The 512,127-nt window shown below is 38.9% G+C and overlaps 5 protein-coding genes and 1 non-coding gene across 19 annotated transcripts; 3 read left to right on the forward strand and 3 right to left on the reverse strand.

The window, feature by feature from the left end:
• Positions 1–7,622: 7,622 nt before the first annotated feature.
• Positions 7,623–54,291, reverse strand: KMT5B (lysine methyltransferase 5B). Of its 5 annotated transcripts, none has more exons than XM_088146121.1 (10): positions 54,158–54,291; positions 36,208–36,443; positions 34,302–34,449; positions 26,954–27,119; positions 25,637–25,746; positions 22,432–22,598; positions 22,125–22,144; positions 21,881–22,017; positions 16,394–16,590; positions 7,632–12,966 (listed from the first exon to the last, which is right to left on the reverse strand). In XM_088146121.1, the coding sequence occupies exons 2-10, from the start codon at positions 36,365–36,367 to the stop codon at positions 11,501–11,503; spliced, it is 2,571 nt and encodes an 856-aa protein (XP_088002247.1). In that variant the 5' UTR covers positions 36,368–36,443; positions 54,158–54,291; the 3' UTR covers positions 7,632–11,500. The 5 variants fall into 5 exon arrangements, with proteins under 5 accessions (XP_088002248.1, XP_088002247.1, XP_025025334.1 ...); XM_025169566.2 differs by lacking the exon at positions 54,158–54,291 and adding an exon at positions 53,308–53,476; XM_007432892.4 differs by lacking the exon at positions 54,158–54,291 and adding an exon at positions 52,790–53,290.
• A 91,469-nt stretch (positions 54,292–145,760) lies between these two features.
• On the forward strand, positions 145,761–181,975 carry CUNH11orf24 (chromosome unknown C11orf24 homolog). The gene is made up of 6 exons (XM_015890447.3): positions 145,761–145,900; positions 149,634–149,727; positions 170,197–170,329; positions 175,391–175,627; positions 177,008–177,121; positions 180,038–181,975. The coding sequence occupies exons 4-6, from the start codon at positions 175,471–175,473 to the stop codon at positions 181,168–181,170; spliced, it is 1,404 nt and encodes a 467-aa protein (XP_015745933.2). The 5' UTR covers positions 145,761–145,900; positions 149,634–149,727; positions 170,197–170,329; positions 175,391–175,470; the 3' UTR covers positions 181,171–181,975.
• On the reverse strand, positions 152,363–254,684 carry LOC148214999 (syncytin-1-like). 2 transcript variants are annotated; one of them, XR_015797126.1, is made up of 3 exons: positions 254,514–254,684; positions 254,217–254,332; positions 152,363–152,625 (listed from the first exon to the last, which is right to left on the reverse strand). XR_015797126.1 is itself a non-coding variant. In XM_088146123.1 (3 exons), the coding sequence occupies exon 3, from the start codon at positions 196,440–196,442 to the stop codon at positions 195,435–195,437; it is 1,008 nt and encodes a 335-aa protein (XP_088002249.1). In that variant the 5' UTR covers positions 196,443–196,731; positions 254,217–254,332; positions 254,514–254,653; the 3' UTR covers positions 194,400–195,434. The 2 variants fall into 2 exon arrangements, 1 of the variants encoding a protein (XP_088002249.1); XM_088146123.1 differs by lacking the exon at positions 152,363–152,625 and adding an exon at positions 194,400–196,731 and having other exon boundaries at positions 254,514–254,653.
• A 12-nt stretch (positions 254,685–254,696) lies between these two features.
• On the forward strand, positions 254,697–402,551 carry LRP5 (LDL receptor related protein 5). 2 transcript variants are annotated; one of them, XM_007425267.4, is made up of 23 exons: positions 254,697–254,930; positions 300,576–300,972; positions 315,106–315,303; positions 318,190–318,386; positions 321,460–321,591; positions 336,548–336,944; positions 337,409–337,580; positions 357,335–357,551; positions 359,373–359,662; positions 360,054–360,280; positions 364,557–364,741; positions 366,731–367,054; positions 368,957–369,159; positions 371,554–371,765; positions 372,997–373,187; positions 376,069–376,278; positions 380,192–380,317; positions 384,196–384,432; positions 385,999–386,127; positions 388,123–388,356; positions 388,954–389,093; positions 393,443–393,540; positions 396,008–402,551. In XM_007425267.4, the coding sequence occupies exons 1-23, from the start codon at positions 254,840–254,842 to the stop codon at positions 396,267–396,269; spliced, it is 4,869 nt and encodes a 1,622-aa protein (XP_007425329.1). In that variant the 5' UTR covers positions 254,697–254,839; the 3' UTR covers positions 396,270–402,551. The 2 variants fall into 2 exon arrangements, with proteins under 2 accessions (XP_007425329.1, XP_007425330.1); XM_007425268.4 differs by having other exon boundaries at positions 385,999–386,109.
• A 14,729-nt stretch (positions 402,552–417,280) lies between these two features.
• On the reverse strand, positions 417,281–417,353 carry TRNAA-AGC (transfer RNA alanine (anticodon AGC)). The gene has a single exon. It is a non-coding gene; the product is annotated as a tRNA-Ala (tRNA).
• A 550-nt stretch (positions 417,354–417,903) lies between these two features.
• On the forward strand, positions 417,904–510,369 carry PPP6R3 (protein phosphatase 6 regulatory subunit 3). 8 transcript variants are annotated; one of them, XM_007425265.4, is made up of 26 exons: positions 417,913–417,975; positions 420,552–420,655; positions 431,344–431,493; positions 447,009–447,134; positions 449,929–450,161; positions 451,895–452,081; positions 453,201–453,338; positions 454,436–454,501; positions 454,789–454,901; positions 458,742–458,855; positions 459,593–459,722; positions 467,093–467,245; positions 470,367–470,516; positions 471,178–471,242; positions 471,966–472,081; positions 473,819–473,904; positions 475,352–475,438; positions 479,230–479,309; positions 481,492–481,546; positions 485,533–485,663; positions 492,816–492,934; positions 494,243–494,390; positions 495,319–495,425; positions 496,135–496,285; positions 505,346–505,468; positions 508,912–510,369. In XM_007425265.4, the coding sequence occupies exons 4-26, from the start codon at positions 447,123–447,125 to the stop codon at positions 508,961–508,963; spliced, it is 2,616 nt and encodes an 871-aa protein (XP_007425327.1). In that variant the 5' UTR covers positions 417,913–417,975; positions 420,552–420,655; positions 431,344–431,493; positions 447,009–447,122; the 3' UTR covers positions 508,964–510,369. The 8 variants fall into 8 exon arrangements, with proteins under 8 accessions (XP_025020561.1, XP_007425327.1, XP_007425328.1 ...); XM_007425266.4 differs by having other exon boundaries at positions 479,263–479,309; XM_025164792.2 differs by having other exon boundaries at positions 417,914–417,975; positions 479,212–479,309.
• Positions 510,370–512,127: the final 1,758 nt, after the last annotated feature.

Below are 512,127 nucleotides of genomic sequence, written 5' to 3' on the forward strand. Positions count from 1 at the left end.
TCATATGCTAAATCACAGAATTGTATCATAAATCCTCACCTTGTTATTACAGAAGACTAGTTGCGCGGTATCTAGCTGCTACTTTTTGGGAGCATATTCTGAGAGCAAATTCTCTTAATGTTATTGGTTGGGACAATTCAGCATCTGACAAATGTCCATTATTATAAACAAAAACACTGATTTAGTTCTTTGTTGTTGTACTTAAGGCAACAATTTTGCAGCTTTTCAGATGGGAGTGCAAACTAAGAAAGTTGGGAAAGTTAGTATGAAGGTATCTGGAAGGTGAATATTAAATATTAAAAGCGGCCTTCAAGTGGTTTAGAATAAAATAAAATCACAAAAGAACATGAAATCATGAAATGATTGATAAAAGAAAACAAAATCACCAAGAAATAATCCTGTGATGATGATTATTGATTTTTTTCTTTTGAAATTCTGACAAATAATAAGCAGGTTGAAGGTGATGGAGGAGAGAGATCTAGAGTTGGGCTATGGCACCAGAAATAGGGAAATTAACCCTTTCTTCCTGAACTTTACTTGGTGAAAATTCCTTCCCACCCTTGCTGCAGTTTGCCCTCTAATGTAAAATTTACATGTACCTCACCTATATAGATTAAATTCTCTGTAGTTGTACAATAATAATAACAAAGTAATATTTACATTATTTAAATATTTAATCTGAAGAATCAGGTTAGGAATGGATTGTCATGGAGAGAATATATCTATGTGGTTGCTAAGAGCCGACACCTTTATGGCACATAATCAATCAGTCTATCAATCAACACTATTAATTAGGAAAACATGGGGAAGAAAGACTTCAGCTCCTTTCTATATGATCCAAATAGCATTTGTTTTCCAAAATTTTAAAATCCAATCATAGGTTTCTGTTGTTTCATATACATCGGCTTTGACAAATCTTGGCAGAACAAAAACATATTTATGTATCACCTAAAGAATATCACAATGGAAATGATTTTAGATGAGATAAAAAAGGAAGAATAATTTTAAAAAAATCTCCAGGGATGATAACTATAGCTCACCAAATTAAGCTTTTACAGAGGCAGTTATCTATGTTAATAGAGAGAGATGGAAATAAAGATGAACTATGCAAAACAAAGACATTTTGAATTTGCAGACAAACCAGGGAGATGATTGGCATACAAGTTGCAAAAAGAAAAAGAAAAGAAAGTGATACTAAAGTTATAAGAAGGGAATACTGTAATAACAGATAATGTGAATATGCAAAAAGTGTTCATCAGTATTATACTACCTTATATAAAGGTCAAGAAATGTCCTCGGAAAAAGTAGATGAATACTTGCACAAACAGAATTTACTAAAGATTACAGACAGAGACAAATTTTGAATGGACCTATAATAATAAGGGAGCTGTGTGAAGCTATCAAAAAGATTAAAACAGGAAAGGTACCTGGTCCAGATGGGTTGCCAGCCTCTTACTATGTTCTGAAGATGAGCTTTTATAACCTTTACAGTTGGAAAAAAGCCATGGAAGACTATTTCAATACATGATTACTGCAAGCAAGAGTACTATATGCAGAGATATGGAAAGATTCAACACTACCCACTGTGGAGGAATGGTTGATGAAGCTGATAGATTTTGCTGAAATGGATGAATTGATTTCTTTGATTAGAGAGAAAACATTATCTACATTTATTGATGACTGGAAGCCTCTTATGGACTTTTTGCATAAAAATGAAAAAAATGAACACAAGTTTTATGGTTTTGATGATTAGATAGGATAGATAATAGAAAGAAGAGAACATGATGTAACTCTAGAGAGGTTATTTGTACTCATAACTGCTGTGAGCATATTGGAAACTACTTCTTTATATCTTTTTTCTTTCTTTTTCTTCTTTAATTTATATTAGTTTGTATTAGTTTTTATCTTGTTTAAAAGTTTTAATAAAATTTATAGACCAAAAAGAAAAAGAATATCACAATGGAATAGATCTTATGGATTTCCCTGACAAAGCAGTTTCTGAGCACAGTTCCCAACATTAAGAGTAATTTTGCTGCTCTTAAATGGTAGAGAATGTATACTTCTTAAAGAAGGAAGGAAGGAAGGAAGGAAGGAAGGAAGGAAGGAAGGAAGGAAGGAAGGAAGGAAGGAAGGAAGGAAGGAAGGAAGGAAGGAAGGGTTTCCTATCTCCAAAGGCATTGTGTTGCTACCATTAGATTCCTCTTCTCCAACATACAAAATGTGCCACTATATTTTGACTTAGGTAATCTTTCTCAATTGTCTTCAAGACCAGCCCAATATAAAGCATATTAAAAATAGTCTATTCAGTGGCTACCACAACATGCACATCAATGATAAAAAGTATTTTGTCTTCACAAAAGAAGAACTGAAGGACTTCCAGTGGAGGAATGGTGAGCTAAACATGTCTCCATGGAGAGCAGAGATGACAAGCGCAGCAAAGGCCAAAGAACTGGTGAGTGGGCTGGTTCTTCGGAACCTCCCCAGACAAGGAGAGGATGGGAGATTGTCCATGTGCTCTGGATGGCTGCTTCTTGTGAGGAGACAGTGGTTTGAGTGCTGGGAGACTAAGGGATTAGTCATCAAGATCACAACTGTGACATTAAGGACATTAAGTTCGCCAGCCTTGCTTCTAATCACTTTCAGAAATTGCTTATCTAACTATCTTAAAGCAATTAGAGATCTTCGGAATGACAAGTTTGAAAAGCCACCTGGTGAGTCTATCTTCATTTCTGAATAAAAGAAAAATTAACTATAAGTTTAAGAACTTAAAAGTATTTGAAACAAATGGCAAAAAGCTAAGTAAGATTTTGAACCAAGAAAGTTATAAATGAATTAAGGGTCTAGACAAATTTGGAATATTGAAACTTTTACTATAAGATTTTGAAACTAACTATCTAAAACAAAACAGCTTTTTGTGGGAACCAGAATTATTTTGTCTACTGTAAGTCATAGCAGAGATCAGATACCCTATTATTTAAATTGGACACTAGAGGAGACTAAAAATTCCAGGCAAAAAGGAAAAAAAATGCCTTTGGTTTTGATTAGGATTAGGATTTACAAAATGACAAAAAACACTATAACATTTGACATACAGTATCAAAGGAGATTTTTGAAGAATGGGGCCAGAAATTAGTAGCCACAATACCAACAGTATCACTAACGATGTCTGCTTCTATGGATAGATGGTGTTTAAAGGATGTTAATGAAGGAATGACAAATGTGAAACAAATTGTGCTTGATGCAGAAATAATGGAATCAGAAATATGGGATAAAAAAAGTGTGGATTGCAAGACTGACAAGGTATTTAAAGTGGAAATACAAGTGGCAAGCCAAGAGAATGATCTGGATAAAGACTCTACTGAATATACAAAAAAAGCTGGTTGATGTTTTAAAAATTAAAGGGGAAATGCAAATGATAAACCAAGAGAATGACCTGGATAATGTCTTTTTATTGGATTTACAAAAGAGGCTTGTTAAAGCCTCAAATAAGTCTATGTGATGAGACAAAGAAGAATTGAAGAGAGATAAATCCTATGATAATATTTGAATGAACAAAAGATTAAGATTTTTAGAGGTAAAAGGAACATAAAGTTGGTTTATTTGATCAAAGTTAAAATAAGACAAGTTTTTATGAAATTCTGGCAACCCTTTACAGACTTTTTGCTGACACCAGGATTGAAAAGTTGAGGTGATGTCTTATGGATTTGCTTATAGATAAGGAATAGGTTATGGGAAGAAGAGATATCTGTTTGTAACCTTATAGGATTGAAGAGCTACCAAACTTGTTTATTGTGATAAGGACTGGAAGTCACTTCTTTACATATTTCTTTACTTTCTCTTTATTTCATTCTTTTCTTTTTTTTCTTTTTTCTTTGTCCTTTTTACTCTTTTTACTTTTCTCTGAGTTTAATTTTTATTACTGTAATGAAAATCTTCAATAAAAATTGTATGGAAAAAAACAAAACAAAAGAAGAACTCAACATAACAGCTTCTAAAATAGTCTTGGCTGAAACAAACAGCTTGAGCTCCAGAAGTAACACTAGGTTCAGGAATCATCTGACTGTAAACCTGATTCCTAGGACAATGTTCCTATCTAGATTAAGTAGATCTCTCTATATCTAACTGGTGACCCCTCCTTTCATCTCTGTCTCTGTTGTATCTGGTCTGAGCTTTCGTTGTTCATCCTTATTCAGCCCATTTTAGACATCAGCAGTAATAGCTGGTATCTCTAAGGAACTTACAGCTCCCCTTCCCTAGGTTCCATCCATCCCACATTTCTCCTACCTGCTCCATTGCATTTCCACTTTTAGGAAGCCTTTCTATCATCATGATAGTTAAATGGATCAGTTTTGAAGTAATATGGATGCTGGAAACAAACATTGTTGCCCTAACTTATGCCAATGGCTGAGAATGTTGGCAGTAGTGGTCTGACATCTGGAGGCCTCCAACATGCTAAAATGCCTTGTTTACTCACATGCTTCCGAAAAGCATTTGGCTCCTCTGACAACAGGATACTCCTCACAGACAAGAGACTCATTCAGAACTTCAAAATGAATACATTAACAGAAGTGAGGTGAAATAATTTCACAACTGATATGTAAAATTCAGGAAATGTAGAAGAATGACATGCTCAAACTAAATTTAGAAGTAGGATCTGAGCCCAGTGATTTGATTCTTATTTCTTCTTCCTTTAACTTCCCTCAGATTAATTTCCCATCCACATTTCCCCTGAAATCACTTTCTGCCACAAGAAAAAGATACTTTCCCATTCATAAACTACTAGATGTTTAAGCATGTGCATGTTCATGTGATGTGTTGTGGGATCTAGGACAGGGGAGGGATCCATGCCTGAATAGCCATCATTATTTTGTCACTTGTTCTGTCATTCATGCAAATGCAATTGTTCTAGAATGTGGGATACAAATATTAAGCATATACTTCAAATCCATTTCAAAGTCCAAAATATTTCTTGTAAAAATAAAACAAGGAATAATTTTTCATCTGCAGCATGCTTCTACAGGTTGTGGCTTGCCTCACAAATACAGGAAGCGCAGGATTCTCAGAAGTTAGGTTATATCCCCGCTCCCTCTGCCCCTCAGCCAAATTTGAACTTTGCCAGGTTCTATTTAGATCCAGAAATCAAGCACAGTTAACCTGGCTTTTTAATCAATCCAAAAATTGGTCTTTGTAAAGTGTTGAGAAAATAGGTTACAGCTATAGAGCATTAGCACCACCTACAGGAGAACGAAACCAATTCATGATCTGTTTCTTAATCCTATTTTTATTTCACACACAAATGTAATCTGAGCCTGGCAGCCTCTAACACAGACTTCCTTATACACCTCAAGGCACACTTGGGTCTACTGGCACTGCTTTTAATGGCCTTCCATTACATTTAGCTTGACTTACTAGGAGCTAGTTAAGAGCAGGAGGCAACCTCAAGGGGCTCTGGCTGATTTTTGTAAATGTATCCAAAGAGGTGGAGCTGGCTGGTGGAAAGCTGCTGGAAAGTATGGGTCAAAAACAATAATTTCTCCACTTCTTGAGCAAATCGCTGTTTTTTAAAAATATATTTTATCTTTCCCCCAAATGTTATCTGGACAAATTATCTAAACCTCTTCAGTTATTATCTAATATTTATTCATATTTTACTGTTTATGCATATTAATGCTTTCTACCTGCAGTTCTTTCTCGTTTATAAATCTTTGCAACAAAATGTTGATTTCTGGGCGGATCTTTGAGGAGTCCATCAGAAGGACTGGGGGAGGCCTGTAGCATGTCTATGTGCATCTACTTCACCGAAATGCGGGTTTTCCAGTGTCGGTTATCCACATGGTTACTGTTGCTTTTACATCCGTTGAAAGGTTTACAACTGTCATTTTTAATTCTAAAATATTACATTTACTACCATTATAATTTCAATAATTTGTGAATTTCTGTGTAGGTTTAATTTGCTTGCTCTGGAAGGCTCTTCAGGGGTGTCCACAAAATACTGTATGGTCAAATGGTCAAGCCATAATCACGCCAACAGGATTTTTGATATGGTTGTCAAATGTTTGTTCTTTCACTGTTTGATAATTCCTAGTACTATACTATTAATATTCATGCTATTATAATTATATATGCAACAAGTTTATGGGGGAATTTAAAGCATAATTTATTTGTGATACTTCATGCACTCTGCTTTTATCCAAAAGATAAACAGCTTTTAATATATTTCTCTACATTTAGTCACAATTTTCCTCCCTGCAGTTTCTTATCTAGACCTTCAGGAGAATAGCGTAGTCATCTTCTGCAATGGTACATGGGAATGACCCTGGGAGACCGGGGGGGGGGGGGAATCCGCAAACTGGACAACCGACGTGTAAAAGGTATCTCAGCCCAGAGAACAATGAGAGGGTGGGAAACATTTCAGAAGAGACCCTCCCTAGTTTTCCAGAGAGTAAAAGGAAAGGAGGGGAGAAATACTTTCAGTCTTGCAAGATTGTTAATGTAACTTTACAATAAAGATAGTACTCCTGGTTGTGCTTCTCATCTGGACTACCTTGCAAGGCTAACATCTTCACCATCTTCTACATGACAGTCCTTCACTTATTTAAGGACAGGTACAGACATAGTCCACAAAATCTCCAGGCTAAACATATCACCTCTTTGAACTCATTCTTTGTGGGATTTGAGTTTCAGTCCATCTCACCAATATCTTAATTTCCATGACTATGACATGTGGATGACAACCATTACATGACAAAGATATCATTGTTGTAAACCGCCCAGAGTCTCCCATTGGGGGGAGATGGGCGGGGACAAGTCTGCTAAATAAATTAAATCAATCAATCAATCAATCACATTCAGGCCAGGGTGAGATTCTTGAGAACCAGATGGACCAATCATCTGACTTACTGACTGGCTAGGTTCACATATTGGTAGGCTGCACAGAACATACTAGATAAATAATAGTAATAGTAACAGTAATAGTAATAATAATAATAATCTACTTTGAAGTTTTACCATGAAGATTCCAAGATAATGAAGAACTCTGAACGCATAAAGACATTGCTATATAAATGCTACATTATTTAAGTAGCTCAAGTTGTGAGTTCTGAATGTATTATGCAGAACTTATTCTAAAAGTAGCACCACATGACTATTTTTGTAACTTTCAGACCATTAATGTGCCACATCAATATGCATATATGAGCCAGACAGCTACAATTTTCTTAATGAAGTAGTTAATTATCGGTTTTGTTGTTGTCTATAGCTCCCAGATTTCCTGCTGATGTCATACAAATACTAACCAAATCTAGTCATAAATCTTTTCATCTTATATACAAGAGCAAGGGATAGAGCAAGCCTAGATTCCTGCAAGTAATAACCCTGATTTGTCACAGGTGAATTGGACTGCTCACACTATACCCTGAAATCCAAGCCGCATCAGAAAAGACTTTTTAAATAGAAGTTCTGGCATTTACATTAAAAAAAAAAAATTCTGTCCTATTTTTATGCAGCTGTACTGTTTCACATTTTAAAAAGTCTGATGGGAAACAAAAGAGAATTAGAGTATACGCAGTACATGTCTTTTTTGTTGGCTTACATCATGGACATATCACCATGTTCCAAATAAAAAATAACACCATTTTCGCCTAGTTAGCTTTTAACTGGCATTCGGGCTATTGCAGATTGACAAGAAAGAAGATTATTACTTTCACCAGCAATACTGCACTCGACAGGATTATTTTCACAAGACTCAGTATGCGGTTTTATGCCAAAAACAATGAGCCAGTGTTTAGTTATACAGGCATAACACACTTCACATTTTAAAACAAAAGGGAATGTTCACAAAGATCAGCATAGTCAATATAGCACATTAACGCAGGTAAGATTTCTTCACAGCCAACTCAATATTTAAATAAATTTAAATTTTGAATTCCCTCCCTTTGTTCCATTTATTTCAAATCAGTTTTGGCATGGAACACTGATGACTATACGCACTCCCATGACACATTTTGAGAGTTCTACTTTATATACTGGAAACAGCTCAGACCAAGGATTAGAGCTTCCCACAAAAGCTGAAGAAAAATATTTTATCATCATCATCATCATCATCATCATCAATATTAAAGGTAGTTATCCATCATTAAATAGATAGTAATATTCTTGGGACAAATAGTGTAAGTTGCAAGAGGAGTGGAGGAAAAAAATGCCAGAAAACCATTTCAATTCCACATTCCTGACTTTACTATAAGTTGAATGAAATCTGAAATAACGGAAATGTACAAAGCTTGAGAGAGCCAGTCTGGTGTAGTGGTTAAGGCATCAGGCTAGAATCCGGGAGACCGGGAGTTCTAGTCCCGCCTTAGGCACAAAGCCAGCTGGGTGACCTTGGGCCAGTCACTCTTTCTCAGCCCCAGGAAGCAGGCAATGGCAAAGCACTTCTGAAAATGCCAAGAAAACTGCAGGGACTTGTCCAGGCATTCATCAGGGATTAAGACTGATTTGAAGGCACAGAACAAAACACAGCTTGAACAAAATCTTCAGCAATTTGGGCATGTGTCACTAATACATGAATTAGAGAAAAATCCCAAATTTCAGGGCAAATCTCAGAGCTTGCTGTTAGAAATTGTAGATTTTTCATAAAATGCATGCTCTTGTAGCTTCACTAGCATCAGTTTGCCTCATACTAATTCTGTAACTTTCTCTCTGAACAGTAGGTAGCAAAGATTTGTGCCAAACCATTTAAGTTGATGAGCATGTACTTTTAAGTGGCACAAACTGGCCAGGAGTTGTTTCTTATTTAGAAAAAAAATGACACTCATTTATTTTGATGTTTGTACAAGTAGACGTATAGTAAAGTCAGGAAGTAGATAATGATGGCAACTGAGATTGGAATTTCCATCACTAAGCGACGTGGTTGTAAACCACGGTGTCACATGACCACGCCGCTTAGTAATGGCAGTGCTGGCACTTCCAATTGCCATCATTAAGCAAATCCCGTGCCACCATTAAACATGGCATCATGTGGTCCCCATTTGCGACCTACTGCCGGCTTCCCCATTGACTTTGCTTGTGGGAAGCCGGCAGTGAAGGTCACAAATGTGACCACAGGACGCTGCAATGTTATAATTGTGAGCCGGGCTACCTGTATTAGAGAGAAGAGGATGCTCTCAGATGCAGCTCTTCTAGACCATAAATTACTTCAATAGTCCTGCTGATAAAGCTTGGACAGATTCTCCAAGATGCACACTTGTCCATGTCTCCAAAAGCATTCTACAATGACTTATTATTCACTCTACATTTACTGCCAAGTAAACAGGCTGATTCATAATGCAACCAGAGCAATGCATAACTACAGTGCAACTCTTTTGAACCACAGCAGTGCAGCGTCTGGCATCATTTCCCAACCAGTTGTAATTGTCCTCCAGATGCTGATCATGTGGCTAGACATTCTGGGGATTGTAATCTCATTTTAATGGAAGGATAGCACATTGTGGAAGGCTGTGCTAGAATAACATTAGCAGTCTTATATCAGGCAAGGAAACCCACTGGAATAGCTTTGCCCCACATTACTATGGGTTCTTCTTGGCAGCACAAGCAGAGTTATGGTGTAGTTGAAAACTATTAATGTAATAAATAAATAATGTAATGTAATAAGATTCAACCACAAATTAAAAACCCAAATTCCACCCCAAACAATATATGAATGTATTTACTGTTGGCAAAATTGATAATCCCTTTGGTCTGATTTTTTTGCCCATATTAGATTTTTTTCTTCTGGCAAGTAATGATATTGGTAGGAGTAACAGGAACTGGTAATAATGAGAATTACAACTGTAGAGGAAAAGAAGTACAACTGGAAGAAAAGATAACTATGCTCAGAAACTCAGCAATTGCATGTGGTTACAGAAGGCTTAATGGGAATAATTTTCCATTGCACAAGAACTTCCCTATTCAACAGAGAGCCCAATTTGTGTTATGTGTGCTATTCCCAAATTGATAGATTGGGAAAATTGCCTATAAACATATATCTAGTATGTTATGTGGTTTGGAAACTTAGAAAGAGCAAGATGAATGTTCTGTGGAATTTGGAATCCTACCTGATGATTCTGTGCAAAATTCTATGCACAGAATGGCAATGATAAATAGCTCTGATTACATGCCTAATTAAACATACTGAGATTAAGTTTAAATAAATTGCTAATTTTACAGCTTTGGTTATATTATTTCTCATTCTAGCTCTAAAAAATAAGAAGTTCTTTTTAAAAAAAAGAGTATACAAATTCCTATAATCTCAGGATATGAGCTACACAAGCCCAAGAAGAAAAAAAAAAGTCCACTGGTCAGAGCTTAAAACTATGTTTATAATTTCCTATTTATTGGCATTAATGTATTTCTAAACTTAAAAACCCTTCTGGTAAATTATCAATTTTTATGACAAAATTTTGCACAACACACAAATATTTACAACATGTACATTTTCTTTTTCAGTCTTTTACACCGGATCTCAAAAGACAAACATTTTATAGATTACCACAGAACAAAAGCTGTGACTTAGGCTTTTCTTTTAAATTTCATAAAACTATCATAAGTTAAAGTGAATAGGTTTCTTTAAATTCCTTGTAGCATTTTTTTTACAAGTGCAACAGAAAACTATGAGGATCCAATTAGAATGGCTGCAATTAATTGGATAAATGTTGCCTGTTGTAATCACATTGTTTCACAGCAAGTTCTTGAAAAAATAAGCACCAATCATTCTTGCAAAGAACAATTTTATCTAAAAGTATTGAAAAAGTGTTAAATACAAGGTGTTTTAATTTACATAACAAGAAATAAATACACCATCCAAACTTGTATTCTGCATACTGCTACTCTTGTACATATAATGTACTAAAAGTCAGCAACCTGTCAACACCTTTTTTTAAGAAATCAATTTGACTTCAAACCAACGGTTTGCTACTATAACAAAGGCCACAAACAGTACGTCTGGGGACAGCATACAGTGTTAAAACTGACAAACTTCAAGGGGGGAAACATCTAGCAAATAAACTGAAAAGCTGTATTTCATTGCTGGTGATATTAACATACTAGAAAACCTTAATAGGCTGCTACTATGATTTCTTTTAGATTATTTAGTCAGATGTAAGAGCAAAATAATGCTCTCACCGATTAAAAATTGTTTAGCCACATTATTGTGATTTAATTATCCTTCATGGAAAAATCTGATGGCATTTTTGTAATTATGCTTGAGCCTTTATTTTACAATAGAGCATTTTTCTCTAACTCAGAATTGCACATAAGAAGGCTATTAAAAAGTACAATAAAAATCTGCACAACTTGACTTAAGGAGTCAGTATGCTGTACACTTTCTACAATATTATGTTGATATAAGTGAACAAACAATAAAGAAGTGCTTCCACTAACATTTTGAGAAAGTTCATCAGTTGAAGAATAATTGTCTGGAATTTTGTTTTAAAAAATGGACATATTCAGTTTAAGACCTGTAAGCTTATGCATTGAGCCTTAAAGACTGATCTTCTCTCCTCCTGGAAGAAATGTCAATGTCTATTGAATCCTTGCCAACTATAAGCCTTAAACGCTTAGCTGGAGGCAGAGGAATAAAATCATCCTCAAAATCGTCCTCATATTCCTCTTCCTCCTCTTCGGCAGATGAAGAATCATCAATAGTTTCTTCTTCATATTGACTATAATCATCCACTTCCATCCGTGACTCTAGCAGTGAAAGCGGATCACTACAACACACTCCATTCTCATGAAGATCATCAGAGTACGTTCCCCTATTTTCTTCTTCCCGTTTTAGCTGTATTTTTAATTTTGTTGAACTACTACTTGATCCTGAGTTAAACCCATTATTAAGCTTTGCTACATATAAATTATTATCTTTCTCATGGTCTTTACTTAGTTTTATGCTTATTTTTGAAGAATTCATTCCATCATTTTCTTGGTCATTAGTCTTGCTGTTGCTATCATGCCGCCTTCGCAGAGTAAGTTTGGGAATCCCAGAGCTGTTTTCAAGAATAAGTTGTGCATCATACCTTGTGATTCGCCTTTTCTTTTTACTTTTTGCAGTTCTAAAGCGCTCTTTGACTTTGAAAGTGTCAGAAGTTACAATGGAACAGCCACCCGATGCAGGAATACAGTCTTTATACCCGATGGCTGAATCCATTACACTGTTCACTTCTCCTAGCTCAGAATGTGAACTGATCAAATCTGGCAATTTGTCTTTGCCAGTCAACGTATGTGCAAGATCCATTTCCTCCATTTTTGCAGACGGCTTCACCAGTCTCCCTTGTCGAGATTTCTTTTTGGCCACAACTCTTTCACTCTTCTGACACCTCCCCTCCCCCTTCTGTGATGCCATAAGAGCTTGCTCACTCTCAAGAATCACATGAGACTGCTGTTCCAAGCTATTGGCTCGCATGCCCGTCAAACTGTTTTTATAGCTGTTCAGCATATTTGGTTCAAGCTTTAAGTCAGAGGTCTCTTTCAGATTCATTCGTGTTCTCATTGACCTCCGTGTTATGTATGTACAGGGTGATATTTCCCCAGGTTCATGAGCACCTTTCACTGAATTTAATTTATATTCTCGTGCTGCATGCCTTGTTAAGCAGCCACTAGATACTGCAACTTTCACTGGTCCCTCTGTTTCTTTTTCCTTCTTAATGGGCAAGTTTTTATACAGAACTATTTTGGGTTCTTTAAGAACCAAGTTTCCCATTTCGAGTTTCCTAGATGCATTTTTTTGTTCTGGCCTTTTGCACTGATTTCGCAACTTTATCTTTGAAAGTAAAGGCTTTGCAGGCTTTTTCAGTCTCTTTGGTACCCTGGAATTATTTAAATGAGTTAGTCTGGATGAGGTAGAATTTGATGAAGTTGGAATTCTTGAAATAGACTGCCTGGTTAATGTTCTACTCTTGCTGTTCTTTTTTACACCAATTGAAGATTTGCGGGTAGCTGTAGGATTAAACAAAATAAATATTAAAGAAGTTTCTTCCTTCAAATTGTTACCAACAGTAGTATCATTTCATAAGTACAGAAGTAACATTTTTGCTTATTGTAGGGATACACCCTGCATTTAAAAAAAAAAAATCTGCTTTATTATAGGGACACACCCTGCATAAAAAAATAAAGGCTGCCATTAAAATAACTGAATAACGGGTTTAAAGTCTCTAATAAATTTATCAAGGGACAACTTCTGTATTCTTTACTCACTATTCTAAATGACTTTTCTAATTTAGGCACTTAAAGTGATGCACTGTATATAGATACCCACTACTGACTGTACCAGCACTGCACCAATATATGAAGTTAACTAACCTCACCTTTACTAGGGCAATTTTCCAGAAATATGTGGCCTTCAAACTCCCATTTTACACAATGAAATCAGAATTATTCCTATTGGATTTTATGGATGTGGAATTAAAAAAGAAATATGAGAAATAAATATTGTATATGGTAACTGTGGCAAGATTATTGTATGCAAAAAGATGGAAAAGTAATGAAATACCTACAGCAGAAGATTGGATTATAAAATTAACTGAACTTGCAGAAATGGTAAAGCTGACCAATCTGGTCAGGAAAAAAAACAACAAAGATTTTTTTGGAGGCCTGGAAACCTTATATGGACTTTTTGTTGAAAGAAGAAAAAAACTAAATTGATGATTTCTGGATTTGGGGATTAAAAAGGGACAAGGAGGATGGGGAAAAGACTAAGATGACAATTACTTGATAGAAAGAAGGGTGGAAGGCATTATTGTATGTTTTTTTTTCATTCCTTTCCTTTTTCTCTTACTTTTTTTGTATACTTTTATTGTATTGAAAAATTCGAATATAATATAAATATTATGGGAGTATAAAGTGAATGAGAAACCATTTATTTATCACTATCACATTTTGGTTTAAAATCCATATTATTCATATAATGTTACAAGGATAATACTGTTTAAAAATATGAATATACATGGAATTATATATCAAAAATTTGGAATTTACCACTAAATGAAGAATCATAGATTTATCAAGCACAGGAAGCAGCAAAACTGTTACTCTTTAATGTTGAAAAGAGAGTGTGACTCCAGAGTTACAAGGTGGGATTAATGAAATGGTTCACTTTCTGTTTATAAACTTGCTCTCTATCAATGTAATAGAAAGATTGATCAATATCATCCCAATTTGAATGATATTTAGTAATATGTTTAAAATTGGAATGAATAAATTTCTCAATGTGGCAGCAAATGAGAAGTATGACTGGACATAGACAGAGGCTCAAATTCAACCCTGTTCTGGGGTGATCAGGTCAGCAAAGCACAGTTACTTTTGTCTTAGTGAGCCCGCAGAATGTCAGCCAGCTGCACTATTTAGAGTGTCTCAAACCCTACAGAACAAACTAGTATGAATTAGGATTGTCTGGCAGAGCATCTCATGGATAAAATTGCTTGCATTCACTCTGAGTTGGAAGCCTGAGAGAAGGAATCTACTGAGATGACAGAGGTAATGCCCTGAGATATTATGCGAGAGGTTTTAAGTCTGCAGATCTTGAGGAGGTGGACTGAATTCTCTTAGTTCTGTTACTTGTGTGTCAGTCCTTCAAGGTAGACCAGATCAGGAAACACATTCCATAGGAAGACCACAACTATACTTTATTGAGATAGACTATAATAACAGAATCTTGCAAGTTTGATTGTGCTTCTTCTCTCCACCCTCTTATACCCAGTGAATCAGAGAGGAGTCATCCTGAGTTTCTTTCTAATACTATCTCCCTTTGCAAGACTTAATGAATGCTTCTGTCCTCTTTATTTACATAACGATTTCTGAATATCTCCTTCAAGGCCATCTACCTGTCTCTCTACATGTGCAAGGGACTCTTGTCCCACATGGCTGTTAAAATAGCCAGGGAACAGATTGGGAATTGGATCCAGGTAGCGTCAATGCTTTCTTGAAAGAAGGGGAGAATCCTAAAGCTTTGAAAGGGGCCCTGGTCTGCCCATTCCTTAAGAAGTCCAACCTGGATTCAATGGAACTGGATAACTAACATCCAATCTATAGCCTCCCTTTCTGAGTTTTAAGGTGCTTCCACATCTTCCATCAGTGATCGTAAGAGGGGAAAAGGTGGTCTACACACACTCCATTATGGAATGCCCCAGGGCTCAGTCCTTCCCCTTGGCTATTTAATTTCTATATGAAACTACTGAAGGAGTTTATTTGTCAATTCAGAGTGAAGTTTGCTCAATATGCTGACGGCTTAGCTGTACAGCTCTGATCTGGACACAATGGGAGATGCAGTGGAAGTTCTGACATTGTACAAAGTCTGGGTAGGGAAAAAGAACAGAGATTGAACACAAGCAAAATGAATAGCTGTTAATTTAAAAACCTGAGTCCAGGATTGAACCAAACCTTATTTTGATGGAGTTGTGCTCACAACCTCAAGGACAGTCACTCATTCCTTGTTGTATTATGATTAGATTATTGTAATTTGCTGTGAATGGGCAACCCCTGATCACCTGTAAACTTCAGTTGGTCCAGAATTCAGTGTTTGCTGGGCAGCCATGATCCTACCACATTACACCTTTCCTACAGGGGCTGCACTGGTCACCATATGTTTCCAAGTGCAATTTAAAGTGCTGGTCACCTTGTCTTAGATACTTGGGTATCTAAGAGATTGCATTTCCCAGATAGTTTCTGCTTGCCCAACCCAGATAGCCAGGGAGCACCTGCTGAGGGTTCCCATGTACCAAGTGAGCTATTCTCTGAGGAAGCTCACCTCCTACATAACAATTTACTCCTGAGGAAAGGATAGCTTCTACTCTTATGGTTTTCTGAAAGCTGATAAAAACCTGGCTCTTCCAGAAAGCCTTCAAGAATTAATTGTAGAGCCATTGATGCCTAGATCAGTCACTATATTAATGGAATCTGCAATTTATTATTGTTTATTTTAATAATGCATTATTATCTATTATTGTTGCTTTCACTATTTTTTAGTGTCTGATACACTAAAATACTGGATTGATACAGAGGTAAATAACATAAATAATAAATGTTTTTATTCTTTCCTTTTTTCTCCTGTTCGCTTTTGTGATTTTTGTTCCTTTTGTTTTCTTTATACAAAGATAATAAACAAATAGAAAAAAGATAATAAAAAACTAAAACTACTAGTTATTTCATTAGATTCTAAGCTATTGATTAAATCCCAGAATTCACTATCCCAAGTATTCTTTGCCACCATAGAGACTACACTGTTTATTTTTTCTTTAGAAAATCTGTGAAGAATCTACCTCAATCTTGAATGAAAAAAGGTCAAATGAACAGGGCAACTTCTTTTAAGATAGCCTGTTAAGAATGCTTACATAAAACACATTTCAGTATGTTCTTGCCACTTGCTTACTTGCATTAGCTTTTTCCTGAGTGGTATCTGCATCAGTGTTAGAGCTGACAGATTGACTGTCAGAATTTTTACCGCTATCACCCAATTTCTTAAGCCTGTTTAAACGTTTATCTGTTTCTCTGAGTCCATATTTGCTATTGATCACAGGAGTAGGTGCAGGCAGTCCCACTCTTGATTTAAAAGCACCAGTTCCACGTCTAAAAAAAAAAAGAATAACACATATTAATTACACCTCACACAGCAATAATAAAAGGAAAGCTAATTAAATAGTATGAATTCTGTATTAGTATTTTAAAGAAAATAATCTTTCATATTGTCAAAATTCTGCTATTACAATTTTAGGGAAGTTAATTTAAAAAACAAAGGAATAAGCACATGTGATACTCCTTTAAAATTTCTTTCTTAAAAATCCATGTATCAAGTGAGATGTGCTTCATCAATTTAATAGATTATATTTCACTAATAATTACTTAATATAAAATGAGAACCTATAATTTTCCCTAAATCTGATGACATTACAATATTAATTAGAAGAACTAAATACTGACTGGTTATTTCCTCAGGATGCTGTATACATAGGACATGGCCTGAAGACACATTATGTCTTTTATTGAACACATACCTGATCCAAAGGCACAGGATAAAGTAATTTTGCTGAAGCTGAGCAGCTATGAATCAGGCCATCACCTAGATAACTGCCTGGCAACTTTATGGTCAAGATATAAATGCAAGTAATCAATTAAATTAATAAGATGTATGTTTGAAATTAATAGTATCTTTAAATGGTTACATCCTTCCTTAAATGTCAAAAACCATTTATTCACACAGAGAAAGAATCATTTGTGCTAGTTACATTTTGGTAAACCAATCTAATCTAAAAATATCCTCATATCTGCATGCCAGAAACAACTAAATGCAAGACTGAACAAAATGAAAAAAAATTAAAGCATCTTTTTTTTTACACTTTCCACTTTTAAGTATGCTCAAGTAAGAAAAGGTAGAGATGTGCAAAACATTCTGTGCACAAACTGTTACATGCAGGTAACCAGCTGGCTTTGGGTGGTTCATACCTGCACCAAAACATGCACCCTTTGGATATAAAAAAATCAAGAGCCTAGTAGCACTTTTTTAAACTAAAAAACTGTATTAAAAGACATGAGTTTTTGTGAGTTATAGCTCATCATCAAATGCATAAAGTGGTTAGACTAATGTTGGATTTAAACTGCGATGGGGGGGAAGAGAGGGGAAGACAGGATGGTTATGTAGATGCAAATTATATGTGAGACAGATTGCAAGCACCTTATCAATTAACCACTGTCATGAGTTAAAAACCCATTGTGTTTCTTGAGACCTTTCAAGATTGCCTGAAACCTTTTGATGTTAGTTAAGCAATCTCTTGCTCAAAGGTGCTATTAAAGCCTTTTTTTCCCAGCATGTCACACATTACAGATAATCCTTGCTTAACGACTGCCCTGTTTAGCAACCATTTGAAGTTACAAGGGTGCTGAAGAAGTAACTTTACAACTGGTACTTGCACTTATGACCACTGCAGAGTCCCTGCAGTCATGTGATCAAGATTCGGGCACTTTGCAATAGGTGGGCATTTATGACTGTTGCAGCGTCCCATGGTCATATGTGTACTTCACAGCCGGCTTCTGACAAGCAGAATCAATGGAGAAGCCACCAGTAAAATTGCAAGTCGTGGTCATGTGATGTCTCACTTAATGTTTGCATCGCTTAGCAACGGAGATGCCAGTCCCAATTGTGGTCGTTAAGCAAGGACAATCTGTACTCCTACAACGTCTACTTCTGGATATCATGGTCTATGGATGAATGGATATTGTGGCCCCTGTATGAATGACACAGATGGTCTAATGGTCTAGGCACAGACCAAATTATAGGTGTTCTGCAAAGAAGTGGTTTGCTGGTGGGGAGCGGAAAGAGTGAGGAAAAGCCAAGCACATCACTGGTCCTGGCTAAGAGAAGGCAGGTGTGGGAAGAAAAGGAGATAAGGCACTGGCAAGATCGGGGAACACATGGGTCAGTGGAATATGCCACGTTGGGAACTCATTTCTGAGTTCTGGGACCACTTCAGCATGGAGCAGATACACTGGCCACTACACCAGTGTCAGCTGAGGGGATGGAGGGGAAAGCAGTGGGAGGATTAGAGGGACAGGCAGGCCAGTGAGATAAGCTATACTGGGACACTAGCAATGACTGAGCAGGGAGCACAAGAGGGAAGACACTGGAAAGACTGAGACTGGTGAGATATGCTGCAGTCAATATCAATAGCAACAGCTATGTCCCCCACAAGTCTTCCATCACCCTGTATCTCCATGCTTGTCTCTCCTCCACTGGACTTACATTGGAAGCTAAAGTGAAAATGTTTTCTTCAATGAGGATGGATTATTCAACCTGATGCACCAGAAGCGTCTTATGACAGCATCCAAACAGAAACCCTACTGTCCACTCCACTACTATCCATTCATTTCTTAACCAGAGATTGCCAGTTTTTCAAACGTAAAGAGTACCATTTCATGTTCAGGGACTCTCGACGAATGCTGGTACTGCACAGATACAGCCTTGCAGACAGAGAAATGGCTTCCATTTATCAATTTGTAGGGTGCATACTCTGACTTCTCTATAGCACGATACCATCTCTCTTTACTGTATAGTAGATAGATCCATCTACCAATTTAGTTCTTACTATTTGGCTCCTCCACAGCCTCAGGAGTTTTTTTTTAAATCTGTTGTTACATTCCTCCTTTAAAGGATCACTTTGTTCCCTTATCTACACAACCAGCTTCTGCTTGCATATTCTTATGCTGAACTATCTTACCACACAGCTCAAGTCCTTTGCTCCTATAATGCCTATGTTTCAGGTGCCTGCACACAGTATCTCTTAACAAGAGATAGAACCTGTGTCATTCTACAACAGTTTGGACATATAATGGCTATAATCTCCATTGTTTGCTTCATCTGTTTTCGGATACAAGTGTGGTACTTCCACTTGTGTGAGAAATATTTCCCAGACTGATAGAGCTACTGTCAGTTACAAAACTATGAGTCAATGCAGTTTATCTCACCTTCACAGAATAACCAAGCTTCTATTTCATTTTCTAGCCACCTCTATCAGAAAAGCACTAGAAAGTGGGAAAAGATTTTGCTGCCAGAATACAGTATATAAAGAGGTTTTATCTCAAAGCATAGTACTCACTGGAATTTTTGTGCTGTACCCAGACTTTTCTTTCTACTCAGTATCAATAATCAGAGTCTTTAGGTTTGTGTCTTGTATTAACAGTTTGCTATCAAATGGGATAAGGAAAATCCTCAAAATAAGGTAGTTCCTCCTTCCAGTTTGACCCTGCATCAAGGTATTGATTCCACCATCAATTTATCCATGTCCAGATGAGCGGCTAACCCCTAAGCCCATCCACAAAGCACTGAGACACACACTCAGCAACATATCTTTCTTCTTGGAACAGACCCATTTCACATTTCTCAGTTGATTCTTCTACTGATGTGATACTTGGAAAAGGTGAGTAGGGATTTAACCAACTGCAACCTCACTGCACCTTTGTGACCTAGGCAGCCATGTTTCATCCCGTTGCTCCACTTTCCTGCAGTTTACCTGAATTCTTCAGCCATCCTTCTTTATCCATCAGAACAATGGCCAATATTTCATCCAGACCATGATTCTTCCCTCAGCTCTATAGTTTGGAGGATTCAGTTCCATAACCCAAGTTTTGTGTGAACTGCCCAGAGTTCCCCATTGGGGGGAGAAATGTAATAAATAAATAAATAAATAATATAAACCTCCCTGGATTAGATTATGTATCTAATATAAAAGAAGCCTTTCACAAGGGCTATCAATGCAGCTAAATGGAAATCCTTTGAGGAATTGGTTCAAAAATAGCAGTTTAATCCCCTGCTATGTCAGATCCCTCATGATTTTGCCTTCCTCTTGCAACTGAAACACCAAGGTTTGATTCACTTTTCAAAAAAGTGTAACTTGTAGCTCTCTCCTCCATTTTCATTCATTGGATAGCACTTTACTTTCTTCTAACTCACTTGTTAAGACTTTTATGAAAGGCCTAGCTCATCTCTATCCTCTATTCTGTCACATCTGTCCTGGACCCTTTTCCCTATTCTCATTATATTAATGTCAAAAATCTTTGAGCCCATGGTTACTGTTGGGACCCCAATGGGAGCAATGCACTCTGCTTGGTCCTATGAAATCTCCTGGCAGCATTCAATACCATCAGTCATGGTATTGCTCTGAACTAGATGGAAGGGTTAGGAGTTTGAGGCATCATTTTATGGAGGTTTCCTGCCTACCTAAGCAGGCAGTTCCAGCTGGTAGTCAAGGAGGGAACACTCGAGCTCTTAATAAATCCAATGCTCTCCCTCATGTCATTTAATATTTATATGAAAGTGCTGGGAGAAGTTTGGTGCAAGACCTAACCAATATGTGGATGACATCCAGTTAAACAGTGCCACTCTAGACTGAATTGGTGATGCCATGGAACTGTGGAACTGGTGCCTAGAGGCTGTGCTGACTGGATAGAGTGAAACAAACCCAGATTAAACCCTAACAAGATGGGGATGCCGTCTATCAATAAACATCTGAGGAATCTGGAAGTATCAGTCCTGGGTTTGCATTCCCCATTTATGACTTGTTGATCCTTCTTAGACTCATAGTTCCTACTTAAACAGCTGGTGGAAACTGTGCCCAACCAGGTCTCTGCCTAGCTCTGGCTGATCTGCCAGTTAGGATCTTATCTGTCAGAATGCCCTGGCAATGGTATCTCACAACCTGATTACCATTCTGCTTGGCAAATGCAGCACGCTCTAATGTGGGCTGCCTTTTGGAGACAATCCAGAAGCCACAGTAGATACAGAATGCAGCAGCCAGACTATGAGTGGGACCATCCCATCAGTGCAGGATAATATAAATGTTAACATTGCTGCACTAACAGGGCCAAATTCAAAGTACTGGTTATCATCTATAAAGCCCTGTACAATATAGCACCAAGATACATCAAGCGCCACCTTGTCAGAATTCACTCTACCCATCCAATCCAAACATCTAGAAAAGTGGTGTTAAGGATCCTTCCACCTTGTATGGTACATGAGGTATGGGTAAGATGACAGGACTTCTCCATGGCTACCCTCATACTTCTCCCTTGAAGATATGCTTGGCTCCTCCCTTCCTTGTGTTTCACAAGGTGCTTAAGACTATTTTATTCCAATTTGCCTTTAGTTCCGATTGATTTTGTATGACCTTTATAGTAAGACCTATTCTTTCATATTTTTAATGGCTTTTCTTACATTTTTATTGATCTTTGATGTAAGCTGTCCAGGATTAATGGAATGGGCTGGTCAACAAATATTATTAATAATAATATCAATCAATATTAATATTTATAATTGGGGAGGGGGTGCCACATGTTGTCTTAAGATTACAGATTGTACATTCCACTTTACCTTTCACATGTGTAGCATTCACAAAATTCATTATTTTCTCCAAAAAAGCCATCTCCATAATAGCAAGAAATTTCTTCCCCAGGTTCAATATCTCGCAGAGCTTTCACGCATGCTGTATCCCGGCCAGTTGACACAAACTATAGAGGATAAATAATTAAAATCTATTTTAACTTTAAAAAGTTTTTAAAAATATAATTGTATTTTAAAAAGCTAATTCTGATTGTGTAAAACATTGCATACCTACCTTACAGTTGGGTCTGCAATCTGAAAAAGGTCCAAAAGATAAAATCAATTAACTGTTGATAAGACCTGAAACATGAATAATTACAGACACCTAAAGTAAGGTTTCATACTGGTTTTATCATCTATTACAAAACTTAACTGAAACAGGCACAATACTAAAACTAGAAACATTTAGTAAATAATACTAACTCCTTTTCAAAGAGGATTAATGTTGTTTTAGATAATTCTAATTAAATTAGGATGTAAATAAATATACATTAAAAAGGATTGCAAATGCAACTAATTTTTTTTAAAAAATGTGTGCTTACCATGATTTATGAAAGCAGCTGGACCAAGCCACAGCTGAGCACAGTTTTTCCGTGTTGAATACATGACGCTAAAGTCATTTTCTCCATGTCTGAGCAGCATATTCTCTTCTAGTTCCGAGAGTTCAGCAATACAGCCAACTAATAACTCTATCTTGTCATTTCGTTTCCTAATAAACAAAGAAATAAATTATTTCCAGAATGACCAATGGCTTTTCAGTATAACTTTTTTTCCTATGATACAAATACTTTAGTAAGGGAAAGTATGGATGAATTTTGCCTCTTTGGAATTCCAGCCCCCCCCAGATAATTTTTCATGACATGACCTTTTTCCTTCTTGGCCTTCTTAATGAAAAGTTTAAAAAGTCCAATTAACTCATAATTGCTAGTAGTGATTACTTCTAGAAGTTGCTAAATTCAAACAGTAAATTCAATTTGCAAGAGGTTACAAGTGGTTCCTCACAGATTTTATTTGTTTAATTCAATTTTGGCACTGCCTGACTTTAAAACAACTTTGGGCAGCTTTATTTTAAACCATTAAAATTTTAAAAATGTAATGTTTAAAAATATTGTATGCGTTTAATTATCACAATTTTATTCCTCCAGTTGTAGTTGAAGCTTTGCTATTTAATTTTATCCAATTTGGTGAAAAGTGGATGATACAGACCGTGACTGAAATAAATATTCTGTATGTGTGTGAAACAGTGGGCAAGATTAATTAGGGTCCTCAAATGAAATTTCAGCAAGATATATTCCCCAGTTCTATTTTTCGTTTTCATCCAATCCAGTGAGGCAGTGGATATCCTGAAGAGACTGGACCAGATGGGCTCAATGCATAATGGTACAATGAACAAACAACCATGCAGATGTGCTAAACCAAATTTGGAAGGGACTGCACTGCCTCTTAAAAATCAGACAATCAGAGTGACAGAATTTCTAGATGCAGTCTTCCTTATGGAAATGTAAACAATTTCCACAGTACAAAGGGCCTTTTATAAACAGCTCGTACACTAACTGCATTACTTTTTATTCAGGTTTCTATGCTTTGCAGCATATTATTACAACATGCTAAACATACTGTACTAATCAAACATTCATGCTTGATTACTACAATATGTCATATGAGGAGCTCCCCTTGGAAAATAGAAAATTCAGCAAGATTAAAACATGGAAATGTTACTGATTCCATTTGTTCAAAGACACAATTCTTGGAAGACCATGACTATTTAGGAATTTAAATGTACTGAAAGGACAGCAGTCTTCCCCATGAAGGTGCTTGTGAATTAGAACTAGATTAGTAAACTTTATTTTGTACTGCTGTCTTAATATTTTTTATATTCCAAAAATAATGTAGCTCAAAACGGCTTAGAAAAAATGCAATAAATAAAAAGAACAACCCATTTTGAATAGCTCAGAGAAAGGCAGACTTGATGTACCTCCTATGAAGGCTGTTCCATAATCTGCATACCAGAGCCCAGAAGGCTTCATTTCTTATGTGAACGAAGAAATGTGAGAACAAAGAAGTCAAAGAGAATGGTCTTATTTGTGTAACAAAATTTTCAGTTAAGATGAGCCCTAAAGACCAAAACCTTAACTTGGTAACTGATGATGAACGAACTGACTGATAAAATGTACTGATTTTTTCACGTCAAACTCTTGATGGGACTGTTTACAAGACAATTCCATATGCAGTGCATTATCTTCTCCAGTTGGGCACTACATTATTTCTTATACTGCGCTTTAGTTTCTGGATTTAGAACTGAACTAGTTTTCTTAGTTCTTCACAAGATTTCACCAGATGTTGCTTACAATAGTAACATTTAGACCATTATAAGCAACACAGAGACCATAAGGGAGAGAGGGAACTTATGACATCACATAAACAATGCTGAACAATTTCCTGGTACAGTAAAACCTTTTTTTTTTTTTAGATTGTTTATTGCCTTTATTATTTTTACAAAGAACTCAAACATACCTAATATTCCTTCCTCCGCCTAAATTTAATTTACTGGGGGAGATGATGTCCATTATTCAGGAATGACTGAATTGTGGGAATTAACATAATTAGCATGAATGATTCAAATGATTCAAATTGACACGAATGACATAAATGGCAGCACTGGTCCACTGCATGCAAAGTCCATTGCCCAAGGCTGTAATTTAAGGTTTCAATGTATCTTCCAGGATCTGCTGGAAGAACAGGAACTATTGCAACACTGCTTCCCAGCACTGTCCAGGCTACATAATGTAAAATGATACATAGCTGCTGGTATCAAAAGCTGCTGAAAGATACAAGTAGACCTCGCTTAACAACTGCCCTGTTTAGCAACGGTCCAAAGTTACAATGGCGCTGAAAAAGTAACTTTACAACCAGCCCTTGCATTTACAACCATCACAGCGTCCCCATGGTCACATAATTGTGATTCAGGCACTTCACAACAGCAGGCATTTATGACTGTCACAGCATCCCACAGTCATATGATCATCATTTGCGTGCTTCACAGCTGGCTTCTGACAAGCAAAGTTAATGGAGAAGCTGCCAATAAAATTGCAAGTCACAGTCACATGATGTCTCAATAACCAGTGGTGACTTGCTTAATGACTAAATTGGAAGAGTTGTTGTAAATCTGTCACAGTACTTGATGTTTCATTTAATGACCACATTGCTTAGCAATGGAGTTGCTGGTCCCAACTGTCACTAAGTCCTATACTGGAGAATCAAAAGGGTCATACTCCACCAGCTTCCCCACCACTGCAGGTAGGGGAAATCTGATTAATGGCAATACTGTTTGTTTTATAAAAACTTAAAAACTATCTTGATTTTATATATATATATATATATATATATATATATATATATAATATATATATTCATATTCAAGGCAAATGTGTTTATGCTTGTGGGAAAGATCATAAAGGAAACTGTTTCCATTTTACAAGGCTGGGACTATGAAAATATCACAGTATAGCAAAACAGAAGTTGACCTGCCTCTGTACTGAAATATGCTTCCTGAGGTGGGTGAAGACCTGACAATCAATCAATCAATGAAACACTTCCTTTCAATTGAAAGAAACAACACTAAAGCAACAGCAAGACTGATAAAAAATAGATGAAAGTGGAAGGAGCATTTTAGAAAAGCATACCTGTCACCAGAAATATTATCACCACAAAAATCAAGTTCAGCACCAACATTTTTGCAATACTTACCACTCTTTTGTTGCAACTATTTTGGCTCCATTTTGCTCTGATGAATAGCGATTGCATGGCAATATTTCAAATCCACTGTCAGTTGCAAACATTCGTAAATAAATAAATACCTGCAGCAGGAAAAGATTTATTTAAAAAAAACTGTTAAGAACTTCTCTCAACTTAGTGCTGCTAAATTGCATTGAATGGCTGCTACACTTGCTATAAACTAAGAATGTTAACACCTCACCAACATGCTTCACAAAACTTCATGGTAACAGTAGATATAAATTAGCATGTATTTCATACAACATACAAGTATAACGTTCAAACTTTCAAATAAGAATACGTTTTATGTGAAAAGGGGGAGGGGAAAAATAATTATATCCTTACACAGACTTCCAGCCAAGGTCACATGAAGTATCAAACTGGGTGTTAAATTGTATTACCAGAAGTTCCAGCATTCTCCAGCCAGGGAAGAAAGTTAGTCTTTAAATGTGTTTCTCTCCATTTCTCAAATGTCTTACTATTCTCTGAGAGAGTGCACTACCAAGGTATTCAAGAGTATTCAAGGCTTTAGTTGACTGAACTAAGAATTCCTTTTAAAATAACACACCTTTTTTCAAAGGACAGACTTTCAATGTCTGAAGCCCTAATTTTCTCAATGTGTAATATTCTGCAAAGATGAGATGTAAATTAAATCTTTAAAAAAACAATAAAAATGGAAAACTAGTACTGTTTTTAGCTATTTAATACTTAAATTTTGTATCTTCTGATAAAACTATTAAACATATATTCCTGAGTTTATTCCTTAATTTCAAACTTTTATTTACTCATTTTCTATATACCACTCACTAAGGGAAAATTACATTTTAATGTATTAATTTAAAGTCATTTCAATAAACTTTCACATGGGATGTAATCCCAGTCATTTCTTTATCATAATTAAGTAATCAAGTATATTTGCATGAACTTTTAACAGGACATGGTATTTTATTATAAAGGGCAAACAATTTCCTTCATTTGATTCCAGCTGCCTCTGATACCATCTTGTTCTGTTTTCTTTTCCTACCCACTTTGAAGCCTTCAACCATCTCAGTCCTTTCCCTCTTTTTCACTGTTAATTTTCATCCAGCTAATTAATTTTTTAAAATCTTACATAGCATTAATTTATTAATTTATCAAATTTGTACACCACCCGACTCCCAGCGCCTCTGGGCATTTGCTAAAGATAAAAAGACATTTTTTTTCTACCAGTTTAATTTGATTAACATCCACAATATCCTATAAACTGCACTTGTAACAAACTGAACTTGGATTAAGTATAAATACACCTACATGTTCTTTGAACAACCTTTCCTGCATTTTGTTCTTGTTAAGAAAATAGTGCCGGGCCCAGTCACCTGACGTCAAGGACTTGAAGGCTTTTTCCAAGTGCTCATCTTTTTTAAAACGCTCAATCACCTCCTTCAGTTCCTCTTGTCTTCCTTTTATTGGTCGAAACCTCAGGAAAAAAACAAAATAGAACTCCAGTCAATCAAGCTGCATTTTATTTACCGACTTCATATATTCAGAGAAACTAAATTATAATAGGGCGAGAAGTAAAAATGAATATTGCTATCAACAGGTTTTATACAACAATTAAAACAGAAATAATAATGATAGTCCCTGACAGGATTAGGAGAGGCATTTTTAATAAGGACAAGGAAATATTAATGGCCCTATAAAAAACATGGGGGAAGTAACATCTGACATACGGTACAGCATTTGTTATCTCAGCGGTGAAATATATGCTATTTCATTTGCATGAGAGATACCAAACAAATAAAGCTTTTAAAAAACTTTTTTTTTTTATGTGTGATATAAGTGTACAGTATTATCCCGTCAAGGTACTCCAGACAAGAAGCACAAACCATGAATACTAACATTACCCTTATTGTAAGGTTATAGTAACAGAAATCTGAAAGCACTTCTCCCCTCATTTACTTTTGCTTTTTCGAAAACGAGGGAGGATCCCTTCTGAGACGCTTCCCACGCCTCTTTTCCTTCTGTGGGCTGAGATACCTTTTGCATGACAGTTGTGTAGGCTGTGGCTCTTCCTCCTGTTTCCCAAGGTCATTCCCACAGACTATTACATAGATTAACTGATGAAGATTTTCCTGATACAATAGAATATTCCTCTCCTTTGATACCTTAAGCACTATTTTCTCCTATATGTTCCTACTTACATGCTCCAGTCATGTGAGAAATTAGCTCCTGACTTCATTAATGAGTTTAGTCACAAGCCTGAGAGTCTTCTATGTTGCACTCATCTTATGCAATGCTGTATCAACAGAGATGTGTTGGACTCTGATATTGCAGTGTTAAGTGGTGTGTTAAAAAATGTTTCTTTAAGGAGCCCAGTGAAAAATTTAATTGAACTTGGGTATTTTTAGTTCTATGTTTAACTGGTGTTCTTACAAACTGTTTATATTAATTTTACTTATTTTGTTTGCTTCATGAGCTCTTTTTTCATGGGAATAAGTGGGATACAAGCTTTCAGAGAAAATCTGATATAGTATTAGCAACATAAAAAGAAACCTAACTATAATTTTGCACTATCTGCATCTCTTTAGCATCAGTATCATTTGTTTCTGGATTCTGAGTGCTGAAATAATGTTCTTATTACACAATTTAATGAACGACAGAGAACACTTTGGTATATAAATAATTTCAATTAAGAAACCTGTATTTTTCTTGCAATAATGGGCTAATTATCAATTTTTGTATGCAAATTCATGTGTTCTCTGTAAATATGGTTTGGCTCACTTATTTGAAGTTCTTCATTATACAGTATCATTCAGCAATGAACCTCCTCTATGACTGTGGCATACCTTGCTTTACTTTTCAATTATCTATAGAAGGAGATGATGAATGATTGGTCATACAGGTGGTCCTTGACTAATGACCATTTGTTCAATGACCGTTCAAACTTATGATGGTGTTGAACAAGTGGTACTTATGACCGGTCCCTGAAGTCCCAACCATTGCAAAGTCCCCACAGTTGTGATTGCAATCTGGGTGTTTGGGGCCTGTCTCTCAATTATGTCACACTGTCCTGCAGTCATGCGATTACCATTTACGATCTTCACTGCCAGATTCCAACAAGTCAAGTCAGTGGGGAAGCAAATGGCGACCATGTGATATTGTGCTTAATGATGGTGCAGGATTTGCTTAACAGTGACAACCAGAAGTGCCGGAACTGCTGCCACTAAGCAGCATGGTCATGTGACATCATTGCTTAGTGATTGAAATTCCAGTCCCAACTGCCATAGTTAACTGAGGACTACCTGTAATTTTGGTCAGAAAGCTGGGCTAAGTGCCTGTTTGTTGTTTTAGAAAGGTTACACCTGTGCTGAAGCAAGAGAAACTCCTGTTGCCAAATGGGAATATACAGAAAAGGCCAAATGGAGAAGGCTAGCATGTTTGCTTGTCCTGTGTTGTTGGACCAGTTTCACCTTGTGTTCCTTGAGAAGTAGACAGAGTAGTAACACAAATTCAGACCACCACACGTTCTTTTGACAGTTTTCCTCTTGGTTGATACTGGCTGGAAGGAATCATTTGAGGGGGATCTGTTCAATTTTCAATACCACCACCACCCCTCCATGGAAGAGAGGTGCTACCTAGCTTAAAGAAAGCAGTGCTGTGCACACTCTTCAAGGAGGTATCATTAGATTTGCTTGTTGTGATAACTATAGGTGTCAAACTTGGCATTCTTGGCCGAAGTGGTTGAGAGGGTGGTGACTAAACAATCCTGGATGCTCCTGGATGGAGAAAGCTTTCATTACTCTGGCAGATGAACTACTGAAGGACCAGAACAGGAATATGCCCCAGTTGCTGCTCCCACATATCTCAATGGCTTTTGACATGATATCCTCCCAGAGTGCCTTAGGGATCTGGGGTTGGGGGCATGGCTTTGTTGTGTTCTGTTCTTATCCTGAGGTTAGGTTACAGTTTGGAGGATTACTATTACACCTTGTTGCTTTTATGCTGTGCAGAGCCTTAAGAATCTATTCTGTTCCATCATCCCAGAAGTTATTGTCAGAGGTTTGGGGACTGATTGACATCTCTTTGGGATTGACATCCACGTCTACTTGTCCTTTCCAACTACATTAGCTGCGCTGAGCTCTATGGGTAGTTCCTGCTTGGGCTAGATTGCAGACTTACTGAATCCTTACAAATTTGAGGGTTTGGTGGTTGGCAGAAACCTCAACAGACTAGAAGAGACATTTGTGTCCTAGATGAGAAAGATTCTTCCCCTGAAGGATCAGGTGCAGTTTGAGTTTCTTTGATTCTGGGCTGTTCCTCAGTGCTTAGGACAGCACAGTGGGGAGAAGTGCCTCTATTTGCATATATTTAGCAGCTGTAACTCTTCCTAGAGAGATCTGATCTGACTACCACAATCCACATATTGCTACATCCTGACTGCAATGTACTCTATGTGGGGATGCCTTTGACCAAGATTCAGAAATTATAGTAAGTGCTCCAGAATGGGTAGCAGAAGGAGCACATTGCAAAGTATTTCCAAGTCAAATTCAAGGTGGTTCTTATTATATATAAATCCTTAAACAGTCTAGGTGTTACTTACCTAGAGGAACAGTTTCCTCCATATATAGTACCCTGGGAACTATGCTCTTTGAACAAAAGCCTATTGCATCTGCTGTCTTGGAAGAATTTTGTCTTGAATCTATTATGGCTATAGTCTTTTCGGTGGTGGTCCCAATATTATGGAATTCCCTTCCCCAAACTGTTTGGTCTACCTCTTCTGTTTACCCTTTCTGGAAAAGTTGGAAACATATTTTTATATTTTAGCTCTTCCCTGATAGTATGCTGGGTTTTTAATCTGCAGACTGGGTTTTAATATTTCTGCCATATTTTTCTTGCCTTGCCTTTGTGTTTGTATAGCATTTTGATTACTGTATTACCTACAATTTTAGTATACCATAATGTTCTATGATCTGATTTTATTCCCTTTGATTGTAGCTTATTTGATTGCTGTAAGCCACCACAATCTGGCTTTCCTGAAAGTATTATGGTATACAGGTATATAGCTATTATATCATATATAAGGTACTAGAATTCAAAATGCTTAGATTATGTGAAAAACATAGTAAGCGCTATTAGATGTCATGTTCTAATAAACAAAAGGGCTTTAGGAGTAAGAGGCAGGTGGAACAAGAGGGAGACTTTTTCTGTAGTAGCCCCACCCTGTGAAACAAGATGCCCCAGGGATGACATGGCTCCTAATCTTCTGACATATTAAAATGTGCTTAAGACCATTCTTTTCCAGCAGACCTTTGCCCCAGGATGCATATTCTCAGTGGTCATCCTGTTTTCTTTTATGCTTATGTTCTTCTTTTTAACTGTTTCTTAATTATTTTGTACACTGACTAGAATCTGAAAATTGGTATATAAATACTGCAAAATAAGTCGGAGGGATGTGAAATTTCATCCATTTGTTTACAATCTGTTTGATAACAATGCCTTCAAACACAATAGCCATATCTAACTCCTAACAGGTTGACAATCTTATCCAAGCATTGTAAAAAGAGAAGAAGTGAAATTGTGTTGTAAAAATTTTCAAGATCCCTGGACAGTATCTCCTTGCCTTTAAAAAATGATTATAGGTAGGACAGGAGTCACTAGAGCTTTTGTGAGTTGTGGTTTTATGTTTCTAGTTTCTCTGCAATCATTTTAAACCTGTAAGTACTTTATTAACTTTCTTGTTGTCTGATTGTGTGTATTTATTATCTTTTTGATTTGATGTTTCTGCTTGAAGTTAGCTGCCTGAAATGCATTTATGCTGAAAACTTATTTCATCCTTTATTTTACATGGGTCCTAAACCTACAAAATACAAATTTTGCATTTTCAGTAAGCATAATGAATGGCAACATTAGACATTTTAAAATGTACTCTAGCATTATCCAGGACTGTAAAAAGTAAAATACACAATTAATGAATGCTACCAAACTTTAATAATTAAATAGGGTTATATTTCAAAGAAACTGTTTAAAATGTAAGAAAAATATCACAAAAATGATTCAATACTTAAGGCTGCCTTCATAGATTCACAAGATCATGAAATAGCAACAGTCCAATAAGAGTGGGAATGGGAAATGAATCACTCCTATCTCCACATTTAAAACTTCCCAAGCTTAAAAGCTGCATGTAAAACAGGCTGAATATATTTGGCCTCATCCCTTTCATTTTACTGGAAAACCTCCTGTGGATTACTCGTCAGGTGAACAAGAGGCGAGCCTTGTCCCAACAGATGGTGCCACACTTGTACTAGAGCTACTAAAAGATACCACCAGAGATGAGTTTGGACCCTTAACTTTTCACATTCCAGAAAATTCTAAAGAATCTTTTTTAAACAAGCATTTGATCTGAACTGATGGTGACTGGATAATCACATTTTAGTTATGCAATAGTGGAGTTGAATTTTTATTTATGGAGTGTATACTTTATATTTTTCTATTTAACTGCCCAAGTCAATTGACTGAGGTGGCATAAATCTTTTTAAAATAAAGATACTGTCACAGGTTATATGAGAGTACAGGTAGACTTCACTTAACATCTGCCCTGTTTAGTGGCCATTCAAAGCTACAATGGCACTGAAAAACTCTATGACCAATCCTCACATTCACGATCATTCACGCAGTCATGTGATCAAAATTCAGGCATTTTGCAAATGGTGGGTGTTTATGACCGTCACAGCGTCCTGCAGTCCGTGATTGCCATTTGTGCACTTCACCACCGGCTTCTGACAAGCCAAGTCAATGGAGAAGCTGGCAGTAAAATCACAAGTTGTGGCATATGATGCCTCACTTAATAACCCACAGTGACTTGCTTAAGACTGAATGGGAAGTAATGTAAGTCCATCAAGGTCACATGTTTTGCTTAATGACCACTTCACTTAGCAAAGGAGATGTCTGTCCCAATTTTGGTTGCTAACCAAGGACTACCTGTATTTAGAGACGCTGTAGAAAAACCTGTACATGGGACTGGGAAATACATCGTACAAGCACAAGCACATCCTCTAATTTTAATTGTCTGAAATCATATGCCCTGGTTTGCTTCTAGAAAAAAACACTTCAGGCCAAACTATCTGTGATGTTAAATATCATGACACTTAAAACATATCTGTTGTGACAATCTTCTTTTACTTTTCAATTTCAGGTGACCTCTAAAATTTGATGGAAGTCTCATTTTAATAAGATACCTAAAAAGTGTTCATTAGAATTTCTTTATCAGTTCAGGTTGAGAAGGCCCAAGAAACAACCTGGACAATCCTGAATCCCATGCTGCCTCCCCAACACCCCCCCATATATTAAATATATTAAATTATATACCAAATATGTAGAATACTGCTATATAAAGAACTATGGCTTTATCAAGCATTGGGGGTAGCAAAGAAGAACACTGTTCCATGTTGGAAGACAGAGCTACTCAGATTTACAATTCTGGGTTACAAATTCATGTTCACTTCTATTTGTGAGCTGGTTCTTTATTGATGTAACAGAAGAACTAATGAATATTGTTTCATGGGATCAAGGTTTAATGACCTGTTTAAAAATGAGGCTGAATAATAGTTACTGTATGTGTTTCTTGTATCTTTCTACCTTTTTTTGTTCTTTTTTCTATTTTGTCAATCAAAGCAAAAAGAAAATATAATTATCCTAAGAATTTAGGTTGAAATGTTTTAATTTAACATGTTATTTTAAATGCCAATCTTATTGAACAAGCCTTCAAATTTAGGGATGGCTATAAAGCAACAAATCCTAATTTTTTTCTTAGTATTAAAAATAATAAATATATCCACAGATAAAAATCAGGGTTACCAAGAAATTTTACAGGTTGTTGAAGTACCAATAGGCTCTTTGCTCAAAAATTATATTATATTTCAGTTACCACACACACACACACACACACACACACACACACAGTGTTATATACTTAAAAGCTCTATTATGGTGTCTAGGCAGTAGTAGTAATAATATTAAGAATAGAAGAAAACCTAAAGGATGTGAATTCTAGTAAAACAGGATTTCTTCAAAAACACAACTTATAAATGAATCTTCTCTCTATCACTGGCTTTAAATAATTTGCCTACTTACATAATAAAATGAAGCAGTCATTACAAAATGCTCATTAAAATAGTTTTACGTTATTCTAATTTATTAATAACATATTATATACCAGTCTACATACAATCCAATCTCAATTCTCTGGGCATTATAACATCATTCACGCATAAAATGGAGTTATCAGCATGCTCAGAGAAATCTCACAGAAATGAAAAAAAAAAGGCAAAAAAATCCTAAAAAAGCAAAAACAAAACCTCAGAAGAGCCCAATAAAGACTGGGCTGACTGTTAGGATACATCCAGAAAACAGGAAGAGGAAAACAAATCTAGCATCTTGAAATCTTTGTTGCAGGTCCCATTTAATAAATGCAGCTCAAGGTCTTATGAAGAACATGTTAATGAAAATTTTTTAAAAATTTGAATTTGAGAAGTCAAATTCTCCTTAATCAAATACCCAGTTCCCAATGCTCTGTGTTTGTTACATTTTAAAGTTGTCAGATCCACATAGTTTTAACTGAAACAAATAAGGCTTTATGCTTGCTAAATAATAAAACAATTACCTAGTGTTCATTTTGTGTGTTTGAAAGCCTAAATATGGATCAAGAACCAAACTAGTTGCTAGGTCATCATTCTCACACAGCTCCTTGGCAGACATTCCAGAAGAAGGCACGTAGCGACTTTGGCCCTCAAATCCCGAACCACCACTACCTGCATAAATCAAAACAAATGTCAGTATTAGCTGATACTGAATACTGAATTGTACTGATCTGTTTCCTTTGAGGCCACTGTATATGGAACAAGGAAAAAAGCAGGAATTTTGGGAGTAGTGCAGTAGCTTATCCTAAGTATGTGTTGGTCCTGTGGGGCACAATGCTTTGTTTACTGCAGAAGATTCACTTTCACCAGGATAGTTATGACGACAGACAGCACCACATAACTGAACTGAGACTTTCGAGTGAGGCCACACAGGAAATGTTCAGGGAATGAATAATACATATATCGTAAAGGGCCAAAAAATTATAACAGTCCATCTTATTTTTGTACGAAAAAATTAATGATAGTGCTTTACAATATAAGTTCCATGGCATCTCAGATGCATTATTTTCATTGGAAAAAAGTAATTTAGCTTATAAAATTTATACTATATTTCATCTTACACTTGTCTGAACTTGTGCATTTTTACTTTTGGGAAATACCAACACTGCTTCCTGGCAAATCCTCTCTATTCTGATATCAGTTCACATGGCCATTCATTTTGTCCTTCAAACATTAAATAAAAATAACTGTTCTCTGATTTTAAAGTTTTATCACACACAGACAACTAGCATTTTTAGTGTGGCCCTGCAGGTGTTCCTTAAAATTAGGTCTAATGGTATGAGGCGGTTGACTTGCAGCTGGTCCACTCAGCAAACAGTGTAATAAAGGAGTTGTGATTTCATATAAATTATGTTCTATGAAAAGAAAAATAATGCAAGCACAATCTGTCCATGAATAATTTGTTATTCAGTTTTGACATGTTGACATTTAGAGCAAAACAAAGTCCTTTTCACTGCATGCTTGCTTTCAGAATGAAACCATATTCTGTGTCCAAAGACCTAAAGCAAATCAAAGTCTTCTTTCCCACTCAGAAGTTCTGCAGTTACAAAAATAAGGAGAATAGGTTGTTGTAACTAAAAAATTATGTATCTCTGCTGGATTATTAAATTAGAACTGACTTCAGGTAGTGCAATTTTGGACTTGGCCTAGTTCTATAATGGCATATGAAATATGATGAAAAGTGTGACAGCAATGTTTTACTTGGAGTTGCTCTGAAAAATAAAACCATACTATACACATGAACCTTTATGACCACTAAAAATATTTAGTTGTAAAGCATGGAAACTTGTTTTCCCATGTGAAACAGATTATGATAAATAAATGGCAACATTTAAACCCACCAAAACCCAGAAGAAATTACCCCCGTATGTTCTGAAATGTAAACTCAAATTAAACCTGCCTTTAAATCCTCAGGTCATTTGTTTTTTTTAAACTAACATTCTATCACTTTAATTGATATCCAATATCTCCATGAAAATGAAATTAAATAATGTAAGTAGGAGAACTTTACAACTGCTCCTGTGGACGTCTAAGCGTACACTACCCTGAATACTGTGACTGTGGATTGCATTCTAATGGTATTTCCTGGGATAAATTATAAATAAGTGGAAAATTGAATTCCTTACCACTGCATTAGCAACTTTCTTTTACATTGAACAGAAGACTATAAGGCTCACGTTTAAGCTTTCATTGGGACTTCAATTTATTTAAGAAATATAAATTATTTGACCACATTAATGTGTCATCATATATTAGCCAAAAAGATTGTAAATATGTACAAGTAGAAAATATACTTGGCAAATACAGCCTTTTTTGAAATTAACAAATATGGTAATTTGAGATCATCCTAGCACATTAACATATACATACATCTGCTGGACCGTCTCTCAACTCCATTTTTGCCAGTCTTTGGGTTTTCCTTTCCAGGGTGCTGTAATTTGGATTGATTCTGATGGTGATCATTAGATAACCTGCTTCCATTTCTCCGGCCATTCACCACCATGTTCTTGGATTCTCCCAACCACTTCATTCCCACAGACAATTTGCCCCCGTTGCATTTAGTCCTTCTTCCAAAGGCTTTAAGAAGTTAACTGTAGTTCAGTTTCCTAACAGAAAAAGAGTGCACAAATATAAATAAATGGTTCAAAACTCAGCAATTTTTATTCATGCTATGTAACAGCATATAAAAATAATCAGCCCATTTCTTTTTTTTGTAATATTTTGTACCATATTTCCTGATATATGTTCTAATTTTTCCATTAAAACAAAGAGTTTCCCTTGGTTGCTTTGTAACACACACACACACACACACACACCCTACTCCCTCCTAAAACACCACCCAGCATTGCAAAACTCTTGTTCAGGCTGAACAGAGCAGAAGAATTTTAGTTAGAAAATGGGGAAATTTGTAACATTTTGTGCAGGTCCTCCTCCTTTCTCTTCAGAAGGCAATTTAAGGTCTAACTAGATATAACAATATTCATAATCAGACTCCACTGATGGAGAAGTTATGACCCTACTCAGACCTTCTCATGAGTTCCTCAGAAGTGAGGTACGAGTGATTATGAAAAACCAGACCCAACAAAGAACTCATAGCACAACTGAATCAGACTACTTCCAATCCTAAACCTCTAGGCTACTATCCTAATGAAATCACATACCCTTCAAGGTCATGAGAATGGCTGTGGCATTGGGTTGAGAATCAAAGGACAGAGAGATGGGGGAGTGACAGCTTTCAAGGAGGGCACTAGGGGAATAATGATTTCAGGAACCAGGAGCTCCTCCTGAGTAGCCATGAGTCTTTAACTATGAAAATTAGCATAATCACCCTAATTTGATGGAAGCTAGAAAACTTCCCATATAAAAACCTCTACCTGAGATCAACAATAATTTTGCTTTGTATTTCCTGAGATGGGAACCTAACTTTGTAACTGACTTGATGAACAATTGACCTTTGCTATTGTCTAGAACATGTCTTGCTCCTCAGTCCTTTGAACTCTGTGCATTTTAAACACTGGAATATTTCACTATCACTCAATTTCCGATCAATTTTGTGAGAAATACTGAATAATTCAACTTCAGACTTTTATTTAAGCTTTAGTTTGGAAACATGTTGATGTAAACCTCGGACAGACAGGAGACGGGGTAAACAGTAAATAGAGTTATGACACTGTAGGGCAGAGGTAGATCTGCACTGAAATTTAGAGCTGGGCAAATGCAAGAGAGCAAAGAATAATCAGCACTGGCAAACCAGCAACCAAGTTAGTAGAGTCCTCTAGATTTATGTTTCTTCTTCATCTATTGACTTTTGTGGGCTTACTATGGAAATCAGATCTACCAATTTGATCTCTCAACTGGGTGTTTTTGCTTTATCTATTTCTTCCCTTTACATTTTTAAGATATTTAAGAATCATGTATACAATTATTAAGCATTTCCTGAGTTATCCTTCAAACACATCTCCACATTCATTGTGCTTTTATTTCTATAGCACCTATTGGAAGTAGAATGCTATTTTTGTTCTATCTTCTTCAGCACAGTGAGATGAAAAACAGGTGCAAGCTGGAAAACAGAAAAAGTGGTATGGCAGGGATGGAAAGAGTTGGCAGTGAAAATTCAATGTACTTGCTTAGAAATCTTCAAGAACCTAACCACTTCAGTATAATGACATATATTTTTATTTACAATTCTTTTATTTATTAAATTCTGAAGCCAGCACTATAGGTGTAAAAACACTTCAAACTTGAAACAGCTGTTTTGACAGTTTGAGTTTAAAATGGGCTGCTTGGATCTCACAGGAAATGCCATGACACTGTTCTGATCCTGCCAGAAGTGTCTCAAGTTTGAAATGACTTTGCTTTCATCTTGGAGCATCTGTTTAGAGCATGATAAACTTAATTTTGAGTTCAAGATCTTTGAAATTTGAACATTTTACACATTCTGGCCAGTACCATCTTGTTTGGGTAGAGAATGTGAAATAACTGATGCATCCATATTAAAATTCCACCAGCCAAGATTAAAAATCTTATTCACACACCCTATTCATATACCAACGTACAACATTTTTACTAGCATATCATTATTTAACAAAAGGCTCTTCAATTCAATTTTATAACTCTGAAAACTGCTAAAGAGAACAATCCATTACCAAGGAATCATCTTCCTTCAAGGACAATAACATTACCTTAACCTAGACAACACTGCAAAACAATTTCTTCAAAGTTCAGAATAGTTCCTCATATAAGCTGAATGCCACTTGTTTCAGTGCTGGGTTAACATCAACTGCTAAATAAGGAAGTTCATATCACAGTGTAGGCCTAGACCTTGTTGCAAAGGGTTCAATATTACTAGAAATATTTATGTATTCAATGTATATGGCTACCCTTCTTGCACAATGTGACTCCAAGTGGCTAACATTGGGCTAAAACAATAAAAATCACACAAACAAAAAACATAGCATGACTGAAGCCAATCTCATTCAAACCAATAACTCCTAAAGACTGATTCATCTAACACCCTGGCCCTATCCCTGGGGGAAATGTTTAATAGAAAAGACCTGGAGCATGCCAACCTTGTCACATATTATATAAGGGGCAGAAATAATCAGAAATACAGTAGGCAGTCCTGTAAACAACCAAGCTTTGTGCCTAAAAGGCTGCTAGAAATTGTCAAATAGTTTGCCAAGAAATGTTCTACTAGCCAACAATCCAGTAATTTAGATTAGTATAGAAAGTACCTATGAGTATACCAGTTCCTTCTATTAGATAAACAAGCTACATTTTCTATATTTTGAACTGTTTATATTTAAGGTAACTTGGTGCTGCCAGCTATGGAAGACAACCACATATTAGAATCCTCAAAATTAAAAAAAACTGTATGCCAAGTTGCAAGAGTACATCAAATGTTTTCCAAGGGATACAGAAAATTCCCCCTTAAGAACCGTATTCCTGACAACACACATCTACATAACCTCAGGACACTAAAGCTTTTATGAGGCATCATGTTACACAGAGCATCATTATAATCCATGCATCCATACTTCAATGTCCTCTGCATTTAAGGGAGGAAAGTCATCATCTCCCTCCTGGCCTGCTCAGAGTGCACTTAGTGAATTACAGATCAGTTCTGTCGTGTTTACTTCAATTAAGCACTGTAGATTTCAGAAAGACATATTTAGAGTAATAGAGATGGAAGGGGTCATTTAAGTTATCAGGCCCAAACCCTGGCTCAGTGGAGAAATCCAAATAAAGACATTCCAAATAGAAGGCTGTCTAGTGTTTGTTTGAACACATCCAGTGAAGAAGACCTTATTGCCCCCTGGGTAACTGGTTCCACTGACAAACTGCTCTTAAGGTTAGGTTTTTTCTAACATGGAGTCAGAATCTGCCTTCCTGTAACTTAAACCCACATTAAGTATCCTGTACTCTGGAACAAAGAAGAAAAGAGCCCTAACTACTTCACCTTTGGCAATAACATGCACCTGCAAATCAGTGGCAGTCTTGAGCACACACATGGCTCCTCAATATTATTATTATTAATTAGATTTATCCTGCCTTTTTTTGTCAACTCAAAACAGTGTACACACCTAATGCTCCCACCTCCTATTTTCCCCACAACCACCACCCTGTGGGGTGGGGTGGGCTGAGAGAGGGTGACTGGCTTAAAGTCACCCAGCCAGCTTTCATGCCTAAGGGAGCACTAGAACCCATGGTCTCCTGGTTTCTAGCCCAGCACTTAGCCACTGCAGCATGTTTATGGCTGACCTAGAACAATGCATTCTTAACTCTCAAACCTGGAACCCCCTCCTTGACTTGAGATTCACTGAGGACATTTTTATCCTCTGGCTATGGAAATGAATCTCTCATCAAATTCCATCATGACTTCAACAACTTCCACCCTACCATCAACCTCAGCCTAGGCCTATCTACAGAACAAGTTCACTTCCTTGATGTCACTGTAAAAGTATACAATGGACCCATAAACATCACCAGGGAACCTACAGATTGCCAAGCATATGTACATGCTTCCAGCTTCCACCCAGAACACACCACCAAATCTATCATTTATGGCCAGGCTCTATGCTACAACTACTTTTCTTCTGACCTACATGACTGATGTATTCAACTTATGGAATTAAATCAGTCATTCAGGAGACTGAACTACTCATCCATTGAGATTAATAGACAAATCAATGTAGCCAAATTAATGAAGGGCTTATTAAAAGACAGACCATAGAAACACAACACCACTGGTTGTCACCTGCAGCTCAAGCCACTCAAATGCATTATTGATCAGCTATACCCCATACTGTACAATGACACCACACTTTCTTAGACACTGGGTGGCAGGCCCATAACTGCATATTGACAATCACCCAACCTAAAGCAGATTCTCACAAGCAACAAGCAACAGTGGAACAATTATGTCAATGTGGGAACCAGACCCTAAATGAACCCAATGTCTATTTTGCCCCCATATCTATACCAACACTATCCTCACAGGTCTCAAGAAGTACACATACAAGAATAGAGGTGCCTTCACATGCTCCTTCCCCAATGTGATATACGCTATCATCTGCCAACAATGTCCCTCTGAATTCTACATAGAACAAACAGAACAAACTTTGTATAAAAGAATTAATGCATGTAAGTTTGACATCAGGACTCAAAACATGGACCAAGTAATATCAGAGCATTTCAACCTCCCAATTACACTGTAGAAAACCTCAAAATGATTGTTTTGGGAAAGTGAACTTTAACAGCACCATCAAGCAAGAAATTGTTGAACTTAAATATATCAAAAGGTTTCTGGCAATCTTAGGTCTCAACAAACATAATGGATTTTTAATGCAATACAATTGTTAATTGATAAAGTACTTATAATCTGTCTCACATACAACCTGCAACTGCATAACCAACCTATCTCCCCCTCCCTTTTTCCCCACACCTTTCTTCCCACACCACACCCCAATTTACATCCTACACAGTCTAGCCACTCAGTGCATCTGATGAAGTGAAACGAAGCTCACAAAAGCTTATGTCTTGTAACAAAATTCGTCAGTTGAAAAAGATGCTATTAGACTGATTTTTTCCCACCAACATGACTCTCCTCCTACAATGCCTAAATTCAACTAGCTGTAAACAATTCTAACATATCAATTTGAAAATAAATCTAAGATTCTAGATTATTCAAAAGACACACTAGTTTCATTAGAACTTATTAATTTCACTTAGCACTTCTACCGATCAAGACTTGGGAACAAAACAGTATGAAAAACAGCAAATGACAGCTCCCAATCTTTCACTGACAAAGAAAGGAGAAGAAAGAGGAGCAAAATGTCCCTCCCATTTACATAGGAGTTTACAGTCCTATGAGATTAATCATATCCTCTGAGAGTTGATTTACACTTGTCCCAGTAACCCAGATTTATATCAAAGTTTGAATAGTGACAGGTCGAGCTTTCATGATGGAGTATTAAGGCTGTTCTGACTTCATTTTTCTCCTATGATTTATATTTTCTTTTTCCTTTTTTTTAAAAAAAGTTCATAAATTTTATCTCTTATATGATTGGTCTACTCCCAAAAATAAGGTGGGGAAAAAGCGCTGATTGCTTTAGCCAAATGCCTTAATACCACAAGCCCAGGAGGCAAGGCTACAGAATATATTTCATTTTTCCCCCTTTTAAATTGCCAGAATGTAACATGGAGTATAACAGCCCTATCTTCCTACACACCATGGAGAAGGAAGATATCATAAGATGCACTTCTTAGAAGATAGGTAACAGTAACAAGAACTACTAAGCTGCACACCAAGACAGGAGGTGGAGCTAGGTTATATCAGGGGTCTTCTGGGAAAACAGGCCTGAAACCATAACTCACCTTATGTGCTCAGCACTGTCACTACACTATGTTATTATTTCTCCCATACATGAGACAATATAGATACAATTTAAAAATGTGCACCATTGCAATAAATGCTGTAAAATCCTTTAAAATGTCATATTTTAAAACATGGAATTCAACTGGGAACAATGAGTCTGTTACTGTTTGGGAGGGAAGTCCTCTGGATTTGCAGGTAAAGATGATCAAGCAAATATTTGGGGGTCGGACTAGACAACCTCCAAGATCTATTCCAACCGTATGATTCTATGGAATACTATTCATGCTAGAGGGAAAAGACTACTATGGAAATATTACACATCTTCTGTACAAACGAAGAATAAAAACAGATACAGCACAAATTAATAACATAATTTGGAAATCTTTTTTTTGAGTATCTGCCCTGCTATAAATTCACCATTTTAGTTCTCAGCTATAATGTGATTGATGGAAAAATTATTCCAATTATGTATATGAAGGACTTTAAACAATTTGGAAATCTATTATAGGAATAAAAAAGAAAGAAAAGGTAAACTAAAGAAATTAAAGAAAACAAAAGAAACACAGCTAAAAATAGTCTACATCCATACCATTAACTATATTTCTCCACCCATTCTATACTTCATAGATACACTGATGTGCAGAAGCTCGGCTGAATGATTCTAGATAAGTCAAGGTCTGGCCAAACCAACACCCAGCCCACTTGCTAATCTTCTTAGTGCCTTCCTTCCCTTTATCTCCCCTTAGCTGGGAAGACTGGGAGGCAGGCTGATTCTTAGGCCATGAAAAGGAAAAAGAGAGAAAGGAGCAAGGTGCACCAGCCCTGCCTTAGTCACCTCTAATTTTCCTAAATATTTTGTCTTGGGTGAAATCTGGAACAAACAAAATTTCCAGCTTTTAGTTCAGTTGTACTGTGATCTGCTACAATGATTTTATCCATTTTTTCTTGGACTGTAATTTTTCTAGCATTCATTTAAATTCTACCCTTCAACACATCATTATCATACAAATCTCTACAATACTCTTTCCAGCATTCCTTTAGTCATTTTCCATCAATCTACTGGGAAATTAATACTTTTTCATACATATGTACTTTCTCTCCCAAGTAATTCTACTTGCATCCTAGCTTCTTTCACGTTTTTCTTTCCTTTTCTTCCATGCCCACTTTATCCTAAGATCTGCTTTTGACATTACCACAAAATAGTATGCCCCATATTCAGAATCTGTCTTCATCACTGTGTCCTTTGCTAATCCTCTCCATATTTATTTATTTATTTATTTATTATCAAATTTGTCACCGGTCATCTCATTAAAATGACTCTGGGCGGTAATCAAATCATTCATGACTTTATATTTACATTCATTTGCTCGCAATATATATAGAAGAACAGATGTAACTTAAACAGTGTTGTTGAAACCAAATCTTGTTCATTAACCCTGGCAGCTCCAAATGGTCCAATAACTTTACAGGTAGTCCTCGCTTAATGACCACTGGTTTAACGACAGTCCGAAGTTACAATGGCCTTGGAAAAAATGCTTTACGACTTGTATTTACACTTACAACTGTCGCACCACCCCCGCAGTCACATGTTCACAATTTACAATTTTTTTACGATGGTCATTAAGCAAATCATCGCGGTCGTTTAGCAAATTCTGGCAAAAAACATCCATTGGGGAAGCTGAATTCGCTTAACTACTATGATTTGCTTAACGACCACGTGATTCGCTTAACAACCATGGTGATTCACTTTATGACCCTCGTAAAAATGGTCATAAAATCGGGTCCAGTCATGTGGTGACTTGCTTAACAATTGCCCCACTTAACAGCTAATTTTCCTGTCCCTATTGTGGTTGTTAAGTGAGGACTACCTATATCTGCACTCTTTGGTCTTACTGTCACCCATCTATAATGGTGCTTAGAAGTTTGTGAACCCCTTTGAAATTTTATATATATACATTCAATTTATTCTCAGAATTTTAAATATTTCTGCATAAATATGACCTAAATCGTGATCTGTTCTCCACACAAGTCCTAAAACTAGATAGAGAACCTAATTAAACAAATGAGTCAAAAACATTATACCTGTTTATTGATTTATTGAGGAAAATGATCCAAAGCTACATATTTGTGTATGGCAAAAAATCAACAAGTCTCTGCCCTAACAAACATGGGAATAATTGATTCTAAAATAGAAATAATAAAGTTGCTGGAATTCTTGTAACCCATCCCTTTCGTCACAATGAAACTTGTTAATAAAAATGCTGTGATAATCATTCCTGGAAAAAAAATCATTTTTAGATAGCTGCCAAAGACTGACACAAAATAAACAGCAATAGCAAGGAGTTAGCAATTCAGTGGAAGAATTGGTCCTGAGCAGGTTTCTGTAATAAAATATATTAATGTCATTATCAGCTTCTATTTATTATAATATTACAAGTGTTATAACATGTTATTGGTGGATATACGTATGTATTGTATTGGTGGATATACGTATGTATTGAAACCTTACTAGAAACAAATGGGATAAGATGTTCAGCTTCTATGATTCATCTCAAGTTTGGAAATAAAGAAAATAATACAGAAAAAGTTTAGACAAAATAAGTGTAATAAAAAGGTGAGAGATAAATCTAACCAAAAAAGCAAGAATTGTATTAAACCAGGGCTGTGGAATTGGAGCCATGAAGTCAGAGTCGGTAAAAATGTACCAACTCCAACTTCTAAAAAATTTAAATTGCATATAATGAATTTTTGAAGTAGTCAAAAAAGTTGTTCCTGATTTTCTTTTATAGTTTCTTTTATATCCTATTACTTACTTTATAGTCTTTTGATAAAAATATAACTTCATTGTTTTTATTTTTTAGCTTTTATCCTTTGTTTAAACTATAAGATTACTGAATGTTTGTAATTTCTTTTATAAATAAAATTAAAAAACAGAATGTTTTAGCTATAGCCTTTAGACCCAAGCTTTAATAGGTTAGGGTTCTAAAAAGTTTCCTGCTGATTTACACTGGCAGTGATAAAATGCCTTGTATGTTGCGTGCTTGCAGTCGATATAGGAAATATATCATTAGTATATTTATAATTTATTTCCTATACTGATATATAATTAAAGGAGTCAGAGTTGGAGGTACCATGAATAAAAAAGTCGGAGTCAGAGTCGAATGTTTTATGTGCCAACTCCACAGCCCTGTATGAAACACAGGTGTTCCACTGACCATTACTATAAAGATATTGCAGGAGGAAAGCCATATTGTCTATGGTAGCAAAAAATCAGAAGTCTAGGAGCACCTTTCCTGACATATTTTATTAAAAAGCATATGCTTGCTTGCTTGATTTATTTATTTATTAAATTTATCTTTAATAGAAATGTGAGCTGCAGCTCAGTTCTTCAGATGCAAAGAGAGACTTTATTGATACAGAATTTAAACTGGGATGAGATGGAAAAGAAAGACAAGTTGGTTATGTTGATGAGGCTACACATGAGACAGATTACAGGCATGTATCCATTATTAAATATGTGTTAAAAACCAATTGTGTTTGTTGAGCCATTTTGAGATAACCTTTTAATGTGTGTGAGTTCAGCAATCTCTCCTTCAATTGTGCTGTTAAAGTTTCATTTTTCCAAAATGGTAACTTTGAGATCTGCAATAGAGTGTCCTGGGAGGCTGAAATGTTCTGATATTGTCCTTGTTTTGAGTCCTGATGTTTTGTGTCATTAATTCTTTTGTACAAATATAAGATAGCCTTTCCCATTAGGAAAAAGCCACATCAAACACATGCTTTGCAGGTCCAATCCATAGCATCAACAGGTATTCAGAAAGTTTGGAGAGCTGTTTCCAGTAACTGTAAATAGTATTCAGATGGGGGACTAATAATCTGTGTTATTATAAGGTGGCTACCTAATTTTTAACATATCAAAAACTGAAATGAAGTAGGATATAATGCACACTCCTTCCAGCTAAACAAAAAGTCAACTGGGGAAGAATCTGGCAAGAACTATTCTATTAGAACTAAGTTTATCTTCTGAAAGAGAGAAAACCCTGCCTATTAAAATGGAATCCCAAATTCCAAGTTCCTAATAAGACATGGATGAGGAGACACCATACATGATGCCAGAGAGTCACACCAACTGACTTTAGTGGGGCAGAGACCACGCATTCATGTAGATACACACCCATCAATTCACCACAGCATGCTTCCCAGCAGCTAGAAACACTATTATAATGGAGAAACTGACTATCCCAGCACAATAATACATATTGTTAATCACCACCTAGCAAGAAACCAGGAGGTGGCATGCAGACCATAAAATTAGCTAGTGAGTGCTGTATTTGGGCTAGAGGTTGCCTACTTGGATTCTAAAATATGCAATGTAGGGAAATTGGAAGATCTGTAATGATTGCTTTGTTTCTAGCCTGGAAAGCTCAACTCCAGCTATAATAAAACTTCTAAGCATTCATGAATATACAGCTATATGCTCCTATTAACTTCAAAATCTCATTTATTTCACTGGAATTTATTTCCACAGATAATGCTTTGTGTGCTTCTAACATACTTTCTTCTCCTTCTCCTTCTGTCTCTACTCTTGGCAGCTACATAGACAAGTTCATGCTGTTTTCTTGGCAACATTTTTGGAAGTGGTTTGACTAGGGTTGAGAGAAAGTGATTGGCCCAAAGTCACTCATATGGCTTCTGTGCCTTAGAACTCACAGTCTCCTAGCTTCTAGTCCAGCACCCTTAACTGCTACACCCAACTGGCTCATACTTTTTGTTCTTAATCTGAATAATATCTTTGCCCTATGTAAATTTAACTTTGAATATAAGCTTTAGACAGCAATATTATAGTCCAGAAATGGAAAGCCATGACTGCAAGTCAGCTTCATGTCACTTGCCGCATTATGAGGAACTGTATATAATACAATACATTCTAAGTGAGGATGCCATTATCGATTCTCTATTGCTTCAACTGGATACAGATTTTGGTCAAAATCCCTTTTACTTTACACCAGAGTTATATCAAGTGTTAAACCTAATTTTTGATTTTGGGAAAATGCACAATTAATAACTATTGCCTTTTTCCATCACTTTTTCACTGGTGGGGGTTGCACTATGACTTTAATTTATTAAAGTTATTATGACCGTCCACTCCAAAAGACTCTGAGGGGGTTACAATATCCAAATATGCAATTAAGATAGTTAAGAGCATGAAACAAAATGTGGCAGCCTGGACTAAAAACAACCATAACAATAAAAACACAACAGGAGTTCCACAAATCATAGGCCTGAGAACTGAGCCAGGTCTTAAGGGCATTCAGGAATCCCAGGAGAGTGGGTACCATATGTATCTCTAAGGGGATGCTGTTCAAGAGAGCAGGGACAGTACTTCCTTGGTCCCACAAGATGACAAATGTTTAACTGAGGGGACCTGGAGTGCCCCCCCTCTGCGTGAACATACTGGGCAGGCAGAAAAAATTGGAGATGTGGTCCCTCAGATAACCAGGCCCTATGCCTTGAAGGGCTTTACAGGTAACAACCAGCACTTTGAATTGCACCCAACTGGCAGCCAATGCAGCTCACACAGCAGCAATGACACCAGGGCATAATGAAAAGTGCCTTCTACTCTCATGCCATTGCATTTTGAACCAGTTGTAGCTTCTGGATGGATTTCATGAGCAGCCTCATGTAGAGTACATTGCAGTTATCCAAGTGTGAGGTGACCAGGGCATGAGTGACCATCTGAAGGGTCTCCCAGTTGAGGAAAAGGTGCAACTGGCATATAATATGAACCTGGGCAAAGGCCCTCCTGGCCAGAGCTGCCATCTACTCATCAAGCAGTAGCTGCAAATCCAGGAGGACCACCAAGTTGCACACCAGTCTCAATTAGGGAACTACAACCACATCCAATACCATCCAACATCCCTGACCCAGGGGGGTCAAACAACCACAGCCACTCAGTCTTGTCAGGATTGAGGCAAAGTCTGTTCTTTCCCATCCAAACCCTAAGAGCCTCCAGACCCTAGGTTAGTACATTGGCAGCTGCACATGCACAGCCCAGGTTGAGATGGAGAGCTGAGTATCATCACCATACTGATGATACCTAACCACAAACTGACAGATGGCTTCACCCAAACTTTTTATGTACAAGTTAAACAGCGGGGGGGGGAGCATTGAGCCCTGAGGCACCCCACAAGAGGCCACAGGCATTCTCTCTCCCCTCCCATCAACACCAACCAGAAATGACCACTGAGAAAGGAGGCAAACCACTGCAACACAGTGCCTCCCACTCCCGTCCCCTGTAACCAGTCCAGAAAAATACTGTGGTCAATGGTATTGAAAGCCACTGAGAGATCAAGGAGTACAAGAATGGATGCACTGCCTCCACACCACTCCTATCTTAATGAACATTAAGATGAAGTAAATCTAGGAAGCTGAAGGACAGTGGTTTAAAAGCAGCTTTAAATCATTATTATGAGGGGAAAAACAGACTACCCAGATAGTTAGTATTTGCATCCAATCCTGTATTTACTTAGTTTACGATAACATTTTCTCAACAAGAGGTTGACCTAACTTGAAGAAACAACAGTTAAGTCCCACTTTCACTGAATCTTCTGATCCAGGCCAAGACTAGACCAGTGAAATTAAGATGCTTTCTATGACTTATACAATGTTAAGATAACCCTTTAGAACTATCCATAATCTTGCAATATTGATACCCAGAATGTGATCTGTCTTCATCTAAGACCTATTAATAAATAAAGGTATTCTGGTTACGCAGACATTACCCCAAACAGTGTACTGTATCACATCGTTAAAAATAAAGACAATGAATATTGGCTCAAAGTATTATTTTAAAAAAGTATATTCCCGAGGCCATGTGCACCCTTGTCCGAATTATATGCGGCCTTCTCGTGAGGCTTTGATCTGGACAAGGGCATACACGGCCTCATGAAGAAGGCTTGGTGCAGCCAGCAGTTGCCTAATGAAGGGCCAGGCTAGGTGCACCCCATCAGCAGTGGGAGAAAGAAGACAGTGAAGGTCCTTTGGGGGCGGCAGGGCAAGCAGAGGTGGCGGAGAGCAGGGTGGTCAAAACAGGAGAGGTGGAGAAGGAGATAGGCGGTGGGGAGAGTTGAAGAGAAGGCAGTCCCTTAACTTACTAAGGCTTGGGGCTGGGAGGGACCAAGCCAGGAATGGCTTGGATCAGGGTGGATCCTCGCCTAATGACCGGGTGGGATTCGGTTAACGATGGCAACCAGGACTGCCATCGCTAAGCGATGAGGTCACATAACATCGTGCTTTACAAACGCATCACTTAGTGATGGAAATTCTGGTCCCAATTACTGTTGTTAACCGAGGACTACCTGTATTCAAAGTCTTTTTTAACCATATTCATCTTTGTAACATCATACTGTATTAACAAACTTATGAACAATGAATTAGCATTAGGGTATATTGTGCCAGCAAATCCACAAAGAATACCAAACTGGCATAGTAGTTGTTTGATATAACAGTTGTTACTACTACATATATGTATGGTTTCTTTAAAAAATAAATAGGATCCATAAAGAGGTTGGCAGAAAAGAAATGACTTGTATTCCATAAGCCTTTGAATCACAATGGAATTAACTGTAATAATGTAACTATTAAGAAAATAGATTTAACCAGACTGAAACTAAGAAGACAGACAATAGGTTGGACTTGCCTAATTTGCTAAACTTAGAATTTAGCAGAGTTCTGACAGCACATCATGCAGTGTTATCAAAACTGCCAGACCCTTTAGTTAATGTTGTCTAATTAAGCATACTAGAGAATCCAAAAGCTTGCTCATTCTCTAACATTAATATCACTCTTAGTAAAGGTAGTGTCCTGCTGTATCAAAATTTCATGGTACCCTGTTAATCAATATATATATATATATGTACCTGTACATGTACATATACATATATATATCTAGAGAGAGAGAGAGGGACAGGGAGAACTGGAACTATGAGATAATTTTAAATAATTGCAGACTACCAAAAAACAAACCAACCATCCCAATCCTCAAAATTCTTACCTACTGTATTTACAATTTAGATACATAAAAAAGAGAATCATTCCCACAAATGTTTTTCTCAATGGTTGAAATTCAAAAGTAGGTCACATTCTCCAAACAAACAAAAAAACACCTTAAGACCTACTTAAAATACAGAATATATCTGTCTAACAACATTTAGAAATGCATTTAATATAATTTTCATAGCACATTGTAAGTAAAGCAAACATATTTTAATACATGGAAACAGTGGAAACTACACACATGTACAACACTGAGAAATTAAAACAAAGAAACCCAAATACAATATACTGTGAAACTCAAATATAACTTAATACTATCATTATTGCATATATGAAATTCCTAATAACAATTTGATTTGTACCGATTTGAAAAAGGAGAAAAAATAGATATAATTTTTCTTTGTTTAGTAAAACTGTTACTAAATGCAGACATACAATATCAGTGACCCCCCCACTCTTTGTTCACTATCTAGATTGAATAAGAATTTTCTGGAGAATGCAAAAGCTTACACAAAATTTTGCAACCTTAAGTTGAATTGATAAAAACATTGCACCCAAATGGATTTTGCTTTTTCAATGGCTACCACTGATTTATGAGATACTTTATGAAAGTACAAAAAAGCAACAACCTACCAAACAACCTAATTTAAAGTAATATGAACAAAAAACATGCACTTGGAACAAAGGTTCTAAAAGACATAAAGTTTAAATTGGTGTGGACATCTTGAAAGGTGCACTGATTATGCAGATAATTGAAATTTCATGATTATGTTGCCATCCATGTAGCCAATACATTTGTAAATAAACAAACAGAAGCTATCCAAATAGTATTCAAATGTAATGGAAAGTATTCAGTTGAAGAAATCTACCAAATTCTGCCCAGCTCCAAAGATTATACATCTACAATGAAAGACCTCATCTTACTTTTCCTAGAACCCTTCAACCTAGTTGTCACAAAGAAAATATAGTTTTAAATCTATCTGGACAATCACTTTAGACAACAGGTGGGATATTTTTAATGTTCTGCCACTCAACTACTCATATAGAGAAAAACAGTAGCTGAGGAACAAACATTTTAGCCTAACCTTTCCTAATGTGTTGATTTTTTATATATATATATATATATATACACACACACACACACACACCCCTTCATAGAGAAGCATTCTACCATGCTAAGCCTCCACTGACAGCCTGGCAATCCAGTCATCACACAACTTTATGACTTCACAGGCTTAGCCCTTATTTTCAGAGAATAAAATATAACTCCATTCATAGCAATGATTTTCAAAATTTCTATATTTAGGGTACATTTTTCATACTGTACTAATTGGCCATGGAATTTCTGTATATTGCAAAGTAATCCAAGGATTTTCTTCTCTCTAACCTGCTGCAAAGCATAGAGTAAGCCTCTCAGATGTTTTGGGACTGCAAGTCCCAGAGTTCTTGGCCACCTGAAGTTTCATATCTGTAGGCTCCAGAATAGAGAACACTGGATTAGATCTATTAGATGATATTTGTATCCTGCATTAACTGAAAGCACACCCTCAGTTATAATACAGTTTGCAATCTGTTTGTAGCTATACACTGTACGGCAATATTTGGACAAGGAGTCTTTTAGAAATGCTTATTCAGCATTACATGCCTTCTCCTCCAAGTATCCCAGCAAGCTTTTGAGTAATGCCAAGTTCCCTAAAATACTGTCTAAAAATAACCGTAGAGTCCTTGGGGTTCCCCGAACTTGGTTGTTTTCTTGCAGACGTTTCATTACCCGACTAGATAACATCTTCAGTGCATATAAAAATAACTTTACCAAACCACTTTATTGAGATGGATAATATATCCATTTCACACAATGGCACAGTAAATTATCAACTTTAACCAAACTGCTAGACAACAAAGACATTTTTTTCTTCTCAGTAAACATGCTGCTATCTTGCTGATGTTAACATCTAATTATGTTAGCAAGTAATAGTCATGTTCTTTGTAACAAATATTTTTGGGAAAAGAACAGTGTCTCAACAGAGCTTCAATACTTATACTATACTTGGAGAGAACTGAGTTTGTGTATCAATGACAGCCTTTCAACAAAACTGCTAAGAACCAGAAATAATGGGATGTAGATTCACAATAATCAAAAGGCACTGTTGCATTCTTTCTTTCCTCTACGATTGTCTTGCCGGCTAGTAACACTTCCTTTCTACAACAATGAGAATGCTCCTTCAAAAGCCTACCAGTACTGAAAAATCCTTATAGTTGACAGGAACACTGTAGCGTGAACTCTTACTGCTCGATTAGACCACGGACATGAAGTCCCTTCTACTTTGGCTCTTCTCTGAATCTCCACTGCCCCCTACAGGCTGCCTCTGGCTTTTCTCAGCGGCCGGAGGTGGAGAGCTCCTCCACCGGAGTCAACCTTACCCGGTCCAGTCATGTTTGCTTTCTGCCTCGGGCACGACTATCCAAACCTCCCTCAAACGTTAGAAAAATCACGACCACTCAGGACAAAATCAGACTTACGATCCTCCTCCTCCTCGAGAAATCTCGTTCCGGCCTCCCTCCCTGGAATGCCACAGGAGCTCAGGAATGTCAGCTGTCATAGCTACCAAATCCCAAGCGGGTGTGCGGGAGTCTCGACCGCGAGTGGCCCAGAGCCGCTACCCTCTGGCCTTTCTCACACAAACTGCAGGGTCCCGGACTCCGCTCTTCTGGGAAGAGCCCAGCCGAAGACCCCTGCCCTCGAGGGTCAAGCGCTGAAGCTAAGCCCCCGAGGCCTACCCCCGAGGGAGCTCAGCCGAAGTCCCTCCAGCTCCTGGGAGACGTGAGCGCAGCAGATGACCCAAAGCAGCCACCGGCATACTAGCCCACAAGGGGGTGCGCCGAGCCGGAGTCACCGGCTGGCGAGGGCCTCTCCCGGCACCGCCGGTCCCCCGCTGCCTCCTCCAGCCTGACAGGCGCCCCCGGCTCTGGGAGGGTGGCCCGGCTCCTTCCCTCGGCGCTCTGCCGAGCATCGCCGGCTCCCCCCGCCTTCCTCTCACCTCGGTTGGTCCTCCTCTCAGCCCCATTCCCTATCGCATTGTCCTTCTCTCCGGGGAGGGCGAACAGACCCCTCCTAGGCCGAGCCCCACGGGAAATAAAGGTTCTCCCCACATTTTCTCTGCGAGGACCCCCCCTTCCTCCTCAGGTACGAGAAGCAGCCCCCCCCGCCTCTGTGCCCCCAGGCCAGGCCAGGCCCGGCCCGGCCCGGCCCGGCCCAACCCAACCCAGCGGGCCTCGCTTCTCCCTCCCGCCCCCTCCCCGGAAGGAGTGGGGCCCTTGCCCGTGTGCCAGTTCCAGCCCCCCCTCTCGTCCACGCGAAGCACTCACCTCCCGATTGCCACCGGGCACCACCGTCCTGCTCGCCACCCGTGGCCTCCGGATCCAAAGCCTCTGTCGCCGTTGCGGAGACTCCCAACCAGAGGCGAAAAAAAATTAATCATAAAAATAATAATAAAAATAATTCCAAGGGGGAAAAATGGCGGATTAAAATCCAAGATGGCGGCGGCGAAGGGCGAATGATCTCAGGCAACGCTACCTAGAGATCCATCCGCCGCGCCCGCGAGAAGAAGTCCCCGAGGCCGCACACAACGACCCTGCAGCGCTACAACGGGGCCGCGGCACGTTGCGAGTCTTCTGCGAGAAGCGCCTGTCACCTCCAGCAGACCCGCGCGGGCGAAATCCTGCTGTGCGCAAAAGCCTTTTGTCTTCCCTCTAGGCCCACTGGCTTCCTCACACAGCCATAAGAAACGCCTCCTGCTTGTGCGCTCCGAGGAGGCGGAGGGACACCCCAGGCAGGGCGAAGATCTCTTTTGCGAGAGCGGAGGAATACGCTACTCCAGAGATTCTTACCTTGGTGTTTTAACTTGACGGGCCGAAGCGAGGTACCAGCCAAGCATCGCCTCTGCAGTCCCGACAGCTCTCTCGGCGGCGGAAGAACATTGCCGATACGGTTACATATTCCTCGCAAGATTCGAAGCGGAGGGATACACGGCTAAACAAGCAATGTGTAGTATAGTTTGCAAGCCCGAAAGAAATCCATTAAAAAATCAATCCGCCCTGCTCCCTCCCCTCCAGCCCTTTAAATAAACCGGAGCTTTAGGGAAGCCCGTGAGGGCAGCGTGAGCCGGTCGGTTCGGGGTTTCGCGTTGGGTGCCTAATCATCTGCAATAAACCGAGGCCGGCCAAGGCGAGTGCAGCTCCCTGGCTGTGAGTTGCTCGGGCATGTGTTCCCAGGACTCGAGGTTCCTAATTTGGCTCCGTATAGGGACCGCAGGAAGAAGGAATCCGAATCCAGATCCAGTTGTTCGTACTTCCTTTACAAGTTAGCCCTCCGGAGCCTGGGTTGGGCAAAGCTCTCTAGGAAAAACGCTGCATGGAGCTCTTGTTCCTCAAAACTGAACAAACCCTCGATGAGTCGTAGGCGGATTGCCCCCCCCATTTCTCGAACAAAAGGGAAAGTGACGGGTGATGACAAGGGATTTGTCACCTGGAAAAGACGGTCCCTTGAATTCTGTCAGCAGCAGCCTTTTGCATATATTGCTCGCGGAAAAAGAAAACGTAGTAGGGAGGGTGAAAACTATGGAAATCAAGAGAAGCTGCTCAGGGGTGTCTTGCACGATGTGCAATGGGAGTTCTTCCAAACAAGTATATTCCGAAGAGGGATGGACAGATGACTTGGTGTCATACACTTTCTGTGCATCCTGTAGGCAGCTGGCATTTATCTTTGATCTTTCAAAGGCTGGGCTTGTTTGTTAATTTGGTCGTAAAAACATCACAGCTTTTCTAGCTTTTCGTCGCCCTCTTTCCATTGTCATAATCACAAACATCACCTCTTTGGGTTCTCTCTTTCCCTTCTTGCTGTCCTATAGATTGCAGTAGTTTGGGTCTTTTGCATATTTTAAGAGTTGCATCTGGAGCAGGGACACACAGTAAATTGCAGCAGCTCAGTCTGTGTTCCTTAAACACTTAACTGTTGCAGACATTACCCATGTCCTCCAAGTAGGCCTCTTGCGTGTACAGGTATTTACATATGTTGGCAGGCTCCTGTTAATAATGAATTGTTCTCTTAAGTCTTGGGCAGAGCCCCAAAGCATGGCTTCTATTATATAACCATTATATCAGCTGTTGTCTTTAAAAAAAAAAACACAGGGAGAGGTGTATTTGTTAAAAGGAATCAAGGAAGGTGAAAAGAGGGGAACCTAAGGAAAATTGGAAAGGAAAGTAGCAAACCTTTGAATAAGTTTATGTGTATGAAGAAGAATGATTTTGCAAACTTTCAGCAGCAGTGTTGTTCTAGGTTGAATATTTTATTTGATTTTTTTTTCAGATCTTTGATTTAGGAGAATCACTGTGGTTTGTTTGCTATAACATAACTAGCCAATCAGTGACATTAATGAGATTGTGTGTGCTGCCATCTTAACTCCTTGCTCCCTTATCATAACTGACCATATAAACAAGGTCCCATGCTTGTGTGATATGAACCTGGGGTAGCATACATTTCCAATTTGAATTACAGGTATCCTTGTTTAGTGACCATAATTGGGACCAGCAACTCGGTTGTTAAGCTAAACTGTCACAAAAGTGAAATCACAACTGTAATGATCATGATCTTATTTCAGCTTTCCTTTGCTTTACAGACCTGCAAGAGTTGTAAATGTGAGGACTTGTCACAAAGTTACCTTTTCATCACCATCATAACAGCAAACAGTTGCTAAACGAGGACTACCTGTAGTGTCTTTGAAGGGGCCAGTTAGGTAACTGAGTCTTTCTACTCAGTGCAGAAACTCCAGCTACAACATCCATGATAGATGCCTTGCTGTCTCTGCCTGAAGATATCCAGTGAATGGAAACTCACTATCTTGCTAATAAACCATTCCATTGCTGAACTGTTAACATTCAGTCAAAATCTGCCTTTCTGTAGCATAAGGCCATTGCCCCAAATTATGTCTTCTGAGATTTCCTTGTAATCTTTTCTCATGTATGGTGGAATATCTGTAACATTTGAAACCACTCAGAATGGTGCTTGCTGTGGAATCACATGATGCTGTTAATCTTAAGTGATCTTGGGACCTTGATTAAAGGGCTGTATGCACTGGCAAGTAAGATAGGATGCATACACTCTGAATTAATCAGGGTGATTGGCTTAGCCTGTTTTCATGTGAAACACTGAACTATAAACTGTATGTAGCACAACGGCATTTGTGGGGTAAGGTATAAAAGGTCACGACTGCATGTGCCAAGCCCCAGTCCTTTGTGTGTGTGACATTCAAAAGATATGGAGCTTCAGTTGTGCCTTCACAACCACCATCTTGACTCTTTTGATCTCCCCCGATGGCCCTGGCCTAGCTCATTGCGCAAGCACAGCCTGTGTGGTTAGTTGCTAGTTCAGTGCATCATGCAAGTCCAGAAAATTGGGTTAATTGAATAAATCTTGCAGTCCAAAAACTCCTATCATTCCCAGCCAGAATGGATACTTCAGTAGGCAAACTAGAGAAGACTGTTAGCTAGACTGCATCTAAACCATGTTAAATAATTAATTGCTGCTTCTGTTTCTATTGTTAGTTTATGACTGGGTTTACAGAGAAATCTAGGCTGAAATATGGTTGGATAATGTGTGATTCAGCATGTCATACAAAGACAGTTTGGTGTAGTGGTTAAGGCATCAGGCTAAAAACGAACATGTGATTGGTAAAATGTATAAACTTGAGATTTGAAATGGAAGAAGAACAAGTTAAAAGAGTGCATGATAAAATGGGCTAAGAATTTTGGTTATAGTACACAGATGGACCAATGGGAGAGAATGTGAGTAAAAGGACTGAAATTCACATGTTATAATTTAAGAGAGAATTTTTATAAAATGATTGTATCATTGGTATATGACAGCAGAGTAATTATCTAAGATGTATAAAGGTACTTATAATAAATGTTGGAAATGTGAAAAACATGAAGGGACATTTTACCATGCAAAAAAGAAAAAAAATATTTGATACATTTTACCATGCAAAAAAGAAAAAAAATATTTGATACAAATACTCATGAATATGCAAAGAATTTCAAAGATTAATATTCAGATGAAGCCATAACTTTTTTAATTGGGACTTATGGATAGCCAATTAGAAAAGAGTTATAGAAAACTGGTTTTGTATATGGTAACTGCAGCAAGGCTACTATATGCACAAAGATGGAAAAACACAATAGAGGAGTGGATTGTGAAGATGGCAAAATTCACAGAAATGGCAGAATTGACCTGTTTGATAAGGTATAAAACAATAAGTACTTTTATAAAAGACTGGAAACTTCTTATGGACTTTTTGCTGAAAATGGGAAAAAATGAATTGGTGATTTATGATTTATGGGTTGAATATGGAACGAAGGTAACCATGTAATAAAATCTTAAAGAGGGAGGAGGGATAATAAGTTTGTGACTGCTGTAAAGATGATCAGAAGTCCCTTCTTTATATATATTTATCTTTTTCTATCTCTACTGTTCCCTGCAATTTTTTTTAATTTCTTTTTCTTTATATTTTCATGTTTATCTTTTACCTATGTTAAAATATCTAATAAAATTATATATAGATATATTGAAAAGGCATCAGACTAGAAACCAGGAGACCGTGAGTTCTAGTCCCACCTTAGGCACAAAACCAGCTGGGTGACCTTGGGCCAGTCACACACTCTCAGCCCTAGGAAGGAGGCAATGGCAAACCACTTCTGAAATCTTTCCAAGAAAACTGCAGGGACTTGTCCAGGCAGTTGCCAGGAGTCAACACTGACTCAAAGGCACCAAAAAAAAAAAAAGTCTTACAAAGAGAACCAGTTGGGTAAAGTCAGTAAGCCACGGGTTACCTCCTTGTACAAACACAACATCAGGCTTTAGCATAAGCTGTGAATGCAAAACTCTAGTGCTGCATCTTTCAGGACCTAAGAATAGGAAAGACTGGCAAAACTTTCCTTTAATCTTAAATAACTTTCTGTTCACTGATATTTGCAAACCAAAGTCATGTGTTTCTGAAATGTGATTTATTAAGTTAAAAGGTAGAATAATTGACTTAAAAATTATTGATTTGATACTTAATGATAGATAGACTTATAACCAAATGGTTGTAATTCATCTGGGGAATATGCTGATGTTATAAATTACTGACCCAACACATGAGAAGGCATTATGCTGGAAAGAATGTTATAGATATTTACTTGGAAATAAATTTAATTATCCTTCCAAGGAATTGCCACCATGATGTAGTGGAGGGACTCAGTAGCTTCAGTGACCTTGACAACAAGGCTGGTGGGAGAGTGAGCTCCTAGTAAGGTCATCCTTGTTGATAAAGTTGAAGTGGGAGAGGCAAATAAGGGTAACACACAATGGGGGAGAGCATCAGTAGGCTCTGCAGGAATGAAGAAAGTCAGCTAATTTAAAATAAATAACTCCAAAGTCAACCCCCAAAAGGCAATGTGAAACCTCATTTGTACTGTTGCCAAGAACACTACATGAGCATGGCAGAAACATAGATTCCCACCCCACCCCCAGATCAGAAGGTACTCTTCTGGTTATTTATTGAATTGAATTGACTGACCATATCAGTCTTGTAACTCTGAGCAGGTCACAATGCAAGACATAAAAACAAATCATAAAACAACATTACAGCTACCACCACTTCAATATCTTCATTGCCAATTCTAAGGCTAGTTGTTCTACCTGTTGTCATTAGTTTGGTCTCCTTTATATTTAAGTTTAGTCCCATTTTTTTCACTTTGGTCCTTAACCTTTATTATAGAACTTTCAGATCTTTTGCATTTTCAGCCATTAGGGTAGTGTCATCAGCATTAGTGGATATCCAATGAATATCAATGCCATATAAACATATGCACCTATTGCAGAATTCAATGGCAATAAACATTGAGGAATACTATAACAAATTGCAGGAAGTGCTAGATACAACATTAAGAAAGGACACAGTATTATTGACTATCATGTTACAAAAATACTTCTTTATTCCCATACCTTGCTTCGAGCAACATAAATACAGACTCTAAAGATAGACATCACTGGATGGACAACGTCAAAATAAAGTTGATGACATAATAAAAAACAGAGGGTGGAGAAGTGCAATCCAGTTAGCCAGAAAATTTTCAGTTGCCATGTGGAGCACATAATGAATAACTGGTGTCAATTATACAGATTGAACCTAAAAAATGAAAGAGAGTAGGTGTGCCAGTAAAATGTGACAAGAACAAATAAAGCAGACTATAAAAATCAATGGAAGGCATGGATTCAGAACCCATATGCAAAAGAGAACCCAAGGAACTTTGCAAAGAGATAGGAGACATTGTGAAAATGGAAGTGGAAAAAATATTCCAAACATTTCAGAAAGCAAAAGATCCAAAATGGCTTTCAAGATGAGCTATCATGATGGCCCAAGAACAATGGACAATGAAAGCCTTGGACAATGATATAAGAGAGCTGAAAACAGACTTTTAGCATCAGGCAAGTAAAGATGAGGGAAGATATCTCAGTTGAAAATGTCAACAAATAAAAGAAAATAACAAGAAAACGAAAATGACATTTTTTTAAAGAAGATAGAGAAATCCCTGAACACTATACAACAAAGGTAGGAATGCTTAAGAGTAATCATGGAAGAGCAATCTATAGAAGCAAATGAAGTTTTAAAAGGTAGATTGTACTAAACTCCTTTATAAATTGGATTATTGATTGAATATGTGCCAAGTCAGTGGTGACTCTTAGCAACCACAAAGATAGATTTTCCCCAGGGGAATCTGTCCTCAGCCTGGTCCTTTGGGTCTCCCAACAGTGGACACATCACTGCTGTAATTGAATCCATCTACCCTGCTGCTGGTTGTCCTCTTTCCTTCCACTTTTCTCAGCATTATAGACTCCAGAGAGCTAGGTCATCACATAATATGTCCAAAGTAGGATAATTTGAGCCTGGTTGTTTTGCCTCAAATGAAAAACCTGGGTTGATTTGTTTCATGATCCATTTGTTTATTTACTTGGCTATCTGTGGTATTCTCACCAATTATCAAAAGCATCAATACTCCCTCTATCCTGCTTCTTTGAAGTCCATCTTTTGCTTCTACAGAGTGTCACAGGGAAAACCATTGCCTGCACAATTCTGAACTCTCTTTTTCCATTCAACCATTTATTTTAAAACATTTAAAGAATAAAATAAATGATTCTGCAAAAGAAAAAAGAAGAAAATGAGAAAAGACATCGTGGATGGGAAATATCCACTAATAATAAACAGTAATTACAATTGTCATGAAATTTAAAATTCATTATTTCATTGATTTAAATAAGTATAAAGCTAAGCTTATATCATACTGAGAAAGAATTGTAAATTACTGCCAACTCTAAGTGTTAATATTTATATTGGTATCACCAATATTTTTTCATTACCTCAAATAAATGCACACGATCTTATTAAAAAAATAATAAAAAATAAAATGCTAAAAGCAATCAATAAAAACAGTATTAAGTTCTAGATTCCCTCCCATTGTACCAGAGTGGTGATTACATCAAATTATTTATAAACATAACATTGTTTCTGGTTTCTATCTTTACATCAAATATTTTGCCATTGAAAACTCTGAGTTAGCCTTGTTGCGTGACATGTAATATATAGACATTGTAAACAGGGAATATATCTTGGATATTGGTATCTCTACTGTAAAAAATTTCAATATGCTCTTTCTTTGATATTTGTTTGAACTTCTTTGTATCAGTTATCTGTTCGGCATCCTTCATCATATCAATTTGAGGTTGGAACTTCCTTCTGAATTCAGAGATGTGTTAGAAGACTTTCCTTGTTTTTCCATATCTATTTCCATCTTCAATATTATGTTGTAATACTGCTTCTTTTCTTCCAACAGTTCTCTGAAACTCTTTGTTAAGTTCATTCCTGAGATCTTTGTCTTTCTTGGCATTGGCTTCTCTTCTTTGCAATTTTCAGAGTTCGTTCTGACATCCAGTTTGCTTTCTTCTGTTTCTTGATCTTCTGCAATCTGTTTTTACATTCATCCTTAACAACTTCTTTAAGGTCATTCAACAGTTCCTCTGGTTCTTAATCAATGAAGTTCAGGACTTAAAACAATTCCTAATGTTCTCCTTGGAAATGATGGGTATATATGCTCAGGTTCATATTGTAGAAACTGGTTCTCTTTCTTCTTCCAGTTTAGCTTAACTTGGAGCTCGCACATGACTGGTTTTTTTTATCTGTTCTACAGTCAGTTATATCTTTGCTGTTATAAATGAGCTCTTCCTTCTCCCAATAGTATAGTAATTTGATTTTGGTGTACTCCATCTGGTGATGTCCATGTATATGGGGGTCATTCTGGTTGTTTAAAGACTGTGTTAGCAACCAGGAAATCATTGAATTGGCAGAAATTGATAAGTCATTCTCCTGCTTCATTTTGGTTTCCTAGATCATACAGTCCAACTCCATTTTCCTCCTCATTAATTCCAACTTTGGCATTACCATCTCCAACCACAAGCAGCACATCTTGCTTGTATATTCTGTTGATTTCAGATTGAACTTGATGATAAAACTCATCAACCTCCTCTTTTTCTGCATCAGTGGTTGGAGCATAAACTTGGATAATTCTCATATTAAAGGGTTGTCCATGAAATCTAATTGGTATTATTCTCTCTAATTATCTAATTAATTCTATCTATCTATCTAAATCTAACTGGTATTATAATTGGTAATATTGGTATTGCTTATTAATTGCATTGTAGCCAAGTACTTTTCTTGCTATACCCTTCCTAACTGTGAAAGCGACACCATTCCTTCTTTATCCTGAGTGGTAAACAGTGTGATCTTCTGACTGAAAGTATTCAGAAAAAATACTGACATTTGTTTTTAAACTGTAAACAAATAATAATCGATGATCTTTTAATTTATAATTCTCACTTCTGTGCTATACAGTACATTATTCTCTTCTTGATGAAGAATAAGGTAGCCATCACAGGATAGGAAGGAACAGAAGTAATGTGTTGGCGGGCTCAGCTCTGTGGGTGTGCATGTGTGTGCTCTAGGGATTTGCCATGTGCTCCTTCAGTTAACCTATTGCATTCTGAAAGGAAAGAAGATAATGTCCTGTTGCCACTGTTGAACTTAGATTCAGCCGCCAGTTTAGTAAAACATACATGGAATAAGGAAATCTCTTGTTCTTTGCCTCAAGCAATGAAATGATTTTAGAATGGCCCTTCATACAGCTATATTCCTCCTTGTCCCTTAAATTAGGAGGGTAAGGAGAGGGAGTAAAGTAAAGTAAAGTAGAATTTTTGTCTCAATTTGCTAATGATCTACATAATGGCCAGCACTGAAACTCAGTCATGATAAGATGGGAGTGCTATGAGTAGAGAGTTTTCTGGGCAAGGAAGAAGTAATTCTGCCTGTTTCAATACAGTTGAACTCTTCTTAAATAATGAGGCACACAGCTTGGGAGTACTCATTTTTGTATTGTCACTTGAGATTCAGTTGTAATGTAATGGCAGTTGTGGGCTTCTTTTGTGCTGGAATAATCTTGCAGTGATGATGCATGCTCTGGTACCAGTCCATTTGACTCCTGTAATATACTGTATATAGGAGTGCCCTTGAAAAGTGTTCAGAAGCTTCTGTGGTTCAAATGCAGCTCCTATCTGGGGACATTTTGGTTGCTAGGCCTGGGAGATTTGATTGCTTGCCAGTTCACTTTCAAGTCTAATTTGGGGTGCTGTTTTTGGACTTTTAATACCTTTTAGAGCTGGAAATCTACGTAGTAGTGCTCTGACTATAGCATTCTCTCCTGAGGGAGAGCATGTGGGTATCATTACAGTTAAATTTTAGATCTCCAGAAACAGATACATGTGAAGGATTTTACCATTAAAATGGCTTCTTTCTGTCTTTCCTTTCCTTTGCTTTTATTTTATTAAAAAGAATGTGTTGAAGTTCCCAGAGAATAGAAGAGCCATTTATAAATAGTTGCAGTCAATACTAATAGCTTAACAACAGTCTCGTTGCGTATCAACCTGCCCAGACATTCACATCTGTCATCAGTACTCGACATGAAATGAAAGGCAGCAAAGGAAAGGGTTGTTTCTTCTGTGGGATCCCTGTTATATTATATGTCAGCTTTCCACTATGGGATTATTGTCTGCCTGATGTTAATATAGTTTTATTTATTTTAATAATAATACATAATTTATTAAACTTGTATGCTGCCTGACTCCCAATGACTCTGGGCATCTCATAACAATCAAAGATTATTCTATATTTTACCATTACTTTGGATTTTAAATTGCACTGTAAATCAATCTAGGACAATTATGATGAAGGGCAGTATATAAATGTTGAAATGACTCAATGAACGAGTGGATAAATGAATAAAATTGTGTAAAAAGTCAGGAATTTTTTATCAAATTAGCTTTATTAAGCAGTAAGTTCTCCTCAAAGCATTTATTTATATTCTCCCTTTCTATTGATATGTTTGACGAAGCTAATAGAATCAATTTTGTTCTGACAGAAATAATCGTGTATCAATATAAATGGTAGCACAGAAATATAATTTCTACAAGTTCCCAGAGATCAGTTCTCTAGCAGCTCTTAGAAGAATCCTGGGTAGCAAGGCTGAAAACAGGCTTCTTCTGAAATATGGGACACGTTTGCACAAAACATTAACACATGATTATATAAACCATGATTTTTAATTGATTGATTGCTTATGTGCCATCAATTTGTTGTTGACTATTACCACACAGATAGATTTCCTTCATGACGATCTGTCCCTAACCTGGTCTTTCAGATCTTCCAATGGTGCACTCATCACCACTGTAACTGAGTCCATCCACCTTGCCGCTGGTCATCCTCTTCTGTTTCTTTCCACCTTTCCCAGTATTAGAGCCTTCTCCAGAGAGCTAGCTCTTTGCATAATGTGTAGTAGTATAAAGTAGGATAATTGGAGCCTGATCATTTGTGCCCCCAGCGAGAACTCTGGGTCGATTTGTTCAATGTTCCATTTGTTTGTTTTCTAACCTGTCCATGGGATTCTCAGGAGTCTTCTCCAACACCAACATTCAAAAGCATTAATACTCTTCCTATCCTGCTTCTTCAAAGTTCAACTTTTGCTTTCATAGACTGTCATAGGGAATACCAAGGCTTGCACGATTCTGATCTTTATTGATATAGGCACATCATGGCATTTGAATATCTTTTTCAGGCATGATTTACCCAACCCAATTTTGTGGGTTTGCATGGCAGAACTTGCCTAATTCTGTAGAACATAGTAGGCTGAAATGTGATTAGCTGGCATGTAGCTGACTGTGATGTGCAAACTCAGCCAGTCACAATATTTGGCTAAAATGTGGTTAAGTAGTAAACAGTCCGAGAGCAAATGATGGCTTATTGTGTTGTGTGAAGCGTTATGTTTGATGGCAAGGAGAGCGTAGTTGGTAAGGATGAGTTTCTTCCTCAGTTACATAAATAAATAACTAAATAACTTTTTCAGGCTGAGGGCTATATTTGTTCTTGAGTGGTATATTGAAGGTCATATTATCAATATTTTGGGGCAGGATAAAAATTAAAGTTAAAATTAACTTGAATAAAATAAATACAGTTAATATGCATTCATTTTATATTTCTGTAATGTTTGTAATGATCTCCCACTTCTGCATTGATTGATTATGTGCCATCAAGCTGTTCTCAACTCCTAGAGGCCACATACAATAGGCCACCTTCTGCAGGATGATCTATTGCCACAAGGCCCATCAAGTTTCCCGATGATGAATCCACTGCTGCTGTAATCAAGTCTGTCCACTTTGCTGTTGATTGTCCATTTTTTTTGGTTTGGTTTTGTTTTTCCTTTTATCTTTCCCAGAATTTTAGACTTTTCAAGGAAGCTGGGACTTTGCATAACTTGTCCAAATGATGATCATTTGAGCCTGCACGTTTGTGCCGTCATGTGAGAACTCTGGATTGATTTGCATAAAAAGTACAAATCAGAAACAACTTTTGCAGAGTTGTTTACAGAGACTTTGGGGACTGCAGCCAATGCTCTGATGAAGGGGTGCTGGTTTTTATCCTTGTTTGTACTGTACTGAAAAGGCAAAAAAGGGTACTTACTGTTATAACATCCAGGAACTACTGGTAACTACTATGTAGTCCATCAAGACAGATGATATGAAAGGTTTGGCATATGTAGCTTGTAACTACTGCTCTGGTTTGTGGGGCTGGGAAAGCTACAGCTTTCCTTCCCATGATATACACTGAATTATTTAAAATATAAAACGTGCCACTATTTTCCAGCCTCAGAACTTTAGAAAATAGTATGTACAGTATCAGCATTCTGAAAAACATAAAAGATTGACTGAGAGATCCCATCTAGTATGATGCTTTCAGTCCGTCACTCTTTCTTCCAACGTTGGTGAGAGAGCTTTCATTTGTCTGCCAAAGAGCATTCTCTTCAAATTGTTTTCCCTCACTTGGCAGACAAAAATTGCTTTGTTTTCCCTTCACTGGCAAATAAATTAAAAATATCTGTCAGTGCATGACACCTACTTGAGAAATAAGAGAATATAAAATATGTTCATAGAATATGTCTAACACTTATAAAGTAGTGTTTGTTTTGAATTTAAACTGAAACTCTAGGATGTTCTTAGAATCATTTTTGTAAGCTTTTCAGAGTCTACTAAAATTATTAAGAACTAATTGTTTACAGATGACTGCTTGTTATTCTAACTTGTTCCAATGTGGCTCAGTCCTATTCTTGTCTGATACAGCATAGTTGTGATCCTTTATTTAATCCTGTCCTTGGTACTTCCCTGGTGCTTTGCAGATGTGTTGGGATTGGTCCTACTGGATGGGAATTCTACAGTTAGGGCTAGGGAATGACTTTTAGCACATCTGGAATGCATCAGGTTGGAAAAAGCTACAGTAGGTGTTAAGGGTAGATAAACCTAAATATTGAGTGATAGGGTTAACAAAAAAACAACAACACACAACTCTTTGTTTTGGCTATTCTGAGAAATTCCAAGACACAATTCTGTGGAAAATGTCCATTTACCATAACCTTCAAAAACGAATGCCTCCTGGCTTTTCCACCTTCTGCCATAGATCTACGCAGGTATATCCCGGGATTGCAGGACTCACAGAACATCTACCCATGCTCCAATCTGTTCTTCCTGATGTCATTTTTTTTCTCAGATTCATTTTTTCCTGCACTACTTTTATGACAGTTCTTTTGGGCAGTTGTTGTTTCTGTATGCTACCAACTTCAACAAATTTGAAATATAATAAATTTTAATAGCAAGTACTGCTAGGTGAAGGCACATTTTATTTGTATAAGCAGAGAAAACCAAACTGGCTATCTACTGGCATTATGAAATTATGAAAGAGATTATGAAATGGATTAGAGTGGGGTCCTCTGAAAAGATCAGGTTAGAGCAAAGCATCGAAAGGTCAATGGGATTCATAGGAAGGAAAAGATTCCGTCTTTCCAACTGTATCAAATGCACGGAAATCCATTTGTGCAATCGCAGATCGAAAATTGGTCTAAAACCCCAACAAACATGGCAGCACAACTGGTATGTCGTCAAAACAAAAATAACAACAAGGTCTGTTTAATGTATCCTATTTCTCCCCAGTTATCAAGCATGTGTCGCATGCTCATATAGTAAAAACAGTGGATACTGTGCTTCCTGAGGGGCATTGCATTTTGGAAAGATATGTCTTTATGGTGTTAGGTACACAAAAGCAGCTTCAGGGGAGTTCCTGCCCTTGTCTCTTAACATCATACTTATAACGGTATATAACTTCAGAATATATTTTATTTAATCCCAATACTATAGTTCCAGTAATTGCAACAACGTTTGGGGAAAATGACTTCAAGAAATACATCAAATTATAAAGCTACTTTATTTTTCTGCATATCAAGGTCAGTTCTACAGAATATAACTACTCCTAAACTGCCCCTTTGTGATCAGGTCCCTGTGGATATTTCTTTTTAACTGAGCAACAAGACAAACAGGAAGTGATAGAATTGGCCTTGATTTGCCCTGTACTCTAGTAGAGGAAAGCCAGATAGGAATAGGTGAACATCCTCCTAGATTCCTAAGCTGAATGCATCTAATCCATCAAGCCGTGACTTGCTTAATTATGGTTTCTTTGAAGAAAGTATAGTTGCCTGAAGAAAGCATATTGTAGTTTAGCACAATATGTCAGCCTGGTCCCAGATACTCTGCATCCTAAGCTTCCATGAATTAGAGAAATTCAGATTTTTTGTTTGTTTGTGCAGAAAACTATCATTACGAACAAATATTTTGGAGGATCATCAGTAAAGGGTAGGTATCAGGCACACCTGTCTTCCTATATATAGTATTCACGTGTGCTTATTATTATTGCCAGATTTTGTAAGACTGCCACAACAACCTAATGGGATTTGGCAATCTCCTTAGATGGCATACTTAAAAAATACGCTTCGTTTTTGGCAGTGCTTGTGCTAAGGACTATCTGTAGTAATACTGCAGGCTAGTAGTGGTCCCTTGGCCACAGATTGGGCACCATCGGGCTGAAACCCACATCCTCAGATGCATTTTTTCACCTAAGTGAGTTCTAGGTCATGCTGTAATGAATGTGTACATCTTTAAAGTGCCACATGATTATTTATTACTTCAGATATAGTAGTGTAATAGGACTAACTATTTGGACACTGAGAAAGGTAGCATTGCTTAGGTCCTACTGAAATCAGTGAGACAAATGTTGGATTGCTGAGCACAACAGCCTTGATCTCCAATTTGGTGGATATTTGATAGTAAATTATAAAGGCTTTTGCTACTGTTTTCAAGGCAAAAATTCCAGATCTTGTTAAGCAGCTGAATTGCAAAAGAACCCCCCCCCCAATGTCTGATCTTGAGCTATACATTAGCAAATGTATATCTCATCACTGGCAATGTTTCACTGAACTTGAAAAATAGCACTGTATGGCCTTATATAGGAACGGTTTTTAACTATATCCTGCTATCATGGCATAGCCAATTCCACATACTATGTTCCCATGATCTGAAAATACTGTATTACAGACTAAGAAGGGGCACATTAGTCGTGCATTAGTATGTAAAGCTTAGTTACCTTTAACCATGATCCAGCATATTTAAACCTTGACTATTTATTAGCTTATGATTACAACTTCATCCTTCAGGGAAACAATTCAGGAGCAGCCAAACGATATGGCCGTTCCTGCAGCCGCTTTTCTACTGCTCTCACTCTGTTTTCACCCATTAAGGAGGAGCGAATCAGTGAAACAAGGAGTAGAGAGAAAGCTCAGTCTTGTGTGTCTGTATCTTTCTTTTGATTAGAGCTGCTGCAGGTTTTTTTTATCATTGTATACAAATAGCAAGTTCATTTACTGAATATATATTTTACCCATGGTTGATGCAATTGCTCTATTAGTGTTCACATGACATATAAAATTTAGTTCACAAGTACACATGTGCTGTCATGTAGCTTATCATCATCATGCCTTGATCCTCAACTGAAGTTTGCTATTTACTGTGTCATCTGGACCCAAAACAAAAGTCACCTTGGAGACTGGAAAGCAGACTTAGTAAGCTAAGTTTGTTATAGCTGGACTAAGACTAGATCCCAGATCTCAAGATAAATATTCATTTTGGATCTGGACGATACAATAAACTGCAAATCTCAGTTCAAGAGCCTTATGCAGTGAGAGCTAGTACAATGCCAACTTGCTCACACTAGTTATGGCACTCTTCTAATCATTGGAGATACACAATGGCATACTTCACACAGACACTGAACAAGTTGCATAGCCATCAGCATCTGTTCTAGACCATAGTAATGTTAAAATGACACAGTTGATGCACTTGCATCATGATGGAATCTTCTATATGCTATGGTCATTACCAGATGGGCCCAAAGATACCAATCAATGCTACTCATCATTGTTTAGTCAACTGAGACTTTCACATAATTCTATTTAGTAACAAAGTGTAGACTAGGTTAACATTCTTAGTTGTACCCATGCTACATGCAGCATTCCTTGCTAATGGTAAGGACAACACTGGTCAGTTTTGGCATATTTGATCAGCATGCCAGAGCTCAACCAGAGCACAGTTGTACCCAAGCATGCTTATGCTCAAGCATGCTATTCAGTGCAAGCTAGAATCTCTAATTTAGAGACTAACTTGCAAACAATATACAGTTTTCACGTCTCCACAGTTAAAAGGTATATGCAGTATACAGGTATACCTTCAAGATGCTTTGAAAGTTGGTGATTTATTGAAACTGACCTCCTTTTACTTTTTGCACTTTCTTATAAGTCTGCAACAGTATACAACAGCACCTTTAAAAAATGGTGATTGTTGTTGATGGAAATAGACCTACATCTGTTTTCAAGTATTTCTCCCTCTCTCAACCTTGGAAAAGACAGTGCTCTTTGGCTGTAACCTGTCTTGATCCCTGCTGCAACTTCCTGGAGCCTGATCTATCAAATAAAAAGCACTGTGGGCTCCTCCCTCTTTGTGCCAGACCTCTGGGGAACCAGAATAACAGGAAAGCAAGCAAGTTTCAAAACCCAATACATATTTAGCTGTTTCAGAATTCACTTTGGATTTGAAACCAATCTTATTTCTCTGGAGTGACACCAAAGTTCCCAAATGTAGACTAGATCATAAAAGCAAAGAACTTGTAACAGGATCTGAAGAACTCCTTCAGCAGAGACAACTGCTTCTTCATAAACACAGGCATTTACTGGTAATAGGAGTTTTTCATCATGATACCATACTCTTTGTTAGGAAACATTCCCAACACTTGGACTGGGTTCATACATCATACTAAAGCACGATTGGCTTAACAATGTTTTATTGAACCATTCACAGTTGATTGAGTTCATACAACGTGCTAAGCCAAAACCATACCAAGTACATAATGGCTGTCCACAACGAAACTCGGCCATTATTCTCAGAGATATCTGGGTTTGATACAAAACTATTACTTGAAAGTAAGGCTTAGAAGTTTTGCTGGTTATTGGAAAATTCCCTACAAGATTCCTCAGCACTTATCTACCTATCCCAGTAATTCAGAGTCCAAATATCTAGCTGGAATGGTTTATCCCTACTCCTTTGGCTTCACAGAACAGAATTGGAATCCACTAGTTACTGTGAGAAAGAAATATATCTGAAAATTAAGTTAAAATGAGTTCCATAATTATACATCCACCTACATCCAGGGAGGAGAAACTATGTCCTTGCAGATGTATGACTACTTCTAGAATTCTTTACCATTCTCTTTTCACCAAGGCAATTGCCTGCATACCGACTCTTCTGAAAAAAATATAGGATGGGGCTGAAGCAGAAGAATGTGCCCCAAACTGAACATAACCCATTAAATTTTGGATAATTGTGGAGGGGGGGAGGGATTTTAGCTTCCGATTTTGTGGTGACAGTGAAGTTGGTTCTAGTCAGCTTAAATGACTAAAACAAACATTTGGCCTGTAAAACTTCAGATGACCACTATGTGGCAGCAAGGAGCTCTTCCCAACAGCCTGCTCTCTTCTCCTCTGTGAGCCAGGAGAAAACTAAACTGGTATAGATTTTGCTGTCCCCATTGGCAATCCTAATTATTTCTTTTCAGCCTTCCAGCTACAGTAAGACAGACCTCTTTTTTCACATGCAGGGAAGGCTGCCTTCCCCATACTTTCTCAGTGTTGCTGCCCAGGAGGAAAACTGTCTGCCTGTCCCAGCAATGGTTTTAACAGATAGCCCCACAGATGTAGCCACTTGTCAGAACTCCCCAACGCCACCATCATCTGCTGCCCATCCCATGCAGAGACCAGCTGTTTGGGGTGGGAGAGATGGCAGGCGAAGGATCAGACCACATAGCTGACAGCCTAGGACAAGAGTAACAGGCATGGAAAAGGGTGTTGAGCCCACTCTGTCTCCTCCCTTCCCCCTTCATTGTGTAACACCCTGTGCTTGTCAGGGTTGTTGGGGCTGACACATAAACTTGAACTTGATTTCCCTAGAGCACAATTGGCTGAGCATGGTTTCACAACCAATATGCTGCTGTGGGTGCTACAGGGTCATAGGTGCTTAATGAAATTCATTGCCAAAGTGCTTTGTTCATTGCTGTGATCCTAGTTTGATTCAAATTCATTCTACGGTGGGTTAGATCAATTTCAGTTTGCCTTATCCAGGTTTTCCTCGATGTCCTGCACAGAAATTTTCATCCACAGGGTTGAGTTCTCCAGGTTTGTATGGGTAGTGAACTGGACCCATTCTGTTCACGTGCTGAAACTATCGTAGCCACTTTTTTTGTTTGCAAAATTTCACCAGCTATTGTTGGCTGGTTGCAGCTTTGATGAACGGTTTCATTTCTTATGCAGTCCATTCTTGTGATACGAAAGATCCTACGGGACAGTGCCTTTGGAAGGGTTCTAGTTTTTGGATCTCTGGCTGTAGAAGTATCCATGATTCAGCTTAATACAGTAGCACTGATAGCATTAGTGATTGAAACATTTGCATTTTGGTGTGTATCTTGGGTTTCTTCCATAAACCTCAGATGAGTGAACAAAAGCTGTGGTAGTGACACCAGTTTTTCACTTGAGCTGTTCTTTTCTTATATCATCATCAGCCCCGTCTAGGTTCTTCCTCCTGTCTCCCAAGGTAATTCTAACGGCCTATTACAGTCATGGAGTTAAGGTGTGGGGATTCTTGCAGTTGTTCTCATTATAATCCATTTAGCTGAATGACCATTGGTGAGTCATTCGTAGTCAGTACTTTCGTCTTTTCCACATTGTTGTCCAGTCCAAATGCCCCTGCTGCATCTCTGATATCACGGAGGATATCAGCGGCTTCCACTTCATCATCAGCAAAAATTACAATGTCATCCACATACAAGAGGTCAGTGATGAACTGCCCCAGGCCAAATTCAGTTCCGCACCTATTTATGAAGACTTTTCTCATATTGGTGTCTACTGAAGTATTGAATAGCAATGGAGAGAGGACACATTCCTAATATACTCCCAAGTGGACTGGGAAGCCCTGATTGTCCACCTTTGATACAAACCCTGCTGGTTGAGCCATGTGACCTTATTTGGCATTCCCTCAGCAGCAACTGCTTTCCAAAGAGCAGGCTGCTATAAACTGTCAAAGTCAGCTGGAATGTCAATAAATACTATGATGAGTTGTTCACTGCAGAACATTCATTTTTCTATGACTTGTTGCAATGTAAGTATCTGGTTACAGCAACTCAGTTTGGGTGGAAAACAGCCAGACGATGTTACCCTCCCCTGCCTCTAATTGCCCAATGAATTAGGATGGAGCCAGTCTTAGCTTCTTCCTCATACTTTCTCTGTTTCCCAGGCTTCACACGTGCTTTGGTTTTTGTAACTGTTTCTGCATATTTTTTCCGAGGTCCTATCTATGGCTCTCCACAACAACCTTGAAGGCACTGCAACATGCTGATCCATGTGCGGCTTCTTGCAGTTCTGCAGCAATATCATCCCAATACTGTCTTTGTTCCAATTTTATATGATGGCAGATGGCCCGGTGGTGGTGGTGCGTCAACTAATTTGAATCCCTTCCTTCAATCAGTCCTGTTTAAACGTTCATCAGATATCCAGACCTGGGTATTTTTATGGGGGCAGTGCAAAGAGACTTGGCACATTTGCTTATAGTTGCAGCACACTGATCTGCAGCTTCTTCAATATTTTCTGGTTCTGCAAACATTATGAAGTGGTAGCATAGGGCCTATGGGAATTGTTGCTTGAAAATAGGGACAGCTAGTCAAGACCATTTTCTACAGTGTGAGAGTTTTGCTTTGGGGTTGGGTCTCTTCAGCTGGAACTGCACAGTTCCATATACAAGTGGTGATACAAGTGGTGATCTACAGTCTGCTCCTGGCAATACACAAATGCCTTTAGATGAGGTTCTGAATCAGTCAGGTGCCATGAAGTCATCTAGAATTGAGGCATCCTTTCCAGTGGATGTGTACTTATGTAACCTGGTGTTTTGCAGAGTGTTGGAATATGCTACGTATTTCCAATTATTAGTCCATTTTCTGCAGTAAATGATATCGGGGCAAGCCATTATCATAGAATTCTCCACACCCAAATTTCCATAAATTATCTCTCCCGCTTGACCAGGCAGGCCTACCGCCACATTCTGATCGTTGTGGGCTGCTCTGAGTCTCTGAGCCAAGGATTAGCATGGAGACAGGGGCAGTGTGGTTTGAAAGAACTGGACTCTCCTACTGCCCAAAGCAGAATGGCCTTGGAGGGCAGTGCCAGAGTCTAGAGAGGAGAGCCCTTGTCCACATCTGGTTAAAGTGGACAAAAGGTGCTGGGCTAGTCTCTCCTTTTGTTGTCATTTGACAGCACCACAGACAAAATCATCAGTGAAAGATGTCAGACTGCGGCCACAAACTGCCTCACTTTGCTGTCTCTTTAATGGGAAAAACACCAATTTAGCACCAGAACAGTTAAGAATGACTTCAAGCTGAGGCCTATGGGGCACACAGCTCCTGACGCTCCATTTGTAACCTCTGAATGGATGGGGCCGAACACTTTGAACCCACTGTTTGCATTTTTGGGCTATAGGGGATTTTAAAAGGCAAAATTGGTGCCTTAACCCCACCTCACTAGAATAGATGCATCTATCCATAATAAATGCAAGAACTTTGATGTTAAAAGGCTTTTACAAAAATCTTTGTCAAAACAAAAGAGGGAAGTGACTTAATGCTTGGAAACTGTAAGATTTCATCAAACACAGGAATGGGAGAAAAGCAGGAAATAAATGCTACTCGGAAAGGGAAATTTCTGCTAGTTGATACCTCTTTACTTGTTAAATAAATAAATAAATAATAAATGCATCATTTAGGTATCAATTTATATACCCATCCGTCTTACAACTGTGACTCTGGACAGTCAGTGTAAGGGCTTGTAATGGGCTTCTGCCCTTACAAGGATTAGTATAGTTACGATCTGTCAGAGCCTTTCCAAAATATTGGAAATTCTGAAATCTAAAATGCCCATTTCTTGAAACTATACATCACAACCATCTCTACTGCTCTCTCAATTCCTTGTAGAACTAACTTACTGGAACTAGATAATCATTCATCCATGCTAGATTCAGGGCCAAATTCACATGATCACTAGCTGAAACTGGATCAATGAGATTGACTGAATACACTTCAGTTTCTCAGAGATCAGTTCTGTGGGCTATGCAGGAAGCAGCAGAGCTGGCAGAAATAATTGAATCTAAACAGAATTTTGTTTCTTTGGTAGGCTTTAAGAAGAATGCAACTCTTTGTATGTGAAGCTGAAAAATTGCCAGAGCAGCTTGATGGCTTTTGAATGATAGATAGATTGTCTTTGATTTCTACAAGGAAGCTTCTTCCCCCTACCCTGCCCTACCCTTCCTTTTTAAAAAAAAAACATTTTCGTGATCTCTTTCGTTATGATACACCCTCTGTCTGATGTTGCAGAATGGGAGGTACAAGGAAAGAAAGAAGCCAGCCCAGCAACCTACATTTCTTAATGCAACTCTGTTAAAATGATAGTGTGGAATGTCATTTGTGACAGAGGCCCCAAAGATAGAAGATGAAGTTGTTGCACACCTTCTTTCCTCAAGGTAGCAGAGAGCAGAAGTCTATGCTTTTCTCAAGAACACTTGTAGAAAGGATCCAGAAAATGGTATAATAATTCTGAATGGAAATGTGAGAAAGATTTGCACAAGAAGCTAGGAAGGAGAGTTGCTGATTATCCTTCTTGTTCTGAGAGTAAATATTTAGGTGTAAACAAATAATACGCAGAACATCAAGCTCTTATCGGGGATTACATATTCATTTAAAATGTGGCAATTCTAGGCATACTCAGTAAGAATCCTGTTTGTATGGGTTCATCAATACAGTACTTTCATTCCTTATTCCAAAGTCAGATGTCGGAGGTCGCTATAGTTCTGCAACGAATTCTCTTAGTCCCTGCTCAGGGATTTCTGCCCCTGCCAATAGGTCACTTGCAACAAAAGTTGCAGTGCTGCTTCGCTGATGAACAGGCAGGAAACCTTCTATAAATAGGGCATCAACAAAGCTTTCAAGGTGAAGGAACTGAGATAAATTCGTGGGGCAGAAAAGAAATTAAGGCCTGGTTATGAGAATAAGTTAAAGCATAATGTGGTTTGCTTGATTTTGGCATAGTATATTGAACAAACCCAGTCACTGAAGTTTCTAAATGATGGCTTATGGCCATAAACCTAGTCATTGCAGCTACATCAATGAATGATGGTGAAGCAAACACTAGCTTAGAACAACATGTAAACTCTCCATAAAGTATGTATCTTTATGATTATATGATGGTTAAATATGCAGATACCTGCACAACTAACTTTCTCTCCTTCTCTCCCTCACTCCATAAATTGTGTTCAAATTAGAGGGACAGTTCACCCTTTTCTGCTAAGAAATCTCAGCAAGGATCAAGAGATCCTTCAGTGCAAGAGTTTTGGTGCTAGAAGTGGGTTTGCATACCTTCTCCTTTTGCTGACAAGAGCACAATGTGCATTTCAGACAGTGCATTTTACATTGCCATAGAAACCTCAGATGCCTGTCAAGGCAGCATTCTCTCTCCAATCCATTCTAGGGAAGACATAATTGCTGACAGTTTGTCAAGCACATCTTTGTTACCTGAACTTTAAAAGAAATCATCGTATTAGCAGTATTTTAAAAGGTATCAGCAGTTGGGTTTATTGACTAGTCAAGTCTTATCATCTTTAAATTAAGAATAGTATTCTGTTAATATTTTTATTTCCCGTAGGATATGTTTGTTTATTCGTAGATGATAGCCCTCCTGGAGGCAACAGGATGATCCAACTTGTGAAATATGTTCTGTCAATACCAACTAAGCATCAGACTGCTCCACTAGATAATATCTTTTGAGATGACCAAATAGGCAAAATCTTGGTCTAATTTTTTTTCAGGGGGATGCGGTGGCGCAGCGGCTTAATGACGCTGAAAGTTGCTGGCCAGAAATGGTCGACGCTTCAGCGGTTCGAGTCCAGCCTTCGTGTTAACAGGGTGAGCTCCTGTTTCCTCCCCAGTTCCTGTCAACCCAACAGTTCGAAAACTCACGTGAGTAGATAAATGGGTACTCTCACTCCTGTGGGAGGAAAAATGCTGGCGGCGCCTTGCAAAAAGGAGTCGGGAGCAGTTGCCGGTAAGTGCGAAAAACCGCGCGCACCCGAAAAGGGTGCGAAGCAACGGAAACCCCGCGTCCTGCGCTCGCCAGCTGGGCTCTGCTCTAGGAAGGAGGCACTGGCAAACCACTTCTGAAACACCTTGCCTTGAAAACTGCAAGGACTTGTCCAAGCAGTCACTGCAGAGTCGGTAACGACTGAGCGCAGATTATAAAAAAAAAATAAAAAAATTTTCAAATGGCAGCCCATATTTCTTGGTCTTGCTAAGTTAGAGAAAGGGCTGTAAGTAGCAGCATGAAATTTAACAGAGACAATTTCAAAGTCCTTCACTTAGGAAACAAAAATAAAATGACAGATGAGAGACTGGACTTTTTTGAAACATGTAGCAAATTATTTAAAAAAAGGTTCTATGAAAGATGTCTTACATTTTAAACAAAAATTAATAAAAGCTGCAACAAAGTGATCCCTCTGAGTGTATGTATGTGAGAGAGAGAGAAGGAGAGGGGAGAGAAATTAATCACAAGGCTTAGAAAGCGTTAATTTCTCATTATGTGTAAAGAATGCCTAAGTCTAAAAATAAATGTCATTTATAATAGGATTTTTCAGACATAATGTTTGCCAGATTTGTAAAACCTATTTGTGTGATCTAAAATTAAAACTACATGAGCTTATTAAGTTTTCTAAATCTCCTAAGAGAGAGCAGTTTTACAATTGATTGATTGATTGTGTGCTATCAAGTCGGTGCCAAATACCAGCTTTGATTTGCCAGTAAGTAAAGAAAAAATAAAATATATGTATTGCTTGCACACGTATACTTAAGAATATTGTAACATAGCTTTTTATAACAGATTTTAAGGTGATATGTACCAAAATACATACATTAGAGAGCAAATTAAGGACTCGATTCTCTGAAGAATATTACCAAATCCGCTAAATACTATTTTTGTAATTTTTCCATAGTAATGAAAATAGTACTTATCCATTTGTAAGCAGCTAGGGCAGATCATTCAGTTCTCTAGACAGCAAGCCTGATTTAAGTTAAAGAAAAAGTAGAAAATTTGCATTATGAGCTTTCATTTTGCCATGCATGTTATTTGGAAAATGCCTTTTTTTTTTTTTTTTTGGTAAAAAGGCAAAGATGATTTCTATCAGGCAATCAGGCAAGAAGGATTGCATCATACTAAGATATCCATCAGCTATTCCTTAATCCTAGCAATTGTATTAATGGGTGTGGATGTGGTAAAGTTGAAAACTGTACAATGCTGTACCTTAACATAAACAGAAATGAAGTCTTCAAATTATTTTGTAAAAGCTGGAGTAGCAGTATAAAGAGTATAGTAGAAATAACTATACCAAACAGCTATAAATTTATTTATTTGTTCAATTTGTATAGCCACTCATCTCAAACCAGTGACTCTGGCAGCAAACAATCATAAAAACAATTAAACAATTAAAACGCAATACAAAAAAAGAAATTAAATACAAATAGCAGCCAACAGCTATTATAATCAATCCATGAGGGTCAATGTACCATATTTTTCCATCTATAAGACGAGACTTTTTTCTAAAATCGTTACACTAAAAATTGAAGGGCGTCTTATGCAAGGAAGGAAGCCGAGGAGAGAACTGTGCGGTTGCGAAACTGCCCATACTTTGCCTCTGCAAACAGGCTTCCTCCAATCACGAGCCTTATGTAACTGACGTCAGCTGATGCTGAACAAACCAATTGGAGGAAGTCGGTTTGCAGAGACAAAGTATGGGCAGTTTTACTCGTGATTGAACGTAATCAGTTATGCAAAAGAGCATGGAAATAGAGCTGCAGAGAGACAGTTTGGACCTCCTCCCACTGAGTGTATCATGTAAATGTTACCTAATTACTAAATAAAAAGGTGTTCTGCTTTATCTTTAAAATATTGATTTCTTAATTTTGGGTTGGAAAAGTGGGGGTCGTCTTATACATGGGGGCATCTTATAGATGGAAAAATACGGTAACCAGGAAACGGGGCCCTTCGCACACTCAGGACCCCAGGCCTGGGCACACAGCCAGGTCTTCAAGGCCTTCTGAAAGGCCAGCAGGGTCAGAGCCATCCTAATCTCAGGAGGGAGGATGTTCCAGAGGGCAGGCGCTACGGCAGAAAAGGCATGTCTTCTGGTCCCCCACCAGCCGATATTCCTTGGCTGATGGGACCCAGAGAATGCCCATCCTGCCGGACCAAACTGGGTAAAAATTGCTAAGTATAATATGGAAAATCTACATTTTGTGCATCTGAGGCAGCGTTTTGGGTGCCTCGGCAAAAATAATACTTTCATAGGACAAATCTGAGAATGTTAACATTTCAATTTCCCCATCCCACTTTTTTTTTTAAGGGACATTAGAGAATGAGGTGAGGGCAAATATAATTTAGGGATTTACAAAAGATTTGCAAAGTCTCAACTTTGAAGCATATATTTCTTTCTAAAAGGACTTTTTTGGTAACAAATTATCTGAAGAAACTGATTGTTTTTTTAAAAAAAGCATAATCCAGTTTATTGCAACAAGATGACCAGCATATGTGATTCATTACATGAAGCAGTTATGAACAAAACATACTTAAACTTGCTAATAAAGTTATTTTCAGATGGATTTTCTCTGAGGTAATGATGTGAATTGTCAGTCTTAGAAGCAGAATATTTCTGACAAGAAGGTGAAATCATATCAACTTTATGATATTTCTCTGTCTTTTCTGGGGCAGAAATGTTTGCAATGATAGCTTTTAATTTACTGATTGAAAAAAATAAATTAAAAATATATAGATTTCTTCCACATTTGTACCTTAAAAAAATATAATATAAACCTTTATAACAGCCCTGTAAGGGAATGATTATATCATTAATTCACAAAGGTTGGTACATCTTTACCTAGAAACAAAGGGAATTGAATAGTTTTTCTTCAATTTTAGCTGAACAAGATAGCCACCCATCACTAAGGTTACCAGATGTCCAGCAAAAGGAGGACATGTCCTCCTTTTGTCCTCAAGTCCTCCATCCAGCAGGCATAGCCTTAAAATCAAATATGGTCTGGCTTTTTGAGTGTCTTGTTTGTTTGTGTGTTTTTGGACTGTTCACAACAGTAGTCATCCAAACTTTCATGTATTGTGACTTTGTAAATTGTCTGCTTCTTTCTTTCCCTTGTCCACTGACAGACTTGTCAGCCTAGATTTACGTTACAGGTAGTCTTGTTTAATGACCACTTGTTCAGTGACCGTTCAAACTTATGATGGTGCTGAACAAGTGGTAGTTACGACCAGACCTCATACTTATGGCCATCGCAACATCCCTGCAGTCACACGATCATGATTCGCAACCTTCCCTGCCAGCTTCCAACAAGCAAAGTCAATGGGGAAGCCAACACGAAGTTGGAAGTCATGATCACATGAGGTCCTTGCTTAACAACAGCAACCAGGACTACCTATATTTAATTTATTTCTTGATGCCAACAATTGCCTTCAATCCAGCCCCTTCAAATCTACGATCACTGTAGTCTGTAGACTTGCCGTATGTTTCTATAGTGAAATGTAAAAAGCACATCATCATCAATTCTATATTATCACTAGCATATGTTCTTGAAAATAAAGATTTGTTGGAAAATATTGCAATTGAAAAACCAGTATTTCTGATGCTGGAAAAAGTAATTTCATATACATATAGGCCTAAGTTCTTTTTTTTTTTTTTTTGCAGTTTTTCATGTAATTTTTGTCACAAATGCCAAGAAAGTTAAACAGTTAAACAGTGTCTCCCCACCCCGCCCCCTCCCAATTTATCTTCCTTTCCCATTTTCCATGACCTCCTTTGCCTGTTCAGATATCTGTCAACTCTACCCATCACAAAAGATAACAGATTTATATATATCAGGGACTGGGGGGAATAAGAACTGCAATTGAAATGATTTTGTTTAAAAAACAGCAGCGGTTTACCAAACCAAACCAAACCAAACAAAGGCAAGGTACACATAAATATAAAAGGCAACGGTCCATTACAAAAGGTGACAGCGAAAAGAAAGCATTGTATGGTGTGGTGTATGAATTATAGGAATCTTTTATTTATATTTTCAGTTTGCATTTTAGAAGTAAAACTAAAGGTACTCAAAGTGTAGCAAGTTTTATTCCCAAGGGAAGTTAAAAGTTAACCCCCTCCCCCCTCTTTTTTCTACCATTTAGGGCTTTTATGTCAACACTGCAAGTCTGAGATATTTTAAGAATAGCTAGGATTTCAAAGCTCTAAAAACAAAGGAATTTGGTACAATTTGGCAAAGGTTGGAAGAAGTTCTGGGATGAGGAGATTTAAACAAAATTGTACAACACAAAACACATAACACTGTGCAAAAACAGAAATAAAAATACTTTTTAAGACTTAGGCATTGACGAGGAAGCAAGTTTTTTTTTAAAGTATGCTTCAGGCTAGCAGAATCAGTATGGCCTGTTTTATTTATCTTTATGTCTGTGTTCTCCCCTAAATTCCCTAGGTTTCTAGAACCTGATGCAGCTGTCATTAACAGATCAGACTTGTGATGAAGTTATTGATTTTATATCACAGTAATCGTTGCAACATTTTTACATAGGCAGATCATATTAATTCTTCTTGCAACAAATCCAATCAACAATCCTGAGGGTATAGAAAAAGGAGCTCTAGCTTATAAAAGTAATAAACTTGATGGATGTTGTGTTCTGCTCCCATTGGGACATCACGAGGATTACCGTCATGATTCTGCTAGAAATGAATATTAACATTTTCTTGCTCTCATTTTTTCTGTGGGCCTTTTTCTCACTTGCACGTAACGGCAACACAAACATGGCTTGGTATCTTCTTTTTTCTTCTGGGCCCAGTGATGTTGCCTTCATCTCCTCTCTGACCCGTGGGTGAGAAAATTTAAAATCATCCTTAGCTGTCCTGCTGTGAAAATATTATTTCTACCTTTATTCCAACATTGAGGTCATCCTCCAGATGTATGAAATCTGTTAGGCCTTGTCACTCATTACATCATCATAATAAGCATATTTTTAACTCATTTTCATTGGGGTTGTTTCTGTATCACATTTTCACCACCTTGCACTCCTGAACATAACTGGGGAGTGGAATGACTGCTAGGCATACCTCAAAGTTCACCAGATGTGTCTGTAGGCAAGAAAATCAATTACTTGGAGCATATACAGTAATACCTCGGGTCACGAACGCTTCTGTTCATGAACAATTCGGTTCGCGAACAGCAGCATTTGCAAAATTTTGCTTCCATTTGCGAACTCTGCATTGGGGACGAACACGACCCATGGTCATCTTCCCTGCTCTGACATGTGGTCGTGGCTTCCTCTAGGCGAGATCGCAGTCGCAGACAGACACTTGCTGTGAAGCTTTTTGGTGTCGCCTCAAGCAAGGTTAGTGTTCTCTCTCTTCATACTGTACTGTACTGTACTTTGTTTCATATTTTTGTGGTTAAAAAAAAAACATATGGTTCAGAACAGATTAACCTTATTTACATTGAACCTTATGGGGAAATTTGATTCAGTTCGCAACCAATTCGGTACAGACCACATTGTACATTTTTAGCAGCATCCTAAAGTTGGAAAAAGAAAATCCAAACCTTCAGCCTATTTCAAGATTATTTTAATTCTGTCTGCAGTGATACATTGTAGTAAACAACACTGACAGTTTTATATCAAAATGTTGATTCAGAATTACTGTATAATGAAGGAAGGGTAATACCTGTACTATACTTCCTACAAATTAGTTGTATGACCAAAGACTGTAGAATTTTTAGTTTAGTGATAACAACACCAACTGTGAATGAAGTTCAGAAATTCTTCTGAGGGAGGGAGCCATTTGTCTCAGACTAATGGTATTTCTTTCATAACCGGAAACATGGCGGTTCTAGTTGTTTCAATTGTTGACCTTGCTTAGGCACAAGAGCCAGCTGGGTAACTTTTGTGCTAGTCACTCTCTGTCAGCCAACCTTCCTCAACAGGGTTGTTGTAGGGAAAAGAAGAGGCAGGAGTATTACATATGAGTTGTACGACATACATATATACATATTTTTATTACGGTCACTGACTAGAATATTGAGTTGTACAAAATAGAGGCAGGTAATAATAATAATGAGAGCCAGTTTGTTAGTGGTTAAGGCACAGGTTAGAAACTGGGAGACGGCGAGTTCTGGTCTTGCCTTAGGCTGAGCAGCCTTGTGCCAGTCACTTTCTCTCAGTCCTAGGAAACAGGCAATGGCAAACAACTTCTGAAAGCCCTTGCCAAGAAAACTGAAGGGACTTGTCCAAGCAGTTGCCAGGAGTCAACACGGACCCGAGGGTGATGATAATGCCAATAATAATACCAGACAGTTGAAGAAGAAAAAAGGGCATTGGAAGTCTATCTGAAGGACAGTGAAGAAGATGCACTGAAGCTAGTACACCATGAAGGTTTACTAAATACTGAAGAGACTAAACTGGCCTACAAGAAAGACCAAATGAAGAATAGAAAAGAGATATGGCAAGGCAAAGTATTACATGGGCAGTACATAAAAAAAAAACTAGCAGGCAAAGCAGATAACAACAAGACCTGGCAATGGCTAGGAGTAGGAAAGTTGAAGAAAGACAGAGGGGCTAATTCTGGCTGCACAAGACGAAGCCTTAAGAACAAATGCATGCAAAGCCAGAATTGAGAAGACAGCAACAGACAGCAAATGCCGCCTCTGCAAAGAAGCTGAAGAAACAGTGGACTACTTAGCTGCTGAAAGAAGATTGCACAGACTGACTACAAACAACGGCATGACAAAGTAACAACAATGGTACATTGGAATATCCGCAAGAAATATCACTTGCCTACAAGCAAGAACTGGTGGGACCACACAACAAGGTAATAGAAAATGAAGAAGCTAAAGTGTTTTAGAATTCAAACAGACAAGCACCTGCCATACAACACCCAAGGCTTAACACCTGTTGATGAGAAAGACAAAAAAATCTGGATAGTGGACATTGCAATACCTGGAGACAGCAGAAGAGAAGAGAAAGAACTGGAGAAAATCACAAAATATAAAGAACTGCAAATAGAACAACTATGGCAAAAGAAAGCAAAGATAATACCAATAGTTATAGGTGCCTTAGGTGCAATCCCAAAACATCTGGAGCACAACTTGAACACCATTGGCATGGACAAAATCACCGTCAATTGCAAAAGGCAGCTTTACCTGGAACAGCTTATATCCTGCAATGATACGTTTAACAACATCAGACAACAGCTGCCTATCCCAGGTCCTTGAGAAGGACTCGATAGGTGGATAAAAATGCCAAATCCAGTCTAAACATCTGGCTGACTGTTTGAACAACAACAACAACAGTAATGTTGCCTTCATAATTTATCTCATATTAGTATCAGGAGCAAGGCATATGAATAGAGATTGGGTAAGTTTCCAGGAAACATTGCTCCAAATTTAATATTTCAATGGATTATATTTTCTTTGAGAGAGTTAAATATCTAGTATAACTATTATTTTCTTACTGCATGACAATAATTTTGAAATTATTAATAGAGGCCGTTGACATTCTCCTACAATGTGAAAACTCAAATTATGAATTTTTGAAACACTGTTATTCCATAACATGGTTCCTATCTCCTGCATAGATATCAGTTTTCTGGTGAATTTTTTTAAAAATGAAACTTTTAAACTATATTGGGATTTATTTGGAAAAATAAAATTAAAACTTGTGGCTTGGAATTACATTTTAATGAAAAAAATGTTAAGAGGCCAATCCTGAATCAGGCCCTGTGCAATTTACTTACCCTGATCAAAGATTTCAAAAGATGCTAAGTCTGCATTTTGAAAACAATTCCCCAATGTTTCACTTTATTTGAAATACAAATAAAGAATTGTGCTTTGGCTATTAACTGTATACTCCATAAGTACGCTGTGTCTCCCATAAATCTCCAAACCAACTTGAGTTACAGTTTAAATCAGAATAATGGAAGTTACTTACCTTAAGCCCTATTTCTTAAAAGTTAAAAATAAGCAAGCCTCTGCAAAGAACAGAATATTCAACATTGAAATGTACATGCAGACAAATAAATAAATAGTATTTTATTGCATTGTGTGTGTGTGTGGGGGGGGGGAATCCTTCTTTAGGAAAAGGAAAAAAAGCACTGTTTTTTCAATTAAAATATTGGATGCTTTAAAACAGATGCCATCTAATGCCCAAATAACACTTCTTGTAGCTTTTTTGTGTTTCATGGCACTTCTGAAAGTTTTCAGTACCACATACAGAACGTGCAAGGCCTGATGATACCTTATACCATGTCGACAGATGACTTCACCCTGTGGTTTCATCTGATTGTTAAATTGGAACAAGGAGAGAGTGGAGACTTGAGGAATCTTACTTAGCATGGGCCTTGGACTTGACCTCTCCACCCCCCCACCTTATCAACATTGACTGGAACTTGCTCTGGAGAAAGGAGGAGAACCACCATGCCTCTCATTCCCAACCCCTGAGCCATTCTAGAACGATACCATGACTGATGGTATTAAAGGCCACTGAGAGATCAAGGAAGCCAGGAAGGATGCACTACCCCCATCCTGTGCCCACCAGAGGTCATCAATGAACACAATCCATGCTCTCAGTGCTATAAACAGGTATGAATCCCAACTGAAAGGTTCCAGATCATGGAAGTGAGAACCAAATATATCAGAAGAAACATAAAGTAAGCTGAATGTAATGGGAATTATTTAAGTGTGTGTGGTAAGACAAGAAGAGCAATGAATGGGTGATAAATCAATGTGGGTTGAATGCAAAAGTGAGTCACCAGTAAGGACAGAATGTAAAACAAACATGTGAAGGAAGAGCGAATGGGTTGAGAGGAAGGGGAAGTCCAAGAAAGTCAGGTTGGACAGAGCTGATGAGATCCTCAAGAAGAGAGAAGTGAGAACAGGGACATCCACAGGATGTTGACAGTATGTCAACAGTGTCAAAATGGCAGGCATAACTGGGCATTAGAAGCCCTGCCTCTTGTTAACATGTGTTGTACACATCACCTGCACATAAAGGGGTGGGGTAGAGTTTTAATCATCAGGTTGTGTCTGACATTTTGACATGATTGACTGCCCCCCCACACACACACACTTGGGTGAGAAGTTTAAAGTGACACACTTAAACTTGGGTGAGAAGTTTAAAGGACAAAAGGCAGTGTATAAAGCAGTTGTACGGATGTCCTGAAAGCAAAAATTATTTGCCAGGACAGAAAGGTAACTAGAAGTATAGCAAATGGTATTGATGTAAGCTAGATTTAGTTAAATCTCATTATCTCTTCCCTCCTGCTTTTAATTCCTCTGGTCCACTATTTCTCACTTTTTTCCCCCTGCGCTTTGCATAATGTTGCTTATCCCAGAAGGAAGAGTATGATGTGTGGGTGGGAGTGTGTTAAAAGCCTAAAAAATCTTTTGATGCCCCCCCCAAAATCAAAAATTTTTAAATGTTAAAAACTGTTGTTAAACAAAATGAAGCTCAGCAGAAATATTTCTTCACAGAATAACAAGGTGCCTTGTGTCTTCTGCTGTAACTGATTTCAATATGCCAGATTTCATCAAGAGGTTCACTTCAGCCCTTTTCCCACATACATCTAACTATGACACAAAAATGCCTGTCAACCTTTTTTCCCCCCTTCCTATGTATGAGACAGCTCTAGTCACCCTTAGCTATCGTGGTATTAAAATAGTGTTTCCTCTCTTATTCCAACACCATTCAAAGGCAGCTTCAAAGCATATGAAATCAGGCTGTGTCACCCATTACCTTGAAGGTGAGTCAGATGTCTTCAGTGACTTGAAACAGAGGCAGTACAGTAGAGACAGGATAGGTATCAGCAATGGGGATGCTACTTTTATGCTGGTATGGTTTTCTACCAACAAAAGAATGGGTGTAGAGCACCAACTGCATAGTAACAAATGCCCCCACACTCATGCCCAGCCAACCGAATACATTCCTAAAGGCTGAAATGTTTTAGCTGAGAGCTATGGCTCAACCAAATGTTCCAATTTCGGTTACCGTTCTGTGAATCCCAGCAGCATTGCGTCAATACAGGTTCATTTGTCAGCTTTTTCTCACAGGATTTCTTTAAAAAAAGAATTGCAAACCAACATCCCCACCTGATTCACTGGTGGTCCCTTCCGTAATGCCATTTTTACTCCAAAACCGCTCCATGCATTTCTCTCGAGAATCATGCTGACCACGGAGAGCTGAGCCCCAGCATTTCTATTTGAAATCAGTCCTCTGAGCAGGCCCTTGTTCACAACAGCTGAGCTGGAGGCTCATTGGCTCAGTGCCCCGGGGAGACAATGCTGGAGGAGCACAAGAACGTGGAAGCAATCCATATACATACAAATGCACACACAACCCCCCCCCCCACACACACACATATTTGCATCACACTATTCCTTTTGGGTAAGCAACATTAGGCAAAGCACAGAAAAAAGTGAGTAGTACTGGGCAAAAGAAATTAAAGGCAGGAATGAAGAGATGAATGCTGAATGTGGAGGTGTGCGTATAATATTCCTGCTAATCAGTGTCATTTTTCTTCAGATATAAAAATAGAAGAAAATGCAACATTATTTGTTCCCTGCTTAAGGATAAAAGAGTTTGGGGAAAATACTACCAACGTTTTGTTTTTAATGCCTGCTGAGTGTTTTTAATTGGTCAACATGGCACGAAAATCATTGCATAATACCACACTGTTGGAGTGATTGAAACATGTTTGAGGCAGCAGGCCGGGGGATGTTCTTGTTTTTCACCAGCTGCTCCACTATTTATTCACTTTTTTTCTCAGTTATATGAATACAACTCTCAAATCTGTTTAAAGGTTTGGCCTTTGCAATGTTGCTGTAGTAAAAGCACAGTGGTAGCCACAAGTTACTGAAACTGGGAGCTGTAATTGTCTGGACTGAAATATGGTATAGTCTTGCTGGTGGTCTTTTTTTTAAATGCCCTTATAATTTTAGGAAAAATGATGATCTGGAGGAGTCTTCAGTAATACATTAAAAAACATCTTCCGTCATGTAGATATCCAGCCAGCGTTTATCTTTATGGTGTCTCTAGAAAACCTTTAACCACAAACCTTTGTAAGATTCTGTTCTCCAGCAAAGTTGATGTCATAATGCTTAAAGTTAAAAGGGCCTTTATTGTGTAATTTCACTGAAAGAATCAATTCTGTCTATAATTACCTGCTTAGGTTATTTCAAAAACAGTCAATTGACATAACTTTCTTCTACTTAAGGACAGACCGTGGGACCGGAACTCATGCTTAAACTGGGGAGTACCTGTATCCTAAACACTTTCATTGACACAGTCCATGGGATGGCTAGTGCTGACTTTGTTGCTTTTGTTCTTCAAATATCTCACCTCACTTTTTGAGGATCTCATCATCTCCATTCAACCACCACTTTCTGATCTTCCTCTTCCTCTCAGTTCATTCACTCTTCCTTCATATATCTGTTTTGCATTTCTATCCTTATTCATTTTCTATAAATGACCACACCATCTCTTGTACACAGTCTATTTTGCTTCTTTCAACAAATGTTCAATCCTCACAACAAGAACACATATTACCCATTTCTTTTGTACCAGCACGTGCACATCTTAAAACTTCTCCATCAATTTTCCCATCTTTAGTAAGCATTCTACCAAGGTACACAAATTCATCTACTCACTTTAGTCTTTTGACATTTGTGTACAACTTGCCATCATTTACTCCATTTTCCTTGTCACACAACTACCTTCATGTTTGCTACTTTAATTTTCAGACACATACTCTTCCTTCCATCATACAAACTCCCTAATACTTGCTGCAAATCATTTAGGTTCACAGCCAGCAACAAGGCATTATCTGCACACAAAAGTATATAGACATTCATATCTACAACTAACACAGCTCTAACATCACCACAAGTATTCCTTGTATATTTCCCAGAATCTTTTGGTGTGGGTGGCTTATTATTATTATTGATGATCGCACAGTCAACCAGATGTTTAGACTGGATTTGGCATTTTTATCCACCTATCAAGTCCTTCCCAAGGGCCTGGGATAGGCAGATGTTGTTTTATGGCATTAAAGGTATCGTTGCACGATGTAAACTGTTCCAAGTAATTTGCCTTTTGCAATTGACTGGTGGTGATTTTGTCAATGCCGATGGTCTTCAAGTGGTGCTCCAGATGTTTTGGGATTGCACCCAAGGCACCTATTAGTATTGGTACTATCTTTGCTTTCTTTTGCCATTGTGTTATAAATCGATGTTGATCTGCTAGTGTAATGGAAGGCATGTGCGAGGATGATACTGGAATGGAGGATCAAGGTTATCATGAGGGAGGGGGAGCATTCCAGGAGAGGTTGCAGGGGAAGTGCTTTCTCAGCCCGCAGCAGGACTGTGAGAAGATGAAGAAGCTGAGACTAGCGCTTCCCTAGAGTCTCATGGGGTTTATCCACTAGTTGCTTTAGCGTAGGTTTAGTCTGGCAAGATTCTGTCTATAAGGTGCAAGCTAATAAGGGAACTATACTGGACTGGACTGCCTCGTTGTCGTTCTTGGGCTGGGCCTGACAGCTAGCCTCTGTTCTATTATTTCTGATTCTGGATGTTGTCTTTGCAGAACTGGTGCATTCTTTTTAGATATCCTCTTCTCATTGGACTTGATTTGTAATAGCAGATCATTATTTCTTTGTTTTCAGTCTTTGTATATTTGTGATGAGTAAACAACTTTTCTTCCAGTAATTCTGCAGCTGTTGGCCCTGGATGCTCAGCCAACAGTCCTGAGTTCTTTAGCCCACTTATCACCAGAGGTCCAGGAACTAGCACAGTCCTTGTTGACCCGGGCGACGACTGATCCGGTATGGGTTTCTGTAAATTACATCTCACCTTATTGTTTATGGGAGAGACACTCTTCGCCTGGCTCCTCTGATGAGACCTGTCCAGTATGGTTGAACCTCTGGCATAGCTCTCATCCTTCTCAGTGCATGCAAGCCCCACAACCACGTCAAGGTAGTGGTATTATTATTATTATTATTATTATTATTATTATTATTATTATTTCTTCATAAATATATTAATGCTTATTGTTTGAACTGTTTGCTAACTTTCCATTCTCATTCATGCTTTACTTCTATCATACACAAGTAATCCTTGCTTAATGACTGCCCTGTATAGTGATCGTTCAATGTTATGATGGTGCTGAAAAAGTAACTTTACAACCAGTCCTCGCACTTATGACTGTTGCAGTGACGTGATCAAAATTCGGGTCTTTGCAACTGGTGGGCATTTATGACCTTTGCCGCATCCCACGGTCACATGATCACCATTTTTGTTCTTCACAGCCAGCTTCCAACAAGTAGAGTCAATGGAGAAACCAGCAGTAAAATTGCAAGTTGCAGTCTCACGATCTCTCACTTAACAACCGTGGGTGATTCATTAATGACCATGGTGGAAGTGAGGTTGTATGTCCATCACAGTCATGTGATGTCTCACTTAATGATCATGTCACTTAGGGACGGAGTTGCCAGTCCCAATTGTGGTAATTAAGCGAGGACTACTTGTACATCCTTATCACATTCAGCAAACAACTTTCCAATCCATATTCCCACAAAACATTTCATTGTTCAAGCCTATTCACTTTATCATATACTTTCTTTAAATCAACAAGCATTCTTTTCTTTCTCATACATTTCTTAATGGTCTGCAGAAGAGCAAAAATCTGGTTTGCACATCCCATGCCCAGCAAAAAAGGCACATGGCAGTTCCCAAATTTTGCTCATTGTCATCTCTGGTACCCTTTTAATCAGAATTCTGCAATCAGGTTTGCTTAGACAACAACATTCAGAAGGGTAGAACTATAGTTACTGAAATATCTCTATCATAAAGAATATTAAAACTCACAAGCAACCTAAAAATCTGGATAGGCACAAATTTCCATGTGTGAGTAAAAGTAACAGTCTGTGCAGATGTGGCTGTGTCTACTAGAAGGGAAAAAAGCTGTACTGTAAATAACTCACATGACATAGCGTCTGCCCCCCACCCCCACCACACCATTTACTCTAAATATTCCTGTGCATCAAGGAATCAAGGAATGTCTTCAGCACAATATTGATGACTGCTTTTAATGTTTGACAGAATAGAAGTACAACATTTCTTTAGGAGTTTTCTTATTTTCATTGATCTAATGCAAGCTGCTGTGGGAGCCTTTTTGGCTGAAGATGGGACAAAAATCCTTTAAATAAACAAGTACCAAAGATTCATGATGGTCCCCGCTCATAATTTTCCATTCATTCATCTCCATGGAATTCTCTGAAGCCATGTCCCCACTTGCGCCTAACCACAGGACAATCGTGCCCCAGTTGCACCTTCTTCTGCCTTGTCCCCATGACGTTGCCTTCATCTCATCCCCAGCCCATAAATTACATAGGCTTGCACTGTCCTTAGCTGGGCCTGTATGAAGGTAGTGTTTTCCCCTTAAGCCTAAACTGACAGTATTCAGTCACAAGACATGTGAAATACGTTATGCTTTGCCACCAGTGGGTTCAAAGCAGCACTTACTGACCATTACAGGCTGATGTGAGCAAGCCCTCTCCCTCCAGTCCCTGATCAGCCTCATCTGCCCCCATTCAACTTTGTCACGCTGGCTGTGCCAGAGGTCTTTTGGATTTGCAACAGGAAGCAAATCTACATTTTTTAGCACCGAGTTTGCTTTGCTTTCCCCTGACAATGCTGCTCTAGCTGCGTGAAAGCGGTTCCCTGTCACAAACACACTTCTAATGTATAGCATCATAAGACAAGTGGATATTGTCATTTTATATCCTCTACAGAATGAAAGAAGCAATTGACAACTGGTAAATTTAAACAATCTCATCTTGGAATTGCACAACAGAAGTAGGCTGTTCTGAGCGATCTTGTAAGTGCTTAAATTCTATGGCCCTTATCAGGTTAGTGCAAGGCTGAAGTAGCATAACTGTGGAATAACAGGACAAGCTCCACCCATTGCCTCCCAATTAGACCATGGAGGAACCTGAAAGTCAGCATTTATTGCCCTTATAACAAAAGGAAAGGAGAGAGAAATTCCAAGTAAAAAGGCTGCTGGAGACTCAACTCCTTCATGACTATAATCTGTTTGTTTGCCTTGGACCAGAATGGGGTATAGGAGGAGAGTCACAAGAAGGAGCCTGAGAGACTGATTCCTGAAATCTGGACCTACCCCACCCCACCAGGGCCTTCTTACAGTGCTGTGATTGGCAAATGACTTTCCCACTGGCTGGTGACATGAGATTGGATTGCTTCGCCTATCATACATGACACATGCACAGTCTGAACCAGAACATTTGTCAGTGGACCAGAACAGAGGCAGCAGAGGCAGGGAGGGGTCTACATGGGGCAGCCAATTCCATGCTGGCATAGTTTTCAGCTGCTCAAGGATGGGTGGTGTTTAACTCAGCACTGGGAAAAAGCCCTTTAACCAGCCACAAATCAGATTATGCAGGACACTGCTGTATTCTGTAGAGCAATGTTTCTCAACCTAGGCAACTTTAAGATGCGTGGACTTCAATCCCAGAATTCTGGGTGGAGAATGCAAGGGAGATAATTTTCTTTCTGTTCACTTTATTCAAGTATGCCTGTGGCAGAGAGGCCTGATTCTATCTAAAACAAAACCGATAGAACGGTAAATGAATAGTGGGCTAGGTGGGCAATCTATTCATATCACAAACAAAATCCAAAGATTTATTGGATACTTATAGAATACATTTCATATTACGTTCTAGTACCAATGGATATTTGAAAGCAGAATCATTCCCAGAAATAAAATACAAAGGAACTTGTGAGGGGAAACAGAAGTACATCAGTAAGTGAAATTATGAATGGTAAGTGCATGTTTTTATCAGTGTAAAGGGATTTTCTGGGAAGACAACTGGAATAGAATCAGTCCTCAGGGTAGATGGGGGATTTGCTTTTTAGATCTGAAACTTTCTTAACATTCTACATGTGCTATTTCTGGCAAAGAAGAATGATGCTGAATTTTTCCATAAATTTGCAGATTTCCTTAATTTATATGTTCTGCATTTGTAGTACAGAACTGATTGTAGGAGGAAAGAATAACACCTAGCTAGAAAATTCATGTTACAGTTGCATCTTCTTTGACTAGGGAGCCATCATTTGCTTAGTCAATGGGCTGGTTTTACATGTTTCCAGAAATAGGTCTCCACTAAGCACAAGTTCAGCTTTATATCCTGTTTACTAGGGACCACACCCTGGCCAATACACTGTACAGATGCAGCCAACAACTCCTTGGTCAGTAACACTGAAACATAAGTGGACACTGCACTAGATTTGTCCTCGTCATTTAAATCCAATCTCTTCCACAAATTAAAACTCAGCAGGTCTAGTTGGAGTTGTTAGAACACAGCAGAAAACTAAACTTGTAACAAAGGAACTAATTTGCTTATTGAATGAAAGGCTGAGCAATCCCTTTATAATGCATTCATGCACTCAAGAGCATACACAGGACAGCCTTGGAACTGGGTCAAGGCTGTCCATTCTGTCAGAATTCATGAGGATTTTGTTATGATAGACCCGGCAGGAGTCACAATACAGACAAGCAATCTTTAGTTCAAACCAACAAAGATGAACAGGAACTGCAGGCAGGAGAGACAGAAAAAGGAGGTCACAAGGCAACAGAGGACAGAGCTATATCTCAAAAAGACATTCAAAGAGAGTCAGATAGATCTGCAACTAATTAGAATCAACAGCATCTTAATGGGTCTTCATTAGAAGACCAGGAGAAAAAACAGTCATGGAGTGAGGATTAGTCCATGTTGAAATGACAAAATCTTATGGCACTTTAAAACAAATACCTTTATTACAATATAAGTTTTCATAAACCATCAGCTGGGTTAAGGCTTATGGTTTAACCATGATTTATTCATTAAACTCCTAATGTTATTCCACAATACAATGTCATAAATTATGGTTACTATACCACAATAGCTATGTATACACTTTACCATTACTCAAAATTTAACCAGGCACCTTATGTCTTAGTATGTTGTGTGAACCCAGCAGATCATACTTTAACTTTCTGAAAGTCATTAACCAGTAAGTTATTAACCAGAGCCACATGCTGGTTATTTTAAGATCAGAATACCTGAGCTTTGGATAATTAATTGGCTGTATTAAAACCTAACATGCAAACCAAGATTTATTGGTTTATTGAATTGACCCTATTGGCTAGGCTTGCGCTATACACACAGCTATAAACTAGCCAAGAAGATTTTAGCTGTGTTATGCTAATCTAGTCCCCCTCTAATCTCCAATGGCAACATGTTAGAGAAGGTGCAATTGGAACAACTAAAGATATTCTGGACTACCTTAGCAGCAGGCTGGGAATTAGATGGAAACGTCAACACTGAGGTCCCTCAGAAACAGATCATAAACTTCTTAGTGCCACAGCTAGCATGCATGAGCCCAAAATTAAGCATTCCTTCATCTCTGTTTTAATAGCTGTAAGATGGAACAGTCAAACTTTCTGCAGATGAGGGCCCCCCATTTTTTTCTTTTTCCAACCTCTGGGAGCTGTGGGAAGTGGGAAGGTGGTAGTGATGCAATTACTTCACTGGAGCAGGTAAAGTGGAGATTTTTGCTCATTTTGGGTAGAGAGGGAGGGTTAGAATATGCAAGAGTTTAAGGAGCAATTGGGTGCAACAAGAGGCTTGATACACCAGTTTTTGCCCTTATTTTACCCCAAAGCAATGGAAAAATCCTATCCCCCTCAAATCAGTGCTCATGCCGGTGGCTTTTGGTGATGAAATCTGAAGGTCTTTTGAAGGCCCCAAAATGAGTGCTGCAAGGCTGTCAATTCCTGCTCTAAGATGCAAGTCACTTTACTTCTTTCATTTGTTTTCTGCTGTGATTCCTTCATCATTGTTCTAACTTCTGCAATTTTAATAGATATTTCTTAAGCCAAATTGTAACTAGTGTCAAAAAAACCCAAAAACAAGGTTCTCCAAAAATTAGAACAGACATACACCATGAGGCCACGCAGCTAAATAATGTGATGTTGAAGTTAACCACATATATTAATTTTCTTCGATAGACTCAGTAATAACATTTTATCCCATGATCACATGACAGTGCTGCCTTTAAAACAAAACAGTCAGAACAAAAACACTATAACTTAAAAGAAACAAACAGCTGTTTAATATCTCATCCTCACATTGCTTCAATCCACTTTTTTTGTCAAGTGATTATGTTTTAACATGAAATCCATCTGTCCTTCTCTGTAAAACATGAAATAATGCTGTCACACTGAAGATGCTTTAAACAAACCTAGGAAGTAGGTCATTCAGTAATTTACTTTTGCTTTATTAGGGAGCTGCTAAAGGAAAGAAGTACTAAATGTCTGATGGGTTTGTTAGAGAAAAGCTGGAGTTTTGCTGAAGAGGCAGAGAGAAATTGAACAATGTTCCTAGCTGGGAAGACATGTTATTTTGTCAGAAAGAACATGTGGGGAAATCCAAAAAATAAAATGGAGGCAGCATTTGAACTTGTCAAAAGATTGAAGGAGCTGCTTATGATTTAAGTGAAGGAGAATCTGAAATCCCTCCTCACTTTAAGGTAAATGGTGCTTATTAAGTTGCAATTTTGACATACATAAAAGTGGAATTATTAACTCTTCCTTGTTATGACAAAGTTGTCTTGGGAGCCTCTGCTTGGGAAGTAATCTCTAATTTCCTTGTATTCACTCTGGTAATTCTCTCTTTTTTGGCTGTGCTTGGGAATTTTAAAGAGGGTGGCAACTATCATAGATAGGCATAATATATTTGGGATGCAACAATCCAGATGACCACTAGATGGGAGATTCAGAAAATGAACGCTTTCCTGCCACCTAATGGTCAGCCAAGGCCTTGTAGGCCAGGTATGGTATAATTAATTCAAGAGCATTATCTTGATATAAAACAACATCCCACTGCTGGGAGGTCAGAATATATTTCTTTGCTCAGAAGCTGCAGTTCCAGCATAGCAGGAAGTTTCAAAAAGGATCAAAATACCCCTTATTTCTTTTCAAAAATGAAGATGTATTGTTGTTGTTGTTTCTTCATATTCATCATTTTGTAATGATCATGTTGCTTTATAGGGATATAGCACTATAACACCAGTACATAACTTTTTTTTTTTTTTTACTGTTTGGACAGGAAAGTGCTTTAGTGCTAGTTTATAAAATTATTTAAAATGGGTAATGAAACTGGTCTCATTGCAAAGGTTACGCTATGAAGTGGTCCATCTGCCTAGCAGAGTACAGCCTATATCAAAACATGAAAGCCTGAAAGATTAACATCTGTGCTGCTGTTTCCTCTTTGAGGTGTGCCACGTTACCCTTCTTTCTTTTTGCTGATCATTCCCATCCATTTCAAAACCGTCCTGTGATTTCTCCACATTGTCTTCACCATCTGCAGATCTCAAACACTCTCAGCATACAGTATATATTTGCGGCTCTGGAGAGCGCAGCGAACACCTTTGGCCACCCATCATTCAATCCAAGCAGCCATTAACTGCTTGACTTCTGCATAAACCAGCTGGAAATGAAGAAATCCATTCCATGTTTCAGCTAGGTTTTAACTTTTACAATTGCCAGGAAGAGGTTTATGATTTGCTTGCTTCCTTGTTGTATCTGCCTGGGCAAACACATACAGTCACACATACACAGTTCAGCCCTCCTCTCTCTCTTCCCTTCTCCTTCTTGCAGCCTCCTCTTCCCCAGAACTAGCCCCCTCCAGCCTCCCTGCCCCACTACTGTTTTTCTGCTTTGGGGTCAACAACATTGTTCAAACACCTGCTATTCATGCAGGTGTTTGAACAATGCCCATGCCCCCTCAGCCAAGAGCTGCCCCACCCCTACTCCAACCACGGGAAAGGCAGGTCTCCCCCCAGCTGCAGGCATCTGCTTTCCACCACCCCCTTCATCCCGTACAGTGCAGAGGCAGATGGGGGGGGTTGTTTACGGACAGTCCCAGAGCCAGTGCAGCAGCAGAGTTTGTGCTGCTGCTTCACCCTCCCTGCAGTCATCAGGAATGTGTGGCATTCTCCGTGGCTCTTCCCCGAGTGAGGGAAAGCTGGGCTTTTTCCTTAGGATTGGGTGACCTTTGAAAACAGAGAGGACCCGTTATCTTACATGGCGTTATAAAAGAGTCAGCGCAATAATGGCTGGAGATTGGATAAGTCTTGGGTTTCCTGCATCAAAAACAAAGAGAAATTGCCATTGGCTGTCATACTGAAGAGCGCCTCTTAGTTCAGGTGCAGTATATCTATAACACCCCCTTCTCTCCCAAATTCTCCTGACACCCATGCATTGGCCAGAGAAATGGGAGGGCAGGAGGCAGTTTTACCAATTTTCCTGTGAGACTGGTTAGGGGAAGGGGAAGGGGGAGGGGGAGGGGGAGGGGAGGGGAGTTCAATGTACAATTCTGCCAGTAGTGGACTGGGAAAAACAAAGGTTAATCATTTCACCAGTCCAGCAGCACAGGACAACATGGCCATGGAAGACAGGGACCAGTGACTATAGGGGAAGGGGCTTTCCTGCCACAGCATTTGGTAGCACTTGGAGAGGAGAGCTTTGCATACAGTGAAATGAAGCACAAGTTGGAAAATGCTTCTTTTGACATATAGTAGGAAAAGATGGGCAGAGATTGCCTTCTGGGGGATTTGGGGCAGGTAGAAGATAAGGTCGCATTTTCCTGCCTTTGAGAAACAGTTAGTGGCTTCTACTTCCCCTGGGCAACTTGGACATGGAGATCATCCCAAAGTATCCTTCCCACCCCCACCCCCCAGCTTCTAGCAGTTCATGAATTAACAAATAGCTTTTCCTTTTGCCCTCAAAAAATAAAAAGCAAATAAGCTTATAGTATCCCTCCTTTCCCTACTATATACAGTCGTGCATCTATTACATATATGTCCATATATTTGCCTGGTGATTTGTGAAACATTTCTCTGAGTGGCTGCTATGGGGGTGGTTGCAAAAGAAAAATGATTTTTAAAAGTATTAACAATACACTTCTGTTCATCAAGGTGCCAGATGAGGACTGAAGAGCAAACTCTGCAATAATGGCATTCTAGCAGGGCCTGTGAAATAAATTGCCCATCAAATCCTTTGAGGGCATTGCATGGCAGACAACATGCACTTGAGGGGTTTCCCCTTAGCAAAAATGCTAGCTAGAAGCTGGGAGATGGGGGTGAAGCAAGCAGTTCCTCCAGGGGAAACAAAGGATGAACTTGTTAGAATGTGAGTTTCATCCAATGCTGAAGAGAGAATGCAATTGCGTTTTCTTAGAAAAGCAGGGGTTTGAAGGTTTTCCAAATTTATATAATGTCAGTATTGGTTTGTAATAAGCATCATGCAACTGACAGGGGTGTAGACAGTCTAACAGGAAACATCATTGTCTACAAGGCTCCTTCTCAATAAATTCACCTTCAAGAGAAAAAACAGAAGCAGCAATGAGAAAATATGAAAGCATTATAGGTAGATGACAGCCCTATGTGAACATCCTGTAAAATATAGTTAATGAATTATGGTAATTCCCCAATAAATCACCACCTGGAAGCAGCATGACAAAGTGAGACAGTCATGTTGTTATTGAAGGCAGATCAAGGCTAATTATAGTGAATGGTAGTGTAGACGACCTCTTGCACTGCAGTAAATAAATAATCTAACATGTCATAACAGTTCTGGATTTATGGTGGTTTTAATACAAACAATAAAACTGAATGAACACCTATTTTTACCCTATATACCATTCCTGAGGGACCTGCAGATTAAATAAGATTTAGGACCCCTATTTCTTTTTTTAAAAAGCAGTTAAAACTTTATTTAAGAATAATACAACATATACAGATATACAGGTATTGTAAGCCCTTCGAGGTAATCCAGACAAGAAGCACACACCATGAGTACTAACACTACCTTTACTGTACACTTATAGTAACAGAATCTTTCAAGTCTGAAAGCACTTCTCCCCTTCCTTGCCTTTACTTTCTACAAACTAGGGAGAGTTCCTTCTGAGACGCTTCCCACACCCCCTTTCCTCCTGTGGGCTGAGATACCTTTGGCATGACGGTTGTGTAGGCTGTGGCTCTTCCTCCTGTCTCCCAAGGTCATTCCCACATACCATTATAGGTATAGATAGGTAGAGATATATATTTCCCTCTTTTAAAAGGTGCATCAGCAGTGTGCTTATTATTCTTTTTAGTCTTATTATAATCCTTTTATTTTATTTAAAACAAAGATTATTTTCAAAAAAAGATACTACAGTATCTATGAATGAACAGAATAATTACTGAGGTTATACAATTACTGCTCAATATAACATTAGTAAAAGATGTCAAGCTGAGTATATTACATTATTTTTGTTATATAAAAAATATACATTTTTTAACTTAATGCCAAAATCTCCACTATATTATTGTTTATACGTGTTAAAAAAGAATAAAAAGGAAAAAGAAAAAGAAAAAGAAAAAAACCACCTAAAACTAATATAGGTAGAGTAAATATTTAATTTCTTCCTTTGTGCTCTAACCGATTTGCAATACCTATCGGTATAAGCTTTAGAAACCATACTCTAAATGTTTGTATTTACCTTGCGGAGTCCTTGGGGTTCTCTGAGCTTGGTTGTTTTCTTGCAAACGTTTTGTTACCCGGCTAGGCAACATCTTCAGTGCTATTTACTTTGCTGTACAATATATAATATATATGGAAGCCATTCTTGCTTTCCAGTAGTGATGTATGGCTGTGAGAGCTGGACCATAAAGAAGGCTGAGCGCCGAAGAATTGATGGCTTTGAACTGTGGTGCTGGAGAAGACTCTTAAGAGTCCCCTGGACTGCTAGGAGGTCAAATCAGTCAATCTTAAAGGAAATCAACCCTGGCTGCTCATTGGAAGGATTGATAATGAAGCTCAAGCTCAGATACTTTGGTCACCTAATGCGAAGAGAGGACTCTTTGGAAAAGACCCTGATGCTGGGAAAGATTGAAGGCAAAAGGAGAAAGGGACAGCAGAGGATGAGATGGTTAGATAGCATCACTGAAGCAATGAGCATAAAATTGAGCAAACTCAGGGAGGCAGTGAAGGACAGGAAGGCCTGGCGCAATATGGTTCATGGGGTCACGAAGAGTCAGACACGACTTAATGACTGAACAACAAAATTCTTGCTTAAATTTAGTTAATCTTCAGTTATGTATATATACTGTTAGTTTTGCCACTGCTGCATATTCTCCAGGTTTAAGTTCCCAATCTGATTTTTTTTTTATCCTGCCTTTATTATTTTTATAAATAACTCAAGGTGGTGAACATACCTAATACTCCTTCCTCCTCTTATTTTCCCCACAATAACCACCCTGTGAGGTGGGTTGGGCTGAGAGAGACTGACTGGCCCAAAGTCACCCAGCCAGCTTTCATGCCTAAGATGGGACTAGAACTCCCAGTCTCTGGTTTCTAGCCTGAAGCCTTAACCACTAGACCAAACTGGCTCTTTTTGTTGGTACTGTGTCTTTTTCCCAGGACTCCTATTTCTTTGACAGTTGGAATTGCGCTTGCAGATCCAAATTTGTAAGCATTGCCTTTCTGGGGAAGATGATCATGTAGGGAAATCTTGAGGTCAGGAGAAGGGGAGTTACAGGTTTCTGTTCTACTCAGCTTTGCTCTCAGCATATTGTAGTCAATTCTAGTAGAATTTTTTTTCTTTTCCCCCACTGCCTTTATTCCAGCAGGAGCTACGATCCTAGGACACTGCAACTTGTCAGCTGTCAAATTTACAAGCTATTCCATTTCGAATAACTTGTTGATGTCTTCCCCCTTCAGCTTCCCTTGAATCTGTAATAACCTTTTTGGTGCTTTAGGTCTCCTATGTAGCAATTCTTCTATGGTATGCTTGAGGGAGCACTGCTGACAAAGCAAGGTTTGTTTATTAGCAGGAATGTGAGAGTTATTTGGTTATTATTTTTAAAGAGAGGACAACTGACAGCACTGTTTTCAAATTTTGCTTAATCAGATGGGTGAATGATTTGCTGGATCCCTGCAATTATTTATTTTTGGTGATTGGGAATTAGAAATATTTATTCAATCCTGATCTGGAGAAAATATTAACATGAAGAGGCATGACACAAACATATGTAATATCAAGGCTTCCCCCATTGTAACACATGGCCATAATAGCTGGATGATGAGAAAGGGTGATTAAGTGAAATGGATGCCTTTGAACTGTGGTGCTGGAGAAATTGTTGAGAATGTTCTTCTACTGCAAGAACAAATCATTCAATACTAGAAAAAATAAAACCAGACTGCTCATGGGAAGCAATAATAATAAAACTGAAGTTTAAATATTTTGGATTCATAATGTAAAGGCAACAGTGAATGGAGAAGACCCTGATGTTTGGAAAAATCAAAGGCATACAAAAAAAGAGGCTAACAAAGGACACAGTGCCTAGATATTGTGACTGATAACACAAGCATGAGCTTAGAAAAACTCAAAGAAGCCGTTACTGACAATCCTGGGTGTATCCATTCATGAAGAGTCAGAACTGTCTAAATGACTGAACAACAACTCTCAATCCTCAGTGTTAAAATATTGGTATTCATAGAATCATAGAGTTGAGAGAGGACGTTTAGGTTATTGAATCTAGCCCTTTGCTCAGTGCAGGGATGAAAATGAAAGCACTCAAGACCAATGGTTTAGACTCAGTTTACACACATCCAATGAATGAGTGCCTACCACATTTCTGAGTAAGTGGTTCCAATCTTTTTCTAAATTCAGTGGGAATTTACCTCCTTGTAAGCTAATCCATGTTTCTACATTCTGCACTCTGGAATGAGAGAGCGCAGATCTTGACCTCCTTCTTTCAAGTATTTGAAGTGTTCTCATATCACCTCTTCATTGTCTTTTCTCAAGACTAAACATACCCAGATAATTAAATTTCTTTTCATAAAATTTAGTTTCTCTGAACCTTTACTAATTTGTCTAAATCCTTTTTGAAGCATGATGTCCAGAACACAACACAGTGCTTAAGGTAAGGCTGGTTAAAGCAGAGTAAAATGAAACAATTACTTTCTTTGATTTGGATATTATATTCTGTTGACATAACCTAAAATTGCTTCTTAAAAGTCAGCTTCTTATAAGTCAGGACTAGTTTTTATAAGCCAGACTGGTTCAGTTTGGTCAAACACCAAGAAATTGTGAAGAATAAGATGATGGGACAAGATTCATTTTATTAGTTTTACCCAATTTCTGTAACCTATCAAGATCAGTTTGATTTTTTTCCTGTCTGTTAAAGTTTTAATTATTCCACTCAAATGTTTATCTGCAGATTTAATAAGTATTCCTTCCACCTCTTCACCCAAATTGTTAATGAAAATATTTAACAATAGAGGACACCTCTCTTCATTGGAACTATTGATGAACACTCTTTGAGTACATTTTTCTGAGCCATCTTTGTATCCACATTTAATTATGTAGTCCACATTTAATTACCTTGCTAACCAGCATGCCATGAGGTACTTTGTCAAATGCTTCACTGAAATCAAGATCTGTTTAGAAAGTTACCCAATTAAAAGATGAGATAAGGTTAGTCTGGCAAGATTTGTTCTTGACAAATCCATGTTGATGTCTAGTAATTATCACCTTGCTTTCAATGTACCTCCAGATTGATCTCTTTATGACAAACTGTACAATCTTGCCAGGTGTTGATGTCAGATCAACAGTTTGCTTGCCCAGGTTTTCTTTCTCCCCTTTTTCAAGGTAGGGATATTTGTTCTCTTTCATTTGTCTGGCACTTCATTGCTTCTTCAGGATTTCTGAAATATAATATATAAAGGTTTAGCCAGATAATCAGTTCTTTCAGTATCCTAATATGCAATTTATCTGATCATGGAGGTCTATATTCATTAAAAGTAAAGAGGTAATTCCTGATCATGTTCTCTCAATCTCAAGCAATAAATACAAATGATAAAGCAGGGCTCATTTTAAAAAAGAAAACATAATAGTTAATCTAAACAGCAGTCTGTTCTGCCCTATACTGTAGATGCATGAGACAAACAAGTATAGATTCAACTGTTGTCTAAACAAGATAGCACAGTCATCCTACTTCCCTGGGAAAGTGTTGCGTAACTGGGATATTGCTGCTGAGGAGGCCTGATTCCTGGATCAGCACTCTCAGTAAAGGGGTTCCATGGGGGATGGATGGTAGGAAGTAGTATGTGGATCTTAATTGGCTTAGAGCTAATGTTGATCCAATGGTTGCCAGGTCTGGGGTGCAACAATCCAAACAACTACTGAATGGCAGAAGAGGAGAAGAGGACAGTGGGGATGATGAATCAGATCAGTCCGACTGTCAGCCCTCAGTATTCATCCCCAGCACTAAGTCACTGGATCCTTGGCAACTCTGGTCATCAGTTGTTGCTATTAAATGCCAGACTTATTTGCAATAAGATTGTGCTTATCTGTGATTTGATCATGGAGGAAGCAGCATTCTGGCATGTATATCTGAGATCTGGATGGGACCAAAGGGGGGGGGGTCTCCCTCTCAGAGTCAGGGTTCATGTGTGGCATCAGCTGCAACCCCAGGGCAGGGGAAGCAGGGTAACAGTTGACATTGAGAAAGCCTTGATCAGTTTCAGAGGCTCTGTACCACAGATAACCAGATGTGAGACCTTGTGGTTGAAGTTGGGCTGTAGGGAACAAATGGGTTTGTTGCTGCTCTGCCAGCCTCCCTGCTGTGCAGACATTCCTGTCTGAGCTGCTTGTCTCAGCACTGGGTTGACATGGCAATCTCCAAAGCTGATAGCCCTTGGGGATTGTAACTTGCCTCCGGGTGACATAGAGTATAGAGCACCATGGCCATCATGGACCTGACCCAATTCATATCTACTGGCTACCAGTTCAAGTAGGAACAGAAACAATACAGCAGCCAAAACTGGGCAGAAAGACTCTTTTTGATATGGAGACACATGCTCTAGTGTCAGATTAAAAACAAAGATAACTTCTTCCCCCACAAAAGACTACATACCTGTTCCTTTGAAGGGAATGCCAGTTTTACAGAATAGTCTACCTTCCTGAAGGTAGTCCTGAAGGTTGCATGACAACCACTCTCTGCCAAACCTTTATCTTATCTAGATTCAGCTTCAGTCTGTTGGCCCTCATCCAGTCCCTCCCCCTTCTTGGCAACCCTTAAGCACCTACTCAGCATCTCCTGACTTAGGAGGAAAGGAGAGAAAGAGAGTTGGATGTAATAAGTGTTGTAAGTATTTTGAATTTGCATTATGGAGTCCCCCAGACCTTTGTGATACAAATCTGGTCAGCCCTTTTCTCCAAGATCACATCATGTATGACATTTTATTTTAAATTGACCTGGTATTGAAGAACAGTATCACAAAATGAGAGGGGAGGTCAACAGGTAATCAAGATTTGCTGATGGAAAATGATAGTTTCCTGATCAATATTAAGTGGCTCACTGTGATGGAATGGAATTATGAAGGCCAGGCTCAGGGAGATAAACATTTTGTTAGCTCGCCGGAGGAGCGTGGGAGATACAAGAGGATGAGACTGGCACCTCCCTGAGGAATTCACAATGTTGTGGCTGGCTGACTTGGGAGATGGGGTTTCAGTCTGGGAAGATTCTTGCTAGAGGTTGTAGCTAATAAACAGCTGAACTGAATTTGCATTGTCTCTTGGAGTTCCTTGGGCTAGGGCTGACACTCGCTGTGACTGAAAGAGAAATAATGAATGGAGTGTGGGGTGAGGAAGAACTCAAGTGAAGGAAGCTAGTGTGAGGATACTCCAACTCATAGTTCTGGTAGTTCTGGTCTTCGAAGTGTGTTGAACCATCCATATATTGTGGATTAGAAATGCTATCATCCAAATATATTCTGTTGTGATGGAAGTTACAGCCTCAACATACCTGAACAGCACCAGGTTGGGTAAGATTACTATATATGGGGTTTCCCATCTGTCAAATTGTTGCAAGTTGCAAGATTTCCAAACTCTCCTTTTTTGTTTTCTAAGAGAGGAAGGGGAGGACAGTATGTGCTAGCAAAGTGCCTTACTCTGTTCTGTTCTGCTCTCTCCTGCGCAATATTTCACAGCCTCTTTTTTTTCTTCTATTCTGGAGGTGACATCTTAAAACCTTAGTAAAGTGGCATTGGAGAAAGCTTTCTGCCTGCTGGATCCTTTTCATATAACAGATTCTTCCATACAGAGAAGAAATTTAAGATCAATAAAAAACTTAGGGAAGCAGCATTGGGAAGATGGGATCCTGATCAGGAAATTCTCCCCAAGGAGGCCACAGGTTCTAGTAAAATAGTGTTTTCTGGATAAGTTGCCCTGCAAATATTTCTATAGACCTTCTGTTCAAAGCTCCCAAAGGAAGCTGCAAAAAGGTTTATGGGCCAGCTCTGATGTAATATTTAGGACAGAGAAGATGTTTCCTGGAATGAATCCTATGGGTATAGAGAAATAAAATGAATGGATAACCTACTCAGGAAGTCTCTTACTTCACTGCAGAGGTAGCTGAATGCACCCTTTGCCCTGCATTCTCTTAAATGGACCCATAAATTGAAGCAGTTTTTCTCCTCCCTGTCCACCCTTCCTCCCCTGAACAAATTAGTAAATGCTAGATTCAATCCAGTGATCTTTTCTCTTGTTAGTAAGTCAAAGATAGAGCGGAGAGGATATCTGCTCCTGGGAAGAGCTTTTGAAATGAAGAGTGCTCTTTGGATAGGGAGGGGGCAGCTACTGAAGATGGTAAGGTCTGGCTGGAACAGTATACTTTCTCTGACTTGCGTCATAATCCAAGCCAAGGAAGGATGGGGGTGGGGGTTATTGTTTGCTTTCTTTTTGCTTTGATTGGTATGTTTAATTTTTTAATTTAAAATATTATGCTTCCTGTCATTCTCCTTTAATATGATACACCTTGGAGCTCTCAGATTAAAAAATAAGACAAAGTGTATGTAATTAATTTTTAAAAATCTGGATAAAAATAACCATGTCATATTCCATATGCTTGCACTACCTGTGTATGTATGTGTGTGTCAAACACACCTCATTATCAAAGATCAGCTGCTTCACATGTTAGACAGTCTAACAGTGTATTCTCAATCTTGGCTGGCAGTGACTTTCCCAAGTCTTAAGCAAAGTGGATTTTCCCACCCCACTCCTGAATAACAATGAACAAAACTTGAGATCTTCTGCACGATAATCATCTGCTATCTCACCAAGCTGTGGGATTCTTCCCGGTCATTACTGGGCAAAGTATTTGAAGACATTATACAGTGTTCCACCAACTATAAGCATCTACAAATTCCTTTGCAACCTTGTTCTTTACAAGCTTCTCATTGGTAGATGACCCTTGCCAGAATTTCTATTTCTGAATGAGCAAATAAGCCTTCTGTGTTTTCTTTCATGGTAGATTGTGTGTGTGTGTGTGTGTGTGTGTGTAAGACAGAGAGAGAGAGAGCATCACCCTATCAATGGGAGATCTGCATAGGCTTGTAGTGTAAATGATCTTTTGCCATAGGCATCACTTTTTATAAAGTATAACTCTAGTTAAAAGCAGACTGGCCACAAACCTTTTGTGGCAGATGAAAACCCAGGCTTTCCAACATCATAATTTATTTTATTATTAGCAGGAATTTCCTTGTCACTTATTTCATTGTGAGACATTCAGTGTCACATACATCTCTGAAATAAAATTCATGCCATTTCATTTCTACTGAATGTCATATTGCATCAGACCACATAGCCTGATAATAGAGACAGATGTGAGCCACAGTTTGTTTCAGAATTAGTACTCTGTGCTGTAAAGATTGAACTGGCCATTGCATTAAACAGAGTGATTATTCAGCAAAACCTGAACATTCTCAGAAAGAGCAGTGCTATAGCACAACTTATTGAAGAACTCACCATATCAACCATGCCTGAGAGGCTATACTTCCCAAGATCTCCCTGAAGTGATTCTATTGCAAATAGTGCTTCTCTGCTGCCATTGGTAGCCCAGGACCAGAACTGTTGGTCCAGCGGTGCTGGAAGGAAGCCAGCATCTCCTTCCACCTAGAGAATCTGCTCCAAATCACTGTTTCTGCACTGCTGCTTATATACTGTGATACGTATCTGCCTGCTGTCCAGCAATAGACTTATCAGCTGAAAATAGATGAAGCTCCTAGGAGCTGTAGCTGAATATGCCAAAGGCTGTGTGAGACCCATACTATGTACTGTAAGTTGTCCACCCCTGTGGTGAATGATTCCAGTGGACCTTGGGCTGACCCTAACCCTAACCTGAAAAAATAGATTCTTTTTTTCCTAGCTATCAGCAGAAGTCCAAGGCATCCCAGGCTTATTATCTTCTTACTTTTATATCCTTCAGCTAGCCAGCACAAAGGTTGAGCACAATATACTTTCTACTGGCATGACACGTAGGGGGAGGAACTGTGCTGTTCAAGGCAAATATGGACCTCCAATCCCATCTTTGCATCTTAAAATTAGGGGCATTTTCAGAAAATAATTGCTGATTGGTTGGTACTTCCAACTTTCCCGCATGCTGATTCGCTCAAGGAGTCCTTTATCCGGCAGTTTGGATGGCAGCCTGAAGCTCTGCATTTAGTCCTATGGATACACCAGTATCACTGGTCAGGCAACATGGAGAGAGGAAGTCTTTCTAAGGTTCTCAGTCCATTTGCTAATAATTTTCTTGCACAGACTCTGTGTCAATTCCTCAGTAGGAAAGGTGTGTAAACCATCAGGCAATTGCACATAAATATTTGTGAGAAAATGTATGGATTATATTGGGATGAGGTACTTTTCTTTCTATGAAGGGAGAACACTCTTATTTGTTAATTCATGAAGCACTGGAAGTTCTCTGTGAGGTGGGGAAATAACCGGCAACTTAGATGTAGAGATGGTAAGCATTGACTGGCAGCCAGCTCCAGACCTGCAAGTATATGGATAACATTGTGCAAAATCCATTTTGGATATAGTGAGAACAATGCACGACCAATGCAAAGTGCTTTTAAACTGTACCAGGACTTATTTGCAGATAGAACAAATGCAGGCATGGCAGAGCTCTCTGTATGAAACCTCTGTGGTGCTTTGTCTTTCCTTTCCTTTCCTTATACATTGGCTGTGCCACAACTATTTCTCAATTCAAGGGAAATTGAATGTTTGCCCTTGAAGGTCCAGGGCCTCAGGCTAGGCCATAGAACACTAGATACATCCAGTTAAAACTCAGGATTCTCTCTGAAAGATCTGGTTCCATAAGACTACAAAATGAAATACGTAAGATAAACAACTCACAACTCTAAGCAATCAGATGCATTTGTTAGACAAAGAATGCAGCTAATGATCTCTTGGGGCCCAGTTTAGGCATACATTAACTGAATTCAGACTGAAACAAGAAACAGCTTAACATTGTACTTTGTTCCTCATGGATATTAACCAGGGAAGACTAGAAAATTTTGTAATTTTTCAGTTTCCATCTCTGGGCATATTAGTTACCTGAATCTAGAAGTATATATGTATCTAAGTCCTGTGTAGCCCCAGCAGTGACATTTCTCAACCTAGTGCCCGACTGCTGTTAGGAAACTACAGTTCTCAGGATTCACAGTCAACATAGCCAACAAACAATTAAATGGACAGGTGATTTGGATAAATATTATTTCTCCAAAAAAGTATGTTGGAACATTAAAAAAAAACTGGTTTTCAATATGTGCCAGTGGCATCTGCACTGGATGAGAAGAGGAACTGGGAACAGAAGAAGCTGATTTGTCAAGACAACCTCAGCAATTTTTCATGTCAAAATATTAAAAGCATTTTCTTTTCAATAAAATAAACTGTACCTAAGGCCATGGTATTCAAACTAGCAGTACATATATTTAACACATAAGGCCTTCCCTCACTAGCAGCCTAATGCAAGAGTTAGCCCTCACTAAGTTGTAGTGCTCTAACAGTAACTGTTGTAAAAATAGTATGGCAATATGATTATAGAAGCAATCATTGAGTTTTGCTTTGGATTATTCTAGCAACCTGTTAGAATCCTTGAAAAAGTAGCTGAGAAAGTCTCTGTTTACTATGGATCTGAAATAAACCAACAGTACTGTATTCCTGACCCATTTGTGCAATTCCCACACCATTTGGAATCCACACAATCATTTACTGTTTGTGCTTAATGTGGTCTGGGACCGCTCCCACCTAGAGAAATGAAAAGACAGGTTAAAGCAGCTCATACTCCAGTAGCATGATATCCTAGGCCCATACACTACATTAGGGGACCTTTTCCTGCCGGCATATTTTAGTATTCCTTCACAATCTTATTCTCATTTTCCAAGATGAGACATCCTTCCATGCTACAGATGGAAATGGCAGCATTTCAAATAGATTTGTTGCACGAAGAGGCAACCTTACTGATTTTTAGAGTACTTGAACAAGCATATGGCTGCACAGTGTTAGATGGTAAGAGAGGTCCAGACTCTGAAGGGTGAACTTGGTACAGTGTCTAAGTTCTGCAAAAGTGTCTAAGTATGTGGGCAGTGGCTGTGATTGGGTCCACACACAACTTTACATCAAGGCTGAGCAACATTTTAATGTTTCGAGGCTACACTTCCATTTTTAAAATGTTCTGAATATCTGAGAGTTGAAGGGGTATATCCAGTAACATGGTAACATCATGGGGATTGGGCCAAACACTTTTTCGTATTTTCTGGTAGTGTTTTATTATCTTGTGGAGGCTTAATATGCCTATTTTTCCCTCTTCTCCTTTTAAATGTAAAAAGTCGCACTTCTGAAAATAGATGGTTTCACCATCAAAGTTTGGCAGCTAGAATAAACATGGGATTGGGAGGCGCAGGTGTTAAGGACACAAGTGACCTGTATCTGCAGTGCACCAAGGTTTGTTAATTGACAGTACTCACCTAACACCCAAAGTCTAAACAAAACAAACCACATGTTGTCTTAATGTGGTGTGTTAACCAGCCTGGAAAGCTAAATTGCTCGTTTTGTATTGCCTATGATGACTAGACTGTGAACAGACAACCATCAATTAGGAGGAAGAAAGTTTGCATTTTCCCATCATTACTTTTTGTTCTGCGAAGCAGTCATTTCCATTCAACAGGAACATACTGAAATTTTCCAAGATTTCATTCCATTTCTACACAAAACATAGTAGTTTAGAAATCCTACATTTGTGTTGCAATTTCCTTCTTTGAATTAGGAATGACATATTTCAACCTCCAGTGAATAGAACACCACCGTATCCAAACACCTCAGAACACAACTTTAGTGCACGGAATAGAAATGGCTCAAGACAAAAAATCCAAACAAGATTTGATAGTGTGATAAAAATGTAATATATGCCTGAATTATTGAGAATTAGCTCCTCAAGTTACTGTGAAGATAGCCACCAGAAAGCAGGGTGGGTGAGGAATGTTTCACCCTCTGGATTCTGTTCCAGCCGGCTCTAATGCCAATACTTCTCTGGGCTCCTCACTGCCTTGAACAATGAGTAGTCAGGGAGTAGGATTAGGACTGGAAAGATCAATCTCCTTCCTGTCGGTATTCACTCCTCAGACTCTTCTCTCCCATTTCTACATTAATCTTTAAAATCTTGACAAAAATACATATCTAACTTTTCTAAAAACAAATTTTCTAAAAACTAGTTATACAGGGATTTTCCTTCCAAAGTATGCATTTCTGATATTCTGCTATGTCCCAAATCTCACTTTAATGTGAATTTCTGTTTTTTGAGCCAAGAATTCCACTGGAAAATTTGGAGAGAGTGTGAAACCTGGAGGATGACTATGTTCCAATCAACATGTTAGACTTTGAAGTGCACTTTCAAAACGTGCTGAATGAAAGCCTCAAAGCACCCTTCATTCACTGGAGACTTTTGATGTGTTTGTTTCATTTGCAAAATAATCATTAAAAAAATGATTATTTTAAATATATAAAAAAAATAAAAAACAAAAAATAAAAAATAAAAAACAAAACATTTGTTTCATTTGCAAAATAATCAAGCAGAATTTATTGGAACCAAGCAGGTCTGCCAAACCAGGTAACAGCCATCCTACAGGCTGGTCAGGCACATGTCTACACTAGCAAACTCCAGCAAAGTGTCTTCTCTACTTCCACCCCCATTAGACTGCAACATTGACTCCATCTATTTCCATGCCTTCCTCCCACTATATAAAGTTTGATTCCTTCAGAAATTCTGAGGAGCATTACATTTCAAACACCAGGGAAAGATTTCCAGCTATCAAGGAACATTGCTATTCTTTTGTTAAGTCTCTGCATGTTTGCTCTTTGACAAAATGTAAATAGTCCGACTCTGTCACAGTATTCAGACTGAATTGCTTGGCTTATATTATAATATACGAAGATATGCAAATCAACAGAAATGTGGCTGTGGTCAGAAATGGCTTGTAGAAAGGCAGCCTGCCAAGTCAAGGTTTCTTCCAAACAGATGGCTTTCCATCTCCCAGCCCATCTGAATCCCATTTAAAATGTCCCCATGACTGATCCAGGCTGTTTTGACTATTTTCAGTTTTTTTGTTTTTGTTTTGTTACATCTATAAGCATGGACATGTTCATATGTTTGTGAATCTAAAACTTCTAGAATATCATCAGTCAATCAGCACTTGCCCTTTCTGATTAGCAACTGAGCACAGAGAACTATCAGTTTAATCAATATTCACTTACTGGACGTATACCCGTATTTTTCCGACTATAAGACGATACTTTTTTCTAAAATCCTTACCCTAAAAAGTGAAGGGTGTCTTATTCAAGGAAGTCAGCCGAGAATTGCGCGGTTCCAAACTGCCCATACTTTGTTTCTGCAGAGAGGCTTCCTCCTATTGTTAGCCTCCAATCACGAGTGAAATAGCTTGTCTCCCAAACAGACTTCCTCCAATCACAAGCCTAATTTAACTGATGTTAGCTGATGCTGAACAAACCAATTGGAGGAAGGCTGTTTGCAGAGACAAGCTATCTGCAGTTTCACTCGTGCTTGAATGTAATCAGTTAAGCAAAAGAGCCTGGAAACAGAGCTGCAGAGAGACGGTTTGGACCTCCTCCCACCAAGTGTATCAGGTCAATGTTAACTAATTACTAAATAAAAATGTGTTCTGCACTATCTTTAAAATATTGATTTTTTAATTTGGGGCTGGAAAAGTGGGGGTCGTCTTGTACATGGGGGCATCTTATTGTCAGAAAAATACGGTATGCCTCGACCTATCCCATCATGTCCAGGCCTAAGCACATGTCCCTTCTTGTCACAAAAATAAAACAGAATAAATGGATGTTCCTTCCTCCCTGAGCTTCTGTGCTCACCTTCGTTGCCTTCCAAACTTCTAAGGCTGGCACGTTAGGAAATCTGTTTGGCACCCGTTGAGCACATCATGCCAGCACACTGCTGGAATGGGATCCCAGGAGCTGGGAGGTGGGACAGTCTCAAAAGCTGCAGTGAGAGAAGAGAGTTCCTGTTCAAGCGTAAGACATCAATACATTGTCCTTCCTGAAGCTGCATTTCTTACCTCAAAAGAGTATTTTCTCTTCCCAGACTACTGGCACAGAGGTATATTGAAGTTACTCACAACTGTAAGCCCTTGGTGTTGGTATCATGGGCTAGATGGGGAGAAAATTCATTTGTCCTACTGCCAGGATTGTATTGTCATGCAGTAGAGCCCAGAGTCCTGGAGACAACACCTTCTGGCTGAGATTTAGATACTCGGCGGGGTGGTGGTGGTTTAGAACTGGCCTAAAAGATCAGTGTACAATGCTGCAGTGGTGACCCATGTGCAGGGAGCTCTCCATTGTAAGCAAGGAGAGAAGACAATATGGTGAGATGACTTTACACATGGCCATTTCCACACAGCTCAGGTGAGCTGCTTTATTCCATTATGCTAGAAAGTGGCTTGCATAGAACTGCTTTCCCACCCTGGACCCCTCCATACACACTGAACCTTCATCACCCATAATTCCCATTTCATTGCCATCTGTGGATTATGGGAATTGCTTCACATACCTGGAGAGCCAAAAGTAGGGGAAGATTAGCATAAAGGTATTCAGATCATGTTAGAAATAGGATCTTGGATCAGGATTTAGCAATCTGTTCTGCCTCTTATCTGCCCATAAACCTCACATAAATCCTCCAGAATTTTGTGTGAGAACTTTGTTATCTCTCAAATTTTCAACAAGAAAGCTTGTGAGATGTTGGTGTTCTTAGACAGTTTCACAATCCCATCTGATGCAAGAATGCCAGCGTTGTGAGGTTTCATGATTAAGTCAATCTTAACATTGGAAAGGGGCACAGGGAAGTTCTTGTGGGTCTATCTGCTGCCCTGGCACTAATAAGTACTACATTGCTACCCCCTGCCTTGAAAAATTAATGCCTCTTTTTCACTTCCTTGTGCCCTGACTTTCAAGCTTGCTATAATGAACAAATGTGATTTGGGAAAATGTGGAGTATGCTTGCAGAACTGTATTAACTAGTGATATCTCTTTTGAGCAGTGATTGAGAAAATAGCTTAGAAATGCAAATAGTATTATTAGAGGAAGAAATATTTAATCCATGCAATATAAGGCATTAGGAAGCTGTGGCTGAAAGTAGGAAATATTGAGGGGGGATCACTGCTCCTAGAAATCATTGTTACCATTTTTTTTCAAGTGTCTGAATGAAGAATTAAATGATCTTCTCCCAAAAACCAGTGGAGCCGCTTTCATGAGAGCCAGTGTGTAACAGGTTGGGCTAGGAATGGGAAGGCCCAGGTTCAAGTCTCACCTTCAGTCATGGAAGCTCACACTGGGTGACTTTGGGCCCATCATTCTTTCAGCCAACTTACCTCGCAGGGATATTGTTGTGAGGAGAAATGAAAGGACAGAATGCGATGTACAGAATGAAAGGCAGGATATAAATCTAATTAATTAATTAAATCAAATTTGAAAAGTGCTTCTTTTTCCTGCATTCTTCTTTGGATTGCCCAGTCCATTCCTGAGCATTAATATCTTTGGAGGAGCCTAAGCACCTACAGATGGATTTCTCCCACCTGGGGAAAAGCAGGTGGCAGGAAGAGAAGGAAAAAACCCCCCAAAGGTCTCACTGAACAAAAAACAAGGAGATCAGCTGAGTCACCCAGCTCAACATCGTATCTCTAAGGACACTCCATTTTTTAGGCAGCAGCTTATAAGTATATATTTAGTAGTGCCTTTATCTGAAATCAAATTATATATATACTACTAAAACTCTCATATCTGTAAACTTCACCTGGGCAAAATGGTGCGTCATATGGCAACAATTTTTGAATCAAGGTACCTCAAATGGGCTAGCTTACAGAATGCATCCAAAATCCAGGACCCATGACTTCTATGGGATTGAAATTTGGGCAATTTGTGGCTGCTTCAGCACTGCTGTGCTGCTGCACCACCGTGGTCAGCCCAGGTCACGTGATCATCATGGGCATATCCCCAACCTTTTTCCTGCCTCCCTCTGTCCCCTGCACCCATTTGGCTGGCAGCAAGACCAGACAGTTAAGTGGTGATTGGCTGCTCTGGAAACAAGGCAGAAATTTGAAATCTCTTAACAGCTGTGGGCATTGAGGGAAGGATAAGGGAGTGACCTGGATGCCTGCTGGAGAGGTAGGCTGGCTGGGTGAGCAACCTAAAACAGTGAAGAGTTGTTGAGAATGTTGTAGAAAGATTCATTTCTGTATTTGAGCAGATAGAGATAACATAAAGGTTTATCATCATCATCATCATTTGGAAAGTCCCCCCCAACAAACTAGAAGTTTGTCACATAGCAAGTCCATCCCCAAATCTTTTTTGCTTTCTACAGTAGTTGAATGTTGCTAAGACATCCATAATACTAGAGGAAGCCTAGCCTCTTTCATGTAATTGACAAATACATTTGTCTTTGTGCAGCTCTAGGTGTAATGATCAAAACACTTTGTGTGAAAAATAACCCAGTTTCCTAGTCAGATTCAAAGCACACACACACACCTCAGGCCTGAACTTCATAATGAAGCAGGAAATAATTTGGTAAAGAATCTTGGAAGATGACTGCTAGTGCTACCATCTGAAGGCCCCTGTGCAGTTATTCTAGACTGTCTATCTCCTGAATGGATTTTTTTGTGGTAAGAAAATATTTTTTAAAAAAGCATGTGGGAAAACATGGGGAGAGGAACTACAAATGAAAGACAGACTCTTCCCCTCACCAGGACAGGTGCACAATAAATGCCTTGCACATAGCATCAAGGGAAGAGTTCATCTGTTCAGAGGGCAAGTTTTTTCTTAGATATTACATGCCTAAGTTAAGCAGATACTTCCTGTGCAGTATGCCAAAGACTAAAATTGAACTGTGCTATCACAGCATCACCTAAAGTTGGGCCAACAGGGCAACAAACAGGAAGGGATAAATCCATTCACTTCATAGGTTAATACTGGGGGAATATAAAGACTCCATTTATATACCCAATACAGTCAGACAGACTCCTTTTGAGATTGTGTGAATTTTGAATGAATTCAGTTAAAAAGAATCTGAGATAACAAGGGTAGTGTTGTGCTGCTTATTAGCGAGACCTGTTCCACACCTCTGCCATAAATCCTACAGTATCAAAATGGTTTGAAACAGCTCATCCATTGCTAATAGTTCCTGTGTGAAATTGCTTGCCAGGCAGCAAAGAGGAAATGAAGGAATTGTACCTGGAAGAACGAGGGTGTTTAACTGCATAAATTTAACCAGCATCAGCCCAGGCCCCTGAACCATGGTAGAAAAGCAACATTTTAGTCAAGACAGTTTTTCCAAGAGTCAAAAACTAAAAATACATTGCAGTCAGTCTCATCCTCAATTTTAGCAGCTAATTCAGCTGCCTAAGCAAACCATGTCTTAGTGTGATGTGCAAACCAGGTTTATATGACTTTCCTCATTCATGTACACCAAAAATCTGCCAAATGAATTGTTTATTTTAGAATGCATTTTGGCCTACAGAGCAGCCATCCATTCTTATAGTGGCCATTACAGATGCAACTTCTTGCATGCTCTAATTTCCCCTGCCTCATTCTTGCTCTACAGGAGGGGGATCCTTTCAAGGGCAGTTGTCTGAAGGACTCTCAAGGGAGCAGCCAAGTATCTCAGGCCAAATAGCAACCATAGTCCAAATGCATTTGTACCTGTGACATGACCGATTCTAGATTATGCCAAAGAGTTTTCTTGAAAGTCTGTTTTGTTTTCCTACAGTTCCATCTTCTTGCCATAGCTTAATGGAGGCACACAGTCTAAACTCCTAACATTATTATATCTCATTAGGATCTAGTGTCAAGTCTTGACCATTAGGTATAACTTCAAAATGATTTACACAGAGACCAAGAAATAATCCCATTCCGGAAGTGATGCTTATGTGCTTTTTTCTCACTTTCTAGTTTAGTGAAAGCAGATGCAGTGAAGCAGTCAATTCAGTCCAACCTATATGGACTGAATACAGTGTATACATAAATACACAGATACCCAACACTAGTCGTCATCAGCGGTGCCATATTATATAACTTTCAACCAGCCAAAGGGGAATCAGAGCATCCCTGTGTTTTATGTAGTATTATGTAACTATGATTACAGTTAGATGGATAAAGTATAAAATGGTTCAGAGATACATGTTTGTCCATGAAGTGGAGCATTTGGAGCATTAAAGTCATGGGGGGCAATCTGAAGAGCACATACTGTTTTCTCTGTTTGCCTTGATTGTCTGATTCTCCAACTTGTCCTAAACAAATGCAGCCTTGAGTCCTATGTGGTGGATATTGTTGCTACTCCCAGGACTAGGGAGGGAACATTTCTATTTCTTACATAGCTCCTAAATGAAATTTTCCTCCAGAGCAGAATGAAGACAAGGAACTCAGGGCCATTGGAGACCTATCCAGCTATGATTTCATGTGGTAAAAGCCTGGGCTGGCTGTGCCATAATTAACAGGTACATGCAAAATGCCGCTTTAATTGCTACATGCACAAAAAACACAGGGCAATCTTACTGGAGTCAGTATTCTGTGTTAATCGCAGCACTCTAAGGCACTTGGATATTGCATCCTTCCAAGGCACTTGATATTATCTCATCTGCAAGTTTAAGCATAAGATATATTGAAATGTTCTGCACCTGAGCAAAATAAAAGAGAGAGAGGCAACAACACTGCTAAACATCTTCTCCATATATTTTCAGCCTACAGATGTGTTCTCAGTCATGAACCAATATATACACACTCTCATTTACATGCATGGTTGCTGACAGACTTGGGGCATGTGGCTAAATTCTATATCCTATTTACATTTATTTGTCTAACTCATGTAAGGTAAAGCATTTCAGGATCTTCACAAATTCCTGCAACAGCCAGTGCAGGGAATTGTATTTCTCAGATGACATTGTTCCTTCTGAGGCCTGTTTAGATGACTCACATGCTGGATGTCACATTTTAGCTTAGTGGCCTAAGGTTCACCAGTACTTGGGAACAGGAGCTTTAGGCCAGCCAAGAGAAACCAAATCAGTGAGCAGGCTCAGCTCCAAAGCAAAACAGGCCAAATAATTTTTGCCAAAGCTCCATTATTAATCCTGCAACTCTCATTTCAGTTCAAGTAATAGCATGCGAGTATTCTTATCTGAAAGCCCCAGGGTCTGGATGTCCTAACTGGAGAAGTGAAAGAACTGGTTACAGTGAAAGAAAGGCATTAATCAGAGATACCTTTCTGTTCTTCTTAGTTCAACATACTCGTTTGCAGGTGAGTTTCAATCTTTCCCCCAAAGCTAATTTGCACTTGGAAAAAGGAAGTAGCAAGTACAAAACAAGTGTGGCCAATTCAGATTTGAATAATGTATTTCGTATTTCAGTATAAGTTCCAGAATATCCCAAATAGTAAAGTAGAATATAAAAAATGAACAAATAATATCAAATGGCCTATAGATACTGACACCAGCCCTGTCTTACCTACTTAGGCATTAATTAAAGGCCTGCTTGAATGTTTGGAATAATAGAACTCAGAAGAAGCAGAACAAAGCCAACTTTTCTTGCTGTCCTCTCTGTAATGGTGTGTGGGATTCACCTTGGGAGACAGGAGGAAGAGCCACACTCTGGACAACCAGCATGTAAAAGGTATCTCAGCCCACAGAAGGAGGGAGAGCATGGGAAACATTTCAGAAGGGATTCTCCCTAGTTTTCCAGAGAGTAAAAGGGAAGGAGGGGAGAAATTCTTTTAGTCTTGCAAGATTCTGTTAATGTAACCTTACTATAAAGATAGAGGTTGGTTGTGCTTCTTCCTTGTCTGGACTACTTCGCAGGGCTAACACTCTCAGTGGCCTTTCAGCAAAACTAGCTGCTCACTTGGCCATTAAATGAGAATAGCACTCCTATACCTCAAATGGTGCAAAATTCATTGCTGGGAACTTTCAAAATGCTAAAGAAACAAACTGTGTTTTGGGAAGTTAATTATATCATTAAATGTTGGGGTTGGGAAGGAGGGATTTATCTCAACATATAAAATTTAGAACCACATATATAAACCAGTACTAACTTGGTTTTTATAAAATTGGTCTTTTTCTCTATAGAAAGACAGAGGTTGACAGTAAATCCATTGCCTTGGAAAACATTTTCTTTCTAAAGATCTAGCCTGGAACAGGCCAAGTCATGAGAATGTATCTTGGAGCAAAAGACCATATTTTCCTTGTCACTGAGATCCACAGTCATCTTCATCACCTGCTTTGGAATTATTTCAGATTGTCAGGATGCTTCCAGAGAGTCTTCTGACATGGCACCACCTATTTAATGAAACTCTGAAACCAGTCCAGAAGTATCTCTTCTATTCCTCTTGAACACATTAACAGGAGAAAATCCATGTTACAATCTGGCCATGAAAAATAATCCAGTGAGGATTCTGTATTCCCAAAATAATGACTTTTGACTCAGTTGGGTGATGGTGTGCTGTCAGAACCACCTTTAAGGAAATTTTGCTGAATGGATGAACCATATGGTGTGAGCAAAGCTTGTCAGTACCTCCTTAAATGAGTATTTTCTTGCTGCCAAGTTTTAAAGCTACTTTTACTGTTTATATGCAATGTCAGACTTCCTTCCTGTCCCTTTTTTAAGATAGTCGCACTCAGAATGGAGGTAACCAAACCTCTGGAATCTGTGTTTTGCAGGCAATTAGGAATTGTGTTTGAAACATCAACAAAAAGCTATTCATGGGAAGGGCAGGATAGGAGAAGCAGTCTTCTCAGCTAGCAGTATGTTAAAAACCAAGCAGGTTTGGAAATCTCAAAAGACAAGAAGAACCAGTTTCTCCGGTTATTATCTTTTCACATTACTCATTATTCCATATTTCTTTAATAGCAAATCTTCATGAATATGACATTTTTGAAAATGTGATAGTTTTAAGAGTCAGCCCAAGGCAGGCCACAGCACATAAATAGAGAGCAAACCCCATCTCATTTTAGCACTGAAGATGTTACCTAGCCGGGTAATGAAATGTTTGCAAGAAAAGTACCAAGCTCAGAGAACCCCAAGGACTCCACAAGAATGAATCTGTACTTCAGATATTTTAATCGTGCTTTAAAGTTATGTAACAAAATTAAAATCCATTGTAGAATCCTTTGAATTTTAATCCTTTCAAAACATTTTGGCCAAGTTAAAGATCTTCATTAAGAACAGCTCATATTTGCACAGCTTGCCTCTGAGGCCCAATTCTTAAATAACTGGTGCAGTATGATTGCTGTTGAAAACCACTAGCTGGTAAGAAATCACATTTTCTGATCAATAAAATACTGTGATTTGAATGTCGAGATAAAACAGTATTTCCACAAAACATGTTCTACCCAAAAAATAACCCCTCCAGATCAGCTCAACCTTAAAAGGTGAGTATTTTTCTAAACATTTCTAACTCTCTCCATTTTGGCAAATATGTGAACATTCAAAGCATGGGTAATGCTATTTGCTCTCCTTGACTTTGCTTTGTGATATCATCATCAAATTAATGATGTAACCTCACTGTAACATTCAGAGTGGGACATGAAATATTGCTTTTACTCTGAATTGGCTTTGTCACATTATGCTTTAGTCAAGTCTGAACTACTATATGATGATTTTCTGTTTGGCTTATGTAAAATAGCCTGGAAAAGCACCTGGTAATTTTAAAGAAGCTTTTTGGGTGTGAGTGGGGTAAAATTGCCAAACGAGATGTTCTCAAGGCTAGTTTATCCTCCACTGCCTCTTGATCCTTACTGCATTATAGAAATTATTTGTACATAATCCTTAAACACAGTCCTAATCCATATCTCCTGAAATGTTACAATTGCTTGATTATTTTTCACACTAAAAATAATGAAAAGGCTTTAAGATAGATAATAAACTTGGGTGTTGACTACATGTCATTTTGCTGTTATTTATTATTTATTTATTTATTACTTTCGATTTATTGTCCGCCCATCTCCCCCCAGTGGGGAACTCTGGGTGGCGTTTTGTACTGGGCAGAGTTTTTGTAACTCTGTTACAAAACATGTTTGATTAGATTTCAAGCTTCTTTTTGCTTCTAAATGCTTCCAGGGCATTTCCAATGGTACAGCCAATTCCATCTTGCATCCCAGAGGTGGAATACAGCAGGTGCTCTGTCATGGGCTGCTCCTTTATATCCTTAATGCTATAATATGACTAACTAGTGTTAGAAACAGAAGAATATGCAACAACAGCCTTGCCCAACCTGGTGACCTTTGGATGTGTCAGGACTATAATTTCCAGAATTCTAACCCAACCCCACCTTTATCTAGAGAGTTTTTCCCCTCTAAAGTTCTCTTCTGACACTATTCTTTCTTCTGGCAGCCATATAACCTCCTTCAGATCCTGCCTTGCTACTTTAGGCTCAGCAATGAGATGGAGATTCAGCCTATGACTTCAGAAAGTCTTTGGGCCTGGCGTTCCCTAGGGCTCACTTCAGCTCACTGGTTCCATTCCAATTAAATAGCTCATTAGGATATAGAATAGGAAGAGGGCAGGGCAAGCTGGCACATGGGCTGATCATGTGGAAAAGAAGTTCTTCTACTTACTGTTCTCACAACATTCTCTAGAATATGAAACACTGATCTGCCTTGTAAATATGTAGAAATACATGAGCAACCAGAAATTGTGCATAGACTGCATTTCCTTTGAACACAGTGCCATCTAACAAACAGGAAACATGCTTTTCTGGGCACTTTTATAAAAGAGATGTCAATGAGAAAAATAGTGGAAACGCATTCAGAACTAAGTTGAACTTTCCTGTCTCTTTTCTTATTCAATAAACCTAAAGTAAAGATGCACGTGTTAAAGGTAGTGTAGGGAAATTGTGTGGGCAGAGACAACCTTAGACATTGAGTTGGCTGAATGATGCTCAGAAGAGCACCTTTTCACTTTCCATATGCAAAAACCACTGGACTGGCAGTTGAAACTTTTTTCAGTCCTGGAAATGGAATTGTATTCTACCACAAGTAAAAACAGCAGGCTAATTCCTGGCATATTGTACACAGGAGACAATACAGTCCACAATTCTTTCCTCCTTCAGGCTGCTTCTACATCCCAGCATTCTACATCTGCCTCATTCCAGGTAATGATGAGTTGGCCATAATTAGAATATAATTAGACCCAATATTCATACCCTGGGTCTTTTCGTATTTAGCATGTGATTCTCTTCCTGACCAGACTGAATCATAGGCCTCTCTCTGTCATAGTCTCCTGTCCTCCACCTTTTTTTGCAATTTTCCAACAACTCTTACTTCTCACAGTAAGGGGTTTTTAATCTATGTACTCTGTTCTCAAAATCTAGGAGTGTAACAGAATTAAGGTACTGGAACTGGGCTGCAAAATATTATCTCTTTAGTATCATTGAGTGGCTGTCCAGATTTTTGTAGCTCAGAGCTGGTAGCCTGGTAAGGCAAGATGAGCAACTTTCAATTCCCTGTTCAGGGGGAAAAAAAGAGAAAATGAGGAAGGAAAACTGAATTTTTCTTTCAGTTAAATTTTTCCATCTTTTAAAAACCTGGTGGAAATAGTTAAAGCCTGGGTGCAAATATCTAAAAAAGTATACAAATCTAAGAGGGGAAGAAGCAAGGAGATGACCCAATTCTGTCCACAACTTTGTTGGAATCACTATCAAGGTACTAACCTGTAATCAAAGCACTTAATTTTTTAAAAATAGAAACTTTAGCCAATTAAAGAAATTTTAAAGAAATCTATTGTTCAGCTCCAGCCACACAATTTTTGCCTGAATGTAAAAGGATTTTAGAACTTCCAGGAGATGTTAAAGCACATGATTTTGTAGGCCTTGAAGAAAATGCAGTTTTCCCTCAGGACTGAATACTAGCCTCCTCCTATTTTCATGCCTCACATGGAATTCTTGTGAGGCTGAGGGGAGACCAAAGGCCTAGGACAGGGGTCCCCAAACTCTTCAGCTCATAAGCCCCTTCATGAATGATTATTCATTGATCCTCAAACATTTATTATTTAAAAATAATTTAATAAATACTACTTTAACTAATAGTAAGAAGAGGTAATAATCATAACAACTTCACAAAAATGGGTGATTTTTAAATATGAAAAATTTAAGATTTAACATACCTTTTTTACTGAAACTGTTAAAATCATTAATGGGAAGGATGCATCTGATGAGCATCAACAAGGGCACTGATATTTGGTTGGAGACTGATGAGGTGGGGGAATACGCTTAGTATGAGAGATGAACAGGAATACTACACATATGTACAGTATATCCTTCCCAGGATAGGGGAGATGAGAGAGACAAGGGGGAGGGTAGAAGATCACAGACACACAGAGTAAAGCATGCTGGTTAACGAGGCCAGTAACACAGAACTGATAGAAACAACTCAAGGCCGCTTTCGCTGGTGGTTGACCATCCAACCCTGGGTAACACTGCTTTGCCGCTGCCACCTTACCTTCAGGACTAGGGACTGGCACGGAATTCTACAGAGATCCCAAAAGATTAATTGACCCCAATCGACCTTCCATCCTTTATCAACCACCATTTATCATTTATTGACTCCCAGCCATTTGTTGACCCCTTGGATAGTCCCGTTGACCTGACGATATTTATTTTTATTTTATTTTTATTTATTTTCAAATTTGTATGCCGCCCATCTCCCCCAATGGGTGACTCTGGGTGGCTCACAATAATAAAAAAAGAAAAAACACAGGACTCTCCAGACATAGACATAATCTATAAATAGTTAAAAAACATATATAAAAATGGCCTAAAAACCTCCTATAATTTGGCCCTAAAAAACCTGTAAGATGCTGGGGGGGGACAACCCCTCACCCCACCAGCCATCTCCGCAGGTGCAGGCCCCCCTCTGGCCCCCAGGCCTTCTGGCAGAGCCAGGATTTGATCTCTTTCCTGAAGGCCATGAGGGAGGGGGCACACCGCACCTTAGGCGGCAAGATGTTCCATAGGGCGGGCGCTACAGCAGAAGAGGCTCTCTGCCTAGACCCCACCAATCGAAATTCCTTGACGGGTGGGGTCTGCAACCTGCCCCTTCTGCTGGACCGAGTGGGGTGGGCTGAGATGACCAGGGCAAGGCAGTTCCTCAGATAACCTGGTCCCATGACATGAAGGGCTTTAAAGGTGATGACCAACACCTTGAATTGGACCTGGAAACAAACTGGCAACCAATGCAGCTCACCCAACAGGGGTGTTATACGTGCCCTCCTAGGGACATTAAGAACTGTCCGTGCCGCTGCATTCTGTACCAGCTGTAGCTTCCGGATACTCTTCAAGGGTAGCCCCATGTAGAGCGCACTACAGTAGTCCAACCCGGAGGTGACCAGGGCATGAGTGACCGTGCGGAGGCCCTCCTGATCCAGGAAAGGGCATAACTGCCACACAACATGAAGTTGTGCAAAGGCCCTCCTAGCCACGACTGCCACCTGCTCTTCAAGCAGGAGTCGTGAGTCCAGGAGAACCCCCAGATTACGTACCAGGTCTGTCTGGGGTAGTGCAACCCCATCAAGAACCAAAGATGACAAACTCCTAGATCCTGAGGCTCCCCATATCCACAGCCACTCCATCTTACCAGGGTTCAGCTGAAGACTGTTGTCCCCCATCCAGACCCCCACAGCCTCCAGGCACCGTGAGAGGGCAGTCACAGCGTCACTTAAGGCACCTGGGATGGAGATATATATTTGGGTATCATCCGCGTACTGATGATACCTCACCCCATGGTGCCGGATGATCTCACCCAGCGGTTTCATGTAGATATTAAATAGGAGCGATGAAAGTACTGACCCCTGTGGCACCCCACAAGATAGGGGCCGGGGGCTAGACTCTCGCTCCCTATCAACACCGATTGAGTTCGGCCTTGGAGAAAGGAGCTGAACCAGCACAACATTGTGCCACCCAGCCCCAACTCCTGCAGCCAACCCAAAAGGATACCATGGTCGATGGTATCGAAAGCTGCCGAGAGGTCAAGAAGAGCAAGGATGGATGCACTACCCCCATCCCGCTCTCGCCAGAGATCATCTAAAAGTGCGACCAATGCTGTTTCTGTCCCATAACCGGGCCTGAATCCTGATTGATAGGGGTCCAGATAATCCATTTCCTCCAGTATCCTCAGAAGCTGCCGCGCAACCACCTTTTCTACCACCTTTCCTAAAAAGGGAAGGTGGGAGACTGGACGAAAATTGTCCAGGAGGGTGGGGTCTAGCAATGGTTTCTTGAGGGGTGGGCGGACCAAAGCCTCTTTAAAAGGCTTCGGAAACACCCCCTCCTGCAAGGATGAATTAACCACTGCCAGAACCCACCCTAAAGTCACCTCCTTGGTAGCTTTTGATATTGAACACTTTTGGGAACCCTGGCCTAGGGTCAATCCTGAAACTACCGACAACTACTAGGGCTCCAGTTGCCCTGCAGCCCTACTAGAACAGATTTTTTCCAGGGTCTCTGACTGGGGTCTTATCTGGCAAGGTCGCTCCCACTGTTCCCCAGCACAGAGGTTCCCCTATTTCATTTGCCCTCTACTGTATCTTCTGTCAGTAAGAATGATGCATGCTGAATAAATGGCAAAGAGCAAGAGCCACCCTGTACTTTTCTCAGTGGCAGAGGGCACAGAGTGGCTCCTGATGGTTCTGCTAGTTTTGCCCAGCAAGGAAAGTAGAATAAACCTTCTGCAGTTTCACCCAGCCTGCCATTCCTGTAATGGAGCACAAAGGGAGAGGGTACGGTATGGAAAAAGTCAAGCAATAGTGGCAAGGGGCTTAGGAGAGGGGGAGCAGGAGTGGCATGGACTGGAGCATTGAATAAGGGTTGCGGGACAGAGCTTTCCTCTCTCCGTTGAACTGGAATGGAGAGAGGAATAAAAGAAAAACAGTGCCAACAATTTCTACCACCTTGGAAAAAATATAATAAGCTCAAAATCACTACCGAAGGGAATTCTAAAGAGCTGTAATGCTCTCTGAGAATGGGTCAAAAAGCAGGAACCTCTTACACAGATAAATAAAAGCTTTTAACTGGAGGATAGGTTAGTAGGTTAGTGTACTCATGTCATAGCTAACTAATATACTAAAATATTAATTTTTATTTTTATTTTATTTCTTTAGATTTTTTTTATCCTGCCTTTATTATTTTTAGAAATAACTCAAGGTGGTGAACATTCCTAATAGTCCTTCCTCCTCCTACTTTCCCCACAATAACAACCCTGTGAAGTGGGATGGGCTGAGAGAGAGTGACTGGTCCAAAGTCACCCAGCCGGCTTTCTTGCCTAAGGCGGGACTAGAACTCACCGTCTCCTGCTTTCTAGCTTGGTGCCTTAACCACTAGGCCTTATCTTATTATGGTACTGGTATTTCCACCATAATAAGGTGGAAACTAATATTTTCACCAGGCAGTATATGTCCTTTAGAGAGTGTGAAATTAGAGTAGAGAATTGCTATAACACCATCAAGAAGGAAGGAAGAGCAAACCTTCATATTAAAATATTTGAGACTGAGAATGAAGAAATGGCGACCAAGATAAAATTGAGTTTCCATGGTGTTCAACATGACAGCCCATAAAAAAAAAAAAAAAACCCTGTGGTCTAAGTCCCACTGAATTCAATGAGAATGTGAGTTTTTTTCTCATTGAGAGCCTGGCGGTCAGCACAGTGCTTATTAGGCCCACTGTTGCTAGGACACCTCTGTTGCTTGGTTATTCCACCAAGAAATCATATTATGTCACATCAAGAGGAGGAAGGCTTTTTTAAAAAAAAATACTTTTAATTAGGTGTTAACAAAATAGATAAAAATCAGAAATGTAACTTCAGAATCAAACGCTCGGAATCAGTATATTAATCCTTCCTAACTTCAGGAAATTGATGCTGGTCTCAGAAAGTATGGAAAACTATACATTTAACATATTGAATGATACTTTTCAAGCTTGTTGAAAATATGTGCCCCCCCCCCCCGCACACACACACACATTGAATCTTAGCCAAAAGGTCAAAAAGCTGCTTCGTACAATTTTATTGTACCTACTGCTGCTTGACCGTTTGGCTAAGACTCAGTGTTTGTGTATATGTTTATATCTCTGTGTGTGTCACAAATGAAAATGTTATTGAGGCAGAAAGAATGAAGTGTATTCTTGTGAACCTGACTCTCCTGACTGTTGATGAATTGGCAAAGCAAGATGAATTGTGTGTGAAGACCTAAAAAGAAACAATTATTTTCATGTGTCTTTATTCAGCCTTCCCTCAGGCTTATAGTTTGTCTTCCTAAAAGCCTAAACTGATCCAGGCACTTAATTCATTTCCCCAAATAAATGAAGGAAACCCATTTTAATGTTATAGTAAATTTGTATCCCTGTGTCAATTTAGCTTGTTTACTCTCTCTCTCTCTTTCTTTCTCTGTTTCCTTCAGAACTTGCCATCCACATATTATCCCACATTTTGTTAGTACAGTGCACATTTTGGGATTTTGAACTAACTGTTCTCAATTAAATGTTTGAGACGAACTGAAATTCTCCTCAGTCAGGAATTTCCCATTCTAAGTATGGAAAGGATTCAATTTTAAAGTAGTGGGTAAAGAATAGGCAGGTTAAAGTTTTGTAAATCATGAAACTAACATTCACAGTCTGCATTCTTCTCTTCTGTCATTAGATTTCAAAGCGTTAATGAGACATGACGTAATAGGCATACATGCAAATAGAACGGAGGCTGTGTGCAGCAGCTCAGAGCTGTCTGCCATCTTGTCACAAGGCTTCTTGGTTCCAGGGCAGGTTTTGGAGAAGACAGCTGAAGAGTTGCAGATCCAGCATTGGCCTGAAGACTATAAAGAGGAGAATGGCTGCTGAGGGATATTTCTACTCAACAGAAGTAGCTTTGTGAGAAGCTGGAGAGACAGAGAGAGAGAAGGAGACCATGTCTTGCCTACCCAAGAAAATGCCAACCAGCCTAATTAACTTCCTTGCATAACTCCGAATCTAGAAATAGCAATGAACAGTATAGGTGTGCAATCTCACCCAGGAGAGAAATAGCTAATGCTTGGGCAGATGCAAATAAATCAACCCTCTATTTTATTATTTTACTGCTGCTTATCAGAAAGATTACAGATAGGTAGGGCAGTGGGGGAAAGTATTGTGCTTCTCTACTTCCTTTAACAAAGCACTGCCTAAATTGTTCTACATAACTGAAAATCAGTAAGAATTTGCTTTAGTAGCAAAAGAGAGAGAAATCACAACATAAGTCTGCATGCTTACAGTTGTAATACAATGCATTACAATGTCTAACTGGATTTAGAGGTTTTCCTTTAATTGAGACAGAAAGTCTATGTGAGAAAACGCTGTGTAATTGCTGAAGTATGATGCCAGACAGTATCTCCCCAGACCAAGAGGAAATTGTAATAGCCAGTCAATCATCTGAGTATTTACATAGCACCAATTCATATATTTTAATGCTAGTTCATCTCAGGATACTTTGTTCCTATACTTGGCTCTGTTTCTTAAACTATCTGGCTTCCTTAACAGGACAAAAGGCCATTAACTATTCCCAGGCTCTTGGAATGGCTTTCTGAAATCCCTTGCTACACATTGTTAAACTGCAGGTGATGAGAATTTGCAGTATTTCTGATCAGTCCATTCAGCATGGCTAATGATAATCCTAATTATTAGCTTTGCCTCTTTCATAATACACTGACAAATGATTAGCTCTCAGGGGAACAGGCAGATCATGTAAAGATGTGCCTTCAGCACATAGCTTCCTTTGCTTTTTCACAATTCTCTTAATTTCACATGTCCCAAGGGCAATCTGAGGTTTATTTATTTATTATTGGATTTATATCTGGCCTTTCAAAATGCTCCTGCCTTCTATTTTCCTCACAACAACGCTGAGAAGTTGGTTGGGCTAAGAGAGACTGACTGTACAGCCAGCTGCCATGCCTAAGAGAGGACAAGAACTCACGGTCTCCCAGTTTCCAGTCCAGCACTGTAGCCAAACTATAGCCAAACTGGCTCTTAATTCCCAAAAGGATAGTGGAGGATAGTAGAGCACATCCTTCTGCTGTCTGACATGCTTCTTCACAGTCACACCCAGACTATTATTTACTGTTCCGTTTCTTCCCCAGCAACTGCACGAAAAAACAGCCTGACAGAGAGAAATTAACTGAGCAATAGGACAGCTAAATGCCCTTCCTCCCATCTGCCAACAGTCCTATTCAAGTGGCACTCCCCACACACTGGAAACACCCATTTGTTGGGATAATATGCAATTCCCTACCAATTCCCCTATCAATTCAGCTACACTAGCCTTTGCTTGTCCTCATGACGTCTCTATCCCATATCCAGCCCACTGCTGAGGCAAGCCAGAGCCATTTTTGGTTGTTCCAGCTTGGAACTGAGATTTTCCTTCTTCTTCCAACACAAAACCTCCCATGCAGACAGTCTATGGTGCCCAGGGATGGCATTACGAATGATATATTCATGGATAGTGATCTGCTCAGCTCCAACTGGTCCAGCAAATATGCTGGGAAAATGGCCCTCTCCATCTGTTTCCTGAGCACTGCCTTTCTATGGTTTCTTCAGTGACAGCAAAGACTCAGGGTTTGGTCTTTTTCTGTTTATACTAGAATATTGAACTTTCAAGAGATTGATAGATCTATCAGGCAGGAATTCTGCTATTCATTGCACACAGAATGTACACATATGTGTTTGCTGGGGAGGTTATAGTGTGGAGAAAATGTATGAAGCTCACACATACAAACACATAGAATAGAGTTGGGAGAATGAAGTGGTTGTTTACGTGATCCAAAATGATTTGCAGGAGAAATTGTCTTAAGGAAAAAAAAAAAAAAGGATCCAGTGGCACAATAGCTCTGAGAACTGACTGATACAGGCTTCTCTACTTTGTATTTCAAAGCAGTTCTTCTCATCACTCATATAAAGTTGGGGACCATATTTGACATAGATATATCACAGAGAGGGCATGCTTCGGACCCCCTCAGTAAAAGTACTCCGATTAGTGGGGTCCAGAAGGCGGGCCTTCTCTGTGGTAGCCCCCGCTCTTTGGAACATTCTGCTCCCAGAGGTGCGATTGGCCCCTCACTCCTGGCCTCCCCAAAGATCTTGAAGACCTGGTTCTGCCACTTGGCTTGGGGTGGGGAGGGAATACTTCAAGCAGGGGGATGGTTAGCCCCATAGTGGCCAGCTATCCGCAGCCTGATTTTCCATCTTCTTGGATTTTCCTTTTTTAGTATTGTTTTAATGCTGGATGTATTTGTGTTTTAGATATATTTATAGTTTTTAATGTTTTTTGTAAGTCGCCCAGAGTCCCCTGTTGTGGGGGAGATGGGTGGGGGAGAAATCCAACAAACAAAATAAATAAATAAAATAAAATATCAGTCTTCTAATTTGACAACTCTATTGATCTCCCAGAAATAATATAATCCGCCTCTAGATGACACCATCTATGAAATTGTTTCACAGGACTATCAACCTCCTGGGTAATAGTAATAAATTATAATTATTATTTGTTATAAAAATATTAAAAGGCTAAACAAATACATCAAAAGTAAAAGTAAATAAATAAGAAACATTAAGGGTTGAACCCTCAAAGCACCCACTATGTATTCAGGAGAGCGACTGGTGGCTGGTTTTCTTGCTGATAGGTACTGCTGAATGGGAGGGGACAGGATGGCAGGGAATCCATCAGGAGCTGCCTTGAAACTACCCCTTATTAAATCATGGGAGGGCAACAACCTGCTTAGCCTTCCTGAACAGCAGTAAAGGTAGGCTATAGCAACAAGACAGTTAATATCAATACAGATAATCTCCAGTTTAAGAATGAGTTCCATTCCCAAGGTTTGTCCTTAAGTCAAATTTGTATGTAAGCCAGAACAGTATTATTGTATAATACTGTATAAGTAGTATTGTGTAATGAACACGAACCATTGTGTATTTAACTCAAATCATTGTGTATTTAACTTGAATTTTGCTACAATAGGCTCCGTTCTTAACTATAGGTTGTCCTTAAACTGTGTGTTCTTAACCCGGGGACTACCTACTTTCCTCCTACCTCTAGGATGGATGGAAAACATATTAATATTGTGGTAAGGATGATCCCTATATTTGCTCTAATCTGCATGGGCAGCCTTTTAATAAACATCAACTTTTTTTTTTCCAGAGCAGATTCTTTTATTCAGTAGAATTAAGCTAAAGGAAAAAGGCATATGCAACATTTCCAGAGCAATGAACCCAGACTGGAAGGACTCCTCCTGCATTCCCTGAAAGTTGGGTATAACCTCTAAGGCCAAGCTCCCCTGCTTTGAAGCAGATGTGGTCATTGCAGAGTGCCAATTAACTGGCTTTTCTTAAGATCACTAGTTGATCTCCCCTCACTTCAGGAATTATATTCTTTACAAAATCCTTCTTTAAAACAAAATGAGCAAGATGGGAAATCTACAGGCTAACAGACAAAACTTCCTATGGCACAATTAAGAAATAAATAAAAAAATATTCCAGTGCTTGAAAGCTCTTGAAAAGTATGCAGGTTGGATAGGGGCCAACTGATTGTGTAGCCATCGTTAAATCCATTGCTGTGAAGGCTGCCACTTTATTTACAAAACTAAGACAGAAATTACATTTGATGTCCTTTCTGCCAGATACCAAAGTCATGGTATTTTTTTCACATAAAATTGCTCTTCAGTAACACATTAACAATGTATATGCTAAAATACCTATTTTGCTAAGAACATGAGCATATAGAACACAACTGCACTTTGTGTGTAGTTGTGAGTGAATAGAAGAGATATTGGAATAGGGATTTTTTTAAAAAAACCATGTATAGCTCTGCATTTACTGCAGATCTGTTCAGAAATGAAATTTAAACATTATGCGCTTGCTTACAGAAAACCTATTTTCATTAGATTTCACAATCTGATTTTATCAGGCAACCCATACTAATCAGTTTCATAATCCCTATTAGTAAGTTTCATAAGGTCAGTAAAAACTTTCTGGCTTAATTTCTACTACTTAAATCAGTAATGTGCACCTCCCTTTAGCCAGGTTCCGCTTCTCCCTGGCCCTTAAGGAAGGTGCAGCGACTGAAGTCCTGTGCTCTGGCAAGTAGGATCTGTTGACATTCTTATTTACAGTACTGCGACCACAAAACACAAGTTAAGTAGTAAGATGCTGAGTTTGCAATTACCCCAAAGAGCTGTCATAAAATACAGCCAGCAAGTAAATAAAAAAGATTTTTTATGGGAAAATAGCATCAGGAGGATGAGCTGATAAGCCATCTGAGTGGACCGGTTGTGATACTAGTGGAATTCAACACTTGTGTAAATCCACCCAGGATAAAGTTGTGATTCAAGAACTCATTCTGAGCATTACTTTATACAATATTGACCTTCAGTACGGCTACCAGATCTGGGCTGCAAAAATATGCAGGACCATTACATGGCAACAAGAGTTAAGGGCTTGTATTATCCCTTCTGACATCTAGCAGCCATTCAGATTTTTACAATCTAGATTTGGCAGTCCTAACTATTAGGATTAACTTCTAATGAAGGGTCCTTTTAAGAAATGAAGCTGAACTTTGATTTTATGCTTCTTTGCTTTGGCAACAGTCACTTTTGGCATGAAAGTTGTGATGAGTGAACTAGGCATCAAAAAGTGGCTACAATTTTGTGTGTTCCATACTTTCGGTTTTTTAGGTTGAGTGATTCTCTATATCATAAAAATGCTTTTATGAAATCAGTTGTAAGTTTATATGAGTAATAAAATAATAATGGAACTAGATTGGGATATATTATTAAGTATATTAATAAATATATTTCTGCATTGACTCCTCCAGAGTTTATTCAGGAGCTGAGATGAAATGTTTCACATAGCTGCATATGTGAACTCATATTTATCCAGAAGTACTCTTGTCAGTAAAAGTACAGTATTTGTTGGAAAATTACTACGGGTAATTTCCAGTTTCGTTTGCTCAAGACAAGACTCAAGACAATCCCAGTCAGTCCCTACATCCAGATCACAGCAAACGTATACATCACTTAGTACAGCTAGCAAAAAATATAACTTGATGTTTATTTATTAAACATCAGCAAAAACAATGAATTGGGAAAATGGAGCAAAAAGCAGGCAACACCAGGCAAGAATTTATATTACCGTGTATCAGAAGGAGGCAAAATTTTCAGAGCCACTGAAAACAATGCAATGGCTAATTAGCATGGACAGTCCCAAAAGGAGTGGCCTTCAATTACTCCAGCCTTAAGTCTTTTATGTATGCAATGGCAGCAGAACAGAGATGGAAAGTAGGAACCCTCCTCTAGTCTGCACAATAAAGGAAACAGTTTGGTGGACAGGGTTGTTATATCCTATGCTTAGGGGTGACCTAAGATTGGAAGCATGACACATACTGGATCAGGTTATGTTGCTTCTGATGGAACAAACTGAGAGAAACTCCTGGATCCAGAATTCCTCCCAGGTAGTCAAGGAGTTGATGTGGCTAGAAATAGTGTTCCCAAGATTTAATTGCTCCCCCTACAACTGTACAGGCCATGAGGCCAGTTTGGATGAAGCTTGTGGGCAGACCCAGGATCAGCGGTACTCTCCAATGTTCTCACAAGGTCAGAGGTCTTCAGCAGGTCTTTGACAGCAGAGCTTCTGGTTCAGCTGCGATGCAGAAGGAAGACATTCTGCAACAGAAACACTGGAGTTTCAAGGCAGTGAATAGCTCTTGCCTTGTCCTGTGTCCCAGTTGAAAACCAAGTGTCATAGCAATTTGTCCACATTTCTCTGTGTTTTTTAAACTGAAAGAGCATTTCCACACACCTGGTGAAAAAGAAGCAGACTGTGCCAATGAGGACAGAGGGCAAGGCATCAACTAGATGCCTATCATCCCCTACCCTCAGTCCCCTTTCCCATCAGGTGGCTAAAGCATAAGTCAGCTCATGAGGACAGAATTAAGTGCTGCAAACCTGGCAGCAGTGAGGACATTCACCTGGAAACCAGAAATACTTCTGAGAGTTTGAGAGGTAAAATCAGTGGCTATGTAGAAGTGCCCTAAATTACATTTGGAGTAGGTTATTGTAATGTATTCTATTTAGGGTTGGCTTTTAATTATTTTCAGAAACTAAACTGATATAGAAAGTGACTATGGGAAAGCTCAGAATGATGAGGAATACAAAAATATGATATGAAGGGAATTTGTGGGATGTGATTGAAATAAAACCCGAGCCTGTGCTATGTTACTATCCATATAGCTTCAACATGCAAAATTCTAAGGGCTGGGATTTGTGGTTTCCTTAGCTGGAATTCTAGTCCCACCCATCTACCACATGAAAAGCTTCCTCCAATTGGCATGCCCAAATCTTCAGGTACTCCATGCAATGCAATTTTTTTCTTTTTCTTTCCTGTCATGCAGTTGTCCAATTGAACTTTTTAATTGTTATTCCTTGAAACTATGGATTGACTGGTTGATGGACTGACCACGAAGTGGTAGCCAAGTATTAGAATTTTTGTATCTCTTGGCTGCCATCTAGGGGCAGTTGCTGGAGAGGTTTGAGAAAGGGATGTGGCTGTGAGCATTGGTATGAAAGCTATAAACTACTCTAACAACATTACACAAGGAGAGGAAGTGATGAACCAGGGCCTTGGGAACAGCGGTCTTCCGGACAAGTTACAGAAACACAAGGAATGAACCCTTTCAATTACAATTAGACTTAGCAATTATATGCATTAAGCATACAAATTTAATAAATAAATAAATAAATAAATTTCAAGGCTTTGCACTCTAGGTTTTTCAATTGATTGGCTGACCAACCCATTAAAGAAAGTGTGTAAAAGCTAGGATTCCAGTCCCTCTCGGAGTCAAAATAAGATTGAGGAGTGAGGAAACCATTTAGGGGTTGCATGGAAGTGGGTGGTCCCACCAAGAAACTGGGAGAACCAATCAAAGCTAGAAGTTTGCCAATATCAACACATCTTTTGAGGCCACCTCCTTCACATGTTCTCCATTGCCTGCATGGAAAGTTTGGAGGTGAGATAAGAGGGAGAACATCAGTTCCAGAGTGTCTAAAGCCAGCCTTGGGCTGCCTCAGCTACAAGTGGATAATGGGATACAGGCAGAGGCAAGGAAGCTGTTTATATTATAGAAGGAGCATTATAAATTCCTGCTACTAAAATAAGGAAGGGAAGCTGACTTAAGGCAAATGAATGATGATGAATGCTACAAGTGAGAAGTAGCTGCACCCTAATTGCAGTGACAAGATAATGGCCGTAGTAGACTCTCTTCCATCCCCCTTTTAGTTCCCCTTTTCTAATCTATGACTTCAGATGAAGACATTTTAGAAGAGATAAAGCTTTTCACTTTCTTTCCATCCAGTTCTATGTTCTCCGGCATAGAACAGAAAGTAATTCTGAACTTTCAGGAAGACGGTAAATGGGGCCAGGGCTTTTTGGCTTGCCGTCTGTGACTTCATCTTGCCCATCTACCTAAACCGAACAGTTTTTCACTTTAAAGAAAAAAAAAGGTTCAAGAAAACAAATAATACAATGGCAAAAATTCCAAAAAACCTTGGAGTTATAATTGTCAATACTGAGGTTAGGTGCTTTTAGGTGTTATTAGAGAGTTTATTTTAACTGTGTTATTATTGCTGTTTTATTATTTTTATGCTGTAAACCACAGGGAGTCACTTTGGAATACAGCAGTACAGAAGAACTGAGATAGACAGACAGATAGATTACAATTTATAGCACCTAAAAAAATAACAAAAGGCAGCTTTCTAGAGGCAAAAAAGAAGAACAAGACTGATGACTGAGGCACTTGCTGTGAACTCTTCCTCTTTTTATGGTCACCCATTCCACATCTCCATTTAAATATTCTAGACATTTCTAGACTTCAAGCACTAGGTGTCATCAGCACTCAGTTTTATACAACAGTAACTCCAATATATAAATGCAGCATAAGTCCTGTGCAAATACCTTGGAATAAGTCCCATGGAATCTAGATAAACCAGGCACAGGTTTTGCTTAGGCTTTTAACAACTTGGGTTTTTTTAGGTTCATTTAAAATCCCTTGCAGCTGGCCAGAGTTCTTTCTCAAATAGAGTTGGGGAAATGCTTTCAATGTTTGTTTGTGTGTACGTGATTCTGTGGATGGGTACTCCCCACAGCTTCAAAAGCTTTCTAGTTTTTATTTTTACACGCATACATAAATGTACGTGTGATTGTCACATCTCACTACATCTCCTTTGCCTGTGGCTTTCCAAACTAATATCTGTGCAATTCTTACACATACTTTCTCAGAGATGAGTTCCATTTTGTTCAGTGAAGTAATTTTACTATCTCAGCTCAAAACTTTGTCATTTTTTTTTTGGTCTTTGTAGGTGTGCAGGAAGTGAGACATAAGGTAACTGCGATGTTCTCTGTGGGAGAGAAACAGGAAAAACATGTTTTGTGACCAGCTGATGAAATCTGTATTTGACAAGGATTAGGACATGGGGAGGCAGCTTGAGGCATTCCAGAAGTTGCAGAACTACAATTCTCAGCATTACTAAGAAGGGTATCCATAGTGAGGGAGAAGGAGAAGGAGGAGATAATAAATGCTGAGATAGTACATTTCAATACACTGCACTATACATTCAATACAATACACTAGTCTAATTTCTAGATCAAAAATTGTCATTTGCATAGAAGAATGTCAACATGTTTGGAATAAAATGGGGCTTTGATTGCACTGCTGACAGGAAGGAGATTGATCTAAGAAATGCAGTAAGGTTATTGTGGCATCTTCAGAACTCACAAAGCATGTCTTTTGACATTACTTTTTGTAGCCCTCAGCCATTTCAACAGAGGCAAGGAATACTATTCTGAGTTACAAGTATATATGTGTGATGGAATGGAATTACGAAGGCCAAGCTCAGGGAGATAAACATTTTCTTAGCTCACCAGAACCGCGTGGGAGGAACGAGAGGATGAGACTGGCACCTCCCTGAGGAATTCACACTGTTGTGGCTGGAGGACTTTGGGAGCTGGGGTTTTAGTCTGGGAAGATTCTTGCTAGAGGTTGTAGCTAATAAACATAGCTGGACTGAATTGGCATTGTCTCTTGGAGTTCCTTGGGCTAGGCCTGACAATATGCTACAGAAAGATGGTGGTGTGGTGATGGATTATAAACCCTGAGATAAGAAGGAACTGAAATGCAGAAAATACAGACCAGGATTATTATAAGGTGGTATTTAAGCATCCTTGCAGAACTTTGCTGCAACAAACTGACTAGGTTACCTGTCCGGAAAGAAAAGTAAATGTTCAAATATGCAAACATAACACTTACAGTACTATCCTATAAAGTAAGAATTATGAAATAAACACCACCAACTTCAACAGGACTTATGCCCAATTTATATACTGTAACACACTTCTCACTATGGTGACCTCCAGATGTTTTAGACTAAAACTCCCATACTACCTAGCCAGCATGGTCAATTGTCAACAGTGGTGGAATTGGCTACCTAGTTCTTATAGGAAAAAGAGTTTAAAACAAAACAGTTTTAAAACAAAAATCTCACAGCAAAGTTTAAATCCCTTCACATTCTATACTCACATATCTCGGAGAGTGTCATTGCTATTATGGAATTCAATTACATCTAGTCCAGTAATTTCTTTGAACCAACCCAAGGAAGTCTTGGGTTGGCTCTGATTCGATGTCATTAGATAGAAGCCACCTTTTGGACATGCAGATATATGATTTGATATCCCTTAACTTATTAGGGGATGCATATAAGGAGTTCCTTCTCTTCTCTACATATTTTAGGGGTAGGTTTAACCTTGTCAAACAACCAAGAAATATTCACCAGGACACAATACATTTCCATCCCTTAAACATTGCTTACCTAGAATTAAATCTCACTAACAATTAAATAGTTGTTAATAAACTAGAAGAAACTAATCTATTTTATGTATTTAAATGAAAGAATTCCAATAGCATTATTATGGGTTCCAATCCAATTAACTTTTCCAAAATGCTCAATAAGCTGAAATTATTTGAAATGGTTTGTTGCCAATAAACCAGAGGTTCATCAAACACATATATACTATAATTATTGAAGACCTATTTCTTTTCCTTTGGTGTCAAATATCAATCCATTTATTTTATGGGGTTTTTAAAAACTTAATTGACATACACTGAATTGCTGGTTTCTCTGGAAAAACCTAGATTCAGCTGAGTTTCATTAACCATAATGTTCTTTAAGTTCTTTAAGTAAAGAATTTATTGCACACACACAAAATTAGCAGCTCACTTTGAGACCTAAATTTGCCAGCTAGTGTAGCCCTAGAAAAGGGGAAATGAATAGAAGGGAAATTCATCCATTGCTTGTGTATCAGCATACCTGAGGAGGGAAGGGAGCCGTGATGGGTAGAAGGGAACGGAGAATAGATGAAATTGACTAACTAGCCCATTACAAGTGACTTGATTTCAGATTCCATTAACTTCAGGCCATTCATTCTAATTCATTTGTCCACATGTCATTGAAATAGACATACATGTCAAACTCTATACTGTATGCAGTTGCCACAAATGAACTTTCCCTCCTCCAAAGAGAATCTTGGTTGCTCAGAACTTCCCATCACTTTAAGAAGCATATAATGAAAAGTTGTAAACTAAAAGTGTGGCCAATTCGCTAGATAAGCACATGAGTGAAAGGAATAGGGAGATATCAGGAAAGAAATAAATTATCTGGTACAATCAGAGTAGATGCAGCAGCATACCGGTAATATGTACACAGTATAATAAGCGATGAAGCCATTCAAAAGTTTTGATATTTTTATATGCAGACATACAGTGAATTGCTGCTTCTTATCTAGGCATGAATGTGTACACATTTTTTCCTTTTTCGGAAAATGAATCCTGAAAGCTTACTGTGTGGATTGGCTTCTGAATTCTTATTGAATCATAGTATTTTTTGAACTAGTATATACCTTTTATTGATTAGTTTGACATAGGCATACAGTACTATAAAATACTTCAAAATCATCCAAAATTATGCCTGCCAAAGGAGCTCTTAGACTGACTTTTATATTAAAACTTCATGCTGACATTTATAATCTAAAAGCTTCCCACTCCAACAGAAAACAAAGGCCGAGTCCCAGGAAAACAAAAGTCTTGTGTGTTGGCTATTATGCAGAGCACCACATGCATGGGGACTTGCTCCCCTGCACCCAAGTGGAGGCAGGGAGACCTGCCGATGCTTCAGACGATAATCCAGAGTGGCGTCGCTCCTCCGAAACAAAGCAAGCTGCTGCCATTGAAAGACCTCTCCACCTCGCCTCTCCCCACCTCGCATCTTTTGCTCAAACCATTCCCACGAACAGCTTTGCCCAGGTCCCTCCACCACCTTCCTGATGGCACTCTGGAACAGGTGGCACTCTAGGAGAGGGGAGGATTGTCCAAAATCTATAAGGGCCACAGGACACACACACACACAAAGCAGGGAAATTTATACAAGTGTTTAGGGAAGGTGCCCAGAGCACTATCAATCAGATGCTGTTATCCTCTTCATGTTACTCTCTTCATGTTAGTAACAGTGTGACCTTGAAACTGGGTATCTATGCATTCAATGTTTTGCGTATGCTTTAATGAAAGGAAAATATTCCAGTTTTGTCTTAAGCTAAGCCAAATGCTCTGGGAGGGAGGGAGGGAGGGAAGGAAGGAAGGAAGGAAGGAAGGGAGGGAGGGAGGGAGGAAAAGAGATAGTAGTAGTGTCAATATGTTTAAAAATCATACTTATTTTGTATTATTTATTTTGTTTGGGTTTTTTTCCTAAGAGCACTGAAGGACGTTGATATGTATTTCTCCACCTATCTCCAACTCTTAGAAATTTTAATGAGACATCTCTGGCTTCTGAATTTCCATCAAGTACTCTCCACACTCTTTTCAAACTATTTTTGTGATAATAAGAACTAGAAATTTGCTAGGAACAAAAAAGGATCCTTAGGATGCTAAATTTTATACTCAGTTCTGCAAGTTGTTTTGTGTCTTCACAAAATGTATCACTGTCTGCATTCAGCCAAATTGCAGTGTCCAGTTACCACATAAATAGCATAATCCATTAAATCACCAATTCTCTTGCTGACTACCAGCAAATGACAGCTCTAGAGCTTTTGGAGGGAGGACAATTTTCAGTGAGGAAGTGGACTGAAAGAAATTATAACCCTCTTGAGAGGCTGTTTGGTGTAGTGGTTAAAAGCACAGGGCTATAAACCAGGACACTCTGAGTTCTAGTCCTGCCTTAGGCACAAACCCAGCTGGGTGACCTTGGGCCACTCACTCTCTCTCAGTCCTAGGAAGAAGGCAAGGGCAAGCCACTTCTGAAAACATTGCCAAGAAAACATTTGACGTGTCCATGTGTTACACACAAAAGAAACAAAATCTCTTAAATTCCACACTCATGATCCAGACTAATGTGAATGATTAAGTATATAAATTTACATTAGTAGAGGAGGAGTGGGTAATCTAAAGTACCCAATTCAAATATGCATTTAACATCACATCTACTTTGATACTAGAAGCTGGTAAACAAAACAACTAAAATACAGGCCTTTCCCCACTTGCAGGGGGAACAAGCCTGCCCTAGCAACATCTTTTTTCTCCTATGTCCCCCTGATGTTGCTTTCATCTCACTCCCAACCCATGAGTAAGATAAGCTTAAATTATCCTTAGCTTCACAGGTTTAAAGTAGCACTTTCAACACCATGCAAGAGCAGTCTCAAGGTGTGTCAAGTCTGTTAGGTTTTATCTCCCTTTATCTTGGAGGGGAGTCTGCAGTAACTTGAAAGGAAGGCAAGAGAGGTGGGAGAAGGGTCATCAACAGGGACAGCAAATTTCATGCTAGTGTAGATTTCTGCTGACTCAAGCACGGGTGGAAAACACTTCAATTCAACAGTGGTGAAAGCCTCTACAATGGCTTGGATTATTATTCCATTTAATAAATAGTATACTGGCTCTTGTCTATAAAATCCTTCCATCTGCAATATCTAAAGATATTTAGAACCCAGCTTAATGACTGGCAAATTTAGGCTGTTCCATACTATCATCATTTTCACACTTAAATTCCTCAACAGGCAGTCTGAAGATAATCTATTATAAATGTTCTGAGAAAAAGAGCAAAGAATCATTGCCTGATCTACTTAAAAGGGAAATAAAATTAATTGCTTGTACCACCACCACCCCTTCAAGATTTCATATTATTCATTTCTCCCAGATACAAAAAGAGAATAAAGCCCAAGAGTTCCTGTCAGGAGGATCTGAACTGCTTGAAGCCCAGGAGTTGTGAGGGGTTGTGAGGAAAAAGTTCCAGCAAATGGAGAAATTGTCCACTCACAAGCTCCACAGACTCCTGGTGCTTTTTGAAGGGCTCATGTTGTTGCAGTTTCAAATACACTGCAGCTCAACCAGAAATAAATCAGCTCAGCTCTCAATCCTAGCCAGAATGTGGGATCAAAGAGGCCTGGAACTGTTTTTGAATTGGCATAGAATCAATCCTACAACAAATTCTGTTTTTCTTTTTATATTCTGAAAAAAAAACCCTGCTCAGTCAAATATGCCTATACAGGAATTTACCTCAGTCTATACATCATTCTAACACCAAATCTAGAGAAGGAGAAGCTTTTAAAATTGGCAGAAATGCAATACAGAAACTATTCACAAGACAGGAAAACTATGCATATCTTCGCTGTCCAAGCTGGATAGAGATCACAATCTACACAGGCTTTGCATTTTAGGTAAGAAATCTGAGCAAGAAATCCAGAACAATAGAAAAAGGATGCAGAGCAGAGACCAATTTAAGTCTATTTGGGGAATGGCGGTGATGGTACTCTTCTCCTGAAATTCCAGATTCACCGACAAGAAGTATTAGTAAATAACCATTGCTGGCCCAGTGTAGGGAGGAAGAGGAAAAACAGTGTTTCCATGTAACTGCCTTGTCCTTCTTGCTGCTATTCTCTCTTTCCTGGGGTGAAAAGGTACTTCTACTTGTGCTCTTCTTAACTTTGCACGTGCGAGGCAGATAATCCTCAAAAATAAGCCTGAATAAAATGGCTCCCCTAGAGTTGTTCTAATCTGGAAAATCCAAACCACAGATTCTAAAGGCTCCATTGTGAAATTAACAAGCACATGCTGTGCTTGTGTGTATGTTCTTTTGAACTCAGAAGCTCCCTATAATGCTAATTCCTTCAGACAGCCTGTCTCTCCATAAGAGCTTGCAGAAAGTAGTAATAGCTTCTCTACTTGCCTGGAAAGATTCTGAGAATGCCAATTGAATAGCATGTGACACACCAAATCTATTAGAATATTCATAAGGCAATATAAATCAAATCACAGCAGCCTCTATCTTAAGAACTACTTGTCACTTTCTTGCCTTCTTGAAACTGTAACTGGCAATAGTGCAGAGCTTAGCCGTAGATAATACCCAGCTACAAGGATTTGCAGTATTTGCCTTATTTTGTTGCTGCTAGACACAAGGATCAACTGGGCGGCACTTTGTTGCTAAGTAAATTAACTTCTTAACTGAATTTAAGTTCAAATATGATATTCACTGGAATGCCTTGAGTAAGACTGTATATCTTAGTCTTGTCTCCCATACAGCATGGTTGTGAGGAGAATATGAGATGATCCAATGTATAGCTCTTTGGAGGAAGAGTGGGATATAACAGTTACAAATTAATAAAATAATGCACCTGGAAGCAGTACTGTAATGAAGCTTTAACTGAAAATACTTGCGCAGGAGCTCTTGGAATTAGCGCTGCACCTCTGGATTCACTTGCCATCATCTGTTCAACAGCTGAGTTAATTTCTTGGTTCAGCTGCAATGTACCAAACAGGGGAAAAAAGCAATCTTTCTGTGTGCAGTTCAGCAGAACTTGTGGGAGGATGGTTTTGCCCTTGGCAGGAACTCTTGCATCACTGTCTCCCAGCTTCCAGGCTTCAGCTGACACTGGATTTTGTTCTCAGGTTCTAATAGGGAAAAGGTACCTTATTGCCTTTAGAGATCCACTTCAGAGCAACTGCTCAGATGTTCTTGCATGTACCAGACAAATGCATACTACTATACCAAAACACAGGATTGATCTGAACTGTTTTGAAGCAGTGTGTTCTTGCAACTATTTTTGCAGGGAAGCCTATGCAAGGAAGCTGAGGTGAAATCGACAAGACTCTGTCTGTTGCCCCCTGGTCTGCAGCACTGCATGAAACATCATGGTGCTTTTTCATTTTTTAGAGAGAAACTCCTCCAGAGACAGGAGCAAGGCTAAGCAATGTCTTCTTGCTTTTACATGTGAAGTGGAGAGGGGTGGGGATGGAATTTTAGTTACTGAAGTATTGTCCTTTTTTCTCCCCCCATCTTTTTGATTGCAATGGCTTACAAATATTGTAAAATAAATAAATAATTAATAAACATTTACCATCTTGTTTCCGATACCTGCCTCCAGGCATTGTTTTAAAACTTATCTTCTCCTATTCTACTATTTCAGCCATATTGTGATATACAACCATGATTAGAGACCTGGGGGGAAATGTTTGGCTGAAAAACTGATGACATAATATCATGCTGCCTTTACAGTTCTCAATGGGATTTTCAGTACAGAAGGAATGTTAGCTTAATAGACTGTCAGCTTTATCCCTTTTAAATGTTGGGGGAGGGGCACAAAAGTACATGACTGAAAATGCAAAGGTTAGATATGTTTGCAACACCACTACAGTATTAAATGCATTTTATATAATTGCATCAATCATAGGGGAGAAGAAAAGATTAAATTATCACAAAGCTCCATTTAAGAATCCTTAACACAGTTGATTTTTTGGTGGCTTTCCAAATTCATTCATAGAACATTCTAAAATTGATATTTTCATTGCCAGGCACCACAGAACCTTCACAATTGTGGGTTGGGCTCTAAAATTAGATGGGATTATTTGGTCCTAAAATAATAAACTGGGCTCTGTGTTAAAATTTGGGGGGGTGTTCTTTTATTTTCTTCCTGACTTTTGAAAAATCACTTATCCTATATATCTGAGGGACTGCAGATATTGTCTCTGCCCATCCAGTATGGTCCAGCAGATTAGGCCCCCTTCAGATCCCATCAATTAATGAACGCAATCTTGCGGGACCCAGGAAGCATGCCTACCCTGTTGCAATTACTGCCCTCTGGAATAAACTGCCTCCAGAGATTTGTATAGCTTCCACCCTTATGTCATTCAGGAAACTTTTGAAGACCTGGTTGTTCTCTCAGGCCTTGGGGACTGGGTGACTGTGCAGCCCCTTTTTATCCTTTTCCCTGTTTTATTTTAGTCTTGTTTCGAATACTCTGCTCTTCCAGTCAGCTGTATACTGTTTTATATATAACAGATACATAACGTATATCATTTGGATGAAGAAGTGTGGCCGGATGGCAGTAAAGAGAGGGAAGGTAGTTAAGACCGATGGGGTGGACCTACCAGGAGCCCACATAGCAAACATACTGACCAGCTACAAGTACCTTGGTATTCCATAGTCACATGGGAACCATGATGAGGAGGCAAGGAAGACAGCAACATCCAAGTACCACCAAAGGATAAGGCAGGTCCTGAAGAGCCAGCTCAATGGGAAGAACAAGATCCACACCATCAGCATGTACACCCTGCCAGTCATCAGATACCCTGCCAGTATACTGAGCTGGCCGAAGGAGGACATGAAGGCTGCCAATATAAAGACCCGGAAGCTCCTCACAATGTATGGAGGTTTCAATCCCAAGTCCAACACCCAGAGACTGTACCCCAGCTGGAAAGAGGGTGGGCGGGGTCTGGTGATTGTCAAAGCCACTGTTCTGGATGAAACTCAGAGCATCCAGGAGTACATCACTAAGATGGCACCCAAAGATGAGCTGCTGAGAGAATGCCTCAGGCAGCAGCAGACATGGGAGGAAGTTCAAGCAGAGGAAGTGTCACGACAAGACAAGACCCTTAATGGGATGTACCATCAATAGATAGCTGAGGCGGCTGACATTGGGAAATCCTACCAGTGGCTGGAAAGGGCTGGACTAAAAGACACCACTGAGGCACTGATCATAGCAGCACAAGAACAGGCACTAAACACCAGATCCATAGAAGCAGGGGATCTACCACACTAGACAGGACCCAAGGTGCAGACTCTGCAGAGAGGCCTCGGAGACAGTCCAACACATGGTGGCAGAGTGTGTAAGATGCAGGCAGGAAGAGCATACACTGAACAGCACAACCAAGTAACTGGCATTGTGTGTAGGAACATCTACACAGTGCATGGGCTGGACCCTCCCAAGTCCAGATGGGAGATTCCACAGGTCGTGGAGAATAACAGGACTAAGTTCCTGGGGGACTTCCAGATCCAGACGGACAGGCAGGTACTGGCCAATCAAGCAGACATCATGGTAGTAGATGTGAGAGAGGGATAAAATATGTTATTATTGACAAAGAAATAGTAGTTTGAGCATGCTAAGAATGCAGCTGTGTGAGAGATAAGGAAGTAGTGTTAAGTGTTATGGTTATCAAATAGTGGCAGATGGAGAGGAAGTTGTCTCCTTGTGTGGGACAATGTAAATAAAAACTAATTTAACCTGGGGCAGTCTTTATCAGTATAATGCAATTAGCTGAAACCTTGAGCAAATTACCATAGACTTGCAATGGATGAGGTGGGAGGGACCAGGAAGTAATCATAGAGCGGCCGGAAAGACTGTACACCCTGAGTACCTTAGCTAATGGGGAAAAGGGGAGGGACTTGCGATCGGGAATGTATATAATTAGGCTGGAGTGTGTATGTGGGTGTGGCTTCTTATTTGCAATGAAGCCCACCAGCCTTTGCAAATGCTTCCAATAAAACTTTACTACTGACTAACCCAGAGAGATTTGTGGTGCTTGTTTCACACATAGACAAGGACCAGAAGACAGTGGTGGTGATAGATGTAGCAGTGCCAAGTGACAGCAACATCAGGAAGGAGTATGAGAAGTTAAAGAAGTACCAGGGCCTGAAGGAGTAACTAGAGAGGACGTGAAAAGTAAAGGCCAAAGTGGTCCCAGTGGTGGTAGGAGCACTTGGGGCTGTGACTCCTAAGCTGGGAGAGTGGCTCCAACAGATCCCAGGAATGACATCAGAGCTCTCTGTCCGGGAGAGTGCAATGCTTGGAACAGCTAAGATACTGTGCAGAACCCTCAAACTCCCAGGCCTCTGGTAGAGGACCCGAGATTGAGGAAGACACAGACCACCCATAGGAGTGAGAAGGGATGAATGGACGGATACAGACACACAAACACACACAGAGTATACTGGTTCTTAGTTGTAAGCTACCCAAAGTCATTTGGGAATCAGACGGCCTACAAATTAAATAAATGAATAAATAAAATGAATAAACAATACAAGAGACTGCTGAACAACTAGCAACGTTACATTATAGTTAGTACAGAAAGAGAAACAACGAAACTCTTCTACAATTGACCAGCCATTCTGTCTGGCAACAGACGTTCCAGTATTGCGCAAAGCGGCTGCTTACGTCACATAACGCGACTGTTGAGGCGAGGTGATTCTTTTCCCCCCTCTGGAAAAGCCAAAGAGAAGCCATAACTTCCGGGTACCCGCCGATGACGTTTTGTTTGAGAAGCATGGAATGAGGGTGGAGAGCCAGAGGGAGCGGCTGCGGAGGGAAGGCGTGTCTTTTTGCCAGATGGAGCCGCTGCTGAATGGAATCCTAGGCGGAGCTTAGGGAATTGAGAGGCGTGGCCTTGTGAAGGCATGTGCTGCGGCGGGGGCAGCAGTGTTTCTTTCATTTTGCTTTCGTAACGTGCGTTCCTTCCAAGCGGGCCCGTCGGACGGAGGTGGGATGCGGCTGCTTCGAGGAGGGTGGACTAGTCTGTTCGGGGCTTTCTCAGGCTTCCCTTCGGGGGACGTGTTGGAAGTCGCTGGCCTTGCAACCTGTGGGACGGCTCTGGAGGGGCGGAGGTGCAGGAAGCGGGTGGGAGAGGGGTTCCCACAGCGCCTGGCTAAATAGCCCGGGGAGAGGCGCCTGCAGTGTGTTCTGTGCTCTCTTAAGGACGAAGCCAGTGCCGAGGTTTTTCAAATACATTTTTGAAGGGAGCGTTGGCTGACTTGAGCTGGTTCCCTCTCCGCTGGCGAAATGCCGCAAGCGCCGCGCTGGCCAATCCTTCTCTCCCCCATCGGCGAGGGATGAGTTGCGCCTGGAGTTTGCACAGTTTCTTCGTGAGCTGGCAAAGGGCGGGATCTAAGCTTGGCTTGGCTGGGGCTTCGCCGCTCTTTCGCTTCCTCTAGCACCATAGATAGACCGGCCGCTTCTACTTTTTCCCTCTCCCACCCTCCCCTCTACAATATAGCGACAAAAGTAGATCTTAAAGCGGCTTTCCCCAGCCTGGTGCTCCCCGGATGCGTTGGACTACATCTCCCATATTCCCCAGGGCACCAGGCTGTGAAGGCAGGACGATGAGGCTGGGAGAAAAGCATAATCCCAACCATTGGCGTTATCGCCTGGAGCTGCTTAGGTGTTCTCACATCTCTCCTCAGGTGTGTCACCGCAACTCTAAAAGTAGCATCTTAAATCACAGTTCTGCCTGTTCCTGACGGGATGCTGTTTTATCAAACTGCTGCTTTGATACTATTGTTATTTTTTCTTCTTCCCCCTGGAATCGTTGGTTAAATACAATGTCAATAATAGTACATAGGGAGACGGGGGGGGGGGGGAGTTAATTGAAATAAGAGATGTGTGGAAAAGGAAGCACAGGCAGTGAGTTGCATCCAGTGTGATCTAGGATGAAAGAGCAGGGACAGAGAGGGATGTAAAAAATGCCTCCCTGGATAATCCCAATGGTGTTAGCCAATCCAGAAGCCTTTCCCTTACAGTTCTGGAGATGTTTCAGTCATAATTATGTACTAGAAGTCATTCACAAAATACCGTTGATAAAACATCCTGACATTGAGAAATGAATTCAAGAGCTGTAGTGTGCTGTTTAATAGTTTGATACTGGATGCTTTGGCTTTCCCTGGCACATTTTGTTCTTAAATTTTATATTTTAAAAATAGCATGCCTAGTGAACTATACAAAAATTTATTGACATTCATATATCCATGAGTAATGTACATGTAGGCATGCAGAATTAATAGTTGTATATTAGTTCAGAGCATACTAAGATGAGTTTATCCCCTCCTTCTATAGATTGTGGTCTGTTTGAATGAAATTCATCCACTTTTTGCCCATGCTTTGTCTCTTGCATCATTTCCTTGGAGCTGTGGCACTTTCAACTAAGGTCCATTTAAGTGCTTATGTTCCATGTAGTCATTTTGCTATCAGGAGCATGAGCAAGATGATTAACTTTTGGAGAAGATGTTTCTACAGCCTTCTCAGGCTGCACTGAACCCCTTTGCAGTGTAAATTAAAACTTCTCACTGAGAACTGTGCTTGCCATCTCTTCTGCTGTTAAAAAGCCCCAAACTGTATTCTGGGTGCAAGCATTAGAAAGTTGTGTTTGCCAAAACTTTATCCAAAACCTACTTGCTCTTCATTCTGAACTTAATTTTCTGTCTGTATTGGTCGTCTAAATGTAGCATTTGATTCTGCCTGTCACTTAAAAGCTGTCATCTGCCTTGGGACTAATACTTATCCCCATCATATTTTCTTTTCTATGTGAGCAGTACAGGGTATTTTCCAGTATTTGCATATGCTGAATTATAATCTGGATAGACCCCCAAGATGCTTTCTTTGATTGTTGCAGCTGGAAAAAGCTGTTGTGACTGGAATTTCCTGCAAGACACATCTATGATTGATTTTTTATGCATTTCACTGATAACTAGCTCAGATTGCTTATGTACTTAGAAAATGTTTGAACTGCTGGCAACTGCTGACATAATCAGTTCAGCTATCTAAATTGAAGTACAAATTGAATCTATATAAGAGTGACCCTTGGGCTCATAGCAAGTCTATACGGAGGCTTCCTGTGTTAACTGGGCACAAAGGGCAAAAAAATTGTATCTTTAGTTGATGGGCTGTTATTATCTGCCTTTTGCATAGTTTGGGCCACATCTACTTCTTAACTAAAAACCTGGCTGTTTCATTTATGACCCAGGGACAAGGCCTGTTGGTTGTCTCCATTCTTCTGCGTATTGGAGTAACTATGCTTTTCTTAGAGTACATGGGCTTGTCTGAATTACTTAGTCATGGAACCAAGTATATATAGTATTTTCTATATGATTGTGACATGCTTGAGGCCAGATTCCATGGGTTGGATCGGTATGTGATGTTAGTATTATATGTTAAGACACCCTGACTTGGAGCAAAAATCTGGAATTGAATGGCCCACTAACTCATTTAGAACTCCAGGTTTTTAATTTAAGAGGAACTTTAAGACAAACAATCAGAATATCTTGTAAGATGCCACCTCAAAGCATCTATAAATTGAGATGAAAGGCCTTTCTGAAAGTTATTGATAAATATCTGGCTTGTGCAAAGTGAGAGGGATTTGTTACATGATTGCATATACACTGTGATGCATTTCCTAAGGACTTGCAAGAAAAACTTGTTCGCTGGGAATTTGAATCCACTCTGATCTCTTTCCATCCTAGCGCCCTCCAGATTTGTTTGACTATACTTCCTTTCTTTTGTGTGCTGCTTTTCCATGGGGGGATGACAAATAAAACTCCTCACACCCTCCCCAAAATAAAATAGCTAAATCCATTCAACTCATACACTCAATAACAATTGAAATCAATGATCATTGCATTATGGCCCAATATATGCATAGAATACCAGTTGAGAAAGGCTCCTGTAGGTCCAGATCGAGTAAAGTGACATCTATGCTGTCATTCTACTTTTGAAATAGCAGTAATCTTGAATATAGTGTGTTGTAATATTTAAGCATTTTTTCTTTAAAAAGAAGTGAATGTTATATTCTTAGAATCCTCAGCATGATGTTGTTGTTCAGTTGTTAAGTCGTGTCTGACTCTTCGTGACCCCATGAACCATATCGCGCCAGGCCCCCCCACTTTATCTTTACATTAAAAAAATTAAAATGCTCCCATATAAATTTATTAATATAAAAATGAGAGGTGGCTGCAATTCAGTGCTTTGTTTGGAAGTATGGCCACTTGCCTGGAGAAAGGTCAAAGGTAAGTATGAATAGGAGAACGTGGGAAGGAGGACCAAAGAGAGTGACAGATAGTAGTTATTAAATTAGTGCTTTGTACCTGGTTATAGCAGTTATTTTTTGAATTAGCAAGCAAACACTAAGCTGCCACTTTGTGAGAGAATCCACTGTCGATTCTTAATATTCTAAAGGCGCTCATCAGTTTGCAAAGATTGGGGACCTCTGCTATATTTTGTTCTGTCTGAAAGGCACAAAAATCTATGGTTTATTGGAGATGACCCTTCTCTACAGCAATATTCTTAGCATATAGTCTTTTTCTTAAAAACTGATAAACGGTCTTAATGCTTTCTCTCTACTTTTTATTTCAGGCTTCTAAAGTATTCAGGAGTCCCTTCAGGCATCCAAAACATCATGTTGCTGCCTGTGATTAATTCTTTGCTTTTTGCTCCCTTTCATCCAGCATGGGGCTCACAGAGACTGAGCAGCGGAATGTGTAGCTACTGAAGACGTGCTGCCCTCACCCCCTTCTCCTTGCTGAGAGTTTATGTCACAAGGTAAGGAAGAGGGGAGAGCTTCCCCTACTTTTGGTGTAGTGTCTTTGTCATACTGCATTTAAAGATGAAAACATTGGCCGTGAACACAGAGAACCAAAATTTAAATTTCAACCCGTCTGTGAAGCCCAGAACAAATGCAATACTAAGAGATCCACAGATGGAACTTCTACAGAAGTTGAACACTGGCCGTGAAATTTCACTGAATGTGACTGGAACTGTACCATTTAATAAAAAGAATGTATTTATTTTTCCTAAATGGAACCTCTTGCATACAGATATGCACCCAAAGCAGCTATCTGCCCCATGACAATAATCAAATTTGTTAAGAATCTTCTAACGTTACTAAAATATGACTGAAGTTAAAAACTCCAGATGGCAAGCATTGTCATAAGTGAACACTCTGTCTCTCTCATTTCTCAAGATGAAATTCCACTGCTAAGGGGATGTGTTGAACTACTGCAACCTTGAGATTGCTCTGATGCGTTGCTTATATTTTCCTTAGTGGTTCTATATTGGCTGCTGCCCTTTTGGCATTCACCAACTGCATTTGCTTTTAGGAGAACTAATCAATATTAGCTTAATGTCATAATTATTAAACAACCATCTACCTTGTCTGCTAGTTGACAGGTGCTTTTTTTGAATCTATAATAGTTGTTTCTTGCAATTAATAATAAATGCATGTCTTTTGTTTGTTAGTTTATACATCGGTCAGATTTCTAAAGCTGTCCAATCCATAACTACTCTGGGCAACATATAACATTAAAAACAATAAAAACATCATAACCAATAAAAACCAATAGTCATCTGGAGAAAGCAATAAAAACATAATTCTCAGCCTCCATATTCCCCAAAAGGACTTGTCACATTCCCTAACCCAGGGCTTGGGGGACGAGCTGGTCTTCAAGGCTTGCTTAAACAAGGTCAGAACAGGGGCCATTCGAACCTCTGAGAAGATGCTATGCCAAGAACCAAAGTGAGGGTTGAGTATGTAATTCTTCTTTCTATGTATTATCTAAAATAGCAGTTCTAGGGATTCTCTGGGAGTTTTCTGGGAATAAATAAAATCCTTTTAATGTGGGTCCCTTTCTAGCTCTGTCGTTACAGTAGTTTAAAGATGAATGCTTGAAAGTTAGTTGAAAAGCAAACAACCCTTCCTTGTATTAAGAATTCAGTTGTACTTGTCTCATGTGGTTTCATGGTTAAGCTTTACGACTTCATGTGGTACTTTTTCTTCCTGAAGTGGAAGCAGTAATAAAGAGAGGACAGTGATACGTGTAACCAACAGTGGGCTTTTCATTGTTAATATTACAGTATTATTATCCTAGAGAAATTCGGTTTTTCCCTGTATTTCCATTCAAAACAATCTCTCTCCTCCCACACACATCTGGTATTTGTAGCTGTGAGGCCTGTTTTGCAGAAGCCAGTTTATTTTTGTATTGAGGTATTTGAGAGATCAGTGCTAAGAAAACGATCCTTTATGGGGCTATTTAAAATGGTTTTAAACATAGGGAGCAGGGAGAAAATGTTGAAATCTTGGTCGCATAATTGATAGTTGAATCCAACAGTGGTGTAAAGTTTAGTTTCTAACAGTTTTGCAAAAGATAATCTTTTCTCTTGGTTTTTATATATAAAAATGATAACTATTTATAATTTAACAGAAAAAACTATGGTGAACTATGTTCCATCATTCCCAACTTGGCCAGAGGGAACAGATACCAATAAGAAAACTAAGGTATTTCAAGATAAGGTGTGGGACAACTTGGCTAGAGAGGAGCTGCTAATTGCAAATTGTAGAGGGAAGAGGAAATGGCCTTGAGGGATAAGAGGAAGAGCCACTACCAAGGCAGAAATCAGACAAGTGTGTCTTAAGTCCATTCTGAGAAATTAATTTGAGAAAATATCTCAGACAGGCCCCACCCTAATTCACACAAAGATAAAGGGAGGGAGGAGGAAAGCATATTCAAGATTCTCCTACTATAGCTGTTCCAATAAAAGTAATTTTAGACCTATATGACATTAGCCTGGCTAATACCCTATAGGGCTGACACAAATTTCATCTTGCTAAGGAGCATCAAAAGTTCTTTTAGAGCATTTTTTCCAACATCGTAGTAGAATATTTCGTGCACTGCTATGAGAATAAGGAAGAAGTTGTGGCCTCCAAAGCTGACACACCTGTTTTTCCAGACATATAAATGATGATGATATATAAATATCATCATAAAATATTTCTATTAGGACATTAGCATCTGTGACAATACTTCCTCTAGTTGGTTTGCATTTTAGGTGTGAGAGAATACAGTAGTGCAGTACTAATAAGCTATGTTGGTAGTTCCTCTTCAGAGCACCAGGCATTTATACTACCTGTAAAATATAATCTTTTCTTTATTTTCTGATGCCTTCAGGACTGGAATATGCCTCTTCCTATAAAACACTGAGAAACACAGTTATAAAAGTGAGGCTTTTATCTATCTTAGTGCTTTGAGACTGTTGCTCCAGTGCTCTTCTTAGCTTTCCTTATACAGAATCTCCCTCATTGGTCTGAGCCCTTTGTCCAATTCTTATTCCCACTTGGTTAGGTTGTGTCAGGTTCAGCCCAAGAACAGGGAGACGGTCCAGAATCAGTTCAGCTCTTTTATTAGCTTACACCTAATCGACAGAATCTCACCAGACTAATTCTAATCCCCAACAACAGCAACTATAACCATGATGCCCTTGGGGGGGCCAGCCTCCTTCTCTTGGCTTTCCCACACTCCAGCTGGGGGCCGAGGAGGTGCTTTCCCTGGAACCTCTCTTCCCCCCTCCTGGCAATCTTGAAGTTCCATTCCAGAATCCTCCCCGCTCATGTCTTCCATCACAGGTTGGACCACTGCATCATCAGTAGACAAATTGGGCTTCCATCTGGGGCGAAAAAGAAGCAATAAGGGAGGGAGTTATGAACAAAATGTTAGTCATCAAGGGGCTATGTTTGCATGCAATTGCATCCTTGTGCCCAAGAAGCACTCTACTGGAGTGGAAAAAAGTACTTGAGAGCTCTGAAGTGAACTCTTAATTTGCATTGCATAAGATTATTGAGTCTCTTTTGCGAGTATTGATTCCTGCATCACCCAGCCAGCATATCTGAATCTTGTGAGACCTTCAGAAGCACTGATTAATCAATGTGAAATGTGGTTCAAGGCAAACATTTCTCTACACATGTGTGTTTATTCCTTTTGGAAATGCTTGGGAATGTTTAAGGGTGTCTTTGGAATACAGCTGATATAGTTCTCTGAGCATCTGAGTATCTTATTTATCACCTCCTCCTGAAATAAATCTTTCCAGTTATCAATTATTTTTGATGCATTCCATATTTATAATATTACCCATATGATGTGCCACATAACTTAAGAGGGTGTTACACTTAGGTCAGACTAGTTTATAAGCTGGGAGTTGCAGTGACAACATACCCAGAGGTTGCCATGTTGGAGTGTCTGGGCCATGCAGCATAGTAATCTTGTGGGTAAGTATAAAATCCATAGTTAATTGATGATTGCTTCTCCAATACTCCCCCCAAATATTGTTTCAGTAACTGTGAATTCAGCTGTGATTCACATTAACTATGCAACTCTGAACTTTGAGCTTGGTGGGGTTTAAGCGATTCAATGTCTAGGCATGCCTGAACTGTTCTCTGCCTGGCTGTGGAATGTCACTTCCCATCCCCTACCCCCATATGGTTGTCTTTTTGCTGATGAAAATTATCGGGGAGGGGGAGGCTTGTATTTTTTGTATACAGGTAGTCCTCACTTGATGATCATAATGGGGACCAGAATCTCGATTGTTGAGCAAAGCGGTTGTTAAGCGAGGCACCCACGTGACTCCTTTACTCAATGACTGCAATCCAGGCACTCCTGGTTGCAGTCATTAAGCGATCTCCCAGATTGTTAAGCAGATGGAGCGAAGGAGCTGTCTGCAGAGCTGAAATCTTCCCAACAGGCAGCTCTTTAAGAGCAAAAGGGCTACCTGCCAGACATTTTCAGCTTTGTGTGGAGCTGAAATCCTCCCAGCAGGCAGGCCTTTTGCTCTCAAATGTTCCTGCAGCCCACTGAGGGGTTTCCCCTCCCCTCAGTGCATGGAGCGAAAGAGCTGCCTGAAGGATTTCAGCTCCGCGTGGAGCTGAAATCCTTCCGGCAGGCAGCCCTTTCACTCTCAAACATTCCTGCAGCCCGCTGAAGGGTTTCAGCTCCCCTCCATCCCTTCCGCTTGCAACCTTCCCTACAGGCTTCCACATTAAGTTTCTGGGGAAGCCGGCAGAGAAGATTGCAAATGGCGATCACATGATTGCCAGGCACTTGGCAACTGGTTGTAAATGTGAGTCAGTTGCCAAGTGCCCAAAATGCAGCCTTGTGACTGCAGGGGTGGTGGTGATTTTACAATGGCCAGAAGTGCTTTACGGGCTGTAAACCCTTTCCAAATCCGTCGTAACTTTGAACCATCATTAAAAGAATGGTCATTAAGTGAGGACTACCTATATCTGTATTAATATTCAATTATAACAAAGAGTCCATTACAAGTCTGGTATAACTCATTATCTATTGTAATACAGATCTTGAATTTATTAGTAGCAGCAAGTCATTTCTCTCCCATCTCCCCAACCCTTTTTTTTCATTGATTAGCAGAGACTGAAAACCTCAGCAAAGACAAACTTGCATGGTTTTTGTCTGTTTTTTTTCCTGATGCAGGACCAATAGTTTCACTGGCAACTGAAAATACATTTTGCAAATGCTGCTATGGTAAGCTTTTTTTGGTGTGGGCTTCTGCAGTAGCGGTTGTTTTTGCGAGGAGGTTAGCTTAAATGTTGAAACTTAAGTTTAACAGGGAATTTAAACCTGGAAAAGTTTGAAATCAGCGATTTGATTCCTAAGAACATTATTCATGTTTGCTGGAAGGAATTCCTACTTGTCCAGAGAGAGGAAAGGTTGCAGTGAAGAAAAGAAGTTGTTTCACATCCTGCACATTGAGTAGGGCACCACTGTCAGCACCAGTTCTTGGTATGCCAGAATGAATTGTATGTGTTCAAATATATCCTGGTGTATTAGATTTTACCCACATGTCAGTGGAATCCCTTATTTGATATAAGAGACTAAGGTTCAGTGAAGGCTCCCCTCTGGAGCAAAGGAGGAGGGGAGAACATTCTTGCAGAGTTTGCAATAGCCCCTTGCACCATCTTTCATGCTATTCTGGAAAGCATAGACGCCACCCAGAGTCGCTTTGTGTGAGATGGGCAGCTATATAAATGTGACATAAATAAACAAATAGTTAAGTACACATCTCAGAAGGCTGCAAGAGAAGCAGAATTCCCTGTCCCATTTTCTCCAAGCAGGAGTTGCCTGTAAACAGACTGCTATTTGCAGGAACTCTGATGAAATGTCATTGGGTCTTGCTGTTAGAGTTGAGAACTTAGAGGCTTGCCCATCCAAGTGCTGTGGTGTGTGTTGGACTATAGCTATCATAATTTCCATCCAGCATAGTCAGCAGGCTATGGGTCACCACTGATAAGAATTACAAGACTTCCTGTCCACTGCATCTCAGGGGCATCGGGTTTGAGAAGGCTGATAGATGTTGCAGGTATCATTATCATGAGTAATTATGTTAATGTCACTAGACCTAAAGGAAATCAGTGGGGTCCTCATACTGATTCCATTAAACTGTCAAACAGCAGAATTCACAGTGGGTTGAACTGGCTACTATAAAGAGATGGAAGAGCACGCTACTACTTTAGCAATTATCATAGGTGGGAAAAGTCCACAATAAACACATGACACTTGATCTTGTGTAAATAGCCCACGAAGCAAAGATTTAACAGCCAGAGTTCAAAGTCTTTATCTGGAAGTTGTTCCTCTAAAATTTCAAAGTTTGTGTGCATTTTAATCACAATGAATAAGATCAACTATGTAATATCTTTCATTAGAATCCCACAAGATAATGTTTCTGAAGCTGTGCTTAATAGCAACATAAATGTGGTCTAGAAAAAGGCATCTTTTACATGATATTAACTCACATGTACTTAATTCCAGTTTGGTTTGATAAGACATGTTTCATGTGATCTTTTCAAGCCAGTTCTACTATTTTTTCAATTTGTAAATGGCTGAGCTTTCAAATATGTCACATGCTTTCTATTCACATGTAAACCTTTAAATTGTAGGTAGTTGCCCCTGTTTGTAGTTCTCCCTGTGGCAGAAATTCTTGTAGATAGAGAGGTGGGGAGTTGACTAGCAGGTACAGGTAGTCCTCATTTGGCCACTGTCTCATTTAGCAACCATTTGCAGTTACAACAGTGGTGATAAAGTAACTTTGTGACCAGTCCTACATTTGCAACCTTTCCAGGTCTGTAAAGCAAAGGAAAGCTGAAGTAAGATCATAAGCAGTCGCGGTTTCACTTAGTGACCACTTCGCTTAACCAAGTTGCCAGTCCCAATTGTGGTTGCTAAACAAGGACTACCTGTAATAGAAAGCAAACACTGGACTCTCCAAGATGTAGAGGACCTGCTGAAGCTTACTCTTCCCAGTCCCTTAAGCATTCAGGGATAGGGGTTGAAAACAAAAACAGACTCTTTGGAGCCTCAGCGGTCCATAGCAAAGAACTCAAAGTACTAACCAAGGAAGTAAATTGATCTGGCAGCAGCAGTTTGAGCTGTAATAGCAATTCTCCTGCTATTACACCAATAGTGTCAGGCCTAGCCCAAGGAACTCCAGGAGATCATGCAAATTCTGTTCAGCACGTTTATTAGCTACAACCTCTATCAAGAATCTTCCCAGACTGAAACTCTGTTCCCACAGTAGCTATGAAAACAGAGTGAATTCCTCAGGGAGGTGCCAGCCTCATCCTCTTATCTCTTCCTCGCCCTTCTGGAGACGAAAGAGGATGCTTGCCTCCCTGAGTGTGGCCTTCATAATTCCATTCCATCACAAATAGTCTCAATAAGCCTTCCAGTCCCACTATGAGCATATAAGCAATTCCTTACTTGAGTAGTCTCTGAGTAAGGTTTTCCAGTGTGAAGAACCAGCTCTCTTCCCTGCATGGGCAATAAGCTGAGTTCTGGCTGGGCAGCATAGTAGGGTGGGGGCATTTGTTTATACAGGCCTGATAAAGGTAATCCAGCAGATGCTTTCTCCGTAGGCTTCTTCTTGTTGTCGTCATCCTCTGGCATAACCTTCTTCTCTACCTTCCTTTTCTTCAGAGCAGCCTTTATGCTCACAGGCACTGAGTCTGCAGACACTCATACTCTGCCACTGTGGCTTTATCACAAGGAGGCTGGTGTTTCCCCTTCACCATAGATAGATACTTATCTTAGATACTTTTTCTCCCTGGGCTGATAGGAGATAAGATGAGCTCACATATCACACTATGCTGTAATGTTTGGTTTTGGCTTAGCAAACCTAACCCACAGATTTGAGGTTTATTCAATAAATTGTAATGTGGCTAGACTTGTTCTTGAATGATCCATACTGACTTGTAGTAATTATATCAGTTTCAAGGAGCCTACAGACTGAATGATTTATAATGTGTTCTAGAATCTCCTGGATATTTATGTATTTCTGTCTGGTCTGTAGTTCTCTGGATCCATTCATTTACCTTATATAGACACAGTCACTCCTTCAAGATCCAGCTCCTGTTCTCTAGGATTTTTCAAATATAACAGGTAGAGAATGTCTACATCCATTGTTAAGTTCTTCAGTTCCTGCAGTTCTGCCGCTTCAGGATGCTCACAGTTTTCACCTGTTCTTCTAAGAGAAGATGAACCAAATTAGAAGCTGAGCAGATCCACTAACCTCCTTGTCATCTAGTGTTTTCGCTGAACAGCTAGTTTACTTCTATTTTTTATTTTAGCTTATCTTGCCAACTTGAGCTCATTTTTGGCTTTAGTCTTTTGGAGGGTTTCTGAAATTCCAGACTATTTGCTTGTCCTATTCTTTGTTCTGCATGTGCTGTTTCTGTGGAGCTTCACTCTCCAGTTAGTTGTGCCTCCTTTTTTAGGAACCAAGTTGAGACCATGTTGAACTCTTCTTCTCATTAAGTCTTCCTGCCACAGATACTATTTTTTATTGCTTTGGATTTATTAAGAGCACCTTCCCTAAAATCATATATATATATGCTGGCTTTAGTTTTCCTTTAAAAACAAAGAACTCTAGTATCACATAGTCTCACCTAATTATTCCCTATTGATCAGAATCAAGTCAATAGTGGCTCTCATTTCTTGTTTTACTGTTTGAAGGGAAAGGTGTCAATAATTTTCTGAAGATACTGTGAGTTACCTCTCATAGTATCAAAGTGGCATTGACTGTACTTGTGGATGATTTCTGGGAAGCCTGGGATGGAGTGCTATGGCTCACCTCATTTTGTTTGATCTTTTGACAGCTTTCAGTTCCATCAATCATAGTATCCTTCTGGGCTGACTCTAGAGGTTGGGAGTGGGGAGGCTCTGTGTAGCAGTGGTTCACCTACCTCTGGGTCAGTTCCAGTTGGGATGGGTAGTAAGGAAGAAATTGAGACAAAGCCTCTTGTTTTACAGGGTTGTTTGGGGCTCAGCACTTTCTCCACTCGTATTTAACATGTACATGAAACTGCTAGTTAAGGGTATCTGTTGGCACATGGTCAGGTATGAGCAATATGCAGATGATATCCAGTGCCTGGAAGATGTCTAAACCAATGTTTCTCAACCTTGGCTGCTTTAAGCTGTGTGGACTTCAGTTCCCAGAATTCAATTCTGGGAATTGAAGTCCACATAGATTAAAGCAGCCAAGGTTGAGAAACACTGGTCTAGATTGAGAGGAACAGGCTCAGGCTCAACCCTAGCAAAACTGAATAGCTTTGTTTTCAAGGACCTTCTAGTTGTAGAGATATACCATCTTTATTTTCTTGATGGGTTGCATTTCCCCAGGCATAACTTGAGTGTAATTTGTGGGTTCTTCTGGACTTGTAGCTGTTACTCAAGGAGCAGGTGGCAGTCATGGTTAGGAGGGCCTTTGCTCAGATCTATTTTGTGTGCCAATTATGATCTTATCTAAACTAGCAGGTCCTTGTCACAGTTACTTACACCTTAGTCACCTCCCATGACCACTACTGCAGCAATACTGCGGTACATGTAGCAGTCCTTGAAGACCACTGAGCAGGTACAGCTAGTTCAGAGTGCAGTGGTACAAGTACTTATAGGTGTTTCTATTCATATAACACCACCACTTTGAAAGCTGTCCTAGTTGCCAGTTGACTTCCAGATGCAATTCAATATGGCAGTTGTCATCTATAAGTGGGTTAGGACCTGGATACCTGTGGGCCCACCTTTTTCTGGTTGTTTGGGAAAATCTGGCAGAGTTGGCTCACTCCTGGTTCTATCAGTAAAGTAGTGTTATCTGGCATGGGCTCCTCTGTGGCCATTCCTACCTCTGGAACTGCATTCTGCCAGAAACCTCTTCAGCCCAAATCCAGCTGTGCTTTTGTAAAGCCTCAAAAACCTATTATGATCCTTCTCCCTGAGGTATGTCTGTATGGTTTTGTAATGTGTTTTTCCCCAATGCCAGCTTTTGTGAATTTTGCTGCTTTGCTGCTATTAGTGTATTACTGGTTTTTCTTTTGGTTTATTTATTTTAATTTGATGTAGGTTGTTTAGAGCTCCAAATTGTGATTGAGGTGGCCTATACATTTAATTAATAAATAAACATTGTTTTAAGCTATTGAGGAAATTAAAGTAACCATAATTTCATGCTGCTTTGCAGTTCACTCATGGAAAACATCCATTTGTCTTCTCTGTGCTAAATGGACAGTAGTACATTCCAGCCACAGTACTGTTTATATTTCTTTTTCCATTTTTTTCATCTAAGGGTTTTCCAGAGGACTGTGATAATATTCTGTTGGATTTATGTATGGTACAGGTGTGGGCATTATTAACATATGGTGCAACACCTTTTTATTCTTTTGTTTAAATTAAATTAATTATATATTTAAATTACTATATTCTGTTCATGGGCATCATCCTACCAAATCTATCTGCTGTGAAATCATATGAAGTTCTTTAGAAGCTTGAGCTTATCCTATTTATTTTGTTTGGTTTATACATTATATCAGTATAAAGATGCTGAAAATTGTAAGCTTATGTTCCAGTAACATTCTTTTCCTGTTATAGGATGCAAGCCTTTATTTCTAGTTCTTAATATTGGTCATCTCCATTTCTCACTCCACCAATATTTCATTTTGAGCTCTTGATTGTGAGGCTTGAAATCTTTTGGACATGTTTTTCAATCTTTATGAGAAGCAACCTATCTTCGGACCAGTGCTCTTCTCAAAAGCATAAATCATATTTCCAGAAATTGAATCTTCCTATTATCATCATCTTTCAGTCTGTTTTATACATGGGTTCTGTGATTTCACATGTGAGTTCTGCACTCACATGGCAAAACTTTCCAAATATTTCAGAGCATAGATTTCTTATCTGAGCCTTATTTTCTATAACTCATATACTCTACAATACTTGGGTTCACCAGTTCCTGTTCCTTTCATTTCTGACTCAGCACAGCAACAGAACAATTATGTCTATCTCAGAGTTCTTTTTTGTATCTTTTTTTCATTAAGTTCTTTGTTTCAAAAACATATGGTTTCCTTTGCAGAGCTTCATAATAGGATCCAGTTGCAGCTGTGTTTGGTTGCATCATTTATTCCCATGTGGATGAGTAATAAGATGCTGTTATCAAAAAATGTGAGTGTTGACAGTAGTTCTGTCATAACCCTAATCCATGTTTCTCAGAGATAGTTTCACAGTCCAAAGATTGGAATGACACATCATCAGTCCATCACTACCACCTTTCCAGTCTTGCTTTAGGAAGCTGTCGTTCCTCTATTTTTCAAGGCATCAATTTCACAATTTCTGCCCAGTGAGGTCTGTTGTAGGTCTTCCGGTGGTGTTTTGAAAGTCAGACTTCTCCATTAGAACTGGACAATTCTTCAGTAGTTCAGAGCATTTTTTAAGTCTCTTGTCCCTGACAATTATTAAGCTCCATGCAGTTTAATCTTCCTTTGAAAAGTTTTCTGTGGTTGTACATGTTGCAGTGCCTTCTGTGTTTTGTCCAAGAAATCTTCACTGCCATTCACCATAATGTGACCTCTTCAGACATTTTGTTCTGGACTTCCTCCACTGATACATTCCCTTTTTGCTCCTTGTCACTCAAAAAACATGTTTCATATGTAGTATGAATTTTTATTTTGTTAATAAGAATTACTTCTTAATATACCCAATATACTAATAATTAAATATACACAAAAGTATATTTAATTATACAATTAAGTATACAAAAAAGTAAAGGGGGAAAAATTGGAAGTCAGTAGTTAGATCTTGGAAGTGTTGATTTGATCCTAATGTGGTTCTTGAAATACTTTTTCATTTATCTTTTAGCAATCCAGTGAGAAAGTTGATGCTAAAATAATAGCTTGCTTAAGATTCTGCAATGAAATTCATAACTGAGCAGAGATCTTCTTCTTCCCCAGAGCTAATGTCAGAAATTTCAAGTAGAGAAAAACTGCCTGGATGAAATTTGATCCTGACCAACACTGTGTTTTTTATCATAGTCAGAAAAATGCTGTAAAGAAGGCCACCTAACTTGATATACTCCAGATGGGTTTGACTACTTCTGTAACCATGTTGGCTGATGATGATAGGATTGTCAGTCATAGGATTATCAGTCTAACACATATGGGGGTCCCAAGTTGGGAAAGGTGGCCCAATGGCTTGATTGCTGCACCCTGGATTTCAACAGTGACATGAGTGCTCATTGGTTTAACCTGCTATTGATAGACCCCCAGCTTCTCTCATCACTAACTATATGGGCTGGGTTAGGGCTAGCAATTATATTTTAGTAACATGTGGCAAGTCCCACCCCCACCCCCTGGACACAGACCTTTTGTTCAGACTTCTGCAGCTGTTCAGTTTCCACCTATTTATATTCTTTCTCTCCATCCAACAACTATATCAGAATTCTGTAATGATTAAAGTGCAGTATAAACAGTGCTTCCACATTCATACCAGAGAACCTACACACAGAACATATAGAAAGTATCTAATTAAATATTAAAGCTTAGGAATAATTAAAATTACTTCAACGAGCACAAAATGAGAAGACGCCATTTTGAACACAATTGTTTTGTTCGTTAGAGTGTGTAAAATGCACGCAGAGTAAATGTTAGTGATGTATGTTAGAACATTGTGTTTTTTCCTACTTAAATGGTTTTGTAAATTTCAGTCATATTCAGTTGCATGAGAAAATGTGAAAAAGTTTACTATTAAGTAATTTTGGTGTCTAATGCTTAAAAAGATGTTTTAAGTGAGATTTTTCTAATGCCTTCTAACTGATTCCAGCTAAATTAATGCTAGCAGGTGGCAACGTCTAGTTGATCTTTGCCTCTTTCTGCAACAAAAAAGCAAAATGCCATATGTACAAAATTAGAAATGGTAGTGAGAAATGCTCCCTGAGATGTTAATCTTATATGTACAGGAAGAGTGTTTATGTATGCAGAAGTATCAGTCACAGGAGCTTTAAAATGCGGTCAGAAATTGTGCTGTTGAAACTCTGGCTTGCCACTTGAGTTGGAACTACACCTAAATTTTAAGATCTTCCTCCAAGGGAAGGTAGCAGTTGCTGTGAAAAGTACATTCCAATGAACCTAGGCCTACATGAAAGATTAACTAGGACCCTGGTTTATCACTATCCCAAGGTTGTTTGAAAACCTCTGGCAGTTCTTGTATTACATTTCTGTGCCTTTTTTTTTTTTTACCTATGACTACGATTTTACCTTAATAGTAATGTCTTAATACCCCTCATCTTTCAACCAATTTGTGCCTCTGGAATGAGTTAGAGCCACAGTAAAACCCCAAGACTTTTAGAGCGTTTCAGCACAGAAGCAAGGCAAACCTGGCTACATGTCTGGATAGCATGTTCTCTTTGAGCCTGAGAAAGAGAAAGGGAGAAAAAAAACATAATTGGGAGATCACTTTCTGCTTGAATGCAGATGTCAACTAGGGGTCCCTGGTGAGCTGAGCTTTGAGTTGCAGCTCTTTCAGGTTCTACAACAGGGTATGAAAAGCAAAGAATTTGTTCCCTGATGGATATTGTGCATTTTAATTTCACTTGTGGCTTTCAGTCATGATTAGGCCCTGGAAGACAACATTCCAGTTTCAAAGTAGATTTTTATTGCTTGCTGGTGTTTATATTGATAGATTTATTGTCTAATTCTGCTATTAGTATAATTGTGCTTAGCAGTTCATTTTTCTTTATATTAAACTGGACTGCTTCAGGTATTCCAAACCAAGCGAAGTCTTAGAAATGGAACTGTACCCCAGTCATTTTTCATTGGAAAGTCTTCAAAGAGCAATGGAGTCTAGAAACTTCTAGAATGTTTTAGTGAACAAAACAATTTGAAATGTGGAGAGTAAGGGAGAGCCATGCATAAAATCTCTCTACAAAGAGGAATGATCCACTAGAGCACAGCTTTTGTTCACAGATGGTATTATACTGCTTTGCTTTGAGTTTGATTTGTGCTCTGACCTATTAGACATGAGTCATCTACCATTCTACTATGTCTTTATTTCTCTTTTTTCTGAGATATCTTCCTTAGGGAAAGATGAGTTTTTTCTCAGATGTTCTGTCTTCTTGAACTTGAATTCATATAAAAGGGTGTTGTAGAGGTTTATTATAGGGATAGCTTCCCAGATATGCTTAGACTACCATTTTGATTCCTAGCTATCATCGTTGTGGTTTCAGAACACCTCTTGAGGGCACCAGTTAGGGGAAAGCTGCTTTCAAATGCAAACTTTGTGAGCTCTGTTTGTTGACATTTTATGAGGTTGATTTATAGGCTTCTATCATTAGGCACACAGGTAGTCCTCATTTAACAACGCTAATTGGGATTGGAAACTCTGTAGTTAAGCAACACAGTCATAAGTAAAAAAAACCCCACATGACTGTACCACTTAGCAACAGCAGTTCTGGCAGTCCCAGTTGCTGTCATTAAGCGAGGACCATATGGGTCATTAAGCAACGACCTTATGTGACCACGACTTCCAGCTGGCTTCCCCATTGACTTTGCTTGCAGGGAAGCCAGTAGGGAAGTTCGCAAATCATGATCACATGACTGCAGGAATGCTGTGATGGTCGTAGGTATGAGGTCCAGACAGAGCTATCACTCGTTCAGCATTGTTGTAAGTTTGAATGGTCACTGAATGAGTGGTTGTTAAACAAGGACCACCTGTATGTGTGCATTGGTTGACACTGAAGAATTCTTGATAGACATAAAGAATCGCAACTGATGACTCTCCAACATTTAGTCTGCATATCATCTGTGATTTGGTGTGTTTTTAATTTCCACAGTGGGCAGTCATCCAAACAAGCAGTTTGTGTCTTTTCTGCTGATGCCTTTTGCCCCTCAGCCACAGTCTTTAGTATACCTGATGTGTTCTAGGCCATTCCTTACTCCAGGGGACAACTTCTTCCAGGGTTGCAATCATAAATTGAATTAATATTTAGATCTCTGAGAGCTATAGAGATATTGCTGGTAAAGGGGCAGAGCCAACTTTTAACCCTTCTTTATTACTGGGGGATTAGTTATTATAGGTCTGTAACACACTTAACAGAGTGTGCTGCTTAAATTGTTTTTAAAAAGGAAAAAACCACCAAGCATTGCTATTTTCTACCAGATTTACACAATCTTAGTAAGCTCTGAAGATAATCAGTGGAATGTGAAGTGGAATATAGCTGTGATTTGCTCCTCTTCCCCTTAGTCTCTCATATTCCTATTTCTTTAGAAATTCAAAGTGACTAAGCAGGTGGCTATGTTTTTATGAAGCTGCTCTCACATGCTGCTTCAGACAGCATCTACCTAGATAGGGGTTTCATCCTATTTCCTTATTATAGCAGTCCAGAGAAGAGAACTGGAGTAAATATAATACAGCAGATTGATGCTCGAAATCTGAATTGGACCCTCCTGATGATTTATGGGTTAATTACGGTACTCTTTTCCTACAAGTAAAGTAAGGTCAATGCCTGCATTGCCAAGACAGGATTTTAGGGATCCAGAAAATATGTAAACTGAATGCTTCCCAACAATAAAAATGTTTTGTAAGGATTATATATTAAAGTTAACCCTGTTCTTTGATGGTGCAGCAGGAAATACAGCAAAACAGAGTTGCATCAGCAATCTGTTTGCAGCTGGAAAGACACTCTGTTCATACCCAAAAGACTTATGCTGCAATTGCAGTGGAAATTGGGGTGGAGGCAGGGGGAGTGAAGCTATGAAATAGAGATGTTTGCAAAGTTTTAAATCAAGCCATTTAATAATGTTAGTGGAACAAATGGTTGGTGAAGAAGAAAAGAAAACACTCTGCTTTGTAAATCTTCAACTGTGAGAATTTTTTTTTAAGTTCAATAAAGAAACTACTTGGAAGATAAAAGCTAGGAGTATGAGCAACATTAAGTTGGATCATACTAGGTTTGTAGTCTGGCTATAGGAGGATTCTCCATGTTATATTTATTTATTCTAAATGTATAAATCTCTATCAAAAGACTTATGTAACAAAAATATTAAAGTAATGGACAGTATGACAAAAATCCCTCATAAAATACAATACAAAGGAATAAAAGAGCATTAAAATTAGCACTACAAAACTTGAAACACCCAGACAAACACAAAACCTTTAATTTGGCACTGTAAGTTTGTTTTACTCTAGGTGTCAGGCTCTTTGGCATCTGCTTCAAATTAAGAGTGATTCTTTTCCAAGCATGATTCTCACAAAATCTCTTTAGCAAGATGTATTGGGAAGAAAAAGATGGGTTATAAGAATTTCAGCAACTGAACAATTTCCCATCTAGAACCAATACGTCCCATTTTCTTTCTTACTGCTTTTTCTGTGAACTGGGAGAGTAGTGAGTCTTTTCACTGATCAGGAAGGAGCATACAGCTGGTTTACTTACCTAATGGTCTCCTGATCTTTATTAGTCTGGGAGCTGACCATTATACTACAGCTACCATAGCTGGGCTGTGAAAGTCTAGACAACCACTTTGTATCTCTCAGCTGTTAAGCTAAGAGATACAAACTCTATACTTGGTGCAATGTAGTGGTCATCCAGATTTTGGGGGGGGGGATTATTCCTCAAATGGGATAATATAGAAATAATTGTTTCTTTGGTTACCATATGACTATTGATAAACATTTTGATAAAAACCTCTGTATGTCTTATTTAACCTAGGACTTATTTAACTATGTGCGTCCAAAACTGGTTAATACTTTAAAGAGAAATCAGCTCCTTGAATTGAGCCTGCAAGCAAACAACTTCATCTTCCTTAGAAGCAAACAGTCTTAATTAACGTTTTAGCAGCTACATTCTGTGCAAATTAAATCCTCTGAGTTATCCTAAGGATAGCCCCACATACAAATTCATGACATTAAGAGTACAGCTGGGAGCTTACCAGAGTATGAGCTACTGTCAGACTGTTCTTATACACAGACGATCATAGGTGGCAAGCCTGGACTTCACCCAGAAGTGACAAAGAAGTACTAGGGAACTACTAGTACTAGTATCTATGGAAGTACTGGGCCCAGGAATGCCCACATTGCACATCTACGATTTCAAGAGGAGTATGTTTCTATCTAGAATAGGGTGCGCCCCATATTTGGATATTAGAACTAACTGCCCATTAGGCTATCTTATACCTTTCAGCTTCAAGTCATTTGCCCTCATCCAGCCACGTTCAGGCACTAGTTCAGCTTCTGATTCAAATGGTGAGAAAGAGAGTTGATTTCTCTCTACATGTTGATGGTGTGTCATCATTCCAAATCCTCTCATGAGCTTACTTTTTAGCTTCATACAGTATGGGAGAAAAGACTGAATCTTGTGGGATCCAGATTGTTAGCACAAATGTCAGCAGGAAGTACCTTGAAATTTTGTTATCGTATTCCCTCCCCTTAATTCAGAGATGGTTCACCAAAAGAGCAAGACCAGAGACTATCTGCCTTCCCTGCTGCTTTTGGGGAAGAGTATGAGTGAGATCAGAGGCCCAGTCATGCCACACAATGACTGCCTTTCTGAAGGACGTTACACCTCTTCTCATGCTCTGCTCTGCTCTGTGAGGCCTCCAGAACTCTGTCTTTTGCCTGCCTCCTGGTCTCCTCCTCTCTTTTTTGCTAGTACAAGTTGCTTGTTATGGTGGTTGTAGGAGAGATGATTAGACAGAATGTGAAATGCAGTAGGTTGAAGCCAGATGGACACCAATATCTCCTTTTGAAAGCATTGACTGAGCCCTCATTATATAGACCATTTCTATGGAAAGATAAAAAAGGCAGAATATCAGTTTTTAAAACCAGTGTAGCAAAACCAGATTTTCTGTCGTATTTTGAGTTATATGATTAGAAGATTGCTGCTTAGGTTGAAACATTTTGGAAAACAATTCGCAAGTATTTACAATATGTAAGAATTGAATCTTCCACATTACTGTACTGTATAAAAGGCCTATCTCTACCACATTTTTTACATTCCACGCTCAGGCTTGAAATACTTTGTATTGCAATGAGAGTTTTAGTAATGAGCCAAATTCTTACAAACTTCACTGGTTTCTTTTTCAGTACTACTTGGCATCCCAAAGGATCCCATTTCTACCTCTGTAGATATTGATTCTGCTTGTTCCTCAGCTTGAAGGCATAATTATTTTATATGTTCTATAGGAGTAAGTTATTTCTGTGATTGAAAATACCTAATGAATTCTATTGTGATTGCTGTTTTAAAAACATTGGCCTGATGGGCTGTACAGTAGTATCTCTTTCGTGATGTATCATGGTAGCAATTCTCTTTTAAAGTCTCATTCTGGTGCAAGAGGCAGATGATGATGCACACAACACTGTATATGTTTATAGTGACACACATATCACAAAACTTGGTGCATTTGAAGTCCCTGGCATTTTACCACATTTTACTACCTATAGATACAAGTGCCAACTGATGCTATTTCACGTTGCTTTTTTCTTCCAAGCATAATGTGCTATGCCAGTCAGCCAGATGTCAAGTACCAGAATAAAACATTTGGAAAGAGTACCTTTTTTATATTTAAAAAAAGAATGAAGCCTGTCAACACTATAAATATCTTGAAGATGGAGCATGCAATTAACAGGATTTTGAAACACACAGAATTAATGTTTATGCCTTGTGCATAACTTTGTAATTTTTGTCTGTTTCTGAATGACTATACATTATATTTTGATCATATCATAAGGATTGAATTCATTATTAAAACTGTAGGTTGTGATTCTTAAAATCTTGAGGGCTTTTGCTTATGGTACAGTATGTGGTAGGTTCTGTTCTTTAGAACTCTAGGTCCAGGAAGACATGTGGAGTAACCCTGCCAGATGGTGTAAACCCTGATGAGCTAAAAGGACAAATGATCTGAATATCTTACATTGGTAAAGGTGAATTTCCACAGCCCTGAAATGTGGACTAAGTTTCAATCATTTCTATTTTCTCAGTATCTCTCAAAAATCATTGATTTAATGGAATTATCATTCCATTAAGTAGTCTTACCATCTGTTTAAAGCTTTTGCAATGTCCACATTTTACAATTTTAAAGAATCCACATATAGTGTAAATGTGTTCTGAGGAGAGCCTAATTTTATCTTCAGTTGTTTCAGACTCAACTGTGAACATCACTGTGTTCAGATATCATGACTGAAATAACTGAGCTCATTCTGGGATTTTTCTCCTTCCACCGTTCTTTATCAAACCCGAAGAAAAGTTCTGAGGGTCTCAGAATTTTGCACGTTACTTTGTGCCATTTCAATTGGTCCTAGTGAAGATATAATCTGTTGCTGCTTGTATCAGTTTGTCTCTATATAGTCACAGTCGATTAAACCCCAAAGCATCATTCCAAGTTCTTCAAGGATTCATTCCAAACTTATTTCTCCCTTTAAAACAGAAAAGTCTTTTTCTATGGTCATCCATCAAGAGCCAGATAGTACAATTCAGAAATTTCCGCACTGTCATATGCTTTAGCCTGCCTTAACAGAAGCAGTATCCATCAATTACAGCCTAATAATGTAATTTTCTAAAGCCTCTGTAAGATAGTTTTACACCAGTTATTTGAAGTCCAGCTGGAACCCCTTATTATAGGATACATTTTTGTAAACTGATATATGTTATTGATTATGTGCCATCAGGTCATTTTCAACTCCTAGCGACCACATAGATAGGTTTTATCCAGGACAATCTACTCCTAACCTGGTCTTTTAGGTCTTCCAATGGTGTACCCATCACCACTCTGAGTCCATCCACCTTGCTGCTGGTCGTCCTCTTCTCTTTCCTTCCACCTTTCCCAGCATTACAGCCTTTTCCAGAGAGCTGTGTTCCATGTTCCTACTGTAATTCTATCTTTGTAGCTTTGGATTATCTTTTCCTGTATGGCAACATCAGCAGCTAGATGTCTTGAAGGCTTTGATCTAGCCATGTCATAAACACCATTAGTACTCTGAAAGATTCTCAGCTCTTCCTCAATAGCACGTTGAGTGCCATCCGACTTGAGGGACACATCATCCGACATTATATCGTCAATCATTTTATATTTTCTATCCATGTGGCTTTCTTGATAAAAATACAGGAGTAGTTTACCATTGCTTTCTTCCATGTAGTGTGAATTGATGCCTTTGCCATTGTCACTAAAGTGATCGTCTGCTTCTGGCATCTTCCTATATCGCCTGCTTGCTTTAGCTGGGCAGCTGGAATGACCTTCACATCTTGGGTGACCCTGCTGGGAATATATACTCTTGGCATACATTCCTGAAGTTCTTCGCTCATCCCTCCCAGGAACATCCCCCAGCCCCAGCAGGACTGTGTTAACTTATGTTATAGGTTCTCCATAACACAGTTACCTTTTTAAAATTTGAATGCAAGATCTGTCTTGCCAAATGATTTATTCCTTGATTTTTAAGATATTGTAGGCACTCCATTTCAAAATGGAGTAAAATTCCAGTTCTAACTCCATGTACACAAGTGCCATTCTTGTGTCATAAATATTAAGAGTGCTTCTCTTTTAAGTTAAAGCATAAATAAAATTGCTACATATATCTTGTTGTGCATTAGTGTGTCCATCCTGTCATATATAGAAGGGGCATTTTCAGAAGTCAGACCAAGGACAGGCTTTATAGAAGAATGGACTACCTGTGGTATATAAATTCAATTTTTGTCATTGTAGTTATTGGCATTAAATGTTTAGTGAGAAGAATAATATTGTAATCATTCATAGAGAGACTGTTCTCTGTCTAGATATCTCCATTTTAAGTGTTTTTAAATCCCAAATGTGCTTGCTTTTGCCTTGTATAAAGTTTTTCAAATTATATTACATAAACTACCTCAGAAAGAATCATTAGAGTTTCAGAAAATGTATTTTAGCATGTTGGCCCTGTTTATATTTTCCAGGTGCTAAGGAGGTAACTTTGGAGCTGGTTTTCTGTTGTGAGAGCCTTCTATCCTACATGGCTCAAAATTCTTCCTGCAATATTTCAGCCAACATAGTAAAGTAGCGATTCAGATGCCTCCTAGCCTTGTGTTGGTAAGTATGGATTCCTAAAATAGTTGAATGAAAATTCTTTCTTAAACATTTTGAATTTTATGTTTTCTTGCTGACTTAGCCATGTGGTTACATATTGCATCTGAAGAATTCAAGCTAACCAGTTAGATGGGAAAGATGGGATAATAGGAAATGTGAAAAGCATTGCAAAGTACTCTCTATGACTATTGCTGGCAGTACATGGGAGAGCTGCAATATTAATATCCATTTTCCAAATAATAATTTTAGTATGCAAAATCCAAACTGGATAGGCCAATAGCATAAGATTTTTAAATTTTATTTACTTATTTACTTATTAAATTTGTATGCCACCCATCTCCCCACAATGGGTGACTCTGGGCAGCTCACAGTTAAAACCAGAAACCCCATCAACAATTAAAAATACCCCATAAATAGTTAAAATAAATTAAACCATTAAAAATCAAATAAAGACAACAAACCCTGTACATAAATACTAAAAACATTCAAGATGATGGCGGGGGCAAGGTCAATCACCCCACCAGCCATCTCCACAGGTGCAGGCCCCCCTCTGGCCCCCAGGCCTTCTGGCAGAGCCAGGATTTGATCTCTTTCCTGAAGGCCATGAGGGAGCGGGCACACCGCACCTTAGGCGGCAAGATGTTCCATAGGGCGGGCGCTACAGCAGAAAAGGCTCTCTGCCTAGACCCCACCAATCAAAATTCCTTGACGGGTGGGGTCTGCAACCTGCCCCTTCTGCTGGACCGAGTGGGGCGGGCTGAGATGACCAGGGCGAGGCGGTTCCTCAGATAACCTGGTCCCATGCCATGAAGGGCTTTAAAGGTGATGACCAACACCTTGAATTGGACCTGGAAACAAACTGGCAACCAATGCAGCTCACGCAACAGGGGTGTTATACGTGCCCTCCTAGGGGCATTAAGAACTGTCCGCGCCGCTGCATTCTGCACCAGCTGTAGCTTCCAGATACTCTTCAAGGGTAGCCCCATGTAGAGCACGTTACAGTAATCCAACCGGGAGGTGACCAGGGCATGAGTGACCGTGCGGAGGGCCTCCTGATTGAGGAAGGGGCGTAACTGCCGCACAACACGAAGTTGCGCAAAGGCCCTCCTAGCCACGACTGCCACCTGCTCTTCGAACAGGAGTCATGAGTCCAGGAGGACCCCCAGATTACGCACTGGGTCTGTCTGGGGTAGTGCGACCCCATCAAGAACCAAAGATGATAAACTCCTAGATCGTGAGGCTCCCTGTACCCACAGCCACTCCGTCTTACCATGGTTCAGTTGAAGTCTGTTGGCCCCCATCCAGGCCCCTACAGCCTCCAGGCACCGCGAGAGGGTAGTCACAGCATCAGTTAGGTCACCCGGGATGGAGATGTATAATTGGGTAACATCAGCATACTGATGATACCTCATCCCATGGTGCCAGATGATCTCACCCAACAGTTTCATGTAGATGTTAAATAGGAGCAGCGAAAGCACTGAACCTTGAGGCACCCCACAGAGTAGGGGCCGTGGGTTGGACCTCTCACTCCCTATCAACACTGATTGGGTTCGGCCTTGGAGGAAGGAGCTGAACCAGCACAACACTGTGCCACTCAGCCCCAACTCCTGCAGCTGACCCAAAAGGATACCATGGTCGATGATATCGAAAGCCGCCGAGAGGTCAAGAAGAGCAAGGATGGATGCACTACCCCCATCCTGCTCTCACCAGAGATCATCCAAAAGTGTGACCAATGCTGTTTCTGTCCCATAACTGGGCCTGAACCCTGACTGATAGGGGTCCAGATAATCCATTTCCTCCAGGATCCTCTGAAGCTGCCGCGCGATCACCTTTTCTACCACCTTTCCTAGAAAGGGAAGGTGGGAGACTGGATGAAAATTGTCCAGAAGGGTGGGATCTAGTGATAGTTTCTTGAGGAGGGGGCAGACCAAAGCCTCCTTGAAAGGCTTCAGGAACACCCCCTCCTGCATGGATGAATTGACCACCGCCAGTATCCACCTTAAGGTCACCTCCTTGGTGGCTTTAACTAACCAGGAGGGACAAGGATCTAAAATACAGGTTGCCGCACTAACAGCCCCAAGGACCCTGTCCACTTCCTTAGGGCCACAGGATCAAACCGTTCCCAGATAACTGGGTAAGAACGTTCCCTGGGCAACTCCACTGCACCCGCCACATGCTTGGCCTCCAACTGAGAATGGATCTGAGCAATTTTATCTGTCAGGTGTTCAGCAAATTCCTCTGCATGGCCCTGTAAATAGTCCTCTGAGCCCTCCCTACCCAGGAGGGACCGAGTGACCTAAACAGGGCTGCCGGGTGACACTCTAAGGATGCAATAAGAGCGAAATACTGGCATTTCGCCACCCTTACTGCCACTAGGTAGGCCTTAATAGCGGCTCTAACCTGTGTTCAGTCGGACTCATCTTTAGTTTTCCGCCAGCGGTGCTCTAGACGTCTTAGCCCTTTTCAGCTCCCTTAACTCCTCCGTAAACCACAGGGAGTGCCAGGGGCGATGGGCCAAGAGAGGCCGCACAGGCATGATCCTGTCCAAGGCTCCAGTCACCTCCTTATTCCAGGCTGCAGCCAGGGCCTCCCCTGGACCATGCAGCAAGGCCTCAGGAACAACCCAGCTCCCTTTGGAACCCATGCGGGTCCATCAATCGCCGGGGGCAGACCATTTGAATAGGTCCCGCCTCCCTGCGGAGGGGGGCAGCATCGGAGAATCTCACGGCCACCAGGGAGTGGTCTGACAATGACAGAGGGGATAATATAAAATCCCCCACCAGATCACGCTGCCACTGCTCTGACAAGAAAACCGTGTCTGGAGTGTGACCACTGTCCCGAGTCAGCCACAGATGACCATGGCTGCCATGAACTCCTGGGCTGCCTCCAAGGCCAACCCCAGGGACGGCAGATTAAAGTCCCCCAAGACCATAAGTCTGGGGAACTCCACTGCCAACCCCGAGATGACCTCCAGTAGCTTGGGCAGGGAGGATGCTATGCAGCAGGGAGGCTGGTACAGTAGCAACACTCCCAACTGATCCCGTGTGCCCAACCTCAAGAACAGGGTCTCACATCCAGCAACTTGTGGAGCAGAGCCCCTGAAGGCCAGCAGAGATTCCCTGATGACCACTGCCACACCCCCTTCCCTGCCCTGGGTTCTCGGCTAGTGCCAAACCCTAAACCCAGCTGGACACAATTCTGAAAGGGCAACACCCCCTTTTGGTGTCAGCCAGGTCTTGGTAATGCATGTCAGGTCGGCCTGCTCCTCCCCAGTAAGGTTGTGAATAAGGGGGGCCTTATTATTGACTGACCTGGCATTCATCAGCAGTAGCTGAAAGCCCGGGCCTCTGTAGGGCTGCTGACCAGGGTCTGGGCTTGAGCCCCGAGGGCCAGAACACGCCACCAGTATAATCCATCAGGGGCGTCTTCCCCTGAAATGGCCTGCCCTCTGGCTCCTGTCATACTACCCCATGCCCATCACCACCTGAATACCCGCCCTGAACCGCCCAAGGTGCTCCTCCCCCCACCCTCCAACTTAAGGGGCCCACCATACCATACACCATACAGGGAAGAGGGGAAAAAGGGGGTGGGGAAACGAGCCCCTGTGGCACTTCAGCTAACTGCTCTCAGCGCCAACAGGGGCTCAATCACCCCAATTCCCCTTTCTCAAACACTCACCGTCTCTCCACCGACTTCTCTGACTGGCCAGAGAGTGGAGGCCACATTCACTCCTACCCTCTCCCCGTCTCCCACCCGGGCAGAGAGTAGCACATCTCACAAGCACACACCATCCACCCACACACCCCACAACCACTCGAGTCCCCCCAGCCTCTTCTCTAGGGGTAGGGGAAGCCCCTTGCCACGTAGGGGCTAGAATCCACAACCCCCAAGGTCCCAATGTCTCTGTGGGCTTCAGGTACTGTGGGCCCTTGGGCTCTGGCCTCCGCTCTACCGTTGGGTCTGCCTCAGCCTTGCCCTCATCGCCATTGTCCCACTGCTGTCGCCGGTGCTCCCACCACCAGTGCTACTACCACCAAAACCAGCACCTTTGGGCTGGGGCCCCAGCTCCGCCGACATTCCCGGCCCAGCTGGATCGGCTCCGGCATCACTCCCCTCGAGCCCAGGCATCGTTCTCGGCTTGAATGGCGCAGCCACGGCAGCCGCCACCAGCATTCTCCTGCTGCCAGTGCTGCAGCCGTCGCAGACTCCATCGACCCCCTGGGTCCAAGCGCCACCCGCTGCCACACTCGCCCCCGTTGCCCACATCCTCTCCTCTCCATTCTCAGCGTCCGAGAATATGATAAAGAAATGACCAGTAGGCTAAGGTGGCTTCTTAAATATAGGTTTGCCTTTTGGATAAGTAAAGTACTTGAAACAAGAGCAAATCATTACTTCTCAAGATAGCCTAAGGTACAGGTTTAAGGAATCCTGCTAGTGGTAATAAGGCAGGTTCCCCCTGCAAAAAACAATCACTAAAAGTGCTGTTCATTATTATAACCAGTAGCTGTGGGTCATGAACTGCACCCCATGGTATGAGATAGCATCTCTCTCTTGTAATTTCAGAATTTCCATAGTCCTTAGTTGTCCAACTAATTAATGATACTAACCAGCTAGATGGTGGATGTGTTAGTTAATGAGAGAGAGAGGAAAGTGCCTAAGGATCTTCCATTAACTTTAGTTTCCACACACAAATATTTTGTCCTACCCCATACAATCTTCCTTGCTCCTAGTTTTCTGTACCATTGAACAGCAGACAGGGAGGAAGGGAGAAATTCAGGGCCTTGGCCTCCTAATGAAGGTCTCCGAGGCCACATACAGGCTGCAGACTATTAACCGGTGTCCTTGGCAGTTCCGTTTGCTGGAGAAATAAAGAGTATTCTAAATTTGGGCTGCCTGTTGCTGTTGAATCACTTGCCGCATTTGACTTTCAGCGTTTGCAGATTTGTAGCAGTTATAAAAACTTCTGTGGACCTTAGAAAGGACACAGTAGCAAAACAGCTGAAAAAGCCTAAATATGCCACACAAGTGTTTGGAAAGTACAATGTGGTATTTTTCGTTTGGCAGACTGTGTCACTCAGTGTCCAGGAGTGGCTGGTAAATCTGGAAAACAATTTCCAAGTTTCCTTCCAAGTCCAGCCTTGAAGATGTGGACCGGGGTTATATTTTCTCTGTTGCTTTCTTTGTGTGTGTCTGATCAAGGGACTTCCATTTTAAAAGAGAGTGGTGCTGAGGTGACACACATGTATCTACTCAGTAACGAAAAGCATTGTGAACAAGCTTGTAAAGGCTCAACAGATTCAGGTCAGTCTACCATGCTTCATCCTAAATGTTTTCTTTGGAGATGTAATGTTCTCACCACGTTCCCATTATTGTAATTATGGTTTCTATAAATGGTAGCTAAATGATTTTACTGCTTTAGTTGGATTGGAAACAAAGCATCAGTTTCCCATGACTTGGCTTTTACAAGGGCTCAAATATAGAGCAGCCTTCGTGCATCCCGCTAGCTTAAACACTTGTGTTGCATTGCTTAACCCACTCTCTGTTTCAAACTTTGGTAAAGGTTCACATTCCTTTGTCTCCCTGTTACCATATTTGTCATTCTTTGGGGCCTGCCAAGCACTTAAAATCAAAATTGATCTTGGGTTCAAAAGTGATTCTATCTAGTTTCATGTAAAATGAGGATGTTCTAGAGTTAAGTCAGCCCTGACAGAGATGAAGCTTCTTTTTTGCTTTCTAAAAAGTCTTTAGGAAGGTGTTGACACACTGCTAATTCCATGTCCACTGCTGTGATTCAGCCCAGTAGCCCACAGAGAGGCAATTGTCCCCTCACAGACTTACAGCAATTTCTCCAGTCACTCTTCATACCTTTAATTCTGTTCTCTTCAAGTTCAACTGCCCGCAACTTATTTGCTTTTTCCATCTTAAGACATGTCCTTCTGCAGACAGTTGTTTAGTCTTAGTTAGCCCAATATTACCTATTTCCACCACATTTTTCTAGTTGCAGAGTAAAAGATACTAGGAACATTTGCACAAAACAAATGCTCCAGCGCCATATTTTGATCCATGGCTGAAGTGCAGAACTGACATATCCTTTTGGCTATATTTTCTGTGTATCTCTCTCTCTTCAGTTAGACAGTTAGGGGGACATTAAACAGCTATTCAGTGCCAAATTCCTTGCATTGTTTAACATGGATGGCTTACAGAAACTTTTTAACCAGCATTGCAGTGGACCTTTTCCTGAATAGCATTTGCTTATAAACAAGCATTATAGAACAATCTTGATCCCGAGGAAGGAGTTTAGTGGATAAATACAGTGTGATGTAAACTATTTGTGGGAGCTCCATTTTAATTCCAGTTCCAGGTGATTGCAGAACAAAAAAAGGCCACAACAAGATTCTGGGGTGGAAACAAAAGAAAAACTGAAACAGAAATGGATGGTGTTCATTTAACTTTGCTAAAGTATACTGTAAATAAATCCTTGTTTCAGTAATTCAGCCCTCCCTACCCTGGGTTTTGACCTCCAGTTCCCATCATCCCCAACACTGCCCATGCTGACTAGGTAGTTAGGAACTGTACCTCAAAGCATCTTGGAGGGCCTAGGTTGGCTGTTATTTGTTTTCTCCACAGTATTTGGTTTACTGCAAATGAAAGGCACGATGTGCTTTCTTTATGATTCTCCAGATAATCCTTACTGCTGGTCAGTGCTGTATCAGAGCCACTGTGTCCTTCTCCGCTGTCCTCAGCTGAGTGCATGTCAGAATACCAGCAGACAAGATATTAAAGAGCTAATGGGAGGTAAGGTGGACTTAGCAGAAGATTTTTGGCTTTAAAAATAATTTAAAAAGGAGTAGTTCGCAAGACAGTATTCTCTTACATTTACCATTCATATGTTTTTGGAATTTAAAAGTAGCTCCAGCAGATCGCTGCATACTTTGACAGAAGTGTAATAGTCCCTGCACATTGTGATCATAGGCTGTTTGGTGAGTTGATGTTAAAAATGTATCTCCATCCCAGCTTTCTAGACAGAATAATTGATTGAGCTGGTTTTAAGATAAAACATATACAGTCAAGTATAATTAGATAATAAAGCCAATGAAAACAACTGGAATGGAAGGAAGTGGGGAATATCTTGGAAAAGAAGATCTACTAAAACAATAGCTTCAAGTGTCTGTTTACATTAGGCAATAGCAGAATTGTCTGGGCAGAGAATTCCATAATTTGCGTTCCATATTTAAAACATCCCTTTCCTTTTTTCATGACCTGAATTTCTGCTGAGGTAAGAATATCAAAAGTTGCATTCAAGTTGCAAAGATGAATGTTAGTACTTAAAACTGAATGATGAAATTTCAGTTATGATTTGTATTGAGGATTTCAGTTTCGCTCCATCTGTCATTTTTCCAGTTTAAAGTTCAGCTCCTCCCCTTTTAAAACAAATTGCACAAAAATTAGGATGAAGTTGTATGTACTATTATGCCTGATATTTGCATTTTTACAAGAAATGTTCCCTTATGTGCCATATAACTGCATAGATTAATTTCATTATAGATAACAATAGTCACTCCTCTAGCGACTGCCTCAGTTAGTGACTGTTCACAAATACAACGGTAATAAACAGTAGTAAATGGTAGTAAAAAAATTTTCTGACCACTGCACGCACATTTCCGCGCCTGACAACAGCGTCCACTGGAGTGAGAGTAATGGTGGCGTAGCTGCACGAGAGACTTTTATCTGAATGAGATGGCAGCAACCAGTGATCTTTGCAGTGTCTCTCTCTGTCACGTGATTCACTGGAATGCATTGAGGTCACTAAACAAGGAGAGAATGTAGTGAATCTTTATGAGTGGCAAAGGGAATGGGGCCTGGATATCTTAGCCTGCAAACACCTCAGGAATCAAGATGACTGAATGGCTAAGTGGGCTAAGTTCTAGATAGAATGCAACTCTTAGCTGACTGCAGAGAGCCGGATTAAGGATTATGGTGCATTCTTCCTGAGAGAAGGACAATTTCTTGGAGGGGGGAGGAGTCCTAGCATATATTTCAGCTTCCTCACTCAGGGTCTCATCAAAGTCTCTGCTATTTTTCCATTACACATTTGTTTTATGTTATTTTTATTTTTGCCTCCATTATTATCCAGGAGGGCATATTGGCCTTTACTAATACATTGGCAGTCAAGACAAAAACTAAAGATTTTAGTATGTAATTGGACTGGTTTTAGCATTCAGGTTTAGCGCTGGGTTTTACAGCAGCAGGGCCTTCTGTCCCTTTTTTTAAAAAAAATACTGTATTTATTTTGTGTGTATGTGTGTGTGCGCAAGACATATTGCATGCTGTAGAAACAGGAAAGGAAAAAGAACAAAAGAAAGGGATAAAATAGTAGAGTACAGATGAATAAAACAGGGGATTACAAGTATCATAAAATTATGGTTTTCCAGTATATCATTAATTGATTGTGAGTAACTGAAAATGTTATATCATTTTAAAAAGTCTGAAAATCATTATTAAGCTCTAAGCCAGGCCCTCTATTCTAAGTGTGTCACCATAACAAAATGGAGCTAGTGAGGAGCTAGGGAAATAACCTTGTAAAGTACATGTGACAGTTTGACAGCCCATGTGTTTTTAAAGGGTAGGACTGCATAGTTGTTTCTGATCCTCAGAAGATTTCCTGGGTTTTAGCAGCTGCATTATGTTGAATAGGTTCCTGAAGCCAACAGTCAGTAGTATGGATGAAAAAAAATTTCTTCCATTTTAGCACATAGAACAGTTTGTTCTTTTAAAATGTTTTTTCTCTCAAATATTTAAATGAACTGAATTATTATTTTCTCACCATATGTGCTGTAAGGATGAACAGTAGAAGGAAAAGCAATTGGTGCCCCAAGAAGGGTTCCCCATGGACTAGCTATCCAAGATAACCCTTTGTTCCGAACCCTCCATTAAGGTCTTTGAAAAAAATCCAGTATGAACTACAGAATGATAGGCCCCAAAGGGACCTCTGGTATGTTTGAGAAGCTTATTGTAAACAGGCAGGCACAACCATATATGTGGGGAGAAGTCCCAAACTACTTACTATTATTAAACTTGTATGCCATCCAACTCTCCATGAGAGGAGGAGTTTTAAAGTTCTATTACCCTGTGCTCTGCCTCGGGCAAGAGTTAGCTGGCTGTTCCTGTTCATTGTTTGCTTTCAGATTAGTGACCTATTGAATGTTCTGCCAGCTAGATGTGGATGAAAATGACAGATTTTGGGGACAGCAGCTGTTTGCATACCCCTGACCTTTTCATCAAAGCTATTTGCTTTTGTAACTGCAGAGTAGCTCTTGCCACCTGTTGAGGTAAAAAAAGGTGATCTGTATGGCCAGTTATTAAAAATATCGCCAGTATTTATTTCCTTAATATGTAGTATATGTAATACACATTAAAATATATATTTCTTATATTAAAATTTCTAAAAACATTAAAAAACAAAAAACATAAAAGAACTAACATATACCCGTACATATAGGCATAGAGTACAGTGAATTCAAAAGTGCTGTATATAAATTGATACATCCAAATCGAAGGTAGGTGTGTGGTGAGTGGTTAATTCTGGGACTTTCATTCATCATAAGCAAACTGGTGATGAGTCAGCTGTCTTTTACTTACTGCTCTTGAATCTTGTCTGCATTGTCATTTTTGTAAAAGTTCTGATTGTGACTCTGGCTTTTGCTTTTTAAGAATTTGTGACTCGTAAAAGAAGAGAACATGATGCATCCCATGAGATAAATAATACAGAAGATGCGAATAAAGAGTTAGAGGTGCTGAAGAGTACCGTATCAGTTAAGAAACCCACAGAAGTGCCTCTTTTATCAAAATCAAGGACTATAACAGGAGATCCTGTGGTCAACCCAACAAACAATTCCAGTTTGGCAAGACAAATTACTTCCATTTTGAAGAAAACCACTGCCAGCCCTGTGAACACTAGTGTCTCCCAAGTCGTCGTAGGATCAACAGCCATAACCAATATTAGTAACAACATAACTATGGTCTGGAAAAATTCAGTTGCTAGCACTCTAAATATTCCAAGCAGCCGTCCTTGGTTAACTCCCACAATAGGAGCAGATGGTACTATTGACATTACAAGTACTACAAATGCAAAAGGGACAAACGATAGTAAATTAATATCAGGAGTAGTTGAGAAAATAATACCAACAGAACCGCTTCCCAGGACTATGACTACTGCTGCAACTTATCAAGTGCTTTCCACGACTCTCAAAAAGCTACATATTTCTAGCATTCCTGCCCCAGCTAGCACTGGAGATGGCTCTAAGCCAGTGGTAAACTCATCGACAGTTGCAGCCACCCACGAGCCACCACCTTCCACAGCCAAAGGCACGATTCATACAGTTGTAAGCACAACCATGGCAGCAGCTTCTATAGTAACAGTAAAGTCAGCTGAATTCACAACAGTTGCAACAGACAGGATAAAGCCTACTTCAGATAAGGTAATTCATCCTGTGATTACTAAAGGTGCTGACATCTCCACCACTTCACATCAAATATTGTCAACTAGTCAACCAGTGAAGGGAACAACTTCTGTACATCTCTTGTCAGTGTTCACAGGTACAAATCCAAAAATGTTATCCAAACCAACGAGTATACAAAGCAAAAACCAGAAAGAGACAGATAGAGAAAATAGCTTTCGGCAAGTAGATGTCAGTTTGCTCTTAGCAGTGCTTCTCTTTGGCGTTCTGTTTTTTGTAACAGTTGTTGTCTTATTTGCCATACAAGCCTATGACAGCTACAAAAAGAAAGATTACACTCAAGTGGACTACTTGATCAACGGGATGTATGCAGACTCAGAGATGTGATGAAATATACGTAGATTCAGATGTGAAAGCAATAGAAATGAAATGTTATACCCATGCATACAAATATAAATCTGAATCTATATATGAATGAATACAACCTTATTGGGACAAGTAGAAAGCCTAGGGTGGCTTGTCTTTCAGTTCCCTGTTTTGCCTACAAGACCACCTGAAAGTGCTTCCAAATTACTTTTCGTGCAATGAAGGAGAAATGCCATGTGTCATACTTTTAAAGTACTTTTTTAAAAACACACTCACAGTTAAAGGGTGCCATGAATGTATTGTTTCTCAAGCTACAGTATTGTTTCTGTTGTGCTAGTTTTGTCTGCTAATACAAAGGGTATTGATGTTGCAAGTCTTCCTGGATGGTTTCTTCCTGATTCCTGTTCATCCTGTTTACTCCTATACAACAAATGGAGAAACAGTGTTTTTTAACATGCCGATTTTCCTGAAACTTCTAGTTGGCATGAAGACTATGTTAGTTGTTGCTAGTGCAAATGAATGGCCAAGGATTAGCAGGATTAGCATAGTGGAACAACACAAAAGAGTGCCAAAATCTTTTGGGACTGGTTATTTAGGTATGATATGCTTCATTTGGATACATTTGAAAGCCTTCCTAAAATCGCTAAACATTCTGATTGCTTTATCCTGGTGGCAGCATTTGTTGTAAGGTTAGAAAACTTAATTGTTAAAAATGTATTTATCATAATCTGTTTAATGCTGTACTGTTTCCTAATCATGTTGATTTTGCACCTTTTATATGATTTTATTTTTGTACCCATTCACTTAAAAATTGAGGACGAGTCGATGTCAAGCGTTATTGGCTCTGTTTTGTCCCTTCTGGATGTCTATTTCTCATGAGCATTTCCATAACATGAATTCACATGGTAACTTTATTCTTTCTCTCCAAAGCTCTTGGTATTGGTATCCTTGTCAGCTTGATCAAACCATTCACACTCATTTCCTTTCAGTAATTTTTCAAAATTTATAATCTCTTGGTTCCAGTGTTTTGCATATTACTTCTTATATGACAGTATATGGTAAGCTTATATTTTAATATTACTTGTAAAGATGGACACATGAGGAGGGTTAGTACTTCTTTTAAACCTTCATCCTTCTCTGGATCCATTCAGGAGGAAATGAAGAACAACATTGTATGGGACATTTTGATGATCTTTTGCATTCTGCTGTACACATTTACATATTCAGTTGTGAAAGATAACTGAATAATCTACTCTTAGAAGTTACCTTAGTGAGGGAACTAGCTAGAAGGATTGTCATGGACTAGAGATTGCTTAGAACGCCTAGCAGAAGTCTCGAAAGAAGCAGGCTAAATATCTAGGTTGCATAAATCCAGACAACATCTAGCAGTTGTCCAGATTTTTGCTGTCCATTTAAGGGGAGCCTAACATTTACTGATTTGCTTGAATTCAGTTCACACATGATTTGAATTCTCTAAAATCTTAAAATTAGCCTGTTAAATTCCAAGGGTGGGTATGTGTAGAGTGACATGGCTAAAGCATTAGAGTTTTGAAAACATTCAAGTTACACTTAGTTCCACAAGAAATGAGAATCAGTTGAAAACCATGTAGTGTATGTACATTTGGTCATCCTCAACGGGACAGAATGAAAGATATTGGATACTTCATTCTCTGTAAGCTTAAAAAAAGCAGGAAGAGGAACCAAATCAGGACTATATACATGATTATTTTACTTAACACCCATCCAAAATAGTATAATATAAGATGAAAACTAACAACAGCTGCAACTTTTTGAAGTTTCTTTGCAGGTGACCATCTCTGTGCACCAAGCTTTTAAGGGAGGCCTGCCATTGCTATGCTTAATTTGTATTTTCAAATGTTTCTTGCATCTCTAGAGATGAACCAACAGGGTATGCTGTTGAGCTGTTCATGAAACATAGATTCCATCTTTGGACTTTGGCAGAGGACTTCCAAATTTGAGCTGCCTCCATTCTCTTGTGCTGCTCCCCTTATTTATTTAGCCGAGACTTCTCTTCTGTCCCCACTCTTCATAAATTATGTTTGAATTAGACATACTCTATAGTTGCAGTGAGATGACCCAACATCCTGCTGACACCAATTAAAATGAAGGAAACTATTTAGATAGGAATGTACAGCTATTTTAAAAAGACATAAACAGCAACTGTTTACATAATACGTTACTCGGTATCAAAAACACTTAGATCTGTTATGCTGGGACAGGCAGAATTATTAAAATATAATTATATGTCTTTAGACTACCTCCCATCTTCCCAAGCCTCAGTAAAGTGCTTAAGGGGTTGGACTAGGACCAGGGAGACTCAGGTTCAAGTTGACCTACAGCCATGAAAACTCACCCGGTGACTCTGGGCCAGTCATTCTCTTTCAGCCCAACCTATCTCATAAAGTGAAGTCAGATCACAATGTGAGATACCTTTGAGCTTCTCGAGGAAAGATGGGGTGTAAATTAACAAATAAGCTGACATTTTTTAATTGCATTACAATTTACAGACCACAGAGGGATAACCCTGTGTTCCAAGAAACTTGCATTCCAAACTTCAATATACAGAAAGAACTGGAGGCAGGAATAAACATGACAAGAATATGCAGCTGGTTTGCTCACATGTGCTAAGGCTTGTTCACAGGCAGTGTTATTTATGTATAGGCCAACCAATAACAAAATTCTGATAAAATGAAGTAGGTTAAATGTTTCACAATAAAATAAAAATGCAAGTTAAAATACAAGAACAGAAGAGGAGGACAGGCACCATGGTAAACCAAAGAGAGAGAAATCCCAAGTGCCAGGAAAAAAAGGGGAAGAATTCCAAGCACCAGTTCATTTAAGCCCAACGCATTTCAGAAATGATGTTTCTCAGGGTCACTTTTGGAATATCCATTAACTAATTAACTAATTGACTGGCTCTTGGAATTCCTTGGCCCTCCCTTGTTAAAAAAAGAAGCAGATTAAATTAATAAAGCTAAAACAGGGTTTAAACATTGGAGCAGATGTAAAAAACATGGAAAAGTAATATTTTGTCTTGTATCAGAAAACATGGGTGTTAGGCAACCCTCTCTAGGGTTATTTAACAGTGAGATATTTATTTATTTATTTAGTCAGTCAGTCAGTCAGTCAGTCAGTCAGTCAGTCAGTCTGCGCTCAGTCATTGCTGACCCTGCAGTGACTGCTTGGACGAGTCCTTGCAGTTTTCAAGGCAATTGTTTTTCGGAAGTGGTTTGCCAGAGCCTCCTTCCTAGGGCAGAGCCCAGCTGGCGAGCACAGGAGGCGGGGTTTCCATTGCTTCGCGCCCTTTTCGGGCGCGCACGGTTTTTCGCGCTTACCGGCAACTGCTCCCAACTCCTTTTTGCAAGGCTCCGCCAGCATTTTTCCTTCCACCGGAGTGAGAGTACCCATTTATCTACTCACGTAAGTAGAGTAGATAAATACTACTCTAGTAGATAGAGTAGATTATTAGATAAAACTAATAATTAGTTCATGGATATTTTCGAACTGTTGGGTTGACAGGAACTGGGGAGGAAACAGGAGCTCACCCTGTTTAACGCGAAGGCTGGACTTGAACTGCTGAAGCGTCGACCATTTCTGGCCGGCAACTTTCAGCGTCATTAAGCCGCTGCGCCACCGCGTCCCCCCAAAAGTGATATGCTGATATGCAATTACAGAAACCCCTCACCTCTAAGAGGCAAGTGGAGGATCTTTCTCCACTTGGATTGAAGTACAGAACAAACCTGTCATGACAACCACTTTTCCTGCTGTGCCCCTATGTGCCTTCATGTTGCCACCAGCTGTTCTGGTATTAAAGTGATGTTTCTCCCCTTAAGCTGACAGCAACCTGTGTCAATGTCAAGGTCTGCAAATTCTTACCTGCTTGATGTCAGCAATGAGAGCAGAGGATGGGATCCACCTGGCACCTCTCAGCATTTCAGGTTAGTGTGGGCACAGACTGTCCTGCCAGTCTCTGGCCATTCCCCTTCAGTGCCAGTCTGCTTTGCGAAGCTGGAAGTCCAACTTTAGCAAAGCCAATCTACTTAACCAATGTCTTTACTTAACAAATACTGCACAGCTCAAATCAGGATAGCACCTGATGGCAAGCCAAAACAGGCTAAAGAGGCCAGATAGGGATTGGCAATGGGCACAGCAAATGTAATGCCAGCAGAGTTTTCTGATGGCTCAAGGAAGGGAAGATAGCTCTAAGTGAGCTGTGGGGAAAAGCCAAGACAAGGATTTCTGGTTCAGAATAGATGCCTTTAGGAAAATATGATCATTTAGGGATGAAAGTCATAGTCCAAGGCCAGAACTGAACAAGCTCAGCCTGGGAGCTAGGGAGGACAAGGAAACACTAGTATGTTCATGTTTTACTTAGCTACATGGGGCCTATTTTGTTCATGTATGCTTCAGAGCCTTCTTAGAAGTTAGAATGTACTTCTCTTTCTAGAAAGAGACAACCAAGGCTGAGAATGAAGTCTGCTCATAGCTATGGCTATGAAATAAAAAGGAAATATACCTTCTCCCCACTGCATCCTCAACAAAATATGTGTTTGTTTTGTTTTGCTTTTGTTTTATTTTATTCAAAAAGATAAAAACATTTGGATCAATCTGGTGATCCTGCCCTTTACAGGGACACATCAGATTGTTTTCTTGGCAATGGTACAGAAGTTGTTTGCCACTGCCTTCCAGGATAAGTTTTTGACTCGCTATTCTAGCCCACATTCTTGGAAATTTCTGGTGGTATCCTATCCAAGTCTGACCCTGCTTAGTCTTTTCAAGTTCAGTCAAGATCAGGTAGGTACTGCCTCCTGTATTTGCATGCCACTTATACATCAAAATTATGCCCAAGGGTGCTTGTGGGAGATCTTTTTATATTTTACAAAATTGCTTTCCCTTCAAGAGGGGGCAGCAGGAGATGCCTTTCAGGTTTCCATTAATAAACCTTTTATATGAGCATATGCCCCTGTTGACTCTCCTTTGTACTTGATACCCTCCTGCATGGTGCATCCACCCGATAGTGGATCAGTTTTTTTTAAGGGAAAAGAAAACATCATTCATTCATTCATTCATTCATTCATTCATTCATTCATTCATTCATTCATTCATTCTTGCTTCCTGGAAGCAAAAATTGGCAGAATTCTTGTCAATTTCACCTGGTTAAAAAAAGTAAGCTCACCTTCTCCCAGTCTAAAATGGGAGCACTGTTACTGAAGAGGCCACGTTTCTTGTCCATCACTACTTCACCTCTGACACAGAGGGACTCTCTAGAAGGCATAAGCAGGCTAATTTGAGACTAAAATATGTCCAGCTGTGTGGTAATGTCAAGTTGACCTTAGCCAATCTCAAAAAGCTAAGCAAGATTAGATCTGGGAGTACTTTGATGGGAAACCGAAGAAATGCTAGGGCTGTAGACTAAAGTAGGAAGTTAGAAAAAGATTCTGGGAGAAGGCAATGGCAAATCATGTTTGTCTTGTTTCCAGGAAAACTCTGTCGATGTGTCCATGTAATCACTGGAAACTCAGCTGGAGCCCAAAGAATTTTTACCTTTTTTTACACTTTAAAATAAGGCTGCAGACTAGAGCAGAGGTGTAAACTTTCCAGCCTACAGAGCTTACTCTCTCAGCCACCATCTCTCATTAGACTTGTTAAATAAGGTCCACTTGCTCTGTAGGGTCATAGTCTTGTGGTTTGCTGCTGGGGAAGGAAGAATTACCCATCCTGCATGCTTGACTTCCCCGCCCCCCTGCAGGAAATAAGCTTAGTAAGATGTCCATTAGTTCCAGGAGAGGATTTGTGACATTTAATTATCATGGGAGGAGGGGAGTTCACAGCTAAGGAGAGAATTAATCCTCCTCCCAGGGTAATCTGCAAAAGGTTCCACAGGGACTAAGGTAGCATGCAGCATGCACTGTGCTTCAACCTTGGCTTAGCAAAGATAAAATGCCAGAGAAATAAAACCCATTTTATAAATCAGTTATAGTTTTGGGATGCTTTTCAAAGAAGCCCAGTTCATGTGTCTATGCAGGGGTAGCAGCACTCAACTGACCTTGTTTGAGTAAAGTTGGGCCTGGTTGATACTTGGGAGGCTCCAGGGCTGTGGACAAGAATGGGAAGTAAAACGTGTGCACCTGTGCATACACAGACACACACACAGGCAATGGCAGACTATGTGGATATGTTCCTGATGTTACTAAGTCGTCCTGAAGGAGGCATTACAGTGTACAAATGATTATATCAGACTTGTGTACTGTATGGCTAGATCTTTCCTACAGATGGGAGGTTATGGTTGGCATGTCAGCACCCAGGAGCACTACCACGGAAAATCTGATCTCATCCAGAACTCCATTTTCATCTAGCCCATCTGATTCCAGACACCTGCCCAAAACCCCTGGGCTACATCTGAATCCAAGGAAAAAAAACAAAATAGAACTGAGTATCAGCATCATATGTCTACCATGACAGTTCGTCCTTAAATGACTCTACCCAGTGTTTTCATGTAGGTATGAAACACCATGGGAGGCAAGACAGAACATAAGCCAAGACGAGGACCTGGAGTAGCTCTTGTTCAGGTGCAGCAATTCAACTATCTGCCAAGAAAGCCAAGGAGTGCAAATGAAGCTTTTTCTCTCAGAGGAGATTTGTCACAACCTCCATGTACTATGAATTATCCATTCCCTCCTCTAACCAACAGCTCTGCACCCACTTTATATCCAAAGACTATTTTTAAAAAACCCTAAAATTAACCAAAAAAGTGATCATAGGAATAGCAGGAGCACTATCTGTAACCTGAATTTAACACAAGCTAGATTTGAGAACTTGTTACTCTCATCAAGGGTCTTGACCACCGAAGACTTATTTTAACCCATTTCCTTATGCAATTAATCAGACTCTCCCTACTAATTGCTTTAACAGATAGCTACCCAGATTTCCTTAGATCCACAGAAAAGTACATTTTCTTTGCTTATACCACCAGAAAGTAGGACTGAAAATGACCTCTAACCTATTGGGTAGCTTGCATCCTGAGCCTTCCCACACCTGCACAGATTCTAGCTGTCCTTACATTCACCTCCTAGTGCACCAGGCAGCTGAGTATGCTTCTGTCCAGGAAAGATGGCTTATGTGAACCCTGTCTCAAGCACTTGACCATTTCACCATTCCAGAGATCAGAGTTTTGATGGGACACCATAGAAATCCTGCTAAAAGACAGTCTGTGCTAACTAGTCATCTAGGTCAGTTTGTGTAAGCTTGGGCAACAAGATCCAGGCTATCAAAATCTGGATGAGCGCTAGATTGGCAGCAGAGAGAGAGTTTTTCATTTTTTGCTGCCATCTAGTGATTGTCTAGATTTCTTTATCTGGTTGTTCTCTGACTACCCGAAAAAGCTGTAAAAACACACACATACACACACCCCTCTGCCCAGTCACTATGGGGATTTGCCAAATGTATAAGCCAAGATAAAACTTGGATGATGCCAATGATTAATCAAGAGAACCATGAAATCCTCCAGACAAATGGAAGGCAGGTAGGGGGAGGGAAACACACAGCATGGATATCAAAACATCTCAGCAAAAGTAGGATAGCGAAACCATTTCCACAGAGTGTTCTTCTGTCTGAAGAATCTTGTGCTAAGTGAAAAACTAAACATTAGGGGAAAACAGAATACTGGAAAGGAATGCAGAATGCACATTTTATAATAGCTCCTAAGGGAGATATTATGTGCCATCAATTTGGTGTTGAGTCTTGGGGACCACACAGTTAGATTTTCTCCATGATGATCTGTCCCTCACCTGGTCCTTCAGCTCTCCCAATGGTGCACCCATCATCGCTGTAACTGTGTCCATCCACCTTCTGCTGGTCATCCTCTTCTTCTCTTTCCTTCCATCTTTCCCAGTAGTAGAGCCTTCTCCAGAGAACTAGGTCTTCATGTGATATGTTCGAAGTAGGATAATTTGAGTCTGGTCATTTGTGCCTCGAGTGAGAAAGGAAGATGTAATCCAGCTAAAATGAATGGGCTGTGGATTTCATTCAAAGCTTATGAGGGAAATGATTTGGCAACAAAACACAGGGACTCCATCCCCCCCTCCATTAAGCCTATGCAAGGGGTGAATTAAACATCCCTTCCATTCTCCCTCCAGTCCTTAAATCCTGAGCAGCAATTTCCCCCTTTACCAACCTTGCATTTACAAACAACATTTTAAGGCAGATCAGAAACCTTTGGTGGCAAGCAGCTCTTTTAGTGAATCACCCTGTCCATCCGGCAAGACAGTTTCCATGGTGAATGGCTATAAGTCAAGATGTAAAAGTATTGGAAAAGAACAGCAGGTACAAGATTTATATAGATTAATTTTAAGATTGTGGGTTTATTTTCAACTGTATTTTATTTCTTTGACACTCCTCTGCTTCCCAAAATAATTCCTAGAGCCTATTCCAGGCATCTCTTAATGAAAAAGAATAGCTTAATTGTAAAGGAAAATAATTAACCTGTGTAGTTTCATAGGCTCATTAATTTCCAAGACATGGTGACCATCCGGATTAAGAAGAAGGTACTTGAGAAAACGTGTTGTTCTAATGAAGTGGGGGCTCACAGGGGAGAAGTGCAGGGAGTGGGAGCTTTTTTATTATTATTTTTAATGAGAAGGGTCAATGATGTCATCGGCTCCCCTTCCCCTTCTCCATCCTGCTCCCTCTAAATGTACAGTGATGGTGGGGGTGGGGGGGAAAGAATGGATTTTCCCAGCAACAATAGTGTGTTGCTACCCCTTGTAATGCAAAGTATTTTGGGTGGGTTGGTCTTGAATGGGCAATTAAGACCCATTAGCTTCACAAAGAGCCTGTCCCTAGTGGAGATGAAAACTGCTGGAACTGGACAGTCTGTCTTTTATCATGCAATTTCCCTCCTTCAATAGCAGAGAGTTTTTGCCTGTATCCAGGATTTGTGCTGGGCCCTGTTATAGAAGTGCTAAAGAGGAACTTGAGTTCTCTACTACTGATTTTAGAATACACCTTCATCTATCTAGCAGAAATCTTTTCTTGCACTAACTTTTAAGATATGCAGATGCTTGTTCTTTACATGAAAGGCATTTTAGCATTATTTAAGTAACAAAATGCTGTTGTCCTGTTCCATTTAAACAATCAAAAATCTGTTCCACTAGTATAAAGAGCAGAGCGTACACTAGTTATGTATGTGTGTGCGTCTACATTAGCTGAGGTTTTCAGGAGCTTCAGCCTGATTGGTAGCAGTCTATTGTCATAATCTTTTACTGGATCTGCCAGGGAGGTTTTCAATTATCCCAACCCTACCTCCGATTGTAACGCTCCTAATAACCCTGTGCAATTGACTAGGCAGTAATTGTCCAATGGGGATGAGTGCACCGTTGGAAGACCTGAAAGACCAAGTTAGGGATAGATCATCATGGAGAAAATCTGTCTATGTGGTTGCTAGGAATTGAAAGCGACTTGATGGCACATAATCAATCATTCCGTAAATGTAACAGTGAATCAAGGGTGAGAATCCAGATCTCTCCAGCCACCATCCAGCATTCTAACACTATTCTGCCTGTTAACAACTTCCAATTCTGACTGTCAGCTGACCATAATAAATTGAATATTATGTTCTGTACTACCATTCTTTGCAGTGTGTGTGTATGTGTGTGTATATAATCTCTCAGTGTGTATTTATAGACATAGATGAAGACAGCTGCTTCTTGGGTACATGCCTCAGGGGACTGTGATCATGTGTGCCTACTTTTCCAATTTTACCATGGCACCACTGCTGGAGGAACCAAACTGCAGCAGAACAAGCCAAAATGCTGCATGTAGATTGTTCAGCTCAGTTAAGTGAGTTGTTTATGTTAGCAGTTGTCCAATTTGTTTAAATGTGCATTGGTTGACCGAAGTAACTACAGTAGACCTACAGCAGCAATGCAGAATGTAGTTAGGTGATATCAGCATAAGCAATTGCTGTGATTAAATTGCACTCCTTGAAAAGAACAAATTAGAGATATATAAACATTAATTGCACCACCATTGTTCCCATACACCAGTCTGTCCATATGTCTTTTCACATATTATTTTATCTGTTTATCTTGTTCCTCCTGCACTGATGTTATAATAATGAAAAACCAAGCAAGCCACTTAGGTATACTTGCTCTTTATGCAATCACAGACTTTTTAATGATCTTTGCACAATGGTGCATTTCTTCCTGACATTTTAAAAATAATCATCACCCACTCTCAACCAAGGAACTGTATTAGCTATTCACACACTAATAGCCAAAGAGCAGCAATTTTGGCATGAATCTATAGCTGTGCCTCCATTAAGAGTCCGCGAACCGATGTATAATTCACTAGCAGTTTCAAAACTCAGTTACAAAGTTGAATCAATACAGTACAAATTTATGCAACTGAAAAGAATATGGGCTATTAGAGACTCAGCATTTTGTTTGATGTTGGATGAAGTTGACATAGTAGGTCACATTTCTGAAAGCTAGTCCTGGTGAGATGTTGTTGGGTTTGTTTTTTGTGGGGGGGGGGCAGTATTCAAGCTTTGGATTAGAAATTCTACATTTGCGCATCTTGTAGAATCTTTTTTTTTTTTCCTCCTGTAAAATTTAAAATCGATGATACATTGTATTCACACAGTTTCTAGATATTTCTTATACTCATTCTAGGAAACAGCCCACTTATGGGTTTGCAGATTGGGAGAGAATGGACTGATGCCAAGAGAAAATAATTAAGGTAATTCTTCATGGTACATTTATGGTTCAGCACATTTGAACTAAGGATTTCTAGCTCATGACTTTCAGATGAGAAAGTCAGATTCTATGTATTAGCATAATTCTGTTTTCAGATTGCAGTCCACAGGTATGTAGCATTCCCAGTTTTATTTTGTTTCCAAATTGCTTTAATAAGACTTTATTGTTGTAAAACGGGTTTGCCCAAATCATTCTGATCTTTTCTCTTGGGCTGTAAGCAAGCATGGCTGAAGAATGCACAGGTGCCATCTCACTATTTTAGAACTGGAATAAGTTGAATCCAGTGTGAGCAAAGGAATGGTGTAAATTCCCCTGTACAAAGGTCAAGTGGATGGAAGGAAGCAGATCAGGTATGATGAGCCTCTAGTTAGAATCCTGAAAGTACTGAATAAATGGAATTCAGCTAACCCTGACCGCAAAAAGTGTCTGCCACTTCTATCCCAAATAATGAAAACTGTGCCTTTATTATTTCACCAACAGTTTTTGGAAATATGGCCTTAACTATTTTTCATTACTGATTCGCTAATTAGACCTAGGACATCATAGATGGGTGAACAATTGACTTCCCCAAATTGGCAGATTTCAGTTATCTTCTGTGGTCTATAAAACTGAAGGTAATACTTAAAAACAGAAAGAAAGAGAGAAAGAAAATGTTGGTTATTGATTGCTATTTTAATTAACTTGTTTGACTGTAAACCATTCTGAGATCTTAGTTGAGGTGGGTGGTCTATAACGTATTTATTGTACAAATAAATAAATCGCAATAAAGAGGGCTTCCCATCAACATCCAAGCAGGAGGCCCAAATCTCTCTCTAGCCATCCTTTTGGCAATGAACACATGCTGAAACCAGAGTAATAAATCAGACTCTGGTAGCACCTTTTCTAACACATTTTATTAAAAGGCATAAGCTTTCCAGACTCCTGATTTTTTGCCACCATAGACGAACATGACTCTCCTCCTCCTCCAACTCCAAGAGTAATAAGTAACTAGTTTGATTTTATTTAGAATTCTCAGTATGCAATTGTTACCTTTACTTGCTTTTCATACATTCCCTTTTACCCAATAGACTTAATATTTAGAAATTTCACTTCATTGATTTCATTTTTCATTAAACCTTCCCCATGCGCAGGGAAGGGATAGGTTGCCCAGCTATCCCTTATACGACTGGCACAAAGATGGTTAAATCTGTATTTCTGAGATTCGGGCAAAAAGACCCCCCAAGTACCTTCCTTTCCATTTTCACAGAGCTGAGCCAAAGGATGATGTCATGATAGAAATCAAGCATCCCCAGATGGACAGATTACAGTAACTAGAGGCAGCCTTTCATATATCTCTCTTACCATACTAGGGAACACTTGGAAGGAGAGCTCTGCCAAAGATATTTTAAATTACCATCCCTCCCAGTGTGTAACGTCAGCTCTGCCTGTTTTATGACCAAGCTGCCTACTGCTGCTACATGTCATATCTGGGCTGTGAGCAGGATTCTGAGGAGATTTTGAGGAACCAGGAGCAGTCAAGACCAAAGACATGCACAGAACTGAAGAGGTGAAACCAGGAGGCAGGCACAAGAGAAGGCTGGAAACTCAAGTAGGCTTTGATGCTGAAGCAAGCCTTAACTGAGATCATCATCACCTTGTCATTTTTGCTGTCAGACCCACTGTCAGCACATGGCATATTTGGCTGAATGCCAGGGCCTCAGGAGGCCCACCAGCACTAACATTTGCCATTCAATTTTCTCTGGTTTTGTTGCTTGGTCTTGACAATAATGCAGGATGGCTGCCACGAGGGTCAGAGCTGGTTGAAGCAGTCCATTATTTGGCAAGGAGGAAATGAATGTCTCATCTTCCTGGAGCTGTCCCAGTCTGGATCAGATCAGCTGCAGCCAGCTAGGAGGCGCAATAAATGGAGCCCTTTCCAATGCCCAGAAAGAGAAAAGGCGATCGCTGTCAAGGCAGGAGCTCCGCCCAAGGTCCAACAGCCTGGGGAAAGCATTTGGAGAGTTCAGGCCTCCTTACGAAATGTAGCCCCTTGCTGACTGGCTCTGACAAAAGCACAGAAGTTTAATCCTGGTGATTTTGAAGTAGTGACACTGATGTTCTAGGAACAGAAATGGCAGCTCCTTTGCTGCAGCTATCAGTGACCCTTTTGCCTGGCAAGTCCCTCTGGGAAAGGGGACTGTTATCTTCCCTGATAGAGTGGAGTTGAATCTTTGCTCAGGGTGCCTACGAACCTAGAGTTAATCTGACTTTCTATCAGGAGCTTCTAGGTGGGTGGGAACAGCTAAGGCTTGAGGATACAAAATAATAAATGCTGCAGTATTAGCGTTATGCTTTGATTGGAAAGCACCAAGGCCTTTCAGCAGGGGGCGAGGGAGTAATAGAACAACTAAAGAACATACAAAAAGAAGGAAAAAAGAATGTGAAGGAGTAAAGCCCTCTTCAGGCCTCTGCAAAGCATCAAGGGGTCTAGAAAAAAGAGGATTGGGAAAGGGCGTACTAGCTTCTGTCATTTTATCTTCAGTGAAAAAACTTCTCTATCCATGAAGGCTCTCCCATGAAGTGGGCTCTTAGGAAAATTAGGAGCCTCAATCTTAGTAAGGACCTTTGTGGGTAGATGATGCTCCTGCTGCATCCAGTTGATCTCCGTGGAGAGAACAGTGGAGTAGCTAGAGATAGTGGGCTTCTTCCTGCTCCTCCTCTTAATGGGGGGAGTTGCACAGATTGTAGAAAGCCAAAGAAAGGCCACTAGTTGCTATTTTGTATCGGTCAGTTGCATCTGTCAGAAAACGACAGACACGGGTTCGGTTGTCCAGTAGACAGAAGTTTTTTTTATTGGGCACGTTTGCAAAGGTGGGTCCCTCCCGCAGCAATGGAGGAACCCCGAAACAAGGTCTGACAGGTTTTTATACCCCCTATCTGTCCTCCCCCTCCTAAGAGGGCTTGGCTCACAATCTCACCTTTTTTTACCGCCCCGGAGCGCCGCTAATTAACCGCAAAACCGCAGACATTCCACTTTCCTAATCCAATCAGTGCAATACACATTGCAATACCCACTTGACCCAACAGCCGCCCCCTGCCGTTTCTCTTCACTCTGGTGCGAACGTGCCTACTGCCTACAGTATTTCCTCCCTCCTGCCGTCCCTCTTTACTCTGGTGTGAACGTGCCACAATATTTCCTCCCTCCTGCCGTCCCCCCCAAGGCTGCCCCATGGTGCACAGCGCTCTCCCCTAGCAAACATGGTTCGTTTGAGGTCCTCACTTCTCCCTGTCTTCTCACAATCCCCCCTTTTTCTTTTCACGCCTCTGTTGGGCCTCAAACCTGGCTAACAGGATTGCTCCCTCGTCCCGGACCCGGGGCTTCACACACTGGGACAGGTAATTCCCACAAGCAGGGAGGCATTGCATTAAGCAACATACTAGGACCAGTAAGGCAATGAAGCCAATAGCTAGCACAGAAAGTTGTTTTAACCAAGCAAAGTTAGGTAACCAACTAGTGAGCCACGACCAATTCTATCCCTCTGGATCCTCGGATATGCGAGAGGCTAAGGTCTTCAACTTGGCTAGTTTTGCTTCAATATAATTCTCATTGTTGGTTAGGTTAAAGCAACAAAGACCTTGAAAAGATTCACAGCCTTGTCCTGCCTTTAATAGGAGATAGTCTATAGCTATCCGATTTTGAATGACCGCCCTCCTGATCTCAGTGACTTCTTCAGTGAGAGCTGCAATGAGAGAGGATGTAAGGTTGACACTTTTAGCCAGGAGGCAGGCCACCTTCCTTAGGTCCAGATAAGTTCTTCCGCTTAGTGCAGGAACCCCTACTAAGGAGAGGGCCAGAGCCATGGCTTCTGTTTCAGGCAAGAGTGTCACATCACTCTCACAATCAGATGGCAGCTCCCTTTTTCTTTTTTCTTTTGATGGGTGCGCTTGCATTGGAGGCAGGGCATATAGAGAGGTCAGGCGCCCTATGGCACAAGGGCCCCCTGAACTATAGGCTGGAACATAGGTATAAGCTTCATGTCCACATAACAAAAAGAAACCTTTAGGTAGGTATAGAGGGGTTGAAGCATAAGGGATATTATAGACCCCTCCACAAGTGAAAGCAGGACCTTTTGAGGGCAATGGGTGGGTACGGTTCTGGGTATTGTTGAAATATACACATTGAGTTGCATTGGTTATCCCCAAGAGATTTAGAGCCATTTGCCTTTGATTAGTCCAGGGTCTTGGTATGGGAGAAGACCCAAAATGATAGAACATCCCCCACCACGGGGGATCATCCCCAGTGATATCAATATTCGCTATCTGAGTAACATTCTTCAATGCTTCCAAGCTGGTGGGCATTCCAAAGAAACAGGTGGAAGTGACACCATTCACAGTCAAGAGTTGCCCCACACAAAAAGTTGTGCTGTTCAAAGCTGTCTGTGCCAATTCTACAAAAAAATTGTTGTTAGAGCTGTGCTGTAGAGCATCTAAGCAGTGACATAACAGAATAACCTGGATGCAAGCCTTTATGTTGGTCATCTCCTCCCCTGCCTTAGTTCAGTTCCTTTTAAGTTTTACTTTGAGTCCGTCTCCCGGTTGGGCAGTCCATGGTTGGGGGTCGGGAGCTCGCTTAACCCGATGGTAGTGGGTCCAACCCCCCTGTCGGGTCCGAACCGCTGATTCAGTTGTCAGGAGAACTTGGTATGGTCCCTCCCAAGACGGTTTCAGCTTCTCATCCTTCCACGTCTTTATCAGGACCCAATCCCCTGGCTTGTGGGGGTGTTGGTCTTCCAGCAAGGGGGGCCATTGAGCGAGGAGTCCCTGTTTTCTTAAAGACAAGAGAGATTGTGACAGTACCAAGAGATACTTTCTTAGGGAGGCATCCTTTAGCTCGGGGATAGGCTCTCCCATTGGGGCCAGGAAAGGTCTTCCCATCATCAGCTCGAATGGGGAGACCCCCACATCCTTGTGAGGGGCTGTCCGCATTCGAAGCAGGGCAACCGGAAGTGTCTTTGTCCAAGGTAGCCCTGTTTCCAATCCCAGTTTGGTGAGATGTTGCTTCAATACCCCGTTAGCCCTTTCCACTTTCCCACTGGATTCAGGATGCCAAGGGGTGTGGAGTTCCCATCGAACCCCCAGGCTTTGCATGACCTCCTGCAGCACCTTGTGGGTGAAGTGGGTCCCCCTGTCAGAATCCAGACTCTCTACTATCCCGTACCGGGGGATGATCTGTTCCAGGAGAACTTTTGCTACCACCTGTGCAGTTGCCCTCCGGCTGGGCACCGCTTCCACCCAGCCAGTGAAGTGATCTTTGAGTACCAACAGGTACTTCAACCCAGCTACAGGAGGGAGTTCCGTAAAGTCCACCTGGACTCGCTGAAAGGGCCACACTGCCAAGAGGCTTCCTCCCCTCTCCCTTCTCCTCATGGCTTTGCGATTGGTTTTCTGACAAATCAGGCATTTCCAGCACACAGCCTGCGCCTCTGTCCACATCCCCAGGCTCCAGTACCATGGCTTTACAGTGTCTACCAAAGCCTGCACCCCCCAGTGAGACCCTTTGTGCAGTTTCTCCAACATCCCCCTCATGTCAGCACAGCTCACTACTGGGGTCCCCTCAATTGTAACCCAACAACCTGCTTCCTCCCTGCAACCTTCCCTTTCCAGCAGCACCTCGTCCAACTTCCCCGGCGCCCAAGCCGGAGGTTCTTCTATTTGGGGGATTGCAATCATGATGGCAATGGGGACACCCTCCCCTGCCTCCTTTGCTACTCGATCAGCAAGTCGGTTCCCTCTTGCCTCCATTGAGTCCCCCTTCTGATGTCCCATTACATGCACCACTGCAATCCTGTCGGGTTCTTGAAGAGCTTCCATCATCCCCTCTATCAGTTGCCGAGCTTTCACCTCCTTCCCAGCAGTTATGAGTAAACCCCGTTCCAGCCAAATTTTCCCGAAAGTGTGCACTACTCCCCAGGCGTATCGCGAGTCTGTGTAAACGGTGAGGGACACTCCCTTTCCCAACTCTAGTGCCCGTTTCAAAGCGTGCACTTCACACAGCTGGGCCGACCAGTCCGCTGGTAGTGCCCCCTTCTCTACTGTCTCTCCCTCCGCCGTCACTATCGCATATCCTGACTTCCTTTGTCCCTGCTCTACTCGGCTAGACCCATCCACAAACCAGACCTCACCCTCCTCCAGCGGGACCTCCTGCAGGTCCTCCCGGGTCTTTGTTTGCAGCTGCAACAGGGTGGAGCACTCGTGCTCCGCCGGCTCCCATTCTTTCCGCTCCCCCGCAAGAAACTCCGCTGGGTTCAAATTCCTGTCTGTTCCTACCACCACATCAGGACTTATCCGGAGAACTGTCTCATATTTCAACATCCTTCCTTCTGTCATCCAAGCAGCCGCCTGCTGACTAAGCACACTTAAGATCTGATGGGGCGAATGGACAATCACTGGGCTCCCATAAGTTAGTTTTTTCCCTTCTGTCACTAGCACAGCAGCGGCAGCCACTGCCTGCACACAAGTCGGCCATCCCCTCACCACCGGTTCTAGGGCTTTGCTCAGGAAGGCCACTGGTTGATATTTCCCAGCCCGTCTCTGAGTCAGCACTCCAATGGCGGTTCCCCCATGGGCTGTAACGTACAGGTGAAAGGGGAGGGCCAGGTTCGGTAGAGCCAGAGCCGGGGCCGTCACCAGGCTCCTTCGTAATTCTCCCCACTTCTCTGTGTCCCCGTCTGTCCATTCTACCCTGTCAGATGATCCTTTCAACTTCTCATACAGAAACTGAGCCTTGCTCATGTACTCATCTATCCATAGCCGGCAATATCCTACTAGACCCAGAAACCGCCGCACCTCCGTTTTAGTATGAGGGGGCTTCAACTGCATTATCCCCTGTATCCGAGAAGGATCAATCAACTTCTCGCCCTTCCGGAGTACATGTCCTAAATACTTGACCTCCCTTTCCACAAATTGGACCTTCCCTTTTGACACCTTCAATCCTTCCTCAGCCAACCAGTTCAATAAAGCCACTGAGCCTTCTCTCACCTTTACCTCCTTCTCTCCAGACACCAACAAATCATCCACATACTGCAGCACCCGAGAACCCCCGGGGGCCCGGAACCCCTGGAGTTTCTCTTCCAATGCCTGTCCAAACAAGAGGGGGCTCTCGGTGTACCCCTGGGGCAGCACCGTCCATCTCAGTTGTTGCTTCCTCCCAGTCTCCGGATCTTCCCACTCAAAGGCAAACAGATCCCTACTTTCCTCTGCCAGAGGGCATGACCAAAAAGCATCCTTCAAGTCTATCACCGTGAACCACCGATCCCCGGGAGGGATCTTCCCCATCAAAGTGTAGGGGTCAGGCACTACCGGGGTCTGGGCCAAGACCAAATCGTTGACCCTCCTCAGATCCTGCACCAGCCTGTAACTATTGTCCTTCTTCTTCACAGCTAAGATAGGGGAGTTGAAGGGGGACATAGCCGGTTCCAACAGCCCTTGCCGCCTCAGCCCATCTATGATGGGCTTCAGCCCGCCCCTCCCATCCCGGGACAGCAGGTATTGGGCTTGCCGCAAACCTGTCACCCCCGGTTTCAAGGGGATGCTAATTGGGGCGATGCGAAACTGACCCGCCCCCCCTTCCCCTGCCCATACCTCAGGGTTCACAACCTCCACGTCCGCCTCCCGCAACAAACACATCCTTTCTGCCTGTTCCACATTCCACAACTCCACTCCTAGACTACCCATTAGATCCCTTCCCAGCAGGTTCACTCCCGCCTGTGGGATCAGTAACACATCTGCAGTTACCTCCTTCCCATTCCACTCCAATCTCACTCCCTCCAGTACGTCTGCCTTGACCAGAGAACCTCCCACCCCCATCACCGATACCGACGCGCCCCGGGATTTCGCAACCCCTGGGATCGGTTGGCACAGCGATGTTTGAGAGGCTCCAGTGTCCACAAGGAACTGCCGTTCCTCGCTGGTGGGACCCACCGTGATGTTTACCAAGGGTTCCCCATGGGTCCCGGTTGGGGAACCATGACCCCCCTAGTCGTACAGGGGGAAACTCCTCTCACCCATGGGGCGATCCACCTGACAGTCCTGAGCAAAGTGTCCTACCCGCCCACAGCGGAAACAACCTTGCCTATCCCCAGTCCACCTCTCCCTTCTGGGGTCGATGCCACCTCTCCGGGGCCAAGGTCCCCGGACCAGATGGGGAGAAGGTCGCGCCTCCCTCAATCCCTCCCCCTTCGTCTCATTCTTGGCCGCCGCCTGAACGGCTGCCATCATCATTTGAGTTTTCTGCCTGGTCTTCGCCTCCTCCCTCCCCACATAGGTCTGTTGAGCAATCCTTAGGAGTTCCCCTATCCCCTGTTCGGTCCAACCCTCCTGTTTTTGTATCTTCTTCTGAATGTCTGGCCATGCTTTGGTGACGAACTGCATTTTTAACAAGGTCTCAAAGGCTGGGGTGTCCGGAGTCACGCCCGAGAATTTGGTCAGGCCAACCCGGATCCTCTCACAAAAATCTCCGGGCGATTCATCCTTCCCCTGGGTTACCTCAAAAGCCTTGGTCAAATTCTTCCCCTGGGGCACTGTTCGGATGCCCTCCAAAATCATCTCTTTCATGTCTCTCATGTTCTGCCAATGTGCGGCATTATTGGGATCCCAATTTGGGTCCGCCAGAGGGAATTTAGTATCCGCGGCCGGGGCATTTGGGACGTTTGCATTCCTTCACTCCCAAGCCCCGAGTGCGGCTCGCCGAATCTGGCCCCTCTCTTCTGGCGTATAGAGGTGGGCTAAAATGTAATTCAGTTCCCCCCAGGAGTATTCCACCGGGCTGAGAAAAAGTTCCAATTGTTCGGCGGCGGTATGGGCATCCTCTTGCATACAAGGGAGGGTCTTTTTTAATTCCCTCAACTCACTGGGTTTGATGGGAACCGTTATGTAACTGGTGACGGCCACCCCCTGTGCGTTCGTTCCGTTCGGGACCTGCCGGACGGGGAAGGCAGTGGCCGACCTTAGAATAAAGGGCAAGTTCTGAATGTCTTGGTTCAGCTGGTCCAGCTCTTTCCGCAGCCCGGGATAGGGTGGGAGTGCCGGAGGGGGAGCGGTAGGAAGAGGAGGAGGAGGAGGAGGAGGAGGTGGCGGCCCCCATTGGGGTCCAGTCAGCCAGAGGTCCTCCTCATCCTCCTGTTCTTTTTGGACAAAAATTTTGGCTAACTTGGGTCGAGGCCCCTCCCAATGAACATGGAACCAGACTTCCACATAGGGTTCCTGTGTTAACAATTTATGCTCCACAATGTAGTTTTTTAGTTGGGTCACCCAGTAATTACTGGGGATTCCAAGAGTATCCCAATGGTAGGGGAATTTGGGGTCCACTAGTGGATATTTTGGCCATTCTTTAGTGCACAAAGTTATCATGGTCAGTTTTTCCAGACCCCTGGTGAATGGACACAACCAGGGTGTCTCCCATTGTTGCAACAATTGTCCTAATGGAGAATCCGTAGGGATTCCCCCTACTGCGTTTTTCCCACTGGCCCCTGGCCTTACACTCTTACTCTGCGCCTTACCCATCCTTCCTGACTACGTTTCCCACCTTACAGAAGGTCCCGGACTCTTCTGTCCCCTTGCGGCGTCCAATGCCTCGTAACCACGCTAATCTCCCTGAGATTATGGGTAGGCTGTACTCACCAGACCTCCAGGAGGTCCCCTCATCGGCCGACTTCCTCTTTACTTCTGTCTGACTGGCAATTGGAGTCCCGTCCCGGACGACTCCGGGGAAAACGGGAGACACCTCAACGGGGTGTTACGGCCGATTACTCACGGTTCCCCACAGTCCGGTCCACGTCGAGGACTCCTGGCTGGCTCGCCAATTTTGTCAGAAAACGACAGACACGGGTTCGGTTGTCCAGTAGACAGAAGTTTTTTTTATTGGGCACGTTTGCAAAGGTGGGTCCCTCCCGCAGCAATGGAGGAACCCCGAAACAAGGTCTGACAGGTTTTTATACCCCCTATCTGTCCTCCCCCTCCTAAGAGGGCTTGGCTCACAATCTCACCTTTTTTTACCGCCCCGGAGCGCCGCTAATTAACCGCAAAACCGCAGACATTCCACTTTCCTAATCCAATCAGTGCAATACACATTGCAATACCCACTTGACCCAACAGCCGCCCCCTGCCGTTTCTCTTCACTCTGGTGCGAACGTGCCTCCTGCCTACAGTATTTCCTCCCTCCTGCCGTCCCTCTTTACTCTGGTGCAAACGTGCCACAGTATTTCGTCCCTCCTGCTGTCCCCCCCAAGGCTGCCCCATTGTGCACAGTGCTCTCCCCTAGCAAACATGGTTCGTTTGAGGCCCTCACTTCTCCCTGTCTTCTCACACATCCATGCCAAAGAAGAACCTGTCTGCGATGACAAATGCTGCCATTGCTTACTTGTGACCCCTTATCTGACCTTAGCTGTGGCCTTTGCATGAACACATCATCATGCACCTATCTTAATTTGCCTTCCCTTTGCTGCTCCCCGCCCAGCCACCTATGACTTGGGTCTTCTGTACTTAGTCTATATCACTTTGATACATGGAATGGAGAGATCCTCTTGCTTTGTGACACAATAAAGCAAACTATTTTTACTGGAAGCTAGGTCAGTTTATATTTGGTTCACATTTACCTCCAAACACAGTCAGCCGGAATCTCTCTTTGTAGCTCAGCCTAAGATGATATGTGTAGGCTGAAAAAAAGGGTATACCTGAGCCAAGAGGGAAGTATGGCAGCCACATGGGAAAGTGCATGTCTCCCAAGAGACATTAACCATACCACTCTTTCGACTTGTGAGGGATTGGAGGGAGAGAAGGGCTGTTCAGATGCTTATCACTGAGAGAAAGCTAGGCCTAGTGGGAGCTTCTGGAGAGCATCAGGAACTGCTGACTCTCAGGGTAGGTGGGCCAACTCTGTGTGCCTATGAAAACAAATAAAATATGACAGATGCAAAGAACATTTTGCACAGGCGGGAGAACATACTTAGTGACCCGACTGATTAAGTTCACTACCTTTAATGTCAGTGAACATAAAGTATGCTTCAAATGACTCAAAGGTCAATTGTGGGATTGTTCACAAACAATGAAAATGTGGGGTGTAGTTTTGTAAATAAATTAATAGTAATATGTTAATTAAACATAATCATACTTGTTCAAATAAGAATAGGCCTCTGTTCATCTTTGTTGACTTATCTGAACTCAAACTGTGTACAGTATAGTAGTGAGTATAACTTAGCATGTATGAGTGTAAAAAAGCATATTTCTCTGCAGTGTAAATAGAGCATTGTTTTTTTCCCATTTTTATATCCAGCTCCTCCATGAAACCCATTCTATTTTGACATACAGGTTGGAGACAACTGAAATGTAATGCATTGCAATAATAAAACATGTCTGTGGCCATGTCTCCTGTTTTGCACAGGATAGCCCTACATCTGAAAGGCTTTTAGAGGCTGGTCTGTCATATGAAGGCCTCCTTTGGTCAAGGGCTGTAGTCAAATCCAGATTAAAACTCAAAAGGCTGGGGAAGGGGGAATTTGAAGCTGCTCATCATTAGGCCCCTGGACAATAGCTAAACAGCCAGACAGATCACTTGCTCAGTCTTCCCCACTATGATAAGATTCTTGTACTTCTATTTACATTCTAGTAAATATTTCTAATTTTGTACTTATAACATAAACATTAATATGTTGTAATTAACAAATTTGCAGAGTTTTCTGTTAACTGGGAGGGTGGGATTGTTATTACAAAAAGTTCTGATTAAAATGCTCTTATTCTCTTAGGAATCCCCAGTCCTTTTGATTAGGGAATGTATTGCTCCTACAAAGCAGCTGTTGAGAAGGAGTTTCACCATTCACAAAAAGACTGCCTTGGGTGAGGTGGGAGTGGGTGGGTGGCAGTCATACTTGATTCCATATTTCCTGCTTGCTCCCCTCTCTACCACCTCCTCTTGCAGAATGTTCCTTGCTGCCTTGTCCTTATCTTGTCCTTTTTCAGGGCAAATGTGCATATCCCATTGGATTGTAGCCAGACATCTTGTTCATTTTTCAATAACTCCTATGAGTCTCCTTCAGACCTACTACCATGTTCTATAGCATATTACCTTATCATTTAATAAAAATTAAATTACTTTTTTTTTAAAAGGAATGTCAGATGGAGCAGGGAATCTGGTGGACATCAAGAGGCGTATTTATAGCAGACTGACACCCCAGACCCCATGTTGGAGATTCCAGCTTTCCTAATGATGCATTACGTCCAGAGTACAAAATAGAAATATCCTTATTATCTACTACAATCCTGAACAGTTTGGAAAAGCTTGTGGTGCTAACTAGCCCTATAGTAATTACTGGGGGCTGGGAAAGGGGGGGGGGGACTACGTATTTCCATTCAATCTTTGTCTTTGGATGGCCTGCCATCTACCCACAGTTCTTGGATAGAGGAGGTCTACTGAATAAGTCAAATCTGTACATTTAATCCCCAGAGAGCCTTGATTGGTAAAACAATATTTTACAAATGAATGAAACATGATGAGAATGTTTACTCTTAATTTGGTAAAATGGTTTTACAGTAGTTTTCATATTTATGGGTCATGAAATATACCATTTTGGAAAGAAGGTGAGGCCTCTTTTTCTAGCAGCCAGAAGTGTTGGAGATGGAAATCTCTCAGGCCTTTTTGCTTGTATGGACACTGGGGAGTTACATTATTCCTAAACTAGGGCCATTAAGTACTGCAGAGGTCTAGCTTTTGCAGAATTTACAGCTATGAGTATGGGAAATAAAAAAGAAGAGCTTGAACACTTAATATGGGAAGGAAAATATGATTTAACCATTTTAACAGAAATCTGGTTGGATGAGTCCCATGTTTGAAATATAATAACACTTAAGGATACAATTCCTTCAAAAGAAACAGAAACCATTCAAAGGGAGGAATGGTTGCCCTATATGTTAAAATTATCCTGCACAAAAATCCTAGTGAATGAACTTGGCAATACTACAGAGAGCAACTGCATTAAAATAAGTGGAGGAACAAATGAAACCAGTATAATTGTTAGGGCTTATTATCATTCATCCAATTAAAAAGATGTGGATGATGCCTTCCAAAAGCAAGCTGTAGATCTTACAGAAACACAAGTAGTAGTGAGGTGAAAATTCACTTGAGTTGAGCTCAGGTCCTGGTGACCACATGCACATCTTGGCAACAAATGGCTTTTTCTGGGGCATTTCTTTGACTTTCCAGTATAGGTGGTAACTAGCACCTTCAGTTGCACTTAGAAGCCAACTGTACCTATTCTGCACCTGTTCATTTAGACTCCAGAGACAGACTTTGCAAGAAACAACGAAGTATGGCAAAAATCAGGCCAACTTCCAAAGGGGGAACACAAACAGAAGACAATATTCATAAGAGGAATGTGAATCAAAAGGAAGAGATGATGAAAAGAAATCAAAGCATGGGGAATATAAGCAAGGTTTTCTTATGCTAGATACCATGGCATCAACAACAGAACTAGGTGAAAGAGTCCTTTAAAGAGTTTCTGCTAAAGATTCCGGCAGAGTTGTCTCCTTATGGTCCAGAGGACATTAGTCACCCCTCCCTCTTCTCTTGCCAATCCTCCATGCCTTGGCAGACTGCCTGGGTAAGGAGGGGTAGCAAAAGAAGCAGAAAGGGTGGGTTTTTTTAATTGGGCAGAACTTTCCCATGGACGAGGTGCTTTTTACCCAGTAAAGCAAGAGAGATTGCAGGCTTTACCAGGCAGACCTCTCCCTATGCCCAGCCTCCCAGATCATGCCCAACCCCCTAGAGATCAGCACCAAGGTGCATGACCTGTGGAGGTTGGATGGGTTTAGCAGGAGAGCATTGAATACTTTTACAAGCAAGACCCTTCTCACATTACTCAGGACCAGATTTTGACAGATGGTATAGCCTCTGTCCCTCTTCCTTAAAGAGAAGAGCTGGTAGTTGTTTCTCTTGCCAATAAGTGATACCAAGGAAATCTTTCTGATAAGTTGTCCTACATTAAATCAGCCCTAACCACTGGCAGGGATAGCAAAGAATGCCAGCATACTTTCCTGCTACCTCCAGAGAAAGAACTCTTTGATTAGGTTCCTCCTTCAGAGGTGAAAGAATGCCAAGAGAAATAGTTATTCTTGTCTTGGTATTAACTAGTAAGGAAGACTCAGGATCAGGAGCCACCAACCACATCTTGCATGTCAGTCCCCTGCACCCCCTCCCCACCATTGTTTACAAGTGCTTAGTTGCATAAAAGCAGTTTCCCAGACTTTTTAAAGCATTGTTTTTTTTGGTGATACTATTTTTTGTGTATATTGAAGAACTTCAGATGCTTAGTCAGGAAAAGGACCCCATCTTCTAGAATAGGAAGATGGGAAGCAATATACTAGCAAGACAAGCACTTGGTCCCACTCACTTATGAGCGAGTTGCAGACTGAAAGATTCCTCAGCTATAATTTGGGAAATCAGGGATGTAGCCCCAAACCAAGCAGCAGCCCTTCTCTTTCTCTTGGAAACCTGGCTATAAAGAACAGCGGTTTAGCCTCCTAGCTTTTGAAATGGTCCACTGACCTTCTGAAAGATCTGTTTGCTTTTTTGACTAAAGAAATCAGTCTTCCAGGAAATTGATCTTCCCATATAAAACAAAAAAATAAAATCTCACAAGCAGGCCAGCAAAACCTCCTCTCACCCACATCCTATGCTCTACCAACCAGGGTTTTTTTTTTTTTATTAAGCATGGAGCAGTTTCCCCAGCAGCCACACATTCTGGATACTGTCAATCAGTGTTTCTCAACCTTGACAACTTGAAGATGTGTGGACTTCAATTCCCAGAATTCCCCAGCCATCATGGGTGGCTGGGGAATTCTGGGAGTTGAAGTCCACACATCTTCAAGTTGCCAAGGTTGAGAAACACTGCTGTAGACTGTTTTTCCTGCTGACAAGTTCCCTTGATGGGAGGGGAGATGAAGATGGGAGGGAATCCACCAATCACTGTTCTGAAATTTTCCAGCATTAAATCTGTAAGGACACCACCACTCCCTGGCCTCAGTGTTGAAGCCCAGCATATTTCAGCCATGGGTGAAGAGCAATTTCTGTCAACATACTTTTCTGCCACCTCCAGGGTGTGAATGCACATTAACGTGGCCATGAGGAACTGATCTACAGCAAGTAGGAAATGGAAGCAGTAGGGACACACAAGTAAAATGATTGTTTTATTTTATTTATTCAGAAATATATCAGATTTTAATCAACTCAGACCAATGCTAGTAGGATTTCATGAGAGGCGAAGCTAATGGAAAAAGGAGCTTAGTTGGATGTTACTACAAAATATTAAAATCTACTACTGTGGCCGAAAGTGTGGAAAGACCCTGCAGTTGACTCTGAAGTTAACAATGGCTGTCACAAATGGGAGATGCATTTGTGTTCATGTCACACTTGTGGCTTTTCCTTATGCATTTGGTCAACCATTTTGGAAACAGAGTGGTGAATTTGCCTAATCCAGTGTAATTTTGTGTATGTTGGCTTTTATGCTAGGCAGTACTGTAAGGATCTCTTTTATGTCTGATGTAATTTATTATGCATGGGAAACATATTATGCATAGGAATATTTCCAAAGGTCTGGAGAGATGTGCTATCAGTTTGTCAATAGCACCCAATTCTAGCTGCCCTTATCTCATTCAACAATGGCAGAGGAAACAACCTTACAGGCACGCCAGTTTCTGACAGCTTTTATATAAATATAATACTTAATTATATTTAAGTATTAAGGGTCATTTGGGAACCTCAGAAGCTTAGATGCCCATTCCTAGCCATGATGACACAGAAAGGAGAAAACGTGGATTGTGACATCACAATGCAAGTTCACAGGCATGTACCTAAAGGGTAGTTGCCGTCATAATGTCATAATGTGTGTTTTATCCTTTTCCTCCTGCTGCAAATGCCTATGCTCAAAAGGAGCTTTTATTTGGGCCAAACTCTAGAATTGTTTTCCATACAAGGAATGATGCCTCAAAAGCCAGTTTTCTGTTCTAAATTCTGCTGTAGTTCACAAATGTAATCCTTTCCAGATAATTGGGAGGAAAGTCTTCGTCATTCTTTTGAAAAAAGATGAATGGCATCTGCTTTTTTCTCCCTCGCACCCCCCCCCAATTCCAACTATTGTTCTTTATTAGCTTTATTAGTATGTGTTCTGATCTTCCAACCATCCTACTTGCACTCTACAGCCTGCCTTCAGCTGCAAAGATAAACTGTGTGTGCTTTAATTTGAGGATACTTTGCTTCCATTCCACATCCCAAGTGATGAGTGTGTCACCACATCATGCGTCGTCGCCTGAAGCATCAGAGCACAGAGAGAGGAAGCTGTTTTCATCTGCAAGCCAGAGGCCCTGATGGAAGGAAACCAGGTGGAGGATTGCTATTTTCCAACAGCAATCGCAGCCACAACTGTGATTGAGTCATGCCTGCCACCATACAGAGGCCATGGAATACCTATTAATCTTAGGAAGGAAGGAAGGAAGGAAGGTCTGTCCTGCTGTGCTTCTCTATATAGCTTATATGCCACTATGGCTCAATTGATGCAGCCTACTTAGTAAGACCTTCCAGGGGGAATAGTCTATTGTAGCAAAAGCAGCACACAGTCACATGAACAAATAAAAATGAACAAAGCTACTGTGGCATAATCTTTCATCCCATAAGAAAGGTAGTCTTCAAGGTACCACATAAGTCCTGGCCCTATTTTATTCTGTCTATGAAACATCTTTGCTAAGGAAATGAGAGGTGTAGATATCTAGCAAATTGCAAAACTGAAATGGGAGAGAATGACTTGGCCCTCTTTCTCATGTGCATAATTGTAGTCAGCCAGAGCCATTTTTTACTAGAGTCACTTTACACATTATGTTCTGAAGATTAGGCCTAGTCCTACCAGGTGCTCAAAAAAGACCTGAATTATCTGCATTCCATTAGCTTTTTCCATGCTAGACCAGTTTACATCTGCATGTGGTTTTAGTCCTGTCTTCATTCTATTTCCAATTCCATGTCTTCTAATATATCATCTCCTCTTCTTGGAATGTCTTCTCTTTGTTTGCATACCAGTTCCTACTCCTCTTCTAAGAGATAAAATGATTTGAGGGAGATACCTCTAAAGATAGTTCTCCAATCCACAAACAGCCCCCCAAAAATCTTATCTCAGGAGTAAGGACACATTCCCAAATTTTCCAGGTACCTGCTTCTTGCAAACCATTTTCACCTTGTCACACAACAGGGAAATACATTTCAAAGGGGGTGAAAATATTTCAGAACAATGTGTCTCAGCCCCGGGGAGTATGGAAGCAATTATGGCTTGACCAGATCATTGTTAATTCTCTAATCTAGCAATTGCCTGTTTCCAGCCTAACAGAGTGCTCTTTTTTTGGCTGTCTCCAGCTCCCTTTCTCATCACTCATCTCATCAGTACAGGGCTTAGGATCTAACTTCTGAAGAGTACACAACATAGCACAGAGTGCTACATAGTTTAAATCAAAGAGCGAGGAAGACAGCCTCCCTTATGGTTCAGCAATTTTCCAACAGAGATCAATGGATGCCAATGGTTTAACATAATGAGTGCGAGCCTTTAGCACCTGCTCTTCCTCTTTCCCAGTTCTTAAATACTTGCGTTCCTATTTTAGCAGCAAACCACAGCTTGCTATTCTGTATCTTTTCAGCACACAAACCAGGATCAAATGGATTTGTATCCTGGGTTTACAAGCATTATGGTCTGTGACACTGGGCTGAGAGCTTCCTCTTAGAAACTAACCATGTGATGCTGAAAAATGTCATTCATCCTTTGAAGCTTTCTTTGCATTTTGCGTAGGCAAACTAATGACAAGAAAAGCAATTCCTTGCAATTGCATTATTTATGTAACATGTCCTATGTGTTCTGCATCCATTCAGGAAATCTGTGCCTTGTCAAAACCACTTAATTGTTTTCATGTAAAGACAGAGCTCAGCATCTCACATCTTCGTTCAACGTGCAAAGCATTAGATGGCTAGTAATACAAATGCAAAATGTATACTGGCCAGAAGTTCATTCCTATCACAAATGGCTCTTTTCTGTGGGTCTCCACCCCATTAACAGAGCCAAGTGCTTAGAGAAAGCGCAAGGGAAAAAGCTTCAGCATCACTCTAAGCTCACTAAATTCTTTACAGACTGTCAGATTCTTCTAAAATTTGAGAACACAAAATAAAAACTGCCCAGGAGCATTTTCTTACGATGCAGCATCCAGGATTGACTATTACTTGGAGTAGTTTGGAAACGTCACAAGCTGACTGCCTTTGTTTGTTGCAGAGGTGCCCCCACAGAGTAGGGTAAAAACAAGTCAAAATGGTAGCCACCTCAGCACAATCAAAGCTCTGCCTGGTTTTTCTGCTATTGTGGCTGCCCACTTGACCTTTTTTTTTCTTTTTTTTTAACCATGCCTTGTGGATACTCCCGAGTGGCTGACAGGGCACCTTCACGCAAGGTTGTGGCTGTTTTACTTCTCTAAGGTGCTGGATATTGTAGCTAGCAGCTAAAGGGTTAACATTTGTAACCTATCCAAGTTCAAGCTGCTGCCAACAGCTGCTATTATTTAACCATGGCGTTAAGTTAAGCCACTGGAGCAATACTATGCTAAGCTCCGATGAAAGACCTGAACCAAGAATAAAAGTAAAAACCTTTACTGAATAAAAATCTATGAAAGTTAAAACAACTGTAAGGAGATTGCACAAAATACCAGATTGAAGCAAGATGCGAGTTTGAATAGGTGGACAAAAAGTTCTGAATAGATTCAACTCCTATGGATCGTTCATTAGGAAGAGAGAGAACAAAAAACTGGTGTTTCTACACCAGAGAGTCCCATTAGTAATAATTATGCATTGTTTTTCTGCAATCGGCTGGGGCCCCAATTATAATTGTATATATATATATAAAAAAACACCACTGTCCACCTACATTCCACAAGGTTTGTCTGTAAAAAGAAGTGGATGGTCTACAGTTGCTTCCAGCTCTTTAAGCCACTTTTCTAACAAGTGCACCGAAATGCATCTTTCTCTCTTACCTATCTGCATGCTTAATTGAGGTCACCTACTCCTTGCAATTTTGATTTGGGACTCCACATTTTTTAAAAATAATGATCTGCATCTCTCCCATAGTCATGTGTGAATTGGTCCTTTCTAGGTCCACCCTTCTGTCAAGATATACAAAGTTGTCCAAAAGCTGCCTTTAACATTTCTGTTTTGTTTTGTTTTACAAGTTATTTGTAACAGCCATAAAGAGACCCCTGAAAATGCAGCAATGTGTGCTCCTATTAATGTTGGTAGCTCACCATGCTCATAACATGCTATGAAACAGGGCCACTCAAAGAGGCGTTCACAGGCACATTTTCAATTGACACACTTTGCTTTGCATTGGAACACATTACAAACTTGTAATACTTCTGTAAAAAGATAATTTGGTTGACAAAGCTTGAAAAATGTGGCTGAATTGACTTTCTATTAGTCATGTGTGAATGTTTTAAACTGTGAGGGTGGATAAGACAAGACATCTTCTTGCAAGTGTACCCCAAATTTATGATAAGCTGATGCCCATCAGGCTGTACTTCCTGTCATGCCCTTGTCTATATGACAAGGGAAGCTGTTTCCCCAAAGCTTTTTTCCCTTCAATCCAACATTAGAAAAAGACAAAAAAGCCCCTTTCAATCTTCTGGCTCAAAATGACAAATATTGACCTAACAAACCTTGTGCCAATCCTGAACCATAACAGTAGCTGTGCAGCTGTACAGTCTTGCACATACGGAAGAGCTCAATGAGAAATTCCCTTGTTAAAGTAAGGAAGCCAAATCTCTAACAATAAAAAGGAGCCCTTGTTTGCAACTTATGAAAGCAGCCATGCTGTATATTCCAGCATTGCATGTCTGTTGTAGGGAGTTTCTGTTGCAGTTGCATGAGCCTGGAAACACATGCAATTGCTTTAATGAACTATAGATGGGTAGTTCATTCACACTCCTGTACATTTCAAACATCTCTTCCAAAGCAAATCTTAAGCGCTATATGATGCGCCATCAAGTCACTGTCAACTTTTACCAACCACATAGATAGATTTTCTCCATGGCAATCTGTTCTTTACCTAGTCTTTCAGGTTTTCAAACAGCACACCCATTGCCACTGTAACTGAGTCCATCCACCTTGCTGCCAGTCATCCTCTTCTTCTCTTTGCTTCCACCTTTCCCAGCATTAGAGCCTTTTCCAGAGAGCTGGGTCTTCGCATCATGTGTCTGAAGTAGAAGTAATGTGTCTGAAGTATCGCATCATGTATCTGAAGTAATTTGAGCCTGATCATTTCCCCCCCGAGTGAGAACTCAGGGTTGATTTGTTTGATGATCCATTTGTTTGTTTTCTTGGCTGTCTATGGTATTCTCAGGAATCTTCTCCAACACCAAAGTTCAAAGGTGTCAATACTCTTCCTATCCTGCTTTTTCAAAGTCCAACTTTTGCTTCTACAGAGTGTCACAAGGAATATCATGGCTTGCACAATTCTGACATTTGTAAGTATAGACACATTATGGCATTTGAATATCTTTTCCAAGATCTTCATGGCTGCTCTACCAAGTGCTAGTCTGTGGCATATTTCTTGACTACTTGTTCCTTTACTGTTGATGTTCCTATCTTCATTGTCAATTCTAAGTCTGGTCATTCTACCTGTTATCATTAGTTTGGTCTTCCTTATATTTAATTTTAGTCCCATTTTTTAATTGTGCTTCTTGACTTTTATTACTAGTCTTGTATATATTCTTCCACCGTCCTTTCTCACAGAGATAGAGTATGAGCCTATACAGAATTCAAAGCTGGACCTCCTCCAAACTATTATCACTCCTGAGACCACCTCTGTCTTCTTATGAATGCCCATATACTGGATGCAGTTTCAGAGTTTTGGTGCTACGTCTCTAGTTCTCTCTCTTAAACTGCAAATAGCATATCTGGACTGCAACTGGAAGTCCACCCTCAGCCACAGAATCTCACCGAATGACTTGGAGTCAATCACTTTCTTCCTTTCTCAACCTAACCTACTCCACGGAGTTATTCTTGTGGAAAAATTTGGAAGAGACACTACGACATACACCATCTTAAGCTCCAGGAGGAACATTGGGATATAAAGCTAACAAATATAAAACAAAGCAAAACCACAGTATTTCATAGAGTAGAAATATGTGGCAATTGATCCAACAAGTCATGTTGAAATATGCTTACCAATGTTGAATGCCAAGTACAACCTAAGCTTCCCTAATGTAAAATTTTAACAGGAATCTACAGTATTTTTCAACTGCTTCCAATGTCCATTTCATTTCAGCAACTAGAAACTAGTAGAGTGCTTGATGTGTACCTCCAGTGCTACTAGTTACATGGATAACATCAGATGAAATACAAAATACATTTTTATTATATCACAGTAAGCACACTTTCCGTGTTCACTGCACTAGTCTTAGGGAGAAAATAGGATCCAGTGATATTTACTCATTACTAAGTTCCATTTGCTTTCATTTCCTCCAAAAATCCTGGATAGATCTATAACATCCTTGATTTCTTTCAATCCCTATTTTTGTTCCACTAAAGTTGAATGGATAAGTACTTCTGTGGAGTGGTTCCATGTGGAGACCCTCACCCAACAATCAGACGATGTTTTGCAAAGTCTCCATATGCTCAGGACATCCGTGATTGTAATTAGAACTCTCTGAGGAAAGGGGCATATTTGCATGTTGTATAAATGATTTTGATAACAGTGCGATGAACTGGTGAGGTTTACTATGTAGGAATTATGACTACAATGGAATAGAGTAAAATACACAAGGTTTTGCATTATCAGTAAGCTTCTGCATTTTCCTCCTGCAGAAAAGGCAACCAACAATAAGGCCAGACCATTGGAAAGGCCTTAACTGCATTCCCCACCTACCCTCTCCTTTAGTTATATATCTCCTTCTTTGATTCTCTCCCACCTGTTCCAGGCTTTGTTGTTGTTTATCATCATCTATCTGCTGCCCAGTTAGTAGTAGCCCTAATCCAGAGTGAAATACACCCATTGTTTCAATCAGATCACTGAAGAACGTTCATCCTGACCTAGGCTATTTCTTACTACATCTGCCTGTTATACATGGTTATTGCTGGTGGGGTGCAACTTTGCCTGGGGCAAGTAATATTGCATGTCAGCCCTTGGTGGAAACCTGGCAGTTATCATACTGTCTGGTGTAAAAACATAAGTTGTATCATTTTACATCATGACACACATGTCATTTCTCCCCTTCCTCCCGTTGTCCTTCCCTGTGGATACCTATAGCTAGGTTTCTGCAAATGGAAGGACTCCTTCTTTATGGAGGCTCCTCCTTGTGGAAGTGGGAGGTAATTTTAACAAATGTGCTCTTTGGCTACACATCCCTCCTATTCTAGAGGGAATTGGTAAAAGTTGCCTCCCAACCTCTGCTGGTAAGAAAGTTCTATTAGCAGAACTTTTCTCGGTTCTTTTGACTAGCCGAACCTGATCTTATTGTGGTTGAACTGTCTGGCATATTGGGTCACCTGGTTTTCACAGACATCAAAGCTCTAGAAAGGAAGTTTTTTCTTCTTGGTGCAGTGTCTGTGTTCATATACTACTACCAGCCTGTGAGATTAGCTTATGGTTAAGTGTGTGATATGGATTCAGAGAATTTTATTAATTCTATAAACTATAATTAAGCAACCAGAGATACAGATATCATGCAAACCAAACCAAATAAAAACAGATTATTCTATGCTAGGTGGCTCAGTAAGACACAACCTCTTCATACAAATCACCCAAACTTTTAGCAAACAACCTGTACCTGTCTTTGTCAGCTTTTTGAAGACTAGGAAAGACCATCTTGAATTCATAGGATTTAGTAAACTTAATAACATCTGATGCCTGTCTATCTCAGTGACTCAGTGTTCCATTTTTGGGCTTGCTCAGCTTTTTTCTGTATTCATAAATCTTTTAAAATATGTTTATTTTATACTTATGGATCATTATGGCAGGCAGGATACATTTTAAAAAATATCCTAACATGAGAGTTTTGAATGCTTCTAAGTTCACTTCAGCTAGGACTACCAAGCCTGGATTGCAAAACTGCACAACTGCTGGATTCAGAGTTTTCTGCATCTTTTTGCTGCCATCTAGTCATCATCTGGAATTCTGCAGCCCACTTCTTAAAAAGAGATAAAGTAGGGTACACTGAGCCACAAACTAATTATGTGGGCTGAGTTTTCCCAACATACTAGGCTAAAATGTAGTTGGCTCATTTCTAGTTCAGTGTGTTGTGTGAACCCAGTCCCCCACTTGAGATGTAGTTTTTATGAGCTCTATCCACAAGAATAATAATGCTAATATTATTGGCAACGAGAAAGTCTGGAAAAGGTTAGCACAACCTTAGCATGCTGCTGACACTGAGGACTTTTTACTTAATTCCAGGTGTTTGAGACATGGTTCAAGTGCCAAGTTCTGAAGTGTAAACAGACCTTGGCCTTTTGTTGCACAATAACATTGGAAAGGAGAGAATGCTAACCAGATCCAGCTGGAATGCAAACAGAATGTTAATTCGGCAACAAGACCTGGAATTGGTTACAGTGGAATTTGGCCTGGCCTACCAACGTCAACTCTTAACTCCTGTGAGAAGTGCCACAAGTGGTTGAGATCTCAGTTTTCCATCTCATCCTCCCCCAGTTGGCTCCTACTTGCACCGAGCAGAGCCTAGCACCCTGCAAGGCCACTTCACAGCATTATTTAAATAAGCCCAGCTGGCAGCTTGCCACCAATTGAACCTCCTCTTGAAGCATTAATGCCTTCCTTCAGTGGCTTTGATTCAAATCATGGCTCTGCCTGTTGTTGCTATTTCCGAAACCTGAAATCTGACAGGACTGCAGCCAGAGGGAGAGGATGGTTGCAGGCCCTCAGCCAGCTGGAGAGGTAATTAAGTTGCTCATATTAAATTCCTAATTAAAAATCCAATAGCAGCAACAGCAATTTATTAATTTCTGCCAGTGCTTGATTCCCAGCCTCTCACCAAGAGGAGAGGATGTTTAAACCAGAGCACACATATCTCCCAGAGAGAACAACTAGGTTTCCTTTAAGCTACCATCTCCCTCCTAAAATGGTGGTGGGCTGAGTGAGTTTCAGATGTAGGCAGAATACTTTTTGCACTACTGAAGTCTAGAATTTCCAGTGGTGCAATTCCACTGAGATTTATTGTCAGAGCTCTTATACACAAATTCATATGTATATACACGCTGTATAAGACAGCACAGTAAAATAGCACTTGTGACTTTTCTATGGCAATCTCAGACATATTTTCAAACATTTCCATCCCTAAAAATCGCTATGCCTGAACCAATTTCAATAAATTGTTCCCAGAAACCAAAATAAAGAAAGGGTAAAGTAAAAATATGATCAGCCCAAATAAAGAAAGAAAGAAAGAAATGTGATGATCATTATCATATTAAACTTCAAGTTCCTCTATACCAACAGGTCAAAAGCTGCTTTCAAAACTGTGGTGTCTACACTGCCAACCATGATTTATTTAATCATGGCTTACTGAATTAAATCTATTATATGGGTTTATACCATACTGTACACTGAAACATCACTTGCACCAACAAGATTCATATGTCACACTTGTCAATGGTTAAGAATGGCTTCTCACTTACCTCACTTATCTTCTGTGTTTTCATAGCACACTATGAAAACAAACTAGTGATTCAGGTAAGACTAAGAGATCTGGGATGCAAAAATTAGGATGACCATTAGAGTTAGAGTCTTCTGTATCTCTTTGATGTCATCTAGCTGCTGCCCAATTAGTTGTAGCTCTAATCCAGAGTGAAATACAGCCACTGTTTCAATCACATCACCGAAGAACCTTCATCCTGACCCAGGCTCCCATTCTGTTATTTCCGTCTTAACAAACGGTTACAGAAGCTTTCACATCACTTCAGCCCACTGCTTCATTTCTTTGCACATGATCTTCCCATCAGTAAGCAGGTTCCTCACAACCATATTCAGCTCATAAAAAATTACCCCGTTGTTGTTGTTTTTAATTTCAAATCTTATCATCCAATCTTTGGACTAGCCAGTTCTCAGGGTTTCCCAAGGTTTCTAATGGCAGAACTAAAAGTTACAAAAGGAACACAAGTTCCCCAGATGACCCAATGTTTTCCTCAGTCATGCTACTAATTACTGGGGGAAGTAAGAGGCAAGAAATTGTGTTTAATCACCCCCTCCCCCATGATTTTCTCCAGAATATTTTAAATAATTTCACAGAATCTGAAAGCAAAAACAAATCCAGCTTGAGGTAAACTGGACAGGAAAGGGAACTGCAACAAAGAATCAAAGGAGCTGACTTTTTGTCCACTGATTCCCAGCAGCTGTATTGGTTTAATTGAATCATTAATTTAATTTAATTTAATATTATGCCTTGATTGGCACAATATTCTGAAACATAAACTAACCACAGTAGCTGGGATCAAGCATGCTGAGCCACAAGCCAGTTATATTTTGAATGTGCTGCATGAGTTTGTCAACCAGCATGTTGCTTTGTTTTCAATTTTGCCTTCCTTCCTTTCTTGAGCACTATTCTGACTTTTACAAAATGTGGAAGATCTGACACCCAGCTTCTCTGAGGTTATAATACAGCAAAACTAAACTGAACAATCAGACAGTTGTTTACACCCAGAATCCTACAGGTAACATGTAATGTAAATGGGCACAATAAAAAATGACATTATTGCTTAAAAAGTTGTTATATAAAATGAATGCCAAGTAATACTGTATATCAAAAGATATCTATGCTCAGACTTCTGTCATGGGATTTAGAAATAATTATCCCAAGAAAAGTTTCTTCATTTGTAAATATTTCAGTCTGTTTATCTCAGATTAATATTGATACTGATTGTTACGGGCATTTATGGGAAAATAAGTTTATGAGAAAAATAAATGTAAAAATAAATATTAATTCTAGACTGATATAGACACCTGTGTCAATAAAGGTATTTCAAGAAGACTGATAAATTATTGAGAAAGTTTTGTTATGGAAAAGACAAAACATGAGTTTTCTTTTGTCTAAGTTACAGTTGCTAAGATGGGTTTTAACTCTTGACTTTGGGCATATTTTTAGACTTCTATTTTTCTATGGAATCCAAATTATGAAGTATTATGGGCACAATTAAATAATTATTTTATGACATTCCCCCCCGCCCCCGACATTATAGTAGGTGCTTGGTTCCTTTCTTTAGTCAAGATTCTTCTGTATTTCCAGCATTAAAGACTGGAAGATTTGGGATGGAACTTTGTCTCAGTTTTATTGGTTTCGTTGTTGCTATTTTCAACTCATAGGCTAATAGGGGTATTAATGTTCTGGATCAACTAATTGCCAATCATTTGAATCATTGCAAGAGGAATCTGAATTGTCTAAAACTGTTGAATGGCTATGTATTCAGCTGAAGCATCATTTGATTTAATAATTTAATTCAGATATATTAGCAGCATCTAAAACTCCTATCAGCACTGAAATGTGTTCTGAATGATTTCGTGTCTATGGTATTTTTAATAGAGAATTAAGAAGCATTGTTAAGGTGAATATTAGTTGTTTGCAAGGACACTGAAATAAAAAGTTGGAATACCCATATTAAATAATCAACAGTTGGGGTCTTAATATTCTTAGTTACTTTATTTTAAATAAATGTATGTATATACATTAAATAAATATTTATTTATTAAATAAATGTATATTTATTTAAAATAAAGTAACTAAGTTTAAGTTTTGTTAAAAACTTAAAATGTATTTTATTTAATGATTATTTAATAAGTATGTACAATCTGAATATGAGATTAATTCAACAAAATATCTTTTTATTTTTATTCCATATCACAGAGACTGATTTAAAAGGGTTGGTTGTCAACTTCATTATGCTGAAAGTATACAATGATGGAGGGGACACCTATTATGATGTGGGCCTGCCCAGTATTGTTTCATTTTGGTTGATTATCCATAGGTTTGTTAATATGAAGTTGGGAGAATAATATTGCTTAAAGATGTGATTCTGTATTACATGCTCAAAATCTGAAATCTATCATTACATGAGGAACGATAACACTACTAAATGGGGCATTGCAAAAAAGATTTCTTTTTTATAAAGGAAAGATAGTGCCATCTGGCTTTATAATCTTGCACTGAATGATTCATGTTCACTTTCTGCTTATGAACTGGTTCCATATTGACACATGTGATCAAGGTTTAATACTGTATTTAAAAACTAAGCTGTTTTCTATATGTAACATAATCTTTTTTGTCCATTTTCTTCTTTTCTTCTTCCTTGTTTCCTTTTGGTTTCCCTTCTCCTTTATTTTTTTGGTATCTCTTTTTGTTCTTAATTTCTGTATAGTAAAGTAAATAAATATTGTTTTAAAATTAAAGATTTCTACTATGAGATTTCAGTCAAAATAGATCACACAGTTCAAACTAGCAACCAGAAGATATTGGCAAACTAAATAAAAAAGAAACGTACCAGAGACTAAAACAGTCTTTTCCCCAAATATAGTCCCAAATATAGCAGCTGGTGGCGTTAAGTGAGTGTCAAGTGATTGACCATCCTGGGTTGCGAAAGCAGGATATTCTTAAGCTGAACTTTGAGTCAGACACTATAGTATCATTTGCCCATCAATGAAAAAATTGTCAGAAAGCAGCATGAGAAGTAACTGCCCCCAATTAATTTCTCATGCTCTCAAACTGTTGTTATCCTTCCTCCTTCTGTTTTTGCAGATCCAGGTTTCAAAGCAACTGATAACAATGAAGGATTTGTAGAAACAACAGTCCTTAGGAAGAAGTTATATAGAAAGAACTGGGTCTATTAGAAGAGTCTTTCTTCTGTCCTCAGCTATTTTGATTAAGTTCCTGCATGTGGGCATCTGCAGGTTGGGGCAAGTGATGAAACAGCCTCACAATGGAAACTCCACCCTGATGTACTTGAATGTGACAATCATAGTATAAAAGGGTAGAGCTTATGTTGCAACATAATGACACATGTTTCATCATATTGGCATCATCATAGTTAGGAAAAGACACCTCTGTTCCGCAGCCACACAAATCTTGTAAACAGCAAATTGTATAATAAAAGAGGTATATGTGTTTTTCTTGCCTTCCAGCTAGGCAGAGGCAGCAGAAGAAAACCTGACTGAAGCAATGAAGTTTTTGTGTAAATTTGCTATACATCTGTCTCCATCCCTTTTTATTTGGCTCTATTGAGAATAATTTCCTTCTGATGGTGGTCTGGAATCCTGATCTTCATGATTTGACAAGTTCTACCCAGCTGGATAATGATTATGGGTTTGACTCTGGGAACTGAAACTTACATGACTTGCAAGGGACATAAAGAAGACCTGCAGTCTCAGAGTCCTTTTTTTTTTATCTGCACCCTGGAAGGCTGGGGTTGAAATAAATTCTGATCCCCCTACTGTTGCTTGGGGCAATCTGGTTTATATTGTCCCTTTTCCTTCCAATGAAAACAAGCAGATCCATGCCTTTGTGTTCTGGATCTGTTGGGAGGAACCACATAATTGGATTTGGGGGAACCGGAGCTCCTAATTGGAGGATGATTCCAATAGAAGAGGATATATGTCGCTCAGGGTTGAACTGTGGAGTCCTTGGAGTTCTCTGAGCTTGGTTGTTTTCTTGCAGATGTTTTATTACACGTCTAGTTAACATCTTCAGTGGTAGAAGGGAATGAGGTTTGCTCTCTGTTTATATATAGTAGCTTGCCCTATCAATGTTGGTGGGGGAGTTGTTTTTTGTTTTCCCTTGGTAGTTCCTTGATTAGGGTATTGTTTATTGCTTGATTATTTTGTTGGTGTTAATCCTGGTGTTAATCCTTGCTTATCTGGGTGTTGACTGCTGGTGAGGAGGTGTTCTGGTCTTTTTGTTTCCTTTTCATTGTCTCTTTTAGGTAGTGCGTAGATGTTGTTTATCTCTATGTGCCTGTTGATGGCTGACTTGTCTGAATACCAGGCTTCCAGGAATTCCCTTGTGTTTTTGGATTTAGCTTGGTCTAAGATGCTGGCAGTTTCCCAGTTGAAATTGGATTTGAAATTGGATGATGATTATTGAGAATTCTTGAGAATTTTGGGGAAATTTCCACTGCTTTTGTTACCTCCACCCAAAGGTCATCTCCTGCAGATTGATGATTATTATGTGCCATCAAATCAGTGTTGACTCTTAGTGATCACATAGACTTTCTCCATGATGAACTCTCCTTAACCTGGGTACTTTAGGTCTTCCAATGGGGCACACATCGCCACTCTGAGTCCATCCACCTTGCTGCTGTTCTTCCTCTTCTCTTTCCTTCCACCTTTCCCAGCATCAGAGCCTTCTCCAGAGATCTAGGTCTTCACATAATGTGTCTAAAGTAGGATAATTTGAGCCTGTCCATTTAGTGTTCCTTAATCCAGTACTAATGTGCTTGACTACTTCCTCATATGAATGTGGAGAGTAAAATAAAATGAATTGTTCTAGATCATAAAGTCCATGTCCTTCTTACTAACTTACAACATCTTTCTAGCATCACCTAGCCATCAGTGAAGTGATAAAAAATGTGTCATCATTGCTGTTTTTTGATACAACAATATTTAGATAACTCTAGAAGATACTGTAAGTCACAAGAGAAGAAATGACCAGTCTGGCCCTCAACCCTGGAAAATAGGGGTCTCTCATCTTGTCACTATTGTGTAAAAAAAGCTACACTCCATCTGACTGAAAATCTCTGGGCCCTTCCCCTTAACATTTTTGGTATTCTCTGCCCATCTTTGAGCAGAAAGCTTATACCAGCATAAAATTTGCTGTCTCCATTTCCATTCCCTTTTTTAAAATTTAATTGGTTTTAATCTATAACAAAAGGAAAAGGAAAAATAATAACCAAATACAGAACTGAGTGAAAATATACAATACAAAAAGTGAAGCAAAACTAAAACTAAAAATGAACACAAAGGAAAAGAAAAAATACATATTATAATGGAGGTCAAGTCTTAAACAATAAACTAAACTTTAACTACACTGAATAATTTTGATGAAACTTTTCACAAGGTCAAAAGAAGCCGATTTACATGCAGAAATTGTGCACATATCTTCAGTCCAAGATTTTAAGGCAGCTGAACTAGAGTCTTTCTACTGGAGCAAGACAGTCTTCTGACCTGCTGCCCATACATGATAAATCCAAAGTTCTTCATACTTCAATAGTTTCCAAATCTGGAGAATATAATTTAACATCAAAGTCACAGATTTGATTCATTTCTTTCCCTATGCCCTATTTACAACTTTATTTAAGTTGAACCAAAATGATGTCACCACAGAGCATATGAATCAGTGTCCCATCAGATGGAAGCTCAAATCTCCCCATTGCTACTCATCCTCTGGGGTCACGTATGGACATGAAAAAGAATATTTTTGAATGAATTACAGCTTAAGATCATACAACGTTAATTTAAAATTCTTTAAAATGAGCTGATTTAATTATTAAAATAAACTATTCCATTGTTATGTTATGTTCAAGCTTACATTTATGCATTTGTTTTAATTGCCTTCTCACACTAGAAATTTCTCATACAATTCTTCAGAACATATCCCCCCACCTTCCAGCCAGTTGTTAAAGGCCAGAGAGGGATAATTTTAAACCTCACTGGCCCAGCCCTTCTTTCAAGGTCATTATGAGAGGCTGCCACCAGCCTATCCTGGCACATTTTGGCATATCCAGAGGGACAATTTATTTATTTTTAAACAAGGGCTTCTCCCTTTAACCCAGCAATATTAAAAACCAGGAAGGAAGGTGCTTCAGATCTTCTAGCCCAAAGCCTAGAAGCAACAGACTTAATAAACATCATGCCAAATTTTGTGAAATGCAAAGGGTAGCTGTGTAATTCTGCAGTCTTGCACATGGGAAGGTTTTAAGGAGAAATTTCTGATTATGCCAATGAAGCCACATGCCTAGATGTAAAACAAGAATGTACGGGGAAAAGGGAAAAACCGGAAAAACAGGGACGTGCAGCCATCATTCCCAACATTCCAGATACTATACTGATGGAACAGTAAAAGGATAGACTAATCTTTTAATTTTTTTTAACCTGGGGAAATTGAAAAGAGCTCTGCCACTTTCCCCTTTTAACCCCCAACATGGTAAAACTGCGGTGTTTTTTTTTCTTTCCTTTTCAACCAGTCAAATGGGGTAAAGAAGCAGGGGAATCCATAATTCAGGGGGCATGCTAAATGAGAGTCAGACAGAACATCAGGCCATCGCTGTGGCCAGTATGGTGGAAGGGCTCCTTCCTTTTCCCCTGAGCATTGCCTCAGGTTTTTTAGGAGGAGGAGAACAATAGGAAACCATTCTCTTTGGGATGGCTCCTGTGTTATGCAGAAGAGTCCATGTGATTCATTCATGGTTCAGTGTGACCTAGGAACTCCGATCCAACTTATTTATTTGCGGAAACCATGACTAAGAGATAGCAATGTAGTAATAACTGTAAGAAGAATAGAGAAGATCACCATGATTAACATTTAATAGGTGCAGAAGAGAGTGAGATGAAAATATTCAGGGGAGATGACTATCCATGCCCTAATGTATTTAAATCCTGGAATTGTAATGCATATCTAGAAATCTATTTAAAATGTATTTAAGTCAACAGCCTTATTTAATTTATGGTTGCATTAAAGAAATGCAAGGAAAAAAGGAAGTACAGTGGTAAACAAGGTTCCCCCCCCACAATTGTTTAAATGTTGCCAACTTTCCATCCACCTGTCTTCTAGTACTATTTCAATCACTTTGTTCTTTGCCCAATTAATTATGCACAGAGTTGTAGAAATCCTTTTAAATATGAATGTTTGCAACTCTAGTCTCTTAGATAAATGAATATCTGCAAGAGCATTCACAGTTTATTGTGTATGCTCAAAGTTACTGCTGCAAACATCCAAACATGCACAAAGGGATAGGTCTACAGTCACAATGCCATGACCTCCATCTTGCCTGTTTTGACCCCTCCCTTGTAACTGTTGCTATTTCAATCTATTTCTCCTCTATGGACAGAGCAGTAGCCTGATGCTCTATGCCAGGACTGAGAAAATGATGATTCCATCTTCTTTTTTAATTGAATTTAATTCACCCTCTTCTTTTCTTAGTATCAACTCTTGTGATTTGGGGATGCTTTCTCTACCATCTCCTTTTAGAATATTAGAATTAGAATATTTGACTGTTACTTGGGGACAATTGCCAGATTTGCCATGTCCCCACACTAGGAGGAAATGGGTTACTAAGCAGAAGGAAATTGATATTTACTAAACATAGGTGCTGAGTAGAAAACGTATGGAAACTGGTTCCTTGTGTTTAAGTTAAAGGGAGATCAACTGAGCATTTGGTTGGGGGCAAAGTCACAATATGATTCTTGGTGAACCACATCCTTCCCAAAGTCACCACAAGCAGCTGGAGTGTGTGGGATATGAAACGTGGAGAGCTGGTGAACGGAGCTTGAATTGCAGCTGGTAGCTAAAAGCTTCTGGCCACCCTTCCTGTGGATGATGGGAGATTTACAGGCTAGTGAAGCCAGAAGGGAAGAAAATAAGCAATGCTGTGCCACCAAACAGCTGGATTTTGAATGTGCTGATAGAAATTGAGATGGAAGTGGGAAATTCATAGCCAGAATTTAATTGCCAAAAGGAGAATGTGAAGGGACTCAAAGGGAGTGATAGATTAAGATCAACCAAGAAAGTCAATTGGCAAACAAAATAAAGGAGAACAGAACTGAAGGATCAGGTTTTCTTTTTAAAAAAAGAGTGATGGTAGGGAAAAGGGAATTCTGACTAAGCCTTCCCCAACCTGATATCCTCCAGATGAGAATATACATCAGCATTCATAATTTCAGTAATTCTGCATACTTGAGCATATGTGTGCACAGGAGTCTATGTGAAATAATAGTTTGCAAGGGTCTATGCATATTAATTAATAATTAATTTAATTTTCTTAATATGTATGTGTTTTTGTGGAGTCCTTGGGGTTCTCTGAGCTTGGTTCTTTTCTTGCAAATGTTTCATTACCCGCCTAGGTAACATCTTCAGTGCTAAAATGGGATGAGGTTTGCTCTCTATCTGCTGTGGCCTGCCTTGCCAGTGCTGGTGGGGGTGGGGTTCTGTTTTGCTCTTCTGGTAGTTCATTGATTGGCATATGTTGCCTGCTTGATTGTGTGCCTGATGGTGACCTTTGCTTATCTGGGTGATGATTGCTGGAGATGATTGCTGGTGATTGAATGCTGGTGAGGCAATCTTCTGGTCTTTTGTCTCTTTTGAATAGTATGTAGTGGCTGTTTATGTGTCTGTTAATTGCTGCCTTGTCTGAATACCAAGTTTCCAAGAATTCTCTTGCATGTTTGGATTTGGCTTGGTCTAAGCATGTTACCTAGCTGGGTAATGAAAAGTTTGCAAGAAAAGAACCAAGCTCAGAGAACCCCAAGGACTCCACAGTTCAACCCTGAGCTACACATATTCGCCTCCATTGTTATGTGTTTTTGTCTTGCCCTAGTCCCAGTTTGGAACTGAGGCTTTTAACCAGCACATATACAGAGACAAATATGCACACATATATCAAAAATGCCATATATGCATACCTGTTGACTGGTTTCAATAGTAGATGACATCTCTAGTTGACAGTGGTGGGAAACTGGACATGTACAGGAATTTTCTGCGTATATCTAGTCTTTTCTTTCTCTTTAAACTTCCATTATAGGAGAAATCTTACATTCTTTGTCTTTGCTGTTATTGTTTTTTGTAATATTTATTTATTTAAATGTGTTATAGCTGCCCAACTCCTGTGGACTCTCTCTATGTATTGATCCAGCAACTGGAGGCTGTTCGGGTCTGGATGGGGTGGAACAGACCTTGGCTCAATCCTGACAGGACTGACTGGCTGTGGCTCTTTGGCCCCCCAGGGTCGGGCATGTTACCATCGTTGGTCTTGGATGGGGCTGCACTTCCCTTTCAAGACTGGTTGGATCAGGGTTGAGATGAAAAGTTGAATATCATCAGTATACTGATCATACCGGCTCCTGGACTGGTGGATGACCTTACCCTGTGGTTTCATGTAGATATGTGGCATGTGTTTTTTAGTGGCCTGGCCTGGCTGCTGTTGGGCTGGCTGAGTCAGCAAATGGAGTGAGAAAAGCGGAGACGCTCAATTCTAGCCCTGAAGGGCAGCTGTGCTGTCAAAAGGGCTGATCAGCTGACCATATTAAAATAAAATAAATTCATGGTCCTTGTTCTTTTGGGTAAATATGACTTGTTTGAGGGGTTACTTGTGAAAATAAATACAATAAACTATTTAAATCCGTAAGTACATGCTGGTTTGAAAGATTTTAAGGTAATTTATGAGCTTTTCCTCACTGCAGGCTTAAGTTATTTGTCTCCCTGGCATAAACTGGCTGGAAATGAAGGCAGCTTAAGAAAGCCCTTTTTGGATTTCAACTCAGTAGCATCCATAAGGGGATGGGGGGGGGGGGCAGGTCAAAGTTAGAAGCCTTGCGCCTTTTGACCATGCACTGTATCCATGCACAAAGGAGCGGGTCTTCAATCATGATACCATGACCTCCATCTTGCCTGTGTGACACAGGACGCCTCTCCCCCGAGGGTGCTGCTGTTTCAATCCATTTCTCCACTCCGGGCACAGTGATGGCCTGATGGTCTGCCCTTGCCACATTTACTATGGGCCCCAAGTAGTGGATTCCCCTGCTTCTTTACCCTCCTGAACCTGTTAAGAGAAGCACACACCACACTTTCACCATTTTTCCTGTCAGATGGGCTGCAAGGTGAAAGTGGTAGAATTGTGTCAATTTCACCTGAGGGAAAAGCATCATAAGCACATAAAAAGGTGCAGGGCGTCAACCACCTGGCTGCACTCACCATGTTGATATTATTGTTCCCCTTCTCCTCCATGGACCACCTGCTAGCAGCCATTCCTGCTACAGTGCATAGTAGCCAGATGAAATGAAATGCAGCAGGTAAACTCTGGATAGCATTGCTTGTGCCAGCCCAATCCAGAAAATATTATGTGTGATGCATCTCAGGACAAGTTGGGTGAAGGTGTGTTTTGCATGTGTTTTGCATGCAGAAATGCTCAGGTTCAATCTTGAGCATCTCTAGGACCACTCTGAAAATCTGAAGGGTTCCTATTGAGCAGGGTAGACAGTAGTTAAATTTGATGGACCATGACCTAATTAGTTTGTAATCATTAGAAAGATGGAATCATCTGACTATAAGGGGCACTTAGATAAAAATGGAGCTTATTTTGTCATTAGACTCAACTACATCCTGTCTCATTTAAGAATTTCAGCTATTTCACTGGTCACAGATTTCCATAAATATGTGAACTATAGACTGAGAGGTTGAAAAACCTCCCAGAAGAAGAAAGCAGTGACAACATTCACATAAAGCTGCCAAGGAAAGTTCATGCAGGCTAGCCCTCAAGGGTGACTTGACTTTATAGATAATTCTGGTATTTATTTCCTTTGGGACCATATAAATTCAGTGACCATAGATGCTCTTTTAAAATATGCTCTAAAAATATTCTCTCTTCAGCATTATTTTCTGCAAAGAATTCTGTGCATGCTCTGAAGTCTAAGACTCCTGCCGTTTCTTTTCTAGATTGTGCATTGCAACCAAGTGATTTCTTGACTTGCTGGTGGAGACATTGCTGCCATCTGCTGGCTTGGTGTATTGCAAGAACCCAGCCATTTACATGTTAGCAGACTAAACAAAGGACATTAAGGGCAGAGCCATACTTTCTGCTTGGCCCTTAAAAACACAGCCCCCCCATCCCAGCAATAGATGATGTCATTTTCCTCCCACTCCCAGCCGATTGCCCATGCCCATCTTTTCCAAAACTGCTATTTTCCAACCTGACCCATCTTAAGCCCTTCAGAGTAGACGGGCTCCAGCACTTTATTCATTTCCAGTAGCAGTCCCAGCTCTAATTGGCTGCAGTGCCTGGCACACCCCCTCCCCTCCAGCAGCTGGTCACTGCCTTGGCCAGCCATTTCATCCTGGGCTGCTGGGCTGCTATGTTGTCTGCTGGCCAGCAGTTGCTGGGTTTTTTTAAATAATGTTGCAGTCGATCCAATGATGGCCCCTCAACCCTAGAAGTTCATGCTGCATTCAACCCTTACATCTCCCTTTCGGTTTCTGCCCAGGGTGGATAAAACATACCCCCTGTCTTTCCCAGCTCCTGCGCACAGCTTCCCATCCCTTTCCTGGATTTTTTTTAAAAAAAACTTTAAGTTGCAATCACTGTTTTCTTTCAATAATGGTGGATCATCAGTTCTTCCTTGCTACAAAGAACCACCTTCCCTACTGCTTTGATTACTGTAGCATCAGAACAATGATGGTACCATAAGGGAAAAAAGGAAAAGGAAAGGGTTCACATTAGGGTCAAAGAAGATAATATGGGAAGGGGGTGCAAAGGCATCATGCGTACAAACATCTGGGGAAGCAAGGAAAAGGCATAGAGACTAGCAGGGAGGGAACAATCCCCACAAGGAAGAGGCGGGCACTGGATAGTTTAGTCCACGCAGCAGCCAGTCAGCAAGTCTTGCCTTCCTTCCATGGATGGGAAGGGCAAGAAACAGGGGAACAACAAATCAGGTCTTGTGGGGGCCACAGTCTGGATGGAGCAGCAGCACAGACTTGTGAGCCCCTGTGATCTGGACTAATGGTGCAGAATTGTCCTTGCAGTTGTACAGTTTAGATCTTAGGAAAAAAATTAAACTTCTTTTGAATGTGGGATATTTATCTGTGGTGCTAATCTTTATATGTAGGTTAATATGGAATAAATGTTATTCTTTGGTTATATCTCAGGTGTGTCTGGGTGGCCACTATACAAACATCCAGACTGGGGCCACAGAGATTCCTGGAAGGAGATTTAAACCAGAAATAATTACTGGGGGAAAAGTGACCCAAGATTTACTTGTAAAATTTCCTCAGATTGTCTTCCTGATTCCCACTCTTTTCATTCCAGTACTAAGCCATCAGTGAAACCAGGCATGGCATGAAAATAGGGGGTATGAGCAAGTGCTTAGCAGCCTGCATGTACCCTGGATTTCTTGACAATGTGAAAATGCAGAATAACTGCAAGTCACTAGTATGAATAGAGTTCAAAGAAATGGATGAAAGAATCCTGACAAACTTCAGAGCGGAATATGGACCCTCCCTTAGAGGGCTCTGCCTAGCTTGCAGCTGTCTTCAATATGGTCCTGAAGTGTATTTTCTTGGGCTACAATTTTATCAGAGGAATATGAAAGCAGTGGACTTCCAAAACAACCCCTACAGCAGCTGCTCTTTAATTGAAGTAATTCATTTAGCACAATAATTAATTTATTACTGTCATCTGTCAAAGGGGCTGAGGGTCTTTGTTTTTTAAATTATTATTTTCTTATTGCAAGAGGCAATGGAGTTATGTAAATGTATCAAACATCACCTAAATGCCACACCAGTGAAATTGAGGATTCTTCTATATATATTTTTTGTCATTGGGTGCCCATAATGCTGCAACATTAACACACTTTCTGCCTTGAAGGATATTATCTTTTAAATCAATTAATCTACTTAAGGATGAGAAATCAAACAAAAGTGTCAGAGTTATACATATTTATACAGAAAATGACCATGAAATAAATGAGGTCTTAGGTCTATTGTTAGAAATGGACCTGTCTTGACCATTCCCTTAGAATTTCACATGGGCATCTAGCTTCACGTACAGTATTACCATAATTCACAATATGGCTTGTTTGATTTTAGTATACTGTGTAGTAAGAATCCAGCCACTCTAATTTCTATATTGACTGTATGGCTTAAAGTGTTGTGTGGATTCAACTAATTGTAATTTATTTAATAGGCCATAATTAAAACATGGGTCAGTTTGAACCAGTCCTCTGCATTCATTATTCTAGCTTTCCCTAACCTTGTGCCCTCCAGAGGTGGTGAACTATGACTCGACTCTGAGAAGTTCCAAAGAGTGTGCTGGCTGAGAGTTTTGAGAGTTGTATCTCACATATCTGAAGGTGCTAGATTGGGGAAGACTTGATTACTCCTTTTAGTATATCTGGACCCCAGGGGATAGGTTGAGCACATAAAGAGCTGTCAAGATCTTTCCCTTCAGTGATTCCTCTGCTCAGACTATATTTATTTGTGCCTGCTTTTCATCAAATGTCCATCAGGGCTTGTATGTGTAGTGCACAATTTTCCCACAGTGATTTCCATCATTTGCTTTCAGAATAACCAGCTATAGTTTCCTTTTTGTTTCACAAATTCATATCTTGAATTTGTAGCATAAAAAGCAGTGAAACCCACAAGGAGCACTATCTCCCACATTTCCTTCCCACTGAAGGGCATTGACAAAATTTTAAACTCAGGGCAGCCAACTCATTTTGGACAGCCAACTATGTTATGGAATGAATACTTTTTTTGTAGCAAATAATTATTTTTTTAAAAAATCAGTAGAATGAGCTTCTATAATGGCACAAATTGCAACAAACAAGAAGAAAAAAGCATCAATTCCACTGAGTCCCACCAAACTCAGTTCAACTGAGGAATTCATACTAAGCCAACTTCCTCTTGCCACCATTACCTGAGTGATTATTTAGGGGTCACTGGCACACTTGTTGGAAGCATCTGATTGCAGGGTTGTGAGCTTTATCTCAGGGGTCCAGATAGGGCTGCACCCCTGCCCTTGGGGTGACTAACAGTTGTCTCAAACCCAATACACTCCAGATATGTTGGACTTCCATAATCCCCCAACTACATGGTCAATGGCCACTATTAGATGAGTTCCTAGGCACTAAGCTATGGCTTATTTAACCATGTTATATTCTATAAATCACAATAAGGTTCACACAACAATGAAGCCACATGCAGTGTGTAAATCCAGCCTTTAAAAACCCCAGTCTGGCATGAAAAGTCATGGAGCTTTGCTAATACATACCTCCTAAATGGCCTGAAATTGCACTACTGAAATTTAGTGACAAGCTGGCCAAATTATGACAACATAATTTCAAGCTACTGAGAAGGTAAAGGAAATTGGATTCAGAATAGACATAGGAAGAGGTTCCACCCAGAGGCCTCCTGCTTCCATTCCCACCCTTATTTTTTTGGGGGGGGGGAAACCCTGTGCAGCTAAAGATTGTCACTGAATTTCTATGGCACCATCTTGGGATGCTATGAGTGAGCATGTGTTGCCCACCTCTGTCCTAAACAAAGAAAAGTAGAAGGAAGCAGCTAGGGTTTACTTTCTCTGTTTGTTTTGTGGGATTTCTCACAAAGGAAAGGGAAAAGAATTTACAACAACAACAACAACAACAACAACAACAGGAACTGAAGGGAATGAAGGATATTTAGAATGCATGGAGTAGAACATATATTAAAAAAAATCCCGCCCACCCCTCCCCCAAGAGACAGAATATATACATAGGAAGAATAAAGCAGGACAGAAACTACCACTGGATCTTTTGCAGATTTGATGTGGATCTTGTTCTAATTGCTAACTGGTGGTCAGATGCTGGACTTGACCCACATATTCAGAAGGCCACCCACTAAATGGCCCAAGGCAAAGGCAGTGGAAGAGTAATGTTACCACAGCAATTAGGATAATAACTAACCTTCTGAATTAGAAAGAGCTTAGTTTTCTGGTGATTGTCATGGAAAGTTACTCTGGTAGAAGAAATTGCTATAGATTGAATGAGACAGCTGATCCATCTAATAATACTGCTTTATGACTATGAAACACCACTTCTAATAGCTCAAAATAACATTTTAAATTTTAAAATCAAAATAATCCTTGCAGGAATTTTAAAGATAAGCTAGCACACACTCCATGAACTTAAGACTTTAAGACAAGGAATGTGACTGTGAAGGATCTGAGATTTGAACCTGAGGGACGAGATACTTGACAATCCTTTTTACTCAATGCCTTTTTAGGCAGGCATCACAACCTGAGTTTTATGGGACACCTGCTGGACCATCAAATACAGTTGAAATATTGCATATGGGTTGGTAGATTGTACAGGCCTACTTTCTTAAAAAGGCATACCTTACTTTTTACAGGATTTTGGTTTTTTAATGTAATTACCTAATCACAAATTCTGGTAGAACCAAGTTCAGTCCTATAATTTTCCACTTATTTCATTTTTACTCTTAATTTTATTCTGGCTCTCTCTCTCTCTTTTTTTTAGGAAAACCAACCATGTTGACTTCCTACTGTACATACTACTTACTCTAGGACATATGCTGGATGTTGTTAGCCACAAGGATCTGTGTGGGTCACTAGAGAAGGACTAAGTGCAGTTAAGAATAGTACTACAGGCAATCTTAAAATTAACAGGCCTGCCTGGGAGGAAAATTACAGAGTTGATAAAGGACAGTGGCTGTGATTTCAGTGTTTTGTAGTAAATATAAATCTCAAGATTTTTGGTGGTAAGGAGGCAGTTTCATCAGAAATGTGTGAGACAGCCTTCCACATTTTAGTATTTGTCAGATGTGCTGGACTACAATTCCCATTGCCCTCACTAGAGGTAATGGGAATGATGGTCCAATTCATCTTGAGAATACCTAGGTTGAGGAAAACTGATCTAAAATGTTTCTCACTGGCTTTCCTTTATATTTTGGAGTCTTGAAGAAAGTTCATGAGGTCAGAAGGGAGATTTCTATCCATATTTTTGACTGAGACAGATAGCCCAGTAGAATAACAATGCCAATTAAATTAAAAGACACTGGAAAGTGAGGAAAATAAGTACAATCACAGTCTCATTATCCCAAAGGATGAACCAATGCAATTTAGATAATCTAAGTCTGAAACTGAAACCAGAAGACATCTTGAAATGGGTCCTAGGGCTATCCAGATGTTTTGGGCTACAACCTTCATGTGTACTAGCCAATATAGCCAGTGATGATGACTTATGGCAGTTATAGACTGAAACATCTGCAAGAGACAAGGTTGCCTACTGTAGATTGAAATTACTCATATCATCCAATCATAGAATCATAGGGTCGGAAGTGACCTTGGAGGTCTTCTAGTCCAAACCCCTGCCCAAGGCAGGAATCCTCATACCATCTCGGACAAATGACTGTCCAATCTTTTCTTGAAAACCTTCAGCGATGGAGTACCCACAACTTCAGGAAGCAAACTGTTCCACTGCTTAATAGTTCTCACTGTCCGGGAATTCCTTATTTCCTGGTTGGATCTCCCTCTGATGAGCTTCCACCCACTGGTTCTTGTCCTAGACAAGAAGTAGTAGTACTTATCCAAGAATAAGTAGAACTGACTTGCATGTTACTTAAGTATTTTGGGAGAAAGGGAGCTTAGCAACTAACAGATTGTTGAGAAAATAATTTGGTCAGTGGAGGATTTATTCAAAATCAGTCTCACAGCTGCCTTCTTCCAGGCAGCTGGGAGTGCCCTCTCTTTCAAAGCTTGAACCTGAAACCGGAGAAATGCCAAGGATTGAATCTGGGACCTTATCTACAGAAGGCATGTACTCTAGCACAAAAATATGGCCTCTCCCTGAGCTGGTGACAGACTTATGGAATCAGATGCCAAAAAGCAGGTGATAAAAAGGAAATATACAAAATGAAAAGAAGTGGCTTTGTTGGTAGAGGACTAGAGCAGGTAAGCTAGCAAGCAGTCTTTGCAAAAGGCATGTTGTGGGTCCAGGCAGGTGTTAGGAGAAAAGATGGGCACTGCAGTATTGTAGAGATGCCTGTTGGCCCCCATGTACAGTACAACGTGCTGTATGTGATGTTTGAGAGGAGGAGACTGTGAGAAGTGGCACTGCAACTGGATAGCTGGCATTAAAGAAGCTGTTGCATGCTCAGCACTTTGGTCAATCTGACCTTTCTGATGGTGCTTAAACAGGAGCTGTGCATTCTTGCAAAATTCTGTTAAGCAGCTGTTGATACTATATGCTAAGACTAATGTAGTTGGAACTAGCAATGTGAGGGGTGGTCATGTGGTGACCGTTTTGATTTAGTGGTAGCTATGCAGGCACAGCAGCAAACAGCCCTCCCACCCTGCACGCACTTCTCCTATGATCCTCCTAGCAATGTAGCCCCCTTTGACATGGCTTTGATTGTTACCTAGCGCATACTTAATATTTGGACAGCTGTGGCCTTGACTGAACACTCTTCAGCATGGGGAGGATCAGCCATTATTTCTTTGTCCTTACTAGTAAAATCCATCTTGAGGTGGATGGAAACTGCAGACCTTAAGGCCATTTTAGGACTTCTTTGATTCTTCCGCACTCCTTGGGTTTTGTTCCATCCTGCCTTGTAAAGAGTTCTGGAGGACTCATAAGCTTGCATTCTTTTTTTTACTCTTTTTTCATCCAAATAAACTTATTATGGAACTATGGATTTTCCCCCTTCATGCACAAATAGAGCTGCTTGGTTTTAAAAATGTCTTAGTATTTAAACCACTAAGCAAAATAAAGATGGTGGTGGTGATGATGATGATGATGATGATGATGATGATAATTTATTGAACTTGTATGCCATCCAACTCTCAATGACTCTCAAGAGTAGTAGTAATAATCCAGAATTCAGGTAAGAGTATACATGTAGTCCTTGCTTAACAATGGTAATTGGGACCGGAATTTCCATCACTAAGTGATGTGGTCATAAAGTGTGATGTCAGCAACGGCAGTTTTGGCAGTCCCCAGTTTCTGTAGTTAAGCAAGGACCACGTGGGTCATTAAGCAAGGACCTCAAGTGATCATGACTTCCAACTTCCTGCTGGCTTCCCCATTGACTTTGCTTGTGGAAAGCCAGCAGAGAAGGTTGCAAATCATGATCACATGACTGCAGGACACTGCAATGGTTGGAAATCTGGGCCAGTTGCCAAGTGCCTAGATCACAATCACATGACCCCGGTGATGCTGCAACAGCTGGAACTTCAAAGACTGGTCATAAATACCACTTGTTCAGTTTGAATGGTTGCTGAATGAGTGGTCATTAAACAAGGAGCACCTGTAACTAGTTCTGAATAACCACATGGGTCTTTGAGGTTGTATTTCTCAAATAGCAGCTTCATATGGTGCACAAGAAACCTCTTTGAAATCCCAGGAACTTCTAAAACAGTTTCTTATTGGAAGATCTGAAGTTAAAAGACAAAAAGTAAATAAAATCCCAAAAGTCATGCCTGTATATAGTAGTTCATTAGATTCCAGTCACTACTGCTATTATTACTATCATTTGTATCATTACCATCATCAAGAAATTTAGCTGGAGAGCCATATGTGACTGTACTCCATTTCCTATAAGCTAGATTCTGGAGTAAACATTTCTTGTTCTGTAGTTTATTAGTACAATTTGGCTTCTGCTAACTTTGGTGTAGTGGTTAAGTCATCAGGCTAGAAACTGGGAGATTGTGAGTTCTAGTCCCGCTTTAGGCACAAAGCCAATTGGGTGACCTTGGGCCTATCACTCTCTCTCAGCCCTAGGAAGGAGGCAGTGGCAAAGCATTTCTGAAATCTTGCTAAGAAAACTGCAGGTAGTCCAGGCAATTACCAGGGGTCCACACTGACTCAAAAGCACACACACACACACAACACCTTAAACATGGGTGAAAGAAGAAAAACAGCCCTGGAGGTGTGGGCAGCAATTGTGTATGTATTGACAGTTGAAAGCTTGGGTTCTAGGTATATGATTTTATGCAGAAAATTTTTCCACCCCTTTTTACATATATCATATGTGAGGCATGTTAAAAGAAGCACAGCTTCACTAGTATGGTCTTGATTCCCCTTGAGTACTTGAGTTATTTTTCTACATTTGTTGCAGTTTCCTGAGTTGCAGATTACAGCACTTATTTAGGGATGACAACCATAATTAATTGATTTGATTTGTACTCACTCCTATCAGTTGAGCTCTTGGTTAGCAAAAAAAAAATAGAAATATCAACAACAATATAAATAGAAATGGCCATTTAAAAAATAAAATTAACAAAAATCATAAAAACACAAACTATACCGCAATAATAATAGTACCAATCAAATGCTTGAAGGCATCGATCTCTGCCAGCCTTTCAAAGCAGCTCATTTTTTACATAGCTTTTGGAAGGCTAAGAATATGGAAAGCTAAGAACATGGAGGCTAGTGGGATTTTTCCTGATGCTGGTCTACAGCATAGGTGCAACGACTGAAAAACTGTGCTTAGAGGCCTCAGCCTTTCTTACTTTGCAGAACTGGGGGACCACCAGCATATATAGATCAGGCAGTCTGATTTTGGTTGCAAAAAGCAGTCCTTAGGTACCTGGGAGCCAACTAGGGAGGGCTTTATAGGTTAAAACCAGCCCTTTGAATTGCCTCCAGAAGCCAATAGGCAGCTGTAGAGAGCAAGGAAGATAACCTTGACAGAAATATGCAAGAACCATTACCTAGGCAAAGAGGGCTGAAGCATTTTTTAAGCCCTGAGAAACAAGATAGTTTCCGAAGCAGCTCAGGCAGATACCTCCCTGATTCATAGGGGTATAGGAAGGGGGGAGGTACACCACAATCAGATTTGCAAGATTTTGTTACTGTAGCTAATCTCAATAAAGTGCACTTCTGATTTTCCTGTGGTGTTGATTTCCTGGTCTGCTCTTCCTAGTGGGGCTGACAGCAGCCAGCGCAGGGTCCAAGCCATCAGGGTTACGTCCTCATTAAAAGTTCCAACCGTAATCAGGTCGCTATATTCTGGATCAACCGCATCTTCCAAATGATCTTAAAAGACAGCCCCATATAGAGCACACTGCAGTAGTCAGCTGAATGGTGATCATGGCATAAGTCACCACTGCAAGATTTACTCAATTAACTGAATTTACACTGAATTCACATCTCTCTGAACCATGCAACTATCTACACTGGCTGCTTTCACATCACAGACTGAGCCACAAGTGAGACAACCACTATTCAGACTAACAGGTTGTGCAAGCCCAGCTATTGTTGAGAAAAATCTTATTTCTTATTGATTTCTACTTATAATTAAAGAGAGAAGCCCTGTTTAAGAGAGAGAGGGAGAGAGAGAGAGGGAGAGAGAGAGAGAGATGCAATCTTCATCAACTTAAAAAAACAGCCAGTATTATTTCATCTCTGCACAGGAGCTTTGTCAGAAAAGTTATGTGTCCAACTACATTATGGCTCTGTTTCCATAATTGCTATGCATCATGGTTTACAAATATTTTTTTTATTATTGCATATGATGATAATTTGGTCTGAAACCAGACAAAACATATTGTATTTGAAGACATAGTGTGAACTAGGCTGTCACATAACAAAAGCTGTTTTGGCTTACCGTGTCATGTGAATATCAGTCATGGTGATCTGTTAACCCTGGTTAGTGGCTAAGTATGTTATACGTACAGCTCATAAGTAAGTTCATAAATAATATCAAACAGTGATGGTGATGCTTTGATTTTGGGGTTAGCATGACTTGGAGTAACATATTTTTTAATGCAGCAAGGGGCTGTGTCAGCATAACACACTAAACTTCTGTTAGTAGGTTAAAGGGGGTTGTTGTTGTTGTTCAGTCGTTAAGTCGTGTCCGACTCTTCGTGACCCCATGAACCATATCACACCAGGCCTTCCTGTCCTTCACTGCCTCCCTGAGTTTGCTCAGTTTCATGCTCATTGCTTCAGTGATGCTATCTAACCATCTCATCCTCTGCCGTCCTCTTCTTCTTTTGCCTCCAATCTTTCCCAGCATCAGGGTCGTTTCCAAAGAGTCCTCTCTTTGCATTAGATGAGCAAAGTATCTGAGCTTGAGCTTCATTATCAATCCTTCCAATGAGCAGTCAGGGTTGATTTCCTTTAAGATTGACTGGTTTGACCTCCTAGCAGTCCAAGGGACTCTTAAGAGTCTTCTCCAGCACCACAGTTCAAAGGCATCAATTCTTCGGCGCTCAGCCTTCTTTATGGTCCAGCTCTCACAGCCATACATTACTACTGGAAAAACCATAGCTTTGACTATGCGGATCTTTGTCAGCAAGGTGATGTCTCTGCATTTTAATATGCTATCTAGGCTTGCCATAGCTTTCCTCCCAAGGAGCAAGCGTCTTTTAATTTCATGGCTGCAGTCTCCGTCTGCGGTGATCTTGGAGCCCAAATAAATGAAGTCTGTTACTGCTTCCATTTCTACCCCTTCTATTTGCCAGGAACTGATGGGTCCAGATGCCATGATCTTAGTTTTTTTAATGTTGAGTTTCAAGCCAGCTTTCACACTCTCCTCTTTCACCCTCATCAAGAGGCTCTTTAGTTCTTCTTCACTTTCTGCCATTATGGTGATATTCTCTGCATATCTGAGGTTGTTGATGTTTCTCCCTGCAATCTTAATTCCAGCTTGTGATTCTTCCAGCCTGGCATTTCTCATGATGTACTCTGCATATAAGTTAAATAAGCAGGGTGACAGTATACAGCCTTGTCGTACTCCTTTCCCTATTTTGAACCATTCGGTTGTTCCGTGACCGGTTCTAACTGTTGCTTCTTGGCCCGCATACAGATTTCTCAGGAGACAGGTAAGATGGTCTGGTACCCCCATCTCTTTAAGAATTTGCCACAGTGTGTTGTGATCCACACAATCAAAGGCTTTTGCATAGTCAATGAAGCAGAAGTAGATGTTTTTCTGGAACTCTTGTGCTTTCTCCATGATCCAGCAAATGTTGGCAATTTGATCTCTAGTTCCTCTGCCTCTTCGAAACCCAGCTTGTACATCTGGTAGTTCTCGGTTCATATACTGCTGAAGCCTAGCTTGTAGGATTTTGAGCATAACCTTGCTAGCATGTGAAATGAGCGCGATTGTGCGATAGTTTGAGCATTCTTTGGCATTGCCCTTCTTTGGAATTGGAACGTAAATTGACCTTTTCCAATCCCGTGGCCACTGTTGCGTTTTCCAAACTTGCTGGCATATTGAGTGCAGCACTTTAACAGCATCGTCTTTTAGTATTTTAAATAACTCAGCTGGAATACTGTCATCTCCACTAGCTTTGTTGTTACTAAGGCTTCCTAAGGCCCACTTGACTTCGCTCTCTAGGATGTCCGGCTCAAGGTCAGTGATCACATCAGCATGGACATCAGGGACATTAAGATCTTTCTTGTATAGCTCTTCTGTGTATTCTTGCCACCTCTTCTTAATCTCTTCTGCTTCTGTTAGGTCCCTGCCTTTTTTGTCCTTTATCATGCCCATCTTTGCACTAAACATTCCTTTGATATCTCCAATTTTCTTGAAGAGATCTCTAGTTTTCCCCAATCTATTGTTTTCCTCGATTTCTTTGCATTGTTCATTTAAGAAGGCCTTCTTATCTCTCCTTGCTATTCTCTGGAAATCTGCATTCAGTTGTTTAAAGGGGGTACACACCACCATTTTAGCCTATGAATCAACATCCTTCCTGAGATCTATTTTCAGTGTCAGGTTTTAGCTTGTTGGTATGTAAAAAATGGTGTGAATCCAGGCAACCACCTTACCACACAGATACTAATAGAAAGCATTCCTGCTTGATAAGCCTTCCCTACTTAACCACACATGACAAAATACAGGGCATGAAAATCCCATATTGCACTTTCAGTAATTCAAGTAATGTGAGTAAATCTCTGCTTGAAAACTTGGCACAGGAATCCTGTTTGGATGAGGAAGAACAAGAGGAGGCATCAATTCAACTGGATGCTCAAAAGCCATGCCCCAGGATTAGAGAAAGCAAATCCACAGCCACCACTTCAACTCTAATCCTGATCATTTATGCCTAAACCAAAGTCCCAGCCCCCCCCCCCCCTCAGGAACCCTGGGTCCATGCCAGTGGAAACCGGAGGGCAGAGGATAGGCTCATCTCGCCAGCTGCCCAGACAGGGAGCATCTGACATTTAAACCACAAATACAGTACAGCAGTGGAACATTTATGATAGCTTAATTATATGTACACTGTGTTTTGTCTTTAAGTCATGTTAGTTTTTCTGTTGATTGCACCCTGAATTCACAATAGTTTCTGCATTGCCCACTGAATTCTGCTTCCAATAACATACTTTTGCTTATCTAGGACTTAAACTAGGACTATAGCTTTATTTCAATGTAAGTATAAATATATGACCTTGACCTGATAAGGACCTCACCAAAAATTTAAGGGCCAATGCAGATAGTTAGCTAATTTGGGGTGCAATTGACAAGAAAATGGCACATAATGCAGAATAAATTCTCTTCTAATTATCCACTGAATAATCATTTTAAATCATGTGGTTCTCAGGTCAGACAATATGTTCCAAACAGGAGACCAAGAACATAACATTTTAGTACATCACAAAAGTTAGGAATTTAGATTACTTATTAAAAGCAATGGTTAATTTCCTCTTGAACTGGAATTGGCAATGAATTGTCCTCCAGATATTGACTGACTACAATTCTCATCATCCTTTAGCACTGGCCATGTTGGCTAAGGCTGATGAGAGCTGAAATTCAACAGGCCACCATTGCTCATCCCTGCTGCAGAATATTGGTCTTGTTAATGTAAGTAGTCTAGGCTGTCTTTCAAGGTTTTCAATTCTAATGCCAAAAATCATTCCAGAGCCAAAATCATTATGTGCAATGTTGAATCATAACTAGCATAATATAACTTTCTGGGAAAGCTGCTTTCCATTTTCTAAGTATGTTAGTTGTTTTGAGTGGAGGCTATCACTTTGCCAAATATAGTGGAATGCTTGTAAAATTTTTCAGCATTGATTCTGAGCATTAAAAGAAAAGCTGAAAATTTAGCTGAGCAGTTAAAACTTGTAGAAACTGTGATTGATGGCCTCCCATGTTGAAAATAGTAAAAAAAAAGGGGGGGGCTTGTTTCAATCAAATTTATTTAGAACTGTTCTCTAAATACTAAAATATGCTGCTTTTTAGTAAAAGTTAGGCTTAACTTGTAATTCATAAACCAAAACTATGAGTGTCACATGCATATCATATGTGTATCTAACCTGAAAAAATATTCAGAACTATTGAAATAAAATTAGCACATGGTGATTTCTATAGTGGCTGTAGTGCAATGTACATAACTGCTAGCTGATATACTAAAATTGTACGGCATACCACACCATTAGCTACACATTAAAATCAGCCACTGGAGTGCTGAACTATCCCTTTCTGCAATATGTATCTTCCAGATTTATTGCACTAGAACTCCCTCATCCCCCTCCCAGTTGCACCCTTTTTATAGGTGCTAAATTGTAAGGGTGTTTGCTTATATGGGGAACTACACAAACACAAATGGACTCCATCATTCTCTGCCTGAAATGATATAATATGGAATGTCTTCCCACTTGGTGTCTGATCTCACGATGTATAGAATGGGTCTGACCCCAGGCTGTGCAACATTTTGGGGGTTGACTGCACTTGACTTCCACGTATCATGCTAATAACTACCCCGAAAAGTAGGCAGGGCCAGGGCAAGGGAGAAAGCTAGATTGAATGTTATTAAAAAAATAATAAAAATCAATATAGTCAATATGATTGTTCTCTAAATATCTCGTATTTCCCTTCCAAGGGCCAGATCCGTGGTGGCTGGAAACCACAAGTGGCCCTGGGGCTTCATGTTATACAAATTTACTCTAACACAAGCCTTTCTGACTATGCCATTCCAGAGCAAACATCGAAACCAAGTTAGCTGAAATGTCCAAAGCGTATCAGAATAAGAACACTTTTGCTTGTTGGAAAAGATCTAGAGCCCTACTCATGTTTCCAGCTAATGTGACTCTAATGGTAGTGGGACAGAGAGAAGGACCTCTCTAGTCTCATATAATATAAGGATATTTTGAAGTGTGTGGACATTTTCAAACCACGATCCTTTCCATTCCTTCTAAAGCAACCATATGATGGCCTTAATACATGTTAGAGCAAATGTTTAACTTGATCTTCCTGGAATTAGTTCATAGTCCTGTTCTTCTTACAGTTTTGCTTTTTGTTTTAATATTGGCAATTATATATCAAGTGTTACTCTTCATTTCCTTTTGCAAGGAAACAACATTTACCCATGCTAAAACAAGATATAAAACTATCTTTAAAGGGATAAAACAATTATATCTCTTATAAATAATTGAGTTAGGTATAAATTTATGTTTTTTCAATAGTAAAAAAAATCAGCTAGGAAAATACAATCTTATGCATGCTTAATCTTATGCCCGCTGATTCAAAAATAACTCTTGTTTCCTGGGATTTACCCTTTATTTTGTTTAGCCTTAGTCTATCAGAAAATACCAGTATCACTGATCTAATAATACCAGGCATTTTTATTGTAAACCAGACAGTGCACTATTACATGAAATACTGTATATTAAAGTTTTGCTTGAATTTGAGAAATAAGAGGTAAGTAGAAGCCTTAACTGGAAGTCCTTGACAAAAATAAATGATCTTTTGGTGCTTCAGTCACTCAAGATGCTTATTATACTGCTTCTCCACAAAAGAATTAGTTTAGAACATGCCAGGCAATTAATCAGCTTTCACATCTAGCCATACAACATAACCCAAGCAAGTTTCTTCTTGTAATCTTGGTACAATATATTACATAATAAGGCCCTTGATTTTTCTTGAAGTCCTTGGATATTGTCATATAAGATAATGGATGGAATTAAGAGCTACTTAATTCATTCCCCAAGGCTTCGTGTGTACCCAGTTAACCAACCTATCTCCTCCCTCCCTCCCTCCCAAAATTACATGCAGGCTGCAGTTGCCCACTCCAGCCTATTGCAACATTATATTTCTGCCACTTGTACATGAGTCTTCCCTCCCATATGACAATCTCTTTTAAAATGCTAAAGGTATTTCAAAACACACATCAGTGATTAGAATGGGTATTTCAGTAACACATGTATGCAGTTCACAGAGATGCAGAATGCCCTATCTATCCTTCCAACCAAACAACTTATCAAAGGGCTCAGCTGCCCAGAAACAAATAATTGGAAAATGGAATAATCCTGCAACCTTGCTTAAAATCACGGGGAAAGGAGATTTTTTAGCTCTTCCCCTCCCGCCCAGTGTTCTAAATTGCTTGCTTCCTATATTGGGAAACCAGTGACTAGCAAGCAGGTCAATGGGGAAGAAGCAGACTGATATTTTTCCTATGCTTCCCAGAAACCCTGCTCAGTAGTAACATATAAAGGTTGTATGTGTATGTATGCATATTCTGTATAACCCTATCTATGGGTGAATGTCCAAAATGTACTGTACAGTATGTGCAGTCCCCAATCTGGCAGCCATGCATATCCCTACCAAAGGGACTTGGAAGTTATTCTTTAGCATCTGTCAATTGCAGATGATTGAAAATAAATTATTGAAAATAAATTCTGAACATCAAATTGGTTTCCCTTCTAAAGTGTTCCCAGTACATGAAATCCATAAAGGCTTTTCAAATAAACATGTTAAATAATAGCTTACTTTAAAATTCTTATCAAGAAAGGTTAGTCATTCTCCCAGTTCTCATCTTAACTTCCATTAATTCTTCTGCAGCATTTCTTAAGCGAAGGGAGCGACCCTCCTCAATGCTGCCCTCTACAGGACGATGACCTGCAGCGTCTAGACTATTCATATTAAGATGTAAAACTCTGCCAATTGAGATTGCAACATGTAATCATATACTTGGTTAGATTAATCACCTTTTAAAAATAACTTTAATCAACCAAAAAAGCACCCCTAATTAATTAATTTTATTTTTTTTGAAACAAAAACATAAAGCACTCTCTCCATCATAGTTTCTATTAAAAAGATTAACAGGAAATCATGTATTCCAGATGGGTAACTGCACAATTGTTCCCAGCTGAAAGACTGTGGCAAAACAATAAGGCAAGTACTGGAACAATTAGACAGGAAATGGTGTATTTAATTCCTGTTAATGGAAGGTTTAAAACTTCTCCACCTGTGTGCAGAAGTCTAAGTCAAGACTGGACCTCTGCCCGCTTAGAGTAGCTCCACAGCAACAAAGAAAACGTATTGCGTACTTTATCCACCACGATTCAAATGAGTAGTACGGCAGTGAAGTTTATAAGGCTCATATAAGGAGATCCTGCTTTCTCCAATGGAGAACCGCCAGATAAAATTTGTAACTCAAACACTTATAAGAGTGTTATATTTTGTGTTTAAACACTGTCGTATACAAACTGCTCTGGTAACCCAGATGCCCTCGGCTGTTTGTATTGCATTTCAGCTTATCAAGTATAGCAGGAATTCTCAGACTGTGGGTCAGGACCCCCTAAGGGGCTCATAAGTATCTTAGAGGGGGTTATCATGTGCTTTTTTTCCTCTTTTTTTTAAGCCTGATCATGCTCATGTAGGCCAAAGAGGAACCCTGTCAAAACTGGCTCCAGCTTTGCTCCTCTGCTTGTGAAAGTCCTGTTGTGGTTCCCCTAAGTTTGAGTGCTTCTGTGATAAACTAATTAAAATTTAATAATTATAAGTAGCATGCAATTATTACTTGCCCAACGCTAACCCCAGTAAACCCATTAGTTTTATTCAGAGGAGTGACATAATTATCATTTTGAGAGGTTGCAGAACCATACAGTTTCATACCACTAAAGTATGGGAATGGCTTAACATTTTAGAGGACACTTCATGACCCCATGTTGAGAGAAAATTATACAAATGTCACTTTACAGATATTTAAAAACTCAGGGCTGATATTTAAAGTCCCACAATTATATAGATAGGTCCAATCATATTTTTTTACACAGAATCAACACTCTATTAGGATGATCTGTTACCAAAATTTGAGACTTTGATCAAGGACCAAACTACAGCTATTAAATATTTAACTTTATTTTGAAATCATGTCATACTAAGTTCAAATCATGTAGTGCTAGATGGCAAATTGGCCAGTGCTTCAAAATACTTTTTGGGTCACAGTTCAAAATTGAGCAAAACTTCCTCCTTTCATTTTCTGCAACTGAATGAATACATTTCTCTTTATGCTATCTTTATTTATTTATTTGGTAAACAGTCATAGATGAAAAAATCACAAACTTCATGACCAACATATGTAACAAAAAAATAGATGTTACTGTACGTGGCCTAGATCTTCTAGACAAGACAAACTTTATAGTATATACAGAGTTTAATGAAAAGTGGATATAAAATGCTCAAGCTTCATAATATACTTGCTGGGGATGAAGGGGGAAGTTTCTTCTTCTTTCCTTTTTTGGGGGGGATTTTTTTTTGCACTTTTAAAATATTTTTTTCGATGTATTTTTGTATTAGGTTTTTCTGTTTCATATAACTCTTTTAATATTAATTTAATATTTTAATATTAAACTGTTTAATAAAATTATTGATAAAAAAAGAGTAAGCTAGATTAAATATTTGTTTTAACCAGTATTTAAGTCGGTAAAGTCGCAAACAGGCCTCAACAAAGATGCCACCGTGGTCCAACCAAAGGATTGCATTTACTGTTGATCCAGGGATGTGGAGCACTAAAAATTTAGAGTGAATAGCTTCTAAGGTAGATATGTCTTTATATACAGAGAGTTGGGTTATTACATACACATTCTTAAAACCTTGGCCTTAAATAGTTTGACTGCAGTGAGCGTGTATTTATTGCCCTTATAACTTGTGAAACTGATGACCATAAAAGCATGAGCTTTTGGGGCTCATGTTGTGAGCTTCCTAGTTTGATAGTTTTAAGAGGCAGAAGATTGCTTAACTTGCTCAATTAATCTATCATTAATTTTCCAGTCGTGAGGGTGTTAAAATGTTTTTAAAGTAAAAAGTAGCACCTTTGTTTTAGAGTGATTGATCTATCCCCAAGACAAAAAGATGCTATCACACTGAGATATTTGCAGAGGCCAACATAGGACCCTGGGGAATGAGGCAGTTTGCCACTGATTCTACATCTAATTTGCATAAAGGGATTTTTATGGCAATGTTATCAGTTTGAGCAGACAATAGTTGACGGAAGAAGCAGCTAGATTACCCCATAATCTGTTTCAGATAATTCAATCAATAGAGAGCCTCTTGGAAAACTAGAAAACTTCTCTGCCAAGTGATATAAGTTTGCACACTGATCTATAGTCAAATATCTTGGTCTAAAATCTGCTTGTTCTATAGCTTTTTTCCCCTGGATCACCCAATCAACAAGATTATAATGAAGATGTTTCACATAAAGCTTGCTAATTATTCATACAAGGCTAACTAGATAGGAATTGGACAGATTATTTTTTTCTTTTTTTACAGATAGGTAATAGAATAACTCCAATCTTTGGCATCAATAAGGAGGACTAGTAAATGGGGTAGGGGGTAGGGGAGAGGCCCTCTAGTGAAGATTTATTTTCAACAATTCTGGGAGAATTAATTTCCCTGACACCACTTTACCTTTTTTCAGTAGGGTGATTAATTTATGTACGTCTGAATTTGAGACCAGAGACCAGTCAGACTTCCCAGACTTCTGGCTAAGATCAACTATAGATTCTGTTCATCATCAGTATTGTTATCAATAAAACCCAACTCAGGTCTTCAGAAGCAGCAAAGTATTTATTAATGTTTTTGCAAAAGCGGGTGCACACACTTAGCAATGAGGTGGACCCAGATCTTAGCAACTGGTCTGCCTTCTATTCCCTATCACAGATGCTAAAAGCCCTCCTCCGGTTCCCCATTGGTCAGGTACTAGGGAGTTTATAACCTATCCAATACGCCTCATACAATTTCCAGAAGTCCCACCTTAGTTTACATCTCCCATTACTCTACTCCAAAGCCCCCTTACCCCTATTTACAACTGCACATATTTGGTACTTCTACTTACGTGTCATCTTAAAGGCTACTGTGTTCCTGTAAATACCTGCAGTTTGTGGTTAAGCTAGCTGCATCCTGTTGCAGTCATTTACCTTCTTTCCTTTTTCTGTTTTTCCCAATTTTTCTTGAATGTAAGATTAGGTTTCTTTGTTTCTGCTTGGCCAAAGCTATAACTGTTATGTCATAAACAATTCTCCATATTCATTTATCTCTTAAGCTACTGTAAAAACAACAAACCTACCTAAGTTCTATTTCTTACAGTATGGAAACGGCTTAAAAATTAAACACAGATTCCCCTCTACTGCAGTCCCTTACTTAAACATTAAATGTCTGCTTCTGCTAGGAACAGTCAAAAAAAGGTGTTGGTCAACTGGCAGACCTCAGTTCATAACCAGAGGACCACGTTAATCTGAGGGAGTTGCAAGCTATTTATGTAACTATTTGATCTTACATCCCAATTATTTGTATACTTCATACTGTCTTTTTTTAAAAAAACATTACTGATGCTGATAGTATTACTGGTCTTTGCTTTGCCAGACGCAATTCTTGAGACATGTGATCAATATTGCTACTCATAACAATACTTGGAGAAAGAAAATAAATTACAGTATAGTCCTACAGTAAAAAAAAAAAAAAATGGGCCAAGAGACTCTTATTCAAGGATCAACTGAAAGGTTCTGCTTAAGTAAGTTATTTGTTTTCTTTTTAAAATTTCTTACTTGCTGTTCATTATAACTATAGTAAAGATTATACATAGGATTGAGACTGTATTCTAGTTGTTGATGTGTCCACAGAATGATTCAAAATCTCCCTAGCTCTTTTTTTCTGGTTGATAGGATTGACCACACCTTAGCTCCAAGCAGCTGAATATGGAGTGAGGGTGCAATGATCTTGTTTCCTTTCCTTTAGCATAATTCTGGTGATAAGATAAACTTCTCATTCTAAAACAAAGATTGAGACAAGTAATCTTTAAATAGGGAGGAGAGTGTTCTAAGAGGCTGTAAAATCAAGTTGGTTTTTATATTAAGTGTGCTAAAGTATGACAGTACCACACAACATATATTTGTATTATATTGTAGGTACAAGTAGAACAGAATATGGCTTCATATATTTACTGTATCATTCATCAATTCACCCACTGAACTTAGATTCTATGACTTCTGTATCAACTGAGCAGGAAAAAAAATCACAATTCACAACTCTGTACCTATTATAAAATTTGGCAAGATTCTTGCCTAAGAACATTTCTAAAGTGTAAGTTATTTCATAGAAATTATTTCAAAAAGTCACAAAACAGGGGAAGAATCCCTTTTGCTCCAAAATGTTAAATACTGGTGAACAAAACACCAGCATTTATCATTTAAAAATATACTGATTACTGCCCTAAGGTACTTCTATGTAAAGATTTGCTTACCCATGTTTTTGTGGGTAATATGTATGAAAATTACATATGATGATTTAAGTAATCTTCATACAAATTGCTCAGAGAATCACAGGGGTAAGCAAATCCTTTTTTGAAAACCCGCAGTCTCTAAAGATCTTTGTACAAAAACAAAAAATCCCCTGCATCTATCTATCTGAAATTTGGCAGGCAATGCTCACTCTGAAGCAGCAACTACGTCTAAATATAATCCAGCTCTGTTAAACAATAAACATCAAATAAATCTCCCTTTTAATACATTTTAGAAGCCATTTCTACCAAGGTAAAAATAGTTATGTATGAAGTTGAGAGTATTTCAAAATATTATGTAATTATATACTTTCTAAATATATATAAAATATACTTTATACTAAAATAATATCACAGCAACAATAAAATCCACAGAATTATAATTTGTAATGTTAAAACCGGATTTTTTAAAAATCATGCTCTGAAATTGTTGTTTTGAGCCATCATAAGATGAGTGTATTTGCATGATAATCTAAGAATGATTGATTACATGACTCTAAGAATGTTTTTGCATTAAATATGAGTCAATGGTACACCAGACAATATAGTAAACCTGCTCTTCCGTATTCCAGTTACCTGTTTATAGTGGATAGCAAGGTGCTCCAGTTGATCCTAGAAGCACTGCTTGTAGTGGTGGGGTGGGTGGAAACCGAGTCTCACTTCACCCTGTTTAGGCCTCTCTTTCACCACCTATGCACTCCCACGGGATGAAATCAAACTAAAAGCAGCAGAGATTCTGCAAGAGGTATGACTGTTTTGCAGTTCATCTTGTAACTCTATGTTGTTTTTATTGGAAAATATGGGGTTTCAACCAAGCCTGTCTCACACAACTACAAAGGGAAGGGTGGCTTCGCTGTGGCCTAGCTTTGCTGCTTTGTGTGGGGGGGGCTTGGAGACCACCTTTTTTCCCTGTTTCCCTCATTTTCTTCTCTTCTTTTCTCTTCATGGCTCTCCATGAGGTAGGAATAAATCCTCTCTCCTCCTCATGGTTTTTGTAATAACATTTCACAACCCCAACAGTTTTCTCATTTCCCAAGTCATGTAACATGCCAGACTGAGTTAAGCAAGCTAACCAAAATCAAGCCATGGTTACAGATTGTGGTTAAAGTGGAGCATCTTCATCAAAATCTGACCCATAGTTTCAATTCGGACAATACACTAAACTAAATTATAGTATAACTTACCATATCATGTAAAATAAACGGATTGGTACCTCCAATTTCTATCCTGGTCCAGCAATCTGCACGTAAAAGGCTTCTAACTGAGGATAATTCATTCTGATAATAACTGGAAGAAGTTGAACTTTACATTCTAGAGAAACTGAACCTGTTCCAAGAATGCATTTTGTTTTGTCTGGTTCCTTTACATTTTTGTTCTGCATATTATCTACTGAAATTATAGTCCTTATCCAAATGCCATAAAATGTTGTGGGATTATTTTAAGTTAAAAAAAATATAAATAGGTAGGAGTTGGCTATACTCTTTCAATAGAATCTGATAATGCCTTCTGATTTCTTGGCTACTGAATATTGAATATAGTCAGTATCACTTTTCCAATTTCCTGTGCACAAAAATAAAGGTTCCCAAGTATTTGAAGGAATTTATCTGTTTGAAATGGTGTCTGCTAGCCATTATTTGGCACAAACCATGGACTGCAACAATGAGTCTGAGGATAAAGGTTCACAGACTAATTTGCTTGATATAAGAATCATATCATCAGAATACAGAAGGATAGAAACTGTTCTTCCTTTCTTTATTTTTTCATGGACAGCATATTGCTTTCAATATGTGATTCACCTCCATCCTGAATAAGCAGCAGCTAGCAAGTCTCCTTGTCTTACCCTTGTAGAGATTGCCTGACAGGTTTTAAAGGCTGGATCTGGGGAACTTCAGAAATAGCCTTCCCTGCCCAGGGGTACTCTGTTCTGTCTTGATCCTCAGATCAGCAAAAGATTTGAAAAAAAGAGCTCCATCCTCTTATTATCTAGTATGGAAAAAACAAATGCCGAAAAGCTATAGTGTACCTATATAATTTTTAATCAAAATGGATTGGAGGAAATTTAACCAGTATGAAGGGGTGGAGAATGCCAAACTTCATAGAAATGTGTGGCAGGGGGTGCGGGTTGACTTGTACTTCTTTAAAATTAGGATTTTTAAAAATGCCATGTCTCTATTCAGGATGGGATGAGATATACAGGAAAGCTAGACCATCATAAAGGGATGAAAATTACCAAAACCAGGTGGCTTTGAACTATGATATTTAAAAACTGCTTGTTTTCTTAAAAAAAAAGTCTTTAAATTTTTGTTTAGAGATAGAATATGAATAAAGCTGCAGTGAAAATAGCTGCTATTGAAAAGAATGTCCATATCAAATTTCAGACAATTTAGGTTTGACAGGATTTTCTGTAAAGGGGAAGGACCATGGGAAGAGATTATGATAACTCTTCCTGAATGTGATGCAGGGCAGGAAGTTCAGGGCAAGGAGCAATATCATATTCATGTGTCTTTTTCAAAAAAGAGTAGGCAAAAATGATGTGACCTATTGTGAGTGAAATTCAAGAATCAATACCCCAGAACTTTGGTTTCAAGCTTTGTGGAAGGATCTGATTCATAAAAGTGTATGTCAGAGTCTAACATTTTAGGTTTATGACAATTTGTTCCAAATTATCCAGGACTGTCTTGGTATTTAATCATTTGGCGGATAACTCTAATAAAGAGTAGTAATTAATAATAAAATGAGATTTTTTTTTCAGAAAAGGAAGTTTGTATCAAGATTTACTTCAATTAATGTTAGGTCAAGTTAACCCAGTCAACAGGACTTAAATGCTTTACCTTTAAAATGCCTTGTTCATCATTTGTTATTGAAATGAATGAGAAGAAAGAACTAGTTGGGATATATAATACTAAAAAAATTAAAACCTGTAAAATTCACAAGTTCATGTAACACATTTTATCACAACACTTAAAAACAGAAAGTCTTGGGGCTACAGTATTATCACTTCTCAAGTACTTTGCTTGGGAATCAATACTGCACCATCTTTCACCCGATATATTTCATTCTCAGAGAGAAATAAGAAGATACCCTTCTGGTTCTATTCGACTGAGAAAGATACACAGCTTCTCAGGTCACAAATGAGCAACATAAGTTTTTTTCTGGACCTCACATCCCACATGGAACCCTAAGGACTTTGCATTTAGCTCACTGTGAGAGGTGCAAACTGTGGAGACATATGGAATCCACACATTTCAGGGATGACATATACAACAAATATGAAATAAGGAAAGGCTCATTTTCTGACTTGAAATTATTTGTAACATAAGTTAGCTCAAATGTAATCATTTTCACTTGGACCAAAGCTGAAATAAGCACTCCCGTTTAAATAGATTACCCAAATGCCAGTCTGGCTTTAGGCCATGTGTCTAGCCATTGAAATCTATGGCCTAGTCTAGACTGCTTTCAGGTTTTGACAGGAGCAGATTGACAGAAAGTGGGCCCTCTTAAAGAATGTGTCTGCTTCTATGTCCTTTGGAAAGAAAAAGTGGATTATTGGATTTGTTTAGGGTGCTAGCAAAACGCTTTTATTTGAAGTAATAAATATAATGGTGTAATTTTTTTTTTTTTACTTATCACAGAACTCTCAGTGCATAAATAACTCTGAAAACATTGGCCAATAGCAGCACAGTATTATCCCACCAAGTTAATCTTTAAGTGGAGGGACACAATAAATGGACTGATGAGCATACAGTGGGGCAAAAAAGTATTTAGTCAGCCACCAATTGTGCAAGTTCTCCCACTTAAAAAGATGAGAGAGGCCTGTAATTTTCATCATAGGTATACCTCAACTATGAGAGACAAAATGGGGGAAAAATCCAGAAAATCACATGGTCTGATTTTTAAAGAATTTATTTGCAAATCATGGTGGAAAATAAGTATTTGGTCAATATCAAAAGTTCATCTCAATACTTTGTTATATATCCTTTGTTGGCAATGACAGAGGTCAAACATTTTCTGTAAGTCTTCACAAGGTTTTCACACACTGTTGCTGGTATTTTGGCCCATTCCTCCATGCAGATCTCCTCTAGAGCAGTGATGTTTTGGGGCTGTCACTGGGCAACACAGACTTTCAACACCCTCCAAAGGTTTTCCATGGGGTTGAGATCTGGAGACTGGCTAGGCCACTCCAGGACCTTGAAATGCTTCTTACGAAGCCACTCCTTCCTTGCCCAGGCGGTGTGTTTGGGATCATTGTCATGCTGAAAGACCCAGCCACGTTTCATCTTCAATGCCCTTGCTGACGGAAGGAGGTGTTCACTCAAAATCTCACGATACATGGTCCCATTCATTCTTTCCTTTACACGGATCAGTTGTCCTGGTCCCTTTGCAGAAAAACAGCCCCAAAGCATGATGTTTCCACCCCCACGCTTCACAGTAGGTATGGTGTTCTTTGGATGCAACTCAGCATTCTCTCTCCTCCAAACACGACGAGTTGAGTTTAGACCAAAACGTTCTACTTTGATTTCAGCTGACCATATGACATTCTCCCAATCCTCTTCTGGATCATCCAAATGCTCTTAGCAAACTTCAGACAGGCCCGGACATGTACTGGCTTAAGCAGGGGGACACATCTGGCACTGCAGGATTTGAGTCCCTGGCGGCGTAGTGTGTTACTGATGCTAGCCTTTGTTACTTTGGTCCCAGCTCTCTGCAGGTCATTCACTAGGTCCCCCCATGTGGTTCTGGGACTTTTGCTCACCATTCTTGTGATCATTTTGACCCCACAGGGTGAGATCTTGCATGGAGCCCCAGATCGAGGGAGATTATCAGTGGTCTTGTATGTCTTCCATTTTCTAATTATTGCTCCCACAGTTGATTTCTTCACACCAAGCTGCTTGCCTATTGCAGATTCAGTCTTCCCAGCCTGGTGCAGGTCTACAATTTTGTTTCTGGTGTCCTTCGACAGCTCTTTTGTCTTGGCCATAGTGGAGTTTGGAGTGTGACTGTTTCAGGTTGTGGACAGGTGTCTCTTATACTGATAACAAGGTCAAACAGGTGCCATTACTACAGGTAACGAGTGGAGGACAGAGGAGCCTCTTAAAGAAGTAGTTACAGGTCTGTGAGAGCCAGACATCTTGCTTGTTTGTAGGTGACCAAATACTTATTTTCCACCATGATTTGCAAATAAATTCTTTAAAAATCAGACAATGTGATTTTCTGGATTTTTTCCCCCATTTTGTCTCTCATAGTTGAGGTATACCTATGATGAAAATTACAGGCCTCTCTCATCTTTTTAAGTGGGAGAACTTGCACAATTGGTGGCTGGCTAAATACTTTTTTGCCCCACTGTATGTAGAATGTTGGGGGTGCCACTGTATTGTGCCATGGCGGACCCAGCCAGTTGCACAGGAACACGCTTGCACACAAGGCAAATGGATGAGATGGGTACCCACCACTCCATCTAGCCCACAGGATGCTCTTTACTATTGCAGCTGATCTAATTCATGTTCTAATTTTTAGGAAGCAAACCAATTTAAAGCAAAGCTCTGGGCTGTAACTCACTCTCCCTTGTTTAAAATGTCTGTAGGGCCTTTTGTACTTTTCCCTTCAAAACAGTTTTTCTTGTTTTAAAAAGATGCACGAGGCTGGCACTTTGCAGCATACCTGTTTCCTATTATTTTATTCCTAATTAGAAGAATCTAAAAATAATAAGTCAGATGCAGCAGAGAGCTTCATGGCGCCAAGGGTGGTGTCTGTGGGCATATTGCCTCCGCCACAGTAGTTTAGGTGCTTAAAATGCAAAGAATTTTTGTTAGTGAACATTGTACAGCATGTGCTGTGTTACAGCCACCTTTGGCCTGCCAAGGGTTAGACAGGTGCAGGCTTTCCAGGAACAGAATGAAATGCAGTCGTGGCCCCAATCGCTATCTTCCTGTCTGGCAGCTTTCCAAGATTCAAAACTCCTGCCAGCAGAAGGTAGCCCTCACAACAGCCTTTTGTTCCTCAAGTCTTACCAACGGCAAAGCAGTCTGTGGATACTGAGCCTCCACCCGCGATGTTGTCAAGCGCCCTCGGGAGGCAGTCTTCTTAATCTGGGCTCCTTGGAACTGTGCTTACATGGGGGTTGACCCTGTCGAAATGAGATAAAACTTTTTCCAGCACACACGTCTAAGACAAACTTGGACGGCCCCCTAAACTGGGAAGCGGTTTGTGGGCACCTTCAGTCCCCCCACCCCCAGCTGCTGCTGCTCCTCCTCCTTTCTATGGGAGGTGACTTCTTGAATTTAAAACCTGAAGGGCGAACTTCACACCTGGCGCTCTTTCCCCAAGCAGGCGCGCCAGCACAGGCAGGGACAGCAAAATCTGGGGCGCGCGGTTGTCCCACGCCGGGAAAGGGGCGGAGCGCCTTGTTGGCTTCCGTTCAGCTCCTCCTCGGGTTGGATTGCAGCGGGAGGCTCCCACCCCGTTCCCATTCTCTCCTTCCCAGAGCGACAGCACCGACGACGACGACGAGGAGGAGGAGAGGAGGAGGAGGAGGATCCGGGGAGCGCCCGCCTCCTTCGCTGCCGAGCGCGGTGCACACGGGGCATGGAGCCTGCCTGAGCCAGTCCGCGGGCAGCTGCTGCTGCAGCACAACATGGAGGCGGCAGCGCCGCCGCCGCCGCTGCTGTGGCTCCTGTTGCTGCTCGCCACCTCAGTACTTCGGTGCAACTTGGGGTCCGTCGGGGGTACGTTCTGGGGCCGCCCCGCTGTCGGCTGTTACGGTCCCGCGCTTGGGGAAGAGGGACCCTTTTGTTGTGGAGATGGAAACTTCTTTGCAACTCGGGAATGGGAACGGAGGAGGTGTGCGTGGGGGTGTGAGGGGGAGCCGAGTGGGCATGGGGAAGCGATGCGTACGGGAGCGTGCGTGGCGGCGGGAAGGGACAGGCTGCGGGCGGGGAGTCCAAGAGGCGGCTGTACCATGGCGAGCAAAGATTCAGCCACCTTCTCTAGGAGAGACGGTGCAGGGGAAGGATGTGTGTGCTGTATGTGAGGGTAGGAGAGAGGAGAGCGAGCGACCCGTTCCCGGTCGGGCAGGGAAAAAGGCAGGAAGCGCCTTCGTTGTACAAGTTCTGATCTAGAGCGGGAGGGCGTTTCCGTGCCGTGTCCCCCTCCTCGTCAACGTATCATTTCGGGGAGCCTGCCTTTTCCCAGGGAAGGATTCCCTTGGCCTTTTGCGTGATGGGGCTCTCGAGCTCAGCTGTGCCTCGAAAGCGAGACAAAAGTTTTACTTTCCGAGCGCTTTGCGGCCCTCAGACGCAGATATTTCCCTGGAGTTTGGAGGAGCGGGTGTCGGGTGTCGATCCCAGGCTGAATCAAACTTTTGGCATCGGCTTTGGTGTAGGGGGTTGGGAAAAGAGCAGATCTAATTTCCTTTTATTTTAATAGTTGTAACGAGGGGTGGGAGGAGGGAAGAGAGACTTGCCTGACTTGTGAAACGTAACACTTGGCAAAACAGACTTCTGGGAAGAGTTTGTCTGTCTGGGGGTTTACCCAGACAAACTACAGTGAACATTTGTTCCCTTCCTTGGCTGGAGGGAGTGATCAGACAATCACGTACGTTTCCATATCCAGTAATACTAATTTTATTCAACATTTAAGAAGGAGTCTCTGGCTTGTTTTTGCTGAAATGTGCTTGGCTAGTATGTGGCCCAATCTGTTAGATCATTGGTCTTGGGTATAAATAAAGAGTCTGTCTCCCTTGTTGTGGATACACTACGCTGTGTGTGTTCTGACTGAACATTTGCATTGATGCAAGAGGTACAGGAAAATTTGAGGAAAGAGACCAGCATGATGTGTTCCCTTATGGTTTCTTCTATGTTAATAAGGATACAGGGTGCTTCTTCATTTTGTAATTGTTGTTCCATGTGCTGAGGAATCATACGTTTTGTTTTGTATTCCATTTTGTTTAAGGTTTCTTGTTTTCTTGCAGCAATCCCAGCACTGCTGGAGTAGGAGTGTTATGATATTATTATTATTATTTGAATTTATAAATTGCCCCACTCCAGTAGACTCTGATAATTATACAGTAATTCAGAGGCTGCTACCAAAAAGGGAGTTAACTGCTTTTTTGCTTCTCACTTGTACCATTACTTGCAGGAGAAAAAAAATCATTTTACAAACTGGAACTTCTCAGATAGCCCAGTGTTTGTCTTCAGTTTAGCAGTCCTCAGCAAACTGAAGTTTTGATGCACTAATGAATGTTAATTGTTGTAATTTTTCAATTAGTTGGAGAAATATACTTGTGGCTAATAGTCAGTAGTGCATCCTCTTAAGGTAGTTATTACTGGGATTCCCCCTTTTCTTGAAATCATCTTTACTTACCAGAATTGCTGTTTAATAAGGGAGCTCTGACCAGTTTACCTAATGGCCATTGTGTTTTGTTTGGAGATTTGACTTGTTTTAGATACATAATATCTGTGTGCAGCTATAATTGTAAATACTGTAAAAGAAATCCTTCACACACCTGATAATTTTTTTAAAAAGGCTCAGTGTTCCTGTAAAGTTTTAAGTTCATTGATCCACCAATTTATTACAGTATTGAAGAAGCATTGTAATTATTGTGCTTTTTAAAATATTCCTTACAGGGAATCACAGAGTTAGGCAAGTGAGTCTAGCTCCCTGCTCAGTGCAGAAATCCAAGTGAAAATATCCCAGACAACTGGCTCTTAGCCTCTTGTTGACTGTATTCAATGAAGAAAAGCTCACTGCCTCTCTGGGAGATTGGTTTCACTGTCAAATTGCTCTTGCTGTTAAGAAGTTTTTCCTAACATTCAGTCAGAATCTGCCTTCCTTGAAATTTAAGCTTAAGAATAACTTAAATCTTAGAAGGTTCTGAGGTGTGTGCTATTTAACCGAAAGGATTATTTCTAATCTTTACTGTGTCACACATATATCAAAATAACCCAAAACAGGCATTATTCTCTGATACCTATTTTAAATGTTTTATCTAATATAAAAACAATTTGGGAAACTGTTTTGTACCTACTGCATCAGGCAAAGTCAGTTTGCTTTGCATCATTGTATCCAATATAAACAGACTGTACAGTTTCTAAATTTGGTAGCAATTCAGTTAATGTAATTCTGACCAATCAAACAAGGTATTTCCGTGATATAAAAATGCTTGTCCATAAAATATACACTAATTACAGTCAAGTGCAGGAATCAATCTTGTCTTTTAACTCTAAGAAAATTGAAGTCACAGCTGTTCATTTTAGTTAAAACAACATTAATATATTTTTTTCTTTCTTTCTGGAATGTTTGGCATGAGAGTTCTATATTCCTGAACTCGTTTTTGTCTTTTTAGTTACAGTACTTAGGTTTTTCATTGGGAGTTGGGTGGCATATACATTTAATAAATCATTATTTCCAGTTGTTTGACTGGTTTGTGCTTCTTTATCGAAGTGTGTGTTCAAACAACAGTTATTCATGTGCAACAAGTTACAGGGTAAACTTTTTTAGGTGGAAGGGGAAAAAAATTGGGTACTGTTTATCCAGAATACTCAATCATTAATTAAGTAGTAGTGTTCATGTGATTCATATATACCATAGTGATGGTGACGACTAGCGGTGTCTACTTATAGATAAATGTTTGGAAAACATACATTATATCTCCCTCAAGCTAAATATATTTCAGTGATTAAATTTTGATTCAGGATTTTTAACAACTGTTCTAGTTGGGGCTGATCTCAGAAAGTTAAGTAGCATCAGCCCTGGCTAGTGCTTGGATGGGAAACATTTTTTCAAATAATGGTTTTCTTTTTTATAGAGTAATTTAAATCAAGAAACTACAAGTAGTCCTTGACTTATGACCATTCATTCAGCGACCAGTCGAAGTTACAATGGTGCTGAAAAAATGGATTTATGACTGGCCCCCGAAGTTACAACTGTTGCAGCACCCCCATGCTCACGTGATCAGAATTTGAGCTCTTGGTAGCCTGCCCGCACTTATCACTGTAGGAGTGCTTCAGCTCCCCCCACCTGCCTATCTTTACCCCCATCTCTGCCCTTTTAGCTGCCCTGCACCCTGCCTTGTATGGCGGCAAGCAGCCCCAGAACTGCGCGGCTCTGCATGCTGAGGCTCAGGTTCTTCTTGGTGAGCTGTGGCTCTGGGGCTGCAAGAAGCCTCTGAGCTACAGCGCGAAGCTGCAGCCACCCCTGGAAGTCTCAGATGCCTCAGCCTGCCCCAACAAGCATTTGTTCACTGAGCTCTCCCAGTTCCCTGCACTGACGGCTGCGGGTCCAAAAAGGAAACAGCAAAGGCAGCGAGGTGCTTCTGCTTTGGCCGCAGCGGCTGGGTGCAAAAGGCAAAGGTCAGCGCGGGGAACTGGGAGAGAAGGCAGCTGGGCAAATGAATGCTTGCTGGTGCTTGCTAGGGCGGCTGAGGCTTCCAGGGGAGGCTGGAGCTTTGCACTGCACTGTGGCTCAAGGGCTTTTTGCAGCCCCTGAGCCATGCGGTTCTAGGGCTGCTGGCCGCCCCGCAAGACAGGGCGTAGGGCAGCCAAAAGAGCAGAGATGGGGGGTAGATAGGCGGGGGGGAGTTGGAAGCAGTTCCTTACCTTACTGAGGCATGGGGCTAGGAGGAACCAAGCCCGGAATGGCTTGGATTGGGGTGGCTCCTTGGCTAACGACCGGTGGAACTCAGTTAATGACAGCAACAGAGAGCGCTGGGATTGCCATCGCTATGCGATGTGGTCACGTGATGTCGTGCTTTACAGTTGCATTGCTTAGTGACAGAAATTCCAGTCCCAATTGTGATTGTAAGCTGAGGACTACCTGTACCATCTACAGGTTTTGCAGTGGCATAGGCAAATTAGGTATTTACCTAGGGCACCCTAAAAGAGGGGCCCAAAATCATGTTTTTGGGACCCCACCCACTTGACCAGCGGCAGGATGGGGAGATCCTTTCCTGCCCCACATCTAGTAGCAAAACCTCAGGGCTACTCCTGGAGATGGGGTGGGGTGGGGTGGGGGAATGGGGAGGCCTCTGCACACATTCTGGAGCATTGTCCCTTTTGAGCACCAACATAAAGCTCCCTCCAACACATCTTGATTCTGACTTTTTTGTTTCTCTCTTTTGCTCTGGTCAGGGTAGAGGGTCGGGGTACACTCTGCATGCTCTCAGAGGCAGTGGGTGCCCGAGTTCTGTTTTGCAGAGTCTGCTGGGGTGTGTGTGTTAATTTGTAGAATGTGGCACCTGCCTGGTGAGGCCCCTCATTGCTCTGCCCACACTCAGAGGCAGGCCAGCCTTGGCCTAGCCCTCGTCCACCCCGGCTGGGCTCCACCTACCTGAAGCTGCCCGTCTCCCTCCCCTGACTGGAGCGGGCAAAGGAGCAGCTCCAGGCAGTGGTGAGAGCAGTAGCTGCAGGTCTGGCATTGGGACGGAGGGACGGAGAAGGCAGACTGGTGCCACTTGGGGGGCCCACAGAGGACATCAGCCAGGGGCACCTTGGACTGAGTTCATCTCCCTCCTTTTGCACCAATGCTGGATTGGCTGGACCCCTTTTCCTCCTTGGGAAGTTGGGGGGTGCTACATGGGGCCAAGAGGGTGGATTTGCATCAAAATTTTGGGGGACCCTAAATTTTATTTTGCCTAAGGTCCCATGCCGGCATAACACACCACTGAGTTTTTGAGAAGATTGCACTCCCCCGGGTGGAACTCATGCATAATTTAGGAATCCTCCTGGATTTTCAGATACTGCACCGTGAGCAGAAGGCAATCATGGCCAGGTCAATTATTTGCTCAGGTCCATTTTGTACACCAACGATGATTTTTCCTGGATTGGGAGGCCCTTCTCATGGTCACTCATGCCTTAGTCACCTTCCATCTGGATTTTCTCCAGTTGTTTCTGCCTAACCAGTGTGATCTGGCAGAGTTGGTTCATTCCTGTCCCAGCTTTAAACAGTGCCATCTTATGAGGCCTAAGAGGTAGACTTCTCTGTGGCTGTGTTTGCTCCATGGAAAAGTATTCCTCTTGAAATCCATATAGCCCACGTTTGCTTTCACAAATCTTTAAAAACTTGGCTTTTCCAAGGCCCTGCGGTAGAGTGAGTTATATTCCACACCTAGATATTCTACCTCTATCTTACGAATGTGATTGTTTTCACTTTTGTTCTTTTTGCCCAATGTGCCATTGGACATTATTGTTTATGGTTTATCTGTGTGTTTACTTTTTATTGTAGTTTTTTATTCTAATATGTAAACTGACTCTGCAATTGAGACAGCATACTTCATTTATTCAATAAATACATAGATATATTAAATATTAATGTTCTTTTGGAGGCATACTTTAGTCAAATGCATGTTGACAGATAATGATCACTAAATCTTATTTTACATGCAGTGATTTCCTCCAATAGTGTCTTGCTTAATGTGCTAAAGTTGATTAGTTCATTGTTTCAAGTCAGGAGTGAGCAACCTATGACTCTTTAAACTTTGGATTGAAACTCCCAGCTTCTCTCATACTGGCCATATTGGCTTAGAGTAGCTGGGAATTGAAGTTCAGAAAGAACTGGAGTTTGCCCCTGTTTTAAGAATACCCACATTTTAAGGGGAAGGAATTCATTTTAATTCATGCTAACCTGGAGGTAGTCTTGAGTAGAAGGCTGATATATGCTATGTTTTTAGCTGTATCTTTAGACGTTTAAATAATTTCCATATATAAAGAATCACATTCTAAAGCAGGGCAAGAAATTTTTTTCCCCATTTGTTTGATTCAGGAATGCTTTATGGCCAAGAAGAGATGTTTACAGGTAATCCTCTCTTACTGACCACTCGTTCAGTGATCATTCGAAGTTGCAACAGTGCTGAATGAGTCCTTGAAGTTCTGGCTGTCGCACTACCCCCCACTGTCACGAGTGCACTCTGGGTGCTTAGCAACTGGCTCACGCTTATGATGGTTGCAGCGGTACATGATCACCATTTGCAGCCTTCCCTGCCGGCTTCCCACAAGTCAATGGGGAAGCTGGCAGGGAAAGTCACAAGTCACTCAGGTAAGTCTCCCCCACCCAACAGGAGCTACCCCAGACCCGAAATGGCTTGCGTGCCCCACTGTGATCACCTGCACACTCTCCCCCACCTGGCAGCAGCCACCCCCAGGCCCAAAAATGCTCATGCATGCCTCTAGAGCCACCCACCTACCCGCATCCACCTGGCAGCAGCCATCCCTGGGCTCCAAAAAGCTCACGTGTATTACTTGCTTGCCTGCTGGCCTGCTTGCTTGCTTAACATCCCATGATTGTTGCTTAACTTGGCACTGGGGACTGCCAAGATTGCCATTGCTAAAAGATGTGGTCACATGACATCATGCTTTACAACCACATTGCTTAGTGATGAAAATTCCACTCCCAGTTACCGTTGTTAAGTGAGGACTACCTGTACTCAGATTGTCCCTGACAAAAGAAACTATATTCCTGAATATGTTGATTTTTAATAGATTAAGACAGTATGAGTACTGATTTCTCCTTTAGCTTGTTGTTTCTAAAGTCTACTTAAAGATTGTTCAGTTGTTGGCATTTGATCGCCCAAATTTGCAGTTAGCAGTTGGCTAATTAACAGCAAGTTTTATGTAGCTACTCTTTGTTATTTCTGTTATTAGGAGTACAGTAACTTGTGAATTTACTAAACTGAACTTTTATTGAAAGCCTGTTAACCTGAATGTCCATACAGAGAATGGGTCACAGCTATACAGTGTCTGTTTTTGATAATGGAGATAGTAGGTTTTTATCAATAGGTGTTAATGCGATATGTGTGCTCTACAGGTCATTCTTTAAGAACTGTTAGAGAGTCTAACAATTATAATAATAAAAATAACAGCCAAGCAATAGAAGTACAATATAGCATATATAAAAAAATAAACAATAGAATCTCTGAAAGCTAAGATAGTTTCAGAGGTCTGGCACTGAACATGAAACTAAGTAAGGTTGAGATGAGCATTTGAAACTGCTACTGTTGAAAAGGTTTCCATTCTGTAGCAATCTGCTATACCCTTAGCTGTTGAAGGCACTCTTAGCAGGGCTTCTAAAGGAAATCTCAAGATTTGGGTTGGTTTATGAGGGAGAGGTAGTCCTTAAGGCAGTGTTTCTCAATCGTAGCCACTTTACGATGACTGAACTTCAGCTCCCAGAATTCCCCAGCCAGCCAGTGGAATTCTGGAAGTTGAAGTCCACTCATCTTAAAGTTGCTAAGGTTGAGAAACACTGCCTTAAGGTATCTGAGTCAAAGTCACAAAGCGCTTTCAGGGTCAAAAGCAGCATTTTGAACTTGTGCTTCGAATAATAATAATAGATAAGGAGCCAGTAAAGATACTGTACTAGAATTCTGTAGTGATGTCCCCTAATTATTCAGGGCCAATTGGCTATCTTCTAGCTATGCTCAAAATTAAAGTTTTCAGGCCATTTTCAAAGGTAGCACTATGTACTGCACATTGCAATAGTCCAGCTCTTGCACAGATAATTATAAAATAAATAATTAAGGCAATAACTGTTAGCCCAACCCGGAGTCATAAAGCAGTGCTTTAAAATTCTTAAGAACTCTTCTGGTTAAAAAACAAAACAGAGAAGAAGAGAAAAAGTGGAACTGTTCAAGTCTTTTTTGCTGTTTGCTGTGCATAGAGAATAAAAAAATAAATCTCCGTTTGCACATCTGCAGGTGCTAAATTATTGTCACATTGGTTCTGGATTCTCCCAAGAATTCCTGAGAAAGAACAAACAAACACTGGTTTGCCCATAAAACGCAGTTGTTAAATTTGTTTCTACCTTAGGTGAAAAACAAAATCCTGATGGAAAAGAACCAGAAGTGGACAGTTCTTTTAATTAATAAAGCTGGAGATAATGATATACATGGTATAAAAATATCAATAAAACTGAATCAGATATCTAAAGTTCCACCTGTATATAATTTGTAGTCCTCTTGTTCCAGTGCAGGGTCTTGCTATTTAATTGGCTAAATCAGTATTTTCAAATCCTTTCTAAAAAAACCCAACAGCCCGAAGTCTAAAATTTCACAGTGAATAATACTTTTATTAGACTAGCTCAGGATCAAAATACTTTGCAAGAAAGAGCATTTTTAAGAGACCTGGGGCTTGAATGCTCATATTCCCATTATAGCTGCAAGGTATCTTTAGCTGGGACTTATTAGATAGAAAGTTCCAGTGAGGTGGGGGTTACTTACTAAGTGGACTTATTAAAGTGGCTATACTCTGATATTGCTCGAGGCAGCTGAAAACAGGGCCATGCAAACAGTGAGCTCTGCCAGTTCTGATCCACATGGCACTTGCTGTAGTGGACTTTGTGGCTGAGAACAATCTCACTGGAAGGAAATAAAGATATAGTCTGACTGGGTTTTAATCTTATTGAAGTAAAGTTCAATGATTTTCAGATGTCCAAATTATGTCACTGTTTCTCCAAAGGGGTGGCTGAATGTTGGCAGAAAGTTAATAAAAATAGATTTGAGTCCTATAAAATACAGAATTTATCTTGGGCTGTGATGGAATGGTGTTATGAAGGCCACGCTCAGGGAGATAAGCATTTCCTTAGCCTTCAATAGGAGCGTGGGAAGTTTAAGAAGATGAGACTGGCACCACCCTAAGGAATTCACGGTGTTGTGGCTTGCTGGCTTGGGAACTTAGGTTCAGTCTGGAGAGATTTCTGTCTTGAGGTGGAAGCTAATAAATGCGACAGAACTGTATTTGCACTGTCTCGTGGAGTTCTTTGGGCTGAACCTGACATGGGCATAAATACAGGAAGTCCTCACTTATTGACCACAACTGGGACTGGCAACTCCATTGCTAAGTGACATGGTTGTAAATTGAAGTGTCATATGATTGTGCCTGACTTACATCAGTTTGTCAGTTCTGGCTGTGGTTGTTAAGCAGTTCACTGTGGGGCATTAATTGTGACATCATGTGACTGCAGGACACTGTGACTGTCGTAAATGCATGCCAGTTGCCAAGTGCCCAAATCGTGATCATGTGACACTGGGGATGCTGTGATGGCCACAGTTTTGAGGACCAGTCATAAGTCTCTTTTTTCAGCGCCGTCATAACTTTGAATGGTCAATGAATGAATGGTCAGTAAGCGAGGACTACTTGTATGGAATTTGTATGTAAGGATATAGAGTCTGGGACAATGACACAGAGTTCCTTCTATAAGGCAGTCAGTTCTGAGTCCCACATGTCCAAGATTTTGGCTATGAGGAAGGACACTTTATGAGTAAAAAAGTTGGTGGCCACTAAGCAAAAGGTCTTGAAAAGGTGACACAGCAAAGCTTTTAGAATAAGTGAAGGTCCCATGAAAAGAGTATTTGAATGGTAGGTGGGTTCAGGAGACTAGCTCTGTGTAGGAATTTCTTCATGTGTGGATAGGTCAAGATGTCCAGGCCCTGAAAGGACAAACCTTGACTGCAAAGACATGTCTGTCCGTACAGTGATCTTGGCAACAGTATTGAATTGGCTTGTGCTTGCTTCCTTCTGGAATGTTTTCACGACATAGCCTATAGCAGTGATATTTCCTGGTGGTTTCCTGTACTGATCAGACAATCCCAAACAAGTTCAACTAGGTGTTGCCACCTGCTGAGACAGCTGAAATATTATGGTTGAATTCAAAATTTTACCTAAAATTTATTTTAATTGGAGTATATGTAAATGTTTTAAAATAGGAAGATTTGATGATCTTTCTTCCCATAAATGAGATTTTAAGAAAAATAAAAAATACAAAAGTGGCTAAAATAGTAATTTTAGTATAGCTGATGAATTGGGGACACAAATATGTTTCCTAAGATTACATGGGGGGAAAAATCAAGTATTTTTTAAAATTTCACTTGTGTTAAATCCATTTCACTTGTCCAATTTGACTTGTATTGTGTGTAGCACAATTAATAATCCTAAAAGGTGTTATAGAGAATGAAACAGCAGTGTATAATTACTGGCCAGAGTGGGAAGTAAAGGCACCAATCTGAGATTGGTAGAGTTCATGCACAGTGAAACAGATTGGGGGGAAATGAGGTGTACCAGCTGGAAGGCCTGAATGTAAGATAGTAATTTGGATCAAATAAATGCAGAACTGCTCATGATCTGTTTCTGCCCTGCTCTGCCTAGTAGTACCGTATTTTAAGACAACCTGTAGTCATGCAAAAATTGTGCCAATGGAACTTTACCAGGAACCAACAGGAGACTTTGTGGCAAATATACTTGAAGGCCCAGCAATCATTCTGCTATGCCACTGGACACTATTGCTGTCCATGATCCTCTCACAATTCACTCTAATTGCTGTGAGCTGTTTGTAGGCAGCTTTAGCATCTAGTGGTACAATGGCTGGAGTGTATCACCGGCCAAGTGGGTTGCTCTGACGTAGAAGGCCAGCTGCCTGTATTTTAGAAATTTGGGAATTATAGTGATAGGTCAATGTGTGAAATGCTAGAATATTAGCATCCCAGGAAAAAAAGATGAAACAAAGTCATAAATGCTGTGAGAATGTTGAAGATTGCAAGGCTGCAGATTTAGATGCTGTAACTGACAAAACATTAAAAATATCAATGTGGTTTGTTTATGGAATAGTTGTGTGGCTATTTAAACTGTGTGTAAAGATAGCATCTATTCTTGGTGATTAAAAGAATGCTATTATTGTTTCTCTGTACAAAGGGAAGGTAAAAATTATATGGGGATTAGTTTGTTAAGGGTGCCAGAGAAGAGGTTAGACAGAATTCTGGTTGAAGGGGCGACACTGAACAAAATTTGGGAAGTGTGGTTCTGCTTTGTGCTGGGCAGCAGATGTGCAGACCAGATATTTGTTCTTCAGAGAAATAGTGAACACGAGAAAGAAAATAAAGTATATCTTGTTGCTTTAGAGAACACATGTGATAAAGTGAATAGGCTTGAATTATGGAAAGTTTTGTCCAAGCACAGAGTTGAAGGTTGGTTGCTAAATGCAATAAAAGCTGAGTTGATGGAAATAAAGCATGCATGAGAATAAATGAAATGTTTAGTCCAGCACTGAGCAAGGAACAGGATAAGAATAGGTTAAAAACTCCATGGTGGTTTAATATGTTTATGGATAGAATAAAGTTATAAGAAATGCTTGCAGCAAATTCAGAAGTGTATTGGTTTGGAATATGAATGTTTGTGTACTTTTGTATGCAGATGATGTGTTGCAAATGCAGTAAAGAGTACAGATCTGAAAATCAGTGTATTAAAAATCAAAGTAAATGGGCTTTGACAGGCAAAATGGAGTGAAAGATTGCAAGTTATACATAAGTAGCAAAAAGGAAGTAGAAAGTAGAAGAACTTGTGCACCTTGGTAGAATATTCGCTAAAGACAGGAAAATGGAGAAATTTTAAGACACAGAAATGGTGGTAGAAAGTTATGTGGTCTGTTGCAAAGAATGAATGCTTATTGGAAAAGGCAAAAATGTCTCTATGCAAGTAGTTCTTGACTTGCAACCATTCAAGTTATGACGGCACTGAAAAAGTGTCTTACGACTGGTCCTCACACTTATGACCATCGCAGCATCCCCACAGTCACATGATCAAAATTTGGGCGCTTGGCAACCAGCATGTATTTACAACGGTTGCAGCATCCCGGGATCATGTGATCACCATTTGTGACCTTCCGAGCAGGCTTCCAACAAGCAAAGTCAATGAAGGTAGCCAGATTCTCTTAACAACGATGTGATTCACTTAACAACTGTGGCAAAAAAGGTCATAAAATTGGGTGTGACTCACTTAATGATTGCATTGCTTAGCGATGGAAGTTCCATTCCCCATTGTGGTCATAAGTCAAGGAAGAGCTGTATAAGAGTGCTTCTGGCCACTTCATTATATGGAAGTTTGAGGTGAATATGACAGAAAAAACATAAACAAAAAATTGAATGCAGTAGAAATGGGGTATTAAAGAAGTGTGTATGGTAAAACAAGGGTAGAGTCAAGAATGAATGGGTGCTAAATGAACATGGATTGAATACAAAAGTAAACAATTTGAAAGAAGTATGTTAAAATAGTTGGCCATGTAGAGAAAATTAATAAGGATTGAATTACAAAATATACAGTGAGAAGGAAGAGTAAATGGATTGAAAGGAAGGGGTGGACTAAAAATATTGTGGTTGGATGTAATTGACGAGTTTCTCAAAAGAGAGGAGTCATGCCTTTAAAAAGAGAAATTAAGAGTTAAAAGAAGAAAAGAGAATGTGTGAATCAGCATATGGATGTGGTGGAAGCAACAGTGATTTGCCAGAATAAAGAAGACTGGGCTTTCCCCCCAAACACTAAGTCAGGAGGGGAGGGGTGGGGAGCCCAGCATTTGTAATTTTGTGATGGGGCTGCTATGGTGTTTGGTGGTATGTGAGAGTTTTTAATTCTTTGTGTTATTTAATTTAATTTAATTTAATTTAATTAATTTAATTTAATTTGAGTTAGACACTGCCCGACGCCAACTCTGTTATTTATCTGCTGATAGCTGCCCATGTTATTTTACCTAACATGAACAGTCATACATATGTTTTAAATAAATAAATAAGGAGAAGTATAAAGAATGATGTTAGTGTAAACTAATTTTAGCCATGTTTCCTCTTCCTCTTCTTATCTCCTGCCTTTAATTTATTTGGCTTATTATTTCTTATTGCATGACATAGCTTTCCCAGAAAGGGAATGTACATGTATGTATGCGGGCATGAGAATATCAAATATAGTCTTGTTTATCCAAGTGTATGTTTGTATCTGTATGTTGCTTGTGTTAAGTTTTAGTATGGTTATTCTATTAATAGAATAACCATACTAAATAACCTACTAAACATACTAAATCATACTAAATAACCATACTAAATAACCATACTAAATAACCATACTAAATTAATAGAATAACCATACTAAATTCACCCAGAGTCACCCATTGGGGGAGATGGGAGGGCATACAAATTTGAAAATAAAAAAAAATAATTGAAATGGGACATGCACTGACACAGCCTTAGTGCTCTCTCGTTAAATGTTAAACTCTTAGAATATTGGGGACTGATTTTTTTTAGATATATTCATATGTTGCAGGGCTAAATCAGGCTGTTGAATATTAATTTCAGATGAACTGTTCATGAAATCTGGCTGAGATCAAACCATCAGTAAACTTGTCAGTGAAAATTAGTTTTCAGTCAATGAAGTGCTGCTTCATTGTTTTCAAATGGGACCCACCTATAAACATACTCATCTCTTAGGATCTACTTGTGAACTAACTCCATACTTTGAGCTTAATTTCCCTTCTTTTTAACAGAGACATAAAAATATCACTCAGTAGTTTAACAATATGAATACAAAAAGCTCTCTTCTCCAAGAAACTTCAAACTGCTTTGAGTTCAGAGGATTTACTTCTGGAAACTACTAACCTACACCTGAAATGCTATACTCCAGGAGGAGGTTCAGCATGGTCTGGAGGGTTAATGGAATTTTCTAGAGTTCTCTGGAATGTTTCAGTCCCAAAACAGCAGGTTTCACACATCTTTAGTTATCATTTAAAAATTCCTGTTTTATTTCATATATTTTAACTTAATATTGTGAATGGGCAGTATGATAGAGATAGAGATTGTCATGTCCACCTACTAAAAGATCTGTAGCTCCTAGACAAACAGATTGCTGCTAAGAAGCTGATCATAAAGACCCAAATTCTTTAAGGAAAGCATCCTTGAATTGGCTTCATTTAAGACATGAATGTCCAATCTGATTCTTGGACTTTTCTTGAACTTCATTTTGCCCCATCATCTTGTAGAGCTCCATATCTTATGCTTCTGTGTTCAGACAGTCTGAAAAAGCAAGCTAGTACTATAACCATCTATGGTCTGCTTGAAGCAGAACATGAGCAGAATTTAAGCATGATCAGTGTTAGGCATAATAAAGTTTCTTAATAGAAATACACAAGAATGGTGTGTGGTCAGCCATGGTGGTGGTGGTGGGGAGCTCCTGGCAATAAAATTTTTATTGAATATCCAGAAGAAATGTTGGAACTCACCCATAAGTCAGAACTCATGGTTTGAGATGCACTGACTTCATATTTGGGAGGTGAATTTAATTTACTTGCCTCTTTTAGATTTAATTGGTTATGTATGCACAACACAGAAAATATAAACAGTGAATAACGAACTTGAGTGGCTAAGACAGAAGCAAAGAAATCACATTATCTTAACTTGTTGTTTGAACTCATCAATATACTTTCTTTTGATTTTACATATTTAATAAACAAAGCCCCAACTGTGATTGTTTCTGTGAACAAAGCTAGATATGGGATCGTAGAGAATGTTTTAACCTCTAGTCCATTCCTTTTCTGGATAATAAATATAATAGTTGCTAATCATAGTTTCAGTGTGTGTAATTTGTAAGTGTGATCACCCATTGTGTAAGTGAGAAATGATCATTTGTTGAAATCTATATCATGAGCCTATAGCAAAACCAGAGTTGGACCTTGTTTTCCCAGTCTGTTTCAGTGAAGAAAAAGCAAATGTTGTGTTGCATATTAACCAATTACCTTGTAAATTGTCTGGCAACTTCATGAACTTTACTCTTTTAGGAGTGTTATTTTGTAGCAAAACTAATGTTGCATATGAATCATTATTATAATAGAGAGCAAGAACACATACAGTAATAGTAAACTTGGATATAGTTATCGGATATATGCACCAAAATCCTTTTACCAATATTGCACTAATACATACAATATTTCAGATATTTGTAAGAAGCCATTTTTAGGCTTAGTTGTAACTGTAATAGGATCTTTTCAATTTCAGTGTTGTCCAGCATGTTAGTAAAATACAACACTCAGTCCACGGAAAGGAAATATGAAGCACAAACATACACCCAAGCTGATTTCAGTTTTTACATATGGATTGTACAGTATTAATGTGGTTGCTTAGTGCTGTGTGTGTATTATGTACATATGTGTTTTAATTTGTTCCCTTTCCCTTTACACTATATGTTTGACTGACAGGATATAAATAAAACACTCAACTCCTGCTTTCTAAAGGTATAGTTTATTGTATAAGTGAATCACAAGTTCAGAGATGCATAGAAGCATCCCTATATAAATATAATGTATTTATATTGAAGATTATTGGTACCTAAACTTATGAAGACAAGGAGCATGAATATTAGCAGTAATTCTTGGCTGTTTCTTTTGCTTTGAAAAAGCAGCATAGTACAGTATGCTGGAAAATTTAAAATTCAGAAGTAGACATAATAAATCAGCTGGGCTGGCTAATGCATAACCTTAATCATAGTTCAGTATTATGAAAATGAGCCAAGAGTTTCCTTGAGCTCACATGGTTCTTCTTATGCATAGGCTGACTAACTGAAGTAATTAGTGGAAGCAAGCATCTTCATTGCTTAAAGGATTGGTTTGTTCTCACCAGTGCAACTGAAGTTAATTTAGAACTTGGACCACACCGCTTTTAGTTTGAAGTGGAAGCTTTTGGTGTGCATGGTGAATGCTAGACATGATCACGTAACCTAAAAACCATGTGTTATCAAATGTAGGAATTATGAAAAGAAGTGTGTCTTGGCATTAGCCGTGAACCACTCTCTTGAGAAGACAGTAACATCTGGCTCAGCTGAAATAACACATTTATCTCTGTCCAGGAGCTCCCTACAGTGTCACCCATACAGAAAAATAGTTCTCGGTTCAGATGCTACTTTCAATCCAATTACTGTTTCATATACTTGCTCATACAAATACTGAAAAGTAATTTGTGGTGAGTTCCTGTATAAATTTGAATGAGCAGTACATGCAAATAAGACATATTCTGAATTGAGGATTTTTAGGATAGGCAACTTTATGCCCTTCATATATTTTGGACTTCAGCCCCCATCAACATCAGTCAGCATAGCCAATGGCAAGGGACTGAAGGAATTGTAACCAAAAAATCTGGAGGACACCAACTTGCTTACCCTGTGCATAACACTGGCATGCTCCTTAAAAGATTGTAACCAGTTCATTCAGTTGTAACCAGTTCATTCAGTGTTACAAAAATGTGTTCATGTCTACTCATAAAATATGAAAAGCCTTTCAACTGCTATATGGTTGTGAATAATTGAAAACTTTGATTATCATAATTGGAAGTTTCAGGGCTTCTACAAGCAGATTTGATTCAAGTGTTGCTGAAGTCTTCCAAAGCCTTGGGTGTAGTTCCTAAATTCCCTCTAAATGTTGCTTCTGAATTGTTACCTGAAATGTGACAGAAAACAAACAACATTGAATACATGCAGAATAATCATGGTAACTATACATTGCATTTTGGTCCCCTACCCAACTTTTTTATCTTGGCCCAACTCACTTTTTGGAGTGAGGTGCCCAATGTACTGTTGGTGGTCTTTGAACCAGAAAGAGTTGCACAGCTTCAGCATAAAATAACCAGACTGTTCTCTTAAAGTTTACATTATTTTTTCCTTCTAGTATTTGTAAAAATAAAAGGTACATTAAAATTCATTGCTCATTCATGTTCAACTAGCTTTGCATGTGTGTTCATATATTGTATGCAGACTTGTTTACATTTAAGTTAGTTTATGTGACATTAGAAGAAGGAGGGAAAGAAACAAATGTATAAGTAATCCTCTATTAACTGAATCCCTCATAGTGTCCAGTGTGCATAAAATAATTTTGTTGGATTGATTTTAGCTTTAGGCCTATTGAAATGTAACTTGCATTTCCCAACCTACGCAACTTCCAGAGATGTGGACTTGAGGTCTCAGAATTCCCTAGCCACCTACCAAGACTATTGCTGAGAAATCTCAGAATTAATGTTCACACATCTAGAAGTTGACCAGGTTGGGAAATACTGGTCCAAAGAATGTTCTATCTTCCCTGGTGCAAAGGCAATGCTTGAATTTGAAGAGCAGTGACCAAAGGAGAGTATATTAATTTGAACAAGTATTTGAACAAGCAAGTTTAAGAGGAGTTTTGCAGTGCTATGCCACAAATGTAAGGATATTGAAATATAAGAGACATGATGAATAAGGAAAATAGGGTTTTAGCATCTAAACTCCTGTTGGGATTTAGGGAAATGGAACAATTTTCCTAGATATGATTTGTGGTCCTTTTTCTCAGTCAGTATTCTTATGATAGCGTGCAAACATTCATTCATGAACAGAAGGTACTTGTGGACACAAGCCAGTGCCTTTCAACATTTAAAGGTTTGCTGGGTTTATATGGCATGAGTTGTATTAAACAACAGCAAAAGTTGTATCATCATCAAATACACAGCATGTACCCCCCGTGTGGGCTAAGGTACACTGAAGGAAAATCATACTTCCGGGCAACCTCATGCCTTGAATGAAGAAAGCTGTTACGGATGAAAGCTTGTATCATAATAATTATTCATCATGGTATATCTGGATCTTGTTAAGCTACATAAAAGTGAGATTTAAGAAGAGTAGAGGAAATAGGTCCCATGCTGTAGTTCAGTAATAGTAAGTCATGCTTCAGTCACTGGAAGCTGCTGTGTGCGACTTCCACACATTGAGGTTGTATGGTTTCTCCTTCTCTCTCACCCGCCCAGGAATTGCTGAATTGGTTGATCTCATAGGAGTGGTAAAACTGCAGTTGGTGATGCATATTTTGGGATCTGTTTTGATATCTTTAAACTTGCATACATGACAAATTTGAATATTGCCTTATGTCTGATTTAAACATATTTTTAATTTGAGTCTTTAGTTATTAATGCACCAACATCTAAGTTAATAAGATGGTGCATTTAGATTGAATACTTAGAAGTAAAGTATCTGTCGTGGGACTGCAGCTCTTTTGTGCCATTCTTTTTACAAAGAAAAAAAAAGCCTATGGCCTTCTATATGCCACAATTTAGTAACAAGAATGAACAAAACCCCTCAACATTTAAAAATATTTGAGGAAGGCCACTTTGTATTCTACACTCCTTTCCAGTGCTCATAATATCTGTATCTTTGGCTGTTGCTGCTGAACAAGTTATTTCAATCTGGAATGGGTAACTGCTTTATGCAGAGTCTGATCCATTGTACCTCTGATCACCATCTCACAACCCTTCATCTAGAGCAGTGTTTCTCAACCTCAGCAACTTTAAGATGTGTGGACTTCAATTCTCAGAATTCCTCAGCCTCCCAGAATTCTGGGAGTTGAAGTCCATACATCTTAAAGTTGCTGAGGTTGAGAAACACTGAACTAGAGGTTGCTTCTCCAGCAGCACTTTCTGGAATGATAATGTGACCATGTTGTGTGGGACAGGCAATGCTTCCTTCTCTCCCCCCCCCCCATGTTTTTCTGGGCATGTGAAGTTAGATAGAATCCTGGTGTTCATACACGAGCCCACTTTAAACAGTCAATAATTGTATGAAATGTATAAAAGGTGCTGGGGAAGTGGGCTTTGCCTCATTATTTTCCACTCACTATATTGATGGGAAGTATCTGAAATAAAACATAACTACGTTTGGTTGACTATAGGAACATTATTTCACAGGATTGGGAATCTTGTCAAATCCCGTAGAGTATCATAACCATGGTTAGCCAAATGCAGTTACAGCTGATCTTTATCTGCTTCCTGTCTGCAGCAGGGTAGAAGGCATAGAGCTAGAACAAGTATCCTTGACTCCTGTCTGTACTAATAACGATGGCATGCTTGTAATACCTTTTGCTATCTGTAAATGTAACTTCTGAATGTTGACAATTTGTGTGAATGAGCATTCTCTGATATATTTTGGAAATACATCCAAACATTTGTACATATACAGAGTTGGTCTGTGGAAGACTATCTGCAGTTATTAGTACCTGTCCAGGTTTGGGAGTGTTTTCAAAATAATACTGTCAGCATTCATGAACTTTATGGTGTCATTTGTAACAAATTAATAAATGATACATAGTCTTGTAAAACTTGTTTATGACTGTTGGCCAGTTTATGTCCCTTTCAAACTGCTGTAATTTGGAACATGTTTCTGAGAACCAAGTTTTTGCTGCTTTCTGTTGTAATATATATGACTTTTTCTTTCACCAGTGTATTTTGACAGTTACATGTGGTGTTGGCAAAGGTTATACCTTGCCTTGTATTTCTGTTATACTGAAGTATCCATACGTAGTAAGTGTAAGCGCAGTAACCTGGAGGGTTTTATTGGAGCCTTCATTTTATCCCATGAAAGCTTTAAATTAAGACTAAAGAAATAACTAGCAATTAAAACTCTTTGCTTGCCATTGTCATAACTAACTTCATAAATACCTAACATATAACCTTTTAAGGGAAACCATGTCAAGTTGCTATCAGTATACCACAGGATTTAGACTTGAAGAAACAGGTGGTGGAATACCGCACATAATTTTTATAAAAAAATCACTGCATATGCAGTCATTGAGAAGTTAAAGGGAGGAGCTTGAGTAACACTCTGTGGGCTGTGTTTTGAATCAGAACTGGATAAAAGCATTGCTTTGGTCTGCCCATGAGAGTCCAAAAACTCCTGTTCTTAAATGGAGCACTTCCTTAATCAAAGCTCAAATGCATGTTAAAAGATCGAAGACTATCAGGAATGAGAGCTGATTCCAGTACAAAGGGCAGGTCTGATTCTTTTATACTATCTTATATTGGCTGTACAGCAGCCTTCCTCAGCTGGAATGCTTACTAATTTCCAGTGAGTAGGACAACGCAAGTTGGGGAACCTGAGGTAAACATAAATAAACAGACTCAGCCGCATGTGCCAAGCTTATGCATCAGGGAAGACTCGGTCTACCCCATACTTTTTAAAATATGTTTTTCAGTCTGCTGTGAGCCTGATGGTGGTTATGGTGCTGGGGAGTGGTTGTAATTCTTTTAATTAAAATAACCACATAGACAAACCTAAGGGCAAACCTGTTAAACAGCATTAGTAGATATGAGAAGGTTGCAGACATCTTAAACAGTCCTGGGACTATCTCTTGTTTCCTTAATGACAAACACCTGAAGAGCCTGTTTTGAAGCTGGGGTGGGGGAGTTTGGACATTCTAGCAAACAAATAATTTGGTCGTGGTTTAAAAATAGGGGTTTCAACTCGGTTTCATTGGCAGTTTTTGCAAAGCCATAATGTGAATAAACAAAGGCTTATTTTAGGGAAATAAGTAATTCTAAACCACAATTTGCTATTGGCCTAGTAATTACAACTGCGACTTAGCATGTTTTCAAATGGAAAAGCATGGATTATTTGTGGGCTCCTGGCTTATTCTTATCCCCAACCAAGTCTCTATAATCAATTTACAGTAGTTAAAGGGAAAAGTGTTAAAAGAAAACAAAACAACAAACTAAGAGTTGGCCAAACAAGCCATGAATAGTTTACTACTTTGCAATGCTAGTTTATTTAACATTAGCTTCAGTCATGGCTTAATGCAACCTAGTCTTAAGAATGTTCTGACATGGCAGGCCTTGGATTCTTTCAGTTGTGCAAAAGACTAATAATACATAGATTTCCCTTCCTTTATGCTAGGTTTACGTTCTCCCAAAACCTCACATAAAGTAAATTTACATAAAGTGGTAGAAGAAACGAGATTGCGGATATGTTGTAACCCAGATGCATTTACAAATGTGCTTATACATTTTTAGAGCCTTATTCTTAAGCACTATGTTATTCAGACATGCATTCTTCCTTGTGTCATGTTCTATGTATAATGAAAGCATTTTCTCAATATTTTCTCCAGCTGGATTTCTAATGCCAAAGAGGCAAAATGCATCATGGCACTACAAATTTTATTAGTGTTTTTCATTATGTTACGCATACTAGATTTGCTTAGGTTAAAGGGTCATTGTAGGACTGAGGATTCTTACCAGCTTCAGCACAACGTATTATATTCAAATTTGTTTCAAGTGTTAGAGGTCCTTTTTCTCTTCATTTTGGGTAAGGGGGTTGGACAAAATGTTGATGGCTGTTTTGACCCCCATAATAACAGTTGTAATTGTTGCAGGCATGGAAGGTAGTGAGGGAAACCTGTGCTTTATGCAATGTTTTGCACAAATACTAAAGGCCAAGTCCAATGCATTGTGAATCTATGTTGTGTATGCAAGATAGTCTAGGGTAAAACCTCGTTTGCCAACAGGCAATTTCTTTATAGTGATGAAACAGTTGCTGATAAGTCTGTTATGGCAAGGTGAATATTTCTAGGAGCAAAGGAGGGTTGGGGCTACAAGAATGTACTTTGTTTTTTTCCCAGTAGTATTTTGACAGAGAAAAGTGGGTAATAAATACCAGTGAGTTTTGAACTTTTTTCCCATCTCCCTTTTCCTATCTAGCAGCTTGGAACTAAAAAGAAAACAAATCAAAGGAAAGTGCTGGTAGGTTAGATCTTCACTGTGTCCTCCAAATTCATTTATTGTTAGACAATCTGGCAGACAGACCTTTGGAGGCAATTATTCAGCTGGCCATCCAGTTCTGGAATATATTTTCTGGTGCAACAAGTGCTTATCTTGAAAATAGCAGCCAGCAGGAGACATAAGTAATTCTGAATTTGGATGTATACATATATGTAATCTTGCATTTCTAAAACCATATGAATGGCAACAGGATTTTTTCCCCCAACTGTTCTCCCTCCTGAATGTGCCGTATCTTCCTTATCTGTTCCAGTGTATCATTTAATTCCCAACATTACTGCCTGGTAAATAGGAGCTAAGTTAGTACATCCTTCAAGAAGTAAGTAAAAGTACTCAGTTAGCTTCTACTAAGTTTTGTTTTAACCTGGTACATCATCTATTTTTTTCCTTGCTTTTTATACATTTTCAAATTCCAGTTTCTTTGTTCTTTGTGTTTCTAGTGTGATGGAACTTGTTTGGTTTAAATTGAGATAAGATTTAACTAAAGGTTAAATTGCCTAGCTTCAAAAATATGAGATCAGCCATTGTTTGGCTCTTTATCTTTTATCTCAGGAGTCCTATTAGAACTTGGTAAAATTTAAAACTATCACAGCAATTGATTTAGAATAAATTGAATGCTTGTAGTCTCCCACATTTCATCCTAACGTAGGCTCTGTGACCTGTGCATTATCGTCTCCACATTTTTTCTTTTTTTAACAACTTTTTGTTGTTAAACAAAACAACTTTTTAACAACAGACCTCTAAAGAACTTGCACAGTATTTTGTGATCTTGAAATTTGTTTGACAGTTATTTTCTTAATATGGATTTCAGAATTTTTTCTTTGAACAACAACTTTTTGGATTTTACTGTTTTTTTCATGCCCAAATTGTCAGTTTTTTCCTATGATTGCTTTCCTTTAACTGGGTAGTACAAGAAACAGATGAGAAAATAGATTGAGGTGTCTGTATTCATCACCTGCATTGCTTGTGCCATCTTTATGTTTCTGCCTTAAAATAACCTGATGTATACTTGCAACAAATACAAGTTTAACACTGCTCAGAGAAAAAACAAAGTTGGATAGTGAGTGACCAATTCTGTATTGTTAGAACTCAAGAGTAGATTTCAGGTTACCACAGAAGAAATAGGCTCTTTTTCAGGGGAGAAACAATGGGAGGCTGTGCTGAATTGGAAACAAGCTAAAGTGCAGAAAAACAAGAGGACAACAAGGAGAGTTATAGTAGTTCGCTGACTCCTTATTGTGATAGACACAAATGTGTGCCAGCTAGACCTGCTGATTTGTGAGGTGTGCTGTCTCTTCAGAATATGATATCCCTGAGTGATGTCCCTTCCTGTTTATCCATTTGGAGCCAAACAAAATAGCTGAGAGCAGTTTCCAACTGCATCATGTTAGACTTTAAAGCTCTAAGAAGAACATTAAGAACCATCTTTCTATTGTGGAAAATAATTGGAAAAAGAAACACTGCAGGTTAATTGCTGGCTATGCAAATAGTGTCAACAAGAGAGATTTGGTTTCATGGTCAGTGTTGTCTGATTGATGGACTACTATCACAAAAAAGGTGGCACCTCACAAGGACTATAAAGAATGTGTTTGGCCAAATCACATTAAACTTTATTAGATGAGCTTTGAACTGGATTCTGTGGGTGTCAGGATAGAAATCCAGAAGAACTTGAGGTTAATTGTGTAGTACAAGAGTCAGTAAGAGAGCAGTTAGGCTGGGGCCTATTAAAACAGTCAATGAAAAATCAGGAACAGCATTGACTCAATGTTCATGGCCTTTGCTATCTATATACTAATGCTCACAATAATAAAGCAAGAGTGAATCATTATGGGAAGCTAGTCAATTCAAAACACATAGTAGAAACCCAGTGAGATGATTCTCATGACTGGAATGGAATAATTGAAGTGCCCCTGCCAAAAAAAGGTTCAGACTGAATCTGAGTTAAAATAAGTTGTAAAAAGAAAAAGAAAAAAAAAACAGCACTGTTATTGATATCAACTAACAATCATCCAGCCAAGGAAATGAAGTAGAAAGGTATGAAAAGATTTATCTGGCATCTGTTGGGAGAAAAACCCCATCAAGAATATGGATATTACTTATAACTCCTGAATTATCATGCTAACCAATTTCTCATAGAGTAGATATAGGAATGTACAAGAGGATCAGGTATTCTTGACTTGATCCTTTAATTTTGTAGATTAAAGAAATTGGATGAAAATAACTTAATGAAACTTCACAGAGACAACTGCAAAATTCTTTACTTTAAGACACAGATAAAATGCTTTTGAATCATTATTAATTCCACACTGAATATGTGTCAACAATGTGACTAGACTTCCAGAAAATTAAGTATAATAGTAGGATGCATCATCAGAAGTATACTTTCATAGGAAGTAATTTTCTCCCTATGTTTGGCATTGGTGAAACTCTATCTTGTGTATGGTGCCAAGCTCTGAACATTGCATTTTGAGGACTCAGAGAAATTTAAACCAGTATGAAGAATAGCACTGAGGAGGATCAGGGACTGAAAACCAAATCCTATAGAGATTAAAGGAACTGAATAGCCTTAGGTTTGAGAAACGATGACAGGGCAGGCAATAAGGTAACATATTTTAAAAGGAATCCCTGAGTTGTATGCTGAGTGGGTGGCCATATAAATCAATTCAATAAATACAATCTTACACAGGAAAGGGTCAAGGCTTGTTCTCTATTATATCCGAGTTTACAACACAGAATAATGAGTTTAAGTTACAGGAAGGCAGATTGTAGTTGAATGTGAAAAAAAAAAACCTTTAAGAGCAGTTTATTAGTGAAACCAATTACAGAGGGAAATGCTGGTCTTCCCTTTGCCAGATGTGCCCAATGAGTCAGGACAGCCACCTATCAGGGATCCTTGAATTGGGATTTCTGCACTGCCAAGCCATAGAATCTTATGGCCTAAATGCCCTTTCTAACTCTAGGAATGTTTGGTGTACAGTACATGATTCCAAATACTCTATTTAGGGTTATAGATTATTCAGATGATAAAATCCGAGCTGAACATTACACCCCTACTACCAAGACTTATATCCAAACCTTTTGTGTGATTTTCCCTTTATTTCTAATTTGCCAGTCACATATTCTGCTTGGCTTTTAGAAATTTCTTCAAATTCTGTGATAACATAACTTGGATCCAGAAATGTCACTAAATAGCAGTATGTCTTTTCAATTTGTACTTGTTTTCAGACTATTGATCAGAATATCTCACAAGAAATGGCTCTGCTGTTTGCTGACTTGCTGAAACATTACTGTTGGCCAGTGCTTGGTATTGCAAGCTTTGGCCAAAACTTTGGGGCGAGGGAAGAGAAAATGCATTATTAATAAAATTAAAGTACAAAATATCTGAGGACATATGCGTGTATTTGGTACAGCTAGTCCCTGGGTTAATAACGCTCAGTTTACCGACAACCCAAGGTTAAGAAAAGAGCATATTATAGCAAAATTTGAGTTAAATACAAACGGTTTGAGTTCATTACACAATTCTACTTATACAGTATTATTCAATAATGCTGTTCTGGCTTACATACAAATTCGACTTAAGGACAGACCTTGGGAATGGAACTCGTTCTTAAACTGGGGACTACCTTTACATAAATTCATGGGAATTGGTGTTCAGTTAAGGGTGTTAATATTTTTATGGAATCAATCTAGTTTGAATTTACATTTGTCACATTTTAGTGTCTGTGTGAATAACTAATATGCTAACTAATAAACTAAAGGAATTATTTTTAAATGGGTTTGCTTTGTTTTGCAATAATTCAATTCATTCCTCATTTTAAAAAGTTCCAGGTACCATAAATATTCAAGGAATGGTATTCCCTGGACATCTGTTTATATTTTGGAGTGAGGCTGTATGTGTACATGTGCGTGTTTTTATGTTTGTGTGAGAGAGTTTGATTTGGACAGTAATATACCTAATAGTAGACTTTACGATAGGGAGGGCTTTTATTGATGACTAAATTAAATGATGGTTTAGTTATAATGGGAAATTTGACTTTCAAAAACACTAAAAGATGTCAGAATATAAAAGATTTCACAAAGGTATGTTTGTTTCAGATCGCTGTTGTTTCTAATTCCAGATGTTTGTTCTGCTCACCCAAAGAAGTTGACTGGGTTTCAGGATAGTTAGACAGATATATTGCTGTTAGAATGCATAGTTGGAACTGATATTAATCTGATATATAAAATGTTGCTCAGAAAACTACTTAAGCCAGGAAAAAAATCCTGTAGGGCGAAACTTCGATAGCCCATCTTGGTACATTTTTTTGTTTCCTTATAGAAAGGCAAGGATGCTATATTTTTAACCCTTTTGAGCTTTTATGTTGTACTGACCTGATTCTGTATACTTAAAACTGTCCACATTGTGAATGAAGAGCATTAGACCCAGGTGAATCATTAAACAGGCATTGTACTAACATAATGGAAATAGGGGGCAAATCATCCTGGAGAAGGTTGGTCTTTGTGGTTGCTAAGATTCAACACCAACTTAATGGCACATAATCAGTACAGTAGATATGGTAAGAAGATGTGTCTTTTCTTTAGAGACATAACATTTTAAGGACATTTTTAAGCTGGGGAGAAGAGTTTTTTAAACAAGGTATTTTGGGAAAATGAAATAGACAAAATGTTGTCATCAGTTCTAAATTATACTGTTACAATCAAAATGCATCAGATTTAGCAAATAAAATGTTACTACTCCTTGGCAGCCTTGGAGTTTTTCTGAAACTGCCCCCTCCCCATTACAGGCAGGAGGGACCTGTTTGATCCATCCACCCCAGGCACCTGATGAACCCAGCAGGGTTCCAGAGGGAACTTGGGGTTGTTCTTGAAGCTCTGGTTCACAGTTCAAGTGAGGCTTGGTGAAGGGAGGTAAGCTTGACGGAAATATGCAAGAACTGTTACCTAAGCAAAAAGGGCTGAAACATTCTTTAAGTCCTGGTAAACAAGATAATATTCAGAAGCAGCTGAAGCAAACACTTCCCTGATTCACTGGGGTATAAGAAGGAGAGGAGCTACCGCACAATCAGACTTGCAAGATTCTGTTATAGCCAATCTCGATACTGTAAAGTGTAATTCTTCCTGTGGAGTTGAATTCTGGTCTGGTCTATCTAGTGGGGCTGACACTTAGTCACTGTTTAGACTGAGTGAATGTTGGCAGCCTTAGATTGGATCACATCTAAGTGGAGTGCTGGTTGTCACCTTTAAGGTCCTACATGGCATGGGGTCAGGTTACTTGCAGGACTGCTTATCCATCATGGTTTCTGCCCCTCCTACCAGATCTGGCAGAGTGGGCATGCTCCAGGTTCTTTCAGTGAAGCAGTGTCATCTATTGGGCCCTAGAGAGTATATCTCTTAATGGATTGGGATCTGTTTTGATATATTTTAGTAAGAGTGTTTTAGTGTGTGGGGGGATGAACAAGACACCTATCTGCCACTCTTTAAGGCACCTACATCTTTTCTTGGGCTTGTGTGGGAGGTAGCTGTTTTTAAAAAGTGGCAGATAGGTGTTTTGTTTGTGCCCCTGTGAGTTCCAAAGCACCTTTTTGGAATGAATCCAGATAATTTTACAACCATACTATAAATACAAACATATATTAAAGATCAGAAAATTACACATGTTATAATAACATAAAATGTATTATATACTATTTGGAATGGGTGGGCAACTGACACATTGCATGAAGCCCCTGTTGCCCTATTTCCACCCTCCTCCCAGCAATCTTTTGGTGACAAAATAGCTGAATTTTGGTGGCAAGATTTTATTTCTCAGAGCTACAAGATTAACATATTTGAATCAGGTCGAAAACTTACGTGAGTAGATAAATGGGGACTCTCACTCCGGTGGGAGGAAAAATGCTGGCGGCGCCTTGCAAAAAAGGAGTTGGGAGCAGTTGCCGGTAAGCGCGAAACCGTGCTCACCCGAAAAGGGCGCGAAGCAACGGAAACCCCGCCTCCTGCGCTCGCCAGCTGGGCTTTGCTCTAGGAAGGAGGCTCTGGCAAACCACTTCCAAAACATTTGCCTTGAAAACTGCAAGGACTCATCCAAGCAGTCACTGCAGGGTCAGCAATGACTGAGCGCAGACAAAAATATATATATATATATTGTAGGATTATTCTTTTTGGTATAAAATCATTCTTCTAAAAAGTGTTTTACTTTTTGCAAGTGAGGGTATATTAAAATAAATTCAGCACTCATCTCCTGAGGGATAAATTCCAGCTTCTCATTTGAAAATATTTGGGGAAAATGTTTTAAGGAAGGCAGAAGACAGGGAAAAAAAGATTTTTGCATTTTTGTCTTAGTATCATTATGTATAATACAGCATATATGGAAGAACTGGTTGGAGTGGTGTGGATGTTGGGCTGGAAGATCTGAGATTTCTGATACTGGAGCCTCCAAAAACTCCAAACCCTGCTGATGACAGACGGATAGGGAGGATGGCTGTTTTATTACTCCTAATGCAGTGGAATGCTGGAAAAAATTATGGGAAAGGGCTCGGGACACTGTCTGTCAACAGGATTACTCTCTGAAAAAAGAATGGAACTGGATCAAATTCAGTATGGCAAAAGAAACTGGAAAAGAAAAGATCAAATTAAAAAAGGGCTGGATCAGGCTGGGGGTTGCACAGATCAGAACTATTCAGGGAGAAAAAACACCACCCGACTATGGGAGAGGTAGTTAGTTGGGCAGCAGCTCAGCTGCTCCATTCTCAAGACTGCCTCTCTTTTTCCCACCCTGGTCACGTGACCCAGATTTAAGTATATGCAGTCCACCCTGAGCTTCTCATGCATGCATTCACATAAGCACACGTGAATGCTACCCAAAGCAGAAACATAGACATATGCAGGTACAACTGATATGTATTCTCTCTAATTTGGCCCTCACACATGCACAAAGGCAGCACATAAACAGATATCCTGATTAGTCCTGCAGAAGAAATATACACAGACACATGCTATTTTGTTACACTGAAGAAAATACAGGTGCCTCCTACAGCCACTGCTGTCAATCTGCATGCTTTCCCTACTTTGTTTATTACTGCAATTGTTGAACTGGACAGCTTTATAACATACCAGTTTGAGGACTGTTGGTGGGGTAGATGAAGAAGGTTTTGAATCAAGCAGATTTCTCCCCCTCCGCAACCATGTCTCCTTTTGGTCCTTTCTGATGTTGGACCTTCCAGCATGTTGGGAAAAAAAGAGCAACCACAAAGGGTCTTTCTCATGTCAGATTTCCCCACAAAAATGAAACTCAGTGAGGATAATCCGAAGAATTCTATGATATCCAGGAGCCCCGTCCCCCAGGAATTGGGAATTGCAGCCTTAAGAACAGTGGAAAATGTGTAATTGCAATTATTACAAAACTTTTTTTAAAAAAAAATCTTAAAGCCATTTGGGCTCTCTCGTGGTTTTGTACAGTATGGCAAATTCGGTGGAAAGAGATTAAAATCAAACAACAGTGGTGTGTGTGTGGCCCTTCTTTTGAAATGTACTGCAAACTTCTTTCTTGAATGTAATTCTGCTTTAGCCAGGAATACACTGATTAAGGCCAATTCAGTCCTTATGACATCTCTTCCCAAGGGATTGCTTTGTGTTTCTGGAACTACATGAAGGGAGATTCACAAGTTTCTTTTGTACTGTTGTTCATCAATCCCAAGTGCTGCTTTCAGTACTACAGAGACAGTGACTGAGCGTTTTTTGCAGCCACATGTGGCATAGCCAGAAGTTGTGATCGAAGCATTACCAGTTTCAGCCTGTTTCTTTCAAACTGATTTGTTGATTTTTTTAAAAAAAATCAGTGTTGAACAAAACCAAGACTGGCTATAAAAATTCCTAAGGCGGTGCACCAAAGATTCCCTCTTGTTTTCCCACTCTTACTCCCACTCTTTTCATTTTGTTAGCATGTGTATGCACTGCAGGCTTGCATTGTGACCAGATAAGCTCTGCTTTTATTAAAATAAAAGCCTTTATGTCTTAGTAGCATAAAGCCTGAAAAATATCGCCATGTATTTTGGAGGCATAGATGCTACAAATTTCCATTCAGGTCATCTGATTTCTCAGCCTCTTTTGCTGAGATGCCTGGCCATTATTTTGAAAATTAGAGCATGCCAGTCAGATGGAACAATCTTTTAAGAAGAGCATACTTGAAGCACTACTAGAAGGCAAGGAACTGTTCCTTTAAAAAGGGGAGAGCAAGAGTGCATGCATATATGTGGCAAGGCATGTTGCTTCAGTGAAGAAACTCTGATTGGCATGTGAATATTTTATTTTTTTTAAGGGGCTATATAGTATCCTGACTTTTACTCGGGGGTTTGATAAGTGGGTGGATGGGTGGGGTTGCTGTGCCACTTTGAGAATGCCAAATTGCTGTTGTGGGTCTTAAATCGGGAGTGGCACAAGTAGCAACACAGAGTGGTTGTGTTTATCAGCCCATGACTTAAGGCATATTATTTATAACATTTTAATGAAATACAGACAGGTAAATTAGTTGCAATTATCAGAGGTACGAACTGGCTTACCAGTTAATTTATACTTTATCAAATGAAATTCCAATCCTGCCCCTTAAGAGATTAGGTGGCCTTAGGCAAGCCGCTCCTTCTTGGCCTCAGAGTTGATGATGGTATTATAAACATATAGGACCTCTTTAATATGGTCCTGAAATTCTGGCAGTAGTAAACCCATTTCCAATCTAGTTTTGTTTTGGGTAAACTAAACTGTTTTACCTAAATGAAACTGAGTAGACGTTGACCTCTACCTGATTTCCACCCATCAAGTCTATTGTCCCTTTCCTTATGTTTGAAGTAAGTCCATGGCTGTGAAACAATGCTTTCTCCTCTTCTAGCCCCTCTTTGCTAAACTTGCAGAATGAAGTGTGAAGTTAAAGCCAGTGTCTGCATTTTTGAACTGAAAACAAGTAGGATAGAAATGTGTTAAATAAACTTGCAGAGTTGTGGTTAGGTAGGATGGGGGCTTCGTATTGAAACCAGGCTGCTTGATTTATACATGTGTATTTAATTTCACTTGGGCTACTTTCCATTCTGTGGGAATAGCAAATCAGAACTTTTTCATCTCTCCATTACCTGTATGAGTGAGTACTTTTTTGGAAAGGGCAAAAAGCAAAATCCTACTGTTCTTCTTCGTAACAGTTTTTTGGGGAAAAGAGGGCTTTGCAAGCTGGAACCCCTGGGCATGTGTATAATTTTTTATAATAGGAACTTTTGTTTCAGTATTTTAAAAGAAATAAAATTTAGAATAAAAAATTATATTCAGAAAGTGAATATGTAAGTGACTTAACTTTTGAACCTTGCTAATGAAAAGGAAAGCATTAAGGGCAATCAGTCTTTCTACTCCAGTTGTGCTTCCAACACACACTTTTTGGGAGATAGGGTAGGGTGACAACTGTTGTATTGTTAACAGTTAATTGTAATTGCTTTGATATAAAGCCTTCATCAGTTTAATACTATGAATATAAAGAATGCATCAGTTTTGTACTATGAAACTAAGGGTAAAATGAAGCAGAAGAGAGACCAACTATTTCCTTTCTTTGAAGAAAAAAATTGTTCTTGATGTTTTCTTGGTGGTGCCTAAATAATATTACATACCACTATTTACTATACTGCTGATATGCAAACCCTTACAGGAATATGTGATGACCCCACTCCTGATATACTCAGATGCATAAGGGAGGGATTATAAGCACATAAAGCTGAGCATGCTTAGAAGGTTACTCAGGAATCCTGAGTTATCCTTCAATTACCAGTGTTCCTGATTGCAAGGAGACTTCTGTAAGAGCTAAAAGTATTTAGAAGATGCCTGTAGACCATGTTGAACCTGCATTACTTTGAAATGGAGTTTACTTGCATGGGGACATTATTTGCATATCTTGCATGGGGACATTATATTTCCCCAATTTATAATACACGTTCACTTGAATGCTTGAAGGGCTCTTCTGTGAACATTTGTCTGCCCTTCGACATAGATGAGGTCAAGAAACAGAAAGTTCCTTGGATAAATTTATTTATTTATTTATTATTAAACTTGTATGCCGCCCATCTCCCCCAATGGGTGATTCTGGGCGGCTCACAATAACAAAAAAGAACAAACACACCAATCCCTCCAACAGTGACTAAAATCCATAAATAATTAATTATTTATAAATATCTTGCACATAGTTGATGCTAAGCCATGATTAATGTTTGGTGCAAATACAGTCTTTGGATGGAAGGGATCTCTTGTTATGGTCCCTGTCTGCAATAATCCGGGCATCAGGGTTTGAAGGAAGTAGGAGTCACAAGTACCACTAAGAACTAGATGCTCTCAAAGCCAAGGCACTGAAAAGTCCTGCCTGCAGTTTCACTGAACCTAATCACCAAAGCACAGCTATGATGATGTCTCAGTCTTCTTGACTACTGCAGTCTATGTAGCTTGTGTGTGATTCCATCAGTGATTGTGTGTGAGAGCCTGGAGAGAGATTGAATGCTGTTCCCAGGCCACAGTCCTATCTCTTTAAAGTTCTCTGTCAGGAAGGGAAGGGGTGGAGTTAAAAGGGTGCTCTATCAGCCAAGGTGTAACATGTGTCAATTTAATCTCATCCTCTTTAGATGAGGAAGTTGTTCGTTTGGAGCTCTCCGTGGTACTGCAACCACTGGGCTGTCTTGCCAACCTATGGCTTCCTCAGAGCTACAGCAGAGGTTATAATCAAGAGATCCCATGAGAGCACTGGGTGACATTCTTCTAGAGCTTGTGTATATTACAGGAATTGATAACAGCTTGAGAGACTTTTTAAAAAAATGTTTTATTTTATCATGCACCTTTATCAGCTTTGCCATAAAACACTGATTTTTGTTTTGAGAAATGCCCTTTAGATGTAAGTGTCCCCCGGGAAAGTAAGTAACTTTGTCCAAATGAAATAGTATATAATCAGAGAGCTATATTTCGTTGTAAATAATAACGTTAGTAGTAACAAACTCTAGGCTGCCAAGTAAAACCAGGATTCTGAAATAAATCTGTCTGGTTTCCGAAACCTATAATTAGTGCAAAAGATTTAACCTACACAGTACCAAATATGCATCTTTTACAAGACTCCAGAAAATATGCTTTGCTTGCCTGTGCAAAATAAATAACCAAGGCTAGCTGCCCAAATTACCTAGCCTATGAGAAGGTGTTGCCTCTTTGAATTGGGAGTATGGAGTGCACACAAAAATAAAAATAAAAAATGGGGTTCTTTTAAAAAATGGAGTGGTTTTAATATGGCCTTGGATATTTTTATATCCTATAAAAGCCCTGGGATAGGAATAATGCATTTCTAGCACTTGCCCTTTTCATATCCGCTGTCAGTTATTTTTAGAGCAACCTGCTTCAGTCTACCCCCGATGTTTATATTTTGTAAAACAAAGTAACGGCATGGAAAAATTGTATAGCTACTTACCATTAAGAGGGAGGGAGGTATTGTTTTCTTTTGTACTCAGTATAGCTAATTGTAGTTTATAAATCTCTGGTAGGACTATTTTCTTTCTAACAAAGGATTCTGGTTGTTTGAATAATGACTGGGTACGTGCATTGTGCTAAGCTGTGTTTGGTTTAACTATGGTTTATGAATACATCAAAATTAGCTGGATTTGCATATGCTTAGTCATACCTTGGAGTGTACAAATGACAATGCCTAGGTTAACACACACTAAATCATAACCTAACAAGCCACATGGGTTATGGGTTAGATGTATAAACCTAGCCGGTGTTGTGCTTGGACCTGGATGAATGTTGAAAATTGATTTCGCCATAGATTTATTATGGTGATCATAGGTAACTTCTGAACAGGAATTAAAACAGGATTGTCAAAATGTCTTGAACCATTAAAAGGTTCAAAATTAAATTATTCTATCTGGTAGGTAAGATAGATAGCTCAGTTTTCCAACAAAAAATATCCTATGGGAAAGGGACACAATGGGTAGGTTCATAGATTATGCTGTGGTTTCCAACCATTCTTCTGTTAAATAAGCTACAGTGGGGCAAAAAAGTATTTAGTCAGCCACCAGTTGTGCAAGTTCTCCCACTTAAAAAGATGAGAGAGGCCTGTAATTTTCATCATAGGTATACCTCAACTATGAGAGACAAAATGGGGGGGAAAATCCAGAAAATCACATTGTCTGATTTTTAAAGAATTTATTTGCAAATCATGGTGGAAAATAAGTATTTGGTCAATATCAAAAGTTCATCTCAATACTTTGTTATATATCCTTTGTTGGCAATGACAGAGGTCAAACGTCTTCTGTAAGTCTTCACAAGGTTTTCACACACTGTTGCTGGTATTTTGGCCCATTCCTCCATGCAGATCTCCTCTAGAGCAGTGATGTTTTGGGGCTGTCACTGGGCAACACAGACTTTCAACACCCTCCAAAGGTTTTCCATGGGGTTGAGATCTGGAGACTGGCTAGGCCACTCCAGGACCTTGAAATGCTTCTTACGAAGCCACTCCTTCCTTGCCCAGGCGGTGTGTTTGGGATCATTGTCATGCTGAAAGACCCAGCCACGTTTCATCTTCAATGCCCTTGCTGACGGAAGGAGGTGTTCACTCAAAATCTCACGATACATGGCCCCATTCTTTCTTTCCTTTACACGGATCAGTCGTCCTGGTCCCTTTGCAGAAAAACAGCCCCAAAGCATGATGTTTCCACCCCCACGCTTCACAGTAGGTATGGTGTTCTTTGGATGCAACTCAGCATTCTCTCTCCTCCAAACACGACGAGTTGAGTTTAGACCAAAACGTTCTACTTTGGTTTCAACTGACCATATGACATTCTCACAATCCTCTTCTGGATCATCCAAATGCTCTCTAGCAAACTTCAGACGGGCCCGGACAGGTACTGGCTTAAGCAGGGGAACACGTCTGGCACTGCAGGATTTGAGTCCCTGGCAGCGTAGTGTGTTACTGATGCTAGCCTTTGTTACTTTGGTCCCAGCTCTCTGCAGGTCATTCACTAGGTCCCCCCATGTGGTTCTGGGATTTTTGCTCACCATTCTTGGGATCATTTTGACCCCACGGGGTGCAATCTTGCATGGAGCCCCAGATCAAGGGAGATTATCAGTGGTCTTGTATGTCTTCCATTTTCTAATTACTGCTCCCACAGTTGATTTCTTCACCCCAAGCTGCTTGCCTATTGCAGATTCAGTCTTCCCAGCCTGGTGCAGGTCTACAATTTTGTTTCTGGTGTCCTTCAACAGCTCTTTGGTCTTGGCCATAGTGGAGTTTGGAGTGTGACTGTTTGAGGTTGTGGACAGGTGTCTTTTATACTGATAACAAGGTCAAACAGGTGCCATTACTACAGGTAACGAGTGGAGGACAGAGGAGCCTCTTAAAGAAGTAGTTACAGGTCTGTGAGAGCCAGACATCTTGCTTGTTTGTAGGTGACCAAATACTTATTTTCCACCATGATTTGCAAATAAATTCTTTAAAAATCAGACAATGTGATTTTCTGGATTTTTTCCCCCATTTTGTCTCTCATAGTTGAGGTATACCTATGATGAAAATTACAGGCCTCTCTCATCTTTTTAAGTGGGAGAACTTGCACAATTGGTGGCTGACTAAATACTTTTTTGCCCCACTGTACAATTGTTGCATTTGTGTGCAAATATAGCACTAAGCCATTAATCTTGGGTTTGTAAAATCCCATAGCTACATTCATACAGTTTGGTGTTAGATTAAGCTAGCACCAAACTGTAAAATGCATAAGCACAAGGGGTGAACTTTTTCATTTTTTCACAATCACGTTATAAGTGACTAAACAAAAGACAAAATATTAAGCAGAAGGATTTATCTACCTTCTCCCTCAAATATTGTTTTTCTCATTTTTTTTCTCTGAAGAGCTATGGAGAGTACTGTAATAAGGTAATTGTTTATATGTAATCTTAATTGGATGTAGTTCAAGAATACTGTTTGATTCAATTCGTATACATATGCACTCTGAAATTTAAGGAGGATCTGTCTCTGAGGGTTTCTGCTTTAAATCTATGATGATCAAATTCCTCCTTAGGTAATCTGTTTCTAGCTAGCAGTTACAGGAGTCATATCCTTTAGTGTTTTTCGAGGGCACCAGGTTAGAGGAGATTGTGCTGTAATTATATTATTTTGATACATTTAGAGTTCGGACTGTATCTCGTCTTCAACAATATAGTTACTCAACAAAATGCTTAACATAACTAGAACTTATACTAAAAATAATTTGTATTTTGATACACTTCCTTGGATGGTATTGGTCAACAGGAATTGGCTATGCATAGCAACAATTTCAAAATCATAGCCTATTGAAATTTAAAGCAAGGGTGAAGAGCCAGATTCTGACATCTGTTGAAAATTCTATGCATAAATTATTCTTGGGCTGAAAATATATTTTAGTATTCTCTTTCTCCAAATGTCAAACAAATTAGAATAAAAGTGAAACTTCATACTTGATCCACTGTTTGCCCTTTAATAATACTGTGCCCAAATGGAATAGATGTGAAATGAAGAATGACCTCTTCAAAGTGGGCTTTTAATGTGAATGAATGTTGCCTTTTGTATATTGTTAAGGTGAGCAACCTGGAATCCTCTGTGCGTGTGTGTGTTGCTGGGGCTTGTATGCCACCCCATTTCAGAAGGACAGAGTGGTTTTTGACTTCAGCTTCCATCAGTTGCAACCTATATGCTAATTGTCAAGGGGTGTGGGAGTTCCAATGTCAGGTTGCATACCTCAGTTTATTGTACCTGCTTCACTATACAGAAGTGTGGGTTCTTTTTTTGTTCACACATCATTTTGTGTTCACTTTAACTGTGGCTTAAATATATTGCCCTTTACCAGCACTGCTGAAGTATGTTCAGTGATTATACTGTTTATAGTATATGTAGCATGATCTTCACCTTAATACAATTTATTTTGTAGCTGCAGAAGAAATTACAATGGAGGAAGTAAAATTAGGAGATCACTGTTTTTAGGATTCCTAGTACTGTTTTCAAATTACAAGAAGCTCCCAAATGAAGAGAAATCTATGAACTGTTTGGTTCATGTTGTGCCATGGGGGGGGGGAGTGTTTGCATTTAGCAGTTTGATATGCAAGCCACCCATTTTGGCCTGGCATTACTTGCAGGGTAGGCCACTAGAGCCCCCCCAAACATGGTTTAAAAATAGCTTTGTGTTACGTGTGAATGCAGCCTATATTCCAGCTTTTTTTTTTTTTTAATCTGTGCTCAGTCGTTACCGACTCTGCAGTGACTGCTTAGACGAGTCCTTGCAGTTTTCAAGGCAATTGTTTCGGAGGTGGTTTGCCAGAGCCTCCTTCCTAGAGCAGAGCCCAGCTGGCGAGCACAGGAGGTGGGTTTCCGTTGCTTCGCGCCCTTTTCGGGTGCGCGCGGTTTTTCGCACTTACCGGCAACTGCTCCCGACTCCTTTTTTGCAAGGCGCCGCCAGCATTTTTCCTCCCACTGGAGTGAGAGTCCCTATTTATCTACTCACGTGAGTTTTCGAACTGTTGGGTTTACAGGAACGGTGCTCACCCTGCTAACGCGAAGGCTGGACTCGAACCGCTGAAGCGTCGACCGTTTCTGGCTGGCAACTTTCAGCATCATTAAGCTGCTGTGCCACCACGTCCCCCTCATATTCCAGCTATGTATTTACATAAATTTTAACATTGTTCTTTTTTTTTTTTAAATACTTTTGCTTTTTAGTCATTTTAAAAATTATTCTATGGTTTCTGTGGGGTTTTTTTGTTATAACCATGTAATTTTCATTTCATTTTTTATGTTCTATATTTTGTTGATTTTTGTTTAAATAAGAAAATTATGACATGCCATATTGATACGTAGGTTATAAAAAAATAACAGAATAAGAATTGAGGTTTCCTAAACTGTTTCCTGGATTAATTTCTCACTTACAATTTTTGTTTATTTCAGAGGGAAAAAAGCACCCTAATAAGCCACTGTGTACTTGTGCAAGGTGAATTCCCCCTATACATGCACACACTTCTCCAAGATAAAAGGAATAATTTTCCATCCTTCACAAGGCAGTACTTGACAAGTTTAAACTCGGGTTAAATATGAAGGCTCATTGCATAAAAATCAACGTTTAATCTATCTTTTGAAGTTGGTGATCAATGGATTTCAGGTGTTCTACAGTAGTAGCTGCCAATGAAAAGGGGTGGGTGCAAAACACAAAGCTTGGTTGTGTTGAGCAATAATTCCAACTATTGTAGTTAAAAAAGGCTTCCTTTCCTGGTCTTTGACTGGCGAAGAGTGCCGTCTTTTCTGCGCACACTTTCATAGAATCATATCCAGTGACTATGCATCCCAGTCTCCATGTTAGCCAAATATGACTACTGTATTTGATTTATGATTTCCTAAGATAACTGTCAGCAGAAATACAGCCTTGGCTTGGAAGGCATTTGTAGTCCTCAGCGTGACCCCCCGTCATGCTATTCATAGACTGGCGTGGCCTTCAGAACAATGAAGTTTGGGCGAAAGAAGGTCCAAGACCATATCAGTGATGTCCAGACTGGAATGTATCATTCTACTCCCACCTATAGTATATCTGTTAGTTTAACAATTAGATTAATCTTGCCGAGCATTTTTAGAATGCCTAAAGGCATTTTTAAGACAAAACCCTCCACTCAATTTATCTGACACTATTGACATATGTTTGGCTCCTCCAGTTTTAAAAACTCCTCTGTCTTTATTCCCTTATCAAATCCAGGTATTGTTGACCACCTAATCCTTTAATTGGAATCAAGTACTGATACACTATTTTGGTGATAATCCTGAGTACTTAGTCAGGAACATAAGTGAACTATAAAAAAAATGATACCATGCGTATTGATAACAATGCTATGCCAGTTTCATCTAAAAAATGCAGTTCTATGTACAGTTGTAGATCTGGCTATCTGTGTAAGTGCAGATGGTGCTTGAATAGGCAGTTTGTTCATAAAGGCATGTGTCTGCGATTTTCCCCAAGGCATAATTCCTGGTCTTGTCTGCAGCAGACCACATCCTGCCTCTTTTTTTTTTTTTTGTCATTTGAGTATCAAATAATCTTCCTAGCTGTTCTAAGTCTTAGTTACATTTCCTTTAAAAAAAGTGTGTGTGTGGCCTTTCTGGATGGAGACTTCCTTTCTTTTTTAAAATGCGCACCTGCCATATTTCATTCCGTGCTACACCTCTCCAAACAGCATTTGTCTGTTGGGGATGTTTGAGAGGTGTCTGTTTGACTGTACAATTGTTGAAAAGTTTTAGATGTAACTCTCAGGACTGTTTTCTCAGCTGTAGGGAATGTACTGTTTCAGTGCCTTTTTGCTTCTCCAACCAAATTTTTCCTCTAGTAGCATGAATGATGTGGATAATACGAGAGTGCTGTGAAAAAGATGAGTGAGAGCTGGTGCGGTGTACTGGTTAAAGTGTTGGACTAGAAGCAGGGAATTCTAGGTTCTAGTCCAACCTCAGCCCTGGAAACTTACTGGATAACCAGTCACTCATTCTCTCAGTACAACCTACCTCACAGAGTTGTTGTGAGAGAAAAGAGGAGGGAACACTATGCATGCTACCTTATGCTTCTAATGAAGGGCAGAGTATAAGTCAAATGAATACATGCAAGAGATCATCAACTGAAAATAAAAATAAACCTGTCAATATTGTAATGTTCTATAGTAGGTCCACATCTGCACTGTGTAAAGTTCTGGTCACTTCATTTGAAAAGTGATATAACAGAGCTAGAAAAAGTGCAGAAGAATGCAGCCAAAATGATCATCTTCCCTATGAGAAAAGGGTAGAATATTTGGGACTTTTTAGCTTAGAAAAAAGATTATGGAGACATGAATTACATAGTTGTATGGAGAAAGTTGGCATGAAGAAGTTTTTCTCCCTGTCTTAAAAACTAGGAGGCATTTTATTGGAAGGAAGATATAGATCAGATAAAAGTAAACAGTTCTTCATATGGTACTTAATTATGTAGAGTTCATTATCCCAAGACATGGTGATGGCCACTAACATGTTTGTTTTTAAAGGGAGGTTGGATATGTTCATGGAGGACAGATCTGTAAAAGACTATTTGTCTTGAAGACTCAGTATAACGTCTGGGTTGGGAATTAGAACTTCATTCCATTTGCAGGGGAACAGTATGTTCTTTACATCCTTTTTCCAGGCACCCCAGAAATGTCTGGTTAGCCACTCTGGAAAGCAAATGTCCTGGACTAAGATGGGCCTGGGACTTACCCAGCTGGAGTATTCTTAAATTCTTGGTCAAGCTTGATGTAAGGGAGTTCTTACCATTTTTATGAAATTGTATTTATTTATATACTTTACTGGGAATCCATGCCGATAATAGAAAGCCCAGGTACTTTCCCCCAGATCAACTAAAGCACTAGATGGGCAACTAAAAACTGTCCTGCCACTGAAGGAGGGTATTTGGGCCAATCTTTTTCTATTGTTGAATGAGTTTCCATGTTGAGTAAGTCCACATTTCCTTTTACATTGATATGTCATATGAAGTCTAGATTCAAATGCTATGTAGAAACTTGATTTAAAACAGAATGTGTGTGGTGGCAGTTATCTGTACCTTTTCTGTCTTTGAAATCTACAATAGAGTCAGATGATTTAGTCTTTCCTATTATTTTCATAATCATAAAAAGTTGATATATTTTTTTTACCTTGATTATGCTGGTGAGTGGTTTTTAATCCCTTTACTCAAGTCTTCTTGATTCTAAAAATTCAGCAATGAACAACTCAAAATCCCTTTTTGTCAATTCTGAGCTTTAGCAAAATTATTTCTCTATTTGCTTTTTCATGAATGAAATTTTATGTGCCTTTTTATCATGCTGTGTACCACATGCCACGTACTATTAACACAAAAACCTCTACTTCCTGAAGAGTGAGCAGCCACTATATAGTTTTCTATAGGACTCTGTCTTATAAAGAGATTTATTGAAAAGAAAGAAGGGGTTATGTAACAGAATCTTGGGAATTACATGTGTTTGTCATTGGATAGCAGTGAGTTTGTTAGGGCTGGGATCCTTCTTGAAGCAGTAGAGAGATCGTTGCTTAATTTCCTGGTAGGGAGGAATGTGCAGATATTCCAGCCCCATAATATTTTGCAAATACCTTCCTTTTTCCCAGGATCTCCTAGGTTACTTCCTTTTAAGAATATTGTAAAGGCAGCCTATTGCCTCTGAGTCTACCAGTTCATGTTATGTATGTTAATTAGGCTCATAAAATTGCGACCCGGATAAATGGATTGAGCAAAGCCTTAATATGATTAATTTGATTTTGGCTTAGTATTGTGTTCTATGGAATAAACTAGACTTGGCTTACTATGATGTGTGAACCCAGCAGTATATGTGCTGTTGTACTGTGTACCTATGGTCAACTACTTCAGTAACAGCTAAACCACAGGGTGTTTTCCAGTGATCTATGGGTTCTGTTTTGCAGATCTGTCCAGTTTGGGGGAAATTCTGCTCAATTCTCCAGGCCTTTCTTTAAGTTCAGCACTTCCATGTAAACTTCCATTTCTTAACAGCGTCTTTCTCAGTTGAAATTGTTAGCTGGAAGTATTTAGAGATTTTATAGCCTCCCTCCATTTTTGTCAGAGTGAATTAATCTTAATGTTAAATGTTCAAATAGCTGCTTGAAGGAATCCATGCGTATTGAATGTAGAGAGAACAATCACAACCTGAAAGAGTAGAAGGATCAGAGTATTTGTTCACCTGTAACTAACTGTAGGCCTAAACTACTGCACAAAAATAGTAAGTTATGCTTTCAAATGTGCAGAAATATATTATATTTAACTTTATACCATGTAGAGGCTGTCAGCTTCTGCTCACTTAGTGAGTCATTAAAACATACAATTTAACCAGGGGTGCCTACATTTTTGCATGCAACTACAGTTTGAAGGAAACTTTTGCCACATATATGTTGTATGTCTTATGCTCAGGTGTATCAAAATATCTCCTCGACCTCTCCTTTATAATGTCAGAAAACACTGCTAGCCAAATGTTCAGTTGATCATACATCCAGGTGTCAGAGCTCCTTTTAAAAAACTTGCGATGTTGTAGAACTCTTTAAAGATGCATCTGTTCTTCAAACTACTGATCTTTAAGTAGAATGGTTGCTGTTCTCTAAGTACTGTATTCCTAACCTGTGCATATAGCTTGGGAAGGAAATACTAGTGAATTTGATGAGATTCTTGAGATCAGTGCTGCTGGAGCTTTGAGAAATGAGAACCCATATACGTGGATTGAGAAAATTGGAATTAACATATATGGCAAGTTCTAGTTAAGAGACTAAAAATTAAAAATGGCAAAATATGGTCTGAAAATTGAAATCCTAATATACTGAGACTGAGACTTATCTGAGGTAATCATATGTAAGTATTATTTAAGTCCTGAATGTTTGTAAGCTTTTTGTTTTTTATTGAGAATAAAATTTAACAAGTACTAAAAAAAAAAGAGCAGAAAGTTTAAAAAAGGAAATAACTTAAGCATATTATATTTCCTATAGTGATAATATTCAGCTAAGTTTTTACGTATGCAATACTGATCAGTCTTACTGTTGCATCAGTACAGACCAGACCCACTTTATAAACAGGAAGTGAACCCATGTTTTAAATCTGGGGTTGAACTGTTTTTCCAACATTGAGTAATTCTTTGGATGGCCCTCATGCTTGATAAACCTATAATTCTTGATATAGTGGTAAGTTCCCCATTTTGAGTATATTCCCTTCTTTAAATCATATTGAACTTTATAACACCATATTAACAGAGTTTTTGATATTAAATCGAAACAAATCAGTACTGGGACAAGCCCCTATTATATGAATAACTGTCCTCTCAGCCATTTAATATTTCCAGCAATGTGACATTGACAACTACTCCTTTTTAAACTTTTCTGGAGTGTCTTAAATGTTAAAGAAACTGATTTGTTGCATTAGCCTCATCTAGGGATCATAAGAAGCATACTTCCTTCTTAAAGGATATTAACAATTGATTCGTTAATATTGGATTTTTCAACTCTTTATTTAAGTTGAATAATGCTATTTATTGCAAATAGCTAATATCTACTGTAGTGTTTATTAAAAATACTGTAGATTTAAAATCATCCAAAACACATTCCAGTACTGACAGTATTTCTGAAATTTTAAACATCCTAACGCATCTGGATGAGATTGTGAAATCAGCATCTACAGACTGTGCCTTGCAACTTTTAATGCGAGAGATACAGTAGAGCTGTTGCTAAAAGGGACCCAGCTCCTGCCACATTATTACAGAAGTTAAATAGTAGCTTTCTAATTGTGTTCATAGTGTGTGTGCATTTTCAAACTTATTTATGTTGCATAGAAAAATGTAAGTAAAAATATATGCCCAGGGATAAAGTTGAAAGTCTGGAAATTTCAAAGTCCTGTTATAATATGATAGCCATTATTACAAAAATAAAATATAGGGGCTTGTCTTTCCCACAGAAATATTTTCATAACAGTCTGTTTAAAATAAGTTCTATGTATTTCTCTAAGGGGACCCTTAAATGTATCAATTGTAGATATAATTTTCATTGTACAATTTTTTTTTACTGTAAACCTACCAGCATTTTAACCACATATTTATGTCAATTTTTATCTAAGAAAATTGATGTATTAAATTACAAATGAGGATTTCCTTGGAATAATTTTTCTTAGCTAAAACAAATCAAACAAAAAGTGAAATCCAATATTATAGAAATACCCATAGAAATATTAGAACCTGTAACTGAATAACCTGAATAACTATAAATTACCAATTTATTGCTCAAGATCAGTGCATTTTCATGTAACAATATATAATTATCAGCAGCATGTAACAGTTTCTGTTCAGCTTTTGCCACTATTATATCCCAAATGTCTTCCATTTAATAAGGCAAGCTAGTGGTTCTGATATCAAATTAAAAATAAAAGATTAAAAGACATTCTTGAGGGGTATTACAAATTATCTAAAAAGATAAAGAGATATTTCCATTTGTAATAACTCTAGTCAGCTGCACCTTTATCTCTATAAGATTTAACATATGTCATTAAATCTATGAAAACAGGAAAACAAAATTTTGTTTTCTGCTTACTGTCCAAGCTGTCGTCCAATTTGGTTGATAAATATTGATGCAAAACTACTGACAGCAACTTTGGCATATAGATTATAGACAATATTATTTTTGATTATGTATCCTACACATTCCAGTTTTATAAAAGATCCTCAAGTATTTGATAAAATTAGATTAGAGATGGACATTTTGAATGTACATTTTAAAAAATTGAAAGCAGAGGTGGTCTCACTGGATGCAGAAAATACCTTAAATATGGAACTGTAGAAATTTTGAAAGAAATTGACTCTAAATATAAATTTTATTTTGTATTAATTGGAACATTGCATGGTATGCTATTCTTTCTGAAAGAGTTATTATAATTTTACAGATGGAAATATCTCTTCATCTTTATTATTATTAATTTAATAATTAACCTGAGGTTTACAGCCTTTATTGAGCACGTTTTGCAAAGGATAAAGCACATTATTCAGTGAAAGTCCTGTGGATTGTGATTAGAGCAGTTGCTTTGTGTGCAGAAAGTTTTCACTATCTCCAAAAAAGGCTGAGATTGGGAATGACTGCTGCCTGAAATCCTAGAATGCTGTTGCTAATCAGGGTAAACCAGGATTGAAATTAGAAGGATTAAAGGTCTAACTTGCTTTAACACTATTTCTAGTTTTCCTAGGTGAAATTCCTGGATCCTAGCCTCCTCAATATTTGTACTCTCCAGACATGTCAAGGCCCAGAATTCTCTAATCAGCATGTCTATGGCAAAAATTCTGGGAACTGAAGTCTGGACAGCCTTCCAGGACAGGGGAAATACGTTCTAGGTATCTGCAGTCAGAGCACCAACATGCACCCTTTTAAATTGTTTCATTATGGGCAGTCCTAGGATTTAAAGTTGGCTGTAGGCTGTTACATTTTAAACAATCCTTGCTACCACTGTAGCAAACTAATTATAATTTCGGTTATCTTTGGGGAGCATTGATGCTCCACGTATCATTGTACGGGATCTGCCTATTGTTTTTTATGGTGACAAATAATGTTTAAGAGTATTTGCTGCAATGGCAGCAGAGCAGTTGGAGGATGAATGTGGATGTAGTGCAGCGAATTTGGTTGGTAAATGACAGTGCAATTTGCCAGGTGACTCACTGTGACCTATAGTAGGATTGGTCCTACCTTCAGTGTTATTTTTAAAAATCTTATTTTAGTAGTAAATGAGTTTTTGCTTGTAAGCTGCAGTTTTTTTGTGCCATAAATGAGCACTGGGGCTGCAGGTAGTTCTTGACTTATGACCATTTGTTTAATGACTGTTCAAAATTACATTGGCACTGAAAAAAGTGGCTTATGACCCGTCCTCGTACTTATGACCGTCACAGCATCCCCGTGGTCACCTGATCAAAATTCAGCCACTTGGTAGCCAGCATGTATTTATGATGGTTACAGTGTCCTGGGGTCACATGATCACCATTTGCGACCTTTCCAGGCAGCTTCTGACAAGCAACGCCAATGGGGGAAGCCGGATTCGCTTAATGACCATGATGATTCACTTAACGATCATGGCAAAAAAGGTGGTAAAATCGAGCGCAACTCACTTAATGACTGCATTGGTTAGTGATGGAAGTTTCGGTCCCAGTTGTGGTTGTAAGTCAAAGACTACCTGTAGTCAATTCTGTATATTCAAATAAATTATGTGGTGCTTGAAAATGATGACTGAGAAGACTGTGTGTCAAATATGAAACAGTTTGGGAACTGGATGGAACTGGAAGGACCTCTGGGAAGGATCACATGAGGAAAGATATCTATATATGATTAAAGAATGATGTTTGCTTAGGTATAGTTTATGCATACTTGATATATTTAATGAAGACTACATGAGCAAATACAGATTTTCTCTTTATTGAGTGTTATTTTTCTTCTTTTTTAAAGCTTCTCCTCTCTTGCTTTTTGCAAACCGCCGAGATGTCAGATTGGTGGATGCTGGTGGAGTGAAGATGGAAGCAACAGTTGTGGTCAGTGGCTTAGAAGACGCTGCTGCAGTTGACTTCCTCTACTCACAAAGTGTTATTTACTGGACAGATGTGAGTGAAGAAGCCATCAAACAGACTTATTTTAACCAAACTGGGAATCTTGTACAGAATGTCATTGTTTCAGGATTGCTTTCTCCAGATGGCCTGGCATGTGACTGGATTGGGAAAAAATTGTACTGGACTGACTCAGAAACAAATAGGATTGAGGTTGCTAATCTCAATGGAACATCTAGGAAGGTTCTCTTCTGGCAAGATCTTGACCAGCCAAGAGCAATTGCCCTGGATCCAGCTCATGGGTAAGCATCCTTTCTTTAAATTTTCGCATTCATTTGCAGGATCTTGGTTGTTTTCTTAGAATGTTTTCTCTCTCCAAACAAAATATAATCTCTTCTTACAAATTCTGTTTTCTCAAGGTATTTTTCTCTGAACATATGTTTACATTTAAATAAAACATGGGATGAGGAATGGCAAGCCATATAACAGCACCATGACTAATGTGCCAAACAAAACATTAAATAAGTCTCATTTTTCCAGCTTAGAATTCTCTAAACCCTAACATTATAAAGTTTTAATCTATAATTAATGTGGCTAGTTAAAGAAATTTAGGGAGGTTGCCTGTTGAAATGCATGATAGATTCAGTTTTGCAAATCTGTATCCTGCTGAATCCTAATAAGTTCTCAAATTCTGTGTTGGGGTAAAAAGAGATCCAATAGCTTGAGATATAATGAGGGGTGTTTCAGCAAGTAAAATATGCTCTTCAGTTATGCTACATAAAGATCTAATTTGTCTGAAGATGTTCTGCAGTACAGAGGAGCAAACAATCAAAAGTTTGATACAAGAAATAGAGGTTTTTGCTTACTTGGCACAGATATTGCACATTTGTGACAAATGTGTGATAGGATAAAATCTTAACCATTACATATCATTGCATTAGCAACTTGATCAATGCATTGTTATGTTAAATGCTGTACTGTCTGTAGGGTTGTAATAACATAAATTGTATTAAATAAAATAAATAGATTGTAATATAAATAAATTCAATGGTGGAACAGTGAGCCAGTGTACTGTTTCTGGAAAGAGGATATACACACAGTATTGATAAACAATAAGCAAGATGGTGCAAGTAAACTTTATGTAAGGTAACAATTTGTGCAATGCAGCCCTATGCATTTACTCAAGAGTAAACACAGGATGGATGGATGGATGGATGGATGGATGGATGGATGGATGGATGGATGGATAGATAGATAGATAGATAGATAGATAGATAGATAGATAGATAGATAGATAGATAGATAAAGTGCCATCAAGTTGGTGTAGACTCTTAGTCTAATCCTAGAATTTAGGAGAATTTCTAGAAGAGCATTTCATGAAATCCTTACTGTATAAAAAAAATTGCAAGTAGGGAAAGAGGAGGATGGAAATGAAACTTCTGTACTTTTCATCAAGGTTAAGATTGACAACAGATCTTATTTCTGAGGGCAAAATATACAGGTGAAACTCGAAAAATTAGAATATCGTGCAAATGTTCATTTATGTCAGTACGGCAACTCAAAAGCTGAAACCAATATATGAGATAGATGCATTACGTGCAAAGCAAGATATGTCAAGACTTACTTTGGTATAATTGTGATGAGTATGGCGTACAGCTTATGAAAACCCCAAATTCACAATCTCAGAAAATTAGAATATTACATGACATCAATAACACAAGGATTGGAAATAGAACAATATTGGACCTCTGCAAAGTATAAGCATGCATATGTACTCAGTACTTGGTCTGGGCCCCTTTTGCAGCAATGACTGCCGCAGTGCGGCGTGGCATGGATGCTATCAGCCTGTGGCACTGCTGAGGTGTTATGGAAGACCAGGATGCTTCAATAGCGGCCTTCGGCTCCGCTGCATTGTTCGGTCTCATGTCCCTCGTCTTTCTCTTGGCAATGCCCCATAGATTCTCTATGGGGTTCAGGTCAGGCGAGTTTGCTGGCCAATCAAGCACAGTAATCCCATGGTCATTGAACCAGGTTTTGGTACTTTTGGCAGTGGGGGCAGGTGCCAAGTCCTGCTGGAAAATGAAGTCGGCATCCCCATAAAGCTCGTCTGCGGAAGGAAGCATGAAGTGCTCCAAAATCTCCTGGTAGACGGCTGTGTTGACCCTGGACTTAATGAAGCTCAGTGGACCAACACCAGCAGATGTCATGGCTCCCCAAATCAACACAGACTGTGGAAACTTCACACTGGACTTCAAGCATCGTGCATTGTGTGCCTCTCCATTCTTCCTCCAGACTCTGGGTCCTTGGTTCCCAAATGAGATGCAAAAGTTGCTCTCATCAGAAAAGAGGACTTTGGACCACTGGGCAACAGACCAGTTCTTTTTTTCTGTGGCCCAGGTAAGACGCTTCTGACGTTGTTTGTTGTTCAGGAGCGGGTTGACAAGAGGAATACGACATTTGAAGCCCATGTCCAGGATCCATCTGTGTGTGGTGGCTCTTGATGCACTGACTCCAGCCTCAGTCCACTCCTTGTGAAAGTCCCCAAGGATTGTTTTCCGGACAATCCTCTCCAGGCTGCGGTCATCCCTGCTGCTTGTGCACCTTTTTCTACCACACTTTTCCCTCCCACATAACCTTCTATTGACGTGCTTTGATACAGCACTTTGGGAACATCCAACTTTTTTGCAATTACCTTTTGGGGCTTTCCCTCCTTATGGAGGGTGTCAATGATGGTTTTCTGCACAACTGCCAGGTCAGCAGTCTTTCCCATGCTTGTGATTCCTACTGAACCAGCCTGAGAGACCATTTAAAGGCTCAGGAACCCTTTGCAGGTGTTATGCATTCATTAGCTGATTAGAGTGGGATGCTTTGAGCCTAGAATATTGAACCTTTTCACACTATTCTAATTTTCTGAGATTGTGAATTTGGGGTTTTCATAAGCTGTACGCCATAACCATCACAATTATACGAAAGTAAGGCTTGACATATCTCGCTTTGCATGTAATGCGTCTATCTCATATATTGGTTTCACCTTTTGAGTTGCCGTAATGACATAAATGAACATTTGCACGATATTCTAATTTTTCGAGTTTCACCTGTAGAGCTTAAATAATTCAGAATTATATTGCTCACTTCATATAATCCTAAATCAAAGTATATTTATTAATAATAACTTGCTTCATTTAGATCCTCTGTGTAGTTCAGCATCAGTATAACTTAGTAGAAATAATTTTTTCAGTTACTTGAATTCCCAATTATCCAAGTATTCTGGTTAACCACACCTCACAGAGCAGTCCTGGCATCCAGTTCAGTGGGTTCTAACATTAGAGAACAGGAAAGGATTTTTTTTCTCATTTCCTCATTGGGGAAGAGATATTGTAAATCTTTTCAATTTTGTGGGAGAAAATATTGGATACAGTGGATCCATGCCCCCCTTTTCACAACAGTACTGCTTTTGATTCTCACCAAAATGCCATTAGAAGCTCTTGAGAGGGACATTGGCTTTCTTCTGAGGTCAGGAATTCTTAATAATTTAATTGCCCAAGGGATTCCCTTCCAGGGGTTGTAGACTGAAGCCGTAATTAATAAATATGGCTGCAATGCCATTTAGGAATAAAATGTTTTTCAGATATGACTTGATCCCTTACGATGTTTTTTTTATTCCATTTTAAACCTGACATGGTTTTTCCAGAGCTACTTTTGAGGAGCAATTACAAATGTCCTTTATTTGAATTATCTGACATACTTTTTGTTCTCTTTGTTTAAGCCCTTAATTTGCTTACCTGCACACTATTTTGGTACATCAGTTGGTACTAAAAGTCCAAGACCAAACTAATTAATCCATCATGGGTTGGTGTAAGACCTTTACCCAGTAAAGTGGCCATCTTGTTAAAGTTTATAAAAATTCTTAAAATCATATAGAAATAAATGTTGGAAATGTCATGAGGCAGAAGGAACATTCTACCATATATGGTGGACAGGTAAAAAAACCCAAAGTATTGGAAAGACATACAAAGCACCATTCAGAGAATCTTAGGGATCATTATAACAAATGCATACAAAATGTGTTTTAGGAAGAATTGTGCATAGTAATGCATCTAGCAGAAAATTATTTGCAGCAACATATATGTAAGAAGAGGTATGCATGCAGCATAAGCAGAACTCCGGATGAATGTGTGTGTTGATTATTTTTTTTAAGCAAACTAATGTGGAAGCAAGGTGGAACCAATCTGGAGACAGAAAAATACAAAACCAAACAAAATTTATTTCAACGGACAAATGATGCGCACACTTAATTCCTAGCTTGAGTATTGCATCTCTGGTAATTCTACAGGGATATTAAGTGACTGGGCATTTGTATGGAACTGAAGAGCTTTTAAGTTAAAGTAATGTCATTTAAAATCAAAACAAACAGACCTTATGAATAGAAATAGTACAATATTTTGTAGTAGGATTTTAATATTTTTGAGGTAAGGTGGCAAATTTCCATTTTTCATGACCCCTACTTTCAAAAATCATTTGCTAAGGCAAAATGTTCTCTTCTGTGTTGATTTTTTAAAGAGAATGTATGCTGTCCAGTAATATTTAGAATTGTTTGAAGAGGAGTTCCAAACATTGGATAAGTTCCTCATGAGTTTTTCATTAACTCTATTTTCAAATGCATAAAAAGTGACTACCTTCCTTTTGTCTATTTTCTAGCTAACTATAAGACACTTGCAATGCTCCTTTAAAAAGTAGATTAAATCTAAGGGTTGAATATGGGGAGAAGGGCACCATGTTACGTAACTGCTGTAAAGATCAGAAGTCGCTTCCTTAAGGACTTTTTTATTTTCCATTGTTTTCAACATCTTTTTCTTTCTTTCTTCTTTTTTCTTCTATATTGTTTTGTGTTTATCTTTCAACTTTGTAAATCATCTTTAATAAAAATTATATTCAATAAAAAGAAGATTAACTCCGTAACATAAAATCCTAATATTTTTACCTCTTCTTTCTGTGGCAAATATGTGTTTCAAGTGCCTGAAGTAGCTTTTTTACTGAAACCGCAGTTATGATCCTTTAAAAAGATCAGGGTGATAGCCGGAACAATAGTATGAACTTTGAAGTTAATTCTGAGGACTTATATTACAACTACAATATGTAATAGTGGGGCATATCTGTGTGTGTGTGTGTGTGTATATGTGTGCGTGTGTGTATGTGTGTGTGTGTGTGTGTGTGTGTGTGTGTGTATATAAGGTTTTTATTTGACAGAGCAGAAAGGTATTCAGTATAAACATTTTTAGAATCCATTTTGGGGAAAGTGCTACTTTCCAAGTGCGAATGTGGAATGTAGAGAATATCTCTATATATCTATTTTGGTAAAACTTGTAATTCAATCAGTCAATCAATCAATCAATCAATCAATCAATCAGTTTATTACAGTCATAGACCAGTACAACTAAAAATGCACATAACATGTCTAATTAAAAATCTTAGATATAATAATATCAAGTAAAATCTATATCATAATTATAATTTGGCCGCCTAAATGTCATTTATACATGAAGTCAGATGCCCTATCCTATAGTGTAATTATTACTCCTTAAATTATGATATCCTACAGTTATTGATCGTTATCTAAAATAAGGTGATGATAAAATGATAATATCTAAAACTGAAGCGTGTTGGTGATATTTCTGTCTGTTTTTTCATGGTCACCTACTTAGTCCACCCCTACCAAAATCGATTCCATTCAGCAAAGCCCCCAGACTCTCGAAGTAGTATTTTCAGGTCTCTTTGGGAACTGTTAATGCAAACTAAAATACTAGTTGGCTATAATCCAATACTGCAAAACCTTTCAGCAGCTTCCTATCCGATGTTGATGCATCTTTATTGCCGCTGCGCAGAACCTGGCTACCTGCGCTGTAACGTAAGGCCGGTCATCCATGAGAAGCATTTGAAGATAATCTGATTCTTGACGGCCAGGCTGCTTGCTGATCAGGGGTGCGAGCAATTTACTCCGTGGGACTTGGTAAAAGATACAGCGGAGGAGAACATGGCCCATGTCTTCTACTTCCTTGGCATCACAAGGGCAAAGTCTTGCGGCTAATGGAATTTTTTTGTATTTGCTGTCCAGCACCACTGAAGGAAGAACATGGCAACAAGCTAAAGAGAATGCTTTCCACTGACTGGGGAGCTCAAGCTGTGCCAGATATCCGGCAGCAGTGACAATAAACTTGCTACATGGCGGAGATAAAAAGGATGGAACCTTCCCTAAATCTGCTTGACATTCTATATCCTCTGTCCTCTGCTTTATGGCCATTCTTGCCTGCTCATAGTCCATCGCTAGAATCCCAGCAAACTTGTAATTTGCAAGTGGAGCAACTTATGCAGTATTCTACCACCTGATCTACCTGTAAATGAAAAGCTCACTTTTATAATATTTTTACCTTAATGTTTTCAATATGGAGAGGAATACCTCCTTTCAAACTGTTAATTTCAATCTAATTTTTGGCTGACAATGAACAATGATAGGGATGCAGTGACACCAGGCAATGAATATAAGATTTGTCCTGCTGGTGCATATTATCTCCAGGGGCTCTCAGTAATTTATCTTAAGACTTTTGCTTTATTTTTTCTAGGGGTTAAGTGAGCAGAATGCTGCATGTATCCCATTGTTGATTACCATCCTATAGAGACCATTTAATGGAATTACTAGCATACATACCCTTGCTTTGTGTTATGAGTAATTCACCTGAAATGATTACTCATTATTTAAAGCAAGTGGGAGGAGCCCTTGCATAATTTTTCTGTCACTATATCCCAATCATAGATGCACATTTTTGCTTTTGTCGAAGGGACTTTGGGCTTGAATTTCTTGAAAAATATCCTCTCTTTGAAATGGAGAGGGTTTTTTTTAAATATGGTCAGGGAAAATTCTGTTCATGGAAAGTAATCAGATATCTAACCTAATATGCCTAACTTAGTTTTTTTGAGATCCCAGTGCTTTCATGCTTAACATTAGTTCAACTTTTGATTAAGCCCACACTTGCCCTCCAGTTTGTCCAAATGAAGCTGTAATGATCATATGCTTTATTAACATGGCTACTAACAATTTAGAAATTCAGTGTCAGGAACTTGCAGCCCTAAGCCTTATTCTCTCTATGAAAGACACAAGATTAAGAGGCATTCAGAAATTCATTCTGACTCATGTTGACTATGGTAATGTTCATTCCTAAGTCTGTTTTTCTTTTCTCAGTTCTTCACTTATTGTTTGTCTGTAAGTTTTAATTATTTTACCCATTGCCTTCAGTAGTTTCACTGTTCAGTGACAAGTAAATTATTCCATATTTGTTGCTTTCTCTCTTTTGCTCAGGCCCATTATTCATCATGTGCTCATTTTCTTCCTAAACTTGTGCCCTGTTATTTATTGTTTCTTAAGTTTTCCTAATGTGATCTCTTAATTAATTTCCCTTAAATATTCAGTTGGCCTTTTCTCAATCTCAGTTTAAGAAATTATTAAAAACTAATGTCTTTTTACCTCTGATTCCCTCTTGATGTATTACTTGGTGTTGTTTCTTTCATATTTCTAGTTAATTGGTGTTATGCTGAATTATTTTCTTCTTTTGCTCCTGTTCCTGTCTTAGGTAAAATATGTACTTGGTACTTTCCCATCTGTTTTCATCTCAGTTGTCCCATGATGTTTTGTTTTAGGATTCTAAGCCTGCAGGCAGGGTCTTTGTGAATTTTTTCCCCAAATTTATACATGTTAAGTGCATATTAAATACTTTATATTGATGACTGTGATGTTTTTATATTTTTTCTGAGATGCTTGTCCTTTCTTGGATTCTCAATTTAAATGCAAATAAGCTTTAAACCGAGAAAGGGCACGATTACTTAGCTCTAGTATATGGTAACATCCATGACATGCACAGCTGTAATTGTCCCAAGAATCTGGGATGTGGAAATACAATCTTGGGCCAGGATAAGACAGAGGCTTTCATGAAGCATACTTAATGCTGTTTTTTTATGTTGAATACTACTAGAAAGGATAGATTTGAGCTGTTGTATGGAAAATAGAATCTTGGAGTCTTCGCAAAGACCTGAGTACAAGACATTGTTACATGGAAGTTCATTGACTTAGCTGACAAACTTTAGAACTTTAAAAACTTTTAATAATGATCTCTGAAATGCTAGAACATACACAAAAATAGGAGGCCCTATTTTCTAGGTTTATAATGTTCGGTAAAGCAGTGTCTTTCTGCTTCTTTGTTATTTAAAAAGACGTAGATAGCTTAACTGGCAGAAATGTTAAACTCTCCATCTGGGTAGGAAAATGGATAGGATGGAGGAGTATAGAATGGGAAAATATATGATGCAGAAGACTTGACTTGGTAATAGTGCACGTGAAAGGGATCTGAGTACCTTTGTCGACCCTAAGTTAAGTATGAGCCAGCAGTGTAATGTAGGAGTGTGTTATTTTGGAATATATTAACAGGATTAAAGATTCTAGAACATAGGAAATAATAAGTTCTGTCTTGGTAAATTCCTACTTGGAATACTGGATCAGTTCTGTGCATCATAGCTGAAAAGGACAGTGACAAAAAGGAGCAAGTTCAGAAAAAGGCTACTTAGGTGGTGACCCAATACAATGGGCTGATTCTGGTATTTGGTATTCTGGTATTTGTGCGTTTGAGGATGGGGGTATTGTGGGAGATAATCTGGCTCTTTTATGTGTACCCAGTATCCTGTGTAAATTCACCCATTAAATTCTGGAGCAGTTCATTAAAATATTCATACCTGTGAAAAGCAGTGGCATGCTTTTTGTTCATATAACTATTTTTCCTGAGTGAACTTTCAGAATACTTCTGATTTTTAGGCTACACTTGCAGTTTTGTTGTTTGAAATATTATGAAGCAAGAATGTTACCCTGTCATACTTTCCCTGTTCCCATAAGCTAATGAATTCCTCTGCGCCAGGTTGTTTCATGGAAGTAGATTAATGAGGTATGCAGTGTATTTATAAGTATCATTGCTAATATTAAAAGCCAACTCTTTACCTTATTTTCTAATTTCTTCATCTCTGCATAGATCTACTATCACTTATCCCCACTTTGAATTTTTAAACTACACAATACAGCTTTTTGATTTCATACATAATTTTCTGTATTTAAATGGAATTGTTTAATGCTCCATTTAGCAAAAATTCCAGAGGCAGAATGAAGTATAGGAAGTCGTAATCATATCTTAAAGTTGATCAGTTTGTATTCCTTTGAGGCAATATTTGAATCTCTTTCTTTTAAGAAGGCCCATTTATAATGGTGGTTAGTTGTGCATCATTTACTCGCTAATCCTGTTGTGGAACTTGTTTGTTGCTTTTCTTGGTGGGGGAAGGGGAAGAAGAAGAATAGAAGCTTGTGGTCTGTCCTTGTGGAATTCACTCTCCCAAAAGCTGCATTCCTTGCCGGTCTTTGCATCATTCATCCCATACCCCCACCCCCACCCATTTCTTTTTTTTACACAATTCGTTAACCAAAACATTGGTTGTAAAAGGCCCCTTAGTTATTTTTTTTTCTACACAGTTTGACTGAATTTGAGAACGTATCAGTCTTTTTAAATAGCTTACTTTTCTGAGATTGCTCCAAAGGCTTTCTGACTTATTTTTAATATGCAGGTTCCTTTAGCAAATTTTGGTATAGTTCCTTCAGCATTTGCTAGCATCATATCTCAGTGTGTTCCTTGTGATCGTATTTCCATAATAAAACATTACGGTTTTCACTTTGAATCATTCAGTTTTCCTGGAAAACATTAATTATAGTAGGTGCAAAGATTGTATAGGTATTTTGTATTTTGGTTTACTTTTCTCCTTTGGCAAAGTTTGATCTTAACTACGAACAGTTCCAATATGTTTATCTAACATCCCATTCTTTTTTTTTTTTAATCTTCTGGATAGTGTCTTAGGCTGGTTTGGCCACAATCTCATTACGCTGGCAATTAGTATAAATATTCAAGCAATTGTTGAGTATTCTTTTTAGAATCTAGGCAGCAAGGAACTGATTGTTTTAACATGTTTTGGTGAATTCTTGCCTGAAAGGGAAGGAAAACAGAGTGCTGAAGTAGGCCTTGCTTTTTCCATTTTTTTTTTCAGTACTCTATTCTTTTCCAAATAATAGAAGTAGGGGAGTGGAAACTACAGTTGTTGATAAGAATAGAAGAATCTGATGAAAACAAAGGAATGAACAGGAGGTGCAGATGGTTGCAGACATAGCTGCAGAGTGTGGAGGCTTTTGTAGATTAGTTTGAAGATTAGCTGTTATGTGGGAAGGTGATCTTAATCCTCTTGTAATGCCTAAACAGATCTGCCTTCCCTCCCTCCCTCCTCCCTCCTTCTCTGTTTATTTCCTTCTCTTTCTTTCCTTCTTTTCCCTGTACAGCTGCCCCTTACCCCGTCTCTATCCTCTTCTTCTTCCTCCTACGAGTTGACCATGCCTACATTTACTTATAATATTTAAGTGTGAAACTAATTTGTGTGCATGTGAGAGACAGCATGTTTCATATACAGTATGCAGATAAGGATCAATTAATTTCATAAATGGGGTACCTTATTTTATAGGTAATTTTAATTAACAGGTATTATTTCAATTAGCATGCATTTATTTTTTGTCCTTGCCATGCCCCTTCTTGGAATGTAGTTTGTATATGTAATACATATATCCAAGTGTGCTATAGAACATGTACACTTTTTTTTGGATCAGGGAGGGAATCTCCAAGAATGGTCTCAACTGGAGTTGAGATGGGGAAGATGAGTATTGTACAGTACTTTTGCAGTTTGCATACATTTTGTTCCGCCTGCATCCTTTTTAGGGGAAGACTTCCTTGGATGTAGGGTCATCTTCCTTACGTGTAACCAAATAACAAAAGCTCTGGGAAGTTTTATCTTATTTGAAAATTATATACTCCTGATATTGTTAGGATTTTTGAGATACAGTAATGTTAGGAACAAGGAAATTGTTACTCATGTTCAGCTTTAGAATTACAGTACTGAAGTGGGGGGTATGATAGAGAATGGTTGAACCTATGCTTAGAGACATTGGGGTTGGGGAAATTTGTAGCTTGTATGGCCATATATTCCACTCAGAAATACAAGTTGCCTCTTTGTCTGGATTCTTATATTGTACTGTAAATGGTTTATTTAATAAACCACAATTAATGAATTAGCCACACATTCCAGTTTTAAAACCACATAATGGTTTAATATATTATCAGCTAAAGCTATTGAATTATGGCAATACGATATACCAATCCTGCTCTTCATTTGTGTGCTTCACCTAACGTACATCAGCTACAGAAGTAGACAATCTGGGCCCTCCTAACATGCTTGACTACAATTCCCATAGGTGTGATAGAAACATATATGGATTGATGAGCTGCTTAATATGGATCATGTTATGGGGAAAGTGAAAGGGGGTAGCTGTTATAGGTGCATATTAGTCAATTTTGGTAAATTGTTTCTTACGATAATTAACTTCAAGAAAGAATTACATGTATTATTTCAAGAAGTTATTGCATATTAATCCAGATGGTTTTAGATATTTAGGAGAAATTACTGTAATTGACACCAATGTAAGAAATGTGTTTAAGGCCCTCTTTGAAAGATTGACAATTAATAGGGCTTTATCTCTGATAAAATAGTTGCTCCCTGTTTTCTAAAATCTTATTTTTGTTTCAAACTCCAAATTTCTTTGTTTCTTAATTGTTTTAGTTCATGGCAAAAAACACCCCTCTCTTCCTTCATATGTTTAAAAAAAAGTAGGATTAGGTAAATCATATTGTACAAGCAAAATCATGTTAGAAGCTTAGGCATACCACATTTAAAACATTACTATGATACTTTTTAAGTAACACTGTTCATAGCATAATAATCTCAAATTATGCTAAATTGGTAGAGAGTGTTCAAATCTGAACCCATTAGAGCAATAGCATTCTTCCCTGATATTGAGAAATGTATATATACTGTTCCAAATCCATATATTAAAACTACTCTAGATGTTTTTTTAAAAAATCTCCTTTGATTCTTTTCCTATCATTTGATCATCCAAACTTTTAAAACTATGTAGATAAATAAGATGAATATAAGAAATAGGATAATAGAAAAGTAAGGACATTATAGAGTTAGAGACTTACAGGGTATCCATCTCTGCTGAATATATTTTGCTGAAGAATTGGTTATAAGATCCAGCTGAAACAGGTTCTATAATTTCTTCTTAATTTTATTAAGTTTCAGCAGTCAAAACCTTTAGCAGTGTTTGAAGAATGGTGTATATAACTGCATTGTTTAAATTCAGAGAACTCTAATAATATATACACTTCTGTACTTGGTAGCATTGGCATAGGAGGGAAGTTCAAAAAAAGCCCCAGAAGAAGTAATAAAATAATATGGGAAGAGGAAATGGGATCTGAAGTCAATGAGTTAGATTGGAACTCTTTACAACATAAAATTCTGTTTAAATCCCTTTTGGAGAATTGATTATAACAGAATTTATAGATGGTAATACCCACCATTAAAATTGCATTATATGAATCAAAATCTTCCTGTACAGTATTTGAGGTATTGTAATCACATTGCTGATAGAGGACTTGCCAATGTCAGTTTAGTTCTCATCCTGGCCAGATATTTTTGAAGACATTGGAAAAGTTACTCAACAATCTTTGGAAATGAACTGTATTATAGGTTTATTGTCTATATTTCTCAAGACTTTGCAACACAAGAAATTAATTAATTTTTTTCTTTCAGCTGCCAGATTTACTGTTGCAAAACATTAGAAAATTAAAACATATCTTTGTTTGGATCAAATATATTCAAAAGTCTGGGAAATAGTACTGGATGAAAAATTAGCACACAACAAAACAGTCTTGAAAAATCTCTATTAAATACTGTTTTATTCAAGTTTGGTTTCCATTTTTACTTATATCAACAAAGCAGTTCCTAGTAGATTACGTGTGTGTGTGTATTTCTGACCAAAATATTAGCCATGGATGTTTAAAATCTTTGTACCTGTCCTTTCTGTGTCTCATTCTGTGCGTTTTCAATGTTTGTATTTTGTATTTTATTTTTTATATTCTCTTGAAGTTTTGTTAATGTACTGGTTTCTATTCACAAACAAGCAAAACAAAAAAAATTGCATATAGATAGTTTCCTGAAGAAAAAATGGGACATAAACCTAAGAACTGAATAAAAATACATTATAGACCTATGCAAATTATTGATTCCCCTAGCAGTTCTAGTGGAAGTGTCTTCTGTGCATACACAGATAATCTGAGAAGTCCTTTCAGATGACCAAATTTTGGCAAAAACATTTATGGCACTGCTGCAGTTGAAGTGCCCTTGTGAATTATTTACACAGCTCTAATAAATAATACATAGCACTAATGGACATATATCATAATAGGTCATTATAGTTATCCATTATTTCTTTATTGTTTGACATCGAGAAGCTATTTAATTAATGTTCTACTGTTGTTCAGTTTCCTTGATTTTCTGATTAATAGCCAGACATTAATAGTCAACTAGGTATACAATAACAGTACTTTGCTGTTCTATTTTGGTTGTCAGTCAGTTTCTAACCTTCAGAGAGTACTCTGCTTAACCTTTAAAACCCCAAATGCCTTAGATAGTTTATCTTGTCCTCCCATTTCTACCTGTCCAAATAAATACCAAGGCCAACTTCTGAAGCACTCCTCAATTTATCACTGCCAGTGAAATGAGGTACGTGACTACAGAAGACAGGGTGGTGTTGGCATCCCATTTGAAGAATGACATTGGCTTTAAGGCACAGTTGCTCCCTGTGTCCCAGGAGTTTTGATAATTGATTTTAGTCCTTTTGGATCTTTGCGCTACTTAATTTCTCTTCTGACTGTATGGGCCACAAGGTTTTCCCCTAACTATTTATTTTGTCATATGCTATTTTTATAATTGTTGTTTTTCATTTTATTTATTTCTTTGCTATCGCAAAAACCTGAGTGATTCAACAATTCAAAAGTTGATACATTACTTCTAGTCAGATGCCATAGTAGAATCATTCCTTTTTTTTTTTAAATGGTGCTGCTTATTTCAATTTGCTGAAAACAATTATTGTAGCTAGAAAGATGTACAGGATATGTATAGCTATGAAATCTTTGCTGACAGATTATAATAGAGCCCAAGGGCTCTACCAGTCAAAATAAAGAGTCCTTGTTCAGCAGGTAATGAAAGAGACTTGTACTAACTGAACTGCATAGGAAACAACAAGTTCATATTTTTAGAGATAGCTAACTAAGATAGGAACATTTTTAAAGGTAAAAAGTTATGGTCAGATTTTAAATAAACGTTTGATGGGTGGGGGGTCCAGATAAATTTCAGATGCACAAATTTCAGGAAAGTTTCTGTTCTGTTATCATAACAGTTGGATTTTTAATTTCCAGGTACATGTATTGGACAGACTGGGGTGAAACACCTAGAATAGAGCGTGCTGGAATGGACAGCAGTTTTCGGAAAATAATCGTGGATTCTGACATTTATTGGCCCAATGGACTCACTATAGATCTCAATGAACAAAAGCTTTATTGGGCTGATGCAAAGTTGAGCTTCATTCACAGAGCAAATCTGGACGGCTCTTTCAGGTAGGGTTGTGTGTGTGTGTGTATGCATGTAACCCTCTGGAAATACATTTAATATTGCTTAGACGTTTTCTGTACAAACGTACGTGGTGCTAATGTACTTTCTGGCAGCTGTGACAACAAAAGGTTATCAACCTTGCATCACCAATTGCCCTTGAATATTTTGTTGTCTGAGAATGTGTTTTAGAAACATTGATAAGTGTCTGGAAGGTCATTATTTGTTCCTTTTTCCTTCATTTACATAATTGCTTGTTTCCATCTCTCCCTTACTGAGGCTTGCTACTAGTTCCCCCTCCCCCTTATACCTCCCTTCTCACCCCATGGTGATAACTCATTCTCCATGTACACATAGTCCTTGACTTAGGACCATTTACAAATTTCTGTGGCTAAGCAATGCAGTTATAAAGCAAGATGTCACATGATCACATCACTTAGTGATGGCAATCCCCATTGCTGTCATTAAGCGAATTCCGCCGGTTGTTAGCTGAGAACCCACCCCAGTCCAAGCCATTCTGGGCTTAGTCCCTCCCAGCCTTGAGCCTCAGTAAGGTAAGGGACTGCTCCAACTCCCCCCTCCACCTATCTTACCCCCCATCTCTGTCCTTTTGACCACCCTGCATTCTGCCTTGCGGGGTGGCAAGCAGCCCCAGACCCTCTTCGTTCTGGGGCTTCTTGCTATGCTGTGGCTCAGGGGCTTCTTGACACACCATGGCTCTGGGACTGCAAGAAGCCCCTGAGCCACAACACAACATGAAACCACAGCTGCCCCTGAAAGCCTCAGCCACTCCAGCAAATGCCAGCAAGCATTTGTTCGCCCAGCTGCCTTCTCTCCCAGTTCCCCACACCGACCTTTCACCTTTTGCACCCAGCTGCCACAGCCAATGTAGAAGCGCCTCACTGCCTTTGTTGTCTCCTTTTTGGACCTGCAGCTGCCATGCTATCCTGGGTAAACGCTTCCTACATGTGCCTCCCCAGCCCAGCCCAGCCCAGCCAGGCGATGCAAATAAGAAAGGCACTGCGCTGTGGCTCAGGGGCTTCTTTCAGCTCCAGAGCTATGGTGTGCCAAGAAGCCCCTGAGCCACAGCATGGCAGGCAGCCCCAGAGCCATGCAGTTCTGGGGCTGCTTGCCACCCTGTAAGGCAGGGTGCAAGGCAGCCGAAAGGGGAGAGTTGGGGGGGAGAGATGGGTGGGGGGAGTTGAAGCGCGCTCACAGTTGTAAGTGCAGACGGGCTGCCAAGTGCCTGAATTTTGATCATGTGACCATGGGGGTGCTGCAGTGGCCATAACTTCAGGGATTGGTCGTAAGTCCATTTTTTCAGCACCATCATAACTTCAAACAGTTGCTGAACGAATGGTAGTAGGGTGAGGACTACCTGTACATGGTAGCATTGTCCAATCTGTGCTGTTCACAAGCGCTGTGAATCAAGTATGTATATCAGCTGTTGATTCTGTGACCTCCCGTACCTAGAGAAAATGGAGGCACACAAATGCATACTCTGCATATCCGTGTACTGTATATACAAGCAGAGAGAGAGAAAGCACTGTCCAGTTGTTCTTTTCTTTTCCATGGTGTTTGGAAAAAAATCAATTTACAGAATTCCATTAGATCCTCTTAAACTCGCATGATTTGTTTTGTTGGGATCCTTTATTCCACTGTTATATCAGAAAAGATTTTTTCTGTGATCAGGTGTTAGTATAAGTATCCCATATAAAAATAATAAGATAAATCTGCATTGTGCAGCATATAGTCTGTGTAAAATTCCTATTCTTGTGCTACTACTGAAATTTTGCTTTATTTTTGTGTAGCTTTAATCCAAAGAGAGGGAGACATGTTCTACAATATACCCTGTAAACAGAAACAAAAATTCATAAATGTTGCTATTCCAGCAGTGTTTGCTCTTTTAAAGAAAAGAAAGGATTCTTTTTCTCATAAAGAAATGTACTTGTAATACGGAAATCCAATTAGCATGTTTGGTCAAATTGCTTTATGTTCTGAATGATAAAAAATGAACTCATTTTTCTCCCCATAAATGCTGCCTTTGAAAGCTTAAATTACAGTCCAGGGTCAAGATATCCAAAGGAATAAGTACTGTTGGGACATACGTGTCTCCTGCTATCACCCTACTGAAAGAAAGTTGTTCTAGCTATGTACTATATAAAAAGTTAGTTGCAGAATTTTAGTCTGCTTTTCCTGATGTACATTGTTGTCATTTAAGATAAAATATTCCAGCTAAATTGTCTCATTCCCCCCCCCCGATAAATGTCATGACTTGTGGTTTGACATTGTGCAATGCAAGCTTGTGTTTCGTGCACAACATAATTTCGTGGTATTTTGTATCTTATTATAGATGTTTAAAATTATTTTGGAGTGGTAATGGAAAATATGAATATTATATTTTCATGCCTGAATGACCTTTAGTTTTAATGGTGCTAAATAAATTAAACTTCTAAGAAATTATTTACACTACAAATATTGCCACTGTGAACTGACTTGATTGCAGTATAAAGTGTTTTGTGTTATGCAAGGTAGATTAAAATTGCTGTAACAGACTCCTGTGATGAACCTCCACTTTGAAAACACATGTAGTCAGAACAAGTTAGTAATTTAAATAATCTTTAAGAGCAAGATATTTTATGGGAATTACATGGGGTAAAGACGTGTGGTTCCAGATTTTGCAGCCCCAGCATGTTTTTGAAATGATTAGTAGAAAGGGTTTTGGGGAGCTATGAATGGGGCTCACGCCACATAAATTGAACTGCTGCTGTTTATGTAAGTCACTCTTCTTTTATTTAAATTCTGACTTAAGCTTGACATCTTGTCTTTGCATATTAACTTGTGAAATAGTTTTTATAATCACCTTGGAAAATATTTTTTCTTCTACAAATTAGGCAAAAAGTTGTGGAAGGTAGTCTCACTCACCCATTTGCCCTGACGTTGGCTGGGGACACCCTGTATTGGACGGATTGGCAGACGCGTTCCATTCATGCCTGCAACAAGAAAGCTGGAGAGAATAAGAGAGAAATAATAAATTCACTTTACTCACCAATGGACATCCAGGTTTTGAGCCCTGAAAGACAGCCATATTGTATGTTTGCTTATTTGCTTCTCTTTTCTCTCATAATTTGGGATAGGTGGGATTTTAAATCTAGCACCCATGAACTTCAGAGAAGAAAACACAAACTGATTATTTATGCAACTTATGCAGTTGTATTACTATAATTGTTAACAAGCATCTGGTACATTAGGCTGTTGTTTTGCTGTGATATGAAGTTTAGTTTTAAGTGCCATGGCTTCAGGTTCTGGAGTTGATTGCTGTTTATAAGAAAGTGTTTGCTGCCACCAATATTTATATAATATGCTGATTGCAGCACAGAATCTCAAACTGTTTGGAAGGAAGGACAATCTCAGTGGCACTCAGGGTCTCATCCTGTGGATTTTTCACCTTGTAGTAACTTTTCTGAGCTCTGATTTGCCTTGCCTTGCTGGTCCGGCCAATGTTTCAGTAGAACTTTGCAAACAGAATTTCTCTGATTGTCAGTGACATGGCTGCTGCTGCAATGTTAAAGAAGCTCAAACAGCTACAGCATAATAACTCTCAATAAATACAATAGTTAATTCCCACTTGGATGCCATGGATCTCTGAACAATGTATCAGACTGAATAGTTGAACAGTTTCCAAGATTTAAATGAGATCATCATTAACTGGTTGTACATATCATTCATACTGCAATGCAAATTTGGTTAAAAACCCATAGTTATGCAAATTCCTTGGTGAGAAGAGATGTCTTTTTTGTCTACTTATTGAAACAGGCTTTTATTTAGAAATGATAAAATTCAAAATCTCTCAGGCACATGTACACATGTTAAATACTTTAAATGAGTGGTTTTGAGGAATTATTTTTCATTAGTATCTTGCTAATATTATGAGTTCTGCTGTTACAAAAATGTCTATTATGATCCTTTGCAGTAAGAAACAATAACTTGCTAGTGAGTGACTTGTGGGGGGAGGAGTGGCAGAGGGAAAAATACCTCTTATTATTTCTCATGGATGAAGCTTTTAACCAACAGTGAAAGTTCTGTGGAAAAAACTGAAACAGTTAGTATGCCCTGATTTAATTCTGTAACCACTGGATTTCCAAAGAAATTGTGTCCTATGCATTTTGCCCTAAGTCTCCTACTGAAAACCTGGGCCTTGCTCTGCCATGCTGTGGCTGTACTGTGAAAAAGGATAGGTGGATGGTAAACATTCATGGAGTAAACAGAGGAATTTAAGATCTGCTTTAGCTGAGAAACAGGTGCAATGCTTCAGTAGAAGTCATTGGGTATGTGCACTGCTAGAGTTTGTCCTTGCGTTCCAGATGAGGCTGTATGGTGCTCTCTGAATTCCTAACATTTCTTTCAGCTGAGAGCATGTCCCACCCTTGGGTCACAATATTTCTGGACAGTAGTGAGGAAAACCTGGTGCATTGGGAAATACTATCTGCTAGAAATAGTTCAGATAATGCTGTCTCTTAACTTGACTGGATTTGGATGCCATAGTCCAAGTGTTTGTGCCATATTATCTGATTGTGGCTCATGTACAGAGCTACAGGGTAACACTGGTGCTTTTGAATGATTACCACCGCCCCCTATTGTCATATGCCTTTCTTTTGATCCGACAATCAAAACAGGTTACTTATTGGAGTGGTAAAAACAAAAACAAAGCAAACAAAAACCCACATCTTAAATTATTCAGGTTTGACTGTGAGAGAGACAAGTTCTGCTGATCTGTAGGATTGAACTGTGATTTATTGAACAAGCTTGGGCACAATGGTTTCCTGAATAAGCCATAATGGCCGGGTTCAGACATAACACCAGTTATAAACTATATCTTATAAACCATAGTGATTCCTTTTGACTGACTGTGATGTGTGTATTTAAACAAACTTCATTATGATTTAGCATGATACCAAACACAACTTTATACTTGCACTACAACATTTAATGCAAGTATCACACAATTTGTGTAACAATGCATGTGTCCTTTGCTCCTTTGTTTCCCTGTCCCCATTTTTTTTTCTGATGCCCCATGGCAGAGATGCAGTACTCTCTTAGAAAGCTTTTGTAAATCTCCTCACCCCACCTTATTTTAAAAAGGGTGGGACTTTGGGGGTCTTAACGAGATGTGGTGAGAATGCTTAGGTTCACTTGTGCAGCTTAGACTTACATGTGAGTGTTTTTCAAGATTTGTACTTTGCATTTTGAAGTGGTCTAAACATTCTATATGTTTCGGCAGAGTGGGTATGCTCCAGGTCCCCTCTATTAAATGTTGGCATCTTGCCAGAATGAGGAAGCATGCCTTCTCAGTCACAGCCCCCACCCTCTGGAACAGCATTCCCCCAGACATAAGGACAGTGCCCCCTCTCCTAGGGTTCTGGAAAGCTCTTAAAACCTGGCTTTGGACCCAGGCCTGAGGTTAATGTATTGTTTGGGACAGGGGGCTCTTTGGTTTGATTTTGATCTATGTCATTTTTAAATTGTTTTAGTCTGGGCTGGTTTTAGGTTTTATCTGTTTGGGGGGGGGTGTTGATCTTGTATGCCACCCAGAGTCCATTGGAGTTGAGCAGTTATAATAAATTTAAATAATAAATAAATATATCTAGGCTGCATGTAGCCAGCACAATTGACTAGAACACAGCTGAATGGAGAAAATACTAATAAGTTATTACTATAGTTGCAGGGTGAGATATATAGAGAACTACAAATTCCTGATGAAACAAGTAACAATTGTTCAGGTTCAACCTGCACTGTAACTGCAATGATCATCCAAATAGAAATGGACATGCAACATCCAGTTGTCTCTTAACATTTTTTATACTTTATATGTAACCCTATTGAACCCCCAATTGCTCCTTGAAACTGTCAGTTAAATTGGAGCAGTTTGAAGTACTGTAGTGTGACAAGGTACTTCTTCAGGACAGTTTTATGTCTATTGGTGCCTCCCTAAAGTCTTATCAAGCAATATTAAATGCTTGTCTTGTGGTCAATTATTTTTAGTGCCTGACTGAATTTATGTGGAAACATAAAACATGATTGTCCCCTTCAGGGAACTAGGTTTCCTTTCTGTGTTACCAGAAGAGAAAAAAATGTGTATGATTTCCTTTCTTTTATTTTTCAAGTTCATACACCCTGTGAGGATAATAATGGTGGTTGTTCGCATTTGTGCCTGTTGTCCCCAAAGGAACCCTTTTACAGTTGCAACTGTCCCACTGGAGTCCAACTTCAAGAAGATGGAAAAACCTGCAAAGCAGGTAAGGAAGTCTTTACCTGACCACTAATGTTTCTGGCCAAGTGAATTTTTGCTCAGGAGAACCCAGAAGAATTCCAAAGATGGATATCTTTAAAGCTTATTTGGGCCAAGTTGATGAATTCTTTGACTAAGGCAAGATGGGGAGGATGGTATTAATCAGATGGTTTAACATCACCTTCTTTCACCTTGTTTGGCAACCATCTCCAATGACATGGGATTATGGGAATTATAGCCCAAAATATTTGGGGGGTACCAGCTTGCATATTTTAGCCTACAGCTTGCAAAAGTGATTCAAGTACAGGTAGTCCTTGTGTAGCAACCACAATTGGGACTGGCAATTTGGTTGTTAAGCAAAGCGGTCGCCAAGTGAAACTAGGACTGTACTTATGCCCTTACTTCAGCTTTCCTTTGTTTTATAGACCTGCGAAGGTCATAAATGTGAGGATTGGTCGTAAAGTTACTTTTTCATCATTGTCATAATGCAAACAGTTGCTAAATGAGGACTACCTATAGTGACTTTTCTGTGTTTCGCTTTTCCTTCTCCTTAACCCCGCAACCAGTCCCCTCCCCACTTCTTATTCTATATGTTTATATGTCTATTGGTTAAAGTTCATTTGCTTCATATGTGCTCAAGACTGTAGAAGATGCCTATATGTCAATTAATTCAGGTTTAGTTTAAAGCACAAAGCCTAAAACTAATGTATATATAAACACATAATGGAAGAGAAAACTTGTATCTTCTGGAAGGGCATGGATTCTACTTAGATGCCTTCTTTAGCTCTAGCTTTAGCTGTAATGTGCTGATGGATGGGTAACCACTTCAGATACCCATCTTAAAATATTAATTTATGACCTTGACTGGGCCTTTTTATTGCATATTTTATGGGGAAAGTCCAAGATTTAGAGAATTAGAAGAGAATGCTCCACAAAGAGAAGTGTAAAACTTGGTTTTGAACAAATTTGCTGGGCACTATGTATCATGCAATTGTATTTCAAGAGACAGGAATGTTTAGGGGGGAGGGGAGTTAGCAGCGCACACCTTAATGACTCTGACTCTCTTCTTGAACTTGCTTGTGTTCTTCTTCCATTTAAAAGTACAAGACTAGAGATATGTGCGAATCTGAGCTAATAATCTGTGTAGTTTTTCTGTCTATATTCTTTCATGCAATTATATTGTGTGTGGACCTATATGTGTAAAATATATAATTTTATTTAAAAAATTTAAAAAGGAAGATAAAAACTAATACAAACTAATATAAAGTAAGAAAAAGAAAAGAAATCAAAGAGAAAGCTAAAAGTGCAACAAAGGGGGAAAAAGTAAAAGAAAAATAGAAAAGAAAAAAGGTACAAAGAAGTAGCTTCCGATCTTCTTTACAGCAGTTATAAGTACAATTATAAATTTGCCTCTTACTCTATGGTTACAACATAACTCTCTTCTTTCTATAATCTATCCTGTCTAATCATCAAAACCACAAATCACAAGTTCATTTTGTTGTTTGTTTTACACAAAAAGTCCATAAGAGGTTTCCAGTCAGCAATAAACAGATACTATCTTTTTTCTGATCAAAGAAGTCAATTTAGCCATCTCAGCAAGTTCCATCATCTTCACCAACTAATCCTCCATTGTGGGTAATGCTGGATCTTTCCATCTTTGCGTATACAATAATCTCGCTGCAATTAGCTTATACAAAAACAAAGTTTCATGACTTTTTCCCAACTGTTTGTTCATCAATCCCAAAAGAAAAACCTGTGGTCCCAATTGTACATTAATCTTTAAAATCCTCTGAATCAGTGTATGTATTTGAATCCAAAATTTTCTAGCTTTTTTTACACATCCATCAAACATGATAAAATGTCCCTTCTTGTTGTTCATATTTCCAACATAAATTTGAAGTGCCTTTATACATTCTAGACAGTTTCTCTGGTGACATTTACCAATGTTACATCATTACATATTTTCCCATTGTTCCATCTGTATATTATAACCAAAATCTTTAGTCCACTTTGTCATACATGCTCACTTGTTCTTCTTTCACATTTCAATAAAAGTTTATACAATTTTGGCAATTACATGTTCATCATTTGTACACAATTCTATTTCAAACTCAGTCTTATAATGTTCAAAATGTGTTATTTAAATTGGAACAGTTTAAAATGAATTATAGGAATTGGAAAAGGGCAATGTTTAGATAGGGTAAGCATTTCTTGATGGGCAGAGAGGACATTTCTTACTGAAATTGGTGTTTCATTTTTTAAAAAAAATGTTTAACATTTCTCCATTTCAAGTTAAAGAAATTATTATTTTACTTACATAAATTATCTCAGAGAAGTAAAGAGCATATTGGCAGAGTTTACCCATAATAGAAAGTTATAGATTGCTTATGGTTTAACATGTTGTGTGAAACTGCTCCAAGGAAGTAATCTTTTTGTTGTTGTTGTTGCACAATGGTAATTTGATTTAAAAATCTTAATTTGTTATAATCATGGCATGATTATAGAACCTAGGACCTGAGCCTAGAACCTGACATGTCCTGATTTGTTTATCTTTTGAGTGATGGTAGAATGGGGAGTATCCGGAAGTTACCATATAAGTCGTGATTACTTTGCTTGTCTGCAAGACTGATTCTGGTTTATATAACACATTATGGCTAAAGCAAATCTTAGGATAACATTATGAATGACCTCAGCTAAAGATATTCTGAGAGTGGAGTTGCATAATGTCACATCTTCATAATGTCTGGGCTGCCCAGTTTTTATATATCCATAAGAGAGTTCTCAGGTACTTCAGAAAATTCCAAAGGAAGATCTTTGTATTAGATTATATTAGATTTCTTTTAAATTTGAAATCCGTTTCAAATATGTGATTTTGTCTTCTGAAAACAAAGATAGAAAATGGTGGTAGAAAACATATCAGTACTAAAATAAAATATGTACCTTTATTGTAGGCCATTTGATTATATAAAAGAAATTTTAAGTAAGTTGTTAGCAATACTTTGCTTGTTTAGCATTATTATGCTATAGAATCTAACCATGAAACATTTAATAACAACAAAGCCTATAAAAGCAGTTAGTCTAGAGATCTTTGGGAACCAAATTATGGTAGCCATCGCCCACCACATTTCTTTTCTGCCTCTTCCCATCTCCACTACTTGTTCTTGTTTCATGTGGATGTGTACAATCCTAGAAATTGAATTTGTATCCAGAAGAAAGCAAGACCAGTTTTTTTAATTATTATTCTGCCTGCTGCAATTGTGTTATTGATGTGCTTCCTAAGATATTGAAAGAACAGGGTTTTCCCCCCCTTTTCTTTAAAAAAAGCCCCTCTTTTCACAGCTTTAGAAACCCTTGATGAATGCTCAGAACAAGCTTTTCAGAATACTCATATTGACCTTGTGTTTCTGGCAATGAGAAATAGCCCCAGTGGGCATTTAGTACTTTGGCTAAGGGCACAGAAATGAGTGACTGTTTATGTGGTATTTGCACCTTTCTATTGTTGAGCTAGACATTCTTTCAGGCCCTTTATATCAAAAGGGTGGAAAGTGGGGTGGGAACAGGAAGTCTGGTTTTGCATAAGAATATGTGGCTTTTTGGTTCACTTTTATGGATTATTTCTTTCCCAAGCTCTGCATCTTTTGTGGTTCTTTGCCTTATGCCAACATCCATGTGCTTTGATTCCCTGTCTTATTAATTAACTCACTGGTGGCCAAGGACTTTAAATTTATTACCCAGGAGGAATTTAACTTGCATTAGTATATCCACTTTGAGATTTCCTCAGGAATTGGGTTCTTCAGATTAATACTTTGCATGTTATAGAGAATGTTTACATTGTTCCTTATACCGATTTTGGGGGCATCTAGACAGAAAACAGGTCATTAGCGACCATGATGTACCTTTTTTATTTTAAATGCAGAGCTGCCACCAAGAGGTTTGATCATGAGAGTATTATTTCTTCCTTAAACCCATTTCTTCCGACTTTAAAAGTCTCTCTCAAAGTTCTTATTTGGATTACAATGTAATATAGAGTAGTTTATTATGTCTGCAGTGTAGAATAGAATCAATGTGATATTTTCTCCTGTTAAACTGAGATATTGCTATTCCTAACTTCTACTTTTTTTTATTTCACTCATGTGAAGGTGTAACTATACTATAAATTTATAAATTCAAATAACAGAATAGCATATAATTCTTGAGAACACAGATGGTTCCTTTAGTGATAACATATGGTGAAATAGCTATAATATTAGCCATTAGTTAATTGTAAAATACAATATATGTATTTGTGAGGTGTAATCTTAAATGTAAGATTTGTTTTGTTCCCAGAACAAAAGCAGTAACCATTTTAACTGGGAGTTACAGTGTGAACTAACCAGGCTGACCAGATGATTTATGTTTTCCGCCCCAAAATGCAATAGAAATAAAAATGTGCATTAAGTGGCTAGGGACTCATACAGACACAAACATACATACCCCATAAATCCCCAGTTAGGGTTGAATATGCCTGTGTATAAATGGATACTGAATAGTTGGCTTATAAAATGCTTGCTCATTTTTCCAACTAGATGGAACTGTTTAACATTATAAAATAGTTTTATAATTCTGTTTAAAGCCTTTACAAAATTTTAAAATTTCCCCTCATTTAATATAGGGCATTATCTTTTAGTAACAACTGTCTTGGTTATCTGTTGGATTATAAATATGAAGCTTTTCCCCAGGAGTTTCACGATGGGATCATAATATTTGGGTTGGATTGGGTTGGTGTGGAACAAAGTAACTTCAACATGAGTATTTTTTATGGCAGTATTCCTTGGCATTTAATTTTTCTGATAAACACTGTAATAGCAGCATATATAATGCAATTGGTTCTAGTGAAATAAAACTTTCTACAGTGATCCTGTTACTATCTTTCCTCTGTGCAAAGCTGAATATGAACAATTGATGTAGTATCAAATAATTTGTTAATGTCGAGCATCACACTCTCAAGTTTTCATTGTTGGTTGGCCAGAATAACTAGCATTGTAACTTTTTTCCAGTTCTCATGATCTATTTTCCCTCTAGTACCTTTGGAAGCAATTCAGGCTCATGTGTTTATGGGTTTTAAAAATGGATTTGATGTTAATTCAAGTCAGGGTGTGGTTCAGTATTGAAGAGGTTAATAGACTATAACTACAATCACATTAGAGCTGTCTGCTTCCTAAAGGTAGCAGGGGTAGTGGTATTTGCCAGTTTTAGACTTTGCTAAACCTATTCCCTTTCCCAAGGCACTACCAGTAAAATGATGGCTGTAAAAAGTTAGTCCTCTTTGTCCTGGGAGAGGGGGGAAGAGAAGAAGGTAAAGAAATACCTACAATAGACCATTGTTCTAGTCTGATTAGTAGACGGACTAATGAGAAAGGAATAGTGTTGCATGTTTTGCATTAGCAAAAGTAAGCAGTGCTGTCTACGTTTATTTAGGTTGGGTAAATAAATTGGAGCATTTGTTACTGTATTATAGATGTCTTGTCACTTGTCAAATAGGAGAGAGCCAAAGGGAGAATGACAAACAGCTCTTGTGGAGCTGGTCTGCTTTGCTGCTGTCAGTTCTGATTGGAGTTAATTTTGCCAGTGGACTGCAGCTGCCATTTCCAGAGTAGAAAGATGAATTTTTAATCATAGGGGTGCAAAGCAGCAATCTTGGAAGGTGGTATACCAGTACAGTAATTTAAAACTCATAGATGAAAGGGAATCCTACCTTGGTTTTAAACCTTTACACACAGAGACATGCATACCATACTCCTTCAGCATCTCTAGTCTGCTCTCTGCATGGCTTCTCATTAACTACAAAATGAGAATATAGCATTCAGGGGTTGAGGATAAATAGACCAACACTTAGGCATTGTGGCCAGTTTTCCTTTCAAATCCAGTTACAGTTAGCAGGTGTTCTTAAATGCTACTCATTAAAAGGCATAAGCTTCTATGGATATTAGTTTTGTCAAAAGATATGTAAAGCTTTGGGGAGTGGAAAGAGAAAACAAGGCAATTTAGTAATGTCAGGTAAAGTGGAAAAAGGGTTGTACTACTAAAAGTTGTTATTATTTGATTGAGGGAAATTAGGTTCCTTACTTTCCCTTTTTAAAGGTAATGAAATTATGCAATTTTCCTTGCTGGTTGAATGAGTCATATATGTTCCATCCCCCTCCCCCCTCTTTTTGGGCAAATAGTTGTTGGCTGATGTAGACAGACATTTTTTTTAAGCCAGTAAGAATATACGTGCTGCCTTAAATAGTGCTTTGGATTCCATTGCTGGCTGAGGAAGGAATTTTCCAGGACCAAGTGAGATTGGCTGGTGAACCTCAACTTTGGGATATATATTATTTTTTCCTTCTGCATGCCATCTGAGGAATGGCTGCTTGTATTGCTTGTAGAATATGGTGTGGGGTAATATTTTATGGGCAATTTTGTATGCAGTGAATTTGACTGTGTCACTGGGTTTTGAATAGTTAACCTTAGATGTACTATTGCAGTTGTGTCAGATTATGAATCCCAACCCCCAACCCCTTTTGCCTGTAACGCCTCCTGTAAACCTCCTGTCCTCCAGGTGTTTGTTCCCACTAAGCTAGAAATTTCTCCTGCTGTAAGGAATGCAGTGCTTTAAAAATGAGGAAAATATATATCACATCAAAGGTTTGGGATTTATCAACAGGTCAGGTTGGAATAGGAGGATGAACCCAGGAGTGAATTCCCACTCTGGTAACTAATGAAGGCTGTAGTATTACCATACTATTGTTTTGAAAATACTTGTATTTGAGATGTACAGTGTGAAATACATGGTCAGTGGTGAATTTGAAATTCTTATAGTAAGCACAAAAGACAAGTCATTTTAGGAACATTTTTCCCTGTGTTTTGGGTTGTTCAGTCCTTTTTTCTTTTTGCATGGGAAACTTTGCAAATCCTATCTTGATGGGATATGGAGAAGTCATGCCTTCTCTTTGCTGTGTAACGTACATCATTAATTCTGGAGGCAGCACTTGCCCACTGTTGCCGTAGAGAACAATATTGCGTGCAAGAGCAGCCTGGCCCAGCTGTCTGAGTTCAGGAAGAGTCAGGTCCCAGGTGTGTACTGTTTGCAGATGAGGGTCCTGGTAATATTCCACCACCCCCACCCCCACCCCCTTTTTTTTTTAGTGCTGAAGGTACTCTGTACATCCATGTCTGAAGTATAGTGTTTTTCAAGTAAAGTGATAACAGAGTCTTTGAATCGTTCATTAGTAAGCCTTGTGCAATTTGGCACTTTATGAAGTTTGTTAAATAAATTCACTCCTCAAGGTTATATTTATAATTGATACCTGTGTGTTTGCCGCCACTCAACAAACCCTTAAAACAATATATCCTGATCCTCTTCCTCTCAGATATAAATTATTTCATCATTAAAAATAGGTGAAAGCAGTCCTCAACTCTCATTCTTCAGGTTCTTAGCCTTACATAGATGTTTAAACAACATTGAGAAGCAGTGGTTATATCTGCTGTGATTCTTACAGCTTAGTGTATGCTAAGCTTTGTGTACACAAACCACTCTCCTGGAAGTGATTATTCAGTTCAAGAAGATAGTATTTATTTATTCATTTCATATATCCTCTTCTTTCTGCCACCATTTTGTTAGCTAAATTTGTGTTCAGTGAAAACTGATTAACACAACAGTGTGGTGTATTCACAATCTGTCTTAAAACAAGATTAATCCTGTTTAAGTAAGACACTAGAGCTGGGTTTACAGATTAATAATGTAGTTTGTTTGGCTTTGGCTTAATGATAGCGGCCAACTGGCCTTGGAAAGCTAGGCAGCCCCAGATTGTAGGCTAGGCCATCTTGTGGCCATAAAGTCTACATGGACAAATACCCAGGAGCTGAGCTTGGCTGGAAGGATTATTAGCTAATACTAGTCAATTGTGGTGTATTCAGCAAACCATAGTTTAGCAAAACATGGCTTAGTATGCTGAATCAAATTTGATTGTTTGGGAAGCATGCCCCACATCCTATTCATATGAAACCTAATGTTTGTACAACAGCTATGCCAGCGTTTAATCACTTGCAAATGGTATAACAGTACCTTCTGGCTGTTAGCAAAACAAGGTCATAATTTAAATCATAAGGCATAAATATAGAATCATGGGGTTAAAAGACGAAGAAAACCGATGAGTTGTCATGCTGCTTGCCTTCCCTTTTTTATTTAAATACATAAAAAAAATCTGAGCTGTCCCCTGATGTTGGACACGTACATAGTTGAGCCACTGTGGTACCCATAGTTAAATAAAGCACCACCTGTCTTATCCACTGAAAAACGTAAACAGATATCCATACATTCTTGTATTTAGTGCTTGTATTTGAAAAGTATTTTTCCTCCAAACTAGCCTTTTGGTTTTTGGAGGGAGGGAGGAGTGGTACCCATTCCTCAAAGCTTGCAGCATAAGTCATTCTGTTTTATAGAGAAGCAATTTTTTCAGTACTTCATTAGCTGCTCAGGACAGTTGTGTTTCCCCTTCTGAGGTCTTGATGTCTCTTTGTCATAGTAACAGTGATGCCTGTTGTTGGTTTGGTTGAGCCACCTGGACTTCACAAAGTTATGAGATTATACTCAACTTTAGAGAGCTTAGGTGGCCATGGCACAGCCGGGGGATATTTTAGGCAGTGCAGACAGCCCAGGGTCTGTAAAAGGAACTTGGCAGCCGTTATCTGGTATGTGGGCTATAAATTGCACATTCCTCCATTGCATTTTAAAGAGTATTGTACACATTTCTTAACTGGCAATTAGGTCTGTACTCTTACCCATGTTTCCTTCATTCAGAATCCACTCCTGGGTAATCCTGGGGCAAATGTACGACCATGGGATGGGGGCTTCAATTTGTTGATGGTTGGAGCAGTTCATCAATGTCCATTTGGTCCTTTTTAAATCTCTTCCCTCTCCTGCCAGTCCTCATTTCCTTGCTCTTGAGCAACCTATAACCAAGCTGGTTGGAAATTAAGGAGGATGACGTTTAGCACATTTGTAAGGCTTATGCATGGGAAGGTTCTTTTACAGCTTGTTTGGTAGTAGCCCATAGGGTTGTCAAGCAGAAGAGAAGGAAGATAATTTCCTATGGAATTCTGCTGATTATCTTTTTAATTCCTGAGCAGCTTATGTCATTCATGTGATTTTATTATTGTTTCATAACCAATTTTTAATTATTGTCAAGCTGCCATAGTGATTTCAGAGAACCAAAAGGCAGTATTTTGGGGTGGGGATGGGAAGTTGAAAATGTGAACCATATATATATCCTCCCTGTATAGCAAACTCACTAGATAGTTTACAGGCTTCAGAAGAACAAAATGAAGCCAAAGGAGAATAATTTCATTGTATGTAAATGTATGCACATTATCCAGGATTCTGTAAAAAAAGAAAAGAAAAGAAAGCATCTGTCTTTTCTGACAGTTTTTGCTTATGCTTCTTGCTACTTAACCCTTTCTTCTTAATGCCCCAAAACCAGTGTTTTGGGGGACTTAGGAAAGGTGCTTTTAAGGCAGCTGCTGCTTCTGTTACTCTCTTGCAGCCATTTCCAACTCCTAGCTTAAGGAGGGGTGGTAGAAGAAGAGTTTGTGAACAGCCACGCATGGATTGTTCTCCCACCAGTTCCAGGTTTAGGTACTCCAGGTGTTTCATTTGACTTCCGATGAGGATTTATGGCGAACTTAGATGTCCCTGAAGGAGCAGGGATGGTATTGCAGAAGAGAGCGACGGCCAGACAGTGAATTCTGGCTGCAAAATCTCTCCGGGAAAAGGAGAGATTGTGAGATTGCCCACATGTATTCTGGATAGCTGCTTTTCATGAGTAGACTGTAGGAACTGAGGTTTTTGTGGTCGATTTGTGAATCAAGTGGCTGGGAGTTGAGAGATTCCAATCAAGCTCACAGCTGTAATGTTGCCTATATGGACATAAGGTTCGCAGAGCCTCATTTCTTAGTCGCTTTTGGAAATTGCTTCTTAACTGCTGTTTAGCTATTAGGAACCTTTGCAACGGCAGGTTTTAGAGTACTGAGCAAGTCTCCTTCAATCCTTAGTGAAAGAAGTTTTAAATACAGGCTTAAGGATTTTTTAAAACAAATTCTTTTGGATTAAACAGCAAAAGGATGATTAAAACGTTGACTTTGGAAAGTTGCAGAGGACTAAGAGTCCAGATAGATTTGAAATAAGATTTTGAAATTAATTATAAGAATCCTTCCCATGGGAAAATGCTGTTGTTTTGAATTCTTAAAAAAAAATGATAGTATGGGACTTTGAAGGTTGGACACTAGAGGGAACCAGAAGGAACTAAAGATTACAATTAAAGGAGAAGAACACTTAAATTGGACATACTAACAGAATGGAGTAAAATACTTTAAAATTGGATGTATTGAAGGATATTTGTGAACAATGGACCCAGAAGTTAATTTTAAAAATGTCTGCCATTATAGATAGACTGCATTTAAAAGATGTCATGGAAGAGGAACAAATTTTACCAGACAAGATTGAGACTGATTTGGAAGTGGAATTAAAAATGACAGGCTACCAGAATGATATGGAAAAATATGCTATACTGGATATACAGATAAAACCAGCTGATGTCTTAATAATTAAAAGGGATACACAAGTAACAAACCAAAAGAGTGACCTGGATAAATTTTTATAGACCCCTCAATTCAAATAGTTACTATTTTTTATGCTTAACAGCTTTCCCTTTCTTTCATTCATAGCCCCAAAACTCAAGGTCTATTAATTTGTTGTTCTCTTTCAGGATCATGTATACAAATATACTGCACCATGCCTGCTTCCCTGCTTTCACCTCTCATGCCTACTCTAACATTTCATTATGTTTGCTTCACCCGTCACTCTCTCCCCATCTGCCTGTCCCAAATTTCCTGCTTTTCTTTTCCGTTTCATTTAAATGAATACTTGTTGCGTCCTTTTTTACTAAAATACAGTAGGTACAATTCTTTCTTTGAAGCCACAAGGTGTGTTTCATCCTCCATCTGCCATTTCTACATCTTGATAAACTCTGTAGCTCTGCATGGACCTACAGGCATTAACTGAGGTGGCTCCATTATTATTCACATCCACTCTTTGCCTAATATTTGTTCTTTTTTTAGCCTTTGTTTTTATAGTTTTTAAAGTTTTTAAATAATAATAGTTCTGTATTTTTAAATGGTTTTTTAGCCTTGTTGTACATCGCCCAGAGTCACTTGTTTGTGAGATGGGCGGCCATATAAATTTGACTAAATAAATAAATAAATAAAACAAAGAAACAAACTATACAGATAACAAACCAAAAAAGTGACCTGGATAACTTTCCTATATTGGATTTACAAAAATGTCTAAGTTTTGAAGGATTTTGTGAGAAGGGACAAAGAAAAAATGAAAAGAAATCCAGTTCTAGGACATTATTTGAAGAGACTAAAGATCACGATTGTTAAAGGTAAAAGGAAGGAATATAAAGTTGGTTGTTTATTTGATCAAGGTTAAAATAGATATGATGTTATCTCTGGTAACCCTTGATAGACTTTTGCTAACCAGGACTGAAATGATGAGGTTTTATGGATTTGTTTATAGATAAGAGATGGGATATGGGAAGAAGAGATCATTTGTTGTATTTTAAGAGAAGGTGATAAGTTACTAAAATGTTTATACTTGTTATGAAGGGGGAAGTCATTTCTTTATATATTTCTTTTCTTTTTCTTTACTATATTCTTATTTTTTCTTTGTTTTCTATTTTTCTTTCTATTTTTCCTTTTTCTTCACTTTCTATTTTTTCTTTGTATTCTTTTATTTCTTTTTCGTTTGTATTAGTTCTTATCTTTTAATTGTAATGTTTAATAAAATTACTATTAAAAATGTAACGTAGCTGCACCCTTTCCTAGAAACCATCTGGCAGTATCATTAATACACTTTATTAACAATAAGAGTGTTTCACTTGAATTGCTCATCAAACTATTGCAGAAGACAGTGACTTGCTAAAAAGTTACATACTGCAGCATAAAGCAGTCCTTTGGATCCAGACTAAGATTCTTTTTTCATTTCTCTTACGAATATGGAGTCATGGGCTGCAGTCTGATCTATCCATGGAACAGAATGAGATAGCTGAGTCTTGAAGAGAAAGGACTGTACCAGTCCAAATCTGCAGGTAGATAAATTGCATTTTTAAAATGCTTCCCTGTAAGTAGAAAAAATTGGTAAACAAGGATCAGGAGAACCAAAATCAGGCAGGAAGAGAGAGGCAGAGGTAATTCTTGCTTGCAGTTCATATCTCCTTCAGAAACATTCAGATGTGGAATCTGCCCTTGTGCTCTGAAATGTATTGTCTGTCATGGCAAGGACAGCTATAACCCAGCAGAGCACCTTTCTGGCAACCAGTTGAGAGGCATCAGAATAGAGAAAAGAGCAGCTAAGATCACAATTGTTGCTGGTTAAATATTAACCTGATGTTAACTATCAAACACTGACTAAATAAGTTGCACCTTGAAGAGTTAATTCGGGTCAGTCCTTTCCCATGGTCCAGGCTAATATAAATTGTTTAACAAAACATTAAAAAAAAAAAAGCAAGGTAGTAAGTATGCATATTAATGCAAGGAAAGGAAGTCTTATATCACAAAACAGAGGTTCATGCATACAAAGAATACAAAGGACAGGAGGCTCTGAAGTGTTCTTTGGAAAAGTGAGGACTGGCCAAGATGTAGCTAATCCTTTCCTTGTGCATTTAAAGAGGATGTTGGTTGGAACCTACCTGGAAGGAGTGCATGAAATGAGGACAAGTAAAACCAGCCATGAAAGGTTTAAAAATGTCGGAACCAGGCCAAGCTTTTGAGAAGGCACAGTACTCTCTTTGAAGAGCAGGTTCTGAAAATGCTTTATGAAGGTGCTTTTCTCACACAGCAGTAATATTTTCCCTTAAGTTCATAAAAATCCTTTCACTGTGAATATTTATGCCCAGTACTAGCAAGAAAGACAAACATTTTAAAACTATTTCTTGAAACTGTTTTTCCACACATCTTTTTATTTATTTTGATAAGAACAATCCTTGCCTAATAAGCTACACCATATAATAGCTTCAGCTCCTACTTTCTCACTGTTTAAAATAGTATTGTTTAATTTGTTTTAATAACACAATATTTAGTGCAATTCAAATGTCGTTAAACTTATGAGTCCTCCAATATTCTCGGTTGTCAGAATTTGGGGGCGGAGGGGAAGAAATTCAGATATACAGCCAGTTAGCCTGAATAATCAAATGCAAGTAATGATCTAGAATGAAATTGGATTTTGGTCTTAGTTTTAGCAGTAGTCTGTAACCTTGTTCAGTATTTTAAGCTTAGTTTTGTCTGATAGCTACTTCTTATCCTCTGAGATCTTGGCCATGTTCGGTAGTTCAGTGAAGATTTATCTTGACACATCACACTTAATTTTTTTTTTTCATATGTTCTTAAGGAAATATTAGGATTACATTACATTACAATATAATGCTTTTATAAAAATCTACAGTGAAATATTATGCAGAGTTCTATTCATTCTCATAAACATATTAGAAGTTTCTGTCTTATATTATTACTGTTTAGGATTTAGAAGGAGAAATACAGTAAAAGAGACAGGGATTGAAGCCATTAGAAGTTTGCATCATGTACAGAGAACACAGCCATTGGGAACAATGCATATAGTATTTTTAAAGAACGTGCTGCCTTGGGATGTTATTTTGGCCACTTGACTTTAGGTGGACCTGCAAAAAGTGAATTAATGGCTTTTCATCCTCATAGCTTATAACTTCAGTAAAGGCATCATCTACTGGGTACCAGTTCCTCAGAAGCAAGGACAGAAAAGGAGCATTTGAATTCATGTCCTAGATGACCATCCTAGAAGTATCTGTTACAGCTTCTTGTCATGATGATATCTCAAATGGAAAAAAAAGTCCCAGGGAACATCATTTTGATAATGGTTATTTCCATCTCCATCTCCAGGATCTGTCTATAGTTGTGATCAAGTATTTGTTTGGGAAACATTGCAGTTAGCATCTTAAGTTCGTGTTAAGTTGATATTGGAAACAAATCATTTACATTGGAAATTGTTTCTCAAGGATAAATTAGTATTGTAATTGGTACTTGACCACCTGACTTCTGAATTTATCAAATGATGTGCCTAGTGTTAAATAAATGTGTAGGTTTATTTGTTAGATAGTGATGCTGCATACTGTATAAATATCATATTGAATTTTATATTGTAATGAAATAGTTCACTGAGTTGACAAAGTATGAAGTCTAGACATTTTCTTTTAATTTGTTCATTAGAAATGAAATCATTTATTTGTAACATTTACATCCTGCCTTTCTTCTCAGTGATAGTCCAACTCCTTAACCTACTATATTATCCTTCTGGAGTGTGATCAAGGCAGGGGGGACTTTAATTTTTTTATAGAAGAAAACAATCTCAAAATGTGCTTTCTAATTTTGTTTCATCTTGCTCAACATTTGTAGTTTAAAAAAAAAAAAACCTGTAATCCAGAAAAGCAGTGTCTTCATATAGGAGTTGTACTTAGGGAATGTATATTCCTAACTATATCAGTAGAACCAGAAATTTCTATTGTCCACATCTTCCATAAAACATTATTGCCATTGGAGAAAAATCTGTAATCTTCCTTCACTATCAGATGCATCTTTTTCTATGCAGTCTGTGAATTTCCTTCTACTAATACACAAAGAGCAAAGTTAACTGGAAAACTAGAAATTGAATTTCAAAAGCTACAGTTTTGCCTTTCTGGTACAAATTAATTTGACAGTCTGGGAGCCCAGGCACAGTATTAGATAACACTTTGCTTAACAAAATTTGTTCACACTTTACTTTTTTTTTTTATTATCGCTTCTTTGCCTTCTGAAAAGCAAATGTTCCTGAAACTTAAATAAAGGAAAGAACTGATTACTAGTAACTTTTTTCCTAGGTGCTGAGGAAGTCCTCTTGCTTGCTAGAAGAACAGATCTAAGAAGAATTTCCCTGGACATGCCAGACTTCACAGATGTTATTCTGCAAATAGACAATATTAGGCATGCTATTGCAATTGACTATGACCCTGTTGAGGGCTACATATACTGGACAGATGATGATGTCAGAGCTATTCGCCGGGCATTTCTTGATGGATCTGGAGCCCAGACTCTAGTAACAACAGAGATAAATCATCCTGATGGTATAGCAGTAGATTGGGTGGGTAGGAATTTGTATTGGACTGATACTGGCACAGATCGGATTGAAGTTACACGTTTGAATGGGACATCAAGAAAGATCCTTATATCAGAAAACTTAGATGAACCTAGAGCGATTGTGCTCAATCCTGTGATGGGGTAAGTCTTGCAAGTGTTTGTTCAATCTTAAAAATATGGTAGTTGCTCTCCCTTTGCATTTCTGCACTATGAAGCATGATACTTTAAAAATGTTAACTGTTTTGCCATACCATGTTGTTCCAATATGGCTTGTCAATATAAGAAAATATGTTTTCCCAACCCATACTCTTTATTGGTATTTAATAAATTTGGAATACACAACCATCAGCCTATTCTAGGTAGCAAAGTCCATGATTTTTGAGTGAGATTTCATTTCTCCTTCCTCATTTAAGGTGTTATTCCTTACAATATTGTTAATCCTTTGTAGATCTCACAAACTCTGAGATCTTTGAAAGAATCTTCCTCTTGGTACCAGTTAATGGAAAAGTTTTTTGCTGAAAAACACACCTTAAAAATGCAGTAATATATTTGATAAAATTATTGTGTTTAAAAATAATATTGCCGTTTTTTTCTTTCCACAACAGTTATATGTATTGGACAGACTGGGGTGAAAACCCGAAAATTGAATGTGCTTATCTGGATGGGTCTGAAAGGAAAGTCCTTGTGAATACTTCTCTAGGATGGCCTAATGGTTTGGCATTGGATCTTGAGGAAGAGAAACTTTATTGGGGAGATGCAAAGACTGACAAAATTGAGGTAAATGAGAATTTTCCAGATAACAGTGATAAGAATACATTCTGTCCCAGAGCACACATCTTGATTATTTTTTTGCTCTTTGGAAACACTGCATTCCCATAGATAGTTTCTGAAAAGGCTGGAAAAAAAAAATAACCCCAGCATAACTGGAGTGGGCTTGAGAGTTTGTGTTTCACTTTGAAAGGCCAGGCCTGTCTGACTAGTCTAAGAACAAGGGGTGCCTTTTGTCCAGGCAAATATAGAGCTGCACTGTCAGAGGCGAAGAAGAGGAAACATTAGAATTGAGCTATTAAAATAAGTCAATTTATTGAAATTTGGCTCTGGAATTCATTATCAGATGACAAACGTGGAGAAAATTATTTAAAACAAATACTATTCTCCTGAATTCTCAGAAGAGAATTGTACTGCAGCTTTATTCTGTCTGGGTAATTTATGCATCCTACTGGAAGTATTTTGTATAAGTTCAAGACTTGCTGACTTTATACAATAAAAGTAAAGAAGTTCAGCAAATATATGATATGAGCCTTCAGGTTGGGAGTATTAATCTTGAGCATGAGATACTGAAAGGACATATCTCTTCCTGCAGTTGCCACAATGTGTCTTCTAAGAAAGTGTATTTTTTTAAATGCTCCAGGGATTTTAGGATCTGTTGACTGAGTAAAAGTCAGAATTCAAAGTGGCCGGGCAAGATCTATGGTGGGGATGCTCAAGTTGGTTGTTTGCTCTGTGCACTGACTTACCAACCATATTTTTTAATCACTGTGTTATTTCCTTGGCAAAAATGTTGAAGAATGTATAATAGGTTTGTACTTCAATTAACTGCGTGTTGCATTTTTAGCTGTCTGTTGTTTCAGAAAACCAACCTTTTTGTTCCCCAAGGAATCCCTTGAAGGGGAGAAACCCATCCAGCCCCACTCCCAAGCAGGAAAATACTGTTAGATACATAGGAGTGTGTTCCTTAATTATGCGTGTAAAACTTCACATGGCAGAAACAGCAGTTATTCTTTCTTGGCAGAGACGTTCCCATCTGCAGCATTCAGCTGTAAATACAAAGGCCTCAGTCACTTCACAAGCCGTTTATATCCTAAAGAAACCATTTGGCAAGCCTTGTCAAACTTTGCGTGACAACAGCCTTTGGGGCTTTCACTGCAAATTTGGCACCCTGTGGTAACATTGTTCCCAGCTCTTAAAAGTTTTTTCTAAGTTGGTTTGGCAGCATGTTTGAAAGGTGGGGGAGGGAGCAAAAAAATGTAGCTTTTACATGCATGCATGCATGCATGCATGCATACATACATACATACATACATATGGAAATAGTATATTGGATTCAACAGATGCAGCTGATGCAAAGTAAATGGCATAAATAAATTGAAAGGAAATTTAGGATTCCGTCAAAAAACAGTACATTCCAGGAACAAATTAATGTGGCTTACAAGGTTCCAGCAGAGAGAAAAGCAAGAGCACTGACATCTGTCTGCAAAAATACCTAATTCTCTTTAAAAACCAGTTTTCTGGGTTAGCATTGTCTTGTCAACATTTGCTTAATGACTGTGCGTAATCGCATAATTTAAAAAGTTGACCTATTTGTCTATTTCTAGAAGTGTTTTCCTAATTTAAATTGCTTTAAAACTGTATAGTTAAAAGACAAAATGAAACTTACAGAATCACTTTTTTTCTCTATGTACAGCTTCAGAAGCTTTGTGATTATTTTCTTGAAGGATTCAGAATTTGCACCCAGACATTCTCTAAAGTATTGTGCAGTGCTAAACAGTGTCTGTGAAGCATGACACAGGTCATTAGTGTCAGGCCCTCCACCTCTATCTGCAAAGCCAGCAAAGCTCATTTGCTACTTCTGACAACATGGTTCTTCCTACTTTTTCTCACTAAGTGATTTGATGGATATTGTGGAAATGGAGCCTTGCTGTATGTCAGAAAGGCTTTCAAAGTAATGACTTCCATAAAGAAATAATTTTCCTTCTAGGTAATTTCTACATATGTTAAAGATGATATTTAAAATAGTACTTTTAATCTCCAACTTAGGTTTGAAGAATTTCGTCCTTGTAAAAGATAGCAGGATCTTGCGGGATGGTTACTTTTATTTACATATTCAAAATGCAAATCAGTCCAGAGTTTTAGGACACGTGTTAATATTTATTCCTCAAAATTTAATTACATCCTTGTTTTGTGTCTTAATTTTGTTTTACGTTTTGAAAAAAGCCGATCAAAATCTTACTCAAAAGTGAATTGCAGGGCAAATTCACTCTCCCACCTCCTGTCTTTATTTCCCAAACTAAATTTCTTTGAGGCGACAACAGTACTAGCAAGGGAACTGACTCTGTGTGTCTTCCTTCGTTTAATATTCTAAAGTTCATATTATATATTTTTAATTTATTGAAACAATTCTGTTGAATCTATAAATAACTTGCTCTTTTCTTACACAAGTAAACTAATTCGTAGTTCACCAAGCTTTTTTAAAAAAAATCTGAAAAAATAGCTGTTTTGTACTTAAAATGCTGTATTCTTTATTCTGCATCAAAATAAACTTTTATTTTTAAAAAATGGGACAGGGAGGAAGAGACAGTTGGGAGCCTCGAATAGGGTAACTGACCTTTGGCCTGTCAGGAGGCTATGTCAGAAGTAAAGCAGTTGCCTTCCCACAGTCAAAGGAAAAATGGACGTTGATCATCCTGAATAATACTGAGTAGCCTGACTTCCAGGGAACCAATTAAAGGGCTAATGTGGGCTGCAACAATACAGTTTCCACACACGTTTGAAACTCTTCTGATTTTCTTATTCTGATTGAAACAGAATGTTGGCTTTATGTCATTTTCTATACATTTGGACTATATTATACAGAAAACATTAACACAGAAATATTTAGAACCAACCTTCCGCTTATGTGACTGAAGCTTTGATAATGCATACATAGGGATATATATCTCACCAAAATCCTTTCCTTAGTGATTCTTGGGCTGAATCTTTTGATCTTTCAACGTGCTTTGGATTGGTGGGGGGGTGGGAGGGAGAAAGAGCAGTGGCATGGAACTGGAGATGGGCAAGAAGGAAAACTCACCCTGTGCTCATGGGAGTGAAAAATATGCTTTACTTGCATAAAGATGGGGATGTGTCCAATCAGAACACATCTTACTTGTCTTGTTATCTTGATAAGTAAGCTTATCAAGGGGAAATCTATTAAAAAGCTAAAGAACTACACAAAGACCACTGCACAAAGACAATTACATGAATTCAAGTCTTACATCCAGAGTATTGAAGGAACTATCGGAACCACTAACTATAATCTCCAGAAAACCTGGAGAACTGGCAATGTCCCAGAAGACTGGGAGAAAGCAAATGTTGTTCCTGTCTACAAAAAAGGGAAGGGGGATCTGGGAAATTATGGGCCTCTTAGCTTGATGTTTATAATTGGCAAGTTTTTTTAGAAGATTATTGAACAATGTATTGGTGATCAGTTGGTTAAGAATGTAGTAGTTAACAAGAGCCAGCATGGGGTTTTTTACAAGTCATGCCAGACTAACGTTACTTCCTTTTTTGACAGTTACTAGCTTAATAGATCAGGGGAATGCCACAAACATAGTGTACCTTAACCTCAGCAATACATTTGATAAAGTCTCCCATGATGTCCAGATTAATACAATGGTAAAATAAGAGCTAGATGGTATAATGTAAAATAGTACTTCTAAATGCCTCCATATCTGCTTGGAGAGTAGTACTAAGCGGACTGCTACAGGGTTCTATCTTGGCCCCTATGCTGTTCAACATTTTTATTAATGACCTGGATGGAAAGATTGAGAAGATGATTATTAGATTAGCAAATAATGCAAAACTAGGAGTAGTGGCTAACTCTTTAGAAGAGAAATAGAAGTTGCAAAAAGATGTAGACATGAATCATAGGCTGCAACAAAGCAAAATTCAACAGGAACAAATATGAAGTCCTACATCTTGGCAGAAAAAAATGAAAGTCTTAGTATAGCATGGGGAGGGTTGATTTGGCAGTAGTACAGATGGAAAAAATCTGGGTATTTTATTAGATCATAAATTGGACATAAGACAGTTTAACAGATACGTGCTTTTTTTTTCCCCACTTAAAAACAAAGCTCAGTGTTTAGTTATAGGTTGGTAGACAACTGGTTTGGTAGTGATACTTCTAAAAAAAACTGCTTAGTAGTTGATTGCAAACTCAGAGTAAATGTTCCACCTCATCTTGCTTCATTCAGCCTCATCTCAAATGCTGTGTTGACTTTTGGGTGCCAATTTAGAAAAATGAGAATAGGTTGAGAAAGATAGTGAGATCAATCAGGAGACTAGAAATGAAAGTCCTATGAAGACAAAATGAAGGAGTTGGGTATATCTAACCATGAGAAAGGAACTGAGGAAAGATATGTTAGCCCTCTTAAATGCCTGAATGATTGCCACATAGAAAAATGTCAAGACCTGCTCTCTTTTGTTCTGGAGTGCAGGACATGGAATAGTGGATTTAAGATATGAGAAGGCAGATTTCAATTGAATTTTAGTAATAGCTTGGTAACAGAAAGAACACTTGATGATGGAACCAATTATCCAGAGAGGTGTCAGGCTCCCTTCCATTGAATGGGTTCAGTCAGATGCTAGAGAGACGTCTGTTTGGGATGCTATAATATGAATTTCTATACCGATCAGGGAACTGGATTCACTGCCCTAAATGGCCCTTTTCAATGGTATGATATTATGTATATTATCAGGGATGAGGGAGAGGCAGATGATGGCCCATGCATTAAGCAAATTATACAGTTTATATACTTATGCTGGGTGTTATGTCCCAAATACATAATGTCATTTGTGTGATGATGTCAATACACACATCTCATCTTGATATGATCATGGCTTTGTCAGTATTGGGGGGAGGGGATTTCCCCACTAATTTAGAAAAAGACCTAAGCATTGCATCCTCCACTGTGGATATGTTTTAAAGTATGTACAATACATACAAATGTACAGTATAAGAAATAGAATGTTTGCAAGTTGAAGCAGCATTGTAGGAAGTCATGGATGTTACATTGTACAATAGAACTTGATTGGAACAAAAAGTCAGCCTGCGAAAAGCCTTTCCTTTCATTAAAATATATGTTTATGTTCCCACGTGGCCCACATTCAGAAGTCTTCCAGTTTTGTAAACCAGAAAAGTAAAAGGAGACAAAGGGAATAAAAGAAGTAAATGAGGTAGGATGGAATACTGTCCAGATGAAAGTTGAGTTGTCTTTTAAAAAACCCTAGAATTTGTTTGTACCTGTTTGGATTTGCTTGTGTCCTTCCAATTTGGGTTTATACGTTGTCATATCACACAGGTAGTCCTTGACTTATGACCATTTGTTCAGTGACCATTAGAACTTAAGACAGTGCTGAACGAAGGGTGCTTACAACTGCTCCTCGGAGTTATGGCCATCACAGAACAGGGTCACGTGATCGCGATCTGGGTGCTTGGCAACCCATTTGCACTTATCACCAGTCGCCAAGCACCCCACAATCACATGATTGTCATTTGCAACTTTCCCTGCCAACTTCCCCAGAAAATCAGTGGGGAAGCTGGCAAGGAAGGTTGCAAGTCGCTGGGGTAAGTCTCCCCCACCCACACACCCTACCCAGCCCCTCTGCACTCGCACCATGCTGGCCACTTGCACACCCCCATGAATCCTCCCTGACCGCATGGCACCTCTCACACACCCTCCCTGACCCACACAGCACCTCTCGTGCACCATCGCACACTCTCCCTGACCCATGTGACACCTTGTGCACTATGCACACTCCTGCGCACCCTCCCCAACCAATGCAGTGCCTTGTGCACTGCCGTGCACCCTTTCCAACCCACACAGCATCTCTTGTGCATTGCTGTGCATCTCCATGCAGCCTCCCAACCCGCTCAGCACCTCCCTTGTATCCTCCCCAATCCACCTACATACCCCCTTACTCCCTGCCCCACCTGGCAACAGCCACTTACCTGCCTGCCAGCCTGGGACTTGCAACTTCCTGTCGGCTTCCCTACTGACTGTGGTGGTGGGAAGCTGTCAGGAAGTTGCCTCACCTAACTGTGGGACTCAGTTAACGACAGCAACCGGGACTGCTGGGATTGTGGTCGCTAAGCAGTGCAGTCATGCTTTATGACCACATCCCTTAGCAATGGAAATTCCAGTCCTAATTGTCATCATAAGTTGAGGACTACCTAATGTAGCATATTTGGCTTTGGCTTAGTGCATTTGTCAAACTACCATGTTTTAAATAAAAAGATTTGTGTACCAGGTCCCACAGTTTGTATGGTAGTTAAGTGAGATATGTGAAAGACTTGATTTGAATCTCTTCAGTAGTAATATATGTTTGTGCAAAGCACTGTTCTCAAACTTAGTTCCACTTCATTGGTTACCTGGCTTTAATTTGAAACATTTGCTAACATCTACATGTAACACTGTCCATATTACCTGTGTACTTGGATATATTTAGATTCTGAAAGCTGGTAGAGTTCAGTTTGTCTTACTACTCAGATGTTTGACAAAGAGAGTGTTGTCCACTTCAAGGTGGCATATGTATCATTCCCCCTAGTTTAGCATATATAACAGTGATCTTTTTAGCTTTTTACATAAGTTAGACATTTCATTTAGTGTTGTGAGGTTAAATGGTACTAGATTGATTTTCTTTTTCCAAACCCACATTTAGAGCAACATCAAGTGAAAATGTTGTAAGAAACATTTTCCTCACCGTGGTTACCAGTGAATAATTTTTCATGTTCTGACCAACTTCATTTTAAATAACTGAGGAAATTCACCTCAGTGATTTTCTTTTGCTCTGTTTAATTTCATTTTCTCCATACTCTGTGTGCATGTGGTTAAACTGCCTGAAAAATATCTATCCTCAGGATATGCTCTTAGCCATTTCATATAGGCAACTATATAGCGGAAACTATTTCCACACAGTCTGGATTGTAGATGGCTTTTGTACAGTGGGGCAAAAAAGTATTTAGTCAGCCACCAATTGTGCAAGTTCTCCCACTTAAAAATATGAGAGAGGCCTGTAATTTTCATCATAGGTATACCTCAACTATGAGAGACAAAATGAGAAAAAAAATCCAGAAAATCACATTGTCTGATTTTTAAAGAATTCATTTGCAAATCATGGTGGAAAATAAGTATTTGGTCAATATCAAAAGTTCATCTCAATACTTTGTTATATATCCTTTGTTGGCAATGACAGAGGTCAAACGTTTTCTGTAAGTCTTCACAAGGTTTTCACACACTGTTGCTGGTATTTTGGCCCATTCCTCCATGCAGATCTCCTCTAGAGCAGTGATGTTTTGGGGCTGTCGCTGGGGAACAGGGACTTTCAACTCCCTCCAAAGGTTTTCCATGGGGTTGAGATCTGGAGACTGGCTAGGCCACTCCAGGACCTTGAAATGCTTCTTACGAAGCCACTCCTTCGTTGCCCGGGTGGTGTGTTTGGGATCATTGTCATGCTGAAAGACCCAGCCACGTTTCATCTTCAATGCCCTTGCTGATGGAAGGAGGTGTTCACTCCAAATCTCACGATACATGGCCCCATTCATTCTTTCCTTTACACGGATCAGTCGTCCTGGTCCCTTTGCAGAAAAACAGCCTCAAAGCATGATGTTTCCACTCCCATGCTTCACAGTAGGTATGGTGTTCTTTGGATGCAACTCAACATTCTCTCTCCTCCAAACACAACGAGTTGAGTTTAGACCAAAACGTTCTACTTTGGTTTCATCTGACCATATGACATTCTCACAATCCTCTTCTGGATCATCCAAATGCTCTCTAGCAAACTTCAGACAGGCCCAGACATGTACTGGCTTAAGCAGGGGGACACATCTGGCACTGCAGGATTTGAGTCCCTGGCGGCGTAGTGTGTTACTGATGGTAGCCTTTGTTACTTTGGTCCCAGCTCTCTGCAGGTCATTCACTAGGTCCCCCCGTGTGGTTCTGGGATTTTTGCTCACCATTCTTGTGATCATTTTGACCCCACGGGGTGAGATCTTGCGAGGGAGATTATCAGTGGTCTTGTATGTCTTCCATTTTCTAATTACTGCTCCCACAGTTGATTTCTTCACCCCAAGCTGCTTGCCTATTGCAGATTCAGTCTTCCCAGCCTGGTGCAGGTCTACAGTTTTGTTTCTGGTGTCCTTTGACAGCTCTTTGGTCTTGGCCATAGTGGAGTTTGGAGTGTGACTGTTTGAGGTTGTGGACAGGTGTCTCTTATACTGATAACAAGGTCAAACAGGTGCCATTACTACAGGTAACGAGTGGAGGACAGAGGAGCCTCTTAAAGAAGTAGTTACAGGTCTGTGAGAGCCAGACATCTTGCTTGTTTGTAGGTGACCAAATACTTATTTTCCACCATGATTTGCAAATAAATTCTTTAAAAATCAGACAATGTGATTTTCTGGATTTTTTTCCTCATTTTGTCTCTCATAATTGAGGTATACCTATGATGAAAATTACAGGCCTCTCTCATCTTTTTAAGTGGGAGAACTTGCACAATTGGTGGCTGACTAAATACTTTTTTGCCCCACTGTAGCTTCAGTGCAACATTGTTTGACCCATTTGGGAAAAAGGAGCTGATTAGAAAGAGGGTGTGCTCAGAATCACTCAGTGTTAACTTGGTAGAAATATTCAGGCTTGTTCAACTGATAGCAGCAGCTATCAGCTATATTAAAGGGTGTGTTTAGCTTTTTATGAGTATTCAGTATCTTGAGGAGACATCCATCATTCAAAAAAAGGGAAGGGTTTCTCCTAATGTTGACTGACTAGAGTCATCCTGTGGGAAAGGATGCTAACTTAGTCTAAACTGTGGGTGACCCCTGCCTCTTTTTTTGGGGGGGGGGTGAGCAATAAAGACATAAGGGGGGGCAAGGAGGGTTTAGCAGAACCCCCACAGCCATCTGCGCCCTTCATTGGCAGAAGTGGCTTTCACTTGAACTTGCATTTGACAAGCGTGTTCTGTCTCATTCAGAAGGATCCTTCAAAGGCAACTAATTGAAATGCTCGCACCCCTTCATTCCTTTCCCAAGTCTCCCCCGCCATGCACTGGCCCCCAGGTTTGCTTAAACTTCAGGGCACTAGCATTCACGGTTAATGAGGGTCGGGGCGGGGGACAGACCATGCAGATCTGCCTTTTTTAAGGAAAAGGAAAAGTCTGTGGGAAAGGGTTTTTTTTTAGTCCCCCTATCCAACCCCTTATGCCAATGTCTGAGAATCTAGTAATGCTAATAAAGAAGCTGGGCTGCTCTTCCCTGCCAAACTTTTTGTTGCACACTTGTTAGAAATTCTTTTTGTCTTTCTAGTCCTTGACTTCATGAAATGAAACACAAATCAGGTCCTCAGAATGAAAGGTTGCATGTCTGCCTTGTGGCATTTGGAATGAAACTATTCACTGCCTGGATGACTATAAATAGAAAGCCAGGAGCTGCCTAATTCTCCACTTTGAGGTTCTTGCAAAGAAGCCCTCTTCCTGGTGAAGGGTGACTTTTGAAAGAAAACTTGGCAAGGAATTCTTATCCTTGCACTGCTAGGTATAGCAGTGTTTTCTCTAACAAAGGTGTATTCTTGGACCTATAACAAGATATATCATCTCATCTGTGGAACTCCATGTGAAATTTGAATGCAGAACAAACACCGTTCTTTCTACATTTTGCTCCTGAAAGATTTCTGTTGGCTTTCCTCCAACTGTCGGCTCCTTTTTAGCTTGTATTCATTCTTCAGCAAGAAGACTAAATTAGTGGTGCAGAGGTTTTTTTTTTTTTTTTCAGATTCTGAGAGAGAACAAGAATTGTGATTGTTTTTTTGAAAACATGATAAAAGATTTTATTCTTTCAATGGACTTCTGAAGTTGCCGACATAAGAATCCAATAGCTTACTGTTGCAGTTCTTCAGGCAATTTGTTTGGTTGATTTGGCCATTATGAATGCTTAAAAATGCTGTGTTGTCCTTTTATGCAAAGCGCTGTCAGACGTCTTTCTCCTCCCCTTCTAGTTCTTTCTAAAGAAACTGGGAGAGAGGGAGGAGGGAAGGGGAATTTCTGCCATACTTTCCAATAGCTTGGATGGGCATACATGAGCAAAAGTGGTCAATAAATCATCTGCCTGAGCAGGCACTTTTTAAAACTGTCCCATGTCACCATTGTTTCTGAGTTGTGAGAACAGGAATTGATGCCTACTTTGAAGTTTTCTGCAGGATTAATTGCAATCTGAAGTTTTTTGTTACATTTTTTAGTGGTTGCATATTACTGAGGCATAGTTTATACTGTAGACTTCATTATTTCTATGACTCATATTTGTTACTGCTGACAACAATTAATTTTTTAATTCAATTCTGCTTACCCTTTCCTTTAAAAAAAAAAATCAGGAACACTTTTTAAAGCTGATTCTCAGTTTTGCACAAAGATCATACCTCAGCTTGCTAAAGGAAAGGGTGGAAAACATTTTAACCTAAAATTGTTATTCCCACGCCCGAAACATGAGAAGTCTGAAGGTGGCTTATTCCCCCCCCCCCAATTTTCTCTTGTTGCTCGAACATTGGCATAAGAAAACAGTGCAAGGGGCAATGTTAATTTTCAACTGATGCCACCAGCTCTTTAATCTGGGCTACTTCTCAGTTTTTATGATGAGTCATTGTTATGTCTGCATGCTGATTTCATTGTGATGCTCCATATGTTTTGCTTGTCACTGTTTATTCTAAGGCTTCCTTCACCTAAGAGCACCCTGCTGCCCTTTTGCATTGGCTGTGCCTATAGGTAGCCCTGCTGTCTTTTCCCTTTCTCACTTTCCCTCGGGAGCCTGTTGTGAACTATTGAACACATTGACTCCTTTGTCAGTTTTCATCTTGCTTTGTCTTGGGTGCCTTTGTCCAACACTTTTCAATTTTACAAGAGTGTTGTAAATGTTGTCCATCATCCATCCATAGATGTAAAGTTTGCCTTCCGTTACTCACAGCTTTGTTCTGATTATGGTGGCTAGATATTTTTCTTAAAATTGCCTGTTAGTTAAATTTGTTCTGTGGTTGCAGTTATATCTGGATATATATTTGATCTTGGTGAATTTCCTCTGGTCATGTTAAAATTTTTCCTTTTACCAAAGATCATCCTGATATAATATATATTTTGCTAAATAATATTTGCTTTCTTAGATATAATTAGGTTTTTGAAGCTAACAATTGAACTTTCACATTAAAATATTGCTATTATTTGCTATTCAGGACTAGCTGATAGAAAATATTTTTTAGTACCTAGTATTCATTTTCCAGCAGATAATTGTAAAACATAAGTTTAATTTTTCTTAGTGAGTGATACAAATTCTTATTTTATTTTACAGGATTATCTAAATAATTTTGCACATCTTCTGAAGTTTTAAAAACTTTTTTTCTGCAACAGTTCTCATTCTGCTTCCCACAAGACATCAAATTGTAGTATTTTAAGTATAACTACTGTGCAGATCAATCACATACAGATAGAAATAGGAAACATTGCAGTATTGATTGCTGCTAGTAATAGAATGCTTTCTATTACTGTTTATTAATACTTGACGCTACATGACAACCAGGGCATTTACATGGAATGTCTAGATGCAAAAGAATAGATATATAATGTTATCCTACATTCACTTAAGCCAGCCTTTCACAATTTGTTTTCCCTTTGGATGATTTATACTACAATCCCTGGTATCCAGAGACAGCATCAGAGATTCTGATAATGGCACCATCTGTTTGAGGAAAGCTAAGCTAACCTAACTTTAGTACTAATCACTATCTTTGCATCTGAAACTTGCAATTTTGTTGACCTTTTTTGTTTTGATTTTTTTTTCTTCAGTATATTGCTATTCAAAATGCAAGCCATAAAATATGTTCAAGCATTAACTGCTATTGTGATGTCACCATGAAAGATTTCTTTCACAAACAAGCGAATGGTTATGAATTATTAGAACCCTTAGGTATATCTCTGTGTATATATACAAATTCGTAGGTACGTGTCTTTGATGCTAGAAGTTCATGAAGACTAATATAAAAAGCCAAACCGAAGTAAAAAGGATTGCATTAAATCATTTACTGTGTAAAAAATACAGGTACAACATGATGTATTTTTCACCTTCCTGTCTGACACTTTATTGCCAGAACTATATATAGAATTTGCTTGAGCAAAATATGTGAATGGCTTTCCATGTCTTGGTATCCAAGAACAAGTATTTCTTTCTTTGGTGCTTGGTTTATTGGGTGCTTATGGATACCATAAGTGCTTGACTCTACTAGTATGCTGCTGCTGTTTCAGCACATGGGAAATTAATAAAATGGAGGAATGATTGGGATAAGCCCAGAGCCATCTAGGTTTTACTGTATTCTAAAGTCCTTTGGGCCCCAGCCTGTATGGCCAGTGGTAGTGGATTATGGGAATTACTTTTCAACTAAATGTGAAAGGCCACAGCTCTCCACCTGATTATTAAAGCAATAACAGAACAGTTGATCAGTTTGAATCTGGCTTAAATAATTGTAAGGTTGTACAGGTGGTATGGAACAAAGGTAGTGGGTTTAAACCTGGAGTCCTGATTGATTGTTTCTACCTAAAAGTCTTAAGGAATAAAATAACAGCTATATTTTCTTCTAAAAGACAATGCAAATTAAGAGTTTAAGGCCAACGTTTTGTATGTTCGGGTTAAGCCTCGGCTCTTAAATATAAAATATAGTAAATTCTAAATATATGCTGCTTGCAACATCATCAACAGTTTTTAGTAAAATTGTGACACAAAGTAGTGATTTGAAATTAATGGTCTTATCTCAGCAAATAGTACATTTCATCTAAAACAAATATTGCTCAGATCATTGTTTTTAGTACAGCAGTGCACTAAGTAGCATTAGATGAAATTAAGCTAAGTACGAGGATAACAAGTCTGTATATTTTTTTAATGTATCAAGTTCTAATGCTGATACAGGAGAAGGCAAGAATTTAAAATTAAAATTCACAATGGGCAAGTTTTGTGAGAATGTTCCGCTTGTTGTTCTGCACAATAACTCAACTGTTTTTTTCTTAACAGGTTTCAGGCTGGGAAGTTAAAAGCAACCTCACCCCACCTTGTACAAAATAGCTTTTCACAAATTGTATGGGAGGGAGAAAGGTTGGTTGGAAGTAGCTTCAGGACTGTGTCCTAGCCCATGCTGCAAATTAAGCCAGTTTTCCAAACTTTATATAAACTTAGCCAAACTGGGGATCAATCAGTGCATGCTTGTGCCTTAAATGCTTTTTGGTTTGTAAACTCTGCTGTTTTTAACCCTGTTCCAGTCTGTGACACCAATGAAAGCTTGCCCAAATGGGCTTAATTTTAGGATAGACCTGTATCATGGAACTGATTTTTAGCTAAAGGGATAAGCTACCTGGTCCTTGGGGGAATCATGGAGCCTTCTCTACTGTTTACTTAAAGTTTTGTAAACCACCTGGCATAACAAAAGCCATCTCTGAAGACAGCCTATAAAAATTCCAAAGAATTAAAAACAGAACTGAACAAATGGTAGAGTCATTAAATATATAAGCATTTAGGGATAAGAAGCATGGCAGAAGGATAAAGAGAAAGAGGCACTCTAGCATGTGGTTTGCACACTACTTGAGTATTGGTTGAAGCCAGGAGGAAGGAGGAAAAAAGTTTGCAGGAGAAGAGTAAAACCAAACATATCCATTCAATGTTAAGAATATGTCTGAATATAGTTTGTGTTGTAGATTAATATTATATAATGTATTTAATCTTTAAACCACTGCAAGGTGAATTTTTAAAAGTGATATGATATAGTCTAGAAGCAAGTCTGGAAGATACCAGATGGGGAAGATTGATTTTATCTTCCACCCAGTATTGCAGTTTGGATAGCTAATGTTGACATTAAACATTCAAAATGGCAAGAATAATAAATATCAGGACTTTGAAGAGACTCTCTGTAGTTACTTAGGCCAGTGAAAGTAGACTTATCCTGCTCTCAGAGAATGCATCTCCTGTCAACAATAAAAATACTTGTTTTTTTCCATTCTTTGCTTGTGAGTGAATCAGGACCATTTGGCAGACTGTTGTTAAAAGACCAGAGGTTGACCTAGATTAGATCATTGTTCTGACCTGGCAGACACATGAGAATTCCTTGGATTATGTAGGTGTGTGTCTCCAAATGCACATTCCAGTGTGGGTGGTCTGTCCATTTTTCATTACTACAATGGAATGCATACTTGGATATCTGTACAAATGAGGGAACATGGTTCTTATAGATGCATTCTGAGGGTGCCAAGATGGGGAATGCTCTAAAGGCTATGCTGTCTGGGAAAGCACGGCTATATAGTTCAACACATAAAGAGAGTACCAGTTTGAAGACCTCTTTTAAGAGATGTATTCTGCAGCCACTTCTTCTTTCTTTTTTTTCAGTCTTTTTCTCACTTATACCCTCCCCCAACACCACACATAGGGTGTCTAAATTTATGTATTTAATCAATGTATGTGGTCACCCATCTCCCAGATGCAACTTTCAGCAGCTAACAATGTAAAAACAATTATATCATGGAATAAAAACCTACAGTAGGTAAGCACCTCCTGATCCCCAGGCTCTGGAGCTTTATGAAGGACTGGCAGGTTAGGGATCAGTCTAATCTTGGGGGGGGGGAGGTATGATGTTCTAGAGGTCAAGTGCTCTTAATTGAAGGAACCCAGAGCATGCCCCTCTTCTTGGACCTAGTGAGACAAATAGAAATAACTGGGGAGAGGTGGTCCTGCAAATTACTGGGCCCCACGCCATGGGGGGGTTTATAGGTGACAACCAGCACCTTCAGTTCTACCACAGTTCCAAGCACATTGGCAGCCAGCACAACTCTCAGAGCAGAGTTGTATCATGGATGTACCAAGGTGCACCTGTAACTGCCTGCACCACCACATTCTGGATGAGCTACAGCTTCTGGATGTTCTTCAAGGGCTGCCCCATGTGAAGCACACTGTAGGTATCCATCCTGGGAGGTTGACTAAGGCGTGAGTGACCATAAGCAATATCTCCAGGTCCAGAAATGGGCACAATTAGCATGCAAAACGAAGTTGTGCAAAAATTCTCCTGGCCATGGCTACCACTGATACTTCAATCTTTATGAACTATGTGTCTTGGGTTTAAATGAGTCTATTACTTAATACGTCTCCAGATATTTGGCAAGTGTAATTTACTCGTGTAGCCTAAGGCAATGAAAGTCCCTGATCTGTATTAATTAAGGGTGGGGAGAATTTCATGCATTGATCTTTAATTAGTCAATGGAGCATAGTTTGCAGAATCTTGTTAGATATTAATAGAAGTGTGTGTTCCCGGGGGTGGGGTGGGGGCAGGGGAAGAGAATATGGGTGCATAATTGAACTTGCCTCTGATAATTCATTTTATCACAAAATTCCAGCATGATGCAATTGGTGCATTTCACTTGTACTGTTGATTCTTTGCTTCTCGGTAGAATTTTTTCACCTGAGTGTAAGTAACACTTAGCTTGGCTTGCTGCACTCTTGTTTTGAATTGCAACAACAAAATCAGATTTCAGGTATTATTGATATTTATGGACTTTGTTTTCAGAAAGCTTTTGAGTCTTTATTAATGAGGCAGAGGAAGAAGAAGGCTAACAGTAGAGACAATATGAAGCTATATTTGGGATAGGTTTCGGATGTTCTGAACTTGGCAGCATAGTTTCTAATATATGACATCTGTTGTTTTGCCAGCAGCTTGGTTCTATCTGTTTTTTAAAACTGAAAACTATACATTTTTGGTAGACTTTCCTATTTCACTACAAATATATAGAGTTTATTCCTTGTAGAATGTTTAAATTAGTGTGAACTACCTGAAAAGAGTATTTTGAAAGATGAGTACTGGAAATTGATGATAATACAATGACAAGATTGCGGAATTCAATTGAACCCTGTTGGCAATAAAGCTATGATTCAATTCAGGTGACATCAGTCAAAAATTCTTGGTGTTATCTTTACATCCTATCATATTGGACTTCACAAAAGGACAGAAAGCCCAGTGTAAGAAAACAGCTTGTTCAATTAGTTCCTTTCTCTCTCATTATCTCCCCCCCCCCGCCCCACAAAAACGATATACTTGTTTCAGTCTTTATCCATCAACTTTCTTCTTTGGTGACTTTTAAAAAACAGATCGGTATGCTGGTAACATTTAGATACAGCTTTTCCAAATTATCAAGAGTGGAAGAACAACCAGTCTCTCCAACTGTTTTCCTTTAGAGCATATAAATCATTGTTCTTAATATGGCATTTCCTTTAGGGGGTGTACACAAAAGAGGAAAATGCATTTTGTTCTGATTTTAAAACAGAATTGATACATTCTGGTGGAAATTTTTGAGTGTTCTAATGGAACAAAACTCAATACTTCTCCAGTGTTTTGTATTTGGATAGAACAAACGCAAAAGATGCAGTGAAAACTTAAAATGGGTATCTTTTGTTTTTCATCCTAGGGTCACAAAAGTTGTTGAGATGTTAGTCCATGCCAAATATAACTTACCACTCAACTTACCGAAAAATTGAACAATGGATTAAAAAAAAAAATAAACATTTTAAAAATTCCAATAGGAAATAGTGGAAGCAACACTTAAACATGCTTTTTGCAACTTCTTCCTGCACAAGTAGCCACAGAATTTATGCCCAAAGAATCAACTGCATCGACTGTATATTTTAACTCAGCCCATGAACAGAAAAAAATACATGGTTTTTGTATTTTACAACCTGAAAATTCAGTAGCATACCAATTTATAAGTGCATATACCTTATAGAATGTACTTTTTTAATTTGGCAACTTGACTGAAAGACAAAGTACAACATATTTATACACACACAGTAAATAAGGAAAATGTTATGTTATAAAGCCATTAATTCTAATTGCCAAGTATTAAAGATTTAAAATACAGTGTAGACCTGGCCAGGCCATAGTTTTTTTCTTACATCTAAAATTGTTCTTAATCTTTGGACATATGCTTAGCTGAGAGCCAATGGCAGAAGAGGCACAGTTTGTGCTCATGTTTTTAATAGTTAATGCATTCTTCATACTTGGTTGGAGAGTTTTTAAAAAGCCAGTTGCATTACATCAGAATATTTGAAACAGTATAGAGTTTTATCCTGAGCTCAGAGCACTTAAATTTGGCATTCCCACCTCAAAATTTATTGGAATGGTTAGAGTATCCCTGATTTCTTTCCTTTTGAAGGGAGGGGAGATTGTGGTATTTTCCTCCTAATACGGTTCTCAGAAATTAAACAAGCACCATAATGTGGTATTGCAAAAATCAAATTAAGACTTGATGATGTTTTGCACTGTTACTGTGATCAGTTTGAGCATTGATTAATATGGATAAAGTAATAATCTGCAGATTTTTTTTTCCTCTGGGGAAAATGGCTTTATAAATGGGCATATACAAGTTCTTTTTACTTGGATCTATGAGAACCCACTTCAGATGAGAGAGGATATTTTTCCCAATATTTTGGAGCTCAATAACATGGAAAGTAAGTCTTTAAATGTGCCTTAGACGAAAACGTGAATAATTGCATCAAAAAAGTTCCTGGTATGAGGTCATTCAGAAGTGATATTTTGACAAAGTTACATCCTAAGATTCTGAGTAATCATAAAGAAAAAAACAGTCAAACAATTTATTACTTTTTCCTAAATCGTACAGCTGTTAAGATAGTGGGCAGCAGTTTTGAACATACAGGAACTGCATAAGTAATCCTAGGGTACTTCTGTGTGGTTTCTAAAGGTGTCGCCGGAGTAGATGGGTATAGCTAAATTATAATGCAGACAGATGTAGATGAGAAGACTGAGCATCATCTTCATTATAGAATTCTGCATAATGCTGGACAGACAAAATATACCATAAGTCTATACATTGTTTTATTTAACTGGGAATATTTCCTACTTCCGATTCTTTGTGGAATATAAATTGAGGTCTCAGTTGATAAATACATTCTTCCTTTCTGCAGAATAAGGGAGAACAATGTATAAAACAACCTATACTACAGCCACAGTCTGAAATCTAAATTGCATTCTTGTGTGAATAAAATACAGTTAATAAGCTGTGGGTGCTGCATCGAACATACTGCACTTTTCTAAAGACTTTCATAAATATTGATCAGCTCTCCACATTTTATTTTCTTGGGATAGCTATCAAGCCTTTTGATAAAAGGAAAACTTGCCCTGATCTATGATTTGTCAGGAGCTGTAACATTTTTAATAAAGCTGTTTCCTAGCTTACTGCTGCCTGGCCAGCCCTAAGGCTGCCTCATGCTTGCAAGCCTGACCCTCGGGTGATGTGGAAAAAAGCCAAGCCATGCATTAGTGCACATGCTGTAGATATTAACGTACTTTGACAGAAGGAAAACTTTCATTATAAATTAGAGTTTGATTTGGAGAAGTCCCCAGGGTTGAAATCTGTTTGGAATATCTGAGAAGCTAATGCTAAAATAATTGTAGCTTAATTTCAGACTGTGTTTTTAAATTGCACCAGACCAAGTCTCACTTGTCAAAATTTTAGAGAAGCTTCAGTTAAGATTTTCCTTCAAGTAATTACCTCATGCAAAAGGAAATGTGCATAGTGGATATTTGTTATGGTTAGGCTTGTGGTTTATTAACATAATTACAAAGAAGCAGAGATTGAAGTTTCTTGTTTTATAACACTGTTGTGGTTCACAGTTGCCTCCACAGCTGGTAAATAGTCTGTTCTCAATGCATCCTGTACATGCTGGAGACCAGATTGTCTGGGAATTTATAGGGTAAAGAGAAGGGTGTAAATAGTGGGGGGAGAATTACTATTTGAAAGAATTTCTTTCTTTTTCTTTTCCCTCCCTCCCTCCCTTCTAAAAATAGTTTTGTAGAACAGCAGAGGATGTATTTTGTGTGTGAATTTCAAATGAATGTTCAAATTAATTTTATCTGAAAATTAGGACCTATATTCTAAACCTGATGTGAGCATGATCTGCAGTTTTTGAAATTTCTGTTGTTGGCAGAGATAGATAGATAGATAGATAGATAGATAGATAGATAGATAGATAGATAGATAGATAGATAGATAGATAGATAGATAGATGAATATATATATATATATATATTCATCAGTATAGTGAAACAAAACCTCTCAAACCATTGACTCAGCTGCTGGGTGGTTATAGAAGGTACATGAGCATTCCAGCTGATCCGAGATTCCAGCAACAGTAAGCATAAAATCTAGACGCAGTGCAGGACAGAAAAGTTGTAGGGAACGCTCAGTGGTAATCAATTAGTGGAGTGGAGTACTTCAGTTCCAAACACACTTATTTTGTTTGTTTGTCTTTATACGTTTAGCTGATTTTATATTTCGCTCTTCTAAAGAAAAAACATTGGTTTAGAGAAAACTGTCATATTAGTTTTTAAATGTAAATAACTTAAATATTACATAAATGTCTGGGCCTAACATTATGTAAAAGAATATTTCTGTCACCTGCCATAAGATAAATTGAACCTCTATGGTTAAAAGCAGTGCATCTTTTATTATTGTGTTCTGAAGAGAAACAGGAAGACAATCTATGTCCTGTTTTAAAGTTCCAAGAGAATTGCCTGCCGCAGGAATAGAAAGTTAGATTAACCTCATCATCATCATCACCTCCATACAGAATGCTTGGTTTTCTGTAGCTGAACTCTGTGTGTGTGGGTGTTTGTTTATTTATTTATTTATTTATTTTACAGGTAATAAGCCTTGATGGAACCATGAGAAAAACGCTCATAGAAGATAAACTTCCTCATATATTTGGATTTACTTTACTTGGTGACTACATCTACTGGACAGATTGGCAGAGACGAAGTATTGAAAGGGTTCACAAGAGGTGGGCGAGTCGGGACATTATCATTGATCAGTTGCCAGACTTGATGGGTCTTAAAGCAGCAAGTGTCACCAGAGCAGTTGGTAAGTGAGGCCATTGCCCAGTGGTTTGGACTGTGCTCCAGAATAATGTTTGCAGTGAAAACGATAATGAGCTTCTTGTAAGAGCTGCTAAATAGAAAGTCCAACCAGTGTAAGTTTAACTAGAATAATTGGAATCCTCCTTGCTGATTTGTTGTCTGATAGGTAAAGGGGTCTTGGGGATCAAGGCCTGAGAGGTCTTGGAGATTATGCTAGTTGTCAGAGATCTCTTTCTCATTTGGTACAGTAGCTTTGAACCCATTGGTTGGTGGGAAGGAGAGCGGCAGGTCTTCTCCTTAGCCAAATATGTGCTCCTATTGGCCCCAGGGTTCCACCTGCAAATTATTTCAGCTGCCAAGAGTAGTTCTTGACAGTAATGGAAAAAAGGCACAACCCATGCCTCGTGGCCTCATGTGAGATTTGGATGTTGTGTTGAAAGAGAACTTCCTTTTGGTAAACATTGAAGGGGCTCAGTTATTAGTATGATCCTCTTGCAGAATCTCACTTTTTCATCTTAGCAGTGTATCCATTCTCTAAGGGACCGGGGAACTCCAAAATGGTTGGAGAAATGGGAGTACAGCCACCTGGTTTCTTGAGGGTTTTGAATAGTGCTGATGTATTTCTATTTTGTTTCTTTTCCATGCTACCTAGGTCATTTTATGAGGTAAACATGAATAATTTATCATGCATTCTTACAAATGAGAAATAAGTGTAATTTTTAGGGGTACATCCAATAGACTATAAAACATCTTCTGTACAATATCTTCTGTTACAAAAGGCACGCATTATTGGCTACCAATCCCATTATGCTATTTTGACCCATGTTTATGTCTAGAGAAGCTTTCAGTTTAAGTATGAGGTAAAAACAGAGCAACCATTTATATCCTTCACCTCTGCAAATAGAAGGATCGTGCTGAGGGAATAATGGAATCTTTTACACACATACTTACATGCACTGGTTGTGTGTGTATGAATATATAAACATGAAAGTTTGCCTCCTGACTTGTGTGTATGTGCATCCATTACAATTTCCTAATTGGGGCTTTAGACACATTTCTTTCCCTTAATTTATCTCACTGTATAAAATTCACCCATGCTTTTTAACATGCTTGCTGCAGCAACAGTTCCTCATAACAGTGTTTAGCAGTGGTGGCCCAGGGAACATTTTCTGGAAATACTATAAGCTGCGATTCCCAGACAACAAGCAGGTGGGATGAGCTGAAGTGTGTGAAATGAACTACTAGCCAAAACAGTGCAAAAGTTGGGAATGTATTACTGTTAAATGAAAAACACTTACGAGGTTCCCACAGCTTTAACACCCAGGTGCACATATAAATTCATGATATTCCAACAATTTATTGTGCAAAGAAGGAATGTTTTATTCTTCCTTTAATCTTAAATGAAACTCTGCCATAAAAATCACTTACATTTAATTGGAAATTTGTTATTGTTTTCAATATTCTTTTTCCATATTGAAAAATGCTTCATGTATATTAATTCAACAATCTGTAAGATAAATTAGTGTTCTCAATATTGGAGGTAAGGGACTGAGACTAAAATATAGTGATATGTGTAAGGGACACGTGGTAAATTTGTGACCAAGATGAATTTTCAACCTAGGACTTCCAAATCTTCTTTAAGATTGGAATAACTAATAAATGGAGGAAAGCTTTTAACTTAGTTTCCTTCAGATAGACAACCCCAGAAGACAAGTTCATGGGGCAGAATTTATTTTGAGCCATTTTGAACATAGAAGGACCTATGCACGTAGGCCTATCATAGCCAAGTTTTTCTTTTCCTTCAGAGAACTGTTTTACTTTCTAGGGACAAATCCGTGTGCTGAGAATAATGGCGGCTGCAGCCACCTATGCTTCTTCACACCCCAGGAGTGCAGATGCGCCTGTCCGATTGGACTGGAGTTACTTAGTGATATGAAAACCTGCATCATCCCAGAAGCTTTCCTTGTCTTCACCAGCAGGGCAGCCGTTCATAGGATTTCTCTTGAAACCAACAACAATGATGTTGCCATTCCTCTTACTGGAGTCAAAGAAGCTTCTGCACTAGATTTTGATGTATCTGACAACAGAATCTACTGGACAGATATTAGCTTAAAGGTATCCACGACGTCTTTAACTGAAAAGTTTGCTTTGTTAACCAGCTGTTTTAATGCACTCCTTCCAGAACAATATTTTGGTTCTAACTATATTGTTGTTTAAAGCTTACAGACTAAAACACACCTCCTTGAGTGAGCCCACTAAGATAGTTTTATACGTAGGTTAAATCAGTAGGTATAAGTAGTGTGTAAACTGTAGTGTAAAAAATAAATAAAATACATTTTTTATCAGTATATTTTAAGTAATACTGTCTATATAAAGTAGCAACTATTTATGAATTTCCTCCCAAACTTTTTTTTCCTCTTTTGGATAATACTTTGGACTAAACTATTGATTGTTTCATTTGTTTTATATTCTGCAACTCCTGTCATTTTTTAAAATGGTTTTGCAGACAATAAGCCGAGCTTTCATGAATGGAAGTGCAGTTGAACATGTGATTGAGTTTGGATTAGATTACCCTGAAGGGATGGCTGTAGACTGGATGGGGAAAAATCTATATTGGGCAGATACTGGAACCAATAGAATTGAAGTGGCACGGTTGGATGGGCTGTTCCGGCAAGTTCTTGTTTGGAAAGATTTGGACAACCCAAGGTCATTGGCTCTTGACCCATCAAAAGGGTAAGGAAAAATCTCAGATGCAAATTCAATGCTTAGTATTACTTATTATTTTGATTATAAACGTGTTCCCCAAATTATGTAATTAAAATATAATCCCAAAGTTTATATAATTGGGACTTTACTGTCCTGCTCTGATTTCCATTTCTCCTGCACTGAGGTGAGAGGGTGGGGGACCACTTTAAAATGGTTCCCCCCTTGTGTCTGACTTGATTTTGGTGCAGAAGGGAAGGCTTATCCATCACCGTGGTATGTGTACAGTGGGGCAAAAAAGTATTTAGTCAGCCACCAATTGTGCAAGTTCTCCCACTTAAAAAGATGAGAGAGGCCTGTAATTTTCATCATAGGTATACCTCAACTATGAGAGACAAAATGGGGAAAAAAATCCAGAAAATCACATTGTCTGATTTTTAAAGAATTCATTTGCAAATCATGATGGAAAATAAGTATTTGGTCAATATCAAAAGTTCATCTCAATACTTCGTTATATATCCTTTGTTGGCTATGACAGAGGTCAAACGTTTTCTGTAAGTCTTCACAAGGTTTTCATACACTGTTGCTGGTATTTTGGCCCATTCCTCCATGCAGATCTCCTCTAGAGCAGTGATGTTTTGGGGCTGTCACTGGGCAACACAGACTTTCAACACCCTCCAAAGGTTTTCCATGGGGTTGAGATCTGGAGACTGGCTAGGCCACTCCAGGACCTTGAAATGCTTCTTACGAAGCCACTCCTTCCTTGCCCAGGCGGTGTGTTTGGGATCATTATCATGCTGAAAGACCCAGCCACGTTTCATCTTCAATGCCCTTGCTGACGGAAGGAGGTGTTCACTCAAAATCTCACGATACATGGCCCCATTCTTTCTTTCCTTTACACGGATCAGTCGTCCTGGTCCCTTTGCAGAAAAACAGCCCCAAAGCATGATGTTTCCACCCCCATGCTTCACAGTAGGTATGGTGTTCTTTGGATGCAACTCAGCATTCTCTCTCCTCCAAAGACAACGAGTTGAGTTTAGACCAAAACGTTCTACTTTGGTTTCATCTGACCATATGACATTCTCACAATCCTCTTCTGGATCATCCAAATGCTCTCTAGCAAACTTCAGACGGGCCCAGACATGTACTGGCTTAAGCAGGGGGACACGTCTGGCACTGCAGGATTTGAGTCCCTGGTGGCATAGTGTGTTACTGATGGTAGCCTTTGTTACTTTGGTCCCAGCTCTCTGCAGGTCATTCACTAGGCCCCCCCATGTGGTTCTGGGACTTTTGCTCACCATTCTTGTGATCATTTTGACCCCACAGGGTGAGATCTTGCATGGAGCCCCAGATCAAGGGAGATTATCAGTGGTCTTGTATGTCTTCCATTTTCTAATTATTGCTCCCACAGTTGATTTCTTCACCCCAAGCTGTTTGCCTATTGCAGATTCAGTCTTCCCAGCCTGGTGCAGGTCTACAGTTTTGTTTCTGGTGTCCTTCGACAGCTCTTTGGTCTTGGCCATAGTGGAGTTTGGAGTGTGACTGTTTGAGGTTGTGGACAGGTGTCTCTTATACTGATAACAAGGTCAAACAGGTGCCATTACTACAGGTAACAAGTGGAGGACAGAGGAGCCTCTTAAAGAAGTAGTTACAGGTCTGTGAGAGCCAGACATCTTGCTTGTTTGTAGGTGACCAAATACTTATTTTCCACCATGATTTGCAAATAAATTCTTTAAAAATCAGACAATGTGATTATCTGGATTTTTTCCCCCATTTTGTCTCTCATAGTTGAGGTATACCTATGATGAAAATTACAGGCCTCTCTCATCTTTTTATGTGGGAGAACTTGCACAATTGGTGGCTGACTTTTTTGCCCCACTGTATTTAAGCAGTACGCGCAACATTTTTATTTGATTCTCTCCTAACCAAGACACTCAAGGTCAACTTACCAGATTTTCTCTTTCAGCTTCTTTGGAGCTAAACCAAGTTAAGTATTTATTGAAAGTTGTCTGTTCTGTCATGAGTTTCTATATCTAAATTGTAATTCTTATATTTTCCCATCCCTTATTTAGTTAAACTGCGTAACTTTCTAATATAATCTTACCACTGAATATTAAAGAGATTTGCAAACATTACTCTATCAAGCATAGATTAAAATGTTGGAATAAAATGTTGAATTGCTTTTGAATGAACTCTGTGTGAATGTTTCTGCAGAAACTCCAGGTGTTTGTTGATAAATCCTCCTAGTACTAATATCCAGTCACTTGTTCTCTATTTGGTGTTTGATTTCATTTTAGAGCATGTAATGTAGGTCATGCCTCTTCTGTGTGAATGTTGTGAACCCTTTCTCTACTTCTAAATGTGAATAGAGATTCCATATTCTGTGACTAGATCAGAGGTAACATAGTTAAACACAATGGTTTATTAATTAGGTCTTCTTCACTTGTGATAGTGCTTAGTTACAAAGAACTGCCCATCACCAAGAGTAATACTTATTTATCTCTGTAACTTATTTATCTCTGTAACTCAATAACCTGGTCATTAATTCAAGGATTCTCACAGTATATTAAAAATATTTCAAAATTGCATAATTGTTACAGTTCATTAATAAAAACATAAATAAGTAGCTCTGTATACAGTACAGGTAGTTCTCGCTTAGTGACCACAATTGGGATTGGCAACTCTCACTAAATGCCATGATCAGTAAGTGGAAAATCACATGACCATAATAGGCTTGTGATGTCACTTTCCATTTGGTCATTAAGCAAGACATCACGTGACCACGACTTGTGATTTTATTTCCGCATTCTCCATTAACTCTGCTTATCAGAAGTCAGTTTTGAAGCACTTGAATGGCAATGACTTGATCACAGGACACTGCAATGGTCGCAAATGTGAGGATTAGTTGCAAAGTTTTTTTTACCCTGTCGTAACCAGTCACTAAACAGGCAGTTGGTAAGTGAGGACTAGCTGTATAGCAAAGGACAAATAAAAGCTAAGGTAAAACATGTTTTGGCATAAGCAGAAATTTCACTTATCAAATATGCCTACCCAAAAAAGAGCCATTGAAATAATACCATACCTGATGCCAAGCTGAACATTTGTTGAGAGAAAGTTCCAGAACTGTGCTATTGAAAAAAAGGCCTCTCATTTTTGCCTGCTGCATTTCTGTAGAGTGCAAAGAAGGGCCTGTGTGAGCACAGGGAAAGGTTCCTGTGGGAGAAGCTGTCCTTAATGGAGCACCTTCTTAATTGCTTATTCTTTTGAATGAATCGGATTCATAGAACAGAGTATCGTGACATATGTAGCCAATGGGATCATGGCCCTGTTTCTCTTGCAAGGTTCTAGAGTACGACTGGTGAATTGCACTCTACACTTCACTTGTGTTCCAGAAAACATTTTTTATATTTGGCCCTTATTGCAACTTTGAGCTTTGAAGGATTTTAAATGTTGCAGTGGGTACAATAAATCTTAACTCCCAAAACATCCAAGATTTTTTGCCCTGAATTCTGATAATACCATAATCCCACTCAGTTTGCCCAATGGTCCCTGGGAGACCCCTTCCCCCCAAAAATAAAGTCTATACCCTGACTGCTAGACGTTATCCACTCTAGTTCTAGAGCATGTAGGAAACCATAGAGCATATACTACCCACCCGCACTGCTGAGCTGATAAGTAGGAAACTGATGATTTCTCATAATCTCCATCCCAGCAACACTGCTTTTGATCACTGGTTGAGGTGGTGTAAGATGAGGATCGTGTATATGTGGTTGGGCATGTGTGGCTGTAGCCAAAAAGGTGCCCCATCTGTGATCTAGAGTGTGCCCAATAGCCAATCATATATAAAACAGATGAGATTTTTTCCTCCAATCATACCAGTATTTATATCCAAAGTCCTGAAAAACAGGCATGCTTTTGATTTTTTTTTTGTCCGATGAGTCCTATGTAAATAAAAATCTTGAATGATCCTACACAATACTACACTTGTATGATATAGCTGGGACCAGACTGACAACCAATATTTTATGCTGAATAATTACCATTCAATAACAAGCTCATAGGAATCTATATGTATTCTGAGATGTTCATAGAAAGGTAAGCATTGTCAAAAATATTTAGAATAGTAAAGGGGGAAAGGTTCTTACAGTTGTTTATTCCTTATAAATATCTAAAATAGATTATTTTGAAACATTAGAATTTTTTTTCCTTTCTGAGAACTCATAAGGCAACATACAAGCCAAGCACATTGCTTTGATATAAATTATGTATTGAATCATTATTCTGATTTTTGTTTCACTGATTACAGATATATGTACTGGACAGAGTGGGGAGGCAAACCCAAAATAGTTCGAGCATATATGGATGGAACAAACAGTATCATGCTGGTGGATAAGGTGGGACGTGCCAACGATCTTACAATTGATTATGAGGATCAAAGACTTTATTGGACTGACCTGGACACAAGCATGATTGAGTCATCCAATATGCTAGGTAACATGCCAGTAGCTAGAATATAGCAGATGTGATGTACAAATAAATCTTATGAAAATTGTCTTTACAGGTAGTCCCCAGGGTTTAGAATGCCCAGCTTACAGACAACCCATAGTTAAGAATGGAGCCTATTATAGCAAAATTCAAGTTAAATACACAATGGTTCAAGTTCATTACACAATACTACTTATACGGTATTATACAATAATACTGTTCTGGATTACATACAAATTCGACTTAAGGACAGACCTTGGGAACGGAATTCATTCTTAAACTGGGGACTACCTGAACTTTCTGTAAGAGCAAGATGTGCAAAAGAAAGCCATGGGTGGAGTATCGTGCTGAATAAGGATCCTGAACTTTTTTTTTCTAGTCTTTAAAACAAAGGAACTCAAACAGATCAACTGACCACATGGGAGCATAATATAGCAGTCTTCTGAATATGATTTCTCAGTCCTTGTAATTTGTTCCAAAACTTTGGAAGAGTAATTGGGCATATCATTAAGTAGAAGCAACAACAAACCAGAGTGCATTGCCTAAAGTAGTTGAAAAGTTTTAGAGTACTAATGTCCAAATTATGAATGTGAGCAACAGGTTGAATTTGATAACCTAAACAACCCTTTTTAACTCTGTGGAGCTAAAAAAAATAAATAAAATGGAAGAAACTTCCCTTTAGCACCTTTCTCATCTCTTGCTTCAGAAGAGCTGACTGCATTATGAGTTCCAACTGTTGCATTGCTAAGTCTCTTACATTATTGTATATGAATTGGTACTCTGAATCCCCCTATGATTACCAACTTGCATAGGGAGGGGGGGGAAAGGCTGTAATTTAACGAACATCAAAGCAAGCAAGCATACGCACGGATATATTATTCAAAAATCAAAACATATTTTGGATCGCACATGGGTGCAGATGTAGCATCTTTTAAGGTGCTAAGGAGCACCTTAAAATAGTCGCATCTTTTCTTGGCTTTCTGTAGTTGCTCTTCTGCAGCTGATATGAGATAGTGGAAAATGAAGTGCTTAGTTTAAGGTGTTCTCAACAGCTGCCAATGCATGCCCACCTTTTGCTCTTCAAATTCAGATTTCTGCTCAGGCCTAATGCATATATACATACATGCATGTGTATGTATCATGTACATATGTATCACATTATTGTTTTAGATATTGTACTTTTACAGTTAGTAGGGAATGCATATAGCCTGGATATGGTTAAATCTCATAACCCAGTCTAGCCTTCCTTTATTTTACTAAAAAGTATCATGAGAAAGCTTCTCATCAACAGATCAGTTTTTCTGGAACTGTAGATGTGATTTACTGCAAATATTAGTGGCAATGGTAGCAACCATCACATTTATCATATTAGTGATCTGTTTAGGAATTTGCTATGCAGGCATGGGAAAAGACACACTTGCTTTAAGTAATTGCATGCCCCAAAGCACTGATCAGAATCAAATCTGAAGCAGGCCACAGCTCTACTTTTTATATTTAATGTACCATCATATAGTTCCCTTGATAATGCTCTGCAACAGAAAATAGCCAGTACTTAATTGAGAGTTTGCTCCTTATCTGACAGGAATTTCTGTAAGTGAAGCAAGAATAGTTCCCAAAAGGTTGTATTTTTCTGGTCCTTTGTAGAACTAAAGCTATCATCAGTGATGATCAAGAGAATATCCCATATTTTATTGTGTTTTTATTGGTCTGGGACCATAAATAAAATGGGATGAGCGTATTGTATTTGACCATGGGGCCTCATAATTGTCTTGGGCTATTTTTTTTTTCCAATGTAGTCTGACAGGCAGTACTGCTTTATAAACTTATTTGAAAATGTGAAAGGAATAGCAGAGGGGCAGAGATAGGTGACCTACATTCATTGATAATTAAATATTACTAGTAAAAATTTGAGTTAAGTTATCCAAACTTTCATCTTGTGGCTACCATAGTTTGAATCTCTGTGTTGATTAACAACATATGGGTTGTCTCTTTCAGGGCAAGAGAGGGAAATAATAGCAGATGATCTACCTCACCCCTTTGGACTAACTCAGTACAGTGACTTCATCTACTGGACAGATTGGAACCTTCACAGTATAGAAAGAGCTGATAAAACAAATGGGAGGAATCGAACACTTATTCAGAGTCGTCTAGACTTTGTGATGGATATATTAGTTTTCCATTCATCACGACAAGATGGCTTCAACGAGTGTGTGCAAAATAATGGGCACTGTGGGCAGTTGTGCCTGGCCATACCCAATGGATATAGATGTGGCTGTGCATCGCACTACACCTTGGATCCCAAGACCTGGAACTGCAGTTGTATGTGTTTGTTCCAGCTCTCTAAATATCTCATTGTTTCCTTCTACCATTCCTAACTTGGTACTCTCCAAATAGGTTGGATTACAACTCTCATCAATCTCATCATGGTTGTGCTGGTTGAGTGAGATCATGGAAGTTATAGTCCAACACTCCTGGAGAGCAACACATTCAGGAAGACAGCATTTTTGCATCTGTAGCCTATCTGTGTGGGAAGGACAGACAGCTGGAACACACTCTAGGAGTGATTCACAACTAATCTTGCCAGAAGCTGAGCAGCAGCTGAAGAACATACTGTTCTTGGGAGTCTGCACTCGCTCTTCTTCTGTTAGTTCCAGGCCCTCCTTCATCAAAATAGAGTTCTGGTTCCAGTATGCCCAGAGTAGAATGGGAGGAATGTCAAGGATTCTGCAACAGAACTTAAAAAGGAGAGGTTTCAAAAAGGAACCACATAGTTCCTGCTCCAGGGCATCTAGCCAGCCCATTTGTTTCTGATACCTGAAACCTGGTTGAGTGGTTTTTTTCATCCTACAGCCCTCCAAATGAAAAGAAAGGACTAATTCTTTTCTCCTGGCATTGAAACAACTTCTAGCAATTTTGTCATGTTGCTCAGTCCAGGACTGAACTTAGTGGGTGGCAATGCAACAGGGGTAAAAATGAGGTTGTGTTAAAAACAAACTTGAATAATTTTTACTAAGTCCACATGTCCTTACACACTAGCAGACTAGATACTTACGGCTGTGTATATAGATGTCTGCGCCTCACCAGTGAATCCCTTAATTTTCATTTATACAAAAATCTATATCTTGTTTTCCATCAGAAGAGAAATTCAAATAGTGGTTAACAAAGTATAAAAACAAACACAAAAATAAAATTAACAATAAACCTATCATTAAGGCAACTGGATAAAGCCCAGCAAAATTCTGGATTAAAAACAGCATTAGAAAATGAGCCCAGAGAGTGATTGCCAACAGTTGTTGTCCATTTCAGAGGGTTCCAGGAATCTGCCTTTGTTATTTAAAATAACAGCAGCTTTACTTTTGGGGGGGGGGGGCTTGGTTAAAAACTTGGTTAAATGAAAATAATTCTAGATTCATTTTTAAAGTATCTAAATTTAAACAATGTCATGGTTTTAGAGGTGTAGCTGATGCAAGTAATAATAGTAGGATTTAATATGGCTTGGGATAATGCTTGTCAATAAGAGGAATAATATTTAATTTTATTATTCAACACAGAAAATAAGCGGAACATTTTGTAGAAAATATCAGCAGTGTTTACTTTCTATACAGTTGGCTAGCAAAAGTATGAATGCCAAGTTGACAGTAGCAGAGCCCAGCACTGGCCCAGAACTCCTTAGTTTGACTGCTGCTTCTTGACACCATTATTTATTCGTCTCTCCTTTCTATGCAAGCAAGCATTGATAGGGATGGGAGTCTCTGCTTCCCTTGCTCTCTTCTACTGTGGCAACTGCTGGTTTCAACCTCATGCCAGTAACAGCAGCAATTAAGAAGTAGAGGGCATCTGACCAAGAGATCCCTTAAAACCTGGGTCTGGCATTGCATAAATCAAAGACGGTCCTGGAAAAGTGAAGCAGGCTGGTCTTCTAAATTAATCTTGTATGGATTAGGCTTCCATGGATTCCTCTCTGGACCTCATTGAAGACCATAGATACTATTTTATCCCGAGTCTGGTAATGTGAAATGTATCAGACTTGTTGGTAAATCACTCTGGTATTTTCTTTGAAGGTGGGATTGGAATCATGTTCTGTGACCAGTGATAGTAGTAGCAAAACTCTGGACATGAGAAAGTTTATTCTTTGATGTTTTTGCAAATGTGTATTTACTCTCCAAAAGTATTCTACCAATATTGTTATTTGGATTGTGTTTACTTCTTCTATACCTTTAGCACCCAGTAGCTTCTTACTGTTTAGTCAGAAGTCTGCGATAAGTCGGATGATACCAGATGACCAGCAGAGTCCAGACATCATTCTTCCCATCCATGGCCTAAGAAATGTTAAAGCCATTGATTATGATCCACTTGATGCATTGATCTACTGGGTAGATGGACGTCAAAATATTATTAAAAGAGCAAAAGATGATGGCAGTCAGGCAAGTTTTTTAATGCATAAATGAAATGTGTCTAAACTGATAGCATACATTTTGTTAGCAGCATGCTATATGAATGGCTTCTGCAACCTGGTCCTGCAGTGTATCTTGGCTACCTAAAACAAGGACTTTACAGGATTTTACAGGACTTAAACTGACATGAAGCAAAGAACCTTGTCATCTTAGAGGAGAGGAGAAATTTAGGAAGTAACCTCCTTAAACACTTTTTCGCCCCTGCCCTAAAACTTTTCTTGCTGTGATAGAAAGCTGCTGATTCCAAACCAGGACATTTCTGACGGAGAGGAAAGGAAAAAAGGATCCTCTTAAATAGAAGTATCTTTTATTTGCACTGTTGTGTTTTAGCTGTTGCTGATGGAGCCCCTTTATTATTTCTTCCATGGCAAACTGCAGTAGAGTTCCTTGTAAGCTCTAAGGCTTATATTGAACCAAAGGATGCAGTCTGGGTTTTTTTCCCCCCTACAGAAAATTGCCTGAATTTTCAATGTGCTTTTTCTTCTTTCTCATACATCCAAGAATGTATTTTCACCACTCTGTTCTGTAAAAATGAGATGTGGGGGAGTAGGAAGGGGCCATCTGGGCCAATTTGATTAATTTTCTGTAGTATTTTCTACCAGATAATGAAGTCTCATTTGTACCAACCAAGGAGGGGCCCTGTAGTGTCAGGCCTGCTCTTTGAGGGATATTTGCTAGGCGTTAATTGCTGAATTGTTTCCCATTAGTGCCCTTCTTAGGTGCAAATTACATTGGTGTCTACTTGTTACAATACAGTCTGTTGTTCTGCAGAAGGAAAAGAGTTTCACCGTTTGAAGAGTACCTCCTTGCGACATTTTTAGTATCCAGATTTGCAGTGATATTGGTGATTTTTGATACTTCATATTCCAATTATTTCTGTTAATTAGTGTTTTTGAATATTAATATTCATAATTGGATATTCCTCAGGTTTTTTCCTGAAATCACGTAGAAAAAGTAAATTCTCCCTCAAGGTGAGTTTGTCTCTTGGTGACTGCATGAACATCTAGCTTTATTTACATTAATACATAAATAGTTTGCCATTGCTGCCTTCTGGGAAATTTTTTTCAGTTTCCCAGTCTAACTTACAGCCCTGGGATTTCTCCCACCCAAGTACTAATTGAATGTAATCCTCCTTAGGGTTTTCTGTTTTGTTTTGTTTTTTTAAGATTGACCATGATCTGAGTATTACTCCATATTCCAGACAAAACTATATAGAACTTATTTATTTAATTTATCTCCCCCTAATAGGGGACTCTGGGCAGCTCACAAAATCCATTAAAACAATATATAAAACATAAAAATTATACAAAACATTACCAAACAAGAAAAGTCCAAGAGGCTATATCTCTTATTTAAGAGTTATTATGTAATTATAAGGATTTTTTTTGTTTGTTTGCTTATTCCAAAACTATCCTAGCAGTTTTTCAAGTCAAACTAGGACTAAATAAATGAGCCCAATTAATAATAATTAAAATAAAATCTTTGTAATACATGCTTTTTGTGTTTGGGCACCTATAAGTGCATTAGCTCTTGTATTAAATGTTTCAGTTCCTTATTAATATCATTATTTTTACAATTTGATTGTTTCATTCCTTCAATAGGCAGTTCTTAATACATGTACGCATAGAAACAGCTACTGGTAGGTACTATGTTAAAAAGTGGAGGATTTGTTGCACAGAAGGAACAGTTCATCTCAGATGTCTATGGCAAAATACTAAGTGAAGAAAAATCAAGCTGTGGTTTTTTATGTGTGTCTTTATGAATTGTTGTCTTTACTGAGGAGTCCCTGGGGTTCTCTGAGCTTGGTTCTTTTCTTGCAAACGTTTCATTGCCCAGATGCCCATTAACATCTTCAGTGCTAAAATGGGATGGTCATCACCACCATCATCACCAGCAGTCATCACCCAGATAAGCAAAGGTTACCACCAGGCACACAATCAAGCAGTAAACATATCCTAATCAAGGAACTACCAGAGGAGCAAAACAAAACTTCCACCCCTACCAGCACTGGCAAGGCAGGCCCCAGCACATAAATAGAGAGCAAACCCCATCCCATTTTAGCACTGAAGTTGTTACCTAGCCGGGTAATAAAATGTTTTCTTTCAACCCTGAGCTACACATATTCACCTCTATTGGTGTCTTTACTGAATTGATCAACTGAAGTTACAATCCTGTAAACACTTACCTAAGATTAAGAGTAATTGAGTTCCATGGGACTGTGATGTGGAATTGCATAAGATCAAATTCTTAGATTTTTTTTCTCTAAGAACTCTGGTTATTTGGTTTTAACTAAATTTGCACTATTTATACTGTGACAGCAAATAATCTTACCTATTTTGTTCTTGTTTTTTCTTTCCCTTGTAGCCTTTCGCAGTCACGAGTATTCCCAACCAAAGCCAAAATCCAGAAAAGCAGCCACATGACCTGAGCATTGATATTTTCAGCCATTCTTTGTACTGGACCTGTGAAGCTACAAATACAATTAATGTCCACAGACTTAATGGGGAGCAAATTGGCGTTGTTCTACGGGGAGACTATGACAAGCCCAGGGCCATAGTTGTAAATGCAGAACGAGGGTGAGAATACTCTCATTTTCTAAGAAGCTAATGACAGTTTATATTGCATACAGGTAGTCCTCGCTTAATGACCATTCGTTTAACAATGGTTCGAAGTTACAACGGCCTTGAAGAAGGTCTTTATGACCTGTACTTACACTTACAACTGCTGCAAACCGTCACACACACACACACACACACACACATACACACCACGGTCATGTGATCGCAGCCAATTTGCGACCTTTTTTATGATGGTCGTTAAGCAAACCATGTGGTCGTTAAACAAATTCTGGCAAAAGTCCATTGGGGAAGCTGGATTCACTTGATGACCATGTGATTCACTTAACAATATTGTAAAAATGGTCATAAAATCTGGTCCAGTCTTGTGGTGACTTGCTTATCGACTGCCCCGCTTAACAACCAATTTTCTGGTCCCTATTGTGATCATTAAGCGAGGACTACCTGTATGGATGTTGCAAAGTGCTCCAAGGAGGTTGTAAGTGCTACATTATAGCATATATTAATTTATTTTGCTTGTTATTTTGGGATACTTGGAGCCAAATTCATAGGGCTGCCTGACAGTTTCTTAATGCTAGACCACCAAGACTGTTGAAACCTCTTTTAACTTAATAAAACAAAAGGTACCTAACAATTTGCTGGGAATAATTAAGCCCTTGTCTCTGGAAATAAAACTTTCAAATGTAAAATATAGGAGAAAATCCTGATAATGTATCCATCTACTGAAAGGATTTTTACAAACTTGAGTTCCTGGAGAAAATCATAAAACTAAATAAAGACAAATAAGTGAGGACAGCAATTCCATCTCTGCCTTGAACTCCCCACACATCTGTCTCAAAGGATGGTCCTAACTCTCTAGAGCAGTTGTTGTGAGTGCACCGGGGACTATGAAGGAGGAAGTGTCATTACGCATATAGACTTCTGCTCCTAATCTTTTTTGCTTTATTTGATCAACTGCAGCATGTCCATCAGGGAAGTTTAGCTTGGGAGTGAGTGGGCAATATCTTTCAGATATTCTCTTTCTAGCTGTATATTTATTTACAGGCAAAAAAGATTCCCCTAATATTAATGGAATCTCCCTTCACCACAGAACACGATAGTAGTTAATCAGCCCTAGAAGATGAGAAACAAAATTCAACTTAGGAAAATACTCCTAATGTCAGAGAATATGATTATAGATTAAGTCTGTCTTCCAGTTACTAAGAATTCAATGGTTCATATTTGTTGTCAGGTATATGTATTTCACTAATATGCAAGAGCGAGCCCCGAAGATCGAGCGTGCAGCGTTGGATGGTACAGAACGGGAAGTCCTCTTCACCACTGGCTTGCTTCGACCTGTTGCACTAGTGATTGACAATAAGCTTGGGAAACTTTTTTGGGTGGATGCCGATCTCAAACGGATTGAAAGCTGTGACTTATCAGGTGTGTTCTGTTCCATGCAAACTGTGCACTTCTTTTTTCATGAAATGTCCTAAGTTTTCCTCTTTACGCACTCCATCCATTGAACCTTTTAGTGAACTACACAAGCTAGTAACCAGTTCATTTCTCTAGGATGATTGATCAATGATAAATTGATAAGTCTGCTTCTGTAACTGAGTGCTGAATGAACATTTCCCTAAAGTAGGCTTTCTGGTAATAGATACTATTCCCTTGTCTATTTTCTTTGTAACTTCTCAGCTCTTACTCTTCTCCTTGGTTATAAATATTTGATTACATTTTTGCCATCTGCTTCAAATATAATTACAGAATATGAATGTTTTAAATAGTGATAATGGTAATGATGATTGTCAGAATTAATATTGTTATCCTCATCTCCTCTATTTTGTATCCAAAGCAGGATGTAATATATACATAAAGCAGAAACCAATACAATAACAGAACACCCACACACACACATTAAAAATTAATAATTCAACTTTGAATAGGGCCAGAAGGACTTAGCAGCCAGGAATATGAATCTCTGCTCATGAGAGGAAAGTTTAATTTATTAATATAATAGAAATATGGAGTAAAATTGTACTAGGAAGAGACTAGCACATTAGTATTTTTATGTCAATGTGGATTTTAATAATTATGCTAAAAGCATATATTTTGAAATATAAACTAGGAGAACTGTGCAGTCATTGAAGAAAAAAATAATGATAAAGAGATGACAAAACAAAACCCCTAACAGTGTAAGGCCCTTTTGGTGTTATGAAAAGAAGAAAGATAACTAAGATAAAAGAGAATTTTAGCATTTATTAAGTAGGCAATATGCATCACATATTATGACTCTTTGATTTCAGAGTGCTACATTTTGTTTGTTCATAAATTAAAATTAAAATACTTGTGCTGCAAATAGAACGCCCATTACTGTTTCTACGCAGAATGCAAAATTTGTTATACATTAGAGTAGTGAATAATGCCCTATTTTTCCAAGGCATTTACAATAACTGTCAGTGGTATAGTTAATATTTATATCTCATCTTTCCTCTAGGAACTCGGGGTGTTGTACAAAGCACTTTCTCCTTCAGTTTTTCCCCTCTAAATCATCCTTTGAAGTAGGTTGAGAAAGAGTTTCTGGCCAAAAGTCACTCAGGGAACGTAGTGGTTGAATAGAACTCTACCGCCTTACGCACTATACCATTTTTGCTTTCTTTTACTTACCATCTACTGTGATTTAATATGAAGTATGTCTCATGAGGGGACAAAAGATTTTGTCCGAACATCCCCTCCCCTCTTTCGCAGATTAGAAAACTTCATCACTTCTTCAAATTGTGTGAAGCAGCAGCCGGGGACTGGGAGAAGTGCCCATTTGCTGCAGAATGGCCCTTATAACAACAATCTTCTGTCATGAAACAGTGACAAAGCTTTTTTTTCTTCTTGATATAAGAAAAAAAAGACAAAATGCTCATGTTGCTTTACCTTGAGTTAGTTGTAAACTTCTTTTCTCTCCCCAAAGAAAACCAAGAATTATCATGGAGGGGGCCTGTTTTCAGTTTATCCCTGGACAGATAAATAAAACTGTCAGATTAATTTTGGCTACCACTAATAATAAATCAGGAATGGCTGGGGTGTGAGTTTTTTTAACATGAGAGAAAAATAGGAGTTCATCCCAAGCATTATTTATTACTCTTTTCAAAATCTTTGTAACGATACATTGGCATATGATATGCAGCCTCTTCTCTCTTCCACCCTTTCTTTTCTCAGCGATTGGTAAAAGTAGATTACACAGACATAGCTCTGTACTCAGCCCAATCAAATAAATTGTAGGATTGGCACTACTCTCCTGTAGATACACACACCCACACTGTCACAATGATTCTCTGTTTGGCAGGGGATGTAAGACTCTGCACTGATATTTTTGAGGCTTGGTGTGAATTGTTGCAATTCTCCATACATCACTTTTGGCAGTTTTAGCCAATTTCTTCTCTTTTAACACCAGCTGATAAATATGTAAGCACTTCAGAGGCTTCTCTCTAAACCATATCTAACTTTATATATTAGATTTAAATAGATTTATATAATGCCATAAGTCTAATTATATAACTGTATAAGTTATATAAATATAGCCACATGAGATGATGCTGTACATGGGAAGCAGCATGTTCAAACGGGGCCTTATGCTCAGTTCAGTTTGCAAGATCTGCTGTGACATTTCAGTAAAATAAACCACTGCAGTTTATATATTAGGAACATAAAAAGAGTGACTCTTTTAAGATAACCTTTTTTTGGTAAAAATGAACGGAGGACCAGCCACAATAAGGCATGTAATACTGAAAGTGCACTTCTTCAGGCTTTCACTTGACAAATGGAAAGAATTTCATTTCATGTGCAGGTTTAAATGAATTGAGCTAATTCAGTTCTCTAGTTTAATATATGTTAGAATATAGTAGTCCTTTTTCTAAATGTTACAATTCAGTTCTTCTTGGAACGCTATACGAAATGTGATTATTAAGAAAAATTGCTCATAAAATATTTATCTTATGGGACATTGAGTATAACTTTGCCTCAAAACCCCTTGTACAGCAGAAGCTACGTAGTTTTAATATATACTTTTCTTTCTGGATCAAATGAAACTGGTTGTATTTACTTTTTCACTGGTCCTTTAAAGGAATGTTGCCATCTGTTTTAGTATCCATTTTACTCATGTGTGAGGGCTGTTGTGTAGAACATTTACAAAACTCAAGATGCTCATTTTGCTGAGCAACCATCAAGTAGCTATGGTAATTTTTTAAAAATTATTATTACTTTCTTTCAAAAACCTTTAAAAAAAAAGAAAAAAAAGAAACCTATATTGACAACAGTTGTATTATACTCTCAGGGGCTAACCGTGTCACATTACAAGATTCCAACATTCTCCAGCCAATGGGTTTGACAGTTCTGGGAAATCATCTTTACTGGATTGATCGGCAGCAGCAGATGATAGAAAGAGTTGAGAAAACCAATGGATATAAGAGGACCAGAATACAAGGTCGAATTGCTCACCTAACTGGTATACATGCCGTTGAAGATATTGATATGGAGGAATTCTGTAAGTTTATTACAATAGTAAATTCTTAACTTTCTCCAATATTCTGTTATGTAACCCTTTTTTATTCTCAGATGGCTGCTTAGGTTCATGAGTCGGTTCCCGTAGGAGTTTAAATCTCTGAAGGACAATTTTGGCTTGAGCCTTCTTGAAAAAAAAAAAAGTTTGGCACTAAATGTTCTGAATTGATTCTAAATCATAAGTACTTGAAGATAACATGGTATTTAATTATGCATTTATATCTTTTTTTTAAAGAACTTAAGGAGGAGTATGGAATATTGTCCTGTAATTTTATTTTCAGAATGATAATTCTATACGGCAAATTGGACTGAGAGAAAGTGATTTTCCCAAAGTCACCCAGTGGGATCAAGTGGGAATATGAACTTTGAACAAATTAATCCAAGTCCAGACTCTTATCACTATACTACATTGTTTACCTCATGTACTGGTGAAGATCTTACAATAAAACAAACCCCAATTAACATTGTAAATCTAGCATTATGTTTCATTTAGCTGAGGCATTCTAATTCATTGTTTGTCAAAAGTGAATTCAAGAAATAGTCATGTCCCTTGGAAAAACAAATGGGTTCCATATGTCAAATGTTAAGTTTTCATAAGTAAACTGAACTCCTTTGTTTTACAATTCTTGATTTGAAAATGAACACTACTATATAAAATAAAATAGTGCGTACCAACTTCATGGCCCAATAATAAAGCTGAATTTTTATTTATTTCAGAACATTCATTCTTTCTTTTTTCCTTTTTTTACCAGAATAGACTGATTTGGCCATTCCAAGACTGATTTTGGTTTCGGAAGTGATTATTCCATAATAGGAAGTGGGTCATAATGGTTCAAATGTGATCCAACTCTAAAATCGATACAACCACCTCCTCATTTACTTATTTTTGTTGAGTAGACTATCTACCTATTTATTTATCTAATGCAATAGATTAAAAGTTACATACAACACAGAATTAGGAAAACTATATAGATTTGACAGTCCTCATCAAAAAGACAGAAAAAAAAAAAACCTCCTCTAATTCCTGAAGTTGACAGATCATACTTATTAGCAATACTTCACAACAGGTCAGCTGTAAATTTGTCCTTCCAGTATTGTCTAATGAGAATGATCCCCACTATGAAGGCCTTCTGGAAGGCTGTTAAGACTAAGCTGTTCCAGAAGGCCTTTGTTGGTTGATTGTTGTTAACCTTTTTGTACTCAGAATTGTTGTGATTGTGATAAATGTTATCATGGTCACTATGGTTGCTTACCTGTTTCACTCTGGACGTTTTAGTTCTCACATTATTCTGGATGTTTTAATTATTACTATGGATGTTTTAACTATGGATTAGTCATTGCCATAAGCATTGAATTTGCAGTTGTTTATTGTAGATTTTTGTAAGCCACCATGAGCCCATATGAGTCAGCAAGATATAAATCCAGTAAATAAATACATACATCTTTCATTTGTAACCTGTGCACAAAAAGTCTACATGTTTTGCTGCTTGGGATGTAGCCAATTAGCATAGATGCATATTTAATTGTCAGTGCATGAACTAAAATTGCATTAACGATTCTGTAGATTTCAGTCCCCAAAGTGGCAACAAGGGGACAAGTCCAGATCATGTCAGATAATGTTCCAATTTCTGATTTTCATCTCCAATTTCAAGGTGATTGCATCCAATGCTTATTATAGATTCTCTCAGGTCTCTAGTCTATCAGTAACAGAATGTTGTATTATAGTAACCTCATTTTAAGAAGGAAATAAACATTTAAGTGCGGAAATTTAAATTATCTTTTCCAATAGATAATAGCCTTTACACTGTGAACATCTTGAAGGATGTTCCTGCCAGTGAAAGTTAATTAATATCTTACAATTTATTTGAAAGTATAAGGAATTAAATTAGGCAGACCACTTAACATATAAATCAACCTTGAGTGAAATTCATCTTAAATGTGACTATTTTACCCCATGTATTTTCTTTTTACCAAGATGCTGTGGGATGTTCAAGAACTTTTTAAATTAAGCTTATACTAAAACTAAAAATACACCCTTTGATGTGGTTCTGAAGCTACAAGACAAGCCAACTTTAGCTAAGAGTTCTTTGGAGCAGAGTTCTCTAACTTTGGAGATGGTCCAAATGTATCCAAAGTGGATTGCATTATCTCAGAATTCATGCTTCATCCACAGCAGAAACACGTTTTTTTTACAAATCTGCTCTTTGCATGAATGAAGGTATCAGAAAACAAGTGGTTTTAGGAATATGTTAAGGGTAGAGGGATTATTTTTTTGTTCTCATTCAGCAGAGCTTCTCTCTAGAAATCATCTTGTTAATGTTTTAAAAGGATCAGAAAAACCTGCTCCCCACAATCTCCCTGAATACTTTCCATCACTGCTCTGTAAGCCCAAAATACTACAAAGCTCCACTAACAAACCAGCTTCAACCCTGGATGAGATACTTTCTGGTTTGGTTGGAAAGACCTGTTTTTGGTAATCACTTGTCATGATATGAAATCTCCCTACATGTGTGGTCTACTCTTTCTAAAAGAAATTGGCTGTTTGATGGTCAAACTGATTTCTCATCCATCATTTCCTTGTATATTGCACATAATCATTATGTTACAATAGCAAAGTCCTAGATATCAGAAAACACAATAGTAAAGTTATTAACCCTTTGCCAAGGAGTACACTTTCTTTTAATGATCAAGCATGTACCTTTTTACAGTAGGCTGTACACATTTCCCTACTGTAAGAAAAATGGCTGTTGAGCACTGAAAAAAAATCTTTGAAATGGGACACATTTTGGAAAATGTTGACCTTTCCTTGTTCATTAGAAGTCAGTGATTGTTCTAATGCCACCATGAGCCTATACATTAAACACTGACTGTTTTCTTAGTTTTACACCTGAGTGAACAAGAGGAAAGCAAAAAAAAAAAATCTGTTTAGTTATGTGTTTTTCCTCCTAAAATACCCCATGCTTCCTGGGGGCCAAGAATGCACTTGTCGTTTGATCACGGGTAATATTGAGCCCAGTCTAAGAAGGGATACTAGTTCAGCTTTTGCACCCTGTGCTGCTTGAATGTTATGCATACTTATTTAGAAGAAAGTCATATAGTCTATATTCAGAGAACATACAAAAGGAATTTACCATTCCCATTGTTGGTTAAATTCATTCCTCGCCAAAGCAGACAGGCAGCCTATATATCAGTTAAATAAATAAAAGTAGTCCTAAAGGGCCACTCTTTCTTGCATATTGGCAGCATTTAATTATTACCATTTGTAGGGCGTATAGAATATATTTATGCATAGAAACAAAACAGTCAGTCTCTCCCTGTGTCTGAATCCCACAATTCAAAAGAAAAAGGGGGTGGGAGGATAGAGGAAACAAATAGTTCTTAAAGTTATAATTAATTACCAGCTTGAGTGGAAACAGAAACTAGTTTAGAGAGGGGAGGTGGTGGAGCCGATTTAACTAGTTTAGAGAGGGGAGGTGGTGGAGCCGATTTAACTAGTTTAGAGAGGGGAGGTGGTGGAGCCGATTTAAGTGAATCAGCTAGGCTAATGGAGTGGGCTTCATAGAGCCACTTTTCCCTTTGATTCGGTGAGATGGAGTTTGCTTTGCTACTAAAAATCAAATAACAAGGTGCATTTCATCAATATTCTAAAGATGTTGGTTGAGAACACCTCTAGTCTCTAAATCAGGGTTTTATTTTTCCCTTTACCATATCCTATTGCTGCCTTTATACCCCCCCACCCTCCCTCCTCCAAGATTTTAATTGTGATACAGCAGTTTGGTATAATGAGTCTGTAAAGTAACGTTGAATTTCAAACTCCATACTTAACTAGTAATAGATTTAGGAATTTTTCCCCTGAGCTATAAACAACTGCTGTCTTCCTCTTTCTCTATATAAAGCAACCCATCCGTGTTCCCGAGATAATGGTAAATGTTCACACCTCTGTATAGCAAAAGGAGATGGAACTCCAAGGTGTTCCTGCCCTGTTCATTTGGTACTTCTGCAGGACCTCTTAACATGTGGAGGTAAGTAATCTTAAGCAGAAGCTTTCCTTTCAGTAGAGATTGGCAAGTTTTTAAGCTTCACAAGGCAGATATATTTGGATTTCATGGTACTAGAGTAGTTTTCCCCAGCTAGTGCTCCCTAGATATAGCAGACATCAACTCGCATAATTCTCAGCCAACGTAAGAATTATGTAGGTCAAACTCAGATCTGGAGGGCCCCATTTTGTGGGAAGCCTTCATGCTGCTTGACCACTTCATGCACTCAGTCCCTTGCCATTGATAGGCAGTATTTGCACCCAAATGAGATTATGAGGGCAACTTAAATTCAGCAGGTGAGTTTGACTGCCATTTTTACATAAACATTAATCTTTCTGTAATTGTGACAGTAAATTAACAAGACCTGTGTAATATCTGTACTGTAGTGGAGAGGGAGTTTTATAAAAATCATAGTGAGTCTAATATACACTAACTACAGTACATGAATGTGGTGCATTTAACTGTTTTCATAACTATGCCAGTTGTTCCCACCAAGAACTATGTTGTGATTCTTTTTTCATTATGATTAGGAAATGCTCTAAGGAAAAGTAGCCGTAGTGATGTCTGATTCAAAATGGTTTCTTAGGTTCTTTATTTCAATGAAAAGAAACAGGAAGTCAATAGAGAAAGATAAATCCAAGGGGCATTTTTATTTTTTTCCTTAAAATATGTACAATCTAAAACTACTCCATCCAGAACAGCCTGCATCCTGCCCTCATATTAGCTTGTCTGCTGTGTAGCAGAGCCTCCATTTTGTCTGGACTAAACCTCAGTTTCTTTCTCCATGTTCAGGACCTGTTCAGAATCATTCCATCACTTGCAAACAAGAGGTGGATTTTATTAACCTAGTGATCAAATCCAAACTGTGAACTCTGGGTGATCTCATCAATGCATCATGTAGATGTTTGGAAACAGAGTACAGTTTAACATACTGAGAGATTCTGTAAGCAGTAGTGCCTTTGAGCTTTGTCAAAATGATGTCACTAGTCAAACATTCCAGGAAATATTGTGATTGGAGTACTAAATACTACTGAGAGGCAGTCCTGTTTGCAAATGGCATGTACATTCGGTGTTTTTTTCACCCGTTCTCCTGCTTTTCTCACTTTCCTTTGAGGATTTAAATAACATATACAAGGTAGTCCTTGTTATTCCTGGGTTTCATTCCAGCCTCAAAATTGTGGATAACAAAACCACAGAAATCAAGACCTTATGAAAAGTGTGCAAAGTCCCATCTGTCATTTTAAACATGCATAACATGCACAAAAAGTTCCACACAGAAGCAATCTCCAAATACTGAAGATATATGAAATCTTTTACCGCAGATAATGAGATCTGGTCTGTATTTCCCAACTGTGAATATGAGAACCACAGATAACTAAGGGAATCTGTATTTGTTAGTTGTATTCAATAATTTTTGTTTGAAGATGTGGTCAGTATAACTTACGTACACTGATACATGTCCCTGTCTTCCATGAGTGGAAACATTTTCCAATAACACAAAGCCACCTTTGGATAGATACAGTGTGCTTTGTTTTAATTAACTAGTTCTATCTTCTGAATGAACTTATAGACAGCTTCTCAAGAGCAAGAAAGTTGACTTTAGGAAGTGACAGCAGCCATATGATGATGACCTTAATATTTATAGTTTCCTTACAAAACTGAATTCCGTATAACATTAGGCCAGGAGCTCAACTGCTTGAAGCTTTGCTTCTGAGTTCATATTTAGTATTCAAAAAGTAGGCCTTCCAAGTATTTTCCAAGAACTTTGAAAATTGTTATTTTTGGGTAGATAAACAAGAGGCAATAGGAAATAGCATGATCATAGAATAGATATTATGCAACTCAGCAGCAAGAAGTACAGCACAGTGTTCTTGGATAACAGTTTCCTCAATTACAGTGTATGTATACTGTCTCTGAATTTATTCATTTTATTCCAGTATATATCTTTCCTTTGCTTTTATAGAAGAAAACATTTTAAAAATATTTATACAGTAGCTATATTCTCTATGAAAATAAACATCCCATCTCATCAGGAAGGCATTTTTTTCCAGCTTTGCAGCTTAAAGCTTCTCTTCTCAAGTTTATTTTGAAAATACTTGTTTCTCTTAAATGACACATTTGCTGTACTATGAGCTCTCCAGGGAGCACAGTTTCTCTTATAAACAGTTTCTGTCTTGCAACCACAACATGCTCTGTGGTATTGGAGTTTCACATCTATTCTATGGAGAAAGAAGGTCAGTTTATTGGCTCATGTTTCTTGGTTTCTGAGAGTTTCCTCATGACAAATGCACTCTTCCTATTGCTATGCTGAATCTCACATTTACATACTATTCCTAATACAGTAATTTTATCTTTATCCTTGTCTTCTCTTCTAGCCATCATAGTTTGAAATCCTCAGTATCTCACATTCATCAACCACTACAGACATAATTATGTATTGCTTCTGCAGTCACACTACTCAGGGCCAAAGTACTGAGTCTAATACTTCATGGTGCACAAACTGTACCTATAAAGATGTAAAAAAGGGGGGGGATTCATTGTGAGTTTTTAAAAGTAATGATCCATGTCACTCACTGTTTCAGTTAATTGCGGGAGGGGGGAGGGAAAGATCCTTAAACCAGTTAATCCTTGTGTACAAGTTTAATTTCTCATGGAAAAAATACATAGTCTCAGATTTTGCCTATTGCGGATTCTCAACTCAAGCCTTGAAAATCATAGGACCTTACGAGAGATCAAACAACGTCCTGGATCTAGGCATATAGAAGGACAATAATGGAAATTCTCACCATTCTTCTCACCATTGTGACATCAACCTTTGGAAAAGACCTTTTTCAAGAGGTGTAGAAGGGAAATAGAGTAACCTCTTTCAAGATTGAATCTGTCCCTGCATGGAGAGTGTAGTTCAATCAGTATCACATGTTTCTCTGAGCTATCCATTGTAGCATTCAAAGCACTCTGAATTAATAATACCCCTCTTTGTAAATCCTTCTAGATGTTCTATGGGAGAGAAGATTTTTTTTTTTTTTACTAGCTGATAAATCCTTAGAAACTTCAAAAAAAGGTAGCAACATTTTGCTCAGTGTTGATTGTTCTAAGGAAACTTTGGGTATCAATAAGATTGTGTTTTTCATATTAGAAGTCAGTTAACTAGACATCTTACCCTTTAATATTTCAGTTAATTGTATTTTGTGGTTTGATGTTTTATACAGAATTTTGTTCTATGAAGGTAATAACATTTGATTGTTATTATCAACTGACTTTTCTCAAACTTTTTTTTAATTAGCTGTCACTTGCATTTCAACTTTGAATGGCAAGCTTTTTCATGAAAGGCAAACTTCTGTACAAGGACCTGGAGGAAAAGCTAGCTAGCTTTTTAATTATGTAGATACAATTCTTCTAGTTATAATTTTATTTATTTGAACTACCTAATTATAGTATGTCGTGTTAATTACTTTCTTGTAATTTAGATTTAGTGTTTGGTATATGTGGCACTTATCTTTTAGTCATTGAATTTGCCCTATTTGGAACTAGTTTCCATGTTTATCGCTTTAAGATTAAATCACAGGATGAAATTTGTCATCTCTTTGATACTGACAACATTTTCAAACATAGCCCCCATATATTAGATTGCAGTTCCTTTCGGTACATCTAGGGGGTTCTGCGTATTTCCTGTCTTATTTGTAAAATTGGTTGAGCTGTCTTGTCTGGGCAGAGTGATTGTTCAGGCTGATTGAAATAAGTGTGATATTGTTACAGGATCTAGTACAAGGGCTTTAAAAAATAATAAACAGTGCTTTCTTTGTTGTAAATTATTTAATATTTTGGAAGAGTTTCATGTAATTCTAAAAAAATTCCTTTCCCAGAGCCACCAACCTGTTCCCCAGATCAGTTCACATGTGCAACTGGTGAGATCGATTGCATTCCCATGGCGTGGCATTGTGATGGTTTTTCAGAATGCGACGATCAGAGTGATGAGGAGAGCTGCCCCATCTGTTCAGCAACCCAGTTTCAATGTGAGAAGGGGCAGTGCATTGACGCACATTTGAGATGTAATGGAGAAGTTGATTGCCAAGATAAATCTGATGAATCTGACTGTGAAAGTAAGAGCTGTGTACTTTATTTATCAGCAAAATTTATGTTAGAAACATACACATTGCTAGATTCAGCAATGAGAGAAAGCAAATGGAACTACGCTTGTAATACCCACTTATACATCTCAGCCTGGTCAAACAGGGGAGGCGGTAGAAAGGCTGACCCAGTGTGTGGAGGCTATCAGGGCCTATATGGGAAGGGGCAGACTCAAACTGATCCCTCCAAGACAGATTGGCTTTGGATTTGAGGGCCAAATGACTAGGGAAACAGTTGTTGACTATGAATGGAATTGCACTCCCCTATTCAGAGATGATTTGCAACTTGGACTCTTAGCTCCTGGACTCTTAGCTCCTGCTCAGTAAGCAGGTGGCAGCTGTGGCCAAGAGGGCTTTTGTTCAATTACATCTTGTACACTGACTGTGGTCTTTCCTGTAGGGCCCTGCTCACAGTCACTTTATATGGAGTTGCCTGTAGAAAGCATTTGGAAGCTATAGCTGGTACGAAATGCAGAGGCCTGGGATGTGATGGGTATATTCTGATATTCTTGGGTGACCCCACTGCTTCAGGACCTGCATTGGTTGCTGGTTGGCTTCTGGGTGCAATTCAAGATTCTGGTTGCCATTTTTAAGGCCCTACATGGTTCCAGACCAGGTTATTTGAGGGACTGTCTTCTCCCACATTCATCTGCCTGTTCGTTAAAATCAGATCTTGTCCTATACAAGAATGCCACCAGATGGGAGCAGAAGCCAGCATTTTCCATCACCTCTTCCATGCTCTCACATGCCCTTCCCATGGTTATCTTCTCCTTTCTCCCTGACTTATATGACAGCAATTAAGACCTTTTTTTTTCATCAACTGCAGCAGAAGGATTTGAACTGTTTTGTACATTTTCTTGAATATATACTTTTGATAACTGTATTTGGTTTGTTTTATGGTGGCTTTTTTTGTTGCTGTTGCTGAGGAGGTTTCTTGTTCAGTGAAGTTACTGATTATTAGCCACCCAGAGCCTTCCAGACTCAGCGGCATACAAATGAAGTAAATTTATTAATCAATCAATTAAAAGTAATTTCCTATAGCAATAATTTGTTATTGAATTTTATTTTTATATTTTTGATAATAAAACATCCATTCCAAAAGTAAAATGAAACATTCCCATGATGTCAGACCATCACTGTCAGATTCCTCTTAGCCTTCTATTCTTCCCTCCCCCCAATATTTTTTTAATTGTGCCCTCAAGCCACAAGTAGGTTGTTCACCCATGTTTTAGGGGATTAGAGCTATAAACTCCACATTGACACCATGATAGTTTATCCTCCCATATCTTCTGTGCTTAACAGAAGAGCTGTGGCTGGTTTGCATTTCATGTTCCTCTTTCTTCTGCCAGTGAAGCAGATGCTTGATTTCTAAGAAGACAGAGCATAATATTTATTTGTGTTACTTGGAGGCTTATAAAACAACTGCTGTCTTGAGGAGAGTGATATGTTTATTATTTAGTTTGGGTTTGGTTGATTTATCTTGAAAGTATTAAAAATTGTTTAGTGATTTCTCCTTTCCTACATCCCCCCCCCCCACAGCAATTTGTCTCCAGAATCAGTTTCAGTGTGCCAGTGGCCAGTGTATTCTGAAGAAGCAGCAATGTGATTCCTTTCCAGACTGCATTGATGGTTCTGATGAACTTTCTTGTGGTAAGGGACTTCTTACTGGTAAGTTGGTTATGTAAGAGGCCTCCTATTGTTGATTATGTCTACACAATTTATGTTGGGCTGAATATTCCTAGAGTTCCCAGCCAATATGGCCAACAGCTAGGAAATTCTGGGAGTTTTCAGCCCAACACAAGCGGAGGCCGTCAGGTTGGTAAAGGCAGGTTTGGATCCAAGGACAACTGTTAATCCTCTGAGTTTAGAAAAGCAAATACACTTCTTTACGACTTCTGTAGCTTAATACTTCTGACCTTGAAATGTAATACTCTTCAATAGTACTTTGCAGTTTTCAGAAAGCTGTCATCTTTCTTTTCTTTCTTCAGATGTAGCCAAATCCACATCCTGTGAAAGAACAACTGGGTAAAATAAAGCTATTATCAAAAGGCCAATGCAGATGCAATTCCCTTTTTTCCCCCTGGGCCTTTGGTGGCTCTTCCCTGCAGCGTTTGTGTTAACCATACATGTTTTGAGAGGCTTTCTGATTATAGACGGTTTGATAATAATTCTGTATTCTCAGCACTAGGACCTCTGTGTGTGTTGGGGTTGAGGGAAAATACCTAGAGATAGCAGCCCTCTGATAATCTCCAGAGTGTTATAAAAGAAATTGAACTGGCTGTTCTCCATTAGAGTGATTGCCATTGATAACTACATTGCAGTAAAGATCTTCTTCTACAGAAAAGAGCCACAAAGGCCCTTATAATAAAATGCTACAGATTGCAAGTTAGTCCAGCCTTCCCCAATTTTGGTGCCTTCCAGATGCATCGGGTTACAAGTCCCATCATCCCTAGCTAGTATGGCCAAGAAAGAAGTCTGGAATAATTTTAAGCATGTATTCCTTAGGCCAAATTAATATGGGAAAGCCACAAGTTACCATGAGCCAGTCACCATCAAATCCCCCAATCTGCCCTATGGAGTTTTTATGGGAATAAAATGAAGTAAACATTGAACAGCCTTTTGAACACTGAAAAGGACTACTGAAGTTTTTAAGAGAACATGCATGAAATATTGGTTCTGTTTGAACGTTCCTTTCACCTTGGGTGCTCCTGGGTGATGTTAGATTGGTTGCAGGTTTGAGGAGACCCTTATCAGTGTGTTATATAGTTGGAATCCTCTCAGGTCAAAGGTGACACCTGTGGACTCTGCCAGTTGACCAAGGTTGCCAGAGCAGATACTGTGAGAGTGGGAAGGTGTCACTCAAACCAGGAAAGGTGATCCAGTTGAGTATTCCGCATATTTCTTCCTTTGTACAGTGTTTCAGCCATGTACATGCCTTGTAGTAAGTTTACTGAAAGATTCATTTACAGTAAATTGTATAAAGATGATAAAAGAGAGGGCTACATCTGGTTTACTACATTAGACAGCTCACACAAGGTGACAGGAGAAAAGTTCTTTTATGCAGAAGGAGAGGGAAGTAAACAGTTCTTGTTTCTACAAACCTTAATCCAAATGTTTCTAATCGACTCCTGTTCCTTCCCACTCCCATTATTTGCAGATCCCCCCTCACCAAATGCTGCCCTTTTGGCACTGCACATATTATTAAAACTTCTTTTGATGTTCATAATTTAAAATTAGTTGCACTAGCCAATGGTACAGAAAATAGCACCTGCAGTGACTGTGGATTCTTTGCACCTGGGGGATGTTCCAGAGTGTGCTTACCTAGCATTGGAAGTACCAACCTGCACATGATTTGCAATAGTGGACTATGGATAGATATAAACTTTGGGTGCCAACTGGGAACTTGGAACTGTCCCAATAGTATCGTACGCTATAGAGGAAAACCTTATCAGCCAGAATCTACATCAAAGATGACAACATAAGTGAAAAATTACTTTGAATGTAAATCCCATTAGCCGTGTCTGGGTAATGTTGTTAATAACTGGAAGGCTCTGCCAAAAAGGATTTAGCATGGCCCTCTACTATTTTCATACTAACATTTTGTAAGGCTGGTAAAGAGGAAGAGATAGAGTTCTAATTCCTTCTCTCTTTTATTTTTTATAGAAAAAATTAAATCCCCGGATGAGTCTGGACCCCACAGTAATGCTATTGGGCCTGTCATTGGAATTATTCTTACTCTTTTTGTCATGGGAGGCATGTATTTTGTTTGCCAGCGTGTGGTTTGCCAGCGTTACGCTGGGCCTAATGGACCTTTCCCACATGAATATGTCAGCGGGACCCCTCATGTCCCCTTAAATTTCATTGCTCCAGGGAGTTCTCAGCATGGGACCTTTACAGGTAACAATAACACTGCGTCTAAGTATTGCTATAACGCTCTTCAGGTTTTGTTTCTTTTTTACTTTGCCACATGCTAAATAACAACTTACTGTGGTTGTATGATGATCCTCACTGTATTGCTCCTGCTGTTGAACCTCTGGCCAAACTACTATTTTAGAATCTTCTAAAATAGAATGAAGGGCAATGTTTTGAAGTGGATTCTTGCTTTCTTTGCAATACCAGAGCTCAGAATTTATATCAGAATTTTGATTGGAGATCTTTTATCATTCTTTTAGCCATATCCTCTGCAGGATCCTTTAGTGATATGCTTTGAATAGGATGGTTTGCCGCTATGGTGCAAAACTATACATCTTATAGGATATGTACTGCTTGTGCAAAGACCTTTTACATTCTAATATTTAAGAAAAAATTCCTCTGGCAAGGTATTCTTCCATTTGGGAATTTAAGATGAACTTTGCATTTTTTTAAGCCTTGTGATAAAACAAAGAAAGATTCTGCAGTCCACATAGACGCACTTTACCACAGTAATTGCCTTGGTAAATTTCAGTGAGTATATAACTGGAATTCAGACCATTCTTATTTCTTCTATCCATATAGGCATCTCTTGTGGAAAATCTATGATTAGCTCCATGAGCCTAATGGGTGGAAGTAGTGGTGCCCCTCTTTATGACAGAAACCATGTCACCGGAGCTTCCTCTAGTAGTTCATCCAGTACAAAAGCCACATTTTATCCACAGGTAAGTGTTGAAAATTATACAAGTCATGATACAACTATGATTCCAACTCCTATTACCTCTGCTTACACAGCATGCTTAACTGGATAATTGTTGGGAGGGAGGGGTTGTGATCATGCAAACATGAAATTTGAATAAATTAATCATCAGGAAGTTAGATTGGGACTCAAGGACACCCAGTTTGCTCCCAATCAGCCATGGCATGCAAATAGCTGATATGGAGGGGGGTAAGGAGTGTTCTCTATTCTTCACATGTCTTTTTTCTTAGCACAGAAGCCCTGACTTTTAATCAGTAGTTCTAGAAGCCCTCGATTTAGAAGCACTACTGAGAAATAACAACTCCTATGAAAATCCAGTGAAGATTGTCCTTTGAAGTTGCAGCCACTTAGGTCTTGTTTGATTCATTGTATAATAATGAGACTGTTGTCTTCAGAATAATCCCAGAGAAACTACATAGAGTGAGAAGTAAACCTTCTAATGAGTAAACACAGTATTAGATTTTCATTGTTAGGATGATTCTAGAGAACATTCCATTTAGGGAATGCATTCTTGTGCCTTCATCCCTCCAGCATGTCGTTATTCTGCCCTTTGTGAACCTTGATGATGTTGCTGATAGAAACGTTTGGTACTTTGCAGTCCCACAAACCTATATCAGAATAAGAAAACAGAGACATTCAGTGAAAGATGAGGAAGCTCAGAAGTTAAACATTTCATCTATTTATGTTGATATTGTATTGCATCTCTGTGAATCAGCTAAAATTCCCTGAAACAATTTTCCATGAATAAAAAAGTCATTATAGTAAAAAAAAAAAAAAAAAAAGGCAAGGACTTGAGAGCAGGCCTATACCAATTGGTTCGTAACAGGTGTTTTATTCTGGGATGGATTTCAGGAATTCACACAAGGGGATAATAACTCTCTATCCACCCACATTTCTTCCTCTGTTCTTCCAATTGGTTTAGAGTTCAGGGTCAAACAGAGCATTGGAAATTGTTTTTTAATTTCATAGTTTATTTTGTTAAATCAGTCCAAGTCACTTCTAATCTGGTGCTAATCTGGATTGAGTGAAATTTCTTTTTTTTAATAGTAATTTTGTTAAAAATTACAACTACAATGATAAAACTAATACAAACTAAAAGAAAGAAAAGAAGAAAAAATTGAAGCTGCAGAAAAGAAAAAGAAATAGAAAAGAAGAATATATTAAAGAAAAAAAATATATAAAGAAATGACTTCCCCCTTCATTACAAGTATAAACAATTTTAGTAATTTATCACCTTCTCTTAAAATATAACAAATGATCTCTTCTTCCCATATCTCATCTCTTATCTATAAACAAATCCTTAAAAACCTCATCATTTCAGTCCTAATCAGCAAAAGTCCATTAAGAATTACCAGAGATAACATATCTTGATCAAATAAACCAACTTTATATTCCTTTCTTTTACTTTTAACAATCTTGATCTTTAGTCCCTTCAAATAATATCCTAAAACTTGATTTCTTTTTTTTTTCTTTTCTCACAAAATTCTTCAAAGTTTTAACAAGCCTTTTGTAAATCCAGTATAGGAAGATTATTCAGGTCACTCTCTTGGTTTGTTATTTGTATTAATTAAGACATCACCCAGTTTCTTTTGTATGCCCAGTATAGCATCTTTTTTCCATATTATTCTTGTAGCTTATCATTTTTAAATCCACTTTCAGATCAGTCTTAGTCTTGTCCGGTAAAGCTTGTTCCTCTTCCATAACATCTTTTAAACACAGTCTATCTATAGAGCAAACACTCTTAAAATTAACTTCTGGGTCCATTGTTCCATAATATCCTTCAATATGTCCAATGTTAAAATATTTTGCTCCATTCTGTAGTAGTAAGTCCAATTTAAGTGTTCTTCTCCTTTAATTGTAATCTTTAGTTCCTTTTAGTTCCTTCTAGTGTCCAACCTTCAGATTCCCATCCTTTCATGTATTTTTTTACGAATTCAAAACAAAAGCATTTTCCCATTGGAAAGATTCTTATAATTAATTCCAGAACCTTATTTCAAATTTATCTGGACCCTTAGGCTGTTTGTTACTTTCTAAAATCAAAGTTTTAATCACCCTTTTGCTGTTTATTCCAGAAAAAAAGTTTAAGTCCTTAAACTTGTATTTACAAGTTCTTTCACTAAGGATTGAAGGAAACTCACCCGCTGCTGTAAAACTTGTCAATCCAAAGGTTCCTAACAGCTGAAAACCAGTTAACAAGCACTTTCCAAAAGTGATTAGAAAAGAAAGTATGCGAACCTCATGTCCTTAAAAGTGCCAACCGTGGATTGAGCAAAATAGCTATTCCCTCATCTCCCCAAGTTTTAAACCTGCGAGAGACTGGAGCACTTGTGGGGGATCTCAAATCGTCTCCTTGTCTGGAGAGGGATTATTGAAGAGCCAGTCTACTTGCTGGCTCTTCATTCTGCTGCAGTCGTCTGCTCCACTTTTAGCAGAACCATCTTCAGTTCGCCATTTCTTCCCTGGAAGTCCCCTGGATTGAGTGAAATTTCAACATATTTTTGGCAGAGCAGAAGGAGTTAAAAACAGGAGATCATAACCATTCTTCTTAATATATTGGAAAAGAGTGATTAGAGGCCACCTTTGAAAAATAAATTTAAAAAGGAAGCACAGGGTTTAGCACAAGGGCAAGAGATACAAAATGTAAAGGAACATTGTTTTTTTTTAAAAGAAATTATTTTAAGATTAAATAATATTTAATTTCCTAAAGAACAGGGAACTTGAAAAGGCAAAGAATATAGGATTCTATCAAAAAAGAACAACAACAACAAAAAGCTTGGTTTAAAATACAGCATAACATGATCAAATATTTGAAACAGTTCCCACAGAATTGAACTTTTAAAAAATCTATATGATCAATTGAAAATCGAAAGGATATGTGACTTTTAAAATAAAATATCCTTAGCTTTCAAGAGGGAATATTGAAGATGTAAAATCTCAAATAGCTTATGAAGAGTCAAAAAACTAACCCCGAAGTTCAAGAATATTTGGATATGGAGCAGAAACAAGTCCACTTGTTATACATGCAGCCAGTTCCATGTTCAGTATCCAACTTGAACCCTTAGATTTAAGAAAATACTTCTCTGATGGCAGTCCTGGAAAGGATTATGGTTAGATTGTAGAGAGCTGCAATCCCTTACCCTGGAGTCCCCAGTTTTTAATGGAAATAAATTACTGCAAAATGTTTGCTGATTTTGTAATGTAATCATTAGCAATACATTTATTTACCACTATATGTTTCATTTTTGCCCCCATTTTAAAAAGAATTACATGCCAGGCTTCCTCAACCACATGTCGTAGAAATATATTGGGACTGCAAATCCCAGAATTCTCATCCAATCCCATAGGCATCTGAAACTAATCACAGGGATGCGAAAAATATGTATGTCATGATCTGACAAAGTTCCTCCCTTTCTTATCACGTTGCATAGAAGTGTAGAGTTTCTATTGCAAAGTTACATGCTCATTTTGTCCCTCTCTCTCCCTGTGGATGCCCATTTCCAATCTCAGTACATTTATATAACTCTAAAGGGTGGCACATGTTAACAGAATGGTTCCATTATTTTAAAAAAACATCTGGATTTGAAACAGATTCTCATAATACAGTCTTTTACATTATCACCTGAAGAAAACACAGAAGTTGGCCTTTGTGTGAACCTCTACTTCAGTGTTGTCCTCAGGTATCTAAGTGATTTTGTTAGCAAAATTTGAGAGTTTCTGACTCTCCCCAGTTAGGATTCAGTCTGGCAGAAGATCAGATATGAAAGTACCAGCTGAGATTTTAAAGTTTTATTGAAAGCTTGCCAGTAGAATCAGCTGGGGTCTCCCCTTAAGACAGAGAAGAGCCCCGGTCACACCCAAAGAAGATGATTTTATACATGTTTCTTACAAAGAGATACAGCAATTAACAAATGATTGGCTGAAATTGGCATAAGTTTTGGATCCTCCTTATTATTGGGGGAAACTTATCTTCCTGATGACCTATTGGTTACTAGTCAGAGTTCGGGGCACCCCCCCTTTGATCTTCTGAATTTTATTGTTTCCTAGAATGCAGATTGGGGTCACTTTCTCCCATATCTTTATGCCCTCGACACTTTGGGAGACAGGATGTCTGCCTAAAGCCTTCCAACATAACAGAAATGAGGGAAACGTGTGAAGGTTCATGAACATCAGTTTCCTTGTTATCCCTTTGGTTTTCAAATGTAAGGAAATAAAGATGAGAGAAGCTGGGAACTCTTTTTCATAAGGTTTCAAGTTCAGTGATGGAAGTGGTTCCCATTGGGCATTATTAAACTATGTCATTTTACATTCACACAGATTTTGAATCCACCACCTTCACCAGCTACAGATCGCTCCCTCTATAACACAGAAATATTTTATTCTTCAAACATTCCATCAACCACAAGGTCTTACAGGTAATGGCCTTTTAAAATCCTTTGGCAAAGTTATATTAAAGAAAAGAAGCTTCTTTAACTCCTACAATTTTTAATATTTGTTTCTTATATAGCAGCTTTGGATATAAAAGTAAAAAATATTTTCTTTTTCTAATAAAACTGTTCCAGTTGTCAGCTTTGTATAGTCTGATTGGTGGAATCTTAGAACTGGGAAATAAGGCTTGATGACTGGACTTAACATTGACATGAATGTTTAGACTGCTCAGAAAAACACATTTTAGTATTATCAGAACTGCATCTATAGCAAACAGCTATACTTTGGGTAGCAGAATGAGTCCTTTCCTGTGTAATGCAGAAAGCAATGGTAAGACCAATCAATACAACACAGGCAGCTTATGTCTACCAAGTATGGAGAAAGTTTTTTTTTTTCCAGACATCATTTCAAAGATATGTTTATGTTTATATGTTGTGCTTTGTAAGTCCAGTTATCAGCATAGGATGTGTATAGTGTTCCCTGGAAAATACTTGATTCATCATTTGACTAAATGTTTATTGTTGGAATTAGATTAGGCCTAACACCCAGCCTCAGTTCAGAAGGAGTCCGGCAGCACTTTTTCAGGTTAACAGTTTTTATTAAAAGACATAAGCTTCTGTAAGCTACACTTCACTACATTAGATGCAATTCATAAGAAGCTTTAGCTCATGCAAGCTGATGCCTTTAAATAAAATCTGTTAAGTCTGAAAAGGTGCTACCAGATACCCCTTGATTTTTGCCTACCATAGACTAACACAGTTTTCCTCTTTCAATGTACATAGCCTTAAAGCATAGGTATCTTATATGCCTTCAGGAATTGAATTTAAGGTGATGGCTGAATGGAATAAATACTTTGAGGCCAAGAGAAAAGTAACCAAATAAATCTTTAATATTATAAATTACTATACCTGTAATAAAACCAAATGGCTTCCATAATGGGAAAATGACAGGTGCAATTCTTGTCTTAATAGCTAAATATATATTACTTGGGAATTTAAGTGAAATAAACATTTAAATGCTCGGAAGAAGGAATCTCAAATGTACGTGAATATTCCCAAAGGTAGATAGTGCTGTGATCTTCATGTAGTCTTCCCAGTCCAGTGCTCTCCAAAAAAGTTGGATTACAACTTTCAGAATTTCCAACAAGCCCATTCATTAGCCATGCTGTATCTGGGAAGTTGTAATTCATCATATCTAGAGAGGACTATATTGGTGAATGGCTGCTCTATAAAACTACAGAAGTACAAAAGAACATGCAAAAATAGTATGATTTAGATCAGTGATAGTGAACCTTTTGGGCTCGGCATATCAAAAATTTGGAAAATGCCTAACTTGACTCTGCTGGCATGTTCCCCCCCTCCCCCGAACAAAAGAGAAACAATTCTTTACATATTCATTTATTTTAAAAAATACAGTCCAATCATGTGTGGTGCTATGTATTATATAAAGAAATGTCAAATAATTACAAAAATGAAATACCAGTAAAACAGTTTCTTTGGTAACTCAAACAGAGAAAATAGTTGTTATCAGGTGTTGGTGAATGCCGGCTTGTCACCCAAAACATTGTGGCATGTCACCTTTGACACACGTGTCATAGGTTCGCCATCACTGATTTAGATCCATCTCATGAGCCGCCTTATTGGCACAGCAGCTAATCCTGAGCAAACTGGACACAAGGACAAAAAATCCACCAACAAGAATGATCCAGCAGGAATGCTACAAACCCCATTTTGTGTAGTAAGTAATGCTGCATAAGAGACCTTATGTGACAATGGCAGTTGAGGAACAGGATCATATGGCACTGTTTTAGCTATTTGGATAGTGGTGGTTGAACATTAGCTTTGCCGGCAGGAAACTGTAGCTCAACAACATTTTGAGCACTGTAGTTTCCTCACCATTATGGGGAAGGCCAAGACACATAGACAAACCCTACTTGTTTTTAACCATGGACAGAGGCTTTAGATACAAGTTGTAACACTTCTACACCTACAATTAGGAAGCTTATATATTGTACTTGTGGGAGATAGAGGCCCTGCTGCCAGAGGTGGCTTTGAAAATAAATAAAACACAGAGAAATTGTCCCCAGCAAGAACAGAAGAGTAACAGCAGCAACAAAAATAAGCTTAGGACACAGGTATGACTTTCCCTGACACTGAAAGAAATATGATTATTGGTGGCAAATGTATCTCCAGTGAAAAGAATTCCACGCTTGGAACATGACTACCAGAACATTTTCTTGTCCTACCTGAGATGGTAAAAGCATCTGGAGGGGGAAAAAAACCCCAAGCATAATGTTGAAATGGATTCCTTGCCACTGTAACTCCCGTGTAATCACCGCCATCAAGTGTTCTCTTGCTGCAGATGAAAAGAAATGGAAAGTCTCCAACTTCTGTCCTTTCCCAGCCGGCAGAATATTTCTACAATGCTACTGCTGATGTCTATTTTGTATTTTAGGCCTTATCTTATCAGAGGGATTGCTCCACCAACTACCCCCTGCAGCACAGATGTATGTGATAGTGACTATACTACAAGCCGGTGGAAAGCCAACAAATACTACATCGACTTAAATTCAGACTCAGATCCTTATCCTCCTCCACCTACTCCTCGCAGCCAGTATATGTCAGCAGAGGAGAGCTGCCCACCCTCTCCAGCTACCGAGCGAAGCTACTTCCACCTCTATCCCCCACCTCCATCTCCTTGTACAGACTCTTCATGATTTTAACAGAAGGGACTTTTTTTTTGTAAATATGTTTTTAAATATGAACAAAGATTTTAAATATATATATTTTATGATCTAAAATGGGGTGGGAACTTATAAAAATGTGAATAAAAATGGGTGGGCCTGGGCTGTGAAAATTGTACAGCAAAGTGATATTTATGTTGATTTTTTTAATTTAATATCCATTCTTTTGTGCCATATTTTGCCTTTGCATTGAAGTCACAACATTTAAATTGACCTCCAAAGGAGGTGGGAAGCAGGAAATATATGCTTGAAGCATTTTGAAATCATCATTTGATTCAATAAAGGGGAATGTGCCAAGTTCTTTTAAGTAATATAAAAGGCAAGAAGAAATATTATGAATGAATGGTGATGTTATTTGAAATACATACAAGGGAAATTCGTGTGCGTGTGTGTGTATGAATACTTGGTCCTAGGTAATTAACCACAAAAACGGACTTCCTCTTGGAATGCTTTCCTTTGTGTTGTTCCATCATTCACTTTCCAAAAGAATCAGTGTGTGAAAAAAGTAGATGTCTGGAATTTGTGTTAGATTTATTACAGTACAGGTAGTCCCTGGGGTTAAGAACGCCTGAGTTATAGACAACCCATAGTTAAGAACAGAGGCTATTATAGCAAAATTTGAGTTACACAGTGATTTGAGTTAAACACATAATGGTTCTAGTTCGTTACACAATACTACTTATACAGTATTATACACTAATACTGTTCTGGCTTACATATAAATTTGACTTAAGGACTCACCTTGAGAACAGAACTCGTTCTTAAACAGGGGACCATCTGTATTAATTATGAACTATTTCTCCTCCAGTTAAAATAGGCATTCAATCCTTTTGGACACCTTTGTACACATCATACTTCTATCAAGAGTCTGTCAGCTTCAATACACTGTCTTTCTCTAAGGGTCCCCAATACAGTTCAGCAGATTTGGGGGCAGGGGTAGGGAAAAGAGGGGGGGGGTGGCCATGGTAGAAATAGAAATGGAAAGTTTAAAAAACTAAATAAATTTTCTGAAAGATTACTCTAGAAACATATAATCCCCTAGAACTCTCTTTTTCTCTCAAACCCAATGAAAATTCCTAGTTTGATTTTTGTTTACAAAAATTAAGACACATTTCACCAATTAAAAATAGTTTAATTTAAAAAGAGGTTGTTGAATAGCAAAATTAAGTATAAGCTCCAGATTTAGGCATTTGAATATTTCTTGAATAGGCATCGACCTTGGCCCCACCTTCCTCCTCCTCAGTTGTTTTCTCATTTTAAAACACAATGTACACTGCCACCATCTTTTCCACCCGAATCCAAACTTAACCTTCTCTAATCTTGTATATAGCATGTTAGTGAAAGCACAGGAGTAAGGATAAGCATAATCAGAGACAATTCAATAAAAGATTTTATTTGGAACACAACCCAGAAAGAAAGGTGCTTTTCATCACAGGTTAGGAAGAAAATGAGCAACACGTCTTGCGTTACCAACTGTGCCTGCACTTTCCCTGTTTGGTTCAATTGCCTCACACAAAATGTTTGAAAGCTTGTAATATTATGAGACTCTGATGTGGACAAATAATGAAATATGATTGGAAAAAGGGGGGAAAGCCAAAATTACACTATGTTTTCACAGCTGCAAAACAGCAGGTGCAGCAGGCTTTTGACAGTCATAATATCATTGACCAAGATGAAAATGGTTTCTTTTTGAATTGATAGCTGGGTTTCCAGCAAGTATTTCTGGCAAAGTGTGAGGTGCTACCCCTCCAATCCCTGGCCACTATTTCCAAGCTTATTGACAGGGTGGAGGTTGATTTCTGTTGTTTTTGAATACGTTCCTTACATCAGTCTGTTCAAGATTGTTTGGGTGTTGTGGTTTAATTCTGAGGAGCTGCAACTAGGACCTCTGAGTGTAGGAGAATCACTTCTAATCTCTCAAGAAACTTGTATTTTACAGTCATGCCATTTTACTTCTCTTTCCAAGTTTAATATGTGAGAGAAAAAATTAGAATTATTTGTATGCAGAAATACCCTACTCCTGAAAACTTTGGGAGGTTGAAGAGGTCTGGGTGTACTGCCTGTGTGTCTAGCGCAAAAATAGTCCATAATAATGCATCTAGTTTGCTCAGGTCAAAAAACATAACATACTAATTTTAAATCATAATAACATACTGATTTTTTAAAATATCCTTAACTCTAGTTGGGTGGGAAGGCAATAAAGCCAACTCTAGCTGAGTTATAAATAAAGCTTGTATGTGTGGGGTGTGTGTATACATACACCTACATAGTTGTCGAGAGATTTGCATCCACTTATGTAATTCTCTTGTAATTGCATTTAACCTTTTGTGTGGCATTTATAAAGAAGATGCCTTTTAATAATTAACCTTATAGGTTTTGTTTTACTATTGCCAGGTTTCTGTTGTCTAAAAAGAGGCACTGCACATTAAAGGTTTGAATAAGCAGTTTATCTTTTAAAAGAAAAGTGAACAAGCATTGGTGATGTTAATCTGCTTGCTGAAAAAATGTACTGTATTCAATGGTGAATTGGATACTTTAAGCAGTGAAAAAATAACTAGTACTACTGATGTGAACAGAGTTCATACAGTACTATAATACTTATGGTTATAATACTTATATCCTTATTATTTTGCTTGCTGTCGTAAATCTGTTAATCAAGAAAATTATATGTTCTGTTTTCTTGATTAACATGTTAATTGAGAAATATCCCACCAAGTTAAAATAAATTATCAAATCTTTACAGGACTGGAGTTGTTGAATTTCAGGCAAGTGGAACAATGTATAGAGTCAAGTAAAGTGCTCCTGCTGATAGAGCTGATTCAATCAGCAGAAGAACTACTTCATGTTCTAAAAATTGAAATCCTTCAAATCATACATGGGCAGACAGGACTACATGAGGGAGCAGAGTAGGAGAAAGTTCTGTTGATCAGTAGATTTACACTCGTGCAGCATTAGTTCCAAACTTGTTACATTGAATTCCACCGAAGCTTTAAAAGAAAAAGTAACAGAAATATCTTACAGAGAAACAATGGTCACATTTTCATTTTTTTAAATTGATTTTTTTTTCATTTTAAAATAATGTCACATTTTCATTACTTTAGGTCATTTCCTTCTCTCCAATCCAGAATTTTAGGGAAGATATCTGATATCAGTAGTACTCTGGGCTATGGTAAAATCCATTTCTGTTTTGACACAGGTCTCAGTGAATCCCATAAGAGAAAAAAAATACAGTTTACCAAATCATGAATCAGTTAGATTACTGTAGAGATTATAATTTTTACAAGTTTTTTTTTATAATATTTTATTGAAATTTTAAAATTACAAAATTAAAAGTTAGAAATGAAAAAGAAAATGAAAAATACAAATTATAAGGGAAAGGAAAAGAAAACGTGAGATAAAGAAGAAAGACATGAAAAATAGATAGCTTCCAATCTATCTCTGGTCTTAAGAATAATAAGAATGTCATAGGTGCTAGTTTTTAATGCATTTAGTAGGAATAATTCTTTGTCAAAACATATCCCATTACATTTATAACCTAATCTTCAAATCCCCATGTAAGCTTCGCCCTGCCTGCATTTTGCAAATATTCCATCGATGGTTTCCATTCCTTAAGGTAATAGTTATTTGATTTTTCTTTTAATAAACAAGTCAGTTTATCGTTTTCTTTCATTCCCATCAGTTTTAGCAACCATTCTTGTATTGTTGGTAGTGTCTGGGTTTTCCAAAATTGTGCATACAAAAGTCTTGCTGCGGTAATCATGTATTGAGTAATTCTGATAAGATGCTTTCCAATTTGAACATCCATTATCCCCAACAGGAATATTTCTGGTTTAAATGGAACCTGTATCTGTAGTATGCTCTGGGACAGGTTTTTACAAGTTATTTTGAAACAATATCACTCAAAACATTGATTGTAGTTTTGGCTTTCAAGAGCCTTCCCAGTCTGCGATCAGTAGCCACGTTGCCCAAGAATTATGGAAGATACAAAGCTCAGGGTGGCTAGCAAACAGAAATGCTTTGGATCTCAATTTTTTAAAAATGCTAAGCCATAGTTTGCTTAGCTGTGATTGAATAAACCACAGCTGGTAGGTTCATATAACATGCTAGGCTGGAACCAAATCACATTATGGCTTAGCCCCATGAGTGTGACCACAACCTTTATATTATAAATATAATACATGTGAATGTATGTAAATGTGACTAATTGATTTTATTAAAATGTAAGGAGCAAGTAACTGTTTTTCAGGTCTAGCCATAATGCAGTGTCAAAGCTTAACTTTCTTATATTACCTTGCCATTGATTAGTGGCTGTATGTGGCATGCCATTAGCCTAGGGCAGTGTTTCTCAATCTTAGCAACTTTAAGATGTGTGGATTCAACTCCCAGAATTCACCAGCTAGCATGGCTGACTGACAAATTCTGGGAGTTGAAGTCCATGTGTCTTAAAGTTGCCAAGCTTGAGAAACACTGGCCTAGGGAATTTGTTTTGAATGTTTTATCTCTTCAGAGATCATTGTTAGTCTTGGTGAATCTTAAGTAGCATATCTCTTCCTGCCAGACTGGGTTTTACTGTATAGAAAGATGTCAGATCGGATACCTGATCTCTGTAGCTGATATTTGTTTGGGTCTGCTTAGATCCATTTTCATGAGCATTCGTTTTTAGAATCCATAATTCACTGAAAGTTGTTATTTTTCTAGGCCTGAGAGCAAGCTTGCTCTCAGCAACTAACATGTTAGACAACTAAGCCTTTTTGAAAGGAAATGCTGGTCCTAACATAACATACCAAAAGTCTTCATCTGAAAAGTATTTAAAGCACCTTTAGATATGGAGTTTAAGTTCCCTGGAAGTTTCCTTTGCTAACTGTGTGTGTGTGTGTGTGTGTGTGTGTTGATGTATGGTATGGAAAGAAGAGTGATGTCAGATTTAATTTGTAAAATAATATTTGTTGAAAATACTTTGTAAATATGTAATTGAACTATTTGCAATTAGGGGGAAAACAGTTGATTTTATTAAATAATAAATAAAAACTCTTGGGCCTGGAACAAAATGGAGCAAAATTAGGCTTGCCAAGTTACAAGCTTGTGATTCCTCCTTTATTTCTGAGCTTATTGTTCAGCTAGAAGAAATGTCAGCTAACAGCTTCTCTGAGTTCTTTTTTCCCAGGGCCTGCTATGTGTCTGCTTTTTGTGTTGTGGAATACACATTTCACTGATCACATTAAATTGTAGATCGTTTAATAAGCCACAGTTGGCTTATTAGACAACACTAAGCCAAAAACCATTACTTAACAAACCATAGTGGTTCAGTTCACACATCCCAGTAAACCAAACTCAACCACCTTATGGCCTATCGCAACATGTGAACTTTCCCATAGGATCTTGGTCATTGTACTAAGAATGAGGGAAGTAGAATAACAAATTATGACACAGTGGGGAAATGGGACAAGGGAAGCAGCAGCCAGCTCATACCAGTTTGGTGGGAACATTAAAACGGAGGATCATTGGATTACAACCTGGCAACTTACATTTTTAAATGGGTAGTGCTTTACTGTTATATATGTAACTCGGAGGGCATTCTAATTAGAAATGAAACCCAGGCTGCTTTCTGTATTGTATCTAAATATTTTGCAGTTGCTGCTAATGTAATGTAATGTAAATGTACATGAAAATATACAGATGTTGCCAAGAATTGTTATAATAGACTCATGCTGATCTGTTTTATATTTATATTGTAAAGTGCATTCTGCAAGCCTCCTAAATATTTTAGCTTTAAATTCATATACTTTTTTGTAGACACAGTTTGTCATACAGAGAAAAAGTGCCTTTGGTCTTTTGAAACAGCCTAGCATATTGACTTGGGCAGATGATAACAAAGCCTTAAAAAGGAAGCCGCTCATTTGCTCCATTTGTTAGTTTTTCATCAAGCACAGTGTTGCAAAAATATACGGTGTTCAACTCATTCCAAGCTAAGGCATTGACAGGATGGCGGAGCTAAGCTTGTTTGTACACGTTCACGCAACCTCACTAATTATGTGATTTTACAGAGAGTGGTGCTTGGGGTTTGTTTGTTTTTTTAAAACCAATATTTCAGAGGAAATTTTACTCAGAAATTACAAAATTGGGAGCTTTAAGTCACCCAATATGCTCCTTTTCATTTCACTGTTTATATTTTATGGATGCTAAATATGCTATTGGTATAAATTTTTGTAAAATTATGTAACAAACTCCATTATTAAATTAGAATAATGTACTGTCCTAAGGACTGGAGTTCCATTTAATTTTTAGTATGATAACCTTAAAATTTATATCACCAGCACAAGCCTTACCAAAATCACTATTTGGAATATAAATTGGGCAGCTGAAAATAGCCTTTTTTCGTATTAATATCCAATATACACCAGGGTATACAAAAGCCCTTTTGCCAACAATAAAGCAGAGCCCAATACTTGCTCATCTTTTTAATTTTAGTGAAAAAGAAATAAGCATAGGGTCAATGCCATGGGAATCAAAAGATACATATCTTTGGCTGGGTCACACACTTTAAGAAGTTGATTTTTGACTTTGCAACCTACAGTTGTTCCATATAACTAATATACTAGGGTTTTGTTTTGGCTTCTTTGTAAAATACCTGGGAAATTAAATGCTCTGACTTTGTATTACAGGTTTTTAAAAATTTGTTTCGTAAGTAAAAGTATGAGAGGAAAATCATTTTGGCAACTACTGCATAAATGTGTTTTTAAGATCTAAACAAGTGAGAATGGGATGTGGGTTTTTAAATTTTAATTTAAATCTCTTGCTTTTAGGGCTAAATTTTAACAAATTGGAGTATATTGCTTTCCATAGCTTTCTGGTTTTATGCTTCTGAAGTTTAGGTAAAATCATGAAAGTGGGTAAATGCATGTTATATAAGCAGGAAGATGTACTGAAATTTGTGGTAATATTCTTTCCTTTGTAGTCTCTGGAAAATACTTTTATTGAAATGTCCTAGCTTTTACAGTCCAGTATTATACATATACACTCAGCAATTTGCAATGTGGTGTCCACCTAGAATTTTTTGGAATTACCTCTCAGGTATGAAGGATGTTTGTAATGAGTAACATTTTTGGCTACAGCTCAGAACTGATCCAGAAAATTCGCTCTTTAAATTATTTTTTTTACTTTTTTATTTTTATTTGTGCCTTCAAGTCAGTGTTGACTCCTAGCAATTGCCTAGACAAGTCCCTGCAGTTTTCTTGGCAAGATTTCAGAAGTGGTTTGCGTTTGCCTCCTTCCTAGGGCTGAGAGAGAGTGACTGGCCAAGGTCACCCAGCTAGAACTCAGTCTCCTGGTTTCTAGTCTGGTACCTTAGCCACTGTACCATACTGGCTCCTTTGAATAACACGTGGCGCTTCATTTTTCTTTGCCTAATTCTAAACAAATGACCCACACTAAGAATTATTTTTAAAAAATTTTTATTAGATTCCTATTCCACCTTTACTTGTACAACTCAAGGCATACATAATATTCCTTCATATGTTCCCTACAACAACTCAGAGTGATTGGCCCACAGTCACTCAATCAGCTCTGTGCCCAAGGGAAGACTAGAACTTGCAGTCTCTCTGTTTCTAGTCTAGCTCCTTAGCCTGTACACCAAATAAATTTAATGCAGTTAATTGAATATTTTTAAATAGTTTTTGAAAGCTTTAAAGCCATTGCCCAGAAAAACATATATTATTGTTACCACTATTATTCCAGTTTATATCCTGCCTTTCAGCCTAGAAAATGCTGCTACAACTATCCAGTGGAATGCAATTCTGAAAAGGCAGGATTCTGATGACACTCATCTGTTGCATTTATTTAAAGATTTATGTTTATTTAAAGACTTATATGGATGCATTTATTTAAAGACGTATATGGCCACCCATCTTATATACAATAGTCTTGGGCAGCTCACAGCAGCAACAATAAAACATGAAAATAAAACAATACTGCCATCAAAACTATACTTCATGGCACCCCAAACACAACACTCCCTCCTACATTTGCTAGGCTCCAGTTGTATCCTAGTCCAGCATTTGGGGGAAGAGCCGACTCTTCAAGGCCTTCTGGAAGACAAAAAGGCAGGGGCTTGCTGGATCTCGGGGGGGGGGGTGTCCCACAGGGCTGGAACAGGTACGTAGAAGTCACACTTCCTAGGCCCTGCCAGAAGACAGCATTTAAGGAAAGGGACCTGGAACATACCCACCCTGACTGGGCTGGACAAATACTCTCAGGGAGAGGGGGTGCTGCAAATTACCTGGCCCTGTGCCATTCAGGGCTTTAAAAGTGATAACTAGCATCTTGAATTGTACCCAGAAAGAAACTGGAAGCCAGTGCAGCTTGTGCAGTAGCAGTGTAATATGAGCAAACCATGGAGTGCCCCAAACTCTGCATGCCACTGCATTCTGAAACAGTTGTAACTTCTGAATGGTCTTCAAGGGCAGCTCCATTGTTGCAGTAATCCAAGCAGGAAGTGACCAAGGTGTGAGTGACTGAGTATGGCCTCCAGGTCCAGGAATGGGTGCAATCAGCATACAAGATGAACCTGTGCAAAGCATCCCCCAGTCATGGCTGCCACCAGCTCCTCGAGCAGGAGCCATAAGTCCAGGACTGGTTTCAGGGATTGTGTCGCTTCAACTCCTGGAGCTCCTTTAGTACACTGAGGGGATACAAGGGACCAACAACCACAGAGAATCCACATAGGCACAATTTGATCCATGGCCCTTGTGACATGCTCATTCCAAGTCATGACCAAAGCCTTGACTGAACTGTGCACCAGAACTTTTGGGGAAAACCCCAAGCCCGTAGGACCGGGCTCTGTTCCCAGGACTGGGGTTAGTATGTTTGTGGAGCTCCTGGTGTGTGTGTGTGTGTGTGTGTGTGTGTGATGGTTGGTTTTTAGTCCAGACTGCTTTGCATCAATTCTTCAGCGCTCAGCCTTCTTTATGGTCCAGCTCTCACAGCCATACATTACTACTGGAAAAACCATAGCTTTGACTATGCGGATCTTTGTCGGCAAGGTGACATCTCTGCTTTTTAATATGCTATCTAGGCTTGCCATAGCTTTCCTCCCAAGGAGCAAGCGTCTTTTAATTTCATGGCTGCAGTCTCCGTCTGCGGTGATCTTGGAGCCCAAATAAATGAAGTCTGTTACTGCTTCCATTTCTACCCCTTCTATTTGCCAGGAATTGATGGGTCCAGATGCCATGATCTTAGTTTTTTTAATGTTGAGTTTCACGCCAGCTTTGGCACTCTCCTCTTTCACCCTCATCAAGAGGCTCTTTAGTTCTTCTTCACTTTCTGCCATTAGGGTGATATTCTCTGCATATCTGATTCTCTCTTGTGGATGACCTTTCACTACCTTCCCTAATGTAACTTCTCATTTCTTTATCTCCTGGCCATTTTGTTTGTCAGCTGAGGTAGTATCTGTACAACCCAAAGCATCGCTGAGTGCTTTTGACCCTGGTCTCCAGGGCTGGGAATGAATGGCGATGTAAGTGTGGGCAAGCATGGGCATCTGGTCCTGAATTTGGACAGATTAAGAAAATGCCCGGCGGGGATGGGCAACTTCTGATGGATCAGAGGGTCAGACAGCTGCAGGTGGCCAATTGGTGATGTGCCAATTTCATCAGAAAGGGCATGCCAGAAACACATCGGCCCATGGAGGATGGGTTAAGGATAGGGAAGGGCCAAGGAGGACTCTGGGAGACAAAACTACTTTCATTTAAACTATTTTAAAACGAAGCAAGCCTCAAATATGGTCTGAACATTAGAAGAATAATTTGGAGCCTTCGGAATGATATTTGGAGGATGGGGGTCCTACCTTTATTTTTGCAAACAAAGAGAAAAAAATGTGTTGTTGAAAATTGACCATTTTGCAGCCAAATTTCAGCAGCATGAACAGGGTCAGCATATGGAGTGCTGTGGTGGTGGGGCGTACGCAGTTTCTGTTTGCCTATCCTTGACTTGATAGGGAAGATTAAAGATTCTGCTTTTTAAAAACAATATTCTGGCTCCTTTACCTTCAGCAAAGGGCTGTTGTGCCAAGCCAGTACTTTCTATGCCCATCCGATTCAAGATTAGTCATTTTGCTATGCTCTACTTGCTCCACCAACAGGAATGGCTGCACTTGATTAGCCAATAAGTTCTTTCAAAATTCAGATGTTTTCTGAAAGCCAGCGTGCCCTTAAATTTCTCTCAGCCCCTTTTGCAAATTTTGTTTTTTTTACCTCTTGTGTTAAGCTATTGGCTGGCTACGTTTTGCTTGCAGGTTGTATCTCTTTTCTATGTCAATTTATTGCATCTGGAAATAATTTTACTTGAGCGTGCCTTTTATCAGGAAACCTGCCAGTGTCTGTTCTGACCGTTGCCTGCAGACAGCCAAACTCTTTGGAACTGCCTATTCTGCCTTGTTCCAAGCATTCATTTGGGGTTTATCCTGTTCTTCTCAGCAAAAGCAACTACTGAAAAAAAGTTCAGATGATCTGTGGCTCCATTCAGACATCATGCTGTGTGTTAATGGTAGTGAAGAACTATGATCTGTGTGGTGCTTTCAAATGAAAGCCATGTGAATTGTGATTTATAGCTACCTATTTGCTTTAATTTCCCAGCTGCTCTGCTCCCAATCTGTTGCCTTCAGGAAGGCTTGAAGTATAGCTCCCAACACCCATATCTAAGATGACCCTTGATCAGTTTGGCTGGAAAGGTAGACCAAGCCATAGGTAAAGGATCAAGCTGCAGAACACCAATGGAGAGTTTTCGTCCAATCATACATAGCTTCTTAAAAAAAATTCTACAGTACTTCCTTAGTATAGGATTCCCATACATCTGTCATTTTATTCTGCAGGAAAGCTACATTTTCCTGGTGCACATATTTTGCTGTATTACTCCCCACCCCACAAAGGTTTTCATTGCATTCTGGTTTGTGGATTGTTATTGAGATGCGTATATGAAATGCCTCTGACATTGCTGAGGATTCATATATCTACAGAAACTCTTCTCTGTTTTATGTTCATGTTCAAATGCTTAATTTTGGATGCTTTGGAGGTAGAATTCTCTCTGCACAGTTCATTTGTGAAAAGGCTACTCTTTTAATGTAATCAAGCAGTATTTAAAATATCCACCTGGAATCCCCTTTTTCAAAGGCTACAGTTGCATGTTTTCCAGAGAAGATGAACACTGTCAGTCATAACACACAATATCAGAGTTCCATAAAACGCTGCATACTTGCAAAATAAAAAAACAAAAATGGTCTCTGATTATAGCCATAAATTCTAAAAACTGTAGTATCAACTGAAGAGGCGATGGAATCTGGAATAGAACCCTAACATTAGATATTTTAAGATAAGCTAGCTTTTATCAAAACTAAAATGTGAGAACCATCTGTTGAACAGAACAGGTTTAATGGGATATTTCTGGTCAATGCATGTGACATTTGGATCCTAGTTCATATCCTGCAGTAATATTCATTTCCTTAGCACAATGAGAACTGAAAGTTGCAGAATAACTTTGCAGAATAATTTTATTCTTCCTTGGAGAATAAGCTGGGTGTAACAAGCAAATCGATTTGTCTTGTTTCTGCCTCATTTATGCAAACAGGTATCGTATTTTTATAACTAGCAGTAAATTTTCATGCCTATGACATCCCAATTCCATTTTCACAAGGAAACTTTTTAATACTGAAATCTGATATAAAACCACAGCAACAGTAACGAAATACAGCTATTTATTTGCTAAATAAAATAGCAAATAAAAGCTTGAAATAAAATAAAAGCTTGAAAAGCAGTTACAGATATTAACTCAAATATCCCATAAAAGGTTAAATACATTAGATATAATCTCCTAACTTTTACAGAAAAAGAGCAAAACACTGTTTACAGATAAATGCGAACCATATAGTACATAAAACTCATCTCTACTGATTGAAAAACAAATCTTTAGAACAGGATGATCAGCATAAAATTGACAAACAAGAAAGAATGGCTTCAGTTTAACTGGGCTAACTGCAGTAGTCACTGCTGTTTTGGCAGGCTGGCAACCATCCATCATCTCGAGAGGTTTAGAATTCAAGTTTACATTTTGGTGAGATTTGTTTTTCCAAACTCATGTGTTTTTCTAATTTGTGAAGTGATTGGAGCCAGCCTTTTCATAAAACAAACGAAAAGTCTGTAGATACTCTCCTGTTTCCTGGATATGGAGTGTCAGTTTCTTCTGATGAATTAAACAGGCATAAATAACAAGAGGCCAGTGTGGCCTGTTTCTGGATTCTGTATTTAGACAAGTGTTGGTTATAGAAACATATTCTCCATACCTTCTATCAGTTCGAGCCCTAGATTCTTCCTTTGGGCAGATGTCTAGTATACATCAATAGCAAATCAATATGGTTGGATGTGGAAGGAGGGTATGTCATTTGCAGGACAAATTCATCTAGATGAAATAACTTTCTGAAGGGTCTTTAGGTGGATTGACTTCCTCTCTTTCTTTCCAACCATAGTTCTTCTGTCTAACCTTTCTCCTGCAGTGCTTGTCTGTCTCTGTGAATTGCTGGGTGCACAGATCTGGTACCATGAAACATTGCTTGCACTAATCCCATATTAGTCCCCTCTCAGTCACTGAATGAGGAAGTAGTATTACAAGTTAAAATGCAGTAGTCAGTTTTGATATCACAAGGAGCTAGGAAAATTAAATACTAAAATACTAGGTGTTGGCCATTAAAGTCACTGGGGCATGTTTTTCTGTCTACACGTAGTATTTATTATGAGAAATATCAGGCTTTATCAGCTTTATCATCAGCTCAGAATACGTTGTTCTACTTGGTCTTTGGAGAACAAACCAGTACAGGGAAAGGCTGGCCAGCACTTGAGATTATTATGACAAATTACATTCTTATTTGGCCAAGGACAACAAGTGAATCAAGACGTGACATAGCAGTGACAATGGCTATTACATCACCAAAACCTACTACTGGGCCTGCCATGCTTTTTAGGGGCCCTCTTGGTTGCTTCCATTTTGGACTTCTCTTCTAGAAATGTAGGACCAGTTTACCCTTGAAGTAGAAAGAGTAAGTGCAAGCATGCGAGGACTGTGTGCAGTATCCTGCATTGCAGCTTTGCTGTGCCAGCCACTGGTATCTTCATTATGAGGACCCTGTAGGTTTCCTGAAGAAATATGCCCAATCGATTTTATGGCTTCTGCTCTCAGTGCTCCAGGCCATCTGGAAAAGGATGCTGAGGCGTATGGAGCACATATAAACACATTCACACTCACGTGTTTACCAACATTGTAAGTCTATCCTCTCAGGGAGTCATAACTACATTCCTTCCCACTTTAGAGTCTCCAGTGTTTCCAGTCTGTAGCAAGAACCAAATGCAGTTCTCTTGTTGACACAGGGTTTCCACAACATGGTGGAACTTTCCTTCAGCAAAAATCAGAAACACCTTCTGCCTACCCCAGATGCAATCGAAAAGGAATAAAGCAAGGTTTCCTGATTCCTATCTCCTTGAATTTTAAGCTTTAAGCCATGGCTACTTTACTGAAAGGAACATTCATTTCTTGAGAGCAGAAAATTAAAACTTGAGCCCAGCAGGGGGCGGTGGGTGATCATACTGTAATGTGAAAGTAACACTGCAGAATGCCAATGAATAATGGAAGTACAGTCCTGTACAAAAATATTGGGATAGGATTAGGGTGCCCTCAGGTGGTGAATTAGAAAAAATGCAGACAAATGCTTGAAAATACTATTTTAATAATGTTAACTTCTTTTGAACACAAGCAAGAATCTTTTAAAACCTCTCTGCTGGACTTCACCAGCACATCAGATACGATTTTGAAGCATTTTTTCTGCCAACAAGAGAATATTTTACTAAGATTAGCCCCCTCCCCCCACCACCAGTCCATACAGCCACCAGGTGTCCAGAATCAATATGTAGGTCACCTATTTTTCTCTTCTGGAATCTGGCTTATTCTGGTGCACCCATGGGTAAATAAAACAGACAATGGGGAATTAGTGACTTTGTTCCGATTCAGTTTCTAAAATTTCAGTTTGCTGAAGTTGATTTTTCCACAATCTGCAAAAGTCGGTTGTTAAATAAATTTGACATTACTTTGGTTAAATTTTAATGCAAGTCAGGTTGATATAAATAAAATAACTAGAAATAATATGGAGATTCATTATGAATCCCCCAAATCAGAAAATACCTGAACATGTGTACATTCAAGGGGAAGTTTATTATGCCAAGATAAATAGTAAGACACCTCCATTAACCCTGTCTTGTTCATTCAGAAACCCATTCTAAGACTTTTATTATTTGCACATGTATTATTACTTTGTTGACAGATTTCAAAATATTGAGACTGCCTTTATAATAGATTAGAACCAATGTGTCCTTCTATTGCTGGATTCTGTTCCTCTGTGAGTAGATTCTTAATACCTCTTCATCGACTTCCATGTGTGTGTTTTACATATAAAGTTCAACAGACTTTCAGAGGAGATTTGATACATCTGGATGGAAAAAGAAGCATGACAGGAAATCCAATCTTGTGATAAGGAATGTTAATACAGTGCTGAATGTAATTTAGGCATCTGTGGGCTGTGAGCCGTGAGGATGTTTGGTCTGGCATCTGGGGGGAAGGGTGCCTTTGTTTCTTAATGTGTTTTATGGACTGTTGTGAGCCGCCTGGAGTCATTATATGAGATAGACAGCCATATAAGCCCTGTAAATTACTTAATTAATTAATGGATTTAAAGTAATGGGAAGCATGAAATGGGATGCTTGATAGAATGAAGTGAAAGAAGCTATAGATGAGGAAAAAATGCATGTAGAAGAATGCTGCAAAAATAAGGATAAGAGAATGATATAATGTGCATATAAAGATAATTGCAAGGAATTTGTCAAAGAGAGCAAGGGACAACTGAGATTAAGAGGCTGAAAAGAAAAGAAAAGCAACAAAGAGTGATTCTGTTGGAAATAAAAATTGTTTTGGAAGTAGGTGAAGAGTGCTAAACAAGGAGCCTCCAGAAAAGTGAATTTTATTTATTTTTATTTATTTATTTATATATCAAATTTGTCACCTCCCATCTCATTGAAATGACTATGGGTGGTTTACAAAACAGTTAAAATCAATTAAAATTACAAAATTACAATATACTATTAATAAATAGAAAATAAATAGATCCAAGAATAATTGGCAGTCACTCAGGGAGCGTCATCAAGGCGCCAGCTACCCCCAGGATTGGGTAAGATTGTTATCACCCCACACAAGCTAGCAGAGCCAGGTCTTTAATCCTTTCCGGAAGGCCGGGAGGGTCGGGGCCTGCCGCACCTCTGGAGGGAGAATGTTCCAAAGGTCGGGGGCAACGGCATAGAAGGCTCTCCTCCTGGGCCCCGCCAGCCAACATGCTCTCACTGACAGGGTCTGCAACATGCCCTCTCTGCCTGACCGGGTGGGACAGGTTGATGTGATGGGGGTGAGAATTTAAAAGGAATTTAAAAGGTGCCTGACTACTGGAAGAATTGTGTTATTATTTACCTAAACAGAGGGAAAAATAGAAAGATTCAATGCAAAAACTGTAAGAGATAAGTTTGTTAAGTGTGTCTGGAAAGATTTTTGGCAGAAAGAAAAAATTAGCAAAATTTGGAAGTGCCATGTGACTCTATGAGGGACAAGGGCTGTACAGAAGAGTTTTGCTCTTCAGCGACTAATTGAGAAATGTATTAATGCGGGGAAAAAGTTTATTATATATTTTGTTGATTTATTATAAACAATGAGTCATAAACTGACCAACAGGTTTGAATTCTCAAATGTTTTGTAATGATATGAAGATTGATTGGTTACTTTTGTACATAGATTATGCTGTAAAATATTGGCTGAGTATCTGAAGGATTTGCAGGTGAATGTTAGATAGATTGGGCAGGTGGGTGGGTGCCACAGGCAGGTGCTATAGAGTGTGGGAGGGTGCCCAGGTGCCATGGGCAGGTGCTATGGAGCACGGCCGAGTATGCAGGTGCCATGGGCAAGCACTATGGACCATGGGTGCTACAGGCAGGCACTATGGTGTGCAGGTGCCGCAAGGTGGGCAAAACAGCAGCTGAAGCAGGAGCAACTTGCAACCTCCTGCCAACTTCCCCATTGACTTTGCTTGTGGGAAGCAGGCAGGGAAGTTTGTAAATGGCAATCACGTGACTGCGGGATGCTGCAACCTTCGCAATTGTGAACTGGTTGTCAAGCACCTGAATCGCAATCATGTGATCACAGGGATGCTGCGATGATGACAACTTCGCGGACTGGTCATAAGTCCTCCTTGTTCAGCGCCGTTGTAACTTTGAGCAGTTGCTGAATGAGTGGTTGTAACCTGAGGACTACCTGTAGAGCAAGTAGATGAATATATGTAACAAAAATACATTGAATGCAGTGGGAATGTGGTGTGTGTGTGTGTGTGTGTGTAGTGAAACAAGAAGAGACAGGATCAAGAGTGAATGAGTGCTGAATCAATGTGGATTGAATACAAAAATGAATACTTGTAGTTCTTGCTTAACAACCACAATTGGGACTGGCAACTCCACCGCTAAGTGATGTGGTTGTAAGTGAAACATCATATAACCATGCTGGACTTATAATGTAACTTCTGCTGCAGTCATTAGCGAATCACCCAGTTATTAAATGAGACATCACATGACTGTGACTTGTAATTATACTGCTGGCTTCTCCATTGACTCTGCTTGTCGGAAGCCAGCCATGAAGTGCGCAAATGGTGATCACGTGACCATAGGATGCTGTGATGGTCATAAACACCTGCCTGTTGGCAAGTGCCCAAATGTCGATCATGTGATCACGGGGATGCTGCAACAGACATAAATGCGAGGACTGGTCATAAAGTTACTTTTTCAGTGTCCTTTTAACTTCAAACAGTCACTAAACAGGGCAGTCATTAAGCAAGGTCTACCTGTAACAGTAGGAAAGAAATATGTTGAGGTGATTTAATTAGGTAGAGAATGAGTGAGGATCAGATCATATGTCATCTAGTGGGAAGCCAGTAGTGCACCTTCCCTGTCATGGCACCTACTCTCTGGAACAGCATCCTCCTGGAAATTCACACAGCTCCCAACCTACAAGGGTACTTTGAGTCTTTGAAAATGTGGCTTTGCTCCCAGGCCTGGGATTAGGTTGTTTGTTGAAATCCTGGTGATTTTCTTTTGCGTGAGTTTGTCCAGGTGCATATGTTCTTTTATTTTCATTTTTTTTCCTTTTAATTAAGTAAGTCATCCAGAGTAATTTGGGAGTTGGGCAGCCTTCCAAATCTACTAGCATTAATAAATAAAAACAAATATAAGAAGTACATAGTAAATATACTTTAGCAAATAAAATAAAAAAATATTTTTTAAATATCAAGGCAAGATTGAGAGGAAGATGAAGACTGAAAATGTGGTTGAATGGAGTTGATGACTTCCTCAAAAAGTGAAAGATGAGAAGTTTCAAAAACTAAAGGCAATGTATGAAACAGTTTATGAATGTAGTATAAGCAAGATTAGCTTGCAAACAAGGTGTCAGAAGCATCTATAAGTGGCTTGAAAAAGTCAAGAAAATGCAAATTTAAAAAAAGGCAAGACTTTGAACACAGAATCACATTTACTATCTTGACTGTGGACGTCCTTGAAAGGTATATAGAAGGAAAGTGAATTATGTTGGCATAAACTAATGTTAGCTGTATTTCCTTTTCTTTTTCTTATCTCAGGCCTTAAATTACTTAGTCTTACATGTTGTTATATATTTTCTCTGCTCTGCATACGCGTTGCTTACCCCAAGAGGGAATAGCATGATAGGTATGTATGAATGGATACAGGTTTCTGCCTATCTGTATTTATCTTGGAGGTTATAATAAATTCTTTAATTTTTCTATATTTCACCATTTTATGAGGTTAATATTATGTTAAACCCCAAGAAAAATTCCAGGTGCAAATTATAGACCATATCTTTATTAATGTGGGTAATAAGATATTAACTGTAACACTAGCAAAGAGGCTACAGAAAGTAAAACCATATATAATGCTTCCATCACAATCTGGATTTATAAAAAATAGATGAGCATTTGATATTATCCGCCTGATATTTTATACTATGGATATCACAGCAGACAAATTGGAATTGGCTGTTCTAATTTCACTGGACACTAAAAATATTTTGATATGATTCAGACTGAATATATGAAGTGTATTCTGAGAAGGTATGGGTTTCCAATATTTTTTGTTCATTAGATTACAATTTGGTATCACTACCTATTAAGGAATGGACCCAGTATGTGGGTTTGTTGAGAAGGTTACACAATATATCTCTATATGGCCTAGATCCAATATAAGGATTGGGTTATTTTATATCATTTCTGTAGTTATTACATTGACCTTTTTCTGTTAATTAGTTTTTTTTCACATTTATTCTAATCATTATATTTAAGTTTTTTTTCCTTCAGTGTATAATCACTATTGTTGATGCTAATTGGGCCCAGACTCACTTAATGAATGACTGAAAGAAAAAGCTGAAGTATCGTTAGCATATAAGTAGTAACTTACTCCAAATATCCTGATGACTTTACCTGGTATATTTCTATAGTTATTAAAAGGTGCATCTTATAGTATTTTGGAAGAAAAGAGGAAACCAGGATATACTGTAAAGGTGCAAGCAGTATAAAATATTAATAAAAAAGAGATAGGGAATCAAAATATATATTTAAAAAAAAACAGCTTTACCTGGATAGACTATAGCTGTAGCATGTACATTTGGCAAAAATTCAAATTGCACTAGGAGTTCAGGCTTAACATAAAAGTGGGGACAGGAAAAAATGACATGGCTCTAAAGCACAACCAGGATATGAGCCTTCACAAGAACATGTGGCCATTGTTTATAAAGCTTATGTACCTCAATTATTTGGTTTTTAGTCCCTAACCACAAGGGCAATTGAAAACTCTTATAGTTCCTTAAATCTAAATCAGAACAGCCCAAAGGGAATAGAAAATGGGCATACATGGTTATGATTTTATATCAGAACTAGAAGTTGGGAACATAGAACTGATAGCACTGAGCAAGAAAAATGAAATGACTGCAGAAATAACCCAGAACAGGTTACAGTATTATATTACAGCAGCAGTTCACGCTGCTAGCATCTTGACCACTGCATTTTGCATCAATTGTAGTTTCTGGGTCATTTTCAAAGGCACCCCTACATAGAGTAGGCTACAAAAACCTAGCCTTGTGGTGATAGAGACACAAGTGAGGGCCTCAGGGTCCAGTTTAGGACTGCAAATGGCACATCAGCCTAAGCCCATGTGAAGGCCACCTGACCACGGCTCCCCACCTGTTTCTGAAGGAGCCAACTGCCCTGGAGGAGCCTGTTGCATATCCTCCCTGTCAGAGGGTGGGGGTCATTTCCTTTATTTTCCTTTTGTTCTGCTGCCACTGCTACTCCCCTCCGAAGCTTAGAAATCCTTTCAGTCCCTAAGTAGACATTGTTGGAGGACAGGAGTCTGGTAGCATCTTTTCCAACCAACACATTTTATTGGAAGCTCATACCCTTTCATGAGCTTTAAATAAAATTTGTTAGTTGCAAAACTAACGGATGTCATTGATTGGTGTGACTTCTCCTGATTTTTCAGTCCCTAAGGTAATTTACTGCAACTTTGTGGAGAAGATACTTGGGTAACCTAAGAATAAACAGACTTTTATTAAGTACAGTAACTAAAACTTGGGTTTTAAAAGAGGTTCAGTTATTCCTACAAACTATCTATAACCTACCCCAGCCCAGCCCTAAACCTATTCCTTTTTTAAAAACTTCACTAAACATTTTTAAAAGAATATAAACATAAAACATGACAAACACAAAAAATAAAGAATAAAATATACAATAATAGAATACAGCAAATAAACATGGGATTTACAGTGTCATGAGGATTCCAGATGTTCAATATATCCTACTGCATATAGAAAAAAGTCTGACATATCCTACATCACTTTTTAAAGGAAAGTCTAATCATAGCCATTAAGCTTTAAACTAAGAAAAACTCAACGTCTGGTTAAAACAGTATAAATCACTTGCTAGAATTATAAACTATAACAAATGAAGCCAATACGAGGAATCTATTTCCGAATAAACTCTGAACATAAAAGAAAAAAACAAGGTGGCAGAAATCCGTAAGGTGACTCCCCAACATCTTCCTGGCTGGCTGGCCGGCCTGACAGAGAGAGGGATCACCTCAGGCCACCCCTTCCCCCGCGGCGCGTGACCAAACTTCTCGCGCCGGGAGGCACCTTTGATTGACAGGTTCACGCGCAGGCCCTCCCAGATGCCCCAATGGCAGAGCGGACTTTTTGCATCTCTTTGCTTCCCGGGTGAGGCAAGCCTGGTGGTGCGCGTGATCGTAAATCTTTCTCTCTCTCGGCCCCTTCTCAGCATGCCCTTGGAGGCCCTTGAGCAGAGCAGTTCTTTCACCTCTTGCCTCTCCCAGAAGCGGCGGAACTGTCGAACTTTTTAAGTTGGTCCTTTAAGTTTAACGATCTGGAGGAAGAAATAGCCAGCCAGATATATTCTCTTCCAGAGTTGGTGGAAGAAACAGCTCTTCTTCCTTCTTTTGCCCACCACTAGTGTTAAAATCTTACGTCTGGAAAGTTTGGCCCGCCGTGGGTGTCACTGATTGGTGTGAGTTCTTTATTGTGATTAGCGCGTGGATACGTAAATTTGCAGAGGTAACTGTCAACCATCATCGATAACCCTAATCCAAACTCAACCGATGGGGAAAAAAGTGCGGGACAGCTGAAATAAGAGGACGTAACAATTTGTATGTGAAATTCCCTTGCGGGGAAAAAAGAATAACAGCCAGTAAAGTCAAACTGAAACTTCCTGGGTGTGAAAAATACTGTCGTTATCACACGGAATTTGTAAAAACCTTACCTTTTAGAATGGAATATGTTACTTCTAAAAGTGGAGAATGCGGGCATCGATCCCGCTACCTCTCGCATGCTAAGCGAGCGCTCTACCATTTGAGCTAATTCCCCTTTAAAAGAAAGTGATTGAGACTGGTTAGAAATGCCATTCCAACTGACCGACGTTTTTCCAACTCCTCCCCCATCTATGAAGGAAGTCGTTGTTGTCAGGCAGTTGCAGTTCTTCAATTTTATGACGAATATTTGGTTTCTTATCTTGTCCAATAGGACAGCACGTTCGTTAGTAAACATTGCTGTGGGTGGAGAGACTTTAGCCCTGCCCCTGTAACTTGCAGTTGGACTGAGCCCTACAGTGATTGGCTGCCACTGGTTCTTTTTAAACGTTCCGAGATTTAGTAGTTGGGCAATCTGAAAGTCTTTCAAAGTGACGTACGATTGTTGCTAAGGCGTGACGGTAGGAAGCCGGAGTCGCCCATCCGAACATGCTGATTGGGTTAAATGAAGCCATGACCCCGGCCTTTATCCCTTTGTTACCCAATAGCGAATTGATTATCTTATGATTGACTACGCTCTGAAACCAGTAGAAAGCAGAGGCTTTAGCCATCGTCCAATAGAAGAAAGACTTGCTGAGCGGAGGTGTGACCTGTAGAGGGTTGATTGGCAGGAATGGGGGAACGGAGGCAGGAGGGTTCGGAGAAGCCGATATGTCCGCCATCTTGAAGAGTCGATGATGGTAGGGAGCCGCAGTTTTCCCGCCTGAGTGCGGAAGGGGGGGTGTGGATCGGCCGAGTGGGACACCTCTTTGCTGAGGTAGGGGTGTCAGGAGTTCATCTGCCTTCGGGTAGGAACTTGCGGCCGCCCCTCCTTCCTAGGCCTAGGACAGGGGAGAGCGGGGCGGGGGTGGCGGTGATGGTGGCTCCCTTCATTTAAGGAATCGTGTCGGCCGGTGGGGAGCGGGGAGGGGTCACGAAGAACCTGAGCTGGAAGGGCGGTTTCACCTTTCTCTCGCCACCACCAGCCATTCGGCGTCCCCGTGTCTTGATGCGAGGGGGGTGAAATACAGCCCTCTGGCTTGTACTCGGAGCGGCAGCGGCCTAATGGTCCGGTTTGTTTTGCTTCCTGAGTGCATTCCCCCCTCCCCCGCCTTCGATTCTGTGTCGCAGCGGCCTGCGTCCATTTCTCCATTTACTTTTGGGGGAGCAGAGATCCCCCACGCTGCTGTCTTACCAGACGAGTGGGTTTTCAATTGAGGGGGTCTTCTCCAACAGAATGAGAAGGATCATCTTTGCGGGAGCGCGGACGCGCGTATATGCATTCCCACGTATTCTTGTTTTCTTACCCTCTCGCAGGCTTACCGGCAGTCCTTTAGTTTTCTTTCAGGGGTATGGGAATGTAGGGAACACCATTTATGTCCTTTGTGTGTGGATGAATGGAAATTAAAATGATAGCTTGAAACATAACTATTTTTCTTAATTGATAAATAAAAATAAGTCAGTAACTTCTGGATTCAAGATGTGAAGCCAGTTTTTCCGTAAAGGTAGTGCAAGCCTGCCCCTGGTTTTAGATAGTGTTGCTCGAAACCAGGTTTTTGATTTGGTGGTGAGAATAGCTCAAACTCATTTCCGTTAACAAATAAGAATACGACCATTCTACTTTAGTCAAGTAGGATTTAAAGCGTATCTCATGTGAATAAAGCTAGCTGCTTGTTACTCTGTAATTTCCCCCCCATTGCCTTTAGAAGTGTCCCTTGACTTGAGCATAAGGGAAGGTGTTAACTTCAGTTGATTTTTTTTAATGTGTGGGTTTATTACTGCAAAAATCAGTCTTAATAGCCAGGGATCTTAGTAAAATACTGCTCAGTGTTTATGGTAGTGCTGTTTCAATTCAACAGTGCTGATATCTAAACGACATAATCATTTTGGGGATATTTGTGAGTTCAGAAATATTTATTAGTATTATTCAGCACAACTTCATTTAGTTCCCACCAGATCTGTCAGCGTTGGCATGCTTCAAGCCCTTTCCATCAAACAGTGCATCTGAAGGGACCCAAGAAGTGTGCCTTCTCTTCATGGTACCTGCCCTGTGGAACAGTTTGCCCCCCTCCCCCGCAAGATTTGGATGGCCCCAACCATATTGGTGTTTTGTAAGGTTCTTAAGACCTGGCTGTTCCCACCAGCATAGGACCAGAGTGTTGAGTGAGTCCATCTTTAGGAAGTGTGATAGTATATTGGTTAGTGTCTTTGATTGCCAGTTTGTTCTGTGGTTTTGATATGTACTGCTTTTATGATTTTTTAATTTGTTTGCATGCCTCCCAGAGTCACTGGGAGTTGGGTGCCCATATAAGCCGAATAAATAAATAAATGTGACAGGGTAAATGTAAATTAAATATTTCAGACATCTTTGTGTCTGCCAGGTATTTCGGACTATGGGTACTATCAAATCTGATTGACCATGCTGTAATAGATAATACTGCAGGAGTTTTCAAACTGTAGGTCTCAAACTCCTCAGGGGCATGAGCAAGTTTGAGTGGGTCACAGTTGTTTCCTCTGTCTGGAAGTAGGTGGATTCCACCAAACTGCTAGTGCTGGACACAGCCATATGAAGTGTGCTCACTTCAACAACTTTTGTACTTGCAGCAGTGGCTCTTGCCTAATTTACCTTCCCCCTCTTCCAGGGTGGCTTTTCCTGGTATGTATGTGTGTGTGTCTGTGTCATGGTGTATCTTCATGCTGAGCCCACACACCCACTGCAAGCTTTGTGTTGATACCTTGTAACAGGAGGCCAGTATGCTCTACTGCAGATCTTTCTGGAGTATATTCCTTGTGTGCTGGACTCTCTCAGCTTAGCCTTTCTCAGGGTATGAAGGCAGCCCTTTCTATTGCAGATGCTATTTGCTTCTCCATTGGGGGATGCATCCTCCTCCTCTGGGTGCCCATCAGATGGCTTGCTTATTTCATTATTTGTGCATCTGTTCATTGGGAGGTTGTCACACAGATTCATTTTTCCATGGGGCCTCATATAAATTCTTCTATTTTAGGGGATCACAGCATCACAAAATTTGAGAATGTCAACTTACTGGATATAATGAGTTGGAGCTAAAAAATATAAAAACGCCAGATGTGTGGTAAATGTTAGACTGGACTACTTCCATTTCCAGGCTTTAATATAATGTAATTTTGTATGTGGATCCAGCCAGATTAGGATCAGGAAGGATTTGTTTAATTGCTTTTCACTTTTTTAATATCATATGCTGTACTTGGTTGGTATGAACCATCAAAATTTTAAAACCATTGATCCTTTCTCCTCCAGGCATCTCAAGCTTGATTTGTGAAAATACTAGTCTTCTAGATTTGAATTCTTAAGTTCTGTTTTCATACATGGTGCTACCAGTGATTCTTGTACCTCTCAATTCTGTAAGTAGAATTTGAAAACCTCTATTGGCTAGAGCATATAATATATTTTTCACATTTTCTTTACTATTCTCTGTGCCACTTTGAATTTATTTTACTTTGTTTTCATCCTGCTTTTCAAGCAAACAAGTGGTATGTTCCAGGATAAAAATAATTGTATTGTCTGTGAAAATGCACATTTTTTTACTAATTTACTAAAACACATTGAAAACTTAACATCGCCTTCAGGTCAAGCTCAAGTCATGTTGACTTATGGACATGACCTTGGAGGTTTTGTGGCAACAATACAGAAGTAGTTTGCCATTGCCTTTTTGTATGATGTTCCTGCAAGCAGGTCAGACCCTGCTTTGTTTTTGGAGATTAGCTGAGGTTTGGATACATATTGCCACCCAGCTTAGGTAACTATAACATTCTTTTGTCTGTGTGGCTTTTCTCAGCTGCTTTGAGAATTCATTTGATGTCTGATTTTTTAAAAAATCAAATCTGTTTTACTTGCCTATTTATTGCAAATGTAAGATGTTTATTATTGAGATCTATGAAAAATCAGCTGGGTGACTTTGGGCCAGTCATTCTCTCTCAGCCCAACTCACCTCACAGAGTTGTTGTAGGGAAAGTAGGAGGAGGAAGGAGTATTAGGTATGTTCGTTGTCTTGAGTTATTTATAAAAATAAGAACGGCGGATAAAAAAAAATCTAAATCTAATCTATGTAGGATGCAAAACATCCAGTAGCAAAGTTCACTTCTGTACATCATGGATGATAGGGACAAGACTGTTACTTTTTAATTTGTAACTAAGTTTGTAATCCAAAAGAAGGCAATTTTAAATTGCTTCCATATTGTTGCTTTAAAAACAATGTAGACACGTCCATGTATCACCAGCTCAACTGGAGGGAGCTTTACCTTAAGGCTGTAATCATATACTTGTTTACCTGAAAAGAAGGGCCACTGGATTCAAAGAACCGTTGATTAGAATATAGAGGGATGTGGGAATTTGCCTTTTCTTCTGTTTTTGTGAAAGTTGCTTGAGATAAAAGGCTGAATTATTCTTAAATTTAATGTATATTCTAGCCAATTACAGTAAGTGTTTCTCTAATTGCAGATGTGTGAGAAGAAGAAAAAATGATCATAGATAATGGTAAAGCCATTCTTAAGTAGAATTCAGATGAGTCTTTATCTGCTGAAATTAACTGGGTGATAAACTAGTCCTGTTTAATGTGTAAATTATGATTTGTCTCTGCAACAAATAGTAAATTAATGAAACTAAAGGTTTTCTGTTAAAGAAACCAGACACTAGAAATCCATGATCAAATATATTTTCTCTGCAATATTTTCTTCTGAGAAAATATTCTTAATTTAATTCAGAATTAAATTAAATTTGACAGAAGATCCTGAATTAAGGCAAGGCTGCAGTGCTTGAGATAATACTTTCTGAATCTGCTGTTCTTCAAGGATAACTTTTCTCCCCAGAATTGCTAATTGTACTGCTGGTGAAAGCATAGAGGTGAACAAATGCTTTTTCATGATAGGACAGACTGTAGCTTCTCATCATATCAGCATTTGCAATTTGGTAAAGGATATATGGGGGGAAAGTTCACTCCCTTTGTGCTTTGTTTTTGATATAATTCCAGGATAACTAAATGCTTTTAAAAAGTTTGAAAAGATAGCCACCCTGATCAGATCTAAAATGCATAATTTAGCTTGACTCCTTATTTTTTAAAATGTTTGTTAAAATTATTATTAAAATAATAATTATTAATAATCTTTAAGTTCAAAATGGGGTATGGGATTAGAAATAATAGATGTAATGTTCATGTAGTATCTGACAGCACTGGATTTTAGGTGAAAAAGGTGGTTATAAATTGATATAATTTCAGTTAGATTAATTATTTCTCAGTTTAGATAACTGCAGCCTGGGTCAAAAATCACAATTTGTAGACATACAATAACATCTAATATATATGAATGAAGCTTAAATATTTTTAGCAATTGTTCAAGTTGAAAAGAAAAACCCAGCATGGAGCTGTTGCTTCTTTTCTTCCTGTCAGGAGCATTTCATGAGCAGAATTCTACCCAAAATACATAAGTGGGAGGAGACAGGAAATATGTTTATTTCTAGTAAATGTTCCATCTTTTGTATCCAGTACTATCTTTCTTATGGCTATAAAGCAGATTTTGGCAGGACATAAGGGACTTTAGTCAGAATGTGGTAGATAATGATGAAAAATTATGTTGAAAGCTTTTCATAACTTCAGGTTACTGATCCGATTTATATATAATGGATACATAAATGCTGTAATGGATAATGTTTGCTCATCATGGTGAGTCAAGAGCACACAAATTATATTATAGCTTATGTGTGAATGCAGCTGATGTGAGATAGAATGCCTTGTATGAGAGAAAAGTAGGTTGCTTTTGATTATTCCTTCTTGAATACAGAATTTCTTTCTGTATACTTGTACAGGTAGTCCTCACTTAACAGCTACAATAGGGACCAGAAGATTCATTGTTAAGTGGGGTGTCTGTTAAGCAAAGCATCATGTGACTGCACCCGATTTTACAATTTTTTTGCAGCAGCTGTTAAGCGAATTACTGCGGTCATTAAGCAAATCATGGTTGTTAAGCAAATCACACAGTTCCCCATTGATTTTGCTTTCTGGAAGCTGGCTGGGAAGGTCACAAATGGTGATCACATAAACCTGGGATACTGCAACTGTCGTAAGTGCAAGCTGGTTGCTGAGCGCCTGGATCACAATCACATGACCATGGGGGTGCTGTGACAGTCATAAGTGTGAGGATCGGTTGTAAGTAACTTTTTTCAGCGCCATTATAACTTCAGAAGGTCGCTAAACAAATGGCCATTAAGCAAGGACTGCCTGTAATATAGTTGCATTTTATTACTTTTCATTGGAAGTTGGAATATTGTATTTCACCCTAATTGCCAGCAGGCTTACTTAAATAAATGTAGAAATTTGTTGTTTAATGAATGCTATTCATTATTGAATGGTGACCATTCAAAGTTATGACAGCACTGAATGAATGGTACTTATGACAAGTCTTCATAATTCCAGCCATTGCAGCTTCCCTGTAGTCATGTGATCATGATGTTCCCTGCCGGCTTCACACAAGCAAAGTCAACGGGGCAGCCAGTAGAAAGTTGTGGTCCCATAAGCTCACTTAATGACCCGCCGAATCCTCGTTTAATGACAGCAACTGCTGGAATTGCTTAGTAACACAGTCACATGACTTCATGCTTAGTGATGGAAATTCCGGTCCCAATTGCCATCATAACCCAAGGATTACCTGTAGACACATTTATGCTCCTTTTCAATTTGTGCTTGTTAATAGATACTGATACTGTAAACTGGGAAATGCAATTACTAATGTATTATTAATACAGAGTGTAGAAGAAATTATTTAAAAATAGAATCCCTTCTCAAAATGTGTGTTAAGGTCATTTCAACTAAAATAAACAAAATAATATTAAAATTAAGAAGTGGAATAACATGGGCCTAACTGGCAGGTTCTGATTATTTAAGAAACTTCAGTGCCTTAATACATTTCACCACAAACTGGTCTATTTCAAATACTAGTTCTAATATTCTAAAGGAGAGCAGGATTAAGATGAATTATTATATAATTTCAAAGTCTATGCAGCAAATACTACAAGTATTTAAGTGCTTTTTTGGATTGCTTCAAAATGTAAAACTATCAGATGCTTAACCCATAATAATCTCTTTAGGATTGGTACAGGTGTAGTCCAGGTACATGATAAAACACTTGCTGTGATTAGTTGAGTCTGAGCCTTATCAGTGTTCCGAGAAGAGACTACATGGGGGAACCTGTGTATAACTTTATTGAGTTCTACAGAAAAAATATGAAAAAGAAGACAAATGATTGAAAAGAGTTTACCAATTACAGTGAATGGACTTATACCAAATAAACCAAAACCAAATAAGTCACATTATGATTTTTCTTCTTAAGGTGCTATGCTTCACAGTCTCCAGTGTGTATGTGCATGTGTTTATTGCCTTTAGTATGTTTGAGCAGTTCCAGAAAGGAAGGTGTACTAACATCTTACTCAAATTAGTGACTTTTTTGGTTAAATTATCATGGCTTCTTATGCCATGGCTTAGTAGAGGAGAAATTAACCTTGTTGAATCTGTTTTGGTTTTCAAGAAACCTAAGAGCTATCAATCAAAGGCAGAAGCAAAGATAAAAAGAACAGGGACATGTTCTGAGCAGTTGATCTTATTTTCAGTTCTAGAACAGTGCTGAGTTCATCTTTCCACATGTTTACTTCTAGGGTACTTTAAGTGTTCTTGGTTTCAGCCACCTAATTAAGTGGATAAAGTTATTCTCTTGTTGCTGCTGTTAAAAAAAACTGGAAGCCAAAGCCGTTTTCCAGTCTTGTGCAGATTGCTCCAAAATTTACTAGTAGAACCTGTTCTAGTTTCTGCATATTCCTAGTTCAGAAAACTGAATGATTATTGGTTCTGCATTTTTTTTCACTCATTGTGTACCAGTTGTAGGGTTACAGTCTCTTTCAGTGCTATTCCTTGTGCCTGAAATATGTAACTAAGGATTTAGTGTACTGAACAGTATTTCTGTTCTTAACCATAAATTGTTCTTAGTGAACAGAGAATGGATTGGATTATACAACATAGTAAGTGATATTGTAATTTGCTTTAGCATGTGGTCCAAAAAGGGACCATGTTTCATTTAAGTCTACTGCCATGGCTGTAACCAAATGACTTCCAGTTAGCTTGTTATTAAGCACTTTTTGGAAGATGATACTGGGTACAGGAACAGGTGCAAATCAAGTAGTTTCACTTCTGCTGCAAGGAAGATCAAATCCAGACTAGTTGGAAGTTTTATGATTCCTGCAAGATGTAAACAGCTGTGACAGATCTGTCAGTGCCAAGGAATCCCTGGGACTTTTTGTTTTAAAGGTTTGAATTACTACTGTATTTTATTTATTTGTTAATTTGCAGTCCGCTTTTCCTTTAGGAGCTCCAGGGGATATACATAGCATTCCCTCCTCTAACAACTTTATTATGTAGGTTAGGCTGGAAGTGAGTGAGTGACACAAAATTACTCAGTGAATTTTGATGACTGAGGGTGTGTGTTAGCTATTACATCATATTGGTTGCCCTCAATACCTCATTTCTAGACTGATGGAGCATGTTTTGTGCCCTTCTCAAGCTGGAATAAGAGCCTTTGAAGTTCAAGCTGTGTTCCTCAAAAAGAGCCGTTTGGGGAGGGGGCGAGAGGATCATAGCGTGGAATTTGCCAGAGAGAAAATATTCCTCCCTTTCTGGCTAGGACTTCTTTGTGCATGTTGGCAACCACAAATAATGCTTAGACAAATGAAACTGTTTGAATTTTAGAGTTAGCAGAATTAGGCTATTGTTACATATTCTTATTTCTTTGAAATGGTATCCAAGAGTTATTTTCATTCAGATATCACTGCAAATTTATAGCACTTTTGTAATACCTGGATTTATTTACAAAACTACTTGAGCATTACCCATTCAGTTTGCTTTTGTATATTCCTCAGATTCTTCCAAAATAATTAAAAAGTAAACCCGTAACAATTTATTCAGTTAGAAGTGTTACAGCAATATAATCCTGTAGCAATTTATTCATTTGAAAGTATTGTGCAAACCATTTTTATTAAAACCCATGTACTGTATCTGTGTCAGAGTGATTAAAACCAATGGTTAAGTTACAAACATGGATTTTAATATAGAAGTCTTCAAACTCATGATCTCTCAGTCCTGAATCCAGGACCCCCCTTGAATATAGTGAATAGAGATGTGCTATATTTTAGATCTGAGGTTGAAAGGGTGCTTGGAGCAGGGGAGGATGTACAAGCCCCATCTGTTGATGCCCCCTTAAGAAGGCTACTTCTTTTCACTAGGATTCTTATAGGTCAATTAGTGATGGTGTCATGAGAAGCTGAGATATATACCTGGTTTCTGAATAATGAAATTCTAACCTCATGTTTATGTCTATTTATTTCATGTGGAGTTTGACATGTTTATCCAATGCAGAGCACATGACATTGAAGACAGATGATGGTGTACATCACTTTAGCATATGAACTATTATGGCTCATAATAGTGTTCCTAGAGTAGTCGTAGGGATAGAATTTGCATCTGAACCTATTACGGGTTTGGTCTTTATCTCTGTATCTGTTATGTGGTCTGTTATTAGTAAACATCTTATTTTAAATCACATTGAAGCCTACTTCCTAAACTTGTGAAGGCAAGAATTTATTTTCTGTGATGGACTATCTGTGATGGACTAGGCCAGGGATAGATTTTAACTATTCTTTTTAACTTTACCATGCAATTATACTTTGTGCATTTAGTTTCTTTCTAGCCTCGTCATTTACAGTGTCTTCATCCCAAATTATGTTTATAGAGTATACTCTTAGTTTATATACTTATTTATTGATGTTGGCTCCTCCAAAATAATTTAGGCACTAACAAATTTGTTAGTCATTATGTTGCAACAAAAATCTTTGTTGTTTTAATCAGATGCAGTTATAATGAAAAAACAAGTGTTGTCTAACCAGAGAGTTTTGATTTACATTCTTAGATAGATAAAAGCTCTAACTAATTACAAACTGACATGCTTTAATATTAATGGTTGCCAATTTGTATAACTATGCAAAGGAACTAAATGAATCTGATAATTAGGAATTTGATACATAGTACCAGGAAAGACTATCAATATTAAAACCATGCTTCCATAGTTTAGTCATGAATATTCTTAACAGTGTATTTTATTGGATATGTCGGATAAAAAGGACGTTTTGACTATCTGATTTGCAGCCTGCATTGAATCAGATTATTACTAGAGGACATTCACTGAAGCAGCACTAGTATATAATTGTTCTAAACCAAATAACTCTGAGAATTGCAGATTTCAGTTTTGTAAGTGGTTTGAAGATTTAGATATCTTTTTAGAACTATATTTCCCACAGTTCTTGGGCAAATAGCTATGGAAACCAATCTATTTTGAATTTCTTTCATAATCTCAAAAATTCAGGTGAAATATATTAATGATCCAACCATATAATGTTTACCATTGACATGTAGTTCACTGTCATACTTTAATCATTACCTGGATTTGCACATATCATAAAATATAATGTGTTTCTTTCATTTTATGTGAATCCAACTACTGTATTTTATAGACCATGGTTTATGGCTTAGAGTTACGTTGGAATCCAACCATTAACTTATTCAGTGAATAATTATTAAACCATGGCTAATATAAACTCAGTCATTCTCTCTCAACCCAATCTACTAGACACATTTGTGGTGGACAGAAAATTGGATAAGAGGAATGCTATATATTTTGTCTTGAAGGACTAACAGGATATTAATCTAAGAAATAAATAAGCATTAAAACACATTTTTTTCTCTGTTCTTTTCTTTTTATTATTTTTCTTTTTTTTTGCACTTTGTATTTCTTCTCTTTTCTCTTTTTCTCTTTACCTTAGTTTGTATTATCTTTTAGTATTGCAATTTTTTTCAATAAAAAGTATTTATATATATATATATGTATATGTGTGTGTGTGTGTGTGTGTGTGTGTGTGTATACAGTCAGGTCCAGAAATATTGGGACATCGACACAATTCTAACATCTTTGGCTCTATACACCACCACAATGGATTTGGAATGAAACAAACACAATGTGCGTTAACTGCAGACTGTCAGCTTTAATTTGAGGGTATGTACATCCAACTCAGGTGAACGGTGTAGGAATTACAAGAGTTTGCATATGTGCCTCCCACTTGGTAAGGGACCAAAAGTAATGGGACAATTGGCTTCTCAGCTGTTCCATGGCCAGGTGTGTGATATCCCCTCAGTACCCCAATTACAATGTGCAGATAAAAGGCCCAGAGTTCATTTCAAGTGTGCTATTTGCATGTGGAATCTGTTGCTGTCACCTCTCAAGATGAGATCCAAAGAGCTGTCACTATCAGTGAAGCAAGCCATCATTAGGCTGAAGAAACAAAACAAACCCATCAGAGAGATAGCAAGAACATTAGGCGTGGCCAAAACAACTGTTTGGAACATTCTCAAAAAGAAGGAACGCACCGGTGAGCTCAGCAACACCAAAAGATCCGGGAGACAACGGAAAACAACTGTGGTGGATGACCGAAGAATTTGTTCCCTGATGAAGAAAACACCCTTCACAACAGTTGGCCAGATCAAGAACACTCTCCAGGAGGTAGGTGTATGTGTGTCAAAGTCAACAATCAAAAGAAGACTTCACCAGAGTGAATACAGAGGGTTCACCACAAGATGTAAACCATTGGTGAGCCTCAAAAACAGGAAGGCCAGATTAGAGTTTGCCAAACGACATCTAAAAATGCCTTCACAGTTCTGGAACAACATCCTATGGACAGATGAGACCAAAATCAACTTGTACCAGAGTGATGGGAAGAGAAGAGTATGGAGAAGGAAAGGAACTGCTCATGATCCTAAGCATACCACCTCATCAGTGAAGCATGGTGGTGGTAGTGTCATGGCGTGGGCATGTATGACTGCCAATGGAACTGGTTCTCTTGTATTTATTGATGATGTAACTGCTGACAAAAGCAGCAGGATGAATTCTGCAGTGTTTCAGGCAATATTATCTGCTCACATTCAGCTAAATGCTGCAGAACTCATTGGACGGCGCTTCATAGTACAGATGGACAATGACCCAAAGCATACTGCAAAAGCAACCAAAGAGTGTTTGAAGGGACCGAAGTGGAATGTTATGCAATGGCCAAGTCAGTCACCTGACCTGAATCCCATTGAGCATGCATTTCACTTGCTGAAGACAAAACTGAAGGGAAAATGCCCCAAGAACAAGCAGGAACTGAAGACAGTTGCAGTAGAGGCCTGGCAGAGCATCACCAGGGATGAAACGCAGCGTCTGGTGATGTCTATGCGTTCCAGACTTCAGGCTGTGATTGACTGCAACGGATTTGCAACCAAGTATTAAAAAGGGAAAGTTTGATGTATGATTATTATTCTGTCCCATTACTTTTGGTCCCTTACCAAGTGGGAGGCACATATGCAAACTGTTGTAATTCCTACACCGTTCACCTGAGTTGGATGTACATACCCTCAAATTAAAGCTGACAGTCTGCAGTTAACGCACATTGTGTTTGTTTCATTCCAAATCCATTGTGGTGGTGTATAGAGCCAAAGATGTTAGAATTGTGTCGATGTCCCAGTATTTCTGGACCTGACTGTATGTATGTGTGTGTGTATGTGTGTGTGTGTGTGTGTGTGTATATATATATATATATATATATATATATATATATACACACACACACACATATATATATATATATATACACATATGCCATCTATCTCACTGAGACTAAAGCAGTCTTTTTAAATGAAAATGGTCTGAAAGAGATTACTAAAATTGGAGGTGTAGTAATTATCAATTGTTATGGCATATTCCATAATGACTAGGTTCCAAAGAATTCCTTTAGGTGTTTATAAAATGTTTATTAATTAACTTTTTAAAAAATGTGTAGATCTCTCCATGATGTATCACAAGCCATTTTGGGAAGTTCTGTCAATTTTTATTTTTTAAAGCCACTTTTCATTGAGAACAGCTGTTCAAGCAACTTTCATTGGATATCTAGAAAAGTTGTATAATTATTTTGATCCTAGGAACAAGTAATAGTGTTTATATATAATTTAATAGTACTTTTAATTAGTCTAACTAATTGATAAAATATCTCATTAATTTCTGAAGAGTGTCGACTGTTAGCAACCACATAGATGGATGTTCTCCATGATGATCTGTCCCTAGCCTGGTCCTTCAGCTTTTCCAACAGTGCACTGAGCCTATCCTCCTTGCTCCTGGTCATCCTCCTCTTCTCTGTCCTTCCACCTTTCCCAGCATTAGCGCAGAGCGCAAGGCAGCAGAGGCCTTAGAGTGCAGGGCGGTGAGGGCGACTGGGACTGGGCTGGGGCAGTTGCGCCTTCCCAGGGCACTGCACTGGGCTGCTGGAGCTTCCCAGGGTGCAGTAGCTTCACGCTGCTGGGGCAGCTGAGGATTCCAGGCCAGCTTCATGCTGTGTTGTGGCTCAGGGGCTTCTTGCAGCCCCAGAACCATGGCACATCAAGAAGCCCCTGGGCTGTGGCGTGGCAAGCAGCCCCAGAGCTGTGTGGTCCTGGGGCTGCTTGCTGCCCCACAAGGCAGGGTGCAGGACAGCCAAAAGAGCAGAGATGGGGGGGGATATGTGGGTGAGGGGAATTGGAGGAGACAGTCCCTTATCTTATTGGGGTTTGGAGGGACCAAGCCTGGAATGGCTTGGATTGGGGTAGGTTCTTGGCTCATGACCGGTGGAATTCAGTTAACAACAGCAACCGGGAGTGCCGGGAATGCTGTTGTTAAGCGATGTGGTCACATGACATCACGCTTTACGACTGCGTCACTTAGCTATGGAAATCCTGGTCTCAATTACTATCATAAGTCAAAGACTACCTGTACCATTTTCATGAAACATTGTAGGGTTAGCCTAACTAACTGTTATCTCCTATGCAGTCATTTATACTCTATATATTCATCATTCATGTCTGTTTCTAACTGAATTGGCTAATTAAATCCTGTGTTGATTTTATTAATTTGTCTTGTTTTGTTTTTGTTTGTTTTTGTAGGAAGAAACCTGCTTTATCTTAACCTAATTCAGTCTCTAATGTGCTAATCCTGTAGACTGAAAGATTTTGCGGTTGCCAGGATACCTTGTAATGGGCAAGGAGCCAAGAAGAATAGATTTTTTTTTTCTTTATAAACTTTTCTTTTAACAGGTAAGAATTCTGCTTATGTTTGCCTCTAGAGGATATGTTAAAATATGTGTGACCGATTTTCAAAGTATTGGCTAAACCCTTTATATTCCAAAGATTTAATTGACTTAATTGTTTTTTCTTTTTGTATTCTTTTCATTAAATTATAAGTTTTTTTCTTGTTGTTTGATTGTCTTTTAAGTCTTTAGTTACATACATAAATCTACCTGTATTGCTAATGATTTAAATTCACTTCAGGATTAACATTACATTGACATGAAAAGTTATGTTAACTTGCAGTGTTATTAATTTGGTTTGGTCCTGCAACAGTGGTGTGTAATCTGATATGGTATTTAAGGTTAAGGAATATGCATGGAACAAAATGAATGTTTTCTCAAAGCTGAAAACAAGACCAACTTGCTTGGAATATTCCATCTGACAGTTTTGAGTGGGTTGTGTCCTGAACCGAATAAAAACCAAAGACATTTTGAGTGTTCTCTCTTAACAGTGGAACATGAAACAAGCTTTTGCTCTGTCCTTTTTGTCCATGGGCCACAAAAATAGTGGGTAGTAGTTCACCCTGAGTGCTTACTATCATCCAGGCTATAGAACAATTGCCTAGGGAATTTTTTTTAAAAGACTATTTCAGACATTCTTGAAATTCCCAAGAAAGAGGGAAAGCAACTGCTTAAATACGCTTTTCTTTCAGCCTGCCTACACAAACAGTTACAATAGCCCAGTATGGCTTCAACAAAGCCTATGAACAATATAACAAAATTGAAAATATGTTCCTTTGGCTTTTGGATTTGAGACTTCTTCCCAACACGCATACTGCATAGTGCACAAATTCTCTTTAAGTCTGGCCATAGGCACACAGGATAGCTTTTGGCATAGCATTGTGACCTTGGAGTCAGTGCATTCTGTCAAATTTAGGCAACTCAATAATTGGCACACAGTAGCACAGGTAGTTGTTGCTGTTCTGAGTGAAGGTTGGGATAGCCCTTATTCTCCAGTCATAGGTAAGGAAGTCTAATAGAAGGAGGATAAGTTGTGAGGAAGGCCAGCTGCATCACTAAGTCACCATCCAAGTGTGAATGATAACTCACCACAGTGCCTGCCATGGAGAACATAACCTTGCTCAGGACACTGGTTGGCAAGAACACACTGTACCACTGGCCAAACTTTGTCAGGTTAAGCCAGATCTGTGCATAAACTATTCAAAAAAGTGTATTGCTCCTCTTTTGCTGGTCAAAGACCCAAGACATCTTCCCTACTAGAATGCAAGCTGCCATACATTGTTTTTCTACCTGCCAAAGTGAACTGGAAAGTGAGCTGGAATTGGGAGTTCTAATTACTGTTGCTGCTGTGGGTGGAATGTATGCTCAGTATTCAAGCTCCCTCTTACAGCTGTGATTTATTCTTTACTTCTTTACCAAAGTCACTTTTACAACTATCTCTATCTTGGTATATTAACATTACTGAAAACATTCCTCTTAAAGGCTGGTCCAAGACTAATAAAACTTAAGCTATGTTCCCCCCCAGTTGCACAAGCTTGCCAGCACATAAGTGACTTTAATACCCAGGGAGATCCAGCAGGCAGTGTATGTTCCAGTTCTCAGTTGGTCTGTCAGAGCTGGACCTTTCTTGGATCTAATTTGCTCTATATATACCCATGGCCTTTCTTAAGAACATGGTTTTGGGAAGAACCTGGCTTAATTTGCCCTCTCAACGTTCAGGCACTGAAGGCCTTGGAGATAAGCTTCTATTCCTGCTGCTTGAAGGAACCAAATTGTACCTGCTCTTTCTAAACTGGTTGCACAAGGGAAAATATGTGACATTCTACATGTCACTATTTCTTGTTGAACGCTTACCATCCTTTCACACTGCAGTAGAAATATCCTGCAGTGCTACAGCATGTGGTTCAGTTGTCAGTGTTGAAAGGGTGCATAAGGGGATTCTTTAATGGGGAACAATTAGTTGAGGAGATGCTGGACATTCTCCTTACTGAATAAGTGGTCATTGAAAGTCATCATTTGGGCAAAAGCACATGTAGGCTCCAGTGATATTGAGCCACTTTCTATTTGCTCATGGATTACTACTACAACTGCTATGGCAGCTTCCTCTTCTTCAGAAAAGGTGCCTTTGTCTTTCTGATAGTTAGAAACACAGTTTGCCTAATACAGTGGTACCTCGGGTCATGAACACTTCTGTTCATGATCAGTTCGGATCACGAACAGCTCCATTCGCAAAATTTTGCCTCCATTCGCAAACGCCGGATCGGGTGACAAACAGGATCCGAGGCCATTTTCCCTCCCGTGACACGTGGTCATGGCTTCCTGTAGGGAGGGGGACTTTCCCTCCAAGCAATAACCGCCTCCCCACCCCCTTCCTGTCCTTCACGCCAGAAGTCACGTCGAGCAAGGTTAACGGTCTCTCTCTTCGTACTGTATTTTGTTTCATATTTTTGCAGTTCAAAAAAAAAATACATATGGTTCAGAACGGATTAACCGTATTTACATTGAACCTTATGGGAAAATTTGATTCGGGTCGCGACCAATTTGGGTCGCGACCAGAGTCGCAGAACGAATTAAGTTCATGAACCAAGGTACCACTGTACTGTCAACAATTTCAGGGATGTTTTGGTAAAGTCCAGGGCCCAATATCACAAGTCTTTTTGCGTCCTTGCCTCTGCTGATCCATGCCTTATAATAGATTTAGGTGATGTAACATAAATCCTTAAATGTAACTCAAAGGATTAAGGTTACAATACTACTCTCAGGCCCTCTTTAATGTAGTATCTGCTGGTTGTATCTGGATTACTATCACCATCATTCTTGGGCTGAATTTCAGTCCCTGGGTCGGTAGGACTGGGCATTGTCACCTCCTCCTATGCAAAAGAAAGTTACCCTTGCCTAGTACCAGTCACTTTTTCATATGGTGGCAGTTGGCATCACAGCTGCTGCTGCTGCAATAGCAGCAAAAAAACCCTTATTAAACTTAAATCTGTTGCATGCATATGTTCTTTCTTAATGAACAGATCTTTGTCTCTGCTTTTCCTCCCTCTTCATGATTTTATTGATGGTTTTTTGTTTTTAGTGAGGAAAGAGTAGATTTGGGGGGCTCTAAAGATGTTGGAAAGCTATAAAAGAAAAAAAATGTAGGACATCCAAATAGTTGAAACAATGTGAAACATGCTTGGTTTTGTTTTGAGTTCAGAAAAAACTATGAAATATAAGATGCTTTGTTCCAAATTCAGAAACATTCAAAATGACTTTTCCACGCATAAAACATCTTGAGTTTCAGCACTTTGCATGTCCTTGTTAAGCTCAGTTTTGGGGTAGAAGCTGAAGCGTTGGGTTATGGGGAAATAATCCATGATTAAGTAATGTGCCTGTTCACTATACTAAATCTTATTAAATAAGATTATCTTGGTTTAATTCCTTTAAAATTGAAAAAAAATTGCTTTAGTTGAAATCTGTTTCCAGGTACCACTGCTCTTTTGCTTACAAACAGGCTGTCTGATCTTTTGACCTGGGATATTCCTGTTATGTGTGAGTTCACATTCTTAAATACAGTAATGTTGCTGGAAAATTGGGTTAAATAACTACCAGCTAGTAACACACTATAAAGAAATAAACAATAAAAATAAGCAACAAAGAAGCAAAAGACTACTTCTTTATTACATACTGCTGCCCCATTAGAAGACTGAACACTTTCTATGAAAGTTAGATAAATCAAGTATATTATTATAATAACAATTTGGATTACTTCATGTTTAAATGGTGAAATTAGAATATTCATACTTGCTGTTACTTATGCTATTTGAGCTGTTTGTATTGTAAAGCCTGGATATATAATATTTGATATTGTATTAGTTCATTGATCAGCGTTTGTGTCTAGGTTATAGAAATGTGCATACATGGTGATTTAAATCCTGTTCTCCTGTCTTGGTACGCGGGAAGGAGAGTGGGAGCTATTTATTGCTGAGGAGACATGGTACTTGTATAAAGTCTGTGATTCAGTATTTTAAAGAAGTATGTTGAACACACACAAGGGTTCTGTGTAAGATGAGAAATGTCATTCCAAATGTGAATAATGCTGCTTTACATTTAGACTCATTTTTTTGCAAGGGTAACAAGAATCATTATACAGGAAAAGGTGATATTTTTTATATTGTGGTCTCAGGTCACTCAGGATTCATGATTTAATATCGGTATTCATTTTGCTAAAACCTAAGGCTGCAAATAAATGTATGTAAAATATAATGTAATATCTGTATTCTGAATAAAATCTGGAAATTGATTGAAAGCTACTTCAACTCTGGAATAATAGTGTTCAGTGCTTTCAGATGTCACTGTATACAAATGATTTAAATAAATGCTATGTTTATTGATACATGCCCTTTCACGCCCACTGCAATGCTTTGGACTTTGTGTCAGGACACTTTCCAGAAGCAGTTTCTCACAATCTGAAAGTGAGGATAAATAACCAGAATTTGGTGGAAAGTATTCTGGTCTGCAAAGGATGCTTGTTTGTCCAAAGTCAAAGTGGGATCTAAAAAACTTTTAAGCTTTCCAGAAAAAGGTAAGCAGAAGTCCAACTGTATCCCTGTTTTGCCTTAATTGAGTTTATCTACAGTATTAGCTCAATGAACACGTTACTGATTCCAGGCTCTGATCCAGGATACCTACTATCTTACTTGGATTAGAAAAATGAAAAGACAGTTGATGATACTGGCTTAATGGAGGTACTTCACTCAATTGCCAGATTTCTCAGTAGTTTTATATATTAAGAGGCAAATATGGCTATGGAGAGTTGGTTGGAGGGTTTTCTTCCCCCTTCCATGCTCAACACACACTCTCTTTCCATAAACACAGGCATCCAGATGTGTACATATGTTCACAGCTTGTTCATCAGATCCTTTTGAAAATAGAATTTGTGTGGGTGATCCTGGCATTCAAAATATCTCCTTTCTGGGGTGAAGAAAGGTAAAATATTTCCCATACTACCAGCAGGCAGTCTATGATTTTTCCAGCCTGCTAAATAATACTACTTTCATCCTAATGAGTAGCTCTCTGCTTGGGAATGAAAAACTTCAATTTGCCTAACTCTTCCAAGACCATCCCTGCACTGGTAGTATGATCAGCTGTGTGGTTGGGAAAGGAGGATAAGGTTATGTGGCTTTTAGCAGACTATATAGAAAATGGTTGCCTATCTGGAAATTTTTAAGTAAGATAGCAGAACTTCAGGTGTGTAGTCTGATCAACCCTCTTTCCTAATGGGCTGCTTAGGATAATACAGTATCAAGCTTCTTAGAGATTTAGGGAAATCAAAACAGTTATGTTTGTTCATCACTCTTCCAGAAAAGGTGGTCCAGAAGATTGATAAAGATAGTTTCTATATGAAAGCCAGATTGGATGCTGGGCTTAAATAAATTAAGGTATCACTACTGCCTGCTTGAGTTCGATGCTGAAAAAGGAAGACTAGTTACTGGCCAATAATCAATAAAAGGTAAATGCATCCAGCAAAGGTAGATACAGGAATCCTTAAAGTGGCATGGTCCTCTGTAAGCGTAATAGTTTACTCAGCAAAGGGTGTAAGAATAAATATTACACATTTTAACCTACATAATTAGGAAAGGCTATATTTTTGGGAGGTGATAAAATGGTTTTATCACTATTAAAACACATGTAAAGGATTAACAGGTCACTTCCTTATATTAGAAAAAATTATGTGATCACATAAACCCAATTTTGCCAGAGGAAGATACAGTGGTACCTCGGGTCACGAACGCTTCTGTTCACGAACAATTCGGGTCACGAACACCGTTCGCAAAATTTAGCTTCCGTTCCCGAACTCCGCATTGGGTGACGAACAGGATCCGTGGCCATTTTCCCTGCTGACACACGTCGTGGCTTCCTGTGGGCAAGATTGCGGTAGCAGACAGACATCCTGTGAAGCTTTTTGGTGCGCTTTCCAAAGAAAGTGCAGAGCAAGCATGGTAAGAATAAGGTTTTGAAGAAAATAACCATTGAATTGAAGAAGGAAATTGTAGAAAAGCATGAGCGTGGTATTCGTGTGACTAATCTGGGCTCGGAGTACAAGATGGCGAAGTCAACAATCTCGACTATTTTGAAGAATAAAGATGCCATCAAAGGAGCTGATGTGGCAAAAGGAGTAACGATGTTAACCAAGCAGAGGACACAAGTGCTGGAAGAGGTGGAAAAACTTTTGTTAGTGTGGCTGAATGAGAAACAGCTGGCAGGTGATAGTGTTAGTGAAGCTATGATCTGTGAAAAAGCCAGGAAATTGCACAGTGATTTACTGCAAAAAAAACCCTCTACAAGCGCAGCAAGTGAAGAATTTAAAGCAAGCAGAGGCTGGTTTGATAAATTCCGCAAGAGAAGTGGCATCCACGGTGTGACAAGACATGGTGAGGCTTTCAGTTCTGACAAGGCTGCTGCAGAAGTCTACAAGAAAGAATTCGCGGAATTCATGAAGGCGGAAGGATACATCGCTCAGCAAGTGTTCAACTGCGATGAAACAGGGCTCTTCTGGAAGAAGATGCCGAACAGAACCTATATCATGCAGGAGGAAAAGGCACTGCCAGGGCACAAGCCCATGAAGGGCAGATTGACCCTTTTGCTGTGTGCGAACGCAAGCGGCGAGCTGAAGATTAAGCCACTACTGGTGTACCATTCCCACCAGGTGTTTCAATGTCACTGAAGAGACATCCTTGACTCTGAAAGAATTCTGGAAGAAACATTTCAGTGTCCTCCACTGCATCAGCCTCATTGACAAAGCCTGGGAAGATGTCACGTACTGGACCTTAAACTCAGCCTGGAGGAAACTGTGGCCAGAATGTGTCACTGAAAGTGACTTTGAAGGGTCTGATGCAGAGGTAGTGGAGGAGATTGTGTCTGTGTGCAAGAGTATGGGTCTGGATGTCGATGGTGCAGACATAGAGGAGCTTATTGAGGACCATAAGGAGGAGCTGACCACGGAAGAACTTGCTGAACTCCAGAGTGAGCAGCAGAAAGTGCTTGGTGAGGAGCATTCCACTGAGGAAGAGGAAGACAGGGAGGAGGTTAGCAGTGATGTGATTAAATCCATTATGGAAAAATGGAATGAGTGCCAGGATTTCTTTGAGAAGCACCACCCCAACATAACTGTAACGAACAGAGTGTTGAATCTGATGAACAATAACGTGGTCTCTCATTTCCGGAGGGTTATGCAGCGCAGGAAAAAAAAACTGACATTAGACAGATCTTTCCCCAGAACTGAGCCTGCAGCTAAGAGGCAAAGAAGACAGGAAACCCCTGAAGGAGATCTCCCCGATGTCCTTTTGGAGGGGGACTCTCCCTCCAAACAATAACTGCCTCCCCACCCGCCTTCCTGTCCTCCATGCCAGAAGTCACCTCAAGCAAGGTTAGCGTTCTCTCTCTTCATACTGTACTGTACTGTACTTTGTTTCATATTTTTGTGGTTTAAAAAAAAATACATATGGTTCAGAACGGATTAACCGTATTTATATTGAACCTTATGGGAAAATTTGATTCGGGTTGCGACCAATTCGGGTCGCAACCAGAGTCGCAGAACAAATTAAGTTTGTGACCCGAGGTACCACTGTATATCCTAAAATGAAATTTATAAAACCTTTGAAAATGAAAAAGATAATATTTTTCACTTGTATGTGCAAATAAAGTGTTCTGTTAGGAGAATGTATCCTAAACGCCTATTAAAGCTGGAAACTAGTTTATTTATCATAAGAGTTATTGAAAGGGGAAATATCTTAAAATAGACTGTAAGAAAGAGGGAAAAGTTTACTCAGTGAAGAAAACTTTTCCTGAAAACCTGATAAAATATAAAGTATAGGAACAAAAATTGAAACAATTTGTAAAGTGCATTTGGGATACTTAGAACTATACACAAATATTTAACAATACAACATGATGTAGCAAGTAAGAAATGTTAAGGAGAATTAGTTGGAGGAAATGCTGTATTTTCTTGGATAAGATAATACATGCAGAGCAGGTGAAAAATATTAAATGAAGGAAATTCTACTTAAGGGTTTTATAATTTTAAGTAAATATTAAACAGATTTTTAAAGATTATTTAATGGCATTATGAATGGTTTATACACTATAAATAGAAGAGTTCATTTATACATCATACGTAACAAGATTGCTTTCTGAAACATTTTATAAAGTTGCAACTAAACTGGACCACAATTTTAAAATTCTATGCATATAGCTTTAGTCAAGTATAAAGGCAAAAAGATCTAGCCTTTCAGTCCTAGAACTATATATTATATTAGGTATAAGAAATCAGCAGGCCATTAAACTTTGAAGTATTCATTAGAAGGAATGATACGCAAACTGTGAACACATTGTTATACTTCCTAAGTCCTAGGGAAAGGGGGGTGCGGTGGGATATGTTTTAGCCATAAGAGAAATTTTGGGATATTGTCATGTGTCTCTGTGGGATTTCTTCAAAAACTGGCACATTTGGAAAAAATGGAAAATGTGTATTACTTTTTAAAGATAGTTTAGAATTACTGTTCTAGTTTAGGAACATAATGTTATATTGATGTTTTATGATCTGCTTGTAACATTGACAACATTAGAAAGCATTGGCATATTATAATAAAATAAGTTATTTATAAGTTCTGAACTATCTGGATACAAAAAACAATCTTTTTTAAAAAAATTGGATTAATAAAATATTGAATAAAAGCACCTCTCTTCCCATAAGATTATTTGAATACAAATTTTGCTTCATGAAACTCCATCTAATCAGTCTCATTTTCTGAGCTGTCATTACATACTATTTCTGCTTTTTCTTATGCTTTTTTAGAAGCATGAAGATGATATAAATCATCTTTTATTTTATTTGGTATGAATATTTCCAAGCATAAATAAATTTCCTTCATGTATAGCAAGACTCTAAAACAACCACAAAGTAAGAGAAATCAGGCTTTATCAAGCAAAGATCTTGTCACCCTGTGAGGGTATGTTATCCTGAATCATTGATGGTACTGTGGATCAAATATTTAAGGTGTTTTTTATAACATTTGAAAGTAGTTTTACTGCATCACATCCTACATGTGTTGCTTATCTGTATGCAGTCAAATATAGTAGCCATAGAATCATCTATTTTTCTGGGATTGAGTTTTAGACTTAATGGTTTGCAGCAGCATGAACTGGGCAGTAATAATATTTTAGAGTTTTATTAAAAAGTATTTCACTCTGTTTTGAATTTTAAATTGTTATACATTCAGATTCTCAAAGAGTTTATTCTGTCTTGGCCATTGCAAAGAATGTCTGGCAAAATTGTCAAGGTGTTGTAACTGCTGTAGATACTAGGTTTTATATCTTCAAGTAGTTCTTCATCTGGTCTTGAAAGACCATTGTATCAATTACTCTGTGGTGTCGCATACACTTGTAGGTAATTTAAAATCTTTATCTACTGTTGCTTTTAGAGCTCTATTGTTTGTTTTTTAGTTAATTTCCAAAGCATATAATGAGTTGCCTGGAGTTGTAGGGAGGCAGGCAAGTGTACAAATTGAATAAAATAAATGAGTCAACTCCATTAAGTTTTACTACCAAATTTGAGTCATTATTTTATTCTTTCTACTTAATTTTCTTCTTGGTGGTCCTTGAAGCTTGCAGCTATGAGTATCTTTTCAAACTTCTTCTGGTCTTTTTTAAGATGCAAGTTAACCCACAGGGTATACATCTTGTTTCAGGAATAAGCAAATATTATGATTTCCCACATGGGTTTTTGCATTGTCAGCTAGGAAAACAAATATTTTATCACTTTCAGTATTCCATAAAACGTATTTACAACCAATATAATTTTCATTATGCTTTTGTTTGAATGCCTGCTGAAAATAGCAGCTGTTCTATGATTTCTATGTATTTGTTCATCAGTGTGTAAATACCCAAGGGCTTGTCTTTCCTTGTACAAATTGTTTTATGATTTATTTTCTAAAACATTTTATTCAGTGAATATTTAGCTAATAGTAAGACCATCCTAGTAATTTAAAAGCTTTCTTCTGGAACCTCTTTTCTGTTATTGACTGTGGCATTCCATAGAATACATTACCTTTGCAAGGGTATGCATGATTTATTTCCTGATCTTCAGATATCATTTCAGGAGATGCATTTTAGTACAATTGGTTAAAATATTTTATTATTTATGGATATTGATTACACCGCCCTCTGATAATGCTGATCTTATAGAACCAATAGTTGGAGGGTTTCTAGGTCACAAACATTGGAAAATTACTGCTATTGAAGATTGTACTTGTTGATTCTTGCAGTTGTGGTTTGGCATACAAGAATGTGTTCTGCCCTTAGAGCACATGTAATGTATACTTCATTAACAGTGTTTGCCAGTAACATTTTCCTCAGCCCAGTTTATAGTATAGAAATGCTTCTTAGATTTTTCTTAACCATTTTGCTGAGAGGAGAAATGTAATAACCACCTGGCATGTAGAGCGGGCCAATCTAACAGGCCCTAATCATCTGCAAGGTGGGGTAGCACCAGTTAGCTGAAAGCAATCAGAAAGCAATCTGAGCACGGCAACAGACTGATAGCAATGTCCTCCACAATCAGTTCACATCTCAGCTGCCCCATGGCAAAACCCAGGTCTAATGTGCAACCCCTGGTATATGTCAGATCCACAATGACTTGGGACATAAACTCCTAAGGCCTCCCTGGACTCAACACTACCAGATGGTAGATTGAAATCCCCGAGATCCAGAAGCCTCAGGGTCTCAACCACCAACCCAGCACCCAGTTCTAGCAGCTCAGGCTGGGAAGATGCTGCGCTGCAGGGAGGGTGGTACAACAGCAGCAGTCCCATCTGTTCTCTGGAGCCCAGAGAGTCTCATACCCAGTTATCTGGAGCAGAGCCTCTGAAAGCCCTTAATGACTTGCAGATGACAACTGCCACTCCATCTCCAACCCTGCCCCCCCAAGTCACAGCTGATGCCAGATCTGAAACACTTTATTACAAACTTCACTGCTAGGGTAGAGAGTGATTTTGTCTCAAAACATCAGTTTATAAGAAATGTGGTATGGCTTATGTGAAAATTGTGAAGATAGGTAACGTGATGAAATGGCCAGGACACGATAGGACCTACAGTAAGAGATGTGGAAGAGGATGCTTATTTCTATCTTGGCAGAAAAAAATGGTGCTGACCTCAGATTTCTTCGTATTATAATAAGATTGTATTCAGTTAGTAAAATCTCAGTAATGTTGGGACACAGTACCTTATAAACCAGTGGTTTCCAAACTGGTGGCTTTTGGAGTTATTGTGAGAGGTCCAGACACATAAAGCAAAATAAAAATCCCACTCATTTAGCTCTTTTTCTGGCAAAAGATATTTCACTCCATAGGGTGAAATGGGAGGGAGAGAAATACTGGGCTGTTTTAAGAGGGACCAGCACAACATTCTGTTTCTAGGATAACAACCTCCTGGTTCAGGTATTTTTAATTTTTAAATGTCAGGGCTAAGAAGTTTGATAGATGTTAACAAAAATCTTTGTGGGAAGTATAGTGGAGCCCACAGGAACTACATTGGGTCTTCCAGGTATAGTTTCTCTTCAAATTGAATCCCCACTAGTATTGATTAGTTGGAGTTCTTTGATTAACTTGGACCAGTGGTAGAGACTACCTTGTAAAATTTTTCAATTAAACATATGACCCATTGTTATGGAACCACAGCCAGCAGGTGAATCAGTCTCCTTATAGATTCTGATTCTGTAGTAATATGTTGACTGTAACAGACAGGATATGGTCATTGTTGTTTGGTTATAGGGAGAATGGTTTTATTGTCTTGTGAGAAGAGTTAGTGAAATTTAGCCTGAATGTTATCTTTCTGTTTATGTGTTCTTAAGAAATATGGATTGTAATATATAATTCATGTCAGTTGCATAATGGTATAATAGAGGCAAGACTCTTTTTGAATTACAGAAGATAGAGAAAGCAACCATTTATTCAGAAGTTGAGTAAGAATGAAGAAAGGAAGTGAAGTTATGTTAACAGTTTTCAAAAAGCTTATGAGGGGATGTTTTGAAGGTATGAAGGAGATCAGTAGATATCACTTAGATACAATTTAAAGGTAAGACACATATGAAGGGCAGCAATGTATGCTGCATAACTTGTTCTCATTAATGGGTTCTAGAAAGCACACAGAAAGGTAATCACTTAGAAGCATGAAATATTTGTGTTTTTCCTGTGTACATTTATTAGTGCAGATAATATTCCAAGGTCACGTGTTAATGATATACAGTTATGTTTTTATGACCAAGTATCACAGTTTCCGTGAAATGGGAAACATTGTTTTAAATCTGGAACAAACCATTGTGTTCCAGAGTTTCTGCTGAACTGTTTTCAATCAACCTTGATTTAACAGAACTAAAACTCACTATGCTTTGGTTGTTTTGGGTTTTGGACCAAATAAAATTTGGATGGGGTAAAAAGGGCCACTGCTAGTGTGTGTCACCCCATGTCTTCCTTTCTGAGCAACTCCCAGGGTGGCATATCCCACTGACTCATCCACCCCTCCTACATTTCCAGTGCCTTTTTTTTCACTCCCCTCAGCTATCACCAATCTTTCAGTGTGGCATATCCTACCAGCTCCCTGATCTTCCCAACACTCTCCCTCCTCCAAAAGTTCCATTTGTTGCATGCATAGACCAAAACACCTGAAATGTATGTTTTCATTCAGGCACAGACCACCCAAAACCAGCTGTTCTGGCTGTCTTGTAAATCCTAGATAAAGTAGTTTCTACAGGTAGTCCTTGGTTAACGACAGTAATTGGGACTGGAATTTCTGTTGCTAAGCAATGCAGTCTTAAAGTGCAGTGTCATGTGACTGCATTGCTAGCAATGGCAATCCTGGTAGTTCCCTTTGCTGTCGTTAAGTGAAGATCACATGACTGCAACATGGGAAGTGGAGGGAATACAGAAGCACTGAAACCACGTCCCAGGGAAGCGGGCTGGCAGGCAAGAACTATGGGTGGGGAAGTCAATGCTATAGAGTATGGGTGGGCAGCTGCTGCGGAGGGTGGGTGTGTGCTACAGAATATGAGATCCCCATGCCGCCTGGGGGCTCAGGAGAAAAAGCAGCAGGAGCAATTTGCAAGAGTGACTTGCGACTTCCTGCTGGCTTCCCCATTAACCTTGCTTGTGGGAAGCTGACAGGGAAGGTTGCAAATGGTGATCATGTGACCACAGAACACCTCAACCGTCGTAATTGCAAGCCAATTGCCAAGTGCCCAAATCGTGATCTCATGGCCGCGGGGACACTGCAATGGCCACTACATCGAAAAACACTTGTAAATCCCCCCTCATTCAATGCTGTCGTAACTTCAAATGGTTGCTGAATGAGTGATTGTAACCTGAGGACTACCTGTACACAGATAATATAATTATGCTGTCTGTCTGCAAAATGCCAATATAATCATGGGAATAAGGAAGGAAGCATACACAAGATATCCCATCCATTTTATGAGTTTATTCCCACCCATCTTTGCCTTTCTCTCTGTGGATAGAACATGTCGCATTAAGAGTAGACTGATATGCCATAACAGAGCATGAAGCATAGAAATCTTAATAATTTTTAGGTCTGTTGAAAGGATTAGATAAGTGACTATCAGTTTCCACCTATTGGCCTGATGATCCAGAAGTTTCATGTACATGCAAAAAATGCTTGCAAGCATCTTATTTGTGTAATTACATATGTGTCTAATAAGTCTGGCAGTAACATGATTGCTTGATAACTCATAATTTGAAACGATATACTATGTGAAATTGAGGTTAGATTTTTCCCCCCCCTGCTTTCCCAGAAACTGAATGAGGCCAAATAGATAAATATGTCAAATGCATATTTCTATGGTACCTTTTAGAGCAGTCTTCTTCAGTAAAAGCCTTAATAGTACAGTATAAAAGGACACTACAAAATTTACAAGTTTTAATATAAAATTAAATGAACATCAGTATTCTTGGGGTCACCTAAAAGCTGTGGAGAAATGCTCATATCCTTCTGTGATGCAATAATGCATCTCCCTGACTCATCTATGCTTATAAAAAATAGCATGCATATTGAAGGCAGTTGCCTCTAATTGTAAAGCCAAAAAATAATGTTACAGCTATCTGGTTATATGTAACCAAAGGCCTTGGTGCATTGGTAGGAAGTTAGCAAGAAGAATTACTTGAAATGTTCAGTAGTGAGAAGTTTCCATATGTATTAGAAGTGTGAAAGGAGGACCTAAAGAATTTTGAAGTTTTCAGTCTATGGAGGTGGAATATGGTCACTTAGTATTTGTTTGGTACATCTGGAGTAAAGATTGTGAATATTCCTGGTAAGTAATAGAACAACAGAAAGACCATTTAAAGGAGGAGATTCTGCCACTGTCTGTAACATACTGATTAGGAAAAGGCTAAAGATTACTAGATTTCCCATTTATGAATTGTGTATTAAGAAAACATTTCCCATTAAAAGAAAATAATTCAATATATTATTTTATATATAGAAAGAGTATTTTATCCAAACATTGATGTACATTTTATTAGAATTCCAATTGCTTCATTGTGTGCAGTATCAACCTATTTAGAAAAGAGAGACTGATAAACTAGCTTTTTGATTTTTATGGAAATTCTTAAATACTGAAACAAACTTCACAAAACGATCTAGTATCTCTTTATCATGTCTGATGAGATTAGATATGTTGAATGCAAATAAGCCTGGAAAATAAAATTTTATGGTCATCTCATCCAGATGCCTCCTTACCTTTTTCTCAGTTAAAGTAGAAATCCCTATTATATATTCAGTTCTTGGTGTATTTGGGGCATTCTGTGCCCTGCATTCTGTAACAATAAGAGTAAGGTCATACCTTTATGTTATACTCCTATTCCCCCTTAGATACTTTGAGAATAAATGTATTTTTGCCTGAAAATGATGAAATCCATAAATTGCTTGAGTATATCCTTGAACCCTATGTTCACTTTCTCTCCTCTCTTTGGTATACTCTTAATTATGCTTGTTCAGGGATCAGCAGCCTTTTCAGGCAGCAATATATACTTTGCTTTAAGCAATTTAAACAAAAAAATAATCATGAGTTGTCACAGAGTTTTCAAGATTTGGCTGTCATAAGGTTTTGACTTTTTAAAAAATAAAAATGATTTTTTGGATGTCAGTAGACACCACCTAGTTCTTCCAAGGGCTCTGTACTGTTGGGTTCAGTTCTGGTTGTTGCAGTCTTGTGTTGCAATACTGCATACACTCTACTTGGAAGCAAATAACACCAGTCTGATAAGATTGCCAGATCTGTATGAAATTAGGTAGCTATTTTCATCCCATTCGGGTACCAAAGATCATTATATAGAATAGTAAGTGGAACTTGAATAGAATATATGTTTGTAAGCATAATTAAATCATTAAGTTTAATAAAAATAATATATCTTCTTCTGTGGGATCCTGTAATTTGCCCTTTGATCCATTTTGGGTATTTTTCCTTATTCCAAGGGTCCTGGCCTCCTGTTGAAAGTGATGGAGTAATCTGGTCAGCATCTGCCATATTGAGAAACCAGCTCCTAAAACAGCTTGCCTGGGAGAAAGCTTGTGAAATAACGCAGTAACATGTTTGCAGTAGTATGCTTTCTTTTTTTGTTGCTATTTAATATTGGTCTTTCCTGATTACTCATTACGAATCAGTGGGGCATATACAGTGGTACCTCTAGTTACGAACTTAATCCGTTCCGTGACTCTGGTTGCAACTCGAGTTGGTCTCAAGTCGAGGTAAAGTTTCCCATAAGGTTCAATGTAAATAAGGTTAATCCGTTCCGCCCTCCGAATTTGGTCCCACCACGAGGCAAATTTCCCCATAAGGTTCAATGTAAATACGGCTAATCCGCCCTCCGAATTTGGTCGCACCCCGAGGTAAATTTCCCCCATAAGGGTCAATGTAAATACGGCTAAACAGTTCTGAAACATATGCATTTTATTTTTAAACCTCAAAAACCTTCCAAACGCCACAAAAACCTTCCAAACGCCACAAAACACACCACAAGCCTCACTGAACGTCTCCTTGCTACTGCGATCTCGCCCACAGGAAGGCGCGACCACGTGGCAGCAGGGAAAATGGCCTCAGATCCGGTTCGTAAGTAGAGGCGGAATTTGCAAGTAGAGGTAAATTTTTGGGGCCGGAGCTGGTCGCATCTTGAAAAATTCGTAAGGAGGGGCGTTCGTAACTAGAGGTACCACTGTATATTGTAGAGTGTCACACACCATGAGATATACATGTTTACTTGACAGTAAATTCCATCATCTTGAAAGAGTCCTCCTTCCAAATGCCCATAGGGCTATAAGTTGAATGCACAGGGATTTTTCATTCACAAAGATTTGGAATTCTTTAAGAGCTGAAATCTGGAAAACAGAAATATAATAAGGGTATAGGGCAGAACCGCTTTATATGTCAGGAATGAGTGGTTGCAGTGGCCTGACAAATAAGCCAATGTTTGATTTCAGTTTGTGTAAAATATATTTGATGTATAGAACTTAATTTCTGCAAAAGCACTAATATATTAATTAGTTGGTTAGTCTTTATCTGATTGCTAACTTCTGACATGTCTGCTTTTTTAATCTTATGATGATTTAGATTGATACTAAAAGCAGGTGGTACTTAACTTTATTGGGTAGGGGTCACACTGCAAGAGGGCAGCCAAGCCAGCCAGATATTAGAAATTGGCTTAACTCTTTATTTGTAGCTCTGTATGTACTTTAAAAAATCCTGTATCATTCTTTTGGTCCCTTTCTTGTATGTCAACTAAATATTGACTGTCACTGCAGTGCTAACTAAGCATGTGCATTTGGAAGTAAGCCTTATTGGTTTCACTGAATTCAGTTCCAGGTATGTATATTTAGAGAATTGCAACCTGTTTTAAAAGGCCTATACATCAAAGGTGTGGGCCCACAACGTGATTGGCGTTGATAAGGCAGCTTTCTTCACAAAATCAAAATTTGTATATTTCTCTAACTTTATGACTAGCTATTTAAAGAAAGTATCATGCATCACTTAGATGAGGAATAGCTTGTATTTAATTCAGAACAATGCAGAACTGGCTGTACATGCAACTTTTGTTCTCTCTGTTGTAGTCTTAAAATGAGACAACCAGAGCTGTCATTGTATGGTGTTAATTCATTGCAGTTTGATAAGATTAGCACATATAACTTCATAGAGTATACCTAATTGATGGTTGCCATTACCCTGCTTTAGGAAATTACTAACTTTCGTTACTAAAGAATTGATGGATTTGAAATTGATCAACATTTTGAAAATTTAAATTAATATACAGGATACAATCTAGCTAATTCTATTCCTATTATTTCTGTGAAATAAGATTCTTTTAATGCACCCTTATACTTTATCTTTAACACAACCCTCTGGAGTCTATATTTTAGTCTATAACTCCCATCAACCCCAGCCAACATAACCAACGTTTGGTTAATGGAAACTAGTCAGTTGAACATCTGAAATATCCAGATTGGGGGAGGCTGTTTTAACATTTGTGGACACTATTTGAAATAATACTATTTTTTAAGTAAAAAAAGTTTTTTCTTAAAACAGGTAATTGGACCCTGATTCTTAAGAAATTAGGAAAGGATTTTAACTCTGGCCCTCATTACCTTGACACTTCTTAATTTTTAATAATAATGAGGCAGTACTGATTTATTAAGGAAATAATCTGTATTTTCCTAAAATCCTATATGCATCATCACATTTTGCATTAGTAACAATAGAAAGAGAATTGCTCAATATGGATTTAATATGAGGCCTGACAGGTATAGTACTAATGGTTTATTCTGATTGTTGGCCTTCTGATGAGTTTTGCTAGCTCCATCAAGTCTTGGACCAGAGAAAATCCAGATTTTATGCAAATAATGAAGGACTTAATTCTCTTTTGCAAATAGTATCCACAGAGAAAAATACGGGAATTTCATAGACAGTTTAGGATGGAAACTTGCATCAGCAATAGGGTTAGGATAATTTGTTTTTAGCAACTTCTTGAGTTGACCATTGTTGGAATCAAGCTTCAAGTAAAAAGGGCAAGAAGATGCTGAAAATACTGCAAAATGAAATTTCTGAGTTAATAAATGCTTTCCTTGCTGTTATTGCATTAACGTGAACCATTTCATGTTAAAATATTAAAATCTTTGAGATGACTAACTACTGTATTGAAATGTTAAAGACATTGGCTTATCATTTAAGGCACTTTGATAACGGAGGCATTTTTCTTCCTTGAATTCCACTTTTTTTTTTTTTTTGCATTGGTTGTTTGTTCTTTGCTTCTGTGGTTTCTTGCTTTTACAGTTCCTTTTGTATACAAATTGAGAACAGGGAAACTCTCTATTAATTAAAGCTGTATATGATTTTCCCTTTCTCTAGACCAGCATGTTTTGGAAATTTGATCTTCATTCGTCATCCCACATAGACACACTTCTAGAGAGAGAAGATGTAACACTGAAGGAACTGATGGATGAAGAAGATGTCTTACAAGAGTGTAAAGCTCAAAATCGCAAACTTATAGAATTTCTTTTGAAATCGGAATGTCTGGAAAATCTAGTATCATTCATTATAGAAGAGCCACCTCAAGACATGGATGAAAAGATCAGATACAAGTAGGAAACATGTTTAATCTGAAAGTTGGACATTGAAAAAATAGCAAGCTGGCAATAGAGATCTACATGCCAGTAATTTCAGTGAAGTATGGGTTGGTTATATGCTAAAATGCATACTCTCAAAAAAATATCCTTCCCTTTCACAACCTTCTAACACCATCTTAAATAAAAATTATTGTAACAAAAATTATTATTAGTAATATACATATTTGTATATTGCTTCATCTTATTAGTACTTGAAGTAATTTACAGTCGACATTTGTAATATAAAATGCAAACAGTAAATTAAAGCAATATAAAATTAACATAGTTAAAAAGCAAGGGGATGAAGGAAAACAAAAATGTAACAAAAGCCATTCACACAGCAGTTCATGCAGGGCCTTGGTGAAGAGAGAGATCTTCCATTGGGATCCCAAAAAATGTAATTCTAGAAACTTATGAATGTGATGGAGGAGAATGTTTCAAAGTGGAGGCTTTATGGGTCTTGGCAGATGCAAGAGAACCAGTCCAGGCAATGCAGAGGTGGTCTGTCAGGAATCATGGTCCCAAATTGAAGCCATATATATCAAAAGCAAGACTTTGAACTGCTCAGTAGGGAATTGGCAACTGGTGCATTTGCTTCAACAAAGGAGTAACTTGTAGGGTTCAGTGCCCCAGTCGGTAACCTAGCTGCTGTATTCTGCACCAGCTGCAAGTTCTAGATCTCTCTGTGTAGGCAGCCTTATAGAGAGCACATTATAGTGGTAGTCTAAATGTGAGGTTATCTGTATGTGAACCACTAGAGCTCATACAATCAGATCTTCAGAAACTTTTTGTTGCTGCAGAAAAACAGAATGGGGAAAATGAGATAGAATTGATTTTGCGTTCCAACAATCACTTCTTCCAGAAGTGCATAACTATCCCTATTTGCTGATTTTTCAGAAGTGAATGGTATATATTTTCTTTTCAACGATAGTTGTGGCTGGCTAGTATTATTTGTCACATGCCAATGACTATTTGGATAAAGGTTTTTGTGAGCTCCTTGGGCTGTGGAATAGTTGTCAGAATAGATTTTTCTCTCATGTGCCTTGAGAGCGGATTGTCAAATTGCCACCCCTGATTGCTCATGGGAGTGCTTCTTGCTGCATCTCCCAACAGCTGTGAAAGGGCTTCTTGCTTGGCTCCTGTAAGCCCCACAGCCTGCTGTGGTTCCTGTTGCTGGTTTTTATCCACTGGAGGTACACCTCTAGAGATGTACCTCTAGTAGCACTGTCTGGTGTCTGTTCCCATTCCTCTGCCGTGATGCATGAACGCCACGTAGGAACATTGATATCAGTGCTGCCCAGCTGCTACTTTAGAGACTTTCTGGATGTAGCTTTCTACTTCCAAAGTTAATGCTGTATGCATCCTTGGAGACCTGTGTATTCTTGCACTGCTCTTTTTATCCTCAACTTTTGCTTTTGGTCAGCTCCAGAAGTTGGGTTTCGTGTCAGGACTAGATCTGTTGATCAGGATACTTTATATTGTTTGTATAAATAACGTGCACTGTATACTTGAATCAATTGAAGAACCGTCTAAAGTAGCTCCATTGAAATACTGTTCTCAAATGGAAGTCCTATGAAACCTGTACAGATTGTGAAAGTTGGCTGTGTTCATTCAGAATTTAGTAGGCTGCAAAATAATAGTACATGTCTCTCTATTTATGGGTTTGTAATTTATTGTAGTAAAATAAAACATCAACTGTTTTCTTTTAGATATCCAAATATATCTTGTGAACTGCTTACTTCAGATGTTTCACAGATCAATGATAGACTGGGTGAAGAGGAATCATTACTAACAAAACTGTACAGTTTTCTTCTAAATGAGCCCCCTCTAAATCCATTATTGGCCAGTTTCTTCAGCAAGGTGCTGAGTATTCTTATTAGCAGAAAACCAGAACAGGTATTTGCTTTTTGAATCTTCATGTTTGAAAGTTTGTCTTGTACTGTACCCTCTAATGCCACATGGAATTAGATATATTTGTGTACAGGTAGTCCTCGCTTAATGACCATGATAGGCACCGGAAAATTGGTCGTTAAGCGGGGCATTCATTAAGCAAGTCACCATGTGACTGGACCTGATTTTAGAACCATTATATGATGGTTGTTACTTGAATCACTGTGGTTATTAAGTGAAGCATGTGGCCGTTAAACGAATCCAGCTTCCCCAATGGACTTTTTTGCTGGAATTCACTTAAACCACCATGCAGTTCACTTAATGACCATCATAAAAAGGTCAAAAATCTCAATCATGTGACTGTGGGGGGGGCGCGATGGTTTGTGATGGTTGTAAGTGCGAATACAGATCGTAAAGCACTTTTCTAAGGCCATCGTAACTTTGAATCGTCATTAAACAGTTGTTAAGTGAGGACTACCTATATTTATATGTTTGATGCAGTTGCATTGGTTTAACTATTATTGAATCAGTAGGGCCAATTTTTAAGTCCGAGGACTTCACTCGCTTGTGTCTAATTTTCCAGGGACTAACTCTACATGTACACTTGCATGCATATACTTGAATGCATCCACATATATACATGTAAAGATTCTGAAATAGACATAAGAGCCTTTGCTATATTTTTCAGCTTGAAAAATTTGCCAATCTCCTAAGCTAGCTGTAGTAAAACTTTTTTTTTTTAATCAAACGCAGTTATAACAATAACAGGTGGCTGCAACCCAGTGCTTTATTTTAAAATGTGCTCCCTGCTCAGAAAAAAAGACAAAGTAGGGAGTATTGGAGGTGGGAACTAGAGTACAGTAAACTTGTCATTTTGTGAATGTACAAGATATCTCACAACAGCATTTAGTAAAAATACCATCACAACATACCCAACATTAGAAATGAACCTATCAGCCCAACCTTGCCTGGCCCTCGATAAAGATCTAGGATCTTGTTCAGCAAATTCAGTAATTTATAAATTAGTAGCAGTGATCTCTTGAGAATCTTCTTGCTATGCTTTGTTGACTTCATAATGTTTTGCAACATTCTGTTAACACTTGTTCATATTTTTACTTTTTCCAGATTGTTGATTTCTTAAAGAAAAAGCATGATTTTGTAGACCTCATAATTAAGCACATAGGAACCTCTGCTATTATGGACCTACTACTCAGGCTACTGACGTGCATAGAACCTCCACAGCCAAGGCAAGAAGTATTAAATGTAAGTAGCTTCTTCTCATATTCCAAAATCCATATTTGGATAATACATTTATTAGGTCAGTTAAGGTTAACAAAGTAGTGTGTACTGTTTCAAGTTCTTCAAACTCTTCATCAGCCATAATGGCAAACTAAGCAAAAAGAAATGCAAAGGAGAGAAAAGGATCAAGTCATGATGCTGCATTTACTCCTAATGGGGTTTTGGAGTAGATTGCCAAAATTTAAAATTAAGCTGTATGTGAACGTTTCAGAATGCATGTAGGGTTCTCCCAAGAATTGCTATTGTAAAAAAGGAAATATTGTCTCGATCTCCATTGTTGAAGACTTTAGAAGTTGCTCTTTTGACCATGAGAAAAGAGCATATGACCAGCTTCTTTAAATTTACTTAACGCTCTTGATGCATTCCCATCTGTTCTTATTACCTCCTTCGTAGGCCTTTAAATAATTTCCCTCCCTTTAGTCATTTCATGCCATATTAAAAGTTTTCTTCTGACTCTTTGCATCCCCATCTGTGTTTTTTTTTTCCACACCTCATGCATCTCAACAAATTCTGTGCTCTTTTATTCCTTATATACCTATAGCTATTTGTTTCTTTATTTCTTTTTGGTATCCATCTTTGCTTATTAAGATTCTTTTTGCTGCATTAAGTGAGAACAGAATGCAGCTCACCTATATTGGTGGGCTGTTGGCAATGTCTTGAAAAAGTAATGCCAACTTAACCACAAATCTCTAAATTTATATAGAAAATATAAAAAGAGCAATGCATATCCTTATCATCTGACAGGCTTGACTTACTGAGGAAGGTCGGTGCTTGGCCTATTGGTTTAGGCTTGCATAAGTAATTATTTGCTATCTCTTTTCAAAAGTAAATAAGAATGGGCTATTTTCATAATGTCATTGTATATGAAAGTAAATCTTAGCATGTTACACTCACTGATAGTACATGTAGTTTCCTTTCTGCAAATTTTGAACATCTTAGAATTTCTGGGAATGTACTTTAGTGTTAAATAGCACCAGTGGGCGGATTATGCAATAATTATATTTAGTCTTAATTCTGGAAGGTGAATTTTTTAAAAAAAAGTTTACCATATGTCTCTACAGTGGTTAAATGAAGAGAAAATTATTCAGCGGCTTGTGGAAATTGTGCATCCTTCTCAAGATGAAGATGTAAGGAATATATTTTGTAGTTCATATTAAGTTTTATATGCTAGTTTACTTATTTTGCTTACAGGCTTTAAATTTTCTTTATTATAATTGTATACTTAATTATAATATATGAAAATAGTGGGTTCTGCAATTACAGCACTGAGGAAACATCTTAATCTGCTTACTTGAAGCGTAATACTGCCTTCTAGAAAGTGGATGAATCTGTGATAAATTGTTTCTGGTACTAACTAGCAATTAAAATTGTTTAGGTTTCTTTCCCCATTATAAATTCTGCTCTTGTTCTTCAGAGACAGTCGAATGCATCCCAGTCGCTTTGTGAAATTATACGCTTGAGTAGAGACCAGATGCTACAAGTACAAAACAGTTCAGAACCAGACCCACTGCTTGCAACACTAGAAAAGTAGGTTGGTGTAAAGACATTCTTTTACTTTTAGTATGTGCATGTGATCTATGGATTTTGAAAGTTTAAATGTATTCCTTGTGTCAGGAAGAATATGATATTAATACAATAAGCTGCTCAGTGTCTCCATATAAGTTGTAGCAAGCAAGCAAGCAATAAATAAGAACTAAATCGTTAGAGCTTTAAATAGCAAATGTGATGTTCCTGTTCCAAAACTGCCCAGAAAAGAAACTCAAGACACAAGATAGGTGAAGTGAGTCTCTCATATTCAGGTTTGTGGGCCTTCTCCTGAATAGTATAAGCAATTTCTGTGCCACTATTATTTCCTTGGATATTTTTTTGCACAGAGGTGGCTGGGTGGGATTCTTCAGCATTAATGCCCAAACGGCTTCTTCAACTCTGATTCTATTTCTGTACCTTTCTGTAAGGGCTACATTAAGGAGAAGAAGATTGCTTTGATATCTGCTCTCCTATCCTAATCTCCTTGCTCCATTTCCATGCTGTTTAGTGGGTGGCTTTTAATTGATTCACCAACTTACTTTCCCACCTGCTTAAAGTTGCTTTGTTGGTGCACCATCTAGAAGCAGTACAAAGAATAGGGTTTGATATTTCCAATTGTAAAAAATACAGCTTTCTTCCTCTATTAGATCAAGGCAGGTACTGCCTGCGTTCACACGCTGCACTAAGTAAATGGAGTTTGTTTGGCTTTGCATCTTGTGTATGAATTCAACCATTGTGGTTTATAAACCATGATTTATAACTTAACTTTGAACTCAGCCAGTGTGGCTTGTTCAATAAACAATGGTGTTAAAGCAGCCTGTGGCTTAGTTTGATGTATGAACATTGTGATTGTTTGAATGGAGAGCTTCTGGAATTGTGTGATGGTGAAAAGGAGGATGCTTCACCTTCTTCACTCATATGTAACATATTGGGGTCCTTCATCTGCATATTCTTTAAGTTGCAGTGATACCCTTCTTCAAAAGACTCTTGTGACTCCGGTTCTGGGAACACAGAAATCTATATATCTGACTAGCTGTTATTTTGTGCCAAAAAATAAAATTTTTGCAATTTCTGACTGAATCCAATGAATTATGTTTCCTTTGGATGAAATAATCTCCATTTCAGTTGTCCTGAATTTCCTACAGAACAGTCTTATACCTGGACTTCATACTCAGTTATCCTGAAGAACTAAAACATTCTCTAACACACACTTTATTTGCGCTTCTGCTCATTTTGCCTTCTGTTTAACATGGTTCTTCTCTACCTAGCAGCTTGACTTAGTCCTCTGAGCTCTCACCAGACTTCCATTCTAGCTTTAGAGACAATTATATTCTTCTATTAGATGTAAAAAACTTTTTTACTCACTGCTATTACCTTGGCACACAGTTTTGAGTGGTCAGTGTTCCTCATTGTTCCAAGCCCCCTTACTCTATTCCTTTTATCCCTAGTGTCGATGTTAACTTCCTCTGTAAACAGCAGGAAGATAGTATTAAATCCCAAGCATCTGAAATTGGGAGATTAATCCCAAGCATCTGGAAGAAGCTGTAAAGATGTATCTCCACAGGATCTAATCCATCACATAATTTTCTTATTACCTATGGTATCAGGTTCAAGGGTAAAAGAACTGCTAAAACTTCCCTCATTGTATAGTTTAGTATTAAAGTCTGAGAGCAAGTGCCCTGCTGGCAACACTGTCTGAAAACAATTATGGTCTCCCTGTCATCAGAAATAGGGCTTCTGAAGAGGCATGCAGGCTGCTTCCCTAATCTCACTGTCATTTCCATTTAATCACCTTTCCTCAATCAGGGTGCCCCCAGATTTGTGGATTGCAACTTCCAGAATTCTTAAGTCAGCAAGGCCATTGCTAAGAATTCTAGACGTTAGTTTGCACCAGTTTCCATGGTGGGAAAAGTTGCATTACATACTGCCAATGATCAGTATTTGCATGTTATGTGTTCTGTTATACAATCCTCACTTTCATTTGTTCTTCACTACACAGGTGGTATATTGTTTTGTTAGATCTCAGTGTTCTTGGTTGCTAAATGGCAACAGATAGGGAATATAAGGCATTTCCTTATGTATAAATTATTCTTCTGCATGTTTGCCAGTGTTTTAGTTCTTACGTGACCTTTTCTGTCAACCATGGGCTGGTAGAGACCATTTCTTGCTGCCATTGCTTTGTTGCTAGTATCTGGCCGGAGAGAGGAAGTGGAAGGTGCTTCCTGTTCAAGCCTTAAGCCACAACTTTATAGTGAATGACATAATGAGATTTGGAACATTATATTTTTGTACGCCACCCAGAGTCACGTTGTTTGAGTTGGGTGGCTGTATAAATGCATAAATAAGTGAATAAGCTCCACATCTCTGATGAATTAGTAAAAAGAAAAGTAATTAAAAAAGGAAATTCTTTATTGATATTTTCATCCTATGACTAATATATTTGGTAACTAACAATGGTTTGAACAAACTATCATTTCTCACATTTAAAGGAGAAGTCTGTTATCTTTCAGATTATGTGTAGTTTTAAAGTCCCTCTTCTCATGAAAACTAAGTAGCAAAGAAAAGCAAATTGGAACACTTGGAATTGAGGTTCACATGTGACCATCATAAAGGAGGGCTTTTGCATAGATCCATTTTGTGGGCCAGTTGTGCCTGTTCCTGGATTGGGAGGCTCTGCTTCCAGTCATTCATGTCTCAGTCACTTTCTGTCTGGATTATTGCAATGTGCTTTATATGGAGCTGCCTTTGAAAAACATTTGGAAGCTTAAACTGGTCCAGAATATGCCAGTGCACTGGGTTTCACCTATGTAATGGCTCTGCTGCCTCAGCTTCACTGCTTTCCAGTACGCTTCTGGGTGCAACTCAAGGTGCTGGTTATCACCTTTAAAGCCCTAAATGGCACAGGGCCAGGTTACTTATGGAACCGCTGTCTCCAGTTGTTTTACCCATCCCACCAGATGGAGCAAGGTGTACATGCTCTCCAGGTCCTTTCAATGAAACAGTGCCATCTTGTGGAACCCAGGAGATGTACATTTTTTGTTGTAATGCCTGCCCTGTGGAACAGCTCCCACCCCCCTGCCCACTTCCGAGATCCAGATGGTCCAGATCTTCTGGCTTCCTGAAAGGCTGTAAAAACCCACAGGCATTAGGGCAGGTTTTTGGTAGAGCCTGACATTGGTGAATTTGTCATATCATTTTTGATATTTTTTATTTGTTGTTCATTATGCTTACTTATATTTGTATTCATTTGGTTTTTATTCTTTTGTATTGTGAGCCACTCGGAGTTATTTGCCTAAGATGAGCAGCCATACACATTTTCCTAAATGAATAAAAATAAATTATAATGCCAAAACATGACCTACTAATATATCTGAACTGAGCCTTTGTATTCATAACAATGTACGTTTCTGAACAGGTTACTCACACATTTTATGTATAGTAGTGATATTTGTAACAATAGATTATAGATTAATCCACAGTATAGATAAACAGTACAAGTATTGAATAAGAAGGTGAGTTTCTACAGGATAGTAAGAATTTGTGTTACATTTAGACACGTAAAAGAAGGATTTGGTTGCCTGGACACACTGTTAGTCTAGGCTCAGATTGTCCTGTGACCACAGATGTCTAGGTTTATGCATCTAAGTGCTATAAAACTAGGAATCCAATTGCTACAAAACTTTCTCTTGCAATTGTAAGAGTTCAATTTGAAGTAAAAATAATTGTCTGGATCTTATTTATTTTAAATGAAGAACTTCTCAAAAAAAGCTGCAAGGGTTTTCTGTGAAATGTATCTACATATTAAACAGGTACATTTCAAGCAATATCTTCTCATTATAGACAAGAAATTATAGAACAGCTGCTATCAAATATTTTTCATAAAGAGAAAAATGAATCTGCAATAGTCAGTGCAATTCAGATATTATTGACTTTACTGGAAACAAGACGGCCAACGTAAGTTAATTTTTTATCTTTCTATCCTAATAATACTCTTAATAATTTCTTTAGTAGCTATTATCTTATGGTTATATTTGCTTATTCCTCCTCCCTCAGATATTATATAGTCTTATGTACACAGAAAGATTCTGAATCAATATTTTTCTGATAGCCTTTATCTGGTCTGTTCGATTCCAGGTATCAAGAGGGAATGAATAAGTAAAATCTGAAGTTTGCATTGATAACAATAACAGGTCTTCTGTTCATCCTGGTACTGGGCCAGCTATTTTGAATACAGCCACAGATTTCTTGTTCATAGTATAACAGTGCTTCATGGTAGTGAGCCTGTCATATGCAGGCAATTATCTTTGCCATACGTATTCTCAAACTAATATTTATATACACTTTTTCCATGACAGTGTTTCTGAATAAATTAAAGGGGTAATACATTGCTGCAAATTTAAGGGATTATGTTAAGAGTGAGTCTGCTATTTGGAATCTCCAGTAAAGGGTTTATATAACCTAAACAAAACTTTGACCTTTGTTGTCTGAAATACATGGTTTGGTTTCTAGAAAGGACTGAGTACTTGTTATGTTGTGGTGAGCAGTTGTTGCCTATAAATGAAAAGATGATTTCAGTTGCAATTGAAAAAGCTTATTATTCTTGATGATGCTGATGGTAGCAGACATAATCTTTAAGTAGCCTTGCTTGCTGTATTAATAGGCAACATTTTCTTTTTGTGTACATGTTACAGATTTGAAGGTCACATAGAGATTTGCCCTCCAGGTATGAGCCACTCAACATACTCAGTCAATAAAAGTGTATTAGAAGCCATAAAAGCACGACTTGCATCTTTCCACGAACTGCTCCTGGAACCCCCCAAAGTAAGGAAAACACCCAACCTGATGAAAATAGATTGATTCACTTTTGTGACTTCAGGAGCAAGAACACATGTTTCATCTTTACTTAATCTGAGAGTGAATCCCTTCTGTAGGTTGACATCTTGGCTTAGCTTTCAATAAGACTGTATACATCATCGTAATCCTGATTCAGATTATGGGTGGTGTTTTAGCTATCTTCAAATAACAAAAGATTGGGTTTTCTTAGAGCTTGTATCAGTGGATCTGAATATGTATTACCTGGATAGCTAGTTTATGTTTGTTTTCCTTAGATTTTGTTTTAGGGCTGTGAATTCAAGTACGATGAGGAGGTACAGAGGGAACTACTAGCCTTTGGGGGGGAAAAATGAATTGATATGTTTTTGTAAAGAAGCATGGCTTGTAACTATTCCTTTTCCTTGACTCCCCTGAGAGATCCTCATGTCTTCCAAGCATGGGAGAGAGCAGCTGGAAGAAACTAGTTGAGGATTGATTCCATTTCTCCTTCCTCCTTCCATTTGTGCCATCTTCCTTTCTGGTATTTGAAAGATCTGCCCAACTCAGATATTGGCACCATACCTGACCAGAAAGTTCCATAATGGGATGTTGAAATTCAAAACTAGTTTGAAAGTGAAGAATGGCTAGAGGAACAGGGTAAGGGCTGCTCCCCATCCCAACTCATTTTTGTCAGTGTTATTTGTATTTTCATAACCTTTTAAGTATTTTACTTACACTTTGCTTTGGATATCCAACAGGATTGAAAAACGACTAAAATAAATAAGTAAGTATTCTTCCACTTAGTGTGGTTGTAGCTAGGATGATATGGAAGGAACAGGAAGTGCGGACTTCTTGCACTTCTCTGCACCACTGCCTCATTCTAACTGGCTGCACTTCACAGAATGGAGAATGGAGGAGCTCACGTTAGCTGGAATAGGGCAAAATATGACCAGACAGGTCAGAAATGAATTATTAGGGCTCTCTCTCTCCTTCATTTACCTCACTATCATAAATGTAGTCTTGGCTTAGAAGTTTTGCCTGCCATTTTTAAGTTGAATGCTAGATTGATGAATGATAAGAAAGCCAGAAAATGGTACTGGGTGGGCACGCTGATGAAGGTTGCATAATAAAAATCTGGATGGTCATAAGGGGAAAAGCTTAAAAAAAAATATATTAGTCTTACCAGATTTTTCTCAACTGCATCAATTTAAATAGAAGTAATTGTATTTGTGGTGTTTTTAACATTAGGTTTTATTCTTAATTCTGATGGTGTTGCTGCCAAGGGACTAGTGAGGAGAGGAAGAGCAATAGCAGAGATAGAGCCAAAATCTTTGGTTAGTTGATACAGACAGATAAGGTATATTGGTATGACTGACTGAGGTTGAGAGGCAACCACTGTTGTGGATATAATTCAGTGATATGTGTGAAAAAAGCATGCCAGATTATTCTGTCCAGTCCTCAATAGAATGTTCAATAGATGATGCAGCCCTGTATCAGTATCCAAATATCTCCAAAACAATGTGTTTCAACAAAGATGATGATATAGGAGTGGCAGCAGCTAGAAAAACTGGGGAGCAGAAAGAGAATATTCCTTATATTACCTACCTTCTGTGAATTGCAGCTGGCAAATCAAGCAAAAAGAGTAAGTGCTCAGTGAAGTATCCTGACCAGCTTTGGTGGGGAGAATTCTCTTCCTGACTGATTATCTCTGATACAAGGATGATAATTTCTCCACCAATTTTGGATACAAAGGTAATACTCACAGAGCTCATTGCCAGTGATGAGTTACAAGCAGGTGGGGTATCATGGAGGGAGGGGGGCAGTATCAAAGTGCAGTGACTGCTTTGAGCCTCAGCTGAGTGCAGTGATACCACAGCATTTTCAGTACTTTAAAACGGAAGAAAATAGCTCTAAAAACTGATGAACATTTAGGTAAGGGTATTATCAGACAAAACTGAGATATGGGTTCTCAAGACTTTTGGGATTAAAAGCTTGTGTAACTGGCTGTTAGATTTTTTAATACATGAATTAATACATTGTGATCTCCGCTTTATACATATCTATTTTGCACCTGTGCAGAGCCCATTCAGAATCTTACCAAACTTAAAAGATGTTTTGATGGGAGCCTCACTCTCAGTATACAAGTAGATGCAACTCATGCTGAACCCCCTGTTCAGTTTCAGCTGTGACAGCAATAGTATGCTTGTCTTAGAGTGCTTCTTTTTTCTTCTTTTTCTTCTTCTTTTGTTTTGTTTTACTTCACCTTTTCCTTTTGTTTCCCTGTTTAAACAAAACATTATTGTTCCTGGTTTTGTAAGTATTTTGGCTTTGGCCTTACAGACTTACAGGTCCTATTCTGCAGGTGCTGATGTTGTAGAAGCAAGTTTCCCCCTTTGGACAGGCACAGTTTTGTCTTTTCTACCGAGGTGACGGTTATGTTGTAGATTCCTGTAAGCACTGTCAGGTGTTGCTGCAATTGTTTATCCCGTTTGTAAGCCATTCTTTGGGAGCTAGCTCTTTGAGCTGCCAATCCCAAGGTTCTTATAGCTCCATGTTTTTTCAAAGCTTTTGCCATGTTTCAGAAATTGCCAGGAGACTCTTGTGTTTTCTCATGTGCACCTGAACTTTTTGTCTCTTGTGAGAAGTTCACAGCTCTGTGCCACATTGGGAGCCAGTTTGGTATAGTGGTTAAGGCACCAGGCTAAAAACTGGGAGACCATGAGTTCTAGTCCCACCTTAGGCACAAACCCAGCTGGGTGACCTTGGGCCAGTCACTTTCTCTCAGCCCTAGGAAGCAGGCAATGGCAAACCGCTTCCAAAAACCTTGCCAAGAAAACTGCAGGGACTTGTCCAGGCAGTTGCCTGGAGTCAAAAACAGACTCGAAGGCACACACACACACACAAAACCACATTACGAACAGCACTGAGGAAATCACTTGATAAATTACTAGAGCTTTCTAAAAGACCTGTCCTGCACTATTCTGGTCTGGGGAAAAAGAAAATAGGTAAAAGCCTTGTGGCCTTCCTGATACCAACTGTGGCAGCTACAAAACATTCTCTGTGCTGGATTTCTCCATTTCCATTGCCATAGATTTCTTTGTTGTTGCACTCATTGATCTGGACCATACAATCTACTTTGGACCCCTTTCAGGTCACGAAGAAGGTTAGACTTTTATCTTAAGATAACTGAAGGCCTTGGAGGATTGCAAACGGACATTGATCTGGGAGATCATCCCTGTTCCATAAAGTTCAGGCTGATCTTTCAGAGGTCAGTGATTATGTCTCCAACACTTCCACAGTTCAGATCTGTTGTGCAGTGCTAAGGTTAGAGACCAAACACCTACTGTTCATTCTGAAAATTTCTGTTCTTGAGTAGATGTATTAAGTGATGCAGTTCTTGGCCTGGAAATACAGCAGTCATCTCAGATTGTGGAGGTGGTTTACCAGCTGGTGCAATACACTACTGCTTTTTCGGTCCTAATTCCCATGCTTCTAATCTTGTTGAAGACGGCATGTCTATTTCTGCATGAAAAATCTTTATAGAGTAAAAGAGGGCTGATGGCTCTTATTTTGACATCTTCCATTATTGTGGAGGAATCTGTCAGTCCTTCAAGTTAGGCCAGGTCAGGGAACAGACTCCACAAATTTTACTGGAACTATACTATATTCATAGACAATAATAACAGAATCTTAAAAGTCTGATTTAGTTTTCCCCTCCCTCCCTCTTATACTCTGGTGAATTAGGGAGAGGTCTTTCTGAGCCTTTCTCTGTTTCCCAGGCTTAACACATATTTTTCCAACTGTTTTCTCTGTGTAGCCTCTCCAGAGTCATCTCTGTGACTACAGCATCTCAAACAGATTCCACCATAAGCAACATTCTGCACCTAGGGATAAAGAGAGGAGGATGTTGGACAGTCTTGGCTGCAAACTATATTCTTTGGGAGTACAGTTTCTCCCTACATTGCCAAGCATCAGATAGCTTTGGAAAAATGCTACCCCTTTCTGTGGGAGAAAGTATCCCTATTCCTGTCATGCTTGCCATCTGGAACCAGATTGTCCAGGATCTTCAGGCTGAAGCATCATGATTTGCTAAACAGGAGAATAATTTGGCTTGTTATGCAGCTGGTTTGGCAGTTAAGGTTATGTTGTTCACCACTGCTCTTTGCTGTCATGTGTGGCACTCTCCTCTAGCAGATTTATCTAGAAGCCAAGGCTAGAACTAAGACTGTCCCTTTGATGAAGATGGTTTGTTCAGTACTAGGACTGAGGATACTCTGAACAGGGTCCAAAAGCAACATATGGCAGCACACGTGGGGCCTGCAACAATCTTGCTTTGTTCCCTCTCACACCCATTTGTTGCTTGCTTCTGCTTTGATTGGAGACTCAGCTTTTAAAATTGAGTGGTCGTTCCCTATTGTCCCCAGAAGCTCTCACCAGAACAAGTATTGCCTCCTTGTCTTGCCCAACAAAGCTATAGGTGCCAGACCCAAAGCTCCAGGAAATGACTTGGTGTGAAGGAATGGTTTGATGAAGGCCGCGCTCGAGGAGATAAGCATTCCCTTAGCCCCCAACTGGAGCGTGGGACAGTTAAGAAGATGAGACTGGCACCACCCTAAGGAATTCACGGTGTTTTGGCTTGCTGGCTTGGGAAGTTAGGTTCAGTCTGGGGTGATTTCTGTCTGGAGGTGGAAGCTAATAAACGCAACAGAACTGTATCTGCACTGTCTCTTGGAGTTTTTTGGGCTGAACCTGACATCATTTTTTACAGTTCTGTTGCGTTTATTAGCATCCACCTCCAGACAGAAATCACCCCAGACTGAACCTAACTTCCCAAGCCAGCAAGCCAAAACACCGTGAATTCCTTAGCGTGGTGCCAGTCTCATCTTTTTAACCGTCCCGCGCTCCAATTGGGGGCTAAGGGAATGCTTATCTCCTTGAGCGTGGCCTTCATCAAACCATTCCTTTACACTTGGTCCCCAGTGTTCATCCTTATCTTTCACTTGAGGAGTGCTTGTCTTGCTTCCAGTGTATGTGGGCTTCTGTAATGACTGGTGGGTTTCAGGTTTTTGTACCTAGTCTGGGCTTTAGGGACGGATTGAGGATTTTGTTGATATGAGGGATCAGCCAATTATATCTGGGCTTAAAATCCCACAGTGCATTATATTGTTCATAAATAGGTAAGAGTTCTGTCTGTTCTTTGATGTGGTTTAATGGCACTGAAGAATCAGGCATATACAGGTAGTCCTCAGTTAACAACCGCTTTTTCAGCTCTGAATGAGTGATACTTATGATTGGTCCTCGAAGTTCAGGCCATCCCAGCAGCCCCGCAGTTGGCAACCGGCTCACACTTACGATGGTTGCAGCATCTCACAGTCACGTGATCACCATTTGCAAATTTCCCTGTAGGTTTCCCACAAGTAAAATCAATGGCGAAGTCAGCAGGGAAGGTTGCAAGTCACTCCTGTAAGTCACCGCGGTAGCCACCGGCACACCCTTCCTCACCCATCAGCAACCATCCCTAGCCCTGCTGCGCTCACATCACACCACAGCAGCCACTTACCCACCTGACAGCCTGCTTGCCAGTTGCCCAGGACTTATGATCATGTCTGCAAGTCTGCTTGCCAGTCACCCGGGACTTGCAATTGACTTTGCTTGTGGGAAGCTGGCAGGAAGTTGCAAAGAAGTCCTTGCTTAATGACTTGTGATCCTCGCTTAATGACAGCAGCAGGGACTGCCAGGATTGCCATCGCTAAGCGATGCAGTCATGTGATGTCACGCTTTACGACCACATCACTTAGTAACGGAAATTCCAGTTCCAATTACCGTCTTCAAGCAAGGACTACCTGTAGTTTGGGAGTATTCCTGGATCTGCTGTTGCTTTTAGAATCCCAGTAGTGATTGTAAGTAGAATTGCTTTTGTACAACTTAAGTTAATGTACCTCCATCTTGGGCTGTGTTTGGGAAAGTGTGGAACTTCAGCTGATGCAAAGTACATGAGCCAAATTTTATGAGAAAGGATTTCTTGGAAAATGTTGTTTTACATTTGCACTGATTTTGCTTAGAGTGCTAGTGTGGTATGGTGATTAAGATGTTAAGACTATGAACAAAATGACCCAGAATCTAGTTCACCTCAGATACAGAATCTCATTGGATGACTTTGGGCCACTCTCTGTCTCTCAGCCCAGTCTACCTCACAGGGTTATTGTGGAGAAAAATAGGAGGTGGGAGCCCCACATATGCTGCCTTGAGCTCCTGAATGAAAGAGAGGATATACTTAATATTTATATAAATAAATGGTCCAAACCCTGGTTACTGCTTTAAGCCTCACACAACTTGAGCTAGGGATACTAAGATGGCTGCATCTATGTGAATCTGGTTGTAATTCAGATATTAGGGAGAAATTCTGTTTTATGCCCCTTTGCCATAGAATATAGAGGTGAAGTTATGAGAAAGAAATCTTTTATTTCAATATTTGGGTATAGAACTCTGTTCTGTAGAATTAATTATTTTCATCATCCTTTAATAATATTGAACATTTATACAATTAATAACAAACGAACATTTAATCTATCTCATCATGCTTTTGCCTTGATGATCTGTGATACGTTTTCCTCTTGATTTTTATATGTTAGCTATTTTAATCTTCCCTGTTTTTATTACTTACATGATTGGTTAAAGGAGCATAGTCAAGTAGTTTATGCAAATATTTCTTTGCATTGCCAGATCTCAGAACTGATAGATCTATAAAATTGTTGGAGGATGTTCTGTTGTTTCAGTAACAGAATTGGGGCAGCCAGTACAAAGCATGCTTCTAATGTCTAGGCAATTGAGAATATGACTTCTACTCTATTACATAACTCTGTTTTTACTCTCTCTCTCTTTTTTCTTGGTTTCCAGCACAACTAGCTAAATTGTTGCACCTCTTTTCTTTAATAGCGGCACTTTGGAGAAGGCAGAAGTCTCTACTCCCTTCCCAGTCCTTGCATGTATTTAAGAAAAGCAAAACAGCAAAAGTATTTCCCCAGTTTATATTCTCCAAAGAGGATATAAACTGCAGGATAAAATGACTGTGAAAGGATCTTTGAGTTGGGTTGTTTTGAGTTTGGGTTTTTTTTAAAACTCCTTTGCAATAGAAGTACAACTCTGAGAATTTGGAAGAGAGGTCTTTGTTGTTGACAACTGACCAATAAAACCTGTAGTCTGCTTACATGTTTTCAGTATTCCAGAACATAAAATTATAGAAAATAATCATTTGAATAAAATTATATTTCTATTATAAGCATTGTGCTAAACACAGAATTGTTTAAGTTGTTGTTACCTAAATATTGCTTCAGAAGTTGGAATTCTATTTTAAATGTTACATTCTTCTTTTTGCATAGAAAAGTGTTATGAAGACAACATGGGGTGTACTGGATCCACCTGTAGGGAATACCAGGTTAAATGTGATTAGGTTAATATCCAGCCTTCTGCAGACAAATACGAACAATGTCAACCAGGAACTTATAGAGCTCAACAGCATAGGAGTTATACTGGTAAGAAAATAAATAGGTTTAGATTTATTTATGTATTTGCTTGCTTGCTTGCTTACTTACAGGATTTATATGGCCACTTACAACATATAATGATTTTAGGAGGCTCACAACAATCCATTAAAGCAAAGATAAAAACAGAAGTACCCTTCTTCCCCCAGGTGCCAGACCAAGCAGCCTCCCAGCTCAACCCTCATCCTAGTCCAATGCTTGGGAGAAGAGCCATGTCTTCATGATCCTCCGGAAGGCTAAAAGGGTAGAGATCCCTCAGATCTCAGGTGGAAGGCTGTTCCAAAGGACTGGGGCAGCCACCAAAAAGGTGTGCCTCCAAGGTCCTGTCAGGTGGAACATTTAAGGGAGGGGACCTGGAGTGCACCCACTCTGTTTAACTTAGTAGGACGGGCAGATACCCTCAGGAGAGGCAGTCCTGCAAATCACCTGGCCCTGTGCCCTATAGGGCTTTAAAGGTGATAACCAACACCTTGAATTGCACCCAGAAATCCACTGGGAGCCAGTGCAGCTCACACAACATAGTGTTACTCAGGTGAACTGCTGGGCACCCAAAACTGTGCATGTTGCTGCATTCTAGGCCAGTTGCAACTTTCAGATGGTCTTTAAGGGCAGCCCCGTGTAGAATGTGTTGCAGTACAGGTAGTCCTAGCTTAACAGTGCTATTTGGGACTGGAAACTCTGTTGTTAAGCGATGTGGTTGTAAGTTGAAAAACCACATGACCGTGCTGCTTAGCAACAGCAGTTCCAGCAGTCCCAATTGCCACTGTTAGGCAAAGACTGTGCAGGTCATTAAGCGAGGACCTCATGTGACCACGACTTGTGACTTCCTGCCAGCTTCCCCGTTGACTTTGCTTGTTGAAAGCCAGCAGGGAAGGTCGCATATCACAATCACGTGACTGCAGGGACTCGTTCAGTGCCATTGTAAGTTCAAATGATTGCTGAACAAGTGGTTGTTAAACAAGAACCACCTGTAATCCAAACGGGAGGTAACTAAGGCATGAGTGACTATGTGCAAAGCCTCCTAGTCCAGGAATAGGTGCAGTCAGCTCACGAGGGATTTGTGCAAAGGCCCCTCCAGCCTCAGCTGCCACCTGCTTTTCCAGCAAGAGCCGCGAGTCCAGAGGACCCCAAATTGTGTACCAGATCTGTCCAGGGGAGTGTTACCCTGTCCAGAGTCAGAGATGTCAACTCTCCTGACCCCGGGGGCCAAAGACCCACAACCACTCCGTCTTGCTAGGGTTGAGTCACAGCTAGGTTCTCCCCATCCAGGCCTTTACAGCCTCCAGGGACTGAGCCAGCACCTGACCAGCATCAACTGCCCAGCATGGGGTAGAGATGTATAATTGGGTTTCATCAGCATACTGATGATACTGAGCCCCATGCTGCTGGATGACAGTGGCTTCATATAGATGTTAAATAGGAGGGGAGAGAGACCCAAACCCTGAGGCACCCCACATACCAAGGGGCCTGGGGCTGGACTTCTTCCCAACCAGCACTGACTGGTACTAGCCATGGAGAAAGGAAGAGAACCACTGCAGAACGGTGTCTCCCACTCCCAGTTCCTGGAGCCGGTCCAGCAAGATACCATGGTTGATAGTATCGAAAGCATCTGTTGTTCATAGAATCTATTTTCTAGTTATGTCACAACTTTAGCGACATGGTTTATTTTGTTTTATAAGTGGATTATGTAACTCATGGGGGAAACAACAGTAACCATATAATAAACCTATTCAGCACAGTGCAGGGAAAGGTGGGATATTCTTATCTAAAACAATAGCCTTGGTGATGGGAGAATTCGTTCAGAAAAATTGGGAGGGTGAAGTTAAACCCATACTGAGCAAATTTGCACTTGTATGATTGTATTTCAGATTAGAAGATGCAGTCATAATATTTTCTGCAATGTGTAGTTTAGTTCAAATTCATGCAATCTCTTGTTATTATCAAGTATAGTTGCAGGAAATAGGGATAACCAATTTTTAAAAATTTTAAAAGTCCCAAAGCAGGCCCTCCAGAAAAGTATAGATACAGGGGGAAAATGTGGGCATATTAATTGGCCAAAGAATCATTGTAACTTAAGGGCCATGCATATACATTTCCTTGTTTTATATTAAATGGAATGAAAAGAATTGGCAGCTTTATTGACATATGCAGTCTGTTTTTGGAAACAGTATTGGGAACATCTTGCATTGTCATTAGCAGGTGCTTGTGCCTGCATGGGGTGGACTTCTCTAGAATCAGCTGGATCTGGTTTTCATCCAGGTATCATATTCCACTGAGGATACAGAAATCCCCACAAAAATTGCAGTGCTCTCTCTCTGTAGGCTCCTCAGAGATGCTACTTGCATAAATGAGTACTGTGCATATATTAAATCATATGGCACTGTTAATGTTGGTCGCATAGTCAGCCAGATGTTTAGACTGGATTTGGCATTTTTATCCACCTATTGAATCCTTCCCAAGGACCTGGGATAGGCAGATGTTGTTGTTTGATGACGTTAAAGATATTGTTGCATTATTATTGTAATAATTATAATGATAATTATTATTTCCTGTTCATATATTTTGGCTTACTCAAGGTGGCAAACAAGAACTGAAATATTACTGGTTGTTGCTTTTCTGTGAGTTGTTTACCCTACTCAAGAGGTTCATTATCCAAAACCCTTGACTGAAAAAGTACTCCAGGTTCCCCCTCCCATTGCTCTAACGATACTGACTGCTGCAGCAGCTGATGTATGTAGTGCAGACATAACTCAATATGCCAATGTCACTAAATCAACATTGGTGGAGGACTTAACTGAATGTATGCTTGTACCTATATGTACAGTTAGTATTTGTCACATGGGACATGAAAAATGCCAAAATTCCATAATCCTTATGTGAAAGAGACTCTGATCCAGTGGATGTTTCTCCTGACAGAAAGGGTGGGTGGGATTTACATTGCTGCTGCTTGCAAACCTGAGTTCAGCTTCCTACATTATTCTAAAGGGTACCCAAGAGGTTTTTTTTAATGAGGAAGAAAATCTTTTAAAATCACTGTGTTAGTAGAAAAAATCCAAACATGTTTAGTAGGTGGTATGGATAGTTCTGATTCCTGTTTCTTTTTGTCCTGCAGGACATGTTTTTTAAGTACACATGGAACAATTTCTTACATACTCAAGTAGAAATTTGTATTGCATTGATTCTTGCAAGTCCTTTTGAAAGCACAGAAAATGGTACAGTCCCAGATCAAGATCCCATTAGAGGCAACCTTTTGCTGAAACATGTAAGCTATTTTCTTGTTCTGTTCTTAAACTTCGTTGCATTTAGGTATAGTGGTAGTAAGTTCTCTAATTGAATAATTATTCAACTGTCTTTGAGAACGTACTATAGCTATAGTAAATGAGTGGCAGGATAATGAAACAGATGCTAGCATTATTTTATACTGGGATTCTAGTGTATAATGACCTCTCCACTGCAGACTTCATGTACCGAGAACACTATTTTTTAACAGTTTTGTAGCAAGGATGGAAGCAGAAATGCAAGAAGTATCCTTGCTGATTATTTCCAGTTCATAAATAATACATCCAGTTCTTCCTGCTGTCAGGCTACATAAGAATATTTCCTCAAGAAATCTCTGCCTCCTTTTAAAACGGTAAACAGTTAAGCAGTTACTTGAGGATAGAATATATTATATTCTTGCAGAATGTAGTTAATTTGAGTTTAGTCTTCATTCTCTCTATAAAATATTGAAAATGAAATGGCAGGGATGAAAAAGAGTGTGTGTGTGATAGACAAATGTATTTGTGTTAGAAGAATAGTGGTTTTTTGCCCTGTACAGCTTGGTGGCTAGCTAGTCACACTGATGTGGCAGATAGTTCTTCTTATTATTTGGTCAAGTTTTTAAAATTTCTTCTGCAAAACTAAATAAGCTTTTTTCTTTATAGCTTTTCCTTAAGTGCCATTTAATAGAACGAATACTTGAAGCATGGGATATGAATGAGAAGAAACAGTGAGTAATCAGAAACGTATCTATTTATGTACCTTTACAATACAGTGTAAGTAACATAGGATTGACTTAAATTATAACTATAATTAGCAATTTTATGTAAAGTCCAAGTGTCATATACTTCTTTTTTCTGTGACTGAGCCACTCTGGGTTATGAGATCCCTCCATGAGAAGAGATAACATTGTTAATTCTCCTTATTTGCACTCCTAATACATTTGCTTTCATTCTTTAATACTCACGTTTGTATATCTCTATGTGTTGGACACCTTTCCCTTGTTTAATTATAGCTCATTTATAGAGGAAATGTATATTAAAACTAAACAAGGAAGAACATGTGTTTTAATGCAGAATGCTGTTCAAATACTTAGTTGTTTAAGAATGCATCAGATCTTTATGTGGAGAACTAACCAGTCATATCATATCATAATTCCAGGGAGTGCACAATATATTTAAATTTCTAACTGAATTCACCTGTTTTCTGGATTTGCACAGTAGATTGAATCATAAATTAAGCCACATAATGCTGCAGGCTACATAAAACGTAACCAAAGTTAAAGCTAATGAAGCTTGGCATGCTTTATCAATGCAGCTTCTAGGTCTTTAAATGACCTATTATTCTGTTCTGTGCTGCTTGAATCAGGCTTTGTTTTTGTTCCATTTTCTGCAAGTCTATAAAACAAAAATCCCATAACTAATTTTTCTGATTGAATAATTAACTCTTGCAGAGCTGAAGGAGGAAGACGATATGGCTATATGGGTCACTTAACAAGAATAGCAAATTGCATTGTGCATAGTACTGATAAAGGGCCAAACTGTACACTGGTACAGCAGCTTATTAAAGGTAATCCATTGTACTTTTGCTTACTGATTCTTTTGTAAATGGAATTCACATTTCCATGGGCTCCTTGCTAAACCTTTACTATCAGTTTTTCTATATCTGCCAGCTCATGTTTCTTTCCATGTCCTTTCTTAAAAGTTCATAAGATCTGAAGTATTCTAAGCCTGATAACTTAGCAAAAATCAGACTTGACCAATTTGATTTTTGGTCTCAGCAGCTCCAGATTAATAATGCAAACACATATATCAGTTAATAGTGGTATGAAGTGTTGTAACAGAATTCAGGTGAAGAAATTTACAATTCCTTCTCAGGAATTTTTGTTTAACACACAAAAGCCAAAAATGGAAAGGGTTTTCCATGTGTCTCCTGCCTGACTTGATTTTTGAACAGTTGTAGAGGTTACATTTTACTGTAAAAGATGAATAATACAAGTCATACAATATTTGTTTGTTTGTTTATGTGCCTTCAAGTCAGTGTTGACTCCTGATGATTGCCTGGACTAGTCCCTGCAGTTTTCTTGGCATGATTTTGGAAATGGTTTGCCATTGCCTTCTTCCTAGGGCTGAGAGAGAGTGACTGGCCCAAGGTCACCCAGATGGCTTTGTGCCTGAGGCAGGACTAAAACTCACCATCTCCCGGTTTCTAGCCTGGTACCTTAACCACTACACCAAACTGGCTCCCAATGTGGCATAGAGCTGTGAACTTCTCACAAGAGACAGAAAGTTCAAGTGCACATGAGAAAACATGAAAGTGTCTTGGGGAGGAGGAAATGCATACATCCAGAACTGTTCTAGTAAACCATGATTTGTTTTAAGATTGACTATTTCACCATTTATTTATTATGAAAAAAGCTCAGAGGCTAATTGTCCATGGCATTGCCAATTATGCCATTTATAAAAAATAGGAATTTAATAAAAATCACATTATGCTGGGGGGAAAAAACCCCTTTTGTTCCACCCTTTCAAGGAAGTTGGGGCAGTGTACATGATAGTGCCGATCCAATTTCCCAGGTCCAAATTGTATTTTCATTATAATCTGAGAATATTTTACAAGCCTAGTGTCTCCTCATGAACTTTATGTCAACTAATCAATTCTCTTAGGATTTGAAATTAGGTCTTCCTGCTCCTAACATCTTACGTTCCAGTTCTGGAATTGCCCACAGTGATAGAAGGCAACTAATAGCAGAAGCCCCTTGTTTTGCTTGTATTTGCCAGTTACATCTCTGTGGCAAACTGCCCTAAGGTCTACTCATGCAATCAAATAACAGTATGATGAAGTAAGCAAAATAAGTTACCACCTAAGTTTTGGAACTGTTTGACGGGTCAGTTGATTGATTTTCTACATATTAATGAAGGAGATGTCTAGCTGAACAAATGAGTTGATCAGTTGTTAAAGATAACGTGATAATCCATTAAACTGTATCTTCACCAAGGTACCAATTGCAAGAATGACATTTGGGAACAGTGAGTGAAAATTTAAGTTTAGGTACAGAAATAGTCCCAATAGAGTTTCTCTCCTGAAGCTATAGTTTGAAATTTAAATTCTTGCATGCCATTATATGCAAATAGCAGGTGCAATGTAGCAGGTTCCTAATTACTTTGGGAAACAAATGTATATACTTTTAAAGATACATATTAGTAAAATTTCAAAATTACATATGAAATAATATAATATCCTGTACCTTGAATGATGATAATCTGCAGTTGTTATATTGCATTTCTTTCTTTTTGGATGTTCTAGAGCTTCCAGATGAAGTCAGGGAGCAATGGGAGACTTTCTGCACAAACGCTTTAGGTGAAACCAACAAGAGAAACACAGTGGACTTAGTAGGTTTTATAAGATGGCATTTGAGAAATTACTATTAACTGCAATTTTTGCATTACAAAATGAAAACAACATGTAATAGCAATCATAACAATAGTTATCTCATTCTGTTGTTTTAAATCAGATTTAAAATATCACAGCTAGATTTTGCTGATAATAATCACTCCAAAAAATTACTGATTCCCATTTCCCTTTTTATTGGACAGTGTTTAAATTTTCACATATGTTAATTTTTCGGCATTCTATTCATTCAGGTTTTCATTGGTGCTGAGGCCATGTATGTTTGTTAAATAAATTTGCTTCTTTGGTTCTGAGTTACCAACCAATTCCCGTTTTTGTGTTACAAAAAAAATTACAGTTTTGTAACCTAACTTTTTTCCCTTGGGTTCATAACTTCTTTTTACTCTTTAAGTCTGTATATCCAGAGTGGCAGGTCAAATCCTACTCTCTTTAATCTCTTTATCATTCCACTCTGAGCTATGTGAGGTACATTTCATCTGTTAATATGATTGTTTAAGTATTTTGTTCAGTGTAGATTAAATGAAACTTAGAAACTGCACTGCAGGTATATCAATTTTGTTGTAAAAGCAAGAGTGATACAAATACTTTCAAAGGCCACAGTTTAACCATATTAACTGCTTTCCTACGTTCTTTGGTCTTCTGTCAAATGTTAATTATGTTGCTATTTCCCCAAAACTAGCTTTTTGCTGGTTTGGATCTAGAGATGGCTTGAGCAAGCAGAGAAGTATTTCTACTTGCATAAGACATTGCTGCCAATTGTATTTCTGTATAGTTGTGCACAAAAATATGGAACCATAACCAAAGTAACCAAAATATATTAATTTGTACTATAATTCTGATTCTGTTTGGAAATTTGAGTTTTGTTTAATTGTTAGCTTGTCAATTTTGAATCTTGTACTCTTTATATATAATCTGCCCAATAACTGAATTTCATAATGTGTAAAAATAGAAGAGCAATTAATACTCTGCTACTTAATTCTATATGCTACCTTTGCCTGATGTAACAAGCAGGGAACTCTCAGAATATGTAAGAATTTAAGGAAAATGTGGGTGTCTGGTGATGATGATTAACTTTAAATTACCCTTTTTTAAAGCTGTGGACTTTATTTTTGAGCAAGTACCCAAAATATAGAATATTTTCTACAAAAAAATAGAGAAAATATTTCTAAAAATTAAAGTATCGTATTGTTAGCAATAATTTCACAGATAGGGTAGGTTGTAACCTTTTCAATTCTGTCTTCCAGAGAGGTTTTTAATCAGTTGAATCCAAATCAGCTAGGACTTTTCAGTAATGAGGATATATTTTAATTAACTCTTCTATGTAGTGGAATAGCTTGATTTTTTTTTTTCAGCTTTACTACTATACAGACTCTGTAGCTGATATTTTGTCAGAACTTTTTTAATATGAATTCCTTACCTTTCTGCTAGGTTACTACTTGTCATATTCATTCATCCAGCGATGATGAAATTGATTTTAAAGAAACTGGTTTTTCACAAGATTCTTCACTGCAAGAAGTGAGTTAAATTCTAGGCTATTCCACTTTTATATATTATCTTGCTAAAAGCTCCTGATAAGGTACTCACTTTAGAATTTTGCAATTGTTTAAGAAGTTACCATATTTAAGAAGAGAAACCAATTTCATAGAATCAGAGACGTGGAAATGACCTTAAAGGTCATCTAATCCAAACGCTGCTCAGTGCAGGATTCATGAGATGACCTGTCCAGCCTCTGACACCACAACCAGAAGAAAACTGACCATATTACATGGCAGCCACTTCCACTGTCTGAAGGCTTTCTACAGCCAGGATAATCCTCTTGTTTCTTGTAGTCAAGTTAGACATTTGAAAGTTCTAAAAGTACAGCTTGGAGAATGGCATGCATACACCTTCAAGAACATATAGTACTGTGCAAAAGTTTTAGGCAGGTGTGAAAAAATGCTGTAAAGTAAGAATGCTTTTAAAAAAATATATTGTAACTGTTTATGTTTATCAATTTACAAAATGCAAAGTGAGTGAACAGAAGAAAAACCCAAATCAAACCAATATTTGGTGTGACCACCCTTTGCCTTCAAAACAGCATCAATTCTTCTGGGTGCACTTGCACACAGTTTTTGAAGGAACTCAGCAGGCAAGTTGTTCCAAACATCTTGGAGAACCTAACCACAGATCTCCTGTGGATGTAGGCTGCCTCAAATCCTTCTGTCTCTTCATGAAATCCCAGACAGACTCGATGAGGTTGAGATCAAGGCTCTGTGGGGGCCAAACCATCATTTCCAGGACTCCTTGTTCTTCTTTACACTGAAGATAGTTCTTAATGATATTGGCTGTATGTTTGGGGTCGTTGTCCTGCTGCAGAATAAATTTGGGGCCAATCACATGACTCCCTGATGGTATGGCATGATGGAGAAGTATCTGCCTGTATTTCTCAGTATTGAGGACACCATTGATCCTGACCAAATCTCCAACTCCGTTTGCAGAAATGCAGCCCCAAACTTGCAAGGAACCTCTACCATGCTTCACTGTTCCCTGCAGACACTCATTATTGTACTGCTCTCCAGCCCTTCGGTGAACGAACTGCCTCCTGCTACAGCAAAATCTTTCAAATTTGAACTCATCAGTCCAGAGCACCTGCTGCCAATTTTCTGCACCCCAGTTCCTATGTTTTCGTGGATAGTTGAGTTGCTTAGCCTTGTTTCCACATCGGAGGTATGATTTTTGGCTGCAATTCTTCCATGAAGACGACTTCTGGCCAGACTTCTCCAGACAGTAGATGGGTGTACCTGAGTCCCACTGGTTTCCACCAGTTCTGTGCTGATGGTACTGCTGGACATCTTCCGATGTCAAAGGGAAGTAAGCATGATGTGTCTTTCATCTGCTGCATTAAGTTTCCTTGGTGTGATGGAAGGCATGAGCAAGGAGGATCTTGGAATGGAGCTTCAAGGTTATAGGGACGAGGAGAGGCATTCCAAGCATCTCCTCAGCCAGAGCATGTGACAGTTAAGAGAAGGAGACTGGCCCCTCCCTAAGGGGTTCAGGGTTATAGTTACTGTTGTTGGGGGTTAGAGTTTGTCTAACAAGATTCTGTCTAGTAGGTATAAGCTAATAAAGTAACTGAACTGTTCCTGGATTTGTCTCGCTGTGGTTCTTGGCCTGAACCTGACACTTGGCCAACCACTGCATCTACAGTCCTCAGCATTGCCCATTTCTTTGTGCTTCTTCAAAAGAGCTTGAACAGCACATCTTGAAACCCCAGCCTGCTTTGAAATTTTTGCCTGGGAGAGACCTTGCTGATGCAGTAGAACTACCTTGTGTCTTCTTGTTGTGCTCAGTCTTGCCATAGTATATGACCTGTGACATGAAACTGTCTTCCACAACCTCACCTTAGTAGCAAAGCTTGGCTGTTCCTCACCCAGTTTTAAGTCTCCTACACAGCTGTTTCTGTTTCAGTTAATGACTGTGTTTCAACCTACATATGAAATTGATGATCATTCACACCTGCTTGGTATAATTGATTAATCATACACCTGACTCTAATCCTACAAGATCCCTGACTTTGTGCAAATGTACAAAGTGTGCAAGTATAAGAATTGGTGCTGGTTTGAAGGCAAAAAGTAGTCACACCAAATATTGATTTGATTTAGATTTTTCTTCTGGTCCCTCACTTTGCATTTTGTAAATTGATAAACATAAACAATTACAATATATATTTTTGAAAGCATTCTTACTTTACAGCGTTTTTTCACACCTGCCTAAAACTTCTGCACAGTATGTGTTTTGATCTGTATGACATTTTGATTTTCTGGTTGATTTCTGTCAGTTAAGATCTCTGTGGCGTCCTGTCTGACCTTGCTGTTTGCTTGCAGATGTTTCATTACCCAACTCAGTAACATCATCAGTGCAAGTGAGTGTGGGGTTTGGGCTAATGAAATGTCTGCAAGTAAACGACCAAGCTGAGCTACATATATTCTGTTGGAATTAAGATCTCTTTTAGGGTTGATAGAGAGGTTCTCAGTACTGCATTCCATGCTCTCTTTCAAGGGGATGGCAGAGTATCCATGGTTGGTCGGTCGGTCGGTCTCATGGAATAGAAAGCAGTTTAAATACTCACATAATCATATAAAGCCCTGATCTACAAAAATGTTGATAACAGTAAATTTTCTAGCAGTCCTTTAGGGCTACTTGTTCTAGCTTAGCTTGCTCATCATCAGCTGAATAATTAGTTCTTGTTTAAATATTTCTATTTCAGTTTTATATTAAAAACTACTCAAAGTGGCTAGAAGAATAATTAAAACTATATGTGTGTGTGTGCGCGTGTGCACGTGTGTATTAACTATCTAATCGAACAATCAAAATGTTCAAAATTGCCTAGATCAAACCAGCAAAATCTACAGAAAAAAGTTTGGCTTTATGCATGAAAACAGATAGAAATGGTGTTGGATGAGCTTTAGGCAGTAATGAGTTTCATATCACCCATGATTTCAGAGTGAAGATACAGTCACTTACCTCTGGCTGTGCCCTTAACTAGGAATTTGACAGACTTATTTAGCTGTTCGGAGAATGTGTTTACTTTAGATGTAATTCCAGAACAAGCTCTTCTCTCCCCACATTTCTTATATTTTTCCTAAGGTTCTCTCCATCCAAACCCATCATATGAGATATAATTTGCCAATTCTGTTACTCTAACTGAAAATTTATACAGGATCACTTTTCCTTAGATGGCTGTGAAATAACAACAGTGCTCCTTTTTTCTATGGTTCAGTCTCAAAGACTGTAGAAGTTGTCTTAAATGTTTTGCTTAACTCCATAAGCTTAATTTTTCTAATTGTATTGTTAGTTACAAACACCAAATTGTGAAGTCACCTGTTTACCAAATATTCTAGTGGGATTAGTCTTGTAAGGTTTTTTTTTTTTTTGAAGTAACAGTAACAGTCTTTGTTACTAGATATCTTCCATCTTAAACAAAACAAAACAAAACATAAAACTCCCCTATATCTATTAGTGAGATTGGTGGTAGTGGCATCAGCTAAAAATTATCTTTACATTACTCAGTGATAATAGAGTCACCCAAAAAACCCAAATTACACACATCTGATAATTCTTAATGACAAAACATATATTTTCATATATGGTATATATATTTATGTATATATATACGTATGTGCGCGCACACATATATAACATGTATTTGCAATTTAACGAAAGTATTAGTTCTGGAGCAAATTGGGCAAGTAGTATTTAGACTATTATTAGAATCATTATATCACTGTCATTGGTCCTGGGATTGCCAGGCCTTTTCTGATTATCAGATGCAACAAATGACGTCCAATTTTATTGACCAGTTCGGCTTCAACGATGAGAAGTTTGCTGATCAAGATGACATCGGCAAGTAAGTATAGTCCTATTTTAAAACTTACTTTTATTTTCCATTTCTTGTATCACAGTGGTTGTTCAATGTCTCTTCAGTAATAATATGCTGTTTACTTGGCTTTGTTCAGTAGATATTTATGCTTTTTGTACATTCCAAGGGAAATATGTTTATTAATTTGTAATTAATTTACAAAGCAAATACTTTTTGTGACCCTTACTAAAAAAAAAAAGAACTTTAGGTTCATTTTATGAATTTCTTCCTCTTAAGTTTCATGATAAGTTCATGATAATTTCTAGAACTTGGAATGTATTATGACCTAGCCTGAAAAATGTCTTTGGGAGTGTTGGCATAATAGACATATTCTAGGTGACCCGTAACTCTGTATTTGGGACCAGTTCTGACATTATTGTAAAAATAGTTTTCCCTATGTGATGCGTTCAGTTGGATTGAGGTAAACTTTCATCAGCCACTTTCTCCCTTGTCTGTTCTCAAGGATGAAGGGAATTATAGTGGGGAAAGGTGACTATGTAATTTGTGCAACCAATCCTTTGTATTAATATATATGCCCTCAGAGATTTAATCTAAACAATAAATTATTTCCCAAGTTAATAGGGTAACATGTGGATTGACATACATTCCATTTAAATCTGTTCATTTGATTGGTGGTTCAGCATAAATAGAATGGTGGTTCAGTTTGATTTTTGTATATTTCTATCATACAATGAAGAAATACTCCAAATGCTAAATAAATGTCTCCAGAAGAAAGAAAAGGTATTAGTTTCATTCTGGAACAAGCAGATTGAGATATTCTAATTCTTCTGTAATACTAGCTTATAGTATTTTCTGTTCCGTTAAATGTATTAGGTTATGACTTTCTAAATTTTGCCAGGCATGTTTGTCTATTTTTTATTTAGCTTATCTGTTGTGAGAAAACTATACAGGCAAGCTGTCACTCTTTCTTTGTATATTTCAATAATAAAAATGGTAAATTGGCTGCTAAAAGTTGTCAACAACTAAAATGTTTAAAAATGGGGCAATTCAAGCTGCATATAAGCAGTTGCTCATACACAAAGGTAAACTATCAGGATGTTTATTAAAGCTCAGATGTTTTCACAAATTAAAATCAGAAAACGCCTAGACATTAATTTCCGAACGCATATGATGACAAATGTTCACATTCAAATTGTGTGAGATTGGCAAGAAACAGCTGTATGCGATTTTCTACTTATACATTTGAAATTCAGTAATTTGGGTTATGTAGTATTCTGTGTTCTGATTTTAATTTGGTTTTGTGAAACTTGTCAATGTTATTGCACACATTCCAAAAATCTGTATCAAAAACAGTATCCCAGATCCAGAGACATTATGAATGCAGTTACTATTGCATATCTTTATCAGAACTTTGCTTGACAAATTAAAATTCTCATTTTGAACACACTTCTCTCAGTATGAGCATGACCATTCTTGGAATGGTAGACCTAAAATTGTTTTTCTGCTGACATCCAGAAGTAGTATGGTAGCAACATAGATTATTTCATTTCCCTTCCCATAGAATTATCCAAGAGTGTCCATACTATCACATTATTGAAGTGAATGCTACTGCTAGAAGTGATGCCTTTCATTGAGACAAGTGAGTTTAATCCTTGTCCTACTTGAGCTTGTTTAAAGAGCTTTTAGCTTATTACATTAGCAATCAAGCCACATGTTTATCCTTGAAGATATAATGTAGAGTAACTTCACATATTACAGATATTAACAGGCGCATAGTTGAATCCTTTGCAAGCTCTACTTATCTGTGTTGATCATATGCACAAGCTGTGGTGACTTGAAACCAGTTGAGTCTTTGCAGCAATGCATGATTTTTCAAACTGGCTGCTTCATACTACCCTCAGAGGTAAAAGCATTTTGAAGGTGTGCATTCTCTTTTTTATAACATGTCAAATGGCCTTGAGACATTCTTGATAGAGGAAGAAGCAGTGTTAGGAGTGAGGTCTATCACAGTCTGAAAAAAGGTTCAGGATTGATTTCCTCAAGTAGTTTATATTGGCTGTGTCAAAAGACTTAAAATTTTGTACTAGAAAAGAATATTTCAGTTTCATATTTTTAGATACATAAAGTTATTAAATGAAGTACTTCAAGCTATCCTATAAAATGACACTTCTTTTTTGTTTTATTGCCTAAATTTGTACTTTGTTCACAGTGTTTCTTTTGATCGTGTATCAGACATCAATTTTACCCTCAATACAAATGAAAGTGTAAGTATTTTTCCTAATTTTCATTTGTGTGTGTGTTGAAAGTGAGTGCATTGCATATCTCTGAATGAGAGCTAGCCTGCTCCTCTAACTGGTGTGCTTTTAAAGAGTATAATTTTAACAATAGAAATCATACTGCTGCATGCTTTTTACAGAAGGAATAATTAGAGGAAACATTTTGTATAATAAATGAGCTTTTGTTTCCCCACATTTTCTTTCCTCTATCCTGAATATCCTCATATCCTCCCAAAATATCTGGGAGAGGAGGTCCCCAACCTGGTGTGAGAAACAATTTTTACATCAATAAAAAGGCTAGCAGCTAAACAATTTTCAGGCTGGCCCACTTTCTCAAAAGAGATAGGCCTTTTCTCCCTTACATCCAAAGAACACAACAAAGAGCATGAGAATCTGGAATTCTTGTTCTTATTTTAATCCTTTTTTCCCCTAATAAATCTTACTAATCGGAGGTCAGAGATTAGGCAAGTGGGTGGCAGGCAGGCAGGCAGGCCAGCTAGAAGCATTTCACACATTTTTGGTCACAGTTTTGTATGAAACAGAAGGCTGCTATGGGATGAGGGAATGAATTCTTCTAGTGGATGCTGTTACTCTGGCGATCAGATAGGATTAGATTCAACTCAATGTGTGTGCATAATTCTGTTTGCCATGGTGAGTATTCTGGTTCCCTTTGGAAAACAAGGCAAGTGCCCTTCGTTCAGTCTACATGTTGAACTATCACTGATCCCAGCGATCTTTGCTGCTGTGCTGTTTAGAAATTGTTCAAAAGGCCTCATGTGCCTAGCTGAACTGTAGAGTTATCTGATCTCTCCCACTAGTTTCAAGACCAGGTGATGGGCTTCTTTTGGCAGTGGGCTTCCAAGGTACTCAGAGCATTTTGGAAGCAAAATGTAATTCTAAGAATGATCCCCATTCTGGTATTCATCTTCAAACCTAGAATTGAGGAAGAGGAGGACCAGATTTTCCTGATCTCATGCTATATTTTTAGGTACAGTATTGGGTTAAGGACAAGACAGTGTAGGATCAGTTGGGTGAAATTGTTCTTAGTGATTCACTGTTTCGGAACTGGGGCTTTAGTCTGGGAAGATTCTTGCTAGAGGCTATAGCTAATAAACATAGCTGAAATAAATTAGCATTGTCTCTTGGAGTTCCTTGGGCTAGGCCTGACATCAATCTTCCCAGACTCAAACCCCAGTTCCCAAAGTCCTCCAGCCACAACAGTGTGAATTCCTCAGGGAGGTGCCAGTCTCATCCTCTTGATCCTCCCACGCGGTTCTGGCGAGTTAAGAAAATGTTTGTCTCCCTGAGCTTGGCCTTCATAATTCCATTCCATCATACTCTGCCTGTAAAGCCCAGAAAACAAAACAACCTAGGTTTTTGTTTTTGGCAGTCTAATAATTCAGCAGCATAGTTACACTTTCTGTACTTCATGTAGATGTACAGTGCGCACATTTCAGTTGAAATTAACCAGAACAACTCCATCTGCTTCTGTGGCCGGCTTTGAGAGGTTCTCATGTTCTCCATATAATACATATCCATTCATATCTTTAGATGGATACATGCCTCAAGGTACACAATACAAATCAATATATGTGATAAACATATAATGACACTCATAATAGTACGATGACACAAGCAAGTTGCTTGGGAGGTGTCAGGTTCAGCCCAAAGAGCTCCACGAGACAGTACAGGTAACGTTCGATAGCATTTATTAGCTTTCACCCACAAGACGGAATCTTGCCAGACTGAATCTAAACTACCCAAGCCAGCAAGCAAACACTGCAAATTCCTTAGGGTGGTGCCAGTCTCACCCTTTTAACCTTCCCACGCTCTTGCTGGGGGCTAAGGAAATGCTTATCTCCCCGAGTGCGGCCTTCACCAAACCATTCCACCATAGGAGGTGATATATCTGTTTGGTAGGCTGTCAAGAATTGCCTCTATACAGCATCAAGTGTCATCAGGCCCAGTACAGCCTTTTTGACCTAGATGAGTTTTTGACTAGGACCCCACTATGTTATAGTCATGAATGTTTGTTTGGACAGGTGGTAGGTAACTTCCAGTGGCCTAAATAGTAAGAGAAGAAGCTCCCCACTTGGCCATCTTTCATTAGCAGTAGATTGGAATAGTCTTGCATGAAAGTATGCACATATCCATGTCATGATATGCATTGTGTACTAATAAACACACAGTCTAATTGAATATATCTCACACATACCAACCCCCCCGCGATAATTATTTAGATCATGGGGCAGGGGAGGAGAAAAAAACATTCAAATTTTAATTGAAGGGGATGAAAATCTGAGACGAAGGAATTTGTTTCTTTCTATTTTTCTCCTCTGCTAAGCAGTCCATACTCTTCCTTTGTTCAAAGTATTACTAACTATGGAGAATAGGGTAATGAATGAGGTGGGTTGCCTCTCTTTACCTCAGATTGTCAATGGCAACAGGAATGAATCCGTGCCTTCTGTGTTATGGGCTAACAGATTGTCATATTCACCATAGCCTGGAGGATTTTTTAAAAAAATAATCTGCGGGATGTTTAAGACTCAAAACAGCATGGAAAAAAAAGCCCAATATAGCCCAAACTGGAGACGAATTCCAGTATGCAGGGAGTGTTTATATGAGTTTAGAACATTTAAAATAACCATTTTGAGCTTGGAAAGTTTCACACACTACTGTGTAGAACTTTTAATTCTGTGGCTTAATATTTTAACCATCTGTTAAAAAGTTTCCAATCTGTTCCATTTTCTCAGGTGCATCTAGCATTCAGATGTAACTAATGTTCACCCTAAATATGATGGAATATGGACAATCAGTTTTCAAAATAGAGACAATCAACTGGCAGCCTACACTCTGATTCTTTCTTTGCTTGGCCTTGCCAGTAACCTTCTAATAAAATCCAACTGTTGCGGATTTATTTACTTCCAGACTGCTGTTCTCATTGAAAGTTTAAATAGCAGTCCCTGTGTCTCGGTTAAAAGCATCATTAAAAAGCAGTGGGAAGGAGATGTTTCTTCCTTTCAGATAGTGAAATAGCATACTTGGTGAAATAGCAGAGGGAATCTCTGTTGGATTCCCAGGTGGTAGTGGCATCAGTTGAAATGAATGTAGCATGCTACTCTCATATGCTGCTGAAAGCCAATTTGGCAGCAGTGCTGAATTACCAGAAAGTAGTTAGAAAGACTGGGTTATAGTGCATTTAATCCAGCTGGTCCTCCTTTTGAGGGGAAAGGGATGTGGCTCCATTAGAAATTTCTAGTGTGGCATCTTGTTTCCTGAAGGAATGAATAGCAGGTGACAGGAAAAAAATGGGGTGATTCTCCAACAGTGCATCTTAACTTCCAGCCTCTGAATTTGCCAATTGTGTGTCAGTGCAAACTGTGCAACATATTTCACATTTGAAACATTGCAAACTGCTGTTGTATATATATGTATGAATATATGGCAATATGGAACATCCTCTGGCTTAAGATGCTGCTGAAAGGAGTGATGACAGGGGGAGTATTCATACTTGGTGAAATTTAGCCACTCTTTACAACTTGGCCAGAATGAACTTAGCTTTTTTGATGGGTCAAGTAGTCAGTCACTACTTGTGCTCTGGCACAGAAGCACAGGGAATGAACGAATGCTTGCTTCTGGGCATGTTAGTACTTCAGTAATGAAGCTAATTGCACTTTGTCTAACATTAAAAATTGATTGGAGGAAAAATTCTTTTCTCCTAATGTATGTCAAGTCTGTTATCACCTGTAAAGTGATAATGGACCTGCTTTATTATATGTTCAGAAAGACTTTAGTATATATTGTGGAGACAACACATTATTTGAACTTTGCCTTAAGCCTTAGAGATATAGGACGCTTTTGCTTATATGCACACACATATACATTCACACATCAGACTGTACATGATAGATCAAAAAGTCAGTATTTATTAATAGTGTTCTTAGTCTTTTTTATATGTTCCCAAATATGTCCAGGGCAACATTGCTTTGTTTGAAGCATGCTGCAAGGAGAGAATACAGCAATTTGATGATGGTGGTTCTGATGAAGAAGATATCTGGGAAGAGAAACATATTGCTTTTACTCCAGAATCTCAGAGAAGATCCAGGTAATCTTAAAGTAGCAGGAAATTCTATTTTTGGCTGCTTAGACTTATTATTATTATTATTATTATTATTATTATTATTATTATTATTCACTAGTCATTATGAGTTTACTGTGGCAGAAATGGAGGTGACAAAGCAAATTTTGACCTCCAGCATTGTATCCTTTCTATATTGGCCAGTAAATCTTTTCTGAGTGCTTAGGGGTCTACTGAAATCTGGTATAACAGAAGAAAACAGAACCCTTGATAGCTTATTATGGCATGGGAGTTAAACACTTTAAAAACAAAATTAATCATATTTCAGTGGCTTAGAATCTGCAGCTTTGCCATTCTGTCTGTAGAGATACTTAGGACAGTGTCTGATCAGATTTTCTGGGATCACTTTTAAAACTAGACAGTATGAAGAAGGATTCAGTAAACCACCTATTTCCTTGAGCTTTGCTACTCACAGTTTATTACATGTAATCAAAAAGGAGGTGCTCATCAGGCTCAAGGAAGTTACAGATTCCTCCTTATGAGAAGAAATGGTCCTGACTGTCAGAGGGAGGCCATAATGAAACCACTTCTAAGAAAATATCATTGGATCCAGAAAAGCTAAATAATTATTGGCTTATGGCCAACATCCTCTTCCTGAGTAGACACTTGAGTGAGTAATAATGAATTAGATCCAAGCATTCTGGTGAAAAGGGTTTCTTAAGTCCATTCAGTCAGGATTTAGGTCTGGTTTTGGCACTAAAGTTGCCTTGGTTGCAGTTTGGGTTCAGTTTTATCCAGAAAATGATGAGGAGTGTCTCTCTGTTGATTGTCCTGGATCTCTGACAGTTTTCAGTATCAGTCATATTATTGTTTGGGAGAAGCTGCCCAAATTATGTGTGGTGGAACTATTTTGCAATGGTTCTGCTTGTGCCTGAATGGTTGACTCAAGAAGATGGTGCTGGAGGAATTCTGTTCAACTTGATAGCATTTCTGCTGTAGCTCCCCTGCAAGATTCCATTTTACACTCCAGCCAGCCAGCCACCCCTCTCTGTAGTATCTGTGTGAAATCACACTGATCTTTTGGAGAATTAGTGTAAAGTATCATTAGTATGTTGGTGACACTTGCTATCAGATTCAGGTGAAGCACTAGAAACAATTAGTGTAGAGCTGTAATAATGGCCTGAGCGAGGGCCAAAAAATAAGCACTTAATCCAGATAGGCCATTCACTGACAACATTAATGGTTTATCTGTCCAGGTGAGTAGTGAACTGTCTGCTCCGGAAAGGGTTACATTCCCCCTGAAGGATCAGATGCATAGCCTTGGGAGTGCTTCTAGATCCATCTATGTCATTAAGGCACAAGTGTCCTCTGGCACCAAGCACCTTTTGGCAGCTTATGTTGGTGCACCAGTTGTGTCCCCACTCCATGAGAGAGTTTCACTACAATAATCCATACCCTGGTAACTTCTCATTTAGATTACTACAGTGTATTATATATGAGGCTGCCCTCAAAAATAATCTAGAAACCTTAGTTCAAAATAGAACAGCATGAACTGTTCTAGTGCAAAATAGTGCAGCATGAACACTTACTAGAATCGCTGGTTATAAACCAGATTTTGTGCAATTTACATTATCTCCCAGTTTGTATTTGCTTTCAATTCAAGATGCTGGTATTAATGTATAAAGCTCTTGGTGACTTGGAATTACTGTATCTGAGGGCCACCTCTTCACCTATGTTCCCATCCATACTTAAGATCATCTTCAGAGGTGTTGTTCCAGGAGCTCTCCCATAAGGAGTTATGGGGGTGGCACCCATGATTGGGCCTTTTCAGTGGTAGCTACCCAGCTCTGGAATACCCTTCTCAGCAAGATATGCCTAATGTTGACTTTTTAAAGAAAGTGACTTTTGAAAGGCACCAATGAATGGTTCCCTTTCAACACCAAGCAAAAATGTTGTTATCATGTCACATCTTCTAATGTATTCAGATGATAATTTCAAATTTACATGCTACATTGGCAGTTTTAACTGCTTTTAGAACTACTTCTATTGTTTCTTTTGTATGTGTAAATAGTTGTTGTATAAGGTATTTTCAGAGAAGGAAATGTAGAGTAGACCATAGTATACAGTCAGGTCCAGAAATATTGGGACATCGACACAATTCTAACATCTTTGGCTCTATACACCACCACAATGGATTTGGAATGAAACAAACACAATGTGCGTTAACTGCAGACTGTCAGCTTTAATTTGAGGGTATGTACATCCAACTCAGGTGAACGGTGTAGGAATTACAACAGTTTGCATATGTGCCTCCCACTTGGTAAGGGACCAAAAGTAATGGGACAGAATAATAATCATACATCAAACTTTCCCTTTTTAATACTTGGTTGCAAATCCGTTGCAGTCAATCACAGCATGAAGTCTGGAACGCATAGACATCACCAGACGCTGGGTTTCATCCCTGGTGATGCTCTGCCAGGCCTCTACTGCAATTGTCTTCAGTTCCTGCTTGTTCTTGGGGCATTTTCCCTTCAGTTTTGTCTTCAGCAAGTGAAATGCATGCTCAATGGGATTCAGGTCAGGTGATTGACTTGGCCATTGCATAACATTCCACTTCTGTCCCTTCAAACACTCTTTGGTTGCTTTTGCAGTATGCTTTGGGTCATTGTCCATCTGTACTGTGAAGCGCCATCCAATGAGTTCTGCAGCATTTGGCTGAATGTGAGCAGATAATATTGCCCGAAACACTGCAGAATTCATCCTGCTGCTTTTGTCAGCAGTCACATCATCAATAAATACAAGAGAACCAGTTCCATTGGCAGCCATACATGCCCACGCCATGACACTACCACCACCATGCTTCACTGATGAGGTGGTATGCTTAGGATCATGAGCAGTTCCTTTCCTTCTCCATACTCTTCTCTTCCCATCACTCTGGTACAAGTTGATCTTGGTCTCATCTGTCCATAGGATGTTGTTCCAGAACTGTGAAGGCTTTTTTAGATGTCGTTTGGCAAACTCTAATCTGGCCTTCCTGTTTTTGAGGCTCACCAGTGGTTTACCTCTTGTGGTGAACCCTCTGTATTCACTCTGGTGAAGTCTTCTTTTGATTGTTGACTTTGACACACATACACCTACCTCCTGGAGAGTGTTCTTGATCTGGCCAACTGTTGTGAAGGGTGTTTTCTTCACCAGGGAACGAATTCTTTGGTCATCCACCACAGTTGTTTTCCGTTGTCTCCCGGGTCTTTTGGTGTTGCTGAGCTCACCGGTGCGTTCCTTCTTTTTGAGAATGTTCCAAACAGTTGTTTTGGCCACGCCTAATGTTCTTGCTATCTCTCTGATGGGTTTGTTTTGTTTCTTCAGCCTAATGATGGCTTGCTTCACTGATAGTGACAGCTCTTTGGATCTCATCTTGAGAGTTGACAGCAACAGATTCCACATGCAAATAGCACTCTTGAAATGAACTCTGGGCCTTTTATCTGCACATTGTAATTGGGGTACTGAGGGGATATCACACACCTGGCCATGGAACAGCTGAGAAACCAATTGTCCCATTACTTTTGGTCCCTTACCAAGTGGGAGGCACATATGCAAACTGTTGTAATTCCTACACCGTTCACCTGAGTTGGATGTACATACCCTCAAATTAAAGCTGACAGTCTGCAGTTAACGCACATTGTGTTTGTTTCATTCCAAATCCATTGTGGTGGTGTATAGAGCCAAAGATGTTAGAATTGTGTCGATGTCCCAATATTTCTGGACCTGACTGTATATTTCAGCCAATGTGCTATTGTTCTCTTGATTATGTGTGTGCAAAAATAAGTGACCCAGATCTGTAAAATTATGGATCTAAGTGGGCATATTCAGTTTCTCCCATTTGTTTGTTCCAGTTTGATCTCATTCTGTCCTTCTTTTTTTAGTATGTTACAGTTGTTGCTGTTCTTGGTTTCCTTTCTGGTATGTTAGACCTGATTTGCACAACATCCAACTCTTTGCTTATGGCCAGCTCTAAGTCTTTATGGAATACCAGCACCATTTCTTTATTTCAATCCCCTCCCATCATTTCTTATTCCATAACTATATTTCTTACTGAGCAAACAGACCAGTTATTGTTTGGAGATCATCTTAAACCCAAATTCAAAATTACGTATTGATTATGTAATCACTGCTAGCAGCATTGAAAATCTATTTATAATTTTTTTTTTCAACTGCTTCAAATGTTACAAGTGGAAATAGATTTAATTCAGATAATTGAGCTAAGGTTCTTTGAAAAGGTTTTCAATACTTTGGATTTCTTAAATTTTTGCATATTTTTGCCACTGAAAGTTATCAGAGCTTCACTAGTCAATTTAAGTATGCTGCAGTTGCCAAACTTTGCTGGACTAGGATATTGGTGCTTTCATTTTAAAATTATATCTCCCATCACTTTACTTCCTTCACTCTGGTTGGCAAGCAGTCCATATAGGGCAATAGCTACTACCCCCAGCCTCTATGGAGTAGAAGGTCAACATTTCTATAGAGCAGAGATTGTTATTTATCAGGATCTTAAAATTGCTTGGAAGCTTAACCCACTATTTTGGACATTAAACCCTGAGCCAGAGGCAGAAAAGTAATCCAAACTCTTTGGACTCAGTATCTTCAAAGGCCAAATTAATAAACAAAAAGAAATGGAAGTATGGCAGACAAGTAGGAAATGCTGCTTGCTCCTCATCTGCTAGTTAAAAGTAGCCTAACTAGACAGCTTCTGTAGTGTTTTCAAATCATATTGGACACTGAATGCCTTCTTGCCTACCTAGCAACTTCTTCATAGTGGGATCAGACACTTTAGAATCATGTTGGTTCAAATACATATTTTAAATTTATACCTGAAAAGCATTAGGAAATACACTAATCAGAAATCAAGTTTCTAAGTTCTATATAAACTCCACAGTTATCAAAGGCAATGTATTACAATAGCCCTTATTGTGTTTGCAGATAGTGCCCAGCAGTCTTCTTTTAGATGACTCAGTCCCTTCTGGATAAGGAGAGGTTAAGGGAACCCTTGCAAGGCTGCAGTGAGGTTTATCCCAAACATCTGTTGGATAAAGTCACAAGGATTCACTTGTAGCTGACCTCTGGCTGTACTGGTCCTATGCAGATGATTGGGGTTGAGTTCGACAAGTGACTTCTGAGGAAGTAGACAGGGCCCTTGGGACTGTGACTGCTATCTTTACATTAGATCCATGTACTTCCTAGCTGGTCAGGGCCTCCCAGAAAGTGACATGCAGCTGGATCAAATGATGGGAAATGTTTCCTTGCGGGAGAAGGCATTTCCACCTGCCTTAAAGGGGATGATGGTCCGCTCCCTCCTCAAGAGGCCATCCCTGGAGTCAGCAATACTGGACAGTTTTCTTTAGCCTCAGTCTTTCTTTTTCAGAGAGAATTGTTGAGAAGGTGGTAGGTTGCAGCTCCGAAGAGCTCTGAAGAAAGAGGGTTACCTGGACCTGTTGCAGTCTAGTTTCAGGCCAGGATATAGTGCTAAGATGGCATTGACTGGATGACTTCTGATGGCCCAGAATGGGGATAATGTATCCATCCTGGCGCTCCTTGCCAGCTTGCAACTTCTTTATAGTGAGATCAGACAGTTGTAATCATGCTGGTTCAAATAAAGTGGCTTTCAATACCATCAATCCTAGTATCCTTCTGGACCAGGTGAGAGAGTTGGGAGCGAGGGACACAGTTCTTTAGTGGTTCTTGTTGTTCCAAGGTCATTTCCAATCAGTGTTGGCATGGAGGGGACCAGTCTAAGTTTCTGCTTTGTGGGGCACCATGGGGCTCAACTCTCTCCCTGCTTCTATTTAACATCTATATATATAGGGAGTCATGGAAATGAACTTGGAGAAGGCACCCAGAAGCCGTTAGGACAACAGCAGGTGTAGAAGCATGAGATAAGCCCAGAGAGGCAGGAAAGTATTAGAAAGAGACTCAAACTGGCTCCCCCCGACTCCCTGGCATGTAAGAGGGAGGGAAGAGAAAATATGGGCAGACTTGTGAAATTCTGTTCCTCTGGCCTATCTCAATGAAGTATAGTTCTGATCATGCTGTGGAGTCAGTTTCCTGGTCTGTCTATCTTGTAGAGCTGACAACATGAAACCACTAGGTGACATCATTCATTGGCACAGGATAACTATCATCAGTATGCTGATAATAATCAGTTACACATCTCTGCCCTGTGCCATCCACTTGAGGTCCGAAAGCGTACCCTCTCTGTCATGGTGTCTGTCTTATGGAACAGTTCCCCACCCCCACCCCCCAGGACGGCACTGTCTCATTAGCCTTTCGGGAGGCTGGGAAGACCTGGCTCTTCCTCCAGGCTTTGGGGCTAAGATATTGGTGGAACTCTGGCATGGGTATGGTTTTGTTTGATATGTTGATAATGTAATTTTAGGGGCCTCAACCCAGTTTCTTTTGAATTGCATTTATTTTTTATTTATATGCACTGTCCAGAAGTCCTTGGATAGATGTGTGGCTAAAATTGTTAAATAAGTAAATGGATTTGTCTGTCCTGGGTCTCTAACCAGGGCCAAGTACCTCTTTTCAAAGAGTCCATATTCCTCCATATGATTGCTTTGGAAATTGCCTGGTATTATCTAAGTGGCAAACACAACAGAATAAATGGTGTAGTTTGATATGTTGATAATAATATTTTAGGGGTCTCAACCCAGTTTCTTTTGAATTGCATTTATTTTTTATAAAAATAATATATTTAGTTTTGTTTTCTTCAAAGCTGTAACTGTTTTCACAGAGTTAGCTGTTAGGTTTGTCAACATGACTCTTGAAGCAGTGGCATCTTTCAGGCTCATGCTGACATCTGAAAAATGTTGAGTACTTTAATGGATAACAGAGAAGTGCTCTGCTTGCGTGAGGTCCAAAGCACTATGTCAAACCATTTCGGAACTGCACTAAAATCAGTGGAGGTTCAACCATGAGTTCAGCAAGAAAGTTCACTTTATAGCATTATGTAATTTTATGTTATTGAAACAAGGGGGAGGAATCAATCAGACCCCCTCACCTATTCTTAATCTCCAAAGTTTTAAATTAATTTTTAGAGAAAAAATGGTTAAGGTAATAAATGAAGAAAATCTTATGGGGGGAAATAATAATCTCTTTATATGTCTCTTTCATTAAAATAAAAAGTTCAGGCAGTACAGATAGTGAAGAGAGTACAGATTCTGAAGAAGAGGATGGAACAAAGCAAGACCTGTTCGAATCAAGCACCAATACAGAAGACAAGATGGAAGTAGATTTGAATGAAAGTAAGTAGCTTTTATTCCACAGCTTCTCTTCATTCACATACCAGATACAGGAATTGGATTGTCCTTACCAGCATATTTTCATTTGTAAAAAGAAAGCGTGGCCTTGTTGATTTTTTTTTTCATTATTTGTACTTTAAAAAAATTATTAGCATTATAATTAATGCAATGATCTATCTGCACCTTGGTTCGTCTGATTAGTAGTAAACCTGAAGTTAACTCCATAAAAAAAAAGGAAAGTATTTTACATTGCTTCTGTTTAGAGATAGAGATTATTGATTATTAGAGAATATTGCTCAAGCAATAATATGGCTGCTGCCTCAGTTGCATAACAGATAGACCAAACTCTCAACATTTAACATAACACAAAGCAAGGACAATCTGTGCATGTACAGAGGGACGAGGAACATGTGCGCCACCCCCATCCCCTCTTGGATTCTTTGGCTTCTAGCAGGTGGCTGTGTGTAGTGAAGGATTTCTGTTATCTGTGGACATTTTCCATTGCAGATAGACATATGTAAAATGTAAAGAGGTATATAGAGGTGTGCAAGTCCTAAAATGATACAGAATTATTCTTTTAAAATCGGGGGTTGCTTAAGTATCATCATGGTGGAATGAGTAGTTGTAAATGGTTCTAGTTTTTTTCAGTACAGTGGAACCTCGGGTTACGAATTTAATCCGTTCCATGACTCTGGTCGCACCCCAAATTGGTCGCATCCCGAAGCAAATTTTCCCATAGGGTTCAATGTAATTACCGTTAATCCGTTCTGGCGTAGAGGACAGGGAGGCTTGGAGGGAGAGTCAGGGGCAGAAAATGGCCGCGGACCACGTGTCAAGGGCGGAAAAATGGCCGCGGACCACGTGTCGGGTGGAAAAATGGCAGTGGACCACGTGTCAGGGGCAGAAAAATGGCAGTGGACCACGTGTCAGGGGCGGAAAAATGGCCGCGGACCACGTGTCAAGGGCAGAAAAATGGCCGCAGACCACGTGTCGGGCAGAAAAATGGCCGCGGACCACGTGTCAGGGGCAGGAAAATGGCCACGGACCACGTGTCATGGGAGGGAAAATGGCCGCGGATCCGGTTTGTAACTCGAGGTGGTTCGCAAATCGAGGTAAATTTTTGGGGCCGGAGCTGGTCGTAACCCGAAAAATTCGTAAGCAGAGGCGTTTGTATCCCGAGGTACCACTGTACTCATAAAAGTAGAATAGTTTGCAGGTTCTTCCTCTGGCTTTTTTTAAACTTAAACAAGCTGCCTTGCTACAGACTTAGTATTAGAAACTGATATATTTGTAATGTTGTAATTTTTCCAGCACCTAATTGGTCAGCTAACTTTGATGTTCCTATGGAAACCACGCATGGCACTAATCTGGATTCTGTTGGATCTGATGTGTGGAGCACAGAGGAACCGATGCCAGCCAAAGAAACTGGCTGGGCTTCCTTTTCAGATTTCACTGTAAGGTAGGAAAGCATTATATTCCTGCAAAGCCTATTAAATGAAATTAAAGAAAAACAAGAAAGAAATCATGCATGTTTTGTTTTCATATATTTTATATTTGAAATGATAGCATTAGCTTGTGAGTTTGCTCTGGCACCTTTTAAAAGCACAGCTGCAGTAATAGATTCATGTGTTCAGATGAAAAAAATTATCTGTGATGATTGTACAATTTGAGAAAAAAATGGGGGGGTGGCATCATAGGAGCCCCAGGTCACTTTTTTGTCACTCGTCCCCAAACCACATTGCAGAAATTCAGCAGTAAAGCACTGAATGATAGTGGCACAATTTTTCAAATTTTTCCCAGAAAAGGAACTATCTTACTGAGAAACCCTCAGTTTCTAAGAATAAAAATCTAATCTCCCTGATCCATTTATTTGGTTGCAGACTTCATTTTGTATAGAAAATCTTGGGTAGTGGGACAAAACAAGTAGCACTACGATTTTCTTCTCTGGCACTTCAAGAAATGCTTTTATCTTCATTTTCTTTCTCTCCTCTTCTCCCACCCATTATCTTCCTTTTTCTCTGCATCTCCTTCTGTTGAATATTAATGTTTTGTTTTCTGAATTTAAAAAAATAATCTACAGCTGAATAGCCATCTGTTTTTCCTTCATGTCCTAAATCCAAAGGTGAGGGTTCAAAGAAAGGATAGGTTAGCTTTCAGGATTGATGTGAACTTCTGTAAGGTCTCACATGTTCATTGATATTGAGCTTACCTTTCTTTGCTTCTCAATTACCCATGAGTGCGAGCGTACTCTAGAATCCTATTCCAAATAGTTGCCACTATTGTTATCCTTTTCATACAAAAGTGACCAACTGAATTCTCTCCTGTGTGCTCCTTCCTGAAAATAATTGAAAATGTGATTCATCAGTTTTCTTACTTTGTTTTTAAAGTTCAAAAGATTCTTTAAGAAGTAATTCACCGGTGGAGATGGAAACCAACACAGAGCCAGTGGATCCTCTGAATGCAAATGTAGTTGCCCTTGTGACCCAGCCAGAAAGTAAGATCTCAGAAGTGCCACAGAACACACTGCAGAAATAGAAAAAAACTTGTTTCATTACTTGAAATGATGGAATTTTTAAAAATAGCTATTCTAAATAATCTCCTATGTTGAACAACTGCAAAAATGGTAAAGGATGCATAATACAAGAATTGTGTAATGCCAGTATCATTAAGGATGAATTACACCTAATTTTGGTTCAGGATTATTTTGGTTATTAATGTGTGATATTAAGGTCAGCATGTTCCACTGATAAAGAGATGCCATCTTACAGGACCTTGAAGTTGGTCCTTCTCTGGGGCTGCCTCTGCCCTACAGAACAAGCTTCACCCCTAAGTCTGCAAGGCCCGGACCCTGCTGTCTTTCATGAAGCCTGGCTCAGCTCATTCAGCAGAGCCTGGGGCAGAGATGATTTGTGACCCCAGTTTGGTTACTGACTTGACTGTGATTGGCCAATGTTCGTAGATTGTTGTTTCATTCCCCTGACATGGGTTCTGAAGACTTTTGTTATTGTTCTTGCTTTAAACTGAATTTAATACATTCTTACTTGTTATTTAGAGTTGCTGCTGTGATTGAGGCAGCTTACAAATCAGTTAAATAAATATTTATGCTAAAAACGTAACTGCTCTGCGCAGAACAGAAGAGTGATATGGAAATTAAAATATAAAAAGTAATTGTCCATTTTCATTGTTCAAATTCTTCTTTCCAGCTGTAGGAAGTGTTGCAATGGAAGCTGGCTCTGATGGAGAAGATGATACAGAAAACGCAGATAAAGTGACTGAAACAGTAATGAATGGCAGCATGAAGGAGACTCTTAGCCTTACTGTAGATGCTAAAACTGAAACTGCTGTCTTCAAAAGGTGAGACATTAAACTTTGCTGCCCTGTAAGTTTAAGGAGTTTTGATTAATCATATTATTAAAGTGGTGGCCTAGTGTTGCATTCTAGAACTATTTAAAACATAATCATTTGGCACAAGCTTTCTATGAAATAATTTGGGATTCAAATATGGCTTTATTGTGGGTGCTAAAGTACAATCCAATGAGCTACTCTTATTTTCACCAAATATCATTGGTCAGATTTTTAATTTTAATTTTAACTTAATAGTTACTACTTTTTCGGAAGTACTAGCTTCTGAAGTCTTTTTTGTGCTTTCTCTTTACTTCTTTTTATTTTTAAAAATAATTTTCTAATCTAATTATGAATGAATTATTGAAAATAATTGACATGGTTACACGGATAACAGTTGGTATATGATGTCCAGATTGTAGTTCAATAAATAATCCATTAAATACAATTGCACATCTGAATAATGTCTTTCTCTGTATTTTAAATGCTTGGTCCTTTATAGTTATAGTGTTCCTATTTGCATTCTGTTTAAACAAATATTAGAGGATCTACTCCAAACTTCTTGGATGCGTTGTTCTTAAAAATATATCATTTACAAATGTTGTGATCGTGAAGAAGCTATTCCTACCATTTGTAATTTGTCTGCTGTACAGTACAGTTGTGTACTGTACAGGAGGTCCTCGCTTACTGACAGTAATTGGGACTGGGAACTCCATGGTTAAGTGACATGGTCAAAAGGCGCAACATCATGTGACCACGCCAACTTACGACTGAGTTCTGGCAGTCTAAGTTGCCGTTGTTAGGCGAATCCCGCACTGTCACGATGTCCCATGGTCACATGATCACCATTTGCGACCTCCTGACACTTCCCCATTGACTTTGCTTGTTGGAAGCTGGAAGTGAAGGTCACAAATGGCAATCACATGACTGCAGGATGCTGCAACATCGTAATTGTGAGCCAGTTGTCAAGCACCTGAATTGTGACCATATAACTGCGGGGACGCTGCAACAGCTGCAACTGTGAGGACTGGTCATAAGTCCCCCTTATTCAGCGCCTTCATAACTTTGAACAGTCACTGAATAAGTGGATGTTAAACGAGGACTACCTGTATCCTGACATTTTTTGAAGGATATTTAAATACTCTGCAGTTGTTCTTTTACACCGTCTTATACAACCAATGTTTTCTTTCAAACATGATGGAGAATAATATCTAGAGCGGGGTTTTTTCTTTGCATGTACTATTGAGATAGAGTTATACAAATTTAGCAAGTTTTATGGGCTGTTCAGTTCACCTTTTTAGTCAAAGTTCTGACATGAACATTAGCATTCTGATTTTTTTTTTTTGTCCATGTCCTGTGTATATTGTTGTTGTTATTATTTATATGCCACCCGATTCCCAACTCTGGGCAATTCACAAGTGAAAACATTAAAAACAAGGGAAAAAATGAAGAATAGAAGATGGCAAGGATGCCAAAAAAACCCAGACCAGAATGAAAAAGAAATGAACCCACACAATCCAAAGGGGGCTTCACTCACCCTCACCAATTTCTTTCAGTCTTTCTTTCAGTACACTAAGGGAACGGTGTTACCCAAAGAGCTGAGAAAATATGTAACCTCTACCCACTTGAAAAATTTGGCCTCCACTAATCTGTCCTGCATTTATGTTTAGTCTCTCACTTACCATTGTTACTGTAGCATGACAGGAATAGGGAGTACATTGTGGGTAATCTTGATTTCGTCCTCCAGTAGGTGTTGGTGGGGGAAAGAGAAAGATGCCTCTTCTTTCTACTACAGAAGCACAGTAATTGACACCAAGATGGCAATGATAGAAGGCCTGTAGCAAAAGGCTTCATCTTTAAGATTTACTGCAACTGATGCCTGAAATGGCTGTGTCCCTCTGCTTCTCTGTCATAGGTAGGGATGTTTCTCTAACAATTCCTTTCCACTTCCTACCACCACCAGTGTTGTGGATGGCACCAGTACATTGCACATGACATGGTGGTCATTTTGAGTAAGCACGGCCCTAAGCCATGAAACAGCAACTGCACCTCAGAAGATACATCCATCTTGCATCTATATGGGCAAGTGTGAGGGTTGTTGGCTGCTAGGGAATGCTGGTTTACCTCACTTCTTGAGGGTGGAATCTATCCATCCTAGAGTCTGCTGTTTCTTTACAGAAATGATTGTTTCTGATACTAGGGCAGATTTAGTCAAGATGGGAAGCATGATCAGTACATGTGAGAGTCCTTTCCTTCATTGGAGGAAGGTATCTGTAGCTAGGTTGCTTCTCCCACTCGTGAACAGGACCAGTTTTCGGTTACATTACTAGAGGCTTTGTTCCTGCCTGCTCTGATATGCAGGTTGCCACAGGAATTATTCTGCAGTTTTTCTTGCTCAATTGTTTCCTTGCTTGCTTGCTTGCTTTGTGCATTTTCTTTTTACTAGCCCCAGGTTCTCCCTGGACACATTTAGAACATTTTTCCGTGGGTGGGGGCCATGCTTATCAAGGCTTTCTCCTGCAGTCCTTCCTACTCTTTCCTGTTGCTGTGATCACACTAGAGACATATGAAAGCCGTGCCACTTCCTCGGAGGCAATGTGGTCGTTCTCAATGCTGATAGGGAGCTAAGGAACTTGAATGGAGGGGGAGGCCCCAAGATGGAGGGGAGCTGAGTCCAGTGATTGACAGGATCACTCTTCAGCCTGAACTTTACTGGTTAATCAGGAAAGTCATTTTCTCAGAGCTCTTCCCTCCTCCAGTAGTTGAGCTTTCTCTACCTTTGGAGCCCTGAGGTAGAAACTTCACTCCATTAGAGAAATAGATTGCAGCCTTATGCTCTTTTACAGAAACAAAAATGTGAGTAAAGTCATCTCACCTAGCAAAGCCACTAAAAGAATTACTTGCAACAGAGAAAAGACAGGCTCAAGGAGATGGAAGGGACTATGGTTTCCATGCAAGTGTGTGGCTTCCATGTATTCTCAAATGCTGACTTCCTTACCCTCTTAACAAATTTGCAAGGTCCTTACTCTGATCTCCCATGATTGGCACAGTAACCAACTGTTTCACAATGGAACCAGGAACCTGTACTTTGGAGTTAATGTACTCTTCCTCAAGTCCTAGAAAGTGATCATAAAACCTGAGTAAGCCCTGTCACGCACCAAAAAAAGGTCCATCTGTCACATCTGAGCATTACTATGACTCTCCACAAACCATACTAGAATACCAGAAATTAGATGCCACAGTAGTGATACTGCTTTCAGGGGCCATAATATCAACAGACAGTGAGGATGTCCTCAAGCACCCCAATAACGAGTGAAGCAATATTGTGCTAAGACGGTCACATGAGACCAACACCACAGTGATTCAGTTAAAAGTGTCAGTCTTCATGTTTGCCTGCACATTGCTTTTGTGGTTCAAGTAGCTTTTGCCCAAGGGACTTAGTGTCAGTACATCAAGGCTTTAACATGACCCTGAAGGCAGCTTTTATGGCTGATGCCAATCTGCATACCCTGCAACTTTAGTAAAAGTTATGGCCTCAGACATAGCCATGCACAAGCATCAGTGGCTCAAAGCTCGGAATGTTAATGGCAATACAATACGATATTGGAAGATTCACACACAAACTTTACTGTTGATTCTAGAGTGTCTCTGGGCAGGATACTAGATGGCATTTCTGAATCTCCCATTGGAGATTCCTCTCATTTTTATATCAGTGTTGTCATTTTCAGTACCTTGACTTCCCTTTGGGTTGACTGGCATCAGCTTCCAGAATATTTATTATTGTAGTTGCCCTGGTTGTAAGCTTCTTCAGAGAGCAAATCCACATCTGGACAACCGTCTGGACAACTTTGTCATTTACTCTCCATCTGTCCAATAGAGCAAGCACAGTGTCTAAGACAGTGATTCAGTATCCAGTTTCCTGGGGTTTCTGCAGCAACATGGAGAATAGTCAACTGTCTTCAACACCTCCGGAATCTAGTAACCATCTTAGTTGCAGATTTGACTTTCCTCCCAAAATTCAGAAAGCAAAAAAGTTCAAGTTCTGATCATTTTAGTGTTGTACAGCAGATATTATGACCAAACCCTAGCTCACCCTCCATGTCTCATAGTTTTATGCACGAACTCAGTCCCCCAAGAGTGAATTCATACCTCTTTCATTGAGTACTCCTCCTGTGTCACAGAGATATATTAGCAAGATCCAGACCCTGAAACAGCTGTCTCACCAGTCAAGGCAGATAATGGATGTCCCTGATCCTCAATATATTGTGTCAAGGAAAGAGGAAATGGCATTCAATGGCAGAGCCATACTTTCTTTACTATCAACAAATACATTCAGGAAAATGTCAGCTTGGTGACTGATTGAGTCAGCTTATTAGATATGAATCTTGGAGTATGGTGCTTTCAGCCACAATTTTTTCATGACATTACCCTCAGTTTTGGGATACTGACAGTATCTTTTACATCAGCAGCTAGTCACCTGACATTTTCTCTCAAAAGGCATTGTTAATTTTGATGCTTTGATTCTCAAATAATATTTAAATGTTCTCTGTGGCTACCTGTCCCCATCTCTGTTGTTTCTCCTTCTGACCAAAGCCCTGTGCAAGATACATCTTAAGAAACCCAAAACTTCTCCGGCGATCCTCAGATTGGTCCAGGAAGCTGTGGTATTCCAAACTTACATGGCTCTCCACAAGTACATCCTGGGTGCTCTGTCCAAATCTGGAACTTCTCAGAGAGTGCAGCTTTATTCAAAATCAAGTGGGTACCTCCCTCGGCCCCTTAGGCACATATAGACAGACCCAGGTCAAAACTAATAGAGGGAGCTATTATCTGTGCCCTCTGTAGCTGATGATTGACAGGCTACCTGTCCTGGTGATTACGTGTGTGCAGGAAGCACTCAGCTGTATGACTGCAGCTGTTCTCTATTCTGCATGTGTTAGGATGCAAAGATTTGAATAATTTAGCAAAGACTTCTTACTGTAAGTTACTCAACAATGGCAATGAAATAGTATATCTGAAATAAAGAAAATCCAGTAATTCAAAGTGCACGTTTGCATGAGTTCAATTAAGTTTGGTACTCAAAATATATTCCTGGGCTCAGAATTCTTTAATTATATGTAAATATCTCCATGACAAGATTAGTTTTTACATCCTTGGGGTCAGGTTTTTTTTTAATCTACTTTTTTTTTTTTGCTACGAAGTCTGGTTAAAAAACAAAGTAGATTCTGCAAGTGAATGAAAATGAAAACAGAAAATAACCATGAAGGCATACATATTAGATATGAGAATGCAGCAGAGGGTAGGATCGTACTTGTATGCTGGATAAACATTTCATTTGTGAAGCTGAGTCACCTTAGGTGAGATGGAATGAACCTTGAATCCCACAGCATTCATGATTCAGAGGCCTTTTGGTCTGTTAATCAGGGCGTTTGCAGCTCTGTTAAACTGTGAGCTCCCAGTTATTTCTTTGGAAATCCAGCAGAGGGAATAAGTGTTCTCTCAAGAGACTGGCATTTCAGTTGCTGTATATTCTTCCCACTTGCCTGCTTCTTTTTCAGCAGGAAGGCTGGAGGGCAAGATTTCAGGCAGAGGGCCTAAATCAGTTTGCTCTGAGTCTGAAACTCAGGAGCATGGCTTTGTAACCGAGTGTTGATGGTTATGATGCAGTCTCACAGGACCTTTCAGCCTCCATTTCTATATGTGGATTTGATCCCCGTCTGTTTTGAATGCCAGAACCTACACAGATGTGGCTAATCCCAACTATTATTAATGGTGTTCTGGTTTCCAATAAGAGATTCTGTTGCAAAATTATCAAGAACCCGTGAATTTTCTTTCTGTGTTGGTGTAGAAGTAAAAGGATTTTATTTTCAAAGTGAGTGGGTGTTGGAGGAGGTGTTCATCCCAACTCTGATCACAGCTAGAGGTCAGTCTTCAGTTTGTAGCAATTTGAGCCTCTAGAATTTTAACTTCATGTTCACCAGTTTTTGTAAGGAGCATATTTTTCCTCCAACCACAGACAGATTGCACCCATATACTACACTAAATGTTCAACATGTTACCCAAAAATATTTTATTTTGTTATCTTTAACTATTGGTTTTTCAAACACTACTGTATCAGTAAGAAAGATTTCAAAACTGCGGATAATCTTTTCCTCTTTTATAATGACTAAATTATTGTTAAGCCTCAGTCTTCCTTTGTACGTATTTATTTTTTTACGGGAATTATATGGCCACCTATCTCATACAGTGACTCTACGCAGCTCACAAGAATCCATAAAACATTGTTAAAAACGTACCGTTCTCCCCAGGCACTAGGCCAAACATCCTTACAGCTCAACTCCCATCCTAGCCCAGTGCTTGGGGGAAAAGCCAGGTCTTCACAGCCCTCTAGAAGGCTACAAGGGTAAGGATCCCTCTGATCTCTGGTGGGAGGCTGTTCCAAAGGACTGGGATGAGAAGGCACACCTTCAAGGTCCCATCAGATGGCAACACTTAAGGGAGGGGACCTGGAGCACACCCACCCTATCTAACCTAGTAGGATGGGCAGATGCCCTCAGGGAGGGGCAGTCCCATGAGTAACCTGGCCCTGTGCCACATAGGGCTTTAAAGGTGATCACCAGCACCTTGAATTGCACCCAGAAAGAAACTGGGAGCAAGTGCAGCTCACACACCAGTGGTGGTACTCAGAGGAACCATGGGACACCCAAAGCTGCACATGCTGCTGCAATCTGGACCAGTTGCAGCTTCCAGATGTTCTTCAAGGGCAGCCCCATGTAGAGTGAATTGCAGTAATCCAAACAGGAGGTGACTAAGGCATGGGTAATTGTGAGCAAGGCTTAAGGTTACTTTGGCACTTCTTTCCAGATAACTGCTTCATTTTGTTCTTAAGCATCTCTGAAAGAAGAGTATAAACTAGATTTAAAAACAAAAAAACAGTTTAAGAAAAGATGCTAGCATCTTTTCATTTGTGCAAGAAAAGATCCAGGTACTAAGTAGAACCAGAAATATGGTTTGTTGACTTACATGCAGGTTCCAGTAGATTCTAAGGAATTAGCAGTCCCTGATTAGAAAAATATATTGGGCAACAATCTGTTCTTCAGTCTTCTTTCTCACTAAAATTTGGGTACATGTGTTTCTATAAATGCTGCCTTTGGAAGAAGACATATTCAAAAGGTTTTCTTCCCATATTGGGAAATGGTAGGAGTCTATCTTTGCAGTAAGATTGCTACTATACTTCCAGCTCTAGATATCTGCCTTCACTGATGAAGAAAGATTGGTTTTTCTTTGAATATTTCCTCTTCTCATGAAAAGAGGGTAGCTAATGTAAGAGTATCAACCCCAGTCCCTTTTCTCCTTTCTCCTTCCTTGGGGAGTGGACATAACTTTTGGTAGAAATGCTTTTTGTGTTTAAAATATCCTAGATTAAACCTTGCCATTGCTAGATAAGGCTATAAAAAAATCTCTTATTGAAACAACTCATCCACCCCGTAGACTATTATGCTCAATAGACTGGTTGGTATAAGGCAGTTTCCTCTGCTGTTCCTTCTCTGTTCAGTTATTGTTTGATTTATAATTTGGCTCTGCTAGCTTCACCATGCTTCAGACCTGGGTAGGTGGCTTTTGTTTTACCTAGAAAAAAGAAAGCTTGCTTAATTTGCATTAGCTCTGTCGCTAGACCAAATGGACAGAGATGACTCTGCACTGGATACTTTGTTCACGAATAAGGAACACCAGTGCCAAATCCACCATCTTGACTTTTGTTTGTTTTAATTTAGGATGTCCTTTTTTTTTTCTCATAAAGTAATCCAAATGCTGGATCAATTTTATGTTTTGTGAATATGAACAATGGTTGCTTAAGCAAACTATTCATGTAAATTTTTCAAGCCACAGACTGCTGCTGGTTTTCTTCCTTACTGTTTTTCTAGGGGTGATTTTTATTGAATAGTGCAGTTGTATGTGAATTGCACTCTTTTGGGTACAGGTAGTCCCTGGGTTAAGAACGCCCGGTTTAAGGACAACCCATAGTCCAGAACAGAGCCTACTGTAGCAAAGTCTGAGTTAAATACACAGTGATTCTAGTTAAATACACGGTGGTTCGAGTTAATTACACAATAGTACTTATACAGTATTATACAATAATACTGTTCCATCTTACATTCAAATTCAATTTAAGGACAGACCTTGGGAACAGAACTTGTTCTTAAATTGGGGAATACCTGTACTGGAAAAAGACTAGACACATAGTTAGGCATGTGGTTTTCAAATATTCTGTTTTTTCATTCAGGAAAGCTCGAAACATTTTATACAGAATTGTTTATACTCTATCATGGAAATTGAGGCTTATTTACTGTAGCAGGTTGGTTGTAAACCTATTTTTGGACAATTCTACTTCAGACTGAAGCTGGGACCTCAGATTATTGAATATTAAGCCTGTGAAATAAATCAGTAAATAAATCCATCCTGCACAGCATGGAAGCTCTTCACTCCGATGTGAGATGTCCAGAGAGAAGCCTATCAGTTCATTGGTTTGTGGAGCCTCAGCCTGCTTAATTTTAAAAATGTATCCCTAACTGTTCTCACCAATAGAAACTGTTAGTTCATTTAGAGAATTTGGATAACAATACCATACTACTTTTGTTGCATCTTAGATAGACTTGATCCAAACAGTCTTTTTTCTGGGAAAGTCTTGATAGTCTTTTTTATATTACTTTTCTGTTTTTTCCACCCTCCCCCTTCACTGTGGCTTCAGAGTGTTGAAATCCTATTGGTATGTACAGTAAAGGATCATTCATATTTTTTTCACTTTGGGCGCCATGTACATTCTTTATTCTTCTTTTTTATTACTCTGTCCTACATTTTTTCTTGTCCAGTTCCTTTTTAATGAACATAAACTGATGGGAGTGATGAATGTCAACAGAAACCACAATCTTGTGCTTGTTTTCCATGTTTCAGTCATATTTCTAAAATCTGTTTGCATGTGACCCCTGGACCCTTTTCCCCAAGTCTTTCATTATTGCATGATAATACATACATTTAAAACACAAACAAAGCTGTAATCTATTTCTTTATTAGTGAGGAAGGAAAATTGTCTACCTCGCAAGATGCTTCTTGTAAATATGTGGTGGAAGAGAATGCAGATACTGGAGAAGAAAGTCCTGTGGCTCCACAGCCCACTTGCAGCAGCCCGGAACAGAGGTACCTGTTGTTACCAAGTCATTTTTATATCGAGAGCAGTGTATGTATTCCAAGTGCTTATAACCTGTTCTTCAGCTGAAAGGGCTCCTAGAATGTCTTACCTATGGATAAGAGCAAAACAGGCTCTGTTCTCAGCCTTGTAAACCTTTGGAGAAAAAATGGTGGACGTAAAAAAAAAAAAAAAGAAAATATGGGTGCATGTAGTCATGAGTTGGACCCAGCTCTATAAATCTTCCTTTCAAGGGAAGATATTTAAGGGAAATCATACAGATGAATGAAAAGATGACTCTCTGTGTCAGCCTGCACTCAGGTATATTGGAGACTCCTGGAATTATAGGATATCCTACATCCTATAGGATTCCAGCTCTCCTGAACAGAGCTTGAGAAGCTGGTGTGTTTTACCCTCTTGCTTTCTGCATGCTTGTCCACGTATTACAGAAAGCCACAAAGAGACCTCTGGGCTTATTGGAGAGCATCGTCTCCGTAAGGGCTAGAACTCTGACTCAGCCTTCATAGGCCACGTGCCCAAGGTTTTGCAGCAGCCGCTTGAGGCTGGGATGTGTAAAAGAGGCTACTCGGGAAGTTGCAAGTTTGCTGAAATGCACAGATCAGGCAAAGCTTTCTTCTCCATTCCTATATAATAAGCTAAGAGCATAGCTTATAATAATAAGCAATTATTGTGGGCATTTTGTTTATTCCAGCAATTAAGAATGCCATATGCTTTAAATGTCTGCTGCACTTTAAGAATATATCAAATAATACTTGATTACTACACCTTTCTCAGCCCCATAATTAACGATAGTTTCTATTTAATAAAGAATATTTGCAGTGAGTATCATTGAAAGACTTTGTGTAATTGCTAATGCTTTAGCAAAAGGGCTTGCTCTTCAAGTGTATAAAGGCTTGCAGGGAGTTGTAAATATTAACCTTTTCTGTGTTGTTAATAAGATTTCTTTAATTTTCTACTATCCTCTTATGTTTTTGGTGGATTTATTTATTTTTTATTTTCTCTATCAAATTTGTCACCACCCATCTCTTTAAAAAGCGACTGGGTGGTGACAAATTTGATATACTAAATAAATAAATAAATTTACCAAATTAATAACCTGCCTTGTAATCTGAACTCAGAATGAAGAATCTCTGGGTCACCAGATGCTACTGAGCTAGGGGTATATATAAATGAAAAAAAAATGTGCTCCATTGGGATGTTCAAGTTGGTTGCATTCTAGCAGAACAAAATTCAAAACAGTGTGATTCATATTCTGACTGTAAAACCTGAAGCATAGAAAACAGTCTCTTGATCTCCTCTCATTCCAAGAATGGTTGAAGTGGCAATCCATTCTGACTGTTAATTGGCCATCCAACTTGCAGAAATGGCCCAAGGAGATGATTTTTAAAACATTTTTTAAAATATTAAAACTGAAAAAGGAAATAAAAACATGTACATTTACAGACATACATTCATCAATAAATTGAAGCCATTATTCATCACTGTTATCCATAGCTGATCTATATTAATTAATTCTGCAAACCACAGAATAGTTGAAGCCATGTGTTTGTCTTTCCAATGCTGAACAGGAAGTCTTTTAACTATAAGTCCATTTTCCTTGTCCAGAAGTCAACTCCCATGTGATAGAGGTAAATTTCAAAAGAATATAAACATCTAAAAATTAACATCTCCAAGTTGAGTTAATACATGTAATTGCTCCTTATCGAAATGGAACAATATATTTAAATAAAGCATAATTTCACTGCATCTCCAACAACATAAATGCAGTGAGGTCATTTCTAAAATATTACTTCCAATATTTAGTGTTGTATGATTTATTCATCTTGGCAATTGTTGAGGGAATTATGTACCATCTGTGAAACATTTTGTACAAATTTTCCTTTAGATTGTAGCTTGGTGTAAATTTTATTTTTTCTGTAAATTTTATTTTTTCCATAAATTTTCCTGTTGATCCCTTGTGATCTTTGAAATTTTGCATCCATTTTATCCTATAGTTATTTGCTCTTTCTCCATATCATATTTAAGTAGCAATTTGTAAATCCATCCTAATAAATGATCTTGATTCTGTGTAAGTATTTCAAATTCTGTCATCTTTCTCAGTGTCCCTCCTTCTTTGAGATTTTTAATTTTTCCAGTTATTTACAGATAGATTAACTACAGTAGATTTCTTCCTTCAGTTTCTTGAGTTGGAACATATCACGCTGGCAGTTTTGATCAGTCCGTTGTTGGACTTAAGTGTTATTGCCAGTGCTTCTATAGCTAGGTTGAATAGTAAAGGTGATAAGGGGCAACACTGCTTGGTACCTCTTAAAATCACGGTAGAATCTGAATCAAAATTGTTAAGTTTTATCTGGGTTTTAGTGGGTCCATAAATACATTCAATCATCTTACAAAAGCCAGCCCCAAATTTAATTTTTTTCTCTATATGCATCTTGGATTTATGTTAATGTAGTTACCTAATATTGTTTGTTAATCATAGTTCAATAAAAACAAACAAAAAATAATGGCTACTGAATTGTGCCTATTTTGAGTTAAGGTTATTACATCACTTAGAATCTAATATCAAAACCTTGAGGCCCCTTTTAAATCCAGGCTGAGCTTGATGTACAGGCCAAAACATCTGTTTAAGATCTTAACATATATATTTATCAGGTAAACTAGTCTAGAAGTTAAACCCATACATATCATAGGAAGATGTAAGCTTCATTGAAATTAGAGTCTGTACGGAAAGTCTTTAATATATGCCTCAATAAGATAACAGAAAAGTCAGCCAAAAACTCACCTGAAGCTGAAGAAGCTTCCCAATTTGTTCTTGCTTTTGAAGTTTTTAAAGCAGACTGACAACAGCCAATTTCTGAAATCTCAGTGCCCTGGCAGAAACTGGGCCGGGTCAAAATGCTGACATTCTGTGGGAAAGATAAGCAATCTGTGGGCCAAATATGAAGCCTGAACTTCATTGGGTGGTCTCAAGGATGTCCTAGGTCACCTCCCTGAAAGTGACCCTGGAAAGCAAATCTTTATGGCCCTTCTGAAGCCCAGTAATGTGAGGATTGGATATCTGGGGGAATACTGTATGCTATCATGAGATAGCTTACCAAAGTATATTTTCTCATTGTCTGCCGTTATGTTTCTGCTCCCTTATTCCAATGTATCCCTGACTCTAAGTTTTGAGCAATTCAGGGCAGTAAGATTTGGAAAAACAAACGTCTCCTGCTATGCAGTGTTTGGCCACTTTCTCTTGCTACTCGGTATAACTTCTAGAATATCTACATTGTGATGCTAAATTCTTAATTTATTTTGCAAACACATCAGTGCCATAAGGGCCATCCCGTATTAAAATGTCTAAAAATGGTAATTTGATTAACTGTATTTTTCAGAGTTCAGCATCATTGTGTACTCTTCTAACAATTCGATGCTCCTTTGATCTCCTTAGGACTGATCAACAAACCATTCTAACAGAGACATCTGTTAATGGCCCTGTATGATATGTGATATTGACTGATGATAACTGAAGAATATGAACTGATTTCAAGGATACGATTCTTGAGGATTTCATCTAGAACCTATTGGAGCCAGTCACTGCTGCATTTAACTTCACAAGTGATCAGGACCAGCAACATTTATATTCTAGATTTTGAGACATTGTACAGAAATTCATAAGTGTAAAAATTGCACATTGAAGAATACCAAGAAATTTTTTGCGTATGTTTATATTGTATTGTTCTAAATGATGGGTGATTGTGAAATAAGAACTTGCCACCCACGTAACATTAGTAATGATACTATAGTTAAAAATGGCTGTAAGAATAGTTTTATATAAAAAAGTGAATACACAAATCTAATGTATTTGAGGCATACTATTTGACAATTAGTGACCAAAGTATGTAGCAATTTTCATAATTTTTCACCCAAAACATTTTTAAGTCTATCTTTCATTTTGGCAAATAATTGTTCAGATGCAATGCCCTTTCAATGTTTGGTTGCTTTAGATTTAAAACAATGATTTAAAAAGAAATTTGGTGTTTGACATTTTACAGCAGGCTTTCAACTGGTAATTGTTTTCTGTATTGTTTAAACCAGATCAAAATGTAAGTCTATCGGTAGAGATTTTAAGTATTTATTACTACAGCTTAGTTGACAGATTGATGTTACTGTAAAGCCATATGTTCTGTTAAGTCTTGTTTGCTTGAAACAATACCTTACAGGTGAAACACTAGAATATTTTGAAGTGCACATGGCTTGTTGTGTATTTTTAAGTGACTCACCTTTTTTTAACCCATTCACCAAGATGTACTTTAATTCAGAGCATTATAAAATTACCCATTTTGAAACAATCTTCATATTTAAAACACTGTAATCCTTTTGACAAATCAAATAAATATAACAAATGCCCAGGTTGCTCTTGTAATTAGTTTGTGTTTTAAAGATGTAATGTCTTTAAATATCCAAATTGGGCACTTGAGCATGTTAATTGTTATATTTTCACTGTTTTGATCTGTGTGAAGATTTCATTTGTAAGTTTTAAACCAGTTTTTTTTCATAACTGGGTTGTGTATATATATATAGTGATTATGGAAACTAATTGTAATTTATAATTTTCTATGTCATAAAATTCCAACCGCCTTTTCAAACAGAAGCAATATAATGTATATTGCCACATTCTCTGGTGGAAGGGTTAAAGAACAGCTTTTGCACTTTTAGGTGCAAATCCACTTTTATTTCTTTCAAAAGGAGTTATTCATGTATTTTTACATCATTTGTTTTCCTGACCAGTATTTAAAAGCCAAAAGGATACTCTAAACAATGGCCAATGATTTATTTTAGAAAGTGTCCCAAGCTATGTGCCTAATATTACATTGCATACAGAAATAAAAACAAATGTATACTGGTACTTTTATTATTTCATTACTTCTACGTACATATATGGCCATCACTATTCTGTTAGAATAAGCATTGTTGTGTGAACCTCACAAAAAGGGTAAGAAATAATGAATGAAAGAAATTAAAGGTAGGAGATAAAAGAGAAATTCAACTAAACCTAATTTATATCAACAGCATTCACTGTACTTATCTTTCTATTCTTCCACACCGTTCCTCTTCTCACCATGACAGTGCATTCATACATACATGCTGTTTGCTCTTCAAATTTGGTAAAGATAATTTCCTTCAGGCAGGCTTAACTTCTTAGAGACTGTAGACATCCATATAGGCTTTTTGGCAACAATATGAACATGATTAATCATCTTTCAAGATGCTTTTCCAACTCAGTCTCATCCATAGCCCACAAATTCCTGATGCCTTTGATTCCAAATACAAACTGGGTTCCATCATAGTTTTTCTGAATCATTCAAGGTCTGCTGCCTTACATTCAGATACTGAGGCACATTTGTACAAGCTACATATATTTTGCCTACTAAATGTAGGATAGGTTGGTTGCTATATGGCGAATTCTCAGAAATCCAGAGTTATAAATGAAGTTAAATGGTCTTAAAGTAGATGCATAGTATTTATTTACATGTTTCAGAATGATTGATGGTCAGCATACAGTGTCTATAAGAATTAGTTACTTGCCTATAATGGTGGTTTCTCCAGTGGTCATCAGTGAATTTTCATACATTGATTTCTGCAAATGATCAGAAAGTTTTGGAAATGTTCCAGAGCTGCAGAGTTTTGAAGAAGGCCTCTGCCATTTCTTCAGTTCTAAAGACTGCAGAAGAGTCTGAACCAAGGTGAGACACTCTCCATAAGTTAGAGAAAGGGAGGGGAGATATGAATACTCAGATAACCACTTCTGTAACATCTGTAGCATTACAGAATATTACCAATAAGTAATAATCACAGTCCAACATGGTTTTGTAATCCAGACACATGGGCATAACGAGCTATCTTACTTGGAAGCAACTATGAATGCTACGAATACAACCACATGATTGAATGTAATATTTCACCAAGATTTCAGGCCCAACTGGTAGAAACAGGTGAACTTAGAACTGGAAGGGGCCATTTAGATAACATGGCCCATCTCCTTGCAAGAATTTAAAGTATTCCTAATGGATGGCTGTCCAGCGTTTGCTTGAACATATCTAATGAAGGGATATCTACCATCTTGTTGGGTAACTGTCAAACCTTTTTTCTAACATCAGATTATGTATTCTAATTTAAATCTATTGCATCTTCTGCTCTCAGCATCTGAAGTATGACAAATAACCACCTCTTAAGCTGATAAAAGAGCTGCTAGACAAATGTGTAGGGTGGTGACTGAAGTTGGCAATGCAAAGGGTAGCATCCAAAGTCAGTATCAAAAGACTATGGGATTAAACAGGGATACAGTTATGCCCCCGAATCAGGAAAAGCACAGTGTTTAAGGAACATAGCATGGCTATAAAGGGGAGACTAAAGGGGAGCACCTGCAATCAATGTGTCTTCATTCCAACCCTAGAAGAGAGCTACTGCCAAAGTGAATGTGAGATCAGAATATAAAAATAAGCATATTTTATGCCCTGTCCAGTCTGATGGTGAAAGCCACCATGAAGGTGACAGGTGGCTGTGTTAGGGCAGTGGTAAATGCATCCTTGATGGAAGGGGTGGTGCCACTGGTCTGAATGAGAATGATGTAGATGAGGAGAAGGATATTTCATTGCTGGTTCTG

The sequence above is a fragment of the Python bivittatus genome, unplaced genomic scaffold, assembly GCF_059951505.1.
Source record: "Python bivittatus isolate LINGU-HERP-01145 unplaced genomic scaffold, Pbiv_v1 ctg000480_np1212, whole genome shotgun sequence".
Lineage (NCBI taxonomy): Eukaryota > Metazoa > Chordata > Lepidosauria > Squamata > Pythonidae > Python > Python bivittatus.

Excerpts from the sequence above, each read along its gene's own strand:
- PPP6R3 (XM_025164793.2), top strand. Across the intron at positions 453,339-454,435 it reads CAAGGCAAGAAGTATTAAAT|TGGTTAAATGAAGAGAAAAT; the intron begins GTAAGTAGCTTC and ends ATGTCTCTACAG. Across the intron at positions 467,246-470,366 it reads ACAGCATAGGAGTTATACTG|GACATGTTTTTTAAGTACAC; the intron begins GTAAGAAAATAA and ends TTTGTCCTGCAG.
- LRP5 (XM_007425267.4), top strand. The coding sequence starts at position 254,840 with ATGGAGGCGGCAGCGCCGCCGCCGCCGCTGCTGTGGCTCCTGTTGCTG. Across the intron at positions 315,304-318,189 it reads AATCTGGACGGCTCTTTCAG|GCAAAAAGTTGTGGAAGGTA; the intron begins GTAGGGTTGTGT and ends TCTACAAATTAG. Across the intron at positions 337,581-357,334 it reads CAAAGACTGACAAAATTGAG|GTAATAAGCCTTGATGGAAC; the intron begins GTAAATGAGAAT and ends TTTATTTTACAG.
- LOC148214999 (XM_088146123.1), bottom strand. The coding sequence starts at position 196,442 with ATGACCAACATAAAGGCTTGCATCCAGGTTATTCTGTTATGTCACTGC.
- CUNH11orf24 (XM_015890447.3), top strand. The coding sequence starts at position 175,471 with ATGTGGACCGGGGTTATATTTTCTCTGTTGCTTTCTTTGTGTGTGTCT. Across the intron at positions 175,628-177,007 it reads TAAAGGCTCAACAGATTCAG|ATAATCCTTACTGCTGGTCA; the intron begins GTCAGTCTACCA and ends ATGATTCTCCAG. Across the intron at positions 177,122-180,037 it reads TATTAAAGAGCTAATGGGAG|AATTTGTGACTCGTAAAAGA; the intron begins GTAAGGTGGACT and ends TTGCTTTTTAAG.
- KMT5B (XM_088146121.1), bottom strand. The coding sequence starts at position 36,367 with ATGAAGTGGTTGGGAGAATCCAAGAACATGGTGGTGAATGGCCGGAGA. Across the intron at positions 27,120-34,301 it reads ACACACAAAATGAACACTAG|GTTTCGACCAATAAAAGGAA; the intron begins GTAATTGTTTTA and ends TTTTTTCCTGAG. Across the intron at positions 25,747-26,953 it reads AAAGGTTGTTCAAAGAACAT|GTATTTATTTATTTACGAAT; the intron begins GTAGGTGTATTT and ends TTCCTGCTGCAG.